This window comes from Sciurus carolinensis, chromosome 3 (genome assembly GCF_902686445.1).
Source record: "Sciurus carolinensis chromosome 3, mSciCar1.2, whole genome shotgun sequence".
NCBI lineage: Eukaryota > Metazoa > Chordata > Mammalia > Rodentia > Sciuridae > Sciurus > Sciurus carolinensis.
Genome location: NC_062215.1, coordinates 12,555,661 through 13,097,691, shown reverse-complemented (window position 1 = coordinate 13,097,691; position 542,031 = coordinate 12,555,661). Strand labels below are relative to the sequence as shown.

At 46.3% G+C, this 542,031-nt stretch overlaps 2 protein-coding genes, 1 long non-coding RNA gene, 2 other non-coding genes and 1 pseudogene across 7 annotated transcripts; 3 read left to right on the top strand and 3 right to left on the bottom strand.

The window, feature by feature from the left end:
* Positions 1-32,417: 32,417 nt before the first annotated feature.
* LOC124979087 (uncharacterized) lies at positions 32,418-36,163 on the top strand. The gene is made up of 3 exons (XR_007107632.1): positions 32,418-32,535; positions 35,443-35,497; positions 35,960-36,163. It is a non-coding gene; the product is annotated as an uncharacterized LOC124979087 (long non-coding RNA).
* A 20,460-nt stretch (positions 36,164-56,623) lies between these two features.
* Cacng5 (calcium voltage-gated channel auxiliary subunit gamma 5) lies at positions 56,624-95,113 on the bottom strand. Of its 2 annotated transcripts, XR_007107811.1 has the most exons (7): positions 94,997-95,113; positions 65,755-65,993; positions 64,441-64,527; positions 62,697-62,837; positions 59,824-59,969; positions 58,901-59,507; positions 56,624-58,369 (listed from the first exon to the last, which is right to left on the bottom strand). XR_007107811.1 is itself a non-coding variant. In XM_047546045.1 (6 exons), the coding sequence occupies exons 2-6, from the start codon at positions 65,948-65,950 to the stop codon at positions 59,250-59,252; spliced, it is 828 nt and encodes a 275-aa protein (XP_047402001.1). In that variant the 5' UTR covers positions 65,951-65,993; positions 94,997-95,113; the 3' UTR covers positions 56,624-59,249. The 2 variants fall into 2 exon arrangements, 1 of the variants encoding a protein (XP_047402001.1); XM_047546045.1 differs by having other exon boundaries at positions 56,624-59,507.
* Positions 95,114-114,467: 19,354 nt separating this feature from the next.
* Positions 114,468-517,976, bottom strand: Prkca (protein kinase C alpha). 2 transcript variants are annotated; one of them, XM_047543070.1, is made up of 18 exons: positions 517,233-517,976; positions 514,354-514,385; positions 366,067-366,149; positions 248,563-248,674; positions 244,604-244,732; positions 209,144-209,300; positions 207,914-208,048; positions 207,647-207,743; positions 177,772-177,909; positions 176,548-176,721; positions 174,093-174,184; positions 171,571-171,633; positions 170,583-170,721; positions 139,702-139,782; positions 131,577-131,684; positions 129,697-129,837; positions 123,845-123,892; positions 114,468-118,516 (listed from the first exon to the last, which is right to left on the bottom strand). In XM_047543070.1, the coding sequence occupies exons 1-18, from the start codon at positions 517,403-517,405 to the stop codon at positions 118,352-118,354; spliced, it is 2,067 nt and encodes a 688-aa protein (XP_047399026.1). In that variant the 5' UTR covers positions 517,406-517,976; the 3' UTR covers positions 114,468-118,351. The 2 variants fall into 2 exon arrangements, with proteins under 2 accessions (XP_047399026.1, XP_047399027.1); XM_047543071.1 differs by lacking the exon at positions 123,845-123,892 and having other exon boundaries at positions 517,233-517,973.
* On the bottom strand, positions 443,023-443,095 carry Trnad-auc (transfer RNA aspartic acid (anticodon AUC)). The gene has a single exon. It is a non-coding gene; the product is annotated as a tRNA-Asp (tRNA).
* LOC124979015 (eukaryotic translation initiation factor 1-like) lies at positions 503,133-503,472 on the top strand (annotated as a pseudogene).
* On the top strand, positions 509,466-509,565 carry LOC124981581 (small nucleolar RNA U13). Its single transcript, XR_007108086.1, has one exon. It is a non-coding gene; the product is annotated as a small nucleolar RNA U13 (small nucleolar RNA).
* Positions 517,977-542,031: the final 24,055 nt, after the last annotated feature.

Sequence of the window (542,031 nt, the reverse complement as noted above, 5' to 3'; positions counted from 1 at the left end):
TTAAATGTCAACTTCTCAGAGAGGTCTTTTTGGGCTTCCAGTTTGGATGGTGTGTCTCTTTCTGTCTTCCTACTTTTCTTTCATTTTTCTTAATCCCATAAGTAACATGGAGATGAGAGAGTTCAGGGTTGGTGTGTTTATTTATTAAATATTTGTTTATTTTCAGTGCTGGGATCAAACCCAGGGTCTCTTGCATACGAGGCAAACTCTGCCACTGAGCCACACGCCCAGCCCGCTACTGATGTTCAATGTCTGTTCCACGCATGGTAAACCCAGGAGGGTTGTGGCCATGTCTGTTTTGTTCCATTTGGACTCTCCCTCACCTAACACATAGGGCCTGGTAGGTAGACATGCTCCGGAAAGAGTTGATGAGTGAGAAAATAGATGGATGTAGTTCGTTCCTGAGTCATACTGGGGAAAGGAAGAGTAGAGTAGAAGAAAAACCAACCATTGCAGGATCTACAGATCCTACAAGTTTAGTAGCTCACGGCAGCAGGCTTAAAAATGTAATTACTTTGTTTTTTCCCTCCTCCCAAGGCCTCGTTTCTCAAGTGTGTTTTTCCCTATTGAGCAAATATGTGTAGTGACCCTCAGGGCTGAAGAGAGGGAAGGAGTCGCAGGCTTCATAAGAGTGTGCTTCCTTGGGAAAGTCAGCCCCCAGGAGGGAGAAGTTCCTGTCAGACAGAACATCGGAGATAGGTAAAACGCACTTGCAGAAATGAATCGGTTGCCATAGCAACCAGTCCTCATTTTTTTTTCCCCCCAGAAGCAAAACATAGAGGAAGGGGAGGAAAACTCAGTTAACGCTGGTCTAAGTGTGTAAGGAGCTGCCCAAACAGAAGAACGGGACAATGTTGGGAAGTGTCATGTCACCGGCACAAAAGGATGTTTTGCTTGCTGGCCTGGGTTTGGGCAGTAGATGGCCACTGACTCAATTCACCATTTCCATGGCCTTCCTGGCCAGCCCCCACAGCTGGCAGAGAGTTCAAGGCCGGCCAGATAGCACCTCCTGTCACTCTCCAAGTTCTTCCCCAGTTCCCAGGAATCTGTTCTTTAAAGAGACCCCATGGTGGATGCTTTGCAAAAAGGAATCGGCTTCTAATAGACTCATTGCCAATGCAGATTTCTATCTATCTATGGTTTTCGGGAGTGGAAGCCACCCACCTGTGCCAGGGAGTTCAGCAAAGGTATCAGAGCGGGGAGGGAACTGTCAGAGGAGGTCTCGATTGTGATCGGGCTCGTGAGGAGTGGCGGCCCTCTTGTGGGGGAGAAGGGAGGAGTGGGGCGCTGGGGGCTGGGCCGAAGCAGGGAGAATGGGCCTGGCCACCTGGCCACGTGAGGGGTGTGGGGTTCCTACCTTAGCTGGTTCTCTCTGGGCTGCTCACCTGTCGAGCACAGGATTCCAAGGAAGTGCTTTTAAGGCATCCGATGATTTTGAACGGTAGCCAAAAGGCACATAGACTTGGTGCTCCCTGAAGTTTTTACTTTCATTTCACTCCTTCATTGTTGTTCAAAGTGCACGTATTGAATCCTTTCTGTAGTAGCCAAGATGCCCACTCCTCGTCCCTAGGACCTGTGAGTGTGGTACACTACGTGACAAAGGAACGGGGGAAGGTTGCTGATGGTCTGGCTTTAACCCCGGGGAACCTCGGGAGGGTTGATTTTAGGCATCAACCTGACTGGATGAAGGAGCCTGGGGAACTGTAAAGTCCTGGTCCCTGGGGGTGTTGCCAGACCATGCTGGTGTGGCAGCACACTCAGTCGTATGGGGACCAGGACAGAGCACAAATGGCAGAGGAGAAAATGCACCTCTCTCTCTCTCTCTCTCTCTCTCTCTCTCTCTCTCTCTCTCTCCTGAGACTGGAGTACCCTTGGACTTCAGAAATCCAGCCTTTGGACTCCAGGACTTCCGCCTTGGGCTGAGAGTTACACCCTGCACTGGGTCGGAGGCTTGGGACTACCAGCCTCCTGACTGGGCTGCTCTGGGCCCCCATAATCGCACAGGCTAATTCCCCTAATAAAACCCTTGGTGTGTACCTGTCTCTATATCTTTTTGGTTCTGTCTCGTTAGAGAACCCTGACTGAATACCCGAGTATCCTGGATTATCTGGTTTGGCCTAAATATAATCACTAGGGGCCTTTAACTGTGGAAGAGGGAGGCAGAAGAGGGAGTCGTGCCTCGTGAGAAGGACTCCACCCAGCACGGTCGGCTTTGAAGATGGAGGAAGGGGTTTGGGCCATGGAGTACAGGTTGCCTCTGGAAGCTGGAAAGAGCAAGGAAATGGAGTCTCCTGAGAGCTTCCAGAAAGGAACTCAGCTCTGCCAACACTTTTTAGTTCAGTGAGATCTGGATTCCTGAACTATGTAACTACTAGATTAATTTGTGTTGCTTTAAGACACTGTGTTTATAGCCATGTGCTACAGCAGCCCCAGGACACTGATGAGCCTCTAAGTATCAGTTCCTGTACCAGAAAATGAAGTGTGGTCCCCATCCGCACCAGACTCCCAGGCCAGAGAGGGAGGCAGAGCATCTGAGGCTGGTGACGTGGTTGTGGGTCCTCTTTGGTGGCTGTCGGGTAGCGGAGGGCTGTGCTTAGGGAAGGCTTTCCAGAGCCAGCTTTGGAAGCAAGCTGGTATGACATTGTGAAGTATAGATCTGCTTTTCATCCCATATTCTGGCACAAATTGCTAAAATCCTTGAAATTGCCAAAGTGATAAAAGTCTTTTTTGTATGCTGGCTTGACTGGTGGCTGGGGCTCCTTAGACAGCTTCAGGGTGCTATCTGGTCACCAGAAAGAGGCCTCATTAGAGGGTTGGGAATTTTCAGCCCTACTCTGGCCCCTAGGGAGGGGAGAGGTTAAGTCCATTGTCAGAGGCCAGTGCTGTGGTCAGTCAGGCCTGTGGATGAAGCCTCCATAAGAACCCAAGAGCACTGGCCTTGGGGAGCAGCCAAATAGCTAAACATGGAGAGGTGGTGGGAGGGTGGGCCCCAGAGAGGGGACCCAGAAACCCCCCACCTTATGCCCTGCCCTGTGTATCTCTTCATCTGTATCTTTTGAAATATTCTTTACAATAAACTAGAAGGCGTAGGCGTTATCCTGAGTCCTGTGAGCTGCTCTAGCAAATTAATGGACTCCAAGGAGGAGAGTGTGAGGACCCTGATTTATAGCCGGTGGGTCAGAGAAACAGGTAACACAGTTCGGGGCTTGTGATTGACATCAGAAGTGGGGTGCAGTCTTGTGGGAATGAACCTCATCCTGTGGGGTCTGGCACCCCTTCCAGGTACACTGTGTCAGAACTGAATTGAACTCGAGACCACCCGGCTGGTGTCCACCACAGCACTGCTTGTCCCCACATGCTTCTTGGCGACTGGAGATAACAGAAGAATTTTGTGAGAATATAAGAGAAGACAGTTTATAAATCCTAAGTTTTCAGAGTTGTACGTGAACGACCAGCTAGTGAAAGAGGGTCTTGGAGGGAGAGGGGAGAGGTGTGAAACCAGTAAGGGCTGGTGGAGCTGGAGAGGCAGGACCCTGGGGTGGACGGCCAGAGCTGAGCTGGGCAGCCGCAATCCCACCCTGAGCCGCAGGGGAGCCTCGGAGGGTTTCCAGAGGGGGAATGACATGTTTTGATCAACCCGACCAAAGAAATCAGCCAGAAGTGGAGCATGTCAAAAATACAGCGCAGGGTCAGCTGTCCTGGAGGACCGTGAGGTGAGCCACGCCCTCGGCCCTTTCTCCTGCGGTTTCTCCCTTCCCCCCACTCTGCCCCTATCTGCGCCTGGATCCAGTGGGTGCTGCCAATGCTTCCCAGAAACGGCCAGAGCCCCGCAGGCTGGCCCTGCCCCTCTGGCCTCCCCAGGGCACCCAGGAGAAAAGGCAAATGGAAATGAAGTCGTGGTCACAGACGGAGGCCCAGGCCTGTCATTCTTTCATAAATTAAATGTAAACTGTAAAAATTGATTATTTAAGGGATAATTGCCATTATTTTCTAATGTAGAAAAGCAAGGACGAATGCTGTGATGGATTACCAAGGCAGAGTGAAGAGAGGCATTTAATTAATTTCACGAGCCTGCTGAAGAAGCAATCGCTGTGAAATTGCGGGCTGCCTTTGGCCACGCCAGGCTGCAGCCGGCTCCAGAGTCCGCCCTGGAAAGGGGGCCCTTTCCTGAAGGTGGAGGCCTGGGCCACCTGTGGGCTGGTGGGGGTGCGGGGACAAGGCCGGACTGAACTGGCTTCTTTGGATGCTCTAGCTTTGTGTCTGCTGACTGGGCAGGTGGAAGGTCAGAGGAGGACAGGATCTGGGCTCTAGAAGGTTGAGGTCAAATTCAGAGCCTCAGCTGAGCCTCTTGCCCTCAGCCCAAGCCAAGGGACATTCCCACTCCCAAACACACACAATTGGCTCTGTGCCAGGGCAGACGAGGGTAGGTGGGCTTTGGGGAGGAGCCCGAGTTCATTCCTCCTATGACTGAGCACAGTAGCCCTTATGATCCAGTCCTGTGAGCAAGCCCCCCGTGGCCCCTGTCGTCTGTAGCTCTGGATCTGCCCCCTCCCTGCCCTTTCCCAGTATGTCTGTGTTCCTGGGTGGTCAGGGTGATTTTAACATTCCCCTTAAAATCCACATGTCCCCAGATGCTACAGTACATGCTCTGAACCACACTCTCGTTGAATTCCCTCAGTGGTCCTGCTTTGTACCCATTTTACAGACGTGAAACCTGAGGCTCGAGTGGTTAAGCAGTTTCCCATTACCTGTGGTTAGAGGCAGAGTCAGGAGTCAAGCCCAGGCTGGTGGAGCCAATCTCTTCCCTGTGTCGCCTCTGGCCACTATCCCATCTTCTCCCCCAGCTTCCCCACCCCCCAGGAGTCCTCAGTAGAGTCCTGGTGTGTGGTCAGGATAACCAAGAGGGGCTTGGTCTCTTTCAGAAGCGGTGTTTCCTGGCTGCCTTCAGAGTGCACCGCCTCCTACCCGCACCTGGTCACACAGCAGCACGTGGTTACCCCGCTGAACAGCACAATGCAGATGAAGGACTGGCCTCTTACCTGCACCCTTAATACCAGGCCCAGAAACACAAATGTTCCTTGACCAGAACCCCGTGCCTTCAACCACTGAGTAAGCAGGCGCCGTTTAGAGGGCCCTAGGCTACGCGTACAGGGTCAAGGGCCCACATACGCCTCCCGAGCTCCAAGCAAACAGGTGGCAATTCTATGCAGCAAGTACACAGGGCCAAGGATTCCAGAGAAGGCCTGGCTGCGGGTGTTTCCACAGACTGGCGCTCGGGAAGCCGACTTGGCCTGTGCGGCTGCTGGCATCTAATTGATTTAATACCTCAGTTAAGGAGCTGTTGTTTCCTGAAGGAAACCTGAAATCGAACAGCCTTTGCAGCTGTCCCCGCGAAGGACCTCACTCCAAGGGTCCTAAGGCACAAGCGGAGGCAGCCCTGGGATCACAGAACGTGCTGGAGTTGACAGCTATGCCTCCGATCTGGCATCTTCCGAGTCTCCCCCAGGGGGAGGCAGGAACACAGGAGAAATCAGTGAGCTCTGTGACGGTGGCTACGGCCACTTGTAAGAGGGCAGGTTTGTTTCGCCTCCACCCAGCGGGGCCAAGATAATGGAGGCCCTGTGAGCAGTTCTCCTCTGAAGGGAACTAATTGATTTCAGTTTTCATTTCACTGGGTCCCATAATTCTTTCTCACGCCAGCCTCGATGACTCGGGAGGCTTTGACGCTGAGCTGCTGTGTCACAGGGGGGCTGTGTAATCCACACAGAAAGCATTCATTTTTTCACCGCTGGACAAACGGTGCCTTGTGTCATCCCGTCACCCCTCTCTTCTCACCTGAGACAGGTGTGTCAGTCTCAGAACTGCTGGGACACTCATCTCCCCTCCTTGAGAGGCAAGAAGTGGACGGATAGCCTCCCAGGAACTTCAGAGTCCACCCAGAGTCACAGCCACCTCTCCTCTGGTGTTCAGGACACATGGGATGTTTCTGGGAAAACTGCGCCTCAGGATGATCCCGCCTGGCAGTTGGCTCAAAACAACATTTATTTCAGGAGAAGGAGCCCAGCTATGGCTCTTCACCGGCAGGAGGTCCTCCTCCCAGAGCAGGCTGGGCAGGGTTCCAGAAAGCCAGGGTGTCAGGCATCTTTTCAAAGACTTGGGTCATTGCTGTTCGCTCCTCCCTGCAAAAATACAAAAAGTCAGCTCTCCCGGCAGCTGACTTCACAGGTTCCCGAACGCATGGCCTCATTCATTCACTCACTCATTCACTCCCTTACTCCACTCACATTTATCAAGTCCCCGCAGTGTGGCAGGCGCTGGGGACAGAGAGATGAATAACACTCGCGGCCCTGTTGTCAAGGAACTGACTTGCAGGTAAGGGAGGAAGAAAAACAGGCAAATAAAAGAGCAAGAGACCTTCCTGCAGCCAAGAGGGGGAGGAGCAGGTAGAGAGGAGGGCGGGATGGGCGGCACGGGGCAGGGGAGGTGGGCATGAAGCCTGCCGAGGCTTGTGGGAACTATTAGCCGCTCCCCGGAGTGGGGAGTTCAAGGGCAGGGGTGGCTGCGGCTTGGTGAGCAGGATCACGCGGGCAGTGCCTGCCTCGATGCTGGGCAGTTTAGGTTTTATTCTGAAGGCAATGGGGAGCCAGAACACATTTTTTTTTCTTTTAAAGCCCTAAAAGGACCCTGTCCAAGCCAGGTGCGGTGGCTGCTCCTGTAATCCCAGTGGCTCCAGAGTCTGAGGCAGGAGAATCACGAGTTCGAAGCCAGCCTCAGCAATTTAGCGAGGCCCTAAGCAACTCAGCGAGACCCTGTGTCTAAATAAAACACGAAAACGGACTGGGGATGTGGCTCAGTAGTTAAGGGCCCCTGGATTCGATCCCCAGCACAGGAAGGAAGGAGACCCCGTCCAGCGTACATGTGGAGAGGGGCCTTGGAGGGGGAGATTGAACAGGTATGTGTCTATGTATCTGATCTACGATGTGCGAGGGGAGGAGGAAGGGCAACACCCAAATCTCCAGCACCCAGTGACTTACAAGACGCAGTCAGCGAGAGAGAAAGGGGAGTGAGTGAACTTTACCCCTGAGGAGCCGGATTTAGGAAGGTTTTCAGTTGTCAGAGAGAAACCTAACCGTGACTTCAGCAGTAAAAGCATGTAGTTATTTTGCATATTGAAAAGTCTGCAGGTTTCTAGAGGTGACTTAATGACACCGTTGTGTCATTAAAGACCTAGGAACTTTCTTTCTGCTTGACTATCCCTAATGTATGTTTTTTTTCAATCTCAGTCATAAAATGGTTGCTGGAGATCCAGACAATTTCATGGTATTCCAGGCTAGTGAAAGGGGGAAGAAGTGGCCACAGTCATGTCTATTCCTTTTAATCGAAAAACAAACAAACAAAAAAATTTGACCATCTCTAGCTCCAGGGAAACTGGGAAAGTCAGTTTTAAAATTTTTTAGCTTTTCTAGAACCTATAGTGGAGGTGAGTAAGGAAGAAAGGGATTGGGCATGGGAAAAGAATCAGTAGGATCATCAGCAGAATGGAAAAGTTAAGAGGAAAAGTCAGCAATAGCCTGGTACACTGCAGTGAGTGGAATGTGGGAGCAAAGCAGCTCCCCTACTATGTAACCAATTCCCTAGATTAAATTCTCTCTGTCTAAAGACAGAAGGCAGAAGGGTTTGTTTTCCTGCCTGGACCCTTACGAACCCATCTGTCTTCGAAGAGGCTCAGGGGCTGTAAGGGAGTACTGTTCCTGAAATAATGGTCGCAGGAACCTCAATCAACAGAGATGGGGGAGAGAGGGCAGCAATTGGTGCTGGGTCGGAGGAGAACCAGAGTGGAAGGCAGAAGCGGGGAGGGGGAGGAGAGCTCATTGGTGTCCTGAGGTTGACAGAAACCGAGGCCTGGTCTAGGGGAAGCCATGGTTGGAGTCAGGGAGATACTGAACACAGGCTCAGCTGCTCAGGCTGTGCTGAGACCTGCTATGGCCACTGCTGACACAGAGTGACTCTGAGATGTCAATGTGCATCCACTGTGCTCCATGTCAGACTGAGTGGCAGGCGGGCTCCCTGTAGTCGCATTCTCTGCTGGTGCTCCCAGTAGATGTACTAGGACATCACACCCTAAGGGACTATGAAAGGCTCTGACATGGCTCACACTGGGGTGGTCAGTTTTATCTGTCAGGAGATGCTCTGTTGTGCTGCAATAACAAGCAACTCCCAAACCCCAGTGGTTAAGCACATGAAGGTCTCTTTCTCGCTCATGCTGCCTGTCAGCGTAGGGGCTCTGAATCTCTCAGCCACCCAGGAACCTATCTGGTCACAGGTGTCCCTGAGTCCTGCAGCTGTGGGGAGGAAACATGGTAAGCCGTGCATTAGCTCTGACAGTGTCCACCTGGATCACGGTGGTACTTCTGCTTCTGCTGCATCAGTCAAATCAAAGCACACATTCGCCCCCGACTTCATCACCCAGAAAGAGGAGAGATGAAATCTGTGAACAGACCTAATGAATACATCCCAAGGGCATTGGTCTGGGGCTGCTGGCCAACTGTGCTGCTGACTGCGGCTGCGGCTGCTTGTGAAGAAAGTTAGTCACACTTTAGTAATAATTCGAGCCGCCTATCTTGTGTGATAGGGTTGGGATGTGAGGTGTCCTCCAAAAGCTCTTGTTAATGCAGAAATATTCAGAGGTGAGGCGACTGGATTGTGAGAGCTGTAACCTAATTGGTTCATCCTAGAGTGAGTGGACTGACTGGTAGTGAATGGTAAACAAATGGGATGTAGCTGGAGGAGATGGGTCACTGGGGGCGTGTCCTGGAAGGGTGCATCTTCCCTGTGACCCCTTCTATCTTTCTCTGCTTCCTGACCCCTGTGAGCTGAGCCACTTTCCTCCTCTGTGCCCTTCCCCATGATGTTCCACTTCACCTTGGGCCCAAAACAACAGAATCAGCTGTCTACAGACCTCTGAAACTGAGCCCCAAATAAACTCTTCCTCCTCTAAGTTGTTCCTGTTGGGTAACAGGGATGAAACCCTGACTAAAATGTCACGGGAGCTGATTTGCATGTATTCCCTATGACATAAGCCCCTCCGGGGCAGGCTTCCCCATATTGTGATTGCCCATGTGATTGCCATGTATTCTAGAACGGTGACCAACATATATTAGTTGCTTGACAAACACTCGTGGAATAAATGACTAGTCATCAAATCTCATGACTACCTTGGTGAAGCAGGGATTGTAACTGTCTCTATCTTACAAACAAGGAAACAGAAAAGTTCAGAAAAGTTGGGTGAGTGGCCCAGAGCTGCGCGCTTCATTCAGCTGTGGGTGGGCCCCTAGAGGCCTGGCTGGAAACCCCTCTCCACCCTCTTGTCTGCCTTTCCCTTTGGGCTGCTGCCTTGTCACCTTGGGAGGCAGGAGCACAGCTTTCCCCACCCTTGCTCTGCATTTTCTCCCTGGCATTGTGATTGCACCCTCCTCAGCCTGACTGGTGGCAGGTGACCTGATCACTCAAATCCCTGCTCCTGCTTGAAGGCATGTGGCAGGTCCATCCCCTGCCTTGCAAGCCTCAGAGCACCGGTGACAAACTGGGACAGAGAGAACGGACTTGTGTGTGCACAGGGTTACTCACCATGGCTTCTATGGACGTTTCGTCTGCAGGGGAATCACTGACCTTCCCCGTTCGATTGGCATCTTTCAGACCTGTCCTGTGCTGGACCCTGTGCTTGGTGCTGGCTTTGACCCTCAAGGAACCCACAGCCCAGGGGAACCCTTCAGGACAGAGAATTTTTGGAGATGAGGGAAAATCAGCGAGCATGGACAGTGACAGTGGAAGAAGAGGACACATGGACGCTCTGGACACTCCGGCTGCAGTCCTAGTTGCTCTTCCTCACTGGCAGGCTCCCTGTCCGTGGTTCTGGACTCCAGCTGTCCTGCTGGGTGGTGGTTTCTGTGATCTCATCCCTGTGACATTGGTTCCACTTTCTGCAGCCACAGCACCGGTGTCCCCATGGAGCACCTGCTGTCCCCTGCTCACACAAGGTGGGCCTGTCAATCCAGGTGCCTTTCCTGCCACTGTCCAAGAAGTGGGGGCTCCAGAGGACAACGTGGTGCCAATTCCCTGGAGAAGGTGTCCACAGTGTCCGCTGCCCTGATCCCGTCCCTCTCTGGTCTGTCCTGTCTTCCCCAGGTGGGTGAGCACCTCTCCCGTCTCCTTCCTAAATCTCTATGTAGCTTGCTGACCTGCCTCAGGGGACCCAGATATCCTACCAGATGCATGAAAGGCTCTAAATCCAGAGCTGGAGGGCAACTTAGGGACCATTTGATCCGACCCTTTTATCCTATAGCTGAACAAATTGGGGCCAAGGAGTAAATTGAAGGCTGGGGAATAGCGGGCGAATGCTTCCTGCGTCACCTATTTTCTAAGCATTGAGGCCACCTGGCGACCCCGTGTGAGGGCTGGTCTTCCCACTGGAGAGGCGGGGCCCAGGCACTAAGGTTCAGAACAACTCATGCAGACTCCAGGGCCAGCGCTGCCCTCTGAGCCCAGGCTATCTGGTTCTAGAGCCGGAGGCTCTTCCTCCAGTGGCTTGCCAGGTGCGTGGTTTAGATATGAGGCGACCCCAGCAGCTCACGCGTGAGACAATGCAATAACGTTAGGTTGTGAGAGTTGTAGTTTTATTTGGTGGATTAATCCAGTATTGTGGATTAACTAGGTGGTAATTGTAGGCAGGGAGGGTGTGGCAGGAAGAAGTAGGCCGCTGGGGGCATGCCCATGGTGTTATGGTTTGCTCCTGGTGAGTGAAGACCTCTACCTCCTGTCTGCATATGTGCTGAGAGGTTTTCTTCAGCCATGTGCTTCCTCCATGATGTTCTGCCTCACCTTGGGCCCAGAGCTATGCAGTCAGCCAACCATGGACTGAACTAAAATTGTGAACTAAAATAAACTTTTCCTCCTCTATGTTGTTCTTGTCGGGTCTTCTACTGGTCTCAGAGGTGCAGAAGTTGACTAAAACACCCAGGGCAAATCTAGGCCAGAAGTTTGAAACCCAGTGCTCATGAGTCCTGCATAGGACCTGACCAGAGCTCATCACCAGCTCTGTAGCCAGCAGGTTGCCTCAGGCTCATGTGGTCTTGCCCTTCCTCCTTTCCTTTGCTCTCTGGGTCAGGCAGCGTCCCTACTTTCCTGTTTCTGTGGTGCTTGAGATGGAACGCGCCACCTTGTAAGCCCCAGGCAAGTGCTCCACCACAGAGCCACACATGCACCCTCCACTTTTCTCTTTTGAAGGCTGTCCCTGTGGGGCAATCAGGGACTGTCAGTGTCTAGTGCCTGTCACTTGTGTCTCCTCTGTACTATGGTCAAGGGGTCTTAGTCATTATCAGAGAGACCTGGCCTGGGGGCTTGGAGGTCCATGCTGCAGAGCCCTTGCAATGTGGTTAGGGAGGCTCGACCAAAGTAGTGGCCAGGATGCTCCCCTCTGGGGCACCCTGAACCCCCATTTGCTCTCCCACTGACATGGCCCAGACTAGGAGTGGGTAGGCTCACCCAAGACTTCCATGAAGGGGCACAGTAATGGAGTGTATTGGCCACTTGGTCCCAACCTGTTCTGCACAAGAGTAGAGTCTTACCCCACCGCGGTGGCCCTTGCTCAGCCCTGCACTCCCTCTCCCCGCTCACTGCCCTTCTCTTTCCAGGTTGTGCTCTCCAGCCGGCTCTCAGCCCGGACTCAGCCTCCTCACCCCACAGAAGGAGACCCCCTCACTCATTTTCTGCAAACTCAGCTGGGCAGGCCCCACCCAGTCCTCTCCTCCTCTTTATCCTCTCCAGAAGAGGGAAGGACTCTGCTCCGTGTGGCCTCACCTGGGGATTCGGTTCCATTCAGTGTCCCCAGTGTGAGAGCAGAGTCCCCTGGTCCCTGCCTGACTTATGAAGCAAGCGCCCCCCCATCAGAGCAAGTCCTCCTGTTTCTGAGGGCCAGGAGCACAGACTGTCATGGGGGAGAGGAAGAACCCTGGTAGCAAGGCTTTGATCTTGCCCTGTGAGGAAGAGAGCCCCGGATGCCCACCAAGGGGCACTGCACTGTCCTCTAAGTGCCACTGCCACTGTGTGTGTGTGGCTTGTTCAGGGCCTTCCAGGACAGGGAGCAAGAGTCAGTGACGTATGTGCTGTTTCCCCCTCTCCAGAGGGCGGTGGGGGGGCTTTCCGGTCATTGCCCCACACAGTCATCACTCTGCTGATATTAGGGAGGGATGAGAGGGAGCGTGATAGCGCACCAGGCAGAGATCACCTTTATTGGCGCTTAGCAGGGCAGACAGGCATTAAACAGGCAGTGACAGGTCGGGGCAGTGAGCATCCTCATTCAACAGAGCAGGCAGCTGGGTGGATCTCCGGCCAGGGAAGGCTGCCCCGGGAGGACACCTTCTAGCTGACGTCTGGGGGATCACTGTGGCTTAGCAGGTCAAGGCAGTGAAGCAGAGGGAACAATCCAGGGGGAGCGCTGGTCATCTGACCAACTGAACTGATCAGAATGCCTGAGACTGGAGTTCAAGAGGAAGAGGGCCAAGGACGTTTACAGTTGTCTCTTGGGGTCCCAAGGAGACTGGTTCCAGGACCTGCCTCAGATGCCAAAATCCACAGTTGCTCAAATTCCTTACATAAAATGAGGCAGTATTTGCATATAACCTTTGCACCTTCTCCCATATACACTTTAATTCATCTCTGGTTTACTTAGAATACCCAATATAATGCACATGCCGTGTAAATAGGTGTTACTCTATATTGTTTGGGGAATAAAGGCAAGAAAAAAGTCTGTATATGTTCACTACGGAACTAATTATCTTTTTCCCAATATTTCCCATCTGCAGTTGGTTGATTCTGTCTATTCAGAGCCTGCAGATGCAGAGGACTAACAGTAATATGACAATTAATTGGCACCTACTATATTCTGTGTGCTGAGAAAAGAGGAGATGAAGGCTGGAAGATTGAGGAGGATGTGTAAATCAGGCCGAGAGATTCCAATTTGATGCTGGATCTATTTACTCCTTTCCTTAAGCAAAGGAGTAAAAGAGTACATTTTCACCTGAGTCAGGCATACTGGAACTTGCCTGTAATTTCAGCAACTTGGGAGGCTAAGGCAGGAGGATCACAAGTTTGAAGCCAACCTGAGCAACTTGGAGAGACCATAAGCAACCTAGAGAGATCCTGTTTCAAAGTGAAAAAATTCAAGGGGCTGGGAATAAGGCTCAGGGGTTGTGTTGCTGACTTCAATCCCCAATCCCACCCCACCCCTCAAAAAAAAGTGAAAGAAAATGGAGAGAAATCAGTGGATCCATGAGGTATTTAGGAAGTAGAATCAATATATGGCAAGGGAAGACAGAGAGGTTTTTAATAAAACAATGTCCTTCTCTTAGGCCCATCTTCACCTTGGGACTCAGAAACCTCTTCTTGATCAGTTTGGGAAACGTGTGAATGACCCTCCCTAACAAAACATAGTAGTAGCTAAGGACCCCAGGTCCCCAGATTAATTCAGCAGCCCAAGAGCCTCAGTCCCCCACCCCTTACTGTTCTCAGGGCTCCCAGCCCTCATCTGTGCCCACACACAAACTCCCAGTGTCCCTTCCAGAATCAGAGTCTCACAGGGACCCGTGAACACAAGACCACAGCTGGCAGCTGAGCCCAATGTCCCTTAGGGATGTCCTTGGTCCCTGGAGGCAACTCAATAATGCAACAGGATGACTTATCCATAAAAAACCCACAAAGACTCCATCTCACACCCATTATTAAGGTGTCTATTATGAAAAAAAAATAACATGTTTGCGAGGGAGTGGAGAAATTGGAACCCTTGTGCACTGTGGGTGGGAAGGTAAAATGGCGGGCTCACTGTGGAAATGGTATGACAGTTCCTCAGAAAATTAAACACAGAATTGCCATATGGTCCAGCAATCCCACTTCTGAGTATGTATGGAAGAGAATGGAAGGTGGGGACTCAAACAGATGCTTTAAACCCATGTGTGTAGCAGCGTTACTCATGACAGCCAGAGACAGAGGCAACTGGAGTGTCCACTGATGGATAAATGGATAAACAAAGTGGTACCATGTGTACGATGGACTATAATTGTTCTTTTTTTTTTAATAGTTTTAGATGGACACAATACCTTATGTTTTTGTGGTGCTGAGGATCGAATCCAGTGCCTTACACATGCCAGGCAAGTGCTCTACCACGGAGCCATAACCCAAGATTGTTCTTAAAAGGCATAAATCCAGACCCACGCTGCAAAATTATAAACCTTAAGGACATGCTGCTAACTGAAATAAAGCAAACACTTCCTGACACAGCTAGAGTAGTCAAGTTCTCAGAGACAGAAGGCAGGATGGAGGTGCCAGAGGCTACAGAGGGGAAGGGGAATGGGGCTCAGTTGTTTAATGAGTATAGGGTTTCAGTTTTACGAAACACAGAGAGAACCACCATTTGACCCAGCTATTCCACTCCTCGGCCTATACCCAAAGGACTTAAAATCAGCATACTACAGAGATACAGCCACATCAATGTTCATAGCTGCTCAATTCACAATAGCCAGATTGTGGAACCAACCTGGATGTCCTTCAATTGATGGATGGATAAAGAAACTGTGGTGTATATATATATAATGGAATATTACTCAGCTATAAAGAATAATAAAATTATGGCATTTGCTGGCAAATGGGTGAAATTGGAGAATATCATGCTAAGTGAGATAAGCCAATCTCACAAAACCAAAGGACGAATGATTTCGCTGGTAAGCGGATGATGACACATAATGGGGGGTGGGAGGGGGGCAAGAATGGAGGAAGGAGGGACTGTATAGAGGGAAAAGAGGGGTGGGAGGGGTGGGGGGGAAGGAAAAATAACAGAATGAATCAAACACCATTACCCTATATAAATGTATAATTACACAAATGGTATGCCTTTACTTCATGTACAACCAGAGAAACAATATGTATCCCATTTGTTTACAAAAAAAAAAAAAAAAAACAACAAAAAAAAAAAACGCAGAGAGTTCTGGAGACAGATGGTGGTGATGGTTGCAGAACACCAAAAATACATCATGCCACAGAACTTACGATGGTAAATTTCATGATATGTGTCTTTTACCATAATTTTAAAAAATCAAGAGAAAAAAGAGAGTGAGGGATCATGGGAGGAAAAATGGACAACCTCCTGGCCTGTTTGTTTGTTCATCTGTTTGTTTTTTGCAGAGCTGGGGACGGAACCCAGAGCTAGGCAAGCGTTCTACTATTGAGTCACTTCCCCAACCCCAAGCTCCTGGGTGATAGTGCGGTGCCATGACGTGAGACATGACTATTTGGGGAGGGCGTGTGGACCTCCAGGTACTAGTTTTGCAACTTCTTGTAAGTCTCTATCTCAAAATAAAAAGGTCAGAAAAACTATGAGAGTGGAGATCCTCCCTGCTTCCCCATCCTATTAACTGGCCCCAGGGTTGCTCAGTTTCTTATTTGTCCTTCCAGAATTTATTTTTGCATATACAAGTAAAAAGTAAATGCAGCTAGAGATAATGGCTTTCCTCTAATTTTTATACAGAGGTAAGTTTTCCTTTCTTTCTTTCTTTCTTTCTTTCTTTGGGGATTGAACTCAGGGGCACTCAATCACTGAGCCACATCCCCAGCCCTATTTTATATTTTATTTAGAGACAGGGTCTCACTGGGTTGCTTAGGACCTCGCCATTGCTGAGGTTGGCTTTGAACTCCTGCCTCAGCCTCCCAAGCTGCTGGGATTACAGGTGTGTGTGATCTTGCCCAGCTAAAGGTAAGTATATCAATACTCTATTCTGCTCTTTTGTCTTTTTTACCTAGGAAATCCTAGTATTCCACTTCAATATACAGAGAGCTTCCCAATTATTTTAAAGCGTGCACCTACAGTCATGTATTGCTTAATGACAGGGATATGTCCTGGGAAGGGTGCTATTAGGCGATTCCTTGTTTTGTGAATATCATAGAGTACCCACCCAAACCAGATGGGACAGGTCAATGACTCCATGTGGCCTCTTGATGCAATTGAGAGACTTCGTAAACACAAGCTGCTGTGGACATAACACAACACCTGTTTAACAGCAAATTTTTTTTTAATAAGTAAAAGGGGTACACTCTATAATAGTGAGGAAAAGTATAGTAAAAATGTAACAAGGCCATTTATCACTGTCAAGTATTATGTATGTACACAAATCTACGTGCTATATTTGTATATAGTTGATGATGAAGTAGGTTTGTTTACTTACATCAGCATCCCCATCAAACACTTACGACTTAAGCTGTAGTAATGGTTATGATGTCACAAAGCAATGGGGATATTTCAGTTCAATTACAATCTTATGGGGCTACGGTTGTATCTGTGGCCTGTTATTGACTGAAATGTCCTAATGAGGTGCAAGAGTAACTTCAGAATCTGGATGTCCTGTAATTTATTTATCCAGTCCCCTCTGGATGGACATCTAGATTACTCTGCTGTTCTACACAGCTCTGCAACATGTGCCTTTGTGCAGATGCCATTTTTTTTTCCTTCCCAGAAGTGCAGTCACCGGGTCTTTTGCTCACTTGTCCCATCTCATGACTGACAGGTCCTTGGGAAGGCTGTTTCCTGCTGCAGATGGAGGACCTGAGTTGAATCCCCACTCTGCAACTTACTAGTTGTGTGACCCTGGGCAAGGTCCTTCAGCTCTCTGGGCCTCAGTTTCTCTCTCTGAGTGTAGGGACTGGTGCAAGACCTGTCTCCTAGGGTTGCTGAGTTTTGGAGCGTCTTGTGCGGATAGGCATTTATTGATGTCAGTCAGTGTAAACAGTAAATATGTCAGGCCCTCCCTGCCTCAGCTCCCATGGCAAGTACAAAATCTTTAAAATTTTTTAAAAGAAAGTTTTTCAGGGTCTGCTCCACTTACCTGCTAGAAGATTCTTGTGCATCCAGGTAATAAAACACCAATGAGGAGACAGTAGTGGGGCCAGTCTCTGCCCCATCCACCTTGCCAGAGTTGTCCCTTGCCAAGGGTTTCCCAGGAGTCTCCTGATTCCCAGGGTGGGTTCCACTGTTGCAGCTTTGGTTGGAAGATAAGGTCACTGTGTTCAAAGCTCTCTTAGCACAGCCAAACTGCCTTGGAGGGAGGGGCATTGTCTTTGGCTCTGTTACTCTAGTCATAGGACCTGGTACCCCAGCTGTTTCTGGAGGCATTCTGGTCTCTGCCATGGGTGAGGTTGGCACAGTGTGAGGTCATGAGAACAGGACTTGGCAGCCCTGGAGACAGATGTGTTGGGGCTCACCAATGGGGTGAATGTTGGCAGGTCACTTCACCTCTGTGAGTGTCAATGTTCTCATCTGTGAGGTGGAGAGCCCACTACCCAGTTCCCAGGCTTTCCATGCACCATCTCATAACACACTCAAGGGGTTGGCTTCCTCAGCAACTTCATTTTGCAGATGATAAAACTGAGTCTAAGAAGCCTCATGACTGGTGACTGGCAGATGTGAAATCCAACCCAGATCTTTCTGGTGCCAACCCTGGGTTCTCTCATCACAGGCCCTTCCACCAACACAAGATCTATTCATCACAAAAGGGGAGTCCATTTGGCCAGCAGTTGGATGACTGGCCGTGGGTGGAGAGAAGTCCCTGTGCCACTGGGTTCAGATTTACTGACTGTCCCTGAGGGTCCAACCAGCCAGAGTCCCTCCCCAACTCCAGGCCAGCTGAGAGTGAGCTGGGGAGAGATACAGTTGGCAAAACCCATTAGCATCTTCCTATCTGCTAATTAGTTTTGGGAAAAAATTATTTATTTATCTATTTATTTTCACCAGAGAGCTATTGGGGTTTCAGAAATGTAGTGACATGTTTTACATGAAAAGGAAAGAAAAGGAAATGGCTCTTGCCGTAAGCTTCAGATCATCTCCCAAGTGGAAAATGAGCAAGGAGCTGGGAGGCCCCAGTCTAGGAACGTGCCTGGGGGAAGCAACATCAATCTCTGGGTGTTACTAGGTCCTTGGCTTTGGTGCACTGGGCCCTGCATGAAAGCCTTCAAAATATGAACAAGAATACGATTGGACTCTCACCTTCCCCAGGTCTGGAAAAAGATGCCTATAGCCCAGGATGGTGTCTGCGTCAAGGTCATGTGACAGGGTGGCATTAAAGGTCATTCCCGCCTCTGAGCCCTTGCTTGGCTGTACCTCCTGCCCGGGGTGCTCTTCCTCCCCTGTCCAACTAGAAAATACCTATCCATCTCTCCAGGGCCACCTGCAACAGCATTTCCTTTGGGAAGAGTTTTGGGGCCATCCAGGTTAGAATGCAGCTCTCCCTCCAATACCCTTCTTAGTCCCTTTTTGGGAAAGTGTAAATGTGCTAAGCATTTCGATAGTTTCTAGGTTTGGCTCATGACTAAGCATCCTGGTGCTTGGTGACTGTTTGCTGAAGATGGGATGACTCATTTGGAGCAGGTGCTGCAGATGGAGCCGAGAAGGAAGGCTCCCTGGAGGTGGGGGCTTTCTGTCTGCCATGTCAGAGATCACAGAGAGGGCCATGTGGCACCGAGAGTGCCTTTTGGCACACAGCGCGGGTCAGCTCACCTAGTTTCCCAAAGGTAGACGTGAAGTCATGTTTGACAGTGTGTCCCAGTCCTAGACCTGTGTCTGGCCTCGCATGGGTGTGCATGAAATACTTGCTGAAAGCATGAACAGAGACATCGGGCTGTAACCCAAAGTCACTGACCTAGAAGTTGGCCAAGGTGAAGATGCTGGCTGTGACCGCAATTCCCCTCTCTGGGCTTCAATTCCTTCTCTGTTGATTGAAAGTGTCAGATCAAGTGTGGGCTCTAGCACTCCTGCTGCTTGTTGCGTTGAAGAATGCCCTCTTTTTATTTGGAGAGTTTCCCGCAGTATGAATCCCACTAGAACTCACTTTCCCAGCTGCCCTTGCGATTTTGGTACTGTCATGTGACCGGGACTCCACCAATCAGAGCACCGACGGCACCTTCCACAGCCTGGGCGGTGTGAAGCAATGGGGAGGCACTGCTTGCAGGTCTTGGGGTGGTGGAGAGGGGTTTGAGCCTCAGGGGCAGCAGTGGTGAAGTCCTGAGGTATCACCTGTGCAGGGTGCACGCTTGGTGGGAACTGAGGTGCTTGTGTGGTGCCAGGAGTGTTATTGGAATCCATGGGCAGAACGCATGGCCCGATCGGGGCCTGACTCCTTGACCTGCTGCAGAAGATGTGGTCTGCTCTGTAGTCCTTTAAAAACAATCCCATTTCCACTGAGATCAGCTAGAGTGAACCTGGTGCTTGCAGCTAAGGGCTGTGATGGATACGCCTTCCGACACAATGATTCTGTCCCTCCAAATGGGACCTGATAGTATAAGATTAGGTTTTTAAGTGGAGCTGCGGAGAGGCCATTGCACAGCATTGATTTGCGGCTGTTAGCCACCTCTCATTGCCTGTTGCACATGGTTCCTGGTAATTTGCCGAAGCCTGGAAAACCTTATTTTGAAAGACCTCACCCCTTCAAACCTCTAATTTGGAGAAAATGTCACAGGTACTCTTGCCAACCCACACATCTATTGAGGGCCAAGGCCAAGGCCATTTACTTTCTGCCAAGTGGTTTCAGTGTCACATAAGACCAGAGACAGACATGAATGGCCTCTCTTGGAAACCCTGCCTCTCAATTCACACATGCCTCTGTGGGCTCGGCTGGAAGCAGGACTGAAAGGAAAGGTTTTGGAGTTTGACAGCCCTAAGTTCAAATCTCAAGTTGGCCACATATGAGCTGGGTGGTCCTGGTCATGTGACTTGAGTTCCCTATGTCTTGGTTCCTTTGTCTACAAAATTGGGAAAATAATGCCTACTTTGGTAGTTGTGTGAGGAATAAATAAAATATTTGCATAGCAAGATAACACTTTAGCTGTATTCTCCTGAATTCATTTTCTTTCACTTTTTTTCCTCTTTTTTTTTGCACTGAGAATTGAACCCAGAGGTGCTTAAGCACTGAGTCAATCTCCAGCCCTTTTTATTTTTTATTTTGAGACAGGGTCTTAATAAGTTGCTGAGGCTAGTCTCAAACTTGCAATCCTCCCACCTCAGCCCCCAAGTCACTGGGATTACCGGTATGCACCACCATGCCCAGCCAAATCCATTTTCTTTTCCCATGTAAAAGTCACGCTACAGCTTAGTAACTTGAGATAGCAGTCACTTATTTGCTCCTGATTCAGTGGGGACAGTTCCACCCTGCTAGATCCAACAGTGGTCCCACTCACACTTCCACGGGACGGCTGGCTGGGCCTGCTTCCTCCTGCCTCTCTCTCCTCTTGATCTTTCATCCTGTGGCTTCTCTCTTCCTGTGGCATCTGCTTGAACTCTACAAGGCAGCTCAGAGCTGCAAAGGCGATTCCTGAAACTCGAGCAACTTCCATGGATCATTTCTACTGCCTTCCATTGGTCCTGGCAAGTTGAGGCCAGCCCAGACTCAGTCCAAGGGCTGTGACATCAGAGAGGCAGGATCCACTGGGGCCACTGGGTATTTTCCACAACAGAGCTCATGTTTCGTTCCTGTTTTCTCCCCTCTTGTGCCTCACTGGAACATCTGGGCTTTGTATATCATCATAGAGAAGAGACATAAAGGAATGGAAAGTAAAGAGGGAAAAAAGGCTCTTCCTGGCTTTGGTTTTCAAAAACCCTTCAAGATTAGCATTATGTTCCCCTCCCACCCCCCAGAAAAGAGAGGGAGTCTGAAGCTGACTTTGCTCTAAATTTAAAAGGTGCAAACAAACAGGTATAGATGAGAAGTCCCCTCTGCCTCCTGGTCCCAGCCACCCAGGTGTTTTCCCTGGACTGGCCTGCTGGCCTTCCTTGCTCAATTTTTCTTCCAGAATGAGTCTTTAAAAACAAACTAATAGATATTTCTCTTTTTTTCCCCCCACAAAAGTAACAGTACATTATAAATGATATTCTATATCTTGCTTTTAAAAAGCTTCTCCGTGAATCTTGAAGATGATTCCATTTCTGTATTCCTTTTTATGTGGCTTCATATTTTTCTATCATGTAGCTGTATCATAATTTATTTAACAAGTCTCTATTGACTGGTTGTTTCTAGTGTTTGGCTAACACAAATAATGCAGCAACAATAATCTCACTTTATGTCATTTCACACATGTACAATACTGGTATTGATGGTGATGGACAAATGTATGTGTATTTTTTTGGGGGGGGTACCAGGGATTGAACTCAGGGGCACTCAACCACTGAGCCACATCCCCAGCCCTTTTTGTATTTTATTTAGAGACAGGGTCTCGCTGAGTTTCTGAGTGCCTTGGTTTTGCTGAGGCTGGCTTTGAACTTACAATCTTCCTGCCTCGGCCTCCTGAGCTGCTGGAATTACAGGTGTGTGCCACTGTACCTGTCAATTAATTGATTAATTAATTAATTTTTATATGGTGCTGAGGATCCAATCTAGTACCTCCCACATGCTAGGCAAGGGCTCTACCTCTGTGTTACAACCCCAGCCCGAGTTTCTGCCATCTAACATCTCCATCATCAATGGGGATCCTTGTTCTTCTCCGCTCCCTGCCGCCTTCTCCACACTGGGTATTAGTAAACTTCATTTCCTTGCCCATTGAATAGGTAAAATGCAGCGTCTCAAGGTGGTTTTTCTCATATTCTGAGAGAAATGGATCATCTTTTTGTTTCTTTAAGGCTATTGGTGTTGCTTTTCACAGTGATCTCCCTGGTCACACCCTTGGTCTGGTTTTCTCCTGGCCTGTAGACTATATTCTTCTAGATGTGAAGGAGTTCTTTGAACAGTAGGAATTCACACTCCTGTCTTCTCATCTTGTCTGGCTCCCATGATGGAATCTGGAACCACTGGGTCTGGAGACTGTTTTTCTATCTCTCTCTGTGCTTCATTGTTGCCCTTTCAGCATTAGGACGTCGAATTATCTAAGAGACAAAATAGTGGAATCAAGGAATCATGGGAATTTCTAAAAATCACAGAGGAGAGGAGCATGTCAATGTACTACCCCCCAAATGTGGAGCCAAGACATCAATCTCTTTGCTGGGTATGGCCTTGGGGACATTTCCATGCAGGTTGGGATGGTTTGTAATGACTTTTCTCCCAGAGGTCAGTTCGCATCACAGGTTCTGTCCTTGTCTACACAGGAAAGCTGTAACATTCACATGCTTTGCCCACCTCTGCAAAGTCGATTTTCTCTTCTCCATCTGCTTGGAGGTTGGTTGACTATTGCAGAGGGGAACGATTAAGAAATCCAGAGTATGAGCACTGGAATTAAATAGTGATGTGCTGGGCACTTTGTTTTGAGTGTATTATCTCATTGAAGCTGCTTAGTAACACTATTCTTATTTTTCAGATATGGAAACTGAGGAACAGAGATTAAATACTTTGCACTGGTTCCTAGAGCTGGCATGGGGAGAAACCAGGATCCATCCTTAGGAAGCCTGGCTCCTGGATTGGTTCTCTCTCTCACTCTCCGGTTCATCTTACCTGGAGCCAGCTGAATATCTTTGTCCGTCATCCTCAGGAGAGAGATGACTATTCCAGCAATGACACACACAGTTCATCATGGATGCAAACTTGATTGCATTGTGGCCACTGCCTGGAACACTGGGTTGAAAAATACCCAGATTTCTCAAGGGCTGGTTGATTCAGTGTATCTGCCATTCAGAACAAAGTTGCAGAGGTGGACTTGCTCTTGGCTGTCTCTGGACGCTTCCATTGAAATGTCTAGATCTTGGGTTATCTAGTCAATCCCACCCTTCCTGGCAGTCTGAGCCCCCTCCCCTAACATGAATGTCTTGTTCTTCTCTCCTGCCTTTGCCTTCCCATGCTCCCCCAAATGCTCCCCCTCCTCTCCTGGCCCAACATATCACATCTACCTGCCATGTGAAAGCCTACAGTCACCCCCGACCTCACTCATCTTCATTTTCATGGACCCTCTGTGTTGTACTGTGCGATCCAATACTTATGAAATAGTCAGAGATAGATGTCAAGACCACCAGCAGACCCCAAGTTGGGTGCAGGCAGGGGGATCCATCCTGGGTCTCTGTCCCTCCATAGAGCCTAGCTCAGGGCCTGGTGCAGTTTGGATGCTTGACATGAAATTCATGCCAGACATAAATGAAAGAATGAATGGATGGATCCCTTAAATGTGCCACATTTGTAATCCTGCCAACTCTTTGAGAATAGGGTTGTATTATCTAATTCCTTCGGCTCTCCACAGCACCATGGTGGTATACAGTAATTTCTTCAAATCTGTGGGGACAGAAACTGAGCTAATAAAACCTCCTTCGCAGAGTGGTATTGAGCAATCTGAATGAGATGGAGAATAATATAAGCTTAGAGCAGGAACTTAATAAATATTTGATCTTTACATAATAATAATTAAAACCATGGCACTTCCTGGTTTAACTTTCTTAATAGTATGGAGTTACTATTTTTATGCATTATTTAATGCTTCTTTTTATTCTGAATATTAATATATAATTCACATGTTAGCTTTAGCTGTGTAACAAGCAACCCAGAAATTTATTAACTTAAAACAGTTTATATACTTCAAATGGGTGATCTTTATGATATAGAATTCATAGCTCCATAAAGTTTGCTTAAAAATAAACAACAAGCATCAAAGAGATCCTACCATTTGCCTAACAAATTAGTAAAACTTTTTTATTTTTTCTTAGAAAAAGTGTTCCGCTGGGCACGGTGGTGAGCTCCTATAAATCCAGCAACTCTGGAGGCTGAGGCAGGAGGATGGTGAGTTCAAAATCAGCCTCAGCAAATTGCCTTTGCATCCTGTTCTCACTCTCTTGTTGCTCTGAGCTGCCTTGTGGAGTCCAAGCAGATGCCACAGGAAGAGAGGAGCCCCACAGGATGAAAGATCAAGAGGAGAGAGAGGCAGGAGGAAACAGGCCCAGCCAGCCGTCCCGTGGAAGTGTGAGTGGGACCACTGTTGGATCTAGCAGAGTGGAACTGTCCCCGCTGAAGCCCTGTCCACTTGCTGAATCAGGAGCAAATAAGTGACTGCTATCTCAAGTTACTAAGCTGTAGCGTGACTTTTACATGGGAAAAGAAAATGGATTTGGCCGGGCATGGTGGTGCATACCTGTAATCCCAGTGACTTGGGGGCTGAGGTGGGAGGATTGCAAGTTTGAGACTAGCCTCAGCAACTTATTAAGACCCTGTCTCAAAATAAAAAATAAAAAGGGTTGGAGTTTGGCTCAGTAGTTAAGCACCTCTGGATTCAATCCCTGGTAGCAAAAAAAAAAAAAAAAAATTTCCTTGGACTTCTAGGGCTCCCTGAGGCCCTTTTGCAGTTATGAAAACTATTTTCACTCATTCTCTCACTAGTGTACAATGGAGTTTTCCACAGGCCTCCGTCATGTGTAATATTGAAACATATTGATGCAAAACCACTCCTGTAAAGTAGCATGACAAGGTAATCCAAAGCCTTGAAAATAGGGCTTTTCATTAATCCAGCATTTCCATTTTAAAGCAATTTGTCCTAAGGAGAGAAGCAGAGATGTATCTTGAGACATTTCTGTGAGTATATCCATTGCAACATTATTCAAGACAGCAAAATATGAACACAATGTAAACGTCCATCCTCAGGGAAGTGTTTACTACAAAGCAACAGAGCATGTGTGGCGAATAGAAAATAACACTGCCAAATAGCGTTGTGCAACAAAAATGTTCACGGCTGGTTCAGTCGAAAAATTAGCATACAACTCAGTGATCCTTTTTTGATTACGTGTCTACACTAATTTTTATTTTATTTTATATTTTTAACTTAAGGAATGTGGAAGGCTAGAATATGCCACCCCCAAAGTCTGAAGGATTGTTGAGCTAAAGGCAGTTAGAAAAACACAGGAGAGCTCTCTGCCTTTCTCCTTCTATTTGCCTAAAAGTAGGACATAGATCTGCCAAGACAGAGGTATCCTGCCCCTCTCTACCAACGAGAAGAAAGATAACCATTGCAGGCAGCTGGAGACCCTCACTGGCCCGAGACAATGCTGTAGGAATTTATTCTAGCAAACCTTGCTGACTAGCCCTTGTCATTTGTCTGCTTCCCCTCCCCCAAGTAACCCATGGAGACTCGAGAGTCATTTTCCTTTGTCTTGGTCACTTCTCCCATTTTTTTGGTGGGGGGCGGGCGGTTGAAGATGCTGTACAAGCTGGATTTTGAGAAATGTCCATTCTTAGGTATCTCCCACGTGTATGTGAAATATGCGCTTCTGCTTGTTCTCTTGTGAATCTTCTGCTTTATTGTGAAATAAACTTCTGCTTGTTCTCTTGTGAATCTGTTTTGGTAACGGGTCCATAGCGACTAGAACTTGTCGGGGGTTTTATTACTCCCTGATATCAATACCTAAGTGATACGGTAAAAAAAAATACGTTTGGTTTTCATCTCTATTTCTTGGCATACAGCTCCAAACTCCCTTGGAATATCTGGAGTGATAGTGTCTTCCGAATGCTAATGAGATGCCTGGTGGCTGGTCTCTAGGGGTTTTTAGGATGGGGGCTGGTTTCCAGAAAGACCAAGGCTTGATTAGAGGGTTGGAACCTTCAGCTCCACCTCCAACCTGGGAGTGGATAGGGAAGGTTAAAGATTAAGTGATCACCAGTGGCCATTGATATAATCAATCACGCCTGTGGAATGAAGCTTCCCTGAGACAAAGGGTCTAAGTTGGGGGAGCTTCCTAATAGCTGAACACACAGACGGTCCTGGAGGGTGGACCCCCAGAGAAGGTATGGAGGCCCTGTGCCCCTTATCGCAGCCTGGACGTCTCTTCCACCTGGCAGTTTGTCCTTACCCTTTGCATTTTCCTGAGTTCTCTGAGCTGCTCCAGCAAACTAATGAAAGCTGAGGTGGGGGTCATGGTGACGCCCAAGTACTCATGACTGGCACTGGAAGTGGGAGGGGCAGTCCACGGAAGTGGGAGGGGCAGTCCACGGGACTGAGCTCTGACGCTGAGGTAGGACAGGAGAAATGAAAGGCTAGGTAGAACAGAGACAAGAGGGGGAACAGGGAAATACATCTTTCACCTGAAATCGCCTTTGCTTTCCAGGCCTGTCACTCCTCAAGGGAACTCTTCTCCCAGACCTGTCACTCCCAAGTTTTTTGTTAATCTGTAAATCTTAAAAGAGTTACTAGAAATTCACCACTTGTGAAAATCACCATGTGCACTGTTAATTAGCTTATGTAATAGATTAAGCGAGGAAAGATACTGTATTCCAAGAAACCTATAATCTAAGAAACTTTCCACTGTTACCTACTGATCAGATAATGGAAACCATGTCAGTCTAAGGATCTGAGCATGAGTGATCTCCATACACCGTCTTGTGATGACCCATCTGTGGCCATCCGCATGTCGGCTCCTCACCAAATTTACTTTAAAAGAGGAGCCTGAGACCCCCAAGGCTTCCCTCACTCTGGAGACGGCCTGCATTCTTCCTTGAGTGTGCCTCTGCTTTTCTTAAGTCAGTCTCTCATCTGTGCTGGTAACAGAAGGATCCTTAAATCCTTTTCTGTGAAGTTTGTCAGGAACTCCACTTGTCCTGAGTTGAGGTCCCCAGCTCTGGGAACTCCCCAGTCCTCCTCTGTCAACAGACCTCTGGGACCTGACACTATGTCCAGGTAGTGTCGGAACCGAATGGACTAGAGGACACGCTGCTGGGGAATTGCTTTGGTGTGTGTGGGAACTGACCCTGCAAATCTGGAGTCAGAAGCGCGTTGAGCAGGAAATAAGAAGGGCACTTTGGTTTTTGCAATATCTCAGAGCAGAAATCTTGTTTTTTTTTTTTTTTTTTCACTATCAGACTCTATATAGAGTAGATATCTATGTATCTAAAAAACAAAGAATACAGAATGTTAAGAGTAGTATCCTATAAAAATGTGCATTATTTTTATTAATCACAAAATTGGGCAAAAATATTAATGATTACAAACAATAATGATTTCTTTAGCTCACAATTTCGTGAGCTGGCATTTTGGATGGGGATCATCTAAGCGGGGCCTGGGCCTGGCTGACCTTGACTGGGCTAAGGACCTTGTGTGCCCAGAGGTCAGTGGGTGAGGATGGGCCCACGGGCGTCTGCCATCCTCCCGCAGGCTGCTCTGGGCTCCTCTGCAGGATGGCCCCGGGCGCAAGAGCAGTGGATGTGGAAGACGCAAGGCCTCTGGAGGCTTACGCTTGGGAAACACAGGGCACTTCCGCCGCGTCCCAGCAAGACGAGCCGGGTCCAGATTCCAGGGGTGGAGAAATCAATGGCTTCACCTCTTCTTCATCGGCAGAGCTGCAAGAATCAGGGTGTTTTATGCATCCCCCCATAGTCATCCTGAAGACCCACTTGTTGGATGAATATTTATTCTGTGGTGCACTGCGCTGGATACATGGTCTTTGCTCTCAGTGGTGGGGTGAGGGGGACACGCCCCTGGGTTTCACACATTCAGAGCGCCACAGGCACAGTAGATGCTCAGGGAATATGGTGGTGGGAGGGGCAGGGCTGGCACGACCCCGCCCTCGGGTCCCGCCCCGCCCTCCTCCTGCCCCGCCCCGCCCTCCTCCTACCCCCACACTTACAGGCTTCCTTGTTTTTGCCCCCGGCGTGGGATGCAACACCGGGACACGAATCGTTCAGATGCAAACTCCCATGCCAGCAAAGGCAGCTTTCTTCTAATAGACCGCATTGTCGCGGGGTAACAGTCTGGTCCCGTACAAGCAAACGGCTCACTGCTCCACTTTAGATGAGCACGAGAGAAAAAAGTGAAGATCTATTCATTTAGGGAAAAGCATTCTTCTAGGTTTAGACACAAGCAGACAAGCCTCTGAAAAGAATACAAGTCTTTGATGTTGCCACTGATACGGAGTCTAGATGTTCCAGAAGAGAGAGCCGTGTCAGACTGAGCTTCACAAACAAGCTTCAGAGAGGGGGCCGGAGAAGACGTGTGTACACACACACGTGTGTGTGTGTGTGTGTGTGTGTGTGTGTGAGAGAGAGAGAGAGAGAGAGAGAGAGAGAGAGGACTCTTTTCATCTCTAACAACAGAACACAGAATGCGTGTGAAGATGGTGGGTTTTGCATTTATTAAATCAAGGACTTAGTCCCTGGAGCCTCCCTCCTCCAGGGAGGAGACCGGCCAAGCAGGATCTGCCGTCTGCATCTGTCGCCCTGCCCTGCACCTTCAGAGGCAGACACTCACTGAGGCAGAAATGTGGCCACAATCTGTCCCATCCGGAGAGCAGGCTTTCCCTCCCTCTGGCTGCTCTCAGCACCTCATGCGATGCAGAGAGAGATGCCCCTGGTTGACCCCATCTGGTCCTGGTCCTCTGTACCAGTGAACACGGGGCATACTGAGTTTCTTACAAAGTGAGGAGGAAGGAGCTGGTGAGGAGGAGAGGAGGGATGTGGGCCTATGGACTCTGGACCTGGAAGCACCCCTATGGGTGGGCCTGTGGGGGCTGGTTTGAGAGTGTGAGCTTTAGGAACTAACAACTCCACTGCTCTAGGGTAAACTTCAGGTAAGCTACTATATCTCGCCAGCCTCGTTTTCCTCGTCTGTAAAATGGGGTTAATATATGTGTCTATTTCATAGCCTGCCATGAGACAGTGTATGATAACACGGGTAAACTGTTCATTGTACCATAATTGCTCCATAAACAGTAGCCACTGTGTCCCAGGACATTGGCAGGTGTTAGGGAGTGGAGTGGAACCTCAACAGTCCGTATCCAAGAACCACCTCAGTTTAGGGTTCTCCATTCTTGACAAGCATGCCCTCTAACCCACCCCATCCTCAGAGAGGTTTCCGACTCCCAAGGACAGAGTGAGATTAGAAATGGTGGTGCGAAACTTTCCACAGCAGAAAATAACTCCCTTGGGTGGTAATAAGTGTCCTGTCCCTGGTGATATTCAAGCAAAGATTGAATGACCAGTTGGCAAGGATATATAGAGAGGATTCAGCATGGTGGATGGGTAGATGCCGTCTTTGAAATTCTCTGGATTCAGAACTAGGTCAGTAATGCTCAATGTTTAGGTGACCGTCTTGTAACTCATTCATATATTTGACTTACTCTTCCCTGTACTTATCTGAATTTCTCCCCTCTACAAGCTCCCTCACCCTCTCCATCCCATATGAGTTAGCTATGGTGGCTGAAGTGGTCCACCCTGATCAGAGTCTTGGAGGAGCAACAGTCCTTGTTTGTTTTTAAATCACAACCAGCACTATGCTCTCTTTATGGAAAAAGTATTTTGAATGGTGGCTAGGATCTAGAGAATGATTAGCTCCTGGTCCAGACCACTGAAGGCTAACTACAGTTTTGTGGGCTGGACAGGGAGTTTAGGAGTCTTACATAGGGCCACTTCTGTGGAATGATGTTTTCTAAGCTCTCTCTTGCTAAGGAATCATCAGATCATAGCATGTTGGAAAGTGGGATCTGTCTGTACTTAGAGTTAGGTACATATTTCAGGTCAAGGTCCTGGGTTCAGTTCTTGAATGACCCAGTTAAATTCCCTCTTGCCCAAAGCCATAGGAAGTACCTCTAATCCAGAGTGCCATCTTCCAAGATTTGGATGTTCAGGTGAATGGGTCGGAGTGGCTTAGCCCAGCTAAAGCACATCCGTCATGTCCCTTCCCAGCCTGGGTGTCTCCACTCAACTCCTTCTACTTCTGCAGAAATCACGTTGAGCAACTGCTCTCCTAAGAGACACTCAGTCCCATGGACTACCAGGTATCCACTGTGCTCACCAGCTCTTTAGAATCCAGATGAGATCTCACACCTCCATCCCACCTCCCCCTGCCTTTCACCAGGTTCCAGCTCCTGGTCTCCATTTGTGATCTCATTTGTTATCTCATGTTTTCTCCAACCTGATGTTGATGTCCACGTGGGTTAACGCCTGCAGGAGGAAGTGCCCTCCTCCACAAGGCACACCACACAGAGGCCACCCTGTGATGGAGGCCACTGCTGTGTTTTGAGGGTATGGCAAAGGGGAGGCACATTGCAGTTCTATAACAAAGTGATGACTTGAAGCCACTTTGCTCTTGCAAACAATCCTTGGTCCTTTTCTATTGTTTGGACTCCATTATCCTGTTGTCTTCTCGCACACGGTCCTCCATGCCCCTCTTCTCCGTGCACACCCACCGCCAGACTTCTGCTCTTCTTTGGTTTTGTTTTCTCCATCTTATCCACTCCCTCACCAGCCTTCTCCCTCAACCCCAAAGCAGTGGATCCGGGAATTTTCTTCACGGAATGTGGTTCTTCCTGGTACAGGCTGGGGAAATCCATGGCCATCTACGGCCATCATTGCTTGTAGAGGACAGCATCTGAAATCCAGGTGCTTATTGATTCCTTCCTGGATTCTGGGACACTAAATAAAAGTTGTTCTCCACCTCAGAAACACTCCATCACATTCCATCCAGCAACCAACAAGAACCTGAAGGACTTGGGAGTCCACAGAGCCCTTTCATCAGGTCAGCTGAGATCCAACACCCCAAATGAGGAACCAGTACAGAAAATCCATTCCCTTGGGGTTGTGGCTGCAACTTTCTAAGTATTCATTGCAGGGATACACAACACACTTAATTAAGATGCCACTATTATAGAATATGAGGACCAAGTGGATCATGTGATTTCCTTTCTTTAGTAATCTAATAAGCTTCTAGTTTTGTCCCAACAAGGAACCATTATTTCTAGAAATCCCAATATGAAGCTTACTCAGCTCCCTCAGTGATTGGCTACACTCTCTGGTCATCCTATTATCTTTAGGTTCAAGGTTCCAGAACCTTGGCTTCCTGTTTCTCTCTGATGGACCAGTGAGGGAGTTATCTGAATGTTCCTTACCACCAGGCTCTGTGTCTAGGCTCACCATCTTTGCCAATTTCTCTTTTTAAATGCCAGGGCTGGACAGCAGGCACGGAGGAGAAATTAAGCTAGTTTCCTCCAAGTCGAGACCACGGGTGGCCAATTATTTCTTGAGATAAACCATGCTGGTGCCCAAATGAGACAAATTCAGGTAATTGGTGCTAGGGAACAGAATTTTTAGCCACAAAGTCTAGACACTACAGTTATGCAGCCTGCTGCAAATAAATAGCTAACAACTCAGTCTCTGGAGCAAGAAAGACTGTTCGGCTTCTCTCGCTAACAGTCCTGTGACTTGGGCAGGCTACTTGTCCTGTTCCTCAGTTTTTCAGTCTGTTTCCTACCCAGAGCAAATGCCAGTGAATGTGATGCTGTTAGCTATTAGCAAAGAAGCAGAGATTATGATTATTTTATGAGTTAGAGAGGATTTAGGTTTATCCCTACACAGCACTCCACTCACTTATCTGCATTCCAATGTGCTTCTTTCGCAGAGATGGTGCAGATGCACATAACTGGGGACACCCCGGGGAGTGTGTCACTCAGGTGAGTGGATTTAGTCAGAATTCTTTGGTTTGTAAGTGACAGATGCACTCAATCAAGCTTAAGCTAAAGGGATTTATTAGGTTGGTTGGATGAATTGAGAAGAAAACTATGGGAAGTGCCAGGATGAAGATGGAACTTCAGGGGCAACTGGATCCCGAGAACTAAATGCTGTCAGGATGGTGTCTGGCCGCCATTGCTGCCCCGCCTGTGGTTTACTTCCTCATGTCAGCCAGTCAGGCACACACAGCCCAACAAGGTGCTTCTCTGGCTGGCTGCATGTGGAAGGGAAGCCCAGCACAGTCACTGGACACGCCCTGCTGCAACTCGTCCATTCAGGTGCTTCCTGGCTCCTGGGCAGACTGCTCAGTGCCAGCCCATAAGGCTCTTCTAACCTTGTCCACCCTGCCCCAGAGGCACCCTCCGAGGCCAGACTCTGCTTTTCTGAGCCTCTGTTTCCCTCCCCATCATACCCACCCACCCACCCATCCGTCCATCCATCCATCCAGGCCCAAGGCGAGACAGCACCATTCTTTTGGTGGCCTCCTGGGGCAGACATTTGGAAATGTAGGATCTACACCCCTCCTCCCTGACCAGCAGATCATCTGGTGGTGGGATTCAGTGCACTGGCCGCCCAAGGTGAGGCTTCAGCTCCAAAACTATCCAGGGCAAATTCTAAAACTCCAGGGAAGAGGGAACCAGAGTGACCAAGTCCAAATCCCCAGCCTCAGGTCTTGGGTTGCTTGGGATTTAGGGAACTGGAGCCATACCAAGGCTTTGGGGTTTGCAATAAAGGGGCAGCTTAGAGACAAAAGATCATCAAATCCAGTGCACCAGACTTTTGCAGGGGGACAGAGGAGCAAGAAGGTGAAAGGGCGTGGACAAGTTTCCCAGTCAGGGTAGGGCTGGAAGGGTCCACCAGGAGGGGGCGCAGGAGGCTTTGCGGGGAGCGGGGGATGCCTGGTAGGAGGTGCCTGCAGCCTAGCGATGGGGACAGAGCCTCTGGAGGATACAGCACGTGAGCATAGAGCCTGTGACTCGCTGTGGCTCAGGCCCCGGTGGGGTCCGGGTGACCTTTCCTAAAGTGCACACGGTTGGATTTTCCGAGGTCGGGGAAGGTGCGTGACGCTTTCTTTATTTTGGAGATAAGTCCGGGTGCTCACAGGGAGGTCTGTGCCCACGGCCCTGCTCGGGCTCCGCTTTGACCAGCGAGGTCTGTCGCCACGCCAGGAAGGTGCGGGGCCGCTGCGGGAGGAGGATGCGCTGTCCCCACTTGGGGCCACCGCGCCTCGGCTCCTGCCGCTGGCAGCGAAGCCGTGGGGCTCTGCGGGGACTGGGCGACTTTAACCCCAGCCCTCTTTCCGGGAACCCCGGCCTCCTCTGGTCTCACGCAGCCCTCGGAAGTTGTGAGAGATTGCACAGCAAGCAGCGCCACCAACACCAGGAGCTTGGAAGTGCTCCGAGGCAGCCGGGTGGGTGGGGCCCGGCAGTCTCTTCAGCCGATTTCGACGCCGACGCCTGCTTGGGATCGTGAAGCCCGGTTCTAGACCCCCAAGGAAGCAGAGTGGGGTGCGACAACTCGCCCATGGTTACATTCACTGACATTCGTTACAGATTTATTAAACACTGCTCTGGGCACTAGTGATACACGGGAGAGCAAAATTCAGCCAAGATCCCTGCCCTGGTGAACTTGCATTCTAGCGAGGGGACCCGGAATAGGGCATTGGTATGCAAAGTAGGTGACCTGTGATAAGAGGAAGGAGAGGTGGAGGGAGCTCATGGAGGTATCAACACAGACTTAGGACTTTGGCTCTGACCTTCTCCTTGCCTCTGTGTCCCAGCCAGACCTGGACTTACGTGTTTGGAGACAGGCTGGGGGTGCTGAGCCTGGGGGGCTGTCAGGGTTGGTAGCAGTGTGGTTGAACTTGAGGTTCACCGAGATCCCTCTGACTGCTGGTGGAGACTGGACAGAGGTGAGGCAGGAGGTGGCATCAGCCACCCCAGCAAGAGATGGTGGTGCCTTGGACTGGGTGGTAGCCATAAAGGAGCAATCAAGTTCAAGGTGATGGTAAAAATTTATTTTAACTCTGGTAGAAAACATATGACATAAAAATGATTATCTGTGTAAGCGTGCAGTTCAGTGGCGTTAAATACATTCCCGGAGTTACATAACCATCCCTACCATCCACCTCAAGATGTCTTCTCATCTTGCAAAACTGAAACTAGGTCCCCACTAAACACCAATCTTGTATTTCCCCCTCCCCCATCCTGCTTTCTGTCCCTGAGAATTTAACTGCTCCAAGTACCTCATTTAAGTAGAATCCTACAGTTTTCGTCCTTTTGTGACTGGCTTATTTCACTTAATATCATATCCTCATGGTCCATCCGTCTCTTAGCATGAAACACAATTTTCTTTTCTTTTCTTTTTTTTTTTTTTAATTACTGAACTATGTTTCCACGTAGAGAAAAACTACTCTTTTGTGTATCCATCCCCTGTCCAAGGGGCACAGATTCTGAATGTGTTTTGAAAAGAGAACCAAGAGACTGCTCCTGGACACCCAGAGGTGACTGAACAGATCACTGTGCTTCACAATTGTGTAGAAGCTGTTTGGTTGAATAAATTACAACATTTATTCTGTAGCACCATGACCTTCAGAATAACTTTATTTGGATCTGTGTGTTCTATCTTCTATGATAGGGGTCTTCACCTACCCACCCCCATACTGCAGAACTAGCCTTTTCTTAAGGGCCTGGATCTAAAAGTTAACACCTTAGGAGAAAAGACAGTTTAATAAGATTTACCCTTGAAAATAATTGAATGTGTCTAATAAGTGCAAAATCCCTCTTTTGCACATGCAAACCTCTGCCCTGAGATGCATGTTCAGCAAGCCCTGTCATCCGGAGCAGGTAATTAAATGCTATTAAGCAAGAGAGGAGTCACAGTATTTTGAATACAATAAAAGGACAAAGAGTTGGAGTCACTTCAACCCTCAAATCAGACAATTTCCTTGTATATTTACGAGGCAGACTTCTCCAATGTCCAGGGAAAGTCACTGTTTCTCTGTGCCCAACTTGACCTGAGATCCACTTACCTCAACCATCTGCTCAGCTGGGGAAGAAGTGTTGTGGGGAGGTGGACACCTAATCCCAGGTCCACTGCAGGGGAGCTCTTTAGATACCATGAATCCCAAGCAGCTGCTTAATCTAAAATCCTGCATTTAAAAAAGACTATCTGTATGTACTATCTATATAAGTGTTTTTGGTAGTGGGTTTGAACCCAGGGATGCTTAACCACTGAGTCACATTCCCAGCCCTTTTTATATTTTATTTAGAGATAGGGTCTTGCTAAGTTGCTTAGGGCTTTGCTAAGTTGCTGAGGCTGGCCTTGAACTTTCAATCCTCCTGCCTCAGCTTCCTGAGCTGCTGGGATTACATACGTGTGTCACCACACCTGGTTAAAAAAAAGACTGTTTATCAACTCCTAAAATAAACATCTGTTGCATTCAGGGTTGGAGCCTGTTCCCAGGCCCCTCTGGAATACAGGTATCATTTTTATGATTCATCTAAAGCAGAAGCTTTTGGAGAAGGAGGTCTCAACTGAGAAGATACAGAGACTGTCAGGGTCTCAAAGTCCATGTAGAAAGAAACTCTGTCCATAGACAGAGTAAGCGCCATGTTTCAAGTGCCCCCAAACCCCCATCCTTGGATTCCATGACTTCAGACAGAAAATACTCAGAAAGTGAGTCTGCATTGAACATGTACAGATTTTTCTGGTCATTATTCCCTAAGCAACATAGTAGAACAACTATTTTTTGTAGCATTTATGTCCTATTAGGTATCATAAGTCATCTGGAGATGGTTTAAAGTATACAGGAGGATATGTATGGGTTCTGTGGAAAGGCTATGCTGCTTTATGCAAGTGACTTGAGCATCCTTGGATTTTGGAATCGAAGAAGGATCTGGAATCCACCCCCCATGGATACTAAGAAAAACTGTACAAATGACTCTTCTTCAAAATCATGTAGGTGCTGTTGTGATGAAGAAACTGTAAATTGATTCTGCAGCACCGTGGAGTGCCAGGTAAGCCCTGTGGAGTTGGAGTGTTGGGTCAGCACACATAACCTTTAGGATACGTGTATCCTAAGGGTGAGATCTGCAACTTCCAAGGCTGGGAAACTCTGACCCAGAAGCTGTAGCAAACTCTTAATTGGCCTCTGGTCCTCCTCATAAAAAAGCCAAGGCCACTGTCCCTTCACATTCTGTGTTTTCAGGTGAGAGCTTTGGATAGACAGGAGAGCAGATGGGGCAGGGAGATGTGGAAATCTCATTATCCAGGCTGCCAGCACATTCAGTTCTGGTGTCTCCATGGGGGTGGTCCAGGGAAGGCAGGAGAGAGCCACTCCTGGCCTGGATGGTGTCCTTGTGTCCAGCAGAATAATTTATGGTGGGCACACACCTGGGCTTTCTTGTCTTGGGAACCCCAGATTGAGCTTCTCAATTTCTTATGTCATGTCTGTTTTTCTTCCTCTTCTCCTCAATTAGATTTTATAAGCAGCTCCTTTGGTTTCTGAGCCAAGAATGGCAACCAGCAAGTGATGGATTCGGGACATCTGGCATTGGCAGTGTGTCGGGAAGTCACAGCTGCCTGCTGTGAAATCCCACACAGGCTGCTGTCTAGGTAGTCTCCCCCAGCACTCCTGTCCCAAGTCCCCACATGGATCAGAAAAATACCAGTCTCTACAGACTGATCAGAAACTTGGATGTGAAATAAATTTTGGAGAACAACTGTCCATGGCAACTTTTCTGAAAATTCTACTTGAGGAAATCATGTTTGGATAATGATTCCCTTATTTTCCCCCCTGACAACTAATGCATAAAGCACAGGCTTTGAAAAAAGCTTTGAAGGATCACACATAGAATTCATATTTCATCGCCTTTCCATCAAAGGAGGATTTTGTGGTACTTAACGGATGACATTGGCCTCTCCAGGTGCAGAGAAAGAACCTGGAGTGGGAATTAGGAGACCTGGTTTCTGTTCAAGTTCTCCATCCTTTGTGTAATTTTGCAAGAAATCAGTTTACCTCTCTGGGCCTGGGGGTCGGGGCTTGTTTTATAGTCACCAGAGCTGTGTTCAGTGTTCTTGAAGAGTCCAAGCCTGGACAGGCAACATACTCATGTGTGTTTTAAGTCCCCTGGACATTCTACCCCAGAACTTTAGGGTACATGACCTTAAATAATACCCAATCTCCCAATGACAAAATTATTGTCTTCTCAGTGTCTTTCCTTGATCTTCTCCCTGTAATAAAGACAGAGCAAGGCTAGGGCCCAGAGGAAGTCAAACATTGTGATTTGGCGTCCATCTTGATGGCTAACTTCTAGCTTTTTCATGCATGGTAATGAATTTCCACTTACTATAGGAGATGACAAAGGATTTTGTCTTTTAAGTGAAATTTATTTAAGTAAACAAGTTGGTTAATAGGAACAAATATTAAATTCAGAAATGGTAACTAGGTGTTGTAAAAAATATGGCATTTGTGTGCAGATGCATACAGTCTTTCCCTTGTATCCATGTGCTTGGCATCCATGGATTCAACCACTCTGGGATCAAAAACAGAAAAAAAAAATTGCCTCTGTACTGAACATTTTATTGTCATTATTCCCTAAGCAATACTAGAAGAGTTGCTATAATATTTATAGAACATTTACATTATATGAAATATTATATAAGATGATACAAACCATGTGAAAAGATGTGTGCAGGTTGTATGCAAGTACTATGTCATTTCATATAAGGAACTAAAGCATCTACAGATGTTGGTGTCTGTAGGAATCCTAGTACCAATCGCTTGTGAACACCAACAGGCGACTGTAAGTAAAGTTTGGTTTTTATTCATTAATTTAGAGATCATTTACTTATTTATGGCTTAAGAGCATCCATGAGACTGCCTCTGAACTACAGGGTGGTTTTAAAAGGAGTTGCCTATCTCTGTGTTCTGTGGACATTGAACACACCCAAGTTCTGAGTTTCTGTGGGCTCAATCCATGCAGTTCCTAGATATGGCCACTAGATGGGGCTTCTCCCTTTGAGACTGAGCAGGCTTCCTTGATAATCGCTCTGCCCATGTTTCTTGCTCAAATCTGTGCCACTCTTTTCCGGATGTGAGGAAAACCTTTATTAATAGGTTCTACAAATGGTCCCTACCCAAATGTCACCTCCCCAGGTTCTCTTCCACCTTTTTTTTTTTTCTTTTTTTGGTGCCAGGGATTGAACCCAGGGATGTGTAACCACTGAGCAACACCCCCAGTCCTCTTAAATACTTTATTGAGAGGCAGGGGCTTGCTGAGTTGCTTAGGGCCTCACTAAGTTGCTGTGGCTGGCTTTGAACCCGCGATCCTCCTACCTCAGTCTCCTGAGCCTCTGGGATTACAGGCAGGTGCCACCACGCCTGACTGTCCCACTGAGTCTTATTTTATCTTCTCATTGCACCTAACCTATCTTAGGTGTGCTCTTGTGGGTATTGCACCCCTAGTCCCCAACACTGGAAGATCAGTTGGTCCAGGGAAGGGGCTCTCCATAGAACAGCCTCTGGCATGCAGTAGGAAATATCCTTTACTGACTGAGTGCATGACCCTGTTGAAAACTGAGACGAAGGCAGCAGGCAGCTCTGGAAGGAGGGCAGATGTGAGGTGGGACTAACCTGACTCCAGTGTCAGGCTCCTCAAATTATTCAAAGTCTCCAAGTCTCCTTTTTCTCATGTTTGTGATGGGGAAATAGTCACTACTGCATCTGGTCATCTGAAGATTTTTTGTGAGTCAACTTGTGTCCAGGGGCCAGTCTAGTGCTTGGCACGTGAGTGGCATTTAACCAGTGTGGGTGACTTCCCACTCTTTTCTAGGGGATAATTTGGAATTAACATAAAATGCACTCTGAACACTTGGCCTGACATTTTTCTCTGTTTTTCTCTGAGGACTCTGCTGTGTGTGTTCATAGGGGAAAATTAACACCACATATCTGACTGAAGACAGCACAGACCCTTGTGAACTGGTCTTTTCTGACTTGGGAAGAAGTTTTGACTTGACCACTTTTATGGAAAATGGTCCTCTAAAAACCTTTCCCCTGCCTCAAAACACCAAGTAATGTGCACAACTGGTTATTTGTTGGATACTCACCTCAACCCCAGAGCCTTTGCACGTGCCAGTTCCCTGATAGCCTCTGCCTGAGACTTCCCTGAGTGACTCACTCATTCATCAGGACTGGGTTTAAGTGCCACTTCCTCTGGGAATCCTTTTTGGATTATGGAGGCCCTGGGCTCTGCTGTCCCTTTAAGCTCCATATCTGAGAGCCAAAGCCATTTGGCTTTTTGTCACAACAGAGCATCCAGAGGACCAAGATGGTGGCATCAGAACAGCAGAGTAGATGTGCTCTGCCCAGAACATGCCAGAGTCTGCTAGAACCTGCTAGAACAGCATCTGTACAGTAGATGTTTCCCTGGCAGCCAGCTGGGTCCTGGCGAGGGGCACTTGCTTCCCTGCATGACCCCCCCCAGGTCAATTACAGATGTGCCTCTATTACATCAGGAAACTTAGTCATGGGTTCGAAATTCACAAGTTGAATCTTTGCTATTTTAGAAATTCGTTTTCAAAGACAGAAACTATTGGAAGTGAGCAGTGCACTCATAGAACAGGGGTCCAGAGCTGGAAAGGGGACCCCCCCCCCCGCAAGGCCCTTACCCACCCTCAGCCTCAGAGACCCCGCTCACCCCGAGGGACCTGGCTCCCCTTCCCTGGCCTTTCCTCCTTGTGAGAGTCCTTTGGCCCTGAAGTCTTTTGGAGGTAATTGCTAGATTCCCCACATTTTTCTTCTCCTTGGCCAGAGATGATGGGATTTCAGAACAATCTGCGATGTTCTCCGGCCAAAGAGGCAGCTCTGTGCTTGTCTGCTGCTTAATTAACCCTAGCGCCTCCTGATTGCATTGTCCTCCCAGTGGGACACAGCTGCTCTGCATTCCGAAGCTTGGCATTTGGAGGGTGTGTGTGTGTGTGTGTGTGTGTGTGTGTGTGTGTGTGTGTGACAGCACGCGCTCTCTCTCTCTCTCTCTCTCTCTCTCTCTCTCTCCGTCTTTTCTTTTTTTGGCTAATTTTTTTCTGTCCTAGTAAATGTGATTTAACTGCAGTGGGATTTTGGTGCTTCTTCTTTAAAAATCTTATTTTGGGGGGCTGGGGAGATAGTTCAGTCGGTAGAGTGCTCGCATTGCAAGCACAAGTCCCTGAGTTTGATCCCCAACACCGCAAAAAAAAAAAAAAATCTCATTTTGGGCTTGCCTTAGTCGGGTCAGTGAAAGTGCCACGGGCCAGGGGGTGTAGCTCAGTGCTAGAGCCCTTGTCAAGCATGCGCAAGACCCTGGGTTTGAATCCCAATATTGCAAAAAACAAAAACCCCCAAATGCATCATAACCTGGATGGTTTATAAGCACAGACCTTTATTTCCCAGAGTCTGGGATCGGGCGCCGGCCTGGTTGGGGTCTGGTGAGGGCTCTTGCAGACTGCAGGCTGTCCCCTTTTCTTTGTGTCCTCCTGTGGCAGAAGGAGGAGGAGGGATCTCTTGGGGATCCTTTTCATAAAGGCGCCAGTTCCATTGGTGGGATTGCACTTTCATGACCTCACCTCCTAATACCCTCGCAGGGGGGTCAGGAGCTCCAAGGGGGCCACAAGCTCTGAGTGTGGCAGGCCACTACCGGAAGGGAGTCCCTTCCCTCTTGTAGAGTGTGGTCCAAAGATTGCAGCTCAGAAATGGTGCTGGAGTGTTCCCCTTCCTTCCTTCCTTCCTTCCTTCCTTCCTTCCTTCCTTCTTTTCTTTCTTTTATTTCTTTCTTTCTTTCTTTCTTCAAATATATTTTTTAGGTGTTGATGGACCTTTCGTTTGTCCATTTATTTCTATGTGGTGCTGAGAATCGAACCCAGTGCCTCACACATGCTAGGCAAGCGCTCCACCACTGAGCCGCGACCCCACCCTGGTGCTCCCCTTTCTGCTGGGCTGCTTCTCCTTGTCTGTTGACACCTGCACGTCGCTGCTGCCCTCCCGGCTGCCCCTGAGAGTTGGCGACATTGTCCAGGAAGGTGCTTCCTTCTCTCCCCAGACGCCACACTCTATCCCCTTGGCCTGGACCTCAGGCTGAGCGTCCTCTGGTTCCCTCCCTGTGCCCCTCGAGGGCATCCTGGCTTCTCGCTTGGTGTGGAAGAAGACCGGGACTCTGTTTCCTCCTGCCCCTTGCCCTGCCAGCTCAGGAACAGCTTCCAGTGTCCCCACACCATCTGTCCCGTGTGGCACTCCTGGTCCACCTTTGGCCTCTCTGGTCTTGCTGCTTGCCTAACCCTTTGAGTTAATCCCTCTGCTGGATCCTCCACAGACACTGACTTCCCTTCTAGAATCTTCTTTCCTCCTCACTTCCCCATTCTGCAGTCTGAGAAAGGAAAAGACTGGATACAAGGAAAACCCTTTCAGGGTGTGCCCGCTCCCCCCGGCCGTGACCTACTTCCTCTAACTAGGTTCCACTTCTCAGTAGTCCTTTTAGGTGAGAGTGAATTAATCCCCTGGCGATGGGCACAGCAAAGTTCAGAGATGAGGCTTTTAGGCCTCACGATCCAGTCACGGCCTGAAGCCCCACCTCTCAACCTTGCTGCACTGGGAACCAAGCTCTGCATACAAGAGCCTTTGGGGAACATTACAGATCCCAATCATAACAACTTTATTCTGTCCCAGGTGCTGGTTGAGAACCTCATGCGGGTGTCTTCATTCACTCCCTGTGACAAACACAGAGTGCTTCTTGCTCTGTATTTTTTTTTTTTTTTTTTTTCCTGAGGAAGGGAGAGTTTGGTGAGTAGCCACACGGTGGAGCCTGGAAACAGATCTGAATTCAGAGCTTCCCGAATTAGCGGAGGTGACATGCTGCCTCCCAAGAGCTGATCGCCTCCACGTCGCTGCAACCAGCTCCTCCAGCTCATGTGTGGCTGTGTCTGTGTTGAGATGGAGGTAGGTGGGCCCTCAGGGACACTCGGTGGAGACCTGGATCTATGAGCATGACCAGCCATGCTTGTCTCTGTAGTTAGGGGAACAAAACTTCCCGGGTATATTTGCACCAGATCAACTTGGACAAAAGCATAAGCAATTTAAATGTCACCACCTTCAAAGACCTGACCAATGTGGCCACAGCTGATTTACGACTAGACTGCTTAACTAGGAAGAAACATTCTGAACCCCAAATATCAAATGATGGATGTGGTCCAAAAGCTGACCTGAGAACCTGCACTTTTCTTCCCAGAAAAATCCTAGACATGGTGAGCACTCCTCTTTTCTGAGAGACCAGGGACATACACGCTCTGTCTTGGGGTTCCGTTTACCTTCGCTTTGCTGTCCTTTAATAAATCTTTGTGTGTACCTTGCTTTCATTCTGTCCTGAAATTCTTTTCAGTGACACAAGTCAAGAACCAGCCTGGGGCCAAGTCGAGGTCTCACTACCCACTTGGATGGCAACTTTCTGGTGGCAAGATCATTTAAACATATGTGAAGTGCTTACTGTGGGGCCCTTTGTGGGGCTGGTACAGGTGAAGCTGAGGCTGATCTCTTTTGAGATCTGGTGTGGGAAGAGAAGTCAGCAGGTGTAGGGTGTGCCTGGCTAGCTCGGGCGCAGGTAAGAACCAACAGAGTCATAACCCAGACCCCAGGAGTTGGGTAAAAACAGGTTTGTGGTGAGCCACTTGCAAACTTGTTTATTGTAGGAGAAACCATACATTTTATAGACTTTTAACCCAATCACAATGTGCCACGGGGGATCAGACCACCAGGCCCCTACACAGTTTCCCTTGGTAACACTAGGTAAATTTAGGGACAGTTGTTTACTTTCCTAAGTGACCAGAGCCGAATGCTCCTCTCCGTAGGTATTCCTGATGGGTGTGAATGTGTGAAGGTTTTCCTTTTACACACTTGAGACATTCACAGCTGCTAGCCAAGACTTAGGATTTCTCCCAACAAGCAGGACCTGGCTCTTGTGGGGGGTCTCCACTCTTCCCCTGCCTGTCCACCCATGAACAGCCTCCAATTCCTCTCCCAGTCTGGCTTCTCTCTGGCTCCTCTCCACCATTTGTGCTGCTGCCCAGGAGACTTTTATTAGTGAACCAGCTTGTCTCACCCCTGCCTAAAACCTCTCTTGGCTCCGCGTTGCCTCCAAAATAGAGTCCAAATGTGGAATTCAAGGGTCTTTTGTCTCTGGCCCTGTTGTAGGTTGGATATGAGGTGTCCTCAAAGAACTCCTGTGAATGCAGGAATGTTTGCAGGTGAAATGATTGGATTATGGAGAGCTGTAACCTAATTGGTCCATCCTAGTTTGAATGGACTGACTGGGTGGTAACGTTTGGCAGGTGGGGTGTGGCTGGAGGAGGTGGGTCACTAGGGGTTTACCTTGGAAGGTTAAGTCTTCCCTGTGGCCCCTTCCCCTTCTATCTTTCTCTGTTTCCTGACCCTGTCATGAGCTGAGCAGTATTCCTCATCTTGGCCCTTCCCCCATGATGTGCTTCCTTACCTTGGGCCCAGAGCAATGGAGTTGGCCATCTACGAACTGAGACCTCTGAGTCTGTTAGCCCCAAATGAACTTTCCTCCTCTAAGTTGTTCTTGTTGAGTATTTTAGTCACAGCAATGCAAAAGTTGATGAGAACAGGCCCCAACCTATGTTTCCAGTGTCTAGGCTCCTATCTCAGGTAGGCCCTGGGCTCAGCAAACAAAGCATTGCCAAACATGTCCAAAGCCCTGTGGTGGGCCTAGAATGTCCCCTTCCACCTGGGACCCTCCCATTCATCCTTGAACTTCACAAAAGGTCACATTAGTTGCCCTGGTCACTCCCTCCTTTAGCCCACCATGGGCCTTCCTACTGCCCTTTAACCTGGCCTTTGAGTTGGAATTGCCTCACTATGGATCCTGTTGGAGGTGACTATGTGGGGCTGTGTAGGAGTCTGCCCTTCCTTGCAGGAGATACAGGTTACAGGAGTCCAAGATGATGGGACATTGAGTGGGTGACTTACTAGCCAAGGACTGTGGTTCCCAAACTGTGTCCCCAGGTGCCCTTGGGGGCTGCAGTCCCCTCCCAGGGGTTCCAGGGATATTATAAATGTTCCAGGGAAACATGGCAACATCCATCAGGCCACCATTACCAAGCCTGCCTAGGAATGGCTCTAATCTTGTTCCGGTCTCTCCAAAGCCTGGCAAAGAAGTGGTCATTCCTGAGCTATTTAATCAGGCAGATGTCTTAGAGAACTCACAGTGCAGGTGTTTGTTCTTGGAATAGAGGGAATGCACAAGGACCCAGCAAGAATAACATGAATATTCATGACTTGGAGATTTGTGTCAGAAATGAAGACAAGATCAAAGAGTGACTTCTGGGGAGGGCTGGTGAAATGTTTCCTGTGGTTGTCGTCACTGGAAACAAGCCCACTGTCCATCCACTGGGGACTGGGAACATCCACAAAAGGACTTATGCAGCTACAGAACACAATGGGGGCGGCCGCACAGAGACCTAACTACCTAATAAATAGAACGAGAAGGTGTTTCATTTGGCCTAGGTGAAAGCAAAAATAACTGAGTTTTATTATTAAAGGAAACTAGTCTTAAAGAAATCAGGGTTTTTACAACTCGGATTAAATAACAACTGTCATTTTAAGGCATCACACTAGAATACAGATTCTAAATTTTCCTAAATGTATTCATATCTTCCGAGTATACAAGTCTTTAAGGTTTAGAAGAGCATTTTACCAAGCTAATGCTCTTCAAACTAAAGTTTAAAGTAAAGGCTTAATATGATAAAAATTATGTTTTCTAGTTCATGGCTATTATACAAACTGAATATGTTTTTGCTCTTGCTAATTTCGTTTTGTATTTTCCTTGTAAACTTTAACTGTCATCTGTTAGTGCCTTAAAGAAGTATCAATTTCAATATAACAACCTACATTGTTATAAGCATCCCAACTTCCAGTATTAATAGAGACCCCAATTAAATAAAAGGAGTGAATGACTATAAAGTTATAGACATTAAAGTTAAAACCCAGTACTCTTACTTTAAAACTGATGAAATTGGTTTCCTGGATGATTAAGACCAAAACTTGGAGACTAATGTTAAGGAATAAAAAGTCCAAGAAAGAAAATAGCCAATATTTGGCTCTTGCCCTCTGAGGTCAGCTTGAACCCGGGGAGCAAGGGGATTTCTCTAAGAGCTTTTGTACTCTGGGCCACATGAGCTCCTGATCTGGGAGCTTAATGAGACTTTGTAGAATGGAAAGTCAACCAGTGCACAGGCTGCAAAGAGGAGGATCATTGGAGAAGGAGACATCCCTGATGCTTCCAAGCAAAGCCACATAGTCAAGGAAACCCTGACCCATCCTGGAATATGGCAGTAAAGGAGCTAAGAGGCTGCTCACCACTTCCTAAGAGTAACCCTGAGGGAACTCAGTTGACTCTTTTTTTTTTTTTTTTTTTTTTTTTTTTTTTTTTTTTTAACAGTGCTGGGGATTGAACCTAGGGCCTTGTGCTTGCAAGGCAAGCACTCTACCAACTGAGCTATATCCCCAGCCCAACTCTTAACAATATATAAAAAAACAAGTTCAGTTTGACCAGCTTGGTCTTAAACACCTAACAAAAACAGTTGTAACCAAAGTACAACTGTACCTGGGCACTTAAAAGAAGAGACAAAAGTTCTTTTAATGTAACTTAAGATGTGCACTGTGTCAGCCCCAAACCCTGGTGTCCCCCAAATTTTGAGGCATTATTTCTTTGCAAGGCTGACATTTACCCCTGCCTACCAAAAATTGGACTGATATCTATAACTTGGTCTTCCTTACTCCTCAAATTGACATTTTACCTAATAACCAAAACATACCCATTTCAATAACAGGACACACCAAACATAGGAGAGCCCCCAGATTATTCCCTTACTCATAGGCATAGAGACATCCTCTGGGATTGGCACAGGAGCAGCAGGATAGGGAACCTAAATTCATTGCTATAAAAAGTTATCAACAGGTTACTGAAAACATCCAACAGGTTGCTGGCTCGGTACTGACTTTACAAAATTGTCCTGCAAAACCAGTCAGGGAAGAATGCTGTTTTTACATAAACCAATTGGGAGTGGTAAGAGACAAGGTTAAGCAACTCCTGGACCACCTGAAACAATGGAGATGGGAACTTGCTGATCCTGATAGTCCTCAAGTAGCTTCTTTTGCAGTGATGGGCATCCCAGCTTCTATAACTATGGTTCCAGATGGATGTGTGGACCATAAAAATACTTGTGTTTGGATTCTAGGTCATAATATCAAACCTTGTCATGGAAGAAGGGATGATGGGAAAAGTGAAATGGCTGCTACTGGATTCAATGGGAATCCTGTCTCTGGAGATGAAAATGTCAATACCTTGAACCTGGAAGGCACAACCCATACCATGGTGACAAATCAAGAAAATAACAGAGAGTTAAGGATGTGTTAAAATTACACTCTCAGGTCCTGGCCAGGGCTAATGCAAAAACACCTACTTTTGATAATGAAGAGATTTGGGGAAGTTTGACTGAAGGACTTTCTTCTCTTAATTAACCCCTTTAAATACATTTATACACATGTAGCCAGGTTACTAGGTATAACTGTATTGGTAATTTTATTTCTTTTCTTGTTTTGCATGGTCTGTCAAGTAGGATGGAGATGATTAATCCATCAGAAAATATGGTTCCAAAATTAATTATGCTTTCTATGCTCCAAAGGACTTGAACCTCTGAGATCATGGAGAGTGCACCCTCAATCTGAATGGGGCACAATGACCCTTGACTAAGGAAAGAAATAAGGCCCCGACTATATTACCTGCTACATACTTTAGGTGTATTGGTATTGTAGAAGAACACTGGGAAAAATGGTTTCCTAGCACTAGCAACTTTCTCATAATCACCTTTCTTCTCCATATATATATATATATATATTTGTATCAGGAATTGAATCCAGGGGCACTTAACCACTGAGTCACATACCCAGTCCTTTTTTCTGTATTTTGTTAGAGACAGGGTATCACTGAGTTGCTTAAGGCCTCAATAATCTCCATATTCTTAATTTTGTACAAAAACAGCTTCTTAGTAAGGTGACCTGTCCAGCCCAACCTGCCTCCCAGGAGCATGTCAAAGCCATTCTCCTCCTGTGCTCACAATCTGATTCTCTGAAACCACATAAAGGGGACTTCACCTACGATGACCTTGAGGCTCCTTCCTGATACACCCCTCTTCAGCTTCAGTCCCTGGGGTCTCCATGTTCTCTTCCAGGACTCTGACAGGGGAGGGGATTCCCCCTACTTCACCCCTTCTCAGCAGGAAACAGTTAGATGTGCTATCAACGCCCCAATTCATTATCCCCTTTCAGGGTCTGGAATGAAGGATATGAAAAATGCAACCCCTAAGAAAAAGGGAATAACCACCCTCAGATAGAAAGGAGGACAGTGTGACCTGGGTGGGAGAAGGCAAACAATGAGCTCTGGGCTCTGGACATTCATTCACCCTTTCCCAATAACAATGGGTTTTAATTTTTGCCACTGTTTCCTGATTTGGGCTTTGAACTTGCACAACGGTTACCCCTGACTGTCCTCCCGATGCATTTTACAAATGATTCAAATCTTGTTATGAATCAAATCTCATTTGTTATGAATCAAAACTCATTCAAACCATATAAAAAATCAGACCCCTCTTGAAATCAGTTGCCATTTTCTCTCCTGGAATTGTGCTGTTCTGTTGTTTAATTAAGAAAGCTTGCTGATCTATTGAGCTCTGTGCCTTGTTTTGGTTATTTTTGCTTTCACTAGGAGCACTGTGAAGAAATTACTCAGGTACTGAGGGTGCCATTTATCCTAAAAGTTTGGAAGCCTCTAGTTCAGAAAAAAAGTTGTTTCCTTGAAACTTGCAACTTTTCTGAGTTTTGAATTAAAAAATGAAGCCCTGGGGTTGGTTTATAGTCCTTTCAGAGGCTCTTCATGGATAGAAGTTTCTATGTCACTGATATTGCCATTTACCGGTGATGAGTTCTGCTCCCTCTAATGTTGAAGTCTGAACACCAGAGAAGCACACCAAGGCAAGCATATTAAGCAGGTTTTCTTTAAAAGTAGTAATAATACAGACTTCTCCCTGGAGGGAGAAGGGGGCCATGGCTGATGTTCCAAAGTCCCAAGAAGTGAGCTCACCCTACATCTTTTTAGGTTAAGATCTCTTTTGTTCTCCACCCCTTATCTCTCCTTCCTGCCTATGTGACTAGGCCTGGTTTTGCATAAAGTGAGAAGCATGGGCAGGGGGAGAGCCAAGGTGATTCAGGCAGGTAAGGGCCCAGGGGGCATTAATTAGCATCTCCATGCTTGCAGTCCTTGATAAAGGCAGGTAAATTTGGTGATCAATGGGCTCCGGAGATCTTTGATAGGAGATCTTTGCTATTCCATTCTCCCAGGGGCAGTCTCCAACTTCCAGAGGCAGATGGCTTTCATGGCCTTTGTCTCCTCGATTTGACCTGATCCCCTATTTCTACACTAACTGCCTGTTCCCAATTCTGGCTTCATCACCGTGGCAGGTGAATGACTGGAGTTGAAGAGCTGGGTTCCTGAAAGTGCCATCTTCAGCCACCTCAGGACAGGTTTCTCTGCATCTCCACGAGCAGATGAGCATCATTCCAAAGAAAATGTGTGTGATGCAAGGTCAAAACTGTAATGTATAAAGCTGCTCCCCCGCCCGTCAGGTGCAGTCATTTCCCCGCCTCCCAACCACTTGTCAATCTGTGAACATCCTGGCTAGCTATTGGTTCATCAGTCAGCTTGCAAGTATCCTTCTCCGATATTGGTCCCCTGTTAGCCCAGCGGAATTCAACTGTTTACTGTAGCTTCCCGTCATCTTTTCCATTCTTCTGTCTGTCCTACTCACTTTTCTCTATCCTCCTGGCTTTCCACTCTCTCTAGCACGCACCCTTTCTTTTCCTTTCTCTTTTCCTCTCATTTTCTCTCTTACCCTGCAGGGAGACACTCCGTTTGCTTAATAAATTCCCTTATGTGATTTCCCGTGTCCAGTGTGGTTTCATGGGATTCCTTACAAAAACAGCGAAGGGAATCCACCTGTCCAACTCTATTCTGAGGAAACACGTGAAGGAAGAGGAAAACAGGTTAGCCATAAGAGGGCAGAGTTAGCTTTTTTCCTTATAAAATCAGAGATGCATTTGAGTTAAGACACACACACACACACACACACACACACACAGATTCTTTGAGGGTGCCAGTACTGTGCTCAACAGAAAAATGTGTAACTCGATAAAGAGGTAAGTGGACAGTACTGACTTTGAACTCTAGAAAGCCAATTTTCAAAGCACCTGTGCATGTTAGGTTTACAAGTTTATGTCATTTTCTTAACAATGACAACAAAAAATTGAACAAATGCACAATGCCCAAGTAAAGGAAAGTCACGGTCCCCAGGATTTGAACCAATTCTGGAAACTACATTTTAAAAACAGACCTTGCCGTCTAGAGGTACTACAGAGGGCAGTGGCGAGGGTGTTTTGGAACAGCAGCACCTAGAGAAGTGTGAAGAGGGAGGAGGATGCTGTCAACCTCGTCATCAGTGAGTCTGGGTACCCACTCTCGGGTGTGAAGCTGCAAAGCTGGTTTATTGGGTGTGATTCCTCAGGGCTGAGCAAAACCAGAAGATGGAAATGACTTGAGGCAGAGGGAAAAGTTCAGATACTTGACCTACCCAACTGTAGCCACCCTGTGCATAAAAGTCAACATGACTTTGGGGACATCAAGCACAGGCTGCCTGAGATGCTGGTTCTGGGGCATTGTCTAATGGGTCAAATGGGTACAGAGTGACCTGCCACTGTTGAAGTGGGGTGGGGGCAGGGGAATGCCACCCACTCAGCCTCTCTTTCACCCTCCCCTCCCCTGTGGACCCTTAGAGAGAACCCAGAGCCCCTCAAAGCCCAGGGTGAAAATCATTGAGCTGGGTACTCATCCCCATTCCACCATGTCTTAACTGCGTGACCTTAGACAAGTCACCCCTTCATGCCCTCTGTGAGGCAGTGAGTAATTTATATGGTCAGATACAATAGTGTACACCAAAGACCTGGCCCATGCCTGGCCCAGCACCTGCAGCCAGGGTGAGGATTGTGATTCCGTGCCCATTCCTTAGAGGGCAGGGAGCAGGGCCATCAGGCAGATAAAAGCTAAAATGTGCTCCATGGTCCACTTCTATGGCTGCCTGCAAATCCTGTCATCTGTGCGAGCAACCCTGGTGGATCTCACAGCAACTATGTAATTATAGCGATACCGTGTTGTAGACTGGATTCCTCAGGAAACAGGCAATGGAATGAGCTGGTGCACTGGCAGGAGCTGGGAGGGTGTCCTGACCCTTGGGTATGGGAGGGTGGGGAGGAGGAGCTGGCTAGGGAGGAGCCCGGCTGTTGTACAGGCTCAACCTGAGGTGGCTCTCTGCAGCTCAGGCAATTTCGGGAGAAAGGGACTGAAGGCGGAAGGTCATCCTTCTGGGTGGGGAGGGGGTGTGGGGACGGGACAGGACGGGGGATTTTATTGAAGAGGGGCCAGGTGGTGCTCCACCACCTGGTGATAATGGTCCTTAACATCATCATCACCGCTTCTCTGCTCGACTGTGAGCTTCTTGGGGACAACGGGGCCAGCTCTAGACTTGCCCACTGTTGTCTCCATGCCCAGCTCCAAGTGAGACTGTGGCTCTTGGGAAGGCCGTCAGTGTCTATATGCCCGATAGATCAATGGCCACCTTTTATGTGCGTCGTTTGTATAAGTGTTCTGCCCACTGCCTCTGCCACAGGTATTGTGAGGAGATGGAGGGTCAGGGAGGTGAGTGATCTGTGGGGCAGGCCAGAAGCAGTCTGCCGCTCTGAGCACAGGGCCCTTCAGGCTGCAGTGTGCAGGATCCTGTGACCATGTGTCCAGCGTGGCCAGGCTGGTTGGCACCGATGATCGGATCTGTGCCCCGGCCACCCCTCCGGGACCTCGCACATCCCCGCCATGACTTGGTGTCCTGGTACCAACTTACCAGGAAGCCAGCCTCTTCCTGAGCCTCTTCCTTCTCTAACCCTGCTCTGCTGTCCTGTGCTGCTCCCTGCCCAGCCTGGCTCTGGGGATAGGACATGATGAGCAGGGAGACATGGACTCACTGGAACAGAGTCAACCTGAACAATCACAGTGCTGTGGGCGGGTATAGGTTGAACAGCTCTAATCCGTAAACCTCAAATCCAAACTGTTCCCAAATCCAAAAGCTTTTGAGCACTGACATGGTGCTACAAGTTGAAAGTTCCACGTCGCACAGCTTTCAGCATACCCAGAGGGCAAAAGTTCCTCCAGTCCCCTTCAGCTGCAATAAAACTTCTTCACATGTCCTGATTCCTTTATAACCAAAAAGGGTACTAAAATGACACCTGTGCAGGCCCGATGCACAACCAGGTCCCTCCGGATGCCTCACGTGGGCCAAGACCTCCCTGCATTACCCGCTATTTGTTGTTGTTGTTGTTGTTGTTGTTTTCTTATTCTCTGTTCCACAATGTAAAAGCCTAGTCGATACTCCTGTGGGTAACGGCAATAAGAGAAAGAGGAAGGTTTGCCTCTGTCTGTAGCCCAGGAAGCCACGCTGTCGGAAATACTGGACAGGGAGGGTGAGGAACGTCTCACCGGGGGTGTGATGTGCGGTTGACCACCATCCAGGGTTCGAAGAAACAAAAGGATACACTTGCTATTCCAAACTGAAGAAGTTAATGGGAAACAGAAAAATGCTGCATGAAGCTAAAATTACCTTTAAGGCTATGTGTATGAGGTGTATATAAAACATAAGTGAATTTCATGTTTAGATTTGGATCCTATCCCCCCCATATCTTGTCGTATATATGTGAATATTCTAAAACCTGGAAAAAAAAAACCCCAAATTCATAACACTTCTGCTCCCAAGCATTTCAGATAGAGGATGCTCAATCTGTGCTTTGATTTGAGAACTTTCTAGAGGAGGAGGAGGTTGAGGGATGTGGATCAGAGAACATTTGCAACAGCAAGGCTGAGGGCCCAGGACAAAGGCACAGGTTGGTCAAACACAGGCCTTCAAACCAGCAACAATAAGACCAGCTCAATAATCTCTCCTGGACTCAGTTTGCTAATCCATTCAATGGGAACAACAGCATTTCCTTCATTAGATTGTCCCAAAGATGAAATCAAGTTCTATTTGCAAAGGGTCTGGTACTTAGTGTTGGAGAAATCTTAGTTCCCACTATTTTATTCTCCTGCAAGGAAACAAAGAGGTGCTGGGAGCTTTCTTGGGGCCTCCTTCCTCAGCAATGTCTTGGAAAGAAGAAAGGAGGAAGGGCCAATGGAGCAGGAGCAAAGACAGCCCTGTGTTTAGGGGGAACAAAATGCACTGAAAGCCTCCAGATTGAGCTACTGTATGGGAATAATTATGGCTGCTATTTTGGTGCATTTGTTTAATAATGTTAATTTGACGACAGCCTGATATTATAACATCCTCTCCCACACAGGGGTGGCTTAGTTCCCTAGTCACCAGAATCCATTTGCATTTTTCCTGTGGGGTTTGAAGCTGGGAAGCTGGTGATTCACAGCTGGAGGGTGGGGGGAGCTCCAGGAAAGGCCCCCCTGCACGCGGGGGCAGGAGAAGTGGGGGCGTTAGCTCCTGGCAGTGTCACCCCGCGATGGGGAGAACTGGAAAACCGGCCCCAGCCTCCCTGGGAGCAACCTCATCTGGGCCTCTTCCACCCCGGCAAAGAAGGGGCCATTCTTGAGCCATTTTAATCAGGCAGACTTCCGGGAGGAGAACTTGCAGTGTGGTTGTGGAACTTCCTTGGAGCAGGGAGAAAGTTCAGGGCTGGGAGGATTAACATGGCAGTCGCAACTGGGAAATTTGTGTCAGAAAAGGAAAACAAGATCAAAAAATGTATTCTGGGGGAGAGTTGGCAAAATGTTACTAGTGGATGTTGCCGGAAACAACCCAAGTGTCCGTCCACTGGTGATTGGATGCGTCCATGCCACAGGACACCTGCAGCTACAGAATAGAAGGAGGACCAAGGTGCAGAAGCAGATTGGGTGAGGGGTAGTTCCTCTGGACAGCAGAATTCTGCTAAAAAGTGAGCAATGAATGGTATCAGACCAACACCATTTTGCAACCACTAATAAAATAACAAACCTGGGCCAAGACATCAATGACCATTAACTTCACAAAAGGTGCTGCAGGCCTCCCAAAGTTTTATGGCCAGCAGATCAGACCTGCTTCCAATTAAGCCCTAGAGCCACCTACCAATTCATGGGAATTGGAAGGAACAGAAGAAAATATTCATCCACACCATGGGGATCCAGCCAGAAAAATCCAAGCTATGGGAGAGTCCGTGGAACAACCAATGGAGGGTAAGGAGGAGGCTCCCAGAGAGGAAAAGAAACATAGGAGGCAAGAACAGCCTGGGCAATGTGAGAATGTGACATGGCTCTTGAAAAATGAAAATAGACACGTGTACATATTTTAGACAATAACTGGGAAAATCTGAACATTGAACTAGATATTTGATGAAATTAAGAAGTTATTGTGGGGCTGGGGATGTAACTGAGTGGTAGAATGCTTGCCCTGGGTTCCATCCTCAGCAAGAAAGAAAGGAAGGAAGGAAGGAAGGAAGGAAGGAAGGAAGGAAGGAAGGAAGGAAGAAAGGAAGGAAGGAAGGAAGGAAGGAAGGAAGGAAGGAAGGAAGAAAGGAAGGAAGGAAGGAAGGAAGGAAGGAAGGAAGAAAGGAAGGAAGGAAGAAAAGAAAAGAAAAAGAAAAAGAAATTTTGTTATGTCTTGAAGTGTATCCTTGGTGGTATGATATTAAAAGAATTCTTATTTCTTGCAGATACACCGTGAAATATTTACAGAAGAAATGATACCATTTTGAGATTTACTCCCAAATAATCCAATGGTAGAACATGGGTTGGTGGTCCTCGTTGAAGCTGAGTGAAGGGTGCAGAGGGGTTCCCTGTATCTTCTTTTCTACTTTTGAATAAGGAGGACTATTTCATAATCATCTTTTTAAAGAGTGGATCTGCTGCAGACTTCAGGTCTTGGTGTCGGACCCATCCAGCCTCCAGTTCTTGGGCTCTGAAGACCAGCTCAAGGCCCCTTGGCTTTGCGCAGTTCCCGATCACCTCAGCCTGCTACCCTTGGCAGAGTTAACCCTCTTCCCTTTCTGCTCCCAAATCACGTGGTCCATATGTCCATCAGCTCAAATTTTCAGATTGAATTGCCTGTCTTCCTTGGTGAACTGTGAGCTCTTTATAGCCCTGAGGAGTCCCCATTGCTTCTTGGGAATTAAGGCAAATCACTTCCCTGAGTTTCCTCTCCCTGTAAAACAGGTTACAGAACTTTCTAGATAGGATTTCAATGGGTAGAGAATGGAATCTACTAGATTGACAAAAATTAAAGCTAGGTTGTCCTAAAATGCGGACAATTTCTCCCAGGACGTTTGGCAATACCTGGAAATTTAGGGTGCCAGAAGGGAAGAGGGTGTGCGTGCCATAGGCATATAGTGGGTATAGGCCAAGGATGCTGCTGGGCAACCTGCCCTGTGGAGGACGGTGCCCCCTGGAAGACAGTGCCCCCACCCTCGTAACAAAGAATTTTCTGGTTCAAGTGCCAACAGTGCTAAGGTCGAGGAAATGTGGGCTGTTTCTGTGGGGATGGGGGACACAGGGTGTTTAGCCCTGCCTGTGGGGATGGGACCTGCGGCCTCCATTCTGCAGAGCCAGGAGCAGCCATGGGTTGCGCTGAGTGCACACTGTGCAATAGTGATGAGATCTGCAAGGGAGGCCAAGGCCTGTATCTCAGCAGGGCCACCAGCCTTTGTGCAGGAGATCAGGGGGCACTGGGGTGTCAGTTATGCCCCCCACACTGGTCTTCCTGCTGGTGAGGAGAGAACAGGGGCTGGGGTGGAAAGAAAGCTCCTTCTAGGCCTTGAGGGGTTAGAAGAGTAGGGCTGAGACGTGACCAGCTAGCCAAGCTCGGCTCAGTCATGGCGACAGCAGCATGGCCGATATTTGGTGAGGCTACTTTGGCTACTACTTCTTCTCCTTCCCAGGGAAGAGAGCCTGAGGGTGCCGCCCATCTTGTGGATGGAGAAACGGAGGCTCAAGGCATTCTAGCAGTTTGTTCCGAGTGAGTGGCTGGAGTCTTGTTCTTCTCTGGGGCTCCCCAAGTATCTGATATCTTAGCTAAATTTCATACTTTTGGGAGTATCGTCTGGGTGCTTCTGGTTGGGGGCAGGGGTTGGGGACTCATTGCTTGAGTTTGCTTGAGTTTTGCCTGTAAAATCTAGTCTTTAGAGTTGGGACAGAGCCAGGAGTAGAGCCTAGAGATGCCTTTATCCATCTCTCCTCATTATAGCAATGAAAAAGCTGAGGTCCCCAGGAAATTAGGCCTCTGTGTAAGGTTCACTGCTTCCCTGGGGCTAGCAGGGAAAGGGTCCCTTGTGTGAACATCCCTAGGGTGGGGCCACCCAGGCAGAGAATCAGTCCTTGAGCAGATGCACAGGGCATCCTGGTTTCACTTAAGCATCAGAAAGCTGAGGCAGGCCAGGGAGGGTGTGATCTGTCCAAGGTCACAGAGCGCAGGTATAGGATCCCAGGCCAGGGATGCGAGAATCCAGAGACCTTAGCTCTGAGAGAACCAATGATTGTGGCCCCAGCCCCTGTCCTGGGAGACATGGATCCTGGGTACCCGTCTGATTCCCATCAACTGCTGCACACCTGGAACCCAACTGCAAAGGCACTCACCTCTAGGGGAGCACAGGTCCAGGGGGGCTGCTGGGATCTAGCCTGGCTCTGGTTCACCACCTCCACTTCCAAGGGGACTGTTGGGTCTGCATGGTGCTCCTGAGCCTCACTCCTCCCACACCCCAGGGAACAGGAGCCATGAAGCTGGGCCCACGCGCAGCACCAGTGGGGCCCTGGCCTTTGCTTGCTGGAGAACAGGCATGGTCTGCGGAGGCCACATGTTCATCCACCCCTGTGCCCACTCCCTACTCACAGTGCTGAGTCCTGAAGGCTAATCGATTTCCCAAGTGTCACATTAGTATGTAAGGGTGCATTTGCCAGGTGCGGGTGACAAACCTGCTGTGTGTGCCCTGCCCATCGGCTGCACACATTCAGAGGTGAATGCGCCAATTTGCTAGGACCTTAAGGTGAAATACCGCTTTCCCCTCTGTTGTCTGCGCTTTTCCCACTTATGATGGTTATTTTTATATACCTGAGCCACAGGGGCCCAGATATTTGGTCCAACCTTTTTCTGGATTTTCCTGTGAGGTGTTTTCTGGATGTGATTAACATTTAAATGAGTTAAATGTTGACACTGAGAAAAGCAAGTTATCCTCCGTAATGTGGGTCGGCCTCATCCAATCAGAGAAGGTCTTAACAGAAGAAAGATGGGAGACTCCAGGGCAAAGAAGGTTTCTGCACAGGCTGCCTCTGGACTTGAACTACAGCCACAGCTTGCCAGCCTCGTCCATCAGAATTGGCTTGGACTCACCAAACCTCCACAATTGTGCAAACCAATTCCTCAAAATAAATCTCTTTTTCTCTACATAGATATCCTGTCGATTCTGTTTTCCCAGAGAAGCCCACTAGATCACCTTTACCTGGGGACAAGGGACAATCACTCTCCTTACATGTGGTCCTTTGGGGACACCCTCTGAAAGTTTGTGACACCTGGGGATTTGCCTCTGATTCCTTCCCTTCAGGTCTGTGTTGCCCTGAAACTATCCCTTCACCTGGTGATTTTGAGTAGGGAAATGTCATGATTCACCCACAGGGTTTGAAGGAGGGCTGAGAGTTTCAGGTGTCAGGGACCCAAAGTCAGAATGGTTTCCTCTTGATGACTGGGAATGATATTTATTCCATAATCCACAGTACTTTGGCATATGACTCTATCCCTCCCATCTATTGAGGGTGAAAAGAACCAAACCACTAGATTTTTTTTTTTTCCCACAGCATTTGAGGAAACATAAGATCAGAAAGTACCAAGGAAGAGGGCCTTAGTATACGATTTCTGAGATGAGTTTATACTCTTGTATGTATGATAAAAATCTTTTGATTGTGGAGAAACAACATCATAGGCCCTGGTCCTGAGATTGATTTACAGATGGGAAATGAGACAGCCCTCAGGGGACAGTTATCAGTACATCCCTCCGCCCCCAGGAGAGAGGAAAATGACCTGTCCCTAAGAAGCCTGCAGACTGCCTGTTCTCAGGGCAAGGATGCCTTGAGGTGGCCACTCCTCCTCCAGGCTGGTAAAACTCCATCCTAATGATGTCACAGTCAAAAATCAGCCTGTGTTTAGGAGTGGGTTCTATTTTTTCCATGTGCACAAAAACAAGCCTGGTACGGTGACAGACAGAGAGTGTTTTAGAGAGAGAAAAGGACATCTTAGGAGCTAATCACAATGACAGAAATTGGAGTAGACAGCATCTAGACCATTGTCCAGCTTGGAATTGCTTCCCCATGGCCTCCAAGCACACTGACTGGTTCCTTTGCTTCAGGTGGCACCGTGGCTTGGGTGTCGTTCTGCCAACAGTAACCAAAGAACCGAGAATCACTGCAGGGTGCCGATGCCGTGGGAGCTGGCCTCCCAGTTGCTATCAGTTGATAGGCCAGGGTTGAAAAGTCACACACAAGAGCAAAATGAACCAACATTAGGGTCGTGGGCAGGTGTGTGGGAATGGGCTTGGAAGCCATTTCCACCAAGCTCCTCAGAGGGAAGAGCCTTCAAAGGGAAATGTGGCCCCTGTATGCAGGGACAGTACCAGGACCAGCAGGAGGGGTTGCCCAGGGGTCCCTGGTGAGTCGGTGGTTGGTGTCTCTTCTCTTCCCTCTACCACGCTGACACAAATGGCATAATCCAGCTATGAACCAACCTGCCTGCTAAGGGACGAGTCGTGTCCGCTCCCAAATTCTTATATTGAAGCCCTAATTCCCGATACTTCCGAATGTGACTATGTTTGGAGACAGGACCTTTAAGGAGGTGATTAAATTAAAATCAATCATCTAGTTAATTGGGGTAGGCCCTAATCCAATTGGCTGGTGTATTGGTGTATTTATAACAGGGAATCTGGACATACCAAGAGACCTCAGGGGCACATGGGCATGAAGACCGTGGGAGACACGGCAGAAAGGAGGCCATCTGCAAACCACGCGGAAGGCCTCAGAAAAAACCAGTCCAGCCACAACCTGACCTTGGACCTCCAGCCTCTGGAGCTGTGAGAAAGTAAATTTCTGTTGTTTGGGCCCCTCGGTCTTGGTGGTTTCTGGCAGCCAGAGCTGACTAAAACGCTGCCTTTCCCTAGGTGCCTGCTGGGTGGTTTCCTGTACCTCTTGCCAGAGCCTTCCACTGTGGCTTTGTACCTAATGGCTTCTCAAAGAGCAAAGCAGACACAGCAAAAATACACAGCAAAGAGAGCATGATATTGTTTTTCTACCTAAAACCTGAAAATCAAAAATGTACAAGATGAGCCAATACCTGGAGAATGGACGGGGTCAGGGCTGGCAGTGGCTCCTCCGCCATTTTTCTCCTGGGAGCTTCACAGAAGGTGTTTCTAGCCTCCTAGCGAGGGTTCCCCCAGGACTACAGGTGTCACAATGGCCTAGTATGCTGGAGGCATCTGACTTGCCTACTTATGTCATGTAACCAGGAGGCAGATGCTCACCTGCATTACGGTTCGAAGATTCTGTTCACAGGCAACCTTGGGAGGGCAGCTGAACAGTGTGAGCCTGGCTCGTTTAGGCTCAAAATGCACCAGGTACCGCCAAATCCAGCTCCAAATCCCAGGTAGCTCCTTTGAAAGCTGCCTTGTACATAGGTGGTACAGACACCTGTTTATGTGATTAGATTGTAGGGCCTTCAATGGGACATATGGCCCTTGTACACAGGGACAGTACCCCCGGGACCAGACATATTGCCTGGACCAATTGACTCAGACCAACCAATACTCAAATTCTCATTGCCAGAGTCACTCTTTGGGTTAAGGCATTAAAGGCCCCTGTTGAATGTTATTCAGGGGCATGCTATTAAGACAGCCGTTCACACCTCTTAGTGAGTTCATCAGCATGGCCTCAGACCCAGCCTTAGTGCCTGGTTCAGTGCTGCTGGGCTCTGGAGGATGAGAAGAGGAAAGGGGGTCTGCAGGCAGGTGTGTTTTGTGGAGCGAGGTGTGTGACAAAAATAGGAGAAAGCATGTCGTGGGGGTGGGGGGAGGGCCTGCTACACTTTTCAGAACCAGCCAGGCCTCCCTATCAGAGTCATTTTTTGGCCCAATGGCCCAGATGACGAACGTGAGGGCCAGGCCAGTTGGCAAGCACTCTTGTCTGGTTGTTATGTCAGGAACTTGGCATCTCAGAACTGACCTTGGCTGGGGCGTGAAGTTGAGAGTGAGTGAATAAATACACAACTAGAACGCCATTCTCTCCCGGGCAGGGGACACAGCCGAGCCACAGCTGTGATTGGCACCCCAGAGGCGGGGCTTCACCTGCGCTCTCAGCCAATCAGCATGCTCCCTGGCTCCAGGGTCCTGACATCCTCGTGGGGCGTGAGAGTTACTCTAGGAGAAGCAGGGAGAGGATGTGGTCAAATAACAACAGCTAAGCAGGGGATGGCCTGGGCTTGCCAGCCACAGGTTTGGGGCTCAAGGGCCCGCAGGGGAGGAGGGGAAGGGCTGTCTGGCTGTCCACAGTACAGCAGGGAGGTGGCGGGGGTTCAGCAGGGAGAAGATGACATCTGGTCATAGTCGGGGCACTTGAGCAAGGCTGGGTAGTTGCTGTTCATCTGCAGGGAGGCGTCGCTGGAGATGTCGGAGGGGCTGCGGCCCCGGATCCAGGCATCTGGGTGCAGGAACTGATCCGAGTAATCGGAACAGTTACTCAGACGTGGACGGTAGAAGCCAGGGTGCGGCCTGTACATGTCCTCGGCGGTGTACCTCTTCATGAACAGGTACACGGACATCACCCCCGCACTCTACAGCAAGGAGGAAGCAGAGGAGAGCTCACTGCTGAGGCCTGGCTGGGATCCCCCTGCTGGAGTCTGAACAGGAGACTGCCATGAGGGAGCTCCATGGGGTGGTCAGTAAGTGTGGGGACAGAAGTGGGCCTGGGGGACATCCCAGATAGAGGCGCCCTGGGAAGGCCAGAGAGTGGCACATGCTAGGCATGAAAAAGAGACATGAAGTGGGTGTTCCAGGATGCTCCTGGAATGCCTTCCTTCTCCTAGCCCTGCAGGGCGGTGCCCAGCCCCAACAGGCCCATTCTGACACAGGACACGGTGGGCAGGTTACCTCTGTTAAAAGGAAGGAGATGGCAGCAAAGGCAAATGACCATCCGTATTTGTAGTTGAAATAGGTCTCTGCATCCTTGGTCCTGTTGAGCATCTCGTCATTGATGCTGGAGATGTAGAGCACCAGACCCACCACAAGAGAAAGGCCTGGAGGAAGACAAGGGAGCGAAGGGGATACTCAACACAGAGACCCAGGAGCTTACTAATATGGCACGCATCAGGAACAGAGTTGCCGGCCTTCTGGTCACAATGCGTTCATCTTGGAGTTCAAGGGCAAGCAGGAACTTAGGTACTGAGGATCCTGTCTAGACCAGCACCTTCTAGGTAGCGGTGGATAGCTACAGCTAAGAAAGCTCCCTGTCCAGCCACGCTCCCGAGGGGTGGACAAACCCAGTGGTCCTCCTGCAGCTGCTCACATCTGTCAAACATACCTGCCTGAGCCCCAGCCCTGGACATGCTTGGTCACTGTCCTAAAAGCTCCCCAGGTGACACTAATGTGAACCAACATGGACGTGCACACCCTGAGCTAGCAGTGGCTTCTAGAAAACAGAAGAGGATGTTCCCTGAGCAGGATGCCAGGCCTCCAGCCCTCTCTCCAGGAGCTGGTGGTGCACATCACTGTGGCAACTACTGATATGGCCAGGGGTCTGTGCAGCCCACCTGAGCACAGGGTGTGGCCTGAGATCTTTAGGCAAAGGACTAAAGAGTATGTCAGATTCTGGCCAGCATTTAACTGGGAGGCCACTGGGGCCCAACTCCTACTGCCATTGTGTAAATGACTGCCTCAGGGATCAGTCCCATCAATTAGTAACTGTAATTGAATCAAGACATAATTAATTACTCTGCTGAGCTGTTCGGTTTTGATTCTATTCACATTATTATATGAAACTCGGGCATCTCAAAGGATGAACATGAAAGTGAAACAGATGCGATTCAAACCTTTCTAAATACCTAACTTGTGTCTGAATCATTAATGTCCACAAATGCCACTCTCTATTGTTGTCAAAACAACTTCATGTGGCCCAGCCCAATCCTAGATTTCTGGGCCTGTGGCCCACTGTTTAAATCTCAGGATTCCCAATAGCCTCGGTGGTGTGAAGTTCACAGAAGGAAAGGCAGAGAGCTGAACTGTGCATCTGTGTCTCTGAGTAAGTGGAAATATCACCATGTGAAGGTTAGGCGGGTGATATTGCAGATGCTCCCTAAATATTTGTTGGATTGATGGATGGAAGGGCAGAAAACTGGATTAACAGGTGAAAGAATGGCAGATGGGTTGGTGGGTAGATTGAAGAATGAATGGACGAATTGACAGAAGAAAGAAGGTTGGGTATGTGGATGGATGGACGGATGGATGGATGGAAAGAGAAAGAGAGAATGGCTCTTTGTCATTTGGCAATCTGACTGCCACCTGGCTACGAAGCTATGTTGACAAGAAAATATTGAAAAAGGATCCTAAAGTGACTTGGGAGTCATATGGCAGTCATAATGCACAAGAGCTCCTTCCTGTCCATCTGTCCATTCATACATCATTTAAACCACCCACCCATCTTCCACCTGATCACCTCCTCCCCAGCTTCCTCTCTCTAATCAACCAGTTCAAAACACCTAAAACGCATGCCCTGAGAGTCACTTTTTTGGCCCAAGTCATTATCTTCAAAAGAAATGGTCTCCATGAAAGTGCACAGGTCACCCTGAAGGAGAGAAGAGTGTGCCCACTTCCCCTTCTCTCTCCACACACTCCCTGGGAGTAACCTCATCCATTTCCATCTCTAACATCCTTCTAGATGTCACCTGGACATCTCAAACTCAGCATTTGCCACCTGAAATTCATGAACTTCGCCTGACTCTTCTCCTTCTCCTGTGATCCCTGGATCTCTGATGTGATGTTCCACCTACTCGGTGCCCAAGCAGGAAACTGGCCTGCACCCGTGACTCTGCCCTTGAATGTCTAGCCCTCGTCCTCTTGAGTTTACCTCCAAAATGTCACTTGACCCTCCCCATTTCTCTCTGTTGCCCTGGCCATTTCTCCTGTGCCCCCCATAAGGAGTGATGATCCTATTCCACTCCCCTCACACGTTGCCTTTTCGATTCCCTCCATGTCTTCCACCCCAGCCTCACTTCTTTCCCTAATTCCTACTCACTTCCAGCTCATCCTCCATCTACCTGTAGCTCTCCCGCCATCTTTCCTGATTAACCCTTCGCCTGAGCTGTGGCTTCTGCTCTTGGCCCCGCCGCAGTCCTTGCTGGCTCTGATCCTGGCCCTTTCTACACTGGGGTCTGGTTCCCATCTACTTGTCTGTATCTCCACTGTGCAGTCCTGTTTGTAGGCTGTGATGCCAGCACCTAGAATAAGGCCTGGTAGATACCGTGACTGACTGAAGTACAACCCGGTGCCAGGCCAGGAAGGCAGGTCCATGGTGAAGGGGCCCTAGTGGGCCCTGGGAAGGGATGTGGTGGGCAAGCAAAGAGGACAGCAAGAGTCTCCTGGGGATAGCTGAGGACTAGGGAGTGAAGGGACATAGATAACAAAGGCAGATAGTATTTATTTTTCAGGCCAAAACATGATGACATCAGTCCCTTCAGGAACAGGGGTCCTCTTCATCAGTGGGAGCTAGAGAGGAAATACCCCGGGTTCCTAGCCCGACTCTGCCCCCACTCCAAAGCCTCTTTGCTCTTCTGGAAGGTCACAGATGGGCCTGGGGCCATCAGAAGCCTCCTCCGGCCCTGACTCAATTCTGCCTGGTTCACTGACTTGTTCTGTTTCCAGCGCCAGGAGCTGACCCACGGTCATGACCAGGACTTCCTGAAGCAGAGCCATTCAGGAGTTAAATATCAAAAGCCCAGCGTGCCTGAAAAGGAAAAAACAGCACTTACCCGAGAGGATAAAGAAGATGCCAGAGACAAAGGCCAGTATTGTCCGGTGGGGACGGATGTGTCCAATGTTGCTCAGGATAAACCCGATGAACATGAAGAAGAGGCTGACCAGAGGGAATGGTGTGGCTGAGCGAATCATTTCTAATTAAAGGGACAAAGGAAGAGCCTGTCAGCCTCTAGCAGTCTTACCCACGACTCCTCATCCCAAGTACAGTGTTCTCGAAGTATCTAACCAGGGTCCTCAAAGCTGCATGACCCATGGGGTGGCCTGGGGACCTCCCAGCACTTGTAGGGCTTTTGTCCCTGAGGCAGGGCCAGAAGGTCTGACTTCAAGTGACAACATATTCAGGGCCTCTGTTTTCTCTGGGCATAAATTACTTCCCTCCTAAGCGTCTACCCTGCCGGCTATATGGTAGCTATGAAAGGACCTGGTCATGACATCTTGTTTTTTCTCTCAGGGACATCCGCCATTTTAATGGGCAAGGGGATGTCCTGAACGGTACAGGGGAAAGCCACTGGCCCGTCTTCTTCAACCTATGATTACTTGGGGCACAGTTCTATTGTATAGTAAAGACTTTGGTCTTTCCCCCAGTTTCCTGAGCGAGAGCATCTAAATCCTTGGAATTTCCCAAGTGACAGGAGTGTCTTTGCTAATCACGAAGGCCCCTGAGTACACCTAAATTTATGCTAACGGGTGACTCAGGATGGGGTCTGGAAAGAGCAGCCACATGATTGGAGGTTTGGGGGTTTGAGCCATGGGAAGGGAGGGGGCTAGATATTGAGTTCAATGATTCAATCAATGGTGCCTACTTAATTAAACCCAACAAAAACTCTGGACGCCAGAACTCAGTTGAGCTTCCTGGGTGGTGATCGCATCCATGTGTCAGGACGGTGATGTATTCTGATTTCATCAGGAGAGGACGCTGAAGTTCTGTGTTTGGGATCCTGCCAGACTTTGTCCTGTATGTCTCTCTGTTTGATTGGTCCTGATTTGTATTTTTTATAATAAAACCGTAATGGCCTGAGTTCTGTGCGTCATTTTAGCAAAATGTTGAATCTGGGAAGCCACGGGAATCCCCAAATTTGTAGCCAAATGACTACAAGTGCAGGTGGACTAGGGACTTCTGATGGTGTGTGTGTGTGGCATCTGACGTAAGGTCAGTCATGTTGGGGACTGAGGTCTTAAACCTGTGGAGTCCATGTTAACTCTAGGTGATTAATACCAGGGCCCCTCCATGGGCTTTCATGAAGCCCATGAAGATTCAAAGTGCTGATTCAAAGAGATGATTTACAGTCTGAGGAAGGATGTGTCTAAGTTATATGCAAGTACTATGCCATTTTATATATGAGACTGAGTGTTCCCAGATTTTTGTAGCTGTGAGGGACCCTGGAACCAAGCTCCTTTGACTGTTATCAAAATTATTTTGCACTACTGCAAGCTCCCTCTGGGATCAGAAGTAATACTGGTGAGCTCGAGTTCATGAAGTCGGTCCCTTTGCAGTCCAGGGAGATTGATTCAGTTTCTTGGGTATGAACACACTCTCAACTGCTGGGGTCATAAGACATGGAGATGCAAATGACCTGTCTCCACCCCTGGAAAATTAATCTGCAGAACAAGTGCTAGTACAATAGGCTGAGACTAAGCCCCTTGGCTCTTGACAATATGTGGGTCACCCTGACTTCCTTCTGCCTTGCTCCCCTCCGTCCAGCCAGTGGTCCAGGTTAGAAAGTTCAAGACACCTACTTAGAACATTGACCGTGGACTCGGACGTCAGCTGGGAGTTCATGGGCATCACATATTCTATGGTGAAGCAGCGTCCCCGTTCCTCCCCTGTGGAGACAAGAATTATTTATATTTCTAGGTTCTTCATGAACATGGATTTGAGCTTAGTACATTCCAATGGTATTTCCAAATGCTTCTAAAATCTTTGATTTGCTGTGTCTTTGCACGTGGACTGAATATAAGCCCTAGGGTCCCTAGCTGGTGACCCACCCACAGCAGGGGTGGGGGCATGTCCTGACATCACATCCTTCCTGGAGGATGGTCCTGAGCACCATGAGCTGCATGCTAAGAGGTTAGTACTGTGAGCAGCACCCTGAACAAACACCCCTCTGTCTCATTGCTTCTGGACAGGGGTTAGGGGGGCACGGTGGTGCATGGCTGGCTTAGATTCATGAGGGCAGGTGTCACAAAACAAGTCCTGGTGACTTCAAACTCTGCTTCAGTAGAGCCTGATGCCACACAGTCTGGGGCAGTGGAAGATGAAGTCAGAATGGGAGACCCAACAAGCAACCAGGAAGTCAGGCCTGCTAAATCCCATCCAACCACCATCTCGCCCTACACAGAGGCCCCACCTGGAAAAGCCCAGTGACCACGCTGTGGCGGTCCCAGCTTGCAGCCAGTCTTGCAGGACATGGGAATGCTTTTCTTGTGCAGACTGGAGCTGGGCCATGATAAGGGCATAAAGAACAGAGCTCTTGGAGTAGCAAGTCCAGGGTGCCAGGGAAGCCCTAGTGAATTAAGGGAGGCCCAGATAGGTAGGTAAGTAGGACCAAAATGGCCACCATCCCACAGAACCCAAGGACCTGTTTTGTGTTTTTTGTGTGTCACTTCAGCGACAGAGGAACAGACAACTGCTTAGTATTTCCCATCTTGCAAGCTAGGGGAGACTGACTTAACCCTCCCGGATCTCATTCATGGTATCTTCCTTTGTAAGGTGGAAGCTACACAAGCGTGCCTCGCAGTGTTGGAGGGTTACAGGATCCGCAGCTCAAGGAACCCAGAGGCACCCGCGCGGTTTAGACCTGCTGGCCATCCTTGGTCTGCCTGGGAGGCGGGGCGTGGGAGGGCGGAGCTTCGGGAGCCGCGAGGGCGGGCTCAACGGGATATCCCGGTGGAGAACCTGGTCACGTGCTGGGAACCGGGTCCTGGTCGCGGCAGCCAGCCCCTTGCAGAGTCTGTGGGGCTTCTCTGTGACAACTGTCTCCTTTCAGCATCTCTTCCCTGGGAGGAATGACTTGGGGCGGGTTTTCCCAGGGGCAGGGCTGGTGCCCCTACCTGCCAGGAAGCAGACCCGCCAGAGGCCCGAGTGCAGGGACATCTTGACCTCGGTGCTCTGGTTCTGGGGCAGGATCACGCCTTCCTCCAGGTACAGCCAGTAGTCGGTGCTGACTGCAATGCCCAGGAGGCCCAGGCCGCAGACGGCGAAGACGCTGCTCAGCAGGGTCAGGGCCTTCCTGCCGCAGGCGCTCATCTTCCCGGCTGCTGGCTGGACGCTGGACAGCAGGGTGCTGGCTCTGGGGCAGGAAGGGAGGGTGAGAAGGCCAAGATGAGGAGCAGTAACTATGACTAAAGACCCCCGGGTAGCTCCCTGATGCTGGGCCACTGGACCAGGGGGCCCCCTTCTCCTCTGCCCCTCAGGAATTCACAGCTTGCAAACCACCGTTTATTCATTCAGCATTCAGCCACCCATTGTGCCCAGGAGCCGCAAAGATGAACCAGACTCCACCCTTGCCCTTGGAGGGTCCCATCTAGAACAAAGCCCCCGTCTACCGCAATCAATTAAGAGCAGCCCAGCGAGGGCTATGGTAGAGCTAGCAGACAGCAAGAAGGGAGGAGAGAGCTCTGCTGGGTGGGCTCCTGTGTTGAGAAGGATTCTGAGGCTCAGAGGCCCTCTGGCAGCAGCAGGTTCCAGAGAGTGGCAGCAGTCTCAGAAAGAGGCAAAGGGGCAGAGAAGTATCTGGGGGAAAGGATCTTTCTCTAATCTGACCCTTATCTGTTGTAGGACTGGGTCAACACAGATAAGGAAGCCACACCAGAGGCCAACCTCAGTGGGCCTCTTAAGTCCACCGCAGTCAGAAGTGGTCTGACTCTTGCCTGCAGAGGGTATCATAGTGCTGGGAGCCAGCTCTGAACCATCCAGCAAGAAGCTGAAGAGTCTGTGCAAGGTGAGCCCTGAGCCCACCTACCACTGCCTGCGAGGCCAAGGGCTGCGCTCAGAGTGCGCTCAGGGCCGGGAAACAGCGGGGAGCCAGGCAGATGGATGCCGGCACCCCTGGAGCCCACAGCCCAGCTTGGGCTCCTGCACTCTGGCTGCAATCTGGAATCACCGAGGGATGTCTAAAACTCCCCGAGTCCACTGGTCTTCACTGGGGTCTGAGCAGTGGTGTTTTGAACATGTTCTTAGGTACTTCTAATATGAAACTGGAGTTGTTTTTTTGTTTGTTTGTTTTAAAAACTTGCAAAGCCCTGCATCATAGTTCTTAAAGAATCACATTGCATACTATGTAAAAGGTTGGAAAACCTGTTTGGCTCTGCCTATTCTAGAATTTTCCAAACTTCCTTGACCACAGAACAGCATCTCCATTGTGTTCTGTGAGACCCACTCTAGGAACCATGTTGCCTTCCATGAAGAATAAAAACACCTGCTCTGTCCACGCCACAGAATTGCTGGGGTGTTGACTGCAATGGCAGAAGTCCCTGTTTTGAAAAATCGGAAGCACGGTCCTGGTGTAGGGTATTATTATTAGGCAACAATGGACTAAGCCCCTGCTTCTTGCAGAGCAGACAGATCAGAGCTCTTGAAATATGACCGCTGCTGCTTGGCGGAAGCTGAGCAGCCAATTTTAACGTTAAGCTTGGCAGAGAGCTGAGAAAGATTTGGGTCTTGGAGATTTGGAGGGATGGAAGTCGTGAGGAGATTGGATCTGAATGTATAAAAGCAAGACATAAAAGAAGAGGTTGAAGGTGACCTTGCCTGCTAAACTCTGCAGCAACAGACCCCAAAACCTGGAATGTGCTTAGGAAAACCCCCAAAGTCTTATCCCTTCCCAGAGAGTGTAATCAATTGATAGACCTCCACATGGGGTGGAAGTAACTTTCTTATTCATTATAAAGTTCTATTCTATGTCTCTATTGTCTCATCGTATTTATTTGTAAATAAATAATATCATCTATCGAGTGCCAGTTAACTACCAGGAACTGTGCAAAGTACAGTGTCTCATCAGGACCTCACAGCAATCTGGGAAGCAGGGAGTATCAGTCCCATTTCATGGATGGGGAAACTGGGGCTTAGAGATGCTAGTTAAGTTGCCTGCGGGACACTGTAGGTGCATGACAGATCATGGATTTAAACCCAGGTCTACTTCCATATTCTATGCCCAGACTGCACCATCTTTTACTGAACAAATAAATGGCTTCAGGGAGTCTGGGGTGAAGGACAAACACCCAAAGTAGGTTGCTTAAGGAATCTGGAAATGGATAACACACAATACTTGGAAAAATTTCTTTGCTGCATGGCCCACAGTTACGTAAGGGCTATTGCGTGATACTTTGGGAGTCCCAGTTGGATGTCATCCGGCATATCCCCTGGGATCAGTGTCATGGCAGAGCACTATGACTCAGCATTTCTGATTCAGAAAACCACCATGCAGGGAAGCAGGACTCATACTTCCCTCAACCCACACATGAGACACTCAAGTTCCAGGGTAGGAGTCCCTGAGATCACCCAGCCTGCTACTTGGAGGGACGAGGGTGCAAAATGTAAATATTTTGAATGCTGATCCAATACTTCTTTCTCTGTAGTGCATGGAGAATTACAACACAGTAAATGAAAATTACCTGTATGTTCCCTCTCTGGAAACACCACCATTATTAATCTCTTAGTTCATGGTTATGCAGTATTTTTCTCCCTATGTAATTGTGCATGCGTATCTACACATTCTTCTACCCAAGGCTGTGTTGAGGCCCTTTGGAGACACTCTGGTTGGGGATGGATTCCTAGTTCCTACAGAATCAGGGGAACTCGTTGCTTCTCCATCCCGTGAATCTCATCCCTCTTCTACTACGATTGTTTTTTCTTTAGGGGGAGAGGGAGACATTTTTATAATTTGCCACCCCAAGAAAACATGTTGACCCTCTAATGTTCAATGAACAAAGTTGACTGTGAAACCATACATTTTATATCCGCTCAACTGTGTGAAAAATTTACAGACTGGGAAGAAATAAAACCAACGTATTGACGGTGGATGCTTCAGGTAATAAGGTTATGTATATTTTATGCTCTTTATATTTTTCTGTGCTCAACAAAGATTCTAAAAGAACATGCATTATTTCTCTAGCTAGAGAAGAAAACTAAATTAAAGATTAGAGACATCAATTCTCCAACTCCCTTGCAAAACAAAAAATGCAGGGCTCTGGCTAACTCCTGGGTTGGGGACAACAAAATGCAGCATCGCCCTTTGAAAACGGGGGTCTGGAAGCTTGGCAGCTTTGAGCTTTGTAAGATGATTACCGGTGCCATTACCTCTAAATATTAGCTTGTTAATTATCAGGAATTAACAGTTGCTAATTATCATTCCCGGCTGGCCATTAGGGAGAAATGTCTTGTGGAGATTAAATCACTAATGGCACATTTCTCCTCCCAAGCCAGTAGTAAAAGGGCTTCAAAGAGTGCTTAGGGACTCCAGGGCAGGTGAGGTTAGGGGTACCCATGGGAGCCCAGCTATGGGGCTGCTGGGGAGGAGGGATGGGGTTTAATTGCAGAAAAGGGGAAGGAAAAGAGAAGGACATACTCATGCACCCTGACCCCAGTCTCCTACTGGCCCCAGAAAGACCCTCCATACTGCTCTGATGAAGGGTTTGGGGATTCTTGACAAGGCAGCTGCTCCTGTGAGCTGGTCCAGTGACTCAGTGTTGGCTGGCCAGTGCCCAGTAGGATGAGCTGGTGAGCAGAAGACAGTCCCCGGTTGGCCTGTGATCCTGCTGCTTCCCACTAGGCTGTCCTCGTTATCTTCAAGGGTGGTTAGAAAGTGACCACCAATTTTTGACACTCCTCCATTAAGAAGTGGGGTCCAGGTGTCCTCGCCTTTAGTGAGGAAGGTTTGTAACTTCACTGATGTCTAAGGTACACAGTAGCAAGGCCATGGGCTTTCAGAGGCCATAAAAAGAGATGCGGCTTCCACCTGACTCCCGGGCGCTCGCGGAGGGGAAACCAGCCTGCAGGTAAGAAGCCCCACTCCCCCGGAGTCCCCACACTTTAGGACAGTGCTTCTCGGCTTCAGCCCTATTGACATTTGGGTCGGGATGATTCTTTATCGCAGGGGGCTGTCATGTGTGTTGCAGGAGGTTTAGCAGCATCCTCACCCTCGACCCACCCAATGCCAAGAGTGACAGACAAAAATGTCCCTTTGGGGGCAAAATGTTCCTAGTTGGGAAATTGCCCAGGAGGCTAAGTGCAGATGCCCTGGTGGACAGTCCAGCTGAGCTTCCAGCCCACAGCCCACATCAGCTGCCGGTCATGGGCTTGAGCATTCCTGGATGGACATCCGGCTCAGACAACATCTGACATGAAAAACCACAAGTAAGAGCTGCCCAGCTGAGCACTCCCCAAGTTCCTGACCCCCAGGTCATGGGCAAAACAAAACAGTTGTATTTTTATGCCATTATGTTTCAAGGTAATTTGACACACAGCAGAAGTTACCAAAATAGCTTCTTTACTCACTTAATTAACATCTTCTCATGACCTAGATAGACTCTAAATCCAAGGTGTGGCTTTGCTCTGGATGTAACTTAGTGATGGAGGGCCTGCAGCTCATGGTCTATTCCCTTGACTTTACAGCCATGTTAGGTGTGAAGGGCATAAGGGATCAGACAAATGCAAGTTGAGGTGCTGGTTCTCTTGTGTGCCATCCTGGGCAAGTCATGGCCCCACTCTGAACCTCAGTCTCTTCCCCTGTAAAACAGGGATAACCTCATAAGAATTCTTGTGAGGATTTGTGAAAATATAATTGAACAAGGCTGGGCTACCTCTTGACCCCTCAGTATAATGCTATAGTAAGAGAGTAACACAACTTGACACCAGAAGAGGAATAAATACCAGGACAGATTGGAGAAGGTGAATTTGCCCCTGCAAAAGAGCAAAATGGCCTGGACTTTTTACTTCCACCCAACAACCTCCCTCTTATCATGACAGTCTTTTCATTTCCACCCTTGGCAAATTTCAAACCTCCTATCTCCTCTCTCACCGCCATATCAACCAGCTGGAGAGATTTTAGGTTTTCTCATATTGTGTAAGGATGTGGAATGCCTTCCTGCTGGAGAGCGTGACATCTCTGTAGACACATCACAAATACAGTGGAGTGCTTACTATGTGTTGAGCACAGCAGGGGTGCAGCATCAGAAGGACCATGCCACATGAAGCTTGGGGACCTCAGGGTCATTACTGTCTCACTCTCTAAATGCGGCCCCTCTGAGACACTGCCTTCCACCACGTGGTCGTGAAGCTGCTGGCTGGGGAACTGGTGAGTGGCACCCGAGCTCCCTCTGCCACGTTGCTGATGCTCTTGGAGTCTGAGCCTTGCTGGGCAAGGATTCCCTATCCTTTGACAAAGCAGGACCAAGGAGTCAGCTTCCTGCACTCCAAGCACTCTGCCCCGAGACTGCGGGCAGGACAGCAGCCTGTCTGCCAGATCAGGCTAAGAGCTGAGGATACAGAGCTCTGGCACAGCCCTGTCACAATGTGTCCCCAGACCTCCTGGAGTGGAGGTCAGGGTCTACCAAAGCTCCTCCTTGGCTTGGCAGGAGATTGCTGATGAACTGGTTTCCTTGGGGACCAAGTAGCACCATGGGCAACCAGCAAGGGCCACTGCTCTTACCAATAAAAGTCCAGCTGAAGAGAGATGGCCAAGACTGTTGAACGTCCAACAAGATGCCTAGAAAAGCATCTACAGTGTTTCTCCAAAGGAATGGACATGAACAATCTGGTCAAGTGGGGTAGCACTGATCAAGTAGTGATAATAGTGATTCTGTTATTAGTATTTTTTTTGTAGAATTTTTCTATGCAAATTAAACTTTTTGCTATGCATTAAAAATGAAACCGCACTGCACATACCATGTGTAGACTGATTTTGTTTTACTTATTCAAAATCATTATTTTTTACTATTTTTAGTAACTTTAGAATACATGCTCTCTGATTTGCCTATAACAAAACCTATATACCCATTTGCCTACTGTGGAATAGCTAGGTTGTTTTCAAAATTTTTCCTAGTATAAACAACAATGAATAAACATACTCATTGCTAAATAACTATGAGCATCTGCAAGCTTTTTTTTTTTTGGGGGGGGGGCCGGGGGAGCAAAATCCTGCAGGACATGAGCCATTTCAGCACTCTTAGAAGTATCATTGGACCTGGTTTGAAAGGTTTCAAAGGCATTTCTGTCCCTGCTCCCCCCTGGCACAGTAAAGGTGTCATTTCAGGGACACAGAATTTCACAATCCTCCAAGTCAGAAGAGTTCCTCCCCTATCTCCACTGAGAGACTGGCACCTGAACTCTGTTCTGCTGTTTGCTGCATCAGAGGGATTTGCTAGATTAAGATTTCCATGCTAGAGACAATGCTCCTGGAAATGCCAGGGCCTCCAATGTAAAGGAAAATGTCTTATGCCAGTCCTATGGTTTCAATCTCAAATGTTCCCCATGTGTTACAGGCTTGGTCCTCAAGGTGGTGCTATTGGGAGGTGGTGGAACCTTTAAGAGGTGGGGCCTAGTGGGAGGTCTTTAGGCTATGGGTATGCCTGTGAAGGGAATTATGGGATGCCAGTTTCTTTTTCTTCCTCCTCTTTTGCTTACCAGTCACGAGGTGAGCAGTTTTGTCCTTCTGCAAGCTCCTGCTATGAAGTGCTGCCTTGCCACAGGCCCAAAGCAACAGGGCAAACCAACCATGGACTGAAACCTCCAGAACTGTGAGCCCAGAAAACCTTTCCTCTTTATAGTTTGATGACCTCAGGTGTTTGTTATAGTGATACAAAGCTGACTAACATAACCAGTGATTTGAAACTTTCCGAGGTGCATCACGTCACCTGCGCAAGATGTAAACATAAGGACACTCAGGTCAAGATCAGCTGGAAAAAAAAAATCACCACTAAAAATCATCCAAGTACTGAGATAAATGACTAAACACAAAAATAATGTATCAAAAAACCAACAGATACACACCAACAGTAGCCAGTTAGAAATGTAATGCGTGAAAAAAAATCCTGCCTATAAAGTGACAAAATGGTATACTATTAGATTATCTTATTAAATTATGTGCTGATACCACATGATTTAGTAAGATAATCTAATAAACCTTTAAACTATTGACAAACATAAAACAAGACTGACAAACATAAAACTAGATTGATAAATAATATGTCACATCTTTAGATAGACAATGTCATAAAAACATCATCTCTACCCTAAATTAATCTATAAATTCAATGCAATGGGTTGTCTTGTACGATTCTGGGGTTAGTCTAGGAGAAGAAACATTGACAAATAGCCAAAAAATTATTTTAAAGGTGAATATAAATAGTAGGAGAGACCAGATATTTATTTATGTTTATGATGCAGCTTAAACAATTAAAACAGTTTGATGTTGATGAAAAAAATCAATACATCAATAGACATTTTTAAAAAAAACCATTTCCAGCTGTGATTAACTAGCTTGTTAAAAACAGCAAAATTTGAGCTATGATTAACTAGCTTGTATTAGATTAATTATCCTGCTGAGAATAACTGGAACAGTTGGATAAAGTGTAAAAAATTTGTTTGAAGACATTGGATAGCAATCAGGAAAACCAGGAATTTAGAGGTCAAGAGCTGAAGATATAGGAAATGCATTGAGATAAACCCGACATTTTGTACTACTTTTCCACTTGAACTAAAATATGTGCTGGTTCATCAAGAGTGTGGGTCTGAAGGCTGAGCAAAAGTCTGTGCAGATCTTAGAGTAGAATGTGGTGCTGTGGAATCTCACTGAGAGTTCAGGGCTTGCCAAGGAGGAGAGTTCTGGTAAAGAGACAAAATTTTCAAATGGGGGACCTGGGAATGCTCATCCTCTCAGAAGAGGTACTACTTTCTAAAAAGAAGTAATCTGGCTTTCACAAAGATGGAAACCCATCTTCAGATCAGCTCAATTCACGATCGAGTGTAGGGAGTCTTCTTCTAGGTAACAGACTGTCAAAATCAAACCTAAATCCCATTTTGAGGAAGATAATAACACAAAGAACATTTCTAATTTTCGATATAAATATCCAGTGCTCAATCAAAAATTACCAGCCATATCAAGAAGCAGGACTAAGACAAAAAGAAAACATGAGACAGGAATGACGATAGTCAGAACATAATATGACAACACTGTTAACGTGCTTAAGAAATAATCAACTCAGATTTTCATACCCAGTTAAAATATCCCTCAACATTGAAGGCAAAATAGGAATATTTTCAGACAAACAGAAATGAGGAAATCTGGTGTCAGTAGACTTGCATCAAAGAAACACTAAATGTTTTTGTGACACAGAATGAATTAGTGCCAAAGAATGATAAGGCAGGACAAAAGAAGGGGCAATGAAAAGGGCAGTTACGTGGGTCAGTGTAAACAAGTAGTGAGTGTAAAAAGGAATAACAATACTGTCCTGTGGGTTGAAAACACACGTAGAATTACTTTGAAGCCAATGTGCCCTTTTCCTCTGACTTAAGATTTTATCTATAGAACTGAATGATAAGGAAAACATAATTGACCACAACTTGTTGGGTAAAACAAAGTTAACCCAGAAGACAATGGTATCCCGAGAGTATATTATATGTATATATGTAGTTAAGTAAAATATTTAACGACTCATCTTAAGAAAATGGAAAAGGAATTCAAATACTCTCCTCACTCACACATAGCAGGAAGGAAATAAAAAAAAAAAAAAACAGAAGAAATTAATGAAAAGAAAACAAACACATAATGAAGAAAATCCACAATAGAATGGTTAAATGCATTGTAATACGGACAGTGGATGAAGAAGGAGCGAGTGGGGGTAGAGTCTGAGTCCAGGGCGGCACGGCGGTGAAGGAAGGCCCGCTCACGTACACATGGTGGTGAAGAGCGCACAGCTCCGTTTGATGACATCCACCCAAGTTAAAAATGCAACCATTCCATAATTTAGTGATTCCATGGCTAGGAATGCACTCTGGATTGATTGACAAAGTACCCGTGTGGAAGGTGGCTTCTGCTGCACTAATGCAATGACAAGAAACAGCAAGCAGCTTAAATGACCAGTGGGGGAGGGGGCTGGTCAAAGAAATCAGCATTCCTGCATATAATAGAACACTCCGTAATGACTACATATGAAGAATTCTATATATTCAATATGGAAAGCTCTCCAGGATTTATTGAGTGATAAAGGCAACAATCAGGAAATTGTGTATAGTATGATACTCTTGGGTAAAAAAAAAAAAAAAACAATCATTTTAATATACATACATATATGTACATATTTAAAACACACATATGTAATATAGAAAGTATATGATATATATTAAATATGCCATATAATAGCATATATGATTGCATTTTTTTACCCAAGAGTATCATACTATATGCAATTTCCTGATTTTTCTCCCTCTTTCTCTCTCTCTCTGTATATATTATAAGTAAAATAGAGATGATTTTATACATATATACATGTATTATATTTAAATATATATGACACTCAAGCTCAGGCTGTGTCCTTCTCCCTTGATGCCTTCATAAGGAGATGAAAACCAGCCCCAGCTTTCATTTAACCCATCAATGTAAAAGATCCTGCCTCCTCTCTTCATAGAGGTGAGCTCTTGAACCAACATGTCTGTACCTAGGCGCTCTCTGCCCTTCCTGCCCAGCATCCCAGCCCCCACCTTCAGCCAGTGCCTCAGGTACAACCCTTCCCTCTGTCCTGCTAAGTCACATTCACCCTGGAGGCAGAAGAGACCCTCCAGTCCACCCAACACTGGTCCCACAATGAAGAGGGCCACCCTCCTGATCTCCACCACAACAGAAAAGGATTTTTATTTTATGGTATTTTCTCACTTCCTTCTTCCTTTAAACAGAGTGGCAACAGGATTGCAAACTGCATCACGCCGGCAGCAAGTCTTCCGAGCCGCCCTGAGAAGCCTGCTCTTACCACCACCTCCTGCTCACACCTCCCGCAGCGCTGGGGAGCTCTCAACACTCACGTCCCCCATGGCCACAGCTGTGACAAGAGCCAGAGAGGAATGGAAAACAACTTTGTAGCCCGTGTTCCCAATATCTGTAATCAGGAAAAATGTTGCGAGTTGATCTCATTCCGGTGACACTGGCCGTCCATCAGATCAGCCTGCATCCTGCAGAGACAGCGGGCCGGGCCCTGCCGGGTGGGTGGGCAGTTCTCTCACCCGCACACACCACCTTCTCCGCCTTGTGCAGGCTGACGTTAATTGGACCAGGACACGTGCCAAATGCTGTTCTAAGCAATTTACACGTGTTAATTCACCTCATCCTCACAACCCTTCACAGCACGTTAAAATAGCAACTCCTTCCTTCAGTTTTCAGAGTCAGACGAACACACCTAACAAACTTGTAACAGAGACTCTGGCCTGACACGTGGTAAGTGCGCGGAGTCTTTCTTTTGAATGTGTTATACCGACCTTTTAATTTATTCTTTGTGGCTCTTTTCAGTTCTTCCTGTGGATTTGAGTTAAGCCATTTCCTTCCTCCAGCGCAGCTTTATTCTCCCTCCTGCCTCTTCTGTGCTGTTTTTGGTCAAGTGCATGACAATTCTAGGGAAGCCCAGCAATACAATTATACACACATTGCCTTCTATGGTGCCTTTCTGTACCTGTCGGGAGAAGAGATATGCAATGGCTGGTTTTTGTAATCACCTGCATAGTCACCTCTACTGGTGCTGTTTGTTTATGAAAACTCGAGCAAGCTAACGTCTGGTGTCAGTTGCTTTCAACCTGAAGAACTTCTTTCAGCATTTCCTGTCAGGGGGATCTTTCAGCAACCATTCTCTCAGTTTGTGTTGACTTCACTTTTTAAAGGGTAGTTTTGCTGGCTATAAGATTCTTGGTGGATGGGATTTTTCTTTTTCTCTCATTCAGTCCTTTAAACAGGGGCCTCACTGCCTTCTGGGCTCCAGGGTGTTTGATGAGATGTCAGCTCTGAATCTTGTTGGGGGATCCCTTGTATGGGATGAGTCATTTTCCTCTTGTTGCTTTTGTCTTTGACATCTTCACAATGACGTGTCTGGGTGTGGCACAGATCATCTTTACCACCTTATCCCCACTTTATAGACGAGGGGGCAGGCACACAGTAGGAAAGCCAGGATCTCCCAACTATAAAGTAGGGGAGCTGGGATTTGAACTGAGAAATCTGGCCCTGCGATCTGTTTACGCTCAGATGCCTCTTGTTCCTCTCTTGGCCTGGCTCTCATGGGGCTGCCGGTTACTTCTGCCACAGTACTCGGCCACCTTGGGGATGCACCCGTCTGAAAAGCAGAGATTCTGGACTGACAAATGGAAACATTGACCTACTTTTTTTTTTTTTTTTTTTTTGCAACATTATCAGCCTTTTGCTAAAGGTAAGAGAGATGAAGATTTCAGGTCCCTTTTCCTTGGCTTTTGCATGATCTAGATGGATGGGAAAACCAGATATTTTCCTTTAAGATAATGATTTTGCAGGAGGTCCAGGAGAGGGAGAAAAGAACAGGGAGAGGAAGGAGAGAAGAGGAGGAGATAGAGGAGTATTATGGTTTGGAGATGAGATGTCCCCCAAAAGTTCCTGGGTTAATGCAGGGATGTTCAGAGGTGAGATGATTGTACCCTAATCAGTCCACCCTAGTTTGAATGGACGAACTGGGTGGTAACTATAGGCAGGCTGGGTGTGGCTGAAGAAGAGGGTCACTTGTGGCATGCCCTAAAAGGGCCCATTGTCACTGTGGCCCCTTCCTCTTGCTCTGCCTGCTTCATGGCAGACATGAGTGGGCAGTGCTCCTGTCTGACACCCTTCTGCCATGATGTTCTACTTCACCTTGGGCCCACAGCAGTGGAGCTGGCCCACCATGGATTAAATCTCCCAAACCGTGAACTCTAGATAAACTTTCCCCTTCTAAGTTGTTCTTGTCAGGTATTTTGGTCATAAGAATGAGAAGTTGACTAACGCAAGGAGGCAGCAGGTGGGAGGAGGAAGATCAGGAGGAACCAAGCACACTTCGCTGGACACTGAGTTATTCTTGATGGTGCCCAGCACCCCTCACGGATGAAAGTCCATGTCTGTGTTTTAGGAGAGACATTTCTTTTTCTGCTGATTATTTCTTCTGGGGAGAAGGGAAGAAAGAGGGATGGAGGGACCTGGGGAGGGAAACCCAGGTTCCCCCAGCTCCAGAGCCCAGCCAGGTGCCCTGCAGAAGACACGGCCTCCAAACAAAGGCTGTGTGCACTGCAGAGCGGGGACATTTTTTTGAGACAATCAATTGTGTCCCTGCCTGTCACAAAGCTCGGGGGTGTGCTTCTATAAATACCTCCTCCCAGCATCGTTTTCCTGTCTCCAGCACATTCTACTGTAAATCAGGATTCTAATGGTATGTAGGACACACAGGGAAGCCTCCCCTTCTCTCCGCCATCCTGGATCCCTGCCCTTCTTCCTTGTGCCCCAGCCCTGTCCCACTGGGTCCTCACAGTCAAACAGAGACACTAGACAGATTTCCCAGGGGTCCAAGAACAACGCCCTTGAACCCCGACTCCCAGCCCCCTGTATGCTGGCAGGCTTTTCAGGACCTGAACGCTAAACCTGATACAAAAGGCAGGGAAAAAACTTAAGAGGGGAGGCCGTGTTTTTCTAGGGGAGTTAGTGCTCAGCCCGAGGTCTTCCCCCTTCCCTCCCCCCTGTTGATTTAAGATGAAAAGATGTCTGAGCGCACCTGAGGTCTCCAAGCACCTGGTTCTGAGCATGTCCCTATGTGTGAGGAAGCCCAAGGCCATGTAGAAGGCAGAGCAAGTCCACTGGCTCTTCTGGCCCTGGAAGGTGGCCCCGTGGCCCTCAAGGGTCTTGCCCTTGGCCCAAGAGCCCGCGCTCTGGCAGATGCGATCCTCATGACTCTTGAGATGAAATCCAGGTGTCCACAGTTTTAAAGAGATCTTAATGTCTCTTGACTGGACGACAGAAGATGGAGGGTCTCACTCATCACTGGGCCCCTGGGGGGTGGCCAGCGACAAGGGAGGGGAAGGCGAGAGGTGGCTGCTGCCCCTCTTTCTCGGTCAGCAACACCACCTCGCAGGCCGCAGAGCCTCTGGGCATCCAAGAGCATTGGCCTAGAAGGAGAAGTACAAGGTAGGACAAGCGTGAACTTCACGCGACTGGTGCGGCCCTGCCACTCGCCTGCTGCTCCGTTGGTCATCCCCTCAGGACCCTCCGAGGCAGCAGGCAGGACGTGCAGCCGGGAGGTCTGGGCGGCTGGTCTGACTCCTTGGGCTTCCTCCGCCATTTGAGGAGCTGGGGCCTGGGGCAAACTCGCTCAGCCGCAGCCTCATCCATAATCCAGGAATGAGTTTCTTTTCAGAGTTGCTGTGAGAAGAACGTGACGCAATGTAGGCCACGGGCTCTCAGCAAATGGCAACCTTTACTCCTGGACCAAAGCGGCGGAGTCCAGCGTGGAAAGCACTGGGCCTGAGAAGACGGCCTCCATGGGCAGGAGCAGTGGGGGAGCAGCCCCGTGTGCTTCCTTTCAGCCGTGGTAACTGGCTCCATGGGACAAGGCAGAGGCTGGGATGAGACAGGAGGCTCAGGACTGGCAGGGCTGAGAATCCCAGAAACCCCCAGAAACTGCCAGACAGGAAAGTGCCTGCTTTCCAAGAAGTCAGTTTCAGAACTGAGGGGAGAATGAGAATGGGGGGCCCTGGGCCCCTCCCAGGAGCCCCTGGCCTGGCAGAATGGGACAGGATGTGACCCCAAGTCCTTATATCAGTAGTGCTTGGTCCTGCTGCTGGTGGGTGTCACCTGGGGAGCTTTAAAGAGCTTCCAGTGCTGGATTGCTCCCAAGACCCATTACACCTGACCCTCTGGGGATGGGCAGGAGCCCTCAGTATTTTGAAAATTCCCTGGTGATTCTAACGCACCAAGTTAAGAACCAGTCGCTAATGTGTGGACCCTCACAAGCCTGGAGATAGACAGACCCCACACTCATGATCTACTTTCCGTTTGGACCAGAACTTAGCTGTCCAATGCCAGCTGCTAGCCACAGGTGACCTGAGCATCTGAAACATGGTGTGCCCAAACCGAGATGTGTAGTAAATAGAAATACACGACAAACTTCTATGACTGTGTGACAAAAGACACAAAACATGATTACAGTGGCAATGGCATCTTGGGCTAGATACAATGTATTATTAAGATTCATTTTACCTGTGTCATTATAGCATGGTCATAGAAAATTTTAAATTGTATGACTCACATTCTATTTTTTTTATTGGATAATGCTGGTTTAGAAATGAACGGATTAAAAATGTGTTTTCTATGGTTCTGTTTGTAAGTTTGTTTTATTTGGTTGTGATGATAAATGATTCCATTTATATAACATTCTTGAAATGGAAAAAAGAAAAAAGAAACGGAGAAGAGGATAATGTACTAGGATCAGGGATGAGGAGGGGAGATGGAAAGTGGCCAAGTGTGGTCAGAAAAGGGCACCAGGAGGTCCTTATGGTGAGGGAAGGTCCTTATCTTTATCAATGGTGATACCCTGGGTGTCATACCATGATAATTTTGCAAGATGGCACCATTGGGGGTAACTGGGTAAAGGGTATCTGGAATTTCTGTATATTTGTTACAACCACAGGCGAAGCCACAATCATGTCAAAATAAAAGGTTTAATTAGAAAAAAAATCGCCTCTGAAACAGTAACATTCATTCTCTGCTGGCAGGAACATAAAATAGTGCAACTCTTTTGGAAAGCAATTTGGTTGAACTTTAAGCATTTTCATTTTTCTTGGTTCCAACAATTCTGCTTCTGGGAATTGCTGCCAAGGAAATAAATATAAATGTAAGTATGAAATACACAAAGATGTTTATTCACTGTTTATAACAACAAAAATGCTCAAAACCACCAAAAGGCCTTTCTGTAAGGGAAGAGTTAAATGAACCCTGGCTGTCCACTCACGGGGCCAACAGGCAGTCAGTGGTGGAAAATGCTGGCAAGGTAAACAACAAAGTGCAACACAGTGTATTAGTAGCCTGTTTGATAATTTAAAAAATCTTTTAAAATGTGTGATGAGTACGAAAGTATTTACAGTGGTTGTGTTGATAGGATTATAAATTCATTCTCTCTACTCTACTGTTTATTTTCCCAATTTTGGTTAATAAATATCCACTTTTTCTCCCAATGGCATGAACTTACTCCTTTTAAAAAACAGACATCATTATCTCATGTGCATGTATGACTGCCTGACTGATGTGATCCTGCAATATGTATAACCAGAAAAATGAGAGATCGCACTCCATTTATGTATGATCTATCAAAATGTGTGAATGCATTCTACTGTCATATACAACTAATTAGAACAAATAAAATTTTAAAAATTAAAAAACAAAGCAAAATAAAAAAAAACCCTAGCCTTCTCTGTTGCTGAGGGACAATGCCCAACCAGGGAACAGAGCAGGCAGTCTACTCGCCCCTGCTGGCTGGTTGTGGCAGTGCAGCCTGGAAGAATAGCTGGGTCAGAACACATGGGATGGGGGCGTCAATTGGGGGCAGATTTAGGGCCCCATTCCTGCTCCGGAACCACTCTGAGAATTATTGTCTGTTGTGAGAGTAGAAAGGGATCTGAACCATCGTAGCTTACGTGAACTCTGGAAAGATCCTGAAGCCTTTACAGTTCCATTTAGTAAGGACAAAGTAGTGACAATAATTAATTTGTAGTGGGGTCACAGTGGTCAAGGAGGTGTGCTTTATTTTGCTAGCTAATGTGAAGTCATTGTCCAAAGGAGGTGCCCCATCTGCAGCATGTAAGAGTTATCCGTTTGTTTCCATCATTACTAGTGATACAGATTATCTTTTGGGGTGCTCCCTTGTTGGTGAAAACATCTGTTCACATCTTCTCCGCATTCCCCCTCTATTGAGTTCTTCATCTTTTTCATTATTAATATAATATATAGGCATTCTTGAACTAGTCCAGATACTAATCTTTTGTCCATTTATGTGTTGAAACAACTTTTGCACAATCCACAGCGTTTCTTTTCACTTTATTTATGGAATCTTTTGAGAAGTTCTCAAATTATTTGTATTGTGCTACCACTAACTTTTGAATGTTGACCTATATCTAGCAACTTTGCTGAAAGATTTTCTATATAGATGATCATAAGTCTGTGTACATTAACAGTCTTGCAATTTTTCATTCATATTCCTATACCTCATTTTTGTTTTTGTTACCTTGGCACACCATTAAAAAAAATTGGGGACATACAAGGGATGATAATGCTATACTTGTCTGATCTGGAAAAGAATGATTCGAACATTTTACCACCGAGTGTGATATTTGTTGGAAACATGGCTTATCAGGTAAGAAAGTAAGGTTGATCTATAATTTTCCTATTGTTTTGTTTGGTATCATCACCAAACTTTGAGAGTAACCACAATGGGATACCATTATGCACACACTGGAATGGCTAAAAGAAAAAAGATTGGCAATACTAAGTGTTGGTGAAGATCTGGAGAAACTGAAACTCGTACACTGCCGGTAAGAATGGAAAGTGCTACAACTACTTTGGAAAGTGGTTTCAAAGCTTCTTATAAAATTAAACAAGCACTTGCCACATACCCCAGCAATTTCACAGCTATATAGGACTCAGAGGAATGAAAACTTGTGATTACAAACAGTCCAAACTAGAAATAACCCCAAAGTCCCAACTGCTGAATGGATAGATAAACTGTGGTATATAGAATACTACTCAGCAATGAAGAGAATAAATGATTGACACTTAACACGGCATGGGTGAATCTCAGAAGTATTATACGCACTGAGACAGTCCAGACCACATACTGCATAATTATCTTTATTTGAAATCATAGAAAAGGCAAAACTTTTTGAGAAGAGAAAAGGTCAGTGATTTTTTGCTAGGGGTAGAAAGTAGATCAGTAATGGGCAGGGAATTGGCTTGGCTTGCAAAGGGACATGAGAACTTTTGAAGTGGTGAGAATAACATTCTATATAACTATCATAGTTATACATTCATTAAATTTCATGCTTAATATTGGTAAATTTTATTATATTGCATCATACTTACTTATCAGTATTGAGAATTGGATACAGTGGGGCTCTACCACTGGGCTGCATCCCGGAGTTTTAAATTATTATTTTTTATTTGAGATAGGGTCTAAGTTGCTGAGGCTGCCCTTGAACTTGCCATCCTTCTGCCTCAGTCTCCTGAGTAGCTGGAATTACAGGCATGTGCCATTGCACCCAACTGAATTACACTTAAAAAAAAAAAGTATATTAGCTTCCTAAAGAAGTTTGTATAAGGTAGCAATTATGGGCTCATTAAAGGTTGGTAAAACTTGCCAGTAAAACCATGTGGGGTTCTTTCCTTTTGTCGATTTATTTTAATTTTGTTTCAATTCTTTAATGGCTATATATTATTTTTCTATTTCTTCTTGAGTTACTTTCTAGAAAGTCTCCTATGTTAACATTAATTCATGATATTCTCTTATGTGTTAAGAATTCTTACTGCATATAGTTTTGTCTTTTTTTTCGTTTTAGTACTCTATTGTGTTTTATTCTCTTTTACATAATATGGCCACCATTTTTGGCTATTTTGTTCAGCTTTTAAAAGAAGCAGGTCTGGATATTGTTGTTTCTTTTTATTCCATTGTTGATGATGAGAAATTATCTCTGTCATTTCAATATCATCTCTAGCCTTTATTTTATCTAATTATTTTTAAACACAGTGGACTTATTTCCTAGACTTTTCATACTGTTCCACAATCAACTTCTTGAGGTACTAATTTCCCTCTTAGTTATTGTGCTAATGGGGTAAACCTGACCTTCAAGTAGTTCCTAACTTTTATTGTGAGCTCATCTTCAGCATCCCCTGCTCTGTGGAAATTCTCTGACCTCTGGGTTCTAGAAAAGTCACTGGTAAGGAAGTTTTGAATAAATTCAGTGTGGTGAGCTCTATATTCCATGAATTCAACATCTATTTTTACATTAAATTCTTACTTTAAGATTTCTGCCCCTGTCCCCTGCTATAAACTTAGACTCTGTGCCTGTGGGTAATTCAGTCATTGCTCTTTGATTTTTGGAAGGAGACATTGTCTCTTTCTTCTGGGGTATGGACAGAGTGAATGTCCTGGGAGCTTCCTGGGTTGTTAAGTTGGCAAGCTGCTAGCCTCCCACACATGGAGGGGTCTGGGGCCAACTTCTGGCCTTGCTAAGTCCCCGCAACACATAATCCTGTCCCTGGGTTGGCATTAAAATTCCATACTTGATCTACTGTGACCCGTGTCTGGATCTAATATCCGCTGGTCCTCCTTGGTGCCAGTTCACATGCTTGGGGCTCTGAGTTTAAGTTCCCTGGAGATCCCTTCTTTCTTATAAGTCAACTATGTATTTTAAGACCTTTTAGGAGCTGGTGGTTGGATGGGTGGGGGTGTGTTAGCGAAGTTGACTCTGTTCCCCAAACTGGAAATCTCACATTCAGTACACAGGTTTGATCTCCTTCTCTTCCCTTGGGCTGGTGCCAGGCAGCTCCCACACGTCCCCCCTGCACATAGGGATGAGGAGAGGAGGGAGGGCCTCTCTTCCTACTTCTGGGCATTTCTCAATGTGCTACCATGAGCACAAATTAATTCTCCAGTTGGGTATGTGAAAACATATTGGTGTACATATATTTAAATTTAAAAGTCAACACATTTCTAAGTTAATTATCATTAATTTTAAGTTAAAAATTAAAAAAGATGACCTACATATACAGAACTATAGTTGCCCCTCCATATTCATGGTTTCCACACCCATGGAATCAAATGACCACAGAGCAAAAATATTGGGAAAAAAATATTGCATTTGGACTGACCATGTACGGATTTTTTTCTTGTTATTATTCCCTAAAAAATGTACTCTTAACAACTCTTTCCATGGCGTTTACATTGTGTGTTTACATTTAAAATTAATGAAAAGTATTTTAGAAATCTTAGTGATCTGGAGATGATTTAAAGAATACAGGAGGCTGTGCCTAGATTGTCTGCAGACTACGTTTTATACAAGGGACTTGGGCATCCTGGGATTTTGGTATCCTTGAGGGTCCTGGAAACATTCCCTGTCCCAACCCTGCTCCAGATACAAAGGGCGGTGTGTGCATGTATGTATGTGTGTGTGTATGTGTTGTGTGCATGTATGTATATGTGTGTGTATATATACATATATATATACATATACATATACACATATACATATATATATATATATATATATTTTTTTTTTTTTTTAAATCAGAGCAGCTCCCTGGCAGAAGAGGCAGACAGCGAGCTTCCTCCCCTCTCCCTGGGATGCTCTTTCCCTAGTTCTTCCTGGGGCACAAGCCAGCCTGTCCCAGGCTTTGCAACGTTCTATTTTTGTTTTTCTTATTTAACTGTGTCCCACATACAGGGTGGCATAGAGCGCTCCATTCTGCAGTTTAATGGACAACTGACCTCTGCCTGCAAACATCCAAGTCGCATGGAGTTCTGTAGGCCACTAGTGGGGTCCTCAAGCGCCTTCCCCATTGATTTCAGTCCCAGGCAGAGAAGGCAGGGATGGGGGACCCAGCCGCCAAGGGAGTTACGGGAGGGGATGTGGCAGGCCCCAAGAAGGAGGAGCAGGGTGACGAATCCATGGCAGCTCTGACTGCAGCCAGCTCCAGGAGCAGAGCGGCACCCTGGCAGGAGGCGAGCTGTGGATTTGCTTCTCGCCTCTTCTGGCTCGTTAATGATCATGGAACTCAGCTCCAGGTCAGACTGGCTGGGAGCTGTACGGGGACCCACCTCCTGAAGGAACTTCTTCTTTCTTCATTGGTTAATTTCTAGACTTCCACCAAGACCTAAGCTGTATCTCTGACCATCTGGCCCCACAAAGGTTACAAGTCCCGGAGCCTGGAAAAGCGATGGGTGCGGCGTCAGGCAATCAGGGCGGAAAGCACACAGCACAGAAGCCTTTGCTGATCAGACTGTGTTGACCTTGACCTTTGTTTTGTTCCATGTGGCTGTGTTGACCAGCCTCGGGAGATGACATTATGGTGGCCTGATCCATTTTCCCAGAGAGCAACAGGCTGGCAGAGCTGTGTGGCCCTGGGAGGCAAGAGCAGGACTTGAACTTGGGTCTTTGGGTGTGGCCCTCTGCCTGTGTCCACGCCTTTCAACCCGTAGAGACAGGGGGCTTTCCCAGGCACAGCCCATGGCCACTCAGCCAGGAAGTGCAGGTCCCGGGAGCGGGTCAGGCCCTCGGGCCCTGCTGGTGCTGCCCTCCCTGGGTGGCTACAGCCTGTGCTGCCTGTCAGCGGCCGCCCTCCCTTCCTGGCTGGCTCCGTCAGGCCAGCCCTCGGCCACTCTGCCCCTCTGCGCCCTGTGTGGTTCCCAAGTGCCTCTGCTGATGAGCACTCTGGTCTTCCCCACAAGGGCGCATTCATCAGGAGGGAGACGGCCCTTCCCCTCCAGAGGGAAGAGCCAGGGAGCAGAGGAAATCAATATAGAGAATGACTCTATGGCTCTATGCAGTGATCCCCCCTTACTTCATTTCCCTCCGGAGAGTCAGGATAGAAAAAAAAAAAGTTGACTGTGGTTTGATATTAATTGAACTTGAAGCAGGGTGAACCCAGCAGTGCTCCCTTAATGGCCAGCCATGGCCTGCTGGCACGGGGTTGACAAGGAGTTCTGGATCAATGTGAGCCCAGCCAGCTGGTCTGACCCCACATCCTGGCTTCTTCCTGCTCCCAGTCCTGGGGTCTGAAGGCAGGTCACCAGGGCTGAGGGGATGGGGAGAAGGTCAGAGGGGAAGCAGGGCCACTACCACCCCCTGCCAGGTAAAAATTCCTACCGGCTTTGGGCTCAAATTCCTTCAAAGCTGAGCTGAAACCCAAGTACTGCCAATAGTATTATCAGCCAGCAACACATTAGTCTGAATTTGCAGAGCCTTGTCATCAATGAGGATTGTCACAGCACCTGTTTGGGGGGCTGGTGAGGAGCATGTCAGGTAGTTCATGCTCAGGGCCCAGGCCACATCTGGCACTGTCATTAGCTCCTATTTAAGTTGAGCTCTGGCCTTGGTCCTCCAGCCTCCAGATGGTTTGCCATCTGTTTGCCAAGAAGTCACAAAAGCCACTGTTCCTCAGTTGCATTCACTCTGGGTTCAAATCCCAGCTCTACCACTTACCCACCAAGAGACCCTGTGTGAGTCACTTTCCATCTCTGTACCTTGGTTTCTGCATCCATACATGGGTGACAAAGTCAGAGCCCCCTTTGCAGAGGTGTGTGCAGAAGGAATGAGGGAGGGGCCCAGGCCTGGGTCCGGCACAGTGGTGTCCCTTGCTGGGCTTGCTCTGTCTACACTTGCGTTCTACTCTCTCAACACATACCTGTGCTGGGACCAGGGTGGATCTCAGAAGGCCTCTGCGGACAGTGGGATTCCTGCTACAAACCACTCATCTGTTGGAGAGAAGGGGCTCCGACCACACTCCACCTACCTGTGGGGCTGGGAAGGGCCCTTCTTGGAACAGAGGTTCATACTTTGACCTGGGGCACTGGCAGCAACTACACCAGGCAGGTGAGGCAAGAAGGAGAGTGGGACTGTGTACTGGGTCCCCTCTGTCACACTGAAATTTCACAGGCAGCTTGGGCGGGGAGTTGAGGGAGGTGGAGGCAGCGGGGAGAAGCAGGTGACCATGAACTAGCCTGGGTAGGGGGTATCCAGGTGCATCTCCACCATGTGCCCTAGTCCTCCCCTGACCCAGAATGCCTGCTCCACATTCCCCATCTCAAGATGCAGGAACTGAGGCTCTGAGGTCACAGAGACAGCTCAGGGTGTGAGTGGCCTGAGGGTCACAGTGAGAGGTAGGTGGGTGGTGGCCTGGCTTCTGAGACCATGAAGCTCTCCATGGCTCCTCAGCACCGCCCGGATACGAGTGGTTCTCAGCGGGGAATGAAGGACTGACACCTGCTGTCACATGGACAGACCTGGAGCACATTATGCTGAATGAGGGTCATCAGATACAAAGGCCACATATTGTGCGATCGTGATTCCATTTATATGAAATACCCCTACGAGGCAGAGCCTTAGGGACAGAAAGCAGAACAATGGCGGCCTCAGGGAAAGGGACATGGCACAAATAAAGGCCCCCAAATGGGAACACCCGGAGGAGGCCATGCTTGAACTGAGCCCATGACATCACAGGGTTTCTGTGTGGAGAATAGTTTTTGTTTTTTAAAAAAAGGTAAGAAGCAGAGTTTGGGAGAGCCATACTCTGTGCTAGACATTCTGGCTACATTTTCCTTTCACACCCTGCAAGGATTCAGAAAGCACTCGGGCTCCTTGGGTTCAAATCCTGCCTCTACCAGGTATGAGCTTGGTGACTTGGGTTACCTAACTTCTCACCTGTGAAGTGTGGTTCATGGTAGTGACGTCATAGATCTGCTGGACAGTTAGAGAGCCTCCAGCAGAGTAGCACATGGGAACCCAGAGCAGGAAACAGGTCAAGAGCTGCTGTTACCATTGTGTCTGCTCCACTGCAGATGGTAGCTTTGGGGCCAGGGACACAGTGATTTTTAAGGACTCATTGGCTTTGTTCCTGCCCAGTCACAAACTTCAGCTGAACCTGTTCAGACATCAAGGGGAGGGCAGGAGGGACTCATGTCCACAGAAGCAGGAGGACAGTGGACGGCCGCCAGCAGGCGGGAGACCTCTGGCTGCGTGACGTCTGTGATCTTTTTCTCCATTGCACGGACCTGTGCAGTGGCTGCTCTCTGCCTCATATTAGAGTCAAGGAAACTGAGGCTCAAAGCGGGAAAACCATCCCTCAAAGTCACACAGAGCTCCATTTGTCCACTGCCCAGATGGCGGGAGAGGAGCTAGCGAGTAACTGGAGGGGTTCAGATTCCCAGGTGAGTGCTGGCCAGCATTCCTGAGCTGGCAGCGGGCATGATGAGAAGATAGACCTCCAGAGGCTGGGTGACTGTAAGATTACGAATGACTTTGCACAGGATAAAAACCCAACAAATATTAGCTCCCACCTGCTCCAGAACCACCAGGGACTTGTGCTCCCAAGGGGCATCTGTCCCTCATAGGGACAGTACAGATCTGCTGCCTAACTCATCACCCTAAATCACAGAGAGTCTGGGCAATGCCCTAGTCCACCCAAGTCAGGGTTGTCCTTCCTGCCCATCTGTGTCCCCCATTCAGCCTGCAGGGAGGCGAGTTCCTGGTGCAGCTGTCCCTCTGTGGCTTGACAGCTCCCCACGGGAGAGTGAGTCCAGCACTGCTTATGCCCGTGGCTCCCTGACCCCAGGCCAGGCTGACAGCTGGCTCCCTTCTAGGCAGGAGCGGTGGCCTCTGCTGGCCTCCAGCCCTGTACTGTCTTTCTCCATGAAGCTCACGGGAGTCCAGATGCCTGGACCAGCATGTCCCACTGTGTCCCTTCAGGGCTGTGACCCAGGCAGCCTGGGCTTGAGCACCAGGGAGCAGGAGGAAATCCTGCCACGACGCAAGCCAAAGTTAGCCCAGGAGTATAGCAGCTCTACCTTCTGGCAACTTCTTTTTTTCTGACTATTCAGATTTACTCTTTGGAATTCCAGAGGTGGGTCTCATTTCCTCCACATTCTGCTATAAACGGGAACTGCTCTGTTAACCAGGACCTGCCCAGGGCCTCTAATCAGCTCCCCCATTTTGCTTGAGCCAAAAGCTCTCAGGCTTGGACCCTGAAGAGATGTAGCCCACCACCCATCCAGTGTGGCGGTGGGGGAATTGGCGCCCTCTTCTGGCCTTTGCTTTTTGTCAAATGAAACAGTTTGATTCCTCTGCCCATCTGCTTATTGGTGCCTGGGGTCTGGATTGGTTTCCAAGGAATCATGGCCTATTGAGCTCTGGAGCTGGAAGACCTTCAGAGGTTGTGGGCCAGAAGCCCTCTAAGGGAGGGGCTGCTGCATTCCCTAAAGCACACCTGACCCTTGCTAGTCAGACCTCCCCTTCCTCTAGGGACTCCAAGCAGTGGCCCAGGTATGAGGGGGGACTTGCCTAGGATTGCACACAGTGAGAGAACCTGGCTTGAACCCGGGTCTCCTGATGCCCATCCCTAGGCCAGGTTCCTCCTGCAGGGGCTGCCTGAGAAGAAGAGCCCCACTCTTTTCCATGGCTGTTCTTGCCTAGGGCAGCTGGCGAGGGCTGGGCAGAGGTTCCCGGGCAGGTGCAGACAGGGCCTTCTACCCATTGGGCATCACCTTCAGGTGAGTCAAATCAGCGAAAGTCACATGGTGGGGTTTGGGGTCTTCTCTTGAATGAGGCCCACCCAGCACGGTCAAAGGGCAGGGGCTTCCCATCATCCCAGAAACCACAGGCCACGAGGACACAGCCACCTCCGGCAGCAGCCTGCCCAGATTGAAATGGGCAAATGCACAAAGACGCCCACACACTTTGGGACAGACGCCGGCACCTCCTCAGAGAGGTCATGCCCTCTGGAGCGCACTCCCTCACACCTGTGTGCCCAGCAGGCCTGCAACGTCCTTCCTGGGGGTGTCCCTGTCACTGCCATCCATCTGCAGGGAAGACGGGGATGGGGGTCCACGGTGAGAGCCACCAGGGAGGTGGTGTGGGTCGCCATCAACTGCTTGTCTTTCGCAACTGTCTGGGGTATTTTTAACCCCGTATTTGCAGTGAGGAACGTGTCTCTGACAGGCTCTGGAGCAAGAACCTGCTGGGTGGGCTAACTGAGGCTCTCCGACTTAGGGGTTCAGGGGTGTGAAGCTGGCGCTGGCCGCCCTGGGCCACCACATGCCTTTCCTTCTATTCAGGCTCTGCTCCCAGGAGAAACCAGAAACACCATTTGAAGGCCCCTGGGGACATTGACTCAGAAAGGGTGGCTTCTCAGGGTTCCTGGGTTTATGTTTGACTTGCTTTGACTTTACCAAAAGGCAGGGTTGCTGCTCAGCAGATAGGTGTGCAAGCCCAGGACAGGGGCCCCTGGCTGGAGGAGCGGAGGTGCTCCTGCCCCTGGCTTCTGGCTGGGCTGGCAGGGGAGCACCCAGGGCAGACGTGCCCCGCCCTGCGTTCCCCCTGCGGAGTGGAGTTTTCGATTAGCGCAAGGCCACGCACAGCCAAGGAGGGGACTGAGCGGGAATCTGGACTCAGGGCTTCACAGCTCCAAAGTGCACATCTTAGTATGAGATGGCAGCCTGTGGGTTGCCCAAGTTCATGTCCCAGCTGCAGCCCCCAAGCTCCTTCACCCTCCCGGCCTTGCTTTTCTCAGTTAAAAGATCAAGTAAAGAGCCACTTGGCTGATAGGGCTATTGGGAGTGTGTGTGCCCCTAGTAGGCGCTGAGTGCTCACTGACTCTCCTCAGCGAAGGCCATCAGAATCACCCACCTGTCCCCACAGCGCCACTACCTCCCCCTTGGTCCTTAACTCTCTCCCTGCCACTGCTTGGCAGGTCCTTCCCTGAATCTCCCTCCCTTCCCTCCTTCTGGCCTCTGCTGAAGTGTCACCGGCTCAGTGAGTCCTTTCCCAGTCCCCCTATTGAAAACGGCAGCCCCCACCCTGCTCGCAGGCTCTGAACTCCAACCCTCTCCATTCCCCAGCATTTCCACCATGCAGCTGAGTGTATATTTGGCTTCCTTAGTGCATTTATTGTTCCTCTCTCCTTAGAATGCTGCTCCTAAGGGAGCAGGATTGATTTGTATTAATAGCTGTAGTCCCGGTGGATCTCAATAGTGGGCTCTTTGGTTCCCCCAGGGGATAAGTGCAATCTCTGGGGACATTTTTGGTAGTCACAACCTGGGGTGTGGTACTGGTATCTAGGGGGTAGAGATGGGGGTGGGGTTGCTCAATATCCTACAGTGCCTGGGACATCTGCAGCTCCACCAAATGCGAAGATCACTCTCCCCAAAGGCCAATGGTACTGAAGTTACTTAAATCACAAGTTGGCATGTGTGTAGTAGGCGCTCAGTCATTGTCATCATGATTATTTAAGAACAGATATGGTCGAGAATAATCCTTAAGCAGGGTTGGCCCTCCTGAGTTTATGGCCAACAGGTCACACTGGTGGCAGGATGCATCTTCCCTCTGGTCAGAGGTCTGCCTTCTGGAGTACCCAGAGTGGGTTGCAAACTGCTCATTGCTGGATCACCATGAGCTAAGACCAGTCCATGCTGCCAGGCACCTGGGAGCCCAGGTGAGGCTGGCCCACGGGTCGCTTTGGTGGGAGCACCCACTTCCAGTCTCCCAACACTTACCCGCACCTGGAAACACTCACGATCTTTTGCTCAGCTGGGCAAGGAGCCACCTCTGTTTAGGGTGACCCCAGAAGGATCCCTCACCTGCAGCCCGGGAGCCTCGGGGGTCTGGGTGAACTGTGCCATTTTTGCTTCTCTCTAGAAAGGGGCACGGGCATTCAGAGAGGCACATGTGTTGAAACCTTCCCTGGCCCAGCACAGCACAGCCAGGGGATACTTCCTTGTTGGGGATACTACCCAACAAATTGCCACTGACCATTTTAAACTGCCAATGGGACAGACTGGGCTCACATACAAAGAACACCTCCTGTCGACTGCAAGGACCCCCCCCCGGGGTGTGGAGAGGAAGGGCGGTCTGCCTTTTGCTGGGGCTTTTCTTTGCCTCCCACAGGGCTGCCAACGCCTAGGCCAGCACCATCTAACCCCTGGTTCTCTGCAGGCACCTGCCCCATTCCCACCAAGAATTCCACTGACCCACCCTCTCCCTGCCTGCTGCCGCCCCTGCAGCAGCTCCCAAGCCTCTCTTCCCAGCCATCCTGGGCTCAGCAGCTGGGGCTTTCTCTACAGAATGGTGAGGTCGACCCAGGTCCATCTTCTCTGTCCTGCACTCCCCTCTGTTCTTCTGTCCTCTCCCTCTCTGTCCAAACGTCCTGAAAGTTCCTAAACAAGTCAACGATGCTAAGGATCAGTGACTGACATAAGTGGACGCAAGGCCGTGAAGAGCAAGAGGAATGAGCCTCTTGTGGTAGAACATTTGGCACCAAACAGCTAGTTTGGGGGGTGGGCAGGGACTTTCCTGATGCCTCTGAAGTCACATGGAGCTGGCCTGATTCTGGCAGGGAGTAAAACTTGTCCAAAACCCGTGACAGGCTGACAGGGCAGGCATGAGCCAGGAGCCTACATGGGGTAGACCAGGATATTGATGGCTAGAAACCTGGGGACTGGAGTACCAGCTCTCCCCAGAGACAGGGCTTGGCAGCGAGTCCTCTCTCATCTGTGAGTGTCCCTGCTACAAAAATTCACACCCCTCCTCACTCCCCCACCCCAAATATTGTGAGGCATCCTGGCTGCATGGTCACCTCCCCCAAGTCCAGCATCTGAAGGTCTGGCTTCATGCTGGGAGAAGCAGAGGCATGACAACCTGTCCTGGACACCTCCAGTGGACTGGATACTGTTATCTGTGACCTCACTTTGTTCTCCCAGCACCCTGGTGGCTGCTTGACAGATGAGGAAACTGATTCTCCAAGCAGTTCAGTGACTTGGCCAATGTCACAGGCATAGTAGGTGCACCAGCTGGGTTTGGAGCTTACATTTCCCACCACGACCTAAGGCCAGCCTTTTCCAATCAAGTGTGAACAATCTGACCAACCCTCCCCCTGCATCTTCTTCCTACCAAGTCACGAAACCCTGACTCAGAAGCCTGAGAGTGCTCAGCTCTCAGGAGACAGCCAGGGACTAGTGGGGCCGCGTGCAGCCCACCAGGATGCTGGAGTGCTCACATCACCCACCGTTGACCATCTTCAGCCAAAGCAGTAGCCCACAACACACACGGCCCCTCAAGTGTATCCACTGCTTCCACACCATGGGAGGGAGGTGGAAGTTTGGGTGGGGATATGAGATATCACCATTATTAGGCTCCGTGGGGTCCTGACCCTGAGATGCCCTCAGCTACATCCAGGTATCATGTTAGCAGAGAAAGGAGGCTGAGCTAGGGCTTCTCAGGCAGGCAAGAGGCACCAGCAGGAGGGGTTGGCTATGGGGTAAGCAAAGAGGGGCAGGCAACCTGTCACTAAGATGCTTGTGGTCCTGGGATGTCCTGAAACCAGGACATCAGATGAGGATAGTCTCCATCCCATCTCCAGGATGATCCAGGCTGTTAATTCATCAAGTCCAGGAATTTGTAGAGAGAGGGGAATAGGTATGAGGGGCCCCCACCCCGTGTTCCCCTGGATGGAAGTGAGCAAGAGCCAGCTCTGGTGACATCTGGAGTGTGATGTTCATCGAATTGTGACAGGCTCCCACTTGCAGGCCCTGTCCTGGATCCTACTCTCCCTGGGTCATTGACAATCTAGTACAGAGTGGTGCATCTCTTCCCTTCTGGAAACAAGAGCTTCCTCATCCATGAAATGGGGGATGGAGGTGCCGGGCAGGGTCGGATGAGTATGTGCTTATGACTGGGCGATCAGAATATAAGCTCCTTTGCTCCCTCCTGGGATTTCTTTCTCAAACCCCTTTCAAACCAGGAAGGGATAATTTGATTCACTTTAAAAATTTTAACAAGCAGCATCTTCATCAATTGCCAAATTAGGATGAGGCCAAAGAGGTCAAGTAATTAAAATGAAGGGCTCTGGATTGATTGGGAACATTTTTTGGCGAGTGGCTAGGGGTTGATATCTCACATCCAGTATCTGCCATGGGATCCTGATTGCCACCCCTCTTCTTCCCTGCGTGCCCATCTCTGCTCCGTGGCACCCAGCAGACACCTCCTCCTGCCAACCTGCCCTAGACATCCTCGCTGTCCCGGTAGCCGGGCAAGAGGAGTCCCGGGCAGGCAGACGTCCCCTGGCAGACTCACTGAGTCCCAGGCAGGTAGACGTCCCCTGGGAGACTCACTGGAGACTGGCGGGCTGGTCCCACCCTCTGGGTAAGTGAAGCCACCTGGCAGCTCAACAGGTGTTGGTGGGCTCTCCTTTTTTACATGATCCGAAAAATTTCTGCTAGCCCCATGCAAGTCCGTCGAGGGAAAGTCTGGCCTCAGTTTTGGAGTGGGAAAACTGCCCAGCAGCATCTGCAAAGAGGGGGCGTCATCGCCTCTCCCCGCAATCTACACACACACACACACACACACACACACACACACACACACGCACGCCCTGCTCTTTACAGGACGCGCGCACGGCGCCGGCCCCTGGCTCCGCGGTAACGGGCAGCCCGGCGCAGTGGCAGAGGCACCGGCGGGAGATTGTCCCCTCCCCCGACCCCCAGGAGGGAAGAGCTGGTCTCCGGCTCTTCTGGCTCCTACCTCCTATGAGCGGCCGCGACCCCCGACCCGGGTCGAATGTCCCTCGCCGTCTGGGCGTGCGGGGCGGGAGGTACCGCGCAGGGTGCCCTGGCGCCCGCGCCGTCCGGTCCGCGGGAGCCGCTCCTCGCCAGTGAGGGGCTGCAGGCGCCGCCGCCGCTTTCGCTCGGGACCCGGAGAGGGAGGAGCAGGCAGGGGCGGGGTCTGGGCGGGGCCTGGGCGGGGCCTCCCCGTCCGCAGGCCTAGAGCTCCAGCGGGCGGTGGGACCCGGCGGACGCTGCCTTCCGCCGCGAGAGGTGAGCCTCCGGGCGGGAGCAGCCTCGTGGGGACTGCAGGTGAAGAGTTGGGGGCTGGGGGAGGGGAAGCTTTCGAGGCTGCATGGGGTTTGGCTGAGAACTGCTGTCGCGGCCTCTGTAGTGTTTTTTCGCAACGACAACGACAACGATGAGGGTGATGGCAATGATAACAGGGCGACATCGCCAGCTAGTATTTATTGAGCGCTTACTGTGTACTAGGCATTGGGCGTGCCCTTTGCATGTCTCAAGTCGTTTAACCACCCAACACCCCACTTTACAGATGAGAGAGTGAGGCACAGAGAGGTGACGTGAGGTGCCTGAGGACTCACACCTGGAAAATGTCAGGGCCAGGATTGCAGCTCAGGACTGACTGGCTCCAGGATCGCAAATAGTTTGCCCCTCTAAACAATTAAATGGAAATATATACAATAAATGATGGCACCTAACATTTTCAAATTTCCTCTTTCCACACCTTCTCTACCTCCTTTGTTCTCTGCGCCCTGGACATGCAGTAGGTACTCAATAAATATTTGTCAATCGATGACTGAAAGCTGTAGGTGGAGTCAGGGCGGCCTGTCCGGGATTCGATTTTGTTGGCTTGAATATTTGCCTATCTTCTTTTCTCTGTAAGGGCTGCCTGACCAATACCTGGTCCAGCAGCTTGTGCACAAACCGGCAGCTCCTGCTCCTGCTGCAACTGACAAGGGGCAGCCTGCGGTGATGGGCTGCCAGGTGGCAAGCTCCAGGTCATGAAGCTTCCAGGGCAAGGTCTGTAAAGCTCCTATAGGTCACCAAGTGGCCAAAGATGTGGAGTATGGGTAGATTTGGGGGCAAATGTAGGTTGCTTAGTAATGAGGTGTCAGTAGTGAGCATATTGGTCAAGGACTCCTGACCTGAGTGTCATGGGAGGACATTGCTGCATGTGAATGGGGTCATTTGCAACTGGGACAACTAAAGATTTTTGGAAAGGATGTGCCAGGTTTCCATTCACAGCATTTTAGACCCAGAAAATTCTCAGTTTTTTCTTTCTCTTCCCACATGCCTCAGGAGTGTCAGTAGCAGGCCTGACCCATAGTAGGTGCGCAGTTAATATTTGCTCTAAGTTGGATAAGTTTTTCCTTGACTGTCAAGGAGAAAACCTCCAGCAATCCAAACCATGGCTGGAGCTGGATCAGTGATATGAAAAAAGTAAAATAGGTTGAGCAGTCATGAAGTGTGCCTTTGGAAAGATCTGCAGTTAATATTACCAGAGAAAACCAGAGGGGCTAACCTGGGACCATGTCCTTCAGGGTCATCTCTTCTAGGCAGCAGCTGTGTCCTTGGGCAACTGAAGAGTGGGTCTGTGGAGGGATGGAGGTGACCACACTGTCTAGGGATGGGGGTCCAGGAAGGGATGGCTGGGGAAGGGGCATCCTTTCTCCTGAGCTGATTGAGGGAGGCTAGAATCCCCACTTGCTCCCTAAATAGTTCCCTCTTTGACTAGTGTGACCCTGTTCTCTGGATCATTTTGCAATAGCCATGGTGAAATAGCCTTTGGAAGACTCTTTTTCCCATTAGGAGGGAAGAGAGTTTGCAGAGGTGCTCATGGCCTCCTCCCCAGTAGTTATGCCTGAGGCAGGTGGGGGACGCCTCAAGACATGGGTGATTGACAGAGAGGGGATGTGGGTTAGACTGAATGGGGCTTCCACCTGGCTCTGCCCCTAACTAGCTGTGTGACCTCGGATAAGTTATTTAGCTTTTCTGAGCTTTAGTTACTCTTCTATAATCAGGCTTGGCTTCCTAGGTTTATGACCTGGGCAATCACACAGGCCTGCTCTTAGGAAAGCTCTGCACTTGGTTTAAAAATGTACTTTCACCATCTTGAGATTTTTAATTTTTTTTTAAATCAAGGGGCTGCATTTTAATTTTTGTGAGGAGCCCATTTGACTATGAACCTGGCATTGGTGAGATCCCCAGCCTTGCTGGGTTATTGTGACACTCTACTGAGATCCTGTTTGAGGAAAGGCTGATGCATAGCAGGCTCTCCACAGGAGTGACTTTCCCCTCCTTGGATCTGGTCACGAAGGATAAATAGAAGTTCAGCAGGGAGACCAAGGGCTTGGAGGGGGTTTCAATCAGAGGGAGTGGTCAGCATGGGTCAAGGTATGAGAGTATGAAATCAAGTTCAAGGAAGGGCGGAAGGGCTGGGTCAGAGTTTTAATCAGTTTTTTGTCACTGTGACAAAAATACCCAACAAGAACAACTTAGAAAAAGGAAAAGTTTATTTGGGTCTCATGGTTTCAGAGGTCTCAGTCCTCAGATAGCTGACTGCATTGCTCCTGGCCCAAGGTGAGGCAGGCCATCATGGGGGAAGGGACACTCACCTCATGGCAGCAAGGAATGGGGTGGGGGAGAGAGGGAGAGGGAGAGAGGGAGAGAGAGAGAGAGAGAGAGAGAGAGAGAGAGAGAGAGAGAGAGAGGTGTGGGGGTTCTGCAGGGAAGATGCACCTTTCGAGGGCACACCCCAGTGACCCACCTCCTCCAGCCAGGCCCCACCTGCCTGCAGTTACTACCCAGTTAGTCCATTCTGACTAGGATGGACCAGTTAGGTCGCAGCTCTCATAACCTAACCATTTCACCTCTGAATATTCTTGTATTAACAGGAGCTTTTGGGGGGCACCTCACCTCCACACCTTAGCAGGCAGCAAGAGGAAGAGAGAAGCCTGAAGACACAGATCCTGAGGGTCCATGTGTGGAGGGCCTTCTGACTCTTAAGGAGTTCGTGAGCAGCAGCTGGGGAGGAAAGTGAGGGGAAGGCAAGTGGGCTCCATCGCCAACACCCTTGCCCCCCCACCCCGTTCAGCCGCCGCCTGCTTCAGATAATGAGACAGGCAGTGGCTGGCGTGGGCGGGAGCCCTGCTCACAGGCTGCCAATACGGCTGTAGGAGCCGCTTGTTGTAGACATAATGGGAAACTGCTGTAGGTGTAACAGCCAGCAGCTGTGCTTGGGGACTCGGGGACTCCGGGCCTGATGAATAATGGAGCAGCCCTTCCTCCCTGGGTCTCTTTCTCTCTCTTTTCAATAATTCATGCATTCCGCATTAGTTGAGGAGTTTCATAAAATCCCAGCTTCCTCTGAGCCCAGGGCCGATCTGAGCAAGTCTGACGGCTTCACGCATGAGGTCTTCATTAGAAACATGCTCACGTGCACATCTGCCTTGGTAGGCTGGACCCTGCGTTCATGTCAAGGAAAATGCCCAGTTGTGTCCTGGAGGAGGAAAGCTCTTCCAGCCCCGCCGGCGCCTTGCAGGTGGAGCGGGTGGCATGTGTCACCTCCAGGTGCTGGTTTTGCCACTCTCTTCTGCCTGCCTTTGGGGTGGCAGAGGCAGGTGAGAAGATGTCTTCTGAAGCTCTGTATTCCCATGTGGTGATGAGGAAGGAGTAAAACTTCCCCGCAGACCTCAGATAGACACATGTCACAGCAGGAAAAAGAACGTCTATTGTTGGAAGCCACTGTGATTCAGGGCTGTTTGTCACTCCCATAGTGCGATCTAAACCCATCCATCTCCCTTCCTCCTTCCCTTTCTTATGCCTCCTAGCACGCACTGAACCCTTTACCTACAAGCAAATAGGGTACACTCTCAGTGTTACCAAAAAATGGGCTGGAAATCCAGCCCAGAGCATGAGATCCCACTGGTCATCAGCACCAATGTGGGACCATCAGTGCAGACAGACAAAGGCATGTGGCACAGTGCTGGAGATGGAGGGGTCTGGGTTTCTCCGCAGGTCCAGGTCAAGTCGGCGATGTGAAGGCTCACGGCATAAATCTGTGTGTGTTGGGAGAAGGGAGAGGGCTCAGCAAAGACAGGCAGTGAGGGTGGGCAGACTGGGCAGCACGGGGCAAGAGGAGCTCCACGTAGAGTCGTCCCTCTGGAGGGTTGACTAGTAGTAATGCCATTAATACCTATTACAACCAATGTCAATCACATGCCAGGCGCTTTCCATGTGTGAGTGTGTTTGGTTCTCATGACATTGTGAACTAGGACATTACGACCTTTTTATTTCCAGATGAGGAAGTAGAGGTTTCAAGAGCAATTTGCCCTAGGAGTGACCAGATTATAGAGTTCAAAGGAGAGTGGCAAGGTCAGGCGCCATCTGCCTGGGTGTCACCCGTGCCAAGAGTGGGACAAAAGCCAGAATTTTCAGGCCACTGTCAGGTCCCAGGTCCCTGGGGCTGTGTCAGCAGTGGGTTGGGAGTTGTCCAGAGACACACAGTTCAGTGACTGGAAGAGTGGGGAAGGCTGAGGTGAAGGACGAGGGGCCTGGAGGTTCAAGGGGTATTTGGAGAAACAAGGGACTGATCTCCATTCTTCCTCCGGAGGGAGGCTGTGTCGCCACACAGCTCTTCCTGTCCAGGGGTGTCCCAGAGGGTGGGCTGAGCCTTGTATGTGCCTGGCCTCCAGGCGAGGTGCTTGCTCACAGGCTCTCCCTGCCCACGGACTTGACTTTGATGGGCGGGGCAGTGTGCTGGCTGTCCTCACCCTCCCGTGCACACAGACCTGGCCACACCCCTCCTTCCTCTGCCACTTCTCTGTTCAGCCGAGCTTTCCCAGCCAGCACCCCTGTCCTCTCCACAGCTCCCTGAGTAACTTGTCCAGGCTCTGAGCACGGCAGGCCAAGAACCAATTTCCTTTCTTCATTGGGAAGTGCCCCCCTTGTTCTCGGGGCAGCAGAGTGGGAACCCTGGGGGTGTCCGCACAGCCGCCTGCTCCCCTGCCAGGTGGCCCGGCAGCGGCTCATGTTCCCAGAGGCTGTTCTTGCTGCCTTTCCTGCTCGTCTGCGACCAGCTGTTCAGCCTCTGCTCATATATTTTGTCCCCTTGGTAACTAGATCATTGCTTCTAAAATGGTTCCAAGGTCAGGGGAAGCCGTTCACAAAACGAAGACATCTCCATTTGGACTGCTGAGAAAGTTTCAGGAGATGGCATTGGATAACGGCCCCGGATGCAGCAGCCCACAGCAGGGGCAGGGAAGAAAGAGGCCTCGCAGGGCAGGTCTGAAGGCGACTCAGTGAGATGCCCCTGAAGAGGTCAGCACTGGACAGCTCCCGGCAGTGCAGCAGCCAGGTGGCTGGGGAGGGCCTCTGCAAAAGGTGCTTAGAGGCTATAAACCCCTTACTCCTCCTTGCTCTCCGCTGAACCCTATAACCCTATAACTCGTACCCTTGGGCCTCAGGGGGACACCCGTCACAAATGATAAAATACTTTACGTCGGCATCAGCATGGATGCACTGAGCTTCAGGGTTAAACAGCCCAGGTGCCATGCGCACAAGTCCTTAGAGAACAGTGACTACAGTGGTCATAAACTCAGCAAGCTGCTGGCTGGCTGCCTGGGAGGGGCGGCAGCTCAGCCCCGCTGGGAGGGGTTCGAGGAGTGGCTGCCGCCCCCAGAGCAGTCTGCACAGGGCAGACTTCTGTGGCAAGAAGGGGTGCAGGCTCCCAAAATGCAGCCAGGGGCCCTACCGTGTAGGGTTGGGGATGGGGGGGGGGAGGGAGACCAGGAAATGGGAGCATTTCCAAGATTTCAGAACAAAGAAAGCAGGACCAGGCTCATGCCACCTCCCCTATTACCTGGCTCCCGGGATGATAGAAAATAGCATCTTAAATAGCCTTTTCCTAGCTTTGAAGCTCATGAAAAAGGTTTTTGAATATGAAAGCAAAAGATGGAGTCTTCTGGACAGGTGACATCCGGAAGGAAGCTGTGTGTGCTGTCGAGGAGCCAGCAGGGCTGGGGTACCAATGTGCACCCCAAGCCATGGCAGCGTCTTCCAGCCGTAGTCCACTAAGGGACTTACCAACTCCCATCCCAGGCTGGGTCAAGTCCCTGTCCCCCCCATTTTACACGAGAGACTTCAGCGTCAAGAGATTTAGGTATCCTTCAGGTAATGGTTTTAGAGTTTCAGTTCATGGTCGGCCATATCTGTAGCTCTGGGCTGGAGCTATGGAGGCAGAACATCATGGCGGAAGGGCATGGCAGAGGGAGGCAGCTCAGGACTTGGCAACCAGGAAGAAGAGAGAGCTCAGCTCACCAGGGACAAAGTTATAACTGCCCTGCCCCCGGGAAAAAAAGAAAAAAAGAAATAGATTCCCCAAACACACCCCTACGCCATGACCTACTTCCTCCACCACACCCTGCCTGCATAATCTAACCCTCTCACGTCTGATCATTCTTGGGTTGTCTCACACATGAACTTTTGGAGGACACCTCATACCCAACGGTAATAAATACCAATGACTGTGGCGTAGGGAGTCTAAGGGGATAGTTACTGATGGTGACAATGGGGCTGGGGAATGGGGAGGGCTGACCTCTGAAATGCCAGCCGTAGTGATGTGCCACCAGCTGACCCTTCTGAGCAAGCAGATGTCTGCAGATTCATCTGAGTTTGGTTCTAGGAAGTGGGAGTCCCTCTGGACATAGCAAACGAGCCTCTTAGAAAACGAGTCTGCCTTGAGTTATCTGGAAGCCTTAAGTTTCTCGATTAAGGAAGGCAAATCCCTCCGTCTCACCTGTAGAGACCACAGGTTCTGCTTCTGCACCAGGAGAGAAAAGAATCCCCGTTCTCTCCATTACTGCCATCTATTGGCAAATGCCTAAAATTTCCCGGCAGAGTTTCTGTCTTCTGGGAGGAGAGTTTAGTGCAGGCTCTCCTCCTGCCCCTTTCCAAACAATGATAATCATAGAAGGTTGGAGGTTAAAGGACCCCCGAGGTCCAGGAACTAAGACCTCTAACTGCCTCCTGTACTGAGACCCCCAAACTGCCCCATGGGAAGGAAGCGGCTGCCGCAGTTCCTTGGTGAGTCAGACGAACCCAAGTGTCTCGGTCTCATCTGGGTTTCTCGACCTCAGAGCTGACTTTTGTGGAGGGTGGGCTGCCCTGCACCGCAGGATGCTCAGCAGCATCTCAGGTCTGACCCCCTAGGCACCAGGAGAACCCCCTCAGCACCAGGAGAACCCCCTCCTCAGTTGTTACAGCCAAACGAAGTCCAGTTATCACCAAATGTCCCTTGGGGGGCAAAATCAGTCCTGGTTGAAACCACCGGGCTAAATTTTTTTTTTTTCCTCTTTTAATATTTTTTTTTTTTAGTTGTTGATGAACCCTTAATTAATTAATTAATTAATATGTGATGCTGAGAATCGAACCCAGTGCCTCACACATGCTAGGCGAGTGCTCTACCACTGAGCCACAACCCCAGCTCTGGACTAAATGTTAATCAGACTTCTTTCCTGCCCACGCTTCTGTTGACCTCAGAGCAGAAGGGGGCAGGCTGTGGCCTTGAGGATGTGGGAAGGCCCCGACCCTGAATCCTGAGGAAGTTCTCATAAGTGAAAGAAACAGACCTCTCTCTCTCTCTCTCTCTCTCTCTCTCTCTCTCTCTCTCTCTCTCTCTCTCTCTCTCTCTCTGTCGTTACACAAGAGCCAAGCATCCCAGTCCAGCAAATCTTGCTTTTCTTCCCGAACAACCTGGTCTGTTTCCTCTTGAGGATGGAGCCTTGCTCCTCTTATCATCGCTATGTGATTCCGGTCCTTGTGATTCAGCTTAGTCACTACTGTGTACTGTATGCGGTCTTCTCCCTCCATACCATGGTGTGCATCCTCATGTAGAAGCTTCAGGATCTCCAAAGTGACTTCCGGAAGAATGCACGAACGACCTCAGTTCATCCTGAACCCTGAGAGACAGGTTGGCCACCTTTGATTGTTCAGATGCACAAAATAAAGATCTGTGGGCCTTGAGGCACTTGTGCACAGTCATGCAGGAAGTTTGAGACTGCACTGGGTTCCTTCCTTCCTCCCTTCATCTGTGTATTCCACGTGCCTGGGGTGGGGTGACCAGACACATGGTTCCCACTGTAGGAGCAACACTTTTTTTTCTGGCCAATGGACTGTACCCCAGATTGGCTGTCCAGTGCCACCGAGGCCATGTTGGAGGGGAGACTCAAATGTCCTTCCATGGGGGCTCCAGCTCCTGGTGTGTCATAGCAGAGGTTTCTAAAACAATGTTGGGAAGGAAGAAGCGTAACTCCCCTCCTCCCTGGGGTCCTCTGTGGGCCCACTCTGCTCACCCCCATTAGCAGCTCCTGCCCTGCCCTATGACTTGCTGTCATTAGCCTAGGTTAACAAAACTGTTAACTGTCCAGATAACTGTAACCCATGATGCCCCTGGAGCCCAAAGTCCTTCGGGAAAGGGTAGAGGGATGTAATTGTACCAGATTCTTGACTGGGGTGATTTTATTCCTAAGGGGACATTTGGCAATGCCTGGAGACATTTTAGGAGTGGGTGGTTACCCGTCTTTAGTGGTCAGAGGTCGGGATGCTGTTAAACATCCTACAATACACAGAATCATTCCCACCCCGAGTAATGCCACGCCAAATGTCAAGGTTGACATTTTATGCTAAGACTGAGAAACCCTGAAATAGACAACATAGCAGAGTCAAGTGCTTGCAGTGAGGAAGGGCAGCTCCCAAAGGGTGACGTGGGGCTGGGCTGGGTTGTTGAGGAGGCCACAGCTGCTTTGGATGGGTGGGTTCTTGTCCATGGCCCTGGCGGAATGAAGGGCTCTCTCTTTTACTTTCTTGTCTGTCCTGTTTTGGACAATTAGTTATACAGCCAGCCTATCATTAGGCACAAACGGCAGCTACTCCTCAGGAGGACAAAAGCCCCTGGACAAGGGGACAGCATTCGGCTCCTTTCAAACCATGGCAAAACCTGGACAGGAAATTTCCAGACATAGAAATCACATGGGGCCTTTGGAACCAGATGATCCACCCAATGTACAAAATGATTATACTGCATTTTCCAGTCTAATAAAATTTCCCAGCATCTCCTCTCTGGCCTATAATCTCTTCTCCATGGTTAGTTTACTGTTTTTTGTTCTGTTTTGTTTTGCCATAAATTGTTCTTACTGCAGCCATGGGTTTTGGGCCATGATCCACGGGTAATAACTTCTGGAGGAACTGCACGGAATGACGCTCTCTCGTACTGAGGAAGCGCTCAGCTCTTCCTGTCATTCTGTTCTCCCCTGGACCTGGCCCCAGCCTAGGAAATTCCCACAGGCCTTTTCAAGGTCAGTACTGGGTCATGAGAGTTCTCACTTGGGGTCTCACTAGGCCACAGGCTCTTGCCTAAACCAACCATTGGCAAGAAGAATGGAATTTCCATGGCTGGCTTACACCATAGTGGGTAGCCACAGACATTTAGGCCATTCTCAATGAATGAAGTGGACACTCCGGTTAAAGCACCTGGCCATCCCAGCCCTTTGTCAGAGAGGACCTACCCTTTCTCATCTCCTTTGTACTGGGGGTGGGCTGAGGTAGCCATGTTTTGTGAATAACAACCTGCTCCCCTGAGCCTCAGATGAACGGATGAGGAGTGGAACCTGATCCTACTGTCAATCCATGGACCTGCCAGTGCTCAATGACATAGTTGGACCCCAAAGCACACCAGGATGTCAGAGTCCCTCTCTCAGGAAGAAGTGCAAAGGAAGACCCACTGACCAGTGGATGTGAATGCTAAAAGGATGAGCAGGGACTGAGGAGGGTCAGAGAAAGTGTGATTGGTCAAAGATTTGAGAAAAGGGACAAGCCGGGGCAGAAGAAACACACTGGCCAGGCTGAAGCCCAAGTGCCTCCCTTTATACAGCACTCACGAAATGACAAAGTTGTACAGAACAAATCAGGGGTTGCCTGAGGTTGTGGTGGGGTTCGGGAGACTAGAAAGGGCCAGCACAAGTGAGTTTCTCTCTGGATTGGAAAATTCCATACCTTGGTGTTTACATGACTCTGTACATCCAATGGAACTTCCTGATGCCAGATGAACACGATGCCTGTGTATAAAAGCTGGTGAAGTCCAGGAAGGTCCGCAGGTTGGTTAATAGCATCGTTCTGTGGCAATGCCCTGGTTCTGCTAATGTGCTCTGGTTATGTAAGATATTACTGGTTGACGAGAACACTGGAATAAACTGCACTGGTTTTTGCAAATTCTTTTGAGTCTTACGTTATTTCCAAATAAAAAGTTTTAGAAAGGGAGAGTGGCTGAGAAGCTGAAATCAGTGACTGCAAAAATCCAACTTCCAGGATTGCCTCCGATCCAGTGATCCCCAGTGCCAGCCCCTGGCCGGGTCCATCTGTGTTTATTTTGATCCAAAGAGCTGGAGCAGAGCAAGCTCCTGATACCTACGTCTTTGTGTGCAACTTTGGTTATTTTCTTTGAAAAATAAATTAAAAAGTCCCCCCAAAGCAGAATTGCTGTGTCTAAGCACATTTTTAAGACTCTTGTTACATAGTGCCAAATTGCCCTCCAAAATGATTGCACCAATTTATATTCCCTCCCACCTACAGGGTATGAGAGGGATGACTCCCCTAACTCTTGCCAAAATTGGGTTTTAATCTTTAAAGAAAGCTTTTAACCTTTGCCAAGTTGACAGATAAAACATGGTGTCTCATTGTTCTTCTCCTCCAGGAATTCTCAGTTCCTTTCTTGAACTGAGTTGGACTACATCATTGGCTACATCCCAGGATGCTGCGTCCAAATTCTTTCTCAGTCACCTGCATGGACTTGCATTTCAGTATTATGCCCCTTAGTTGAAGCTGATCATTGAAGGAAGGTAACACAAAATTTGCTACTGCATTTTTTAAAATTCCCAAATGCTGCTGAGGACATTGTTTCTTATATTGCCAGTATCTCTTTGGTGCAATAAAATCCGACCTGAGAAATTTCTTTTTTGAAATTTTGTGGTAGGAAAGCATTTCTTTCCGAGAGGAACACATCTGTCTCCTCGTTTCCAGGAATGAGAACCACAGAACAGATCATCATGGTTCCTATGTTTTTGTTATCATGGCTGCTAGGAAATCTAAAGCCAATTTTGAGGATTAATGACAGCAATTTTAGTGACTCTTATGAAAAATGTTTCTATTGTCTTTGGTCCTGATGTACTATTTCTATTTAATTATTTGTCTGAAGTGTTTTCATTGCAAACCATTTCAAATCCTATAGAAAGAAGCAAATGTTCTTTTTTTTTTTTTTTTTTAACTGGGAATTGAACTCAGGGACACTTGACCACTGAGCACATCCCTAGCAGCCTATTTTGTATTTAAAAACAGGGTCTCATGAGCTCATGAGGTGCTTAGCGCCTTGCCATTGCTGAGGCTGGCTTTGAACTTGTGATCCTCCTGCCTCAGCCTCTGGAGCCACTGGGATTACAGGTATGTGCCACTGTGCCCAGTGCAAACATGTTCTTGACAGAGGGTTCCACTAACCATTGCATCCCTAACCCTGTCCCAGCACATATTATAGTGCTCTCATAAATGTTTGTTGAATGAATGAATGAAGATGCTTGCCAACAAACCATCCAATAATAGCACAAAGACAATGAAAAGAAACCATAGTTAATAACTGGTCTGAGGGCAAGAAAATGTTACCACTAAAACAAGATTTCAGGAAGCAAATGAGGAAAGAACTCCCAACAATCTCTAAAAATGCTCAGCTGTCTTTCTGTGAATCCAACTGGCGAAATCAAGCAAAATGCATTTGAAATTTTAGGAGTAAAGGTGTTCATCACTGACTCCTTCCAAACAAAACACTGGAAAAACCTCAAAGCTATTAATAGGGGAAGTTGTAAGAAAATGCTGGCAATTTACATTATGAATAGTAGACATTTAGAATGATCAGTACAGTGCTGACAATATGGTTCAACTGGTAGGGGGTTGCCTAGAATGCGCAAGGGCTGGATTTCGAGTCCCCAGCACCGTGCGATGGATAGAAAGAGGAATAGAATAATCAGTACAAAGTTCTTCATGACTTGAAGAAAAATGTATGCAATTATCATGAATACATGAAAAGGGATGATACAGAATTGTGCTTTTTTTTTTTTTTTTTTTTTTTTTTAGTACTTGGGATTGCACCCAGGGATGCTCACTGCTGAGCCACATCCTCAACCCTTTTTAAAGAAAAATTTATTTTGAGACAGGTTCTCACTAAGTCACCGAGGCTGGTCTCGAACTCCTGTCTTGGCCTCCCAAGTCACTAGTTTACAGGCATGTACACTCTTTATGTTCCCCCACAGTGTAAGATAATGTGCATATTTCCAAAATGGAATATTATGCAGCCCTTCAACTGATTGTGTGTTTTGTAGTGGAATCTTTCCTAGTTGAGGTCTACTGAGTCATCTACAGGGTTAACCAAGATTCTTTCTTTTTGGTTAAACACTAAATAATTCCCATGACATTTTATTTCCTTGCAATTCCTGTTTTCTCACATTCCCATCTAATTTTTCTCCAACTGTGTCAGTTTCTTCCCCAAACTTTTTTTTTTTTTTTTTTTTTTTGTGATGCTGGGGATTGGATCTAGGGACTTGTGCATGCCAGGCAAGCGCTCTACCAACTGAGCTATCTTCCCAGCTCTTCCCCAAACTATCAATGCCTGCTGGACTACACAAATGCTCTTCAACTCCCAAGGGGGCTGCATCTCCAAAAAACCATCAAAAACTGGAAATAGAAGTTGAAAGAGCATCGGACACACTGACCCCCCATCATCCTAGCTCAGTGCTCCGTGGGCCCGAGTTTCACCCCGGGACTGGGGCTGGCTCTGAACTGCAGCTAGCTGCCACTACCCAGCATCCCAGGCGGGTGTTGTTACCTCCTATCTAGCCCTTGTGCCAGAGGAGGTCAAAATTGGAAGTAGGGTCTGTGTTGAGTGAGGGTCACTTTTGCAGTATCTGGGGACCATCTGATTGTGCTTTGGGGTTAAGTAATTGAAGCACATGCCACATATGCTGGTGAGGTATGAATGCCAAGGACAGAGCTGTTCCCCTGAACACAAAATAGGATGTTTAAGAAAAGAGAATAAAGACGAGCTTTTTAAAAACAGTTTTAGAGTCATTTCCAGGAAGGCCAGGATGGCAGCCTAGGAGATACTGGAAGTATCTAGAAGGGCTCTGCATTCAGGTCGCTCTGGATCTTGCCTCTCTTCAAAAACTCGAATTGGAAACCTGAAGTCCTACCTTATGAATATAGTTTCTGCAAGAAAGAGATCCCCGACGGAGAGGGAAGGCCTGGCCCTTTCTGAGTGGTCATGTATTCATAGGCTTCGAAGGTGCTTAACGTATGTGTGCGTCAATACCTGTGATTTCTGCTTTAGGTGATCAGCTTCGAGTCCCAGTGGAGTTAATAAGAGGACTCTGCTGGAGAGTCATGAAAACATAATGATTAAATGAAGTGAGGGTCATCAAATTATTTAAGTAAGACAGTAGCTATCTTAGGATAATGGGGATTTTTTTTCCCCCTTATTTGTAGCAGCTACAAGAACCAAAACACTTTTTTTTTTTTTTCTGGTGTATTTCCTAAAAAAGTAAAAGCATCCTGTAGTTTTCTGCCCCAGCCAAGCCCCGCTCTCCTCCCGGGCTGCCCATGGCCAAGGCCATTGGTATTCCGTCCACGAGTGATGCTTCCCTCCTTGGCTCCTGCTGCTTGGGGGAAGTCATCTCAACTCCAGGGCTGTCCTGCTGGGGAGGGTGAGCCCCCATCCCAGCCATGCACTGTCCCCTCCTCCCTGGTCTCTCTGGGTGGCGAGTCACTGGGTGGGGGTGGCTGCCAGGTACCTGCTGGGTTCTGAGAACCGCAGTGCTATTTTTCTCTCTCCTCCCACACCCAGAGAGTGAAAAAAAAAAAAGTCAGGAGGAGGGTGAAGGTGGGAGAGAGGCTTCCAGAAACAGTTCCAGAGGCCTCTGGTCTCATGCCATTGAATCAGCCAAGAGAAGCAAACTCCCCTTGATAGGAGTGTGGTCTTTGAAGGAAGCTACAAAGGGAGAGAAGACCTTGTGCATTTTACAGAAGAAGAAGTTAAATTACAAGCCCCAGGTGAGCCAACACCAGACAAGCTGACTGTAGGAGCAGAGATGTGAGCCATACGGATGCTTCCTGGAGAGGGAGGCAGGGAGGCTGCAGTCTGATGGGGGAGAGGCTGAGAAGAGGAGGTCAGCAGCAAACAAACTGGAGAGGAAGATCTAACATTCACCCTGCACCTAATATACAAAATATGATCATCTCATTTAACCCTTGTGGCACTTCCATGAGACAGAAATCACTATTCACATCTTATAAATGGAGAAACTGAGATCCAAGGAAATGAACCAGCTTCTGAATGCATAACTCCTAAGCGGTACAGCAAGGCTGGGCACCAGGTCTCTCTGACCTTTCCAACCTGGGCCTGTTCAGCAGATCAAACACATAGCAATGGGTGGAGTGTGCAGGACCAGGACCTCCTAGCGTAGGCCTGCCTGCAGTTTAGTCACTGAACTAGCTTTAAAAACAAAACAAAACAAAACAAAACAAACAAACAAACAAAAAAAAACAGAAAAGAATCTTGGGGAGACATCAGTTCGGCTTTCTTGGAGCCAAAAGAACTTCTTGCTCACTCCCTGTGGGCAAGGCCCTGCTCCCTGCGATGCGCACTCTGGGAAAGGGACAGAGTGTGAAGGGGTGGCCTTTGCCTACATGCCTTAACACTTTAGATAACCAGAGCACACAAGAGGCTGGAGAAAAAAGCTCAGGGTGTTGAATAGTCACTTGGGGACATTGCCTCCCGATTCTGGGCTGGAGGACAGAGTGAGAACTTGGGTTTCTTGGGCATAAGCTCATGATGAGGTTTTGAGAGGCCATCTCTGAGTAGGTCTGTGTGTACTCAGATCGAGAACACCTCCGGCCAAGGACCATGCCTGGGAATGGTTTCTGTTACGCCTCCTTCCTGGAATCCAGTCATTATTCGTGCACCCAACAGACATTCTTGTGAGTTCCTACCATGCATGAGCTCTGTTCCAGTTGCTGGGATCCAGCAGTCAATGGGAGGGGCCGGCCGGCTTCTCTGGTAGGGCTTATATTCTGGAGCAAAGGGGACACACACACACGCACAGCCTCCTACCCCTGGACTCGGTGTGCCAAGAGTAGGAAGGGTGGGCCGGCGGAGGCTGGCGGCAGGTGCGTGCCGGGAAATCAGGGCTTTGACCAGGGCCAGACCTGCTCCAACGACTTCCTGCTGGCTGTGTGGGGGCGGGCCTGGAGATCAAGCGTGGCCTCGGAGACCGAGCAGGCGAGAGGGAGTGGAGGGTCAGAACTTGATTTCCACGGCGCCACCACTGATGACGTGAGATGACGCTCTGTTGCAGGGACTGTCCTGCACCTTGCGGGCTGTTCACCTGACCTCCCACTGGACGCCAGTAGTACGTCCCCCTTGCTGTGTCAACCAAACTCTCTGCAGACATGGCCAATGTGCCACAGGGGGCAGAATAGGAACCCAACGGCCCCTGTAGGTGCACCTGGTGTCCATGGCAGGGCTGGGCGTGGGAAGGGGAGGGTACTCCTGAGCTTTTGCTCCCCTGATAGGACAGTGTTTGCCACCGGGTGCTCAGGTCGTCCCGTTGGCCTCTGTGGGGCTGGGCAGATCGGCCATATTTGACCTTGTCTGTGCCTCTGAACCCCGGCTCCCCACAGGTACACATGGTGGCCTGACTCAGGTCCTCCCAGACGGCAGGTGCTCTGCGTGAGAGGATCTGCTCTGCTCTGTTCTGCACCGCAGTAAAAATGAAATCGAAGAGCTCACTGGAGGCCGAGGGTGTGTGAAAGCCACCGCTGGCCACTCTTCCTGAGGTGGGCCACCCTTCTGGGTAAGGTGAGGAATGGCCACAACCTACAGATATATGTCACATCAACCAGTCCAGTGACCACACTGCTCCAAGAGCCTTAAAAGCTCCTTTTGCTTTTCCTCAAAATATCCCACCATCTCCGTCCCTGCCTTGGCAGCTGGAAGACCCCAGACTTCAGAAGGTAAGGTGTGATTTTATGGATGGACATGCATCTAGTGGGCGCTAGCACCGGGGTGGACTCAGTGAGCTGGGAACCGGGCCTGGAGCAATGGGAGCCCAGGACAGGCAAGTCTGGATGCGGGGTGAGCTGGGAGGGGCTGTCCTGCGCTGGGCTCTGCGGGACCCAGGGGCTGTGGGCGCTGGGGTAAAGCAGTGGGTGGGAGGGAGCGTGCTCGGAGGAGGGAGGGAGGGGTGAGCTAGGACATCTTGCTGGTCCTCGGCTTTGAGAAATTGGGTTTTGTTGTTTTATAAAATTCCTTTGAGGGGTAATCCCTCATCAGTGTTAAGTTTTACAATATGGGGCATTTTCAAATGTTCCATATTTGAAAATTTACCCCAATTTTCACCCATGAATCCATACATGGGGGCACAGTCCTGAGTGGTCAACAGCAGGTGTCCAACATGGGTATTTTTGGAGTAAAATTCCCAAGATTTTGGGCTGAATTCTTTTGGGAGTCCTCCATTCCCATGGAAGGGGACCATCTGTCCTTGGAGGATGCCCTTATCAGTGGCTGGGTGTCCCCTGCCGTTTGGAGGTGCAAGCATATAGGATCCATGTGGGCAGGGGCCGGTCAGGTATCCCCAGGGCCTGGCCCCACCCCTGGCCCAGAGCAGGAGCGTGAGGAACGGTTGATGAGCGGACAGAGGAAGGACCTGCCACTACTTTATCCCAATCACTGGGTTTTGGTTCAGAGCGTGCAGTTTTTTAAAGGGGGAAAAATGTGACTTGAAGTGGAGAGTCACACCTGAAACAGGTGGACAGATGACAGTGCTCTGCAGATGGTGTCCAGCTGGATGCCGTTAGATGAACGCTTGAAAAATCATCGCGGGCCTGTAGAGGGACACAAATGAGACCCGGCACTGGAAGGAATGGTCATTATCTTTATTCATACACACTTGCTTCCAAACTACAATTAATGTATCTAACAAAGCATGTCATGCAAACAAAGATTAGAGGTTACACGAGTTGAGGAAAGTAATGCAGTAATTTGTACATCCACTTCACCTGCGGTAGAACCACGTGCTAGTTGACAGCCAAAGGGCCTCCGTATTGTGTCAGTAGGTGCTCACGCAGGAGGAAAACCCTCAACCTCCATTTCTTCCTCCATACAAATTTGGGGTCTCAGATAATGTTTTTCAATTAATGATTTAAACATGGCATGACCTTCAAACACACGCGCACACACACAGATCATGTAGGAAAAGCAATTTCAAATGTTTCTGACCATCTATAAAAGATATTCTGAAAGACCCTAATAGTAAGAACAGGAGGTTATTTTTTTTAAGAAAATCTTTAGCCTCAAAATAGGAACTGCCTTCATGTACAGTTTTGATGAGTCCACTAAACCCCTCAAGGAGAGAATCCCATTCTTCCAGAAAGAATAGCAACAAGAAACTACAATCACAGGAATTAATATTCCTAAAGTTAAGCAGAGGCAAAGATACAGTTATTTAATCAGAAAATGCAAAGCTGCCTCTTGTCTCCATTTTAGAAAAAAAGATTCTTATAAAGTGAACTGGATACCTATTTTTTGAAAAGTGGGGTTCTGTCTATTCACAGATGCAGTAACTGAGAAAACAGGCCAGTACGCATGTTTGCTGCTGCCTCTTATTTCTTGGTATATTAAAGTATTTCTGAATTGCCCAATGGGTAAAATCCTTATAGGGCATCTCTGAGCTTTCACCAAACACGAGAGACCTGGGAACCAGAGGGGGCCAGGGATAGAGCTGAGGAAGTGTCCCCCTGTCCCTGCTAAAACGTAGTCATGGAGCCTCAAAGAGCAAGCAAAGGGGTTCCAGAGACCCCAACAATGCTATCCCAGGGCTACATCTGGATGGGGTCAATAAGACATTTTCTACAGTTCAAAAATTTTTAAACCTTAGGCAGTTATTCCCAGTGTCTATTAAAAACAGAGCATTAGCTTGCCAACAAGTTCCACCTGAACTTGCAGACATCATACCCACCGGCAAGGGAAAATCCCACAGTGGGAATGCAGGTCAGGGGTGCTCTAGCTGACCTGGGTTGAGTCTTCCTACAGAAATTTCTGATTGAAATTTTATGAAATTATTAGTAGCTTGATTTTAAAAACTAATTTTAAAAGAAGAATTGAGTAATTAAAGTTCATTATATAAAAAAGTACAAAGAGCCCAGTATCTTTAGTTATCCTACTGGAATTAACAAATTAATTTCTTCCGTTAGGTTAAAAAAAGTCTTTGGAAATTGTGGGCTTTAGTGTAGGGTCATTGTAAGGCGGTTGATGACTGTGTGCAACCTCCAGTTCTTAAATGACACCTGATCACACCAATGGCAGGCACAGGGGACAGAGTCCTGCACATTTTTGACCCTCCCCAAGAGCCCCGACATTATAGAATCAGCAGGATTGTGTTTGGCTCCATTTTCTAGACTATTACCTCATCCACGTACCACTCAGGTAACCTTTTCCAACTTCCTACATTTTTCCAACAGCAGAAACACACAGCATTCCCTAGATTTGCTGGATTGGTCCTGACGGGAGTGTGGACCATCCCGTGCATTTCACAAACTCCAGCCCAAGCGGCTCCAGCAAAATGATTTTTAAAAAACCCGACACTCCTTGTCAGATTGGTGTGTAGCCACTAATAACCAGAGTGCCTTGCTCCTCCATCATCACTGCCAGGTCTGTCACTGTCCCTGTAACTCTCCTGGTCACCGTCCTTCCCGGTCCTGGCTTGGCATCCGTTTTGGGAGCATGACAGGCGAGCCCCGGGGAGCAGCACCCTGCCCTTGCGGGTGACAGAGGAACTGGACACGGTGTGATAGGCACACACAAGGGAAAGGCGACTTCATGAGAACAGAGTGAGAAAATGACTGTCAGATGGTGTTGCCTTTCTGAGGCTTTAAAAACAAGACGCTCACTTCCCTCCACCAATAAAAAAAAAAAAAAAAAAAAAAAAAGAAGCTTCCTGTTTCCCCTGCTAGGTGGAAGCAGGTGGGGACTGTGATGTCAGCTGCTTCTGCGACCTCTCCATCCGGGCCCCAGTTGCCATGCTGCTCAGTGGGAAGCCACGGAGGGAAACGGGAGCCTCTGGCTTCCGTGGTCTGGCTCTGCCCAGACGACTGAGCTGTTTCAAGGTACAGTAGGGAAAGGGGCCTCTCACGCCTGGTGAGCTTGCCCTTGGTGTTTAGGGGCTGTTTGCTGAAAAGGAATGGACTGGGTCCCTGGCAAAGAGCACACTCTCCGAGACTGGCAGATGGAGACTCCGTCTGTACCCATGCCTCGGTCGCGGCCTCTGGAGCTGCTGCACCTCCTTCCTGAGGCGCTCAGACCCAGCTCTTCCCCAAACCCTTGCCGACTCCAACCTCCAGTGACCTCTCTGTTCTCTGCAGGCCAAGTCAGAGGGTGGCTTTCTTGGGGTCAGCACCCTCATTCCAGTAAGTCACCGTACTCAGCTAAGGACTCTAGCTCTGAGGTGACTGACTGGCCTTGGCTAGGTTGTATTTATCTTCGTCTGTGATGATCTTTCAACCAACCATCTCAGGCCAAGCTTCCAGAGAGCTCTCTCGCACCTGCTTGTCCACCAAAAATCCTAACAGAAAAGCCTAATGCATCCCATAAAATAAAGGAGGCAGTGAGTCTGCCTAGCTCAAACGAGGCCACAAGGCCACGGGGGTAAAGGAGGTGGGGATGTGGTGAGGAAGAAGCGTTTGGGCTCCTGGAATTAGTTCTGAATTAGTTCTGCTTGGAAGTGGGCCTCCCGTTAGCCCCTGAGGGCCGCACCTGACAGAGCAGTCTAGCTCCTTCCATTCAAGTCAAGTGCTGGGTGAGTTCAGACATGGTGCTCACAGGGCTGCAGCTGCAGGCAAGTTCTGCCACTGAGAAGCCACCTTCCAAGGGAAGAGGAAGCAAAGCAATCTGAATGGCCTTTTGGGGTCCCAGCATGATGGTCCTAAGGAGAAATGGTTTCTGCTAATATTCTCCTATACAGGCCCTGGAAAACCAGCCAATGCTCAGAGGCAGGTTCTTCCTAAAGAGTCCATAAGAGTTGTTAGTGGCTGTCCACGAGTTAGTCTTTCAGCAATAACTGTCCTGGGTTGCTCAGATCTTGAAGCATTAGCCTTTATCTAGATTCAGCACTCAGCGTGTATAAAATAGACCACACTGTGAGCTCTGCTTCGGTCCTCATTTTTATCATTTTCTGCCCCCAGGTCCTTCCCCAGTCTGCTGTCCCTTAGGCAGTGTGCCAGACCCATGCTCAGGGTCTTCTCTTTGAAAATGGTCACTTGTTCTTTAAGAACACAAGCCACTGAGAGTTTGAAAAATGTTTCCTAGGGAAGTAGGAATTATTGGAATCACATGATAGAAAGCTCTAGCTTGTTGCTTGCTCAGAATAAGTAGGCTGCTTTGTGCACTGGGTCGATGGTCCATGACCCTAGGTGTTCCTTTCCATGTCTCAGGTGGGGACCAATCCTGTTCCTGCTCTACCTGGGGCAGGGGGACTAGCTCTTTTGTCTCCTAGGCTCCCTCCACCAACTTTTTGGACGCAGGGGTGCTCTACCATGGAGCCACATCCCCAGCTCTTTTTGAGACAGGGTCTTGCTAAGTTGCTCAGGCTGACCTCAAACTTGTGATCCTTCTGCCTCAGTTTCCCAAGTCACTGGGATTACACTGCACCTAGCTTCTCCTAGGTTTTCTATAAACCAGTTCCTTTTCCAGCGGACCAAGTGTGGTGCCTTGAGGTCCCAGAATGTGCACTGACTAGCAAGACTTCAGGGATCAGTGAGCTAGGATGCTTTTGAGATTTGAAGTCTGCAATTCACAAAAGATGGCAAAAGAAACTGCTATTTTCTGGTCTGGCCCACTTCCCACTCCATCTCTCCCTTGGATCAGGGTTTCCAGCACAGCTCAGGCCTTTCACCTCAAAGACCCTCTGTGGTTACATGTGGTTATATGTTGTGTGAACTTCAGGCAAACAGCCAGAGAATGAAAACAAGGGAGCTCAGCTGAGAAATGCTTTGGGGAGGAAATACAGCAGCTTCCTATAAAGAGCAATAGCTACTTCCATATGACCTGCTTTTTATGCTGCAAAAGGCTGGCTTTCCTGAGGACCTTGCATGAGGAGAGTGTCAAGCCAGTGAGGTGCCCCTCACAAGATGAGAATAGCCAATTCTAGCAACAGCTGGAAGTAAATGTGCAGCCTATGAAAAGTGTCTTCTGGTAGCTTCAGGGGATAGCTGTGCTCAAGGGCTGTCACACGATTTGTCTCATGAAGTTTACATGTGCTAGAGCCAACAGTGGGTCAGCAAATGAGGCGGGCAGCTTTGCTGTGGCCAGATATGCAGCAAGAAGGAGGCCTCCCATCCCTCTAGCCCAGAGTCTCCAACAATCACAGGCTGAGAGGAGGAGACACACACATACACACACACACACACACACACAATCAGCCCAGGTGTTGTGACAATGCCACAATGCCACGTGTACAAAAACATAGCAAACATCCTGGATTCAAACATTTTGCACTGTCCCCAAGAGGAAGAGTGGTGGGAGTACCTGAACAGAAGATGACATTAGGAAGCTAAGACAGAGTCTCATCTCAAAAATAATCCCACAAACGAAAATTTGGTTTGCAGGTAGAATCAAATATATATATATATATATATATATAAATATATACACATACATAGTAAAAGCCTAATTAAATATGTAAAGTTCACCATTCATTTTTGAAATTAGATCTATATTAAAAAATTAATATATCTGATACAGTGCCAATGTGCAGGGGTGGGAGGGAAAGAGAAAGCACAGCATCGAAAAATTTAGCTAAACTTAATCATAAAATTAGCAGATTAGAAACATGACCCTTCACAAATATAGCACAATTGTGTCTTATAAAATTATTATAATACTCTCTTTATAGTTGATACGATTATATCAATAATATAGATTCACTTGTTATTAAGGTTTATTATAAACATGCAAAATCCATTGCATGATGCATTTGCAAAACATTAAAAACCTTCTAGCAAGAAAACATCTTTGAGCTGATAAGCATCCATGTATCCTGATTCTATAGCTCCAGGTGTGTCGTTCAACAGGAAATGGGAACCCAAACCATATTGGTTTTCATCCCTAAGTGAATGTCTAGGGCTAGAGAAGGCAGGAAAACCAACCAGGAGGGATTGACGCTAGAATTGAGACTTGATTAAGTTACTGTACATCGTACTTTCATAAATGATACAGCAGCCTATTAAATAAATAAGTACAAAAGGGGATGGGGCATACACTTCAGCTTCTTAGGAAGGGTGACAAATAGGTAGCAAAATATTGGTGGAGGGGGGTTGGCTAACAACACTCACGAGTAGTGGCATGGTTACTGATGGCACCCTGGATTGAAGAATAATCTCCCAGAGATTAAAATGAGCATACATACAAACTGGTTTATCCATGATCTGAAATGATTTCACATGCTTGTTTAGCAAAGTCCTTAGATGATTTGGCCTCGTAAAAAGAATGCAAGTATCAAGACAGTTATCAACCAACTGGGGTAATGGATGATGGATTCACCCAACACTCATCTGAGGTTGTCTTTTTTAAAACGGCTGTACTATGATTGGATTATGATGTTTGCAAACAGTGATTAGGTTCATCCTGGCCTCTCAGATTCTAGGGACTGTTTCTATCAAGGCAGAGAACAAAAGCGGTGCGTATCTTGAAGCCTTTCCTACCCCAGAGCCCTCTTTGTTCACTCTCTGGGTTCCCCATCCTTTTATTCCAAAGACATATTGGGAAGAGATATTCCAATACATTGGGCTGAGTAGTTCACTTTAACATCTCTGGTTGGGGGATCATGATGATGAAAATCCACAGATGGAGGGTATGGAGAATATATCAAGTCGTACCAAAAGAGGGGTAAGAGTCTCTTTGCTTTCTAGGAAGGGTTAACCTACAGCCAGATGTGACATCTACATAATTAAACTGGATACTGTACATTATGTCATCTTCCACTAAGATAATGTTCTTGGTTGTAAGAGAGACCCTGAAAAATTACCACATGTGGACTAATGACCCTACAATTTTCAGGCCTCTGTGTAGAATAAGACACAAGGCCGTGACCTTAAAATTTTAGGGTTAAGGATCATTTCCCACTGCTGGGAGGACTGGGGGCTGGGGAGGTATTTGCTCTCTTGGTGAGTTTCATACCGCACTCTGCAAGATTGGGTGCACAAACTGGGGGTTGACGTATGAGAACCCTTCAAAATCAGACTGGTCTATGTTAGCGATGACCAACTGATCTGGTGGTGTTAAGACAGGTTGCCCTCGTGTGAAGAACTTGTCAAAGTTTTCTGCTCCTTTGCCACACTGTGGAGAAAATAAAGAAAAAGGAAAGGTTAGAAACAAAAACAACCCACAGGGGGCAGCTCTCTGAAAGCACTCTGTGGGGAGAAGCGTGGCCCAGGGAAATTGGGACTGTTAGGCAGGGAGAATTTTGGAGGACCTGCAGGCCTACTGTAATCAGAAGCCAGGCACAGCAAACAAGTTACTCAACTGTAAATCCCTGCATACCCCCAGGAGGAAGAACCTAAGTAGAAATGCGCTTTTGGCAAAAGTAGCAATAAGGAGACAGCCTCTCTTATTTCAGTTTCACCTCTCTGAGCAAGCAGAGCTATGAGTATGAATCTTGTGCACACAAGGCCCCAGTTATACTTACATGCTTAAAAAGCCAGAATGTTGGCTGGGACTGCAGGTAGTCAACCCTGCATTGAGAGGGTTAGCTCGCTGCCCCACATCTGGTTATTTGTAATGATATTTGTAATAAAGCAAAAGTTGTATATCTTTGCTTTCTAACTAGGATGTTGTAGAAACTCTAACCCCTAATATTCAAGTAGTATGGGGTAGGCATGGAGGCAAGGGTGGGAGATACACTTCTGAGCCTGGTTGGAATTCTATGCATTTAGATAGAGTTGGTCAACTGATAGTCTGGTCCACAAGGAGGTCATTTGTAGGTGGCTCTGGGCTCAGGATTTGCACTGGTGATTGGTGGGGCAGGGGTTGGGGAGGCTAACTGTCTTGAATACTGCTCTCCTCCAGGGTCCACCAGGGCCTTCTGCAAATGAGGGCTGTAGGTAGAGGAGCCCCATATGGTCTCTTGGAAATGCAGTGCACGGTTGTGTCTAAGGACATTGTTTGGGGGTCTGACTCAATTTTGGAGGAAGGGGTGCCCTCTCATTTTTCCAGTCACCAAGAAGGGTTGTGTCATGTCAAAGTCTCTGGGAACCCATCATGACTCTGAAACAGATCTGGGAGTTTCCCTGGTGTTACTAAAAATGATTTTCAACCTGTTGCAAATTATTTCCCTTTAACCTGCTGGTTGTACCACAGGGGCACCATGAGTTGATTCTGAGTTAATATGAGTTTTAATCTCATTAGTCATTCTTGGATCTTTGACAGAGGATAGCCTATCTAAACTGTGAAGTGGGGTACACCCAATTTCTTCACTTGCAAAGCAGGGAGAAAAATTGCCCCTCCCTCTCCAGACTGCTCTGAGGCTCAATGTGCAGTTTCATACAGAATTGACCATGTAGTCAGAGTTCAATACATATTGCTGGTTTTTATTAAAAAAAATAAGACCAGATTAGTCTCATGGCTGTAATTTGCCACCTCTTTTTTCCCCTCCCTCCTCTATCTTCTAAAAGGTTTTCTTGAGAATCGAGTTTTATTATACCTTTCCCACCCTCTTTTCATCAAATAAAACTTGCTCCTAAGTACCTGTTGAGGTGGAAAGCATGGCCTAAATTCAAAGTAAATCCTAAATAACTGCTTTCCTTTCTAGGATTATTCATCTTAAGAAACTTCCCAAAAAGACTTCACACCAAGTGATGGGGGGTGGTGGCAGAGTTGTGTGTGGCAATGTTTGGGGCCTTCACCTGATGGAGGCCATACAGACTGTGAGGCCCACTCCTCATACAGTCCTGACTCCCACAGATGGGAAGCAAAGCCTCCTCTCTCACATTCCACGTTTCCATGATGCTTTTCCCTGGAAGAGCACAAAGCGCTTCAAAGCCAAGGTCAGCAGAGGCAGAGTCTGAGGTTCACATCACCCGACATGCACAGATCACTTTGAACTATTGAGAAAGGCTCTTCAAGAAGTCAACAGGGCACACTGTGTCTTCCCAAGACTTAATCAGGAATTCGCACTTGATTCACCAGTGAGGCAAACACACAGAAACCAGCTTCTACTGGGGTTCCACAGTCAGACACTGCTGTGATGATGGAAACAGGTCAAGGAAGAACCTTTCTTTTGGTAAATCAGTGGTTCTCAAGGATGATTTTGCTCCATAGGGAAGCCATTTTTGATTGTCATGACCTAGGTAAGGGCACTAGTGGCATCTAGTGGGTAGCATCCAGGGAGGCTGCTAAACACTCTCAAATGCACAGGACATTTTAGGCTAAAAATGTCTCAGCTGCTGCTGAGAAACTCTGGGATCCATCCAGGCTGTAATGTGAAGTTGAGTAGGTCCTAAGGTCAGTGTGAGGGCAAATGAAGGGACCAAACAAGGCAATTAAGCAGGAACAGCCATGTGTGAGAGCAGAAGATGGAGAAGCTGCAGGAGCCCCAGGGAAGAGCAGTGTAAGGAGTGTCATGACCCAGGGAGAGCAGGCTTTGAGGAACATGCCCTCTCGGAGCCCAGTGAGTCAATACCCATCGCCTGGAAGAACTCAAGTGAACCTATTGCTGGTGCTTCCAAAAGTTGGGATGTGTTCTTCCTCAGAGGAATCATCTGTATTTCTCTTGTTACTCCTTAACCATGCAAAGGTGAGCAAGAAACGAATTTCCAGAAAAAAAGTCAATAAAGCGAGTTCCTAAAAGGCAGAGCGAGGCTGGCCAGGGTGAAGCGTTCCCCCAGCCTGGCTGGGCAGCTCTTGGTCTAGCTTTAGATTTATTGATTTGGTCTATGAAAGGATTGTTGAAGTCTGACCCTTTCCTCTGAATTCTCTTTATGGTATTCAGCAACAGGACATTTCCAAAAGCCAGGGTTTTACTGCCAAAGAAAAATAAAAGTAAAGGAAAAGGAGAGCTCTTGCAATTTAAAAAGGGGTCCTTACAAACATCAACCCTGAGAAGGATAGGGATGGATGCCTGAGGATATCAAATTCTATCTCTGGGGTCTTCCACTGCTTGTAAAGTGAAGATTTATAATAAGTGGTACAGAACCCCTTCCTGACTACAGCCTCCATGACCCCACTGATACCTGCAGAGCTGAAGGGAAATAGTGAGCCCAGATTGGTCTAATTGCTGCTCTGCAATCACACTGAATGGCAGTGGGACTATTGGCCTCAACGCTGCTCATCCCAAGAAACACCTTCCTCTCCTTTCTCACTCTGAAATTTTTTTGGAATATCCCCTGACTCAAAGAGAGAGAGAGAGAAATCACATTTTAGCAAAATGAAAGCTTTCTTAAACTGGTTCACTTAGATGGAGAGACCAGAGGCAAGGACAGGCCAAGGGCAAAGAGTAAGAAATGAACCACTGACATTCACATATGTCACCACGGGACAAAAGGGAGCAGGGCAGCATCTTAGAAGGCTGTGGGGCAGTAAGCCCTGAAAAGCTGGAGGCTGAGTCTGAGGATCAGGTGAGGCCCAAGCCTCAGAAGGAGGCTTACCTTGAGCAAGATCATACCAGAAATCTTCCCCACCCCCAAGGGGCCAGGGGGAAGTACAACTATTTTTATCACAAGTTCAGCACTATGAAAAATATTACTTATTTTTCTACCATGGAGGGTCTCTCAATACTTTAAAAATAAACCCTTCACATCTCTTGGCAAAGTTAGACCCAGAAATAGACAACATCCTTTAGGAGGTGTTTTTCAAGATGTTACATAGGTAACTGCCACTGTCCTCATATCACCTTCAGAACCTGCTGAAAAGGATCATGAGAATCAGGGCTCTTCAGATCCTTGGGAAAAATAAACAATAAACTCAACAAGCTATTGCATTCTCAAGGCAGAAAAGACTGCCTACCACCTATGATCCAGTCCTACTCAACCACCAGCTTGATGGCCAGTGGGCCTATGGCGCCATCTTGGAGCTGAGCAGGGAGGAAGAACATGCAGAGAGATGGAAAGGTTAAGGGGGAACCTAGTGGATGGGGAAGTGAATGAGTGACAAATAAAGCTGGGCTGACCGCGGACGGCCTCCCAACATTCCTCAGGATGAAGCAGGAAGGTGGTTACCATAGCAGTGTGAAGGGCAACTTCCACGGCAGTCTGTGACAACACTCAGTTTTGGATTGTCTGTGGCCTCGGGGCTCTATGCCACCCGACATAAACAGCAGCTAAAGCGACTTCTGAGCAGAACTCCTGGGTTGGTTGTGCCGGATTCGCCTACTGTGCCCCCTACCTTTCACCAACTGACGTTTGGCTGGTTGAGATGTTTATACCACTCAACTGACCTGGGACAAAGATGGCGGGGAATAAGCAACAGGAGGCAGCCCATGCCTGAATGGGCCAGTGAGGGAGCCCTCACAAGCTCCTCGGCATTCCCTGAGCCGGGGGTGTCTGTGTTCACTGGGGGTGCTAGCACCTGAGGGAAAAACAGGGGCGCAGCAGAGTGGTCACAGGCCCCAGGGTATGGCTTTGGGAACTCTGTAAGGGGAATGTGGGGATGTGAGCTCACCTTCTAGGCTGTCGAGAGGATGAGGGAGGTAGTGTGTGTGCGATTTCCTTTTTAAACAATGTGTTATGACACAGACACGAGGTACAACACCGGAGGCCAGTGCCCAGCAGGTGAATGGTGTCTGACTTCAGAGGGATGGATGAGCACTATTAATAATCTACCTTCCCCTTCCTTAGGTCTGGATTAAGGAATTACCTCCTTTGTCATTTTTGACTTTATTGCCCATTTGGTAAGTTTATCAATTAATAAAATAAGCCAAGGAGAAGTCAGACATGGTGAAGACCTTATAAGCACAGACCCTTCATAGAAGCTGGGGCTGCAAAGCTTTCCCACCTGTACTGGCTGCCAAGCCCTTGAGTCCTGCAGAGGGGCATCGGGGAGAGCGGAGGCTGGCTTCTCAGCTGCGAGCCTTCCCCACCAGGCATGAGCAAGCAACGCACGTGCCGGGCTCAACCCTGCCCCGGACCTCAGTATCTCAGTCATATGGGACATAACCCCATGGCTGTAGCTCCAAAACACAGCTGTTAAAAAGCAAAACCAACCAAACCCAGAAGAGTGGGCAAAGCGCAGAACAAACAAAGCATAAGGGCAAGTTGCAGAACTGCAGAAAAAGGAAACATGGAAAGGAGGAGGTCTCTTACAGTCACTGGACGCCACCGGATGTCCTTGGGTGGGCGTAGGGAACCCTGCACGTGCTTCCAGCCCCAGTGCTGGGCAGGCCGCGGCAGGGCGCCGTGCAGTGGAGGCACCAGAGAGAACATCACCACAGTCTCTGAGCAGCTTCCTCACGGTACAGTCTTCATTTCCGTTAAATAACCAACAGCAGAAAAAAGCCGGCACAGTGGGCCCTGGGCTCCCCTGGAGGGAAGGCTAGGCTCCCAGCCCTCCAGTGTGCTCCGCCCTTCCGGTGATCAGCATGCATGGCCAACGCAAGCGGGCGCACACGGTTAGGGGTTAACACGTGAGTTAGTTTGCTCGCTTAGTCACCCGAGTTTCTGGAAATGTGCTCACCGAAGGCCTGGATGCCCACTGAAGCCAGTGCATTTTGGTACAGAAAGTCTGGAGAATAAGAACGGGTAGAGGACAGCATTTGGAGAATGGTCAACTCCCAGCCTTGGGTCACCAGAACCAGGAACAGCCACGTGGCACAGGTCACGAACCCTCCTGACCGAGGCAGGGGAGTCTGGGCCCCCTGGCATTGGGCCGAGGTGGAAAGCACAGCACCGCTCACTTGTGTAAATGTTTACACGCACACAGAGAACTTTCTGGAGGTTACAGAAAAGATCCTGGGTAGCGGAGCCCGTAGTTGGGGAGGGGGCACGATCGTCTCTCCGTCTATATCCTTCTCTGCTGCACCAGTGTCTATGTCACCATGTGGAGATGCCATTTTAATAACTATCACTGTTTTGGAGGGATGACCTCCCCCCATCCCACCTCCAAAGGCAAATGCCATTGAGGAGGGAGCCAACCTTGTGGAGAGCTGGTGGATGGACACAGGCCACGGACATCAGGAGTGGACTCTTGTCTGTGTGAGAGCCACGTGTGTGTGAGGGCAAAGGTTCTAGCTTATCGCAAGCTGTTTTCTGTGTAAATGCCATGGCTATTTGCTAGGGCATTCTATTTGGCCTTATGAAATGGCCAGTTTTGGAGGATTAAAGCTCCTTTTTCCAAGAACTGCGTAAAGGCTGTCATTGTCTCAGACTACGGAAGCCCCTCGAGTCACACAACGTGAGGTGCACAGGGTCTATATGCCATCCTTCACCACCGAAGCCTCAAGGCTTACGATACTGCTACTTATTTGTATTGATTATTATTTAAAATGTCTCATTTTTTTTCCCCAAGCGCAGAAGTATTTGGTAGAGTGATTATCAAAGACTAGCTAGAACTGCTTGCCTCTAATTAACCAAGTAGAAGATGCTGTCTTAGATTGGTTTTAAAGGCTTAACTCAAACCTACATATGTCATGATGGGATTTCTCCCAGTCTCCAAAGGCCAGTTAGGGTTCTATGCTGTCTGCAAAACTCCTCATGTCTCAAGAATCTCAATTTTGATCAGCATCATCATAGACGGCTTAATGGAAAGACCAAGAAAATGAATCTGCCTGTCACTCAAGAGAACTACTCAGATGCACCCGCAGTATTTTACGGGTTAGATGGTCACCGTGTGGCCCTACCTCTGTTTCTTGGACAGCTGCTGCTCTCTCTAAAGAACTTTGTAATTATTAAAAGAACATTGTACCATGTAGATGTCCTTATTTTTAGGAAATATGCATGGAATTATTTAGGTGCAACTTACTCTCAATTTTTTTCTCAGAAAAATGTGTGTACTCTCAATTTTTTTCTCAGAAAAATGTGTGTGTGTACACAAGCTCAGAGACAGAGAGTAGGAAGAGAATAATACAAACATGATAAAAAGCTAACACTTAGGGAATTAAGGTAAAGGGAAAGCAGACATTCTTTACAATATTTTCCCAACTCTTCTCTGAGTCTGAAATGAGAAATTATTTAAAAATTATTTTGAAACAATGAAAAGGACCACTGTGTGAATTGTGGTAATTAAACCATCTTTGAACTCTCTCTACAAGCACAGTCTAATGACGTTGTGAGATGCAGAGGTTTGTGGTGGCAGGGGGCACTCAGGACTGTGCCTTCTCACCATGGTGGCACCTACGCTTGGTCTCAATGCTCTTATTCTCTTTGGCTCTTGCTGCAAGGATGAGGATATCCTGATAAAAGTTCCTCTACCCCTTTCTATCTCTTTTTGATAAAATAATTACAGCAATTTCCCAAGAAAGACCACTTAGGAAAGACATTTCCAAAGTGCTCTGCCTACCCGCCGACTCTGGACTGTTTCTTGGTGTCAACTTTATGGATTAATTTCTCTCTCTTTCTCCAATAACCACTGAAGTGCAGTGACTGTTTCTGCCTGTGAACTGGCTATTCTACTCCTTGGTGCCAATGGACAGGATTCAAAAAAGAAGAATCAATTAACTTTACATTTCCGGTATTTGTATAAACTGCTATTTGTCACAGGCAGGAGAAAGAGAAATTGGAAGGCTGGTCTCAGCCATTTTCTTCACATGAATAATAAATCAGGATAAAAGGTCGCACAGGCCAGAGTGACACTGAGCAGAAGACTGGAACTTTCATTGTTCAGGCAATGTTGAAGGCAAGGCGGTCTTTCCCTGGGTGGGCCGAGCTGGCTGGCTGGTCACCTCCTTGCCTGCCTGATGCCAGGGGAAGGCAGGTGACCACTTATTTCTCCCTCTGTAATTGCAGATTAAACTTTTCAGAGGTGACATCTCTTTTACACTTAAAAAAAGCATCTTCTTGGATGGAGTTTTCTGAACCATGATGGGCCGCTACTCAGCGTGCTACCAGGAACCTCAGGCCAATGCTGAGCTGATGCTTCCTGTCTGCAGCAGGGTCCTCGATGTTGTGTCCACGAGATCACTGGCCCAGCCTGTCTGTGCATGTGTCTGCTTCATCTCCAGCGTGTCTTTGCTTTTGTTTTGCCAAATAAACCGGCACACGAAGGCTCTGCCCTGTCACCTGATCATCCTGTCCTTTAGGAAATCGTCCACCTTCACAAAGGCACGTGGTGGTGCTTTGGAGAAAGATAAGGCTCTGCCCAGGACTGGACTCTCCTCACCTTGGCTGGTGCAACAGGCTCTTCCCTCACCTCTGAGCCTCCAGACTCCTCAGGTGAGGTGGCCAAATCCCCTATACCTGACGCCTCTCACTCTCTCCTTTATGTGTGACCTTATGTAGAGTTCAAGTCATGGCTGAGCCACAGATCCTGACCTTAACATCACTGGGAGATGGAAAGTCCTGTGAGGAGCCTGCTGATGGATCACAGCACTGCAAAGTGTCCTTTGAGGTGGGATCTCAGAGTTCACACGACACTCTGGTCTAAAGGTCAACTTTACCAATGTCACTTTGGCAGTCAGAAAAATGATAAAAGGATCACACACCATGGGGACCCCGATTCCTCTCGATAAGCCCTGTGGCTGACCAGTGATAGGATCCTTCTATATTCCTTAGGGGATTCTGGAATAATCTATCTTTGGTGGTGCCTACCGGTAATCACGGCTGCTCAGGAGGCTGGGGCAGGATGATCACTAGAGATCAGCCTGAGTAACTTAGGGAGACTCTGTCTCAAACTAAAAAACAAAGATGGCTCAGTGGTAGAGCACTCCTGGGTTCAATCCCCAGTACTGCAGAAACAAATAAATACAGACAAAGACAGACTCGTGATTATACGAGGATAAATTTGATCTCCAGAAGCATCCAGAAAATAACCATGAGCATTTAAGTCCTATAGCTGGTATTCTGCAACAGGCGAAGGCTCAATTCCATGGGAGCCAGGAGCAGTACTGTATGGACAATGGTGAACCATTGCCGGTGCTTGCTAGAAACCTGCCAGTCAGGCTTGGCCGAGATGGACGAGGCATGTTGGGAGGGTCTGGAAGATACTTGGGCACCTTCTGGGACCAGCTCAGTGCACGGACAGGCAAGAGGCCTGTTTGCTTCCTCGGCAGCGGCTGCAGGCCCGGACTGCTGCCTCCCTCTTTGAGATAACAGAACCGAGAACGAGCTGCTCTACTGGACTCTTCCGTTAGGCCTGGGCCAGGAAACCCTTCGCCAGGAAGCTGGGAAACCACAAACCTGCTGGCCTCCCAGGGACCAGAACACTCTCACTTAGCTCTTTATCCTTGACACTCTCCTGCTTTGTGACAAAACATCTCACACTGCTAGCTTCGGTGTGGCCTCCTGGGATTCTGTGTGTCCAGGTGGCCAGCTCCTGCCACCTGTGTCCTTTCTGGCTCTGTCCCCAAGTCCCCCTCTGTGCACAGGGTCTCGGGCAGAGGATGCGCTGGAGCGGATGTGCTGCTCCCTCCCTCTGGCAGAGCCTTCCACGTGGGGACTTCAGCTCTAGGGTCTCTGTCCACAATTTCTGCTTCTGTTCGAGAACTTGGGGGACTGTTTCTTCACAGCCAAAGGCCATTTAGTCTTCCTTTTTATTTTAACCAGCACTCCATTGAACAAACAAATAAGAAAACCAACAGCAGCACTCCAGGAACAAAAAACGCGGCTCAGCCTCGGCTGCCTGCCGGAGAAGCCACTCTGCTTCCAGTGACCTCGGTGGCCCAAAGGGAGAGGCACATGGTTGGCCGCCTCAGCTAAAGCCCCTCAGACTTTCCCCACACATGACTTTAGGTCAAAATGCCCAGGAGAAGTGTGAGACTGAAAATACTCTTTCTTCTGAAATCAAGGTGGGAATAAATAGAAAAAAGAAAACGTGTTTAATGGTTGATTTTGTGGAGTCTTATCTCCTTCCAGAAAGTGATTGACAGGCAATCACATTCTGTGGGACTCTGGGAGCAGGGTCCCTGGGTGTCTCAATGTTGTTTCTGTAAAGAAATGAGCTGTGCTTAAGATGCTATTGCCTCCTTTTTGCATTTTAAGAAGAAAAATAGACATAAAGGCAGAGGGGAATGAAGAAATCTTGGGGAGAATTTTCGGCTGAGGCCCTCTGCCTGCCCCCCCTGCAAACCTCATACCAGGTTTCACACCCTGAAGAAGACGATCTGCCAGAGCAGGCTACAGAGAAGGTGGTGGCGGCAGACACAGGAGGGCCTATTTGAAACGATGATTCAGGAGGAAGTCAACTGACCTGATTAATTTTGGTTTTTCTTCAGCCTGTGCTAAAAATGTCTTAGAAAAATAAAGTCCGGTGGGCTCTATTCTTGGAGCGGAGCACACATAGACACTTTTGTTGTGCAAGTTGCTGCTCTGAGAACAAAGATGTGAGTTACTCTGCCACCCCCAGGGGTCCCCTCGACCTGCTCATGGGGCACCCACTGGAGGCAGAGTGGGGCTGAACCAGTGCTCCGGATGCTGACTGTGGAGCACAGCAACTCTTCTTGCTGTCCCAGGAGAAAAGCACCAGGAGCAATAGCCCAGGGTGGGCCAAGACAAGGAGAGCCGGAAGGGCAGTTCTACCAGCCCTCAGAAAGCGGGTGGAGGGGAAAGTGGGCACTGTGAGGTGGCATGGGGGTGAGCAAGGAGGCTGGTAACTTAAAGATGCTCATTTCTCCCTAGAGCTTAACAAGTAAGAAAGGCACCACTGGCTGCTGTCGACGATCAGAACAGGCAGTAGGGCTGCCGCTGAGGTGGAGGGCTGGTGCAGGGGAAAGGACACGGACTCTGTCCTGCCAGCTGTGTGTCCTCCGCAAGTTACACAGTCTCTCTGTGCCCCAGCTTTCTCCACGGTATACTGGGGACAATAATATCCCTCTCACGGGAGTGCTGGGAGGATTAAATGAATTAACATTTGTAAAGTACTAAGAACAGGGTCTGCTACACAGTGCTACTAAATACATGGAAAGCGAGAGTCACACAGGAAGAATCTGAACAGTGCCGGCCATGTCAGAATTGGCCACAGTCACCACACTGCCTCCTCGGGTGGCAGAATGGGAGATGCACCCAGGCCTTGCCTGTAAGTCAATGAAGATTTAGGAGCAAGACAGACCCAGGAAAGCCAGAGACAGACGCAAGGCCTGAGACCTGCTGAGGACCCAGGGCAGGAGGCCAGCTCTGCCAGCTGTGGGTGTCTCCAGAGAGGACTGTCCCGGCTCTCCAGTGGCCTGGGAGTCTGCCACCCCCTGTTGAGGGTGAGGAGCACAAAGGTTCCCCTCATCCGTCCTTATGGTGCAAAGCCAGCTGGAATCCCGGCTGCTCAGGCCACAGGACATTCCTCCTGCTGCTGAGGCCAGGGGATACCCACACTGCTCTCCTGGGTGGGTCACCTCCTGACTTTGGGAGACGGAGCCCAGATGTGGGCTGCTTTTTGGGACTCACCACTTTGGGCTTGAAGGGCGGCTGGATCTCCCTGTTCTCCAGCTTTTCCCAGTCGATCCTCCGGAAGAAGGCGTGTTCTCTCACGTCCCTCTCTCCCTCGGGCCCACAGCCCAGCCGCTTGGCTGGGTGCTTGGTCATCAGCTAAAGAGAACAAGAGAGGGTGGCATGACAGCGGCTTCCTAGAGACACGCCTCCCTGTGCCCGGCTCGGCCTCCAGCCCTGCGGGGCATATGCTGGACAGTCCCAGGAGGCTCGCCGAGGAACACAAGGCCAACGTTGATGAGCGTGGCCTTCCTGGAGTGACTGTCAGGGGAAGGACAAGGGGAAGTAATCTGGATCCATGGAAAGGGAATGAGAGGAATTCAAACAGGCACCTGTTCTAGGCCTGGCGTTCTACACGCTCATTTGGTACAAAGGGACGTCGTCGCCAAAGCTGGTGTGTCCGAAAACCAGCATCACATGGGTGAGGAGCTTCAGATGCCTCTTCAAGGCCTGGACCAAGGCTCCGGGGTTAGGAAAAGACAGGGCGTGGCAAGGAAGGTGGCTGGTGAATGCCAACGTGCCTGCTGCAGGACGTAGGGGACATGCTGACCCTGAGCTCCCCGAGGCAGGGGCCAGTTCTCCCTGACCTCCGCATCTCTGCCACCTGCCCTCCCTGGGAAGACGCGCGGGGTAAACGCTTTGTAAGTGAATGAACGAACCAGACGATGTTAAGAGTGTGTTGCTTTCCATCTCACTACGTGGGAAAATAATCCTGTGACCTAAAACTTGACCATTAGAAATGAGCCAAGTCCTGATCAGAACACAGGATCCAGAAGGTTCATAGCTGTTCCGTTCGTAATAGCCTTGAGCCAAGGTGAAACAGCCCAAATGCCCACCAGGTGTGGCAAGGGTCAGTACACGGCAGTGTGTCCACACAAAGACCAGGACACAGCAACAGGGAAGGAGGAACCCAACCACACAGTGGTGTGGCCACACCTACAACCACAACGCTGAGCCAAAGGAGTCAGCCCCAGGCACGCGCTGCAAGAGCCCATCTGTGCCAAGTTCAAAGCTCAATAGGCGAAGCCACGTGGTCGGGAGAGGGGATACTGGTCACCTTGGGGGTGGGGAGCACCTGGAAGGTGGGACAGGAGGGGCTTCCAGGGTTGTTTCTCAAACTGGTATGCTTACACGGGTAGGCCTTGTGGCCATTCATGGATCTATAGGCTGATGACTCATGCCTGTTTCTGTAAATTTGTTGTTACCTCAAAAAAAAAAAGAAAAAGAAAAAGAGAGAGAGAGAGAGAGAGAAAGGAAGCCAGGTACAGTGGTGCACACCTAAATCCCAGCTACTCAGGAGGCTGAGGCAGGAGGACAGCAAGGTCAAGGCCAGCCTCAGCAACTTAGCAAGAGCCTGTCTCAATAAAGTAAAATAAAATAGATAGATAAACAAATAAATAAATAAATAAATAGGGCTGGGATGCAGCTCATGGTGGTGTGCCTGGGGTTAGTCCCCAATACTGGTGGGTAGGGGTGGGGAGAGAGAAACAAAGAACTAAGGAGTCATCCTGAGCAATTCCAGAGAAGAGGGCTAACAGTTCCCAAGGGCCTGCGATGATTTCTGGTAACTCCCTCCACAACTGCATGAGCTGGATTGGAAACAGAAGGATAATAAGAGATGACTGGGTCAGAGACCCAGGAAGTATTGGTATTTGAGTTCATTCTGTCCTGGACGTGTCCCTCCATGTCCTTCCTATATGCCACCAAACCCCCGCCCTTGGTGGCCAAAGGCAATGATGCCTGGGGTCTTGCTGGCATCTCTCACAGAAGCATGGAGAAGGCACTTCCAGTTCTGTCCTCCTGGTCCATGGTCACAAAAGGGTCCCAAATCCACTTACCCCTTTGCAGATAGAGACGGCCTCTTTGGACAAGGACTTGGGATAGGAGACGTTGTGCTCCATTATAGACTGGAACAGCTCATCTTCATCCTCACCGTCAAATGGAGGCTATTCCGGAAGAGAAAGATGGGGAGATGCTCTTATGTGATCCATTAACACGGTGCCTGGAGATTCGACGCAACACAGAGAAACACACCAGGAGCCGGTGGGGCGCAGGCGGCAGAGTCAGCTCAGTTAACTTGGGGGTTTATTTGATTATCTTTAATTAGGCTGTCTGTCCTGTGTTTTTCATTTTTAACTCTGTCCCTTTAATTATCTTGCCCTGAGCAACCCAAAACAATCTGTAGTGAAAATGTTTCTGAGGAATGCTTTTAATGATTTGCAAACAAATTATAATTAATCCATTAATCTTGCAATTAGGTGCTAAAAAATCTAATTATGATCAAGTCAGATTACAGATGGCTTTGTGTTCAGAAGGTGAGAGGGTAGAGAATGCCAACCACCTTCAGCTGGGTGAAGAACGGGACAAAGAGGCTGTTCCCTGGCCAAGGGGCCTCCTGACCCAACAGGGAGCTGCCTTGTGGGGCGCAGGCACCTGTGTGGTGGCAGCGATGGAGCTTAGTCTCCGAGGACACATCTCTTGTCTGTTCTCCTGCACGGCTTCCTGGCTGGGTGGCCCAGGCAAGTGGCTTACCTTTTCCACACTAGGGTTTGCTACAGCACCTGGCACTACGTGTCATACCATGAGCAAAGGAAGAAACCTCTTGGGAGGGGCTGGGAGACTTCTCCAGGAGCAGAGGCTGAGCCACAAGCCTTTGGAGCACATCTGGGCTCCATCCAATGACCTGTCACCCTGGCAGGATGCACACGGGAGGGATGGGCTCATGGGAAAAGTTCCTTCATCCTCCTCCTTGGCTCAGTTAACCTCGAGCTTAGCATGAAAAGGGCAGGTCAGTGGGCAGCCCTGCAGAGAGTCCTGACAGGAGCTGGGTGAGGGTCAGGTCACCAAGCCACACACCCCACGGAAAGATGCCGAGTCACAGGGTCTCTACCTCTGGGGTCAGCTGTGGGCGAGTGAGGGTCGGATGACTGGTGACACTTGATTGTTTTTTGGTCTAGAAGTGTAAATAAATAGGTCTCTTTTCCGGTTGTAAGAGCATGGTATGAAGAATGTTTTATTTGACGGAAACGTGTAGGTGGGCGAGAAGAACTAATATTAAACCTGCCTGTGAATTGAGTGGGCAGGGGCGGCTGGCCACGGCCCGTTGCCACGGGAGGAAGAACAGCACCTGAGGCCAGAGGTAGTGCCAGCTGCAGACAGCCACCTGGGCCAGCAGGGGGATGTGTCACTTCCACCTCCAGAGGACTGCGTGGAGCAGGCCAGGCCAGGCCAGGGACTGGGGAAGGGCTACGCTTGGCCCAGAGCTGCAGTGATGGCCAGGTCTACCATCCATGCCTCCGCATCTTCTGGGCCTGATATCATGCATGACACCTCACCTTCCCCAAGAAATGGTCCAGAAATGTGGCCAGGTTTTGGGGGAGATTTTCATAACTAAAACAAGGCGTGGGTTCTGTTCCGGGCTGCGAGCTGAAGCCCTCCAGGCGCACGCTGGGTGGGCACATCCTCTACAGTGCCAGCGGTCTCCTGGAGGCGAGCGGTCTCCTGGAGGTCTCCTGCTTCTGGATCACCAATTGACATCTCAGAACACGGCCTACTAGGGTCTCTGGTCGGGATCAGCTACATAATTTGCAGGTCTTGGACCCTTTATTAAAAACTATGGAGAATTTCAAGATGATGACGGCAAGGCATCAAACCAAACCTGCAGCTCTTCTGAGCTCCGGCTTGGTGCGGCTGCCCAGGTTGCACACCCGTGAAGCTGGCAAGGGTGGTCCAGTGACAAAGGCACCAGGGAGATCCAACCAGCCCCTTCGGGGATGCTTAAGTCCCAGCAGCAGGAATGAGACACAGGCAATCCTGACCAAAGCCCTAAGAGGAACTGTGCTCAGAGTCACTTGGGCGATGCTTCCCCAGGATGATAAAGTTAACATGGCTATAGCCTTTCTTTATTTCTATAGTCCTCAAAACAACGTGGAAGACCAGGAACTATTGGCAGAATGTTCGGGGCAGGGCCTGTTGCTTCATGGCATTGGAACCAGCTTTGCCAGGTGAGCTGTCCCCACCTATGCTAATGTGTGGGGAATTAGGTTCTGTCTACTGTGGGTCAAAGGCGAACTCTTACCATCAAGTTTTCTCTGTCCCCTGTTAGGGTAGGTCACCTGAATCCTGACACACTCCAAAAAGTACGCTCTAGAACATCCATCTTACAGCACCCTCCTGGGTCGAGTCTGCCCAGGTTGGAGATCTGCATTAACACTCATGTTCTGCAGCAAAGAAAGCTGTTTAACTCAGTGTGAATCTTTAGTCTCCTCTGGAAGGATCCTCAGAGACTCCTCGGGCTGGCCTTTTGCAGCAGGATTCCTAAGCTACAACCAAACCCACAAGACCAAACGTGCTTGGGAAGGAGCCTCAAGACTCACCCTTGGTGGGTTCCCAAGGATTAGGGCTTCTCCTGTCACAATGCCCCAGAGAGGGGTCATGCCTCTACCTCTCAAGGTTTTGGCCCACCGTGACTCTAAGCTGGTGATAAAAGAGGGGAAGGGTGGGCTTGTGGGGAGGACAGCCATAACACTGGCCTCTCTGCTCCTTCTGCACGTCAGGCATTGGGGAGTGCTCTGTGGGCTCCACTCACCGAAGCCTCAGTCAATCCTACCATGTGGGGACCAGCAGCCCCAGGGACGGGGACAGGGGAGATCACTGCGGTTCAGCTCAGTGCTTTGGCCAGGGCCACAGAGCCACTGTGGAGGAACCAGGATTCTAGCACAGGTGTCCTGACTTCTGAGCCCGGGCCTCAGTCATCACCAGCGTCCAGGCTCCTGCCCACACTCGTCCCAGGATCTAGATGGTGAAGGTGAAGGAAAATAAAGAGAGGCAGTCCCTGGGGCCTGACATGTTTGAGGACATTGTGGGCAAAGGGATTGATCTTTAGGCTCAAGGCCTGGCATGCTTCCAGTCCTACTGGATTGGTGGCAATGAGTCAGCTTCCCTCCCAGCTGCAGGCCTGTTGCTTCTGGAACAACCTGGCCAGCTGAAGACCATGCCCCTCAGAAGGCAGAAGAGGGTTGTTCCTGAGCAAAAGGCTCAGGAGTAGGTAGGGAAGCCCCTCCTCTCGGCTCTGGAATGCCATCAAATCCAACATGATTTTTTCCTACTCTGTTTCCTCTGTTGCAAACATATAGACTTAAATTTTTTTTTATAGAAAATACATAACATTTGCTATCTTGATGGGGATATATAGCCCATGGTGAAGCACCTGCCTACCATGGGCCAGGCCCTGGGTTCAAACCTCAGCACCATAACCACACCCACACAAGGAGAGGGAGAAGAAGAAATAAAAAAGGAGAAACTATTTCCATGGTATCCTCCTGGCCCACTTTGAAGTGCGTGGTCCTATGGCCGAGGTTAATTTCATGTATGGTACAAACATGGCCGCCCTCCATTTCCAGATTCTTTCATCTTTCCAGCTGAAACTCTGGACTCATTAAACACAAACTCCCTATTCTCCCCTCCCCCAGTTCATTCTACTCTATCTCTGTGGATCGACTACTCTAGGTGCCATTCGGTGGGATCCTATGGTAAGTGCCCTTGTGTGACTAGCTTGTTTCAGGGTGTAGACTACTTGCATCTTCACCATGCCTCTCTGTCAGTGAGGACAGGCTAGGCCCTGCTGTGGCAACAGATGTTTGGAATTTCTCCAAAACCTAAGACAACACTGTTTATTTCTTGCCCATGCTGCATATCCATTGGGGTTCGCCCAGGACTCTGCTGACGCCATCATCTGAAGCCCCACCCTGATGGAGTGGCCGCCATCTTGGTCTGCAGGGCACAGGTAGGTAGCTGTGTCCACCAGCACTAAATGTCCTCCCTGGCATACTTCCACTCAGACCTCCCTGGCCAGAACCATGCCCACCTCAATTACTGGAGAGCCAGGAATACATCCTACTCTGTGCCAGAAGGGAAGAAGACCAGAAATATTTGGTGCCTAGTCATGGCCATCACATCCAGAAAAGCTTCCTGGAGCTCTGTTTTAAATTAAAATTATGTACTATGAGGGGGAAGGGAAGTCCACAAAAGTAACACCCACATTCCCTTCACCTAAATATTAAGAGTGCAAAACCTGCCTGGATTCCTAAGCTTTCTTATATTATTTTCAAATTATGAGGCATAATCTGAAGTTCTTGATTTTTCATTGATTGTGGCAAACACATCTTCTTCATAGCCACCAGTGTTCCCATTCAGAGCTGAGTGCCACACGGGCCATATACCACACAGAGCAGTTCATTTGTCCATGGGCACATTTACAATTGCTTCCAGCACTGTATTCTAATAATTAATGTCACTATAAACACCTCCACGCATATCATTTTCTTTTTCTCCTCTGAATTGCCTCCTCAGAACGATGTCCTGGATGTGGGATTACACACTGAAGGGTGTGAACATGGACATGCTTTTGTTGAGTCTCTCCAGGTCGCCCCAGGGACCTTCTGACAGGCGGCTGCCTGCTCTTGGTCCTTGCTGTTGAAGGCAGGTCAACAGTGACAAGCTGTCAATATTCCTTTTCCTTTCCTAATGCCAGTTACTTAGCCTGCGGACAATGTGGGATAATGTGTCACCCAGGTACTTAGAATGTGACCATTTTAGATGGCCTCTGTCCCCTCTTCAGTCCGTTCCCAATGTTCTTTGTTAACTTCTACGAATTTGAACTCAGGGCTCCAAACTAGGCTACCTACTAACAAGTCTTGGGTTTGAGGGAACTTCCTGAATGGGCTGTACCCCTATTTGAGAAATATGTATCCTGTGAGTTTCAAATGGACAAGTGAGGGGAGACGGTTCACACTGCGCATAATGATTCCCAAATCACGTCCCAGTAAGTGGTGGCTGGAATCCTGCCATATTTATTTGTGATCACTGAGGACCTGGGGAGGGGGCTAGGTGAGCACCCAGGGACCTTTCGGGCTGAAGTTCCAATTACTGAGATAAAATACCCATTACTGAAGCGTCAGGAATGCAGACAGCATAAATAACTCCGGCAGGAAAGGACCTGCAGAGGAGAGGGCTGGTCCCTTTACGACGAGTCCTGGGAACCCAGAGGCGGTGATGTGCTCATTAGAGTGCCGGGTGAGTCCTGTTCATGCCCCTAAAGCAATCGTATTTGTCAAGCAATCCAGGAACTGAATAAAGACTAAGGCGGTTTATACTTCAGGGCCCCCTTGGCTGCTGACAATAAATAAAGAAATGAGAAGAGGTTTGCAATAAACGATTTTTTCTGCTCATCTTCAGCCCTCTGTGGTTAAGAAGAACAAATTTAGACCACGGCCCTGCCAACAGCTTCATCATTAATCTTCCTTTCAGGTGGTAGCGCCTCTTCTCTTCGCCAGGGCTCTGAGGTGCCTGCAGCTCTTGGGTGCTGGGGGCAATACCCCAGGAACCTGCATCATCTTTTCTGGGCTGAGTCACAAAAGGGGGAATTCAATGAAATTTGCATCGAGGACTCAGAGAGGGAAGCGGATGGAGGAGCCCTGGATGGTAGCTGTTTGCAGCGGGAGAGGCGAGGACTTGGGAGGACAAAGGCTGGTATCTGCGCGCACCCCGGCACCCGCGGCAGGATGATGTGTTATTTGTGAAGAAAATCGCCACATTCAGTAGAGGTTATGAAGACTCCAAGGGATGAGCACAAGGCAGGCTAACTATTTCTGAGGAGTGGGAAGGGAAATAATGGAAACGCACCAGAGGGTTTACAGGGTGTGGGGCGCAGGAGCCCAGGGCTCTGCAGGAAGCGCGGTCGAGGCAAAGAAGCCTTCCGGGGAGGTGGGGCATCATCTCAGGGGGACTTGGAGGCAGGCAGGACTTCAACGTGCACCCCAAAGGGGACCTCCTTCCTGGTGGGGTACTCCCTGAGCTCTTCCCTAGGGAATGAGGCCCAGAAAGGCTTGGAGAAGGCAGGCAGGCGAGGAGCTGCAGGGAGGGCGGGCTTTGCTGCAGGACTGTGTCCTGGAACTCCATGCCTGCTGGCCAAGCGTCGGTTACCGCCTGTAAGGTGCCCTGGGAAGCCAACCTAGGGTTCTGTGCCACCGATTTCTCTCGTTGTCATATGCAAATGTGACTCTTGATGAAAGCAGGTTTTGTTTTCTGGGCTCAAGAGTTTCACACTCGAATGGGATCAAGTGCTGGAACTTGGCCTTTTGTGCCTTGGTGAACAGCCGGGCTCCCAGGAGACTAGTAATTCGGGGTCCAATTTTATTGTCAGAATTTTAGAGGGGAATGAACCTCAGGTGCAGGCAGCTTGTGCTTCCCCAGCTGCTGACTCACCGAGGGTGGTGTGTATAACAGCGTTTTCTCCTGTTCTTGTACACTGAGGAATTCGGCCTAAGAACAAGCTTGGATTGCGGGGGCAGGGGAAAACTAAACAAATAAACAAACCACTCTTTGGATGTCAATCAAGTCTTGACACCATTGAAAAAGAACGAGCAAATGTAGGCTAGTACCTTTTATCTCTCAATATCTAAAAAACTTTCCGTTTCTAAGAGCTATGGGACAAAATGACAGAAATAGGAAGGAGCATCAGTGACTTTCCTTCCCAGAGTGGCCTTGCAATGACCTCCTTGCTCACATACCAAGGATTTCTTCTCCAGCCTCAGTCCCCACTCCCACTAGCTCCTGGCTCTCGCCACACTGGTGGCTTCCCTGCGGTTCCACACAGCCACACCCTCCCAGCTCAGGGCCTTTGCACTTGCTATTTCCTCTGCTGGACAGCTCTTCCTCTAGCCACACACCCTCGCTGTCATTTCTTTCGGTCTATTCTAGCTGCAATTTCAACCCTTTCAAAATATCCTATCTTCTTTTCCTGCCCCATTACTTTTCCTGTTAGCTTATCACTAACATGTTATGTATTTTCTTTATTTAACTAGTCTCTTGTCTCTCCTTCTCTAAGCAGCATGCTGATGTAAGGGTTTCTGTCTGTCCCAGTCATTGTCATCATGAACACGCAGTAAGCATTTCGTCAATGAATAAATGAACGAGTTAATGGATGCCACATGTCACAAGAGTCCTTCCTTCCTCCCTCCCTCCTGTTTTTGTGCATGCCAAGTCGGTGCTCTACCACTGGGCTACAGCCCCAACCAGAAACAGAGACTTCTTTGGGCACAGCTCTGCCTATTTCTGTCCATTTTCCTACAACGAGAATAGTTCATAGTCATGCACAGGGGATAATTCAGTGGAGGAACCTGAGGTCCTAAGAGATGGTGGCACTAAGGGATAAAAGCAAGCTGGTCCTTGAATGACCGTGTGGGTCAGGGTCACCCCTACCACCTGCCCCCAGCACAACGCTGAGAATGAGCGTGTTAACACTGAGATCTGGAGGTGGGTTATTTCCCAAGCAGCTAGGGGGACTTACTCCAATGATATGACACAAAAACCATTATATTGGAAAGCGTCACCTCAGGCCAGAAAGCGTCCCCTTAGACGATACTGTGCTTGGTTCTCTGATACCAGCCTCACGCTGAGAGAAGCCTAAACTGGAAGTTCAGCCTCCCTGGATGGTTGTGGAGACGCTGTGAGCTGCGGGGTGCGAGTCGGGGCTGATGGGAGGAGCTACAAGTTCTTCCTCTTATTTAACCTTCTTCTTCCTTAAATCATGACACCGGTTTTGCACGTGGGCCCAGCGGGGCCACCTGTGCAGACAAGCTTTCGGGGAAGCCTGACCTTGGTTGTGAGATACTGAAAAGGTAGAGGGGCCAGTGCTGTCCTCAAGGTGCAGGGGGCTTTGGGCGTGACGGGAGAGCGACACTGCCTGGCCCCAGGCTGCAGCTGTGCACTTGGTTTTTATGACAGAAGATCATATCCAAGTGTACCGAACGAAACCTACTCTCAAGGGGGCATTTCACCCCCATAGGGAAGTGGGGCCCGCGCCAGCTGCGCTCCGCTGTCACTCCTCTATCGGTGCCCGGGGGGAGCTGAAGCAGTCACAGGGGACCCATAAACACACACGAGGGGGTAGCGAGATGTTACCTGGCCAGCTAGCATTTCGTACAGCAGCACACCATAGGCCCACCAGTCCACCGACTTTCCATACGGCTGGTAAGCGATAATCTGCGTGAAAACAAACACCTTGGTTATTTCTGGTGGTAAATTGAGAGCCTGTGAGAACAGGTAAGTCGAGCAGAGAGGCATGTGTGCTCTCCATCCACGCAAACGACACGGGGGTGAGAGCCGCCTCAGGTTTGCACACCAGGGGTCCTTCAAAGGGGCCACGCGTGGAACCGTGACCCCATGATTCGCTGCCCAAACCCTGTTTCGGGGGATCCTCTTCCAAGTCCACCAGCAGATGCTGCAGCACCATCTCGAGGGAAATCAACAGTCCTCGCTGGTCAAAAGCATACGGACACTGAGTTGGTATTAATTTTCAGAAAACAAGAGAGGTCATTCAGAGCTAGGGTCTGACCCGCAAGCGGATCAAACTCTGCCACTGAGATCTGCTAAAAGTAATCAAAGGATGAGGAAGATGAAGAGGAGGAGGAAGGGTGAAGTGAAATCATGACTTCCTGGTGTTCCACGCTGAGGTGTGAAGATGGGCAGCCAGCCAATCGAGCAACTCATGATCTAAAACATTTTTAAAGAGGCAGACAATGGCATAGCTGGACTTTGTGTGATTCAAACCAACCAAATACAAAAGAGAACTCTTGAGACAACAGAAAAATGAAGACGTGCCCCAGGCGACAGGCGAAGGGACTTGCTGATTTTGCTAGGTGGCGAAATCTCAGGGTGTCTAAATAAAGAGTGTCCTTTTTCGTCACAGATGAGTGCATGTATGGGTGAAATGCATGAGAAATGAGGTATTCGTGGGTGATGTGGCATTTAAAATTTTTAAAAAGTGCTTCAGGAAAAGATGCGTGGGGAGAAGAATGGACTAAATGGGTTGACCTGGTGTGGGCAGCGGTTGGGGCTGGGACCACAGGCAGCTCATTCTCCTCCTCTACCTTGGTGGTTCTCAGAATCGGCAGAGTCATCCTCTAACCTTGTAGAGGGGAGGGATGCTGTCTGGAATTTCTACGTGTGATGCGGCTTCATGACCTCTCAGGGAGACCCTGGGTCTAGAGCACATGATTCCCAGGCCCATGGATCATGCCCAGGATTCGAGGTGAAGTTCTACAGAGGTGCTTGGCATGACCATCTTGACATCTCAAATGACTTTGAAATGTCCTAGAATTTTTTTTAATGGCTCTGAGTATCTACGTAAATGTCCTGGGACATTAGAAAACTTTCTGCATGCCAGCCCTCTCCCATTTATTTAATGTATTTCTAACATCTATATTTTTTATGTAGAGTGAGAAAAATGAGCCCGTAGGCTTTGCCCCAGTGTGGGCATCAATGAGGAGGCACACGTTTGGACTTGGCAGTTTGTAGCTCATCTTCTTGACAAGGGAGTGATAACTGTAGGAACTTACAAGGAGTCCTTAATTTCTCTTACTACCTTTGTTACTTTCTGTATGCTCTTTCCTGGAAGCCTAGAATATCAACATACACATGAAACCCAACAAAATGAGAGTTTGTAATCTAGTACTTGGAGATGATGTAGGTCATTCCAGTTTCCAGGCAGGAAACTCTTGGATGGAAGAAGCTGCACATTTTTATAACCTTTGATACAATGGCAAACTGCCCTCCCAAACTAGTTGGACTGAATTTAAATCCCTACCTGATGCCAATTTCATATTCAATATACTAGATAAAAAAAATCACTGTTTTATAAAATCACCTTATTTATTTTTTAATTTGCCAAGCCATGCAGGCTCATTCGATAGAAATTAAAAGGGGGGGAACTCAAATAGGAAAGTAAAATTGCTTAGAGTCTTATGACCCATGACCCATAGATGTTAATAATGTTATTGTCACATAACACCTTTCCACCTCTTTCCTAGACATAGTATGTTTGCATATGCATTTTTACAAATGAGGATTCTGCTCATCTACTGTCTATCAGTTTGATCAAAAGATCAGAGCATCTCTGCAAAACCTTGGTGGGACTAATTCCTATTTGTAGACTTGTTGGGTCAAAGTAACAGTTCCGGACCCCAAAGCAATACTTCTAGGACACACTTCCAGATTACTTGAGAGTAAAAGCACATACACCCTCCACCAGTGATAACCCGTGCCGATGTCCTGGAATCCTCACCAGCACTGGGTCCTGTCTTTGTTTCCAAAATGGGCCAATTTGATGGTTGAAAGTGGAACTTCAATGGTCTTTTAATTCGCATTTTGTGCACTTCACATTTTCACATGGGAATTAGCCACCTGCATTTCTTTTCTTAGACTGCCTATGTACTTTGCCCAATTTTCTATCATGATTGATTGCTTCATTCATTCATTTTTTTGGAGAATATACTAGGAATAAAATGTAAAAAGGACAATGTCCTTATCTTCACCGAAGTTATACGGACACTTGTTTTTCTTACTGAGCACTTTATGTCTTAAGGATAGCAACCCTCAGTTGCATATTTTACAAATAATTTTCACAATTCATCATTTACTTGTGTTTTGTTTATATTGTCTTTTGATGTTCAGAAATATGACCTTTTAAATAGCAGAAATGCACAAGCTTCTCTAGTAGACATTCAACCTTTTAAGTAGTAGAAATCTCCAAATTGGTAAAAAAAAATTAATATAATTTCTTCCAGTTATTGTACAGGTTTGCTTTTTATATTTAATACTTCATTCTACCTAAAAAAATTTAGAGCATGGTACAAATAAGATTTCCTCCCGAATGCTAACTTTTGATCCCAGCTTAATTTAATGAATAATTCATCCTTTTTAAACTTGTTTGTAAAATCACTTTCATCCCACACTAAACGGTCAGCTCAGGCTTCTTCCCTTTTCCCTGGGGATACTCCCATGGAGCTGCCTGGTACCAAGGAAGCCCTTCCACAGTCCACAGAGAAAGCTGTTGTCCACTTCCCCTTTCACAGGACGGTGCCTGCACCTTTACAACACTTCTCAGGTATTTGTTGAAAAGCTCTACCCTGGTAGATGGAAAAATGTTCTGGAGGTAGGACCCATGTTAATCCCGTAGCCCAGAGTCTAGCAAATGCCTGCATATAAACATGGTTCCATGTTTATATGGCTTCCACGGCTAGCAAATAAAACCAGGTTTGGTCGAGCTATCAGACATGGAAAACTGGCTCTCAGGAACTGACAGTCATGAGAGATTGTTCCAGATTGCCTGCAGTACATGGTTTCCGTGCAGAGGCTCACTGCCGGAATTTGTATGCCCTCGATGTGCCAAATGACCCACTAGAACAAAATGGCTTGCTTACCTCCACCCCATCCTGTTTCTTATGGAAGAAGCTCCTCCCGGCCCCCCTTTTATCTGTACCGCTATAAATAAACCAAGCGCGGACTCCTCCGTTTTGTTAGAGCCAGACCCTTTAGCATGGCTCAGCCCATCACGTCCCCTGATTCAAAAGATAATTGTCTCCTGTGGTTTTTTCTATTGAATACATTTCCTAGCAATTAATTTAGAGCCAGCCAATCCCTCCGACAGGAATGCTTTCCCTTGTTCTTGCGGGATGTATGGTGAGAGTTCCAGATATCAAAGTATTTACCAGCATGGGAAAGGAGCTAAGTTGCCACTGTCTCTTTTGATTCTCCAATAACCCTATGGGGTAGATACTATATCCCTATCTTACAATTGAACAAAATAAAAAAACTTGAGGCTAAGAAAGATTCAGGAAGCTATTCAAGGGTATGCCCAGGTAGTAAGGGACAGAGCAGGGATTTGGGAATCTGCTGTTCAGAGGTCAGCTGGAACACCTGATTAGAACACACCTGCTGATGGGTGACTCCCAGGCATCCAGTCATGCCAAGGGAGAGCCTGCATCCTAGTACTGGCATTTTCCCCACCCAAGTCTTTCCTGCAGTTAGCAACACCTAAACACCACTTCTAACTTCATCCAGAAGAAGACATTAACGGGGTCTACCACTAAGTCACTGTGTAAGACACATGGATGGTCAGGAGGCTTGGCTGGTCTAGCCTGGCACCATCTGCAACCACAAGTCAATTTGGTTTCTTTCCCCCACAGAACAGAATACAGAGCACGGCTAAATACAGAATGGCTATGTAATTTCCCAACTGCCTAGATAAAATTTTTTGGGAAACTTAATAAGTATCCAGCCAAGTGTGTAAGCCTCCTGCTCCGGCATTCCACTTCTGAACATCATGTCGTATTGTTGTGTGGGAGACACTGAAATAGTATAAGCTTTATTTCATGAAAGAAGGAAGGGGTGAATTAGTGAATGGATGAGCGAATGAGGGGACAGTGACCTTGCACACACTTGGATCTGTTCTTTGTCTTTACATCTATTTCCAAAGGAGCACACTGTTTCCTGCACACACATGACAGAAGTGGTGCCCTCCAGAAATGAGTAAGGCTGAATGCATATGCAGTGCTCCCAAGAGCGGAAGCATTCCACCATCCCACCAGGAGGACCTGCTCACCTTTCCGTCTCAGAAGGACTCGGGAGGGATAATTAAATGAGTGAATGTGAACAGACTTTGCTTGAAAACCATAGGGTGCTATGCAAACATAAAGAACTACTATCTTTTTGATCAAATTATCCTCTTTTTTTTTTTTTTTTTTTTTTTTTGCGGTGCCAGGGATTGAATCCAGGGGTACTTAACCACTGAGCCACATCCCCATCCTATTTTGTATTTTATTTAGAGACAGAGGGTCTCATGAGTTGCTTAGCACCTTGCTTTTGTCAAGGTTGGTTTTGAACTTGTGATCCTCCTGCCTCAGCCTCCAGAGTCACTGGGATGACAGGCATGTGCCACCACACCCAGTCCCTTCTTTCTTTCTTTCTTTTTTTTTTTCTTCACCATTTAAAAAGTAAAATTTTAATCCATTACTGAGTAATAACCTGAAAAAATTCATAAAATTTTGTGAAATTTTCCAAAAGTGAAACTATTGTAATAATGTGTGAAAAATTAAAAATACAATTTTGGAAAACTGCATGGGTTTTAAAAAACTAAGTTCTATCAAAGTATTCTGAGAGTAAAAAAATTTCAAAGCTACCCTACAAAGTTCTTTCTTCTTCTAGTAGAAACAATTTACTCAAAACAAAAAGAACATCTAATTTTGTTTTACTTACAAGTCCCTTAAAATCAGATTACCTAAAATGATATAAGCAAAGAACTGCCAATTAAATTACTAAGCATATAATAAATGCAGTCGTAGTGGCAAGCATATAAAGGGACCCCCCTTCAGAGGTGGTTTTTAAATTCTTGGGTCTTCGGACTTAAAAAGTTCTTAAAATCCTTGAGAAACCATATGAACTCTCACTGCTTTTATAGGCCTCTAAGTGGATCCTATGTGCCCCCAATACATGCTCCTTCCCTGGGCTGGGAGAGGCTCGACTGTCCTCACCATGCACATAGCACAGAGCTTGTGCTCAATAAATTGCAGAAGGCACAGTTCTGTGTGTGGATAACTTGGCCCTGTGAACTTCACTATGCTTCTAAGTAGAATTGGTCTAAGTAAGGTCCCAAGGCAATCTTTTTCTGGAGGGTTGGAACAAGCCAGGACTGAGGATGAATATGGAGTCACATTCTGGTTTTCCTGGTGACAACCTTGGTTTACATTTGTGGAAATGAGGTCTGTGTATTAAAATCCAGCACAGTCCTTCAGGCACTAGAATAAATGGGAGAGGCTGGAGCAGGGGCTCAACCAGGGCTGAGCTCAGTCTGGAGCTGCCTGAGAGCTGCAAACTCTGGCCCTGGCTGTGAGGAAGCAGCTTATCTCCAGAGAAGTGGTGCTAAGTACCTGGGGAAGCACAAGCCCTACCCTCAGGCTGACTGGCAGGGGATCTAGTGAAGGAAGGTGCTCAAGAACCACTGTGGGTACTGAGCCAAGCAGAGAGCCCAAAGCCAGGGTGAGGAAAAGACCAGGAGTCAGAATGTGGCCTGGCTCTCTGGGTGGCTGTGCTCAGTGTTGACCTTACTGGTCATGAGGGCAGAGACACTAGGGGTGCCAAAGAGGAGGGTCAGCAAACCCTACCACAGCCTACTCTCACTCAGAGCTCAAATGTGCTTGGAAATTAAAGGAGTACTGTACACCATACATATACTACATAAATTATAATTTGTATAGCTATATCTGTATAAATATGCATCAGTAATAAAAGTATTTGTATATGTGTCCATCAAAAAAAAAAAAGTTCTTAAAATTTACTAAGGACCCCAAATATTTTTACTTATATAGATTACTGCTGTTTGCCATAAAATATGAGAAAATTAAAACATTTAGTTATGTATTAAAAAACCTCTCATGTTAGCACAAATAACATTTTTATGAAAATTTTTTTTTCAAAAAATATTAGTTAAGAATGATCTTTTTTAACATTTCAGTAAATGTCTTTGGAGTCTATTTTGATAGAAGACAGCTGTATTCTATATTTGCTTTTGCTTTCTATCTGTTCTGATATGTTGCTTTACTCCATATCACAATATATCATAATATATATAGCTATATGATTAAAACCAAATCTCACAGATATGAAGTTGGAAAAGAGGAGGAACTTTTTAATAGTATTTTCTAATTGTGGATAGTGTTCTTTGAAATATTAGAATTAGATTTAGTTCTTTCTTCAAGGTTATATGGTAACTGAAACTATATCAATAAACTATTCATACTTGTGTTAAAATTCACTGGTCTATCTTGTACTTTAAATGAATCTTTCACCAGCATAATTCTATAATATGAGTTGGTGATAACTGGAAAAATATTTGTTCTTGAGTTATAGATTAAAATTTTATATAATTTCTTCAAAAAAAAAAAAACTGTATTAATGTCACCGCTTATCTCATCAGAAAAGTTTCTAAGTAGTGGGAAGGTATTAAGCTTAAAGTAGCAGATCCAAATTTTCAAATCTAATTTGTATTTGAAAACCTGAATTTTACTATTGGCAAAAAATATCTGCAGTTGATTTCCTTGAAGTGACAGGCTTACTTCATTAATTTTCAAGAAAAATCTGCCAAATATCTAAGTCTAAATAACCACAGTTTGTCTGTTGGTCGTTTTTTCTAGTAAAAATGATGTTCCTTGAAAAGTAGGGAAAAAAAGGCTAGTTCAGCTTATAGCCAAATAATCATGAAAAATCTTTTCCTTGAGATAACTATAGTATTTCTGTGTGCAGTTCATGTGTTTTTTATATAATTCACATTACATCATACATACACAACACAAAAATACTAGTCATTTACTCAAGGAACAGATTTAATAAAATTATTGCATTTTACTGCTTGGCAAAATATTTTAAGTGTAACTGATGCTTTTTTTCTCAGTGGTGAAGAATACCATGATATACCTTGGTGGCACTGCCTGAATAGATACCAGTAAACAGCAGTTTTATTCTTATTGCTTCTGGATCAACAGTGCAAATATTAACAAAGGGACAGAAGCAAATGACATTTATTGCACTCCTGATAATATATTTTTACCTCTGGACACCCCCTGAAAGGGTGTCAGAATCCTGGGGTCCATGGGCCACACCTGGAAACCCACACCTTTTAGTATTTGTTGCTAACAACCAATGTAAACCACCCACAAAATTCTGTTAAATATCATTCAGTGGGCTCAGAGAATATTTCCAAACTCACATAAAGGTGATAACACATTGTGACAATGGTTGTTCTTTTATACCTAACCACCTGGAAGTATTTTTAAGTATTTAATCATTCCATATCAAAATCTGCTAGCTTTGATTTCCCTTTTTCATTAATGAGAAGGTTCTGTGGTTTCAAGACTCGATGCAACACAATTCTTCTGTGGCAATAAGTTAACCCACATAGAATTTGGTATAGAAACATCAGATACTCAAGGACCAGAGTCAAAGATTTATCTGTGTGAACAATGTGTTTAAGGTTACTATGTTTGCATGTTTTAAATCCTTTAAGAGTGAAACTTCTCTTATAGCTGTACTGGGTGTGCCTTCTTCATGTTCCAGAGCTCTTTTAATGCCACCAAATTCTCTGTCGGTTTACTTCTTCCTTTATAAACTGTTGCATATGTACCCATTATCCTTGATTCCATTTTCTTCAATAGTCATTTGTTCAGCTAATTCAGATAATGATTCATTAATATTCTGGCATGCTCAAAGAGTGAGGGATAGCTTTCTCTTAACTTTTTCATCATATCAATTGAATGTAGCTTGAAAAATCCTCCTCGGGAATGGCCAGATCCGCAGCCAAAGAGGCTGCAACGCCAGCTTCTGACTCCATGTCCCCGTTGAACAGAGCCCTGGCCCTAGTCCGCGCCGCCCCACTTCTTTCTTTAAAGTATCACAGGTCCCAATGTCTTGGTTTAGTGCTGTTCTCTAGAATGATACTCTAAGAAACTGTGACCAGGTTCCATAAATGCAATTCTTGTCTCACACACCCAACTCTTTCCTCTGCAGTCTTTGCAGAGTTGCATCTAATTTATAACATCAAAGACAGACACATTTGAGGTGCCAGGTGGGAAATATGGCTTTCCCCTAGCCAACTCTTGCACAGAGAAAAAACTGCAATAGGCAATATTATTCTCAAGACGTTCCTGGGAGAAAAGAATACTGAAGAAGAAAACCAAGGGGGGAGGGGCATTTCAGCCAGAGGTTAGCTATTGAAATACTTCTCTAACAAATTCATCCAAAGTAAAATATTAGCCACAGGAAAATTAAGAGCTGAGGTGTAATGGTTATTTACATGGAAAGGTCGATTTTAAATGAACTGAGTTCCTTCTTCCTTGATACCTCAGTATAAAGATTGAAACTGATTTATACACTGGATTCCTACCTCACGTCAAAACAAATAAAGCTATTTCCTTGAGATTATTGGCAGTACAAAGTTTGCTTGTCAAATCTCTAGAACATGCTTAGTACACTTAACCTGCACCTATAAGCAAAGAATCCATCTAAAAAGGCTTGGCTAAATCCTGAATGTCTTTGCTCATCTCCAGTGGGGTGGATAATTTCACTTCAGTTCCAGTGATACAGAACCCAGGCTCATGGCAAGGCTAAGCCTATGCTAAACTTAAAAATGAGTAGGTGGAAAGAGTTTGAAGAAAACTGCTGTTGTATTAATAAGTCAGAGGATAACTTAGAATCCAGGGATCAAACCCAGCATCAGCTACCACCCATCAGACAGTCTGGGCGCTTCCCCGCGCTTCCCAGTCTCCTTTGCTTTGGGGCCATGTGACTACTCTTGGCCAATGAATGGTGAGAGGAAGTGATGATTCACTTCCAGGTCAAGGGGTAAAATGCCCATCTGCCTCCTGCCTGAGGATTCTGGACACCATGTGTTCTAGAAGGTTTTGTTGTGAGATGGAGGAGGGCTACCTGGCCTGCACCTCACTAAGCATGAGCAATGAGTAAATATTCATGAGGTTGTTGGGATCCCGTGGCAGTTAGAGTTGGTCACTTGATGATAAGGCATCCGCCTTGTAAGCAAGTCTCAAGATCTCAGCTTTATACAAACCCCAACTCGATCAAGGAAGAGCAACAGAAGAGTAAAGTCTTTGGAAGAGTAACGTTCACTTGCTGAGCACCCGATATGTGAGATGCTTTACACATATTTTCTCACGCCATCTGATGGGGCAGAAATTATTGCTATTTCCATGTTACAGGTGAGAAAACTGAGGCTCATGCCCAAAGGGACTTGCCCAAAGCCAGTCATGGGGGAAGTGGTGCTCTGAATGTTAGCATATTTGTGTTAAAGATACAACTTTATGGTTTCCAAACACATTCATTTCAGGATTAATAAATTATTAATCAAAGGGGTTTGAAGATTAAAGTAAAGAGATTTGAAATCAACATTTCAGTTGTTATAAGTAACTGTATTTCAAAATCATGTGAATATCAACTTTATTCTTGTAACCATGTTAAAGCCAGTGCCTGCAACCTCTGTTTTTTGGTATCCCAGTGTGTTTGGCTTGACATAGGCAGAGCTGGAGCACCAGGGCTGTGGTGGGAACTGTCTATTCTGCAAACACCTGAGCAGTCTCCCCAAATGGACCCCTCAGCCTGGGGGTGGAAAACCACGCTTGAGTTTGGAAAGCTGTCAGAAGGTAAGGGTGTGGCGCTCTCTTTCTGGTTAGAAGGAGTCACAAATCCTAAAGTCCATGGCCACCTGAAATGTCTTCCTCACCACCAGGGCTGCAATGTGGCTACAATTGGCTCCTCGCTCTCTCTCTCTCTCTAGCATTGACTGCCTGTGATGCCCACGGATGCCACTCTCACCTTTCTCCAAGACTTATGAAAGCAGTATGCCCAGGGCCAAGGACTCTTTCCCCAGTGACTGCCCTGGTCAGCCCCACTGAGCCTCTTGCTCACACTGGAGCAAGACTACAACGTCACTCTGAGCACCACAGAGCTTCAGCAGTAAGAGCAGGATGGGATTTAGAATCTAGCTGGAGCCTCTCTTCCCAGAGGAGTTCACGACCTATCACCCTTGCCTTGCACACCAGATGAAATAGTGGGGGTGGGGGGTCCCAAAACCTGACGTGCAGGGCCCAGGTACAACCTCATTCAGATGCTCCTTTTTACAGTAAAGTTTATCTTTCCCTCAGTGATCAGCTGCGAGTAATAAATAAGCCTAATTAGTCAAAACCTCAGGGCAAAAGGGAAACAGTATTAGAAGGCCCTACTTGAAGATAAATGTTCAGCTACACATGATTTAGGATGTTGGTCATCCTGTCCATTTTGAGCTTTCCAGAGTCACCCTGTCCCCTACAGTCACCATGAGCCACATGTGATTAGCAAGCATGTGAAATCCATTTAGTCCAAACTGAGATGGGCCCTAGGGGTAAAATACTTATCAGTGCATATCAGATTTTGAAGACTGTATAAAAAATGTAAAATGACTCAATAATTTTTAAAATTTCAGACATATTAGGTTAAATGAAATTAATTTCACAGGTTTCATTTCCAATTTTCTAAAACCATGGCTGCTAAAGGCAGTTGTGGCTTGCGTTTTTATTGGGCAGTGCTGGTCTAGACCCTCTGAGTCCCACCAACCCACAACCTGCTCTGGTTCTCTGGCTCTTGGGCTATCATTGACCTGGGGAGACACCAGCTTTGGGCTGAGACACCAGGTTCAGAGAGCACAGAACAGTTCATAAGATTCTCTTGGGTCTGTCCCCAGGGGGACAGGCGCAGGTGTCTCTGGCACTTGTGGGCCAATGGGGGTTTGCAGCCAAGCCCAGGCCATGTGATATCCTGAAGCCCCAGGCCAGGGGCTGCCTTGGCAATGGGCTTCCCACAATGGAGCAACTGACAAAGAGAGGGGCAGGACCGGCAAGATGGGTTAGGGTTGGCGGCCTTCCCCATGGCACATGGGAGGTTGAACTTTGGCTTCGAAGACAGACCTCCGACAGGGCCACTGTCATCCAGTTCTAGTGCTATTTGTTTCATGATCATTATTATTAAACTTACATGAGCCAAGTGCTTGGGGCGAATGTCAGGATGTGACAAATGGCTGCCTGTCTTGTAAAAATGAGACATGAATGAGCTTTTTTCCAGCCTGGGCATAGGACCAGGGCATGAAAGGGACCAGGGGCAGCCTCTCATCTCCCACTAGGCCAAGGGCCCACAGCTGCTGGACGACCATGGCTCCAAGGCCACCCAGCCTTCTGTCCTCTGCCAGGGCTACACACTCAAAGGCCTCCCAGAGAGGCTGGGGCTCAGAAGCTTTCTGACTTCTGACAGCTCAGGCCTGGGGGAGTCCAGGGGCAGCATGGGAGGGTTTTAGATGCTACAATAACAACTGTGACCAACATCGCCATCACGGGCACTCACCAGGTGCTGGACTCTCTACCTCTACGACTCACTTAGCTCTTTCCAGCCCATTTCAAAGGTGAGGGGATGAGGTAGAGGAAGCAAGCGGCTTGGTGCAGAGTATATGGCTACTAAGTGAAAGGGCTGGGACCTGAGCCCTACTCGTCCACGTGGCTCTGATGCCCACGCTTTTGATCATTCTCCTGCATGGAAAGCCCCCACCCAGTGTGGTTCCCAGGACAGCCACGGTGGGAGCGGGCCTGGGGAAGGTGACCTTTGCTGAAGCAGCCAGGAGGCCCGCCCCACTCAGAACTCTGCTCTGCGGGCTCTGCCTGGAAGACCGAGCGAGACCAGAGAGTGAGAACGACAGGGCCCTGCTGGTCCTTTCTCCTCTGGACACTTCATCTTCTTTATGCCTAAAACATGTTCAAGTCATTTCACTCTCAGGAAAACAAAGAACATTCCCTCCTTTTCTAAAAAGAACACTTTATTTTGAAGGAAGAAATTATGGCTGCTTTGAAAAACATCATAAATTCTCAAGGATGGAACACAGGACCCAAGAGGTGTTCTTTGTGCACACAGTCAAAACCACTGTCTGACATGTCTAAATAATACCATTTGGGAAGAAAGAAAGATAGACCTGTTTCTGGGTGTTCTGTTTGGACAGCCGGAAACCTGAACTCAGGAACTTCTCCTCCTCTGGGGCCCACGCTGCAGCTGCTGGAGCCCTGGTCATGTCACGGTGAGGCTGCTGATGTGTCCCCACTCCACCCGCAGGGGCTGGGCCACCCCCCTCTGTGCTCATTACCAGGACCTCCCCACCCCAGCACAGGCAGACACTATGAAGGTTGTGTTGGAGAAACAAGTGGATCCAATCCAACCACACTCCACAGACACCACCTACCTCTCAAGTGCAAAATCGAAAGGGCTCTTGGGATTGCTGGGTTGCTAAGGATGGAGGGGACCTCGGGGACGCTTTAGAACAGTGTCCTCAGCATTCTGCAAGGGAGCCTGAGGCTCAGCGTGCAAAGTGGCCTGCTTGAGGTTCCTGGGTGAGTCAGTGGCAAGGTCAGGAAAAGACAGCCTCAGGCTTCCTGGACTGCACCCCCTTCTGCAGCATCAGGCCCGAGACCAGAGTGTGACCAACAGAAAGTCCTGGGGCAGGGTGGGGTGAGGCACTCCTAACTCTCAGCCGAAATACTTCTGAACCAACTCCATTGGGATGGCATATCCAAGCCCAGAACACCCACAGAAAGCCCACTGGTGAGAGAGCTCTGGACCCAACCGGAGGAGACCAATTCTGCCACTCGGGGGCTCTGTGTCCTTGGGGGAGTTGCTTAGCCTCTCTGAGCTTCCTTTTACTCAGTTGTGATACTGGACTTCCAGTTCTCAGGGTGGCGAGGGATGAAATGGCATTGTGTGTGTGAAAATGTGCTCACTGCAGGTGACGGGGAGATATGTGACTCACACTGTCTGACATCAGAAATAAGAGCCGGTCCTCAGGCGGGGCAGGCAGGAGAGAGTTCTCAAGACAATAACCCAAACCTGGCTCACAGGAGGATAGAGAAAACATTTTGGTGTGAGAGATAATGGCAAAAATACGTATTAAACATCTAAAATGGTTGTTGGTGCCTGGAAATTCCCAGGGAACACTAAAACCTTCCATTCATACCATCACAAACGTTAGCTTGCTGCATGTCAGACGCTGTTCTAAATATAGGGCACAGATTTAAAAAAAAAAAAAAAGGCCCCTCATGCAATTAAATTGATTTTTACCAGAGAAGCAAATCTTCAGGCTCCTCTTTTCTCGTGGTGTGAGAACATCCTCCTCTCCCTCCTTCACTAGCTGCTACTGTTCACGGCTGGCTGTTCACTTCTGTGACCTGACTAGCAGTCCAGGAGACGCCGGGGACTATATATCTAACCGGAGGGGCAGATGTGAAATGGAAAAATATATGAAAACATGCCATCTAAGATCAAGGATCCAAGTGTGAGAAATATCTGCCATGTTGAAATCTTTGGGGGAAAATGTGTTACAGAAGAATGAAGAATATTACCAAAAAAACAACAACAACAACAACAAAAACCTGGGAAGTCTGGAGTCCAAACCACATATTTTATATTTAGACAAAAATTATGGCTTTACTGAGGATTGGCAAGACTAGAAAATGACATCTCTAATGGTACTAAATAAAAGTGCCGGGCTTGGTGGTGCATGCCTATCATCCTAGTGACTCAGGAGGCTGAGACAGGAGGACCACAAGTTAGAAGCCAGCCTCAGTAACTTAGTGAGACACCATCTCAAAGTTTCAAAAATAAAAAATAAGAAGGACTGGGGATGTAGCTCAGTGGTACAGCACCCCTGGGTTCAACTCTTAGTACAAAAAAGAAAAAAAGAAAAAGAAAAAAAAGGTGCTTTGAGGTCTATTTACAGTAGCTACCTCTACTTCCTCCTTTTTGGTTATGCACCATAAGAATGGACAGCAATCATCAGGCCACCCAAGGCTGCTCCCCCAAAAGATCAGAAGAGGATCCAATGGCACATAGAATTATTAATGCTGGCTTCAACTAGCAATCAATTTTATTTTTCTTTTGTACATCATTGGGATCTATTTGCTAATATTCTGTTGCAGGGATTTTTGCATGGTCTATCATTTTCTTTTCTTACATTGTCTTTGATTTTGCTATGAGGGTTACACTGGTTTCTTAGGATGAGCTAGAAAGTATTTCACCTGCTTTGATCTTCTGGAAGAGGCTAGAGAAGATGGGTGTAATTTTTTCCTTAACTATTTGGTAGGATTCACCCGTGAACCCATCTGGGCCTGGTGCTTTCTGTTTTGGAAAGTTACTAATTACTGATGTGATTTTAAAAACATGCCAGGCATGGTGGTTCATGCTTGTAATCCCAGCAACTCGGGGAACTGAGGCAGGATTGCAAGTTCAAAGCCAGCCTTAGCAACTTAGCGAGGTCCTAAGCAACTCAGTGAGACCCTGTCTCAAAATAAAAAATAAAAAGGGTTTAGTGTTTAAGGGCCTCTAAGTTCAATAGCTAGTATCCCAAAAAAAGAAAAAAGAAAAAAACAAAAAGACAAAAATCAAAAAAACTAAACCAAAACCAGACACAGGTGAATTTAGATGCTCCATTTCTTCTTGTATAGATTTTTGGTGGATTGATTATATCTTTCAAGGAGTTGGTCCATTTCGTTTTATCAAATTTGGACACAGAGTTGTTCACAGTACTTATTCTTTTTCCTTTAACATCCATGGGATTGGGAGTGATGATCTTTCATTTCTGATGTTTATAATTTATGTCCTTTCTTTTTTCTTGGTTTAGTTGATCAGAGGCTGATCACTTTTATGGATCTTTCCCAAAGTTCTAGTTTTTGCTGATTTTCTCTACTGATTTTGTTTTTCATTTCATTGATTTCTGTACTATTTTAATAAATTATTTCTCTTTTGCTTACTTTAAATTTAACTTATATTTTTTAGTTCTCCAGGGTGGGAGCTCAGATGATTAATTTCAGATCTTGTTTGCTAGAAATTTCTAAGAGCTGCTTTCACTGCATCCTGCAACATTTATAAGTTGTGCTTTCAATTTCATTTATTTCAAAATATTTTTAACTTTTTCTTGAGATTTCTTCTTTGATTCAAGTATTATTTAGAAGTACATTGTTTACTCTCCAAGTATTTGGGGATTTTCCAGCTATTACTCTATTATTGACTTTTAGCTTCATTCCTTTGTGGTCTGAGAGCAGACACTGTATGATTTCCAACCTTTTAAATTTGTTAAAGTGTGTTTTATGGTCTAGAGTGTGTCCATCTAGGCGAATGTCCCACGGGAGTTTGAGAAGGTTGCTTATGCTATTGTTGGATACAGCAGTCTATAGACATTATTATACCCGGTCAGTTGATGATGGTGTTGAGTTCAGCTAGGTCCTTACTGACCTCTGCCTGCTGGATCTGATAGAGGGGTGCTGAAGTCTCCATCTATAACAGTGAATTCGTCTATTTCTCCTCGTAGCCTGATCAGTTTTTGCCTACTTATTTTGATACTCTGTTGCTAGGTGCATACAGGATTGTTATGTCTTAAAGAATTGATCCCTTTATCATCAGGTAAAAGTTGTCCCTGACTTTTTTGCCCTGAAGTCTGCTTTGTCTGAAAATTAACATAGCTATTTCTGCCTTTTTTTTGGGGGGGGGGCGGTGCTGGGGATTGAACCCAGGGTTTTGTGCTTGGTCTGCTTCTTTTGCTTAGTGCTAGTATCTCTTTCTCTATCCATTTACTTTCAATCTACACATGTCATTATAGTTAAAATGGGTCTCCTATAGATAAAATAAGGTTTAGGTTTTGGTTTTTGATCCTTTCTGACAACCTCTTTTAATTGTTACATTTAGACCATTGACATTCAAAGTGATTATTGATACATTTGGACTAATATCTATCATGCTTCTTACTGATTTTTTTGTTGCCCTTGTTCTTTCTTCCTGTTTTTTTCATCTACTCTTTTTATGCCTCTTGTGATCTTAATTGAGTATTTCACATGATTCCATTTTCTCTTCTCTCTCAGCATATTTGTTATGCTACTTTTTGTTTTTTTGTAAGTGGTCGTCCTAGATTTTGCAGTATACATTCACAGTGAATCCAAGTCCATTTAAAAAATAACACTATACCATTTCATGGTGTGTGTGTGTGTATGTATGTGTATAAAGAATCCATTCATACTATAATTTTGAACAAACTTTTATCAGATATATCGATTAAGAAAAGAAAAATGTAAGGTTTTATTTTATGTTCACTTCTCTCCCTCTTATGCTCTTCTCTCTGTGTAGATTCAAGTTTCTGACCTATATCATTTTTATTCTCCAAAGAACTTTTAACATTTCTTTCAAGGCAGGTCTAAATTCCCTCAATATTTGTTTCACTGAGAAAGTCTTTATCTGTGCTACACTTTTGAAGGACATTTTTTAGGGTATAGAACTCTACATTGTTGGGTCCCCCCCCCCCAAACACTTTAAATATTGCATTCCATTCTCTTTGCTATTCTGTGCTTTTCTTGGTAAGGTGTTTTCTTTCTGTGTCTTCTTTTAGGACTCTGATTTCCTGCAGTTTGAATATGCTAACCCTAGGTGTTTGTTTTTTGCATGTATCCTGCTTGGTCTTCTCTGAGCTTCCCAGTTCTGTAGTCTGGTATTTGACATTAATTTGGGGGAAATTTTCAGTTATTATTGCTTCTTCTGTTCTGCCCATTTAATGCATATTTTTATAGTTGTTCTTGGTATCTTGTTCCATCTAGTCTTTTTATCACTTGGATTTCATTTTGAAAGCTTTTACTTTTTTGTTTATGGGAACCAAGATGATTTTTAATAAGGAGTCTAAAAGGTCAAGATGGGAAGACAAATTTGGGACAGCTAAGAAGGATTTAATTATTCCTATGAGGTAGCAAAAACAAAGACCTTCTCTGTGCTCATCAGTACAAGTCCATTGCAAGTTAGAGGAGTAGAAATAATGAATTTGGGGATTTTGAGGTCATTACTTGAAGAAATTTAAGAAAAAAGGATTAAACTTTTTTTTTTTTAAAAATCATTGAGTAAGGTGCCCAGGCTGGCCTCAAAGTTTCAATCCTCCTGCCTCAGTCTCTTGAGTAGCTAGGATTATAGGTATGTACCACCATGCATGGTAGGAGAAATAGAATTCAAAGTCCATGCCGAAAGTAACCACAGCTAAGCCCTGATCTGTAACTAAAAAATATACTGAGATTGTCCCCTGACACTTCCCCACTGAGCTAAATCCCTATCCCTTTTTAATTTTCAATTTTGAGACAAGGTCTTGCTAAATCAAGGGCCTCACAAAGTTGCTGAGGATGGCCTCAAATTTGCGATTCTTCTGCCTCTGCCTCCCAAATTGCTGGGATTATAGATGTGAACCATGTGCCTGGCTGTAACTAAAATTCTTACATACAGATCTTTATTATTCACATTGAATTACTGGTCTCCCAAATTAATTACTAGCAACTCCCACTATGTATTATTACATAGTAATAGGTGCTTACTACTGTTTTGAAAGCACTTACTACTATGTAATAAGCACTGTAAAGATCAAAACCCTTATTTTCAGCACTGAGAAAGCCAAGAATTCAAAAGGCTATGAACCTTTTCTAAGAATACCTAGACAGTGATAAGTAGTGGAGCTGAGACTGAAATCTAGAAAACTACCTCCAAAGTCTTGTGCCATGATGCCTCCAATTATTATTTGATAAATTCATGTTTGAAAACAACAGATTTTCAATAAATTCTCAATTTAGAAAATTTCCAAAAAAAAAAAAATCATTGAGTTACTTAAAATGAAACAAGTCCCTTAAAGCAGCATAGTATAGTTTTTTTCCTGAGAAAGAGTTGTATGATTTCACTGTTCTCTGAAGGTAACAACAACAATAAATGTTATATATCTGAATTTTGAACACATCAAATACCAGGTACTTTCCAATAATGATTTTTCAATAATATATATTTTTCAATAACATTCTACTCAATTAAATAACACATTCCCCTCAGTGCACTCCATTTTCACCATCCCTTTGTTATTAAATGAGTCAATTCCTTGATTTTCAAAATATATGAGACTCATAGAGCATGAGCTTCAAGATAAATTATAGTAGCAAGTGTACCACATAAGCTAAAACAAAGTACCATTCCATGGCCATATGAGAATGAAGTCCAGTTATCTCTCTGTTGTCACAAAGAGTTTTAAATGTCTACATGGTGACGGTGCTTTCTGGTTCAACATGGGAACCCTCACACTGACATACGCTCCCATCAGATTGCACCACCCTCCCCAAAGTCCCAAACCATGGGACCAACAGAACTTGAACTTGAACCTTCCGAACTAGGAGTTGAAAATCAACCTCTATTCACTTCAAAAGTAGCCTGTCAGCCTGTATTTCATTACAGTGATGGAAAGCTTACTAACACACCAGGCAAGGAATAGTTCTTTCAAGATGACTTATCAAACATCTTATTATCCTTGGTCTACATGCATTTAGGTAACCAGTAGACGCTTTGTTGCTCTTAAAACACTCTGGAGGTCAGGCATGGTGGCGCACACCTGTAATACCACCTGCTCGGGAGGCTGAGGCAGAAGGATCGCAAGTTCAAAGCCAGCCTCAGCAAAAGCGAGGCTCTAAGAAACTCAGTGAGACCCTGTCTCTAAATAAAGTACAAAATAGGGCTGGGGATGTGGCTTAGTGGTTGAGTGACCCTGAGTTCAATCCCCAGTACGAAACCAAACCAAAACCAAAACCAAACCAAAACAAAACAAAACAAAAAACCACTCTGGAAGATGAAAGCCTTAAGATCAAGGTGGCAGTAATCCCAAGCACTGGTGATAGGCTCTTCCTGGTTGCAGACTGGTGGCTTCCTACAGTGTCTGTTATCACCACATACTCTTTGAAGCAAGTCATCTCATGTGTCTCCAAGCAGATTTTAGCCAACAAACCCTTTGTAGCCGAAGTGACATCATTATTTCCTCTATTGCTTCCTAAACTCTTCCATCCTCTCTTTCGGAAATTATAGTAAATACATGAAGGGCCATATGTTTTTCACCCTTGGAAAATGAGTGGGACTGCAACTGGAGGGAGAAACACTTCAGCCTGAAATCAACTTCGTTGACTTTCCTCGGGGAGTTGCTTTGCTGCTCGCTCTCTGAGTAATGAACTCTTCCATATTCATTGGTGCCTGTGTGTCTGATGTCTAACTATTTTCACGGAGGGGGCTGGGGACTCAGTGTTCAGCAGGGGATGCCAAGAGTAGGTTTCAGACGTTCAGTCCATGGTCGGCAAGCTCACAGCTCTATGTGAGGCAGAACTTCATGGCGGAACAGAGAGGTGGAGAAGAGACTTTCAGCTCATGACAGCCAGGAAGCAGTGAGAGCCAGGAAGTTGGAGAGTTGCTATCATTATATCCTCAAGCTCAGAGGTTCTCTCCCTAGCTGGGTCCACTCTATTGACAAGTCCATCACAGGCATCCTTTGTTTCTGGGATGTCTGATCTTTAGCATTTCTTTTTAAATCTGCCTTAGAATTTCCATCTCAGTTTATGTTGTCCATCTGTTCTTGCATGTTGTCTGGTTTCCCCTTAAAGTCCTCAGCCTCTTAACCACAGTCGTTTATATTTTTTTAATGCCTGCTCTGATATTTCCAACCCCCCTGTCATATCTGAGTCTTGTTCCAATTGCGCAGTATTTTTTAGCTGGGATTTTGCCTTTTAAGATGCCTTATAATCTTGTTTTTCATAGCTGGATATGATAAACCAGGTTAAATGAACTGGGCAAAGGGCCTGCACTCCTGCGGTGGTAAGGCGTGGGCCAGAGGAAGCATTCTACAGCCCTAGGATTAGATCTCAGGCTTTTGGTGAGCCTGTGCTCTGGACTGTCAATTTCACTAGTTCCCCCTGCTCCCCTGAGTGGAGACGGGAGAGCTGGAGGGGGCTGAAGCTGGGAATTTTCCTTCCCCCAGATAAATTAGGCTCTGATAAACCCCAGCAGGTTAGGTTTCCAGAATTTCTCTTGAGGGTAGACCTTGTGAAGAGCAGAGCTCTCTGAGCTGGGCGTGGTGGCCCTCATCTGCAATCCCAGCTCCCTGGGAGGCTGAGGCAGGAGGATCACAAATTCAAGGCCAGCCTGGGCAACTTAAGGAGACCCTGTCTCAAAAACAAAAACAAAAATAGAAACCGCTGGGGTGGAGCTCAATGGTAAAGCACCCCTGGTTCAATCCCCAGGACAGCAAAAAACAGGAGAATAAAAAAAACAGCAGAACGCTCTGGCATGTTTCAGAATGGATACGACTTTGCCCTCCCTGAGCAGATTCATGAGGGGATTTTTCTATTCTTTGTGAGGACCCTGTAGAACTCCTGGAAGTAAAACTCACAAAAATGTGGACGCCCCCACATGTGGACTGGTCCCCACCTCTCAGACTTGTCCACACAGAGCCTCCAGCCATCTTCCAACCACAGCCCTGTTTCCTGAGTTTCTGTCACAGGAAGCTGTGACTCTCTGTGCCTGCCCATCTCTCCACTTCAGGGTGGTGCTCTGCCCCGTGGCCTCGCTTTTCTAATGGCTCCAAGAAGAGCTGGCGCCATCCCTGGCACATGAAGGTGCCTCATTGTAAGCTATGTCAGGCGGGGGGCTCGGGGTCTCCTTGGTTCTGGACCAGGGAGCCAGGTGTGTGCTGTTTGCCTTTTGCAAACCCCAGGACTCCTGGCTCAGGAGTGAGGGGCAGTTACTAAGGAGGTGCCACTGGCCTGATTCTGAAGGAGTCACCAGTGGAATCAGGAATAAGGTGCCAGGCTTTTCACTTGGCAGAAAGATGCCCATGCCCATGTGGTGGTGCTCTGAGTCAGGGTGCGTCCTAGGAGGGCCTGGGCATGATTTTCCACGATTCTCAGATGAGGCATGCACAGTACTGAGTCTGCGGTGAGAAGGTATTGCTGTTTCCAGTCTCTGCAATTCTTCCAGGTCAGCGCTCCTGGGGGCTAACCTCCCCCAGCTCCTCTCCTGCTGACTGAGGCACAGAGGTCAGGCAAGCAACCATGGATGACTGGTTGGGGAAAACACCATTGTATTTGACCTGGGTCACCCAACTTCTCAGCACAAAGTCCAACTAACCTCTACTTTCTCTTCTTAAGTGAGAGAAATCAAACATCTCTTTGGATTCTGTTTCTTCTCCCAAACTGACATTTTCAGGAAGCTTCTCGATAGTGGGATACATTAAGAAAGTGATATTAACAGTGAATTGAATTTTCATCAAAGCTACCCCTGAGCACAGTCTTCAAGCCACATGGTGCTGGGTACCAGCTCTGCTTACTATGGGGAAATCGAGGCACAGTGAGCAGAGTCACACAGCAGGACTGTGGTGGATGGAACCAGCTTCCACCTGGCTCTTGCTCTTCCATCTCTCCTGATGCCCACTCTGTAAACAGGTGCTGTGAATGGGACAGGGTCCTCTGAGATACTGCCCTTGACCTTTGGGACCTTTGCTCACTCCTCCTTCCTGTTCTGCTTGGTTAGAGTGGACATAATATTGATTATAAATATATAAAGTACATCTCGCTTCATAACATAATCTACCTGGCCCAAACTCAGAACTCCATACTGGCTGAGATGGGGCCACTCTTAACACCTGGGATTGGGGGAGCTGGAGTAACTGAGACCCACATACCTTATGTCTAAATATAAATGATGTAAGTCAAGTCGACAAAACATTAAATACAATATGTTCTCTCCTACCACCTTGACAAATGTACCTTCCTTTACTAGTTGGCTGGGACTGCCCTAACCAAATGCCATCGACTAGGTGACTCAAACAACAAAAATGCATTTACTCTCAGCTCTGGCCGCTGGAAGTTCAGATCAAGGTGCCAGCAGGGATGATTTCTGGCGAGGCCTCTCTTCCTGGCTTGAGGACAGCCACCTTCTCCCTGTGTCCTCACAGGCCTTTCCTCTGTCCCCTTCCTCTTTGTATAAGGACATCTTTATGATCTAATTTTACCTTAATGGTTTCTTTTTTAAAGAGCCCATCTCTTCCGGTTGGATTTGCGGCTTTCTTCCCTGTTGGATAATAACTCTGGCTGTAGCACTCCTCTCCTAAGAACTTGGAATGATGTTTGTAAGATGGGGATAATCAGAGAGCCTTTCTCAAAGTCTGGCTTTGAGGGTTGAGTTTTGCCTGTGATGAGCTTGGCCTGCCTTGGAGGGAGCACGCTGGAGTTGGAGCTTCAACATCTGATTGAGGGGAGGACACCATTTGGTCCTTACCACTTCCTGATGACTTGGATGGCCACGTTTGACTTCAGGGTTCATGAACGCCTGGGACTCCACCCTAGCATGTAAAAAAGACCACCCTAGCCTTTTGGCAAGAATGGTGGTTCTTTCTTGCCTCTTGGCAAAATCTAAAATTTAAGAAAAGCCTAAAATGTTTCTAGCTAGCCCTTAGCAGAGAAGTTTGCTGACCCCTGCCCTGAAACACAGGGAAGGGGCCCCTTGCCTAAGTCCTCCTTACTTTTACCTATGTACAGAATGTGGTGGAAGTAACACAGCCAAGTTCTAGTTGGAGCCTTAAGGAGCCTTGTGACTTCTGTTTTTGTCTTCTTAGAAGCCAACTGACATGTCAAGAGCTCAGGATAAACTGAGTGACAGACGACTACATGGAAAGAAAGACCATGTAGAGAACCAGGGGCCTTGCCCCACAGCCGACAGCCAGAGGCCATCTTGGATCCAGCAGCAGCAGAGCTCCTATGGCCGACACCCTGTAGCAGCCAGAGGCTGGGGCTGCCGACCTGCCTCGCGGAAGCACAGTGCTAACCTAGCTGGCGTTTTACACCATTCAGTGTTGGGTGGTTACTCAGCACCAGACGGCAGAAACAGCTGTCAGGTAACAGACAGAGTTAGGGAGTGCTCCCTGTGAGGCAGGCCAAGCCTCAGGCCCTCCAGGCCCAACGTCGCACTTTGAGGAAGATACTGTGATTATACCCCTATTATGGATGTCACTCCAAGTTCCTCAAAGGGGCAGAGCTACAGCTAGCACGTATTAGACAACGATCAAGGAATGGAAGTCTTTCCTTGAGGAGTGATTGCCAAGACTGCACCAGGCTACGATCGTGGATCCCCCAGAAGCAGAAGAGCTCCTGTGGCCAACAGCCCGCAGCTGCCAGGTGAACTGACACTCCACAGCAGCCAGAGCAGAGATGGAACTGGTCTGGGGCATGTGCACTGTCCTCTCGCCTCTCAAGGGGTCCTCAAGCCCAGCGCAGCAGTCCCTGCCTCTGGTCTCCTCTCGGGATGGCCGGTGCTGGGGAAAAGCCGGCAGGACTTGCAGTGCAAAGCCCACCCTTAGGACCCTGACCCCAGGGAGTTGTCAAAATGCTCCCTGTGCATCAGGACCAAAAAAACACTTGTCAGTAGAGGAATGAACTCAGAGTTAAGAAAACACTTCATGCCTTTAAGAGCTTTATTAGCTGGAATAAAAGCTCTCCCAGAGCTGGGAGGTGGGTCTTTTTAGATGTCTTGGGTAACAGGGCAATAAGTGACGGGCCACCCATGGCATTGGAGCAATGGGCCCACGCTTGGAGGCTGGCAGACCAGGTCCTGGCCCTTCCATGTGCTGTCTGTGGGCCTGGGCAGAGCGCCTCTCCTGTCCAATCTTCCTCTCCTTGGAGGTAGAACAGGGATAATACAACTTGCCTCAGAGGCCATTGTAAGAATTAAAGGTGAGAACAGGTGTCAGTGCATGGTGTGCTTCATCCTCGGCATGACAAACATTGGCAACGTCTCTCCATACCCACCCCCTCCTGGCCACTGCTCTGGCAATTTTACAGAGAACGAAGTGCAGCAAAGCTCAGAAACCCCCAGCCCATTTTTACAGGATTTAAACAAATCCCTAAATGAAGGGCCCATTAGTGGGAGAAAAAAAAAAAAAAAAAAACAACTCACTAGAGATTACTGGGGCCCTGAAGCCAAGCAGCAGGCCTGTGCACGCGGCTGGCTGGCTGGACGGGGGAGGCGTGCCCTGGGCGGCGTCTGAACTGAAACCTCTACTGGAATCCCGCCTCCCAGCGCGACAGCCACTGCAGGGAGAGACGCTCTGCTCTGCTCGGGGGGCAAAGCCCAGGCCTCCTTGAATTGGGACCTTGGGAAACATTAACAAATCTCTCTGCACCTCAGTTTCATCATCTGGAAGATGGAATTGACTTAAGTGTTAAAATAAGGTGAACGAGGTGCTGAGCCCTGGTCTAGGACACAGTAGGCATTCAGCAAGGAGCAGCGAATCCACCAGGACCTGGAGGGGACAGGAGAGGAGAAGGGAGCACAGTTGTCCTGCAGGCCAGCAGGTGCCCAGGGCCATGGAGTCCAGGCTGAGCAGATTGGGCTCCAAGGCCAGGAGAATTGAGGCCGTTTGAGAGCTGCAGGCAGGCAAGAAAATACACGAGGCATGGAACCTACAAAATGCCTAGACAAGAACTGAGGGAAATTACACAATTTAAGGAAGACCCCACAGGGAGGCCCGGCTTTGGCTCTTTAAATATTTCTCGGGGAAAGTGGGGCCTCACGATGCTGGAGTCATTGGGCCGTGACCCTAGACGGAGGGAAATTGGCCTTTGATAGAAAGCAGGCGCGCTGGGTTTATCATTCTCTCTCTTCAATCAGAGCTCCTCGCCGCGCGCCCGCGCTGCTGGTGTGGGCCGCGGCCACGGAGCCGGCTGGCCGCGGGGTCTGCTGCTCCCTCGCATCTCGCCTCCCCTCCTCTTTGTGCGAGGGCTAATTTACTGCCTGACTGCCTGGCTGTGCACAGGGCAGGAGTTATTTTCTCATCAAGTTTTCAGATCCTCTTGTACCATCTCCCCCTCTCCCCAGCCCTTTCCCCTGAGCCACGGAGAGTCTCCGAGATCCCAATGCTGGGGCAGCATAGGCTGATGTCCCGTCAACTGCAGACCCTCAGGTCCCCTAGCCCATCGGCTTCTCCTACTGATGATGAGGCATGAGGCTCCCTCTGCCCTGTATCCTGTCCACCAGCCCCTCACCTGTGACAGCTTGGGGATGGCCCTGCTGGTCACCTGGCTCCAGAGTTCCTGACCCTGAGCCCGCACCTGTGTCCATGGCTGCTAGGAAGGCGGCGGGCACCACTCACCCTGAGCACAGACCGGGAGCTCGGTACTGTTCCAGAGCCTGGGGTGGGCACTCAGCAGTAAGCAAAGCAGAGGCTGCCCTCGCAGAGCTTAGCAGGATGGTAGAGCAGGAAATCCAGCAGTACATCCTAGTCCATCAGAGGGGGTCAAGTGCCATGAAAACAGCACGGGTGGGGACCAGCAGTGTGGGCTGGGGCCGGAGGCTTGCAGGTTTCAATGGGGTCACCAGGACGGGGGAGCTTCCCAAGTGGGAAGGGAAGGCTTGAGGGAGGGAAGGAAGGAGCCACACTGATGCCTTCTGGGGGAGGACGTCCTAGGCAGAGGGAAGAGGAAGAGGAAAATCCTAGAGGATGAGGCAAGTCTGGCAATGTGAGGGGCAGAAAGGAATCCAGTGCAACTAGTCAAGAGATGGGCTCAAGGGTGGAGGGGAGACAGGTCAGGGATGTAGAGTGTCTTAGTTCATTTCCTGTTGCTATAACAAAATACCTGAGACTGGGTAATGTATACAGAAAAGAGGTTCATTTAGCTCATGGTTTTGGAGATTCAAGAACATGGCATCAACATCTACTCAGCCCTGGTGAGGGCTCCCTTGGTAGTGTCACAGGGCAGATGGCATCATGGCAGGAGTGCAGTTGTGTGAGGAAGAGATCACATGGTAAAACAGGAAGCCAAGGTGCAGGGAGGGGCCATAACATTGGAGTCTCATAACAACTCACTCTCTTGGAAACCAAATAAAGTTCGCAAGAACTACAGTCCCTTCCAAGGGCAGCACCCCCAATGATCCTTGCAACTGTTCCACCTCTTTGAAGGTCCCTCTGCCCTCCAACATCACCACACCGAGGACCAAGCCTCCGGCACATGAACCCTTGAAGGACTAACCACATCTGAACCCTAACAGGGAGGCACCAGACAAGGGCCGCTGTAAAGAGGCGGCTTCTCACCTGGCCAGGCTCCACCTTTCCTGCCCCTCGCCTTCTTCCTACTTCCTGTGTCTCCCACTCCTGGCCCCCTCTCTCATTTCTCTTTCCTCTCTCTTCTCCCACTGCACTCCCTCTCTGGGCTCGCTCTCTTTGGTCTGGAAGTACACATGAGCTGCAGCTGGGAAGCTGCACCCCTCAGTCAACCTTCTCCCCTCCTCCCACTTCCCATGAATTCCCCCACAAAGGTTCATGCTCGCCCTCAACTCCACCCTGCCCCTCTCCTGGGGTTCTCGGGTTCCCCCCTCTTGACCTCTGAGGTCCCGGCCAAGGCTGAGCTGGCTCCTGCCTGCCTTCCTGGGAGCAAGGCCACAGCTCCCTGCTCTTGTACACACAGCGTGGTCTTCCCTCCCATCCCAAGCTGCAGCTCCCTCTGCACAGGGGACGGTGGCCCTTCCAGAGGAGAAGTCACACTTGATGGCCCGCTGGCTGCGTCTCATGGTGAGCACTGCTTCTGCTACATGGTGGAGCCACTTAGAACAGCTGGTGAGTCATATAAAAATGCAGCTGTCTGCTGCTGCCATGGGCTTCGCTGGCCTGGCGTTCCCATAGGGCTGGAATGCAGAGGCTGGGCCCTGCGGACAGAAGGCCTGTCCCTCTTGCCCAATCTCCAACTTCCACAGGACTTGCCCATCGGCTCCCAGGCAGAGGGGCTGCAGGAAAGTCAACCATGCTAAACGACCACCCCCAAGTGATTTCAGCCACATCAAAGGTGCCATCTGATATTGCCAAGAGGAATACTGGCCTGTCCCTGTCTTGAAATCCACCTCTCTCCTGGGCTGTATCACCCCCGTCTAATTCCCCAGGGCCCCCTCCTCCAGGCTCTGTTCTGGCCAAGCTTTCCCAGGCCTGGGATGGTGCCAGGCACTAGTAGGCACCTGGTGGATACACAGACCAACGGATGCCAGGGGCTGGGTAGGGCTCACGTGTTTCTGCTTTACTCTTGGGTTCGAGGGATTTGCCCAGTATGAAGAATGGCTGGGACGCATTCTGAGTCACCGACTGTGTCTCTGGTCATGACTTAGTGCCTAGATCCCAATTCAGATGGAAGCAGGTCCCTCTTCTCCTCAGAGATACCCAAGAAGATACGGTCTATGGCTGAGTGCCTATTTTTAACTGCCTTTCCTCCCATAACTAGGGAGACAGTGCTATTTGTGAAAAGAATGTATGGGCTCTGGGTCAGAATGCCCTGGGTCCAAATCCACCTTTGCCTGTCACCAGCTGTGAGACCTTGGGCAAGTCTTGGAACCACTGCTCAAGTATGACATGTGACAAACAAGATGTGCCCAGAGGGCTTGGTACAGAGCAGACAGCAACACAGCATAGGTGAGGTCCCCCGCATGCGGTCTGTCACAGCCCCCTACCAAGGCTGCAAGGACAAGCTCGTGTGGTGCACTTTAAGCAAACTTCTCCTTCTTCCAGGAAGGAGGGGACAATGCTAGGGCTTGGAGACTGATTCTCGGCTGTTGAGAGACATCTGACTTGTGACAGGATCTCACACCTAAAATGCTAACTTCCGGAGGGCCAGCCCCATGTGAAGCTTTTGTTCCACCTTCTCAGGGACTCTGACTGGCCCTGGAATTATTTGCTCCTTGTCAAAGCAAAGAGGACCCTTCACGTCAGTTTCAGGGATCATTTTCTGAGCTAGTGCCCCCCTTCTAAGAGTGTTCATCTCAAGTCCCAAGTCGTCTCTGTGAGTGACATTTCTGGCCTCAGCCGGTCTTTACTGGTTAGGGAGATGCTACAGTATTAATCGATTTCAAGGTTTCTGGACACACAGCCGTACGTATTTAAGTCCTCACTTTGCCTATTAGGGAAAATGCCATCTATGGTAATTACATGGCCTCTGCCTGACAGGAAGATTCACACAGGAGATAGAATTTCTTTAACCTTTGAGAAAATTCTGGAACCTTGAACCTATTGGGTCTTTTTCTATCTGCAAGTATTCTCAGGGCCAAATGCATTCACCTCCTGAATGCAGCCAGGAAAGAGGCCAGCAAAGGCGACAAGACCTGAAGTGACCACTGGCTGCCGTCCCAAAGCAGAGCCGCAGGTGTTTTCAGTGAAAGTCACTGAACCGAATCACAGCTGTGCCTGCTGACCGTCTGCAGGAGCACCACCTCTGCTAAGCCGGGCACTCGGAGCCCGGGAGACACCCCAGCAGAACGGGAAGCTCCCAGCAGGCAGTCTGCAACCTTCCGCCAGCAGTTGCTGAGTCGTTTGCCCTAGTGAGTGGTGCACAGGTGGTGGCCTGAGCTCAGAGGGAGCCCAAGGAGGGCAGTTCTCACTCATAGGGTTTACGTGAGTCACTACGGCCTCAGTCCCCACGGGATCTTCCTCATGGGTTTTGTTACCAGGAATAAGTTGAGGGAAAGTACACAGGGCACCTCGTATACAGCAAGCACTTAATAAGTGATGATCACACCGTTTATTATTGCTTGTAAAGAGAAGGCTTTGGAAAGGAGGGCATCTGTCCTTGGGTGTGAAGAGGCCCCAAGGTCCCCAGATCTGTCCAAGGTGTGATGAAGTGTGAGACATTGAATGATGTCCCCTCCCTGTCCCCAGGACCTGTGAGTGTCACCTTTTCATGTTAGGACTCTGCAGGTACAAGCTGAGGACCTCAAGGTGGGCAGATGATCCCAGATCACTTGGGGCCCAGAAGAACCAAAGGTCCTGTTAGAGAAGAGGAAAGCTGGGGGTTTGGAGCTGGAGAAGACGGAGAGGGGCCAGAGGGTGACAGGTTACAGGGAACATGGGAGAAGGCACCCTGAGCCAAGGGAAGAAGGTGGCCCGGCCACCGGAGGAGGCGAGGAAACGGGTTCTCCCTGAAAGTTTCCAGAGGAACAGCTGTCAACAACTTGCCTTTCGCTCAGAGAGCCTGGTTTTGGACTTCTGGCCTCCAGAGCTGTGTGTTCCATGTGCGTTTGGAGCTGCTGACCTGTGACTGTTTGATACAGTAGCAGTAGGAAGTTCACATACAGGAAGGATACTGAGCAACGAAATGGGCAAAGCTTAATCCTGTGGACAGTGTCCGCCTGGAGCTACCACACAGCTGAGGTGTACCCAACACAGGAAGCCGACTGTGCGATCGGCAGCCCTGGCCTTACTGGAGACAAGGTTCAAAGCCACTTTTACTCCTGGAAACGCTGCCATCCTCTGTCTCCAACCTTTTTGGCAACTGGTGGGTGGTTACCTGGAGCCTGCTCAGCACCTGTCAGCCAGTAGGAGGCTTTAGACTCCCCATTACCTGAAGAGGAGCACTTTTTATTGTACCATCAATTTGTCACATTTGAAAAATATATTTAAGTTCAGGGTATGTGTGGAGGTACCCATGAGTACCCAAGATACCATGTCGCCTCTGGCTGTGTCATTATAATTTGATTTCCTAAGTGCAGTCTGTTTCAACATTGTCTAAGAATATAACAAACAAAAAGAGCCCTTAAGAAAAGAATGCAACTCAGTTTCCTTCCTGGAACAACGACCACCTGCAAGTCGTACTAGGTTCACATGATGAGGGTCTACTAGGCACCAAAGGTCGCACGCGGCCCTAGAGTCCTTGTAGCAGATCTTGGCAGGAGGGTATTATCATCCCTAACTCGCCGCCGAAGAAAGGCTGGTGCGGGGAGGTTAGGAGAGCTGCCCCAGTTGCCGTGGTCTGCAGGCGAGCGTCGGGATGGAAGCTCGCACAGGCCTGGCCGTACCCCTCTGTGTCTGGGACAAATGCACGGGCCGCCGGGGTGGACAGGGGTGGCATCCACCACCAGCAGCCTTGGTCTGGTCCGACTATGAATGGGATGCTCTCCACCAGGCCGGGGCACAGGTGGGAAAAGGCTGCCGCACCTGCGGAGCTGTGTGAGGACAGGGAGTGGGCTCCAGTGACCCAGGTTCAGGCCGTTCTATCACCGGCACACCTGAAGCTTCACAGAGAACAGGATTCCTCAGCATGCCTTCTACCAAAGACCCAGCAGTCCGGCCCACTGCCGTGAGGGTTCACACCTTGAACCACTTAGCTTTTTACCAAACCGAGAGGTTCTTCCTAAACTAGACACCGAACATCAAGTTGCACGGAGCACTAATCCCTCTGAAGTTGCTAAAAAGCCCAGACCGCAACCATCCTGTAACCTGGCTTTTCCAGGAGTGTTTTGCAAGCCACCAGAGCCTCGTAAATGATCTTGACCACAGTCACATGAGGAATACACTTTACCACGCAGCTGGCCCACACGCACACCTAACAAAACCAAGTCTCCACGAGGCAAGACAAGCCCCACCACCCGCAATGAGCTCTCCTACCTCCTCTTTCTGGGTTCGTCTATGGTTCAGTCTACTTGGTGGCCACGACCCACAGGTGGACCTCAATGATTCCCATATGACCCTCCCGTTCCAGTGGGCATTGTTTGCCGTTCGATTTCCTGGTCTGTGAAACAGGGACTGGGGATCCCACCTCAGGGGCGATGTAATCTGGAGTCCCACAGAAGGTCCTGGTCGTGACTCCGTCCATCATGTGTTCTTTGCACATCCCAAAGTCAGCGATTTTGATGTGTCCTTCTGAGTCCAGCATGACATTATCTAACTTCAGGTCCCTGCAAGGAAGCAGGATAACATCAGAGTCCTTCCCACGACACAACAGGGTTTGCTCTGGAGCTGGTGAAACACAAGGGTATTGAACTAGTTGCCATCTCAGTGGCATTTACACTGTGAGTCCCTGGAGAGCCAGGGGCCAGGAGTTATTGTGTCTTTATATTTCCAGAGCCTTGCACAGAGCCTGGGATACGGTAGGAGTTTGAGGAATCAGGAATTGAGTGATTCCTGATCTTGGTTGCTCCTATGAGTCCAGACAATCCAATTTATCAGGTCTGGGAGATCCCACTCATCTGCACAGGTGTGGGTGGGGTGGGGCTGAAACACAGCCAGGTTTGAGAAATTATGAGTTTGGAAACCTCACACCCTTCCTCCTGCCGGTGCCAAGGTCCTTTTAGATACTCTTCAGTCGATACTGGAAGACATTCTTCTTTCTCGGCTACCAGACTTCGACTGCAGCTAATGACCAAAGGAATCTGACTCAATACTCTCCCCCTGCTTCTCCCTGACTCCCCAGGTTCTCTTCCTGCTGAGCATCTATAGTGGCAACTCTCCTTCCTTTGCTCTGACCTCCATTTCAAACAAAAGGCAGAGGAAGGAGCTGTCAGGAGAGAAAACCATGCTTTCTTGTGGAAAGTAACAATGAGATATAAAATCTTTCAGGTCTAGAGATTAGAAGGTGACTCTGGTTTGCCTCAAGGTTGCAGGGACAGGTGGGTCCCGGCAGATCCATGTTCCTGGGGGTCACCAACGCCATGCTATGCCTGAAGCCCCCATCACAGAATGACATGCCCAGGGAGGCGCACAAACCTCTCCACTGTGCTGCCGATGGAAAGGCTTCAGATACACACCTATAAATGATTCCTCTTTTATGAAGAAAGAACAATCCAATGGAAATCTCTGCTGCATAGAATCTGCAAAAGAAAATGTTTCAGGTTTCTGCCTTGCTTCTTCGTATTTTTTTTTTTTTTAATTTTAGAGACAGGGTCTCACTGAATTGCTTAGCGCCTCCCCGTTGCTGAGGCTGGCTTTGAACTCATGATCCTCCTGCCTCAGCCTCCTGAGCCGCTGGGAATACAGGTGCCCAGCAGCCTTGCTTCTTGAGACTTCTGTATCCCCTGGAATTTCACATTCAGGCATCAGAGATAAAAGAGTGGAAGACCCTAAGGCTTTCCAAGATCAGCGTCGCCCCACGTGGGGACTTCCAACCATCAGCCCCTTTCCCTACCATTTCCTCCCTGCAGCTCACCCGGGAATAACACAGCACAGTCAGTGAGACAGGCTTATTTTTTTTGACTGGGGGAGGTGGTTAGATAATCTGCTGCCTACGAAATAATTTCTAATATAATCGTTTAAAGAGTGGATACCTGTTAGACTATTCCATGTCAGGAACATGGCAGAGTGGAGGAAATTTCCATTTTCCTATTCATGGGCAGGACACATTGTGTTTGAAAATACAATTACTCGCTGGATGACAAACGCAGCGGTGATGAACTCTAGCTAGTTTATTCATTCCCTGAAGTGCTGGGATAAATGGGACATACACTGTGATTCATACCTGAGTCTGGCCTCTTACATAATTCATAATAAAAAAGCAGCTACTCCCATCATTTCCAAATCATTCGTAGGTTAATATCTGAAACTCCGAGTAAATGCAGAAGGATGTCTTGAAATTTGCATAGCATTTAAGAATCTTTGAAGTCTGAAAAAACCACGAGTCTGCGCCTGGGTAAATATCACACCCGGGAGACCCAGAGTAAACACACACTGTTTACAAAAGCAGAGAAGAGAAATCCCTGAGGGTGATGAGCACAGGCTTTGAACAGGGGACCGTCTCTGAGGCTGGCAGAAGAGATAGGATTTTGGCTGATTTTTATAATTCTCAAGTTTTTTTCTGCAATTTCTCAAACTTTTCTGCAATACATATGCAATAAAAGAGGATCGGATGAAGCGATTCGATGTTGCTTTATAACACCAGGCACCTGCCTGTGATGCCAGCACCTAGGGAGGCTGAGGCAGGAGGATGGCACGTTCCAGACCGGCCTCTGCAATTTAGCGAGACTCTGTCTCAAACAAAGAATAAAAAGGGCTTCGATGTTGCTCAATGGTACAGAGCCCCTGGGTTCAATCCCCAGTACAAAAAAACAGAGAGAAGAAAATAGGGCGGCTACTTCGCTCTTTATAGCTCTGTGCTAGAAAGCTTTATTCTACAAACTGAGCATTTTAATGCTCTATAACTTACAATGTTAACAGGAGATAAGGCAGGCATTTCCAAAAACACTTATTTTTTAGAACAAATATAAGCAGAAAAATGCCCCTTCTATTTTTTAAGCTTGCTGCCAAAGAATTCCCTATTGTGCCCTCAGCTAATCTTCCCCAGGGCCGACAATCCCCCCCGGGTCAACTATGCTTCTGATTTATCTTTTTAGATAAACATTGGCCAGACTCCTACTAATGTTGCTAACTTGATTAGCGGGGTGTACGCCCACAAAGCATCTTAATTTGGGAAAATAAAATAGCCATTTGCTCAGGCTGGCCTCTGTTGAGTTTCCTGGGACTTCCAAGCCTCAGAGAAACAGGACAGAGTTTCAGGTATCGAAAGTCCCTCCTCCAACCCATCATGACTCCTCCACCCGCACATGGAGCTCACAGCTCCCTTGCTGCCCGCATTCGGCACCCAGGGTGCTGCATTCCAGCAAAACCCTCCGGGTTAGGCTCAAGTGTCATCCTCCTGGTAGCTGCCCTCACCCACGCCTAAGATGAAACATCATTTAAAATGGCTCTCCCACAGCCCGGCCTGCATCCCCTCCCCGGCTCAGGCCACCTGCCACACACGCTGAGCCGCAGGCCTGGACTTGGTCTCACCTCTGTCCACAGGCTCTTCCTGGAAGGTTCTCCCTGCCTCTGGGTTCAGCATCACCTGAGGACTTGCTGCTCCCACCCCCCCGATTTTGGGGAGCTTGGGTGGTGTCCTGTGCGCACCTCTAGGCTTGAGCCAGGCATTATAATCATTCTGTGACTCCTACAAGCCTGGATAGAGCATGCGCTCGTGGGGTGGGGGTGCGGGAGCCTCACTCCTTCCTGCTCCCGGGGCCTGGGGCACAGTGGGTGTGCAATACCCGTTTGCTCAATGAGCCGTGAGGACTCCACCCACCGGGGTGGCACTGGGTGTGTGGGTGTGCACCCGCATCTCAACTGACTGGCAACGGAAGAAACAGCTCCTGCGGAAACACCTAGAAGGGACCCGTAAACACACATGTTCCCTTGGGAAGCTTCCCAAATGAGCAGGGCCATCTTGGACATCGGATCCAGCAGAAGCTCCCGGCTGAGAGGACCGGGCCACCTGAATTACAGGACAAAAAATAATACTCACACTGCTTGTGGCTCCTTAAACTTTCCTACTTGCTGAATGTGGTACATGAGGTCCCCGCCGTTGACATACTCCATGACAAAGTACAGCCGATCCTGCAGACAAGGCGCACACGTGAGCCGGGCTCGTCCCCTTGGGCGGCCCTGTTTGTGTTCTCATTGGTCAAACCCTGGCGGCGCTGGCAGGTCTGCTTAGTTTGGAGCGCCTCCCATTTTCTTCCCAACTAAAGAATGAGCGATACCGCCTCCTGCAGGAGGGCCTTGGGAGGGACGGTCATCACATGACTGAAGCAGTGGCCGTCTCTCGACGTGCCTGCCTCCTGGTCACATACGCTCCTTATTATAGTAACAGCCTCAAGCTGCTTCCCGTTTTTCCTACACACGCTCTGTTCCTCAGCCAGGCGCACCGTGAGGAGCCCGCAGGCCAATCAGCTCATTCCCACCACGTTTCTCTTGGTGCCAGTGTACGAGAGTTGGCTGGCCGTGTCTAGGAGGCGTGCCCTGCTAGCAGAGCGATGCGCTCAACTGGATCTCCTGAAAACTCGCCCCTTGGGTGAGGCTGGGCTTCTAAGTGGTTCCTGCTAAATGACATCTGCCAGGTAGGGGAGGGGCGGGGACCAAAACAGGAGAGGCTAGTCAGAGGTTCTTTCGCGACCACTCTGTGTCTGAATTCTGTTTCTTCTTTTTCTCAGTTACGGGGTGTCTGAGGGGCTGGCCACACGCAGGCCATTCATCACACAACCAAACAGGTGTGCGTGTTTAGGGGGACGTACGCTGGGCCAGATGGGAGAGGCTCAGAGCCGCGAGGCGCAGGGCACACGAGGTAAAGCCGACCTCTGCTCTCTTCTAGAAAACATCCCCTTCCAGAGGTCGTTAAGCAGTACAGCGCTGCTCAGGGAGGAGGAGGAAGCGGTGCTAATAGCCCGAAACAGCTCAGGGAGCGTCACTCTCCAGCTTTTCTGTTAGGAACTTCAATTTTGGCTTCATGTCTTTGCTTCGGAGCTTTCCAGAGCTTCCTCAGCGTAAGTGGGGTGAAGGCAGCCAGGCTGGGATCGGTTCTCTTCCCACCTTGCTGCTCAGCCCTCCCTGCCACCCCTGGGGCTGGGCGTCTGGGAGCTGCTGAGAGCCGGCAGGAGCCCTCGGTGTGGCCAGAGCGTGGCCGACCCCTAGGGGCCGGTGCCCAGCTCTGCAGCCTCCACGGTGTCCTGACCCTGTGTGGCTACATGGCCACTGTGAGATTCTACAGGCCAAAGCATTGGGGGCTCCTCCCAGGGGTTTTTAAAGACAGACACAAAACACCAAGTTGATTTCTGGCCGTGGTGTTGTTGAAAATAATAACTGTCCCAGTGATCACTGATCAGTGAGCCATATTTAAAGGGAAAGCCCACCCAGTAAGGCTCATCACGCTGCTGTCCAAACATCTCAATTTTTTGTAGGACACTTGCAAACCCCACAGCTGACAGACCAGTGCTTCGGGATTCCACCCACCCCTTCTAAAAAGTTTTACTCTGTGACAGGGGTCAGTAGACTTTTTTCCCATAAAAGGTCAGGCCTTGTGTGTCTCTTGTAACTACTCAGCGCCGCTGTCTTAGCGTGAAAGCAGCCACAGGTGCAGGTGAGGGGCTGAGCATGGCTGTGTCCCTAGGAAGCTACGCGTGCTGAAACGTGAACTTCATCTAATTATCGCATGTCACAAAATACTGTTGTTTGGATTTCTTCTTCGTGACCTTTCTCAGAGCTCACGGGATGTACAAAGCAGGTCCTAGTTTGCCAGTCCTGCTGTGTGTCTGCAACACAAACACTTTTTTTTATCAAATGGCATCTCCTGATGTCCCAATGCCATGCATGCAGCTGGACCAGCAGCCTTATAGAGGCAGGACTGTGAATGAGTTTGAACTTTTTTGAACCCTGTAAGTCTTGGCATGAAGAAAACCTTTCATACACAGCCATCCCTCAGTACCTGTGGGGGACCGGTGCCAAGATCCCCTCAAGGACACGGAAATCCTTGGATGCTCAAGTTCCTTATATAAAATGGTATGTCTGCATACAACCTAGGAAATCCTCCCACACGCTTTAAACCCTCTCTGCATCACTTACAGTACCCCCCAACACAAACGCTGCGCCGAGAGCTGTCCGACGGCATTGCTTAGGGAATACCGACAGGGAAAACGTCTGTACATCAGATGCAAGAAAATATTTTCCATTCACAGTTGGTAGAAACCCGTGAAGAATGCAGAGGCCCAGGATGCAGAGCCCACTGTGAATGTTTGCTGAATTAAATGGAATGAGCGCCAAGTCTCTAAGCAGAGGACGTCACGGAGGGGGATGACCCAAATCTGCCAGGGTCAGAGGAGTGGGCTCGGACCCCGTCCCCTCCGCTTGGCATCCCGTCCCGCCTGTCCCAGGGACGCGCAGGCCGGTGTGCACTCCGCCTCAGAGACACAGCCCCAGGGCCTTACCACGGTCTGGAAGCAGGAGTGCAGCTGCGTCAGGAACGGGGGCTTGTCAAGCAGGGCCAGGACCCGCTTCTCCACCATGGTGCACTCCACATCGTCGTCCTGAATCACCACGTCCTTCTTCAGGATTTTGATGGCGTACAGTTCTTCTGTTCCCTTCCTGTCAGCAAGCATCACCTGGGAACAGACCAAGAGCGATCTGAACAGGGGAGGGAGTCCGGCCAGTTCAGGCAAATCTGGAATGTGTGATAGAATATGCTTAGTAGATTCCGCTATGGTGTTGCAGCGTCCCCTAAAGGGCCCGTGTGCAAATGCTTAGTCCCAGGTACTTTTGAGAAATGGTGAAACCTTGAGGAAGGGTGGGGCCTGTGGAGGTCCTTAGGTTTCGGGGAGCATGACATGCCCTTGAAGGGGTCTGTGAGACTCCGGTTTCATCATTTTTTTCCTCTTAGTTTCCTGGCTGACAAGGCAAGGAGCTTGAATTCCTACCATGTTCTGCTGCCTCATCAGAGACCAAAGCAATGGGGCCACTCAATCATGGACTGGAACTTGAGCTAAAAACAAACCTTTTCTCTTTATAAATTGACTGCCTCAAGTATTTCATTATAGTGGTAGAAAATGAATACAAACTTTACATACAAATTTTGAAATATTGTGAATCACCACAAATTAGATTCCTCCAAAACTTGTATAACTTCTAAACTATCGAGATCGTACCGTATAGCTATTGTTACCCGGGAGGTGCTATATTTGGTTACTAAAAGGAATATTCATTCACATTCTCTATGAGGATTAGTCTGAATTCATGCAAGTTTTCAGAATCATCCTTAGGGTAAATGTGATTGACCTTTATCACCTGACAATTCAGGAACTCAGACAAAATGGCAGGATAGAAATCAGTTCCTGGAGCAGTCATGAGACTTGGGACCATTAAGGACAAATTAAGGAACACAGGCTGATGGCTGCACCACCCCATATAATCCCACGTTTAATTTTTAGTTGTGCAAATTATTCAACCAACGTTTTGGAACATCCTCTCTGTTCTGAACAGGTGACACGTACGAACCTGCTGTTAGCATTCTGGACACAGTTGTTTTTAATCACGAGAAGTAGGAAGCATTTGAGGAATATGCCCAGGAACCAGGGAGATCTAAAGGGCTATTCTGGAAACCTCAGGGAGAACAAGACTGACCCACCATTCTCTGCCCAAGCCCCTCCACTTCCTACCTTCCCAAAACTCCCCTTCCCCAGCACCATGAGGAAATTGAAGTCGGTGAGTTTCACTCTGTCAAGGTTGTTGGAAGGTTGTTTCCGGTCTTCAGAAGGACTGATCACCTTGTTACCCGCAGGGCCGAGCTTGGCTTTCTAAACGACAGGCACAGACACAAAAGACCATTGGTCATTTTTTCCAAGGAAAGAGTGACAGAGAACAGCACAGGGGACCAAGTTTGATGCCTGCGGGGAGATGGGAGGTGGAAAGGGGAGAGAAAAGGCATCTGAGCACAGGACGTGGCTTCCGCCAGTGCAGGCGGCATGGGGGCAGAACGTCGCCCTTCCCTATCTCAACTCTGCATGCCGCTAACCCAGAGTCGAGTCGTGGGAATCAGCCAAGGACCCGTCGGTTCTAATCCTGGGATGTAAAAGTCAGCTTTGGGGAAGACGGTGTGTTAAGACTATGGATACGTAAAGGAAATAAACCGTGGCTGACGTTTTCCTCACCTGCACATTTTTTGATTTAAAATTTATCTGCATAAAGGAAATTTGTACCCAGGCAAAGAGGGAGAAGAAAGTCCCCTGGAGAGGCATGATGGAAGTGGCAAGGAGCAAGGATGGCTTACTGCTACTTTCAGAGGCACAGCAAGAACAGGCTTTTTATTCACCTTTTTTTTTTTTTTTTTTTTACAGACTGCAGTTTGAGTCACTGTATACAAATGGGGTTTCTATGGTTGTGCACGATGCAGATTCATACCATTCGTGTAATCATACACATACACAGGGTAATGATGTCTGTCTCATTCCACCATCTTTCATTCCCCACTCCTCCCCCTTCTCATTTCCCTCTATGCAATCCAAAGTTCCTCCATTCTTCTCTTACCCCTTACCCCTCACCCCCAATATGTATCATCATCCACTTATCAGGGAAAACATTCGGCCTTTGGTTTTTTGGGATTGGCTTATTTCACTTAACATGATATTCTCCATTTCTATCCATTTATCTGCAAATGCCATTATATTATTCTTCTTTATGGCTGAATAATATTCCATTGTGTATATACACCACAGTTTCTTTATCCATTCATCTGTTGAAGGGCATCTAGGTTGGTTCCACTATCTAGCTATTGTGAATTGAGCTGCTATAAACATTGATGTGGCTGCATCACTGTAGTATGCTGATTTTAACTCCTTTGGGTATAAACCATGAGGAGTGGGATAACTGGGTCAAATGGTGGTTCTGTTCCAAGCTTTCTGAGGAATCTCCACACTGCTTTCCAGAGTGGTTACACCAATTTGCAACTCCACCAGCAATGTACGAGTGTGCCTTTTTCCCCTGCATCCATGCCATTTGTTCACTTTTTAAAAGTTAAGAGTTACGCTCATAAACATAAATGTGGGTGTGCACGGGAATCTGGTTTCACATGAAACACATGGTGGTAAATAATGCTCCAGCAATAGGAGGAGGTTTGTGCACAAGATTCCCCACACAAGGGTCCTGAGGGAGCCACACCCGTGACTCTCATGGAAAGTCCCCATGTCCATGGGGAACATCAAGAGGGCTCAGAAGAAAAGGGGAGATGAGTGGGACCCTGTGGGTGTGAACGTGCTAACAGTTGGCAAGGAGCCCCCAGAGAAACAAAGCCAGCCCAGATGGGTGCAGAATCCACCCCCAACCAGGCTCTGCTGATGAGGGAGCTGGTTATGGGACACACCAGCTGCTGACGGCGCCAGGATCCTGCAGGCTGGCTGACCCTGCACAGACACAGCCCTGATTCTGGGACGAGGACTCTTGCTTTAGATCCATCCTTCCTGAGAGAGCACGTCCTCCTGTCCTGGTGGCACCCTAAGTGTGGCTTTGCTCTCCGGGGACAGCTGTCAGGTGTCACTGGCGTCTATGCCTTTATGGTGAGGTTGACCAAGAAGACGGCAAAAACCAGGGGCAGTGCTGCATGCCTGTAATCCCAGTGGTTCGGGAGGATAAGAGCAGGCTTGCAAGTTCAAAGCCAGCCTCCGCAGCTTAACAAGGTCCTGAGCGACTTAGCAAGACCCTGTCTCTAAATAAAAAATTGTAAGGGCTGGGGGTGTGGCTCAGTGGTTAAGCGCCCCTGGGTTCATTCCTTGGTACCAAAAAGAAGGAAAATAAAAAGGACGGCAAAGGCGGTCAAGCAGGCATTTCAGAAGGGCTTTACTATGGACCGATGCATCAGAGAGACTGGTCCTCAGCTCTAGGGGAAAATGTGGAATTTGCAGTTTTCTTCTTTGGCAGCAGAGAAGGCTTAGGAATCACCACGCTCCCTCTTGGAGCCCAGCCTCCCTTGCTGCACAGTTAGAGGAGCCACCGTGCACGGGAGCCGTTGCTTAGCAGAGTGAGCCCTCCTCGGCTGTCTCTGGATTATCGTCCCTAACACGGGGCTTGGCACAGAATATACAGCCAACACTTGGGTTGAATGAATAGAAGAAAACTCAATGTCTCTCCCAGATGCTGTGCTACTGGGCGACACTCTTCCCTGATGGAAGCAACTCATCTGTGCAGGACGGAGTCCCACGGCCGGAGGCTCTGCTCTCGAGAACTGAGCACACACACTAAAGCTGGCAGAGGTGGCCCTGGTGTTTCTGCTTCAAGCCTAAAGGTATTGACTATGCTGTGCTTGTTGGGCCACAGAGTCTGCGGAAGCAGGCTGGTAACAGATGGACAGAAGCAGCGGACCCGTTCGTTTAAAGCGCACATGTGCGTGGGACTCTACAAAATGTGAAAGTCAAAGAGGGTCAGAGGCTGGAGGCTGAACTCTCTCTTTTCTGAGACCCCATGTGCCCTGCCTCTATTGGGAGTGCATGGGGGAAACAGGTGTGAACTGGGGGCCACCCGAAACACTGAAGGGCTGTGATAACAAAACATGAACCACAATGGCGCATGATGGCCTCACCCTCCGGCAGAGGGTGGAAGGAATCTTAAGGAAGACTTGTGAGAAGGAGCCAGAATTCACCATCGGGTTTCACTGGGGACCCCTCAACTGTGGGACCAGCCCAAGCCTCCGGACATCAGCCCATCATGATTCCAAGCTGAGAAACTTTCTGGTCTGGGTCTAAATTTGAAAGAATCATCAGGAAGTCCACCTTGGAGATGGGCATACCGCCCATGCCACTCTTCAGCTCTTCTGATTTAGAAAAAAAAATGTTATGAACGATTTCATTTTCTCAGGGACTTCATAAGAACATCTAAAAAACACCAACCACAATTATGATTTGTGGATCTGAGGTGCTTACACACTAAGAACATTTTCACCTGGGGAAAGCTGCTGTTCAAACTACTTAGGATGGATTCCGGCTCCCACCTGGTTATGGTGTAGCTGGGAGGTGCCCACGTGTGAGACAAGACAAGAAGGTTTAGAGGTGAAATGACTGGGTTAGAAAAGGTTTAACCTAATCCGTGCATTAATCCCCTGATAGGGATTAACTTGGTGGTAACTGCAGGCAGGGAGGACGTGGCAGGAGGATGTGGGTCCCTGGGGTATATATTCCTTCCCCCTTTCAACACACAAAATCTTCCACCATGATGTTCTGTGTCACCTTGAGCCCTGAGGAATGGAGCCTGTCTTCTATGGACGGAGACTTCTGAAACTGTGAGCCCCAAATAAACTTTTCCTCTTCAAATTGTACTTGTCAGGTTTGTGATCACAGCAGTGAAAAATCTGACTAAAACACACCTGTGGTGGCAGTGAGGATGGGGCTGGAGCCAGCTGCTCCTGACTCACTGGTGTTCCTAAAGAGCCATGTGGCCATGGAATATGGGCTGATGCAGGTGACCGGTCTCCAAATTAGACATGGGGCTTTTGTTGGGCCATGACATAATGGCTTTGTGAGTTTTGTGCTGTGACTTTAGTATATTTACAGGGACAAGATAGGCTGAAGGGAGGTAGAGACAAACCATGTTTTTTTGCATTCCAGAAGTTCTGAGCCTAACTTCAGTAAGATCTTGGACTCAATCTGAAAAGCCATGGATTTTGGAGGAACACCCACGAAGGAGACTCTTGGTCCCAGGAGGTGAAGATAGACAGGAGGAGGCCCTGAAGGGCACATTCCACTGTCCTTTCTCTTCAGCCAGAAGCAGTGTTGAGCTTTCTGCGTTTGACAGAGCAGACAGGAAACAGCGAGGCCAGCATGTGGGTCCGGAGCAGGCCAGGCTGGCCACGCGAGCGGCATTCATGCCCAGGGGGCTGGATTCTCAGTGGCTCGGCCCAGAGGGTGAGAGTGGGTATCTCCCCACCCTGAGCCAGCCCTGAGGTAACAGCGGCATCTTCACACAGTGGTCCCCATCCAGAGTGGACATCCCCCTTGGCTTCCCTCTAGAGCACCCTGAGTGGCTCCACACTGCCACCTGCAGGCCATGCTGTTGAAGGACATGGAGCCACTTCAACAGCAACTCTTCTGCTATGGTGTCTGGCTGACTTCCCGCAAGCTCTACTCCCAATCCTGGGTCCAGCAAACAGTGGGGCAGAAGGAGACCGTCAGTGGATACCTATAGGTGTCACTGATGAGGGGGAAGGCTGGGGGCCACCATGCAGGACTCCCAGGCAGCTCGCAGACCAGGGCTGGGGACCAGATGCCACGAGCTGCTTTGTCCTCCAGTCCACGGGCGGCACCTCCTTTGCCTGGCCAATGATTCTGCCGTTTCCCCCGCCCCTGCCTGGCTGCCTTCTCTCCACCCCTCAGGGCTCAACTGCCACTTCCCCAGGAAACCGGTTCCCTGAAGACAAACTGCTGCTCTCCCTTATGAGTCCCTGGGCTTTTCCTCAATAGCACGTGGCCCCTGGCAAACCTTTGTGGGGACATGTGCTCATTATCTCTTGCAGTCACCCGGGGTCTCACCCAGTCTACCTTCAGATTACACCCCCAGTGTCCCTCCTCTCACAGCCCCATCCCCATGCACTGCGGTGTTGGCCACCTGGCTGGCCTCCCTGGTCCACCCCGCCCTGCAGGCTATTCACTAGAGGCAACCTGCTAAGGGGTCTGGGGGCCTGTCCTGTGCTTGTTTCTCTGACTTCCTGTTTGACAGAGGACAGAGCCCAAGTCCTCTAGGATGGTCGGAGGGGTGGCTTCCCACTCTCGGCCTCAGGCCGGCCTCTCCTCAGCCTCTGTCCCAGCCACACCACCTCCCTGACATTCTGCCTTGGTCTTGGCCTCGCCCTCGTCTCTTCTGAAAGCTCAAAGACACCAGTTCAGAGTGGCCTTCCACCGACCTGCCCCATGCCATCCCTTGCTGCTCCCTCCTGCTGCCTGTTCCTTCCTAGAGCTCGTCACCCGACTGCCTCAGACGTCACCCGGGAGGTTTAGTTCATCCCCCCAATCCAGCTCAAGGGCCTCCCTCAGGCTTCCTAGGAGCTTCCCACCCGTGGCAGACACTGTGCCCCACCCCACAAACCCTGAGCTGTCAGTGCTGCACCGTGTGGACACGTGAGGCTCCTGCAAGTAGCCCGAAGGCCCTCCGGTCACTGCCCCTTCCACCTACCACAGGCTGAAGCGTGTCCCCGCTGCTCACGGACTGAGCGGCCGTTGCCCAGTGGTAAGCAGCTTAGTGGCACACCCTTAGCGGGCTTGCCCTGCTTTCCTGGGTCCGTGTCCCTAGTCCCCACCAGTGTCTCTGGGGATCTCTTCCCAAATAAACCTGCTCTTAACTTTCATGACTGAGTCAGCTTTTGGGGAACCTCGACAAACACATCCGCCTTCTTCGCAGACTTAGGGATCTGCCTTCCTCACTAGACTGCTCCTGAAGGCAAGGAGCGCATCCTCCTGGACTTGGAGCCTTTAGAACAAGCACTACCCCGGGCACAGGGGACGATCCCCAGCATCCCTCATTCATTCATTCGCATGCTCACATGTGTTCGTTAAGTGCAGGGCTGATGGAATCTGCAGAGGCCGGAGGATGGTCAGCAGCAGGAGACCCAGGGTGGGGCTCCCTCTAGGTCTGAGGATGTCTGTGATGCTCTTTAGAGAACTGGAGCTCAGAGGGCAGCAGGTGAGAGTTCAAGGTCTGCACCCCGACTTCACCAGGCACAAGGTGGGGTGATTCTCAGTGTCCCCACCAGGCTCCTAGGAGGAGCACGGATGACTGGTCCAGGGCCTGGTCCCCCGCAAGTGCTTCACGCAGAGTGCCTTTCACGACTTCCCCTCCCGCCTCGTTCTTTTCAGGAAGGGCCAGCGGAGCCCAGGCACAGAGCTCTCCGCCCTCGTTCAACGTGTGGGTCCTCGCGTGAGACTTTAGAATCTTCTCTTACTGATTCCACAAATACCTGTGTGTCCAACGTGCCCCAGACAAGTTGCCCCCGAAGCCCATCGGTCACCTCACACATCACCACGGGTCACAGGTGCCCTCCTCTGTTATCCATTGCTGTAACGCAACACCTGAGACTAGGTAATTATGGTGCCAGATGCTGGGGAAGCCCAGATGGATAAAATGTGGGCTCTCTGAAGAACCTGCAGCCCAAAGGCACCGTGGTCTATACCAAGGCTGCCAAAGGGGGTCTGAGGACCACAGCAGCACCTGTCTGTATCAGAGATACAGACTTTCAGACCCTACTCTAGACTTACTGGTTTGAAATAGGCATTCTTAACAAGACCCTTGGGTGATTCTTGGGCACCTTTAAGTGCTGGTCTGACACAGCTAGGGTGTTTCTCCAGGTGCAAACATCCCTCTCAGATTCAGGGGTCCCCGATGTCCTTTCCACCTTAACGATTTTCAGTCTGCAAAAGAAACCAACAGGCAACTCCAGAAAGAGCCCTGGACTTGGATTCGCAAGAACTGAGACCAAATCTTGGCTCCACCCACAGGTGCCGTGTGACTCTGGGCAAGGGGTGCTGCTTTGCTGAGCCTCAGGCTCCTCCTCTTAGCACGGGAAGACCTGGGCGGCAGGTGAAGCCGGGCAGCCTCCGCAGCACCCCTGCCTGTGGCACCTGGTCACACCCTTCCACCACCTGGTCTTCTCTGCTCTGCTCCTGAGAGAGCTGCTGGTGCCCCTCAAGCTCTTGGAACACGCTTGCCCCATGAATGGGCCTTGAAGGTCTTTGGTATTCAGGGGCAACTGCAGGCTGCCCAGGTCAGCATTCAGTTGAGCCAACTCAACGGCCAGAAACCCTGTGCTATGGTTTGAACGTGGTTCGTCTCCTCCAAAACTCATGTTGCAACGTAATGACGAGTGTAATAGCATCGAGAGGTGGTGGGGTGCTGGGTTGCCGGGACAGAGCGCTTAGGAACGGATCAAGGCTTTCCTCCCAGGAACGGCTAAGCTGTTGTGGGGCTCAGCCCCTTCTCTTTCTTTCTCTACTAGGTGCTGGGGATCAAATCCAGGACCCCATGCATGCTAAGCACGTGCTCTCCCTCTGAGCTACACTCTCATCCCCCTTTTCCCTTTTAACATGTGCCCCTTGCTCTTCCATTTTCCACCATGAGTTGAAGCAGTATGAAGCCCTCACCAGAAGCCAAGCAGGTACAGGCATCATGCTCTTGGATCTAAATAAACCTCTTTTCTTCATAAATTATCTACTCTGAGGTGTTCTGTTACAGCCACTGAAAAAGAAGAAACCTGTGGTCGAGAGTGATGTGTGAGGTTACAGATGGGTTTTGTGGGTGCTCATACCCTGTCGGGAGTCTCATGGGCTCCCACACTCTTGGCATGGGGGGATGGGTCTTGGCTCCAGTCATTTGCCCTGATTTCCCACGTACTTAATGTAGCCCTAAGAAGCTAGGCTAGGACTGGTAAAGGAAAAGACCTTAGCTATGGTATGGAGACTATTTTCAAAGGAAGTAAAAATGGAAACAACAGATGTATAATGTTGTAAAACAGAATAAAGTGACTCTAAATGCTGACGCCTTAGCATGCTTTTAAAAAATTACACTAAAGCACAGCACGTTTTACTGCCTGTGACTAAACAACTCAGAATGCAGGACTTTTAGGTTCCACCAAAGACGGTACCTCAGCATTTGGTCACATCTGGATTCGGGATGCTACCTGGATCACCAGGCTGTGAGATGCAGGAGGGGTGCCTCCAGGTTAGGGAATTAACTAGTAACCAACTCCTGATGCATCTCGTTTCGTACTATTGAAATACTCCTGAAAAGTCGTAACGGTTTGCCACCACTGACAGTTTTCATAGCCCAAACCCTGTGGCGGCTTCTGTGAAGCAAATCACACCAAGTGAGTCTGCACAACTCTTGCAGGTTGGCTTGAAACACGGTCTACATGTATATAAAACGGGTGCCCCAGGAGCCCTGTGGGTGTCACGAGAGGGGCTCCCCATGCTTGGCTCACTGTTCCGGAGTTTTTGAGTTAAAATCAAGAGGAGGCCGTGCCAAGCCACTTGCGTTCCTTATCTATGGTGGCCTGGATGGTGGGAGACGCTTGTTTTCCATGAGGTTAAACGGCCGGCAGCCACGGAGCTGGGGCCTAGGGTGACGGCAGGGTCTAACAGCCTCATGCCGTGGTTGTGCTGCGGTGTTGGACTCTGTATGATGAACATGTACAGCTTTGGTATGCGGGCAGACAAACAGACCAAAGAGACCCAGGGGAAGCTGCTGTCAGTGACTGCTGGCCTCTTGCAGGGCAGCCTTCTGTCTTGGAATTCTGACAAGAGAGCCTGACTTCCCTCCAATGTAAATTCAAGTGCAAAGACCCACCAGCAGTAAGAACGCAGATTGGAAACGGAGGGCAGGTCTCCCACTGGCTCTGATTTCTTCTCGCAGGAACTTTGGGCAATGCTCTGCAGAGTGGGGTGATGTCTCGCCACGCCACACTTCCAATGTGTTCACTCGCTGATCTTGTGAGTGTGTCTTTGGGAATACAGTATCTCCTAGCACTACTGAAAACATGGCTCTGATGAATATATCTATCAGAGGTGTTTGCCGTGCACGGAGAGATGAACTTCACAACAATGGAAGATTCTTCCTACTGCTAAGATTCCAAGGGTGGATGGGCCAACAGTGAGCAACCATAGGAACAAATAAATTACTGTGATTTTCTCCTATAATTATTTTTGGGGGAGGTATGGTAAAAATGTTCTGGGTTCAAGGTTTATCTGAACAACCCTGGCAAAACTAAACTCTGGTGTTTCCATCCGACTCCACCAACCAGGGTATGGTCAACAGCTATATCCGTGTTACACAGAGCTAAGGCCCTCGGCAGAGCATCAAGCTGGAGGGTTAAGAGTGATTAAGTGTTGCAGAAGAAGAAAGCCATGAGGGATTTCCAGAGAGACCATTAACCAAGGAGGTGTGTTAACACCACGAGCCATGACATCTGACAGCTATTCCCTGCTACTCAGTAACCAGGCAACCGGTTAAAATGATGCTACTTAATGGGCATTACAGCCTCCCAGGTAGACAGCTGGAGTCAAGTGAGCTGCTCACCATTCTCTGGCTAAATGCTTTTTCATCTTCTGGGACAGGGCACACCAAGCACGCTGCCACTGGAGGGCCTCTGCACTTCCTGCCTTCTCTGATCCAGATGGGCACAGTCCTGTCCCTGCTCCAGTGACGCACTAACCCGAGGACCCCCCACTCCCCCTGCTGTGGTCTGTGTCCCCTCCCAGGCTTCTGGCTGCCTATTTCACTTTTCTCCACTTGTTTGCCATCCCTCTCCCTGCACTGGAAGAGCACAGGGGCCCTGGCCGGTCCATCCACTGCTCTATCCATCCCCAGGGTCCAGGAGGCACCTGGGGTGTGGCAGGTTTCCAGCACTCTCAGAATCAGTGACTGGGCGGATGGGGAAGGCACCTGCTTTCCATGTAACATTTTTCAAAAGGCAGAGTTACTGCTTTGAAACAATTTCTATGAGGCAGCTTCTTATTATAAAGTAATCCATGTTCATTTTTGAAAATTTAACAGTCATAGGTGGAAAAAAAAGGAAAATACCAACAGAAAAATTTAAGTATGCATAAGTTTAGCACCTAGAGACAGCCATTGTTAACATTTTGGTATCCTTCTAAACCTTTCTTTTCAGGCTTTCTTATTTGACACACAGAGAATTACATTGTTTGAAACCTGCATGATTTTAGTGGCTGACTAAGACCTCACTATGTGGTTCTAGTGACCACTTCCCTGTTATTGGATACCTGGGTTATTCCAATTTTCATTAACACGCAGGTGAAGAGTTTTTAGTTGGAACCTCTAGGCTGAATTCACTGCTTTCTTCCTCTATCAAGGCTTAGCAAACTTGTTCTATTAATACTGTTGGGCTTGCAGACCAAATGCTGTCTTTGTGGTAACGATCAACTCTATTGTTTTTGTGCAAAAGCTACATACATGAATGTGTGGCCGAGTGCCAACAAAACGTTCCCAGGAACAGGGAGCAGCCAGGCCTGGGCCGTGGGCCGTAGAGTCACTTGCACTTACCCTACGTCATGCAGTTTCTCGAATCATCTTCATTTTCAGTGAGACGAAAATAAATAAAATGACTATTCCTTGCTAACCCATCAAAACAGCAACAACTAAGGACCTTGAATACACCTGAATCCAATTACTACTCAGTCTCTTCCAAGGTAGTATTTGTTCAGCAAGCCAAAATTTAAGGGAGACATATTAAGCCATTTTCTTAATGAGAAATATTTCTATGGACACAGCCACTTAGGCTATTGCTACTGTTAAAATGAATGTACAGGAAGCCAGCAGGCCTGTTGTCATGACAACTGAGCCATACTCCAACAGTAAGTGTGGGACCCCAGACCTATAAGCACTTATGCCTGATGTGAAAAATGCAAAGCGCTTGGCTTTCTTCCTACCAAGGATCATACGCTCCTAGAATCCTGATGGGCCATTTTCCTTACAGCCAACCTATTGTTTCTCCATGTCCCAGATTAGTCCATTGACGGCTGCCACGTCTGCAAGGCTGGCTCCTCTTGAAGGGAGACTCCTTGTCTCACCTAAGCCGCCCTGAACAGCTGTTGCCCTTAGTTCTTCCCAGTTGCTAAGAGTCCAGGAGTCTCTTTTGAAGATCCCGCCCCCCATCCCCAAATTACCCTGAGTTGTTCCACCTGCAAAAATACGATCTTCCTCCCACTAGGGGACTGATGACATACCCACACCTTACAGGAAGGCCTCGTGTGAGCAGGTATGGCTGTGACATACATTTTGATTGATTTTTTTTGAGACCTGTTATTTCCCTGCCAGTAATACTCCCTTTAGGGATTAACACCACACTGGATGTCTGAGTCAGCTGGGGCAGAGCCGGGAGTCACACGAACTCCGAAGGTGCTATGCAAGCAAAAGATTCTTCAGACTTCCCACAGTGTTGCCTAGAAGCAGGGAATTCTTCTCTGCTACTGGGAAAGCAAAGCAGATGAAATGGGCTGGGGCCCTGGGCAAGAGGAGCCTTCCAGACCCAGAGGAGCCCTTGACTGCTTGCCTTTCCAGCAGCTCGACGATTCCCCCAAATCAAGGAGCCACTGGGAGCACAGAGTGATGACTTTATCACCATGTCCATTATAAAGTGGAGGTCCAGGTGGCAGCTCATTGCTATCTTCAATGTAGATTGTAGGGAATTTTTCATTTGCAATTCTTTACTGCCCTCTAGTGGTGGTTATTTTGGGGAGAGAGGCTCCATCTTGACTGGGATGTTTTTTAAAGCAGAAATACATCTAAGGTTAAGTCCTAGCAAGTGCTACAGGGCTACACAAGTGAGACACAAATTGTATTTTCTCAGCTGAACCTTTACAGAGATGAGTGAAACTGCTAATGTGAGAAAAGCCTTTGCAAAAGGTCAGTAGAGCTTCAGAGTGGGAACTGATGCCGGAAGTGGGCGGGGGAATCCCCTGGCACTTTATTTCTAGAAAATAACAGCACCCCAAGCAGTTCTAGACCTCCCTGAGTCTCCTGACTCCTCCCAAGCCATTGACTGGGTCCAGACTCTGTAAGTCGTAGATACAAGAAGTAGGCAGGAGGGAAAAGGAGCGGTGAGGGCTGCCAGGGTGGGCCAAGAGGGCCACTGTGTCTTAGAAGGAGAAGCAAAGAACAATCTGGAAAATAATGAGAAATGATGCCAGTCACCAGCCAGGATTCAATGAAGAAGCTACTGTAGGGAAATCCAATTGGAGCTAAAGAAGCGCAGGACGCTGGCTCCCTGAAGTCAATAAAAACCAGCCAGGCCGTCACCACTGCACAGCAGCAGAAAAAAGATGAGCCAGGCAACCCGGTCCTGAGCAAAAGGCTCTGGAGCCTGCATCCTCAGAGAGGTGGTATATTGGTGTATATATATATATATATATATATATATATATATATATATATACACACACATATATATATATATAAATTTTAAAGATCCTGTCCCCAATATGTAGGATATATTTGCTCAACCTTTCAATTTAAATTTTTTTGCAAAATGTCTAATTCATAGGAGCAAGCATTTTGAAAGTACAGCCAAGTGCCATTAAATTTGACACAGAATTTCCAAAAACTCCTGATTTTATTCAGTCTTCATGGAGCATTTTTAAACCACACTAGGGTTTTTTTTTTTTTTTTTTTTTTTTTTTTTTTTTTTTTTTTTAAATCAGGGACCTACTTAAAGCTCTGAGGAGCACCTGCTTCCATGCTGGGCAGCTGTGCTGCTCTGGGTTCTCTGCTGGGCTCTCCATGGCAGAGCTCCGGCAGAAGCTTGGGGCACTCATTGGTGGCAAGTGTGGGAGCTGGAGTCCACCAGGTGGGGACTGGAATGCCAGGTCACAGTATTTTAACTTCTCCAAGGTCTCAGTTTTCTCATCTGTGAAATGGACCAAAACTCCTTCATCCTACACACATGGGTGACCCACTTCCTGTAGTGACAGGGTCTGATCAGGGTTCAGTGGCTGGTAGCAGCTGCCACTGAGAAGTCTGGTCACAGCCATCAGATGCTGCAAGGAGGGAGCATTGGAAAAGAGAGTCCTTCTCCAGGAAGGGGCAGAGGAGGAGATGATACCAGGGGCCATGGCTGTGCAGTCCACAGGGGTTTGCTGTCAGTCAGTCTCTAGGACAGGAGGGGACTATGGGAGGAGCTTTGGGGGAGGGAGTCTAAGAGTAAGATAGGGGCCCTTCCCATCTCTGTCCATGGCACAGGCCTGGTGGGGCCTCACGAGCTGCTGGGGTCAGGGGTACTTTTGCTTTCCACGTGGACCTTATGCCCTTGTGCCCTGGCCCTCCAGGTCTGGAGGCCTGGGGGCGTGGAAGGCTCAGCTATAGTTCATGAGGGTGCATTCTCCCACAGGAAGCAGTGGAGGGGAAGTGGCTGAGATGCAGTAGCCTCAAGGGCAGAAGGCCTAGATTTGGGGAGGAAAGTTGTGTAGACAGATGGGTTCACTCATATACAAGATGCTCCAACATCTCCCAGATGCAACTGGTGGACCTTGGAAGTAGAGGGGGGTTTTATGTTAACAGGTTAGGAAGGAGTCAGTGAAATCTAAGTTAATACAATTACTATGACCTCCATGGGTACCCATGGGGTGCTGGCACCTGAGGCAAGTGGATTTAAAGGAACACTCTAATAAGAAATGAGACTGTGGCAGTGAGACCCGCAGAGAGCCGCCAGTTCTGGGTAAGTTCCCACCCATGGCAGCCAAAGGTGAGTCACAGAGAGGAGGACCCATAATGAAAGACATGGGAAACACCAGTGTTTGCCCACCTGGGGTCTCCCAGGCTGGGGCCCATGAGCAGCTGAGGAAGAGCCCAACACAGAGTTTGCATTAATTTAGCAAGTGTCACTTGGCCAACATACCTTGGCACCTCTGCTGGGGAAGAAAGAGCTACAGGTCTTAACTCCTGGGCTCGGAAGCAGTGAGGATCCTGACCACAGTGAGCACATAACCTAGCCAGGCCCTAAAAGTTCCAGGCAGTTTTTATAGTTATTCATTTAATCTTCCCAACCACCCTGAGGTTGGTGCTTTTTATCATTTCCATCCTGAAATAGGAGAACCTGGGGTGAGAGGGTGACCTGTGTGGCGAGCTGGGTTGAAACCAAGGCCACTGGCACCTACCCACTACCCTGGGCTGACAAGGTGACAGGGGAGCTGCCCAGCAGGTGCAGGGAGAGGGAAGTCCTTTCAGAGATGGGGAAGCCCCTCCCAGAACTGGGAGGAGCCACAGCCTGCCTTCATGGGGGGCGGGGTACCCAGGAAGGTCACAGACTTGCCCTAATCCTTCCTTCCGTTTTCTCTTTATTTTCCTCTTCAGTCACATCTGTTTTATACCAGCATTTAACTTTTCTACATGTTATGAAATACAGTTCTATAATTTGTCTGTTCTTTCTCCCTGGAATAACAAGAAACTTTAATGTAATAACAGGGATGAACAAGCATTGCTCAGTCATGTCACATCACATGGACAAAAGAGGTTGAGGTCACATTTTGGGTATTTGGGTCAGTGAGTTCATTTCACCTGCACAGAGGGGTCTGGGCAGGTCAGGGTGTAAGATGACAGGCAATGGATTTGTCTGTAAACAGGAATGCTCTCTGCCTCTTTGAATGCCCTAGAGCTGCCCATCTCCTCTGAGAACTCGGACTGGTTTTACTCTGGGTGAAGGAGTCGCCTAGTGGCTCAGTGTGAGCTTCTCCAAAGCAAATGCGCAGCATGGCGAGACAGGTTTAAAACCCAGACAGGAGGAAGCATCAAGAGAATTCTCCAAAGGCAGATGTGCTCCCCCATGATGCTCGCCACATTCTGCAGGACTTGTGTGATTTCAAGATATACTCCTTCCTTTCCCACTTCCAAATTCTCTGGGTCACTGATCTCCTGGAGGGTCCCTCAAGGGACACATTTGTAGTTCTAGAGATGACAAACTCTAAAAACATTAACTATTACTTTCCTTATCTATTTTATTTCCTTCCTGTCTTCCTTTGTTTGATGTGATACTGGGAATTGAACCCAGGATCTTGTGCATGTTAGGCAAGTGCTCTATCACCAAGTTACACCTCCAGGTTTTTGAGACAGAGTCTCATTAAACTGCCCACGCTGGCCTCAAACTTGTGATCCTTCTGCCTCAGCCTCCTGAGTAGCTGGGATTACAGATGTGTGCTACCCTTCCTGGCTATTAGAAGCTCTCTTTAAGACACTATCTTTAAAAGAGAGTATTATATGTTGAGTGAGTCTAGCTTGGAGAGGAAGGTAGGATTTTTCCTTTTACTAATTCTTCACCCAAGTGTTTGACTATTTACATTTTCCAGTTTGTTCCAGTACAAATGTACTGGCACAATGTGGGGCTGGTGTTAGTGGTGAATGAAGGCAATGCATTGAGAGTTCCAGGTCCCCTGAAGAGAGAGGTACAATTAGAAATGACCATAATAGATCTGGTTTTAAAAATAATTTACATGCAATTTGCAAAATTCCATCAGCTAATCTGAGGATAGAATGGTTGATGAGGTGATAACAATTAACTGAGTTGGGAAAAAATTTAAAAAATGAGAAAACATGAAATACAATGAGAAGCATTAAGCCAGGAATTAAAAACATCAGGACAACTGGATGATTTCAGTCTGTGATATGTTACATACACCCTCCCTACAAACCTGCTCATGTAATGAAGTGTATCATATTGATTGCATGCTAATGTAAATGCATGCTATTTAAAATTGAAAATGAGTCTTAACTGATATGTGACTAAAATACCTCTATTAGCAGAAAGGAAAATGAATTGTCAATTTAAAGATGCACTCTTTTCTGTTCATTTGATGCTTTTAAGAGTTGAACGTATCATTGATTTCTGGTCCTTGGCCTTAATTCTGTAAATTTTAAACTAACCTAATGTGAAGAACAGGGGAGACTGGTCTATGTTTTGGGTAATGAAGACACTGGAGGGCTGTGACACACAGACTAAGACACTAGTGGGGTGAGACTCCAGCTACCAGAACAGAGTGTATCTTTAAGAGAGGAGAACATGGCTGGAGGTCCAAGTTCAGCAGTCACAAAAACCAAGGAAAGAGTTTTTGTGGAAGGCAAGGTGGAAAAGGAGAGTGGAAGAAGAACTTCCTTTAAGAAGTGAACATGACATCCCTATAAAAGACAGGAGAAGGAGAAAAACAGCTGGGTCAGTAGGGGAAAGGCTACATCCTTGAAAACAGCACCAAGAAAAAGAGATTGAGCACCACACACCATAGAATTCATTTACTATGCAGAACATACAGGGACAGGACAGTGGACGCCTTGAGACACAGCACGAGGGCTCGGGGAGGAGGGGAGGCCACCTTTGGATGTTCTCTATTCAGGGGGCTCTCCAGCTGCTGAGGTTTGGATCTCAAATGTCCCCCCAAAACATGATGAAAGCTTGGTGGCCAGTTCTGGGAGAGTGTGGAAATGTTAGGAGGTGGGTCTAGTTGGAGGAAGTAGGTTGCTGGGAGCATGTCCTTGAAGGGTGTATCTTGTCCCCAGCTGCTGCTGCTGCTGCTCCTCTTCCTCCTCCTCCTCTCTCTCCCTGCCCCAAGCTTCCTGGCTGCCAGGAGGGAGCAGCTTTGCTCCCACACACCTTTCCACCTTGATGTTCTGCCTCCCCCACAGGCCCGACCATGGAGCCAACTGACCATGAACTGAAAATCTGGAACAGCCAAAAGTAAGTCTTTCTTCCTTTTAGTTAAGTTTCTCAGGTATTGTGTCATGGTGACAGGACACTGTCTAATGTACCAGCCAAGCATCTGTTTTGGCCACTGGAGGGATAGGAACTAACTTGTTCCTATTTGGACAATGAAAGGCAGAACACTTCTCTCTCCTTCCTAGTGGCATTTATGTGACTAGATGTGGTCTTGTACCCAACAGGTCCTCTGTATTCACGGGCATGTTCAGCTTGGGGCCAATCCATTATGACAGGATAATGGGGCATTTGGTTAATTTACGTCTTCTGAAGAGCACACAATTTCATACATGGTTTGCCATTCTTTAAGAAATTAGAATAAAATCAAACCCACTTATTTTGAATCAATTTTGTTTTTTCTTGATGATTCAGAAGGATCTTTGTATGTCAAAGTGCCCAGGGTTACTGATAATAACACACTGGTGTGGCACGGGTTAATCAGCTCTGGGAACCTGGAGCCAGGTCACTGGGGCCCACGTGGCAGGCTTACTTCTTTTCACCTCTACTGCTGTCAAAGAAAACCCAAATGACTGGATCACTTCACTGTCTCAAGTACTAATGTGAGAAAAATAAGTTGACATCGTCTTAACAGAGAATTTCCATACAAGGAGTCATGAGAGGGATCCTAGAAGTTCGCACAGAGTGTGAGGTGGCTTCATGTGCCAGAGAGGCTGATTTTCTGAACCCAAATTCCACAGCCTGAACGGGTCATAGCATTCCTGAACCTGAACGTGAAGGGGAAATTAGGGGCAGATTATACTTTAGAGTTATAAGACTCTGTCTTCTAAAATGGGAAAGCGGTCAAATCATGACTTGATATCTCTTTTCATAGGTATTGATAGATTATCTTCTATTACATCTTATAATTATGGTTCTTTAAATCAGTAGTCAGCAATCTATTTATAATTGTTCTCAAAATAGGCCATTTTATTCCAACCCCAAAAGCTCTATTTTCAGCTTAAGATCTTGATTCCACATCAAGATTAAAGGGAACCAATAATAGCAGCAAAAACATCCATCCTGGAATGTTGGTGTTGGAAAGACTCTGAGAGGAAGTTCAATCTGGCCTTTCCCCTGCACCTTTCTGGTCGGGCCGCCTGACCTTTCTTGGATACCTCTTGGCACAGGGTACTCTGGATTAGCGAGACGTGCTGAGAAGTGCATGTGGCGGCTTTGGGAAGCGCCTGCCTCCGACTTCCCTCTGCAATAGGTTGCTTATTGCTACAAGGAGACAAAAAACTTCTAGCAGAGCTTCCTCCACATGACTGCTGTGCAGCTTCAAGGCTGCAGCAGCTGCTGCTGGGCAGTTGGTATTCTTAGACTCCAATGGACCTAGAAAGAACGGTAAGGCTCTTTCACATTCGAATGTGACATGAAAACAAAAACCAAAAAAGACCACCCAGAGCATTCTGGCCACAGGTTCCTGGCCCTCACTTTGGGGGCTGCCATTATGAATTCTCTCTGGCCCTAAGACTTGTGAATGCCATGCCACATCAGGTGGGCTTGATCAGGGTCTCCAGAGCTGGAGTCGCTGGTACCCAGACAATGACCTGACTTTGGCAGACTTGGAGGATCCCTGAAGTAGGGCAGCTACTGTCTAGGAGAGGAGAAGGGCGAGGTTGAGGAGAAAGTCCTGGTCCCACTCCACTGGGAGGCTCAGGACTACCATCCAGGGAGTGGAGACAAGGTCAAAATACCAGTACCAGTACCGCTCCAAGGTTCTGCCGTATTACTCTATCCCCAGGGACAAGCCTGGTAGGGGAGCTATATCATCCGCCCAGCAGAGATTTCCAGAGCTAGCATTTCCGCAATCATACAAAGTACAAGACAGGACCTGGCCCCTCTCCAGCAGCAACCAGGTGCATCACATGCATGGGCTGAGCGACTTGCCACAGGGATCTGGGTCTGCTCCAGAACAGCCTCTCCATTCTCCAACCACCCCAGGGATGCGCTGCTCTGCTGAGGAAGCCCAGGGGACAGGGGAAGCCCTGGGGCCCAGTGCGTAGGTCTCTGCGTCGCATTTTTAATAAGCGCCCAGATGTTCCTGGTCCCTGCTCCAACCACATTTGGAGCTGCAAGGATCCAGAGCACAGGCTGGTCACCACTTCTTCCTTCAGGATACTCAGGGATTTAGTGTCCTTGGGCCTGAACTCTCCAGGGACTTTCCACCCTAATTCTCTTAGAACAAGTTTCTTGGGACGGACAGCAAACAGCATAACAATGGTGTTGCTCTAGTCTAGGAGTGACATCTTGGGAACTTCAGCTTTCTCTAGGTGCCTGAGATATAGCCATAAAGACCCACATCAGTGTCCAGTCTCCAAGTTTACATTTGTGCCGGTGGAAAATGTCTCTGTCTTTCCCTGTTCTAATTCCTATACACGGAGGGAAGCACCCTGGTGCTCACTGGTCTGCTGTGGGTACCCGGGGTCTGGGATATATGGATGCTTCTAACATTTAATAATGACGATTAACAACATTTAATGCTTCTAACATTTAATATTAGTCTTGCCTTGCTTCTTCAACCAGCTACACCTAGTACTAGCCATCCTCCTAACTATAAACACAATCCTTTTCACATCATTCCTGAATTCATTAGGACAGTATAGACGATCGGGATGTGTAGTCTTTTTGTTGGTTTTCCTACAGAACTATTTCTCCAAGATAATAGAGAACACGTCACCACTACTGTAATACAAATGCATTCATCTTCCCTTATGGACTAGTCAGAAGCTCTGTGCTGTTGCCTTCAGAGACAGTCTCTGTGTTTGCTCAGATGAATGGCAGCTTTAACCTCTGCTGACGACGATCTAATGAATGTATGGAAATGATTTTCACTATAAAACCTACTTCAGTCTAAGACTTTGCTTCTAAGACAAAGCTGAAGTACACACATTAAAATATCTCTCAACCGAAGTGTATTTTATAGATTTTTTTCCCTCTGAACATCACACGGTTCAGAAAGTAATTAAGTAAGCTATTTAGGGACCAAAAAGAAGTACACTCCATAGTGGGGGCACATAGATTTTCTGTTTTGTGTCGAAAAGGTCACCTGAAAGCATTCAGGTTTCTATAGTAACAGAGGCACGGCTGATCAAATCAACAAATAGCTACGACTTATCTAAGGGTCTCCAGTGAACTATTTTTTTCCCCCATCTGGAAGAGAACATTGCAAATTAGATAAAGTCTTCAAAGACAATGGAAGGTTTCAGAAAAAAATCCAATTTCAACAGTAGTAATGAAAAGAGAAAAATGCCTGCTTGCTCTTTCCACATCTAACGTAGGGACTGAGCCTGATCTACATGGATTTAAGTACTTAACTACAGTAGGATTGGGTGGTATTAATTTGCTAATCAGTAAGAGGGCGAATCTCCAAACGTTTCCCTTGACTAAATGAACGGAGATTCACGTGCAACCTGAAGGCAATTTGCAGCATCTCCAGGGTGATGCTGCTTGGAGTTCCCGGATCTATGTCACAAACCCGCAAAGCAGCTCCTTCACGATCAATTTCATTTTGGCTGCTTTTGGTTTAGACCCCGGTACGGAGCTACATGGTCTCACTCACTCACACACACACACACATACACACACACGCACACACACAAAACCAACAAAACAAAAACCTGTGAAGACACACACATCATATATTTATTTTTCTGCATGTGTTTGGGGTGCTCGTGGCCTAGTTGTGGGGATCCGGGGATGGGGAACCCCCAGTGGCTCATAAGTGTGCCTCTTGATGGAGGCCCAATTCCTCACCTCTCAGCTTGGCTGACCTAAGTCATCTGGATGGGTGAGAAGGAAGTGGGCCTCCGGGCAGTGCATGGTTGGGGGAGCTGGGTGCTCCCTCACTAGGTTCTCCTTTCCCTTGCGGAAGCAACTGCAGGCTGAGGGGGCCTCTCTTGGTTCTGAGCTGCACCACTTGGAGAGAAGGGGCACAGGACATTTCTTCTTATCCTCCTCCATGTACCTAGTCTCAGATATTTCTTTTCAACAGTGTGCTGGAACTTCTCCCCTGAGTTCCTAGAGTCCCACAGAGGTAAGCTCATTCATAAGCGATTGTCAAAGCGATGCTTCTACAGGGGGACAGTGGTAGAAAGCTTTTATTCCACCACCTTACTGACATCTAGCTTTCGATTCTGACCAGTGGTTATTTTTAGAGTCTGTTTGAACACGGTTTTCAAAATTTTAAAAATTAGCTATGAAAGCTTAGTGTCACTTGCAAAATATCTGTTCATGTAGCCCATACATCCACAAGCCCCTAGGGGAGACGCTTTAGTCTGAGAGGGAAAACAACTTGGTGTCAGTGTGGAAGGTCTTGATGAGTTCTCAGAATCTTTACTTCCGTTCACCTCTGATCTCTTTTACAACTTTCCAACTAAGCAAAAAAATTCAATCAATCTCAACTGTGACTTCTGGCACTATTAGAGACGTGCAGTATTAAACTACCAGGTAACTGAAATATTATCCCAACTTTGTTGCATCCTCATCTCTAATATTATTACTTGAAAAATCATACTGACCTGGACCTAGTTATAGGCCCAGAATCTTGAAAAAGGGACCCAGAAATCCAGATTGTTTAGAAACAAATGATTTATGAATCCTGGGAAAGTATAAGGTCATGGGTCTCCATGTCAGTCCTTATCTCAAACATCCTATTTTTCTTCATTGGGAAGAATGTTCTAGACAACCCCGGTCCAATGTAAGCCACATATAGAGTTTTACATTTTCTAGTAAACTCATTAAAAATGTAAAAATAGCTGGGCGGGGTGGCACATGCCTATACACCCACCAGCTCCAGAGGCTAAAAGGATAACAAGTTCAAAGCCAGCCTCAGCAAGTTAGTGAGGCCTAACCACTAATAAAAAATAAAAAAGGTCTGGGGATGTGGTTCAGTGGTTAAGAGTCCCTGGGATCAGTCCCTGGTACAAAAAAAAAAAAAAAAAAAAAAGGTGTAAAAAGAAACAGGTGAAATTAATTTCAATATTGTTATGACATTAAATAATAATATATAATGTAAAATACACAACATGAAATTTAGTTTTTGTTGACTATGTATTTAACTCAATATATTCTGATTATTATTTCAATATGTAATTAATCCAAAATAATTTGTGAGATAATTTACCTTCTTTTCATGTGACTAAGTCTTTGAAACCAGGGCCTGTTTTACACTTCTGGTCTGTCTCAGGTCAGACTTAACACAATGCAGATTTTCAAAAGTCACATGTGACCAGTGGCTATCAATTGAATGCAGTCCCGGCAGGACTTTCGAGGTGAATGCACCTCGAAAAAGTGCACCATTCACTTTTGGGCATTTGGGGTGAAGTGGGCATTTGGCTGATGGTACACTGGAGTCAACGGGAGGTAGGCAGGTTGGTTCCTCTGGGCCAATCTATCCAGCGGGTAGAAGGATTACTGGCCTTCTTGCCTTCCGAGAAGAGAGGCTGGGCATGAAGTCAGTTGAGGATGATGCTGGTCTACGGCTGGAGAAAACCAGACTCCTCACGAGGGAGCTGGCTTGCAGCTCCGGGTCCTGGGGGCAGAGCCCAGATGCTCAGGGCTGGGAGTGAGGCCAAGGTGGCCTCTGTGTTCAGAAGGCCAGTGGAGAAGCCTCGAGCTCCAGCAGCCTCCTGTGTGCCACGTGCCAGGAGGGAGGGCGGAGGCAGAGATGGAAAGGGAAGTCTGTCTGCTCAAGACATCACCACCGTGGGGGACAGTCGGGCCTCGGGCTCTGGGAAGCTGAGCACCAGGACAGCCTGTGTGCCAGTCTGTTCTCGACTGATTCCTGGCCAGAACATTCTAATGCTCAAAGCAGTGTTCTGAGATGGTTCTTGCCGGTCTGGTGACTTCATTTGCACATATAAATGTAGCCTTGGAGTTTACAGCTTTTCATGAATACAAGTCAAAACCGAATTTGAGTAATAGCTATTTCATATAATCAACTACTATAAAAGCAAAAAAAGGGAACCACGAGTGAAAAACTGAGCACTTACTCTATGTCAGGTACTTGTCTACACAACTTGTGTATTGAACCTATTTAATCCGCCCACTGGTCCTGAGCCCGGGCTGCTGTTATTATCTCCGTTTTGCAAACAAGGAAGCAAGAGGTCAGAGGTTAAGGAACTTATCCAAGGTCATCGGCCAGGAAGTGGTAGAGCAGAGATGTGAAGCTATGGCTAGCTACTCTAACTGCATATTCTTTCCAGAATACCATGCTGAACATTGAGCAACTTGCCCAAGGTCAGGGTATCTGAATCCCAGCAGCCTGGCTGCAGGACTGGGGCTTCCAGTCACTGTGCAACAGCACTTCTCCAGTCAAAGTGGCATGTGGGGCCCTGCACAGAAGTGCCAGGTGCCTCACAGTCACCACTGAGGCCTGTCCTCACCGCTCTGTCAACACTGCCCTATTAGCCTCCCACCTCCTGCTCCCCAGGAAGCGACAGGATGAGAGGGGGCACTCAGAACTTGACGTCCTGAGTGGAGCCTGTGTTTCGTGCTTAACCACAACTTTCCTTCTTTGTAGAACTTCAAAAATATTTCCCTTTAGAGAGCTGACACCAGTTTCAAGTGACGCTGTGATTAAATAAATTCATCTTGCTCTCTTGGGTGCAGATACTCAGCAGAGTTATTGACAACCTATCATCCGCCAACTTTCTAATGGCAGGCCGTTTTCATCATATTCTCACAACAGATCTATTCCACTGCAGCAACGCCCAAAGTGTGCTGCCTCTTAGCTGAAGAGGAGTCTCTTCAGCGTTTTAATTTGTGTATTTGTGTGTGTGTGACGGTGGGTGGGGACTGGGGACTGAACCCAGGGGCGCTTTACCACTGAGCCACAGCCCCAATCCTTCTTATTTTTTTGAGACAGGGTCTCACTAAGTTGCTGAGGCTGGCCTTGAACTTGAGATCCTCCTGTCTCAGCATCCTGACTTGCTGGGAATACAGGCATGCACCACTATACCTGGTGTTATGGTTTGGATGTGAGGTGTCCCCCAAAAGCTCAAGTGTGTGAGACAATGCAAGAAGGTTCAGAGGAGAAATGATTGGGTTGTAAGAGTCTCAACCTAATCAGTGAATCAATTCCCGACGGGATTAACTGAGTAGTAACTGGAGGCAGGTGGGGTGTGGCTGGAGGAAGTGGTTCATTGGGGGCGTGGCTATGGGGCATATATTTTGTATCTGGAGACTGCTTCCTCTCTCTGCTTCCTGATCTCACGTAAGCTGCTTCCGTCTGCCACACTCTTCTGCCATGATGTCAGCCTCACCTCCATCCCCATGGAATACAGCCTGCCCTCTATGGACTAAGACTGCTAAAACTGTGAGCTCCAAATAAACTTTTCCTCCTCTATGTTTGTGCTGGTCAGGTCATTTAGTCATAGTAGCAAAAAAGTAGACTAAAACACCTGGTTACTATGTTTTTTTTTTTTCCATACTGGATTTTGGAGGGGGTGGAAGTTAACAGTTACAATAAAAAGAGAAAAATGCTAAGGTGTTTTCACGTTTTATTTTTTTTAATGATGTATAATAAATGATGAAAACAAGGAAACGCCTGGATGATCAAGCTGAATAACATGGTGTCCCCTTGTGGCTTCTCATTTAAAGAAAGCGGGCTTTTTTTTAGGTTAGAATCTCTGTGAACTAATAACAAGGAGGACAAGCAACCCCACGGGTAGAAATGAGTTCACTTAACGTCTCTTTGCAGCTGAGAGCCATCAAAACACAAACTAGAAGTGGTAATGGTGATCCTGGATCCTGTCTCCACTGGAAGGAGTTACCTCCACTAGAGTTACTTGCTCTGTGGCTTCATTTCTCTCCAGGTGGCAGGATGGGGGAAGACAGTCAAGGCTAGAATAAGTTGCCCTAGAGAAGCGGGGGCCATTTGTAGGAGAGGGGCTCTGCCCTGGAGGGAAGAGGGTGAGGAGGGGAAGCCCTGGAAATGGCCCCAGAACGCACCTCCATTTGTCTTTCCTTCCCTGGGCTCCCGCTGTTTTCTTAATTCTAGGACAACTTGAACTCTGGAGGTAGGCATGGCCCCCAGTGGGCCCAGGAGAGGAATCAACTGACTGATAAATGCAACACAAAAATGCTCAAACCCACTGATAAGCATAGCAGGGAAACTGCCAATGGCACAAAGAACCCTTAGAACTGCTTTGAAAGAGGGTGCGATACGGTCGGGCACCTCCTTTCCCGACTGGAAGGCTGGCTCAGCACGTACCTCCCTGGGCAGAGCCCAGGATGCCAGCAATTCTGCACCTAGAGTTTTGTAAAGGACTGAAATGGCGATGCTGCACCAAGGAGAGTAAGGGGCTTTCGTGGGAATGGAATCAGTACTGGCGGCCCATCGTGTTTGTTCTCAGTGTGGTTCAGATCAATCAATCATCTGCCAGATGTGCCCAGTTGTGAGTCTATGATCAGGATCCTACACCAAACCAGTGAATGCCGAAGTGTCAGGACCAGTGACATCTCATTGTGGGCTTACGTTCAGTTCTCTGACAACCACTGATAGCCTGCTTTGCTCAGAGGTTTCCTGATGCATTTCCAGATGCACAAAGTCCCCAATTTACAACAGAGTGTATCCCGGAAAGCCATCTGCATGTAAATCAGGACATATTTTCCCATATAAGCAACATTATAAATGGTGATAAGGTTCTCATCGCCATACCTCAACATCATCAGATGGCTAGACTACAAGGCAAAAAAACATGCCCACTTTTGGGGGCATGATTTTGACATGAAAATTCAACCTTTTTCAGGAGTTTAAAAAAAAGGATCTGCTAGCAGCCAGTTTCTGCAATGAAATATATTGACAACGATTTTGATGACTGGAAGGGGACTTTTCCACTGACCACTTAATTTAATCTTTAAAACAATTCTTATTAAGTCAGTACTGCTATTATCATCATCCTGTGAAGACTCAGGCTGAGAGAGGCTACACAGTTAATAATGGGTAAAACCAGGATTGGATTCCAGAGTCCACGGGCTAAACCAGACTGGCAGACTGGTCCATGGCAAAGCTGGTCTGCCTCTTGTTTTTGTAAATGAAGTTTTACTGAAACGCTGTGCGCTCACTGGTCATGTGTGTCCGTGGGTGCTTGCATGCTGCCACAGCGGAGTCGCACGTTAGAGCAGACATTGCACAGCCTAAAACATTCGCTTTCTGACACTTTACAGAAAACGTTTGCCGAGCCCCGCTGACCTATCCTCTGAACTGCCTCCTAAGAAAGGCAGACCCAGTTCTGAACTCTGGCTACGAACCTCATGGTGGGGAGCAGAGACCCAGAGCCAGGGAAAAGCCCGGAATCCTGGTTGTCCTCAACAGCTGCAGGAGCCCCTGGGGAAGTGCTCACCAGCATGGGGCATGGTACATACTCAATCAACTTCCTGCTTCATCCCAGAAAAGACTAGAAGCAGGGTCCACGGGTCCAGAGCAAGCTCCACAGGAAGTGGGGACTATTTGGCTCATGCTGGAACCTCAGTGACCAAATGGAAAGACACATAATTTATGTTTGTGACTAAGGACTACGTGCACCTCATCTGGACAAACCTGGAACAGATCAAAGGCGAACGGACACACAGTCCAAGAAGATCACGGGGACGGTTCTGGTTTGCATCGCCTTTTAGGCAGATGGACTGCTCTGGCAGGGCCTGCATTAGACTAAGGGCTTTTCCAGCCATCCTGGGATTCTTCTTGGCTCCTAAGAGCTTCGCTCACGGATGGTTCTGTTTGCCAAGATTCTAGAATCAACCATTTAAATTTGAAAAATTTGCCATCTAATTATCAGATGAATGCTAATGCAGGGGGCAGAGTTGTAACTGCTTATTTGTTTTGATTTTTCTTTCATTGGACTGAATGACTTTTGATTTCTGGGGAAGGACATGAAAACCCCCAGCTAGTTAATGCTTGCTAGAAAACGGAGCTTGAAGAGGAAAGAAGAGCCCGATAAACTAGCTGCTGGGCGAAAGCACTGAGAGATGCCTGGGTCTGAAAGGAGGCGTCACACCCAGCTTCAACCAGCAACCATCCACCATGGAACCCCCGCAGCGCAGCGGGCCTGCTACTGGAGAGTGGGAAAGTAGGAAGGAAGGGGCGGGGACCAGAAGACTAACCTGAGGAAAAGCAGCCAGGATGGCAACTCTCTGCAGAGGGCCACAGAGAGGGGAGCCTGTTACACTGGGCAGCCACGGGGCTGGCTCTGAGCATGGAGAAGGAGGAAATGGGGTAGAGGTTCAATTGCCCCTGGATGCCAACTCTCCCCTGTTTGGAAAGGCTGTCTGCCCCCCAGAACTGCTCAAACGCAGACTCGGGTACCATGGAAGGTTTGCAACTTCCGTGTTTTTAGACCTCAGCAAAATACCATTAAGGGGTTGAATGCCTGCAAAAAGTCAGATCACAATAGTCCATTTAAACGCAGCATGATGGTAGAAAATGGAATTCTCAGCACCCCTGACTCCATCACCTAATGGCTCCCCGCCTACTCTCCTGTGGTTGTGTTTTTTAAATGCTCTTTGTAAACAAGCTAGTACGATTGGAGTAAAAAGTTGGGGGGCTGGGTTGTGGCTCAGTGGTAGAGCGCTTGCCTAGCATGCCTGAGGCCCTGGGTTCGATCCTCAGCACCACATACAAATAAATAAAATAAAGGTATTGTGTCCACCTACAACTAAAAAAGTATTAAAAAAAAGTTGGGGTGCAGGTGCTCTTCGGGGGGCCAGACAGAGCTCTGCCCCACAACTCTGCTGACCTCGCTTCTGCCCTCGGAGGCCACAAGGCCCGGGGCCAACTCTCTGCGGCCGAGTTCACCTCTCCCAGGAGGGACATAGCAACCTGCAACGCACATGGCCTCTAAACGCCCTCCAAGAGAAATGCTTCTGCTTCCAGCTTCAAGCCCTCTGGCCTGTGGTTTTTATTTTTATTTTTCAGCTTGGAACTCTGACCTTTTTAAAAAGCTGGACTCACTGCCCAGAAAAACAGGAAGGTTGCTCCCTAGGAAACCATGGATATGAAGCAGCAAAAATGGGTCGGTATCTCTCTATCAGTGAAGCGAGGTCTCAGACAGACCAGCTGGAGGACAGGAAGTTCCGAAAGCTCTTGTTAGCTCCCCCAGCTCTCCTCTGCCTGAGCCGGCTGGGTAACACTGGCATCCAGTGTCCCAAAAAGAAACTCTCTAGAAGGATCCATCTGTCACATGGCTTTGGGAGGGGCATCAAGGCAGCCCTTTTGCCTGGGCTGCAGGCCTGTGACCCCAGCAGGGCGTGGAGTGGAAGCAAGCAGAGCAGAGAGAGAGGCGACGGGAGGTGAGGGTGGCCCGGCCACACCTCAGCTTGTGTCTGTGTACTCGAATTCCTCCAAATATCATAAGGCCTCTTTGGAAAGAAGGCTATTCTTCTCATTTCATATATATTACTTTCATTTATATATTTTTTTCTCCTGTATTTTTTAAGAATAGAGACTGCAGCCTGGTTCTCACTGGTTGACCCCCTACCTGTGTCTAAAGCAAGAGATGTATGTTTGACCTGCACAGACTTCTAAGTTTTAATTAGCTGTCAACATTAAGAGAAATCAGAATATGTCATATAAAAGTCTGGAGTTTTGGATTCTCTTGAACCACAGAGCTGGCAGCAGGGCCCTGTGCCTGTACGTGGAATAATGCTTTGGCACTGAGCAGTGTGGCTGCCACCTTTATTTAGGGCTCAAGTTCACCTCTCGCCCCAGTCCCCACTGCTCCCTACTGTCTCATCCACTGCAAACCCTGCTCTGAGTTGCCATTGAGCTCCATTCCCTGTGACTCACATCACTCATTTAGGCTCCCAGCAGGCATCCAACTTTACATTCCCTGCCCTTAAGTATTTCCCGAATCCACTTTAACCAAGCATCAACATAATGAAACAATCTGAAAACTTTTATGTTCCACCTCCCTTGGAATTGAACCTCTCTGTATCTGCACTATCTGTACCTTTGGGAAGAACAGAGTGAGGAGAACAAGACCAGAAGCAACTCACTGGTGTCAACGCTCTAGTAACAATTTGGCATCTGTACACACTCGTGTGCTTTTCTTTAGGGATCAGAAATTCCAGGGACTCCTGACCCGTCTGAAGAATGGAAAGATTCAAAAAGGAATTCAACCAGGTACACAGACTGCGGGGGCTCCTGTAAGAAGCCCTCAAATGGCAACATGTATAAAGTGATTAGAGAAACAGAAAGAAGTCAAAAGTGGTGACCTGGGACGTAAGGCAGATGCTTAGGGGGAAGAGTGTCCACCGCAGGCTGGGTGTCTGGTGAGTTAGGAGATAAAAGAAGGGAGAGGTGAAGGGGAGTGGAGGAGGAGGGGAAAGCACCAGTGTCAGAAACAAACAAGACAGGAAGAAGGCAGGAGCAAGATCTAAAGATCAGGAGCAAGAGTGAAAAGGAATCCCAGACACAAGGGGCTATTTGTTGAAGCTGGTCTCTTAGAACAGCACTAGGAACCTTTTGCATTCTGTAGGAAAAAAAGAAATAAAATGACCAAACACTAACACGCTGGCTTGCTGTCCTGGTGACACGCAAATTCCTCCCAGGGAGAGGACTGAGCACAAGCCCATCTTTGTAAGAAGGACCCTGCACTCAGAACCTTGCTTGGCTCCCCAGGAACTGGCAAACCGATTTCTTATGCAAAATTCAACGTTATGGTTTGGACATGAGAACATGCCCCACAAGGCTCCTGGGTTAATGCAGGATCATTCAGAGGTGAAATGATGAGATTAAGAGAACGGCAACCTCGTCGGCTCACCCGAGCGTGAACAGACTGGGTGCTAACTGCAGGCAGGGGTGTGGCTGGTGGAGGTGGGTCACTGGGCTGTGTCCTGGAAGGGTGCCTCTGCCCAGCTGCCACTTTCCCACCTCCCCTTGACCCTCTCTCTTTTCTTCCTAGCCACCAAGAGCTGAGCTGCTTTCCTCCATCCTGCCATTTGGTCATGGTGTGCAGCCTTACCCTGGGTCCAAGGCAGTGGACTGAGCCTCTGTAAGTCAAAGTAAACCTTCCCTCCTCTCAGTTGTTCTTGCAGGTATTTTGGGGACAGCGACATGAAGCTGACTAGCACACTCAACCATACCCTCCTTTCTGCACTATTTCCTCCCTCCATTCTCTAAAGGACTAAGGACACAGAAGGCCAACAGCTGGCAAAGAAAGTGATCAGATGCAGCATTTATGCTTTCAAATGAAGAAGACGAGTGTGACCTTGAAATCGCTTTTGCCTTTCAGCGACATGACCCTGGCACTCCCTGAAGTTACGCTTCACCAGCTACAGGAAAGGTGTTGTCCTAAGTTCCCCGGGATCCTCACCTCGAATTTCTGCCTGAGCTCCACGTTCCCTTCCTCGTCCCCTTCTGGAATGGGCACGTTGTAGTACTCGCCTTCTTCCTGGTTCAGCAACTTGTACCTTTCAAAGACACGGAGAGAAGCGGAGTGAGGGAGAGCCGAGCAGCCCCGGGCCTCCACCTCTACTCGAGCTGCGGGTGAAACGCGCATTTCAGAGGCAGGAAACGGCCCCTCCCGCATCACCAAGTGGTCTGAAGCTTGGGGACTGCTCAGCCTCAAGGGCTTCCTTACCATCCACTGGCCGGCATCTTCATTAGCTCCGAGACTCCGAAGGAAAGGGATCCCATGAAGTCATTCCTTGTTGTCCGATCCCAGTCCCAGATTTCTACAGACAGCCGTCGGTCTTTGTCTGAAGGTTTTAGTTTGCTACAAAGACACACGCAATCGTACACACACACACACACACACACAGGGTTATCTCGATTGTGGTTTCTTGGGAGACACCATAAACTCACGATCTGAGCCTGAAATAGTTTATTCACTTCTGTTTCTGCGCTCACAAACTACCAGCCCTATACTACCGAAGCTCTAGACTAGGGATTAGCCAGCTGGGACCCAGGGGCCCAAGGTGGTCACCGCCTGTTCCATTAGAACTCAGCTGCAGCACTGTATTTACATACTGCCTGCGGCTGCTCTGGCCCTGGCATGTCAGAGCTGTGAAGGGGAAACTGACTTGAGCCACACAGTCTAATATACGTGTCCACCCTACAGAGCAGAGCGCGCTGGTTTTGCTACAATGGTGAGCCACCTCTCTGGCTGTCCAGAGATATACCTGCTGGTGCTCCACTGTAGCCACTTCTCATTCCTGACTTCTTCACTCCCGTCCACCAGTCCCTCCCTCCTCCTTCCTCTTCTATCCTTCCTACTTCTAAAATCTTCAAGGCCCACTTCAAGGTCTCCTCCTCCAGGAAGCCCTCCCTGCTTAAAGTTGAGTCTATCTTCCCATTCCAGGGGGGAATGACACTTTCTATGCTACTCACTTATTCTGTGTTGTAACAATTATTCAATTCTTGTCTCGTACCCTCTCCTAACCCTCAAAATAACCCCAATCCAGGGTATCGGGATGTAGTTCAGTGGTAGGGCGCTTGGCAAGTAAACGCCAGGTCCTGTGTTCAATCTCCAGTACCACAAAAAGAAAAAAAAAACACCTAAGTCCATCAAAAGGTGGGACACACCCTCTATGCTTTTACATCACTGGTAACACCTTAAACAGATTTTTTTTTCTGGTGCAGAATAAGGAAAGGTAATTATTTGGGGCTGGCATATACAGTTCATGGTCAGCTGAGTTACTCTGCCCCAAGTGGGTGATGACAGCTGTCCACCCCTCAGCAGCCTGGGAGGTCTCAGGAATGAGGACGTGTGTAGAGACATCTGCCCCCCCCCCCATTATCTCTAATAAAGAGACTGTCAACTGTCGGGTGCTGGGAATGGGGCTGGATCTAGAGGAGGAGAAACACTCACAAGGTGAAGGACTCATTCCACTGGGGGTTCAGTGTGGAACGGATGGTTTTGGTTTTCTGTTTGCTTTCATTCTTGGGGTCAGGAATAAGTTTCAGCTTCACATAAGGATCGGAAAGCCCATTGGGATCCATAGGGATGAGATTTTTTGCATCTCGTACTGTGGAGAGAGAAGAAAGAAAAAGTTACAAAAAATGGCTTACCGGTGTTCACCAGCGTCCAGTGTCAACACCAGGCTGAGCTGGAGGGACATCAAGATGGAGTTTAAGGAGAGGGAGGTGAAAATCAGAAGCCTCTGACACTCAACATGAGAAAGCTGCCCGCCACCTTCTGGGCTTTGATGCTGGACAGCGTGTGGGTGCTGAGGTCCAGCCTTGAGTCACAGCATCAGCTGAACTGGCGGCACTGGGGACACTCACGTCACTACAAGAAATGCAAAGCCTGGGTCCCACCCCAAGTCACAGAGTAGAAGCAGCACGTTAACAAGATGCCCAGGTGACCTTCACCGCTCTCAAGGTGAAAAGGAGTAGCCTCCCCACGTGCAGGAAATCAGCCCAGCCTGGCCCACGGTGCTGCACACGCACTTGAACTCTTAGAAGGTGTTGTCCCTTTCTTAAAAAAGGCTGGTGGTTTCTGACCCTGGCTGTACCTTGGAATCACTTGGGAGAGGGGTTAAATGATCAATTCTCAAAATTCAGAAATGTCTTCCTGTGTACAGGTCCAGGGCTGGGTACAGCACCTGGGAGCTCATCAGACATGCAGAATCTCAGGCCTCACTTCAAGTTTACTAACTCAGACTCCTCCCTTTACCAAGACCCCCACGTGACCCCAACACACATTCCAGCTTGAAAAGCACTACCACAGGAAGCAAAGAGCAGTTAAAGCTGGGTGCAGTAGCACATGCCTATAATCCCAGTGACTCGAGAGGCTGAGGCAAGAGAAGCCCAGGTTCAAGGCCAGCCTCAGCAACTTAGCAAGACCCTGTCTCAAAACAAAAATAAAATAAAACTTCAAATGGCTGGAGATGTGGGTCAGTGATAAAGTATTCTTGGGTTCAACTCCCAGTGCCAAAAAAATTTCTTTTTAATTAGGAGGAAAGACCACTGCACCTACAGAGGCTGGCATGCTCAGAGATGTGGCTGGCAGAGGTTACGTCAGTGGAAGCAGCTGTCTAAAGTCACAGTTACAGGTCATTATCTACCACAATGATGAGAAGGGACAGAGTCCGAGTCTGCCTACTCCAGCCTCCCTTACTGTCTTCCCCAACAAGGGTGAAATTTCCCTTGCTGGTCAGGCACCATTGATACCCATCCATCAGGACCAGGTTCTCTGGCCCAGCAGTGCTCACAGTGTGGCTCCTGAATCAGAACTCTGGAGGTGGGGTCCGGAGACCTGCTGGCAAGCCTCCAGGTGATTCCAATGTATGTAAAAGTAGGAGAATCATGAATCTTGCCAGCTGGCACAGGTTACCGGTGTAGTTTGACTTTAAGAATTATAGAAGAAGGTGCTGCAGTTGGCAGAGCACAGGGGATAGAGGAGGAATGGAAGAAAACTAATGATGTTTGGTCTTTGGACACCAATGAGGCGGGTGTAACCCTAAGAGCAGAAGCTGAAGACGAGCAAAGCCCACAGCAGTCGGTGGCCCCCCTGTGCACTGCCCCCTGCTGGTCCAAGGCTGTATGCACTCTTTACCTGGTGTCTCAGCACAGGAAAGTGACCAAAGGGACCACTGCAGCTCAGCAGACCTACTTTCAAGTCCTGCCTCCTCCTCTGCCTAATCCTGAACACTAGAGCTGAGACCTCTAAGTCTGTTTTTTTCCAATTACAAAATGAACAGGGTCAAAATTCTGGTGCTATAAACTTGCTGGGAGAACTCAAGGAAACAATGTATATAAAGTGCCTTAAGTGGTTGGTGGCTTGGAAAATTAGAAGCAGGACTCCATGGCGTGAGTGCTCACTAGAACTGGGTACAGTGTCTCTGACTTGTCTCCCACTGCTCATCATTTTGAAACCTGCAGTGAGGTCAGAGGTCCCCAGGGGACCTGAGCCACCTGAGTGTTTGTCCAAGAATTCAAGGTTTAATTTCATGCAGAAGTCTCATCTCCTAAAACATCGACCCTGAGAATTATAAAAGATGAAAAATTTGAGCATAAAAAATAGAGCTCTCCCTCAAAGATCAGAAAGGGGCCAAAGGACTCTGATTAAACACCAGAGTGAGAATCTGATACTTTTTAAAAGGCAGAAAATGCCTGGAATGTCTAACGTTGAAGGCTGAAGAAGGTCACATCCCAGATAAGCTAATGAAGAGTCATATTGAGGCCACCAAGAGGTCCAAAGTTGCCTTCTGCCATTTGCAGCGTTATTGCAGGTGCTGACTTTTACATCTTGAATTTATAGCCCTGATAGCAGGACACACGAAATCACTCCAGGCTGATCTCTTCTGAATGGTGATGAGCGAAAATCTTGATGGGATTTAAAGCCTTGGGTTTCCTGCTGAGATACTGTCATTTAAGTTGAAAATAGAACGAGTTATCAATTCCAAATACCACTGAAGCAAATAGTGGGTCCAAATTTCAATTTCTTATTGCTGCAGATAACAGTCTCCTGATGTGTGTGTGACTCAGTGTGGTCCAGGACACCTGAATCAGGATTTATAAGCCACCAGTCTGGGGTTCTGTTTATTCTGAATGTGGGCTTTGGCTCTGTCACTTTGTGGTCATGGGAAAGATTCCAATTCTTTGTGCCTCTGTTTCCTCATCTGAAAAACTATACCCCCTTGACAGGCTAGCATTATGTAGGTTCATACACATAAAGCACTTAGGACAGCAACCAGCACGCTAAAATCCCAGAAATGATTATTATCATTGCTGTTAACACAAGTTACTGGTGGACAACAAAACCCAAAGAAACTGGACTAACGGCATAGGGTGGGCAAACAGATGCCCCAGGGGAGAGTATGATGTGGAGATTTCCTAACATGGTTGCCACCGGGTGATTTCAATAGTCTTCGCATAAGAGGGAACGAGGCAGGTTGTTGCTAATAGGAATGGTTCTCCACTCTGGAACGGGAGGAGAGGAAAGACAAGAGCAGAACTAAAGTGGGGGGTGGATGAGAAGCAACTGTGAAGGCAGGAGAGAGAAAGAAGGGGAGAAGCTATCAGGACGTGTGTGGGGGATGCTTTCCTAGCACAGGTGGGCAGCAACCCGAGCCTCAGTGACATGCCGGAAACACCTGGGGTGCCTGGCCCCAGCCCCAGGAGTCAGATCCACAGGATCGTTCAAGATGTCCGTCCAGGCGCGTCTACGTGAAGACGGGCTGTGTGCCGCTCAGTGCACTCAGCCCTTGTTCTCAGATTGTCGATGCAGGATTAGCATCTCTGGCATCCCTGGAAGACCTGACTATTACTCATTTCCCTTTTGATTAGCTCCCTTTTTAACATCTAACATTTAAAAAGGAAATGTGTCACAAGTAAATGGAAAACCCAGATTTTTTTATTTTTTATTTTTTATTTTTTGCCATAAATAGGAAGTACCCATAAAAGTAAAAACAATGACTGCTGTGCGTTTCCCCTTGGACACAGCTGCCTGAGGTTTGCTCTCTCCTGGCTGCAAAGGGGAAATTAATAATTGTTAGAGCGTTAAGGATCCTCTAGCCCCAGACAGAGCCCTCCTCTGCATTACAACCAAAATGGAAAAGAAAGCTGAAGAGGGACATTCTCATCATGCAATATCATGTTCTTCATGTCAGTCCAGTACCTTCAGAAACCACCTCAAGTGCTAACAGGAGTCACGTCCCCCAGGAGTCCCACCCCACACGTGGAAAGCACAGGTGCAGGAATGCCAGTTCCCAGGTCATTAAGGAATTGGAATATTCCACTGCCCAAGAGCGTGGGTGCAAGAAGAATGTCCCTGGCAAAGACCCTTGGCTCATTTCTGGTCTCTCACCTTCTACAAGAACCAAACTGTTTGGATCCAGAGAATTAAGAGGGGGAAAAAAAAAGTCATGCTGCTTTGATAAACTATTGAGAATGAAATTTCTTTTAAGATCTATCAAGCCAACTCAAGCTGCCAAAGGAAGATGGTCTCTGAACACAGCGGTACAGTCATGGGGGGCACACCTCCCTTGCTGGGAAACCCACGTGGCGGCCCCAGCTGTGCCCGTGAGCTCTGCCGAGCGGGCATGCAGCCCCACAGATCGAGGAACACGGTGCCCGCCTTCCGCTGCTGTCTCACTGGCACTTCTGCAGCCTTGACGAGAAGGGGGCATCTGCAGGAGTAATCCGTCTGCACTGTGGCACAGGCCACCGCAGAGTGAAGGTCTGTTCTGTAACTCCAGGACCTCAGTAGAAATACAGAATCCTATTCCCGTCTTTTGGCTTCAGAGGCCTGCTCCGAAACTATCAGCTGCTGAGCCCCACGTTCAGAACACAATCACCTGGGTTCAAAGGTTATAAAATGTCTGGATAAAGTTAAAACATCATTTCTGAATAAAATCCATTCAAAGAAGATTATGAGAGATACCTACACAAAGTTACCTGACTCAGGTGGCTAGGTGAGGCCCGGATGCGTGTGCTTTGAATCAATGCTTGGGGGTGAGGTGGGCATAGAGGCAGAGGAGCCATCTCAGAGGACTGGGCTGCCTTGGCCGGGTGGGCAAGCGGAGCCAAGCGCACGTGGGAACGAAGAGCATGGTCTCCACCTGCTGGCCGGCCATGCTGCCCAGGGCTGCTGGACGGGGAGAATGGAGGGTGGGTTGCGGTGGCTGACCACAGCGACTGCCAGCTTTCTCTGGGATGAGCAAGTTGTGGTCCCAGAAATGAGTCAAGTAAGGGCTTAACACACACTGGAGGATGTTCAGGGCGCAGTTGGGCTCATATTGCTTGGATGGGTGCTGCAGGGGTTGGCCGGCTTCTCAGGGGTGGCCCAGCGTGGGCGGCTGGGGTCAAATCCTGCTCTACCACCTATCAGCTGTATGCTGTGGACAAGTCACCCAATTTCTCAGCTAGTTCTGTAACACAGGGATGGAAAGTAAATGAATTAATGCATGTAAAGCCCCAGGAAGAGAACCCGGAACAAAGGGAGAGACATATGATTATTTGCTAATATTAGCTACAGCGGGATTTGATCAGTGCTTGCGATCTTCATCATCACCGTTATCGCCACCACCATTTCCAGATCTCGTGGTCAGGCAAGAGTTAAATAGTCAGCTCAGAGGTTCCAAAAGAGTCCAGAATTTAAAAAAAAAAAAAAAAAATCAGTGCCATTCTTGATCCATTCAAGTGGTTTCTTATCCAGAGGATTCATGTAGCAGTAATGATAAAATAAACACCCTTGAGCTCACCACCTAACATGAAAGTGAGGTTGAGGCCAAGACCACTGAACACACCTAGCATGCTCCCCACCCTTCCTTGCCTCCTCCGTGGATTGTAACCCTCACTCCGAGGTTGCCATGGGCACTCTGGTCCAGCACAGGTCGAAGTAAGAGCACACAGAGAGAAGCTCTGGAGGATCCATCCCTGGGCACGTAAGCCAGAAGCTTCGCCGAGGACACAGCTGTATCCCCACAGACGTGATTTGTCAGCACTGACCCGCAGTAACCCTGCCCATTCAGGGCTCACAGAGACATTGCTTGGATGCACAAAACTCAAGGGCCTCCAAGTTCAACAACAACCTAGCCTTTCACATGATCTGCTTTGCTTTAGAAAATAATTCTCTATTTTGCTGCCTTTGTTTCCCCTCTAAGAGCACTCTTGTTCGTGGCTTCTGTTTTAAAGCCAACAAAAAAAGGACAAAGGTTCAAAACAGGGACTTACTGCAAAAGTGGGGATTGTTCAGTGTGTGCTGCCCCTGTGGGCCCCTGCCACCTCCACCCCTGCCCGACAGCAAAATGAGAGTCAACAGATTCTATAATCCTACTCCACACCATGCGTAAGCAGAAATGATGTTCTCTGACACTACAGAAAAACAACAATTCTCCTGTTTTGAAGTTACCAACAGCAAAGGAAATGTGAACCACAGGCTGCTGGAGGGAGGGGGCGGCTGACAAGGGCAGAAACCCATGAGGTTGAGTGTCTGTGGTGCAAAGAGCCTGGGGTCACTCACATCAGGTGACAGAGTGACACCGGCTCCCCAAATCCATGAGCCACATCTGTGGTGAACAAAATGTGACTTCGAGCCCAAAGAATTAGCTGTTCGAATGATTAGCCATCCACGATGTTCTCCCAAAGAGCTTTCAGACAGAAATTAATTTCTTATAAGAACATGATCACATTGGAATATATTCAATGCCAGAGAAACGGTAGAATTACGTATTTCTAAGAGGTTGGCCTTCTGAGTTTAGGCAGAGATGGGGTGTGTGTATGTGTGATAGAGCAAGCTTGTGTGTGTGTGTGTGTGTGTGTGTGTGTGTGTGAGAGAGAGAGAGAGAGAGAGAGAGAGAGAGAGAGAGAGAGAGAGAGAGAGAGAGAGCACAAGAGAGTGAGAGAGCGTAATGAGCACGCTTCTACTTCTTCACCAAAATGACTGGACCAGGGGCACTGAGGGTATGGCCAGGACCCTTGCCCTCTGGTACCCAGGAAGATGATGAAGATGGCGGTGATGGAGTAGCGTCTCTGGAGCCATGACTAAGTGGCAGGCACCATTTTCAACTCTTTGCAATAATGCAAGAGATGCCATTATCAAGCCCATTTGTAGATGGGGCCCTTCGGCAGAAAGAAGTGCAATATCCTGCTCTCTACGGGAAGCTGAGGAGTGGCCAGCCGGAGTAGGCTTGTAATATAAAATCTGACCTTCACTTGCTTCTGCATGAAAATGACTGCAATAAGACCAAGTCCCAGGGAAGAGGAAGAAAGTTGCCTTCAGCCAGGAAAGGATGGGAGGAACTTTGCCCAGGACAACAGGGAGGAAGGGAAGGACCAACCGCCTTTCCACTGGAAGCACAGGTGATGGCAGAACAGGGAGGGAGACGTGAACACACTACCGGCAGGCCCAGGGTGACCGAGGTGGCCCTTGCAGGGGAGGTGGGGAGGCAGGCAAAGGGCACTGCTGCATTTTTGCTTTGGTGCCTTGACCTTGAACTTAGCAGAGGGGGTTCTAGTACCCCACTTAAAGGTGAAAGTGGTGGCTTCTGGGGTACAATTCCAAAACCAGAAACCATGCAGCACCAAGAGCGTGTGGGTCACCAGGAGGCCTCTGCAGCTGGAATGTGCTGACATCTCCTCAGAACCTTCAGGCTAGTGACCGAGCCAAGTAAGACAATGACCTCACTGATACACAGGGCCCAGGAGCACCCGGTAGCACTGACACCAAAGAGGCCAAAAGGGCAGGTTCTGCCCGCTTGCACTTGGGACTAGTACCTCATGCACACTCCCACCTGCTGGGTCCCTCTCTGCTGTAGATGCCGACTCTGGAACAAATGGCACATGGAAAGCGCAGAGGGGACAGCAGACTGCAGTGGCTACGGAATTGAGCTGGGTAAATCTGCACTGATGAAGTGATTCTTTTAAGACTACAAAAGAAATATTGAAACCAGAGAAAGGGACACTTAACAAAGTAGCATGAATGCATCTAAGACAGTGTTCTGCTGCTGTAGAGTGAAAGCAAACATGGCTGTGTTCCAATAATACTTTATTGAAAAGAACAAGTGGTGGGCCAGATTTGGTCCTCAGGCCATAGGTTGCTGCTTCCTAGCACAGAACAAACACCACTCCCCTGCTCCAACTCATGAATCGCTTGGAGGGAAACGGACACAGAGTTTCCACTTAATTCTGGTTCTTCACACTTTCATCTGAGCCTCTTGAACTCGGCCCTTTCCTAGAGCCAAGGAAAGGTCCTGAGCTAGGATGGGGGAGACAGGACATGTCTCCTGACAGGTACCACAATCCGCCTTTGTCCTTAGTTGTCACCTGTCTTAGCAGAACCTTCAGAGGCCATCTCTCATGTGTAGGTGGGCTCACATCTTTCCTCCTGGCTGTGTTAGGTTTCAGCGGTGCAGTGATCTGTGCTTCTAGACAAACCCAATTGCAGCCTCCTCCCTGGGGCATCTGATCCAGCCAGGACCCACTGCCCGCTGGCCAACCCCACCCTATTCATGCTCATCAGCCTGTGCCACGCTTCAGCCCCACCCTGGGACCAAGTGCAAACAGTGAGCTGATAAGGCATCAATGGGGCCATTCTTCAATGATGCAGCAGCTGCTCTGGGAACAGGAACTTTAAAGGAATTTGTAACCAGGAGCCCTGGGAGGCAAAAGCTGACCTGTTGTAGGAGAGCAGGACATGGTACGGGCCTCTGCCTTCTGCTGAATCGAGCTGTGCTTTCACAGAGCCGGGGGCTGGCCCTGTCGAGGAAGGTACCCCCTTAAATTACCAGTTGCTGGTTAGAGGGCATCTCAGGTGGCCGATGGGCTGGATCAGACTCAAAGCAGGAAACTCTTGCTGCCCTGCTCAGGCCTGCATGGTAGCACCAGCAGCCCACAGAGCTCTCCGCCTTCCTCCAGTCCCGGCTTTTGGGCCACGTTACTGGAGGAACAGTCTGTTCTGGAGGCTGTTTGCGTCTTTACTGTGGGTCTGTCTGAGGATGCCACCAGGGAGAAGCTGTGTCTGAGAAGCTGCCAGTTCTCTTACATTGCTACCACTCAGTTCCGTGCCAGGAGCCAGAACTCCTTGGCAAATGCTGACGGGGAAACTGGTGGGGTGACAGATTGCTTCCGGAACAGGACTTGCCGAATGCCCTTCCCACGTGACGTTACGGGGGCGGTTAAGCTGTCTAGCAATAAGGCCAGGTTCCTGGTTTAGGGGTTCTGGCTCGGAGCCTCTCAAACTGTGCAGGCAGACAAACCCTGGCACAGGTGGGGCACGTCACAGAGGGTGGCAGGCTTGTTGGCACAGGTCCCTGTGGATGAACCAGAACAGAACCAGTAAGACCATCAGGTGGGCACGGAAGGTCCTGGAAAAGGAAGGGACCTAGGCAGGCTCCAGCTGGCAGAGGGAGAGGGTCCACGGCAGTGGGGGTCCAAGTTGCATTTCTGATGCCCCCGGGTTTTTACTCTGGGTAACAGGCAACCCTAAAACTCCCTGGGACAGACATTCCCCATCCTCTTGAAGTCACAAGTCTTTCAACACAGTATTACAGTTTCTATGAGGACAGTCCCCAGGTGGAGGCCCATGTCTGAGAGTCCAGCTCTGCAGAGGCCGGGGTGTCTCCCTTCTAACTGCATGACTCTGAGCTTGCGTGTGAAGGGAGCCAGTGTTCCCCTAGGCCACTTTCTGCTCTGCCTGGGAGGGGGTCTGTGCCATGGTCTGGACGTGTGTGTCCACCTAGCCACCCCATTTGAATGTCCCACTTCCAACCCCCAGGACGATGACACTAAGGTGGAGGGGGTGCGCTTTGGGAGGTGACTAGGTCTTAAGGGTGGGGCCTCACAAATGGCATTAGTGCCCTTAGCAAAGAGGCCGTAGGGAGTTTCTTGGCCTCTTCTACCACTCGAAGACCCAGGGGGGACACCACTAGGAATCAGGAAACGGGTCCCCACCAAGAATCTGCCAGTACCTTGGTCTTGGGCTTCCCACCCTCCAGAAATGTGAGAAACACATTTCTGTTGTTTGCAAGCTGCCCAGTCCCTGTGATAGCAGCCTGAACGGAGCAAAACATTCTGGGAGCTGGGAGGCTCCCCCCTTGGCTGTGGCCTGCTCTTAGATGGTAGCTGTAATAAAGGGGTTGTCTAGGTGGCTGTGGGCAGTCCCATGGCTTGCCACCCATCAGACAGGTACACCAGAACTGTCTGGCCAGAAGCAACAGCAACTCCCATTCTTCTCTCCCTAAGAAATTGGAACTGATTTTCCATCACAGCTTGATTGGCACTTATAATATTTTGGGGGCTCCAAAATATGAAAAACAGGTCAATAATCTCTTTCTTACCATTTCCTTCAACATCGTTATCTAAATTTTAGGAATGCTCCACACTCTGACCCACTTCCACTGAGCACATGGTGGTATGACTCAGGAGCTGGCGTTGGTTCCCGCTGGCTGGTTAACTGTCCCCACCTACCACCTTAGGGCTATATCACATGAAAGACCCACTCCCTACCTGTGAAGCCAGTCTCCTTGCTACTTGTTCTGAACCCCGACTGCCTGGCACAGCACCTTGCTACACACTCAGTAGCTATCTGTGCGTCTCCATGCCGCTCTTGCCTTGTGCTCCAGGTTTGTGCTGCCCCAGCCCTGCACGCAACCCATCTGGAACACATCCCTCCGTGCATCTCTACCACCAGCCCCCACCTTGAAACAAGACCCACCTTCTCCAACCTTCCACTCTCCTGCCAGCCTAGCTCACAGTACATCTGCACAGACCTACGGCAGCTTGGGGCAGGGTCTTTGACACACCCTGTGCCCGCCCCCGGGGTCAACCCCGGGAAGGACTGAGTGATCCAGGGATTCCCGCTGATTGAGAAGTTGGAAAGCCCTGCTTCTTTTGACTGCAGTACATGAAGCGTCCATTTGGAGGGACTCCAGGACAAGAAAGAACCTAACATGCTTTTTTTTTTTTTTTCCAGGGAGAATAAAGCCAGGCCAAAAGGAGTCAAGCACTTCTTTTTCTGAAAATGTGAAATGTTTTGAAGAGCCTCTGAGCCCATAAAGACTGAAGGACATCAGATCTCTCTCCAGCGTTCAGGAAAAAGGCATCGGACCGAGCCATTTGCTCTTGGGAAATCATTACGGTGAGGAACTTCTCTGGGTTTCGGGAAATAAAACCCAAAGTAATCAACAAGAACAATGAGTAACTGTCCAGCAGGCACCAGAGGATTGGGAGTCCATGTACCAGTGGGCCCTGGGCTGTCTGGTCTCTGCATTTGCTCCCGGTGCTGTACCAAAATCTGCTAACATCGTCTGCGTTCATGAACTCCACAGAATTCCTGATGCCACCTCTTCCGTGCTGGTGAATAATGACCCATACATTCTGTGATATTTTTTCTTTCTTGCCAGATACAGAGGCAAGAAGAGCGAAATACATCGAAATGTCCTTGCTTGGCCGCACCCTTCCCACCATGCCAGATCCAGACACGAATCTGGAGTCTGGGACTTGAGCAATCTCACATTTTAGGGTCTGTTTTCTACATGTTCTGTTCTGTTACTGAGGCTCTCTGTTTGGTGATAAGAATGAATTTGTCTCAGGAGGTCATGGGACCAGAAAACATGTCAGCCACTCCTCAATAAAAGCCATGCCAGAATAAGACTCACGAAGAGAACGCAGAGGAGTCTGCTCAGAGAGGAGGACACGCTGGGTGCTTCCAAAAAAGACTGAACATTTCTCTATGCTTTCTCTTCTAATCAGCTGAAAATAAAAATTTCTATTATCTCTCTAGAATCCTGATGTTCCAAAAGGAAGTGGAGTCTGAGAGTGGGAGAATTATTTCCTGGTTATGAGAGAACCATGTGATTCTGCATAATAACAAAGGAAAATATTAGTTTTTGGAAATATTTTTCCTTATTTTAAGAGTAATATATATTTCTCATTTAAGAATTTAAATACAAGGAAGTATAAAAGCACCTATCCTTCCACAAGAGAGGACCAGCATTGGTTTATTGGTGAGCTGATTGCCAGATTCTTTCCTGTGTAGCTACCTAAGGTGAAATATTTATTTTTATGGAATTCACATCATTTTATGATACAACTTTAGGTCCTTCCTTTATAATATAGAAAAGTGTGTTTAAAAACATTTTGATCCCTAACATTCCACTTTGGAATGGAAATTTGTGGCTATATCATAGATTTTTAATCAATGTCCAGTTTGGGGACATCTACACAGTTTAAAATTCCTTTCCTTTATATCAAACACAGCAACTGATTATCTTCATGAATAAACATTTACCTAAATTTCTGACTTTTTTATTAGGATACAGTCTTGGGGATAGATTAAAGGGTACAAGACTCTTTCTCCAAGACTCTTGGTATATGGCCATTACTCCCCAAAAGCTATACCAAAGTACAGAGTCATACTAAGGGCGTGGTATGAAAAGTAAAGGCTAAAATTGGAATTTTGGATCCCTTGATAATTTTTGAGGTTTTACTTGCCCCCTACCCCTTTGGCTATTTGGCCATTTGTATTTCTTTTTCTATTCTTTCTTTTCTTTTTTTTTTTTTAACCTAATTCAAGTTTCCTACAGGGTGGTTAAGAATTCCTTGCTGGGTCAGAAGAATTGTTTAGATATGTATATAATAGCCCTTTTCCAAATTTGCTGCAAACTGTGTTCGGAATTAATTTGTTGTGCTTCTCGAAACACAGAAGCTTAACTTTCTATGCAGTTAAGGTTGTCAGACTTTCTTTTACCTCTGCCATTTCTTTTACGCTTAGAAACTTCTTGCCCTTTCTGAGATTAGCTAAATGTTCACTGATGACTTTCTTTCATCATTTTGTTTCTCTTTTTGTATTTAACTTTTAAATCCACTTGGATTTGATTTTGCTATGCAGTGTTGAGGCAAGATCTCATTTATTTTATCTCCCAAATGTTTAGACAATTTTCCCAACAACATCTGTGGAATGAGCTCTACCTTTACCATTGGTTCCTGTGGTTTCTGCTTGTTTATAGCAGGCTCTGTCTCAGGGCCACCTCCTTTATCATCTTCAACGTTCTGCTAGTTCCTGCAACAAGCCTAGCTTTCAAATGGTTCTAGATTTCCAATGCATTTTAAAATGTAGCAATGCAAGTCCCTGCTCAGTCTTTACATTCCTGGGCACAGAGTTTCATGACACAGGGCAATTTCACTTTGGTGGCTTGTTTTCTCTTGACCTGATAAATCTGTGCACATTCCTTATTCTTAGTGTTTATGGATTATGCTTTTGGTGTAAGCACTATTAATAGAATATAGCTGTAGTGTTATTTTAAAAAATCTCCATCTGGAAACTCTGGGTAATTTAACTTGCTCCCTTATACTCAGTATTTGTTACCATAGACATGTGCCTGGTAAGGTGTGCAGCCTTCTGGACAAAATTATTATTTCCTCTACAATAACCCTCCTTAGTATCCACATGCTATAGATGGGGAAGCTGAGGCTCAAAGAGATTTAGAAGTCATGAAAACAAGGTTCCCCAGCTAGTAAGGGAAAGGGCTGGGAACACAGCAGCCCTATTCCAGTACATTCTTTTTGTTGTTTTGAGTTTCATTTTTGATGGACACATTGTAACTATACATATTTGTGGGATACAGTGTGATGTTTTGATACATAGATGCATTGTATAATCATCAGATCAGATTATTTTAGCACATCCATCACCTAGAGCATGTATCATTCCTTTGTGGTGAAACACACAACTCTTTTAGTTACTTTGAAATACACAACATTATTAACCACAGTCACCCTAGTGTACAACAGACAAGTACAGAGTTTCCTGAAAAAATTAAAAGTAGACACAACCCAGCTATGCCACTACTGGGTATATATCTAAAGGAAATGAAGTCAGTATGTTAAACACATATCTGTACTTCTGTGTTTATTGCAGCATTATTCATAATAGACAAGGTACGGACTCAATCTAAGTGTCTATCAACTGATGAATGGAAAAGAACGTGTGTTGCGTACACACCATGGAATCCTGTTCAGCCACGAAAGAGCTGAATTTCTGTCATTTGCAGCAACATGAATGGACCTCATGAACATTATGTTAAGTGAAATGAGCCAAGCACTGGAAGGCAAATATTGCATGATCTCATACACTTGTGGAGTTCAAAAAAGATGTCTTCATAGAAGTATAGAGTAGAATAGTGATTACCAGAGGCTGGGAAAGATCAGGGAGAGAGGGGGTGGAGGGGTCTAGTCTACAGGTACAAGATGAACTATACCATGACTCTTGCTACACTCTATTTTGTTTGCATTATCTTTTCCAGAACTTTAGAAAGTGTAAATATTTTAATGCTACTGCCAATTATCTTAAACATTTATCCCATTTAAAATGCTGCATTTCTCTGATTATCAAACCAAAGAGTGAAATGGTATCTTTTGACCCTTCCCTCAGCACATAGAAGAATCTGTTATGCTGTGTACAAAATTCCCATTACCTTCTATTTCATTTCCTGCTCCTCTTACTACAAAATTAAATGGAGTTTGGGATCTCTAATTATTGCTATAATTTTTATGGGATTTATATTTTTCAATCCTTTTCACATGATTTTAATGCTTACTGTTTATTCTTCTATAATATGACTTCCCGATTCCTGAGCCTTTCATTTTAATTCATTTTGCATCTCTCTTCTGTTTGCCTTTAAATAATTTTTCCAAGAGAGGCATATGGGTGACATATATTCTAAGTCCTTGCATATCTGAAAATATGCCATATGAATGGCAACCTGGCAGGGGGAAGTTTGGGGGACCATAAACTTTGCCTGTGTAAAAACTTTGCCTGTGTAAATTCTCTAAGTGATTTTATCCCTTTTTCTCTAAATTAAGTGCTTCGCACTGCAAGATGTCTCATGCCAGTCTGGTTTTTATTCTCCTGTTGGTCACTTATCCATTCTAAACAAAAGGAGTTTCTTTTCTTTATAATTAAAATTTTTCTAGGATGTTTCAAGTTACGCTCTTCTTTCTGCTGATTTTGCCAGAACAGAATGCATTCCTTTTAGTTTGAATGTGGCATGAACGTGTTCCTTTCATGGAATTACTGCTGCTGTTTCGTTTTTTCTTCTCTCATCCTTGAGATGAGATACCTCTCAACTCATGTCCTGTCCTCTGCCTTCCGTTTTTATCATCCTCTCTTTTACCCTTACTGTCCTGCCTGCCTTGGGCACTGGTGCCTCAGGACTCTACCACAGCACTGATCTGATTTTCTACAATGCTACTTCTGCTCTTTGTTGCTCCATGCATAGTCATTTCGTTGCTGCAATTTGACTTTCCTGGTACACATTTCTTCCTTGCCCACTTCTCTTATCTTGTCTGTCTTTTCCTATAGCCCCCCATCCTTTTAAGAGAGCCATCCTGCTGGCTGTTCTTCTTGACCTGTTTGTTCTAATGGCTTAACATCCTGTTTTACAAAAGATTGTGCATCCTGTGTTCTACTGAAATTTATGTGGAGTTTTTTCAAATGTCCTTCTGTAACCCCTCTTCTTCCACTAAGTCAGTTTCATGCATTTCTCCTGGAGGACACTCCCTTCCCTTTGTCCTTCCATGGTTTTTAAATGAGCCACACATTATGCGTGAGTTTTCTTTCGTCACTCACCCTCAAATGAGGAAGGATAGACCCAGAGTTGGAATTTGCCAAAAGACACTATGTTTGGATTTCCCATTGGCTCTGTCCACTCCCTGGTGGACTTGCTTCCCTGACATTCAAATTGGTGTTCATGGCTCCTGATCTACAGATCAGTATGTTTTTGTGAGACCCTGGTGGGATCATATCTAATTTACCATGCTGGGTAATCACACGCTCTGGATCCATGGGGTCCATTTACAGTGAGGACCCATGGTCACTGGCCTCTTCACCTATGCACCTGTCCACTGCCTTCATGGGACACAATCCTGTGATGTTCTCTGTTCTTCCACCTCCCAGGTCCCTAACCTCCAGTTGAACTGAGCACTCGGATGCTCCCTTTATTTTTCCTTTGGAAGTTACAGTCTACCTGTAGACTGGTGGGAAAATGCTATTTTGGTTCCTGAAATAAGGTGACCTCAGGGTAAAGGAAAGCCTCTCTGTTTCTTGGAGCAAAGAGGAAGGTGTGAAGAATCTTCCTGCTCTCTTTCAGATGCTCAGGATTTTCCTATTTTATGTACCCATTATGACCTAACCACTGATGATAATCAGTAGGAAATTTTCCAAGTTGGCACCCAGAGGTCTAACTGTTTTGACCATGGTTTTGTCTTCTCCTGGGTCTTGTCAGCATTTCGGGGGAAATGAGAGTAAGAATGAATTTCTGGACGTTACCAGCTGGTTTCCTCATTCCATCCTGAAATCTAGGATATGTGGATTTCATGTGCAGCTCTTGGAGTCCCACTGTTTCTAGAAAGCCTGGTTAACTGGAATGGAACACAATTCTGGCCATTCTCAGCTTGCATCTAAGCCACTCATCATCACTGCTCATGGTGAAGATTCTCACTCTGCTCTCATGCCACCACCTTGTCACCGTATGAGTGGCTCTTCAATATGCTCCCAGACCAATGTGGTCTATTGTTTCATCTCCCGGATCCTTAACTTCCTGCTGACTGAATACTCAGCCCTCCAGAAGAGACTCAGTGATAGGGAGGGGGAGGGCACTGGGCAGACCGCCAGGCTTCCCTCCCTAACTGCCCTCTTTCTTGGACAATGTTCACTGAGTCATCAGTCTAGGAAGCCAGGGGGTTGGTTGGATAAGGAAACACCTGGGATTCTTCTACCTGAAACATTTGTGTTGCCTGTCAATCAACTTTCATCGTGTGGTTTTACCTTTGTTTTCATGGTATCATCAAAGGTCTGTTTCTAGTTTGGGTAGTAGGCAGATAAAGGACCTTTGTTCAGTCCTTTGTCCTGGAAATACTTCCTACATTTGTATAAGTGGGTACATGGGAGCCATAGGACACCTTGAGAAAATGACAGCCGTGGCCACTCTCTCCCCCGGAATGTAGACCCAAAATTCTGATATATGTTGGAGGATTTGCTGATCTCCTGGAGCTGGAGCTGAATGTGGGGGTGCAACCATGGATCTGAAGATAAGAATCTGCTCTAAGACAAACGTCACTCCTCTGCTAATTTGAGTGAGTTCATATTGATCATCTAAGGGACAAAGAATCAGTTTGGAGGGGAAAGGCATTTCTGCAAAGAATTAAGATGAAGGATCTTGTTGGCTATTTGGGAGCCCTAAGGAGGCAATCCCTCCTCCCTCGGGGTCTTAGTCCATTTTCTGTTGTATGATGGAATGCTGGAGACCAGTTAATTTATAAAGAATGGAGGTTTGCTTGGCTCTCGATTCTGGAGGCTGGGAAGCCCAAGAGCACGGTAACGGTATCTGCTCAAATTCTTCTTGCTGTATCATAATGTGGTGGAGGGCATTCATGGCAAAACAGAACAAGCCAGTCGGACAGAGTTGCTTTTATAATAAAATCACTCCTGCAATAACCGATGAATCCATTAATCCAAGAAAAAGCTAATCCATTCATGAGGGCAGAGCCCACATAATAAACAATCCAATCACTTCCCAAACGTTTCACCTCTCAAATACTATTAACATATGGGGATTAAGTTTCCAATACATAAAATTTGAGGGACACATTCAAACTATAGCACTTGGGTACTAGGAAATAAGAAAAGCAAGATTCATTTTGGAAAATCAACACACTCTTGGTTCTATCAGTACTGGAATAGAGCAGTTTCCCAAAGCCCCCCTGAAGGAGACAGAGGTTCCAAGGCACCCCAGACCTGTAAGACCTGCGTGAACATATTTAAATGAGCAGAGGCTCTGGGGTGAACATCAGCAGTGCCTGTGAGACTGGACCCAGTGCTCCGAGCCCCAGGGACACACAGCTGCCTCTATCTTGAGACTAGAGTTCATTCTTAACCTGATGCCATTCAATGTTTACTTCATTCCTAAAATCTACCTTTGTGGAGAGAAGGCAGTACCCAAGCAGATTCCTACTATAGGAGGCCTCTGGGACCACATTTTTACATGGCAAATCAATTAAATAGGATCATTATAATTTGTCTTCTCTGGGATCTTGAAGATACTGAGAGACTGCTCTGATGGTCAGCAGACATGGAGGTAATCCCATTTCTCTCTGTGAATTAGTAAACTGGCATCCTGCTGTACTGCACAGTCAGGGCTACACTGGAATTGGTCTCCAGGGGCCTGGCCATCCCCGAGAGGCCAGAATGAGCAATGCCCGCTGCCCCTGCCTTTGGCCACTACTGCTTTAGTTACAGTAGCTTCTCTCCAATACCATCCCAAACAGAGACTTTCATTTTTTCAGATATACATGACAGTAGGGTATATTTCGACATATTATATATACATGGGGTACAACCCATTACAATTTTGACCCCATTCTTGTGGTTGGACATGTGTGGAATGACACTGGTTGTGCATTCACATATGAGCATAGGAAAGTATGTCTGATTCATTCCACTGTCTTTCCTATTCCTATCCGCCCTCTCTTCCCTTCATTCACCTTTGTATAATCCAATGAACTTCTATTCTTCCCCTCGCTCTCCTCCCTTCTTCTTTTTTTTTTTTTTTGGTTCCTCACTGTTTTTTTTTTTTTTATTATTGTAAACAAATGGGATACATCTGGTTTCTCTGTTTGTACATGTAGTAAAGGCATACCATTTGTGTAATCATACATTTACATAGGGTAATGTTGTTTGATTCATTCTGTTATTTTTTCCCTTCCCCCCACCCCTCCCACCCCTCTTTTCCCTCTATACAGTCCTTCCTTCCTCCATTCTTGCCCCCCTCCCTAACCCTAACTCTAACCCTAATACTAACCCCTCCCACCCCCCATTATGTGTCATCATCCACTTAATAGCGATATCATTCGTCCTTTGGTTTTTTGAGATTGGCTTATCTCACTTAGCATGATATTCTCCAATTTCATCCATTTGCCTGCAAATGCCATAATTTTATCATTCTTCATGGCTGAGTAATATTCCATTGTATATATATACCACAGTTTCTTTATCCATTCATCAATTGAAGGACATCTAGGTTGGTTCCACAATCTGGCTATTGTGAACTTAGCAGCTATGAACATTGATGTGGCTGTATCTCTGTAATATGCTGATTTTAAGTTCTTTGGGTATAGGCCAAGGAGTGGGATAGCTGGGTCAAATGGTGGTTCCATTCCAAGTTTTCTAAGGAGTCTCCACACTGCTTTCCAGAGTGGCTGCACTAATTTGCAGCCCCACCAGCAATGTATGAGTGTACCTTTCTCCCCACATCCTCACCAACACCTGTTGTTGCTTGTATTCTTGATAATCACCATTCTAATTGGGGTGAGATGGAATCTTAGGGTGGTTTTGATTTGCATTTCTCTTATTACTAGAGATATTGAACATTTTTCCATATGTTTGTTGATTGCTTGTAGATCTTCTTCTGTGAAGTGTCCATTCATTTCCTTAGCTCATTTGTCGATTGGATTATTTGCATTCTTGGTATAGAGTTTTTTGAGTTCTTTATAGATTCTGGAGATTAGCGCTCCATCTGAAGTATGATTGGCAAAGATTTTCTCCCACTCTGTAGGCTCTTTCTTCGCATTGCTGATAGTTTCCTTTACTGAGAGAAAGCTTTTTAGTTTGAATCTATCCCAGTTATTGATTCTTGCTTTTATTTCTTGTGCTATGGGAGTCCTGTTGAGGAAGTCTGGTCCTAAGCCGACATGTTGAAGCTCTGGACCTACTTTTTCTTCTATAAGATGCAACGTCTCTGGTCTGATTTCAAGGTCCTTAATCCATTTTGAGTTTTGTGCATGGTGAGAGATATGGGTTTAGTTTCATTCTGTTGCATATGGATTTCCAATTCTCCCAGCACCATTTGTTGAAGAGGCTATCTTTTCTCCATTGCATATTTTTGGCCCCTTTGTCTAGTATGAGAAAATTGTATTTATTTGGGTTTGCCTCTCCTCCCTTCTTATAGGTTAGAATCCACATATCAGAGAAAACATTTGACCTGTGGTTTTTTGGGACTGGCTTATTTCACTTAGCATGATATTCTCCAGTTCTATCCGTTTACTAGGAAATGTCATAATTTCATTTTTCTTTAAGGCTGAGTAACAGGCTATTGTGTATATATACCACATTTTCTTTATCCATTGATCTGCTGAAGGGCACCTAGGTTGGTTCCATAGCTTGGCTATTGTGAACTAAGCTGCTATAAACACTGACGTGGCTGTGTCCCTGTGGAATGCTGATTTTAAGTCCTTTGGGTATAAGCTGAGGAGCGGGAGAACTGGGTCAAATGGTGGGTCCATTCCAAGTTTTCTAAGGAATCTCCACACTGCTTTCCAGAGTGGCTGCACCAATTTGCAACTCCACCAGCGACGTATGCGTGAACCTTTCCCCACATCCTCACCAATGTTTATTGTTACTTGCATTCTTGATAACTGCCATTCTGACTGGAGTGAGATGGAACCTCAGTGTAGTTTTAATTTGCATTTCTCTAATACTAAAGAAGTTGAACATTTTTTCGTATATTTTTTGACCATTTGTATTTCTTTTTCTGTGAAGTGCCTGTTCAGCTCCTTTGCCCATTTATTGATTTTTTTTTTTTTTTTGGTGTTAAATTTTTTGAGTTCTTTGTATATCCTAGGGATTAGTGCTCTATCTGAAGTATAGGTGGTAAAGATTTTCTCCCATTCTGAAAGCTCTCTGTTCATGTACTTGATTGTTTGCTCTGAAGAAGCTTCTTAGTTTGATGCCATCCCATTGATTGATTCTAGATTTTACTTTTTGTGCTTCTGGAGTCTTACTGAGGAAGTCTGTTCCTAATCCAACTTGATGGAAAGTTGGGCCTATTTTTTTCTTTCTAATATGCACAGGGTCTCTGGTATAATGTCAAGGTCCTTGATCCAGTTTTGTGCAGGGTGAGATAGAGGGATTCCATTTCAATCTGCTACATATGGATTTCCAATTTTTCCAGCATCATTTGTTGAAGAGACTATCTTTTCTCTGATTTGTTTATGAAGGCTTTGTCTAGTATGAGATAACTATATTTATGTTGTATGTCTCTGTGTCTTCTACTCTGTTCCATTGGTCTTTGATTCTATTTTTGTGCCAATATCATATTGTTTTTGATACTATAGCTCTGTAGTATAATTTAAGGTCTGGTACTGTGATGTCTCCTGTATTTCTTTTCTCATTAAGAAAATTGCTTTCTCATTAAGTCATTGCTTTGACTATTCTGGATCTCTTCTTTTTCCAAATGAATTTCATGACTGCTTTTTCTATTTCTATGAAGAGCATCATTGGAATTTCAATGGGAATTGCATTAAATCTGTGTAGTGCTTTTGGTAGTATGGCCATTTTGACAATATTAATTCTGCCTAGACAAGAACATGGGAGGTCTTTCCATTTTCTAAGGTCTTCTTCAATTTCTTTCTTTAGTGCTCTGTAGTTTTCATTGTAGAGGTCTTTCACCTCTTTTGTTAGATTGGATTCCCAAGTATTTTATTTATTTATTTTTTTTGAGGCAATTGTAAATGGGGTAGTTTTCCTGATTTCTCTTTTGGCTGATTTGTCATTGGTGTATAGGAATGCCATTTGTTTGTGAGTTTAAGAAGCTTTTTGGTGGAGTTTTTTGGGTCTTCTAAATATAGAATCATGTCCTTGGCAAAGACAGATAGTTTGAGCTCTTCTTTTCCTATTTGTATTCCTTTAATTTCTTTCTTCCGTCTAATTGCTCTGGCTAGGGACTGTGTTGAATAGACGTGGTGAAAGAGGGCATCCCTGTCCTGTTCCAATTTTGCTCATTTGTTTTTGTTAAGTAATAACCTACTGCAGGTGGGAACAGGAAATGCCCAGAGCTGTGTTGCTCCAATGTTACAGTAGGTAAGGATCACCTATGAGGACTCGCTGACCACACAGACTGGCAGGTTCTGCTCTTAGTCTTGGAGCACGAGGCTCAGAACCCCTCCTGTGGGAGCAGCAATCCGCAGCAGCTTTGAGAACTTGACTGTGATGAGCCATGGAGGGTGCCTGGTCTGCTTGTGATGCCCTCTTGTCATCCCTGTGCTTAGCCCCACACCAAACAGTGCTCCCTCTCAGGCCGCCTCCCCTCCACAGCATGCTGGAAGAATGGCCCTGAACTCAGGACCACACGGGCGACTCACTGCTGGTGCCAAAAAACCTTTTGGTCATGTTTTCATGATGGAAACTCCCAGGATCCAGATTATACATGTTCTCATTCAAATTCCAACTTCATGCTGTCACTTAACAGGTTCCTGAAATTCTCTGAATCTCTATTTCCTCATCTATAAATAAAGATAGTAACAGCCTCTTCCAATAGGAACTCTAAATATTAAATGAGATTATGGAAGGAAAACCTTTAGCTTAGCACCTGGTGAAAAGTAAGCACTACTTTACTGTTATTCTTGTTTACATCACCCAGCGGGTAAACAGCATCACAAGGATGTTCTGAGCACTCACTAGGGGCCAGGCAGCCCAATAAAATGTGGGATCTTGCAGTTGACAAGCCTCTTGGGGCTTTGGGTGCATGGCACCTGCACTCCGGTGCATACAGCTTCCACCTCCAGAGCTGGCCCGGAACCTGGGATGAACCCCGCTTCCTGATGAGTGATCTGATGATGTCAGGGTGACAAGATCTTTACTGGCAAATCCTCTTATTATCTCAACCACAGCTTTTTTGTTTTTGTTTTTGTATTTTCATCTAGATGCTCTCGTTACCTTTGGGATCTCTTTCTGATGAGGCCCGTGAATGTCTCTGGTTCTTGGCTGCTCTTGGTACCAAACCAAATGCCCAGCCTCAGCGTCTCCCTGGGAGCAGTGAATGATGGGGTGGCTTTGGGATGCTGCTTCTGGGTTCAGGGCTGGCGGGACAGCTCCAGGCTACAAGAATCAAGTGACTTCTGGGCCCTGGGTCTCACCGAGGGAGCCCCTGAACAATGTCTTCACTCGGCAACACCTGCCGAACGGGGAGACTCCGGCATCCTGCCCCAGAGCAGCATAGTAGTCTAAAAAGAAAGAGGTACTGCAGGACGCCACCATGACGGGCACCCACAGTGACAACCTGCACACTGATGAATGGACTCTGCTAGGGGAGAAAGAAGGTGGGTGGAGGGGCTGTTATGTAGTCCTCCCTGGCACCAGGGAGAACCCTCCATTCGTGCATGATCAGCACTCCCTATACCTACCTGCTGCCCCCAAAGCTCACTCACACAAATGGCTCTACCCTGAGGGAGAGAGGATGACATCAGAGACACAGTGAGAAAGCCAACTTCCCATCAAGTCCTCCCCTGCGTATCAAGATGGGCCAGGCTAGTAAATGGGGAGTGAGTGCAAGGCCCCCAGCCCCTCCCTTGGCTGCCCCCTCTGTCTGATTACTTCCCCTTCCTCTCTGCTTAAAATAGACTACACCAAACTGAAATAACCCAGGAGATTAAATTAAATTAAATCGGGCCTGGCTCCCAGGCAGCTGCTAATAAAATCATAAGCATTCACATGAGCGTGGTGGACAAGGGCAAAGATGTTTTCTGGTCCTGCCCCCCACCACGATCCCCAGCCAGAAGAAGCTGGATGGCTTACAAGACAAAGCCCACTAAAGCCAACTCTCTATCACCTTCACACAAGGGACTGACTGAGTGCTGAAACCTCCAGGCTGGGAACAAGCAGGAATCTGGTCTCACTAGTCAGCCCGAGGCAGACTCATCTTTCGGGGGTCTCTGCTGGGCTTTCTTTCCAGGAGTGCCCTGACTGAGCATCAAGCATGAGTCCTGGCTAGTGTGTGGCCTCTTCCCTCGATCAGTCTGCAGGAAAGGATCAACTGTTCACCCCAGGGCTGTTCCCATCACCTGCAGGATCAATGACTTTAATAGGCTCAAAGCTGATTCTCTGAGAAACACGTGTATCAGGGCCGCTGGGAGTTCCTGTGAACAGGAGGCCATTAGTACCCATCTCTGGAACACTTGTCCTTGGAGAGAGACAAAATAAAAATAAAGTTGTTTTTTTCTTTCTTTCAGCCTCTGTTTCTATTCTACCATTGCCATCTCTAGTCTGAAAATACAAAGCTGAAGATAAACATTAATTAAAAGTATGAGGTCAGGGTTAAAGAGGTTTTCACTGGCAAAACCTTTCCCAGCTCAACCACAGTTAGAAAAAGAAAAAACTCTGGACATTCTCATGACCTCTGGGATCTCTCCGGGAGAGGGCCCATCTGTCAACGCCTTAGACCACCACAAGACAGCCACATACATCAAGCCTAATGACAGACTCGAGTGACACTGAAAACAAGTGATTAGGAGCAAGAATCTTATATGTAAAACTGCTAATCCAGTGAAGTCACCACTACGGTGACTCCAAATCCTTAATGTACCAAACTGTTCATGGTTCACTGAGTTGTGAGGCTGGAATAATCTCCAAATTGACAAAACTGTCAAGTAGAAAGAGGAATTAAATGGGAAGACAGCCAGCAATGAAGAAGCCACACATCAGGGTCCATGCACAGGATGAAGACCCCCACGCTCCTCACGGGGTGGGCATCTGCCATCCACATGTGTCTCGGGGATGGCAGGGAGAGAAGCCCTGACATTTTGAACATTGTGCTCACAGTTTACAAATCAAGCAGGAAACACATCATTTCCCTAACCGTGGGAGGGCCTGGTGGCAATGATTCATGAATAAACTGTACCTTGCTTTTCTTTTCCTTGGCTGAATGGCAGCCAGGCAGCCTGGCTTTCCTGGGGCAGAGGCTAAGAGTGAAGAGGCATTGTTAGCGAGTTGCCAACTAGTTCATTGTCACGGTTGGAATTCCTCATGAAAGCAACGCCCCGGGGGCCAGAGGTGCAGGTCTGCCAAGCAGGCGGCATGGCCAGCAGACAAAGCTGGTGGAGAGCAGTTGAAAGCCAGTAGCTCAAAATGCAGCCCAGAAGTCTTTGTCCAGAGCCTGGGCCCTGATCAATTGTCTCCTCCTTGTTCCACGGTCTAACTGTGACCTCATTCAAAGGACTCTGCTTCCTGCCATCACTGACCCTCTTGTACACCATTTAAGCTCACAACCTGGTACGCTGCTTTACAGCTTCTCAATGCCAGGCGTAATTAACATGCCAGGTGGTTGAGTTGGACAAATGTCACTGAATCAAAATTTTCTCTTTATCCTTGGCTGTTTCTGGAAACTGGCCAGGCCAGGAGCATGTTCATTTGTTCAAAAGGAACTTAGGAGTCATTTCAAACTTCTGTATGTAAGTTCAGACACTGTCACTGCTTTTTAGTGATTTCAAGGATGTGCACAATGTGGTCAGAAGAGAAGGGCACCCAAAGGGACAGCCCCAGGTCCCAAACCAACTTCCTGCACAAGCTGGGCTTGTGCCTTGTGCTACTATTGCCTTACCTAATGTTCTGTCTGCTTAGCACCACCCCCTGTGCCCGGGAAATATCCCTCCCCTGCCCCAGTCCTCAGTTTGCCTTCTCGTCACAGTAGACTGGTCCAGAGATGGCATACGACCCAGAATTCCAGTCCCTTCCCTTCCCAGAGGGTTCAGAAGAACCTGACACTGCAGGAGAAAGCCATGGAAACTTCCAGGGTCCCTGTGGGGCAGGGGAGGGGGCAAGTGATGGCAGAGGCACAGGAAGCCAGACTCTGGTTCTAGGTGATCCTAGAGTCTCAGAGCATTCCCAGCCTTGAGTTTTACAAGATACACCTGAGGGGGTTGAGTTCGGTTTTATCCCTTGTCACCCACAATGCCCCACTTAGTAACCATGTTGCCTAAGGCTTGGTTTTTACACCTGAGAAGTGAGGGGGTTGGACCCCAACTTGGCTCCACGGGTCATCTTCATGGGTCATGGAGGTGGAGGAGGGGCTTCCTTGAGGGGCAGGGACTGGCACCAATGATGAGCTGCTTCTCTCCAAAAGGATGCTCTCACAGCAAGGTACTGGAGTGGCAGGCACCCTGGAGTTGACAGTTTCAACACCTTGAGTTTGCAGATGAGGAAAGGGAAACAGAGCAGCTGAAGCCAGGAGGTCAGGGCCACGGCCGGGTGGGATCCTTCAGTTGATGCTGCCAGCTTACTATGCCACTGCTCCCCTCCTACAGGACACCTTCTGCTTTCAAAGTCCCTTCCTAGAGTATTCTAGCATCTTCCTTATGGGCATGTAAAGGAAAGACAAATGAAGTCAGATAAGATGTTCCTGGTTATGGCTAAAACCCACTGTGATTATAGCTGTTGAATGAGTCTTTAACAAAAGAGCTAATAGCCAGGCGCGGTGGCGCATGCCTGTAATCACACAGCTCGGGAGGCTGAGGCAGGAGGATCGAGAATTCAAAGCCAGTCTCAGCAACTTAGCGAAGCCCTGAGCAACTCAGTGAGACCCTGTCTCTAAATAAAATACAAAAAAGGGCTGGAACTGTGGCTCAGTGGTTAAGCAACCCTGGGTTTGATTCCCAATACCAAAAAAAAAAAAAAGTTAATAATGTGTCAATAAAGTGATACTTTGTGGAATTATATGATTTAATGTGACTGAAACAAAACTCTATTAAGACTTCCAATACTTCTCCAGCACCAGTTGGTGGTATAGTGGAGTCAAATTCAATCTATTTTCCCTGCAAAGTCCATGCCACACCACAGTGTCCTCTAAAGCCGGTTACTCCTATTATCATATAAACATAAGCCCGTTATGCTAACCTCATGGAGTGTTAGCCATTTAGTTAGTGTGCTGAGGACTGCCCCCCACCACCCCCAAAGTATCCTGGCATCCTTCAGAAGCCAGAAGTTCTGAGAATTACAGAGTCTCTGTGCTACTGGGGTCAGGGGACTAAAACAGGCTCCAGGGTCATCCCGTGTGGTTGGGTATTGGTAAGAAGCGAGGAGGCTGGGCCAGGAAGTTTCTGTCAATGGCTGCATGCACAATGCCCCTTCTGGTCTCTGGGCACACATTTACCCACAAGAGTACTTCTGTGGTTAGTGTCCAGGCAGCCTGCAAAGTGCCAGCAGCAGCATACACCAGAGAAATAAGCCCCCACATACCCTGCTCCCCAGTCCCAGGGGAGTATCTGAACAAAGGCAGAGGCCAGTACAGTGATTTCCCAAGGCTAGAGCCTGCCTCTGGCCACCTCCCCACTGTGTGTGCAGTGAAGCAGGTGTTTCTGGTACATTCTCAGCCTCAGTGGGTCTAAGCTGGGGAAGCAACAGTCCCCTTGTGTAACCTTCCCCAAACCTGGCACCCCACCTCGAAAACTTTTTTCGGAAGTTTTCCTTGCTTTTGTTATTTCACCATTATTCTAGGAAAAAATGCCTGCCTTGGTTTGAAAAGGGACCCTGACTGTCTTTAATTAACCACAAACCTTGCATTAATTACAAGGGAGGACGGGAGGTGAAGCACAGCTACCGTTCTTCTCAAACGGAAAGGCCCCCATGGGGACGCGCTGGTGCAGAGCTTCCTGCAGGTGGCCACAGCCCACTCTATTCTAACAGGGATATTTTAGAACCACTCCAGGAGCTAACTCAGCTTGTATTTTCTCATGAAATCTGCATCTTTCCAAGTGGAAATGCCCAGAAGCTGAGATGAACACAGCCTGATGTTTCTCTGTCATTTTGATGCCAATAATCAGAGCATGTGTATATATGTTAATTGGAGAATTCTTTATAAAACATCTGAAAAAAAATGTTTTTGTAGAACCTCACAGCTGGTAGTGTTGCAAATGATTGTAAGATAGTGTCTGCCTATTCTAGCTTTCTGCTGGACCGCTCGCCCACCCCTGAAGATGGCATGGATCAAGAGAGGAAAAGAAAGCTATGTGTATTCTGGGACATTTCTGATGGTGAACCCAAAGATTCCCAAACACAGTACAAGGTTCCTTTTGGTGGGGAACAGGCATTGATCTGTTATTTGTTTCTTCTTTATCCAGATATCCTAAGAGCCTCTCCTTCTCCCAATCTCCCATTAAAGGGTTAAAAAAATTTTAATGGAAGTGATTGAAAAGACATCATTGGCAGACTTCTATGAGCTTCCTCACTTGGTTAATGCATGGCATTGACTTTCTACAAGAAGATCAAGTTCCTTGCAATAATTTCATGGCAATTAATCTTGTGCTTAAATGATAATCCTATAATTAGAAGCAATTAAAATCCTGCACAAGGATGACCTGCTCAGTCAATGTCAATGTCTCTGTATGCTAATGGGATAATCTTGAAAAAAGGCCCCAGAAATATTTGCCTCTCCCCTTCCAGGGATGCAGGCCTTGGAAGCCTGGCTTTAAGCCTCCTCCTTCATGGCAGGAGTCCCGGAAGTCAAAGGAGATGGATGACTGAGGTCCCCATAAAGAGTCTGGGGGGCTTGGGATCATTCTAAGTAGGAAAAGAGAAGCCACGTCCCTTGTGCATGGATGCCAGGGCATTTTAAGATGAAGGCAAATACTGCATTAAGGAAATGACATTGGCACCCTTTGCTCCTCACCCCAGTCTTGCTGCCACCCACGGACATCCAGTGACTAAGCTCCCAGCACGGAAAGCTGTGTTCGGATTGCAGTAGAGAGAACCAGCATGAATAACAGTCTGTAGGAGGGCAGGCCGTGAGCTGGTATACATCTGACATTTAGCTGTGCCACCAAGAAGTCAGGACGAGGTGCCCGAGTCAAGATGTAAATGATGACATGTCTCTTTGAGAGTACACAACCTTTTACTTGGCTGATGTATGTGTCTCCAGAAGATCCCAGAAGTCATGTGGCTTCATGAATTAGGCTAAAACAGGGTCATTTTAATTTGATCCAATGGGAAGAGCTGCTTGGATTTGGGATGGAGAAGCACAGTATAAACCTGAGTAAATTCTTTGTGCTGTGCCTTTTGTATACTTCTGACATCACCACCATCTGAACAAGCATATGTCAGACACATGTTTGAGGTCCTGGGCTGGGTGCAGGAGCTAAGGCACTCCCTGACCTCAAAGGACTTAGGGTCTGGTGGGTGGCGATCAATACACAAAGAAATACCTAAGTGAAATGACGTAAAGAGGTCATGAAAGGCACAGAGGGAAAGTAGTCCATTTTAGGCAGGGCATAAGATGTGAGGACAGGTTTCAGAAAGGAAGATGGCGCTGGGTGTTGGAAAGCACCCAGGAAGCAGGGCACAGACAGCACAGGAAAGATGAGGAGTGGGCAACCCGGGGGTACCACTGCCACCCAGCTTTTTACAATTGAAACATGGGGTGGAAAGGGGTGGGGTCAGAGGGAGGGGTCTGCAGAGGGGGTCAGGCCAGGCCCTGGCTGCAGAAGGGGTCACGCTGACATGCTGATATTTAGGAATGCCCAGTCAAGGAAGACAGAGTGGATTCGTTCTTGGGAACGCGCAGGTTGTGACCTACAGGCTTGTGTGTTTGAAGGGAACCACTTGCAAGTGCTCTTGTGGAGGGGGCTCAGTACATAGCTCTGAGGTCTCAGCTCAAAGGTTGGCTCCTGTTTTGCAAAAGATGTCCCTACGTGTTAATTCTCTGAGTTCAAGGCGGGTGACTGCTAGAGATGACTTCGATAAAGACTGAGACTCCCAGAGGAGGAGGAGTCTCCAGTGGGGAGGATGGAGGGTGGTAAGAAGAGCTGACCACGGCGGGGTGAGAAGGGCTCGCCCCGCCACCCCTGCACAGTTGGCAGTGCCCGGGGGCTGTTTGCTGCCCTCCCTCCTGGGCCCGTTTAATGCCTCACTGACAGGCAGGGAGGACTTCAGCCACTTCCCTGATGCCATTATCATTTCCTGCTATTATCTAAATCCTGGGAAATGGAGGCTCTGGGGGAAAGGATGACAGACCTTCACCAAAGTGGTGCCGACAGTGCTGCTGCAATTACAGGTGCCAAAGAGCCATCCCAGAGTAACCTCGGCCACCAACTGCAGGGTAGCAACACGGAACTGGAATCGCTTTGACAGACAACTGTGTCTGCACTCCAGGAACGGCTGTGAGCTTGCACACGCTCTTCCCTGGGCCAGAGCCTAGGGCCAGGGGGTGAGAGGCGGGCAGGGCATGCTAGGGTGCTAGAGGTGAGCGTCCCACATGTCCTGGGCAGGCCCCTGGAACTCCCAAGCCTCAGTGTCCTCAGTTACAAGATGATGGTGATGATGGCTGTCATGGTTTGGATGTGAGGTGTCCCGCAAAACTCAAGTATGAGACAGGGCAAGAAGGTTCAGAGGAGAAGATTGGGTTATAGTAGTTTAATCCAATCAGTGAATTAATCCCCCGATAGGGATTAACTGAGTAGTAACTGAGGGCAGGTGGGGTGTGGCTGGAGGAGGTGGGGCACTGGGGCGTGGCTATGGGGCTTATATTGGTATCTGGCAAGCCGAGACATCTCTCTGCTTCCTGATCACCATGTGAGCTGCTTTCTTCCGCCACTCTCTTCCTCCATGATGTCCTGCCTTCCCTTGAGCCCCGAGGAATGGAGCTGACCGTCTATGGATTGAGACCTCTGAAACCGTGAGCCCTTACATAAACTCTTCCTCCTCTAATTGTTTTGGTCGGGTCTTTCAGTCACAGCAGCGAAAACACTGACTAAAACGAGGGCAAGGCCAGCACTCTTCTCTAAGGGCTGCTGTGGTGACATGACATACAGGAAGCAGCAGGTAGCCTGACCTATGCAAGGTGCTCACTCAGGGCTGGTTCCTCTTCTCACAGGACCTGGGCGCTCAACAAATCCCAGCAGCGCCTCTGGTTAACCCATAATGTCCACCTTTTCTGCACCTGCTACTTGTGTCTTGAGAGCCCATCTCCACTTGTCAGAGGCCAGGCACGGAGAGACCACCAGATGAGGAGGTGGCCGAGCCAGATGCCCCAGCATTTAAGAAGAGCCTCATTCTCATTTCCCCATCCATGAGGTCCAGCCTCAGTGCAGAGTCACTAAGAAGCACTCAGGTCAGGGTCAGAATACTCACAGCCCCTTTGGTCTACTGTCCACTATAGGGAAGGGCACTGGTAGCTGTGGATGCAGGCATGTGAAGCTCACTGGAGCAAAAGAACCCAGACAGGAAAGCCGAACCCTCCTGCTTCCCCAGGGGCTTCCTTCCAGCACAGCATGAGCTACAGAGCCAGAACAAAGCTCCAAACACAAAACATGGCCCAACTTTTGGGCAATGAGTAAAGAGTACTATGAACAGGCTGTACACACCATCACCTAGAGTCACCAGTAACATTCCTGCCACATGTAACATTCCATACCTCAGCCCGCACGTATCTTGCTCTCCCTTCCCTTCCCTCCCCTCCCTCCCTTCCTCCTCCTTTTCTTCTTCCTCCTAGGATTTTCAGCTTCTTGTTCTGTTCTGTTGCTTTTGCTGTACCATTTGGAAACTGCACATATTGGGGAAAATGACCCCTGAAATATCTCAGCATTCCCTCCCATAATCACATCACCATTATCACCAGAAATTTTACACTGACACAAAAACGCTATCTCAAATATAGTCCAGCTTCAAGTTCTCCCTTCCTCTTTTATCTGCCAAATGTCCTTTACAGCTGTTTTTGAATTTTTTTTTCTTTTGTTTTATGGTTACAAGATGGCATCAAGTACTACAGCTTGCATTTCGTGGTCTCGTCTCTTGATTTCATCAAGAATCGGTGCCTTGGATGCTTTTATTTTTCATGACATTCGCAGTTTTGAAAAGTCCAGGCCAGTATCATGTAGAATGACTCAGTATCTGGATCTGAAGGACCCATCCCCCAATACCACCTGATCTTAGAGGATACTGTAGATTTTCCATGACAGCACATCAAGAGGGATATCCCTTCAGTTTGTGATGTTTGGAGGGAGACTGAGTGCTAGGAGCTGAAAGTGTGTACCTTTGGCCCCCCCAATTCATGTATTGAAACCCTAACCCCATTGTGATGGTATTTGGAGGTGAGACCTCTGGGAGATAATCAGGCCATGAGTGTGGAGCCCTTATGAGGGGATTAGAGCTGTTATGAGAAAGGACAAGAGAGTACGCTTGCTCTCTGCATGTAAAGACACAATGAGAAGATGACCCTCTGCAAATCAGGAAGAGGGACCTCACCAGACACTAAACTACCAGTGCCTGGATCTTGGATTTCCAGTCTCCCACATGGTGTTTTAGCCAGCTATTTGGTTGCTGTGACTAAATGATCTGACCATCACAATTATGGAGGAGGAAAGGTTTATTTGAGGGCTCATGGTTTCAGAGGTCTTAGTCCATAGAAGGCTGGCTCCATTCCTCGGTGCTTGAGGTGATGCAGAACATCATGGCGGAAGAGCGTGGCAGAGGGAAGCAGCTCACAACATCAGGAAGCAGAGAGGGAGAGAGACTCCACTCTCCAGATACAAAATACATACCCCAAAGCCACGTCCCAATTCCAACCTCCTCCAGCCACACCCCAACATTTCAGTTAATTCCATCAGGGATTAATTCACTGACTGGGTTAAGACTCTTACAACCCAATCATTTCTCCTCTGACCCTTCCCGCATTGTCTCCCATGTGAGCTTTTGGGGGATACCTCACATCCAAATCCTAACAGGAAGAAATAAATGTCTGTTGTTTAGGGCACCCAGTCTATGGTATTCTGTTTAGCAGCCTGAACCAAGACCCAAAGTTTGATCACTTTGTTAAAGTAGCATATATCAAATTGATATCAACAACCACACAGCAAAACATTGAGTTCAAGTAACCATACCCTTAGTGGGATACAACCTTAAGATTTTTAAAAATTATGGTAAAGTCTTAAACTTTTTTAGTATGTTTGTTCTTGGTGGAGGTACTGAGATAAAAATTCTGAAATTGTGTTGCACAAAATGTGGAATAGAGCAAATAAACATAAGCGTTTTGATGTTTTAAGAGCTGGGGGTCTAACTGAGGGGGCAGGGACCGTGAATACAGGCTGTGGAAAGGCAGGGGAAGAATCAGAATTGAAAGTGCCAATGTGAAATCCTACCCCTGTCTACTGAAAGTTTAGACACTGTGCACACCAAGAACACTGAGCGCCCTACCACGGATCTTGGGTTCTAAGTATTATTTTCTACTTAAAGAAAAAATAAAATGATAAAAAGTTCCTTGAAGAAATGATCAAGGCACTAGGTAAGCCTTCATGTTCCAGAAAGGAAGTGCTTAAAAAAAAAAAAAAAAAAAAAGATGGATTATGTCTAAAGAACACAAGAGGTTTTGCTGGGCCAGAGGTGGGATAGTTTGAGCATCAAAAACGTAAGACAATAAAAAATAACTTGTAAGCCCAAAGTGATACTTTAAAAAAATATAGAGGGAGGTAAAGAGAAGGCTCTTCTTTCAGAAGAATGCCAGCTAATGAACCCTGAAGGAACCATTGATAAAACCATCGATTGGGATTCATCAATGAATGTTGACTCCACTGGGTGGAAGGTTGCTGGACCACAGATACAATCCTGAGACTCTTTACTAATTCAAATAAAAAAGTAGAGGGATCCAAGAGAACGCCATAGCTAGGTGGTCAAATGTAGCATCACCAATAATGGCCAACCCATAGTACCTGAGGATAAGCAGCTTCCCGCTGGCACCGGCCCTCTATCCAACCGGAAAGACCAGATTCTTCAGCTGCAGTGAGTTCCTGATCTGGCTACAAAGCCCGTAGCCAAGATGTTATTTAATGGAAACTACCTCCAAGCGATACCTTTTCTCTTAAATAAGAGCTCTGTCCAACTCCTCCCTGCGGGCAGCCCGACACTGCCCACCAGTGGGGAAGGTACCTGTGCACAGCTTGCAGGCCAACAACAGGCTACCATTGTTAACACTTGCTGTCACCAGAGAAAGCGTGTTGTCACTGTGACTCTGGGGTGAAGTTTGGAGTTCAGGCTGAGGCTGGTGCTCTGCCAAGTGGGACTTAAAATCCTCCTGTTTGAAAGAGTATAGAACTCAAAGGCCATATGACATGGCTCCTGAGGACAGTGCAATCTGTCAGTTGAGACTGTCCTCCCTGTCACTTGAAAACGGAAAGAGGAGCCCAAGACCAGGAGGAAGTTCTCCCCTCCCCATGGGAACCTGGGTCAGAACTTCAGTCTCCATGCTAAATGAACAACCTCAAGTATTTCTGTGAAAACTAGACTCTTCTTCAAAATCATCTATCTGTGGGAGAGATGTGTTTCTGAAACAGCCGTAAAGCACATGATATTTTTTCCATTTACTTACAACATTAAATTGAAAGTTGGTTCCCATGAGGATTTTTTTTTTTTTTTTTTAAGCGCTTCTCCAAACCAAATAAAATAGCATCCTGGAATGTAGAAAACCTATTAAAATGGCTGATTAGAGGAAAAAAAGAATGAGACCATTCTGATAACATCAGCGCCGTTGCCCAAAGGCAAAAAATAAAAATACACCATGAAGGAAGGTAGAGGCCTTTCCCACAAATACAGCACTAATCCAGAAAGAAGACTCACCTCCGATTTCAAAAGGCTGATTTCCACCCCGGTGCAGAACTCCCGCTGGGAGTTTCTATCTTACTTTGGAAATTATTTTCAACCTGAGCGATTCTAAACAGGTAAAATGGGGACTGAGCTAATCTAGCAATTAACACAGTTGCTCAGGGTTTGGGTTTAAATGCATTTTTCCAAGAAATCACTTGCATTTGGACCATAAGCTCTGCTCATTATGGTTTATTGTTTATATTTGTGTTCTCATTAAAGCCAGGCTAATTCTGCATCCCATTCAAACTCTCAATGGGCGCTCTCTTTCCCCTCCCTCTCAACACCTCCAGCCCTTCGGTTCCCTTCTTTTCCATGGGGTCTTTCCCTGTCTGACCTCTGCCGATCCTGAGCACATTTCAGTGGTGTTCTCTTTGGAGGTCACATAATGTGGCACTTAATTACACTTGGCCTTGGGCTGTTCTGTAATCCCTTCCTACGGTACTTTTTCTCCCCTAGCTTTAAGTCCTGTGTTTGGACTTTCTGTAATCTTAGAGAGCCTCATGGAGTGCCGAATGAGACTTTAGCAATATTTATGGGTTTACTATTTGCTCAAAAAGAGGCTCCACTTCATAAAAGAGACTTGTTTGGCTCAGTGCCCAGGCACGGAAGGGCAGACCCAGACTCGAACCCCGCCCGGCACTTTCCACCTGTGACCTGGAGCAATTTCCTTCCCTCCTCCCAGTCTACATTTGGGCAGATTGCCTAGTGCCTCGGTTCCTTTACCTATAAAGTGAGGATCATAAAGCAAACTTCCTCAAATGTTTAAATAAATAACATTAAAGTCAATCTTTCTTAGGGTAGCTTAAGATTGCTAAGTACTAATGGAAATGGCAGTTACTATTGTTGAGGTGGATTTACCAGGTCATCATGGCCTGATGCCACTAAGCATCTGGATCCTCCATCCATACACATACCCGCCCTAGTTCCATGCCTACCAACACTATTTCGATGAACTGCCTTCCCTGTTCCCTGTTGCTGGAGGGAGAATACACTGGGTGTTATGGTTTAGATATAAGGTGTCCCCCGAAAGCTGAAGAGTGAGACAATGCAAGAATTTTCAGAGGTGAAATGATTAGATTATCAGAGGCATCGACCATGGACTGAACCTCTAAAACCATGGGCTACAACAAACTTTTCCTCCTCTAATTGTTCTTGTCAGGTCTTTTGGTCACAGCAATGCAAAAGCTGACTTAAAACACTGGCCATGCTGTTAGAGTACCCCGATCCACAGGGTGGCTATACCTTACATGACATTGAACATTTAGGGATTTGGGTATGCGGACCAGTCTTCTGAGACATGAGTTAACATGAGTCTGCAGGACGGTCGATGGTGAGGATTCCAAGGTAATGCTGTGAGCCCAGCCCCCGCCTCGCCTTGGCATCACCTCCACCTTATCCCACCACAAGGGCTGCTCCTGAACCACCATGCCTTACCTGTGACATGGAGCTTTTCATCGGTGACCTCTGCCTTCAGGTAAATCCGCCCTCTCTTCTCTGTGTGATCCATTCCGCAGAGGCTGGGGACGTTGATCACACACTGCTTGTGAACATTCATGTCGCAGGCTGGGAATGGAGAAAGCAAAGGGTCAGGCTGACCATATGGCTCAACATGGCTTCCTGTGTTTTGGTGTCTGAGCAGAAGTGGGAAGGAGTTACCCCCGACTCGATACTTCGCTATAATGTTGTTGGTGACATGAAGAACTGTTAGCAGATGTCCTTTCCAGTATGGGCTTCTGTGTGAGTGACAATATCCTTAAAATACCCATTCCATATTTACTCAGTCTTCACAGAAGCAGAATACCCCAGCCTGGTGTTCCCTGACTGCTCCAAACATTTGACAAAATCCACGAAGGTGAGTGTGTACAAAGCTCAGGCTAATTAATACTTTATGTACACACAGGCACAGAACATGCAAATTTTAAATACAGGATACCTTTTGCCAAAGAATTCCTTCTGCCTTTCCGAGCTGAATACTGAGAAAGTGACAATCTGTGGGTTGAGGATGGGAGATTCGGAAAATTTTCTTTTCCTCAAGTAACCCTATATTTTAAAGAAGGTGTAAGTACATTGCCTTTGTGGTTTCTTTTTTTTTTTTTCCCCCAAGAATTTGTGTTTGATATTTTAAACCTGTCTTTAAATATTTAAATATTATTTCAAGTAAAACAAATACACTCCTGGCACAAGCCTCTGCGTACAGCTGACATTATGTGGGAGGATAAAGAGAGATCGGTCTTATTGCAGTGAACCAAAAAGGCCTCGAAGAGAGCCCTGGGCACCAGCTACAGACACCAGGCTGTGTTGGCGTCCCAGCTCTTCTCCTGCCCTTCTGCCCAGGAGAGGGGCGGTGCCGGATCCCTTGCAACTCCCCCAGGGAGGCCAGCGAGGCTGCGCCGCAGCCTCCGAGGTAGGGCCTCCCGCGCCCTTTCATTTCCAGTGTTTAATTTTAACATGGCAAACCAAACTGAAAAAAAAAAAGTGTCATGAATAATGCATATCCACTATGATTAAACACGGAAATCAGGAGAAGGGACACAACCAGGAAAGAACAATCAGCCGATTCACAAGTGCGGATTCTCTTAGGCTTCTATTTCCGAAGCTAACTGTTCCAATCCCGAGCCTGCGCCCAGGCCACGTACAGGCTCTTGAAAAGTCACGTTATCAATATAACTTGTTAACTAAGTCATGTGTTCAAGTGCCCAGCCAGCATCAGCAATTTAAAGAAAAAAAAAATGAGAGGCTTTGGAAAGGGTATAGGCAACAGGGAGGGCAGGGAGGAGGAAGTGCATGGGTCTTGGCTGGGTCTTGGCTCTACCTGGAGCTGGCCTTCTTTTCTTTTCCTTTTTTTTTTTTTTTTTTTTTTTTTTTTGGTACTGGGGATTAAACCCAGGGGTACTTTATCACTGAGTCACATCCTCAACCCATTTTATGTTTTTATTTTGAGACAGGGTCTCAGTCTCACTCAGTTGCTTAGGGTCTCACTAAATTGCTGAGGCTGGCCTTGAATTTGCAATCCTCCTGCCTCAGCCTCCCCAGTTGCTGGGATTACAGGTGTGCACCACCACACCTGGCTCGAACTGGCTTTTCTACCTTGGGAAGTTCACGGGCTGTCTCTGAGTCTACTCCCTACTCAGCAAACATAGAAGATGGTTTAGATGAGCGGTTGCTAACTTTCCCCACCAAATGGACCCGGATATAGGACTAACTGTATAAGGAGCAAGAACAAGGGGAGGAGTGTGGGGAGAGACTGAATCTGCCAAGGTCAAGGTAGAGGTGGGGTCTTGATGCCCACCTGCTCATTCTACTCCCCCCAGAAGCTCTGCAAGTCCAGGGGAAAGAGTTTAAAGCAAAACAAAGAAGCACTGATCCAGGTCAGTGGTTTTCAGTTATTTTCAGGTAATGGAATGTGTTTTTCAAACAAAATCTAAAGCAGAATCCTAACAAATACACCAGCTGAGTGCCATTAGCATACATGTAGTAAATAAATTCAAATTTGTACCATTTATTTGTTATAAAGACATTCAAGGATGACCAACATAAAGCCCTCTAATCCAAACGAAACCCTAAAACAGCTGTTGGGGATACCAGGTGATGCCACTATGGTTTAAACATGTCCCCCAAGAGCTGATGTGTTGGAAACCTCACCCCCAGAGTCATCTTAATAATGACCTAATGTTTGAGAGAGAATCAGTAGCTGAGGTTATGAGGGCGAGGCCCCCAGGGTGCATTAGTGGCTGTATAGGAAGAGGAGGAGAGAGCTGAGCTAGCAGCTTGCTGTCTCTCCACGGGACCCTTCTGCCACTCTGGGATGCAGCAAGAGGCCCCTCATCAGATGCTGAGCAGATGTGCCACTGTGCTCTTGGACTTCCTGGCCTCCAGGATCAGGAGCCAAATAAACCTCTATGCTTTATAAATTATCCAGTCTTGGGTATTTTGTATTAGCAAGAGAAAATGGACTAGGCAGTATCTCAGAGCAAACTTGACCTATCATTCCTGTATTTAATTAAAGTTGTACAGCACCTGTAAACCCTCATTCTTACAGAAGGTAACATGTAAATGGGAAAGTGCTGCTCATAGACTCTTCAGCTGATTGCCAAGTTCAGTCCCATGAATGAAGTTGTCTATACAAGCTCTCTAGTGTCTGTCAAGATTGGTATATATGTAACACATATGAGTGTCCATTTTTGTTCCAGGTTTTAAAACAGTTAAACATATATTTATAAATTCACTTAGAATTGTGCTTACAGAACCCCTGAAACGCATCTTTGGAATCCTAGAGTTTCTTCTTCTTTTATTTATTTTTTTTAAAAGAATGTTTAGGTGTAGATGAACACAATACCTTTATTTTATTTATTTATTTTTATATGGTGCTGAGAATCGAACCCAGTGCTTCATACATGCTAGGCAAGCACTCTACCCCTGAGCTACAACTGCAGCCCAATCCTAGCGATTCTTGAAGCATGGAAGGCCTCTGGCCTGGATGATCACAGAACCTTCATTAGGCTGTTAAATTGGACCACTTCAGAAAGCCAACACCCCCTGCATTCTAAGTATTCTCCCTGTACTCTATAATGTTCTGCATACTGATTTTTATATATTGTGTTTGCTCCATGTAGGATACAAACACAAAGCTTTGGGCCATTACAGTGGTCATTAGTGAATGAGAATTTCATAAGATTTGCCTATTAGAAAAATGGAATTCATAATTGTCTTTTTATGTCCTAAAAGCATAAACTTTTATTTAAACAGGTAGCCTGGGGAATCTCAATTTAAGAATCATCAAAGCAAAGAGTTTCCATAGTTTTTCTTCTTTCCTCCTGGTATTTGACAGAGAACTATCCAAGACAAAAGAGGAAAATGGCCTGGGATCCGTCTCCTCCCTCAGTGGTGCTCAAAGATTTTATCTTGAACTGGACTGATATAAATTTGATCTGTTCATAAACAGGCGGGGTGAGTGAACTGAAATAAGATGCTATCTGAGTTTTTATGTTCATTCCGGCTTCAGTTTTCAGGAGAGCCTACTGGATTTTTCCATTGTCCACCCACTAATTAGAGACAGAGGAAGATAATGACTGTGGTTGCTTAGCTTATTTTGAAGCCTACCCAAAAGTGGAGGTGGGGAGCCTTCGTTGGGGTTTGACTAGCCTGCATTTTACAAGGATTAAAGATTTCTACCACTTTAAAAAAGTGGTAACTTCATTTATAAGCCAAGCACATTTTTTTAGTTAGTTTAATAAGTTAGAACTTGGGCAGTGGCGAGATTCTACATGTTTCCAGCCAGATCTATATCCGAACTAATTCTCCCTATTGATGGTTCATTACCGAACCTTTGGGGCTCAGTAAACCTTGGGCACAAGCAGTAGAGTCTCACCATCTACTAGAAAAGAAAAACTTACTGTCACATTTCATCCCTTGGTGGATAAGTCCGTACAGCAGGGACCCACAGTGATCACAGAAGGTCGGGCTCCCATAAGTGTGGATTTTGAACTTGTGCTTGCTCCTGGGGTCCTGCGGAGAGAAGAAGCACAACAGTCAATCTTTTCTAACACAACAGATGAGGTTCCGTTCTCTGGAATCATACAATGGATAGCAGTGGTATTCTGCTGCATCACGTTTTAACGTAACTATTACCATGTTTTCAGGGTGTGTGTGATTTGCACCCACCAAGGTTTCCCCCAAAATCATGGCTTCCCCTTGGCATCATCAAAGCCCCAGGGCAAGGTTTAAAGGATTCTGTATGTCTGACTCCATAGCACCTAGCACAGACCCATTAACAGGGTCACAGGGTATGTTTGTGACACTGAACTCAAGGGACCGGGAACTGGATCCATCAGGAAATCTCTTGTTCGAGGTTTCCAGAAACATAACACCCTGTGAACCAGGTACATGCTGGAACAAAGGGGACCTCTTCCTCCTTAGGTACCATCTCTCCACAACTTATTCACGTCTGCACAGAGAAACTCCAACGAGGTGGGAGGGAGTGAGCCCTGGAAATCACGGAGATGACTTGTCCCCCAGCGGGGCTGCATTTCCCTCCTCCTGCAACAGACCACAGAAAGTGGGATAGTCCAACTAGAAATCTGTTTCCCTAAGTAAAGTTTTTGTTTGTCAACTCACAGGTATATTACAGATAGGGAAGCAAAAATTTTCCACCGCACAGCGGTTCTAAAGCCAGACTCTGGAGCCTCTGCCTGGGTTCTGCTCTTTCCAGAGATATGGCTATGGTCAAATCACTTGTCCTTTCTGCCTTCTCTGCATACTGGGAGATTAACAGCACCTATCTTATCCAGGGTTGTTATGAAATCAAAAGAAGTCAATCTTTGTAAAATGCTTACAAGACTGCCTCAAGCTGCCTCAAGCTGCCTCAAGCCAGGCAGAGAACAGGTGAGCTTCTGATTTCTTAGGAAGAAGCCCCCATTTACTAATGTGTGAAAGAAGCGGGCTGAGCTGAAAGAACTTCAAGTTCCCTGTGAATTACCAACCAATTCCATATTCAGCATGTACCCCCAGGACCTACTCATTGGATGCTTCCTCCCAAGTCTCTCCTTGGAAGAGGCTGAGCAACTCTAAAGACAGTTTTGGCATCAACTGAATTAAGACCACAGAGGGGCAGGGTTGGGGACAGGGCAGATCAAGAGCTTCTTTTTACACATATCAAGCTTGATCTCTCCTTTAATGCACAGAGACACAAAAGAGGACAGTCTTGGCTTTTGACTTTCTAAGGGTCTTGGAGCTACTGAAATCCCAAAGGTAATTTCAGCATAAGTCAGTAAGTAATCAGGATCCCTTTTTAAAGACATAGATTGGAAATTTCTGGAAGACTTCAACCACACAGAAAAGCCTAAAGAATAGCAAACCAAACTGGGATGCACCACCTAGATCTGATTAAAGTGAGTGCTTCTTCCCTATTTTTCTCTGTATAATTATTACCCTCATTTTACAAAGATATTAATTACTGTCCCAAAGTCATGAGGCTCATGCATGTCAGAGCTGGGATTTGACCAACATCTGACTGTCATCATAAAAACATTCACTGATTTACCCAGAATGAGAATCTGGCATTTAACATCTTTTTCTTTTAAAATATATTTGTACCACAATATTTTTGAAATAAGTCCACCACTTATTTTTGTAAATAATATTTTATTGGAACCCAGCCATGCTCATTTAGTTACATATTTTCTATGGTTAAGAAGGCAGAGTTGAATAGTTATGACAGAGACTGTATCAACCACAAAGTCTAAAATATTTCCTCTCTGGCTTTTACAGGAAGTCTGCCAATCCCAGCTTTACGACAATGGTTTTCGACATGTGTTCTGAGCCCAGCCCTGGCACAAATTCTAACACAGGATCACATCACCTGGAACTTGTTAGAAATGCAAATTATTTAGCTTCTCCTCAGACCAACCGAATCAGAAACTCCAGGGGAGGGTTGGTCTGTGCTTTGGCAGGCACGGCAGGTGATGCTGAGGTTGGCAGGCAAGCTAGCAACTGAGAATCAGCACTTAGGAGGTCACGGGACAGTTATGGAGCAAGTGCCTAACAGGTACTAGCTGAATACATGTGTAAATGATTAATAATGTTCATGGAGAAGGTCACCAGTTTACCTTTTAAATGTCTCTCTGGGTGTATGTATATACAAAAAATCAACAACCTCCTTTAGAAGTTATTTTTCCTAAGCAAGTGGCAGCTGTGAATACAGTCCTAACTCCACCGTTAAAGAAGCCCCCTGATTTTCCAGGACTTGAAGCAGGATGGTGAAGGAACAGGCTAGTGTCAGTGCCAATTAGCGGTACCCAAGCTGACAGTCAAGGTCAGCTGCGGAGGGCAAAGAGGATGCTGGGGGAAGGGGAGAGCCAGTTTCCCTGCAGAAACCAGCATTGACAACTGGCAAGTGAATGAAGAGTCCTCCGGACTCCGCTCACACAGAGTCCTCCAGAGTGTGCGTGTGTCTGTAGCTCCAGGGTGACTGTCCTACCAGTTGACTGTCACACAGACTGTCTGTTGACGTGGCACACAGGCAACGTGCTTCGCTTCTCCGGAAAACCTAAATCTTACCCATCTGACACCCATAGGGCGTCTTCGGGCTCTCGTGGTTGAGGGAGGTGTAGGAAGAGAAGAAACCTGAGCCGCCAAGTCCTGGAGTCCTTTGCACCCTGAAAGTCCGAGTGTGGCCAAGGTTCCTGATCACGAACTACAACAGTGACAATGCCACCCTCCGCTGGGGGGTCCTCCAGTGTGTGCAATGCTTTCCAACAGCCAAGGGCTCTGTTTAGAATGAGTCTCTTCTAAAAAGGATATTTACCCAGATGCTGGAGACCTGTGTTCTGACTCCAGCCCTGACACAAGTTCTGTGACCTTGGAAAAGTCTCATTACTTATTTATGAGGTGGAAGTGAAACTGACCTGCCTATCTCATGGGCTGGCCATAAGGCTCAACTCAGGGAGGACGGGAGGAAAGTCTTGCAAAATTTCTGGACAAATAAAGAGATCATTTTTATCTCATCCTTGGACGTCAACTTCAAGGTGCCCAATGTTTGCCCAGAGTACTTCAGTGACTTGGGCCTGAAGGGAAGGAAGAAGCAAGCAAGCCCGTGTCAGCTCTCACTGGTGGTCAGAGAGGAGCGGGCAGGAGCCAGGGGACTTCTTGGGTCCCGTGTTCCCCTTCTCTCCACCCTGTGCCTGGTCTTCTGAGGAAGTCTGCTTGGTCATCGACCCGAGTGGTAAATTATGAACTGCCTGCCAGCCCAGGCCACCCCATGCCCTGTCTCAGCCGTAAGGATGACTCCATCTCTCACGCCGCAGGCGCGGAGGGCAGGACCATGGAAACCGTTTTCCAGTCTAATGAATCTCACCTCATCCGACAAAAGAAACCACAGTGCTAGCTAGAGCACCATGACTCACGGTGCTCGGCAGAGAGCGACTGGAACCGCAAATCTCCCAGGGTCTCTGTGTTCCATCCAGTAGCCACTAAAGAAGTCACTTCTTTGGCTTCTTTGGGTCCAGGAGGGGTGGGGTGGGAATGGCGTTTTTAAAATGGGATTTCACAGAGCCCTTCGGAGGTCAGGAGGAGCTTAGCGTGGCTCAGGGTGGGGATGGAAGAGTTGGGCAAGCCAGGGAGGCCATTGCTAAAATTAAAGTTGAAAACAACCACACTAGATAGCTTCTTAGATTCTGTCTTGCTATTAAAAAAAAAAATCTTTTTATTTTGAAATCATTTAAGACTCAAAAGAATTTGCAAACCGAGGACAGCCTGTTCTCGTGTACTCTTGACTTGGCTTTCCCAGTGACAGCGTCTTACATAACCTCAGCACATCAGCAGAAATGGGACACTGCCCGGCTACAGCACCATACACCCAACTACAGGCTTGGGGTTCCACTAGGTTTTACATGCTTCATTCCAAGGCAAGAATTTTTTTTTTTTTTTTTTGCACTGCATATGAATTAAATATACCGTGTACTGGGCAGAGTAAATACTGCTAACTCAAGTAGAATAGCACCAGAGGAGCATCTGTGGCTGGTTCATGAAATACGTAACCTGCTGGATCTCACGTGGAGGGGCAGGCGAGGATGCGCCTGAAGGTCTGTCTGCAAAGTGGAATCAGAAGGCTCTTCTCTAAGGAAACACAGGCCGTGTCCCGACCGTTATGGTCAGTTTCCCCAAACAATCATTTTGGGAAATGACAGGCTGACTGAGGTTTCAGTCAAGTACGCAGCCAACCTGGTCATGGGAGGCTGAAAGGTGGGCTTCCAGATAAGGCTGGGACCTGGGTGGAAAGACAAGGCCATTGGCAGAACCCCAAGGCAGATCTGTCCTCCACTGACCTGATTCACCAAATGAGTCCCACCAAGACCCCTGTGGTGTTCCAGGGAGGCTGTGTGGAGAGGAGCAGGGAGCTGGAGAAATGGAATCTCATGTCACTTGGGTTCTGAGCAGCCTTGGGGGTCTTTCCTACATCTATAAACCCTGGCAGTCAGTCCTTCAGTAGGGTGAGGGCACCCAGCTTCTCCCCTGTGCCTTCACTGTGACGGTGGCTTTCACCTGCCACAGCCGCCACATGCAGAGACTCCACCTTCCGGAGCACCTAAGGAGGCGGCAACAAAGACTCCCCATCTGGTCCAGGAAGTCCCTCTACACGTAGGGGCCAAACACTTTTCGTCCCCTGTCTGACGTGCATAGCATATCATCTGTCTTTTATATGCCACTTATCACATCCTGCCACCTATGATGATTATTAGGCCCTTTCATTTCTCCATCTCTCACCTCCACATGGACACAGCAGTCTAAAGGACATGGCCTAGTCGGTACTGCCAAATTAGCAACTGTGTGAGAACCGGGAACGAACATCAAGTTTGAGTATGAACTTTATCTCAGAGCTCCCTGGAAACCAAACCAAGCAGGGAAAAGAAATGCAGGAGACTTCCCTGGGACCGCAAAGCTACCCGAGTGCAGACATCTCTTCTGGTGTCCTGGAAGACAATTTTATCTCTTACAGGTTGGACCTTCACCAATTGCGCGTGAAGGCAACTACTAAGTCCTTAACAAAAGGCACTTTCTATCATGCTTACCTGCGGCTTCTATACACGGTTATCCCGCCTGGGAGTTATGGCAAGATTGGCCACACTTAGTGCCCCAAAGAAACGACTGGCGTTCAGTGAGTCTGCTCTGCTGCCAAGATAACAGCATTTTCATTTTAGTGAAATGCATATAAATATTACTTTTCACTTCTCTAGACACTGGCAGCCTCTTGTTCAGTGGAGTATAAAACCTGTTGGCCCGCGCCACAAGCCTGATATCACATTAAATAAAAAGGGAAAAACTTCAGACACTTCTGCTTAATAGTTGGAGTTTGATGGTGGGGGCTTCTGAGTGAATCATTTTTCCTAGGTGCAAAGGAAGTCTAACCCACAGATCCAAATCTAGGTTTCTTAGGGAAAAACAAACAAATAATGAAAAACCCAAGTTCTGTTGAAAGCATTTGCTGGCCTGTTTCTCACTTCTGAGTTTTCTAACACAGCAACTTAAGTGGCCTCCCTGGGAACACCTCTCAATCTTTCCACCTCGACTTTTCAAAGGCTTTCTTCTTCATCCTCATCAGTAGCAGCCTTGTTACCACCACCCTTTGTCACTGGTTAAAAATAAACCTGTGGATCCACACTGCTCAGAATTTCGATGCTTCCCCAGGCTGTGGATTTCCTGCATGCCTCCTCTGTGCTGTCTGTAACCATCTGGAAGGCGTAGTCTAGGTAAGTTTGCCATCAGAGTCTTTGAGGATGGAGACTAACCTAGCACCATGCAGGGTGAGACCTCTAGAGGAACTGATGTGACCCAAACTCCAGCCAGGGACACTTTGTGATGAGGAGGTGTCTATGTGAATAAACATCGCTTCTCATGCCCTTTTAATTTGATGCACATAATCATGGCAAGGTTTTGGCTAGAGATCGTCCTGCCTGGCATTTTCCACCCCTATGTGAATGCCTCCAAAATACCCTGAAGGTTTCTTTTGGAGGACCAAAATGTCTGTCCTCGAGGGCTGGGGTTCAGGCTTTCGGAGTTTCTGGGAAAGATTGTTTTTAACGCATTGAAGCTCTAGGGTGTGACTTCCTTAAGCGCCCAAAGCAGTGTGGCTCCCTCAAGCTGCTCCCTCTAAATACCAAGGAAAATTCCCTGCTCTCACCATCTGACGTGTTCTCGTGAATCATACTTGCCAGCCAAGCTTGGGTCTAAATGTCACCCACATGCTGACTACATAAGCAACACCGAACATTCTGCTCCAAGGGTGAGGCTCGCATTAGTACTGTGATCTGAAATTTCTTCGGAAGCAGGGGTTTTTAACTACATGAGAACAAAACTTCCTATTTTAAAACTGTTTGTTAACAAGAAAATGAAGAGCATTACCAAAACCAAGGTGATTTTATGCACCCTGGGCATCCCTGCAATAATGACACTGGCTCTAATGCACTAACAGAACCCCTGTGCCCCTTCTCAGGCTCCTGGATCAGCCTGGCCTGCCCTCCGTTTGTACTTTGCCTTTGAACCAACTGATCTTGCCGAATGTTGCCTTTCTAAGGAAGAGTGAAGGAACTTCCGTTTTCTGATGGCAGGAGTTAATTTTTGATCTGTAATGTCACCCTGTTATATTCTGAGTGAGGCTAACTTGTAAAATCAGTCTTTGCTGGCAGAAGGTTTTTTTTTTTTTTTTTCTTTGTAGTGCTGGGGATTGAACCCAGGACCTTGTGCCTGCGAGGCAGGCACCCTACCAACTGAGCTATATCCCCAGCCTTGGTAGAAGGATTTTTATGATCATTTGTCCAGCTAAGCAAGATGCTGTCATCTTTAAATGAAAAGAAACAAAGTCTTAAAAAACAAACAAAAACATCTCTATCTGTTAGGCAATGACTAGACAAACTAATACATTTATACTTTGGAATACTATGTAGCAGTTAAATCGAATGAGCTAGGTCTCTCTGGAACAACGTGAACTGATCTCCCAGATCTATTGTCTAATGAACAATTCACAGAATGAAACATAAACGAGAATGATATTTATGTTGAAAACAGAACCAACCGCCCCCGCCACCCCAACAAAACAGTAAGAGGGCTTTTCTCTAGATGGATTTGTAAGTAAAATACCTCTGGGGAAGCGTGGGGACAGATAAGTCTCAGAGATGAAAGTGAAAGGAGATGTTTAACCTTATCTGAAAAGATTTAAGTTAAAAAAAATGGATTCATACATTTTCTATATAATCCAAATGACCATGAAGCCCGACTGAAAACATCTGGTTACATTTCAGCTGCTTCATGAGCTGCCTTTGGAGGGAGGGCCTGTGCATTTGGAGCAACTGAGGCACAGCTGCCATACCTGATGATAAATGGGCTCTGTCTGCAGTTTCTTTAGTCACCTGCCAAGTAGAAGGTGTCACTGTAACTAAAAAGACACCGACTGCCATCTCAAGGCATTGATGTATACCAAGTTTTCGTCCCACCCATTACGGCTTTTAAATTCTAAACAATCTTTGATGGTTGGGTATGGAATTCTGATATTAAAATAATATGTTTAAGGTGTACAAATATTCATGTCCTAAAACCTAAATAGTATTCATTTAAAAACAAGGTTATCTCCTTACTTGTCTATCAATTTCTTCATTCTGACTCAAAAATTCCTTATTGTGCAGCAACTATCTGTACATATACCGGTGATGTGTGCCAGGTGGAGAAGACCCCAGTGAGGCTCTGGTCCTATCTTGTTGGTTATGCTGCATAAACGAATAACTCCTAAGTTTCAGGAACTAAACACGATAAACACATCTTTCCTACTCTTCCCTTTGGGGCCCTCTGGATGGAGCCATCCTTATCTGGAACAGAGCCAGTCTTATGGCGGAAGAAAAAGAGAAGTGGGACGACTGGTGGCTCTCAAATCTCTGACTTGGGAAATGCCACCACATTTCATTGACCCAAGCAGGACACGTGGCCATGCTGAAATCAGCGAGGCAGGGCAGCAACTATTTTGAATGATATTATCATTTGCAGCGACCCTCTGGAAGCTCAGTGTCTACTGACATTTTCTATCTCTCCGTGGAGAACAGAATGGGTTAAAAAGCCTCCAACTTGGAAAACTTGGAGATGTAAGCTCAACTGGAAAGAGTTTCAAGTGGGTGGTGCCAAATAAAACCATCCGTGTTTTAGATATCACGCTGACTTGGCAGCAGTGAAGTGGTAACAAACAACCTCAAAATCCCCTTGGCTTTCCACCATGTTTATTTCTGCTATGTGTTACATGCCAGTGGCTACCCAGTAGAGCGCCTGTCTGCTCCTTCCAGGACCAAAGGATGAAAGGACAACTGCTGGGTGGGACACCCATTCTCATGGCAGAGGAACAGAAAATCAAGAGGTAGCACTGAGCAAGCAAGCTGTTCATCCTTGCAAATGGCAGGCAGTCTGCTCCATGGGGGCTGCTCTGCTTCTGGGGAGGAGGGGACGTTCACAGGGCAACATAGGGGACCTATAATCTTCTTACAGCTGAGGGTGCGAGTCCAGGGAGACTGTAATGCAATCTTCCACAGATATTGTTTTATTTTTTTATTTAGGAGTTCACAGAAATTTTTGTTTCAAGAATATTTGTTTCCTATTTATCACACTGGGAAAAAAATCATTCAACTCTTCTGCTTCTCTGTCCATTCAATTAAGTGTGCTGGTCAATTTAACTTGAGGATAACCCTGAGAAGAAGAATCTTGTTAGGAAAGTCTCACATTTTTAAAAAATGCTATTTAAAAAAAAAAATTTTTTTTTTTTTTAATTGTAGTAGTTTTGGACTCAAGTTGTAAAATTAGTGCAGAGAGTTCCCATGGACCCTCACCCAGTTTCCTCCACCGAGAATATCTCACACGATTGTAGTACTTGGTCAAAACCCAGAAAAAGACATTGTTGCCAGGCTGTGAATGGACCTCATGCAGATTCCACCAGTTTTTGCACATGCTTGTTGTGTGTGTGTGTGGTTGTGTGTGTGTGCGCATGTGTACACATTTCTATGGGGTTCTGCCACGTTTATACTCATGATCCAGGCTGACCCAGCAGCACCAAGAGGTTCCCATAAACTTCCCCCTCACGGTCTTTCCTCCCCATCCCTAACCCCTGGCACCCACTGATCTGTTCACTGTCAAAGTTTTATAGCATTTTTAGCACCAAATAGTGTTCAAGCTAATTACAGATTTGGTTGGTGCCAATGCCACAGTTTGAAAGGAAAATAAAATAGGAATACGATACACATCTTAATTACATGGGTCCCCGCCAGCTCTCCACAAGGTTACGTGTCTCCTAAAAAATTCATGGCCAAGTTTACGAGCCTCTCTGAACACAAGTCAGAGATAAAAGGAAACACATTTATTTGAGAGTCTCCAAGACCCTGTCATCTTTACTTAATCTCAGACAGAACTGGGTTATTTGGGGAGGTGCCCTGCCTGGGATAGTCTGGGACAAATTTTGAAGACTAATAACTGGGAGTAGTTAGATAATATGCCTGAGATTCTGCGCTTGTTTTTTGTCATGGACTTGAAAAAGTGTAACATTATTTGCAAGGAGGCTGATTTTCATGCCTCACCTAATGCTGGTAGTTTCCCCAGCAGCTGGTAGTTGTTCATCTGCTTAAACACACAGAGGAGGCAGAAGGTGTGACCCTGTCCTTTTGTATCTGGGAAGGCCACATGGGCAGGGTGATTTTTTTTTTTTTTTTTTTAGGTATCTGTGATTCCTTTATGCAGATCACTCATTGCTCCCAGGAAATATTTCCCAAAAGTAACCCCTCTTGACCACACAAAGAGAAATTCACTTCCCTATTTCAATGATCTTCTTGGTTATAATCTCACTTCAAAAACTGTACACCTTCTGGTACAATTATTAATAATTTTAGTTATTTGTTATTAATTTCCAATTGTTCTTTCACCTGTTTACATAGGCAAATCATATTCATTGTAAAAACTAGAATTGGTTTTGTTGAATTTGCATAAATTTTAGTTCAGCTGAAAGAAACACATCTGCCTTAATGTTTTGGTATATTTCATTCAACAGAGATCTGAGGAGGAGAGAGGGAGGCTGGGGATGTCCTCTTAAGGATTATACTGAATAGACTGGTCTGTAGCTTTCTTTCTTTCTTTCTTTCTTTTTTTTTTTTTTTAACCTAACCATTCATCTTAAACATCTCTCCATGTCATTAGCACAAAGCGATATCACACCTTACTGTGTGATGCTTCATCATATGGACATGCTGTGATCTTTAGCCAATCCCTGGTTCCTAGAACTTTAGGTCATTTCCAGTTTTTCACTGTTTCAAATGACACTACCACAAGCATCTATGCACACGCTGCGAGAGTCTTGTCAGTTAGGAGAAAAGCCAGAAGTGGAAATCTTGGGACAAACAGATGAACGATAAATATTAGATTTAAGAGCTCTCCATTCACTGTAAGGCAGGGTCTGTGTTGATGGAGCCGCGCTGGTTGTGCATTCGGATGGGTGCTGAGCCTTCTGGGCAGACTTGACAGCAACCAGCTTTCTACCCTAGCTAGAAAGTGAAGGGTCAGCTCCTGGGTTTCCTGATTTCTCAGGTCAGGGCATCCGTGCACCACGCAGGCCGCTCCATCCACTCAGTGATGATTCAAAACCTCCACAAACTGATGGGTGGACACTTCTTCCTTCCAAGGGCAGCGAGCACCTCACTCCTCAAGGGTTTATTGTTCTTATTGATAACTTTTCATTCCTTTCTAAAGCTGGGAATCAAGAAACAGTGATGCTTTCATCTTTTATTGGCGGTGGGAGGGGACAGGGACTCTTCAAGCATTTATCAGTTGAGGATGGTTGGTCTAAAGCCACACAAGCAGCAGAACGTCTTACAAATTACACACACACACACACACACACACACACACACATGTGTTTCCAGTCTGCCTGTTTCCTGGGCACCTGGTTTTATGCTAAGGCACTGGATTAGGTTCTACAGATGTGACTGGGTTTAAAGACCCTCCACCTTGGCCTTCACTTGTGAGAAGCACTGTCCCAAGGACAGCAGCAGTGTCCTTCAGCCTTGGCCTCTTCTGCATCAAACTTGGCACCTTCCTTCCTCCTTTCTGTCCAGGCATCTCTGCCCCCGTGTGGCTGTGTGTTGGCAGGGGGGGGTGGGGGGGGACGACACACTGCCCCTCCTTCCCCTCTCCCTCCTTTCTCTTAAACAACAGGAGGTCACACTACGGCACTTTCCATCAACTGTGACTTAAACTGCATCCTAAGATGCCTCCAGAACTCAATCTAAAGAAGACTGACAAAAAGAGTAGTGCTTGTTGAGATGCCCCCGCCCCCCCAGACCTCCAGCCCCCATCTTAACCCAATGGCATTATTTGTTCAGCTTCTATAAGAATTTGAAGTCTGCCCTGAGGGTGGCAGAAAACTACTGTGCAATTCTGAAATTCATTTTTCCTGTTTTTTTTTTTCCCCCACCACGTAAAACAAATATCTAACATAAATAGTCTTTGTGCATATGCTAATATTTCTACCTGTATCAAACAGTTATGTTAACAATAAAGGCAGAAAAATCCACGCTGTTCACCACGATACATGTTTTCTCATTGGCACGCACTTCTCTCTGCAGAGGGGCGCTATGGAGTGGAGACTGGAATGAGGAGAGAATTGTGGTGTTTAGCTGCATTTGCAAATAGACCTCTAGGGATAATGCTCTTTTGATTGGAGGAGATAGAAATACTACAGCTGCTAGTATTCTAAAAATTATATTTGTTCCCTGTTAACCAGTTTAGCCTTAGAAAAATTCAATACTTAAAGAGAAAGGAGAATTACAACAAAATCAAATGGTTGCCTGGGGGCCTGTGTAACACACTTGAAGGTCGCAGGCTCCACCTGTATGCCGAGGGCTTGGAAAGAGATGCCCATCGATTCTGAAAGGATGCTGTCAAAAGGGAGGAGGAGGAGGAAGGGAGGCCAGGTAAATTTAGGTTCACCTACTGTCCAAAGGGCTTGCATTATTTTTCTTTATCTTGCAGTAGGGTCATGGGAGGTCAAAAGATAGTCACTGGTTTAAAAACAAAACAAAAATAAACAGAGGCAGAGGAAAGTAATTTAACTAGAATTCACAGTTAATGTTATGGTTTGCCCTGCTCCCCAAAGCCTCATGCGTACTGGGGTTCAATCTGCAGTATAGCAGTGTTCAGAGTTGGGGCTTTGGGGGTGTGATTGAATCTTGAGGGCCTCATGTGGATTAATCCACTGATGGATTCATTGGTAAATGGACTACTGGGAGATGATGGAAAATGAAGGAGACAGATGGAATCCAGTTGAAGGGCTGGAGTCCTTGTGGGGGTGTCCTTAGGGACTCTATCTTGGACCCCGCCCCTTCCTCTTTATCTTTTCCTCTCTGCTTCCTGGCTGCCCCGAGGCGAGCAAGCTTTCCTCTGCCACACCTTCCACTGTGACGTTTCCGCCTTACCTCAGGCCTAAAAGCAAGTCCTGCTGACCATGGACTGAAACCTCTGAAACCAGGAGGCAAAATAAACCTTTCCTTCTGTAAGTTAACTTCACCAGGTATTTGTCCCAGTGATGGAAAACCGACGAACGAAGCTAGTAAACTGTGAGATCAGGACCTCAAAACACACCTGTGACTTAATTAATGGGGTCTGACCAGGCTAGATGCTTAGCCAATGGAGGAAGCTGGAAACATGGGGCCACACAGCTCCTTCTGCTATTAGGATAAATAGCGATGTACAGTATTGATGCCCACCCCCCACTAACTCAAATGCACATAGCGCAGAAGGTATTTCCCCCCCAAGAACAACAAAAGAGATAAAATGTAAAGAAGCAGCCTATTTTGATATGGAAATAAATGATAATGGCATCTTTACTATTTCTGAATTTCTATCCCTACTCTTGCAAACCTGTCCAAGCGGCAGTAGAAAGACAGATACCCTCTAATTCCACTAGAGGGGAATAGAATGACATCAGGATGCAAGTCAGAAGCATTGAAGTTTGTCACCACTAGAGCAGAGAGGAACCCTGCTGTCACTGCACTTCTCAGGAATGGGGATTTCAGAGTGTTCATCCCTCGACCCCTTTTACATCCGGCTTCTCTACAGAGGTTAAATCAGGCTGAAGTGTTGTTCACCCTCCATGATAAGGGCGAATGGAACGTTCTCCTCTTCTGGAAAGGGTTTTTTTTTTTTTTTTTTTTTGTATCATTCTTTGTCAAGTCCACAGTATTTGACAGCAAAACCAATGTGACATCACAAAGAACCGAATTGGCATCCGCACATGGATATGCTCTGCACCCACGGAAATTTCAGAAGGAAGGTGGCTTGTGATACAAAACCTCATGGGAGCCTTTCTCACACTCTGCAGGAAGATGAAGGGCTTGCTCCTCATGAACGTCCATGCTCCAGCTCGGAGCCGACAGAGCCTTCTGGAATGGGGGAGAAGCTCTGCATCTGCACCGTCAAATGCTGCAGCCATCAGCGACCTGTGGCTACTGAGCCCCTGAGAGGAGAAGCTGGGTTTTCTAATTTTCCTTTACCTTTAATTCACTTAAATTCTAAGAGACACAGGAGGCTAGTGGCTACTCTGCTGGATGATGCAGACTGAAGAGTCCTGTCTCGGCAACTCCTGTCTGTTCGAGTCTGGGATCCCTTTTCCCTACGCCTTCGCCAAAGTGCCAAGATGGTAGAGGTGGGCTGGGAGGGGATGTCCCACTCTGGAGGTGACTGCAGAAGCCCTGGCTGGGGTAGCCTCTCCCAAACTCGCCCTTTCACACCAACCCCGCTTCACTGGACCGAGCCAGGCCTCAGAGTGGCGTCTGCATCACTTGGTGGCGACCTTCCCCATGTGCCCGACTGTCCCCAGCAGATGACTCTTCTCAATTCACTCCCTGGCCTGGTTTACTCCCTCTCTCAAAACCCTCAAGTGGCTCCCTATTGCCTACCTGGTCCAGACACAATCAAATCGTCCAACTGCCTTACCCACTGCAGGATCCCACAAACCTGCCTTGGTGTCTTACTGCACATCCCCCAACCCTGAATTGGGAAAGGCATCCTCCCCTCCCTACATGGTGCCTGCAGGCCCTGGCTCAAGGCCCTCTCCACATTGCCTCTGTCCTGGGGCTTCTGACGGCCTCTGCCCAGTCCTCCTCTTGTTACTCCACAGCCCGTCTGTATGGGCCATATTTACCATTTTCTACAGGTTTATGAAGGCTCTTTGTTGTTTGTTTTCTGAACACATCCTTTATTTGTCCCCACCTCAGGGCCTTTGTGCTTGCTGTCCCTCTGCCTAGAACCAGGCCCTCCAGCTCTTCATAAGGATGCCTGGCTTGTCATTCAGGACTCAGCTCAGTGTCCCCCGGATGCTTCCCCTCATCCTTCCATTGAAGGAACCCTCCAGATCATCATCACTGCAGGACCTTAATATTTCTTTGTATCGCTTAATCTGAAATTATCTTTCTTATTTCATTTCTGTGTTAATTCTGCATTTTTTTCTTTGCAATGCAAATTCCATAGGTAGAGAGGACCTTGTCTGCCTAGCCCCAGCAGACCGTCTCCAGAACAGGGCTTTCATAGAAAGCAGGCCCTTCCTGAGCACCCGTGGGGTGAAGGAACCCCCTCTTCTCTTCCAATGGACTACACAACAGTGGTCGACCAGAGACCCTACCCATTTCAGATCTTTGGGGACGTCATTACAAGTTTGCTGAAGATCATGACAATAGTGATATTTAACCCAACTGTAGCCTTCAATGGATGGATATTCCTGGGTGACTTCCCAAGAAATGAAGTAACATTGAAAATTAGCCTTCAGAGGTCTCCAGAGAGACCTCTTACCTGTTGATCTGTCTCTTTAAAAAGTCTGCCTCCCACCTAGGAGGCACCTATCAGGCTGAGGTCAATACTCAAGGATGGAGTAAAGGAATGCCTGTATCATTACCCCTTTAGGAAAATTCTAGAGCTTTCATTCCACAAGTGATCACCTGGGCTTTCAGATGTAAAGAGGGAGCACCCTGACATCTACCAAAGGAAGGGGACGTGGCAAGGTTTTTATGCCAGGAGAGGACGGGGTGGGCTGTGTTGGTGTCTGGCCTCTGGGATGGGAAGAGAAGGCCGAGCAGGCTGCTGAGCCGGCAGCTCGCTTCCTCACAAATCGCCAGTTCCCTGGGGAAGGTCAGCGTCCTCAAGCGTATGGAGCTCATCACCTGACAGGTGTCACTCTCTTATTTTCTGGGGGACGTCAGTTTCCCACATTAGAATGAAACACATGGTTCTAAGGAAGGTAAGCATCATGGGTCAAGTCTTATTACAATTCACTTTAAAAAAATCTTTTCATACTGCGATTATATTCTTGAGCACGGATTAAATGCAGGGAGTCATTTTCCGGGTATTCCATCTGGTCTGCTGGGCTACGATTTCAGCTGTAAACATATCTGTTTGTAATCAGCTTTCCTCTGTTATTGTTAATCTCATTTCTCAGATTACAGAGGGAGAGGGCCATTGTCTGCATGCAATTAACTATGAACAACTGAGTATTCAGGAGGGGTCTGCAGGAAGGCGCCTGGTGACTGAGTTATCATCCTCCTTATTTTTAAGACCCCTTTCCAAGGCTGACTCTCTGAACTTAGTTGCAAAGCTCTGCTAAGGTTTAACACAGAGAGTACATCCAAAGATCAGAAGTTATTTTGATACATACAAACACGGCTTCCAATGAGAGTTTCCAGATGGTATCTGGAACCAACATGCACCTACAGGAGGAGCTACAGGTATCGCACCCCAAACTGCATTCCACTCCATCAATGGAGCATAGCTTTTAAAGAATGTATTCTCTTAACTCCCACTCAAGAACAACAGACTTTGTAAACAAATCTGGTTTTAGAGGAAACACAAAAAGATTTCTACTTTCTTTTTGGTACTGGGGATTGAACCCAAAGGTGCTTAACTGAGCCACATCCCCAGCCCTTTTAATTATTTTATTTTGAGACAGGGTCTCACTAGGTTGTTTACAGCCTTGCTAAGTAGTTGAGGCTGGCTTCGAACCTACAATCCTCCTGTGATCCGCCAGTGGACATGCACTACTGCGCCCTGCAAGATTTCTACTCTGTAAGTGGAACAAACGAACTTCCTGTTGAATACTCGGTGATCACACAGGTGTAAGGAATTAATCGACTGCATCGGGTTTTACAATAGTAAACTGAAAGTATGTCTTTAAGCAGAAAGAATAGGAGGAAATGGGGTTTGTAGTTCTCTGGAAAAGAAACAATTACATTTTTAAATGCCTCAATAGATAAAATCATGTTGATCTGCTTTCAACAGAAATACTTAAAGGCACGCCTGAATTCCAAATATTACAGTGTTTATAAGAAAATGTCATTTAATGAGACTCAAATACCCAGTCATTCTCTTGGGTTGGTTCTGTCAGATCCCTGAAGTTCCAAGATTTTATTGACTGGAACAGTTCAATTAATCCCAAATCCCAGGAACAGAAGGAAGCCTCTCTTCTCAGAGAACATCCAGGTCAACCTGAGTCTCCTTGATGTTCAGTTCCCCTGAATATCAGCTCTGAAGAGTTGACAGTGGTCAGGAGCAGATGCATATGCTAGAACTAAGTCATCAGAAGAGCCTGATGATGGATAAAGACTTATTTTTACCCTGTTGCCAGAGGACAACTTCATCATGGAACTTCAGAGCTGAGTTATTTTCAGATGCTCCATGATAAAATGTATTCCAAGCCTCAAGGCTATTTTGTTAGCTGCAAGACAGATCTATTTACCCATACAAAACACACACGGGAGAGTTAAGAAAGGCCGGGCAGCAATTTTGGCTCTCCAGGGACAGGGGACGGTCATGTCTGCGTACTTCCTGTGGACGGCTGATCGTGAGCTATCTGGACAGCACATAAACCATGCTTGGTGTCCATGGGGTCATTCAAAATGCACCCACTTTGGCTTCTCAGAGTCCCCCAGCCACTGCTGCAGGGTTCTGACCAAAACCCACGGCTCTGCTCCTTTTTTTCCCCTTCTGAATAGATACTTGGTTTCTGTTGGAACGGCAATGGGTCTAGGTGACAAAACACACTTCCCAGACTCTCCTACAGCTACGGGAGGCCAGGGGACAGAGCTCTGGCCACACAGATCTCAGCGTGAGTCTGCCAGGCTGCTGCCCCACACTCCGCCATCCTTGTCCTCTGCCACCCCCAGGGTGAAGCCACTGTCTCCTGACCAATGACAACCCTACCCCCCTCTTCAGAACTGGAGGCTTTTGACAATGAAAACAGGGAGCAGGAGTCTTCATAAAATATCAAAAGAGTAGCGCCCTACACCCCAGCGGAGGCTGTCACCGGAGTGGCTGGGTGGACCTGTGGGTTTCATGGTTTTTGCCGATAGCAGCAGGATGGACAGTTTTGCTCACTGCTGTTCACAGGACAGGGTGACACAGCTGGCTGAGGAGAGGCTGTTTCCTGAGAGCTGAACAATGCACTTAGCATGGGTCATGTATTTAAGGGTCTGTGCTACGTGTGACCCCACAGTGGGCATTTAAGGGAACACAGGACAGTCTTGTGAGTGACTTGAAAGCTTTTATAAAACTCACCCCCAAGTTCCTGTTTTCTTAGATGTTTTGGGCTATTCCTAAGCAACAACCTCTAGCATCTAAATCTAGTCCTCCGCATCACTGTGATCAGGAAGGCAAAGAACCAGGAGGAACAAGCTTCCCACTGGAGGCAGGTGGCTCTACTTGCCCGTTTCCTGCCTCCTTCCCTCCCTTTCAGAGGCTTACAAGAGATGGAACAACCCTCTTCAAACATGTGCCTAATGAGGTTTTGCCTTGGGCGGTGAGTCGGGGAGAGAGAAGGGCTCGGTTTCAACCCAGCTGGGTTTTGCCAAGACCCAAGGCTGAGGGGCCTGCGCCCGGTTTCCATCCCTCAAAGGCTCTCATTGCACAGGCAGAGATAATGATATTCATTGGAGGGGCATATCATGCCTTGCTGTTGCGTATACAAACCAGCCTTAATGGATATTTTTTGAAACTTCCCACAGGGAAAATAGGCCATGTGAGATTGCCAGGCGGCCAACTGTCACTTCCTCCCAGGGAAAAAGTGGAAAAAACCCAAGAGCCCTACTTAGGTGGAGCCAGCTACTGTTAAAAGCTCCTAATGCTTCTGTCTGCACATTTGGCTTTAGAGTTTCCCCAAACCTACAGACACTTGGAGGGGTTGGTGCCTGCCAGAATCACAGGCCCACCACGGAAAGGCTCGTGCAGAGGATGGCGGAGACAGAGTGAGGAGGCAGACGCTGGTGTGTCTTTCTGTAACCAGCTCTAACTTCATATCCAACGGTCTTGAGAGAGACTCAGTCAAGAACCGCGGCACTCTGCACTCTGCAAGGCTATCTTCCTGCCCCTACATTCCCCATCTGACTTAGTCCACCAGAGGAAACTGCCCAGAGGATGAGATTTAAAACAAACAAAACAACAACAACAACAACAACCCATAGCCTCAGTTTCTCAGCTTGTGAGGGAACACTATGTGGTTTTTGGAGCTAATTATGCTCAGTGGGATCAACTTCACATATATGGTCCTCACTCCTTACCTATTTCCCAGGGAAACTCTAAAGATCCTAGAAATAAAGAGAACCATGAAGATGGATGATGGATGGATGGATAGATGGATGGATGAATAGATGGATGGAGGGGGAGAAGAGGAGGCAGAGACAAAGATACCTGAGGAAGTGTTGGGACAGTCACCTAGTTGTAATTCTCCTCTTTAGACATGCAGCAAAGAACTACATCTAACCATGGTCAAGCCCAGCAGAATGCAGGTGTGTACTACAGAAGGGAACATGTCCTAGAATCAAAATGACTGAGTCACAGATTTTTTTTCATTCAAATTCATGAGTAAGTCTCAAATATTGCACCTCATCATTACCGGATGTCTGCTGCTTACCTTTGAGAGACCCGGTACTTTCTCAAAACTGTACCTGGCATTAAAGTTTTTTAAACCAGGATTTTTCAACTTGTGAGTATGTATGTGGTTTTTTTTAAAGTTCCAATGATAGGCCTCAAAAATAATCTTTTTAATATATAAATTAAATACTTGTGATTTATAGAGAGAGTATAGGCGGAGACTAAAGATTGTACCTACATGAACGCAGGAATGGATGTGTTGAACCCAGGTAATCTTAATGTCTCCAGGCCAAGACTTTCAATAGTGGACTCGAAGAGTGAAGTTATCCCTGACTTAGAAATGAACGTGGTTCCTGCTTCCTCTGATTCTACTCAAATAGGGGACCACATTGAGCCAACTAAACTTTGATGACAAAAAGCATTTCTGACAACAGAATGATCTTGAAAAGGGAGCCTCCTGCCTCTGGGTATGACAAAAATCTCAGCAAGTTTCAAACACCCAGTGAGGAGTTTCTTGCTCATTGCAAGGTAGGAAGTTCCTATTGTTCCAGACATTCATAAAAGTGCTTTATTTCCCAATCTCCTTTCTCCACGTTCATTCCACTTTGTAACAGCAGACACAGTGGTCAGCCAACAGTTCCATGGAGTGCTGACCCAATTTCAATACGGCTTTTAAAGAGTGAGGGTGAATCAATGCCCCTTGTTGCCACAGCCAGGATGCTGCCTTTGGTTTCTTCCATTCTTGGATCTGGCTTTCTGTAGCTGGAGGCCAGCCCACGCAGAATTCACCAGAATGGAAGGAACAGGCCCCATTAGGGACACATTTGGGCCTGTTTCCTCTGGTTCATCATCAAATTTGCTTTCTGTTTGATCTCAGTGGCCCTGTAATCCTCCGCCTTTGGTATCAATGAAGCTGGTATAAGATAACAACATGAGCCATCTGGTGGCAGAGAGGCCAGAGCCCTTCTGGAGAATAAAGTGAGGCTTCAGCCTCAGCCAATGAGCCAGGAAGAGCAAAAGCCTGAAACTAGATTATGAACACACAGAAAACAGCTCGACTCCAGGTAGGTCAAAAAGCATGAAACCCAGGCCATCATCTTGTCTCCACCAGACCCTGAGACGAAACAGCTCCCTGGACATCTGCCTCCTTTGATCTTGGTCTCTTAGCATTTTTCATTAGGACAAGACTGAAAATGACATGTCATAATGCATTACATGTCCCTTTTCCAGAGACTGTGTGTTTTGAGTGTTCTGGGTTCCTCCGAATTATAAATGAGCAACTTATTTATTTTTAATCCTGCGAGCTGTTCAACTCTGCGCCCCTTGTCTTTCTAAACCTCCAGCTGAGCCAGGAGAAAGCTAGGGCTCCTGCTTCCCCCCAGAACCTGAGGGTGGCCCCACCCCTGAAGCCCTCTGCAGGTCCCTGTGCCCGGAGAGCTTTCTCCAGCCTCCCAGTCCCTCACCACCTACCCTCCAGCCCCTCAGTTCTTTCTCTCCCAGTTGGATTCCTCTGGAATAAAGGAGAAGGGCACTTAACACAACTGTAGCTGATTATTTGTGTGGTGATAGCCCAGAGCAAATCTGCCTCCTTAACATGTAGACTGCACCAACGGGTTTCTACCATCTTGGGAATGCGCTCTGGTAGCAGGGACAGATTGGCCTGGGCACAGGCTGCAACTCAGTCTTTGCTTAATTCCCAGGGGTGAGGAAGCAGCCCGCACCCCCGCCCTGGGCTTCACTCACTCTGTGCCTGCAGTGCCGAACCCGGTGCCCGGGCAATGGCGGATGCTCGCCCGCAACGTGAACTGAATGGGTACGGGAATCAGGAATGCGAACTCGGTGCTCCAGAGCACCTTTGTGACTATCCCACTCATTTTCCCCTTTGGACAGGACGTGCTCAAAGACATCCAGCTACCTGGTATTGAGGGAGAAGAATCGAAGTCTTCTGGTTGAATGGATGACGTGCTTCCTGGCTTTGTTATTGGCAAGGGAGTAGGGGGCAAGGACCCAGGGGGCCACTTGAGTGTGATAAACTATTTCTACCTGGTGTGTGGATTTCTACAGATTTTTCTGTTTCATTTCATTCTTCCTAGAAGAATGTCATTCTTCATGATGTTCAGCAAGCACTGTGGTAACGTGCTAGGGCCCAGCAGAATATAAGGTTGGTCCCTCAGCAGCAGGGTGGCTATGAATTGCAAAATGATAAATCTGTTTTTCTCACCTTTGGAAACTGGGGTTCAGAGTAGTGATGCTTGTCTCATTGCTCAAACCTCCCCAAAAGGCTGAGCAAGGCAAATAGCAAGTTTCTACAGTTCTGGGTCTGTAAGTAAAGCATCAAGTGTTGAATCCAAGCAGCTTCAAGGGACCCCGCAGCTCCACCTCCTGTGTCCCCAAGCATGCTGTGGGATGGGGAGCCAGCACTACAGGAAGGGAACTCTTGCCTCCCGATGGAACGCTCTTTCCACGGGCTGTGGCGGCATCTCTGGTCCAGATCCCCTCCCCCTCCTAGAGCACATATACGCAGGCCTGGAGGGACTGCGGGTCATGGTGGGAGGTGATCAAACGGAGGTGTAAATTATTCCTTCTCTTTCAGGTTAGGAGGGTAGACAGCTTTTGAATGGGTTGCTTCAAAAATCCTTAGCAAGGCTGCCGTCCCACCGCTGTGTGCTTTCACCCAAGGGACAGGGCTACATATATGGTTCACTTCCCAGTTCTGATCCTTCATCCTAAAGTGCTCTCTTCAGAGCCCTGGAGAACACAGTCCCATCCCAGCAAACAATCCTGGTCGCCCACATCACATCCAACCTACCCCTCCCTCACATGCTAGGTGTGTGTGATTGTGCACGGCGGTCGTGGGCTCAGATGGCACAACAGTGAGACAGACAGCTCCTTCCTGATGATTACGGCATTGCTCCACAATGGGCCTCCCTAGGATCATACTCCTTTCACAAGGGAGGGTAACCCACACTCACTGAGGCTGCTGCTAGTTGGAATGCTTGTGTTATACAGCTGCATGCAATTGAAACACAATGTCTTCATGGAAAAATCTGTAATACTTCGATCCTTAATCCCTCTCAGTGATGACAAAAAACATGTGCACACCTCCAAAGGAACTAAGAGGGGTAGGGGCATAAAAAGAGAAATGGATATTTAGGGAACACATGGCATCTGACATATATGTTGGTCACCGTGACACCGTAAGGTGACTATGATTCACTGACCTACTTTTCAGATGAGGAAACTAAGGTTCAGGGAGCTTAAGAATCTACTGCTCAGGCTGGGGTTGTGGTTCAGTGGTAGAGCACTTGCCTGGCATGTGTGAGGCACTGGGTTCAATTCTCCGCATCAAGTAAATAGCTAGCTAGCTAGATAGATAGATAGATAAAGGTATATTAAAAAAGAATCTGCTGTACTTCAGTTGTTCAGTGGTTGAGGAAGTGGGGAAGGCAACAGGGAGGAAATAGTAACATTTTCAGAAACTCATCAGCAAGTTTGATAAATTACAATAATGTGAGAAACTAGAATAAAAGCAAAGTAACTTCCCAGAATTAAATTAGGTAATATACACTCAAAAGTGCTTAGATTCTTGCAGGTACTTCAAAAATATCAATTTCTATCTGGATTTTTTAAGAAGTCCTTTCCGAAACTTAAAAACATACTCTCCCCAATTTTTAAGATGTGTTTGTTAGATTATTTTGTTTGGGAGACAACAGGGAAACCTGTAATCATTTAAAAGTTATGCCTCCAAAAATGAACTGCCTAGGATTATGTATTAGGTTTAATAGTAGCCACTCCCCGCCCCCCCCCCCCACCATGCACCAAATTCACGTCCATCCGGAATCTCAGAAGGTGACCTTTTTGGGAGATAGGGTCTGTGCAGATGCAATTAGTTAAATTAATATGAGGTCGTGTGGGATTAGGGTGGATTAGGGTTGGCATCCTTATAGGTCGAGGAAAGGACATGCAGACAGACAGAGAAAAAGCCATATGATGACGGAGGCTGAGAAGGAAGTGATGTGGCATAAGCCAGGGACGCCGAGGACTGTTGGGGGCACCAGCAGCTGGAAGGGTGAGGAGGGGCCCCTCTCTGGAGGGTCAGGAGATCACAGCCCTGCCAACTGCTACACAGACTTCTAGGCTCAGAACTTGAGCGCGCATCGCTGTCGTCTGGAGCTACCTGCTTGTGGTCCATTGCTGCGGCAGCTCCAGGAAACGGTGTGGAAGCAGATTCAGGATGGCAAAGCACCCCAACTAATGAAAGTATTTATAATACTGAGATCCACTTCTGTGCATCAGAAAGCTAAGCCTCTTCCCGGCTGTAGCGCGCTAAGCACGTGACTGCTAGTGGGCGCTCTCAACTCTGCACTCAAGAGCCCGCATCAGGCTGGAGGACTCCCGCCGAGAACTCTAATTAACGGTCAAAGCTCCACTTGGTCTGCTGATGATGCACTAGTTACAGAGGTGAGGCGAGTCAGCGGCTGCATGTCAGATACACCAATAAACAGCTGCTAATTAGATCTGGGTGTACGACTGGATGTTATCCTGGAAAGCCAAGCCATCCGTGCACACAACTGCAACTGGCGTGTATTTGCCTAATTCCAAGCTTAATGTTCTATTCTTCCAAAATTAACATAATCAAGTTTAGTATACTTATGTTCAGAATATCAAATGAATAAACATGACTTTATACATACTCCATAGTTTCACAAATCTGTGAAGGAGAAACCCAATTATGACAATTTAAAAACAGAAAAGATAATTTCCTTCAACTGTCGGCAAGAAAAAACAGTTTTCTTCCCCTGGAAAAATTCACAATACCACAAATGAGATACTTATCTCTTCAGTTTCCATACAACTTAGCTAACGACAAAAAACCTCCAACAGAATCAGTGAAATATTTTCAATTGCACATATGAATTCTGAATTTATATAACATGGGAAATTCACAAGTATCAAAATGTTCTCAATGCAAACCAGTTATCTCCATTAATTCAGTTCCTCCCCAGTAGGACTAGCGCTTAGGCTAACAGGCTATAAACAGATTCAGGAACCTGTATGTGTGCTATATTTACACATTATCAATGGCAGACTTCTCTCACTACCAGGATGATCTCTTAAGATCAGGTTACATAGAAACTCAGTCAATCCAACTGTTCATAATGCCACTTGGATGTTTAAAATATTTGCTATTTTTCCATTTGCACCTGCTTAAAATAAAACAATTACTCTTATAAATCAAGTCAGATATATATCTGTATCTATATTTATATCTATATCTGTATAAGATCCAAATGCAAAACAGGCCAAAGATTTGAATGGATATTCTCCAATGATCAATAAAACATGTGAAAATACTCAACAGGAAAATACAAATTAAAACCGTGATGAGATACCCCTCCCCACCCACCAACACACCTAGAATCAAGTGGATCTGTGATAATAAGTGTTAGAAGAGATGTGGAGAAACTGGAACCCTCATACATTGTTAGTGGGACTGCAAAATAGTACAGCCACTTCAAAAAACTGATAGTTCCTCAAAATGCCCAACAGTTACCATATGACCTAGCAAGTCAATTCCTAGGTGTACATTCAAGAATATGCAATGTGGCCATATGAATCCATATGGTAACATTTGCTACAGAATGGATACGACTGAAATGCCCATCATATGAACATATTTAAATATGTGGTATATACTATATCATGAAATATTACTTGGCCATTAAAACAGCAAAGCACTGGCATGCGCTGTAGCCAGGATGGACCTTGAGAGCACATTAAATGAAAGTGCTGAAGACACAAAGTCTGCTTATGGCACTAGTTCGTCCATAATCAGTCCAGAGCAAATTCAGAGACAGAAAGTGGGTTAGTGGTTGCCAGGGGTTGGCAGGGTGGAGAGATGGGGAGTGACTACTAATGAGTATGGAGTTTCTCTTAGGGAGGATGAGAATATCCTGAAATTATGTTATGGAGACATGTGTGCAACTCTGATTATACTTTTAAAAAAAATGAACTGTAATCTTTAAATAGATGAAACTTACTTTATGTGAAATCTCAACAAGTTTATTAAGAAAACCAAGTCTGAAGAGCCATCTTCCATCCAGTAGCTAGAATTTTATTAAAAAATAAAGCTGACATCGATACTAGTTTTTTTAAATCAACATGGGAAGGTATGGTCTTGAACTTTAATCAGTGTAATCAAAGAATAAAGAGAGAGTAAAACATAAAGATCATTTAAAAAAATCAGAATGAATGAATGAATGAATGAATGAATGAATGAATGAATAAATAAATCTCTGTGTGGTCTCTGTCCCCAGTTCCTGACACAGAGCTACTAAATCCTTGGTGATTTCCTCAGCAAATGGGATGCAAGGAGGTCTTTGATCCTGCTTCCTAACGAAGAGCTAAGCTTTTGGGATTCACTGAGTGGGGAGGGTATCTTTTGTTTCATGGAGGCGACTCTTGGTGGGCTGCGGGGTGAGGGCTGGGTCCCCAGAAACACCAAAGCATGACTGGAAGCTTGGAACCTTCAGTCCCACCCCCATCCTCCAGGAAGGGCCAAGGACCTGGAGGTTGAGCTAACCAACCCAGCCCGCATGACGAGGCCTCTGTATGATTCCCCAGACCACAGACCACAAGGTTTGGGGAGATTCTGGGCTGCGTCGTAACAGGTGGAGGAGCAGGAACAGAAGGCCCGGAGAGGTTGAGGAAGCGCCACACGCTGCCCACAGGCTTCCTGGCTCTCTTCTTCCACCTGGCTGCTCATCTTTGTCCTTTGTAATACCTTTATAATAAATGGGTAAGTGGAAGTTAAGTGACTTTTCTGAGTCCTGCAAGTTGTCCTAGCAAATAACAGAACCCAGTGAGGGAGCAGCGAGGACTGGTGCTTTGCAGCCAAGCTGCACAGAAACTGCAGGAAGCCTCTTACTTGCATTGGCATTTGCAGTGGGGGACAGACCGGAGCCCAACCTGTGGGGTGGGACTCTCTCTCTGGACACTCTCTCTGCAGGACACCTAGGGGTGTCTGCTAGACAGTTGTCCCCCTCTGCATTCTGGTGATCTGTGTTGAGAATATGATTGGAGAAACTAGTCTGTTTCCTACTGTATAAATTGTTATTTTCAGTGAGAATTAAAAAAAGAAAGAAAGAAAGAAAGCAACCTTACAAAACACAATGGGAACAATGTAGCCCCCATGATAACTCCTGTTTCATCACAGGGTATTTCCTCTTCACCTCTCCAGTCATGTTCCCTTCCTCTTGTTCTTCTCCTCCTCCCTGGGACTCTGGAGGTTTCTGGTCAAATCATTAAGGCAGTTTGATACATTTTTAACTGAACTGTCTTCCTGTCTGACTAAATCAATAAAATATATTTATATGACATGCAAATTAACCACACATTTTCTTAAACAGCTTCAGGAAGTTAAGCCAGATTGACAGCCCTGATCAATAATTGGCAGGGGACAAAGTGACAGTTCTGTTTTTTTGTTTGTTTGTTTTGTTTTGTTTTGGTACCAGGGATTGAATTCAGGTATACTTAACCACTGAGCCACTGTGTATATTTTATTTAGAGACAGGGTCTTGCTAAATTACCTAGGACCTTACTAAGTTGCTGAGGCTGGCTTTGAACTTTGGAGCCTCCTGCCTCAGCCTCCTGAGCTGCTGGGATTACAGGCATGCGCTACCACATCCAGCCTGGGGCTGGTCCCTCCCTTGCTGCTCTGAACTGGCTGTTCATTGGACACTGACTGATGTGGACATGCACCCGCCCTTTCAGCACCTTCACTCCTCCCTCATTCCTTCGTCTTTTACCACTAGACTCACATGCTAGCTAGTGACAAAGTGGAGGCGCACCATCTATGCCTGAAAAGCCAATGACTATTGTACAGTCCAATGGAATAGTTTTTAAGGCATCTTACAGAGGAAAGCTTGTGAAGTAAGAAATACATCTCACAAAATTCCTGTGCTTTTAAAAAAAAGAAGGATGAGCAGCTGGGTGCAGTGACCCAAGCCCATAATCCCAGAGACTCGGAGGTTGAGGCAGGAGGGTAGAAAGTTTGAGGCCAGCCTCAGCAACTTAACAAGAGAGCCTATGCAACTAATGAGACCCTGTCTCAAAACAAAAAATAAAAAGGACTGGATTGTGGCTCAGTGGTAAAGTACCCCTGGGTTCAATCCTCAGATCCAAAGATAAGAAAAGATGAGTCACTCAAATCAATGCCCTTTTAATTTCTAAGAAGGTCGGCAAAGGACTAGTTGAAGAGGTGAGGTTGGTGAGGAGCTCAGGCCTATGAGGCAGAGACAGGCAAGATCCTACACCTGCACCTTCGTGTTTTCAGCCGCTAGGTGAGAGGAGTGTGTTGTGCTTCCCAAACCTGGGTGACTATCAGGATCACCTGGGAAGGTTGTTTTTGTTTCTTTCTTTTTTTTTTTTTTAATCTTTTTTTCATGGAAAATTTCAAGCACATGCAGAGTAGAGATAACAATGAATCCTCAAGCAACCACTGCAGCTAAAACAACCATCAAATCCTGGCCTGTTTATCCCAGTGAGAATGGTCCTGTGATTCTCTCCTCCTCTCCAGCCCTACCAAAGAGCTTCCTAAGAACACAGATTGCTGGGCTACACCCTGTGGGCCTCTGATCCAGCAGGTTTATAATAGAATCAGAGGATGGGCTTTTGGTTTCCTTAAGAGTCAGGCTAGGAAACCACTGACCTAGAGGATGCCTGTATTTCTTTTCAGCAAAGGACATACACAGCAACAAATGTCCTAAGTCACGTTCATGAAAAAATAATAGATCTTAGGTGAAGTTTATACCATTTATAGTGTGTCAGGCCACTGATGGAGGAGATGCTATTACTTGTTAAAATTCAAAGTTAAAATTTATGGACCCCCAAGAAAGAAAAATCCTGCTCAATGCAGGCTTTGTTTTGAGAAACCCCGAGTTTTACAGAATATGGAATGTCAAAAGGCTAATTGCTCTACATGCTTGCTGGGAGCCAGAGCAAAGACTCCCTACCAACATCAACAAAGTGATGGATGGGTGTGTGGGGAAGGCCACACAACATCCAAACCTCAAAAGTAAGCAAACTGACCTGCTTCAGTGCATTCTAAACTCAGCTGATGGAAATCTTGCACCCTCATGTGGGTGCAATTATAGGCACCATGAAAACCCTAAAATGCACCGCCTGCTCAGAAGGTTCTGGGTCGGTAAACATTCTTGTCTTTGACAATTTTATCTTTAAAATGATTCCCAGTATGTGTCTGAGTTTTCAGATTAATTTGGCCCTCCGACAGTGTCCTAGAAGAAATCATCCAATTCTGATACACAGTTGCATTAAAAAACCAATTGTTTAGCCTTCCAACTGCAACACATTTTAACAAAAAAGCCTTCACGGTACATTCTTGCCCTGAAATCCCCCAAAGAGAAGCAACTTCGCGGATCAAGTAGCTGCCCAAACAGACAATGAATCTTCTCATTTTAGAACATTGCTTTTAACTTCTTTTAACTGGAGTACTATAAAAATGACAATGTCTACTGAATTAAACCTAAATCCAGGGAGAAGACCTGATTGATCCTACGGGCATCCCCAACAACCCCTGCATTTTGGAATCAGGCTTCATGTGCCCAAGAAAAACTGGGTTGCATATGAGCAGCTAACAGAAGGTGGAACCTAGAAACAGCAGTGAAAGCGTTGAGCGGATCCGCTTAAAAGTCCACTGAGTTGGCTAATGAACCAGATGTTGCTACAAGAAAAATTAACTTTGATAGTTTGATGTATGTTCCTTGGGATCAATATCAAGACATAAGAGCAGGAGCAAGTGATGTGGTGTGTTTTCTGAACTGGACCTCAAATAAGTCTTTTTTAAAAATTAAATCAAGTGTGTTTAAATATGCAAGACACAGATTTTCATGTTTTTTGACAGAGGGGTTGATATAAATAGTTCAGGTCTCCTTCCTCCCCAAAGGATAAGCTTTTAAGAGGTAATCCATGGCTTGCAAGGCGCCTACATGCAGCTCATTATATGTATGTCTGGTTTTTTTTCCCATAAGGCTATGCAAATCAGAAAAAGTAACATTTAACCCTGTAGTGGTTTGGCAAAGGTGGAATTACTCCATGGTGTCTCAAGCACATGAGGAAAACCTCATTAAGATAATTACTGCTTAATTAATATTTTAATTTGAAAGCTAGTCAAGGAAGCCTGCATCTTCTGATTCTGACTGATTGAAATAATCTACATAAAATTAATAAACATTCTAGGGAACATAACTTGTAGATATAGAAAGCCTTTTTATGAAAATGTTTTAACATTTGCAAGTGGTTGCATTACAAAAAAACAAAAAGAAGAAAAATTTCTCTAGAACCCCACCACTGCACAATCACCCAATCTTTAAATATATTTCCTCTTGGTCATTTTAAACATGACTGGTGTAGTTATGGAGTAAATGTAAATTTAAAATCTTGACTTCCTTCATTTAGTATACAATGAATTTTGTTATATTGCCATGGAATTTGGAACTTTTGAATAAATGCCATAAGGAGTCAAAATTTACATCATTATTCTTTCATTACTGGAAGTTAACATTGCAATGGGTATACGTAAACATAGGACTTTAAGTAACATTTTTGTATTCTTTTATTGAAAGATTTTTAGAAATAGAACAGTCACAAACATTTTAGACTTTGACACACATTGCCACGTTGATTTCTAAGAACTGTACCAACAAATAAAATATTCTAAAATGCAGAAAATTATTCCTTTGATATACTATCTTTATGAGCCATTGCTATTATTCATTAAAAAGAGACTTTGGATAATTAAATACATGAGAAATGACACTTTGTTTTTCTAATTTTTAGCATTCTTATTAAAGTACCAGATTATTTTCTTCATTTTGCTAATTACATTCCTTTTATTTTGAGTTCTCTCTTTTAATCCTATTGCCAATTATCTACTGGGGTTCTTATACATTTTTACAGGTTCTTTACTAGATTTCTTTAATTCTATGATTTCCTGGTATCTGTTGGTGTAATTTTTATTATATTTAGCCCTTTCGTCTCCCTGAAACATTTTCATGAATGGTATGAAATGAGTGTCCAAAATAATTGTTCTCCCAAATTCCTGGTGAGTTGATTCCAAATATTATTTATTAAGATTTCACTTTCCATTGATATGTAGCAGTTTAAGTTCAAAGAACAATTAAATGCAGTAGTATTTTTCTTTTTTTTTTTTTAACTAAGGTGATTATATGCCTAGAAAACTTGGGGCAGCATAGAAAGAAGAAATCAGAACTTCATCACAATTTGTTTCACAAACTGGTGACTTTGCTTGAGTGTGTGTCTGCAGCTGTGTGTGTGTGTGTACTGAAGAGAAAGGAATACTTTGAAAGCAAATAAGAGCTGGACAAGAGCTCTGACCACTGGGACCTCAGGCTGTGGTCTGAGTTTCCACAATGAGGTTAAACACTGGTAGTGAGATGAAGAAACTCACGGCCATCTGGGTTAGTATCTTTGTCACGTCCATTCACGCTTGTTGTTTATCTGTCTTAAACATTGAGCTCAACAGCTTAAACATTTTGCTGATGCCCTTCTGCCCTGATTTCTCTCCTTTACTACGGAGGACTACACCATTTTAATATCTGCTGGTAAAACAGGTATTTGCTGAGTGTCTACTGCACGCCAGGTGCAGGCATAAGTGCCGGCGAGTGGATGGAACAAGCCCACGAGAACCCTGCTCCCACTGAACCCTCTTCCCGACACCCACAATGTGGCAGTTCCACAGAAATTCAAGGAGCTCCCAGTGGCCAGCAGCAGCAGATGGTGTGACTGGACAGCAGAGGGGGAGCTTTCTGGCCGACTCTACTTCACAATGACGTCTCCCTCACCCTGACTCTCACCACATCTCTGTGCACCTCCTTGGTTCTCTGTTGGCTGCGTGTCCCCACGTGGGCCCCATGGTGCTAGCCTCTACCCAGGACCTGGAACTCTGCTGGGTATCTCTCGGATGGATAAATGAGCTCCCCAAAGATGCCGAGGGATTCCAGGCATTGGTCCTTTTGGGGTGGGAGGAGTCTCCTCCTAAAATGCAATTTAACTATGTTGAGAACCTCATCTCTGAAAAACCCACATTACTCCAACAGCCAGAAGACATGTTGGTCTACCAGTGACGGTCCGGATGGTGAGAAATGGACAGCACACTCAATGCACTTAGGAGTGACCCAGGGCTGGTGGCCAAGGTGTCCTGACACCTCACCAATAAAGGGGACAGGAAGAAGACGCAAAGGCTGCGGGTGACGTAGTGAGGTTCTGAACCAGGGCATGGATCTTTAAGGGTCCATGGTGGTGGTGTGGAGGCATCAGAAGCAAGAGCTTCACTCCTGCTGTGTCTGTGGTGTGCACGGCCGGCTATTGCACAGAACAAGTGTGTACGGCGGCAGCCAGTCTGCGTGACTCATTGCTTAGAGCCCGCGTGTCCCCTAAGCTTTAGAACAATGGAACCACATCCAGTCGGTGGCTCTCTGCCTGCCAGGAAGGGTGCTGGATGTCTCTAAACAGCCCACATAACAGGCCATCTGAGGTGTTCGTCAAAGCCTTTGAGAACACGAAGACGAACGAAAACAGAACGCAGCATTCAGCGTGACTTCCATCAGTAGCATTGCTTCTGTGATGCGCCCACCCCACAAGGAAACCCACATTGATGAACTCCTGCAGGTCCCCAGGCTGAAGCAGGGACACAGTGACGTTCTGGAGGAACACACTGGTTTACAAGGTAATGTCAACTGGTTATTATTAGTGAGGATGGCTGAGGCAGGCAAAGACAGTCATCTCACACACCCATGCACATGTGTGCACGCGTGCACACACACACACTCCAACTAAGATGCGATTCACACAATGTGTGACTCTTCCATTTAAAGTGTACTCTTCCATGGTCTGGTGTGGAGTTGGGCTACCATCCCCACAACCCAATTTTCTTTGCCTCACAAAGAAACCCCAAAGCCACTGGCAGTTTCTCCTTGCTCCCCTTTGCCTACTCCCATGCCTGCCTGCCAGCCCTAAGCAAACACTAACCTACTTCCTTTCTTACAGGTTTGCCAATCCTGGACACATTGTATAAAGGGAATAATAAAATATGTGACCCTTGTGTGTCTGGCTTCTTTTGCTTGGCATGATGTCTTCCAGGTTTGCCCAGGGGGCAGTGTGCCTCAGTACTCCACCCCCTTTCGTGGCCTGATCATCTTTCACAGTGTGAATACATCACATTTATTTTCCACTCATCAGTGGAAGGGCATCCGGGCTGACTCCACTTTTCTGCTATTATGAATGATGCTGTTATGGCTATTCTTGTACTTCTTTGTTGTTGTTGTTAGAAGGTACGTTTTTGATTCTCTTGGGAAAAAACCCAGACATGGAACTGTTGGTCACATGGTAGCCTTATGGTTAACTACTTGAGCAACAGCCAAATCACATTCCAAAGTGGCTTTAACAGTTTACGATCCCACCAGAAGTTACAAGGGTTTTGCGTTCCCCACACCCTCCCAAGCCTGTCGTCTTTTTGATCCCAGTCATCCCGACGGGTGTGAAGAGCTGTCTTCCTGTGGTTTTGATCGCTCGTTCTTCCATGAGCTCTCTGGAGTCTTCCCCGCAATACGGAAGCCATGTTCTGATGGGAAAGGCCCATTCACAAGCCAAGTGCTCAGAGGGAATTCTAACCTCCGAGGCCACGAGTCCTCAGCTGGAAGCTGGCAAGGCTGCTGCCTTCTCCCTGCAAGAGCTCCCTAGGGCAGTGCCTGGGACCCAGGAGGCGTCTGGCCAAAGGCTGTCTGCTTCCTGCGGCACCTGGGCACAGTGCATGGACTCAACACAGAGTCCACGGCCCTTAATAAATACAAGTGCAAGTTTGTGAACCTCGTGTGTATGTGAACAACCCCGAGGTGAAGAGACACATGCTCCAGAGGTATTCCCAAGGAGCCCTGGGGGCTTGGGCAGCCACCAGAGCCAAGGACAGCTGCACAGAGTAGCTGACCAGGGGTCACTCTTTACCAATCTGTTTCAACAACCTCCCCGTTTCTGCCCACACAGCTTAGCATCCTGTTACAGGCGACACACCACAAACCAGTCACATCTGTTGGTTCAAGGTTTACTAAATCTTAAAAGTGAAGTCGGGATTGTAATACTTTTATTTTCCAAATTTTACCTCTTAAGCTGATTTCAGGTAGTCACTCAGAGGACACAGGTTAAACACCAGTGTTCTTGTTCTTTTCTCTTAGAGAAGCTGCAGCCTGTGCATCCGGCTAAGTCAAGTCGTTCTTAAAATCAAGAGTGACTTTTACAGTATTACTTATGAAAAGAAAGTGCTATTGGCACAGGACAAGAGACACCTGATTCAGGAGTGTGGTGGTGGACTTGCACCTTGTCCTGAGCTCTGCCACCAAGGTGACTTCAGCAAACCACACCTTCCTTCAGCAGCCAGCAGACATGATGTCATGCAGCACCTGTCCCCCCTCTCAAGGGGACAGGAGACAAGCTCGGCTACTGCAAACTCTGCCTTTGTTTCCCTCTTACAAATCAAAGCAAAGCATGTTAAACAAACAACTGAATGTGTCTTTCTAAAATCAAGTTTTGTTTTAGAAATCAACTCTCACTATATCTGCAAAGGTGGGATCTGCGTAAGGGTTTGTTGTCCAGGAAGGCTCCCTGTCTGCAAAGCCACTTTCTTTTTGTCAAAGGATGTCACCAAAGCTCACCTGAAGCAGGTTTTTCTTGGGAACTAATGAAACTATTTTTTCTTCTGGCAAATTCTAGAAAATCTTTCTTACAGAGGTGGTTCATAACTGCAAAATTCTGTTTCAATGGTTGTTACCCAGGAGAGGCAGGGAGTGAGGCTGGGCAGAGGCAGAGGAGAGGAGGCTTTGGCAAGAGGAGGAGGAGGGAAACAGCTCAAGTGCCCATGGGGGATGAGCGGACAGATAGAATGTGGAGGAGGAGGTTCTGACACATGCTACAGCATGGGTGAACCCTGGGGACATCATGCTAATGGAAAAGCTAGCCATGAAAGGACAAACACGCATGATTCTACTCATGGAGGTGCCTAGAATAGGTAAACTCAGAAAACAGAATGTTGTCTGCCAGGTATGGGGTGGGAAGAGGGAGCATGGGGTTGGTGTTTTAGAGTAGGGAGCTTTGCACGGGAGACAGAAACCTTCTGTTTGAAGGTATGAGTACCAGCCAACCTAGTGAATCCACTTGATGCCACAGAACCGTACACTGGATCCCTAAAGTGGTCAATTTTATGGTACGCATATCATTCATTCATTTTTTATATATATTTTGGTACTGGTGACTGAACCCAGAGTCACTTTACCCTGAATCACCTCCCCAACCCTTTTACTTTTTATTTTGAGACAGGGTCTAGGTTGCTTAGGGTCTCAGTAAGTTGCCCAGGCTGGCCTCAAACTTGCAATCCTCCTTTCTCAACCTCCTGAGTCGATGGGATCATAGGTATGCACCACCACGTCCACCCAACATATATTTAAAAAATTGAGATTAGAAGGGATTGCACCAACCTGCAACTCCCTCCCCGCGTGCTGGAGCCCACAGCGGAAGCTCTCCAAGCACTCAGCTTGCTGTTTATTTTAAGATCTCTGGAGTGCTCCATTTAAACAAATAGGAGTGTTTGTATACAAAAAGATCCATTCCATAAACTCTTCTCAAGCACCAAAAGAAATACAAATGGGATTAGAAAGGCTACCTATCCTTCCTTGTCTTGAATTTAAAACAATTCACATGGGGCCTTTGAGACAACCGTGTTTTCTTTTCTCTTGTATCCTCAAGGGGAAGACTCATTCAGGAAAGGGCTGCAGGCCAGAATTCCCAGGAAGCAGAGAAGGGCAGAGAGCACTGGCCCTGGGCCTCCATGGCCCCCATTACAGAAAGCAGTTCTGGAGAGTCTCCAGTTAGTTCAAAAACTAACTCCTCCAGAGCAGGAGGAAGGAGGACTCCAGATCATCAGAGCCAGAACCTCTGAGGCCATTCCAGCTGCTGCACATTCACATCTGTATGATACCTGCTTTCCTTTTACAGCAGTTAAAACCTCATCATCATTACAATGTCTTACTGTTTCTTCAGTTTCCTATAAAGACCATGAAACATCTGGTGGAAGTGAAAATCTTTCCCTTCATCATGCACCTTGGAAGATACTGATCACCCCGGATGGGATGGGGGTGTGCAGAGAAGAGGGCATCTCTGAACAGCAGAGTTGAGCAACGCAGGCAGGAGGGTGAAGGAAAAGCACATCCTGATGAACTTCACAGGACTAAATTACAGTTCTGGCTTCTCCTGCCCGGTTCTCATTTGCTTTTTTTAATCTTGCTTTTACTGGGCTCCAAGGAACCACAATAAACAGCAAAGGTACAAAGTGGAAAATATGCCTGAAGGTGCCCATCGAGAACTAATAACACCTACCAGGCCCTGGGAGATGAGTGACAGGCACCACACCCACCAACTAATTACCAAGGCTAAGAAAGCAGGTGCCAGCCAAGAGTATCGGTGACAGCGAGTGAGCTGGCAGGTTCATGTGCAGATGTGAAAATTGGGTCCTGGGTGAAGACGGCCCTGGCCCGAGGCCATCCATGATCCATCTGCACAGGATGAGCAAGTTTTCTTTCTGGCACTTTTTATTTTCCAATTGTTAAATATGGGCCTATTGCATTTCCATAGCTTAAGGCTAAAAGTCTTTGCAGTCAATCCAACATGGGGCTTGGTGGGAATGGATTTAACCTCGTCTTTAATATTTGTTTGCTAACACTATTGGAGTGGGTTGAATTATGTCCCCTCGCCCGAAAGATATGTGCAGGTCCTAATCCCTGGTATCTGTGCAGGTTGAACTCATTTGGTCTTTGCAGATGTAATTTTTAAGTTCAGGATCTTGGGATAAGAATTTAGGGTGGGCCCTAAATCCCAAGAAAGGTGATCTTATAAGAAAAGGAGAGGGAGATTTGAGACAGAGAAGGCACCTTGTAAAGACAGAGGCAAACACTGGAATAAAGCTTTTCGAAAGCAAGCATGACCAAAGACGGCTGGCCACCCACGGTAGCCAGGAGACAGTGGTGGGATGGAAGGAATCCACCCTACCAGCACCTTGGTTTTGGACTTCCGGTTTCCAGAACTGAGAGAACACCTTCCTGCTGCTTTCAGCCACTGAACTGTGATATTTGTTATGGCAGCTCCAGAAACTAGAGAGATATTAATTCCCTCAATGAGAGTATTAATGCAGGTTTCTATTTTGGTCCTTAATTGAGGAATGTGCATCAGTGAGTCACCTGCAGTTGGTGGCTCCACCTGATCTCTGCAGTTGTGTGGCACAGCGTATCCTGTCCCAGGTTCTCCTCCCTGGAGAGAAGCAAGGTTCCACCTCCATTCATAATTTTATTATTTTCCCCAGGAACTGGGAAAACACTTTCCTGGACTTAGAGAACTAAACTGCAAATGTGCCAAAGGCAACATACACGTGTGGTCCGTGAACATCATTTTCCCGTGATTCCTCAGAGTGTGCCAGGTGGTAACAGGCCAAGCAACGTACCTTTCCTGGAGTACCTGCGTTCGCTTCCAGTCACTCAGACCTTCATCATGAAGAGAGAAAGAGATCCTAGAAATTTTTCAAACTAAAAATTAAGGATGCCATCTGGAAGAGTAATCTACGGCCTTGTTCATTCTGATGAGCATCATCAAGCAGGGCCCGGGAGTGGTAAATATAGGTTCCCAAACCTCCTGCAGTCACCAGATCACTGTACCCAACTAACATGCACCAGGGAGAGCTGTCATCACGAACACCGGGCAATGTGACTAGGTTTGGGGACGCCACGTCATTTCAGACTGGGTCCCCAGATCACCCCATGACGCGCCCTACTGGGAGAGTCACAGTTGGAGAAAAGCAGATATGGGTGCAATTCCCCTGTTGCACCTGACCTTGTGGCGATCACCGGCACGGGGCAGACTTCCCCTCGCATCGGCTGTGCTTCCCTGAACGTCTGCCCTCCGAAACCTTCGGAGTGTCTGGTCAGATGGGCTGAAAGTTGAAATAGTTAAGAAACAGGGCTTTCCTCTTTCCGTTCTACTGGACAGAAAAACCATATGGGTCAAAGACATCTTCCTGTCTGCGAGGAAGAACCTGCTAGAACCACCATCGCCATGCTCTCCTTTGACTCTTAGGGACCCCCCCTCACTCGGTCCACCCCAAGCTCCAGCTGGACATCTGGCTACGAGTGAGGGGCGTGTGCCAGCTGCCCTGCAGGTAGACATGGGCCCACTTCTGTGAACAGAAGTGCTACGTGGCTCTTCTGATCTTGACCTCTGAGCTTTGGTGCCCCATCCTCCCTCCCCACTTCCAGGCAGACACAGGAGCAGCTCTGCTTTCACGGTGCAAGCCAGGAGCACACCCCGGAAAGTGGCAGAGCCACAGGACAGAAGCAGCTGAGGTCCCCGAGTGACAGCATGGAGAAAGCTGCCAGGCAACGTTGGACTGCTGTGGAAGGGGAACACACCTGTCACCCCAGCCACCGCCATCTGACCGTCACTCGGTGCAGCAGCTTGGCCTTGACCCTTACCAACCCTCGGGATCAGACGTGCAATCTCTAACTCGGTGCTCCTTTCCTGAGTGGAGGGAACTGGTATTCTCCGGTCAAGAACAGTTTAGAAAACAGATCACACAAGACGACAGCATCCAAACCACATGAGGACAGGAGCCGGTCTGGATGGCCAGTGGGTGGCCTACAAGGCTGGACGGTGCCTTCAGAACTGCTCGGCTCCAGTCTTGCCTGGGCAGGACTTCCCGAGCCGCTCTGAGAAAGCCACTTCATCTCCTTTCCCTCATGTAAATGAGATCTGTAGTCCCTTGGACACACGAGAGAAAAATACGAAAGAGGAGGAAGCCTTTTGTGAAATCCACTGATATAGTCTTTGGAAGTATACTGAGCTTATATCTGCTTACCCTCCCGCCCCTTTCTCCCCTTTGGAGGTGAGAGGGTGTTAAAATGGGCATTCTTTGGTAAAGTGGTGATTTAACTGATGGTATGTTTAATAACGTTCTTGATGGGACCACTTTAGGGGTCAGGGCTGTAGTTCAGAGGTAGAGTGTGTGCTTAAGCGTGGGCGAGGGTTCTATCCCTTGTACTGCCAAAAAATAACAATTAAAAGAAAACCACCTTACTGTTCCTCCCAGCCATGAAATACGATGAAGCCTCGAAATCTAGGACCTGACACCCTCTGGTCCCAGTGTTCTACAATCCCATGGCAGGCCTCTTGTCGACATGTCTACAAAAGGGCTGTGACCCCAGGACAACCTGGAAGCAAGCTCTGGACCCAGTCCTCAGGGGACCTCCATGAGGCCATGGAACCACCAGAGCGCGTGCTCAGTTCCTGGGGTGGCAAGCCAGCCCCTTCCTCAAACCTGCTGAGAAACTCCAAACCTGCCCGGCCGGGCGCTGAACCTTCAGAGCAGGCGCTTTTACCAGGAAGCAGGGTCTTCAGGAAGCACCAGAGGGATGAGAAAAAAGTCCATCTTAAAACAAAAACTTGATTTTACAGTGGCTGAAATGACGGAGGGAAGAATTTTCTTCTTCTCCACCGGTTTCCTTACAAGGATCAAAAACTGCAAATAAGGGGGCTGGGGATGTAGCCTCGCTGGTAGAGTGTTTGCCTCACAGGAACAAGACCCTGGGTTCAATCCCCAGCAAAACACACACACACACACACACACACACACACACACACACACACACACAATTAAAAAAAAAAATTAAAAAACTGAAAAAAGGTAGCAAAGACGACAGTGAAGACAACAGTCAAGGCTACGATCACAGTGCATTTACTGTCCCAGGCCTGTGTTGAGCACTTTATGAGTTTTAGTCCTTGAAATTCTCACAAGGATTCTATGATCACCAGATGCCTGCAGTACGGGAGGTGACATCACCGAGGTCACAGAGCTGGTAAGTGGCAGAGCTGGGATTTGAACCCAGGCTGTGTGGGAGCAGAGACGGTACTCCCCCGCTCGCTGTGTCTTGCTGAGGATGATCCTGAGCCCTGGTGGCAGGTTCTAGCGTCAGCCCGCACTCCTGCTCAGCAGGTGGAGGTCTCAGGACCAGCATCCTCTTTAACATCCTTGGAGAGCTGCTACTCATCTGATGCCCTTGTGGGCACCCTGAGGACAGCATTAGTGAGTCTGTTTATACAACACTGATACGGAGCTTGACAGTCAGCAAACCACTTTTCTATCCATTATGCCTCTTGAATCTCACGTCTGTGAGGCAGATAAGGCTGGTGCCATTTATTATCCTTGACTGACAGTGGGAACTGAAGTACAAGAGGTTATGTGACTCACCTCAAACGCAGGTGGGGCTGTCCCTCCAGTCAAGGTAAGCATTTGCTATCGTCTAGACAGAAAGCTGATGTGTGCAGAGGGAAGCTGGGTTTCCTTCCAAGAGATTTCTGGTCGTTGCTTTCCACAGCCCTAAACTGGAGACCAACCTCCTTTCTCCTGGTGACAGCTCCTGCAGGTCCCAAGTCTGCTGCGTTCCTGCTCACCTGCCCCTGTGTGACCCCCAAATGATAAGTCCTGAGGCCAGAGGCTGAGGTCACCTTAATCACCTCCATATCCCAGTTCACAGAAAATGCTGGCACACTACAGGTGTTCACCAAGGCTTCTCTGCATAAAGGAATCACACGCAACTACCCCACCCTCGTCGTGTTAGACAACCAGAAGGCAGAATCCCAAAATCTCGGGAATGAGCATGGCTTTGATCCAGCAATTTCAGGTCTTGGACTTTTCATAAGGAATTAGTTGAAGGTATTCACAAATGTCCATGTATGAAGATGTTCACCTTGAGGCTGCTTCTACAGCAAAAAACAGAATGGGTACCAACGTGTCCAACAATAAAGGATCTTTTAAAATCTTTAAGATACAAAAGGTCACTATGGCCAGGAATGGTGGCACGTGCCTGTAATCCCAGGGGTTTGGGAGGCTGAGACAGGAGGATTGCAAGTTCAAAGCCAGTCTCAGCAACTCAATGAGACCCTGTGTCTAAATAAAATACAAAATAGGGCTGGGGATGTGGCTCAGAGGTTAAGTTCCCCTGGGTTCAATCCCTGGTGCCCCCCCAAAAAAAGTTACCATGCAACCACTAAAGCCAGCACTGAAGGAACATAGTCCCTAACCTCAAGGGGGTCTGAAAAAACATGCACAAACTAAAATGAGAGGTATTTTATGATCACTTCTGTTAGTGTACGGTAGCCACAGAGTTTAGCAGGATCTCTGTCAGGGTATGAATGGCAATTGCCTCTTGCGGGGCAGGACTGGAAATGGACTATTCCATCAAGAAAAATAGTTTTCCTCTTGAGGAGAGTGGGACCTGATCCACCATGTGCTGCTGGTGTTGAGGAACTGGTCCCTTGTGGGTCATAAGGTCTTACGATACTATGCATTGGACAAGGCCAGGGTCTGTGTTCACTGCCAGTGGTTTAGGTAAGGGTATCAGCAACTCAGGACCCAAGACCCAAAGAAACCAGGAAGCATGGAGAACCCCAAGCACAAAGGCATGTGCCTACAGGTGATGCTTAAAAATGCAAAACCAAACAGAAACTCAGAAAGGAAAAACAAAGAAATTCTTGTCCTGATGACATCTGAATAACAGGACCCCTGTAATGACCCACGAACATTCCACAAATTATTCTCAGAAGAAAAAATAATGTACCCTATTCTCAGAAGAAGAAATAACAGACCCTTCTTAAATGCTGATGCTTCTCTTAAAGCTCTTCCCTATTTCTCACTTTTCTTTCATAAAAAAAAAAATTGGTGAAAATGTCAGAGATCATCAGAAGGTATCTGTAACTAAGAGCAACAAAAATTAGTACCCAGAACATGTAAAGAGTTTCTAGCAGTCAATAAGAAAAGATCCATCTCTATCACTCATATCCAAAATGAGGAAGGGGAAAAAAATGCCAAAGATGTAAACAAGCAATCATAGAAGCAGCAGCCGTGAGGCCCAAGAAACACACAGGAGGGCACCAGCCTTCCCAGCAACTCAGAGAGGCCAGTGTTGATTCCTCAGCTGTCAGGCTGGAACACTTCGGTCATTCCACTGAAGGTGTCGCCAACAGGGACTAGAGGAAATGCAACCCTTCGGCACCGTTGGTGGAATGTAAATTGGGTCAGGCATTGTGAAGAGCAAATTGCCAGGCACAGTCAAGTTCAAGATTCTCCCACCTTATGACCAGCAGGCCTCTAAGTCCACCCCAGACAAGGAGAAATTCTCACATGTGTGCAAGGAGAGCGTAGGAAGGGTATATACCTTGCAGCTCTGTTTGAAAAGGCATAGGTGTAGAAGCAACCTACATGTCCACCAAAAGGGGAATGGACAAATTATTGCCATTCTATAACCAAGAAAGTGAACGAAGTAGCTCTACACAAATCAACATGGATATATCATAAATCCATAATGTTGGAGAGAAAAAAAGTTGCAAAAGACTTCACACAGTGCAATACAACTTATATGAAATGCAAAACGACACAAAATGATGATAGATAATATCTACTTATGCTAAATACACGTGTGGAAAAAGCATATGGTAACAAGTCGTGTCAACTTCAGCACAGAGATTACACGGGTAGGAAGGGGGAAAAGTTGGGATGAGGGACAAGAAAGCAACTTCAAGACACAGAGCACTTCAGGAAAGCAGGATGTAGTCAGACCTCCGTGACACTGGGAAACGTACTGCTGTGTTCATCATCCATGACTCCAGGGCAGGGTTTTGCTCATTTTCTGTCCAAGGAAGACAGAAATCCCTAGGTTTCTGAGTAGACACTAAGCACTGACTAGATTTGTGGAGTCCATCTCCAATGGCAATCTGTGACCAACATGGCAGCAATGGGGGGAGGGGTCCTCCCTGTTAACCCTGCCCTTGCCCATACCTTCACCTGTGTCTACACACTGGGTCCTCCTGGCCCTCAGGCCCACAACCTCAGTGTGGGGGCAGTATCTCCTCGGCTCCCATGGAGCCTGGTGCACTGTGGACATCTGTCAACATCAACCGTGATTATGGGTAACCACGCAAAGGACAAGTAAACTCTAGTTTCCCTAGAGCACTTACAACTTTAGATAGCAGGGACACACTGGATCCCCTGGGGGGCGAGCTGCTAAAGGAACTTAGCGAAAGTCTTCTTGAGCTGAAAGCACCATCCTGTCAATCAGCATCTGCTCAGCACCAACCTCGGACCACGGGGCCAACCTTAGTCCAGCCTGCTTTAGAGGCTGGTCAAGGCACAGCGGGCCTCTTTTAAACCAGCTCCTAAAGGGAGATATGGCTGATCCAGGACAGCGTGGAGACACCCATTCTTCTGCAAAAAGGACAATTGCATGTGCTCCGTGCCATCTGCAGTAGGGGAGGGACAACCTTGGGTTCTGTTAATTTCTGACTCAAGCCAACACGGACCTAAGAGGCTGACATCACGGACGCCCGCACTCTTCTGATGCACGGTCCTGGCAAATTAGAACCTTCCCCTCTTCCCCGGGAGTGGCTCTGCCTGGGGATCTTAATTTTGTGACACAGTCCTCTGTGATGCTAGAGTTGCAATGAAGATAATTTATTTTGAAGAGACACTACAATAGCTTCAGGCTTTTCCCTCTTCTCTTCCCTTTATAAAAGGCAAATCTATCTGAAAAAAAAAAATACTTAACACCTATAATCCCATCACCCTAACAGAATTTTTCTCATTTTCAAACATCACCACTCAATTAAAACAACTTTCCTCTGCTCCTAACCAAGCAAAGCAATGCTTATCTTTGTTGCTGTTGTTCATTTAACTCAACATTAACCCAGGAGGTGTTGGGTTTCCATCAACGACATGTGGGATCAGTGTTGTAACTCCCTGTGTTTCCCTAAAGGAAACTAACCACTAACAGTGACCTCCAAGACGGAACCCTCGCTCCCAGAAGAATACATTCCTTTTGCTCAGTCAGTACTTAAGATTTTATCATCCATTCTTCACCCCTGCATTTTAGAATCTTTATGAGTCCCTAAATAGTAAAAGGCCAGGATTAGACATCTGGAACTATTCAAAACTTGAAAATGAAATGTCATAAAAATCATCACATCATAAAGCAAGGTCTAGGAGACCCTCCCCCACCTGTCATTTACAGGGAGCTTCTCTTATCTAGAATAACTCTTCACTAGTTCACACACTGGGAAACCTCAGCTACCTTTTCCTAGCATCAAAACCCAGCAGCCGTATATTTATTGATCAAAAACACATAATAATGATAATAAAGATCCAGGTAGTGCTTATTCTGTGCCTGGACTCTGTGAAAGGCTCTAACAGATGAATTCACTTACTCCCACACAATGCCGTGTAGACAGCACCTGGCCCAGGCTCCTTCCACCTACATCACATAAACTCCTGTTCTTCAGGGTCCAGCTGAGGGTCTGATGCAGGGCTTCTCGCCTCCTTTAGGTAGTTTTTAAATACTAGACAGCAAAACAGAGTTGATGGTGGAGCTGATTTTAAGGCAGATTAGGTGAAGTTATAGCTCACATCCTGGCAGCCACCAGGGGAACAGAGAACTATTCAATTTAGACAAACTAACACAAAAGTCCTTGGCGTTTAATGTGGAAGCAAAGAAATCCTATTAGACAAGGAAGCCTGAGCCATTTCTGTGAGTGGAACAGAAAGAATCACCATAAAGCCGTGCACAGTGCACGCCTGTAATCTCAGCTTCAGAGGCCGAGGCAGGAGGATCGCAAGTTCAAAGACAGCCTCAGCAATTTAGTGAGTCCCTGTCTCAAAATAAAAAATAAAAAAGGTTGGAATGTGGTTCAGTGGTTATGCATCCCTGGGTTCAATTCCTGATAGTTAAAACAAAAAACAAAAAACATTACCATGCGACCGGCAGATGCTGGGAATAGTACCTAGCAGACCTACAGAGAGGACTTTGTCACCAACGGCAATCTCCACAACTCTCAACAACTGGCACAGCCTGGTCCCCCACCAATTAGGAATCTCTGGCTAATCAGGCTGGATTCTATGAAAAACTAGCATGACCATCTTGACACAGCCAGCCAACGTCCTTCCTGTTAATCCCATCCCGCAGAAGGTGAAGCAGACCCCAAGAAGTTAAGTAACTTGTCCAAAGAGACAGAGCAAGAGGACATGCCAGGATGCCTGTGTTTTCTTAGACCATGTTGCCCACAAAAAGAAAATGTTATCAGTTCTGAGAATGTAGACAGTGTTTGAAAAGTTGAGGAAGATTTCCTCTCAAATATGGTTAAAGTTCTTTTAAAAAGTTGGCAGAATAATAGTTTGTGACAAGTGATCATCAGGCGGACTTCACATTTCAGGGTCTTGGAGGATCTGCACTCTTTCCTGCACGTATGGTCGGTGACGTGACAGCCTCAACATCACCGCGGTGGGGTTGAGTGCTTGCGACACAGACCATATGGCCTGCAGAGTTTAAATATTCACTATCAGGCATTTAATGAAGAAAAGTTTGCAGACCACTGATTTAGAAAATTTACTTAGGAGAATTACTCTTTCTCTGATGATAAAAAAACAAAAACAAAAAACATGTCACTAATGTACTCATAAAACAAATTACAAAGAACACGGCCATGATAATTACTAAATTTTCCAGGGTGGCCTGGTGCCAAGCATGTCCGAGCCTTGATGGAGGACCTTCCTCCAATGAGCCGTCTTGCCAGTCATCTTACATCTAGTCTGTCTAGGAACATGGGATGAACGGGGGCGGGGGGCTGAGAAAGCAAACTTTAATGTTAATCTTCTCTACACATCGTGCGATTTCATTGGTAAAAAGTTTAAAACCAGGCAATACGAACCCAGGTTGTTAGAAGTGATGACAGATGTCACCTCCATGGGGCTCGGGGTGCAGCTCAGTGGTCGGCACAGGACTAACACGTGCATGGCCCTGGTGCAATCCCCAGCACCAAGAAAGAAAGAAAACTTTACTTTTGTGGAGGTGGGGAGCCAAAAAAAGGGACGCAATGGTGGGGGGTGTGCTCTGTGTTTTGAACTAGGTGCAGGTTGCTTGAGGGTGCCCAGTTGGTGAAAATCCACCTAATTGAACACTAATAATACTGTACTTCCTGTGATGCATGCAGATTTCAGTGTCAGTAAAAGGCTAGGTTAAGAAACGGGCACCTCTCTCCTACTTGGCTACATGGAAGCCGTGGTGCTTGTTCTGAGATGTCCCAATGTGGAGAATGTATGGAGTCCTGGAGGCCAGGCTCAGACCGCTCAGCAGACTCATCCTGGACCACATGGGCTCTGAGACCCAAGGATATTCAGAGGGGCAGCCGGTTCCCATCCGTGCCAGCTCCCAGGGTGCTCAAACTCCCAGGGTGCTGGAGACCCAAGCAGGAATGCTGTACCACCACTGGGCAGTGCATGGATTGGCCTGCAGAAAGTGACCTCTTGACTCAGTAAGAATGTGGAGCTGGGGGAGTAATGCTGGCTTCTCCAGCTATTAAGAAAATGGAAATTTCAGCTTTAATAACAGATCACGCTATCGTTTGAGTAATTTATTTCATTTAAGGTATCAGCCACAGGAAGCTCACAGCATGAAAACCACATCAGAGTCTTCAAGATTAACTTGAAAAGTCAAAATACCCACTAAGACATCTTGCTTCTTAGCTCTATAAATTTATTTCCCCTCCACTCCTTTAACTGTTTATTGATAGCTCACTGTGCAGAGGGAAGCCTCGAGACGCTGAGCTCTTGGAGATGACATCTCCCTCAAACTTAAGGAACTCTAGTGTGGAGAAAGAAAGAGCCACAGAGTGAGAGGGACACCTGTACCTGATCTTAAAAGACAAGGAGGGCTGGGTCCGGTGGTGCATGCCTGTAATCCCAGCAGCTCGGGAGGCTGAGAGGGGAGGATGGAGAGTTCAAAGCCAGCCTCAGCAACTGTGAGGCGCTAAGCAGCCCAGTGAGACCCTGTCTCTAAATAAAATACAAAATAGGACTGGGGATGTGGCTCAGTGGTCAGTTACCCCTGAGTTCAATCCTTGGTACAAAAAAAAAAAAAAAAAAAAACAAGGAGGAAGGGTCAGGGGAAGGATGGGGGGACATCCAACCATGACTGTTTGCCTAACGTATGTGATCCCTCTCCTCACCCTCCTCTCAATCCATCCACTGTCCTCCCCAGCAGGTGGGCTGATCACTTAAAGATGCAAATAAGATCAAGGCACGCCCTGAACTATCTAAGTGGCCTTGCTGACCTTGAGTCCACCTTTCAGCCTCACCTCATGGTCTTAGTTCCAGACACAAAGACTTTGACTGGGTCAGGCAAGACAGCACAACGGTCAGTGTGGGCTTGGAATCCAGATGACTACTACCTGTCAGTCTCCCCACCCGCCAGTCACACGACCTAGGGCATGTCAACTAGCCGCTCTGTGCCGCCATTTCCATGTCTGCAGGTAGGATGGAAAAGCACCCACCTTGCAGGGTTTGTGAGGGTCTGAGGAATTCACACAGGCTGGTGTGGCACGGCCATGACCCTCAGGTGTGTGAGCTTAGACCTCCACCTCTGCTACTGCTATCACTACCATTTTCCTGTTTGTGACCTTCACATCGCTTGGTCCCTGGTCCTGGAAAGATGTGTCTTCAGGCTCTTTCTCCAATTTCTACTTAAACTTCAGCCTAAACACTGCACTGCAGGAAGGCCATCCCGACCCTGATCTGCCTGTGTCCTGGTACCTTCCCCTTGTCACAAAGCTTAATTATGTGGCTTATGGCTGTGATGACTTTTGTGATGTCTGTCCCCTTCCTAGTGTGTCCCCGTGTCCATACTCAATGCTGTCTCCCAGCACCATGGAAGGGCTGACTTACACGCTCACTCGAGAGAGAACGCAGGGCAAAAAGCAGCAGTCCAGGCAAAATGAGGCACCTGAGAGGTCGCAGGCGTGCACGAGGGGCAAGTACCATCTTGCAAGGGCGCAGGGGTGAGGAGCAAGGGGCGGCTGCAGAGGGTGCTGAGGCAGCTGACAGAGCCTGCCCGGTGGGCTGTCCTCAGAATGTAGAGGGGGCCAGGGGAGGACTGGGTTCAGGGACAGGGCTGGAGGCTGGCACCCTTCTGCAATGGTCATAGACAGGGACAGGGAAGATGCGAGCCACCACCCCAGGATGCAGCGGGGAGTCCTGCGTGGAGAGAAAGGACGTGGAAGGGCTGGAACGAGCGGCTCACCAATGGGCCGAGGGCTTGAGGAGGAGGAGTGGAGGCACTGGGTCCATTTTCCCTCCTTAGACAAATACTCTTGGAGGGGGAAATGGTCTATGCAAACCAAACCAAATCAACCCCACATTTGGGGCCCAGTTTCCATTTTGTTCTTGTGGGCCAGTCCACCTGTCCAGAAGGTGCGCATCCCCAGCTGCGGTTCTCAGGGGATGGACGCGAACACAGACTCCCCACAGGGGCTCCTCCTCACAAAGACCTGGAGCTCATTGAGCCGGAGGGTTTCTGAGGACCAACCAGCCTGGGTGGACGTGCCCCTGCAAAGGCCCTAGTGGGCCTGCTGGGTTCCACCTGCTGCAGGTGGGATCTTTCAAGAGTGCCGAGGTGGGTGGGAGGCCCAAACCCTGGGAGAAGATGAAAGATCAATACCAAAGGGAGATAGTGAGTTGGATGTTTTCTAAAACTCAGTCTCTTTCTCCCCTGACAGGTGAAATGAAAAACACTGAATCTGGCACTTTGAGGGCAGCAGCTGGAGGAAGGTTAAGGAAGAACCAGTCGGGGTGGAGGGGCTCACGACGCGAGCCCCGCACCTGGGGCTGGTCTGTGCCGCAGAGCAGGTGTGCAGGACGCACCCGCAGCTTGTGGGGGTGGCAGGCGAGGAAGATCGGAAGCTGAGTGCACAGGGCTGACAGCGATGACTCAGGCGGCACTGGGGACAGGCTGGGAGCAGCCTATCCACCGTCCCACACCGAGAAGAGCCTTTGGGTTAAGATGCAACTACAAGTCCACGCTTTCAGCTCCTCCTTCAGCTCTGAAGACAGGACACAATAAAAAAGAAATGCAAAGCAAAACACAAAAGCCCAGAGAATGCGAAAAGATGTTTTAAACTGTCATACAAAATAAACAACTCCAGGGGTTCGGACCTGTGCAGAAACCCCCAGCAGGGACCGGAGCTGACGCTATCTATGGGCCTGCCGAGCTTTAGGTCTGAAGCAGAAAGGGGCCGGGCAGCCTTAGCTCCTGCACAGAAAGGGACTAAAAATGTCCCGAGCAGAGCGGAGCCTGAAGCCAGGCTGGCAACCAGGCTGCCACATGGGACTTGCTTCAAGAGTCACAGTCCCCATCCTAGGAGATTTCTTGACCTCAGAATTCTCATCCACTTTGACTCTGCTCTGCAAAGGGCTCCTGGATGTCTCAGGCCACAGGAACTCAAGTGGAAACAAGTTTGACAACTGCGAGTGAGGAAAACAAACACCCTGTCCCCAGAACTCTGAGGGGAGACCACTGTCCCCTGCCAAATGCTCTTGAACCCAAGAGCCTGCTTACTCCATTATCTTTAATCCCTCGGACTAAAGACAGTTGAGCTCAAAGGCACATTACCACCTTCCATGGAGAAAGCAACTCCAGGGCCGAGAACTGAGAAACGAAGGAGAGAGAACGTATCCTTCAGCCCTTTGTAGGTGACGAGGAGGGCGTCCTGAGGGCCCTTCCCTCAGGAGACCTGAGCGGGGTGCGGAGGTCACCCAAGTGCTCTCTACTGAGGTCTGGATCTGCTACTTTATCTATGACTCGCTGAGCAATCAAATCAAATGACATTTCAAGCCTGGTCAAGCTGTACATGGGTATCAAATTCCTCTTGTCCTGGGATTGGCAGAAATGAAATTTCAGCATAGGAAAGTCCTCAAGCACCTTGCACAAATCAATAGGCAGCAGACTGCATGCTGAAGTGAAGAGCCCCGGGCTTTGGCACTTCAAAAGACACTTATTTCAAATTATAGACCGGACCAGCATTATTCAAGCTCTTCCTTCATCTTAATGGTATCTACAGCGTGGGCTTAAGTGTTTCGCATGCCTTAAATTAATTTCACAAGGCTAAAACCCAAGCTCCTTCATGCTTTGTCAATCACCATGGAAGCCACCAGAGCTGTGAAATCAATCTCCTTTTAGTTCATCTTCCTATGCACATGCCCCTCCACATAGGTACGAGAGTGCACTTGGAATTCAGTATTCTTATATCCAACATCCTTCTGCAACTGATGACCTTCCTGCCGTGACATGGTCTGCACAGGCACCACCTGAAACCACCATGATTTCTTAGACTTTCCTCCCATTGTTGGATGACTAGGTGTTTCTAAATGTTCTGTGCTGATATCGAGCCTAAGGACAACACCTGCCATGGAGTGCTCGCTATCCTGTGGTGACCTTCCGTGTTCCTTCATTTTACGCTCCAACATGCACAAGGTGATAACGCATCATGCACGTGGACACGGTGTCTTCCGTGCACAGACAGCAGGTTGAGGGCAATGCATATTAGAATTCCATTTTAACCTTTCAATTTCAGTCCCCATTTAAAAGCCCTATGGCAACTGAGGTTTGGAGCAAAGTAGCTCACCCTGAGCACAGAGTTGTTAGATGGTCATTGGGCTTCAAGAGTGAGTTACAGGCTATTCTCAGTACACCAGGACCCCAGTGGAATGACCATTTCAACACAAGTAGCTTTTTAAATACAGAGTCTTTCTTTAGGCAAATATAGAAGTGAAGTCACTGGGTCAAGGTTATAAATAGTGACTGATGGATACATTATGCTAAATTCATTTCCCAAAATACCACATCAACTTATAGGCAGCAGACAGAAAATAAGATTGCCATTTTTAGCTAAATTACTAACCCCGAGTGCTGCAATTCCCTTAATTTAATAAGTAGGATCTTGTTTTACACTGCTTTCTTTATTACCCTTGAGGACATTTTTTTTTTGCTAGAAGTTTATTTACAAGTTGTATTTCATCTTTTGAAAAGGTGGAAAATTTTCATGAGCTAAGTGTATATTCTGGTGGGTGGATGTGGCCCTTCAAAATGAAAAATACTACTCAGGAAGCTAGACACAGCTTGCCAAAAATAATACCAAAGCATAAAAGCAAGAATTAATGTCATGTTTTGTTACAAATGCTCGTCAACATTTATATAACAATCCAACCCCAGAATTTTGGGTGATCTTTTATTTATTCTTCATCCTTCTTGATACTGTTAGAACTTTCTGTAATCAGCACACAGTATCCTTGTCATGAAAAGGAGACTTGTTAAACTCAAAAGAAAAAAAGATGGTTGTACTTAGTTTCTGCTTTTCTGTTTGCATCCTAATAGAAATTAAAGATCTCAGATCCTCTGATTTTAGAGGGTAAAAGCAGATCAAGTGTTCTAGGGGGTGTCACCTGGTCCTGGAGATTTACCTGTTGCATCTGTGGGTAAGGTACAGTTACTCAGAGAAACCTCCCTTGTCTACATCATTTCTCAGGATGAGAGGGGATGTTGGGGGCATGTGCTCAGCTACTGATGACAGGCCCCTCCTATCAGCTGGTGATTGACAGACTCACCCTGAGAGCAGAAGGCCTGCCTTTTTTGGTTGCTTTCTTTATCTACAATTTTATTTGCCAGAGTTATCTCACTGGTGCAACCCCTGAACCAAGTGTTTCTATATAAAGTCTTCTAAGAAGACATTCACAGAAAAGTTTCCCTGTAGATGGAACACAGCTCTTTCAAACTCATAAAAACAAAGATTTCTGTTTGCAAGCTCCTGGGTCAGCAGGTGTGGGTGTCCTTTTGGAAGAGTGAAGAGAGGATATTACTTTTCAGGCTAGAGGGAAAGGTCTTCCCCAAGCTGAATTCTGTGCTTTTTACTGACATTTCCTCAAAGGGGGATAGTCATCTCTCATATGCTAGCAAAACAATAGGGTAAAACCACAGAGAAATTGTGTAAACATTTTTTTTTAATGTCCAAAAAAAAATCTCAGAAAGGGTTTCAGTGGCTAAGAGGTTACAGGTGGGTTAGTTGGACAATTTGATTAACTGGGATATCTCTGGAAAGCTGGGACCTCGGATAGATTCTCGAAGTTATTGAGATGATTTGTCAAAACCTCTCTAAGTACAATGTTCACTCTGGAACAAAGTTAACCTCCCTCAAAGGTTAATCTATAGCATCCATAGGTGGGGTCTTTGCTAGGATCCCAGCATCATGAATGTCACAGCAGGGAATTCCACCTTTACCACTTTACTGGACAGATAGCCCCCCAGTTATGTGGAGTGACACATAAGGCCAAAACAGGGCACATTTCAGGTACAAAACGTCCCTGGTGCCACAACATAGACCAGTATTTGCCACTGTCCACCTGATCCAACTGTCTTGAATCTCAACAACACAAGACCCCATTATAAAATCCACTGCCCCTTTCTCCACCCTCTCTCCCGAGCAGCCAGCTGCCTTCCACCTGCCCCATGTACTCAGGTTCAGTGGAAGGTGTCACTTGCACAAATATATGTCTGCTGCTAAGCGGAAGCCATAAACCACAGGCCTAGATCAATAGTCTATTTTCCGAGAATAACCATTCCTCAAAAATTCATTTAGGAAGGTTGTTCTACTAAATTGAAGTTGATTAAAACATGGATTTGTTTTTTTTTCTCCCTCTCGGTTAGATATATTTCTCCAGACCAATTAATTTGACTAAAAGCTTCCAAATTAGCTTTTTTCCTCCGTCAAGGAGAACATTCCAAACGTGAGCGATGGTGGGAGTGGAGTGATTAAGGAGTGTCAAACTCAGTCCTAATTTGGCATGTTATGATTTGTGAACAGGCTAATAATTAAATCTAAACGTGCGTCTCCAACCGACAAAAACTACTTTTGAAATCTGGGGGAAAGGACGATGTTTCCTCCCCTGTGGATTCCGCCAGCCCACGTGGTCAGCTAACAAGGCGGGGATGGAGGAACAGAGCAGGCGCGGCCGCAAGATGGCAGGGTCCAGGAGCCCCAGGGTCCCTCCCGCTTCCTCCGCCATGGGGACCTTTCCACGGTGCTCTTGTTTTCTCCTCTTCATGCCGACAGACATTTCATAACACACTTAAGAAGCTGGGGCTGGGGGTGTGGCTCAGTGGCGGAGCGCTTGCCCGGCATGCCTGAGGCCCTGGGCCCCACCCATCCCCAGCGCTGGAAGGAAGGAAAGAAGGAAATAAATAGATACGTAAATAAAAAAATAAGGGAGGAAGGAGGGAGGGAGGGACTTGTGAGCAGGATTAGAACTTCACCAGCACGTGCAGTTTAAATGAGCAGGTCATTTCTCTACCGCTTACACAGTGCTCACCCCGAGCACAGGGGTCACCCGGACCTCAGAACAGCATTCCTAGAGATGGGTGGTCCCATTTCCATAGGAGCTTTAATATTATCTGAGGGGAATGGCTAAATGACGTGCTCCAGGCCAGGATTGGAAGCTGAAACTGGAACCCGGGGCTCTTGGCTTCTGACCCAGAGCACATCCCACTGGATTATGCTGCTAATCTGCTAATGGAAATTAAATTTCCATAATTCAGGTTGAGACGTTTTACAGCTATTTAAACACTCAGTTACAAAATGAGGATAGTAGTAGCGAGATGATACATATAATTTTAATAGGAAAACTGCCAAAACTAGTAAGGAATGGCAGGGAAGCCCACAAAAAAGAGCTAACGCAGAGTGTTTCACACCACGAGCAAGTGATTTAGCAATATCACGATCGCTCTCTCTTCTCATTGGCATCTCTTCTCCTTCTCATAGTGCTTTTCAGGCACCATGCACATACCACCAACCAACTACACTAGTCCCAGGGCTTGACGGCATTTCTAAAATCAACTCCACTTCTTAGGTATAATAGACATCTTTCATGCATTATTGCAACGTGAACCTGACTGCATCTGAGACGTGGTCAAGAGTCGGCATGGAACCAGCCCCCAGGAAGCCCCCTCCTGCCTCCTCCAGTCATTCTCTTTGCTGGCAAGATGTCTTTATCTTGAGGCTTGGCACCATACGTGAGTTTTGCCTCTTTGTGTATATATATGGACTAATACATGTTACTTTGTGTTCAACATTCTGTCTGAGAGAATCACATTTCTGTTGCATGTAATAAATTTTCCGATCAGCACTGTGTAGACTTCACGACAGGACCATACCAACAATCCACTCTACCTGTGAGGCGTAGTTGGGTTGTTTCCAGGTTAAGGCAGTAATGAACAATACCGCCATGAACATTTACACATGACTTCTGGTATGCAAATGCATGTGCACACACACATTTCTTTGGGGCATATATCTAGGATCAGGAGAGCCAGAGGGATATATGTTTCACTTCAGTTCACAGTGACAGGTTTCCAAAGTGTCACTGTGAAAACCTTGCATCTCATGTAAGTTTATAATTTACATCTCTTGTCTTTGCCAACAGCTTTTCATTTCATTCTTTCTTATGACCAGAGGTGATACTTCATTGCAGCTTTAATTTGCATTCCCCCAGTGACAGGCTGAACAATTTCTCAATTGTATACTGTCCATTTGTAGACTCTTCCTTATGAAGGATGCAAATCCACCATCCATTTTTTTCTGCTGGACTGCCCTATTGATTTGTGCATTTTGTTTTGTTTTATTCTGGACACCAGTCTTTTAACTGTTACAGGAGTAGTGATTTCCAGCCTGCCTTTTATTCTCTTAACATTTTAATTAACAGAAACTTTTAATTATAGGGCAGTTCAATATATTTGTCTTTTCTTTTATGGTCAGGGCTACTTACACTCTGTTTAAGAAATGATTTTATACTCCAAGTTTATAAATACCTTCTCCCTCTGTCATTGTCTGGCACATTTATTGCTTTACAATTAGAGAAGTTAGGTCTACTATCTGTACTTGGAGTGTCACTTGGAATTGAGACTTTTTATGTGGCCATCCTACCAGCCCAGCTTCACTGACTGGCCCATCTTGTCTTCCTTGACTCAGCAACTGAACGCACAGCTTTACCATGAAAATGCTGACCCAGAAAAACATCCAAAGACTCTAGTGTTTCAGTCTTCCATTCCCCCAAATATCCTTGCATAACCCCAACAGGAATATGGAAGCGTATGTCCAAAGATGAAAGGCTTTGTTCTCGATTTCATCACTTCATTGAGACAACTCCTTTCCTTGACTGGTAAGCCGGAGACAACAGAATATGAGGAAATGATTGTTAAATCACTTCAAGATGAAATGAGGGTAATGTCATTTTATATCACCAGGCACTGCTTACGTACTTCTCAAAGCCCATGTTCAAAATTGCATTTTAAAAACATCCCAACTTCATTAACTCCACATCAGTCATTCCAAAGAGCTGTCCAGAGGAGCATGTGTTGGTCAGTGAGTTAAAGGCAGGGCAGCTCCCGGGCCCATGACCCTGACAAACAGCAAGTACTTGTGAGGGGAACGCTGGGCTCCCAGCTCCTCAGCTTCTCAAGCCTCCGACTCCTCACTCAGTACCTGGCAGTGCCTCCTGGCCAAGCTGCTGAGGAGCCTCACAGGGAGCGTCTAACCGAAATGATGCCTATGCTGGGGTATTTTTTAACCTAGGCCAATATATTCATTTCTTCCTTTAGTGCTTCCTAAGTTTTTTTTTTTTTTTTTTTTTTTTTTTTTTTTTAAGAAACACGTACATTATCTTTTCTTTATCCCCCTTCCACTATCTCCCCAAGACTTTGGTCCTATCACATCATGGGCATGAACAGAGACTGTTGTGCTTCTTCCTACAGGATTTTCATGTGTAAGACAAATTTTCCAAATATTTCTTCCGTGACCACCACACTGATGCCTTCCCAAACACAGAGGGCCACCCGGAATTCCAACCTCTTTGTGATGTCATGGAGGGTGCACCTTCAATTTCCATGAAACCTCAAGGTAACAGAAGGCAGGAAGGAGAGAGCAAACAGTGAAGTGGGGGCAGGGTAGAAACGGTGGAAACAGAGACCATAAAACAGAACAAAACAAAAAAACCCAGATCCGTTTCCCATCCCACTTGGAAGTCTGGCCAAGGCATCAAGGCTTGGCTCAGGCACGGCCTCAGAGGGACATGCATGTGGCTTGGCAGGATCTTCTGTGGGCTGAGATGCAAATCCAGAATCATTAACATCTATGGCTTGGTAACAACCTACCAGCAGGGGTCAGTCTCAGTCACCATCCCGGAGCCCAAAGGCTTCTCCAGCTACATAGCCACACAGGAAAGATCCGGAAGTTGTTGAGTGACATTGTGCAACAAACTGCCCACCGGCTGTGTCTTATCTAGCCATCTTAGCACACATTTCCTATCTGCTCACTATTGCACTTGAACAGAGAAATCAGTTCCTTTATATTCCCATGGCTAGACACTTAGCTAAATAAATGATCATACTAAGTCTACTGTACCACAAACTTTCCCTTGATATTTACTTATCAAAGCGGAGAAGGCTGCCTTCCCCACAGTTTACAAATTCATACAGGACGCAAGCTTACCTGTGATGGAAAGTGTCTAAACATTACATAATGTGACAGTTGTATTTTCTAATATTCCCAGTGAGGCTTCAATCATCTATGTGGTACACTTCTTTTTCCTTTCTAAATTACATAACATCCTTTCATTAAGCATCTTCCCCCAAAGATCCCTTTCTAAGTCCCTGGCATGCTGGTGAGATGCTCAGGGTGACACTCTACAGACCTGGGTGCTCCTTGGACCTACTGTAAGGCAGTGTCCCAGATATGACCAGCAAGGGCATCTTCAGTAAGACTAGACAGCAAATCTGATGTCAAAAGTGAGTAGGCTCAAGAACCTATTTGTACTTAAAATTTGAGGGTCATCCATGACATATTGCTGAATTAACAAACTGCTTTAGTCTAACAGATGACACTTCCCATCAGTAGGATACAACTTCATTTGCATAAGTTATATTTTCCTTTGAGCAAAGTTTTCCCTGCTGATCAAAGGCCCATCAACTACAACATTCAGGAGGAAAATCTTCTCATCCCTCAAAAGCAGGAGCCATTTCTAAAACACAGATCTCCTTGTCTTCACAGGCCTTCCTGTCAAAACTGATCTGTTTTATTGAAATTTGAAGGTATGTTCCTCTAGAATACATACTCTGCTTTCTTCTCCCTAAAAGGACACCCAGCCCACCCATCCTCCCTCCACCCTCTGCAGCAATGATTTATCTAAAATTTAAATCCCAGCATCTTTAGGGTTTGTCACAAAGAGCTGGGCAGGTATGACCCTGGGGTCTTGTTCCAGTCCCTGCATTTTATCACTGAGTCTAATAGGGCCAGATAATCTTTGTCCTCCAACCACTTGGGGTCAGGGCCGGGACTGTGGTAGTCAACTGTGAATTCCCACTGCAGTCTCAAAAGCAGAATTAAAATGAATACACGCTGTGGGCAGACCAGTGGGCCCTTGGCAAGGCCATAACAGAAAATGGTCAATGGGTTCCAAAAGTTTCTATCTTCCCACAGCACTGTCTACCGGGATAGGAGAGCAGATAAGGTCTGAGACCAGAATCCCAAGAATTCACAGCTGTGCATTTCATTAGTATGGCTCACTTAGCATGTTAGCGTCTCCAGTCTTCAACATGCATGAGTGGGGAGAGACTCCGGGAAGAAGTGCCACCTCTGAGCAGCAAAAGCCCCCTCCCACTGCCAAAGTGAGGCTATCGATCCTGAAGCCACATGATCATTATGTTTCGAGAGACACAATTCATATTTTATTTTAGGCCTTTTAGCTGGCGACAGGATCGTAACTCAGGAAAAGGCGAGGTGGGTGCCTCAGAAAGCAGACCTCCCTGGGGATTGCTGGGGCTGAGAGAGGAAGGTCAAGAAATGTAATTGGAGAAGACATCATGCACACTGAACTTTAGCCCAACTCTCAGAGAGCTCTGGAGACTGCAGGAGGGTAAACACACAGAGGCCCCAGCCTCGAACAGGTGGGCTGGAGGCAGGAATCCTCACAAGGCAGAGGCCTCCGTGGCACTCAAGCTGAGTAAGAATGGCTCCCTGAGTACCCACTCTGCTCCAGATGGTGTCCAGGCAACACTAGGAGACAGGAATTACTTAGCCCCATTTTACAGACAGGAAACTGAGGATGAAGGGGTAAGAAACAGCCAGAAGTTGCATCTGTAAAAAGTCCTGGGGCACAACTAGAACCAGGTGTTTGCAATTTCAAAGCCTCTTGGCTCTTCACTGGGCTCTGGTCTTTTTAAAGGAGTAACACCCATGAAGACCACCACCAACGTAATTCAGTGCTATTCAACTAATGCCGGCCAAAACCCATGAGGTAATGGGTCTGCCCCTTTCAATCACTGACTTATCTCGAGGACTTCAATAGTGCCTGCACATAGGATGCACCCCATAAGTATCAGCTGCACAACATACTGAAAGGACCCTGGTGGGCAAAGGACAAGCATTTTTCTTTTCTCTTCTTCTCAACAGAAACTCAATGGATGCCACATAGGAAATTCACATTTTCTAGTGGGCTCATCTAAAAAAGTAAAAAAAAAAAAAAAAAAACCCAACATGACTAACGTTCATGTTTTATTTAAAACATTTAAAATATTATTATGTCCATACATAATCAATGTAAGAAATCATGAATATTTCACACTGTTTCATTTATGTGAAGTCTTTGAAATCTAATGTGTCTTTTTCACATAGGACCAGACGTGTCAATTGCTTCTCAGCCTCATGGGGCCTGTGGCTCCTTGAATGGGCAGCACAGTCCTAGAGTCTAGATTATTCTTACCCTAAATCAATACAGTTATCAAGGGCTGAACTTGTAGAAAACTGAAATCTGAAAGTTAACAGGACTTGAAAGCAACTAGATACCCTTTGGTAGGTGAATGGATCAACTGTGGAATGTACTAGAAGGGACCATCATTCAGAGAGCAAAAGAATTGAGCTCGTAAGTCATGAAGAGACAAGGAGGAGCCCTAAACGCTTATTGCTCAGTGAAAGAGCCGATCTGAAAGGCTATAGAGCACAGAGCGTGTGATTCCAACTCTATGACACTCCAGAAGACAGAAAACCAGAGACAGCAAAAATGCCCGTGACTGCCGGGGGCTGGGGAGAGGAAGAGGTTAAAAAGGTGGAAGGGACTTTAGAGCAGTGTGATCATGCCACAGGACACCGTGAGCAGGGTGTCCACATCATCACACCTTATCAACCCGAGCCGGGCGACGCCAAGCATGAACTCTAATGTGAACTGTGGACTTTGGTTGAAAATACTGCATCAGCTGTAATAAAACGTACCATGCTAATTTATGAAAGATACTAATAACAGGAGGAGCTGCATGGGTTTGCAGGGGTGGGGCAGGTGCGCAGGAGCAATGCTTTTTCCTACAAAACCAAAGCTCTAAAAAGTGAACAACAACAATAAAAAGCCTCACAGCATGAAATCGCTGCTCCAGTTATGGGTACTTAAACTAGAACTCACAGGGAAGGGCCAGCACCCCATTCTGAATTCAAAAAACACAAAACATTCTGTATAAAAACTGACCCACGAATTCCTGGGCACTCATTCCACGGCACTCATTCCACCACAGAGAATGTACATCAGGATGGACACGTGCCAGTTCCGGGGACTCCCAGATGGGGGTTGGCCTGCCTGGTCAAATCCCAGCCGTGGTGCTGGTGGCCAGCTACGTGCCTTGGAAAACTGTCCTTTCCATCCTGAATTTGACCATCTCTGCAAGGGGGATACCAGAATCTTTAAGGTCATTCCCTTTAAAGCATTTCTCACAGGACGTGGTGCACGGTGTTTTTTTTTTTAAATGTTATTTAGCTGTGATGACTATTAACTTCACATGCACTAGAATGCTGGGGAACACTGGCTGGTCGGATGAGCTACAGAGAAGACTCGAGGAACCTGGAAAGATGGTCTGACTAACCACGCAAGTGACTTCCTTATGCTTGTCCCCACCACACCGGGTTTGCTCTGAGGTCTCTCGCTCCAGGCTAGCCAAGATGCATATCAGCACTGCTGGTCCACCTGCAGTTCCAAGCGAGGTGGAGGACCGGGAAAGACGCTGGAAAGCTCAACAACACCGGGGGTGGACGCCTTCCCCAGCCCAGCGGAGGTGGCCTGCGGACACCTATTTTGTTGTTGTATCTGCAATTTTTTTAAGTTTCAGGAAAACACATCAATCATTTTTAAGTGTAGAGGTCTGTGGTGACCAATACATTCATACTGCTCTGCACCCAGCACCACCAACCATCTCTGGAACTTTCCATCTTCCCAAACTGAAAATGCATCCAACTCCTTGCTTTCCACTCGCAGGACACCACCATCCTACCTCCTGTGATTTGATGCCCCCAAATATTCTCAATACAACAGAATTAGTGTTTGTCCTCTCGTGACTGCCCTTTTCTCTTAGCATAACAGTCTTCGAGGGTCGTCCACATTGTAGCACATGTAGATATGCCACCGTGCATGTAGGCCACGTTTTGTTTGTCCATTCACCTGTCCACAGACACATGGGACGCATCCACCTTTTGTCTGTGCCGAATGATGCTGCTATGACTGTCGGTGTACCAACATCTTGAGACCCTGCCTGCCTTCCTTTGAGTCTATGCCCAGAAGTAGAATTACTGGATGACGTGCCTAGTTTTTAAGAGAGGTCTTGTTCCTGGGTATGGACATGAAAACGCCCAATGACCACACAAAGCAGAAAGGATTCCATCTTCAGACTGGAAAATGCGCCTTCTCGGTGCTGTGGTTTGGATGTGAGGCTAACCCAGCTCCGAGGGTAAACTGTGGCTCCCCTCTGCAATCCTTCCAACGCAAAGTAGCACTGAGCTGAACTCGTTTCTCACACTGACAAGGAATTTGGAATTCTGCATTAGAAAAGGCTAATGGATTCTGTACTCAAACTTTTAAACGCCAGTTCCATCAGTAAATACATGATCTTTCATTCATCTTAGCTGAATTAAAATGCCTATGAAAATGATCATTTCTGCATACCTACCCTGCCACCACTTTATCAGATTAATCTCATCAGTCTAATTTACCAGGTTTCAGAATCATCTAAAATGATATGTTTGGAGAAAAATAGTCGCTCTCGCTCTCCCCAGGCCTATCTCCCCAGGCAGTCGACTCATTAGTACTCCAAACCCCAGCAGGCTGCAGCTGAGTCAGTATCTAAGTGGGAAAACTTCCAGGGGAAAGTTGGGACAGACAGGAAGTGGGCAGGGAGGAAGCTGACCACCTCCCCTGCCCTCTGGCTGATGTCCTGAGCGTACGCGCCAGGCTCTCTGACTCCACAAGAGCGCCTGCTACCGTCAGGCCTAGTGTTGGGGCCAGGCTTGCCTAGCGAAGTGACCTCAAGGGCTTGGAAAACCTCTACTGCCTGGTACCAACTCAGAGTGAGGGAATAAAAAATGCCAAAGGTGGACAGGCAAGATCTTGAAGCTGCACAGCCTGGTTTTCACACACAGAACTGGAAGGAAATAGAGACTCCGAGTGGTGTTACGCAGCTTACAAATCACTTTTTGTACATTCTCTCTTTTGGTCCACTCAACAATTCAGCACAGGCGTTGGACTGCTGCTTTTATTTCCATTTTATAGATGAAGCAATGGAGGTTCTGAAGCCCGGGGCACTTGCCCAAATCCCACAGCTGACTCAGGGACAGCAGGGTCCTGGCCGAATGTTCTTCCCATCATCTCAACTTAGAAAACCCCTCTGCGATGGTCAGAATTCCCCTTGAACAATACACTGGTGATGGGCTCTCTCCCTGAGTCTGATCAGCAATGCTTACATAAGGTCTCTAATTGGTCACAGAACTCTCTTTGATTTCAGTCTGTATTTTACATTTTAAATCACATTCTCATGACTCGCTTTCCTGATTTTCTTTGGGCCCAGGTGAGGCCATCCCTGATGGCGTCTACAGACCTGACAGCACCATTGAAATCTCTCAGGCATGTGCGATGCAAGGACTCTTTGCAAGTCTTTGGTGGAGGAACCCAACCCCGCCAAGGGCGCCCACCCCCTCAGCTCTCCAATTTGTAGAAATCGGCCTGCTGTGATTCAGGGAGAGCTCATTCTCATTCCCATCCCAAATTAAAACTTCAACTCCAGTGTGTACCAGGAATTGTTCGGCAGCCGTGCCCCAGCACACTCATCTGTATGCGCCATGCTCCTGTGGGCCACATTACAGCTCAGCACTCGTTAAAAGAAAAGGCAAAAGTGACACTTGAAGACACTATAAATAGCAAATTCCAAAAATCTATCTGCCCCAGCGGTGGGGACTGATTAGATGTGAAACTGTTGAGTTTTTCACATGAGAGGCTGGAGCCCAATTACCACCGCGCACATACAAGGGAAATTGTCTTGGTAACATTAAGATTCCACTTGTAAGCTGTTTACTTGAAACAGTCCTGGGGTTTTGACGGACTTAATCCTTAAACAAATTCTGAAAAGATTTTCAAAAAGTAGACCCTAGAAGGATTTAATGAAGACTTAAGGAAGTATCACTCAAAATTCTCAAAAGAAAGTGCAACCTTAGCAGAGAGTTCCTCTCCAGACCTGCTGCTCGGTGGCTGTGTGTGTCTGCATGAATAACCCAGGCCTCTCTGAGTCTCAGCTTCCGAGATCTAAGACAAGGGTGCTGGAGGGCTTCTAAGGCTTGTCCCTGCTCTGACTGTCTCTAAGTCAAGGACTCCTTTGCCCAGATCTCACCCCGCCCACTGCAAGAGCTGAAGTATAATCAAAGGAGTGCATCGCTGTTCTGCTTGTGCCCAGGGCACAGACACCACACCGTTTGAATGTGACAGAGCCCCAGCACACAGTGCTCTTGCTTCCTGCCAGCGACTTCCGCTTTGCCTGCACTGGACCCACCTGTCTGGCCTCTCCTACGTTGCCTTCAGACAGCAATGGAGAAGCGTGCCTGGTTGGAGGTTGCACTTCACCGCTCTGCTCCGAGCGAGGGAGATGACCCACACTGGACCTGTAGCCGGTCCCTGCAGACCTTCACTTCCCACCACTTTCGCAGCTGCCACCCCAGGTGTGGCCCTGTCATCCTTGACTCAAGCAACTGCAGGGAACCCATCCTTTCCTGGTGGGCCCACCGTGCTGCTGTCCCCCACCTCACCCTGCTCCGCCTCCCCGCAGTGCTTCCCTCTGCGGCTCAATCAGATTCACATCCCTCAATCTCTCATCAGATTCCCTGCGCTGCTCACATCTAGCCAGCTCACCTGCCTGGCCGGCACCTTGCCCCTCTTTGCCCCTGGTGCTCCGGGCCCCCTGCCAAGCTCGCATCTCCCTGGAATGCTCGCCTCTGCTTTTGCCTAGGCTGAGGCTACATAAAGGTCCCACCCTGGCAAGGCTGTCCCCCATGATCCCAACCCCTTCCTCTCTCCCCTACCAGTACACTTTGGGGTTTTGTTTTTTGTTTTGTTTGCCTAATAGCACTCAGAATTCCTTTAGATAAAAAATAACGTATTTGTTTACATATATGTTCAATGTCAACTATATCAGAAAACCCAGAAGGGAAAATGTCAATTTATGCTTTGTTGTCCACATGGTGCCTGGTACAGAGTAGCCACTGAACAAATAGCTGGTGCATTAATGAACCACCAAGGAAACCAATCTCCTTACCCTGGGCCTCCAACATACCAGTGTGGAGCCCTGGTAGGTTTTACGAGAAATCCTGAATACTGTTGCCATGTTGGTCAAGGCTACAAAGTTCTGAAATACTTCACAATTTGGGAGGGGTGGGCTTTATTTAGAGGCAGTAGTTCTGTCACAGGCTTCCCCAGATGCTGGCTAGGTACATGCCCGATAGGCATGTGGACTGCCGGGGCAGGCCTGGTACCCTCTGCCTGCACAGCACGTGGGCCTGGGGATTGGGGTATCAGGATCCGACCGTCCCTTGGCAGCACCTATTCTGCTTATGAGCTCACAGCACTGCTCCCTGGCTAACATCCTCTCAAAAGCCTACAGAAAATCTGCCAAAGTGGAGCTCGCCACTTGGGGAGAATAGGAAGAAAAAGACTGAAAAAGAGATTTCCAGATTTTTGAAAGGAAGGGCAGAAGAGCCACCGTGTCTGCTCAACAAATTTTCCGTGGGCTCCACTCCAGAGCACCTAAAAGAGGGGTTTGTTTTTGCTATAACTGTTCAGGAAAGTCCCCTCCTCTTATAAAATATGAACTATATTTTGTTACCTATTACTTAAGAGAGCAGTAGTTAAAACCAATGGTTACAATGAATAGATCATTTGAAAATGCTAATGAGTAATCTTTTTCCAGAAAAATTTTAAGACTTGCATAATCCATTAGGCTGTGTGCATCTTTTTCTTTTTTGCGTCGGCTTTTGCACCCATTCAGAGAGCGCCTTAGGATCATGAGTGACATGTCTAAGAAATGTCAGCAGGAAGTCTTCCATTGTACATAGAGCACATGAATAAAACAATTTCGCTAACAATTTTAGAATCGTAATTTGTATCAAGTTGTCTGTCTTTTTGCAAGTTGTTGCACAGAGAAAAGTCTCTGAATAATTCATTACGTCCTTCTCCAAGTCCCTTTAAACATCAGATATACTGCACATAATATTCTCTTAAGTGAAAAAAACAATCACATAAATTAATCAAGTTAGATGGAGCTTAGGGTCCTATCTACTAAAGAAATCCCTATCCCAGAGTGGGGAGAGGGGAGGTGGTAACTTGGTCTCTGAATCTTTGGAGTGCAGAGGTTGACAACTTTATGAAACCACCTAGTGCAACTGTCAATGGCTCCCAAGTGCTGGCAAGTTTGTTCCTACATCCACCGAACTAGTTTCCTTATTCCCGGCTCTGTGTGGTTCTTCCCTGGGGAGCATTAGGTGGCTTCCCCTCTTCCACACCCAGCTGCCTTTCAGGTTGTAAAGACAGCCTTGAGGTCTCCAAATGTTCTCCTCTTTGGCTAAATATTTCCATCTCTTTACCTCCAGGAGACAACTCTTTCAATCATCTCTTTAATATATTATGAACTAAAATGGAATTGGATTGCTTTTGTCACCCAATGCCCATGAAGACCATTGTCTTGACCAAAAAAGAAAGACAAAAGAAGAGAAAGATTATTCTCAGAGCACAGAGGTCAACTCATTTGTACCTGGCTCCAGGTGCCAATGCATATTTTAATAGATGTTTTCTGGTGATAACACTAAAACCTTGAATTGTTAAAGTGCCTTTCAGTGAAAGACCCAAATGTGTTCAAAATGGAAAGTTTCCAGGGGGTAAACAGGAATCGGATGCCTGGAGGTGTTCTCAGGAGCTGGCAGCTCTGAGAAAAGAACCTCCATGGGGAGCGGGGAGGGACCCCTGCATCCCCACCCCCATCTGGAGCAGAGTTGGATGGATGCCTTCCTGTGCACTGAGCAGCTTTCCAAAGAAAACGCGGTCCACAACATTCATGTGACAAAATAAGGCAGCAGGCCCTTATAATAAGAACAGAAAATAATAGCAGCATTCATCACCAAGGGGTCACGCCCCTTGATGGCGATTGAAGTCTTCTGTCTCTTTGGATTCTGCACAGTTCTGATCATACATAGCATCCGGACTGGAAGCTGTTCACCTAAGGACAGTCTAAAATTACTATGGAAACTAACCGTTTGTCAACTGTGATGGTGTAGAGCAGAAGTGCCAGTAATCATTTTTTTTTTTTTTTTAAATCCAACAGACTTCTTCTCCCCGTCACTCAAATAAGAATCTGGGGAGAGTAGTTTCCCAGTTGTGTAAGTGGTTTACAAAGGACAACTGGGCAACAAGTCACTAAGCCATACTGCCTAGAAATTTCTTGGATGGAGTCAGAAATCAGGATTTCTATGAGATCAATTTCAGGGAGGGTCACTGGATGAGACATTTGCAAGCATATCTGTGGCACTGGTGAAGCAGCAGCAGAATCACTTGTCATCTGCTTAAGGTGGCCAAGTGGAGCGGGGCGTGCACAGAACTCGGGGCGTTCTTCCACAGCGATTCTGCAGCATTTTCTTGGTGTTAAGGGATCTGCGGGTGTACTGCCGAAAAGAAGCCAGGTTATGCAAAAAGGCGACACTCATTCTACACAGCACCTCCTCCATGCCACATCTACCAATCCAGGAAGAAAACCAGCCCTAAGCACCAGCTACCTGCAAACCCTGTGTTGGCTGCTTGCAAGATGCAAGTCTGCCTTCCAAGAATTCACAATCTGCTTAAGGAGACAACTGTGGGGTCATAATTCCTGTGGCAGTGGAGGGCGAGGTGGGTGTAGTAGAGTCTTCTAAGTGTTCAGGGGCAACAGACTGAGCCATATCTGGGGCAGGGGAGTCCCCCTCTTCAACAGAACACACAGCTTGGGAATCCAAGGGGAAGGGCTTCTATCCACAATGGAAAAGCAGGGCTAACAGGGCAGTGAATGTCACAGCCAAATGACCTTCACATTCATATGTTCACTTTATTAAGGAGAAGAAAAAAATTTTTTCTTTAAAATCAAGGGTCAGCTTACCTTTGGAGAATGGATAGGATGTCTCTGCAGCCCTTCTGACCCAAAGGTGGAAACAGAGACCCCAAAAAGAACTAAAATGTCACGGTGTGATTGTGGATGGAAGCCCTAAGAATCTCCTGGGTCAAGGGTGTCTTCTGCAGGCTTTCGGGCATATACCCTGAGGTCCCGCAGCTCCATGCTCACCTGGCTCCAAATCTGAACAAGTTTCAGGCTGCTTCTGAGAAGCCTTACCTCTGCCCTGACAGGTATTCATGGGTGTCTTCTTTCTCCTCTCCATCCCAGGGTCAGCTGCATGACTCCCTACTGACAGTGCTTCTCATCTCCGTAGCTACAGTCCAGTTGTGACCACTCAGCTTTCCATTACCTGTCTGGACTCCAACCCAAAGTCCAAGCCTGTGCCACATGCCTGCAAGAAGACTCGTGGATCACCCTGGTCACAAACTCCCCCTCCTGAACAGTGAAGATGACACGGGCTTTCTGCACACCTCGGCTAGTTCTCTAGCTCCCTGAGAAGAGGCACCACATCTTGGCATCTTCTCGCATCTCTCGCAGATCCTATAGGGCACAGCACCTGGTAAACGAGGCATCTTGGACGTTTCACTCATGTGAATGTCAGCAGGGACCTTGGTTCCTTACCAGTGGCCCTCTCAAGGGCTGCTTGAGTGCCTCACAGTCAGGCAGCTGGACCCAGAGTGAGTGATTCAAAAAAAAGAACGAGAGAGAAGCTAAGTGCCCTTTGCATCTAGTCTCAGAAGCCACACACAGTCACTGCCACCATTAGAAGCAAATTCCTAAGTCCAATCCACAGGTCAGGGACTGAGGGGTGAGCTCTATCTCTTGAAGGGATGGGTATGAAAGAATTTGCAAAAGCATTTCAAAAACACAGTTAGGGGAGCCTAAGAAGCGTGGGAGGAAGGGTGACAGCAGGTGACAGATGCCTGCTTTCATATCTTTAAAATTATTTCACTTATTTGGTAGGGAAAATTTTTTTTGATTCAATATCATTTGAAGGTAGATGAGCCATGATTTAAAAATCACTCATGGCTTTATTTGAAATTCAGCTGTAGAAATTTAGATGTTCCCCTGAAAAGACATACCTGGCACCACAGAATGGAAGGCTCTTGGAACAGTCAGGCACAGGTTGGGTTAGAGCCTGCAGGAGGCAGCTTCTGACACGACCCCACTCCTGTACTCGGGGCTTTGCTTGGTCTCTTCTCCCTGAGCGTGGGCTGGACCTAGTGACTTGCTTCTAATCCATGGAATATGGCAGAAGTGTTAGGTTGTCCTCTCTGAGGTTAGGGTGTGAGGGGCTGCGTCTGCTATCCTGCTAGCATCTCCCTCCAGGCTGTCCTCTCAGCCTGCCTGCATACAGGAAGCAAGTGAGAAGCTCATGAGACCAGGAGCTGAGGGCCATCCCTGGCCAATAGCCAGAAAGGAAGCAGGGGTCCAGTTACCACCAGGAGCTGAGTCCTGCTCACGGCAGCAAGCTTGGAAGCAGATCCTCCTCCAGTGGAGCCTTGAAGTGAGGAGACTCCCAGGTGCAGCCTGCCAGGGGCCCTGTGCCACAGGCACCCAGCTAAGCTATGCTGGACCCTCGGGAACTTGGGGGGTGGTCTTAAGTGCTGTTGTGTTAAGCCACTGACTTGTGGGATAATTTTTACACACAATACATAACCAGCACATCAATCATTTACATTGTACATAAACTTAACACTGAAGATATAGTACACTATTTGGCATTGAAAGAAATGGGTCTCAGCTTTTTAAAATAGTAAGTCCTACATATTTTTCTAACACTAAAACAATACACTTAAGTTCTATGCATTCTATGTGAATTATACTTTAATAGAATGAAAGTATCTCCCTTTTACTTTAGCTCACATAGAAATAAGGATTTTCATAAAAGAGACACATGCCTAAAATGGAAACTTACTGTTCTGCTACGGCAAGCAGCCTCTGAGATGCACCCACCCCTGGTATTCATGTTTTTATGCAGTATCCTCACCCTGGGCTAGAGCTAGGACTCACATCAATATACAATGGAATATTACTCAGTCATGAAGAATGATAAAATTATGGCATTTGCAGGCAAATGGATGAAATTGGAGAATATCATGCTAAGTGAGATAAGTCAATCTCAAAAAACCAAAGGACGAAAGATCTCGCTGATAAGTGGATGATGACATATAATGGGGGGTGGGAGGGGTTAGAGTTAGGGTTAGGGAGGGGGGCAAGAATGGAGGAAGGAAGGACTGTATAGAGGGAAAAGATGGGTGGGAGGGGTGGAGGGAAGGGAAAAAATAACAGGATGAATCAACCAACATTACCCTATGTAAATTTATGATTACACAAATGGTACGCCTTTACTCCATGTACAAACAGAGAAACAACATGTATTCCATTTGTTTACAATAAAAAAAGGAAAAAAAACCACAATATTGTATATAATACTTAATAATAAATATCTAATATTTGTACTATATATTAGCATATTAAAGAAGTATCCTATTGTGAATCTTTTTCATTAAATTGCAATATCAATATCATAAAAAAAAGCAGGAAACTCAGATTGAGCATCCCAAATATGAGAATCCAAAACCTGAAACTTTTTGAATACCAAAATAATACTCCAGAAGTTTTACATTTTGGATTTCAGATTTTGGGATTAGGGATGCCCAACTGGTCTTTGCAAATATTACAAAATCCCAAACACTCTAACATCTCCAACATTTCTCATTTCAAGCGTTTTGGATGAGGGACACTCCACCTGGATGACAAAAGTGAAGAGATGTTTCTTCCATCATGTCGTAGGAAGGTTCTGGATTCGGCCTTGCTTTGCCCTCTGTTGCCTGCTCTGATGGAGGTCGCACTGGGGGCTGCCTTGGGGCAAGGGAGGCCTCTGCCAACAGACTGCAGGGAACAGAGTCCTGGGAACAGAAGGCTTGGAAGCGAGGTCCCCCTCATCAAGCCCTGAGATGACAGTGGCCCCCAGGATGCTTGGATGGAGCCCGGTACAAGTCCCAGGTAGCCACCTGGTTCACTGGGATCTGGATTTCTGACCCAAAGCAACTGACATAATAAGCATCTCTTGTTTTCAGCCACTGCATTTCATGGTGTTGCACATTAATACAAAATTGATGAAACTGTCCCCGTAACTCACAAGTTACATGTGTTTTAAAACAGAAGGGGTTGTTTCACGAGCCCCATATGCTTGGCAACCAAAGACATTTTCATTAAAAGAAAATAATACACACAACGATGCTGACATCCACAGGGAACAGAACCTTGTAAGCCCCTGGCAGCGGGGTGAATGAGGGATCTGCACCTGCACACAGACCAGACACTGAACACAAGGGCCCCGAAGCTGGTGAGGACTCGAGAGAGGGTCGTGCTTCTCCTCTGTCCACGCTGGAGAAATCTTTCTCACTTCTGTTCCTGGAATTTCTTTTCTTTTTTTAATTTTTTTTTTTTTAGTTGTATATGGACACAATGCCTTTATTTATTTTTATGTGGTGCTGAGGATCGAAACCAGTGCCTCACACATGCTAGGCAGGCGCACTGCCACTGAGCTACAGCCCCAGCCCCTGTTCCTGGAACTTCTTGAGGTTGCAATAGAGCTTTCAGTCATCAAGAGATGGACAGTCTGAAGAGAAACGTGGTGTGTTTCGGGATGCATGACCAAGGACACCTCAAAGGAAGTCCCTGTGGGAGAACAATGGCTCAGAAGCAGGGGGAGGTTTGACGTCTGAAGATCCCCGTTGGTCCTGGGATCTCTGGTCCCAGCATGGCTTGGACCCTTCACCAAGGAAAACCAGTGGCATCCAAAACATGTCAGAAATGCAGATCCGTTTCTTCACAAGACACCAGAAATGCATGAACAAAACAGCCAGGGATTGCTCCAAATGGAAAAGCAAGTACACAGGGGTTTTAAGAGTCACTCTAAAGGGAAACACGTAGGGAATTTCAGAGGAATTTCCTGACTGGGAGAGGGGACACAGGTACACAGAGAAAGGTGGCTTGTGCTTCCAAAAACATCACTCCTTCTGGACTTCATAATCCCCTACACGCTTGGAGTTCATGAGTAAGAAGCCACTGCACCCCAACCCCGTCCCAATCAAAAAGGAGGTGAAGAAGAGCAGTAGCTCGGGAGGCAATTCAGAATTTCTTTCTCATAATTATGAAACAAATTTCCAGAATAGAAAATCAGCGTTTCTTTATCTTTTCTCTCTCCCTCTCCCATCAGCAAGGGGTTCCTGGTCCTACCAAATACTTTAAATCACTTGAGTTAGAAACACCCCGGAGGAGGTCCCACGGAATCCACACAACAGCTGAAAATCAATCTGTATTCAATGAGTGGTTTTTGCTCCCTTCATTTTGCAGATGAATAGTGAGGGGCCAGAACCCACTCAAACCTGAGGTTGCTTCTGCTGTGTGGCCCGGTCCTCCGTCGAGGACGCCCATCTCTTGAGACGGGGCCTGGGTCTCCAGTGATTCTCATTACCCCAAGGCAGAAGGAAGGAACCTACCAACTGCAAGACCCTGGCTGCTTCCCTCCCAGCCTGCTGTCACTAGTCACAAAAGCAAATTAGCAGCTCTTCACTGCTCAGGATTTGAGAGTCCCAGTTCTAAGGACTGAGGGCGAGTCCCACCTCCACCCACACCCAACTTTATGACCTTGGACATGTTACCCACCTCTCTAGGCCTCAGTTTCCCCCTCTGCAATGACCACACATGGAGGAATTTCCCGTGGCCATTGTTATGAATGATCACAAGCCGATGGCTTACATTTCTACGGTCGAATAGAAATTTATTCTCTTATGTTTCTGAAGTCCCCAATCAGTCTCACCAGGACAAACGCAAGAACTGGCAGCAGGACAGTGCTCCCTTGGAGCCTCTGGGGAGGGTCTGCTCCCTGTCTCTGCCAGTTGTGTGGTTGGGCCCGTGACCGCGCTGCTCCAGCCTCTGCCTCCATGAAGGTTCTGCCTCCAGCTTCTCTCCATGTGCCTCTGCCTATGAGGACACTGGGGGTGGCAGTAAAGGGCCACCTGGATAATTCAGGATAAGTTGTTCAAAAGCCTTAACTTAATGACATCTGCAAGATCCTTTTCCCTCAGTGAGGCTACAGTCCCAGGTTCTAGGACACAGGATGAGAGGCCACTTTTCAGCCTTCCGCAGCACCCAGCCCAGTGGGTTGTTGTGAGGACTAAATGAGAAAATGTCTGTGTGGCACACCGAGCGTGGTGCTAGGCGCACAGCAAGCACCTTGACGAGTGTCCCCGTGCGAGAGCACTTGCCGGTCAGTGCGGGCGCTGACCTGTGCTGCGGGAGGTCCGCCATCACCGTGCCTCCTTTTCAGGAGGGAAGCGTAGACACTCTAAGCGGTTTTGGCCGAGGGAAGATTGTGCAGGGGGAGCACCCTCATCCCACAGGCCAGGACAGCCCTGCCAAGTCAGAGGACTCTCCCCTCCATCTCAGGACAGTTTGGGTACCTGTTCCACAGATAATGAGAAACGTAAGTAGCTGTGATTCTTGCCACCTACTTTTCCACTCTTCACTTCTAGGGAGTCTCGCTGCACAAGAGCTAATAGAACGTTCCCTTGGGATACAGACCCACTAACATAGCTGGTTTAAGTTCGGCTTCTCTAACAGAAAAAAACAAGACCTTTGAGTATGCCATTTGGGGTGGGGAGGGACCAGAGATTGACCACTGAGCCACATCCACAACCCTATTCTGTATTTTATTTAGAGACAGGGTCTGCTGAGTTGCTTAGAGCCTCACTAAGTTGCTGAGGCTGGCTTCGAACTCACGACCCTCCTGCCTCAGCCTCCTGAGCAGCTGGGATTACAGGTGTGCACCACCTCTCCTGGCTGAGTATTCCATATTTAAAGAACGACTTGGGATTGGCAGACAGGCCTAAGGAGAAAAGACAACAGCGACGTGTTTTGCAAATGTCTAAGCAGGCATGATACATCATTAGCATTTTCCAATGCTCTCAATGAAAATCGTCTAAAAGATGTGTGCCTGTTTCATGTTAAGTGATTTAGTATGTCTGAATAGAGCAGAACAAAGTGGTTTCTTTGCTCATAATCATTTGCCAAAGTAAATATTCTAGTCAAACTTGAGGCATTAAAGGTTTGTTATTTCTGACATCAGTGTGGAAATCACCATATTTTTTAGGCATCTGGAAAACACTTCCACATCCTCCATCGATATTTTGAAACTATGAAAATGACTTGATTTTCAACTGCCAGTCTATGAAGCTAATACCGAATGGACAAGGAATGGCCAGGAGTGGAAAGAATTAATCACACCTACTATGGGAATGTTTAGTCACTGGTAAATAATAAGAGCTGGTGAAACCCTCCCTCCACTCCTTGGTGACCTCAGCCAATACACATTTAGTGAGCAGGGCTATGAGTCTCGGGCCATCCCAGGGGCTCCAGAGGGCAGTGACTCTTACAAGACCCTGCCCTGTGGGGAGGAAGACAACATGCAAATCACCCAGTCAAGAGTATTAGAAGCTGGGTTTGGGGAGTGGTCATCACCCACAGGAGGACACATAGAAGCCATATCAGCACCCACTGGGGAATTCAAAGAAGGCAGGACTTGCCCAGGTTTTGAAAGGGAAATACTGTTTAATGGGTAGATAGGTGGGCAAAAATGCCTTCAAGCTTCAGTATGAGCAAAAAGACAAAGGTGTGTCACATGGGGTGTATTTGAGAGATGTGCACGTGGAACCTAAGTGAGAGATGAAAGCAGAGAGGCGGGTAAGGGTGAAACCACAGGAGCTCCAAAAGTCTCAGTAAACTGATGAAGCAGCTGACTGTAGACCCAGACAAGAGAAAACAGGGCTCACCTTAGTCGGTAGAAGGAGGAATAGAGGGGAAGGGACAGACACGGAGACCCTGCAGGGGCTTCAAGTCACAGCACTTGATGCTTGGCCAGAAATGAGGGGAAATAAAAAAAGCAAGCAAGCAAACAAAAAACTATAGTGAGGTTCTTATAATACAGATGGTGTGGAATAATATTATTGGAAGACAGGCTGTAACCAGTTAAAGATGTATGCTGGGAAGCCTAGGGCAGCCGCCATAAAAGAAAAAAGAGATGTAGCCATTTATTGTGGGTTGAACTGGGTCTCCCCAGAACACGTTCCAAAGTCCAAACTGCAGGTCTTTATGAACATGACCTTATTTGGAAATAGGGTCTCTTCAGATGCGATCAAGGAAGATGAAGTCATGCAAGATTAGGGTGGCCCCTCGATCCAAACACTATTTTTATGAGGAAAGTGAGACCCAGAGGCATCAGGTGTACACAGAAGGAAGACAGCCAAGTGAAGACAGGCAGGAATGAGAGTAGGGAGCTGCAAGCCAAGGACCACCAAGGACTGCTGGTGGTAAAGAAAAGCTGGGAAGAGGAGAGGAAGGAGTCTCACTTGGAGCCTTCAAGGGGAGGCTTACAGCTTAACCTCAGGCTTTGTGCCTACAGAAATATTTGTGATTGCCAGGTGCAGTGGCACATACCTGTAATCTCAGCGACTCAGGGAGGCTGAGGCAGGAGGATCACAAGTTCAAGGCCAACCTCAGCAACTTAGCGAAACCCTGTCTCAAACAAACAAACAAAAACCAAAAAGAAAAAAGGGCTGGTGATGTGGCTCAGTGGTTAAGCACCCCTGAGTTCAATCCTGGGAACCAAAAAAGGTGTGTGATTAAATTTCTGTTCTTTTTCAGACACATTGGTGACTTTGGCAGCTCTAGAAACTAATATAGATAATAAGCCAATCACAAAGATAGAATAATTAAGCATTCTCAATTATCCCAAAAGAATGCAGGAACCAAAGAATTGAATGCAAACAGAAAGAAGATAGTTGACGTTAAGTGTGAATTCAATTGCATGTACATTAATAACCATCTCATTGTAAAATGGGGTAATGTCTCCAATTAAAAGGCAAACGTGGGGGCGGTAGGTGTAGCTCAGTGGTAGAACATTTGCCTAGCGTGTGTGAGCCAAAGGCTGTCATACCGGATACAAGGCAAGGTTCAAACCACATGCTGTCTACCTGAAATCATGTTAAATTTAAAAGTTAAAGGGTAAGAAATGATATACCACATTTACATTAATCTAAAAAAGCTAGAATGGCTATATTAGTAACAGTAACTTTCAGAGCAAAACAACTAAGTAAGGAATTGTTACCATGCAAAACCTACTTTTTTTCCCCTTAAGAATGAAGATAAATTATTTTCCAATCACAGTATATATTAATTATCTCATATTTTCCACCAGCATTTGTTGAATATTTGTATTCTGCAGGACATATTCAGCTGTGTGATTTTAATAATGATAATTTAAATGTGTTTTTTTCATCTGTGGTTAGAAAGATGCTTAACTATTCCTTGAAAAAAAGCAAATATAGCCAGTAACAAGAAGCAAATCAACATTGACAAAGCTGCAGGTGGTTAAGCCTTTTTTTTCTCATTAATTCTTCCTACATTTTGTCTCCAGCCAAAGACAAGAGCAGCAGTAACCTGCTCTAAGAAAAGCGCAATACGACGTTAGGATAAAACCCAGCAGTCTCAGTACAAAGATGCAAACATTCTTTTTCCTTGAATTTATGTCTACAAGGTTGTAGACAGATTTGACTCTTGGAGCAACAACAAGGAGAAATAAAATTTTTGAAAGCTCAAAGAGAAGTATTTTCCAACATTGGCTTAAGCACAGGAACATGTCTGGCAATCAATAAATATTTGATTGACTTAAATCATGTAACCTTGGGCAAGTTACTTAACCATTTCCTCATCTGTAAAATAGAGAAAATAACAGTAAACCACTTAGGGCAGTTCAGATCATTTATTTTAAAAAATCTATTGGAAATCATTTCTTTGAATAAAGAAGAGAGAAAGTAACAGAAGTAGTTTCACGTACTCTTGTATGGGAACATCCACATTTTCTGGACAACTGAATATTTTCCTTTTATGTAGAAAGGCTTCTTTTTAGTTTCTCTTCTTTTTAAAAAAATCAACATGTACAAATATTTCTAAGGTATGTTAAATACCTTGTTTTCTTAGAGAACACTTCAACATTTTCACAATGAAGACAATAGTGACCCTGAATCAATACGTATATTATTTTGGTTCACAGCAATGGGTGTGTGAGCTATATAGGGCCCTTGCTCCTGCACCAAATGGTCTTGAGCAATTTCGTTTCTGCACAATCATTGAGCCCCTCTCAATGGGTCTGCCATTACATGGCTCTCCCATTTTCTGTTTCTGACACTTAACACAGGAAAGCTGGCTGATGAGTCTGTTTCAGGAAACGGACTTTGGGTGCTGGCCTTTTCTAGGGTGCATGGCTGCAGCTCCTAATTGTGAGGTGTCTGGTATTGTCCAGTCTGACTTCACCATGGCGCCATGTTGCCCCATACCAACGACTGTGGACAAGGTGGGTCCCACTGGTTTCCTTTAGTCAGTCTCAAACAACAAAGAGTACTTGATACCATCAGGAAAAGTCTTATATCACAGTAACTTATGTGCTTTAGTGTCTTATAGTTTCCCATTACATAAATAAGAAAATGAGTGGGGTTTTACTGAAAGGGGAGAGAGAAAAAAGCCACATGGTATTAAAAGATGCCAGGAAGCCAAGAAACACTGGCATCTTTTTGAACATTCAATTAGTAAATTTCAGCTATGCTACAAGGAAACTTCCCCCAAATTATATTTTATATAAATATGTTAAGCTCCATTTGCTTCGCAGACATCTGTCTTCCCACAAAAGAAACAAGCAGATGACCATGCATTGGGCAAAATTTACAATGTGTCAGGTGCTAAATCAGGCACATTGTATTAAACATTTTACTGACTATAAACAAGAGCAGAAATTATAGACATATGTAGCTCTGAAAGTGAATGAAAATAGCAACATAATTCAATGTTAATTAGATGTCCATGCATAAAACAATCATTAACTCTTTAGCTGTAACTCCAAGGTATTTAATGATTAACATTCTGCAAGTACCAAAAGTTATCTGAAAATACCTCACTGACTCATCACAATCTATAAAATGCTAGCCCCATTATGGGAAAATTACATGCACACACTAGCAATGACCTGCCACACATAATGTAACTGCAATCCAGTAAAACAGAATATATGCACTAATCTGCACTTTATCATTTAAAGATTTTTTTGTTGTTGTTGTTTTTTGTTTTAGGAAAAACAAACATGATTGTCAAATCTCCCCAATCTGCTTCCACTGACCTTTCCGGCCCTCATCTCCTACCACAGACTCCCTACCACAGACTCCCATTCTTTTTTTTTTTTTTTCTTTTCTCTAAAACATAGTCCATTTTATTGACAGCTAGTGCATTCACACAGGCCAGGGGAGGGGATGGCCCAGGCTTGCAGACTTCTGGGGGCTCCTGGTTGAGGATGAGCTCCTAAGCCTTGAGGCAGAGAGGGAGCCTGGCTTTGGCCCTCCCTCACTCCCAGGTACCCAAGAGAGGCCCAGAAGTGGAGCAGCACCATCTGTTAACCCCCGCGCCACAGAGCCTAGGTGTACTGGCTACTAGGGCTTACTCCCAGCGGGGCGAGGACAGCCCCAGCTACTGTGAAGATGGAGAATGAAGAGAATGTACCTAGGGCCCGAGAGGTGCAGAAGCGAGGGGGCAGAGCCGGTTCGAGGACAGCCCTACCGTGCCAGCTGCTGCTGGGGTAACAGCCTATACCTGGCATGCATCTGGCCTGTAGAGAAGATGCTATCAGACAGAGCTAGCTAGCATCTGGTTTTTATTGGTTGCTTGTTTTCTCAGACTCAGAATTTTTAAAGTTACCTGAGGTGGTAGTTTAGTAGGGAGGAGAGAGGTGGGACAGAGGCCACTGGGAAGAAAACTTCAGCATGGTATGAGAGGTCCTTCACACACAGTACCAGGTCAAGAGTCCCAAGCCAGGGCCATGCCAGCAGCCACAGGAAGTGGAGGCTGGACTTGTTCAGCAGAGCCATGGCTGTCTGGAAGGGGCAGCTGCTGCCTGCAGGGTGCCTCTGTCGTGTTGAGGAGCACAGAAGGGGATTCTGCTCATCTCCCTTCCCTTCGTGCACAGGGGTCTCTGGCCCATGTGGAGCCAGGCTGGTGCCTCCTCCACTGGAGTCTTCTTTCGGGTCCAGGACTTTCATCCTGGCCTGGCAGAACTGCTTGAACTGCTGGGCACTGTCCACATGCTCAAACAGGCAGAACTGGGTCCCTTCCCCTGTGCTGGAGACCTTCAGTGCCCACTGGGCCACCTTCTTCAGCACCAGGCTCCCTGACAGGACTCCATGAGGGGTCTGCGTGGGCCACCGGCAGCTCTGGCCATTCTGCCCCAGGTCCTCCTGGACAGCCTCGGAGCACTCCACCAGCTCCCCATGTCCCGCCTTCTCCCACGTGTGCTTCCCACAGAGCTGCACCAGAAAGAGGTGCTCACTGAGGACACGGGGAGCTGCTGGTGCACCTCTTTCTGGTGCAGCTCTGTGGGAAGCACACGTGGGGAAAGGCTGGACCGGGGTCCTTGTGGTCCATTCCTGCTCAAGGGCCGAGCATGTGACATCAGATGCAGTCGCTGACAGCTGAAGTAGCTCCTCTCAATGCTGCCTTTCCAGAAGTCCCTGGGTGTTTTCTGCCCAGCTGTGTGCCACCTTGGTCCTTGCTTGAGGAGCTTAGAGAAGTCCACCATTCTGGTATGGTTTCCCCTTTGTGGGGCCACAGAGTTCTTTTCCTCAGACTTGTCCACTCCCTTGGAGGACTCCACCGCTGCTGACCCTGTTGCTGAGTGGCACTGGTCCAGGCGTGGGCCGCGTGTCCGGCTGTCCGCTCATCAGCACACCGGTCAGCTGCTCCCTCGGCTGGGAGGGCGGCCTCCCACGGGCTCTCCAGGGAAATCCTGCAGAGTTCTCACACTTCCCAACACCCGCTTCTCCCTGAATGCTCTGCACCGCCCCACCCGCCCCCTTGGCCAACAGTGTCTCCTCCTCCAAGTCTTACAGTGGCATCTTTCTGGGTCCTTCAGAATGGCCATCTTTGTATAGAAAGCATCATGCCCTGACCTCACCTGCAGGGTGTCCAGCACAGTCCTGCATCCCTTAACAGGGATATGTTCTAAGCAACGTGTTGTTAGGTGATTTTCTCCTTGTGCGAACATCGCAGAGTGTACACAGGCAAACCTGGATGGAATGGCCTGCCACACCCCTGGACTATTATGGCTCCTGGGACCATAACGAACAAAATAACACAGATTAAATCTAGCACAAGAGAAATCGATTCCACCAAGAGACATGGTAAACATGAGATTCGGGGGGCCAGTGAACTTTTAAAATATATACATGGAGCAGTAGTACATTCTCAAGAAACCAATAAAAATTATACTAAGTACGGCAGTGACATGGCTGCTTGTCATTATCAAGTATTATGGATGTGCTATACTTTCGTAGGACCCTTTGGGCCCCCCCACTGTATGTCCACAGAAACTAGCACAAAGTTTCTGCACATAATGATGCTATCACATACAACCTGAGTAAATTAATTGCAAACCATACCATGCAAATCTCAGGCATAAAGATAAGACCAAAAAAAGATCCTATTTTTAACATTAATACAGAACAGTTGCTATGGCCTCTCTGCAATAATTTAAAGTTAGGAAAAAATGCTTGGCTTAGTCTGCTCCGTGTAGACTTCTGAAATGTTAACTAGGAAGTCTTAACGGCATGAAACGGCTTTTCCCCTGTGGCTTTATATACAGTCCTAACTGCAGGGTGCACTCAGGGGCACTGTAGGAGTGCATCGGCTCCCTTCTTATCAGCCTCACGTAGATAAATGTGGTCAAACTATCTACAAAATTCTGCTGTGGGTCCCCAACACATTTTAAGGGCTCACATAAACTTAGGGCCATGACATTTCACTGATCACCCAGAGATGCGCACCGATGGAAAAATCTTGAGACTCAGGAAGTTTTCAACAATGCCATTGCACATCTTTACAGGGCTCGTACTGCTCGGCAATCTCCAGGATCCAGATGGTGGTGTCAAGTGGCAACAGTGTTACTGATTTTCAGTGTACCTGGCCACCTCCACAGACCGCTGCGGGCACTTCTCCATGGCAGGCGCATGGGTTCTCGTGCCCTCCGAAGCGCGGTGAGATGCAAGGAGGAAGCCGCTCTGCGCGGCACATGTGCTTCCTACTTTCAGAGCCGCAGCTGTCCTCTGCTGCCTCTGGATCTGCCTTTGTTTGGAGGGTGGGAAATATTTTTCTTCACATTCAAAACCCAGAAGGGCAAAACCACCTTGGAATCACAGTCAGCTGCTCTTAGCTACAGATATCAACATAAGCCACAGAGAAATAAGAATCAAGATAATGATAATAATCCTTCCTTCTCTCTGCAAGGTCCCTCAGTCCTTTTTAAGAACATCAGAACTTTTCACAAAACCCTCTTTTGGACTGAAATCTGCAGCCAACTTGGCTTATTATCTCTGTTGCGGAAAAACAGCACAGAACAGATTAAAATCTAGTTTCTAAAAACCCTCACTTTCACATCTTTGTTCATCAAACTTCCTCACTAGAGCTGCCACAAAGCAGATGGGAACATCTGAGAGTCTGCACTAAACCCCTGCCCAGACCTGTCCAGTAACCTGCATGACAAAAACCAGTGGGCACAAGTGGGAACGAGGGAGGGCCAGCCACTTCCTACCTCTGAAGGGTTTCCCCAGACACTGCACACCATGACAGTGGGCACAGGGTATGTGCCATCTTCCCAGCTGAGAGAACAGAGGCTCCAGGGTAAGAGAAATGTACCAGGAACCACACCATGAAGTAGCAGGTCTAGAGGCCAAACCATGATCCCCCCAACTCCCACTGACCAGGCACTTCCCATGTGCTGTAAGGGTCACTCTTCACAGAGGAAGTCTGTCATCTCTCTTACAGACAGAGATGCAGAGACACGGAGGACCCACAGAAGGGACAGAGGCGGATGGCAGTCTGGCACAGGATCTACCAGACTGTTCAGCCCAGGTTCCAACCCAGGTTCCAGGGTGCAGACAATGAAGTGTCTGCAAAATCAGTGGCTCTGCCTCCAGCCCCGCTGGCTGTCCACTAAGCCATGGTGGACCAGCAACACCCTGTGGCACTCGGGGCTGAGGGGTCCCTGGAGAGACCCCACTCTGGGGCTGCTGCTATTCGCAGCCCCCACACTGCTAACACCCACTGTGCCCACTGCTCTGGGCTCTTTATGCGAAGCCCTGCTCTCAGGAGAGCTCTGTCTGTGGCTTATTCATTTGCCTCTGAGAAGCAACCCCACCACAGGCTGTCCCCTTGGCGCCCAGTCCTGCTCGGGCTGTGCAGTCAGCTGCCCCCCTCTCCGCCCCCTCCCCGACAGTCAGGGCTCCTGGCTCGGGCTGAGCGGTTCTGTGCTGAATGTTACCCTTTGTCTCAGAAGCCCTGGGCTGGCTCAGAAGGCTGGAAAGCCTGAACAACAAGGATGAATCAGAGTATTTATTTTTGAGATTTTCTCCAAGCTGCCTCTTCATCAGCTCTTAAATAGCAGCATTCAAGCTGCCACAGATACTTCCAGAAGTTTGCTGGCCTAGGGTTCCCAGGGGGTAGAACTTTGTCTTTCTGGCAACAAATGCAACAGCTCCATTGCACCCCCTCCCAAACGACAGGCCAAACTGGATTTCTCCGAGAGACGGGTGGCCTACATGTTTAAATTGATTGATTTTTAAATTGTTTTCAAATCCCTCAGGTTGCATGAGCGATGCTGATTTCTATTTCTAAGCGTGGTGACCTTTTCTAAAACTGTTTTATGCTTTTCACTCTTCCTTAATTGGTGCCACCTAAGACTGCCTCTGAGCGGACTGCTTATCCAGGACACAGAAGCTCAAACTGGAATCAGAAGACCCACAGTGTGGTTTTCAGATGTAAAATTTTTCATCTGAAAGTTAACCATTCTTATTAAAATGGTGTATCGAAAGCTTAAACTGAAGAATAAAATAATCAGCCTCAAAGAAGGGAAATGCAAGAATCATTCACAAATCAGTAATGTGTTCTTTCCTGACACATCATTGGACTGCCTTTAATAGAACAGAAAGGTACTTTTCGCCTAAAACATTGGTTTATACCCGCACATATGCTACCTGACTGGGTGCTGTAGAAAAGTGCAGAAGAGTGCAAAGCAGCTCCAAAAAAAAAAAAAAAAGGAAATGGGGGCAAAAAACAATACAAAACAAAACAAAAACCCAACAACAGTGAAAATTTAAGGTTGCTATACAGAAATACAATGATGGATTAAACTCAGTCTCCAATTACAATTATTTCAGTGTTTGCATGTGAGCAGATGGGCATTGAGGGGGTCAGGAGAGTGGCCTGTTCTCTCCATGATATCTTGGAAGACAGGGGCCTGGATGAGGGTCTCAGGCAGGACTATGGCTGCAGGGCTGTGCTGCTCCCCAGGGTGGCTCTCCTGGGTCCTTTGGGCACATTACACTGTCCTTTTGCACCCTGGAACACTTTCTGGCTAAACGCTGAACTTTTCTTGTTATGGTGCCCATTGCAACTGAGTAAGGTCATCCCGACAACCCCAATGCCATTGGCGCACACAACTGGACCAGGATGGGATGGCCAATAATGGACAGGATTGAAAAAATAAAAACAGCCACCACTTCCTATCTGCTGGATGTTCTAATCTGAGGCTTTACTACTCATTAATTAGCCCTCACGAGGCCAACCAAAAGGATTAGTAATTCTCTCACTTGGCAGAAGTGAATACTTTGAATAATTCTGAAAGATGCACAGCTTTAAGTGACAGAGCTTGGGTTCCAAAGTCATGTTCTTTGCCCTGATCATACATCTCCAGATCTGCTCAGGGTTCTCAATGCCCCCAGAATAAAATCCTGTCATAGCAACAAAATAAAGAGGCAACATGCAGAGGCACCTCTTAACTGAAATATAAATGGCTGAGATTCTCAGGAATGGGGAAATAGAGAAAACTTCTGCACTTTTCTACAGCAAAGAGGGGACGAGAAGATAGCAAGTTTTACACACTAAGGAAAGTCTCATCAGAACTGGGTCTCATGATTTTTCTCATGACATGTGTCATGTGATGTCCAAATGGCACTTGGAACACAGAGAACACCTGTCCACACGAAATCTTCCCAACAACGTTATTTCTTAAGTGGGGTATGCAATCTAAAGAATTCCAACTACAGACCTGACCAACTGGCAGAGAGCCTCAGGGTTTAACAAGGTAGTTGATTCTTAACCCCATCTCCTGAAGTCCATCCTCGGAGCAGCTGGCCCACAGGTGTAGAGTGCAAACTTTTTTACTTTCTCCATGATTCTTACCTGCAAAGTTGTACTACTTGTGGCCCCAAATAATTTTCACCATAAATTAAAACAATAGCTTACTTTGGTTGAGGGGGCACTGGAAAACTATAATTCTCAAAAGGAAAAAAAATCATAATTTGAGAATCCTGTGGATTTTGGGCATTTCTGATAGTGGGAAGCATCAGGCCCTCTGTACCTGGCTGCTTATCAAATTGCTGGGAGTAAAAACAGCTTCAGGAGCACGGGGGCTTCCCTGGAAGTACAGTTCCCCAAGAACGAAGGACCGAAACATATGCCAGAGATTCTGATCATTATCAGAGGTGAGCTGCAGAAAGACAGCCAAAGTTCAGGTGTGGGAGGTGGTGGAGGGGTTCTAGAGCTTGGCTTTCTGAGGGCAGCTCCCAGCGTGTCCAGCGCTCAGCCCTGGGCACACTCAATGTAATGAACACAGGAGGATGGAGGAACTGACAGGTGCTGGGCAAACACGCTCCCTCCTGGAGTCTGTCCTAGGCATCCACAGGAATCTCCCACATAATCCACTGCAGGAAACTAATTCCCACGGGGGAAGAGCAGATGGAGCCTGTCTTGTTAGCCCCGGCTACTAATAACAATGATAATAATAGCAATAACCACCACCGTTTATAGCTGCTGTTGCTGTCACTGGTGATGGTGGTGGTATCAATAGCAGCATCCCTGTTGTACGGTCCAGAGGGAACAAGCAAGAAGTCCAAGGTCACGAAATCCAGAAGGGGAGAAGCCAGGGTTCAACCCAGGCCTTCCGACTCTGTGGCTAACAATGTTTACACTGCACTAATCCCATTTTAGATATTTTAATTTGCATTATCCTTCTTTTCCCAGAGTACATAATCTAATGCACGTGTGATCTCATAAAACCTTTCCTTGTGAGTTTTGTTTTCTGATCTGGTGTGTTTCTCTGAATGAGCCTCTTTGATCAGGGAAGCTCCATCCAGACACCAAGGCTGAACTCAGATGGTCGGCATGGGACAACACAGCAGGAAGGTTGTAGCACCCAGACGAGTGGCTCTCGTTGCTCATGCATCCCAAGCACTGCAGTGCTGCCATCCAAGGCTGTGGTCAGCAACAGGCTGAGGGGACTTCAACGCCGGGCTGGGAAAGCGGAGCACACCCAAGAACAAAAGCAAGGAGTCAAATCCCAGGTAAGGGACAGAAATTATGAGTGCATAAATATCAGAAGACAGAAGCTGACAGCCACCCCAGGTCCAGGCAAGTAATTAATATCCAGAGGGGTGAAAAGGGAACAAAATAAATGTCAGCCACCCAACATGTTCTAGGCAGGGCCCTGTTTGACACAGGTTTTCACTTTTATTTCAAATGTAAGCATTGACTGTAACAGAAAGTGAGTCAGGAAACTGGAGGAACAACCCCATGGCTACATGGGCTTCTCTTTAGACAGGAGGGAATGTTCTAGAAGACCTGGTTGGTCTCAAGGCTCAGTGATTCTGTAACTGTTTTTCTTCTTGAGAGATCAGAGGTGGTGACCAAGTAGTAGGGAGACACCATCGGAATTGAGGAGGGAGGGACAAAACCAACAGCAGGCAGGCACCAGCCAGGAAGAAAAGGTGTCCGAGGCTCCGGTAGTTTGCAGACCCCACTCAAGAGCCCTGGTGCGTTCCTTCTGCTCTGGTAAAAAGGCCAACTCCAAGGAAGGTGGACCAGGGTGGATCTAAAGGGGACTCCTGCCAGCAGGTAGAGACCTACTAGGGAGGGGGTGAGGAGACGGGCTCAACATGGGGCACATTAAAGAAGCAGCCCTGCCAGTTCATGCTTCATTAATTATCCCTCAGGACACCAACATATTTCCTTTTCTGCCACGTGCTGGCTTGCAGTAAGAGCCCTTGGCCTAATGGACATGGAAATCAACAGCTGTCCTATTTACACTCAAGAATATCTTAAGTAGGACTCATCCTTCCTGACTTTTCTCCATCTGGCTAAATATGATACACGAAAGAGCCAGTAGAGACGGGCCGTGGAGAGCTGAGAGTTCACAAATCTGACTTCGGTGCTCAACTCTACTGACTCTTAGCAAATCCCGAATGACTGGGGAGACCTGCTTAAACTCTAGTCTCTTTAGCTTTAAAGGAGACAGAGGTGCAACCTCAGAGTTTGGGATGATTCGAGAGACTAATTCATATAAACTACTGGGAACAGCGCTGGGTATTTAACGGGTATGGAGTAAATGCTGCTACCACCATCCCTTGGAGTGCTGCTGGTGTGAGCAGAGGTTGCAGGAATGCTCTCTGAGTCCAACGAAGGAAAAACACATTCTCTGGATGGGATCAATCGACACTGGACACTAGACCTGCCCCAAGCAAGTCCGCTTTATGTCATTGTTACTAGGGAATGAAACTGGTGTGATCTTAAAGTTACTGGTCCATTTTTATCAAGCCAGAAATTTATTATTCAAATACATTTGGTCCCAAAGTTCAGAAAGATCAGCCTGTGACTTTTAACAGTCAGAATGGAAAACCCAAGAGGAAGTGAGACATTCAGGGATAAAGAGCAAGCTTCCCTGGATGGGGGGGGGGGGACGGGAAACAAACAGCGGCGGCACCTCCCTTATGTGCCGGGGGCCCCGCTTCTGCCCATTAAGAACTGGGTCGCTGCACGGTTCCCATCCAGGGGGAATATGCAAATGTGAAATTCTGCCTCTGTTACAAAACCCTGGTCAGCCTCACTAGGGAAGAAAGTGGTGAAGGTCAAGGTAATCAAAGCTCATCATTTTCAAATGGGGGAAGCGCCCAGGAAAGGTCACCATCTTCATAAGGCCTCTAAATGATGGGAAAACGGGCTGAATAGCAAAAGCTCCACCTTCCACTCCCCCAAAATGCAGTGCTCCGTAAACACTCGCTGCCTGTGAGGAGGAAAGGATGGGCTCCTGCTCCCAGGAGCCCAACAGCCGTCAACAACTCGTTTAAATGTCAGAGAAGCGGCTGGCCTGCACTGCCCTTTCCAAGGCCCTGGACGATGGCACCAACTCCCCCGCAGCAGCCTGAGCTCCCTGGAGGCAAGGCGAGGAAAAGGGTCCCCTGGGCCAGGGTGGGCGGCAACACGCAGATTCACCTCTGGGTCTTCCCTGGTCGCTTATGACTAACCCACCAGGAAACGAACCGCAGCCTTGGATGGAAACACTGTTGGGCAAGACTGGTCTCTAAATCAAGAGGTGGCGGCGGCAGAAGGCTGACTCTTAAAACAGGCCTCTGTGGCCGGGGCCAAATGAAGAATTAATTATAAACCGAGTGCTTCCCACGCCGGTTCCCAGGCTTGGATGTGATTTGTTTCAAGACACATGGCCCTAATAATTAGCACGAAGCAACCAGCGGGACAGAGCAGACCAACGCGGAGCGCCAGCAAGGGAAGCGGCAACCGGGATCTGGGCCACTGTCTGCGGCCTTGTGGAGGACAGAAAAAGGCCTACGTTAGCTGGGATGAGGGTGGATCTGGGCACAGAGGGAGTGCTCCTTCTCTTAGACAAGCCACGTGCATGCAGTCACTGGGTAAGAGAAGCTAATTCCAAGGTGGGGGGGGGGGGGGCTAAGACCTTTCCTGCAAGTTGATGGGCATTCCTTTAGGTTTCACTAGGTCAGAAGAGAGGGAGCAGAGGACTCGAAAGGGTGTTATCTGCAAGATGCGTCACAGAACCCTTGAATATGACATGCTTACTCCCTGAAATTCACTTTGGAAGGACTGCAGTGCTGCCGACTGCCTGAGGTCACAATGGCCCACTAGTGCTTTCCAGCTGGAGAAAGGCGGGAGGCAGACCTGCCTGTTTTGTGCTAAGAAAACACCATTCCAGCCCAGGTATGCTGTGTGTAACCAGTTCCACGGAGGGGGTGGTCCTGCTGCAGCGAGGAAAGCCAGTCTTGCGCCCTCTTAAGGAACATGGTGCACCCCCTCCACCAACCCCATTTTCAGCAGAGGGAGCTCAGCGACAGATCTGTGGCCATAGCAATGAATGGCAAGGCCAGATCACCAGCAGAGAAGAGCGCAAGAACCTGAGTCCAAGCCAGTCCTCAGAGCAGGGTTTTACCCCACGCAGAGGAAGATGGTGAGGTTGCAATGAAAAAGACAAAGAGAAACTTATGAAAAAAATATGAATTGATGGGACTAGAAAAAAAAAAAAAGTCTACTGAGAGTGAAAAATAACCACCAAAAAAAGATAATGAACAATCATGTGACTTTTTAAAAGCCCTCAAGTGGCTCCTTAATTTCCTCCAGGCAAAGGTGGCTGAGGGAGACCCCTGGGGCACCCGGCTTTTACCAGCAGTGCCACACTCTAGTGAAGAAAACGCATCCCCTAAGGCAAAGCCATCTGCAGTTTTCTCTCTTGGAAATTCACCCTGATGTGTTTAGAAGTGGAACACGGAGAAGGAGCTAAATAATGCAGGAGCAAATCCACAGAAGGCTTGGGAGACGTTTGGCCGCGCACGAATGGAAACGCAGGGTTGCTTAGCTCCTAGCCAGCGGCCTGCACGCAGCCCCTCTCTGGGGAAATCAAACTCCACCACTGGAAGCGTGGGCTCCAGACCGCGAGGTCTGGGAAGGAAAGGAAATTGGTACAAAGACATTTTTAAGAAGAAAGCCCTCTTCTTTGAGCTCTGCTGCTACACAGGGGTTTGCAGACATCCACGCTGCCTGGTGGGCATCAGCTCCACGGGCCACACCAAAGACCAGCTGATGGTGGGGAGCTTCGGCTGAGGTTTGGTGCTGCTCCCCAACAGAGAGAAGCCAGCAATGACGGGAGGCCACTACCAGGTGACTTACGAAAAGGTGGGTCAGGTCACTGAACAGAAACAGGCACACCCTGGACATGGGATCTATCCAGGGAGCCAACAACCCAGCAGTTCTTTCTGCTCCTGATGCCAGTCACTAAAGGAGTCTCACACCACGTGGACAAGAGAAGACAGCTGAGTCTCTCACAGTGGGCCTCTCAGCCCTGACTTGGCGTTAGGGTCACCTGGGGGGCTTTGACACAGAGCTGATACCACCCCTCAACCCCACCCTAGAGGGGTGGATTTAACTGAGCTGTAATGCCCAGGTATCCATCCTTCTTTAAGAAGATCCTTGGGTGATTCTAAGGTTCAGCCAGGGCTGAGAACCACTGGTGTAAGGAGTAGGTAGAAGAAATAGCTTCATGGCTGTTGAACCTGAAGCAAATGTCGCCAGCAGGCCTCCCCACGGCCTCCAATGGCCCAGTGAGTACACAGGCCCACGGCCTGGCTTCTGGGGGGAAAGTGTCCCCGGCATCACAGGCTTGCCTGTGCCAATGTAACACAACATGTTTGCTGAGTGAACAGAAGCCAGCAGAGCCCCACTGGAGCAAAGAGTGCTACTGAGAAGATCCTAATTGACAGCAAAAATCCAGTTCATCAATTAAGCAACTGGAAGTGCAGAGGACAGGAGAGAGCCCAGGCTGGGCGTGGGAGGGGTTACTGTCTGTTCTATCCCTGGGCAAGGTGGGAATGCAGACTGACTTTTCTAGATCTCCATCATGTGCCCCACTTTTACCACCTCTGAAAGGCAGCAGGGAATTTCAACTTTTCAAGCTGTGTGTGCACAGGAATTGCAGCAGAAACCTGAACTAGAAATTCCTGGGTTCTCTTGCCCAGTTTGCACTGAAGAGGGGGAAAAAATGCCTTTAAGTAGGTCAGGGAGCCCTCTTTCCTTGTGCTTCAGAAGTATGCAGTTGATTTCCCTCTAACCAAAGGGGTGGGGGGGAAGCAGACAGTTTGGAAGCCCATGCCTCCTGCCCTTCTCAGGAACAGGGCGCAGAGGATTCTGGGAAACCATCCATTTTTCTCCCTCGTGGAAATGAGAGTCAAACCGAGGGCTGTAAAAGAGACAACAAACTGCGAAGCTCCTCTTCTGCCTTTTATATCCAGGCATCTCTTCTGCTGAGAAAAATAAACGTCAGTTGATTCTTTTCTTCCTGCCCACGTATTTTTCAGTATTTCTCTTCTGGGAAGAACCTCAAAAATGGATAGGGCTTTGACTGAAGTGTATTCTGCCATCCGCATCTGTATGTGGAAGACTTGGCATCTGGGGATCTTTTGTTTTAATTAAAATTTAGATTGCACATCCCTGATCTGGAAACTCTGAAATCTTTCAAACATTTCAAATTTTTGGATTAGGGGTGTTCAACCAGTGAAGCCTATGAAAATATTCTAAAATTCAAAAATCTCCCAAACCTGAAGCACGTCTGGTTCCAAGCACTCCAGGTAAGCAACACACTCAACCTATATATTTGTGTGTTTATCCCTCTTTTCATTGCCAAATCAAAGGACAGTCTCCATTGGAATAAATGTACTTGGCTTATACCTCCACTCTGACAGCTCAAAGTCCTTGATGAACTTCAAGACAATAAGGATTCTAGCCAGAATACATTATACAGCAGCCAGTCCAAGGGAACTGAACTTGGGAAAGGAGCCAAATTAACATCATCTACTTTCCAAGAACCGTTAACAGTGCATTATATTGGCAATCCAGAGCCAAGAGGACATGATTCATAATTTGGTGTGCAGAGGCTGGAATTCTGTTTCTTCCCTGACTCGGTCTTCCTTATTGCATACGGCAGATCTAGGATGACAAGAAGATCAGAGGAGGAGCAAGGGAAAGTATCTGGAGCAACTCAGTGAACTAGCGAGTGTATTTGATTAGCCTGCACATCAGGTAGTGTGATCAGTTGCTTATTTGGAGGCTTAAGAAGAGAATTTTGACTCTGGTTAGCTGGCTAAATCATGAACCACAGTACTCAGGGACTTCACATGAGGACTTGTGAAAATAAGCAGCAGACTAGAGTACCTCCAGAGGAGCATTTCCACAATGATCTTCATTTTGATGCTCAAAATATATATGACTAGGCTGGGGACAAATGAACATAAATTAAAATTTTCAACATCCCATTTTACTTGTGGAAAGAAATGCAAAGACTGACTATAAGATTCTGGAATCCTATCTGGGGGTCACTGGCCCCCTAACCCCACCCAGGTGACCACAGAAAGAGCTCATTATCATGGAATGAGGAAGAGAGATGCTGGCCCAGGATCACCAGGGTCCTGGTCACAGCTCCATGAGGCCTGACATGGGCATAAGCTCAATTACCAGTGAGGAACTAGGATCTTCAAGGTCACAGGGCTCCAGAGAAAAGAAGGTAAGACTAGGAAATGACTCATGAAATCAAAAACCCATTGGGTCAGCAGTTGGCTGAAGTGGGCAGTTCACCTTGCTCATAGCCACTTCTTTTAACTTGGAAAGAGTTGGACAGAAGAGGGACAGAGAGAAAACTGCTATATAACAGCTATGACATGAAATGCTACAGTCAAGTCTGTAAACAGTCCTTTAGCTTAAAACTTGCATTCAGAATTTTGGGAAGGCCTTAAATACAAAGCCTTATAGCAATAATAATCAAAGATGGCATGTAAGCTCTAAGAAACCCTATTGAAAACCAGATAGTCTTTAAAAAAAAAAAAAAAAAAAAAAAGGAAAAGAAAAAGACACATCAAAACCCGAAGAATCATTTTGCTGGGCTCATGCATCATTTGCTGGATTTTGAACTTCAAATTCTACCTTTTCCCCTCTTCTAACACTTAAAATTCACCTGCTGCTTCTTAGTTTTAAACAACCAACCAGAATAAACTCACAACCACCCAACAAAAGGAGACTGACCAACTAAAAGATGTTGTTTTTCTAGTGTCCACTTATCATTTGAAAACACCTTCCCTTCTAGTCTGATATGCTGTATCAATTGCTCACTGCTGCTATAACAAAATACCATGAATTTATTAACTCACAGTTTTGGAGGTCAGAGGTCTAAAATGAGTGCCACAAGGCTACAAAGTGTTGGTGGGGCTTCTGAGAATCTGTTTCTTTGCCTTTCCAAATATCCAGGCCACCTGTATTCCTTGGCTTGCAGCCCCTTCTCCCTCGTCAACGCCCAACCCTCCTGCTTCACTCTTAGAACAAACAACCTTGTGATTACATTGGGCCCACCCAAAAAAACAAGATAATCTCTTCCTCACAGGAGCCTTAACTTAATCACATCTATGAAATATTTTTTGCCACATAGGTAACATTTTTACTCAGGAGTTGTGGATATTAGGATGTGGATATCCTTTTGGGACCATCCTTCTATTCACCCACATAGTTACTGCAGAGTTGCACAGGATCCTACAGCAGGTTTGCATTCGATTTTATTCATGGAATGTTCTACTATAAGCATTTTCCATATAGCAGCCAAGATAATTGGTTTTTTAAACCATATAGAGTCCTACCCAGTTGATGAAAACATTATCAGTATGTGTGAAGGGGGAAGTACAATACAATGGATAGTTTTTGTCTTTTAAATTTTCTTTGCAATATAAGAAAGTTACTCATTAAAAAGAAGAAAGGAAAAATAAAAAGAGGTATGAAACTGTGGTATATATACACAAAGGAATATTATTCAGCCATAAAGAGGAATAATATTATGACATTTGCAGATACATGGATGGAATTGGAGAATATCGTGCTAAGTGAAATAAGCCAATCCCCCCCCCAAAAAAAAACCAAAGGCTGAATGTTTTCTCTGATAAGTGCATGATGATATATAATGGGGGTGGGGGGGTTGAGGGTGAGAGAATAATGGAGGAACTTTAGATTATATAGAAGGAAATGAGAGGGAGGGGTGTATGAAAAATGGTGGAATGAGATAGACATCATTACCCTATGTCCATGTATGATTACACAAATGTTATGAATCTACATCGTGCACAACCACAGACACAAAAAGATGTACCCCATTTGTGTACAATGAATCAAAATGCAGTCTGTAAAAATATATTTTTTTAATTAAAAAAAATTTTTAAAGCAGTATGAATAAATGCTGGTCCATGAGGCCCAGAGTGTCACCTCCCATCATATCACAAAGGGAGGTTTGAGCAGACAAAGGTCTGCAACATCCATCACAGGATGCAGGGAGCTGGTCTGCACTTCTTTCCACACAAAACACAATCAGACTGTCTTTCAGCAGGATGGCAACAATCGCCCTTTTGTCCAACCCCATGAATGACCTGCACAGCCACAAAAGGTTAACAGTCTAGGCAAAAGTAGCCACAGGCCCCCTCATTTGTATGCGATTTGTGGATCTGTGACTTTGGTTCAAGGATTGTGGCTTGTGGGTATAAACTATATTGGCTGCCAGCAACCAAATCCAGGCACCAGGATGACTTTACCTCCTTATTTTACCCATTTTATAAAAACACACTAGGAAGACCCTAAAAGGAACTGGGTGGGGGTGGGGAAAGAGGTGGAGAATACCCCTGAATGTGCTCCTCATGCACTTTTCAGTCCGGTTCTATAAAGCAGGGGTCAGCAAACTTTCTCCGTGAAGGGCCAGGGAGTGTTTTCAGCTGCACAGGCCACTGGGGCTGTCTCAAGTACCCAGCTGCGCGCTGCAGCATCAAAGCAGCCACACACCACACACGCCGGCTGGGTGCCGAGGAAGCACTGTATTCACAACCCGGCCTTGGACCACGTGGCCCAGGAGTTACATGTAGTCCACCACCCCAGCAGAAAAGAGAGCAGGTGTCTTCACGTTATAGGCTGACCAAGGTGCCTCCTCCCGCCTCTAACCTAATTCACCTCTCGACTCCTGATCTGTAACTCTCTCTTCGATGGAGTCATGGAGAGGCAGCGGTGGACGGATGTTCTTACTGCCTCCAATTCTTCGGCCCCAGGTCTGTTGGCACCCGCTTCGCACAGGATGTGGGAATCTCTGCCCTGAAGGAACCGTACGTGTCCTTGCCCCTGGACTTTGTTCTCAGCCACCTAACGTGCTTTGGCCACTACAGTGAGGAGAAGTGACAAGCGCCTGTAGCAAGGCTGGAAGAAAGCAGATGTGATGTTTCTTCCTTTCCTCTTGGGCTTGTGGGAAGACCATGCCCAGGCCACAGCTCCTCCTCCAAGGAGGATGAGTCCAGTGGAGCAGAGCTGACCCGTGGCTACACAGTGAGACGCCGAGGGGCCCAGCTGAGCCCAGGTAGAGCCAGCCGGCCCTCCTGTGATGAGCAGATTATAGAAGCGAGAACATGAGGGTTGTTTAAAAACCACGGACTTCTGGGTGGCTCATTAGATGACCACAGCAAATCGATGGGTGTCAATCATAAAACAAACCACCTGTTTCTTTCAAAGCCACAAAATCAACTCCTCTGAAAACCATTCCTACGGAACAACTCATTTATACACACATACGTTTCGGCTAGTTACGGTTTGTATCTGGGATAGTCCCAAAAGCTCGTGTGTTGAAAGCATGATCCTCGATCCAGCAAGGTTCGGAGGTGGGGCTCTTAGGCAATAACTGGATCATGAAGGTTCTGGTAAGTGATTAAGCCATCAAGTGGATTAATCTATTGATTGTCCAAGGGGCTACTGGGAGGTGGGCCCTAGTGGGAGGGAGCAGGTCACTGGAGGCACATCCTGGAAGAGTTTACCTTCTCCCCAGCCTGCCCACCCCGTCCTTTCCCTGCGTCCCGGCTGCCACCAGCAGAGCAGATTTCCTCCCTTTCACCTCCCTTTCACCGTGACAGTCTCACCTCCCCATCAAATGGAGCCAGTTGACCAGAGACTGAACTCTTGGAAACTATGAGGCCAAATAAATCTTTCCTTCTCTAAGTTGCTCTCGTCAGGTATTTTGGTCACAGTAAATGAAAAGTTGACTAACATGGCTAAGTATTTACTTTAACCTGTTTTACTATTTCTACTAATATTTCTCAATATTTCTTCATCGTCACATGGAGCTACTTTTACCTAGCATTCAATGCAGATCTCTGTGTGGCCATATAGCTAGCATACGCAATTTCCCAAGTTTTTCCATTGCAACGGTGTGTCAGTTTTAGACCCTTTCCTAAAACATATGGTTCATCTTCGTTATAAATGCAACCTGGAACCCTGCTGACTTTCACTGTTTATTTACAAGAAGTGTTATCGGCAAGGGCATTAAATAAAATATTGTTTATAAAGCACTTGTGTGCATGGAATATTCCCAGCCCTTCTTTGGAGTGAAAGAAAGGGGGAGGGCAGACTTTGGGGACAGAAGGAAATGTGTGGACTGGCCCTGACGTTTCTGTTTAATGGAGACAAATGTCAATTTTCCACTTGGGTCCCACGTTCTGATATAAGAGAGTGGTGACTTTCATCAACTCTTCCAATAAAGGAACAAGTCTTGGTCCCCAGAATGAAACCAGACTCTGGCCAGATCATTCATCTTAAACTACTTTCCAAGTGCACTCCAACTATCTGCATCCACGTGGCACAGCAGGCCCACGTGCCCTAGAATCTTCTGCCATTTGATGACTGTGGTGTCATATTCGCTAGTGGTAACTGCTCTCTCCACCCAACATGCAGACAGCTTGTCACCGAATTTCAGGAGATTCTATTTCAAAATCTTATCTCTAAGGGGATAAGTAAAGATGTGAAAGGCATTTTTCCAATGCCATCCTTTCAAAAGTTTCATTCAAAACAGACAAGAAATATATTAACAACTGTATTGATATGTACATAAATATTTACAGCCCTTGATTGTTTGTAACAAAATCCATCAGCAGTAATGTTGATGGTGAGCATTCTGAAATTTTATGCTGGAGAAACCCAGGCAGCTACAGGCATCTGGCAGCTTGGGGACTAGAGGGTCCCTGACGGCTTCCTCCATGGTCTGATAGAATAGTGCTGACTTGGCTCAGCGGCCTTGGTCCTCCTGGATAGTCATGGCTGCTTCCTGTGGTGCAGAAGATCCAAGAGAAGGAGGAGTGGGAACCAGGGGGTTTCTTAAAACTGGCTTGAGACTCTCACACCGTCGTTGTGCTGCATTCTATTGGTCAAAGGAAGTAACAACATCACTCATAAGACTCACGAGAGAGGAGAAATAGATTCCACCTCCTGATTGAAGTAACGGCAAGACATGTTACAAGAGAACATGAAATCTGGAGGAGATTTTCTATTGTCTCTATGTAAAAAGGCAGTGTAATTTTCATGATTGGAGTGCTTGGCAGGAAGGTTCTGGAAGGCAAGGAGCGAAGTAACCTTGGATAAAAGAAAACATACGACACCTGTCACAGGTCTCCTCAGCTGGCACAAAAGGGTGGGTATCCTCCAGGGCCAATGGCACTGGAACCCAAACTCCAAGAGCACAGGGATTCATTTACTGAGTTCACGGATGAATCCCAGTGCACAGAGGAAGCCTGGCCCATGGCAGACAGGGAAGATCAGTGGAATTAGAACAGATGTGTATGAGACGTTCTGAACTGGAAATTACAGAACAGCTGTGCAGTAGGAGATGAGGACCAGAGTCCGACATTCTAGGTAAAGCTGACGGTAGGCACAGGTCATCCCGAGTCACCAGTGTGTAAGCAGAGACTGCCCGTACTTAAAATCAGAGCAGAGATGAAGTGATAGGCCGTCCCCACATGAGTCTTCCAAAATGACATTAACAACTGCTGTGACTTAAAGTCAAGCAAAAGCACACTGAAGTATATACTTTCCATATAATTCCAATAGCGCAAAAAATGCTCTTTGTGAACTTGATAGGGATCTGAACTGCAAGCAACAGATTAGCAAACACAGCCTTCCACTGAATTATGAACTTCCCATGGTACCAGGCATTGAAAAATGTGGATGCACAATTGATGTTTTGGAAAAGGAGCGCAGAATGCTTTTGTTGAATGTCAGATACCAAATGCTGAGACAGGAGACCGCAGCAGTTGCCTGGTCTCACAACGGGCACCCTGTTTATAGTTGAAAAAGCTGAGGCCCCAGAGCCAAGTGGCTTGGCTAAGGTCACACAGCTAAGTTAGGAGCAGAGATGGAACAAGAACTCAGGGGTTCAGACCCTGAGCTCCAAGTGCTCTCCACTCCAACCAGCTGACAGTTTTCAGCCTTACTTGCAGCATAAACAAGCTTTTGAATACAACCAACTATAAATAGCAATTAGTCAGAGTCTTGTATTAGACGCGTTGACATCATCACAAGACAATTCTGTTCATTACAAGCCCCTCTGATGCTTGCTCTGAAATGTCTCTCAAGTTCCTGCCTTCTGCATTACCTCCAGCACGGCCCTGGACCCCCCTCAGATCCAGGCTGCACTCTGCTAGCACCTTCTAGCAAACTGAGCTTCATCACAATGTACCCCCTTCTCCCAGAGCTCACTGACAGTCATGTGCATTGGCTTTTCTCAGTCATCTGAATCACGTAATTGACAGGAGAGGGAGCACGATCGTTCTGATTCTTTCTCACGTTCCTGCAGCGCAGACCGGGCACCTGGCACATGCAGTTAAGTGTTAATAGCTGAGACTTACTGAATGATTACCATGTGATAAGCAAGGAGCTGAGCATTTCACATGCATTATTTCACTTAATTCATCCACAAATTCTCAGAATAGGTAGGGTTATTTGTCCTATGCTGGTAAATAAAGAAACTGGTTAGGAAAGGTTACGTGACCTGCTCAAGGTCATACAGTTAGTAAAGGAGTTAGGACTTATTCTCTCTATAAAGTTTGTGTTTTAATCCTGGACTTTCCCAACTAAGACCTGTCTGTGGAGTTTAGCCTAAGAACCAGAGAAATGTCTTTTGGAAAGCATCCCAGGAGATTTAGGTGCTGCCAGGTTCAAGGGTCACTGCACCACATCCTGGAGCCCGAGAGTGACTGACTGATCTTGCTTCTCTTTTTCCGAAATCAGAATGGTAGTATGACAGAACCTGAACAAAACTCACCTTTCCCAGGTGACTCAGCCCACCGGCACTGCAGAGTCTTCTCCATGCACAAACTTTAACCACCCTCCCCCCATATCCTCCATAGCAATTTCTGGACACTGTTGGAAACAGAAGCAGTAACGGACTGCATGAAAAAGCAGCAGAGGACTGCTAGCCATGGCCCAGGAAGGGAAAAGAATTCAAGGTTCATGAGAGAGGCTCATACTGGACATACCACAAGCAATGCCCTGGGCTCCCTCCATGGGGAACTTACTTTTAAAAAAATGTTTTCTCCTTTCTTAATATATATTTTCTTAGTTGTAGATGGACACAATACCTTTATTTTATTTTTAAGTGGTACTGGGGATCAAACCCATGTCTCACGCATGCGAGGCAAGAGTTCCACCACTGAGCTACCACCACAGCCCCTCTTTTCTTTAGTGAGAAATACACACAAATCACAAATGAGCAAATGACAGACCTAGCTAGACAGTCTCTCACCGTTTTCCCAAAGTTCAGAATAGACACTACAGTTTTCACTGTGCACATGAGCTGTGCATATTACCCGAACCCTTCAGCAAACTTCCAGCCTGCCTTGAACAGCTTGTCCCTCCTCTTGGGACAAAGGACTCCTTGGGGTCTAACAGGAACTACCTTGAGGGAAGAATCTGGCCCCTTTACACCACAACAACAGTAGGCTACAAAGCACTAGACAGACTCTCTGGGAGATCACAAACAGGAGCTTCCGATTCTGTGCCCGCACTTCACCTTGCTCAAAGCTTCCCTATTTGAATTTCAGTGGGTCTGCCGTGTTTTTCCGTCTTGGCTTTGCCAATGGACAAAAACTGCTTTCTGCAGAGCATTGTTGAGATAAAGTCATAAAGATATTACCAAATACTAAAAGGAAATAAAAGTCACAGCAAGTTTAAGTAAATAAATAAGAGTGGGCTTCATAAAACTTAGGAGTCCCACCCTGACCTAGCTGGCTTCACTGGCTTTGCCCCCAGGCAACCTCCCATCTTGGGAAGCCCATCAGCATTCCTCATAGACAGTTCTCCTCCCTCCTGGCTCCCAGTCTACCTCTGCTAGCGACTCAGGAGATTGATGCTCAAAATCTAGAGGAATTTGTGGTCCAGGCCAAGAAAAAGACCCCTACCTCCACCATGTAGCATGGAACCTGAACTAGGTTAAGAAGGGAATGAGAAAATTAGCTAAGGGTCCACAGACGGAAGGAGAAGTTCTTCGTGGAGCTAAATTTAAGTTAGCGCCTCAATTCTTTCTTCACTCCAGTATTTCATTTCAAAGAACATCCAGTATTTTGAAGACATCTAAAACTAGAAACCAGGTCTTCCTATTTCCTGAGCCAGCATTCTTGCTTGCTAAAGAGTAAAGGGAAAAAATAATTCTTAACCCCATTTTCTCTTCTTACACTCATTAAATCCATAAGCTCAGGAGTTTATTCTCTGCAAGAAATCTGCATTTGTCTCAGATTGGTCTCCTTTTAAATATACATTCTTCTAACTTAGGACTCCTTAAAAAATGCAGACCTGGCTAGACTAGATTTATCACTGCATAATTGGATATTTACTTTTAGTGGTCCTAATTCATCAAGGAAGTAAAAAAAAAAAAAAAATCACATTTCAAATTTCCTTAGAAAAAAAAAATTGAACCTCATCTTGTCATTTTCATCATCTTGTGGGATCCTAAAGACAGCACTTATTAGAAAAGCTAGTGTAAAAAGCAACCGAGAATTAGCGAGAAAGACCTCTGTGGTCATGCACTGCCATTTTCTTTAGAGATGAGTTTACATTTGGATGCTGCAAACATCATTAAAAAGAGAACTCTTGCCAGGCGCAGTAGTGCATGCACGTAATCCCAACAGCTTGGGAGACTGAGGCAGGAGGATGGCAAGTTCAAAGCCAGCCTCAGCAACTTAGCCAGGCCCTAAGCAACTCAATGAGACTCTGTCTCTAAATAAACTACAAAAAAGGGCTGGGGACGTGGCTCAGTGGTTCAGCACCCCTGGGTTCTGAACCCCTGGGTTTGGTACCCACCACTAAAAAAAGAGAACTCCTGACTTCGATCGTCCTTATACTAGTCGCTATAATATACCATGAGGACTATCTCTGTACTCCTACACTATATAAAAACATGAGTCAGCAGTTACCAAGTGGTTTCCTCCAAAGTCCATGAATATACCTGTGAGAGAAACTGCAGACCGCCGTGGAAATCCTGTAAATGTCAGGCATTTTTCATACTTTTCTTTTTAAGGGGGCAATTTCCAAGTCAAAATCAGTTGAAGCTACATTTGGTTTGTATCAAGTGGATAGATCCCCAGAGAGTCCTGCGGATGCCATATGTCATACAGTCTCTGAAAACATCTCATATATAAAGGTCCCTTACCTCCTAACATACCAGTGATCTTCTGGTTTAAGACTTTAAAATCATTGCAAGATTTAAAAAAATATGTATCTGATAGCAGGCTTTCACAAAGCAATAAAATCAGGAATGACAGATGCAGAAGAATTTTATTGCCTTAAAGAAAGGTTGCAAGTGGTACTAGAATTATTCTACTTTTCCTGGTCCCACTGGGACAAAAGTTTTAGTTTTCAAAGCTCAGAAATCAAGTCACATAGGAAGAAGAATGAAGGATATTAGAATCAGAAAAGTGTATGGTCAATTATTTTTTCAACCTGAGCAAAAAGTTTAAGACATTATAAATAGCACATCTGGACACTTGAAATCAAGCAAGAAGATAGTGGGTAGCTGCATTAACTTTGAACAGTTGAATTTGACCTGCTTTATGATAACAAGATAAATACAAATAGAGTTTCCATTTAGAGCTACCCTGTTCTTCCAGCAGTTCAAGAATCCATAGGCACTTTATTCAATACTGTCCTCTAACAGTGGAGTGGGTGAGCCCTGTGAATGACCAGGGGTCTTCCACGGCAATAAGAACTGCATTCAATCGTGTCCTGGATAAATCCAGGGCCCAGAGGCTAAGGGGGCAGTTCAGTGGTAGAGTGTGTGTTTAGTAAGCATGAGGCTCTGGGTTTGCTCCCCAGCACCACAAAGCGAAAACAAAATCCATGCCCAGAAGCACGTCCTTGGGTAGCCGTTCCCAAGAACGGCAGGTCACCTGGAGAGCTTGGTGAAAACGAATTGCTGCCCACCCTACAGGCTCACTAGATCTGTGGCATGTGAGTCTGCATCGCCAACAAGTTCTCAGGGCATGCTGAAGCTGCAGATGTGGAATACCCCTTCCAGAACCACTGCCTAACGGGAGTGTGTTGCGGGGTGGGCGGTGGTGAGAATCGGCACACACCAAGCATCAGGCACAAAGTCCTTGTTTCTCATTTCCCCATTTAATCCTCAGTACGATTGATTCCTGGGAGCACCACCAACTGAAAAGAGAAGAAACTGAGACGGAAGGAAATCCCAGGTCAGTAAGAGTCCTCTACACCTTCCCACCGCAGACCTCAATCAACAAAATCATGTATCTTGCAAAGTACCCTGCTTTAATATCTTACAACTTGCAAATTTGCTACTAAAACATTCTAGAGGCCTCCACGCGCTCAAACACAATTATGTACAACCATTTTTCATCTCAGGAGTCAATTTTTACCTCTACATTGTTGGAAATGTTTAACAGAAGTCCCCTTTACTTTTTGGCTCGTTCTTTCCTGTACCACTCAACAAACATCCAAACCTCCCTTTCTCTCTTAAGCAGTGAACGTAATTGACATGGAGTGAAATCATTTGCCCCGACAAAGGCTGTAAGTCACCTGCTTGCTATAGAACTAGCATGTGCTCATTGCTTGTACTTCTCAAGCTGCGACGACTGACGATCCTGATGTTTGTGTTGCGTTTATTTATGGGTGTAAAATTATACGTGTTCTGTGTTTTGTACAAGATGCATCATGCACCGTACTTTGTAAAGGTTGTGCGTGGATGGTAATGACCTGCAGTGAATCTCCATATCAGGGAGTCCCTTACACTGTGTAAAAAAGCAACTCCTAGATCTGTTTCCATGACAACAGCAGCATCACACAGGAAAGAGAACGAGGAGAGTACAAAAAGCCTCTTTAGAAATTATTACCAAAACGCACACCCAGTTTAGGAGACTAAAAACAAATTTCTGAGCATTAGATTTGGGGTTAAGAATCTTTTCTTTCTTGAATGTATTCTCTAATGATGTGACTATTTTTAAATGTCTAATAGGAACTGATTCAGAACTCCAAAAATACCACCCATCTGCCAAATTTCAGGAGATCTAAAATTAGGTTACCAGGTTCATCAATTTCCCTTAGAAGATTTAAGCAAAAATAGATCGAACCTTTCTGGGAGCAATAATAGTGAAATGCTCATAGTTTAAATGCTAAAGTAAATAAATGAAATTCATTTAAAAGCTAACCACCAAGAAACTCTAAAAATTGTATTTTTTCCTGAATAAAATTAAAATGGAAAATCTCTCATGAAATGAGAGTTTCTTAGAAACTCTCATTTACAAAGTCACATCAGTAGAATATACCATAATCAAATCATATATTGTCAACAGGACGGGTACCACCAGGAATTCTTCTTTCCTACCGTGCTTGAGATCAGTCTTCTGCTTATATTTGCTTTTCTTTTGTGGATGAGATGGAAATAAAATGCAATCACTGAACTACCTGGGTAGCCTTCTCCTCACTTATTTATTTTTTTTTTTCTGCTGTGATTTTCCCTTCATCAACCATAAAGAAGAAAGGGCCCTCTTACTAAAAATATCCTGGAACATCAGTTAGCATTGGGACCTATTTTTTTCTCAGCTACTGGGAGGTAAGGTTATTTTACCTACATGTGTACCAAGTTATTTTTAAAACTTGCCTGTTCTTCCCTGGTTATTCTATTTCAATAAACAAAAGGAAACCCAGAGGTCTACTGTCCTCACATCTGCTCTCACATCCCGAGGTCTACGGTCCTCACATCCAGCTGTTCTATGGTCTACACCATGATCTGCAACACAGACAGAAGGGACCCTTTCCCCATAAACTGGAACACATAAAGTGCTTCAGGAAGACAGTTGGATGAGTAATTTTTGACCTTCTCACAACCATGTAGGTTGGACACCAAAACTTGAAGGTGTTGGCACAAAGAACTAGGTGTTCTTCTTTTTCGCAGGGGTGGAAGGGCGGGAAGGTTACTGGAGATTGAACTCAGGGGCACTCGAACACTGAGTCACATCCCCAGCCCTTTTTGGTATCTTGTTTAGAGACAGGGTCTCACCGAGTCGCTTAGCGCTTCACTTTTGCTGAGGCGGGCTTTGAACTCTGGATCCTCCTTCCTCAGCCTCCAGAGCTGCTGGCCCAGCAAGGTGTTCTTCTTTACCCTCAAGAACCATCCATTATGCTAACAGGTCACGAGTGATTGGTTCAAGCCTGGCACTAGTGTCAACATGAAGCAAACATTCTGCCTGATGTCAAGGTGATGCAAGCAGAATATCACTGATCTTTATTCATTTAATTGCTAATTCAATAAACAGTGAGCACCAGCTGCATGCTGGATTCTGTGTAAGTACCAGAGGACAGGGAGGTAACAGATCAGTTTTGGCCTTCGGGGTCCCTGTGTGCGGGTCGAGAAGGAGACACAATTCCAGCACAGTGGTATAAAAGTCTCCAAAGAGGTATGCACAGGGAGGAAGCAGAGCAGCCACCGCACTGGGGGTGGAAAGAGCAGGAAAAGTCCATGGGGGTCGGGAAGTGGTCAGCGAAATCAGACAGAGACGCCAAATCTGCTTCTCAAAGGAAGAGTAAGAACTAGAAGAGAAAACCCGGCCCTTTCCTGGCCTCCTCTCCCAGTGCGGCAGTACCTCGCGGGGCTCCCTGCTCGGTAGTCCTCCGTTGCTGGAAACCTCGACTCGCTGGAGGTTCTTCTTGGGGTCTGCACTGTGCACTGGCATCTCACAGCGCCTCGTCACCAGGTCTGGGCCAGTCCCTGGAGCTCCAAAGGTGGGCCCTGCTCCATCTAAGGAAGCACTTCCATGAGGAGAAAGAAGGCTGCTCTTACCACGCCTGCAACTTACTCTCTTGCTCATGCTGAACGTGCCTGGCTCACCTCTGAGCCTTCATGCTACGGCTTCCTTATCCCTTATCCTCCCAGGTGCCAGTTTCTGGATACCTCCTTAAGATCCGCTGCCTGGGAGGGCACCGCCTTCCCGGCCTCGGAGGCCAGTGCTGCTGCACGTTGCCAAAGCTGCTTTAAGGAACCCCGGGTTTCCTCATGTATCAGCTTTGCTCCAGTCAACCCCGACATCTCTCAGGACTTACGCTATAATAAAAACACGGTGACCGAATAAACACAATTATTGAGGCTCGGAATATGTCATTATTCAAACAAAATGCTCCTCACAAACCAAACAACTTAGAAAAGTAATCACTGAGCAGAAAGAACCAATGAAAATGTTTAAGGGGGAATATACTAAGGATTGTTTAAAAAAAAAAAAAAAAAAACCCAAAACTTTCTCATGCTTGTCTCCTTTTTCTATTATCAACGGATCAAGAAACCCAATTAATTCAACTGTATCCCCAAAACTATCATGACCTCATGAGAGTAGCAGAATCCTTCCTGTATCACCAAGATGAAGTCATAACAACAGAACTACACAAAGGAAAGGTCGCCGGCATGCACACGTGTGCACACACATGCACACGTGTGCGCACACATGCACGTGCATGCAGACACAGAGGCGGTTCACGTGCGAGCAATCTATCCTCAGCAACTTTAACATGGAATTCACTGTTATATGCTACTCATTCTCCTCGTCTTCATTAATGAACCACCTTAACTTTTTTCTAGGTAGTTTTAACAAGCAGAAAATAAACAAAAATCTTAACATTTACCAACTAGAAGTGTGCATGGGACACAGTTCTGGTTCACAGAATGTCATGGAAATTGCTGAGTCAAGTTTGTGGAGGTCTTTGAAAGGGAGACTCAAGTAGCATCTCTGGTTGGACCTGCATCATCGGCCCTTCTTGTGCCTGGAACATGGACAGGTTGCTAATGGAGCAGTCATTCTACCAACACCAGGCCACAAAGATAAGGGTGAAAGCTACAGATAAGATGGCTAAATGGAAAGGCAGAGGGAGGCTGGCTCCTTCAGGGAACATGGAGTCTGCACCTTGGCCCTGGTCCAACTAGTTCCAAGCATTTCGTTAAGTGGAGAGAGCAAACCTATTCAGTTCAAGCAACTGCTTGGTTAGGTTTTCTATTACTCGTGTTTGAATGCAATCCCAGGTTGATACTGCAGGTTGTGCCAGTCTAGACTTCAACGAACAGCCTTATTACCCCATGATCGAGCAAAACAGAAGCCCCGGCTCAGTGGGCACACTCCAGGTAGATCATGTTCTGAGAGCTGACAGCACTCTGTCATGCTGCGAAAGAATTATACAGATGACACTAAAGAAAGGTACAAATATTTTAATGAGAATTTTAGAACTTTCAAAGTTGTATTGCTCTAATGAGATTAAATACAAGAAAGAAATCTCCCTAAATCAAATCAGCTTAAAAATCAAATTATCAACTGAATTCAATTTCTTTCATTCCCTTCTCTTTCCCAACCTCCCCACATGAATTCTCCATAGTACCTTTAATGAAGCTTTTACAGAGAGCATCGTGTAAACACTTCTCTAAATCTCTATAGTCCTCTTTATTTGGGGATAGGGGATACTGGGGATTTAACCAAGGGGCAATTTACTATCAAGCTATATCCCCAGTCCATTTTGTTGTTGTTGTTTTTAATTTTGAGACAGGGCCCCAATAAGTTGCTGAGGCTGGCCTTGAACTTAGGATCACCCTATCTCAGCCTCCTGAGCTTCCTGGTTACAGGCAAGAGCCACCACACCCAACTATAGTCAGCATTCTTAATGGCTGCACACATTCTATCACACTGATGAATCATAATTTACTGAACAACTTTTTCCTGTTCAATAGGGTTACTGGTAGGTGAAACTAATGGCTACAGAGAGAAATCTCAAAAAAGAGGACATTACTCCCAAGTCAGTATGCAGTCAGAATTTTCAATGTTAAGATTCTGTTAGATATAAATTATTCCCAAACATTTTCAATGCTTTTCTCATGTATCCAGGATGACTGGCACCTGGATTCTGCTGGTTAATTAGATAATCTAGTTAAGTAAAATTGATCAGAAACATTTTATTTTAAAATTAATTTCACAGACTACATATTCTATAAAATTCTATGTATGAATATGAAGAATATTTTTCATTTAGAAGATCCATCCAATCACATAGTACGTTTCAAGCTTAACTGACACAGCCAGTTTATTAACTATATGGTACAACAACATAGTCAGAGAAAGAGAAAAATATCAATCCTGGGACTTCTTTTTAGTTTTATTCTTAGAAGGAATCAAACAACACCCTGTTAAGATTTCTCATCTCCCTTTTATAAGCAATATGCACTCATCCATTCCGCCAACAAATATGTATTAAGCACCTACTATGTGCCAGTTACTTTTTGAGGTTGAATGGATGATTAAGATAACATCCCTGTTCCTGCGTTGCTTGCATCCTAATGGAAAGATGGTAATCAAGAACGAGTAATGTTTGATTCATTCTATCCAAGAACATGGGAGATCTTTCCATCTTCTAAGGTTTTCTTTAATTTCTTTCTTTAGTGTTCTGTAGTTCTCATTGTAGAGGTCTTTCACCTTTTTTGTGAGATTGATTCCCAAGTATTTTATTTTTTTCGATGCTATTGTGAATGGGGTAGTTTTCCTAATTTCTCTTTCTGAAGATTCATCGCTTATATATAAAAATGCCTTAGATTTATGTGCATTGATCTTATATCCCGCTACTTTACTGAATTCACTTATGAGATCTAAAAGTTTTCTGGTGGAATTTTCTGGTTCCTCTAAGTATACAATCATATCATCAGCAAATAGGGATAGTTTGAGTTCTTCTTTCCTATTTGTATCCCTTTAATCTCTTTGGTCTGTCTAATTGCTCTGGCTAGAGTCTCAAGGATGATGTTGAATAGAAGTGGTGAAAGAGGGCATCCCTGCCTTGTTCCAGTTTTTAGAGGGAATGCTTTCAATTTTTCACCATTTAGAATGATATTAGCCATGCGCTTAGCGTAGATGGCCTTTACAATGTTAAGGAATGTTCCCACTATCCCTATTTTTTCTAGTGTTTTGAGCAGAATGAATCAAACAAAAAAAACGTATAAATGTATTCTACTGTCATGTGTAACTAATGAGAAGAATAAAATTAAATTAAAATTAAAAAAAGAACGAGTAATGTGAATTCAGATGATGACAGAGGCTATGAAGAACGTAAAGGAAGACAGACCAACAGACAACAGGAAGAGTATGGTCCAAAGAGGATCTCTGAGGAGGTGTCTCTCCACAGAGACCTGTAAGATATAAATGAGCATCAAGAAGATCTGGGCACTGGTTCCATAAAGAGGAACTCATCAGGGCAGCAGCCCTAAGGTGCAAATGAGCACATCCTGTTCTGGTCAGTTCATGGGAAGGAGCCCACCATGGCAGGCCTTGCTGACCAACATAATAAGTACCTGCTCTCTTGGTTGTGGGGGGCACTGAGGGGTTGACGTACAACAAGGCAACAATCTGATGGGCCAGACGCATGCAAAGTTCCACTCTAGCTAGAGTGTAGATGAAGTGCAGGAACAAGAGTAGGAACCAGGGGCAGGTTAGCAGACTGTCTGGCCAACGGTGTACTTCTCCAGTCCAGTCGAGTACCACTGCTTGGTCCTGGATACACAGAAGTTCACTGTGTGAGAATGTGGCCAGGCCTAGTGGACGACTCTAACTCAGTGGTGGATGCCCGCACTTGAGAATAAGGTCTGTGTCACTAATGTATATGATTCCTTTCCAAATTTTCAAACTTCCTACTCTTTTTTTCTTCCCCACTTCTGGTTCTATACATAAGTTATTCTAAATTACTAATTCTTTTTTTAAAATACTTTTAGTTGTAGATGGACACAATATCTCTATTATTTATTTTTATGCGGTGCCGAGGATCAAACCCAGTGCCTCACACGTGCAAGGCAAGGGCTCCAACACTGAGCTAGCTACAGCCCCAGCCCCTCTAAATCAGTAATTCTTAATGGGGAAAAACTGGTTAAAATTAATTCCCTTAATCCTGGCGCATCATTCAAACTTAGCAGATGCAAAAGAGAGCAGCCCTCCCTTTCTAATTTTAAGAACTGCTGTACGAACTCCTTTTTCAAGCTTCCCTGGTCTTTTGTGATTAATTTTAGTAACTGGAGAATGACTTGTTTAAGAACAAATGAGTCATGATACAGCTTAATATCCAGCAACCCAAAATCACCCTCCTCCACTGAGAATATCATTTTCAAGTATGAAATTCTCATGTTTAAAACATTTATACTCCACGTTAACGCTACAAAGCTTCCTGCTTGCAAAAGAGATGGGGAGGGACAGGCCAGGGACTAGAGACTGCAGAGAATGAGCAGCAAGTCAACCGCCTTCTGAAGCCATGTGCCTTAGGTTTGCCTCATGTGGAAAAAAAAAAAAAAAAAAACTCAGATAAAAGTTTATAACACGTGTACTTCAAAATATGTTCTTTCCCACAGCAATCCTACAGCAATGTAACTTTCTCAGGAACTAGAATGGCAGCCCTATGACTTTTGCATAGATTCAACACCCTCAAGTCATTAGGCATAGGAGAGGCAAGTGCCCAGGAGAGCAGAGGTCACAAAGGAAAGAAACCAAAGCCACTGGCTCCTGAGCTCTATCACCTCTCTTCCTTTTGAATTATGACTTGCTATAAACCTCTCCAGATTAACTGGAGAACTAGCAATCACCTCAGAGAATATCAATCAACAATATGCAGTTGGGAGGAGGATGTAGCTCAGTGGTAATGACTGTCTGTGTCACCCTGGGTTTGACGGCCAGGACCCCTACCCCTCCCTCCCCCACACAAATTGCCTTTCTATAGGTTCGTTGTGCTTAACAGCAACAACAAACAATGTGCACCAAGTTAAAAAATTCTGGTCACTTGGTTCAATGGACATCTTGCACAATTTTGTGAGGCTTAACTTCAAGAACTGAGCAGTCCCTAATTGTGGGGTTAAAAAAAAAAAAAAAAAGGAAATTCCTTCCAAAAGACAGTAACTTATAATCAAGAAATGGCTGGTATTGCTTCTGGGAGAACCCCAGAAAACATTTTTAAGATATTCCCCTCAAGCAAAGGAAATTATTTTCATCTTATTTTGGGATCTGAAACACTATTTTTCACTCATAGGCTATTTCTACAAACATTCATGATCACCTGCTATGAGTCAGAGATCGTAATATGCATCAGGGATGGAGAGAGGGATAAGATTCAGGGGAAAGCAAGAATTACACTATAACCAAAGCAATCTTCCTGTGGTAAGTCGGTATATTAATGGCCCCCGTGACTCACCTGTCCCGGGATCCATAGCATTGTGTGCTCCCCTCCCATGATGGTTAACTTTATGCGTCTCCTGGACTGGGCCACAGGGGTTCCCAGATACTTGGTCAAACATTATTTTGGGTATTTCTATGAGGGTGTTTGTGGATGAGATTAGCATTTACACTGGTAGGCTCTGTAATGTGGGTGAGAGCGATCCAATCGGTGGAAGGGCTGAACAGAACAGCCGACCCTGCCCAGGGAGGAGAGACTCTTTCTGCCTGAAGGCCTTCAGATGGGGACATCAGCTTCTTCCTGCCTTTGGACCTATTTTAAAAACAACCTCTCTTCCTGGGTCTTGAGCTTGCCAGCCTTCGGACTTGGACCAAGTTTCCATCATCAGCCCTCCTGGTTCTCAGGCCTTGGAACGAGGCTGGAGTCACACCACAGGCTCTCCTGACCCTCCAGCTTGCCACCTCCCCACAACTCTTGGGATTTGGCCTCCATGTCTGCATGAGTTTATTCCTCACGTGAAAGCTCTTCAGAACCAGGCCCACATACAAGCCCTCCTGGTTCTGTTTCTCTGAAGGAACCTAATTACATGGCTTGGTCAGTGGGACATGAGGAAATGTGATGGAAGCTTGTCATGTGTGTATCCTGAGTCTTGCCCTCTTGGAAAACTGACTTTACCACACAAGAAACCTGTGCTGCCCTGCTGGAGAGGTCAATGTGGAGGAGGGGCCTGGCCCCCACACAACGGCCACAGAGAACAGTCATGGCGTGTGACCCCACAGAAACCCTTGGGAATCCTTAAACAGGAGTGGCAGGATCAGAATTCTTTTCTTTTTGTGACAAATAACGGGCAATAGGCAGGATGGTCTAGAAGAGAAACAGTCCAGAGTCTGTGAGGCCATCCCAGGGGACAACACGAGCCCTTCCCCGAGGTGGTGTCTATGAGCTGGAGGTGGAGCCACAGAGCTGCAGCCCTGTTAGAATGGGACCCAATAGAGATGGACACAACCAAGGCAATCCCGAGGCCTCAGGCCGGGGAGACCGTGCAGAGATGGCCGGCTGGTTAATCCCTCACAGCAGGGGTAAGAGGAGCAAGCACTAGTTTGCAGGGCAGCAGGGATGCAAAAGGAAGGACATCAGGACGGCGATGTGCAGGTCCATCAGGACTCCTCAGCACCAGGCCCTGAAGCACCCTTTCTACATGGAGAGTGCGATCTGGGAAGCTCCACTGGGATCAGGGCTGCCCCGATGCCTGATGCGATGTGTCATAACGACCATGGCATTCTTCCTAGAAGCTAGCTTTCCCCTGGGTGCATCATTCTCAAACATATTGGGGACTTGAAAAGATAACTATGTTGAATGAGCTTCAAAATAATTAGAATAACTGACCTTCCCGCTGTCCACCTCACCTCTTCCACGACTCGACTCTGAGTTTGCTCACAGCTTGTGGTACAACCTAATAACAACGGGGGCACAGCACGGGCCTCCCACTGGCTACCTCTCCCTAAGCCCCTACCAAAGACGAGCAATCCCCAGTAAGTGGGTTCATTTGACTTCATTTGATGGGTTCATTTGATGGGACCCTGATTCCATTGTAAATAAAATGCCACAGGGATAAAGCTAGCTAGGAAATTCTCAGTAAACCTTCCTCCTTCCTGCACTCTAGCAGATGTACTTCTCTGTCTAGACTCCTCCTGATTCTTTAGTAACTTTTTTTTTTTTAGTTGTAGATGGACACATATCTTTATTTATTTTTATGTGGTGTTGAGGGTGGAACCCACAGCCTCACGCATGCGAGGCAAGCACTCTACCACCGAGCTACAGCGCCAGCCCCCCTGACTCTCTTGCTGGAAAATTCACTAAGCAGTGCAAACAGAGCGAAGGCCAGGAGGGTACCACCTAATTGAATGGGATGCTGAGTTCAGCTTTAAAAATAAATAAATAAAAGTGACTCAGTAAAATCCAGGAACAAGCCTCTGTTATGAGCCAAGAAGTTCCCTGGGCCAGCTTTCTGCTTAGGGTGAAGCCACTTGAAACAAATCTTTCCAGAAAGGCAGTGTCCTGAAAAGTCCTCCTCTGCACCCTCTGCAGAAGAACCCTGAGTCAAGTGTGCAAACTGCAGCTGGCTGCCACCTGGTCCCATTGCCCTGCATGCTCCAGTCTCCATGGGGACATACTGCTGGTCCCCCTTGGGAGAGTATTGACTGCTAACATCTCAGGATTGCATTGTTTCAAATTTCTTGTTTCATTTTAAGATTTCTCATAGTCATAGTGACCCCAGACTCTGCTTCGCTGAAAACCTGATCCTCAAGTAGAGTTTTCTGAACAATCATGTGGGATTGAGAAGAGGTTGGGGATGGGAGTAGATGCCCCCGGTTCACAGCTCAGAGGTCTGTTTACTACCGGACTCCAGGAAGCCACTTCATCACCTGAACCTCAATTTTCTCATTTGTACAGTGGGAATAATAATGTATACCTAGTGTATTTGTATCTGTTATTCCCTGAAGTAATTATCTGAAGGAATAACAACATTCAGGCACACGAGCTATTTGAAGACGAAGGCCCTGTTTTTAACCACTGCATTCCATAGCTGTTGGCAATAATAAATGCTCAAGAAACTTTAATGATTACACATAATGAAACAATAGATGCAAGAAGGCACCAGACATGCGAGAGATGTTCAAACACATGTCATGTAATATCATAAACCTGCAACAAATTGTGCAGACTTGAACTGTAGTGGCCAGTTCCTCAGACACCATTTCCAACAAAAGCACTCAGGTCCAGGGAATTCGGTGTGTATATCAGGAGCTGTCTGGTATTTTTGAGATGACTCCAAAAAACCAAAACAAAACAATAAAAACAAGGAATCCTTCATGCTAATTATTGATCTCCACCAGGTAGAAGCTATAACTTAATTCCCAACAGTTAAGACCACGGTTAGAAATGGATACTGTAAAAAGCAAGAAAGCCCTCAGGTGTGCCCACCCGCAAGATGCCATGATAATGACACTGATGAAACAGCCATTCCTAGGTACTGGGGAAGTTCACTGAAAGTCTCATGTGACACAAAAATATCCAAGTAATTCAAGACCTGACAAATACAGCTGGTGACCAGATTTTAGGTTAGCAGACCTTTTCTGACTGATTCTCTTTGGTGCAACAAATGTTTTTTAAGCATCACCCTGAGTCAGGCCGCATACCAGGCACTCTGTTCTCAAAGAGAAAAGGTAAAGGACTTTCCCACAAGGAATTTGCTGTGTAGCATGACCACTAAGTAATGTGACTATTTTTTTTTTTTTTTAAAGAAACAGGCATATTAACTACAGGTGCCTGATAAGCTACACAATTATTTTGCCATGATTTCCTGGCTTAACACACAAAAATTCTCTGCCAGACCTGAAGTCAGAGATAGTTTTTTTATATTTCATAAGAAAATCACTATTTCTACCTTATCGTCTTACCTCCTTTTTGGAACCAAAAACAGTACTGTCCACTGTCAAGGGTTTCCTGGGCTGACCTGGTTACCTTGGATCTTGGGTTGCTTCCCCAAACCATCTCGACACACTTTCAAAGGCTGACAAGGTGCCAAGGGTAGAGATTTTGAAAAGAATGTGTTACTGGCCTTGTAAGGTCTTTCAAAAGTGGAGTTCCAAAGATGTCTAAACTGTAGCAACCTAAACCACTGGACTGAGTGGATAAGTCCCAGGGTGCCTCCCTCCCTAGAAAACGCACCTTCTGGTAACTAGTTAAAATATAAGCGTTTCATTTGAAGTTACATCACACATTTCTTTCAGTTGATCAAGTACAGACCAGGAAGCAAATGCACAACCCTCTCTCTTCTCACTGGCCAGAACTTGGGAGATCAGGACAATGCACCCTCCACAACCCAGCTGTCTCCCACAGCTCATCAGAACTATGGATGAGGATCTAAGTCTTCAAGGCTATTTTAATTCCCAGCAAAATTAATTTGGCACAAAGGCAGCAGGAGTCCCTTCCTTTGCAGGAAATACTTCTGTTACTGTGAATCTGGTACATAAAATAATCCACCCACTGAAGAGCAGAATTAGCAGTGGAGTTTTTGTATTGGGTTTGTAGCCCTGAAATAATTTCTTTTTTAAGGTTTCCTGTGGGATCACGGCAAGTGGGTAAGGGCACCCGTGGGCGGATGCCAAGGGGGCTTCCTCAGATACTTATCTGGGGCATCCCATTGGGACCTGCACAACACTGTGAGTCTCTCTTGTATTCTTATGTCAAGTCCTCTTGTTCCAGTGCTGTCCAACAGCAGCATTAAGATGTGCCCTCCGGCCATCATGAAAAGAGAGCCTACTTATTTCTAAAAGAAAAATTTGAAGTGAGCTAGATGTGTATTAAAATGTCAGCATCTTCATAAAGCCTTCCTTCACTCTCTTGAGATGCACCTGCGTGTCCCCTGTCCTTCTGCTAAACTCACCAGGGCTTTCCAGGCACGGTGGCCGTGCTGAACAATCTTACAGTGTACCCGTGGGCGTGCTGAGCTCGTCTCTGCAATTAAAAGGTGATCCTGCGCTTCGGGGGCAGGAACTCTCTTGGCCTCTGTACCCTTCACATCAGGAGGCCCCCAGCAAACATTCAATAATCTCTTAAATTCACTCTCCGTACATATAAATAGGAACACCAAGGTCTAGAAAGAACTTTGGTGACGTGGCCAGACAGGGCTGTGGATCCCCACCCCAGGACTCTTTACTGCATACTAAGGGAGGTCGTACAAGTCTGTGGCACCTGGACCTTACACAAACCTCACTTCACTCTCTGTCTTCTCAAGAATAGACAAATGTCTTAGAGTATAAGGGCTTTTGCACACAAAATCAGCTCGTTTCCATATTAAACAGAAAAGTACATTTTGAAAAAAAAATAGAAGATCCACTAATTAAATTTATGTCTAGATTTATTTTAAATGCTTTAATTTTTTTGTCATAAATGAATCTTTGAAATGTTGAATTTTAAACAATGCAGCAGCCTTTTTTGTTTGATTGGTTTCTGGGACACGGGGAAGAGCTGAAGAACAATGGAATTCTCAAGATGCTTGTAAAGAAAGCAGTTTTGCTTCCAGGACATACAGCCACCGCCCACACACCCAGAGTCCAGCTGTCCACGGTACATCACTTCTGCTTGGCAGCAACGTGTGCCCTGGGTTCCGCTTTTGGTTCTAGGTGTGGAGAGTTGGTGCATTTGGCTTCTTCCAGGAAGTCAGCTGCCCAATCTTCACAGACCTGACCTGCACCCAGATCCCAGGCAAAGCTCCGGACTATGAACTGATCTGCCCTTCACGGCCTTTCACTGACTGCCCTTCCCAATGTCTTGCCATCAGCCCTCCCGTGACACAGCCTCCAAGGGTGCAGGTTGCCTGCTAGGTGAGGTGCGACAAGGACCCAGAAGTCCCCTGAGCACTGTTCAACTGCACAGCCCAGAACTGAGAAGTGTAAAATACCATGTCAACCATTCTCCCCGGACAGGCCAAAACCACTGGTGAAAACACACAAGGAGGTAAAAAAACAGCATGACTCCCCAAAAAAGCAACAAAAACACAAGGAACAGCTCTTTCCTCCAGATGCCTGAAGCCTTTGATAGACCCCATCATCACCACTTGACCAATATCACCATATCTGGGGGGAGCTTGTGAAAATGGAAGGGAGACAGAACAGAAGAAGAAAAGGACCAAGGGGACGGAGGAGGGGAGGGAACAGGGAGATACTGGGGAATACAATTGAGCAAATTACATTGTTCTATTGTGGACATGTATGAATATGTAACAATGAATTCCACTATTATGTATAATTATAATGCACCAATAAAATTTTTTTTAAATGCCCATAATCAATGCATGGAATAAGCATACCGAAGAATATGTATCTAGCAAAGAGTCGTTTGGCATTTGTATTATTTTATACATAGCACACACAAACGATGTCCCTCCCTATTACTTCAAACACTGATTGGGGAGGGGTGTGTATCATGGTGTTAAGTGCAGGACTGAGATTGATATGATCCTCTGAAAGGGCTGCTTCACAGCTTTTTTCTCACTTAAGAGAAAACAAAGTATAAAAGGATTGAACGTGCTAATGGATACACACATGCATGCACGCCAGCGTAGACACATGCACACGGGGGGGGGGGGGGGGGGGGGGCTGAATACCCTGGCTTCCCTCTAACAGGGCAGGCCTGGTGAACAGATGTAACTTAAGATGAATGGAGACTGTTCTAAGGATAGGAAGGAGCACTGAGGGACTGACAGCTGGAGAAAGAAAATTGTAAGGAGTGAAAGGAAGAAGGCTGGGGAAGAACAGGCCCAAACAGACCATAGCCCACAGCCCTCCCAGGGCAGGGAAGAGAATCCCGGTGCTCGTGGCTCTTCCACAGTGCAAAGTCACTGTCATCCCCCATGTGCTCAAAGCAGAATAAGGCCCCATTCCCTCTTCAACCTGTCCATGTCTCCATTCTCATCTGAATCTGGTGGGGAAGAGAGAAAAGCTATTCCTAAGCCTGGAGCGTTCCCAGGCTATTTTGCAATGCTCTTTTATAAAACCGTGGATGCAGGGCAGGATACCGGGCAGGGTCCCAGGCTGTATTCTGAGGCTGCCCACCTGGAAGTGCAAACTTGCTCAGACTCAAAAGGCCTTCCCAACACGGAGTGGGAAGAGTGCAGCTTGACCCGGGAGCCACCCGGAGCCTCATCCACACTCCCCTGCTTTTGAATCCTGTCTCCAAAGATCTGCAGCATCGGTGGCTGAGTTCACCTCTAACAACATCCCCTTAAAAGCCCCTTGCTTTCCTTTCTGCTCTACTCGGTGTGTGGGGATGCACTTCAGAGTCTGGAAGAGGCTTGCCTCCTTTCCCCAGGCCCTGGGAGGGAGCACCGGCCAGGGAGGTGCTGCTCATCCAGAAGGGGCAGAGGAAGGGCTGAAAACTTGGCCTGACGATCATCCAGGGGCCCTTGTGTGGCACCCTGAAGCCCTAAGAGGTTCTGCACTAATGCAGGCTTTCAACTACAGCTGCTCCTTGTGCCCCAAAGAGCATCTCAGTTCAAAAGAACTCGGAACAGTCTCCCATCTGGCTGCTGTCATCTGGGTACCGCTGGCTTATCTCTCAGTACTCTTCCTTCCCTTTCATCTTGAAGATGGCAGAGCAGGTACAATATTTGTGGATTTCACACGCTCTGCAAACCCCCCTCCTCCATCTGTGACTGCTGGGGCACCTCTGAGCTCAGGGAATGCCATTGTTAAGCAGGACATGAACAGTACATCTTAACCATCCCTTGTGGTATGAAAAAGAACATTAATTCAAGTTTTTAAATTTTTCAAGGGGGGAAAAAAACTCAGGGCAGCTTTTCCTCCTAAATTCTCCTTCATTTCCCCTAAACCTTTTGTTCTTTCAATGGATCTGTTTCATGCCCTCTAACACTTTTCTAGGTATTTGAACAGAGCTTTCCATGAGTGCATCAGGTAGGAGCTAACCAGTCACCAAACTCACTCTTCCCCTTCAGACCAGATCCTTGGAGGAGCCAACCACAAACCGGTCAGGTACCCGAGAAGCAGCACATGGCAGTACCCAGGCCAGTTATACCTTCCCTCCATGCTCCTCAGTCTGCTTACTACAAAATAAAGAGGTTTGGTCTGGAAACTTCTAACTCTAGAATTCTGTGATCTTAAAGTTTATTCAGGAAAAGATAAAACATGAAACTCCTATACTCTCCTCTCAGTTCCATATTCTGATGTCTTCATGCTTTTCCAGGACCTGCCTGGTACAGTTGAGTTTCGCCACCTTGTGACTCCTCAAGACATGCTTGAATAATTACACAGTGCGTAAACTCACCCTGCACACAGATGATACCTCTGCCCTGGCTGCAGAAAGCCCTCATCTCAGGTCTCCTAGCTCCAAAGAACAAAAGGCACATTTTTCTCTTTGGAAGACCATACACCATCTCTTAGGACTCAGGATTGGCTGATTTTTATATCTTTTTGTATCACATGTACCTTCTTTCTCTCTCATCTTAAAAAAAAAAGCAAAAAAAAAAAAAAAAAAAGCATCTCTTATCTTTACTTAAGGATATTAAAATGAGGCTCAGTGTCAGAGTCCCCAAGGCCCCAAAGTACCTCCATCCATTGAGGTATTTGGGCCAGAAATCTTAGAGTTACTTTCAACATTTCCCTCTCCCTGACCCCACGGTGACCAAGAACTGCTGATCTGCCTCTGAATGCATCTTGAATGTGTTTCCTCTGTCCATCCCCATTGCCTCCAGCTCCCCTGCCTCCCCTGGGGAGGAGCAGCCTCTGCATGTTCTCTACCAACCCACCTCCTGCCCGATCCATTTCCTAAACAGTGTGTTATATCATTCCTAGTGTAAAACATGCCCAGCACCCCACTGCTTCCCGGATGGTGTTCCAAATCCTTCGGGATTGTTAACAAACATCTGACACCTGACTGTCTCGTGTGCTCATAGGCCGAGCTCCTTCCCACGTTTGGGCTGTGAACGTGCTCTTCCCTGTGTCCGGGACGTACCTGTAGCTGATGTCCCTTCTTTCCCTTTTGCCTGCCTATGCTCTACCCACTCTTGAAGCTCAGCTCAAATGCCATTGCCTCGGTGTAGCTCCCAGATCAGGTCCCTCAGGTCAACCTGCTCAGTGCACCTGTGTCCTGTTTTCATCAGTGACTTTTTTAAAGTCCCCCTTCCCCTGAGCAATTCCCTTCAGGGCAAGGAGCACATTTCTGTCCTGGTTCTTGCATCCAAGTCACCAGACAAGAGCTGGGAGTGTTTCAGATTCTCAGCATAAATACTTAACTGAAAGAATGAGAAAGTGCAAAGAAGAAAGAGAGGAAGGGGTGATACAAACTATCTATACTCCTGCAGCCTGTCCACATGTCCACTCCATTTCTTAATTTGGTTTTTGAGAAGGGGTCTCACTTTACTGCCCAGGCTGGCCTCAAACTCGCCAGCCTCCCTCCTCAGTCTCCGGAGTCGTGCATGTCCAATTCCCTACTCCTGCCTAACCCTGATGGTACCAAAATGGGAGGAGATAAAAGAAAAATAAGGAACGTTAAGAGGATTAAGATAGGAATCATGAGCAAAGAAGTAGAAGGGTCACCACATGATTCTTTGGGACACCATCAAAAAAGAGCAAAAGGACTTTGGGGTTTTGGAAAAGTTGGGACACAACCTTCCTTCCATCTATTTTTTTTAATCTCTAAAATGCTCCAAGTGGAGATGGTATTCCAGAAAGGGGGACCATATGGGCAATTGAGGTGGGGGAGGAAAGACATGAGCTTTGTTGGCAGACAAGGCAGTAAGTATCCATGAACTTGGGCAAAATTTCTTATCCACAAAGAGATGAAGCAAAGTGGCCTCTAGAGGTTACCTCTGGGACCTTTGTGGAACACGGAAGCCCTGTGCCCATGGCGCCCACTTACTGCTGCCTCCACCGCCATCTTAACTGTGGCGTGGTGTTTCAGTGCACTGAAGGTCAAATGAAGGTCACCAAAGGTTCCCTCACATCATGGGTTTCAACCACACACATCTGAGTGCCGTAAAACCCACAGTGAAATCCTCTGAGAAGGGAAGAGCTGAGCCCTGCCTGCACTGAGGAAGCCACTCGAAATCCGAGTTCATCACTGGGAACAAGTGCTAACAGGGGCACCCCTGTGAAGCCCACACCATAAAGTGAGTAACCACTGATCTGGCAAAAGCAAATCAGAGTGGAAAAGTCCACTTATCCAGGCCTCCCTTGCAACTTCTTTTCAGTTAAAATAATATCTTTCACGTAACACCCAAGTTCCCTTCCACCCAATATATTTCAGAAATTGACATTTCGTGTCCACCTCCCTCTCGGATCTTTTTGTTTTGTTTTGTTTTGTTTTGGGATAAGATGAGATTCAACAGTCATTCAGTAGAGAAGAACAATCAGGACACAAATAAATGCAACGATTTGGCAGCTTCAGAGATCATTGCTCAGTGAAACAAATACAAAGTCATTTCCAACAATGGTAGCACTTAGAACCCTACCTAATGAAAGGGTAAGACTACTCTCGCGAAGAGAGCAGCCAATGCCAAGGATGGCCCCATCCGTTCAAAAACCTTTAGAAATAAACTGAAGGGTGATTTATGTTCGTTGTAAAATGTGTCAACGCAGTCATTGCAATAAATTTGGTGGGCTGAGTCAACGTGGCTGCCCAGAGTGGAGGAGCACAGCTAATAATTCTCCTCTGAGGACTTCTCTGAGAAGTAGTCCAGGGCTCAAAAGGACTATAAATCTGCTCATTAGCGCAAGCCGAAGTTACATGAGACTAATTGAGAACTGTCTTCTCATTAATAGTCTATGCCAAAACAACAGCTGTACGGTTGTTAAAAAAGAAAAGAAAGCTCAGAAATTCACATTAACATCAAATAATGGTTTGTAGGCTACTTACATCAGTGTCGGGTCCCTTGTCTGCACCCGGGCATGAGAAAGTAACAAATTCATGGCACCTCTTGTGAACCACAAAACAGCAAACTGATGGAGAGAAAAGAAGACAAAAATCAGAATGGCCTCGATCTAATACATGGACTTCGTTCTCCAAACAGGGCTACTTATGGTTAGAAGTCATTTTAATTTCAATGTACATAGAATCTTATAAACAGCAATCAGAAGGCAAGTCACCTAGGCATTGTCAACAATTTGTATTGATTGACTCACTGATGATAACGTCACAAAATTCCAGTGCTGTTAGGAGCCCAGGAGTCCTAAGCTGTGGCTCCTGCCCTCTAAAGTCAAAGGAGAGGGGAGATATAGAGTGCAAGACAGTTTCTTAAAATCCAAGTCAGAATCCAAACCTAAAGAACTTGCGATGTCCCATACCACACCTACATGCACACTTACACATGTCTGCACATACATGAGCTGACATTATACCCTGTTAAAAAAACGCAAATACAAAAAGAAGAACTGATTATAAATAACCCGTGAGCATTCCTTTACGTGGTTTGTAAGACATCCTCAGCAGAATTCTAAGCTTAAGGGAATCATGAAGGCCCTAACCCAATCTCCAGAAAACAGCCCTCTGAAATGGTGGAAGTTGGGGTGTGCCCAAACAACTTCTTTCTGCCTGTTACTACAGATGCTGTCAGGAGCTTGGGGAGTCCTGCAAATCTAGCAAAATCTATATACAACGTGGCTGCCCAGAGTGGAAGAGCACAGTTAATAATTCTCCTCTGAGGACTTCTCTATTTTCCAGGCTCCACGTGGTTTTCATACCTACTCCTGGAGATGTATCAATAAGATTATCTGTTAGAGAAATGAGTAAGCAAGCCCCTAAGAGGTTTGCATGGATCATACAATGTGGAGAATATGAGCAATAATCGACCTAATTAGCCAGACCTTCAAAGACTGAAGTCTAGCTTCAAAGGGCAGCCTCCATTACTGTTGGTCCTCATTAAATAATAAAAAGGTTCTAAGGAAACAATATACACTCAGAAGTGTTGGGGAAGTTGCAAGCTGTGGTTTGAATGTTTGTTCCTTCCAAAACTCACACTGAAATTTGATTGGACTGCATGGGTTTTGGGAGGTGGGACCTTGGGGAGGTGGTTGGGCCCTCAGGGTTTGGTCCTCATGGGCAGGATTTATGCCATAGAAAGAGCAAGTTCAGCCCCCTTTTGTCACTTTGCCTTCCATTGTGTGAAGATGAGGTGTTCCCTCCATCTGGAGAAGGCAGTAAGAACAGCCTCACCAGATTTTAGCACCTGACCTTGGACTTCCTAGCCTCCTGAACAGTGAGAAAATAAATTTCTGTGCTTTATAAATGACCGGTCTCGAGTATTCTATTATAGTAGCAGAAAGCAACTAAGACACTACACAAAGAAAGATAGAACTCCTCAAATTCTCAGTTCATGTGCTATTTTCTCCTCTCATCAATAATAATGCAACTCCCTGCACACATGTTAGTACACGAAGGAGATCAAAGAGGGTGAGCCATTTCAGTGGGTGGGAAAGGATGGCAAGTTTGCTGAGAGCTGAACTCCCAACAGGAGATCAAGTACTGAGAGGATACTTAGAGGACCTTGAGTGGTCAGAAAGAAATTCAGAATATTTTTGATGAGCTTTGAAGTCACTGAAAGGTTTTAAACCAAAAGTAGCACAGACAAAAGCGATACCTGAGACATGCAAATGGTAGCAATATGAAGAATTTAATAGAATAGATTTGGGGCCATAAGATCCAGTTAGAAGTCTTTTGCATAGTTGAGGTACGAAAATAACTGTCCATCACTATTCAGGTTGCTAAGATATGGAAGTAATAGATGCCAGAGAAATTGCAGAAGAATTTCAGGACTTGCTGATGAACCATGGATACCCTGCATCGAACATCCTATTTCATATGACATACACATACCTATGTACACACAGACATGCATACCTATCCAAGCCCAGAGGATGAAGAGATGGGGATTCCATATAAGGGAAGAAGAATCAGGAGTGATTGTTGGGTGGGAGCCATCACAGAATAGTTAATGAATAAAGATCTCATAGAGAAGCACCCTTTTAGAGGTGGAGCTGCCCAGGAGAGGGGCTCTCTCGGGCTGCCACAGACCATCCGCCACACAAGATACACCTGCCCACTGCTGTGCACCGTCAGGGGCTGGAAGAGGTTGGAGTGAAGCAGAAGAAAGGGCCCCCGGGCTGCCCGGGCAGTGCTGAGCCAATGGAAGGGCAGCACTGAGCTCCTGGGAGTCCTCAGAGGAGCGTCCTTTCCACTGTGTTCTGCTAAAAGCATCTTGATTGCAAAATCCTCCAAGGATAGATAATAAAGCAGGGCTGCGAAGGTGCAAATTAATCTGATCTGCTCACAGCCTCAGGCACACAGTCATCTCTCATTCACTGGAATCAGAAAGATCAATTATGAATGGAAGGGGTCAGAGCGGCAATATTCCTGATGGTGGTTTATTCTAGAGACGGTGTTAGGAGGAGAAAAATCAGTATTCTGATTTCCCACTTAATAGTTTAAACACCCAGGTCTTTCATCCTTTTTATTTTTTAAAGTCATCTCCACATTCAGATGAACACTGTTAAGAAAACCCATATTTATCAAATCCCTCTGGAAAGACATTTTATCTTTTTTATCTGTCGTTTCTATCCGCATCTCCACGTCAATGCAATTGCATAGCTCCAGCTGGAAGTATTTCTATTGCACACCTCAAAAAATGTCTCATTTCATATTTTTTCCTGAGAAGAACCAGGCCATCACTGCCCAGTATAATTTACAGGGAAGCAAAAACCCAACTACCCCCAAATTACATTATCCCACCCTGCCTGAGGAGCTCCCTCCCCTTCTTCCACACACAGAAGCTTCTCATTTTAATGATTGGATTCACCCAACAGGAGACAGACAGAAGGGAGAGGGGCCTTGTGTTTCTAAAGAGTCACTCACAGATGTGGGTTAGCTGAGGATGAAGACTCCATAGGCCTGTTCGAGAACTCAAGATTCATGAAGGATAACCTCCAAAGGACAAGGAAATAGGATATGCCCAGCTTGGGTGACTAAGGAGAGAAAGCTTGGTCCCTTATCTTTAACCCCACCCTCACCCTCCATGAAGAGATGGAGATGAGGACCTTGAAGTTGGGCTGACTCTGGCTGGATACAGCATTTTCCTGGGAAAGTCTGCCCCAGTAAACCCAGTTATGACCAGAGATTCCAAAATGGCTGGTCTTGACCTTTGGTTTCAAGTTGCAAAGTAAAGTGGATAATGCACATTTTGTTAGACAATATAATCAAAATATTTGAAAAGTCTTGCTAGTGAAGTTAAACAAATAGACTGAGAAAATAAAATAAGAATATTCCGGACTTACCTGGAGATAACCAGCATAGATTTTTCTCTGGCTAAAAATTGGAGGCTATTGTCTTTCACATTTTAAAATCTAAAGGAATTTATCTTATGTTATGTGGAGTAAGGGGAATTGGGAGAAGGGGAAATAAGGTGGTTCGTGGCACATGATATACCCTCAACTAAATACCTGCCTGACCTTGGCAGCCAGGAATTCAGCTGGGAGGAAGTGGAGACACAAATCAAGGCAGATTCTTTCTGTTTCATGGTTTTATAGGGGTCCAGACTCTTAGTCCTTGAACAAATCTGTGCTTAAAAAGTCACAAGGCTGCTCAGCGAGACTGAGTTGGAGCTCATTTCAAAGACTGTGGGTCACCTGTGTCTGCGAAACCAAATAACAGTGTGGAAAACAGGAAGCTAACCCATGTCTTAGAGACACAAGATAAATCTTCACGCCATTTACTGCTAAGCACAAAATCACTTTCCTCTAACCCTCTGCATGATACACTTATCCTACCCCACAGAGATGGATAACTAGATGACAGAGTGCACACTCACATGGAACAAATGATGAGGTGGGACAAAGAGTGACACAGACCACAGGCTTGGCCAAGTATGTTTCTTAACACGCCCTGATTTTGGTGTTGGGAATGCTCAGTCCAGAGACCCCTGTCACTCACCAATCATGCTTATAGAAGTAAATGAACTAAACAGAAACTAGGAGCATTTTCTCCATCTGTCATAAGTGTATTTCAGAACCACAACAAATAACAGGCACCTAATTTTGGCTCAGGAATTCACAAAAATTTCAAATAAAGAATAGAGGTGTTGAGACTCTGCAATGCCGATATTAACAGTGCTCTCAAATCACGCATCTTTGTTTAAAGAGACTAACAACCAACAGAGGTCAGGTAAAACACCAAAAAAAATGAGAGAGAAGCAACACTCCCTTCTGCTACTGCTCCCCCCTTAAATGTGATAGGAATGAGATTGGCTATCATGTGTCAGGACCCATTAAACACCCTCAGGGGGACCCAAGAGTTGTCTCTGTCAAAAGCCATCATCATATAGATGACTGCCTGAGGGTTCTTGATCCTGAAGAGAGCCTGAGAAAATGTAGGTACAGTGGCTTTTCCCACAAAGGTTTGACAAAAAAAGAAAACAGTGAATTGATGCTATGGATGATAAAGGAGCTGTATGTAGCAGAGTACTTGCTGGCCAGTCAATGCTGACTCTCCCTCAGGAGTGCCCACTGGCACTGGTCACCCTCAAATCATTAAGGACAGCAAGAGTTCTGACCTAAGAGGAAAGTTCACCTAAGAGTACTTAGTCACCATGTTATATCCACTAGGAGGCTATTGTTTTCTTTAAAAAAAAAAAAAAGAGGAAGAAAAGGTGAAATGAAAAGTGTTGGCAAGGATACAGAGAAATGGGAACCCACATCCACTGCTGGTGGGAATGTAAAATGGTACAGCTTTTGTAGAACAGTCTGGAGGTTGGCTACAATCTGAACATATAATTATCGTATGATTTAGCAATTCCAATAAGAGGTGGGAACAACCCAAATGCCCATCAACACATGAATGGACAAATGGAAGGTGTTACACAAGGAGTCAAATCCTGACATGTGCAGCAACGAGGATAAACCTTCATATATGCTAAGAGAAAGAATCCAGAGGAGAAGGGACAAATGTGTGTGATCCCACTCTAGAACACAAGTTACCAGGGACTGGGACAGGAAAGGAATCAGGATTTGGTGATCAATGGGTTCAGTTTCTATCTTACATGATTAAAAAATAAAAATTCTGGAAATGGATAAAGATGATTGCACAACACTAAATGAATGTCTCACTACCAAATTGCTCATTTAAAATTGTTTCAATGATAAATCTCATGTAACATGTTTTACCACAATAAAAAATATTTAAATACTTATTCAAACTAGAATAATAGTCTTGAAATTCTAAAAAAAGAGGCACAGGAAGGTGCAGACAGCTTTATAGTGATTTATGTCCACAGTTGAGTTTTAGTTGAAACTCAAGAAGGAGTACCAAGATAAGAGTATTTGCTTCCGTTCCACAAAATTCTAAATGAAATCAGTGCCAGAATAGACAGGGTCATGGGGAAAGCTTAGAGCTCAGAGCCAAGGGCTCCCGTGACCGTTGGGGATAAGAGATGTGCCACCCCCCACCCCAGTCTCCCAGGGCACCTTGAGCTGTAAATGTAGATGGTGAAGATGCAATCAGGACCTTCAGACCACATGCGTGGCTCTCTTGTCAAATTGTTGAGATACTTTGTCACCTAATGCTATATGCACAGTGGCATCAACCCACCCACACTGACAAAGATTGCCATGTTCATGGAGGGGGAAAAATACATAATGCTGTGAATCATTTCCCATTTCACCTTAAAAAATTAAATCTCCTTTCATTTCACCCTAATTCCAAATCCTTTCAAATCCATGAAATAGACATGTAAAATGAAATATAGGCATAAAAATTTACTTGATCCAAAATTAATGGGAAAACCACCATGCTGTAACCAATTCTGAATTCCAGGAAGAACCTACTAAATTTAATGGTGTGATTTTGTTTAGAACAGAAGGCTGGTAGCTGAGCTTCCCTGAGTCCTTTTTTTTTTTTTTTTTTTTTTTCTTCCCTTCCTTCTTTAAATACATAAATGGTTGCCATCATGTGAGATGATTTTAATTAAATTTTGCTTAGCTGGAAAGGATTAATGAAAGGTAACGTCACATCAAAATCCAATGAAGTGAAAATCTCTAAGGCAAGTCAACCGCTTTCAGCTTTGCAGGGAGAGTAATGAAAAATTGAGCTTATATTATATTTGCATGTTAAAAGAAAATTATTGGTTTCAGATTTGTAACAATGAAAACAGTCTTCTCCTGGGATACATGTTAAAGTTGTATGAAAACAAATCAAATAAATGTGCCTTGTCACATAGCATAAGGCACGCCATTCTTCAGACGGCACCGGCTCTGCCTCCTAGCACGCACACGCAGATTCCCAATAAATGCTTTCAAAACACTCAGGATTCCCCTGTCGGAGCAGGCATCTCTTTCCCCTTCTCCAGGAGAAGCATCTTTAACTTCCTTCAATTTCCTTTTGTCTAATTTCACCAAGTATGTCAGAGCCTCCTTTTCGTGCTGGTGGGGTCTGAGATCTATTTTGAAGAACTTAGAGATGGAATGTGATCCTTGGGGGAAACGGGACTGCAGGGTGCCCCTAAGTCACTGTTCAGATCTTGCAACCCAAAGGGAAACCTCAGGATGAAACAGAGTGCAGAAAAAGAAGGAAAGAAAGAGAGAAAAAAACTGCATCTTGGCGTTGGCGTGGAATTCACGCGACTTTAGGCTCTCAGTCGCGTGAACCATGAAGTACCCTTTAAAAATGTCATTTTCTTCATACATACCTATCCCTTCATATACGCCATGGAATTTAATAAACGTGAATACACAAAACCGTATCGCATTTGCTTTTATTGTTTGTGCATGTTGGAAATGGCTTTTCTCTAAGTGTAGGAGACAGAGTTCTAACTGCTAACAGGGGACTGGCCAACTGTGGGATGTGAAAGGAGGAGACATAGGGAAGGAATCCCCCAGACTTGGGGAACCTGGTACCACACAGGCAGCAGGAACTATTCTTGGTGCCATCATTCACACAGAAGTTTGCATTACAGACAGGTTGAGTGCAATGTGCTGCAGGGTCTCCCAGCTAGACATGTGTTATGGTTTGGAGGTGAGGTGTCCCCCAAAAGCTCATGCCTGAGACAATGCAAGAAGGTTCAGAGGAGAAATCATTGGGTTGTAAGAGTCTCAACCTAATCAGTGAACTAATCCCTGATGGGATTAACTGAGTGGTGACTGGAGCAGCCAGGGTGTGGCTGGAGGAGCTGGGAACTGGGTTGTGGCTTGGGGGTGTGAATATTTCTATCTGGCAAGTGGAGCCTCTCTCTGCTTCCTGATCACCTTGAGCCCTGAGGAATGGAGCCGCCTTCTATGGACCAAGACCTCTGAAACCACGAGCCCTTAAATAAACCTCTCCTCCTTTACAGTCATGCTGGTGGGGTCATTTAATCACAGCGGCGAAACAGCTGACTAACACGACATGTCAGGCAGGCACTGGCACTTCCAGGTCAGAGGCCAGAGGACAGTGGGGGCCTAGGGACCATGCTTCAAGAGGTATGAGCCTGCTGGAGCAGAAATCAGAGGAGCAGGAGTCCTTTTGGGAATGCCCACATTCTGCAGCTGACGTGGGAAGAGGAGGCAGTCCAGGAGGTGTGGGGAGAGTCAGGAGAGAGCCTGGAGAAGTCAAGACCAGCCAGAGGCCCGCCAGCCAAGAAGTTCCTCAGAGCCATGGAGAAAAGAAGGTGGGCGGCGGCTGGTCACTACTGACCCACTCCGGCCCAGAAGCCACTCTTGGGAGAATCAAGATGAGGAGAGCCACACAGATGCCAACAGTCAGCCGATCCCTCTTCCATCACTGATTTCAACTTATTCCCATATTCTTCCACTCCCAACTGAAACATCTAATATCAATGATGAATTAATAAAATCCCAGTTACTCCAGGAACTGCAGTACCCAGGGTCATCTATTTTATGGGGCGGGGGAGTCCTTAAAGATAATGATATGACAAACCAGGCGGATGTATTTGAAGGGAAATCCAAGGTTTGCTTTATGAAGCTCAGATCAAGCCGTGTTTCTGTGCCGATTTCAGGATCAGCTGAATACCCAACTTTGCTTTTGGTGTCAGTTGTTAATTTTGTAATATGGGTTCCACATCTGAGCACCCGTGAGCCAGTGTGCCCGTCGGGTTTCCCCATTCTGGACCTAAGGGCCACCACATGTTCTACCCAAGGGCGCATCAAACCATCGTACCAGGCTTTCTGCAATAGTCTTAAGACTTCTTTTTTTGAGTCTGGAATTAAAAGGGGGCTTGTAAGAAAGCCGTAAAGAGTTGAGGAAGCTGAACTGAGTTCTAGGCCTCTCTGTCTTGCCTTCTCTCTTCCACTTTCAGTTGACGATTTCCATAGTCCAGCAGAACAGGGCACCGACACAGGGCACGCACTCTCTCAGCACAATGCACATCACTGTAAGTCTAACAGCAACCCAAGTGTCCCCCAAACAGGAGGCTAAAGAAACGGTGGCCCGGGAACTCCGAGAGGCCTCCTGCTTCAATTCTCACCTCCAGCAAGTGGAGAACAGACCCTGACGGGGTGGATGGAGCCCTCGACCTGGTGCCATCTTGCTGTGGGCACGCGCACGCAGAGGCAGGCTTGTTCTCACCAGGATGCAGAAGTGCGGCCCAGGGACGGAAACGTCAGATGACACGTTCTGGAGACTGCGAGAAGCGATGCAACTCTAAGGGTCTCTCTTTTCTCTCTTTCTATCTCTACAGGTGTATGTGTGTGTGTGTGTGTGTGTGTGTGTGTGTGTGCGCGCGCGCGCGCGCACGTGTGTTTCTGATGGTGACTCGGTCACGTTCTGGGCAAAGGATTTGGGGAAGAGCATTCATTCTGTTATTTGTGCAGTGATTCACTGCTCATCACAGGTGTCCATTAGGAGCACGTTCATCCTAAGTATTTATGGTAAGCACTTTTTGAGCTCCTACTGTATACCAAGGCATATAACATGGAGGTACAGGGGGTAGTCAGGATTCTCTTTCTGCCCTTGGGGAGCTCAGGGTCCAGGGAGGGAGAAACATGTAAAGGAGGAGGTTCTGTCACCTTCCCTCCCTCCCTATCCCTTCTGGCTCCCATTTTTCTTTCTCTGTTAATTAGCTGCAACGTAAAAACCAAGGTACATGCCCTAACACCTGGCCCTGCTTTCACCTACCTCCTCCTTCATTGCAATAGTGAGGACAACGCCTACTTCCCCATCTTTAAGAAACTGTACAGGTAAAATAATTCGAAATCTCCAAGTCCCTTCAATGAACTCTAGTGACAGGGGGAGAAAGGTAGAGACAGGGTAGAGGGTGCACAATTAGCAAAAATTGACAATTACCGAAGCTGCAAAACAGGTCCGTGGTCTTTATTATGTTGTTCTCTGCTGCAGATACGTGAAAATGAACATCAGAGGCCAGAACATAAATACAATGCATGTGATTTTACAAATGTAGGCTAACTTTTTTTCTTCTCCATTAGTTGAAGGTCATCGGGACCTTATTTGGAAATAAGGTTGCTGCAGATGTTATAATGGACTCCTACTGGCCCTGATCTAATATGACTGGTGTCTTTATAAAAACTGGAAATTTGGACAGAGACACATGCAGGAAGAACCCCAGGTGAAAACAGAGGCAGAGACCGGAGTGAAGTTTCCACAGGCCAAGGACCAAAGGACCACCAAAGACCACCAGCAAAGTAGGAGAAGTGAGACAGAACTCTCTCCTCAGTCTCTCACGACCCTCAGAAAGAAGCAATTCTGCCTCCAGCTGGCCTTCAGAAGTGAAGGACAACCAATTCCTGCTCTTTAGGCCACCAGGTGAGTGGCATGTCATTGTGGCAGACCTCACCAACTAATACACACACCGAGGCTGTTTCTAAAAGTAAATCATTCTACAGATGGAAATTGAGTGACTGATCAAGAGCACAGGGTTAGGGATTCAGGATATCCTGCCCTGACAGCTCCCTGGGACAGCACATGTGTGCCCCGTAACTTCGTGTGTACCTCCAAAGAACACCCAAGGCACCTTCAATCCAAAGCGGCAATGAGCTACCGCCAGATCAATGAATTAGGCCTCTGTTAATACTGCCTCAGGGGACACAGTCAGGACCCACAGATATCACAGGTGAGTGCAAGCAAGAAAGCTGTTAAAGCCTAAACTAGAAATGGGAATCATGAAATTTAAAAATGACCAGTGCAATTGCAGGGATTCGCTTGCTGGGGATTCTGAACAAGTTTTAAAAAGTCAGAACTCCTGAGGGGTTCCGCCTAAGTGTGATCAGAAGTCCAAATTAAAGTCACTGGCTTTTTTTGTGTGTTTCTGCTAAATCTGCCAGCTGGTCTCTACAATCACAACCATCCAAGACCACGTCCACGTGGTACGTGCTGCTTCTTCTGATGCTCACATGATCTTCACTAGCAAGATAAGAATGTGGCTCCCACATGAGTTTACGACCACCCAGAAAACTGACACTTAGAATCTTTCAGGGGACAGAAGACCCAGCGAAGTGACTTGCCGCATTCACTCTCACAACGGATTTTACTAATTTAAAAGGTAGTAAACATCCCTGAGTAACAGAAGCAGAGGACAGTTCAGAAAGAATCCATAACAATGGTTTTGGAACTGTGTTTCCTGGAGGCCTTAGAGGGGACTGGGAGGGTGAGCAGCAAGATCAGTCCTGCCTCTACTCTTCTCATTTGGTCCCAGGCTACAGTTTTACACTTCAATGACATTTTGATGCCACAGCAGTCTCACCAGGAGTTGACATCCTGACAGGGCCTGGTGGAACATGCCTGTAATCCAGCTGACTGAGGAGGCTCAGGCAGGAGGATCCCAAGTTCAAGGTTATTCTCAGCCTGCTAAGAAAGAAAGAAACAGAGACAAAGAAAGGACTGGGATATGGATCAGTGGCAGAGCGCCCCTGGTTCACTCCCCAGCACTAGGGAACAAACACAAAAGAGAAATTCTTAGCTCATATTTGTTTAGTCAACAGATCACTTGGACTCAAGGTCAAGAGCAGGACCATGTCTACCTTTCTGATATTTGTAGTTTCATAAGTTTTGTCTGATCCATTTCAAAATAAAGTTGTATGTATCCTTTTGGCCACTTCTTCCACAAATATCCAGGGAACCCTAGCCCAAAGCCAGGAAGCTTGGCAGGCACCGGGGACTCCGGGACTCACAAGCCGTCCTTTCCAGCACCCACTTAGACGAGATGGTGGGAACTGTGAACCATCCTTCAAGAAGGATGGTGTGGGGAGAATGGAATTCCTCCCAGGACTCAGAGGAATCGGCCACAGAACAGAGGCAGGGCTGGCAAAGGACAGAGCACAGATCAGGCCTTAGTATCTGTTGGGGAAGAACCGTGAGGATAAGAAGCCACTGCCAGCATCACAATCCTGAGAAGCCGAGCACAAGTTGACCAACGGATGTCTGCAGAGCAGGACTGGAGAGTCGCTGTCTTACACAGGGGTGGGCAGGAAGCTGCGCAGGGAGGAAACAGAGCTTGTGGACAGGAAGCATCCAGCGTACTGAAATTCTGATCAACACATATGTATTGAGCAACAGCTCCATTCCAGACACAGTACCAGACCCTGGTGAGTACAGAGATCAGTAAGGCTCAGGGTCCTCGGGAGCCTCCAGTGGAGCTGCGGAAAGAGTCCCAGGGGGTTAGGGACTGGGGTCGTGCAGTGAGCGTTGGTGGGTCTTCCCAGGGCCAGGGTCCGAGCACCTCATCCCAGCCTGACTTCAGGGAAGACTTGGGGCACAAAAGACACTGGTGTTGAAGCTGAAAGAAGACAACCAGTCAAGGGACTTTCCCCGCAAGACAGAGCAGTCATCTTTCAGAGTCAGGCAGGAACATCCATGCAAAGTTATGGAAAGAGGCCCGAGTCACCTCATGCAAACCGTGGAGACAAGTAGGAGGCCAGAGGAAAATGGGGCGCCAGTGAACAGGAATTCAAGCACAGCCACCGAGCAAACGTCACTTTTGATGGCAGTTCACAGAAGGAAGTAAGAAGCTGCTCCGGGCGCCTCGGGGAGCACTCTCCTTTCAGAGTCCAGCACGCTATGGCTTTGTTTTAGCTACGCAATGACCAAGAGGCTCCTGCGGGTGGGTTAGGAAGTTCTATCGATCGCTCTCCTTGGGCTTTGATTGCAGCCCGTGTGGGGATGGTGGGGGCTGTCTCAGCGCTGAAGGAAGGATGACGGGATTCAGTCGGGAAGGCGAGGCACACTCAGAGGGGACACAGTCCCACGTGCCTCCCAGAATCAGAGGCTACCATAACCCAGCGGTAAATTTTAATTCTTAGAGATAAATACATGCAGGAACTTTCCATAAATAGAGTGCTTTCATTTTGTCATGATTACATTCAGCTTTTGTGAGAAAAATCTGTTCCCATTATTATGCAAATTTTTTACCCCGTGTCGCACTCCCCTCTGCTTATCTTGAGGAACAATTCAAAAAGAAGTCATAATACACTAATTACCTCTCTTTTATCAAGAATGTTGGGAACTAATAAAACTTCAGGGTTGTGGAACATCACATAATTACAAAGCAAGGAGGCCAAGAGCCTCCAGAAAGGAAATGTGAAGGTGTCCAAGGGATTCCAAGGCCCAGGGGTGGCCACAGGAAGCATCTAGGGAAAGGAAGTTTCCATACAGATGAGGACACCAAGGCGTGGAGAGCAGCAGAGAAGCAACCGAAAAGAAACGAAGGAATAAAGAACGAACCCAGAGACAAACGCATTGCATCTCCAAACAACTTGCCAGAAAGTATATGGCAAAGAGGACTTTAAAAAAAAAAAAAAAAAAAAAAAAAAAAAAAAGAGGACTTTAAAATAAATATTATGAATTGTTATCCAGAATTTGAAAACCAAAATGATTTTTCAATCTGCGCTGCTACACAATGCTTCAAAACACTTCCACACTATTTTCTGATTCTAATATATGTACGGTTGTTTCTTCATAATAATGAACCTTTAAATCACCCAGATCAAAGTCTGTAAGACGGTGCTCGGAAAGATTCAATTTTACTTTTATTTCTTTTTGTTCATCTACATTTATTTTTTTCAACCATTCATGTATCATTTAACTAAAATGCTAACTTCACAGATGACATTTGCAGTGACACAACAACAACACAAGATCCGAAACTGTTTCAGGAAATATTACCAAAAAAATACCATGAGGATAGCACATATTTAGAATTAGATTCTTTTTGGTATAATGTAAGTTTATTGGGTATTGATTTCATATAATTCCAGGACTCATAGTGGGTGCTTAGCCAAAGGGTCTACTCAAAAATTAGAAAATCACAACCCAGAAATGCTGAAGGTCAGCTGCCGGAGACACGCACAGCACCCAAGACAAAACAAAGACGGGATAACGTCTAACTGTCGTCTGCCTGAACCCTTTGGGGTTTTTATGCCAATAATTCCATGCTTAGTAATTAGTTTGTAACTGTCACAGCATAATGTTCAAAATGTTAAGCTTGACTCCTGAAGAAATAAATTTAAAAAAAGACATTGAAAGTTACTCCACTCATGACTTCGGGACGCACAGAGTTGGTTACGCTGGTTCAGTGTTACCAGCAGAACTCAAGTCCACCAAGAAAGGCCTTCCGAAGAGCTGTGGCCAAGTCAGAGTGTTGGGGGAAAGTGGTGCAGGCTTCCTCCGGGGTGGTGGGAACATTCTAAGATGGACCGTACTGACGATTGCGCAACACGGAAAATACTAGAAACCACCAACTTCCCCCACTTCAACAGGATGAAGTGCACATTATGTGAATACAGCTCCAAGTTGTTCTTTTTAAAAAGTTAAAAACAGGGCTGGGGATGTAGCTGGGTCCTCAATCCCTGTTACTGCACCAAGATAACAGAAAAGGAGAGGCATCCCAGCTGACCAAGATACCAACAACCGGGAGCGGGCAGGCAACCGAGGCCTACATGGGCCGATGAGGGGTGGCTCTTTCTCGTTGCTTCCTACAGAGGAAAACTCACAGGGAATCCCAAGGGCTCCTCTCTAGGCTAGGGACAGCAGGAGGTGATGCAGAGGCTGAGCCAATAAGGAACCTCCCACCTCCACCCGAAGGCCAGGCGGGATGGTCTCAGCCAGCTCTCCAGACAGGGTGGGGACTCAGCTGGCCTTCTCCCTTGCTGTCCACCCTGAGCTCCCTCTGAGCCAGGTCCTCTCCAAACATACATGGCAGGAAGCCCAGATGGGTTGGGACCTTGGTGAGAGGTGCCCTGGTGCAGAGAAGCACCCAGCCCTCTGCTGAGGGACACGCCTGCAGAGCTTGGGCCTGCCACCCACTTCCCAACGCCAACAGCAAAAGGCACCCCAAGTGTGGTCATGAAATCTCAGCAGAGTCGGCTGCCAGGGAAGGGCACCAGAACCATGGTTCCTTCTAGTCCAGGGCTGGTAGAAACTAGGAAAGATTAAACAAGACCCACCTCAACTACCTTTGCTCCTTCACATATTCATTGATAATATTCCAATTCTTTCTGATTTTCTTAAAGCGCTGGGAACTAAATCCAGGGCAATGCCAGGCAAGTGCTGTATACCTTTGAGCTACACCCAAGCCCCAAGATCCAAATTTTTCATTCCTCAATTATATGTAGTGGCACTCGATCCCCTGGACACCAGTCAATACCCACAACTTGTAATCATTGAGTCTGTGAAAGATACATGATCCAACAAGTACCCCAGGCAAAACATACACCTTTCGATGTGAGACGAAGCTGACAGGTTTAGTCTTCCAGACCTGTGTGAACCACCCAAGGCAAGTTTCTCAAATGGGAAAGGGGAAACTGAGAAAGATAAAGCATGTTCCCCTGGAATTAGGAACCGAAATGAAAATCCAGAGCTGGATCAAGTTAATCACCTTCAAAACAACATTCAGTGGCGCAGATAATTCTAACACCTGGATTTGAAATTACAGAAACGCAAAGTGAGAAGGTGACTGATCAACAATAGCACAAATGAAGAGACGAAGGCATTTTAATTACACAATTAACAATATGGTCTGGCTGCCAAAAGAGCGAAGAGAAGAGGCTGCATTAACAGATGCACGGTCTCTAGAAAGGAGGTGGTGACAGTTCCACTCGGCAAGTCCCAGCTCTTGCTGCCACATCATGCAGGGCTCCAGAGCGAGCCGCTTACTCTTGCAGCTACAGCCTCTCTTTGCTTTAGGAGGGTGAGACTCGGGAGTGGAGGACCCATGTGAAAGGGAAGAAAGTCTGTAATTTAGCTGTCTGCCAAATACTTGGAGGTCTAGTACTTGCGGACAGGATGATACTCTTTCTGTTTGTCCCCAAGGATGGAAACCCTAAAGGAAGGAAAGGGTAGAGGCTGCAGGGTATCAGATTTCAGCTCCCTGCAAGAGGGGGTGATATCAGGTCTGTCTGAAAACAAGGAGGGAGACCAAGTGGACGCCAGGGAGGTTGTTCCGCAGAAGCTGGAAACTGCCCTGGAGAACGGAAACTAGAACACTCCACACCGCAAGCGACCTCCAGCACACATGACACAGGCTTCCAGGTCTGCACCTTCACTCTGAAATCCCGAAACAACCAAACTCAACCACAGCAGTGACGGCAGTGATCCTACTCAGAAAAGGGGCTCCTTGCGATTCACCAAGTCTTTAAGTTGAGGAAATGGGCTTCTGGTAAAATGAAACATACCAGAAGACTCTTTAGGGAAGAGAGAGAGAGAGAGAGAGAGAGAGGAGACAGAGAGAGACAGAGAGAGACAGAGAGAGAGAGAGCGCGCGCGCACACTTCTTACTTTCAGGGCTGTTATGATACCTTCAGCACATTTTAAAGCTAATGGTAAAATGTGGACCTTGAAGCTACAAAGCTGGTCTTTTTCCATCTAACTCATTATGCATATTACACCGGAGCCCAGCATGCTGCGGCTCTCAGCCATTTCTCAGGAGTGAAGCTCAAGAGCGTACTTTTCCAGTCTGCAGTAACAGCAGCCTTCCCTCTAGACTGACACACCCTTTCCTAGCAAAGCTCTGTAGACATTATTCCCTGGGCATTCGGCAAGGGGGCCCCTTGCCAGCAGTCCAGGTCCCCATCCATTTTTAAAGCACGCACATACACACAAAGAAACGGAGACAATGTCGCTGGAGATTTCTGGCTATGTCGATGGCACCACCGCTGTTATTCCCTCCAACCCCGAGTGGGCATATTGCTACAGAAAGCTCTAGAAATTACCTTGAGTCACTTGAACTTGATCAGTCACATGAGAAAAATAAGGATCGATACTAAGAATAATGAGCTCCATAATACTGACAGTATTAACACTCCTCATAAATTACTTCATTCAGGACAAAGAAAAGGTGACACACAGTAAATAGCTAAGTTATGCACTTAGTACTTCATAAGGCTGAGTGTGGATCCTGCTGGCCTGGCCTGAGGCTAGCTGATGGGCACAGGGTACCTTCCAGGCACAGGGTACCTCCCATGGAATAGGAGATACTGTGGCATTGGGTAGTGCTGTGTCTGTGACTATACTCTAACTCTGTCATCACAGGTGGATTTAAACAACTGTGGAATGGAAGGCTATGCAAAGGGACTGGGGCTGCTGAGCATCCAGGCTGCCGGCACTCCCCTCCTGAACGTTGGCTGGTCCAGGGACAGTGCTGGGGTCCAGGTGTGAGGAAGCCTAATGTGGCAGAGCAGCCCCAGCTGTTAGAACAAGACAGGCAGTGGCGTGTTCACCTGAGCCAGCCAGGACCAGCCCCTAACAAAGTAACAAGGACACATGAGGGGTGGGGCCAACCACAGAAGGGGAGTCCTCGCCCAGGGCAGATGGGGCAGGCACAGGCAGCAGCGTAGCCCAGTGTCTAGGTTAAAGGACAGAGCACAGTGGGGCGTGGCCACAGTAAGGTCAGGTAGAAATGTCTGATGTCAGAGTAGTAGAGGGACAGGGAGGAGAGATGGTCAGCTCCCCAGTTCCAGTTAATGGCTCCACAAAAAGAAGAGGGAGACAGGCGAGGTGGCCACACCCATAATTCCACCTACTTGGGAGGCTGAGGCAGGAGGATCCCAAGTTCCAGGCCAGCCTCAGCAACTTAGAGAGACCCTGTCTCAAAATAAAACAAAAAGGACTGGGGATATAGCTCGGGTATAGAGCACTTGCCTAGCTGTGGGAGGCCCTGGGTTCTATCCCCAGTATCGCAAAAAGGAAAGAAAGAAAGAAAAAAAAGAAGGAACGGCCATGCTTCAGGGGTCTGACTTCTGCCTGGCAGGGAACAAGGTTGACTCATTCACCCCTGCAAAGTAGGCAAGTCCAGATTCAAGCAGTTCAGATGGTGGCTGGAAAAGCTGTGGCTGCTTAAAATAAAGGCACCCTTTTCTATGAAAACTAACAGACCTCAAGTCCTTTACCTTGTACCCCGTGATTCCCCTGCTGCTTTACATTTGGGATCTGCAGAGGACCTACCGCGGTCTCTCTTTCAAAAACCTCCTTTGCAAGAGAAGGCTCAGTGGGGGAAGGCTTCTGTGGGCCAAAGGCTCTGGCAACATCCTGAGTCCTGTTAATTTGGAGATATTCACTCCCCGCACTGAACATAAACTCTGCTGACTCTTCACTTCTTCCTGGCAACTGAAGACGAAAACTGGGAAGGAAATACGAGGTCCAGTTTGTGGAAATACCTGATAATGAATTTCTGTTCTCTGGACAAAAACAGAGACAACAGGAGAAATGCTAATGGGATTCATGGGCCAGCAGTAATGACTTGGTCCATTCCTATCCTGCCACCATCAATGAGCAAACTCAGGACAACCACATGGGGCTGGGTGGGTCATGAGCAGATGTGACTTCCTTCCCCTACTGATGACAGCCCCTGGGACCAGAGGGACAAGGAGGGGTGCTTCTCTAAGGGACCACCCATCTTGGTTTCCATGGAGGCTGCCCCACTGGCTGTGAATAAGTCTAAACTTGATTACTTGATTGTTCACATTGGGGTCCTCCTGCTTCACCACCCCCTCTCTAATGGAATGTGAGCTTGCCCCACCCATGCCCCCAGCCGCTCACCAGCAGCCAAGTCCCTCTTCACCAGCACATCTTGTTGTGCAACCAGGTAGGAAAGGGATGGGGAAGAGCGACACAGTGATAAATGTATTCCTCTGTGGATATAAGAAGTCAGGTTCCACTTCTAGCTCTTCACCCCGACTTTAAAAAGTAACTTTTAATAATGTTTTATGTCCCAGATGCAGAAAACTCAGAAAGCAGTCCATTCAATTTTCCAAACTCAGACTTGCCGGTTTTAATATGGATCTTATCTTTGCTCTCTCCTACAAAAAAAAAAAAAAAAAAAAAAATCACCGAGGGCTGAAAATCCCAGTTCCGTGATGACAATGCTTTCCTGTCTCTGTCCGGTCTAGAACACAGAGCCGCAACTCAGTGTCACTCCATATACCTTCGCTGGGTACACATCATGTGCCAGACACTAGCCCTGTGCAAGGTGAAGAACCCGAGGGACCTCCCAAGCTGATCGGTAGACAGACACGACTCTATAAAGGCTCTCACAGAAGTTCAGTTGTCAGCTGCGGTTAAAATCTATGGCGCAGCCTGAGAACAGAGTTCAAAGAACATTTGATACACCAGAATGTGCGATCTTTCTTGGTGATGTATTGCTTGCTGAGTGTCTCCAACACAAACGTCGCCCTGATGAATGCTACTGACGGGAACAAAACTTTGAGGAAATGAAGTCTCAGGTCAGCGAACACAAAATTCATCTTATTTCAGAAACGAGAGCCCAGGCCCTAAATAACAGCAACAATCTTACGCAAGAGGCTGTCATGATCTAAAACTCACAGAGTACTTTGTATAAAAGCAATACAGTAAACACACACAGGTCCAAACACGGGCCAGACCTAAGGAAAGGTCTGGAAGAGGGCGCTTTTCCTCTCTCACCTGAAAGGCAGCCGACCAGGCTGCCTAACTACACCTGGGTGGAGGTGCCCGTTCCTCATAATCAGCTGACTGATTATCTCTGAAGTTTTTATTCACTCCGCTTCCTCTTCTATTCAAGAGGCTCAACGTTTGCTTCAGAGTTGCACCTCACTGCCCTGCTTGGCCTTCTAATAATGAAGTTCTAGAAATTCAAGTCCTTCAAGACCACTTCAGAAGGGCAATCTTGGTAGTATAAGGGAGGGCTAATGGTGCCCTTTAAATCTGAATTGTGTTGACATGTGGGGAATGACCAGGTTTGCACAGATCAGGTGTCCAAAGCCAGGTGGGACCAGGGAGCTCCAACGGCTATTCTGACTCCGCCTTGTAAAAATGAAAATTGGTTCAGGTCCGTTAAGCATGGGCTTTGAAATAGTCAGGGGGGGTTTCTTTTGTGGTATATGACCCTGAACTTGCATTTCTGTGGCCTGTCCCTGGGACAAGCACCAAACCAAGTTGCTATTTCTCCCATTCCAAAAATGAAAGAAAGCGAAGAAAAATGTAAATGCACACAACATGATTCACGGACGCACGTGTGGGTTTCACCTAGAAATGATTTCGTTTCTCAAGTTATCATGACCTTCACAATAAAAAGCCACACCAGTACTTCCTTGGCAGGCCTCCAAGTCTGCGAACGCGTCCCAAGTCCTGAGGCCTGCATTTCCTCAACGCTGGCCAACAGTCCTTGGTACTTCTGACCCACTTCCAAAGTTTCTTCTTTTCTAAAAAAAAACAAATACCTATTCTTAAGGGCTGGGAGGTATAACCCAATTGACTGTATATATTTGCATTTCAGAAATAAAGTCACATGACTCAACATCAAATAATCCTGAAAGCTTAAGTAGCTGCCGACAGCTTATCCTACTTCCAAATGTTGCCTCAACACGAATAACAGAATTAGCTTGAGCAACTGAATGTAAAACATCCTTTAAAAGACTTCACAACCTTTATAAAATCATGTAATTAGTATGAACCTATAATAACGACATGGACTGCTAGGTCAATTGCTCCACGGATAGCTAGAGATGAATTTAAAAAAAATAAATAAATAAAACTTCTGTGGGCAAAACTGGGGCTAAAACCTAACAAGAGGATTATTTTTTGCTTTCATTATAATTTATTCCTATATTATTTTCTTCAATGAACGTGTATCATTTAAGGTCTCTTTTAAGAGCACAGTGTCCATCACGTCTACTGCATTAAGCAAATCGCCCTGGCTACAGAGCAGTCAAGAGGGGAAGGAATGTGGTCCAGGAAAGTCCTGGAAAAGAAACACAGGCTGCCTTTGTCTTCAGCAGACTTGTGGGAGACAACTAGGTACCCAGAAGTCTGTGTCTAAACGGGAGTGTGCCCCCTCCACGGTCAGACATGGGGGCTCCCTAGTAGTCTTGAGATCACAAGTGACTGGAATGTGGCTCTCGGAAGAAAGAGGAGAGAAACCGTGGCCACAGAGACTTCCTGGCAATTTAAGGGGATGAAGGCATGGGTGCCCTCCTCATGCTGTGTGACCTTCTTTAGGTTCCAGCGAGAAGGGCTTAGTTGAGAGTGGCAGCCCAGAGGGAAAGGAACTGAGTTCTTCTCAGCATTTTTGCCAAGGAAAGAGGATCCAAAGCAGGAGCTGGGCAGAGTACTACACAGTGGACGGGGTGGCCCGGCGGGGAGGAAGAGGAAGGTGAATGTGGAGCACTTCCTCCCTCTCTTGGGTCTCCCTTCTGCATTAGCTCTGCCTAGGCCTGCTCGCCGGTCTTCCCTCATGGGCCCCCTTAGACTTTGGGGCTCTGGATCCAGTGCTGCTGGAGCTGTTGGGTTTCAGAGGGCAGCTTCCCTCTGGAGACCTCAGGACAGGGTGGGGTGCTGCTCACTCCAGGTCAGCTCCCTACTGGAAAGCACGGTGATGTCTTGGAAAATCAGTAACAAGGACAGCAGGATGCCTGTGTCTCGCCAGGTAGGATCTGCCACTGGCAAAAGTGTTGGGCCTCAGGAAAAACATGAATTATGGTTTGCCAGGAAAAAAAAAAAAATAACTCATCTGCAGGAACCAATCAGTCAGCTGACTGCAAACTGCAGCACCAAGATAACAAGGGTGTCCGTGTGACAGCTGGAGATGCAACCAGCCTGCACGCAGGCAGACATGGGATTCCTCAGCTGAAACCACCCCGCGACGTGATGCAAGACTAGTTCCTCAATTCACAGGCAACAAAAAGTTAATCTTCCTCCCCTCACTTTCACCTTTTTTTTTTTTTTTTGGCCTGGATATTATCTTTTCTCATAGATTAACTGTACAGTATGGACTCAGGAAAAGGAAAAGTCAGTCTATAGTTTTCAGGTCTTTAAGCCAAACTATCAAACAGCCAATATATGCTTCTTTGAGGAACATAATCATCAAGAGACATCATATCTTCACCTTGTATCTTAACTAAGCAGAAGAAATAAGAAGCTTGGTCAAAATGGCACTGCACAATTCCTGGAAGCAGCTCTGAAGGAGTTGCTACATGGGAACCCACTTCTGCCACATTTTCAGGGAAATGGAGCTAACAACAAGAAGAAAAACCTCTAAGAAACGGGATTAGTCACATAAATACTCCTCAGGGCAAAGAAAATTTGTCTTTTTTTTTTTTTTTTTTTTTTTTTTTAAGTACAAAACAAAATCTCATCCTCATTTTATTTTTTGCATTGCTAGGGACAGAACCCGGCCTTGTGTGTGCCAGACAAGTGCTCTACCCCCAAGTTACACTCCCAGGCCTCATTCTAATTTTAAAAAAGCAGTAGAGCAGGTGCTAGGCATTATAGGTTCTTTTCCTGCAAAATCCCAAGGTTGCCCAGCTAAAGCAAAATGTTTTCCCAGCATTGTGCTCACAGTGGAAACTAAAATATCATTGAGTCAAAAGTTCTCATTTACAGATGAGGAAATGGGGGTGGTTTACCTTAAGTCAACTAGAGTGGCACATTGTTGAATAACTGCTTGGAGTAGCCACACAGAATCCAGCTGTGCGACAGACAGCGGGCACACAGTCCTACTGACTGTGCTGCTATCCCTGGGTTTAAGTGCCCATGGTCATGGGAAGGCAGCGGTAGGGCCCAAATGCAGGTTTGTCCATCACTACACAAACTGAAACATCTTTGCAAGTGGCCTCCTACCAACAGGGCAACACATGCAGACACCCCTCATTCAGATGCTGGAAGAAGGAGAAAAGTAAGGAGTAGCTCCGAGAGAGAGCCGTTCCCTCCAGGCATGTTTTTTGGGGAAGGAGAGCTGCCAGCAGGCAACCCTTCCCTGCAGATTCTGTGTGAATGTCAGCACAGTTTTGCTTTCATTTTTAAAAGTTGTCACTACAGTGAAACGTGGATCACTCTGTGGTATCAAATGCCAGTCTCAGATTTTAAAGTGAGAACCGGAGTCATTTCAGTCGTATTCACGAAGGAAGAGGTCAAGAGTTTGGATGTCCTCCCTTGAGCCCCAGGTGAAGGAATTCCAGGGCCAGAGCTTCCAATGCTAACGTCAGGGGGTCCCACCTGCATCCTATTCCCCAAGGAGATGCAGAAACAAGGTCAACTTTATTTAAAAGTTGAAGCTCCTAAATTTTTGGCTCTGCACCAAAAATGTCATGAGGAATTATGTTCAGCTTTTACACTGAACAATACTTCTCAATTCTCAACAGCACAGATTTTTATTTTTATTTTTTTAAATGTTCAACGGAACCAACTTATGTATGGCACATAATATGTCTGCCCTATGTGGTGATAAGGAGAAAAGAACCCAGGAGGGAGAGAAAGCTACTGGTTGCTCAGCAGGAAACACTTTCCAGGATAACTCAGACCCCACCTGACCATAAGTGAGGACTCAGAAGCCCAGAGCATGTGACCAGGACACAGGGCTTCCCTGGTCTGGCTTCAAGCTCTTTCTTCCAGCTGTGACGCAGGGACCTCCCACTTCTGCCAGCTCAGCTCCCCAGGACGCTTCCTCCGCCCACACACAAATTCTTTCCACATGCTTCCTTCACCTTCCAAAATTCCATCCACCAACCCGAGGAAAAGGCGCAGGCTTCCTAGAGTGCGATCAGACCAGCCTTCTGCTTTGAGGTATTTCAGCATCTTCTGGGGACTCCTGGTTCCCAGCCCTGCCCGAAGCAGCTCCACAGGCAAGGCTGGTGTCCTTACATGCAAAACGCTCCTGAGTTTTGTCTTTCCCCACATGCAGAGTTCTGAAAGACCTCCTAGTTCAGAGAATTAGGTGGTCTGTGGAAGAAACCCTTGTGGCTTCTGGCTGAGATTTTACTAGGTTATAAACCGAGTTATCTGTGTGACGTGAGAGAGTATGTGTCACATCTTACACAATCATAAAAAGTGCACGGAAACAAGCACCTCCCAAAAACATTTTAAAAGTCACTGGGTTCACCAGGTTCCCTTGCTTGGGTGGAAAGTGAGGTCATGGGATGGAGACAGCTGTCCATCGGATCAAAGCTACCTTGGTTCATAATCAGCCCCAGGTCGTTTCTCCTCACAGATCAATGAGTCCGTTGCCAAATTTCCTCCAGATACATTCGGATAAATGGAATTTAAGGACTATCCAAATTTAAAGGATACCTATGTAAATGTACAGTGACACCACATGGCATCTCGTAAATACGTATATGTTTCATGTTATATTTATCCATTAAAACATAAATCTAGTGGCTGGGGTTGTGGATCAGTGACAGAGCACTTGCCTGTCATGTGTCAGGAACCGGCTTCAATTCTCAGCACCATATAAGAATAAATAAATGAAGTTATTTTTAAAAAGAATGCTTTTAAAAAAAACTAATTTAAATTTTTTAAAAGCTGGAAAAAATATTATCCATTAATAATGAGTTCTCAAGGTGACTCTGAGATAAAGTTCCCTTTCCAACAAAACAAATCTTGTTTGTAAACCAGCTCACAGGCCTAACGTTCTAGATAACAATAGAGATAAATTAAGGTCTGATCTGTGTTCTACAAATAATAATTTGTGATTGTTAGGTTTGTAGGCTGTTCTATTAAACAGTTTCATAGTCGTTCATTTTTTTTTAACTTAAGATATTGGTTATGCTTTTGGCGAAGTAATAAATTATGCTCCTGCCAAGAAATAAATGAAAACCAACCACCTTCTTTTTATTGGGTTAAAAAAGCAAAATTCTACTAAAACTCCTAGAGGATAACATTGGAGATGACCCTGGTTCTGGCAAGAACTTTTTAGATATTATACCAAAGATACAATCTGTGAAGCTGGATTTAAATGCTCTGATAAAGACACTGTCAAGAGAATGAGTAGACAGGCCACAGACTAGGAAAAAATATTTGCAAAAAGATATATCTGAGCACATTTTTAATCTCAATGGCTCAGGAGGCTAAGGCAGGAGGACTGAGTTCAAAGCCAGCCTCAGCAACTTAGTGAGGCCCTAAGCAATTCAGCAAGACCCCGTCTCTAAATAAAACATAAATACCCATTAAATCTGTGGATGTGGCTCAGTGGTTGAACGTCCCTGGGTTCAATCCCTGGTACCAAAAAAAGACGTAGCCGATAAAGGACTGTTGTCCAAAATACACGAAAACTCTTAGAACTCAACAATAAGAAACCAAATAATACAATTCTAAAAACGGGCAAAAACCTGAACAGATCACCAAAGAAGATATGCAGTTGGCAGATAGCACTTGAAAAGATGTCCAACTTTAGAAGGCGTGAGAGATTTACAAATTAAAACGACGACAGTTTTGGTTCAAATGGCTGACCTGGCCTCTTGAACTTCTCTGATGGTTTCAGAGAAAAGTCAGCAAAAACTGGCTCCTGGGGTGTTAGTCTGGCAGCAGTCACTGGGGCTCCCACACTTCTCTCCCAGGGACAGAGAGATTACAGAGCCCTGAGAGCCTCTGGGGCTGAGGAGCCCAGGCCTGTGGGAGCCAAGCTGAGGCCGAACCCCTGCCTAGGCAGCTCCAGGCCTGAAGCAAGCTCTCGGCAGTCTACAGGCTTTCAGCTGATTTTGTGCATTTTATTTTGTTAACTGTTGTCAGTGACTCCTAAAAATACCCGTGCATGGTGTGTGTGATTCTTCCCTCACATCTACAGTCAGTATTTTCTAGGCTGCGCCAATGGCAAACCTTATAGTAAGAGGTCTTTTTTTTTTTTTTAAACCTGGAAAAGACATGTTATTCCTCTAATCTTTGAAGCACCTTATATTTTTATAGAGAGTAAAAGCTGTAGGTGGTACAGGGGTGTGTGTTTTTGTAAATTGCCTTTGAAGAAGGTGCCGTGATTTCTGGGAAGACCCATACGGTGGCTTACAAAGGAAGGAGCCCCAAATGGACACAAGAGGTATGTATGCATGTGCATCAATCAATTAGAAAAGAGAGTCAATGTCTTTTTCTCTATTTTAAAAAATAAACAAATCAATATAAATAAAATGTTTTTGAAAACCTTCAGGTGAAGTTGCGAAAAAGATAACTTGCTTTCCAATGTAACTAAACGTTCAAGTTTTAGAAAAACCGAATGGCTATGCAGAATGGCAACGTGAAGGCCAACGGCGGCTCTGGCCTTATAAGCAGCACCCGCAGGGCTGCCTCTGGGAACAAGAGCACTCTGGTGCTCTCCCGCCTCCCACTTCCCCTTTGGGACTCCTAGATAGAAGCTGTTTTGAAAACAATGCAGAAGAAACTCTTAATGACAAACTGGGTTTGGCCTTTGGTGCTGATTCCAGAAACTGCACAGCACCAGCTGACCTCCAACCAGGGAGGGAACGTGCCACCATCCTGAGTTCAGACCGAGCAAAGCCACCCTGATGGTCAGCAAAAGCCTGACACCCCTCTGCCCACGAGCAGGGTCTCATCTTAGAAGCAATGAAATATAGACTTAAGAAGAAAAACACAACAGAAGACTATTCAAGGAAAACGGACGCTTCGGTGACATCCCAGAGAGCCACCCTCGGTAGGTAGATGCTCCAGGCTCCTCATCACACGTCCCTTCCCTCAGGGGACACTGCTTGACACTCCAGATGCCAGTGAGCTCCTTAGCTCCCTCGGAGCCCACACAGGGCTGCTAGGCCAGGGGCGCAGGTGAGAGTTCTTCAGTGTCTTCCATCAGCACAGCCCTGAGCACCTAGGCAATGCTGTTTCCTACTACGAACTCATCCGCGAGTGCATTTCCTCTCAAAATTTCACATCAGTTTTGTCACTGACTGCCCATCTACCTCGCGAGCTCTCTGAACCTCCACTGCTGCAGCATAAAATGGACATAAGAAAACAACTGGGGCCATTATTTTAGCATGGAAAATGAAGTATTTCTGAAATTGTTCCCCACGACTCCTGTGACACTGGTGTTCTATCACAGAACGTCTTGCTGCTACCAAGGACTACATACCTTAAATGTGCAGATAATACATGCCAGTTAAGTCGTGACTGATAGGAACTGGTCTGGCGGAAGTCTGATTGCCAAAGTGTTTTTTACGAACTGATAATACATTAACAAGTCGGGTGCTTCCTTTAGCATGTGACCTTCAAAAGTATTTGAATGTGCTTTTTTTAAGGAACAAAGGGACATATCAAGATGAAGGCTCCATATTTTTATATTCGATAAACCCTCTTCTGTGATACACATCTGAGGCCACTCTGCTTCCAAGGCAAAGACACAAGAGCCTGCTGGTTGGTGTCCATCAGAGGGGAGGATGTCACAAAACCCAGCCACAGCAAGTAAAGGTGCAAACCAGCAGGTTCACCAGGGCCTTGGCAGAATGGAGGGTACGGAGACAGGATGGGGCTTCCTCCTGCTAAAACCTAACGAGCACCAGGCACCAGCTACAGACTGACTGCAGTACTTCTCCCCAAAGCATTGCTGGAAATCTAGAAAGGATAAAAACACACCTAACACACACACACACACACACACACACACACAAAGTTTAAGAGGTGGCAGAAAGGGACTAAAGGCTTAGACTCAGACAGGTGGCATGTACCAGCTTACCATGCCTGGCTACCAAGTATGTTCCCTCCCCTCTCTCAAACACAAGCCCCTTCACATACTTGGAATGTTTCAACTGGGTAAAACCTCAAGGAGCTACTTTTCAAAAACAATTATCCAATCGGTGGAAGAACCGTGACTTCAATTATTCGGGTCATAAATATATACGGGCATTTACCACGTTCAAATTTGCTAGGTACTTCCAAAGCCCAGATCAAAGGTTTTCACGGATTTCATACACATCATCTTACCTGGCAATTGATGATAAGGAGGGGCGGGGATGAGAAAAAAAGAAAGAAGAAAGAAACAACTCGGTGGGTCTCAAAGTTCAGAAATGGTGGGAAACAAGCATATAAAGGTTAATCTTTAAACAAATCAACTTTGCAAGAAAGGCCTGAATCCCGTGAGAAGGACGGAAAACCTGCTTTCATGAATGATTCATCCCCGGAGGCCCCGGGTGGATTACTCAAGGTCCCCAGGGTCTCCTTCCTGCACCTGTACCCTGAAACACTGACAGCATCACCAGGCCAGCCAAATGCTTCTCACCTGCAGTCTAAGAGGAAGTCAGGCAACAGCGAAACACACCGAAAGAACACCAGCAACAGCGCCCCAATCATTTGCTCACGAGTACTCCCGAGGGGGGCAGTGGATGAGCGCAGTGAAGATAAAGAGAAGAGCCCAGCACACAACCACAAGTCCCTCCTGCCTCTCCCCACACCAACGAGGGAGAACTGGACCTTGTCCAGGTGGCGTTATAATCAAGCAAAAAGCTCACTTATCCAGCCACATCAGGGAACAAGGTGGTCCAGAGGAATTTTCCAAAAAATAGAGACCTGTCCTGCACCTTTTAAAATGTGGACAAGCCATTAACATTTCCAAAGAGGATGGCAGGACACGCTTCCCTGTGCTCCTTGACAGGAGGAAAGAACATAATGTGAACTTTCAGTGAGTCGTGCCCTGCTGTTCTTTGCCTATACCGTCTCCAAGCGTGAGCACTTCTGGTAAAGGTTGCTTCTCATCACCAAGAGTCTCTGTGGAAGAGGGGGACAGCTCTGCGGATGAGCTAACCTGGGTTCGAATCCCAGCTCCATGACTCTGCAGCAGGGAAGACCTCGGCAAGTTACCTTAGTTCTCTGAGCCTCTACTTCCTCCTCTGGAAAACGCTGATAGCGTACACCCTTGTCATGTGTGGGGCATATAACTGATTTTTAACAAAAGTTGCTTCCCTCCTTCACCCTTTTTCCTTTGCTTTCTCTAATCTGATGTAAGCTGGAAAAGTCAGCAACCAAACATGCAAGGAATATTATAATAATGACAGTATTGTAATATTTATAATAACGTAATCCTCAGAAAATTCTGGAAAGGTCTTCGAGGGCTTACCTAATGGTGTAAAATATTCTCTGAGGTGTTTTATAACAGCTGTTTCATTTTTGTTTAACTCCACAGTCTAGGCTCTGTTCCAGAAAGTTGTTGATCTCTTTGTGCCTTACATTGATGTTTCAGATAGAGCTTTATTCTAAGCGCCCAAATAGAAAGCTGATTAAATTTACACCTAGCTGATTAATTCACACAAGATCCTGACAAGAAGAGGACATCTAACTGTGTGATTCTGCCGAATGGACTTTCTCCTATGATTCAATAATCCCTCTAGTTTTAAAAAGCAAAAAACGGTACACCCCACACACCAAGGGCTTTAGAGTTCTCACTTGCAATGCCTGGTTCTGGACATCAGAGCCCTCACGGCATGGCTCTGTGAAGGTTAGGATATTTTTGTTCAGTTGCCTGCTCCAAACCAACCTGACAGACTAAAGATGATAGAGACGCTCGTGTCCAGAAAGAGCACACGAGGAAGAGCGCCAGGCCTGGCTCCGTCACTCTGCAAAGATCACTGCAGTCCAGCAGAGTGCAGCTCAGCCCCTCTGCTCAGTTACCACGGCCAACCCCTACCGGAGGGAGCTTCCGGCCGGTCAGTGCTGAGCTGGTGCTTGACATGCCTCTTCCATCATCAGCAGCCCCCGAGTGACACCCACAGTATCGCCATTCGGGAGAGGGATACGCCAAGGCTCAGTGACTTGGAGGCAGAACTGAGCCATACAGGACAGTTTTTCAGAACAGGGATACTCAACTGGTAAAGTCTAAGTATGCAATATTTGCATTTTGCAATTTCAGTACAAAATGGAAAAAAAAAAATCTGAAGCACTTCTGCTCCCAACCCTGATCCCTCCAGGCACAAGCGTTTTGCATCCCAGTCATAACACACACCCTCCTGGAGCCGTTGGAAGCCACCAGCATTCCAGGCACAACCAGAATGCTCCTCATCAGCTATGACCCACTCTGCACTTCCCCTCTTCACACGGAAGCTGTTCCTCCCAGGCCAGTATCTGACCCTCAGCAGAGCAGCCTCAGGCAGGACAGAAACCTTTACCCTCCAGGCTCCAGCTGGTTCCTGCCCTTGACACTGTCCAGGAAGCTGGAGGTACCAGGGATTTTCTGGCTTTTGCCTTTCCTGCCACTGATTCTACCCACTTCTAAGTCAGCCCCCAAACCATCTTGAACAGCAGAAAAAGGAGTTTGAAGCTGTGACTGGGAACTGGCCCAGCAACTGCTCCACATCCAGCCCCAACCCACTGCCAGGGCCACCGGCCACCACACCTGGGCAGTATCTTTGGCCACTGCTAACTCTGTGTGTGAGGACAGTAGCCTCCTGCAGAGCCTTGCACAGGAAAAGAAAATCAGCATGGGCTACACGTAGCCCTTAAACTTGGACTGGATTCACTAAGAAGTGGGCAAAGACCACCAAGAAGTAAAATGGGAGAAGCGGGTGCTAAAAGTTTCCCAGGGCTGCCACAGCAAGCTGCGGTTTACTACAGCAGGGACTTCTCTCACAGACCTGCAGGATGGAAGCCTGAAATCAAGGCACCCACGGGGCCGATTCATCCAAAAGCTCCAAGGCAATCCCCATGTCTCTCTCCCGGGTTCCCAAGGTGTCCTGGCGTCCCTAGGCTTGTACACGCTGGGCTCCAGTCTCGGCCTCTGTGGTCTCCTGGGCCTTCTTCCCGTGTGTCTGTCTTCGCATGGCCTTCTGCACGTAAGGCCTGCACCCACCTAGCGCGACCTCATAGCAACCAATTACATCTGCAAAGGCCCTATTTACGAATGAGGTCACACGAAGGTTCCAAGCAGTTGTGAATTCTTGGGGGGTACACTGTCCCACCATGTACATGAAGGGATCAGGAAAAGAGGGCAAATAAATGACAGCAGCCAGGTCTGCTTGTAGGTGGTTTCTAAGGGCTTTTTATTGCCTCCTCAAACATTCATTACGACGAAGCAACAAGCATAAGGTAGGCACGCTAGTCTCTTCCCATCCCCAGTGCCTGGACACCACAGGGGAGGAAACCGCCCGCCCTTAAGAACCCAGGTAATCAAGAGCCACCACAGGGCTTTTCCTGTAATCTATGAAGATGAAAACTGAGTAAGTCTGACTCCCATCACCTTTATTTATATACTTTGGTACCAGGGATGGAACCCAGGGGCATTTAACCCCTGAGCCACACCCCCAGCCTTTTTTACTTTTTATTTAGAGATAGGGTCCCACTTAGTTACTTAAGGCCTCGCCAATTTGCTGAGGCTAGCCTCCAACTTGTGATCCTCCTGTCTCAGCCTCCCAAGTCATCAGGATTACAGGTGTGCATCATTGTGCCTGGTTCCCATCACCTTTAAAACTGGATCAGTGCTCATAGAATCAGAGACTGAGACAAGTTTTCAGAATTTGCAAATAATAAAGTCTATGGCCTCACTGCACTTCACCATTTAGCATCATCTTCTCCGGAAGCAGTCCTTCAAAACACTTTGGGGGAACTCTTTTTACTCTAAGCATCATCATACAAGGGTCGTCCTCTGTATCTGAGAACTTGAGCACTGCTGGCATCGTGACAGTGTCTGTGGGGCCAGGAGCAGAGCTCTCTTCTCCCAAGCACATTTGCGAAGCGTGTGGGGAGCCAACTAAAATTAATGAACTTCTCATGCCAAAAAGAACTAGGCTCCAGATTCGGTCCTCTACTGCCAAACAGACGGTGCGAATGAAGTCAGCTTGTGAAGATAAGAACATTCCACAGGAGCAGAGGCCATATGCAGGCAGTCCTGACTTAGGTGCATGGATCTAAAGATGTCCCTCGCCTGAGGAAGAGGATCTGCAGCTGAGTGACCTACCCACCTCCTACCCCAGGCCACTCCACGCTTCCTTGTCTTCTGCCTCCCGGAACTAAAGTCCCACTGTCACCAGTTCCTGGCCCTTCCATCCATGGTCAAGTTCCTCACCTTGCCTAGCCCAGCCCAGGGTCAGCAAGGGCACAAGAGACAGTGATGAAGAAGAAGAGGAAAGAAACCCCAGAAACTCCCCTGCCTTGGGGTTGAGGCTATGACTTTGGGGCCAAAGTCCATGACATTCACCTCCTTGGTCTTCATCTGTACCTGGAGTTTTAGTCCCATGTCTGGCCTGCACTGGGCACTGCCCATCTGAGACTGAGCCCCAAACTCATTTTGCTAGGAAGCTGACACACTGACTAGGGAGCCGCAGGGCCTTTGCACCTGCCAGAGCTGCTGTGTGCCAGCAACTGCCCCAGGGGACGACAGTAGGCCTGGCTCGGCTAGCACAAACTGTAATTGAAACTGAATGCAATTAATTGTGTAATTTTGAGCCATTTCAGATTAATTCTGCTAAAAATCACATTATGAAACCAGGGCATGAGGAAGAATTGTTTTCAGGAAGAAACCAGACACGAATAAAGTCTACAATGTAAGCCCTGGGTTCACAGCCAATACTGACAGCTAAGGGGGCCGGGTGGAGCTCCGCCACAGAGTGCTTGCCTACTCGCCCAACACACACAGGGCCCTGGGTTCACTCCCAGAACCACCACCACCCCCCAAAAAATTCAATAATGACAGCTAAGCATGACAACAACTGGGATTATCAATTCAAATTTTAACTTAGCCCAAACGCACAGAGATCACGTCCTGCAACTTGTAAGACCGGGAGGCCCTTGTGATTAAGAAGCCTGAAGTGTCCTGACTCCCACGTGGGCTAGATGGTCATACATAAAACCTCAAAAACAGACATGCTTCCGCTGGGGAGAGCAGACTAGGGGGAAAGCCAAGGGACTGATTCCAGAGAAGGAAGCCCAGCAGAGACCCAGGGGCCTCACTGTAACCTCCTGCCCGGGGATGCCCTGTTGCCACTCCATTCGATCTAAAGCAGACGACGGTGGCGGAAGGAAAGCACCCTGAAGTTCTGGAGCTCACTGGAACAGAGAAGGGGTGGCCGTGCAGGGTCACAGACCTGCCTCGCCCGGGCCTGTGTCCAGGCGGTGGGTCCATTTCCCTAGTGTCAGGCTCCGGGTTCTTCCAGGTCCAGGACCACCCAAGTGGGCAGCAGGAGGGTTTCCACTTCCGTCTCCTCTTCCCCTGTGGGGGAAGGTTCCTGGCCTTCCAGACAGGACTCCCAGGTGCTTCTGACCACCACACCCAGAAGCAGCAGGGACTCACACGGGCCCTGGCCCCTTGAGAATGCAGCCATCACAGACCCCAGGACTGCTAAGGGCCAGCGGTGCCTGCCGTCGAGTCATGCAGAAATGAAGGTCAGGAATCCATCCGCGGCTGCTGGACGGGTCCTACCTGAACGTGTGTGGTGGGCCCCGCTCCCGAAAGCCTCAGGGCCACAGGAAGAAGTCGCACCTGCTCGCGGCGAGTGACAGCTACACCTCTGGAGGTTCTTGAGGAGAAGTGCTTAAGAGGTTCCTTATTCCTGCACCACCAGCCGTGTCCTTTGTCCTCACCGTCTCTCTCCCCAGCTGCCTCCCTGTCCGACCTCACAAGAACAGACCGCCCTTTCCAGAAGCGTCCAGGTAGAAGGCTCCGGAAAGACCCGTGCCACACCTGGAGCCCCGCTTCCCGTCCTCCCTGAGGCCTGGATGGAGCACTGAAGAACTCCCTGGGGTCGTGACAGTCTCACGGGCACGGAGGAGGCGAAAAGGGTGCAGACACTTCTCCGGACAAAATGAAGCCATCAGCAGTACTTTCGATAAATCAAATCTTCCAGGCTCGTGGACCACGGGGTCACCCGAAGCCTCCACTGGCTGTCAGTTGGGTAGTGTCCCTGGTGCACATGGAGGCCATAAATGACTTCATATAAATGAGGGACGGCACTGTAAAATGAGACGTCTGCTGGAGGCTGTGACGAGGAAGCCCTAATCTGATTTACTTCCCAGCAATGTCCTGCTTTCAATCCAATTTTCTGGACAGTGAGATTGAGACAGAATCAAAATGGTATTTGCCAAGAGCAAAAGAAAGATATTTCTGTCCCCTGGCCTTTGTCTTTATTAGAGATCAGTCTAGAGAGAATCAAACTGCACAGGAAGCCCAAGGTTCATAATATGACTCTGTGTCGGAGGCTCTGATTCATGGTCAGGGACCGGCAGGCAGTACTTAGACAGGAGACAGAAACTACGGTCCTCCCGGTCCTACCCCATGGACACAGCGGGGCTTCATCATCCAGGCTCCTGAGCTGAAGAGCAAATCTAAAGATGGTCACAGTACAGTCACTCATCCACAGTCCCTGCCAACCCTCTGTCGTTGGGAGAACGTGGAAATTCAAACTCCTCCACTCCCGTGGACATTCTAATTAGGAGAAATCGAAGCTCGTGACATTCTGCAAAGTAACAGAATTTCAATTGTATATGGACTGCGTGTTATAAAAAATATTGTGTAAGTATCTTCTGCTGAACTTGCCTCAAGTAAAGAATATTTCTAATTCTGTATTTACATTTTTTTTAAACCAGAGTAGTCCTTGGTACTAAATGCTATTATATCCCATCAGTAGAATCTCTACTTACAGAGATCAAATCTGAAAATAGACAAAGTTTAAGAGGATTGAATGTGTGACTTCACCCGAGTAGCATGTGTACTTTGGTTCCTTCTAAAGAGGACTAGCAGTGTCTAATTTTCTAAATTTCATCATTTTTATTCAACATACCACTTAGTTAAGGAACTGAAGACTCAATAGAGATTCAAGAAAAGATTTGCTTGGGGGCTTATTCTGAGTCCACTGAAACACATCAACTCTTCCATTTTTTTTCAAGTCACTAAATAAGGCAAGAGAGAGGCAGAGTGAGAGTCGTGAAATGGGTTGTTCCACTTGGGGTACAGTTCCAACACTTCACAGGAGATGCCCAGACAGCAGTTCTAAAACAGCCATTTGCATCAGCAGTTCCAGTGGAGGCGGGGCATGATGGCCCATACCTGTAATCTCAGTGACTCAGGAGGCTGAGGCCAGAGGATCACAATCTTGAAGTCAGCCTCAGCAACGTAGCGAGGTCCTATCTCAAATTAAAAAATAGAAAGGGCTGGGGATGTGGTTTCGTGTTAGAGCATCCCTGGGTTCAATCTCCAGTTTTTTTTAAAAAAAAAAAAAAAAAGAAAGAAAGAAAAGAAAAAGTTATAGTGGAAGAGACAATATGTTGTACTAGTTAGCACCATTTGGAGTTTTTGATTAAAAAAAAAAAAAAAAAAAAGCAGTACAACTTAAGGAAAATAACACCGTAGTACAGGAGCTACTACCAGGTAACCAGTATCGGGAGCACCAGTCGGAGCCTGCCGTGCACTGTGTGTGTGAAAGCAGGTCTACACCTTCCCCAGCACTTTCAGTGCAGAGCGTGTCAGCGTGTGGCTGAAAGATATGGTACCAACGAGCCCATGGGAGGAAAACACACCCGCTCTGGTGCCCCATCCAACCGCCAGCTCTCCCCTTTCCTTCCAGGCCCCCTTACTCCCGGGATCTGTTCCACTCTGCCTGCCTCCCCAGAGAGACCATGCTAGCCTGGGTGCTCTGCCTCCTCAGAGCTGCCAGTCAGGCCTCCCCGGGCACAGGGGATGGCAGCCAGCATATGCTCAGCCACTGCCGGGCAGGTGTTTCCACCTGCCTCTTACTGACCCCCTGAGGTGCTATCACCCCTACTTCATAGGTCAGGAGGGTAACAGGAAGGGTTCCGCCCCTCCTCCAACAAGTCAGTCTAATCCTTGCAGACAGGTGGGACGGCCCAGCCCTGTGTCCTGTGAGCTGACCCGGAAGCTCCTAGACTACCCTCCTTTCAGGAGCATGAAGCCTTGGAGCCAGCATGATTCCCAGCATAAAGCAGGCACTCCACTCAATAAACAATTATCATATGAATATACCATCCTGCCAAAGGTCACCCAGCTAATGAGAGATGAAGATGTCATTCCCAATGAAATTTTGTCACAGCTATTAAAAAAAAAAGAATAAAAGGGTTGGGGATGGAGCTTAGAGGCACAGCATTTGACGAGTATGAACGATGCCCAGGTTGGATTCCTAGTACCATCACCACCATCGACAACAAAAAACTATGTCACAAAACAAACAAAAAAAATCCCCCCGACCCCACAAAAGACACCTCCTTGGACATGAAAACCAAATCAAATGAGAAATCACTTCTTAAAAGTGATGGATAAGTGAAACCACACGCTGCCCACAGCTCAGCATTTGACAGAGGAGGGAGGAGACCTCACTCATCCCCTCTCCACCGCGGCTCTCCCGTCCCCCGCACCGCACACAGCAGGCTGGAAAAACACCCCAAAGAGCTCAAAGCAATAAGCCTTGGGCCTGGTCTCTGTCACCCGACTTGGGCACTTGGTGTTCTGTTTACTAAGGAATTACAAGGAAAACACCCATTCATTTTCTGTAAAGCTCATTTTTTTTTTTTTAAGTTCAGAGTTTTTCAGATCTGGGCTAAGATCTTCTGGGCTTCAGATCTTTAAAATGCTGTGACTTATGTAAAAAATTGGCCAAAATTAATAAATTCGGGAAGTTTAAAGTCCTAGATATTTTTTTTCTCTCTCCAGAATCTCTCCTCTACCTAGCCACATAAGTATCATATGATAAAAAATAGATTAACCTCACCTTCCAAAAGCACATTTTGGAGGGAAAATTGCATGAATATTTCCTTTCATGGCTTAAAGGGATTTGTGATATTGTTGGATTTTTGTTGTTTTTTGTTTGTTTGTTTGTTTATCTTGATTTTGTGTAAACTGAATTTTATGTTAAGAGCCAGGGAACTCATAGCAAATTCTAAGGCACAGACTTATGTTAGAACCCAAATAATCTGTTCCTAATGTATCCAATCATGAAATTTAGATTTTTAATGCAACCGATTTTCAAAATAAAGGGTGGGCACAGACAGAGAGTTTCTTTAAGATTAAAAACATTTGCCAATTTGCCACCCTTGTTACATGGAGCCATTTAATGGCATTGAGCCTAATGGGGATTAGAGACCAGAGAGCAGTTGAAACAACATATTCATTTCCATCAGGCTAAAAACTTTTCACTTTTACCAATCTCCAAAGCTGCAAAATTCACCACTGCCTTTAACCAGATCTTGTTTTTGCAATACCACATTTATTAGGACAGATGATCCTTGTTATCCTAAAGTTCACAAGCACTAAGTGGGTGCTATGAGATCAACAAAATAAAGTAACGGGCTGACTTCAACTTGTCAGGGAAAAAAGGCACAAAACAAAACAGGATGCGAAGGCCATCGTTCATCCCAACTTCACTCTGAAGAACCGAAGCTTCTTAGTGAAATTCAAGGGCTTGGTTCAACACCATCCATTCACTTTTACCTGCTGCTCTTCCATAGCCACAGAGGCATATGCCTCACCTGTGGATGCCCACTGCCCAGCAGAGACAGAAAAACAACCAAATACCTACACAAGGTAAGTGTCAAACACACGGTGCTTTGGAAAGTAGGCGCAGAAGTGAGCAGTTCTGCTAGGATCCTATTTGGTTTCAATCAAGACTCCCAGGAATCAAGAGCAAAAAAGGTATCCTACAACTGAGAAAGAGGCCACCTGCCCTCCGGGGAAGTTGTAACAAGAAGAGGTGAACGCAGATCGCAAAGTGGGAGGGGTACCCGGAAGGCCGCTGAAAAGCCAATTGTTATTACAGGATCCTAGAAGCCGAAGCTTAGGGATGGTCATGTCCCGTCTGGTCATCTGAGTCAAGATTTCCATGTTTAACCCGAGACTCTGAACTGGGTCCCCGTCTCCCGACATGTTCTACGCCACTACTCCACCCAATACCCCACTGCCCCAGTGAAGCTGTCCCCCTGTGGGAAGATGCCTTCCAAGTTTCACTATTCAAATGGCCGAACCGATGGACCAAGGAGTTACTCAGTTTTGTTTGTTTGTTTGTTATGCGGTGCTGGGGATTGAACCCAGGGCCTTGTGCTTGCAAGGCAAGCACTCTACCAACTGAGCTATCTCCCCAGCCCCAAGGAGTTACTCAGAAAGCAAGGAAAGCCCAGCTTCTTTCAGGTGGAGGTGAGGGAGGATGTCTCCAGAAGACAACAACTGCACAAAAGAAATTCCTGAGCAAAGGAAGAAACTCTTGGCCTCCCACTCAAACCTTCACTGGCCAGGCTCAGCCAGCCAGCCAGCCAAACCCGCCTGCAGGAGGCTCAGGGAGAGCTGCTGCTTGGAACCGGGACTTCAAAAGGGTATGCAACGGTCACTCTCACTCTCAATACCCTGATGCCTCTCGTATCTGCACAGTCACCGTCCGCATTCAGCTCAAGAGCATGACACCTCCTCACTCTACACACTTTGAGGTTCCTGCCAAAACATTCTCGGGGAGCTTGCCCTCTCAAGGGCTTCCTCTCTGAATGGCTTCCTAGCCATCTTTGGGTGAATGGAGAATAAGGCATTTCTGGAACCTGAGATTATGTTAAACTACTTCTTAACCTGCAGGAGTCAAAAGTGAACTTGCTCAACTGTTAAAAAGGAACCCATGACTGCACTGTCTTCAGAAACAGGAGGGTGAGCCGGGCATGGTGGCACACACTTTGTAATCCCAGCAGCTCAGGAGGCTAAGCAGAGGATTACAAGTTCAAAGCCAGCCTCAGCGACTTAGAAATAGGAGAGTGACAAAAAGCAAAAGAGGCTACAAGTTTTTACCCTCAGAATTCAGTGCAGGAAGATGCACACACATCCTGACCAACTCCCCTAACCATCTAAGCTATCTGTTATGCAGATTTGGGAATCATGGGGATGCAGAGATACTCAGGAACTCGCCACCTGGGTCCTAGGGATGAGTCCCAGGAGAGGCTGAAAAGGTACTGCTACCTCTGAGGAATTGTGTGTGTCCCTCCAGATCAACACTATCCCAAGCAGCAAAGTGTTGCCAAATTCCACAAAAACCCATCTCAGGCCCATGCATGACTTCTACAGCCTTCACCAGAATCCAGATGGGAATCTGTCTGAGCTCAGCCACATCAAAAATACAGCTGCTTATGAAAAACAAGCTCCAATCTATTTTTGAAACCAAATTATACTAGGTACTTATCAGGGTTCAGGCAGGAGAAAGAAAATGCCTGGCATCCTTCTTGAGCAAGGCTGACCAGGAACAATGGAAATTAATTCCATGCTGGAGAGGGAGGGGCAGACCTGCCCAAGCATGGCTCCCAGCCCTGTGGAAGGTCACAGAAATAGCACTTCACACGTAACTGCTCCAGTACTCTAAGGAGTCAGACTTAATTAGATCTTCTCCTCCCAGGATGGTTTCAATTAGGCCTGTACCCGAATAATCTAATAATCGGGGATTCCTCCTTATCATTCCATCAGGAAGCCTTCCCTTCGAGGCAACTGTTCCAAATGGCCTCTAGCCTCAAATACCTGGCATCCATGTGTCAATGACTGCATGGAATACAAAGAACCCAATCATAAATGGGCCAAGGAACTGGACACTTTACAGAAGACACACAGGCAATTAATAAATATATGAAAAAGTGTTCAACATCTCTAGTAATTAGAGAAATACAAATTAAAACAACTCTAAGACTTCATCTAACTCCAATTAGAATGGCTATTATCAAGAACACAAATGATAATAGATGTTGACCTGGATGTGGGGGAAAAGGCACATTCATACATTGCTGGTGGAGTTGCAAATTGGTGTAGACACTCTGGAAAGCAGTATGGAGAATCTTCAGAAAACGTGGAATGGACCCACATCTTGACCCAGTTATCCCACTCCTTGGTTTATACCCAAAGGACTTAAAATCAGCAAACTACAGTAACACAGCCACATCAATGTTTATAGAAGCTCAGTTCACAATAGCTAGATTGTGGAACCAACCTAGGTGCCCTTTGACAGATGAATGGATAAAGAAACTCTGGTATGTATACACAATGGATTACTATTCAGTCATAAAGAAGAATAATATTATGGCATTTGCAAATAAATGGATGGAATTGGAGAATATCATGCTAAGTGAAATAAGCCAAGCCCAAAGGTTGAATGTTTTCCCTGATAAGTGGAGAAGGATATATAAAGGGGGTGGGGGGGTGGGAAGTGAGAGAAGAATGGGGGAACTTTATGCAGAAAGAAATGAGAGGGAGAGGGTATGAAAAATGGTGGAATGAGACAGACATCATGACCCTATATACATGTATGATTACACGAATGGTATGAATCTACATCGTATACAAACCAGAGAAATGAAATGATGTACCCCATTTGTGTACAATGAATCAAAATTCAGTCTGTAAAAAATTAAAAGATAAAAAAAAAAAAATGACGGCGTGGATCCCCAGCACCCAGTTGGCCTTGCCATGTAGGCACCAGCTGCTCCTTTGCCCGGGACGGAGCTCGGTCTCTTGTTTTCCTGCAGCACTCCTGGGAATCCACAAGAGAGGGGACTCAACCACAGGGAGCTCCCATTGATAGGAACCAGAGACAGAGAAGTAGACCCTGTTCAGAAACCCCACCCTGGACCAATGTCCCAGACACAACCTGAAGAAGTGACATCCAGGTGGCCAATTCGGGGGTGGGTGCATGTTTCTATGAACTCCAGTGCCCGTGTGTGACGAAAAGCAAAGGTTCCCTTAGGTCAGTGTGTGTGTGTGTGTATGTGCACGCGCGTGTGTTCTGGGTAGTGTGGAAAGATGCAGTACAAAGACTACAGAAACTGAGTGGGATTTTCTAAACTGCTAAAAAAAGAAGCAAGTAGGGAAAGAAATTGCTCTTACAGGCTTTATTGTCTCCCCCAGGTGCAAACAGGGGCTGCAGAGGTGGGAGTACCTCTCCACAAATAATTCACAACCCCAGCTGCTAAAATTAAGCTCCTCTACAGAGAGGCGGCAAGGGAAGTCCTCCCCTGCTTCACGGCTGCTCGTGTCTCCAGGTGCAGCCACAGAGACGCAGCCTTACACCCCAGGAAAGGAGTGAGGGTGCCGCGGGCCAGAGGAGGTGGCTCTCAGCTCTCAGGCCTCACCACCGGGCAGCCAAGCTCCAAATACCCCCAGGGGATCACCTGACAGTGGGCCTCAGAGAATCCACTGTTAGACCACCCTTGAGAAATACAAGGTGGCATCCAGGAAACTGCCACCTGAGCCACCAGGCCTCTGAACTCCAGAACACTGAAGGGCGAAAGCACTTGAGGCTGGGGCTGGCTAAGAGTGGGGCAAGCCCGCTTCTCTCTGTGTGAAGCCCCCGGCCAAGCTGGCTTCCCGCACTGGTACCAGGAGGGTCATGTACTCCTCACAGCATCCTGAAAGGTTTTATCCTTACCACCCGCCTTTGGCAGACTGGGAGAGAGAGAGAAGGCTGAACAGCTTGCTAAGGGAAGGCCAGGGAGAAGCACAGCACAGCTTCCTAAGCCAGCTCCTCCGGTCGGTCGGAGGCCTGTGCTTTCCCGTTTTGCTGCCTCTGGGGGCCACTCTGTCCCGGGGTGAAGCAGCCTCCCCAGCCGCTCCTCCCGGCTTCCTCTCCGGCCTCATTCCTGTTTCTGGCAAGGACAAAGCATGCTTTCTGCTTTGGCTGTGGGTGGTCAGGAATTTCATATTAGCTGAACCTCTCCCCCTGCCCCGCCGGCTCCCCACTCCATTCTTTATTCCTCTCGTTCAACGGACCACACATGTCCCGACACCAGCACCACCGAGCAGGGAGTCAGTTACCGGGGCCGCTGCCTCGCTGTGGGGGGCTGGAAGGCAGGCTTTGTGCACACTCTCCCCCACACGTGGCCTTCTGTCACTCACCATAACTGAGACATTGGACTCGGGGCCGAAGGAAAGCGTATAACCCGTTTAGTGAGTTATTTATTGAGCCAAGTTCCTTCTTCCACAAACTCTCATGGGAATCCTCCACAGCCAGAGCAAACAAGCTTTCTGTTTAATACGCAATGACATCCAAGAAGTCTAACTTTATTTTTTTCGCTTCCTGTTCCAGAGCTAGAGTTCTTTCTAGGCGTAGCAAATGCCAACACCCCCGTTACAGTTTTCCCCCTCGTCACTTCTCATTCATCCTTTTCCAGCCTCCTGGGAATGCAGCTGGCGAGGGGCTGGCCTCTTTACCGCCATAAAGTTGAACAGACCAGTCCGGAATCAGAAAATCTTGACTCTACACCCTCATTGATTGCTTGCAGCAATGAGCTGAGCATCAGCTATTTGTCCATAAAATGAAGTTTCTATCAGATGGAATTCTATGAGATCTAACCAGGTACTGGTGTGAGCTGGTCCCCAGAGACCACAGTGCTACTGACACAGTTGCTCGTGTGTTCACGTCAACAATGGCCAAGTTTATGTTCCCCAAAACATGAGAATCCTTGTTGACTCCTAAGCAAACAAGGATCCAGGAACTGCCTGTGGTCACCCAATTCTGGCAGTTGTCCCAAAAGAGAAATGTAAGTGTAGGCACGTGCGTGAGAGAGCGAGCAAAAGTAGATACTGAAAACAAATATCTGATCAACATTTACTGAGTGCTTCTATGTGCTGAGCGCAGAGGTTCAAGGATAAATAAAGAACGAGATGGGTTCTGAGCCTACAGAGTTTGTAGTCTCATGAGAGAGGCAGTAAGGACTAATTAGAAAGCAAAATATGAAACTGTGGCAGGTAACATGACGGCAGAGAGGGGCCTGAAATGGCCTGGGGTTCAAAGCAAAGTCTTCAAGGAAAATCAGGGTTCCTGCTGGAAGCTAAAGGGAAGAGCAGGAGTGAGCCAGGGGAGCAGCAGAAGAGCTTCCCAGGTGACCTGTGCCAGCTCTGGTAGTGGTGGTGGGGAGGGGGCTAGCACAGGAAGGAAGGGATGGTGCAAGGCACGTTCGTGGCACCAGGGGAATAACAAGTGACGAGAAGTGGCAAGGACTGAAAACCATCACCTGGAGATTAAGCCGCTGGCATCTACAATGGTCTAAACCTACACAGGCCCTAGTTTGCAGAAGGACTAAGGAGCAGAGGAACATCCTCTCCTGGGTAAGAATGTGTTGAGAACAGACTATGGGAAAACCAGCTCAGTGCTGAGAACAGCCCAGGCACCATTGCTGGGTCTCCCTGGGAAGGCGGCTCACAGAGGCAAACTCCGACTTCCAAAGGAAACATGTCCGAGTCCCAGTGTGACCACGAAACCACCTGTACGGGAGAAGAACCTGCAGAGAGCCCCAGGGAACCACATGAAAATAACAGACGTCTTCATAAACGTCAGCCAACAGATGGGGCTGCGGTTCACCAGTGAAGGGGAAGCAGGTGTCTGCCCTCAGGGACCAGCATGCCCTCCTGGAGGGACAGGCGAGCCTGCTTGAACCGTGAAGATGGGACCCCCAGTCCTTCAGGTGCTGCTGTCTTGGGTTGGACAAGATGGCACCACAGTGTCACCTCACCTTCCATGGTTGCTCTCCAGTTCTTGCGGCCCACCCTTGCTTCCTGGCTTCACCATCCAGACCTTGAATAAAGACCCCTTGACCACAGCCCCACCCAAGTGAGGTGCATTATCAGTGCCTGAGGCTCTGCCTGTCACTCAAGGCCATTAGGACTCCAAATATCAGGGTATCTGTTGAACACCCATCGCTCTGCCAACCTCTAAATTTTGCAAAGGCAGGAGCCCCTTCTTATTTTCAGAGTCTGTCACAGGAGCTTAGTAAATACTTGTCGATTTACCGAATTACTTAAAAGTAACCAAGTTGATAAAATATAAAGAAAAAAAATTAAAACTGGCTGTAAGTTACAGACACCAACCCTTTGCAGTACAGAGTGGATCAGGAGTCCCTTCCTTCCTGTAGCTCTGGGGGAAAAACCTCTGAGAACCACAGAGCCTGGATAAATTTGTAGCTCTTTTTATTCAATGACTTGAGCTGATCAGTGTAGTCAAAAACCCTTAGAAGTCAATGACGTTTATCTGGAATTTTAAGACTTGCTGTTTCTAGTATTTTGTAGGGAGAAAAAACTTAAAAACTTTCAGTAAGCACTCCTCTCAATATATCTTGGGAGGAAAGAAAAAACCAAGAGCCTTACTTAGAACAAGTACAGAGTACGTACAGCTAGGTTCCTTTCAGGCATGATTTAACAGATCCATCCACAGAAGGCTGACCCAGGGCGTGAGGCCGAAGGACACACACGCAAAGCCTGTTATTTTACTTTTCCAAACCTGGCAATGCTGCCTCTGCTGTTTCAGCTCAGATGAATGAAAGGTTCTCTTGTCAAGCCAGGAAAGTGCTGCTTCTAGCCAAAGAGAACATCAGCAGCTTGCTGTGCATGCCCTGGTCCGCCTCGCCCCTTGGCGAGAAGCAGGTAAGCAGAGACCCCGGCCTCCGTTTTCCAACTGTGGCTTCCAAAAACCTCAAACATGAAGGATCTTCAAAGCACAGGGACCATGAGGGGCCCTATAGGAAATTCTCAGTCACCCAGGAGAGATGACGCTGGAGCCACATGGCACTTGGCTGACCCACGTGTTGCAGGTCAGGAGCGACATTTGCACCTATGAAGCGTGGGAGCTGCAGGTTGGTGGGAGGATTGGAGGAAATCAAGTCAGACACAGGCCTGAAGCTCTCCGCACGGTGCCTCAGGTGCTGAGGTCCTTAAGAACGCCAGGCCCTGGGCCGGTATTCCAGCCACACGCATTGTGACAACCGAGGGGGGTGCCTCGGTCTCTGCTCTCGCCTTACTCTCTTCTTTGTGTTCTGCTTTAAATGAAGTAGCTGGTTTTAAAAGAACGGCTTCCCAGGGAAGCTCAAAGTTGACCCTGAGAAGTTCTCCAGATGACTCGCTCCCTCTCTAACCTGCTCCCTTTCTGGTGCTTTTATGGCCTGGAAAGAAGCCAGCTGCAAGTTCACGGGCAGGTTCCTGGTCTCTCACACCACTGGCTCACTTCCCAAGAACTCAGGTCCAGGCATTGTTCACTGGAAATACTGGAGCTACCAGTGGCCGGAGACACGACGCACATGAATCTGCCCTTTCACCTACTGAGCTGTTGTGCCGATGGAGAAACCGAAGGAACAAAATGCCTCAGGACGATCGCTGCTGAGCAGTGACAGGATCCCGAGGTCACCAGTCTCCAATCCCGCGGACCCTTCTCAGCCTTGGTCGCACAGACCAAGAACAGGGAGCAGCGGAGTCCCTCCAGAACAGGTACCCCTCCGTTCTTCTGCTGCCCCGATCCTGGTTAGGACACCGTCCCCTGTCCTCTTGAAGGGTTTCCACTTTCCCTAACTGCACGATCCCAGGGTGCAGCTGTAAAATCACATGTCCAAATAGGAAGAGAAGCTGTTTAGAGATATTTTTAGACATGAATCAGTTCTTAGAAAGAACCATCAGATGAAGGACATTCAGAAAACCAGGCAGAAACGAGGAGGGAGTTCACCTGCTTGAGCCTGGAAATATCCGGCCGGCTCATGTGACTGATCTCCTACCTGAGGCCAGGGCTTGGGAGAAACCCAACAACCTCAGACAACTAACTTCCCGCTTGCTTCTGGGATTCACAGTATTGGGGCCCCAGTTACTCTGGAGTTCCCCATTCCTGAGTTGAGTTTGCTGGGTGTGGGGGGGAAGTGCTGAGCAAGCAAGTCCCCTAACCCAGGGCTCTGTTCCAACAGACACTGTATCTGTCAGTGGGAAAAAGAAAACCCTCTGTAAACTGCTTGCCATGTTACACTTCTACAGTCATGGCCTCTTTGAAATAGAAAACTTTGCAAAACTCCTAAGTTAACTCCCCTGCTGCCCTATACTTAGAAGCATTATCAATAGGAAACATCATTTGCCCAAAGGAAAAAACTGGAAGTTCCTTGAGGTTCAAAGCATCGACACTCATACAAGTCACAGATTCTTTATTTCAAAGAGAAAAATCCGTTTCCCAGCTACCCTGGATCCCTCCATGACTGCACTCCACCCCTCCACCTCCCCACCTTTGGCTCAATGGGCCCTTTTTACCTGCCCAGGTGGGGCATCCTCTTCTGTGTTCTTTTTTCTGCCAGTTCCCTCCCTGGATTTCACATTTATCTCATATTAGCATTTCTAGGTTTTTGGTCCTCTTCTGGTTGCTTCTCACACGTGTTCGAAACTCCCAACTCTCTCAGGGGAAGTGGGTGGCTTCGTTGGTTCTGCTGCCTCCTCAAAGCACCACCTCATGCTTCTCCTGTGCTCAGAGGTGGCAGCAGAGTCAAAGTGTCCCTTAAACTCTGGCTTCTAAACCGTCCCCGGACCAAACTGTTCCGGCATTTTCCAACAGCATCTTGGCCTAATCAGCGCTACATTTTTCACCCTCGGTGTTCACTCAAGCTCTCAATGTATCTGATTTGGATGACATCTTTTAAAAATTCTTCTTCCTTGGTTTCCATGACAACAGAGTCTCCCGGTCTGCCTTCTAGTTCTCCAGTTATTCCTTGTCTATGGCTTTCTTGGATTCCTCATTATATCCTCCCACCGATCCACAGAGGTATTCCCCAAGGCACGGTGCTCAGCTCCATCTGCGTTGACCCGCCATCCGTCAACCTCCACAATCATCCCACTGGGAAGATTCTTTATGCCCAGGCCTTCCTCCTCTGAATCTCCGTGACTGATTCCCAGACCCACCCTTCCCATCCTCAGCCCCGTATCTGATCCCACACCCACGCGTCTGATTTGCAAGATGATGAACACTCATGGTGACAGAAAGCACTGGCATGTCTTGAGGACGTACACGTGCCAGGCGCTCTTCCTGAATTTTTACTTGGGTCATTTCGTTTCTTCCTGTAACCACCTCGTGAGGTAGGCACTATTATCTTCTTTACTGTGCAAGCGAGGAATCTAAGATGCGGAGAGGCGAAGGTGGCCCAGGCTATACGGCCAATAGTGGGTATGAACCCAGGAGTCTGGGGTCCACACTCCTGCCCAGGGATGTGTAGTGCCCCCTCTTAGAGGACTTGCCCCCCTAAGTCATCCACCCCAGCTTCCACACGCTCTTCATTCAGTATCCATGTCTCCCAACCCACTGGTCTCAAGCACTGGACACTCGAAATTATTTTTCTTCCCTTTCTCTTTTTACTGTTCGATTATAGAAGAAATCCTGACAATGTTTCTGCAAAATGTCTGAGGATGTGACTGAGTCCTCACTCCTGCTTCCCACTGCCAGCAGCAGTGTCCACCTGCCCTGATACAGCAGCATCTTGTCCCTTCTTGCTGGAAAATCACAGCACGTGATTGTCACAGATCCACTCGAGGAGCATGATGGTCCCCTCTCACTGTGATGACAAACCTGTGGTCCTTGCCACCTGAGTTGGCCCCTCCTACCCCAGCATCCCCACGGGGTTCCACAGCGCGTGGGTCCTTCATGGTGGTCACGTCAGACATGCACCTTCAGCACTGGTAACGGTGGGCTGGTAGGGCCTTACCTCATGCTGTGCTATCTGGAAAGCTCTCTTGATGTTTTTTCTTAAGACCCGGCTTAAAATCACCACCCCTACAAAGCCTTGCATGCTTGCTCCTGAGAACTACTCCTTGGGCTTCGTGTTTAATGCGTATTGTTTTAAATCCATTCGCATTTCTTTTTTCTCGTGCTTTACATATCCCCAATATTTTTTTCCTCTTTCCACATCTTTATTGGTGTATCGTAGTTGTACATAATGACGGGATTTGCTGTTATGTATCTGTACATGTGCACAATATAACAACACAATTGGGCCAAATCCCTCTGCAGCACTTCCCCCCCTCCCTACCCCCGCCTCACCCTCTGGTCCCTTTGCTCTACCAACCTCCCTTTGATTTTCATGAGATTCCCTCCCATCTCCACCACTTTCCTTTTCCTATTTCCTCTCTAGCTTCCACATATAAGAGAAAACATGCATCCCTTGATCTTCCGAGTTTGGCTTATTTCGCCTAACATAATGGTCTCTAGTCCCAACCATTTTCCTGCAAATGCCAAGATTTCATTCTTTTTTATGGCTGGATGAAATTCCATTGTGTATATATACCCCACATTGTCTTGATCCATTCATCCACTGATGGACACCTGGGCTGGTTCTCCGGCCTGGCTATTGTGAATTGTGCTGCTGTCAACAAGACACAGCCCCAATATCCCATAACATCTCTCCCCACTGAGGTTGCAGACGGCTCTTCTTATGTACTCCTCCACCTCTCCAGCCCTTCCTCCCTCCCAGAGCCCAGTCCGGTGACAGGTTAACAGTCTATTTATCAACAGGACAGAGCTGCCTGTCCTGGGTGTCCTCTGTGGTCCTCTGCTTATGGGTACAACCAGTAGTGACTGGGAACACAGCACACACGCACCATCACACCAGTGACAAGATGCCACTGCAAAGAACTTTACGGTTACAACATTTTGAACTTTCTGTTTACCAACATAAACTGTACTTTCAAAGGAACTTGGAGTAAGAAAGGAGAAATCCCAATCTATTCTAGAAGTTCATCCACAAGGGATGGTCCTGGGGCCTCAGGTGGGTCTAAATGAGAGAGGGACAGGACTAGAGGAGAATGAACCTGAAAGCCACCTCCCCAGGTGCACGTCGACCTGGAATCCTGGACATAGGGCTAGCTCCTATTCACTCTTGTGCACAAACTTCCATTTCGTTCTGAATTCAAGTGAACCACACCCCTCAGTAAAGCATGGCATTCAAATTTACTTATTTAATTCACATATGTTTGAAGCTTATCCATGAGCACACAAATTGCAAAATGCAAATAAATTTGAAAATCAGCATTTGAGAGATGAGAATAACATAGCTGTCCAAGTAAGATCTCCATGGTGGTGGTATTTTGCTAACATTAGCTGAAGGTTACTGTGTTCCAGGAAGGCCCTAAGCACTTGACTTTACTTTCGCTGTGTCAATCTTCACAATAACCCTGTGAGGGAGGTCAAGTGTGGAGGAATTAAGGTCACGAGGTGCTACAATTTTAACCAAGGCACAGAGAAGTTGCACAACCTGCCAGGGCCACACAGCTAGCAAGTTGTAGAGCCAAGATTTGAACATGAATGATTTGGTTCCTAAACCATATTCAGGGAGCAAAGCAGCTATGAATCTGGCCCTCTGCTTTCAGAACACGCAAGCAAAATGGAAGGCCACCAAAATGCTGGAGCCGATTACACTAATGGGGAGCTTTGCTGAAACAACTCCAGCAGCGGCAGCTGGAGAGAGTGGAGAGCCCTCCTGCTTCAGCAGGGGACAGAACGTACAAGGTCAGGTCAGTGCCCTGCCCACCTCGAGCAGGTCAGCATCTGAAGTCATTGACTTCATCTCTCTCAGCACTGTGAGGCCCAGGATGACTCTAGCAACGAGGGGCTGGCTTCCATCCACACTCCCATCCCACCCCTTGGTGGAGGGGACTGACAGCTATGCCTGGGGCAGGAAGTCAGGGTAACACAGCATGGAAATGGCACAGCATGAAAATGGCACAGCATAGAAATGGCACGGCATGGAAATGGTATAGCATGGAAATGGCACAGCATGGAAATGGCACAGCATGGAAATGGCACAGCATGGAAATGGCACAGCATGGAAATGGCACAGCATGGAAATGGTACAGCATGGAAATGGCACAGCATGGAAATGGTAGGAAATGGTACAGCATGGAAATGATAGGAAATGGTACAGCATGGAAATGATAGAAAATGGTACAGCATGGAAATGATAGAAAATGGTACAGCATGGAAATGGTACAGCATGGAAATGGCACAGCATGGAAATGATAGGAAATGGTACAGCATGGAAATGGTAGGAAATGGTACAGCATGGAAATGGTAGGAAATGGCACAGCATGGAAATGGTAGGAAATGGCACAGCATGGAAATGGCACAGCATGGAAATGGCACAGCATGGAAATGGTACAGCATGGAAATGGCAGGAAATGGTACAGCATGGAAATGATAGGAAATGGTACAGCATGGAAATGATAGGAAATGGTACAGCATGGAAATGATAGGAAATGGTACAGCATGGAAATGATAGGAAATGGTACAGCATGGAAATGATAGGAAATGGTACAGCATGGAAATGGTACAGCATGGAAATGGCACAGCATGGAAATGATAGGAAATGGTACAGCATGGAAATGGTAGGAAATGGTACAGCATGGAAATGGTAGGAAATGGTACAGCATGGAAATGATAGGAAATGGTACAGCATGGAAATGATAGGAAATGGTACAGCATGGAAATGGTAGGAAATGGTACAGCATGGAAATGGCACAGCATGGAAATGGCGGAGCTGAGGAGTAGCTCCAGGATCAGCTCTCACTCCATCTCCACTGCGCCCAAGCCCCAGACTCACCTGTGTACCCCCAGGCTCCAGCCACAAACGCAGAGGCCTGGGCCAGAACACTGCCTAGCAGAGAGGGGGACTGGGTGTCCGCAGGGAAGTGCTATGAGAGTCAGGTGCCTGGCCTCACTGAAGGATGCTCCGAGTCAGAAGATGATCTGGAAGCATAGCCTCTGGGCTAGCCAGACTGGAACTCAAGATCCACCCCTGCTCCTTTCAAAATGAGCCAAGAAGCACCCTCCCTTGGCATTTCAGAGAAAGGAGACCAGATGAGAAGTGGGAGAAGCTCGAAGTCACTCGGCAGGGAGAGAGGATGTGTGGACTCAGCTATAAGAAACTTCAGGGGAAGTAATTTTGTCACACGGTGCCTTCAGGGCCAGGGCGGAGGGGAGGTTCTGGGGTTTCCTCCAGGGCACATGTCCCTGGGATGCATACAGTGATGCTTATACACTGCCTCCTGAGAGCACCCTGCTGTTGGAACATTAATCTGTAGAGTGCTACTTGTTAGGAAGGGGGGGGGAGGGAGAGAGGGAGGGGGGGAGGGAGGGAAGGAGAAAGGAAAAAGGAAGGATGTTATATCCAAATTAGCAGGCAGAAATTCTTAATTCTGGCCTGCAACCTCCTTGTTCTCTCGAGTACCTCCTTCTCCCAGTTAACTCCCATGAATGGAGTCTTGCACTGGACACTTTACTTTCAGGATCTTCCACCTTGCAAGCTGCCTGGCTTGTCATGCTGCCCTCTCACCTCCAGAAAAGCCTGCACGAGGCAGAACGGAAAGGCAGGAGGTGGAGGGCTGCCTCGGCATGCAGGCTCCTGTGGACTTGGAAGGACACGGAATCTGACCTCCTTGGTGGTCCCGGCAGCCTTGCTTTATTCAATCCACAGGCACTGACTGCACACCTTCTACACACAAAGCGCTGAAAAGACACAGGTGAGGGAGGCCCAGGCGTCAGCATCCAGATGCTGGAGGTCTAGAGAAGCTACAAGGACTAGTTTCTCTTGTTGCCCAAATAAATGCAGGAGCCAAAAAAAAAAAAAAAAAAAAAAAAAAAAAAAAAGTGACGGGATCTCAGTAAGACTTCATTTTCTTCAAACATTTAATGCAAATGAAGATCTTGGACCCCCCTCCAGGATCCCCTCCTGAAGCTCTGCCTGAGAAAACACCAAAAAGTGTGTATATGTGTGTGTAGCATGCTTAGGAGAAGAAAAGGGGGAAAACCAAAATTGTTCTGTAGTCATGGTAACAAGAAACCCCCAGTCTAACTGACAGATGACAACTCAGAACCAGAACACAGTACACAGCTTCTGCGCCCCGTGTTTCTGTCGGCAGACCAGTCAACAACTTGTTCACTCGGTGACCTTGTCAACACCCCTCACTCCCATGTCCCAAAGCCAGACCAGCCCTGACCTTGTGCTTTCCAAAATGCCACCCAGGATCAGCTCCCAGCTTTGCTCAGAGAAACTGTCTACCAAGCTGAGCACTATCCCTCACCTACTTGAGTAATAAATTCACCTTGTTGAACAGGAAACCGTGACAACATCCTCACCTGCCTTTGAGGGTGCATTTCAACCTGAAGATGTGAAGAGGGAATGTGCTTTGGAAATGCTGAGTCCAAAAGAGAATCCAATGAGGATGTGGGGGAAATGTTACTGGTTTTCCATAGGACAGATCCTGTGGATCCCCATTGCAGATCTGGCCTCGTTTTAGACTGAATTTGAATACACTTAACTAGTGGTTTTCAACACTCACTCAGGATTAAAGCTGCAAACGATAAGGGGAGAGGGAGGAAGCTGGCAACCAGCGGGGACAGGAGGACTCTAAAAGCCCAGCTTCAAAGTCAACCAGCTCAGGAATCACCTCCATCAACTCTCAGCTTCAGAAGGAACTAGAGTATAATCCAGTGGAGGGGAGGCAGGTCTGATCTGTGCCATGATTGACACGGTAGAGTGACAGCTGCCCAGAGAAGAGCTTCCTCTACAGGCCTCAGGAGGGCTGGCACGAGACTGGTGCAACAGTTCTGATGGGGTCACTTTTATTCTGACTTGCGTGGATCAGGATGCACAGGAGGCAAGGCCTTGCGCACGGTTTCCCACAGGCGGTGGAAAAGAGGAGGGCACCTTTCCTAAAAAACTTGTCCGTTTCATCAAGGAAAATATGAAAATATCTGAACTAGCAAAGAAAAGAGGGGGGGAAGAAAGCAACAAAATGAATTCACTTCCATGGCTATTGTCCAACACAGCTGCACTGGGCTCATTTACATTGCTATTAAGTGGCCCTAATAAATATGAATATTGCACCACATAAAACACAGTAAAGGCCCATGTTTGAAATATCTAAAAGTATCTAAAACAATAGGCCCAGTGACCCAAGGAGCAATGGTGACTTCAAATACATTGTTATTCTTCCCTCCCATCAGAAGGACAGTAAATTAGTGGACAATTATGATTAGAAGCAAAGCATTCTGGAAGCTGGTCATTAGTGGTACACAAACAGGAATAAATTTTCCAGTGTGAACAATAAGGGCCGGCTGTGATTTTATTACAAACCCAAGGCCCAAATCATGCTTCTAGAAGCAGTTTCACTCTAAGAAGCAAATTAGCCTTCCCCTTCTCCTCAGGCCCTGTGATTTCCTTGGAAAGCCCTCTGCCAGGCAGCAGGCAGGACTTTTCCTCTCTGCATGGAAGGTAAAGCATTAGTGAACAGCACTGAAGCAATCAGCAGTCATCAAGCTACGGCGCTGAGAGCCTCGGCCTGAAATAGCAACCTGCAACTCCACGCTCCATCCCTCAGCCAATCCTGTGCCCCCAGAGTCTCCCAAAGCCCACACCCTCGCTGCTCACCTACGTGGTCAAAGGCCACAGCATAATGGCAGAGAGGTGGATTTTAAAGTCATTTCTGCAAATTCTCTATGCCATGAATGAACAGCAAGCTCTACTTGCAAGCAGACCCAGAAGCCTTCAGGGGCTCAGCGTGCCACAGGGCCAACCCCCCAAAGGACCTGCAGACCCCTCCTGCCCAACGTTCATGCTCCGACACCCAGAGAGGTGCAATTCCTTAAAGGCGGCAGAAATGGGGCAGGTGCTTCAGTTGGCCTCCTCTGAGCCCAAGCAGAGCTTCCGACCACACCTGAAGATGCTGGCTTTCCCAAAGCCATGGCCCTGGCACCTGAGGCATGGCGGGGTCTCCAGGGGGGCTCAAGTGCTAGGACCAGCACCTCGTTCAGCCCAATAGGTGGTGTCACTCCCAAGCCAAGGGGCTCAAGGGAACTGAAATGGGAAAGGCACAGAATGCTTCTCTCCACATGCATCCACCCAAAGCCTAGAAAGAACCCTTGATAGTCAAAGGGGGTGATAGCTGGCCAGCTCCCAGCAGAGCAGGGTTGAGCTCTTTAGGGGGCATTCAGACAAAAAGAGGGATCACCCAGTCAGGCATGGTGGCACACATCTATAACCCCAGCAACTCAGGAGGCTGAGGTAGGAGGAGCACAAGTTCAAGGCCAGCCTCAGCAACTTAGGAACTTAGCAAGATCATGTCTTAAAACAAAAATAGAAAGGACTGGGGATATAGCTCAGTGATAGAGCTACAGTGTACTACTGGGTATGTTTGTACCCTGTACAAAAAAAAGAAAAAGAAAGAAAGAAAAGAAAAGAAGGGATCCTCCAACCACCCAACATATAGATGTGCGTATCTATGGTTTGATCTTTTTACTAAATAAAGAGTGTGTAACTCAGAGGTCCTTGAAGAATGCAGAGAAAAGCAACATCCTATCACAAAAACCAGAGATGCAGGCCATGAGCATCAGTATATACTTTTATCCACAGATGCTGTAAGAACAAAGGTTTTACTTTAGAAAAGGATCTGGTGGGTGGGTTGTCTTTTGGTGGTACTGGGTATCCACCCAAACACCCGAGCAACCCAAGTCCTTGCACATACCAGGCAAGCACTCTCTGGCCCAAGAAAAAGATCTTAAAGCAATCAGAATTACATACCCAGTCCAAGCAATCAGATGCACCCCTTGACACCCCTAGAAGAGCTCTTTCCCGTCCATCATCATTACTTTTGCTAGCCAGTGCACACTCTGTGGAAGACGGACTCCTCTAAACACTTGCCTAAATTTTCCAGAGAGACACAGGCAGGGGTGGGGACAGAGGAGATCACATGCCACTGGGGAAGACAACAGGTGGTAATAGCTTCTCTCCATAAAAACAGTCAGCAGTTATATCTCAAGTAAGGAAGTTAATCTCAGTTTCCTCATCTGTAGAACAGACTGGATTCAAGCATCATTTAAATCTCTTTCCAACTCTGATACCGTGCAAAGCACACATGACCTTGGCTTACGACCAATTGATTTTTTTCAAGTGATAAACACAAATTGAATCACAGAAAAGTGGAAAATCCTTATTTCCTTGAGTTGTAATAACCTATACTGAAATTCTGTTTCTGGAAACGCATTTCATATGTTAAACACACTTATTAAACCAAAGAATAGTAAAGTTGTTGTAATTTTTCATTGTGGAGTCTGTTTCTGTTACAGGGCACTAGACAGGCAACTTAAGAACACACAAGTTCTATAAAATTTAAGTAAAACACATTTATGCAACGTATTTATGAAGCACCTACTGTATACCTCAAACTATGCAGATGTTAGCAGAATAAAATCAGACCTAGTCCCTACTCTCAAGGAATTCGGATCTGGTAGAAAAGCCAGAAAAAGGATCACAAAAAGAAATCTCCCAACGATTTATCTCAGACTGAACTACTAACTCAATGTGCAGTTCTTAAAGTCTTCAGGAGGTCTATAGTTAAAAAGTCTACCTTTGCAGTGATATCTTCAAAGATCCTTTACTCCCTATTTTGCCAAAATTAGATACCTGTTGTTAGTAGAAGTCTTCACCTCCAAAATTTTCAACTTAACTTTTCTGTAATACCTTTCATCTATTTTGAAATGTCTTGTGTAACTTTCCCTGAATCCTGGTCTGATACTAACCATTTTTGCCCCCAAACAAAGTGATCAAATAAATCATCTTTGGCTCAAGCCGTCTTCCTTTGACATTTCATCTCAACGGTTCCTTAGTATGTCAAAGACAGCTCAATGCTTTTGCTCATATCGCTTCATGCAGAGGCCTACGGATTCGCCTTCTCTGACCCCACAGCCCTGCCAGCCTGTCCATCTATCAAGTTTCCGTCTCCCTGTTCACACAGCATGACTGTGCCCACAACTCACAGCAGCATCAGTCTCAGAGGGGAATCTGCTGAAGCCAATGTCATGAGCCAGCCATTCCTCCTAAACCAGGTGAGGGAACTTATTTATGATAAGAAAGAACATCAAAGTAAGGGGTCAACAGCACACAGTAATACACTGAGGGTCTCACGTGTACCTTAACTCTTTGCCCAGTACCTACATCAACAGAACTCAGGAGCAGGACTCACCAATTACAGTGGCATATAATTTTGCTTAACTTTGTCATGGCTTAAGATGATTAAACATTAACTTCCATATCTGTGGTCATCAAAATGCATCCTACATTCACAGCTGAAGTGTCTGGATCATTTCTTTTAAATTATGACTATGTACTGATCCACCCTCTGGCTTTTCCTTTCTATCATTCCCTCTTTTTAAGTACCTGCCATTTGGCTCCTGTTGATCACCACGTGAAAGGACAACCAATCTGTACTTTCTAAGATCAGTTGTTCTTAGAAACTCCTTCTTACTTCTTTCTGAGATAATGCAGGTAAGTCCCAAATGCACATCTCCAGTCCTGACTTACCCACTAAGCCCTCGTCTACACAACAATGTTCACTTGTTACGTAGAAAATGAGGTCAGCATCTTTTTATCAGAGGTTTTGATTGCAAATAAATAGAAAACCTAGCTCAAAATGGTCTAAACCAGAGGTCAGCAAAAACTTCCTGTGAAGCACTAGATAGTAACTACGTTAGGTTTCCTGAACCATATAGTCTCACAAGATTTTCAATTCTACCACCGCAATGCAAAACCAGCCACAGACAATACGGAAACCAATGGGCACTGCCAAGTTCCAGAAAAACAGGTCAACTCATGTTATATGCACATGAGAGTATGCTACAGTGAAACTTGCCACTCTGCATGATGAATATGTACCAATAAAAAAGACTTTATAAAAAACAGGTGGTTGGCCCATGGGGCAGAGTTTGCCAGCCCCTGGCTTAAACAATGATTATTTACCTTAACAGAGGCCTGAGGCTGGAAACTCCCAGGTTGGCTGATTCAGTCACTGAACCATGTCCTAAGGTCCTGTTTTCCTCTGCCTTCTGCTTTGCCATTTGATAAAACAAGATTTCCTCTTGGTCACAAGATAGCTGCCTCAACTCCAAGAGATGTATGCACACCCACAGCATCCAGTAGACACAGAAATGACTTCTAACTTGTGTTCCCTTTCAGGGTAAAGAAACCCTTACCTAGTCGGGCGGGATGGTGCACACCTGTAATCCCAGCAGCTCAGGAGGCTGAAGCAGGAGGATCCCAAGTTCAAAGCCCACCTCAGCAACTGAGTGAGGCCCTAAACAACTTAGTGAGACTCTGTCTCAAAATAAAAAATAAAAAGGGCTGGGGGGTGGCTCCATGGTTAAACACCCCAGGGTTCAACTACAGTACCAAAAACAAATAAGAAACCTTCAGCAGAAGGTAACTCGCTGTCAGGAGCCACATGCCCACCCTGGCGTGGTATTCCCATAGCTGTCTCAAATCTTGTGATTTGCCCAAGTCACATTTACCCTTAGCCACTGGCTACTGCATAATGATTTGGTCACATGGGTGACCACCGTCTTCAGTCACAGAGCCAAGGTCCCAACAGGCACTTCACAGGATCACCACGAGGACAAAATACACATAGCACCATGCCTAGCATAACAGTTTTCTTCCCCTCCCTCAACTACTCCACGGATCCTTTCAGACCATTCCTGAGCTTGAGGGAGCTTCTCTGTGGTGGACCCTGGGTTCCATCCCCAGTACCTCAGAAACGCAAAGCCCATTCCTGTCCCCACAAGTCAATACTGTTTACATTCAGGTTACCCTATCACAGGTACCTGCAAAACCAACTCTCAGGTTCCTGAGAGTTTTCAAAAACTACATGCAAAGATATGCTCTTTGGAATCACTGGGTTTAAAGAATGGTACAAAACTTTCTTTAGAAAAGAAAGCTTCTTCTAATCACTTTCCACCCAGCACTGTTTCAGTTCAGAATTAGATAAAAAAGCCTCAGACACATCATTGTTTATCTCTTCCTGGAAGGTGTTGCAATTATACCCTCAACTGTGATTTTTCATGACAACTAACAGGGTACAATCACTGACAGCCAATGACCATGGATAAAAGGCCTCAAATGATAGGGTGATGTGGGGTTGACAAATCTCCTCCCAGTGTTTGACAGCAAATGGCAATACTCAAATCCCAGCACCTGGAGGGCCTGGCCTGGGTGGGCGGGTCCGGGAAACAAAAGGCTCTCAGGGAAGGAGAGGAAGGGCCCCTTCCCCCCAGGGGGCCTTGTGTGGGACCCCAGACAGGGCGGAGCAGTGTCCTACAGGGAGGTGACCGGCCACAGCATGCACTGGTTCTGAGGACTCTGAGCACACTAACTCTGATTTTGGATTTGGAGCCTGTGACATTATCTCTGGGCAGCAGGACCAAGGCCCATTTCCCCAATGCTCACACATATGCACTGCATTTTACTGGACTCTTCCCCACAGAAGTAGCATAGAAACTAATCTCTGCGTTCCGAGTGCTGTCGACAAAAACGCTAAGACAGACTCTGATTCTTGTGTCAATTGATTTTCTAGATTTGGAAGACTTCTCCCATCCCTAATTTATAACACGTTTTTTGTTGTTATTTTTGTTTTTGTTCTTAAATATGTGAATCTTTACAAGGATGGGCGTTTGTGTTACCCAAACACTGAGGAAAATCATGCTTGGACACAGAACATTTGCTGTCCCTTGTCTCAGGAAAGATGCTCGAGTGTGCGGTGCATGCTGAGAACCAGTCCTTGACTGAGGAGGACGTGAAGTCTCCCTGAGACCTGCGAGCAGGAAGGATGCTCCTGCTCCACCAGGGCCTCCCCGCAGGGAGCACAGCTCCCCACCTTGGCTAAGGCAGCATTATCATAATGCTACAGAGTGCCAAAGAGAACCATCTACATAAACAGGGTTTTTATGCTCTTCAAAAACCTGAACGCAAGCACTTGATTCTATTAGCTTAAGTACACTGCAGCACGTAAAGGATTTGCAGCAGAATGGAGCAGCATGCTGCCGTTTCAAAAACTGGCATCGCCAGCCTTTCAAAGATTGAATTCTTAAACACATCCAGATCCAGGGAAGTGTTCCCAGAGTAATTAGAGCAGCCCGGCTAAGATTCTAGAACCCTAAGTGTGCTTTAAATATTTTCTACTGCAGAATATGACTGTTTCTCAACTGGGGACAGACCATAATTATCACTGCAGATTACCTGGGAAGAAACCCGGTATGCATTAGAAACCTTGATAACAATCGACCTTAAGTACATTCAGTGACCAGGGCTGGTGGGTGACTTCCCTGAGGAGACTTTTCTTCTCAGTCAGGTGAACAATTACCATATGCAAATGATGCTTCCCAAGAAATCTGTCTGGGCCATGCCATTCCGTGTTATTAATCGTGTTGGTAAACCCCCTTGTTCCTAAAGATTGAATCCAACATCCCAGAATTATCAAAATTTCAAATTTGGAAATTCCAAATAATCAAATAGGATTTCCAAATTTGGAATCATAAGAATAAACAGGGCTACTTACTAAGTGTTTGCAACAGACAGGAATCCGGGCAAAAAAAGAAAACACTAGCTTCATAACTCCAGAGACAAAATCCTCTCTGCTCTCTGGTTAGACATTATTGGAGTATCATGAGTAAAGTAAGATTCCACTATAAACTTGAGACTTCCGCCAACAGTTCAGAGTTCCAATAGCCCCATGCCTCTGCGCTAACACTAACTAGGTGAGGTGAGCACACTGGCTACCTATGTTTGCTGACTAAATGAACTTAACATTGCCATAAATAATCCAACCATACGGTGTTATGGTACACAGAAGTCACTTGATACAGAATCTCTTACATGCTACATTGTGTGGTGATATTATGAAGAGAGGACTGGATTTGAAGTTAGTCCTGTTGGCTATCTTTAGTGTGAGATTCTCTACTTTAGGATTACGGTTTAGAGCCCCAAAGCTACAAAAACCATCACCACCTTTCTGGCCATTTAAAATATTTTGAAACTAATATGCCTTTATAGCATCCCCTTAACTTCCACTCATACACACACACACACACTCATATACATGCATTAATGTCCATCCATCCAACATTCAACCAATACTTCCCGAGAGCTTTCTCTGCTCTATTATGCCACCTATATAGTTTTATGAATAAAACAGACGAAATCCCTGCCTTGTGGGCTTTAGAATTCATGACACATCAAATATGTATACACTGAGCTGTTCTCTGCACTCTTGAAACACAGAGACCTACTTCAGCAGTCCCAGAACTGCAGGTTCACAATGAAAAGGTGAAATGGGTATTGTAGGTTGACCTCTGTCCTCCGCGAAATTCCTCTGTTGCAGTCCTAACCCCCAGTACCTGAGAATGTGACCTCATTCAAAGACGGGGTCTTTAAAGAGGTAATTCAATTAAATGAGGTCACTAAGAAGGGCCCTAATCCGATGTGACTGGTGTCCTTATAAGAGGAGATTAGGACACAGATATGCTGTGGAGACACAGCGGGAGGACAGCCACCTTGATCTCAGACTTCCAGCCTCCAGAATTGTGGGAAAATAAACTTCCGCAGTCTCTCAGTCTGTTATGTCACCCAGACACAGTAGGTAAAGGAGAACAGTAGAGAAAAAGGAATTGTAGGAACATCTTGCCTTATAGTGCTGAGAAACACTTGGTCACAGCCAAGTTTCAACATATTTATACAAACTGACAAGGGAGGTAAGTGGCCCCAAGGGGCAAGGGGCTGCCCTTGTCTGCAGACAGGAAAACCTGACCTTGGCTCCAAGGCCATGCGCCTTCCTGCTGTCAGAAGAGCCTGTGAACACCTGTGACAAACTCCCCCAGGGGCCCAAGTCTCTTTTTATTTACGTTTCCACTCTCTAAATTACTCAACCAAAAACCTTTCTGTTTCACTTCTCCCACCTCCTGAGTAAAAGCAGAAAGTTTGCAATGCGGACCGAGAGTGAGGTAGTGGTCAAATCAGCCCTTTCGTGTCCAGTATGAAAATTCGTCATGTAACGTTTGAACCATGTCCCCAGATGGTAAGGCGCCAATTTAGAATCGAAGATTTCCATTTCCCATGACAGCTGTGAAAATAATGCATTATCAATAACCCTGTAAAAATTCCTATTCTTCCATTTTTCAGAGTGAATTTTTTCCCTGGTTAGGGTATTTTTAAACTCCAGAAAGAAGAATGCAGGATACGATGACATCTCTGAGTTCTAGAGATCATTTCAAGCCAAAAGAGATCATTTGAGTACTTTCCTGGTCTGGATGATGACCTCAAAATGACAAAATCTTTGTAAAAAATAAATAAATAAATAAGTCAAGAGGGCTGGGGTTGTGGCTCAGTGGTAGAGTACTCGCCTAGTATGCGTGATACTGGGTTCGATCCTCAGCATCTCGTAAAAATAAATAAGTGAAATAAGCCAATCTCCCAAGACTAAGAGCCAAATGTTTTCTCTGATAGGTGGATGCTAATTCACAATGCAGGAGAGAGGAACTAGGGAAGAACAGAGTTACTTTAGTTTAGGTAGAGGTGAGTGGAGGGAAGGGAGAGGGTACGGGGATGGGAAGGATAGTAGAAGAAATCAGACATTATTACCCTATGTTCATGTTTAACTGTATGGTGGGATTCCACATCACGTATAGCCAGGAAAATGAGAAATTATACTCCATTATAAGTGATGTATCAAAGTGCATTCTACTGTCATGTATAACTAATTAAAACAAATTTTTAAAAAATTTTAAGTTACATGTATATCAAAACCTAAAATAGACAACCACAAATATACACTGTTTCTACTCATCCATTAAAAATTAAGTTAAAAAAAAGGTATTGTGTCCATCTACTACTAAAACATGTATTTAAAAATAAGTAACTCAAAAGGAAGCCTTCTCTTCCTTCATTCTAACTAGTCCTCACTCACTCCCCTCAAAGCTTAAAGTTTCACACTCCTTAAGAACACATCCCCAGGTGGAGGGACTCTCTCTCTACCCCTTCAACAAATGTTTACTGTGTGTCTCTGTATTTCAGTGGTGCTGAGCACAGGTGTCATTAAACTAATGAAAGAATAAACAGGTGGATCTGGCCTTGAAGGCTTCCTGGTCACCTCCCAGGATTTCGACTTTCCAAGACTTTAATAATCCAGGTTCATTTGTAAGTAGGCAATTTTCTCTCTGAGCTTTTAGAACTCCTTAGCTCAGGCGTCTGCCGGCCAGCCTCATCTTCTCCAACAAGTCACCTGCTTCCCTGTCTCCTGCTCTTCCTTCTGAAGGAGAGGAGACGGCTTTATCACCAGTGAAATGCAAGTAACTCAAAGGTGTGCCCTGAGTGCTCTGTACTCTCCACAAGGACCACATTCAAATGTGGCTAATTTAGGGAACAGAAAATGTGCGGTGCATAAGGCTGCTGTGCAGGTTAACATGCCTCGTATTTGTAGTGTGGGAGTTATAGTAGATGTAAGCATTTAGCGGTGAAGGTAAAAAAAAAATCCCAAGGACTGAGACATAAAGAACAGCCCCAGTTTCATCTAGGTCTCCCCCCTGCCCAAAGAGACAGTACTATTTAAATTTTAATTTAACAGAGGAGTATGTATTTCTAGTAGGATAAATCATATTTTTCACCTCCTCTACCTGAGAGGCAGTCAAGCAATAGACCAAAAATTGTGCCTGAGTAATGGGTAATTGGTAGCTGACACTTTGGAGTGACATTGGAGGCAGAAAGTCAGTCCCTATTTACCTTGAGTGGTGTGCAATTAAGGAACGAGGCAACAGGAGCTCTCTGCAAGTTCATTTCACCAGCGCTTGCTGGACTTGAAACCCGAGCCCAGAGAAATTACAGAGAAAGATCGAAAGTATCCGCAAGTGGGAAGCAATCCTTGCCATCCAGAAAATGGTGGGCCACAGAGGGGATGCAAGGCTGCAAGGGTCACCGGGTGCAGTGACCCACGCCTGCAATTCCCACTACTTGGGAGGCTGAGGAGGAGGACTGCAAGTTCAAGGCCAGCCAGGGCAACTTAATAAGACCCTATCTGAAAAATAAAAAGGGCTGGGATGCAGCTCGGTGGTACAGCAACCTGTGGATTCAATCCCTAGTACTAAGTTAAAAAAGCAAGACTGGAACAGTCAAAGAGGACAATCCAGGCAGGGACAGGGTCCTCTGCTGTACAGCTGGGCTGAATTTCTCCCTCTGGTCAGACTTCTTCATGGAACTGGGGCAGCAATGTACCTATATTGTACTTAAGTTTAATGATACAGTCAACTCAAAACTACTGGGCACACCGCAGGAACTGTGTGCACGCGGGCTAAATGGATCATGCATGAGCCTTCCTGTGGCTGTGGATCTCCACAGTCATCTTTAATTTTTTTCTTCTTGTGGGGATGGGGATTGAATGATTTTTGTTTCTCTTTTTATTGCCCTTTTTTCTTTCTTTTTTTTTTTTTTTTTTTTTTTTTTTTTTTGGTGGGGGTGGGGAGTCTGGGTTCCAGAACTCTTCTGAATACTGTGACCTGTGGACAGGAAGGATCCCAGACAAACCACGGTGAAGTTTCTGGCACCCAGATCACTAAGTCCACACAAGGGGCACTGTGCTTCCAGAATCCGAGGAAGCAGGAGGGTCCACAGACTCAAATCAGCCTGCCAGGGACCACCTCCCAGTGCCACCTTCTCCAGGAACCAGAAGAGTTCCAGTTTGTGGCTTGTGTCCTCATCTGTAAATTGGAGCCCACTCGAGACTGCTGGGTGAAGTGAATGAAATGCCTAGCACCTGATAAGCATTCATTAGCCGTTTTTTATGATCCTGGTGGGTCCTTGAAAAGGTTCAAAGACAGCTGGACAGGCCATCCTGGTCAGTTGTGGAAGACCAGCCACCAAGCTCTTCACATCAGTCCACAGTGAGCAGCCAAGAATCACTGTTCCCCACTGCCCCAGCCACCTCTGCCTCCCCCACCAGTCCTTCCTTGCCCATCCCAGTCTTCCACAAGATATGGGGGTGGGGTGGTGCTCCAATACCATTCTGCTCCAGCTTTCTACAGCTTTCCCCCACCTCTCCCGGGGGCCCGCTTTCAGCTAATCAGGAATAGGGTTGCCCATCCTGCAGGAGTCTGGGATCCTCTGGCCAGTGTGGTGGTCACCTGCAGAATCTCATCTGTTGTCTACCTCAAAAAGAGCAGGTGACAATGCCGTAGGCCTTCCCAGGATGGAAGATGCTGGAACCATTTAAAGATGGCTGTGGTGTTGGGGATATAGCTCAGTTGGTAGAGTGCTTCCTGTCAAGCACAAGGCCTGGGTTCAATCCCCATCCCCACAAGAAGAAAAAAATTAAAGATGACTGTGGAGATCCACAGCCACAGGAAGGCTCATGCATGATCCATTTAGCCCGCGTGCACACAGTTCCTGCGGTGTGCCCAGTATGTATCCAGATCTCCCAAACAGTCACTGATGCAGGAACATATGTGCCCCGGGATGTAACTGGTCTATCACTTACAGAAACCAGGCAAAGTTCCTGGCACCAACTGACCCCAGGGCATTTAGAGTTGGGGAGTGGGGTGGGACAGAAAATTTAAAATAGGTTTTCCTTAAAGATGGAACTTTCTCTGTCCCTTTGCCACCACTTTAAGGACATCTTTGATCTTGGTGGAAAGAAAGCAGAAAGTTCCAAGAATGCCCTCAGGAACCTGCAGTCTTGTTTTAAAGCCCCTGCCCTCTGCCTCAGCCTCACAGGGCTACCTTTGGGCCTAAAGTCAATCATTGACAGCTGAGCAACCGTAGATCAACTGCCACTGCAGCAAGCTCCTAATCTCTCCTGGACCCCTGCGAGAATTACAAAGGGCGTTCAGGGCAGGTGCGAGCCGACTCCAGTCAACCCCATGCTCCTCTGATCCAGACCCATCATCCTTGGGAGGCTCCTTGCTACCACCTTGCTATTTTCTAAATGAGCACCACACTAAAATTTAAATTAAATGACAGTGTCTTTTAACCACAGTCAAATACATACAGTATTGATGAATTTGAAATCGGCAGAGATTACACAGACTTTACTATGAAACAGAGTTGTTTAAAGCTTTTTATTTAAATAATTATCTAAGTAACACAAACTCATTTTAGGAAATTAAGAAAATATGGAAGAGTATAACAAAAACAAAATACAACTGCCCATGACGTCAGCACGCAGCTAAGAGACACGTTTTGTTGGAATGCTTCCTTCCATTTCTTTTTTTTGAGGGGGGGTGGGGGGGAGGGCATCTTTAAATATATTTCAACTGTATTCTATTTATAGATATTTGTGTCCCACCATTTTCCTAAATAACATGTCATTAGTCCTTAAAAATGTGTTTTTTTAGTGACTTAATAGTAAATCTTAGACCAGGAGACCATGACATATTGAACCACCTCTGGATTTTCTCCAATTCCTTTAGAACAGTGCCCAGGGTCCCTGGGCTATGGTATCTGCTTGAATCACATGGTCACATCTAGACAGAAGGCAAACAAAGTTGGTGGCAAAAGATGTAAGAGCAGAACCAATGGTAAGTTAGAATGCAAAAACATCCCTGGTTATGAGAAACAGGTTGTGACACTAGCATCTGCCCCCAGGTCCTGACAACGAGCTCCTAAAACCCTTGTGGATGGGGATGTTATGAATCTTCTGTTTTAATGTTTGGCCTTTGACCCCAACTCCTAAATTCCCCAGAATCTCCTGGGCTCTAGAAGCATCTTTTGTTCTAATGAGGCAGCTCCAGGTGGGCTCCTGGCTAAGCCTCAGGAAGGAAGTCGGTGGCCAGGGAAATAACCGCTGGATGAGAGTGGGAAGCTTCAGCCGCACCCTCTGACCTCCAAGCAGCAGAGTAGGGCAGAAGGTCAAATTCATTACCGACAGACAGTGATGAAATCATTCATGTCTACAAAAGGAAGCCTCTGTAGAACACCAGGAGGACAGGGCTCAGAGGGCCTCCTGGTTCTAGAAATGTGGGGTGCTGGAAGGATAGCACCTCTCATCACCAAAACGAGGGGATTTCGCCACACGAGGGGCATGGAGGCTCCACACCCCTCCCGACAAACCTGCCCTGTCCACCTCTTGATATGGCTGCATCTGTATCATCTGTCATAACTGTAATGTACAAAGCTGCTCTCCCCGCCCTTTCCGTTGCAGCCATTTCCCCGCCTCCCAACTACTGTCAATCTGTGAACATCCTGGCTAGCTATTGGTTCATCAGTCAGCCTGTAAGTATCCTTCTCCGTTATTGGTCCCCTGTTAGCCTGGTGGGATTCAACTGCCTCAGGGTAGCTACTCCGCCATCTTTTCTCATGCTTTTCTCTCCCCTGACTCACTTACTTTCTCCTCCTTGCTTTCCACTCTCTCTAGCGTACACCCTTTCTCTTTCCCTTTCTTTTCCTCTCATTTTCTCTCTTACCCTGCAGGGAGACACTCTGTTTGCTTAATAAACTCCTTTATGTGATTTCCCGTGTCCGGAGTGGTTTTCGTCAGATTCCTTACAATAACCTTGATAATAAACCAGTAATCAAAAATATATATCCTTGAGTTCTGTAAAACTTCTAGCAAAGTAATCAAACCCCAGGAGGGGGTGGTGGCAACTCCAGGCATAAGATGGGCCCCTGAAATGGGGGAGAGTTCCACAGGACTACACCCAAATCTGTGGGGTCTAAGGCTACCTCCCAGTGGACAGTGTCAGAATGGAAATGAATTAGAGGAAACCATCTGGAGGCCTGTGGGAGTTCGGGGGGCTACACACTTGGGGTAGCCTTGAGTGGCTCTAGAAGCATCTTTTGAGAGGAGGAAAAGCATTTCCGTTTCTTCCACCCCGCACAGCTGTTGCCAGCTGGAGAATTGAGTGGCTGCTGGTGAGAGGAAATCCCCACATGCTCTGGTGACCAGAAGTGAAGCTTTCTGAGAGTAATCGTAGGAAACACCTCCCTAACAGACGGCAGAAAGGGAAACAGGGCGTACTTTCGTGAAGCTATTAACCCAACCCCAGAGCGCAAACTCCACCTTGCTACAAAATAAGTGAGGAATGTTTGGAAAAGTCACCAAGTAAGGACACTAGGATGCAGACCTAACGTTGCTCAGAGAGACCACAGTCCCTGTGGATGCACACACAGCAGACAGGTTGCTTCTGTTTCCTTGTGTACGGCCCTTCAATTTCCTAGAGCAGCGGTTCTCAAACTCTGGGCTCAGCCCAAATACTATCACTCATTTCCCTTGAAGTGATGAGCTAACTTCATTTAAAGAAAATGTCTAAGACCCAAACTTGAATAACCGCGACATCCATCGACTGCCCTAAGTAGAGGACAGCAGCAGCACAGGCACTGCCCAGCACTTCCACTTTGTTAATATCAAAAAATGTGCAACTCAAAAGTCAAGGTTTCATAAAGTCACCAATTTTAGTGCTTCAACAGGGCCACCCTTAGGTGAAACTGACCTTTTTCTCTATTCTTGTGAGTGGCTGCTGGTGAAGATCGTGACAACCACTAGTGACTGTCCACGTCATTGCCTTGGTCACACCAAGGCACTAGCAGTTTTACCCACCAGTGCTTCTCTGTCATCAGGGCAAAGGCAACATAGGGAAAACAAAGAGAAAAAAAAAAATTCCTGGCGTTACTGTGAAAATCAGTCAGAACTTCAAAACCTCAAAAAAGGTCCTGTAGATTCCCCAGGAGTCTGCAGACCACACTTTGAGAACTGCTATTTCAGAGGGCAGGAAACCAAAGTAACTTGAGGATGGGTTTTTACCATTTTGCAATACAATAAGTATATAGATAAACTTAAAATATTTAAGTGTATCAAAAAAGACCAAAAATGGCACATTTTTAAAGGATTATTGCTCTCAAATAATAATCAAAAAACAGAAAATACTAACTGTGCAAAGTTTGGCTCAGCAAGAGGTGGTACCTCTAAGCCAAAGCAAGAGAAAAACCCAGGTTTTCACACATCTGAGGAAGTCATCTGTTGATGAAGGTCAGGAGTTCTGCTACTCCCAGTGTTAATGAATTGGAAGGAAATTTACACAAGGAATCTCAAAAACCAGTAATAACAATGTATCATTTTTAACTGTTCTCAGAAACCAGGAATAACAATGTATCCTTTTTAACTGAGCTCAGATAACAGGAATAACAATGTATTTTTAACTTACCTCAGAAAACAGGAATAACAATGTATCGTTTTTAAAGGCTGAAGAGCAGTTTTTTTCATCTGGATATTTATTTAGCAATTTTAGCAATGGTTTGGTTTACACACCCATCCAACCAGGAAAACTAATAATTTTGTACTGTTTTCAGTGGCAAGGAGTGAACTAGCTGTGTCTGAGTTTCTATTTGGCAGTTCACTAATGAGTTGTCAAATTATACTCTGAAATCCTCTTGCAATGTTAGGGTCTCCATGATACACAAATATTCCTCATATAAAGAGAAGTATCTCTGAATAGTGATGGAGACATAAATGGTTTTCAATAATAAAATACCTCTTGATATCACCCATTAAATTAAAGAGAAGGGCTAAGAATTCAGTGGTAGAGCCTTGCCTAGCATGTGTGAGGCCCTGGATTCAACCCCCAGCACCACAATAAGTAAATAATGAATCTCAAGGCAGAAATCCATTAATATCTACAAACTTATGAAAGAGACCAGGGAGATGCTGTCCAGCCCTCACCTCCATTCCATCTTGGCATCTCCCTGGCACACAGGAAGGCACCAATGGGCACTTGTTGGTTAATTGAATGAATAAAAGAAGGAAGAAACAAAGCAGATGAGGATAGACCAGTCAGACCTGTCAACAAAGTCTGATTTCTTGAGGACTTGTGAATTTATCTATTTGAAGGGAACCAGAGAGCATACCTCTACCTAAATACAAACCTATTCACAAATGCTGAATTTTTTGAGATGCCAATTATTTCTAATATTCCCATGAGCTGTGAGAGAGAGTATGCATGACTTCGTGCCACTAGATATTCAGGCAAGAGGCATCACCTGCTTTCCTAAGTGCCTCTTCCCTAGAAAAATCATCTTTATCACTGATTACAATTCACCAATGAAATGAGCACGGTACACAGGATCCCAAGTCCAGTAGGGCGTTCACTGCATGGAATGCAATAGAGACGGCACAAGATTTACATGGTGCCCATGGAGCTTCCAAGATTTCAACAAGCTTGAAGAGAAAAGGAAGATGGGCCCTTGAGTCTGTTTTAACCCCATCCCCACCCCACCCATGCCATGTGTGGTGTCTTTCAAGGGTGGACCTCATGAGGCTTCTAAAACTCCCTCCAGCCATCACTTGTAAGTGGGAAATAAAAAACTTAACCAAAAATTAAGGTTTGGGGATATCTGACAAAATTAAAAGTGATACACATCCCACATATTTTGCAAATCAACTGATGAGTCCCCGTTTTAATGGGTTTGTACTTGACCTTCACTTTCTCTGCCCTAATCACTGAAGGTAAAATGAAATGAATATTTTCACTAAAAACGGACGACATAAGACTATACTCAGACTCTTGACAGATCCTATTGCCTATCTTTTTTTTTTTTTTTTTAAAGATAGGGGTTAAAAAAAAAAAAAAAAAAAAAAAAAAAAAAGCAAACTTAGACAATAGATGGTGAGTCTGGGCATTCCTTCCTGGATGATCCCACATACACATATGCACAAACTACGAAGCCTAAGTTGGACTGCAAGTCACTGATGTGGGTGACGCATATTACATGTATTCTCTCATTTTTACAAACTAGTTTTTAAAGTTCAATTTATGATAGTAAAATGTTTGACAACCTCAAAACTGAAATAATGCCCTAAAATGCAGTGGTTTGAATAAATCATACCACTACAAAGGTACTAATTAACCAACAATCAATGACATAGAGTCAACATAATCTCACAGCTAGAAGGTCTTTTTAAACACTGAATAATCAGACTGAAATTCTTTTCCTTCCAAATATTTTTCTTTTTTGCATAATGTTAGTTTATCTGCAAACAACATGTCACCGACCTATAGTTGCCTCTGACAGTCTATTTTGATTAGAGAATGTTTTCTAGTAAGCCTTTATTATGCTGTATATCATCTATCTACCCAAAAGAGATACAGAAAGTGAATTAGTGTCAATACCAATTTTTATAGTATGTAATTGAGTGTAACCTTCTTGGAGGCGTGGGTAGTTCTAACAACAAATTACATAAAAACTCACATCCTCATCCAGTCCCTTTCAAAAAGATGAATTTCAGCTTTTAAAGTAACAACAATTTTGAGCTGTTTCTCTATTATCTAAAAAACACAAGTAAAAAATGTATATTCGCATTAAAGAGAGACTTTAAATGGTGCTCGGGTGTTGTAATGTTCAAGAATGAACACCATAATCTTTGCCAAGTTAAGAAATTGTAATTCTGTTACTGATCCATAAAATGCAGCATTTTAAAAACTAATATGCTAATTTAACTGTAAGGAAGATATCGACTTTTTTCCCCCAGGAAATGCAAAACATTCTTCAGAGTAGCAGAACCACACAAACTTCAGATGTGAATATGCAAACTCAGTCAAGTCTCAGTCTAGCACAACTCCTAGCAGAGGTTTGGCTCCAAATAAATACAGGATAGATAGACAGATAAAACAGTGAATAAAAAGATAAATACCATGATTCATAAATTTAACTCATACCTCAACAGGATGCCCAATAGGGAATTAAAAATTAGTTGCACTGAATCTATGCAATGGTGTGAAAATATCAAAACCCAGGCATTTGCTTTCAAAGCAATGATGCCTGTCTGGAGGTCACACAGGAAGACTTCCACAAATGCAGTTTCTTGAAGTGGGATTTCCTGGAAATGAAGTATCCTCTGCAGATAAAGAAGCTGCCAAGAATTCACAGTCCGTTAGCAGCAGGTGTGAGCTCCTTCTCCAGGTGTGCCCCCCCCCTCATCAGGCAGATGCCCCAGGGGACGGCAAAGGGGCAAAAAGAGTGAAAGGAAACGACCCTCTGTTTTGACCTCTCAATTACCAGGTTCCACCCCCCTGAAGCAATGAGTCCAAACTGATTGATCCAACTATCATTTTACTTCGGCACAACAGTCACATCCACCAACATCTTTTTTAGGCAATGCTTTATGAAGCTGCCTGGACAGCAATTTTCTGCCTCACCATGGACTCCTGGCAAGAGAAGCTGCATGTTTTCCAGGCATGATAGAGAAAGTGATCATTAGCCACCTGGGAACTGGTTTTATTTTGGATTCCGACCATACCCTTCGGTGACCTAGAAGAGCCTTTTGTTCACGGACTGTGGTCAGCATCCACACAACGGGGATATTTTTACAAAAACCTTGAAGAGTATCCAGTGAAACTTTCTTTTCAGAGTAACTCAGTAAAGAACCTAAACCCATAAAGAAATCACAATTTAAATTCAAAGTTGTCTTTTTTGTTGTTGTTGTTCCCTTTCTTAATGAGAGATCTACAGTCAAAATGAGCAAGAAATCCATGTACTGAAAGCCAGAGGGAAATCTCTGTTATTCTGTTTTCTTAGACATTTTCTTAGACATCTACAGTCAGAGTTTCTGGGTGTGTTTGGCAACTGGCAATCACACTGATGGGCTCCTGCCAGCGCCCATCACTCACCCCCCAACATAGGACAGAATGGACTGGGGCTGGCATTCGAAACTGACAGCTAGCTGGAGAGGAGAGAAGGACACATTCTATATTTCTTTTTTTCCATGAAGAGGTAAGAATAATGTATTCCACTTTTTCTCCACACCAACCATAATAATTGCCTTATAGGAAGCCCCTGAAGCCCACTAATAGGAACACAGCCATAGGAAACCTGGCAGAATCCAAACCACCATATTCTCCTACCAGCACTTGACTTTTCCAAGTTAAAAATATATATATATATATATATATATATATATATTAGTAATATATATATATATATTAGTATATATATATATTAGTAATTTTACTATATAATTTATAATTATAATTTAAAATTATAATTTTACTAATATATATATATATATATTAGTAATTTTACTATATATATTACTAATGAAGAGCACAGAGAGCCATATGCCAAGAACTTTCAACCTTCTCCCCTGGGGGCACCAGTACCTATTGGGAAGGACTAATTTTACATGTAAAGAAACAGGGATCGAATTATTGGATTCCAAGCCCTTGGAGAAATATGCTAGTCTACCAAGAACTTCTAATTCTAAAGCCAACTAAATCTTTAAATATCTACACTGTGAAATTCGAATAGCAATTACACACAGGGTTGGGTTTCTTTTTTCCCCATCCTATTATTCATGAATATGAAGTAACAGAAAACTGATGTGGAAGATGGAACAATGACACTAAGTAAAGGAAGATGTTTTCCATGTGAAACAACAGCAGGACCCAATCCAGAAAGCATCACAGGAGAGGGGCCGAGTCACGTGGTAAACCCTAAGGAAGCAGGGCAATCCTGCTGGCCTCCAGTCGCGGCTCAACAGCACCAAGCCTACACACACCTACCACTTTAAGAAAACTAGAAGTGAGCAGCAGTGGAGCACGGGAATCACAGCATAGGGAGAGGCTCTCCCGCGGCTCTTCTCCCCACGTGGCTCTTCGCCCCATTCCTCTCGGTCTGCAATCCCTGGAGAGTGCCTGCTATGCGCTGCCTGGCGAAGTGAGCAGGGGCCATCATGGGGATCGTGGCCATTCTCTGCTGATCAGAGAAAAGTGGGGACAGGCTGAAATCCCAGGAAGAGGGGTTTCAACCACACCACGATGGCCCTGCAGCTTATGCAGTATTTGGGTGGTGATAAGATGATGAAGGGGCTCCAGCAACTTTTGACCATTGTGGTCGCGAAGGACTTAGGACAAACTTGAGGCTAATTTCCTGTTGCCTGCAAAGTGTGACCCGCCAAAAATAAAAGAACAGATGAACAAGAACCAAACAGAGACACACACTATGAGTATGACACAGTCACCCTTGGCACACTGGGCAGCATAATGTATTATCAAAGAAAGCTGCCCCCACCCCGCACCTCCCCAGCCTGCAGCTACCTTGCCAGGATTACACGAAAGCTGACCACAGAAGATCTCCTGCAGAGTCTTTTCCAGTAAGACAAAGTGAAGACGACCATCAAGTATTTCCTGGGCATCTTCCAGCACGTCCTGTGCAGGATACAGTCACGCAGTACAGTGACAGTCATTCCCGTCCTTCCAGGAACCCTTCATGTGAGTGCTCAGAGACTGGGGAGCTCCGACTGAGGATCAGGGTAAATAACAAATCTGGTGCTTGACTTCAGCCTTGCTTCTTAAGATACAAAATGAACAGCCAGTTCGTTTTTGAATTTCTCTTCTCCTCCAGTATTATGAAGGCTAGGTAACTTGGGAAAATCTGCAGCGGGGCCTTAACCCATAGAGCATAAGCAAAGGACTCATCCCTGGAATATGTCTCCTTTCCCATTTGAATAACTGAAATGCAACATGAACAAAAAGTAAATAATAAGACAATCTGCTGGATTCACTAAAAAGTAATGCTTACTTACTCAAATTTATAATGCCCCATTTCTCCATGCATTCCATTTAAACCTCTGATTTCTTTTAAATAACATCACTATTGAAAACTAACATTATGCTGCAAAGCTCTATTACTTGAATTGTTCATAAATGGATTTATGGCTGCCGCTGAGTCCTCTGAAAGACTGTATTGTATGCATCCTCCCTCCATCTCCCCAAGAGCATTCATAAAGATAGTCCTACACCTACATTTGCCCTCCTGCAGAAAGCTGGGTATTTATACCTGGGGAAAAAAAAAAAAAACTTTCACTTAAATTGCTTTAATGGGTTCTAAGTAAAACACTACTCCCAATAATTTACTTTTCCATTTGATTGGCCAAGGATTTGAATTATAGCTCACAGGGTAAGTTCGTAAATAAACAGTGCTAGCATTTGAGCATTATAATGCCACATGAGTTTGGAATTTCTATTTGCCAGTTACTGAAGGACCCTGAACACTGCAGAGCTGTGCTGGCGTGTCAGCTGTCTCACCTACTCATCTCCTTATCTCCCCAAAAATTCAGTATCAGGACTAAGATCTCCTTTGCAGGCTCCACTGACATGTAGACTTGTTTCAGAGGGTAGGACAAGCTTCTTCAGCTTTGCAAACTTCTGACATTAAACCATGTTGCAATGATTTCAGAATGTCTCCCAGGTATGACTTCTCAGCACACATCATCAATAAATATGTAATGCATGCTATTGTGTAAGTTGCAAGACTGTTAATGTTTTAATCATCCTCCCTTTGAGCAGGATAGCAGTGAAAGTAAATAAATCTCAAAACAATACTTTAATATCTGTCTACAACTATGAGAAAACTTGATGTGGTAGGTAAACCAGAGATGGTCCTCACATTCATTAAGATAGCTACTGCCAAAACGAAAAAAATCCAGAAAATGACAAGTATTGGCAAAGATGCATAGAAACTGAAACTCTGGTGCATTGTTGCTGACACTGTAAAATGTCGTAAGCACAAGAGGAAAAAAAATCCCAGAGGCTCCTGAAAATTAAGAATGGAACCACCAAATGATACAGCAGTCCCACTTCTGGGTACCTATCCAAAAGACCTGACCTCTCAGAGAGGTAAGTTTCACGCCCATGTTCACAGCAGTAAGACTCACAACAGCCAAGACAGCATCAACAGGAGTAAAATGCAGTCTGCACATATAAAGGAATGTGGTTCAGCCTTAGAGGGAAAGGATATCTGGCCACTGCTACAACACGGGGAAACCTGGAAGAGACCAGGCTCAGCGACACATGCCAGTCATAAAGACACCTACTGTATGAGCCCACTTGCAAGAGAGGGTTTTTAAAGTAGTCAAACTGATAGAAACAGAAAGTAGAGTGGGGGGTGACCAGGGCCGGGAGGGGGAAATGGGAAGCTGTTATTTAATGGGCGTGGAGTTTCAGTTTTGCAAGATGAAAGAAAGTTCCCAAGTTCGGGTTCACAAAACCCTGACTATATTTACCACCACTGAACTGTATGCTTAAAGATGGTTACGATGGTGAATTTTTATGTTAGATGCCACTTCTGAAAAAAAAAAAAATAAAAATTTAACTGAAACATTTTAAAAGGAGCACCCAACATTTCATTTATTGCTTTAAAGGAATTATGATGGGGGTGTGACAAAACTCTTATTCTTATAAAACTCATGACAATTCCCCATGAAAATGCTGCTGACAAGCAGTTCCTCAGTACCAGTACCATCATTCCTGGGCTTTTCCACAAACAGCCCGCAGATTCATCTCTAAATTGGGTCTTAATCTACACAAGAAAATACAGAACCAGTAAGCACAAAAATTGAGCATTAAATAAAATTAAGTCTCTGGAAAAAGAACAAGTTTGATTTTTAAAGTAAACATCATCATTCTGTCTGCCCAGTGCACTAAAGTCTCTGGAAGCTTTTAACAGCAGTAGGACCCTAATTGCATAACCTTGTTTTCAATGAGTGGATGAAATTATGCTATAATTTTTCTTATTAAAAGAACATAACCAGTAGCGTGATGCCACCCACCTCCCCATCATCCATCTGCCTTCCCCGTTAGGCTAGGTAAGATGCGATGGCTCTCTCTGCCCACCCCAGTACCGACGCTTACCCTCCACAGGGGGCGCACTCCCGATGCGATTTGCTTCCTGGTGGCCTGATTACACCACGTGACTTCCAGCCTCCAGTCCTACAGCTGCTCAGGGAACTTTCCTCCCCATTCCATTTCTCTCCACACCCACACTTCTTCCTCATTCCAATCAATTCTGATCTTATATGACTTATCTTTTTCAGCCAATCTTTCAAGTCAGTCCAACACCACTTTTTTCTTCTACAACAAAGCCCAGTTTCCCTCTTCACTTGGAAGAGGTGGTTGGGGTTGGAAATCACAGTACTACTACTACCTGGTTTCCTCAGTTTCCCTCTGTGGGTTTAAGTCACTCTGCATATGGCAGATAGAGAGAAGTTCTGGGCTGGAATCACAATGTCACCTGTCACTCTAGTCTCATTCTGCTTCATTTCCCTCCAGTTCTCAAGGACTTTTGAACGTGGGCTCTAGAGTCAATTCAATTCCTGGTTTTGCCCATTCCCAGCTGTGTGACTCCATGGTAACTATCTAAACAGTCTAAGGCTTAATTGTATCATCAATAAAGTGCAGAAAATAATAGTACTTGCCATATATATTGGTGTAAGAATTAATCATGGAAAGAAAAGTGCTGAGGTCCACATGCTGGTTCAGACTGAGACAGGCTGTGAGCAATGGTAAGTAGCGGGCAGTTTTGTTGGGGAGGAAGATACAATGGCTCTAATCCTTTGGAGTTTAGGCAATGTCACTGGGCCTTATTCTGAGAAGCCCTGGCATTCTGCACAGGCCACAGGGAAAAGTTGCAAACGCAGAGTCAGACTACAGTGGTGTCCTCGGAAGCACGCATCCGTGTGCATCATGAATAAAGATGCTAACAATAAGCCTTCTGGGGTGGGTCAGACTCTCCACGACAGACTGCAGTGTGCATGTCTTGAAGTGACCACACATCTCTGGAGTATGTGGATGGTTTCGTGTCTTCAGCAGGAAGAGTTTTTATCACAAACCCAGTGCTGAACTTAGCTCAGTTGGGGGGGGAAAAAAAAGGAACAAAGCAACGAAATCCGCCTGTGGCCCCACACACCCGGCATCCCTCAGTTATCCTCAGAAAAACACTACTAGCTCCCTAACAGCCCAGGACAGGCCAAAAGGAAAGTGTTAATGTATTACTTTGTCTTCCTTATTTTTAAAGTCCAGTAACCAAAATGACATGGTTATCACCTATCAAATTAATAAACTCCCTTAAAATTCCAAGTCCCAGCACGGGCTGGGTTCAGCCAAGAAAAGCACCTGCAGACTGAGGGCAAGAATGTCAACTCGTGCTGTTTTCTAAAGAGTAACTGGGCAAGCACACACCACAAGCCCTACAAAAAGGCCTATACTGTTTGACCCCAAAATTTCACTTTCTAGCAATTTCTACCACAGTAACTAAATATGCATAAAAATACCTAAGTAGAAGGATGTTCAAGCCAGAGCTACTTATCATGAAAAATGGGGAGCGGGGGGACAATAGAGGGTCAATTAAATAAACGACAAAGCCTGGTATGGTGGCACATGCCTGCAGTCCTAGTGACTTGGGAGGTTGAAGTGGGAGAATCACTTGAGTCCATAAATTTGAGACCGGCCTGAGCAATAAAATGACCCCATCTTAGAAAAGTTTCATAAGAATATTCTCCATCCATTTTTAGTATGCCTTCTTATTTAAGAACATACCCATACGTGTAAAAGAGCAGGGTAAAACTACATAAAAAATTGCATTATAAGTAGATACCTAGAACTACTGGGAAAGAGAATGAGAGGAAATGAGATTCTGGATGATTTCCTCTCTGTTACAAGTGGGCACCAAGGAGCATGTATTACTTTTATATAGGAAAGAAGGGGAGGGTGAATTTTTTAAGAGGTTCACCGTGTATCTGTGAGCAGTTTCTGCCAAACCCCTTCCCAGGGTCCTAATTTTCACATACACAAAACACTCCAGTATTTTCCAAGACCTCCTTCATAAATTGACTCTAAAGCAACTCCTTGGATTTGCAATTGAACCCAAAAAACTCAGATGGAAATTATTTTTCATTCCATGCAACAAGCAGCCTTTCACCCAGCCAGGAGACTCCTAGTAGGTGGGAGAAGAACTATATTTAGTAACTATATCCTTACGTTAAAAATTAATAGCTAACATATTCAACAAAACAGCAGTTTAAACCTGTATTGAAATCATACTAAAAACAGTTCTGCTCCTGTGCCAATTATCTTTCCCAGTGGGAGACTTTCAGGTTCAACATGAAGTTGGTGAAGTTTCTTCTCATCATTAAGGAACAGAGTGGGAAAGAAGGAATCTACAACACCAACTTTCCTGTATAGAAAAATTAGATACCTAATAGAATGTGACCCCCAGGAAATCCCAAGGATTACAACAGACTCTCCACTGTTAGTTCTTCTTATGGACTGTCCTTGGGGTGCCCCTCCCATTCAGCAATTTCCACAGCAATTTCCACAGCAAGACTGCTATATGTGTTGTGTTTAATTTATTTATTGAGGGTGCTGGGGATCAAACCCAGGGCCTCGTGCATGATAGACAAGCACTCTTCCAACTGAGCTACACCCTCAGCACCAGAATGAGCAATTTTGATCAGTTGAAATATGGATAAAAACAACAATGTTGTAGGAGCATATCAGCAATCAATACAAAACAAAATGCATTAGCAGTAGCAACTGCTTCTTGTTATCAGTTGATAGAGCTTTAAGAGAAGACCACGCCAACCAGTGGTCATCTCTGATCACTTTGCTACCATCCCCCCCCCCCCACTAAACCTGCACTGTCCAAAAACCACTAGTCAAGTGTGCTTACTCAGTGCTTGAAATTCACCTACTCTAAACCAAGATTGCTCCAGGCATAAGGCACCCACCAGATTTAGAAGACTGGATGCCAAGAACATTAATGCAAACTATTTCCTTTCTATATTGATTACATATTATGATAACATTATGATACATTTGATGACATTAAAATGTATTATTTAAATTAGCTTTCCTTGTTTCTTCTTGCTTTTTATAGTGCTGCTTCTAGAAAATTTACGATTCAATGCACTGTCTTGCTGAATCCCACTGTTATGCCATCGCAATGTTAATCTTCTTTGGAGCAGGTGTCACCAACTGAAATGACCCTGTCTGCTTCTGGGTTCACTTACCCACCCTGGCTCTCCCCCTCCCACCAAACAGAAGCCCCATTAGAACAGGGCCTGGCCACCCTGTGCACAAATACTCAGCACCTACAACTCAGTAGGTGTGCCTGGTGCCAGGTGGAGATTATGAATGATGAATGAAAGTTCACAAATAAATGACCAGACCGACATTAGTAATGCTCACACCACACACACTGCTCCCTCCCAATACTTGGGTTGTAAATCTTCCCTTTCAAATGTGTTCCGACTTTCTCCCTAAATGTCTCCACTTTCCCCTGCAGGTCCCAGGATGAGTTTGTGTTGAATGTGGGGAGCAGAGGTCTCCTTTCTGGGGTTTCTCCCTCACAGCCTCTGGTCCCCAACTTGGCATCACTCAAACTGGCCCACTAAAATCCCCCAATGGCCTCTCTCCCCCATGGTACCAAAGATGCATGCTCTGCAGCTCCACGTGCCCTTATCAGAGTATGCACCTCTGCAGATGTCTGGCTGGCACTGGAGGGTCTTCACCATCATTTGAAAAGCCAACCCCCACCCTAGCATGGCCCACTGCTCAGGCCTGAGTTGGAAAGCTGCAGGGCAGCTTCTACCAGCTCCAACGCAGAGCTGGCCACAGACCACATCACAATCCTGGGCAACACCTGTGCTCTACACAAACTCAGACTTGGGGACCTCAAGCTCAAACCAGTCAATGCCTGGAACTAGTGGGCCCCTTCTTGTCCATTAGAGCCAGTCTGTAGTAAACAGTGGGTGTGTTTCTGTTTTGGTTTTAGATATGTCTACTTAATTGAGACAGTTGCAAATTTGATGTGTGTGTGTGTGTCTAGGAGAAGCATATCACTGAGGTAGCAAAGGCCAGTGTCTGACACACAGACAGGCCCACAACCCAGAGGAAGGCAGTAACTGGAAGCTGGGACGGCACCTAGATGGGTTCTCAGTCACTACCTTGCACATCCCCTTCTCCAGTCCTGCCATACACTTCCCCAGGAAGTCACCTGTCAGAATGCCAAACAGAACCCAAAAGTGGTTCATCCTCCTGGACTCAGGAGATCATAAAAGCCAAAACCAATGCCAGGATTTGCTCAGGGTGACCCCACTGTGCCCCACGCTCTAAAAACTCACGGGTTTAAATTTGGAGTCATCTCCATCTCACACAAGCTGTTATTTCTGCCCAAACCAATATTTAATATTTATTTTATATAATACCACTATTTAGCCAACAAAATGCCTAAGAGGCCTGCAAAATGCCTAAGTGCCTTTCTCTTGCTCACCGGTCTAGGGAGTATGATATTTGCTTAAACCCAGATGCTTCTAGATACTGGAAAGTGTACCCTGTCCCCGAAATGCTTCAGAGGTGGCCTTTCAGCTGTTTTTAAATTTAGCAAAACCCTTCATTATATGGTAGAAATAGCTAAAGTTCTGACTACTTGGAACGGCCTACATTTCCTTTTATTTATGGATGCATAGAATTCTTGAGCGTAATTACAAAATTAAGCCACTGCTATTATTAAGATGCAAAAGTTGGATTTGCTTGTCGCCCCAAGTCACTGAGCTTCCATAAGCATTTTGCAGAGCAAGGAGACCCCGCTGACTAAACACTTCCCTGGTCCACACAGCCCCCTGCACATTAATAAACCTCCTCGTGAATGCAAGCAAAACTAAAGGCACTTTTTCAATGACAGCCCCTGAGAGGCTACGGAAATAATAAGTGTGGTTAGTACAAAACCACAGAGGAATCATAAAAGCAAAAACTCCAAATATGGTAACGTTGAACGAGGCCTCCAGAAGGTAGTAAGCTCTTTTTGAAAGACTGTACCTTTTCCCTGTTGTTGAAACTTTAGACATGGATACTGTAAACTGGTGTCTGTGCACAGGGTTCAGCTCAGATGTTACCTTCTCTAAGAAACCAGGTCTAATTCTCCAGCCTTTTGAAAAGTATCTCTCCTGAGCTCTGTGCTCCCAAAGCACCACATGTCCCTCCACAGCAACACTTTCCGAAGGCAGGTCCTATTCCATTCACAAGACGGAAAGAGTTATGGGTGAAATGCCTGCTTTCAGATGACTTAGCCGAAGAGGAGGATATGCGTATGCATGTGAGTGTGCGCATGTGTGTGCACACGCATGTGGGGTGAGAGGTGAATGGAGCAGGTGCTCCGGCTAACACCTGGTGGCTCCTGACCCAGGGATGTGACTAGTCCCTGCACTGTACTCTCAACTTTTCCACTGGTTTGAAAGTTTTCAAAAGTAACAATTTTTTTTTAATGAAATAACACAAGTCAGTGCTCAATTACTGATCATTCAATAAAGTAAGAACTGCAGTGGTTGTTTGTCCTAGTGATTGACATGCTCCTCCTACCACAGGTCACAAAGCTCATTCCAGGACTCTGACACCCAGGTGACTGACACAGGGCCAATGGGCGGGAAGTGGAAAACACCTGGAGGTCCTGTCAGTATTCTTAATTTGAAAATAAGTCCACTGGATGTTTCAAGCAGGAAATCCCTTTTTGCCCCAGGCAGAGATTCTACCATTAGTCCTCAGCAGAGTCTGATTTCATCTCTGAGGCACCTGGGGTGGCCAACTTCCCCATGCCAGCCAGACGTGATTCCTCGTTTTTTGCAAGCTCATGGCTCCCTGGGACTGGCTTCTGCCTTGTCTGACTGGTCCTTGGGGCAAGGGTGAGGCCAGCCTCCTTGGGCCCTCCCTTTCCAAGGCTGGGTGGTGGAGTTGCCTACCTGCCTCCTCATAGAGGATAAGTGCCCATAGGTTAGGCATATTACACTTGAGGTCTCAACCACGGGAGAAGCCCACAGAAGTCTCCGCGAAACTCCTTTTGGGGACCCCCTACAGCAGTCATCTGAACAAGAAATGACTGAGGTTCTGCTCAGGACTGAAGGTGAGTTGCAACCCTAAGAACATCAACTTGATGATCACAGGAAATTCTGAAATCAAAGTTCACAGCATTTCCCCTCCCCCTCCTCAGAATCACTGCAGATGATGTTGTGTGTGTGTGGGGGGGGTGTCTGTGGAAATGATTTGGCCTTTCTTTTTAGATAAAATGCAGTGTTCCTTAAAAAAACAAAAAGCTGAGTGGGAGCTGGCTGTATGTTCTTCCTTTCTCTCCTCCTATTTGGCTCTGTTGGCTCAAGGATGTATTTTTCTTTAGAAAAGTATTCCATACAACCCAATTTTGGCTATTGTAGTCCAAGGAGACTAAGAATACAAAACTATTAACATGAACATTTATATTATCATATGCATCCCAGAATACAGGAAATATATATACACACACACGTATATATCTTATAAAATAACCCATCCTCCATGATTTTATGTTGTTCTAAGCAACTTGCTTACACTGGGAGTATTTACAAGTGGGTAAGCCAGCATCTGTGTGCATCTTACATGGGTAAATTCCTTCCATCTCCTGTGAAAGAACATTAGGACTGTGTGGAAGCATGATACCGTTGAGAAGATAACCTAACATTTCGAACAACAGACAATCACTTTCTTTTTTAATGTTTTTATTACTGCATTGTGGTTTAGACATAATAATGGGGTTTGTTTTGACATATTCACAAGTGCGTATGGCATGGTTGGCTCCATTTCAATCCCCAGTACTTCCCCCTCCCCTCGCCACCTCCCTCCCTCTGATCCCCACCTTCTACTCTACTGGTCTTCCTTCTATTTAATTGTACATTTTAGTTTTGTATGAAACTGGAACGCACCGTGACATATTCATACGGACACACTCAGGGCAACTACACTCCTCCATTCTTCCCCTTCCCGCCTCCCCTCTCTCCCCCTTGGTCCACTGCCTTGCCTCTACAGCTCTCCCTTCTATTTTCACGAGGTTCCCTTTTTTTGTTCCTTTTCTCTCTCTAGCTTCTGCAAATGGGAGAAAACATTCAACTCCTGACTTTCTGAGTCTGGCTTACTTCACCTAGCATGATGTTCTCCAGCTTCATCCACTTAAGGGCAAATGATAAATTTCATTCTTTACAGCTGAGGAGAACTCCACTGTGTACATACACCATGTTTTCTTCGTCCATTTGTCTTTTATTTTTAATTTTTTAAATTTGTTCTAATTCGTTATACATGACAGTAGAATGCAATTATGTATTTTCATACATCATACATAAATGGAGTGTAATCTCTCATTTTTCTGATTGTACATATTGTAGGATCACAACGGTCATGCAGTCATATGTACATGGGATAATCATGTCTATTTCTCTCTACTATCCTTCCTACTCCTATACCCCTTCCCCTCCCTTCACTCCCCTCTACCCCATTTGTCTATGATGGATACCTGAACAGGTTCCATAACTTGGCTACTGTGGATTGTGCTGCTATAAACAATGATACATATATCACTACAGCGTGCCGATTTTAGTTCTTTTGGATAAATTACCAATGAGTAGGAGGCTGGATCCTATGACGGCTTCATTCCTAGTCTTTTGAGGAATCTCCAAAACGCTTTTCAAAGTGGTTGCACTAGCTTGCAGTCCTACCCACAATTGATGAGCATACCTTTTCCCCACATTTTCTCCAGGAATTACTGTTATTTGAATTCTTGAACCACTTTCAAACTCATCAGCCCAGTTCACAAAAGGTGGTGCCCCTTGGTCAAGATGGGTGAAGCGGCAGTCTCCTGGTTCACACAGCTCCACGGCACTGAGGGTATGCAGACTCACTCGCAGTCAACCAGCGGGGCTCAGGGTGACATCAAGGACATCAACCATGATGCAAAAAAATGATGCCGGCCATCAGGTACTACCTGATTTTTTTTTTTTTTTTTTTTTTTTAATACACAGCAGGTTCCCTTTACCTAAGAGGGATATGTTCCAAGACTCACAGTGGCTGTCCAGGACAACAGGTAGAGCCACACCCTTTACTGTTTTTTTCTACCCACACATACCTATGATAAAGTTGAACATAAGGTCTCAGCAACCTCAGCATGTTTTTTCTTTCTTTCCTTATAAAGATGAGAATGTTCACCTTTTCACTTAAAGCGAACATTTTATGGCTTCTCTCTGCCATATTCAAATCGCCAGCAGCACTCCTCCCACAGTTCAGGATCATTATTAAGTAAAATAAGGGTTATTTGAATACTAGCACCACAACACCATCCCAGTGGATCTGATAACTGATGGGTAGGTGACACACAGCCCGGGCCTGCTGGACTCAGGGATGATTGACACCTGGTCAGGATGACACGAGATCTCATCACACCACTTAGAACCGTTTATTTCTGGAATTCTCCATTTGATATTTCTGAACCACAGTTGACTGTGGATAACAAAGCCTGGAGAGGGGGAAATTACTGTGCATGGTCTCATTCCTTACCACAATCCCACAACCGTGTTCATCGGCACGGGAGGGTACTGGGACAGAGGCCACTCAGGCCACAGAGCTGGAGACCCCCAAGTCTAACCAAACATGTGCCCCTGGGCAAGTCCCCCCAGCCCAGGGTCTCAGGCCTGTGTGTGCGGGACATGCAGCTGCCCCACAGTGCGGACCTACACACAGCCTCCAGGGCTTGCGGATCCCCTTAACTTCCTGTGCATTTTTGCATGTACATTTTTCTAGGGAAAGGGCTGCTGCTTTCTCCAAATTCTCCAAGAGCACTGTGACCAATAAGAGGTAAATGTCAAATGACGCAAGTAGTATCTCAAAGATCCAATCTGGCTCCAAAATTCCTTATCTACAAAACAATGGGAGCGTGTCTGATTCTATGAAAAGCTCAGAACTTCACTTCTTCCCTGCTCTCCCCACCTCCAGATCCTCATCATGTCATGACGCCCTCAGGGAAGTTACTGTCAGGGCCCCTCAGCCAGGACCAGCTCAGGGTCTCGGTAAGTGTGCCCGATCTCCACTCCGTGGCTCCTCCCCCGCCTTAAACCCTGACCCAGGTTTTCTGCTCCACTTTCTTAAAGTTGAGATACCTCTTTTAAAAAGCAATGACCATGCACACCAAGAAAGGGGGCTGCCAACAGGGAGACAGCCCCTTCTCAGAAGGGAAACAGCTGGGAAAGGGGCCTGGGTGCCTTTACACCGAGCAGCAACGCTACCCGAGGTGAGCAGGTAGCAATCTGGAAAATCCCCAGCACAGGCGGCCACACTGAGGACCGCGAACTGACTTTCTCTGGCTTCCTGTCCACCTCCTGGGGTTCCTTCTCAGTGAGCTACTAAGTTGATGTACCAGCTGTGGGGCTCCCATGGGGAGCAGGCAGGAGTTCAGTTGGGAGCTCCACAGGTAAGAGCAAACCTGGGGATCTTTGGAGAGAGGCTAAGGACACTGCAAGCAAGTGAGGGCCCAGCCAGTGAAGCCACTCTCCCAATGACCCTTAACCCTGCAGGAAGGCAGAATCGAAGTCCCCTCTTACTGATCTATCAGGAGCTTGGACAAAAAGGAGAGAGGGGACGGGACGGGGGTTGTGACTCAGTGGTAGAGCACTTGCCTCAGCACCACATAACAAGTAAAATAAAGGCATTCTGTCCATCTACAACTACAAAAAATAATCTTTAAAAAGAGGTGAGAGGTGACCAAGTCCAGGAGACAGAAGCTCTCCCAGGATGCTGGTGCCTTGGCTTTGCTAAGAGCCCCTGGGCTGCCTGCCCCTCGCCATTCGCTCCTTCTAGTTCTCCTTCGCAGTAGGGATGGCCAGCTTTTAGACTTGCCCTGACCCCGTGGCAGATCTTGCCTCAGCTCTACTGCATGAAGAAACCAAGTTTTCTGCTCACACGGCTGCTACACTGTTATTCATCAATCCAAGATGACACAATTAACTTCAACCCGGTGTTCCTCCTCCATGTGCCCTCTAACCCTCCCCACTGGAAAGGAGTTAACCTAGGAATGTCAATCATCCAGACATCTTTCAACACTGTTCATCAAGCAGGATAGACCTGCCCGCATGCAAACGGCAAGCAACATGAAACATGCAGGAAGGAACCTTTACCCTCTTGGACACATTTTATTAAAACGAGGGAGAAAATTTCAACCAGAGTGAAGACCATTGGAAATCTACATTTTCGTCAATTCCTCCAAGGGAGGTGCACTTCTTTTTCATGCAAGTATTTCATATGACATGTCATTATGTACTAAGGTCAAGAGTAGATGTAAGCAGAAGGAAGTAATGGAAGAACATACTTGTTTTCAAGTCTATGTTTAACAAAACTTTTTTGAGATCAAAAATTTAATTATGAGTAGAAGGGTCAACTTGGTACATTGGCATAGGGCAACTGGGGAACACCCATCGAAGTTTCAAGTGAACATTTTTAAATTTTTTTTTTTTTTAGTTGTAGATGGACACAATACCTTTATTTCTTTTCATGTGGTGCTGAGGATCAAACCCAGTGCCTTACACATGCTAGACAAACACTCTACCACTGAGCTACAACCCCAGTCCCTAAGTGCACATTTTTTGAACTGACGATCCAGCAGTTCTGCTTCTGGGGGGAAAAATACATATATATTTTTAACTAACATACTCCAGTGTGCAAAGAAAAAAGCAGAGAGCTAATCTAATGATTACTGAACATTCGCCATGTCCCAGGCAGTATTCCAAGGGCCTCCTATGTACATTAGCTATTCTATTCCACATACCCATCCTAAGAAGTAATTGGGTCACCCTTAATTCACAGTAGGGAAACTGTGACAGGAGAAATAAAGCAACTTTATCACCATCCAAGAGCTAGCAATGAGTAGAGCCAGAATTCGAACCCAGGAAGATTGAAGGTGTTCACTGCAACTCTGTTTAAAAAGGCGGCAGAACAAGCATGTCAGGTCAATGCCTGTCAATAGGAAACTGGTAAAATTAAAATTACGGTACATCCACACAAGGAAACACTTCAAAATGATTGCAAAGTCAGTCGTGTCTCTATGTGCAGATGTATTGATATTGTTAGTGAAACAGAGCGAGTTGCAGAACTGTGGAACATTGTGTTTTGAGATAGGTTAAAACAAAAACAAACAAAAAAAGAGTAAGATGGAGGCAGAGAAAAGTCTGAAGCAACACTCAGGAAGAAATCCACAGGAGACCTCAAAGGTGGCTACCTCTGCAAAATGTGTCCATGGGAAAGGGAACTTCTTTTTATTTTTTTTTTTAAGTTTTTGTCTGTTTGAAATTTCTATCATGAGAATGCATTAATTTTATGTTTTAAGGTGTTATTTACAGAAAAGATGACAAGTTGATCACTGATACCAGAGGGAGGAACAGAACTTTGGGCTTCATATTACCCATGGCTGGAGGAGAAGGCCAACTCTTCAGAAACTCACACGGCCAAAGTCAGCCCACAAGTAGGCACGGTCGATTTAAAAGTCATTCCAGGTAAAGGGCTGGGACGGACACCTGATTCTCATGAAGATGACCAAAAAGTACTGCCCTTAAATATCTTCTGCAGCAAATATGAAACCATCAGAGCCCTGGACTGCTTGATTCCAGCTTCTCTTTCCTATTTTAAACTCCAGGTTGATGGGCTGAGCCAGACAGCAGTAAAACCTCTAGGGAAGGACGTAAAGCAAGGAAAGGAAGGAACTGACCACGTTCAGTGTTTGCCAGGGACAGTACAGGCCCTGCCTGCTGCCCCAATGGGACCCTATATTACAAGGTCACCAACCAGGTGAGCAAACCCTACGCCTCCAGACGCAGCAGAACTGCTCCATAATTCGGCAGGATACTGCTGTGGAAGAAGCAAGTTTGAAAGAAAGAAGAAAGCAAGAGAGTCTGGAAAACCCCAGTTCTGGCACTTACTGAGACAGACTCAGTATTCAGACAAAGCAATTTAAGATGCCGAAAGAACCGAAAGAGTAAGAGGGTTGATTTCAAACGCACGTGATTTATTTACACCATGTGGAAGGGTTTCCGCTAAGGAAGAACAAACACCAGAAAACATGATACGGAATCATGGTTAATGTTCTATTCAGAAAAGGACCAAATCTTCAAAAACCAGAAATTTTTATCTATACCCCCTTGTATTTGCGATTCTATTAAAATATATGAGAAAAATCACTGCTTTTAACAATAACAAACTTCTAAAGCCCTATCCTCAGACAAATCACTATTCCATGAAACAGGCTCACTACTGAAAAAAGTGATCTAATGGGGGGGGGGCTAATTCCTGATCAAGGCTTCAATGTCCAATAAATCATATCCGAGACCAACAAGACATCCAAAGGCAGCCTTCAACTCTAACCGTCTGTCATCGTTGCAGTAGGAAATTATGCTCTACGCCCTACAGTGTGGATGCAAACCCACTCATTCCTATTTAACACATTTATTGGCCATTCTATGTGCCAAACACATGTACGTATATATGAAATGCTTACGAGTGCTAGGTGCCCATAAAATACACAAATAGCTCAGCAAAAACTGGAAAGAGAGAAGAAGCCCCGACACCTAAATACATTTTTACTGTAACTTCAACTTCCATTTTACTTTGGTTCTTAGAATCTGACAGAATTCTCCATGATGCTTTGGATGATTCCAGTTCTTTCAAAAGTCCTCCAAGAAGCTGAAATGACAATTTATTTTTGTGATAAATGTCTTTGCAGTAAGCACAGGTAATGTCCTACCACTCTAGGATTCTTCTCTTATTAAGCCTCATTGAACAGAAAGAGATGGTTTTATAATGGCTTCTGGTGATTCCGGTGAAAATTTTAAGGACAATGTTTCTCCCACAGAAAAGATTACTAATCATTTTGCCTATTGAATTACTCAAAATATAAGATCCCTCTCCCCAGTAACCTTAATGCTTTACTCTGGCACAAACACAGGCCGGCAGAAACACAGGTCAGCACAAAGTCTATGTATTTCTGCTGACATGAAATTAGTACCATGCCTTTGGGAAGTAACTTGGAAATATTTGCTAAGAACCATAAAAAATTCACCCCTTCCTTAAGAGAAAACAATATCAATACTTATGAACCCTACCCTTAATACTTGGAAATTCAGAAAAGTCAAATGTGCAAATCTGTCCATGATCAGTCATTCACAATAGCAGTAAATTAGAATATTACAGTTCAGTCAAGAAACATGGGTTGCATAATTTTGAAGATAATACAATGACCTTTTTAATTAGGACATGATACCTGATTAAGAGATCTGGATAGAAAAGCTATGCAATTATGTGTAATGCAAATAAAAAATGAAAGGATTACAGCAACAGAACACAATTAGGGGGTGGGATTATTACTGTTCGGGGGAGATGAATGCAGGACAGCTCTGCCTCAGCACTACTGGCGTGTGGGGGTCTGTCCTGCACAATCAAGGTGCAGAGCAGCACCTGACCTCTACCAGTAGCTGAAAGGAACACCTTCAGCCCCAGCTGTGCAATCAGAAATGACTCCTCCAGACAGCATCAATCCACTCCCATTGGGAACCACTAGGTTTAACTCACCTAGCTTCTCAACTTTCTAATTTGTTTCATTGTTATGTGTATTAATTTTTAAAATCAAAATGAATGTAATCAAAGATGCCAGCATTTAGTGACTCTTTATGCAAAGCTGAAAGTCCTGCTATAGTGCTTCACCCCAGTCAAGAACACAAGACAAGGGGACCGCGCTCTTCCACGGGGGTGGCCCATTCCTCTGGTCACCTCGGGGGCCATCGTTTGGGCAGACACAGGTTTTCTCCACTGAGGCAGCTCCCCAAGCACAGCATTTCCTTCCCTTACACCGCTGCCCTGCTCTGCGAATTAACCCACCCTCAAAGCCCTCCACAATGAGATGAACACAGGATGACACCTGACGCCATCTCTTTTACAACACTTGGTATTTTGCTGCCCTGTTTTTGGCGCACCTGACCCTGGAAACCGGGAGGTGCCTTGTCATACCACACCAGCATCCTTTCCTGATGACTACAGAGCCACAAGCTGTTGCTTTGGAAACATCAGGTCAGAGAGAAATCACAGAATAACTAAAAAGGGACAGAGAAAGTACTTCTTACACTCCAACAAACAGAGCAGCAAAGTTTTAAAACAATAAAACAGGATGGCCAAGCTTAAATTTTATTGTAACGTTAGGTGCTAGCAAAGCCACATCTATTTTGCTACTCTATGCTAAACAAGCACATCTAAGGATCAATTCCCCCGGCTGCTTGGAGGATCGAGCGAGATGCAGAAGGAAGTCCAAGCTGGCCTTCAGCTGCTTTTGCAGCCGGAATGTTGCGGAACCTCACGTTTCACTCACACCACCCCCCTCATGCTGCTGCCCTGTGGGCACTTCTACCTGGATGACCTTGGGCTTGTCATCAGCAGCCTTCCGCCAGGTGAATTCATGACATCGGTGGGTCCCCCGCTCAACAAAGTCACCCTGCTCCCCTCAACCTGGAATTCCTTGAGGACAGAGATGGAACCCCATAGTACAAAAGCTGACTTATGAATGGCCTGAATCCATCTCCAAAGAAAACCTTCTCCGGTGTGGGCTGGAGAGGACACAGACCGCTGCATGGAAAATCCTCTCCTGGAGACTGTGACCAGCAGATGCACGGTTCACGCCGGCCTGCACTCTCACTGCTGTGGCCTTGCTCTTGACCGGCGGGGGTGCCCCCTGAAAACCCAGCACCCGGTGCCTCGAGGATGACAGACTTGGACACACCAACCTGCTCTGCCACCTGGTTCTACAATGGGCTCTCTAAATCCAGGTTATTATAACTAAGTGAAGAACATGTGATGAAATGACAAAAAAAAATTACAATGATTCAGTTATTCACCATTGTTTATTATTCTTCTAAAATCATAATTAACACGTACATAATAATTCAAAGGTGAAGCAGTATGTAAAGTCAGGTGAGAAGTGCCAATTATGCTCGTGTCTGAAATGCATACTAGAAATGTTAAGATAAACAGAATATTTAATAATAATAAGCATTTAGGGGCTGGAGTTGTAGCTTAGTGGGAAAGCACTTCCTAGCCTATGTGAAGCACTGGGTTTGATTCTCAGCACTGCATAAAAATAAACAAAAGAAAGGTCCATTGACAACTAAAAAAATATTTTAAAAAATAAGCATTTAATGAGCATTTACTGTCAGCCCTAGCCAAAGCTTCCTATATACAGATATATCAACTCATCTAATCTCCACAAGAATCCCATGAGTATATACGTACTATTGTTTTCCTTGCTTTAAGAAAGGAAGTTATGGCTGTATCTCTGTAATATGCTGATTTTAAGTCCTCTGGGTATAGGCCAAGGAGTGGGATAGCTGGGTCAAATGGTGGTTCCATTCCAAGTTTTCTAGGGAATCTCCACACTGCTTTCCAGAGTGGCTGCACTAATTTGCAGCCCCACCAGCAATGTATGAGTGTACCTTTCTCCCCACATCCTCGCCAACACCTGTTGTTGCTTGTATTCTTGATAATCGCCATTCTAATTGGGGTGAGATGGAATCTTAGGGTAGTTTTGATTTGCATTTCTCATTACTAGAGATGTTGAACATTTTTCCATATGTTTGTTGATTGCTTGTACACGTTCATAGTTGCTCAGTTCACAATAGCCAGATTGTGGAACCAACCTAGATGTCCTTCAATTGATGAATGGATAAAGAAACTGTGGTATATATATACTATGGAATATTACTCTGCCATAAAGAATGATAAAATTATGGCATTTGCAGGCAAATGGATGAAATTGGAGAATATCATGCTAAGTGAGATAAGCCAATCTCAAAAAACCAAAGGACGAATGATATCGCTAATAAGTGGATGATGACACATAATGGGGGGTGGGAGGGGTTAGTGTTAGGGTTAGAGTTAGGGTTAGAGAGGGGGGCAAGAATGGAGGAAGGAAGGACTGTATAGAGGGAAAAGAGGGGTGGGAGGGGTGGGGGGGAAGGGAAAAAATAACAGAATGAATCAAACAACATTACCCTATGTAAATTTATGATTACACAAATGGTATGCCTTTACACCATGTACAGAGAAACAACATGTATCCCATTTGTTTACAATAAAAAAAAAAACCTTACAAAAAAAAAAAAAGAAAGGAAGTTATAAAAAAAGAAAGTGAAAAAATTAAAAGGAAGTTATGAGGCATTTGAGAAGCTGTATTGCTTACTCCCTGATTAAAGTTATATAACTTCTATCTGCATATCTGAATCCAGATATGCAGAAGTACGGCAGACATCCAAGTATGTACTTTCAAGAGTTTCCCATAATGTCAAATATGACACTTTTTAAAAATCCCTACAAAGCAGCCCATGAATGCTTATGTTCTTATTTTTGTTATATATGTTTTTTGAATTGCTTACTGGGGGACAATGTCAAAACAAACTTTCTATATTGGATCTTGTCTTAGTAATCAGCCAATTTCAGAATAAAATTAATTTGAGATTGAAGCATTTATTTATTCCCTCAAAAAACCAAACCTATAATTTTGGTATCCTGTGACTAGTAATTTCAACAACAGGAAAGAGCTGAGTATTATAATCCTTTTTAGAAAACTCAAAGCTATATTTTATAGACTTTTATACTCCAATGACCCTGACTCAAGATTACTTTTAGTAATAGAGATTAGAAAGATCTCCAAAATTAACTCAGAAGGCATCATAGACCTAAGTATAATTGGGGGCACTGTAAAATTCCCAGAAAAAAAAGTCAGAATAAATATCTTAATGACCCTAAACTTTGACCACGGTTTCTTATGAAACCAAAAGGATAAGGGACAAAAGAAATTGAACTTCATTGAAATTAAAAATTTTTGTGCTTCAAAGAACATCCCTAACAAAGTGAAGAGACAGTGTACAGGGCGGGCATGAATATTTGCAAATCCTATAAATGAGAAACTTCTACTTAGGATACATAAAGTACACTTCTAGCTCATTAATAACCCAATTTAAAACGGGGCTAAGAGCCAGGCATGGTGGTGCACACCTGTGATCCCAGCGGGTCAGGAGGCTGAGGCAGGAGGATCAAGAGCTCAAAGCCAGCCTCAACAACTGTGAGGCCCGTTCTCTAGATAAAATACAAAATAGGGCCGGTAATGTGGCTCAGTAGTCAAGAGTCCCTGAGTTCAATCCCCAGTACCAAAAAAGGAAAAAAAAAAAAAAAAAAAAGGAAAAAAACAGGGCAAAGAATTTAAAGATATATTTCTCCCCAAAATATGGCACTAAGCACATGAAAAAATGCTCAACATCCGAGTCATTGGAGAAATGCAAACTAAAACCATAATGAGATGTCACTTGACACCGATCAGGAAGACTAAACAAGAAACAAACAGTAAGTGTTGACGAGAAGGTGGAACACTCTGGACTCATCCACACTGCAGGCAGGACTGTCAAATGAGGAGGCTGAGGGTGTAGCTCAGTGGCAGAGCACCCACCTGGCACGTGGGAGGCCCTGGGTTTGATTGCCAGCACCACAAAAAAGGGGCAGGGGAGCTTCTTTAAAAAATGTGGGGGCAATTCCTCAAAATGTGAAACATAGAATTAACATATGACCCAGCGATTTCAGACCTAGGCAAAACCCAAAGAGGAATGAAAACACATCCACAGGAAAACTCACAGACAAATGAAAGTTCACAGCAGCAGTATTCATGATAGTCAAAAAATGGAAACAACTCAAACGTCCAACTGATGAATAAAGTGTGGCATATCCATTTAATGGAATATTATTGACCGGTAAAAATGAAGGATTCAAGCTACAATATGGAGAATCTTATGCTAATACAAGAAGTCAGACAGAGCGCCACGTGTTATATAATTGCGTTTATATGAAATGTCCAGATTAGGCAAACTCAAAGAGACAAAGTAGCCTCATAGTTGCCAGGAGACAGAGGAAGGGGAGAATGGGAAGGGAGTACCAACAGGTACAGGGTTTCTTCCTGGAGTGTAAATAGTTCCATGGTTCTGTGAATAGACGAAAGACCACTAGACCTTTAAGAAGGTTACACGAATGAATTCCCAAATTTCTTTTGGCAGAGCATAAGGAAAACCAGAAGGACATTTACACAGGTTGGGCATCATTCGGCGTTGACTGCCAATGATTGCTAACTCTCCCTTTCATCTGTCCACACCAAAACGCCAGGACCACTCCTAACAGCAATAAGAAGCCACGTCCGGGGTTCTACCTTAGCTCAGCCCCACAGACCTGGACAAGCAAACTCCTGTTCACTGGCCCCAGCTTTCTAAGCAGTCAAAAGCATAGGAGGATCAACAATGCTCCACGATCCTGAGGCTCCCAGACGTGCAGGGGACTGAGCCAGCTGGAGCTTCCGGCATCTTCTGTCCTAGACACGCTGGGTTGCTCCTCCTGCAGGAGTCACCTGAAACCAGCAGCGTGGAGGCCTGGCCCTCCCTCTCAGGGTGTGCTCAGGGGCAGGTGCCCTCGGCTCAGTGGGCGCCACCACCCACAGTAGAGACTTGGACCCCAGCCAGCCTTTCCTGGGTGCCGGGACAGCACATCAGGCCCGTGTGACCTGGGCTACAGTCCTCGGGGATGGCGCGGGGCAGGGCTCATTCCTCGCCCGGCAGACCACCTGTTTCCTGCTACCCCCGCCTTCTGCTGCCCATGCCAGCCTCGCCCGTGACCTTTGGCTTATTTTGTCTGTGGACTCTGCCTACAGGGCTGGGGCCGCTTCCAAACTTGAGTGTGTATCAGGGCCACAGGGAAGGTCGGGTCAGTGCAGACTCCTGGGCCCCAGGCCTGGCGCTCCCGAGCCAGGTTCCGGCGGGGCCCGTGAGGCTGGCAGGCTGGGCCTGCCTCTCCAGCACACTGAAGGAAGTTAATAAATATGCATCGAAGAAACCGTAGAATCTTGGCAGAGATCATAAATCATGTTTTACAAGGGCCTGGCACTTTGTTCCCCGTGACCTCAGCTGAGAGTCACAGCTCAACACGCTAGCAAGGCAGGGAGCAGCACCCCCCGTACAGCTGTCTGGGGGCCCCAGGTCCACGCGGCTCCTCCAGGCAGAGCCGGCCTGAGGTGCCGGGAGTGTGACATTTCCAGAGTTTCTCTGCGCCTCCTGTGTTTACCTCTTCACTGCATCTGATTTCTCCCAATTTAGCATCTCCCTGGCAGAGAAGTTGAAGGGTGAACGAGCCCAAAGGAAACAGAACCAGTTTAACTACGGCCCTCCTCCCTCCCACCTCGGAACTGCCCCCAGAGTTTTAATAACAAAGGAACCCTTAAAGAAGCCCAGCGAACACAGAACATCTGGGATACAGTATGCATGGGATGCTTTCTCCAAAGGCTTAAACTGGCTTCACCAAGAGGCCACCAGCTCACAGGACAAAACCCAGAAGCAGACCAGTTCAAAGGGCCACCACCTCCAACTCAGGAAGTATAAACCATTCTTCGCTGGATCCTTCTCTGGCTTCGGCAGCTGGTGCAGCATCAAAGCTGCCCGTTGGATAAAGTCGGAGTCTTCCAGCCAATCTTGGGAGGGGGTTTTGGGGGGCCGGCAATAAACCTTCCTTAACTAGTGCTAACTACCGACCAGCGCACTGACTTGTGACTCAGTTCTGCTGACTCTCCCTCTCTGTCTAATCTTCCCAGAACGTCTGCTGACCAGAATCCCTCCCCCGAGTACACAGGTAAGACGGTAAATCCAGCCACTAGATGGTAAGCGCCTCCACTAAACTATCACCACCCCCTCGAGACCACACGCCACAGAGGGAGGAAGATCCGGCAGGGTGAAGGAGCCCTGAGCAGACACTCAGCGAAGTGGCAGTGTCGATGATGTCATTACACCCTCCCCCGTGGCTGCCCACGGAACAGGAATCCTGGTGCCCTTTAACAAGGTCGACCAAGACTCGTTTGTTGGCTTAATTAATTTTGGGGGACTGAGACACAGAGGATGAAGGAAGAAGCTAGGTGGTGGAGTCTCCCCAGGCTGGACCAGTGCCATGGTAACCAGTGAGCAGGGGACTTGTGACCGGCAGGGCTGAGGCAATAGCTGCAGTCCAAGAAGGGGGACAGGCCTCAAGAGTCTCAGGGGACGCCCAGCATCCTCCAGAGCAAGGCTGGGGCTACACCTCACCTGAGCCACTGGTGTACCCAGAAGTCATGGAGGACGGGACCTGCAGGTGAGGCAAGGCTGGGGGGCGGGGGCGGAGAGCCAGAGTCACTGATTGAGGTGGTGGAAGGCCAGGGGGAGGGGACAGGTCAAGCACCTGCAGGCCTGCGGGCAGCAGAGCCCTCCCCCACCTGCCCATTCCCTCCCCAAAGACAGAACTGGTGGCACCAGCCAGGCGGGGTCACCCTCCCCACGAGGACCCAGCCCACACCCCTCACCACTGGTGATAAAGCAGCTAACCAATGACTGGGCTGGTCTCCTTATTAACTCTAAGGACTGCTTAGGACCCCAGTTCACTGATTAGATGCTAAAAATCTGAGGACCACTTCCTCCGGCTTCTCACCTACTTAAAGGCTTGAGCTCTTGATGTGTTACAAACCCAGAGATAAACGGGCCCATCCGGGGCTGGAAGCAGAGAAGGAAAACAGGAGGAAGGATTTTAAATCATACCTTTCCTACAATGGCTAACTGGTTTAGCTTCTTCATCTCCACATAAACCCCAGAAAAGCGAAAGTAATATCACTTAACCAGCTTTCTACATTTAGAGAGCCATTGAGGATTATTTGTTGATTGACTTAATAACTGGTGGCTGGAGAAAGAATGAGAAAATTCAGAGAAGAAAGGGAAAGAACCCAACACTAGCCACTTGAATAAATATCATTAACATTTTGATATATTTCCCTACAGGTCTTTGAAAAAAATTAAAGTGTACAGCCATTGATGCAGGTGCAGTACTGCATGATAGTTAAAGCACAAAGGCCTGGGGACACTCAGAAGCTGTGTGACCTTGGTTAATTCACTTGCCATCTCTGGGCTACTTATCCCTCATCGGATAATAGGGACTCGAATACTTCTAACTCATAGGTTGGGTGTCAGGATTCAATGAACTAAAGCATTGCAAGTGCCTAACACTCGTGTGTGCTCAGCAAATACAGTCTCTTCTATATTTAGTCTGCTTCTTTCTTTACCTGTACAGCAAACACCTTTCCATCATGACAAATACACTTCCCCGTTTTCGTGGTTAATGGCTATGGGTGTCTATGGCACACGTGGCCCTAAGCGAACCCCAGCCCTTGCGGCCCTGTTCCATCGCTATTTTTCCTATGCTAAAGACATGCTACCAGCCTCCTGAGTGCGCCTCCCAGCTCCTCCACTCCATTCCCTTCTCAGGGAAACCCCAGAGCAAAGTGCTGAGAAGGAATGACTCGCAGTTACATGGGGTTTGTATCTTCCTCTAAAAAGGAACCTGGAGTGACAGCACCTCCCCCCACCCCCCTGATCCTGCTCCACACAGGCCCTGCGCCTGAACGCTCAGGAGGCGCTAACCACTGATCGCCCACGCCCCGTCCCTAGCTGAGGCTCATCCGAACAATCCTGCCTTCTTCATCACCTCATTTAACCAACTGCCTGTGCCACCGTGGAGGTCTTGGAGACACAAGAGGGCTGTCCCCGCCATCGAGAAAGCCTGGGTCGGGGCTGGGGAGACAGTTCAGTCGGTAGAGAGCTTGCCTCTCAAGCACAAAGCCTGGGTTCAATCCCCAGCACAAAAAAAAGAAAAGAAAAGAAAGCTTGGGTCACTCAGGAGCAACCAGCTGGGCCACCATGTTTGTGTGTGTCCATTGTTGCAGTTCAATTATTAATGGCTCTCCTCCCTTCTCTCCTGGAGGGTCCTGGTCGGGATGGTGAGGTCACCTTAGTGAGAAATGCACCACAGCAGGATCTGCTGGCCCAGAGCAGTGATGCCAACAGACTGGGGCCTGGGGTGGGAGGGAGGAGCACAGAAGCACGGGCCCCCGGGGAGGCAGCAGCTCGGCTGGGCAGGAGGGCCAGGAGGAGGATGCCCAGGGTGGGGACAACAGACTTGTCCAACACTCAGAGGTCCGCCACCCCATTCAGTCCCTGTGTTCTCCCAGAAAAGAGTGGACAGAGCCATATCCAATGGTTTTAAAAGGCAGGTGGACTGTGTACAGCTAAATGATTCTACACATTTTACTGGATTATCTGGGGTAGAGACAAAAAATGCATGGAGAATAACCTAGAACCTCAAGGCCCCAGTGTTAAAAATTTTTTCAAACATATCATCCTTTGTCCAGGGTCCCCAGCTCTGATCGGACCAACGTCCAGCTGGGGTCGGTCTCAGGGATGTTAATAAGCGGATGGAAGAGATCACCTGCATGGCTGTGGGGTCCGCTCAGCCCCTCCCCGCCCCGCCCCCCAGGAACCCCTCCTGCTGTTTCACGGGGGAACCTTAGATCAGTCATCACGTGGTCCTCCTCAAGAAGCAGCTGGGAATCCTGTACCTCATGAGGTGGTACAGACACTGACGCTCCATCAAAAGAGGCCAAACCCTGGACGCTCTGCAGTCTCATCAGGCTGCGAGAAAACCTGCCACCTGAATGTTTTACCTAAGCCTTAGGCCAAATTTCTGATTAACGATCACAAGCCTCATTACAGAAGGCATAGCACTCTGACCTAATGTCTACCAGCCACCCGCTCACAATCACTTGCGAAGAAGGTGCCAGTCAAGGACCCATGGAATAGAGTAGAAGAAAGTGTTTGGGAAGACAGGGATCTGGGACTCAAGGAGTCAAATACCCTCAATTCACAGATTAGGAAATGAAGACCTAGAGACACTGAGACTTAGTCTGAGCCAGAGGATTCGGGCTAGACCAGGGAGCAAGACTCAGACCCAGACCCTTTTCCTCTAAAAGCAACTAAAACGAAAGACTCACAATGAATTGTGAAATTCTGTATTGATAAGCTTAATTTTCAAATTGCATTTATCTTCGTATCTGAAGAAGCACTTTTTCTATCCTTATGAAAAACAAAATGTACACACACACACACAATCCTAAGAGATAGGTTCCAAGTCAAAAGTCACAGGAATAGCCAACAATTGAGCCTAGATTTTCAAAATGCTCAATCAGCTACAGTAATTTAAATCAAAATGCATAGAATTCAGGAGGAGGTAAAAACCACCAAAATTATGAGTTTCATTATCTTAAACAGATGTTCTGGAAGAAATGTCACTGGTTGGAATACCACGGTTGGATTTCTGAGTTCTTGATACTGACCGAGAGGGACAATTTGCCAAGTACCTCTCAGTACAGGATCAAGTGACCGAGTTGCCCCCTATAGAGGGAAGGAAGGTGCAGGGTGTTTTATCAGTGTAGGGAATTCACTTTGAGTGGAGCGTCTGGGTTACTCCATTAGGGTTAGCATGCACCACATTTACTTATTTTGCATGAGGGCCGTTATCATTACAGGTCACTGCATGTGTGTGGGCATTGTTTGTACATGGGTGTTGTCCTCACCTTTAGCAAATGAGCCAACACAATGAACTGGAACACTGAGAACCTGCCCAGTACCTTAAGGCCAACAAGCACCCCACTGAGATTCAAACACGGTCTTAGGAAGCCAGGTACTAGTGTTGAGCACACGGGACTGCTTTTATTTAATCCAGTGAGTTATTTAATCAGGAGAGAAAAATAAACCTTGTGAGGCCATTTTACCCCATTTGTTATCAAGACTGTCTTTTAGAATCCAACAGTAAATCCAGAGTAAAGAATTCAGAAACATAAAGAACAAAGCCTCAGATTTCTAAAACTTCACAGTTTAGACTCATTTTAAGAACCGTTTTAAGTTCAGCAGCAGCTCTGACTGGCTACCTCCCTTACCCTGTATTTCTATTCAACAGCCTCTGTCTTCCAGACCCTAATTTTTCACCTGTCCTCTGAGCTTTCATTAGGTCTTTTATCTGCCAGTGTGACCAGGGACTTTTTCTTAGCTCAGGTTCCCATCTGGGAATTCTTGGCCAAGAGCCCAGTCACCACTGCAGAGGGACCGAGAACTGCAGGTTTCTTTCTATGTCCTAACAAGACTTCCACAAAGAATACAGGGACCCTTTTTGTTTCCTTCAGAGAAATCCAGACTCTGTGAACTCAATATGGTCCTGTTAAAAACTTATCAAACTCCTGATTTGTTTGCAAATTGAGACCAGTTATAAGTGCTTTGCTTCTGGCACCCTGGACACAATGTTTTCAAAAAGATTTTACTTTTGCCCTGACAACATAATTATCTGAAAACAGGGAGGGGAGGGGCAGAAGGCGATCTGAAAAGATCACTTCGATGTGAAAATTATGGTCACCTAAAGGCCAGTGTGGAATAAAACCCCCCAAAGCACCTCTCAAATCATTTAATAATTTAGATAACAACTTATCTTACTTTGGCTTACTATGAGGTGTTTTTTTAAAAGACAGATTCTGGTCATTTGGGGTGTCTTTTATTTTGATCTTAAATCGCATGGAGTCAATGGCAATTTCTGCAATCCTCAAGAGACCCACGGGAGGTCTACAAGGAAGAGCCCATCCTTTCTTGTGAAGGCAACTGGCCCACAGAACAAGCCGGCTCCAGACAGTTCACCCCACCTGAAGCACAGCTGGCAGGAGAGACCTGTCCTCCTCCCCTGGCTCCAGCAGTCTGCTATTTCACCACTTCAAACTCCTGGCTATTACTTAACTCTCACAAGCTTCCCACAGCTCATTCATACACTCCGTTCAGTTCACAGGTCAACTCAGCTCTTCTGAGTTCACGGTTCCACTTTATCTATAGTGAAGGAAACTGGCTCTGGAAATAAGAACACAAAGGAATACGTCTATTTGCTTTGGTGGTGCCGGATCCCACCTAGAGCCTAGTGCCTGCTAAGCAAGTGCTCTCCCACTGAGTTATACCCCTAGCGCTGGTGATTTATTTTTAATAAGCTCGCCAGGTGCATATCTCTATGAAAAACCTCACTGGAAAAGTTACTCAGAAAACAGATTAGGGCTGGAGGTATAGCTCAGTGGTGTACAGCACTTGCCAAGCTTGGGCAAGGCCCTGAGTCTGGTCCCCAGCAACACAGGCACACACAAAAGGAAAGGAGGAGGAAGGAAAGAAAGGAAAAAATAGTGGTGAACCTTTGCCTTAAGGAACATTTCTATCTGTGGTAATCTATGCTTGGATTTACTAAAGACTTTATAAAATTTCGGCCTTGGAGGGATTTTTTTTTTCCTTACAGTATTATAAGTTGCATCATGAATACAATGTAGAACATCATCTGTGTTGACTTCTAAAGAGTCATCTGTATCATAATTATCTTAAGTGTTACAAATTAAAAAAATAAAAAGAACAGAGTTCCCCATAGCTGGCAAGATCATGACAACCTGTGGGGATGGTTTCAGTGGCAGATTTATAGCTACCATAGTGTTAAGGATACAGCAGGGACTGGTGGTGCGTTTCTGCGGCGAGCGCCTGCCTAGCACCCATGAGGCCCTGGTTCCAACCCCAGCACCACAAAACAAACAAGAAAGGGAGAAAGCGAACTTCAAAAGTACAGTGTATCCTGGTCAGGATATAGACACATAATTAATAACACAAAAATCTCCATTCCTGTTTCCCTGGCTACTCAAGAAAGACGTCGGTTACCTATTTCAAATGCTTTCTTCATAAATAGACAATGAACGCTGTATTGCTGTCAATGCTCAATTCATAATGACAAAGAAAAACCATGGCTCAGATAACATTAAATGGTGCATAATAAATCATTTATGTTAGGCTTTCGCATGCATTTTATACTTCTGATTAAATAAGGGAGTATATGATAATCAGAGTATTAAACATTCACATGTCTGTTTTCTCAGTGGATATACATTGAATAAAACCAACTACCTGTCAAGGAAAGTCATCTTTCTTTTAAGATTTATTGAGCATTTAGGAGGATGTGGGACTTATTCTGGATACTAGAGAGTATACAGAGTTAATACTGGGAAAGTAAATATAGCAATTTATAAGTAATCAGAAAATAAGGCCAGAATAAAATCAGTGATGGGAAATAAGTGTAAGGGTCAGAGACAAATCTTTTATTTTGGGATACCAGGGATTGAACCCAGGGGCACTTAACCACTGAGCCACATCTCCTGTCTGCCTACCTGCCTGCCTGCCTGTCTCTCTGCCATCTGTCCGTCTTCGAGACAGAGCCTTGCTAATTTGCTGAGGTTGGCCTTGAACTTGTGATCCTCCTGCCTCAGACTCCTGAGTTGCTGGGATTACAAGTGTGAGTAAAATATATCTAAGACTCAGCCTCCTCTGAAGAAGTAGATCTAACTGAGCTCAAGTCTTTAGTCCAGGGCTCAGGTCATTCCTTGCGGCCCCTCCTTTTTCTCCTCCTCCAACATTAGGCTCCAGGAAGTCACCAAGACTCAAACCTTTTCCCCTCTTCCTTTTCTCCTCTCCTGCAGGACATACTTAATGCCAGACCTTTCCAGCCCAACCATCTCAATAGACACCAGAAATCCAACGTAATGTGGAATTTGGGGGTCTTTGAGAAAATCTGATGCCCTAATTCTCATTGATTCTCCTCCCAAAAGCCTTGTGAAAACTCCATATATAAAAGGAAGAGTCTAGCAACTTTCAAGACACAAAGATAAATACTCCTTTTAAATTGCTAAATCCCATTCTCTTATCTCCTAATGCTTGGGAATGTTATTTGTCTCTCTTATAAAAGAGTCTTACAGATAGAACTCCGGGGAGTCATTAACACAGATCATCGGAATTACTACTTTTCAAAAACCTGGTACAATTCGATTTTGCCTTCTTCGGGACTGAAATGGTCAGCAAGAGGACAAATGTTCATAAGTGTCCACCGAGTCACTCCTGCAGAAAAGTCACGTCGATTGGCCTAAATCAGAAGGCATCTGCAGAACGTTGTGAAAGGATGGAAATGGGGAAATGAAAGAGGAAACAGCAGCAGCATTGGCAGAGGGAATCTGCTTATGTGCACGAGGAGGGGCGATCTGCTCCCATGGAGACTGGAAACCCCCAAGTCAGGAGAAGACCACGCCAATCACATCCAGGCCAGCTGCAGCCATCAAGCCCTCCCTGTCCCACGTTCCCTGGTCACTGCTCTGTTCCCACTTGCCTCCTGCAGTTTTTTTCTCTTTAAAGGGCCACCTGTTCAAACTCATCCTTTCTTTAAAAGCAAATCCAAATGTTGCTTCCCGATTCCTCCTCTTTGGCTCTCAACCACTTTGGTTTTACATCTCTGATGACTTTTTCCTTTGATTGTAGACTATACCCTCGTCTGCTGTACCCTTAAAATTATAACCCTCATTTAAAAAGCTCATTCCGAGCTGGTCCACGTCTGCATTTATCTCTGGGGGCTAGCACAGCGCCGAGCACAGGGAAGATGCCCTGCAACTGTCTGCAAAATGGAATTGCGGTATTGGAACAGTGCTCCCTCTTAATGAATCTACTTGTAACAAATACTGTGAATTCACTAAATAATAGACCATTTGCCTCATTAAGAAATCATGACTTATTACTTATGGAAAGTAAGAAGCTGCCTTTACATTCAGCTGGCCGGCTTGGTTTACCAAGTACAAAGGACAGCAATTCCAAAGGGGGCATGCAAGCCCCCTGTTTCATCCTTCTGGTTTCACACTGCCACTGTCACTCAGTCATTGCTCCTTAAGGTTCATGTCAAGCAACCGTAATGAGAAAGGATGACCCTGTGTGAGGAACTTTAACAGGAGGCTCGGCTGAGTCTGACTGAACAAAACAGAACACACAAAAGTAGTCATGCAATATTGACAGCAGGCAGGCCTTGGGCTAGCTGGTGCGAAATTTTGCAGCAGCCTACTTAATGCAAACGTATGTATTTGCAAAACAGGGGCTGAGGTCAGTGGTAGAGCTCACACAAGCGAGGCCCAGGGTTCGATCCCCAGCACCACAGAAAAAGGGAGGAAGAACAACAGAGGGAAGAACCCTGGGACTATTGGGCACTTCTTCTTTTGGTAGCAGTGCTGGGAATTGAACCCGTCAGTAAGCAAGTACTCTAGCACTGAGCTACACCCTCAGCCAATTTTTGGGCACTTTCAGACTTTCTTCAAGCTGGGCACAGTGGTACCCACCTGTAATCCCAGAGGCGTGGGAGGCTAAGGCAGCAGTATCTTGAATTCAAAGCCAACCTCAGCAACTTAGCAAGGCTCTTAGCAACTCAGCAAGACCCCATCTCTAAATAAAATATTTTAAAAGGGCTGGGGATGTTGCCCAGTGGTTAAGGATCTGTGGAGTCAATCCCTGGTACCAAAAAAAAAAAAAAAAAAAAAAAACTTTCTTCAATGTGTAAGATTCCTAGGATTTCTAAGATCTTTAGGAAGCTATCATGATAAAACAAAAATGTGATATTTTGAGGTACCTAAAAACCTACAAAGTTCTGGGCTCGCTGACGCAAAGAGGAAAGGTCCATTTTCCCATCAAGTCAGAGCCAAGGAAGTTGCCTGCTGTCTCCTGTGTGCTGGGCTCAGGAGACACAGAAGTAAGACCTGACTCCTGCCTCACGGAGCTCAGGATCCAGGGAAGGCAGGAAACAAACACCACGGGTGACACAAACACTGGGAATAAGGCACAGGCAGAGGACAGAAGACAACAGCCAACCTGAGGAGCCGAGAGGCAGTTCGCCAGGCTGAAAGGGAAGCACTGCACGGGGGGGGGGGGGGGGGGGGGGGCAAGAGAGGCAGAATACCAAGCACTGTCCCCTCCGAGGGCACCAAGTGGCCAGCAGAGTTGGAGTGGAGACTGACAGCTGAAGCCAGGTCCTCCGTATCTAGAAGGCTGGGGAAAACACCCTCTTCCACTGTTCTCCATAAACCAGATGCCACGGGGCTATGGTGGGGACTGAGCCAGCTCACGCTCGGCCCAGCACGGTGCCCCCGAGCACACCTGGGGAATACTAGCTAATACCACCTGTGTCCTCCATTAAGGCAGGAAACGAACTGACTTGATTTCTTGGAAAAGTTAATCTAGCAACACAAAAGCAGCAGCGAACACCCTCCATAAAGGGTAACTGTTTGAAAAGCAGAACAAAGGAAGATTGAGTAAACTCCATGTTATTGGGAAGAGGGGGGAAAAATGCAAACACATCCGGAAAAAAATAATTACAAAAGAAGAACAGCAACAATCCATTTTAGTGCTGAAGATTCAAGGTCTAGAATGGACGGTTCATGCTGCCTGGCTCGCAGACATTGAGTTTTACTGAGGTCTCTTAGCAGAGTAGACCAGGGTAGGTTCATGGAGCACCCCTGGGGAGCATCCTTCCTACCCACTGCCCAGAGCCAGCAGGGCCGCCCTGAAGGCCCCAGTGCCTGGCAGATCACTGGGAGCTTGGAGCCTGACTTCTTCTCCTTTCCTCCTTTCTATTTTTAACCACCTACCCCAAACAGAAAGGAAAGCAAAACAAACAGATAAACACCGTACCTTAAATTCCTGCCTTGGAGGGAAGGAGGGAGGGAAGGAGGGATGCTAGGGCAGAGAGGAGGGACGGAGTGACTCCTCCACTCATTCCTGAAGTCTCCCTTCCCCAGTGAGATACCCTCCACCCCTCAAGCACTTCTTTGGAACTGACCAGATGTGCACCAGCCCAAGCTTCCAAGACCTGGGTTCAACCTGGTACTGAGGCGGCAAGACACTGCATTCTCCAGAACAGATGCCAAGGTGAGCTTTGACATCTTCCATCAATATGTACACAGGGAAGACACCGCAAGTGAGCATCCTGGGTCCTCAATCGGACCACCTGCCCATGGCTCCGGAATATAAGTCCAAGAGTTTGTCATTCCTCATTATCTCATTACCAGCTGCCGTGTGCAAACACGTAAGAGCCCCTTATCCAGGGAGTAAATCCAACATCCCCAACAACTTCTGAGCAGGGCTGAGGTACACAGGACCTCCCCAGACAAGGGCCATGCCTGCTAAACACACATCGTCAGCACACGCTGTGGCAAGACCACAGAGGGCATTTTTCATGTAGCAGCTATGACTCAGTGATGCTCCGACAACCTTCCCAATCCTCCCCCCAGTATGGAAAGGCATCAGTACCACTCCTAACACCCACTCCCATGCCCAGAGGGGCGACAGGTTCCCTGGCTGAACATGGTCAGCTGAACTCTTTAGGTGTGGAAGTTTGTCCTTCCAAGTTCAAATATTGCAGAGAAGCCAAATATGCTTAGGGTCTTGATAATCAAATCCAGCAACATTTGAACAGGAAGGTTTCTTTTTCTTTTTGTCCCCCATTCATTTAATCTTCATTTTTATTATAAAATTTTTCAACCACATGTAAAAAAATGAACGCTGATCATCTATCACCCAGCTTTAATGACTATCAGTATTTTGCCAATTTTTGAAAGAATTATTTTGATACTACTTCAGAGTGACAGGTAATATTCCTAATCTGCACATTAATATGAACTGTTCTCTCACAATCTGTCTTCAAAGATGTCCTGACCATCGCTGCTTATTTTGGTATAGAGAATATTAAATTGAAGGGATGAAAGAAAAATAAAACAGTTAAAAAAGAGACATTTAAATAATGGGTATATCTTAGTAGGAGTAAAATAATCAGATGCTATAAGAAATAATTACTTATTCCAGGTCTCTAAAAGAAAAATTACAACAAGCTTGCCTAAAGCACTTTGAGTTTATGTGCAAGTTTATGCCTACTATAAATATTTCTGTAATTCTTTTCTGTTCCTAACTACTTGAGAGAAATCTAAAAAATCTCCAAAATATTTTTGGCATTGGCCTAGAATGAATTGTTATTAGCATTTGGGATGCAATTTACTAAGGAGTGACCGTCAACGTCCTTCCATCTACACCCTGGGTAATCTTTACACATGATGTAACACAGGTGTTCTACTCAACAAGACCTCTGGGTCATCTCTGTAGATGACAATGAGCTCAAGGAGCTGTTTGCACTCCTCCTGAATATCAGACACACACCGCCAGGCTGGAATCTTCTATGCACAAGATGAGCCTCAATCCAGCCCATTCCCCATCTACTGAGAGGCTGACATCATTATATGTGATCCATTTCTAAGAAAGCAGAGAAATCAGTTTTCCATGCATCAGATCCAGTTCTCAGAATACTAAGAAACAGTGATTACATTTTTAAAAGAAATGGCAGCAGATTCCAAAACCATTTCTAAACGCATCTTTTTCTCGTGAGTTTAGGTTTTCAAAGAATGAAAGTGAGGCATGTCGTGGGCTGTTAGTGATAAAGGTTGCTGCCACTCAAGAATTTTCTGAGAAATTCTTTGTTGAGAACTACACCTTAGATTTCCTTCCACCTAAATTCACGTTTTTAATTTACTTGGCTCTGCCCGGATGTTTTCAGAGTGACAAACCTTCAAAAAAAAAACAATTTTCTTTTTACAATAAATTTTTAAAAATAAGACTTTATTTTGGTTTTAAGATGAACTCAGCTAAGATGAAAAAGCAACCAATGAAATGTGAGGATCACAAGTACTGTATTAAGAGTCATTATTCACCAAGGGTGGTAGCACATGTCTATAATCCCAGCAGCTTGAGAGGCTGAGGCAGGAAGATCTCAAGTTCAAAGACAGCCTCAGCAATTTAGTAAAGCCCTAAGCAATTCAGTGAGATCCTGTCTCAAGAAATAAAAAGGGCTGGGGATGTTGCTCAGTGGCTAAGCTACCCTGGCTTCAGTCCCTGGTACCAAAAAAAAAAAAAAAAAAAAAAGAAAAAAGAAAAAGAAAAGAAAGGAAAAGTCGTCATTCACTAATGGAAGATTTTAGGCTTGCTTCCCTATTTGCCAAGGTGAAACTTCCTCAACAGAACTTTATTTTTCTAAAAGGTATTCTCATCCTAATAGCCTGTTAAATTTCTTTCCAACTCCTCAGATTGACACAATGTAGGTAACTATGGAAATCAAGCAGGAGAACATGCTTGTTAGTGTGAAAATATGAGACACTTCTCTTTGTGGGAGTGGGGCCGTTGGGACTGTAATCATTAAATGAATCAGCTACGAAGAGAGCTTGAATTTTAGCAGAGCGAGTGTGTCAACAGCACTCTGGGAGGTACAGAAAAAGTAAATTTCAAAAAGTAAAAAGATACTGTCCATGTTTTGCAAGCTGACTGCTAGATACATGAATGGCGAATGGAACAAATGAAGAACAGCAGCAGGATCGCACCATGAATTATTAAAGCCACCGCTGCACTGGAAAAAGCAAGGAGTTATTTTTGTATGTCTCCCCTTCTTCTCAATATTATGGTGGCTTCAGTCTTTTCCACCCCAGGGTGGGGAACTGAACCCAGGTGTGCTCTACCACTGAGCAACACCGCCAGCCCCTTTTGTTTCAGGGTCTTGCTCAGTTGCCAAGGCTGTGATCCTCCTGCCTCATTCTCAGGAGTTGCTGAGGTCATGAGCGTATGCCACGCGCCTGGCTCGTCTTGAATCTTTAAGAAAGGAATTGGGCAGACTGCGATAGATTTCCGTCTATTCATTACTGTGTGCAAAGAATATCCTAGGTACTTGGAGGGACAAAATGTGAGTAGGTCTGGACTCAGACCTCATAGAACTTACACATTTTGCAGATGTGAACATGTACCAACAGTTTAGTAATTACCTAAATTCAGTAATACCCCAAAATGACATGGATTATTCAATTATGGTAGAGTTTCTTTGTCCTCCTAGGAAGAACTATCTCAATTCAGTCCTCAAAAAATATATATTCCTTGTCTATAAGTTCAATGTAACAAATCCCAACTCAACACTCATGTTTTACCTTGAGAGAGTATGTGTATGTGCGTGTGCGCGCTCGCACGCACACGCGTGTGTATATACCCAATGAAAATTGATCAACGCTTGACACCAACAAGTACACTTCCCTGAATTTCATCTTTGCAAAATGCTCAAGAGCTCTGATTATAAATTATAAAATATTAAGTGAAGGAGGCTGGGCGTGGTGGTATACAACTATAAACCTAACTATTCAGGAAGCTGCAGCATGAGGATATCAAGTTCAAGGCCAACCTGGGCAAGTTGGCAAAACCATGTTTCAAAATAAAATTTAAAAAAAGGGGTGGGGAAGTGGCTCACTGGTAAAGAGCTCACCTGCCGTGTGCTGGAAGGCCCTGGGTTCAATATCCAAGACCTAATTATGCAAGTCAATAAAGATTACAGTTGTCTTTTGATTTTAATCACAGACATTGTGCTCCAACTCTTGTTCCTGTCTTCTCTGCTTTTGAGTTCCCCCAAAAGAACACATACCAAGGAACTCGCGTCCAATCATCCTGTTGTCCGCTTGCGCTCAAGGTACTGTGTATGGCCTGGCCAGTACCGTTTTCCTTCCAAGTCAGTACAATGTGGACTGTGTTCCTCGTGACAGCGTGCAGTGGGCCTTTACGCAACACCACCCACTTCAGTTGCCATTGGTGACCATCACTCCCTACCACACACACACCATGAACCATACCATACGTAAGAACGTGTTCATTCATTACGGTCGTCCTTCCTGAAATAAGCACACACACCAATGAGAAAGGTGGTATTATTATTTCCAATTTACATACAACCAAGTTAGAAGACTTGTCTGAAATTCACAGCTACTGAGTAGCAGGGTCAGTAATTAACCTTGCTCTAATTCCAAAGCCCTGTGGCGATTCCATCTTCTTTAATGACATGGAATTAGGAATATACAAATCCATGAGGATACTCATAAGGCACCATAAATCTAAACACAAAATGGTGTTACTTATTTACTAGGATTTGTTTTAGTCTTCTGCTGCCCTTACTGTTTTTTTTTCCCACCCCCTTTTTTCTCCCCAGTACTGGGAATTGAACGGAGGGGCACTTTACCATAGAGTTACATCCCCAGCCTCCCATGTGACTGGAATTACAAGACTGCACCACCACACCCAACCAGACCTGATCCACCCCACCCCCCCCACCCCCCCCGTGCTGGGGATTGAACCCAGGGCCTTGTTTTTGTAAGGCAAGCACTCTACCAACTGAGCCATCTCCACAGCCCCAGACCTGATTATTTTTAATAATTTGAGGCTAGGGTTGCACCTACAGTCCACAGCATTAGAAGAAGGTAAGAGTAATAAAAACAAAGCTAGATGCAGGAGGACTGGCCCAAGACCCAGGGGAGTTACGCAGATCAGGCTGCCTCTGGTTGCCTGTTCCAGCACTTTCTTTCTCTCCCTGTCCTGAGGGTTGGCACTCAGGGGTTCAGATGCACTGGGGAGAACTGCTGGCCGGAAACCCTTTTACCTCCTGGAAGCCCTGCCCCGTGAACACTCTTTACAAAGGATGACTTCTAGACCAAGAAGAATTCATTCTAAGCATTATTTTTATTGCCATGGCAACCATTTCCAGCTGCTTCGCAAGGTTTTTTTTTTTTTTTTTTACTTTAAAATATCCACCTATATGATGTTTTGTCATGCAAATAATGTTGGCTCCTTTAAAGAATTAGACAATAGAGAGGATTAGAAGAAAGGATGAAACAAATGTCTCCCGTGACCTCATGATTTACCCGCACTCTTTCAGGTATTTCCTATACACAGATTTTTTTTTAAAAAAATCACTGTAATCATACTATGAACAAAATTTACTATCTTCCTTAGAAGTGGCAGGGTATATTTTCATGAGCATTTTTCCATATATATCCTCAGCAGTGATTCAAAAGAGTGCTTAACAGTTACTATTGAATATACCGTACCGATCATCACTGAATCGTTTCCCCTAAACCTGGTCAGAAAGGAGGTTTCTAGCATATTTGCTATTACAAGTAAGCCAGTAACGGGTAGATTTACTGTACAAAAACTCTCATATTTAACATGACTTCCTTAGGGCCAATTCTCAGCTGATTAGCTGGATCGGAGGGCAAAACAATGGCGATGATCATGTTCATGGGGATGACAAAATGTGTCAGACATACCAAAGGTTCAGAGAAGGCTAGGATGTACACCCCGAGCTGAAATTTAACAGTTGGAATTCAGAACCGAGCAGCAAAAGTAGACGTGTATGGGGAGTGCCGTTCCTGGATGGGCAAATTGCAATACCTAGCTCTGAATAGCAGGGAAAAGAGATGTCTCTCCACCTCCCTTTCACATCACCTCCCTAGGTTTTCATTAGCGCACACAGCAGGTTCTTAAAGGATCTTGGTTGGCTGCCTGTTTATGATTACAGCAGAACCATCTTGGTTTCCATGAAGTTCCTTCTACACATATAAACTAGCCGGGGATAAAAGTATTCAATGAGAAAATTTGACCTGTAGAAGTTTGGAGAAGATTATAGTTGGTGAATAATCATGAAATGTACTTATTTCATATTCATCAGTTTTTCAGAAAACACCACCTACAAAAGAAGATCATTCTATTTTCACTCTATGTTCTCCCCCTCTAGCCATGAGGGTTCACTGGGCTGGTGAAATGTAAGCTCGTGTAAGCAAGCAAACGTTCCGTTGTTATTATGCCCCAACCAGGTAGAAGATAATCAGCAAAAACAATAAAATTTGTTTCTCCCCTGACTACCCTAGAAGAAAAAAAGAAATATCATAAAAAAGGCATAAATGAAAATTACATTTCTGCTTAATCATCCTTTTGCAGAGAAAAAGATTAGTACTTTATTTATGTGCAAGGCAATATCATCTTTTAATAGCTATGGGACACATTACTATTATCCTGCTGCTTCTCAGCTGGAGAAATAGGATTAGTGGCCTAAGAGGGAAGAGCTTAAACTGATTAGTCAAGTAGGCAGTCCTAGGACAAACAGGCTGGGAAGGGAAGGTCCCCATCTCCTGTGCACCAGTGTCCTGCAGAGAAGCCTGGCCTTGCTGTCCAGGGTCACAGACTGCAATTTATAGGAAGGCTTTTAACCTCCTCTCTTTGAAACCAAATGAGAGGGGTCAGACTTTGGTTGACTCAAAACACAGGTTATATCCTAAAAAGCCATTTCAGAGTGGCCACCGTCTGTCCATTCATTCATTTATGAAACCAGCAATGCTTATTAAGTTACTCCCATGCTCAGCAGTGTGTGTCCAGCAATGGAGGACCTAGAGCCTGCCTGCTGGAAGCCCAGCTGACAGAATTCATTATTCCACTTCACAAGTGCCCTAAATGTAGATGACTCATAATGAAAACAACTTCCAAATTTTGAGTCCTGTTATGTTGGGTTGGAATTATCTTACAGATTACTGTAGTTGACCATTGCCTTCGTTTTGCAAAAGAAAACTCTAAATTCCGGGGATGCGTGTGGACTAACTCGAGAACACAATTCAGTAAGAGGCGCTCAAGTCTACAATCCCAGCCAAGAGCTCTTTCTACACAACAGATGACACAAATTTATTTAGAGAAATTTGCAGCCTGAAATATAAGAAATTTTCAAGATGGACTATATGACATGCTCAGTGGTGAGTCTTACTAGCAAAGTCGTACTGGGCCCATCTCTTTTTGATGTTCTAGCTTTCTAAGGACAAAAGCCAATTCTAGAAGGTGTGTAGGCTGCATTGGTTTAAAAAAAAAAAAAAAATGAGTTTCCAGTGACTGAGGATGCTTTCGTGGACTGACATGAGATCCTAGCATCAGTTTTGAGGTTCTGTCCACCAAGGCTACTGTGCCTTATAGTGAGTCACAGGAATATGACACGGCCTTGATTCCTTCATTTCCAAATACCATCCATGCATGTTCTGTGGGGGTCCTCAGTGCTGTCATAACAGAAGTCAGGAGGGAAATGGTTCCTGACTCCACTCTGGAAAGGAAGGCATGCCCATCACCAAATTCGGCAGAGAGCCCAAAGGGAAGGTTACTGAAAGCAATCAGAAAAATTAAAATAAAGATTATCATCAAAGCGAGTCATCAAAAGCGGCTAAGCCTCACCAAAATGTGCGGAAAGCTCTGCTTGTCCTATACGTCATGAAAAGGATTTCGGATGTGAAATCTAGGACATTCCCCTTTAACCAGGGAACTTTATCAGTCTAATGCATTCGCAGCCACCCAGCTGTGGGATGGAGCTGGCGAGTGCACCGCCAACACAACTGCCTTCGCTGAAACCAGGAGGTTGGGGGACGAGGAACGATAATCTAGGACCCACTGAAATGTCCAACAGATTAAGAACAGATCACTGAAGGGTCACGTCTAAGAAATTTCTTAAAATATGAGTGGCTGAATAAAACTATTTCAACTCAGAAAAATCGAGAGCAGCTCTCATGGCACCTTCTTCCCCACTTCCCTCCTCCCCGGCTCCCTAAAACAACACCTCAAAAGCCAACGCAAACCAAGATGTTCTTTTCTTTCATCTGCTCCAGAGTTTTCCATGGAAATTCTACCTCTTTGGCAAAAGGACCATCTGCACACGCATCCCTGCAGTGGAGACCTCCTGCTGTCTGCAGAGCCCACGCCCTGCTCTGAAGAGTCCGTCTGGGGCCCATGGGCAGGCATCCAGGCCCCAGGAAGGCTCTGAGGAGGACGCCAAAAGAAACAGTAAACATTCGTTGGTAACAAAGAAATAAGGCACTGTCGGGACCCTGTGACTCTTGTAGCTATTTCCAGATTCTTGATACCCTTCCAGACTATAGGATACCAGTTCAGCCCTCCAAGCCACATCCAGTTCCTCCGATTCCTTCTCTATGGGTTGAGTTCATCATCAGATCGGGGTGGCCCACTGACCAGGTCAGGTCACTAGAAATCTCTCTCAGAAACTTGAACTGAGAGTAGGGTCTGTTAGCCTTTGAACTTGGGAGCAGGTATAGTCAGGACCTGTCACTATCTTAGACTCTAAAGCAGAGAAAGCCCAACACAGAAGCAGCAGAGAGCCCAGGATCTCAGCCTGGCAGAACAACTCAGCCCTGGTGCTGCAGACCCTGGCAGCCTGGCCCCAATTCCTGTCCCTGCCCCACAAACCACCTGTGTATCCCCATGTGAATTCCACGTTGCTGGTTTAAGACGACATTATCTGTAAGCAATAAGACATAAGTTCAAGCATTTAAAAACTAACATCTAATGATTTTTAACCCCAGTAGAAAAACTTATGATACACATTTCTCCAGCAGCATGCCACTAAAATATATTTGTTTCCAACTTCAAAATCTATTTTCTGGTTCCCCACAGCCCTTTCTAAGCCTACCCGGATTCATGGGAGGAAGTTCAGTAAGTGTTAACACAGTCTCCCTGTCCTAAGTGATAGACTGAAAAAATCTAAAGAACTTGGGCAAAAGGTTTTATTTTCAAGTTTTCATGTTTGAAAAAAGTCTCACAGGTCTGGAACAGGAGCCACAGGAACGGATACTGTGGTGAACTCCTGAACTGGGCTGGAGTTTGGGTGGTGTCCAGACCCAAGCCAGGGCTGCCTCTGCCCTGTGAGTTGGCATGCACCCACAGCCTGAGGAGGAAATAAAACCACAACAGTGGGGATGCCCCTCAGTTTCTCCAGCCAAGAAATGTGGCTGTCTCCCTGCAAGTACCCGTCTACCCAACAGTCACTGCCCACCGGCACCTCCCATGCACCCAGCTCAGGATGAGGTGATTATGAAGTACTGTCCACCCAAGAGTGCCTTCCATCAAACACTTACACTTTAGTAAGAGATGAAACTGATACAATCACACTGTTCTGCGGTCTGAGAGAGGGTGGGAAGAGGAGCAGGGCAGACTGCAGGACCGCAGGGAGAGCACGCTGTCAGTCCCACCCTGCAAGGGAGGCCGGAGCACACAGGCCTCAGGTCTCTCCATGAACTTACTTAAGGACACTCATTGAACCCAGTGACCCTCAAAGAACTGGTCATAAATACAATTGCTCAGCCTTCCATAATGGAAAATAACCGTTTTAAACACCTTCATTCCAAGTTTATTACAAAAAAGGGAGAGAGTCATCTGTGTAATCAACCCTCCATTAGCCATCCTACAGGTCAGTGGACACCTGCCTAAAGGAGTCCAGCTCCCTGCCTGGGTGAGCCTGGTCTGGACGGTCAACCCGCTTGCTACCCAGACAGCTGGTGGGGTCGTGCCACCCAGAGCCCTTATGTCACCTCCTGAGCATCCAATCTCCTTTCCCAGGACCACTTCAGTATGTGAAGAGTCAGTTCCCAAAGAATAAAGGAAAATGTACTGTTTTCACGACTGCGAACCCTTGGTAACCGGGCTGAGCTGTAAGCAGACTCCTGCCAGCAACCGAAAGGCCATCGCTCCGAGGACACCGGCCAGAGCTTTAGTTACCAGATCTTGTTCCACTGCCCATTAGGTGCTCGGCCGCTCACGCTCCTTCCCTACACCCATCCACCGGTCCCTGTGGTGCATTTTTTTTTAAACCTCTGTAATTAAAGAAGCTGATGGGCCATGTGATAAGGGAAGGGTGGCCTAAAAACCTGACGTTTCCAATTCCAGCAGTCACGGTTCAGCTTTCCTGCTCCTTGCACAGAAGACGTTAACGAAGGCCCTAAAAATAAGAGACGCCGGAGGCAGCCAGGGAGACACCTAACACTCAATCAGAGCTGCGAGAGTGAGCAGAGCATTAGCAGTTTTTGGGAGCCAGGCCAAATGTTTTTCCTATGAGAGGAACAAGTTTAGCGTCCCTGCGCGGTCAGCAGCCTGGAGAAGGTGAGAGAAGGTGGGGCGGCCCCAACTGGGAGGCCTCAGAAAACCTCTCTCCTCTGCCAGCGTCCACCAAGTGGCAAACTCATCACAGCCAAACTGTTGGAAAAAGATGGTATCTCTCTCCCATCCTTTGGGCCAGAAGAAAAATGAAAAGCTGAAGGAAACAAGGGAGCTACAACTTCTTTGCAAAAGTCTGCACAACAGCTCTGCCTTGCCCAGGGTGGGTCTAGTAGTCGTCTGGGGCAAGGCAGGCCACTGGGTTGTCACCCCTTTCTAAGAAGCCTGCAACCCTGCCTAAGGCAGGGGTGTATTCAGCCTGATGGCAGAAAGGCAGAAAAAACCCAGCAGGAATTGTAATGTGTCTCTTTTTTGAAATCAAGGTCTCAAGGCAAAAAAAATTCATTGCTAACCTTTTTATGGAAAGCAAAAATAAAATAGTGCCTTACACCTGTGCCATAGATACGAAAAAAATTTTCATTGGATGACTATCCACTTCAAGTCAAAAGGACACCCAAATTATGTACAGGAAGAGGGCAAACTGTTCTCCACTTGATGAATGTTCCTCGAAGCAGCAACCTCGGCTTGGCAGGTTTTGTTCAGGGTCTGATGAATTCTGAACGCTCTGTAAGGAAAATTTCTGCATCTCTTAATGACAAAGTTGCATTCCGGAACAGAAAGCTTTCTCAAACTCCTCCACCAAACCCTCAATATATTCTCATTTAAAGTCTACATTACAAGTTCTCACAAAGTTTCTATTTCAGAGACCTGAAACTTCTAACTGTCTAGTCTTGCTGCTTTTCTCCTCACCTGCTGACGATAGCCCAGAGTGATTTGACAACTCCAGCATCCACATGCAGATGATAGTTTGTTGGCTTACCCCACCTTCACGCTGCCCTCCTCTCTGTGGTTCAGCCTTTCCTGGATAAGGGTCCAGCTGCCTGCTCCTGCAGGCCAAAGGTGTGCAAACTGTTTTTGTTATTTTGTTTTGTTTTTTGTTTAAACACACCCAGAAACAAAAGGAGGCCATGATGCTGACTACCTTGAATGCACTTCTCTAAAACAAAGGTGACTTTTGGATTATTGGCTTTCTGGGCAACTGGTACCACAATCTCATTTTTTTTTTTATGTGAATTTTAAGGTGGTTATTTTCAACTCTTAAATCAACGTGTGCTCAATGGTGGAGTTCCATGGCAGAGTGCCAGCCTAGCACGCACAGCTCCCGGGTTCCACCCCCAGCACCATTCAAAAAAAAAAAAAGGAGAGGAAGAAGTGTGCTTCAGACTCTGATCCACAGATCCTTGAGATTCCTCGGGAAATCTATTTTCAGGATACCACTGTCATTATTTGCTGTTTTCCCTGCATTATTTGCACTGATGGTACAAAAAGCAACAGTATTGAAACAGTAGGAACCTGCGCCCCACTCTTGGGAATTAATTGTTCCCTCCATGAACGCCCAGGTGTTTCTGGTTTGAGTTTTAATACCAGTTTCACTTATGGTCTTAATGAAGCGCTGCAACCTATTAATTCTATATTAATACTCTGTCGGCCACATAGGCTATCTGGTTACATTCCAAGACTGTCCTGAACTGAACAGTCACTTGTTCATGGAACACCAGTTTTACTTGAAAGAACACCTATGAGACAAAGTGCAGTTATTCAGACTGCTATCTGGGTACGTGGCGGATGCTTTCTTGAGAATGAGTGAAGTGAGCCTGTCACTTCACTGAAACTGACTGACAGTATTTATCACCTATGATAAATTCAAGCTTTCAAGTGAAGAAAAGAATTTTAGAAAACTTGCCTCTGCTGCCAGCTAGACAGCTTCATAATGCCTGAAGGTTTTTTGATGAGGTTGATGGTGATATTAACAATTGTGGTTTTTTGATCTTGTATAATGAAACGTGTCAACATTTAGAAAAACTGCAGAACCTGGTGAAATAGTGTTTTCCAAACAACTGAAGAATTGAGTTTTTGCAAACACACAGAAGGGCCGCTAACATGGGATGGACCAAGGCAAACAACTGAAGAATTGAGTTTTCGCAAACACACAGAAGGGCCACTAACATGGGATGGACCAAGGGACGCAGACAGGGTTCCTTATTCTACATGGCAACTGACCGCCACCTGTCAACTTATACTATCAAAAATACCTATTATCTCAAAAGACTATGAAAGCACTCTTCCTTTTTCCAATTACTTACCTATCCTAGACACAGCCTTTCACCAAAATCTATCACAAAAGATTGAAGGTTGAAGCCGCTAAGAGCGCAGCTGTGTTTTATTTAAATCAAGCATAAAGAGATGTCAGACCCAACCACTCTTCTCATTCAAATTTTTTTTGGGGGGGGGGGCAGTTTGGAAAATGACCTTCATAAAATTAAGTAATTTATGTTAACGAATAGAGGAATTACTGTTTCAAATATATTTTAGATTTCTCATTTTTAATTTCTAATATGATAAATATTGGTAGATAACACTCATAGAAACAAAAGCTTTTAAGAGTCTCCAAGAATTTTTTAGTACACAAAGTATTCTTAGACCTAACAGTTTTGAGAACCACAACCTTTTAATTTACATGTAAAAAATTTAAAATGTCCTCTTCATTTATTTAATATGGCCAAATGAAAGTGTATTCCTGGTATTGTTGGCCACAAACAGTACACCTGAGAAGTGTGGCTTTTTAAACAACATGCTTTGCTCTCATGCTCAGGGATCGTCTCTTAGAGTCTGTAGCTTTTATACTAAAGCCAATCCAACAGCTTCCTTTAGTGAGGTTCATTCACAGAGGAGTGACTGAGGGCTTTCTAGATGCTGCTGGAGAGTCTGCGACTCTGCCCTCACAGATGGACATTAGGGTCCTGGGGCGTTCATCCACCCACTTACTTATTCATTCAGTGAAATGAAGAATCTACTTCATACGGGGCACAGGCTTGGCTGCTGCCTCAACCGAAATTGATGCACCTAACAGTTCTTGTTCATCAGGATTATGAAATCTGTTTTCAAATGTTCTTAAATTTTTGCATAATTGCAAATTTTCTAGGACTGGAGAGATTTCTACATCCTAAATCTAAAGGTTATTGTCTAACTCATTTTTGCTGCCCACAATTTTTTGATAAAAATAACAAAAATTTCATGGTAAGAAATCACCCGACAGGATTCTGGCACATACCAGTTACCATCCTAACTCACTTTCTTTCTCCTCCTTCACATGATAAAAGAATGTCCCCTACAAAAGCCAGCTTCCAGCATCAGAAGGGGGACCCTGGACCACCCCTCAAAGGCTCCAGAGAAGTGAAAGTTACCCCTATGGGCAGGATGACCTGAGACTGCACAATTTCCTTATAAAGCTAATTAGGCAAGTGATAGCATACATAAACACCACTGTGAAAGTCATTAAAGCAAGATTCCAGAGGAAACTGAAAGATAATTGTCCATTAGTCACACAGGCTGAACACAAATGACTCCTTCAGAAATTCAACTTCCTAACAAGGTTTTTAAATTCAATCAGAACTTTAAAACAAACACACACACACACAGAACCACTATATACAATAAGAATGGCCTAGAAAACCAGTCTGGGAAGCAAAAATGGTCACACAGAAATCCATCCCAAATCTGAGTTGGGTGTAACAATTCTATGATTCTGTGTATTTTGCAACTTCCAAAGTAAGATAGTGTATAAAAATATTCCTAAAAAAATCCAGCTATGAAGGAAGGGGAAAGGAATTTAATATACAAAAGGAATCTTATTCCAAGGCATATGCAGGGCCATTTCATAAAAGGGTTTGATCATACGCAGGACTTACATTCTTTTGGTAAAGGTCTGAGCACTAAGTACAAAGGTGAGCTACAAAGCACAGGTGTGACTTCTGCTTATAAACAGAATTCGCCAAGATAGTGGAAAGCAGTATAAACCCTGGAGCCAAATAGACTGGGTTCGAATCCCAGTTCTGCCACTTACTACTATTTGGTTATATTTTCTAAGCCTCAGTTTCCTCATCCATAAAATGGGAATGCCAAGTCTAATCTCACATGGATAATTATATAAGTCATCCAGCCTAAGGGTATGCTAATATTGCTAGTTATTTCTATTGGAAAGGCTAAGTTAAAAAAAAAAAAAGGTAAGAAATAATGCATACAGCATGGTAGATAGAGGTACTGAGAGGGAGAGGATCACTTTGGTCTCACATGATCAGGAAAGATGTCCAAGAAAAATGGCTCTTAGGAGAGGTGTAAGCCCCCTCTTATGAGGCTGGATAGGAAATTTCCATTCATTAATATTGTTCTTGGGCTTCATGATGAAACATCCTTGTCAGTGATTCTTAACATTTGAGTCATGGTCCTCCCTGAGAGTCGAATAAAAGATATCCAAGGAAACTCTCCCTAGAAAACACGGCTGACAGTTTTAAAAAGGGTTGGGGGGGCAGGGGGTTATGGAGCCCCAACAACCCATTCATAACCCTAGCTAAGGACACACAATGCTTAGACATTAGGATGCCATTGATTTTGAAATGAAGCCCAAGGTGGCCGGCCCAACCTCATGATCCAGATGTACAAACATCAAGTTCCTCTTCCACCAGTCTCATCTCAGATTTGGCAACAGCATCCACCCCGCTGTGCGAACTCCAGTCACCCTGGAAACTCCCTCTTCTTCAGGCCCCCTCCAGACCAAGCCTGCCATCAAGCCTTGTCCACTTTAGCTACAGCTCTTTACATCCACCTCGACCTTCTCGTCCAAGCTGCCATCTTCCTCTGTCAGGACCACACCCCCTTGTCCCCTGTCACGCTTTCACTCTCAGGTGCTCCAGCCCCCTCCCATCTGGTCTTGCCACAGCAAGCCAAGTGAACTCTCAGAACTGATCACATGGAACCACCCCACACCCACCTCTCTCTCTTCCACAGCTTTCCAGGAAGCCAAAACACACAGGGACAATTTGCTAGTTGAAAGGAAGTTACACCATGGTGTCACCCACAACAGAGTGACACACCCCTGGAGCAGGAGAGGGGAGAGAGAGTACTGTGGGGAAAAGCATGGCGGAGGTGACACAGATTAGGAACCAAAAATGTCAACAGCTCCTATTAATATTCCCAGTTACTTAGGAAACGAGGCCCATATGTACAATACATACAACCAATGTTCAGCAAGGTAAATGAGACAGTATTTCCCCACTCCACCCTCTAGTTTGGGAAATTAAAAGTTCAAAAACAAATCATTCACATCCCCAATATTCAAATCATCTACTTTTAATATCTTCGTATATTTGCCCCTTTTTAAAAAATATTTTAAAGAATGAATGCAGAGCAGAAAGCCAATATAAAAATACATCGATTCAAATGCCAGCACAGATAAAATATTAACATTAAGCAAAAAAAAAAAAAAAAAAAAAAAAAGAACCACCATTCTAGATGTCTCTATACAAACATGAATGCGTGGATACATAGGTATAAAAAATACTTTCACAAGAGCAGGGTCATATCCCACACGTTATTCCCATTGTTTATATACTGAACTTAAACTCTCTTGACTTTAGCAAAATAAAATTAATGAAATTTAGGATAAAGGGGTGTTGGGGCTGGAGCTCAGTGGTAGAGCACTTGCGTAGCATGTACAAGGCCCTGACTTCCAGCCCCAGCACTGCATTTAAAAAAAAAAAAAAAGAGATTAAAAGGTAAGTGATGATTTAATGAGGTTCCATTTCAGGAAGAATCGCCCAACTCCACTTTGAAAGATGTGGGCACTAGCATCCTAATTCCTCCTTTAATTTTGCCTCTGCCTCCAGACTTCTATTCAGCTACTCTAGTTCCGCAGAACCTTCCCTTCTGCTCCATCCCGTGAGTGTAGACAGGTGAAGCTGCTCACCTGCAGCGCCTCCATTTCTCAACTCCTGACTTGGATTCTACTTTCGATTGAATAATTTCAACACTTCCTCAAAATAGGGATGAGTGATGTCATCACTGCCGTGTCCTCAGTATACAGCAGGTGCTCAAAAAACTCTGCTGAATGGTTGAAGGTGTAACTGCAAAATGGTGTCAAATTTGCGTGTAACCTTTTAAACCACGTATAAAGTATCTGTGGCCCATACAAGATAACCCAAAACCTTGAATTCTTCTCTAAGACCTGTAAGAAAATACACTAGAAACTTTTATCAGAATTCTACAAGACTGAAAAAAACAAACCAACCAAAACCACTCTAAGTTGGCAGTACTGGAAGCTGAACCCAGGACCTCGCAGTGCTCGGCAAGACTTCTAGCACTGAGTCACATCCCCAAGCCCTTTTTTAAATTTTATTTTGAGGCAGGGTTTCACTAAGTTGCCTGAACTTACCTCAGCCTCCTGAGTAGCTAGGATCACAGGCAAGTGTCACCTCACCTGGCTTGCACAGTGGTCTTTTAAGAATAAATGTTTAGGGCAAAAAAAAAAAAAAAAAGTTTAGGGCAACATGAAATTTTTGAAAAAAATGTTTACACAAATGAAAAGGAAACTAGGGCTAAGGGTGTAACTCAGTGGTCGAGCACTTGCCTAGCACAGGTGAGCCCGAGTTCAATCCCCAGAACAGGAAAAAAGAAAAGAAAAAAAACTAAAATTGAGAAAATAATTCAAGTTTTATTTCAAAAATTTCAAACTCCAAACTGCTATTACACCATGCTAGGCTCCTCCTGGCATGATAAAGTTAATTATTTGTGACTGATTAACATTTACAGATCATCTTAACCATTCCTTACCTATGGCTACTCTTCAAAAATCCAGCCAGGTGCAGTAGAGCACACCTGTAATCCCAGCAGTTTGGGAGGCTGAGGCAGGAGGATCACAAGTTCAGATACAGACTCAGCAAAAGCAAGGAGCTAAATAACTCTGTGAGACCCTGCCTCTAAATAAAATATGAACTAGGGCTGGAGATGTGGCTCAGTAGTTAAGTGCTTTGAGTTCAATCCCTGGTACCCTCCCAACCCACCCAAAAAAAATTCAGGACTATAGGATTGTCTGTAAAAAAAATTTTTTTCCCCTCTCTCCCCCTTCAACAAACTTCTCCAAAGGCCAGATACTCAGGATGGTAAGCATAACAATGTGAGGCGCAGCTCCCTAGAATCACATGTAACAACCACAGGAACACATTTCAGAACTTAATTCTGCACCTCCAAAAGGATAGTCCATAACAAACAAGAAGACATTAGATAGATTTTTTAAAACTTAGTATCCATCAGAATTTGCACCTTCAAAATGAAGCACAGGAGAACAATGTTACCATGATTTGATGGAATGCAGCTGGATTTGAAGAGCTTACTTAATATTTACTGCCCATGAAGCTGGCCATCTCCCCAGACTTCTATATTAAAAAGTTGGAAGCTAGCAGCTTTCTCGACAGAGATCCGTGACCAGCCAAAAATTAAGATTCAGTATGGCGTGGAACCTTCTTTCCTTCCTCGTTTTAAGTCTTCCCAACACACACACACACACACACACACACACACAGAGGCAGAGTAGAAAGGATTACAGGATTCATGCGAGTGGTTTTTCCAGATCTAACTGTCTCTAATGACGATTCTGCCCTGTTTGCAGTCATAGAGGATACAAGGACTCCACCACCCTGTGCATCTGATTCCCACAGAGCTCCCTGGGCCTCCCTGGCTCCTAGCACTGCCCCTATAACAAGAATTCACCGTCGGGCTCCTCCTTGGCCCTACAAGACTTCAACTGCCTCCCCAACTTCTTAATTGACAAATAATTTTAGCAAAACAATTGCTTCTGGCTGACGGTTGCTATATCAATGATGAATGTGACTGATTTCTAAATAAAGGATTTCGGAGGTATCCAAATTCAGACAGGCTCTGCTTGCTTACACACACGCAGCACCCAATTATGACATTTCTCTTCTTCCCTAGTGAGCACTTTAAAACACCCCAATATTTTTGCTCAAAATTTCCCCCCAAATATTGTTTATGTTCTCTCATCTAAAAGAAACAAAGCAGCCACGGTCACACTTAAGCCAAATAAATCTTTTGAGAAAACATCACAGTTTGCACAGCAGAACCACCAAGTCCCTGCTGACCCTGTGTGCCGCGAGAGCTTCCTGCATATTTGAAACCTACATCAAATAGGGGCCATGTTGATTTAAAGAAAAAGAAAAAAGTCAGTTCTAATGCCAGTATTGACCCAGCCTCCGGTCCAGGACAATTCACCCACCGAAAACCTATTTCCCTGGGGCCTTGGTAATCATTTCCCATCGCTGAGATTATCTTCAAGCAAAAGTCCTTACATTTGCCTGAGTTATTGTCTAAAACAAATATTTTATGGTATACAGCCCATTTGGAAGGTTTAAGTGTCCTTTTGATCTGTTCCCCCTAAGAGCTTAATGCCATACATAAACAGCATGAAGGCATGTTTAACACCCACGTCATTTTGACTCACAAACTGTCCTTACTGGGCTAAGCCCGGAATCAAATGCACGCAAATAATAAGGCTTACGCTTTCTACCTCGTGTAATAAAAGTTATAAGTTAGACCTTTCACTTTCACCTCTATTATATAATTTTATTTTAAAAAGCATTTGAAAAATCTGATTAAGCTTGCACTCATCTACCTGGCAGATTTCAAGGTGGGCTCTTAATACTGGGTTATTCTCATGCCATTTCCATAAAACATTCTGGTGCTTATTGGTGGCCTTCAGGGCCTAGCTGCCTCTCTGCGCAGCAACTGGGAGAAATCAGATAGGGTTTGGGGTTAATGTGGCAAAAGGAAACAGCATCTATTTTAAGGTCTTGGGGAGAAAGAGGGAGGCAGAGAAACACAACAGATTCTGGAGTTTACAGTTCTCCAAGCGTACTCCGGAACAGCTGTTATGGCTCTGCGTTCCCCTCAAGTAGGGACGACAAAACAATATTAAGTAGCTAAAATGAACAACGGAATAGGAACTCGACTTTCTTTACAGGAATGATTTTTCAATAACTCTAGGAAAACTGCAGGAGTCAAGTAAGAAAAAATTTTGGCATATGCTAAAATCAAGCTTAGGTTAGTTTTGAAGGGGTTTCTTTAAAAAAAAAAAATCCTTTGGTTAACAAGAGGTCTCTTATTCCAAGTGAAAACAAAGGAGATTTGGGATTTTACAAAAGAATTGTTTTCCTTCTGAGCCACTCTGTTTTCAGAAGACCTTAATTTGAAATGAAAAATGGACCAAATTCTAGAGCAAATAAACAGCAGAACCACAGTCCTGGTTCTGGGAGGCAGTGATGTAAGAAGCACACACAGGAAGCTTGGGGACACTCGGGAAGGCTGGGACCTCCAGATAAGCCGGTGCTGGGAGTCAGCGCAAAGACCTGTCTCCTCCATCTCTCATGCCAGCACAGGCCCTTTCTGGAGGGATGTCAGTATCCTTGACCTACCTCCTGCCACAACCCATGCCCACACATGCTTCAGGAGACGTCTCAGGAAGGCCAGCGAGCTGGACCTAGCATGGTTCTGCACCGCAACGATGGAAGTTATGTGAAGAAAAGGATAGAACAAAAATGGTGAGACAGGTGAGCCCAGGATGGTGATCAGGAGGATGCTGCTGTCCCTTCTCCTGTGACCTTGATATCAGGAAACACATCTCCAAAGGGAGAGAGACAGCAAGCAGCCTGTTGAATTTTGTTGCTAGCTACAAAAATTACTTACTATAAATAGTTGTCAGTGTCTGCAAAGCAGCTATAAGAAACTTCTGCCAGGAAGAGCCAATTAAAATATAATCCTATACCACAAAGTGTGCTCTTTCCCCCTCTTTCCTCTGAAGCCTCCTCAAATGCTGTCAAAACCCAGATACAGCTGCAGAATCTTGGTTCGCAGAGATTTTAGTAGTCTGTAAGACAGCTTTGAACAATAACAACAACAAAAAAAAAACCATAGGCTTAAAATTATCAGGGAAATGTTATAACCTGTGCATACCAAATTTGCTTTGTTGAACAACTGTGTAATGACAATAATCCTGGAAGTCAGAAAAACTGATACAATGAAAATATCCAGCCCTAGCGATGCTTCCAAAGCCAGCTCTGTCCATGGCTTCCTCTAGACAATAACCATTTAGTAAAACAGCATTAGGTGCTTATGCTAACATTCAGAGCCTTGTTCACAGCCAAAGTGGGTTTTTGGCACAGTCAGTCAAAACAGGCAAATCTGAAAATTGGACTCAAGTTTTCCTTCTAGAGCCAGGCAGAAGTGAACAGTGACATGCTTGGTACGTGACCAAAGAAAGGCAATATTTTCTGGTGATTGCAACGGACCCAGGGCAGCCTCAGGATGATATAAAATCCAAACACTCCCTGAACAAAAAAAAAAGATGAAGTGCAAGGTCAGGTTAATAAGAGTGCCCAAGAGAGACTTTCTGAAATGTTCCAGGTTGTCCTTCAGGAAGCATGGAGAGCTGCTGCAGGCGTTCAGAGGGTTAAAAGCACCTTTCCAAAAACAATGAGCCACTTCTCAATTGGGAATCTGTTTTTAAAAAAAGTTTCCCAAACGGATCTCTATGCTGCCTGAAATTTTTAGCAACAAGAATTAAGGAAAAAATTTTAAAAACTGGTTTTAGGAAAGGTACAAAATGATTAATCATCGTGGGCTAGAGAATTTCGCATTTCAGATTTCTTCAAGAATTCCACTGAATCGGGCTCCTCTGACACTCAGTCAATAGGCCAATGCCAAGCTTTCCTGCTACTTCCCCCCCCCCCAAATCCAAACCTAGGTGTATTAGAAAAAGATTAGTTTTTATGTATTAGCAGCTCAACCAGGTCTACAATTTAGTTCCAATACAAATAATATTTACCATTTGAAGACCTGTTTCCTTGTTTGTAAAGCAGAAGGAAATCTTATCATTTTGAGGATTGAGGTAAGGCAAAAAAAAAAAAAAAAAAGTGTCTGCCCTTAGAGGACATTCCTTCCTCCATTCCCTCACCCTTCATCCTCCCCAGCCCTCCAGACATGTTGGATTCTCTTCGACCTTCTCTTCCTCTCTTCCAGGATTTTGGGTTTGACTCTGTAAAGGAAGATGAAAATGGTCATCTGTTCTAATTAAACAGATTCTTACAAATGATAAGGAGCCTGTCCAGCAAAGTCAGTCCAGGATGAAGAGCAATAAATACCAGAAATCGCTGGTCAAATTCGAGAGCCCAGTCTTGGATTTCCCCAGAACAGAAACCTAGGCACACATCCAAGTTTGAAGAACCAGGGAAACAGAGACAAGGTGTCTGGAGAGGGGCAGAACACAGCCCCCGGCAGGATGGGGATCACGCTGGCCTCAACATGACTGCCCCAACACCAGCTCCATCCTGGCGGCAGGTTCTGCTTGCAGGGGATGAGGGAAGGACAGAGAGGCTGTCTGCTCATCTCTACTCTCTTTTAGATGCAGGGTCCTTCCTATTATGATGTTGAAAAAAATTGCAATAAAAGTTGCTTTGGGTGGGTTGGGGGGGTTAATCAAAGAAGGATACCTACATCATGCATGACTGGTAAAAGTTAATAACTCACTGCATAAGATTGACCTTAAAATGAATAGGCCCAATGGAAGAGGAAGCAGGGAAGGAAAGGATAATGCATAGCCAAATCCTCAACATGAATGGTCCATTTTGGTTGTACCTTAGAGTTTTCATTCTGGAAACATCCACTCTCCCCTGTGCTCCATCTCACCACCTGGAAGGATGCTTGAAGATATCTCCTACCCAACCTGGCTTAAACATGACGTGCTTGCGGAAGCCTTCTCCACATCTTATGGGCTGGGTTAGGTGCTGCCAACCAGTCTCCGTGGCAGACTTACTACTCATCTGAGAGCACCTATCAGTTTTCCGATGACTCTCCCACTAGACTATAAGCACAGTAAGGAAGTATGACATGCATTGATCTTGTTGGATGTTATGTCCCATGCGCTTGGAAAAGAATATGGCACTGTAAAGATACTTGATAAATTCATTCAACAAATATCAAGCACTTGCTATATTTCAGGCATTATTACTAAAAGTGGGAAAACTCTGTTAACATTACCAGTAATGAGGGATCTCTGGTGGGGCAAGGATTCAGTATGCACAAGGCCCTGGGTTCAACGTTCAGCAACACACACATAAATATATTTTTTTAATACCAGTAATAAAATGGATACAAATAGAAACACTGGTAAGATACCATTGCTTGACTTAATAGGCAATTCGTTTCTACTCACACAAGGAAAGTTCTGGAAAGTTCATGTGAAATGAGCTCTCCCATATACCGCTGGTGGGAAAGTGCTGATTGGAGTGAAATTTAACAATCCTCTTTCACGTAATATGATGACAGGATCAAGAACCTGGAAAAGGTTCATACCATGAACCTTGTCTAGTAACCTCACTCTTAGGAAGGCTCTATTCTAGAGAAAGAGCTGATACACAAGGCGATTCACCACGGTATTGCTTATGTTAGAGAAAAATGGAACAATATCAATATAAACAATGAAAAATGGTCAACTATTTTACATGACGGAATAGTATACATCAGTTTTCAAAGAATACAAAGGATAGGGACAATGACTGCAATATCTATTTTTTAACTGCAGTGACATACATAATTCACCATTTTAACCACGGTCTAGTATGCAGCTCTCCTGCATGAGGTTCGTTCTCACTGTTCCATAATTATCACCGTCCATCTCCAGCACGTTTTCACCTTCCCAAACTAAAACTACCCCTGATCCCCACTTCCATCCTCTATGCCCAGTCCCAGCTGTCGCCATTCTCCCTTCTGCCTCTAGGAATCTGACAAATCTAGATTCCTCACATAAGCGGAATCATACCTATAATCCTCTTGTAACTCGCATAATGTCTTTAGCAATAATGTAATTAAAGTTCATCTACACTGTAGCAGTATCAGAATTTCCTTCCTGCTTAAGGCTGAATAATATTCCACTTCAGGTACCCCACATTTGATCCATTCATCCATTGATGGATACCTGAGTTGCTTCCACCTTTGACTATTGTGAATAATGCCACTATGAACCTAGGTGTACAAATATTTGTGCAAGTCTCTGCTTTCAATTCTTTGGAGACACACATCCAGAAGAGAAACTGCTGGATCATAAGGCATTTCTATGTTTAACTTTTTGAAGAAACCCCATACCATTTTTTTAAAATTTTTTTTAGTTGAAGATGGACCCCAATACTTAATTTTTATGTGGTGCTGAGGCTCAAACCCAGTACCTCACACATACTAGGCACATGCTCTATCACTGAGCCACAACAACAGCCCCCCAATACCATTTTTTACAGTAACTTCGCCATCTTACATTCCTCACCAAAAACCTTAAGAATTTCAACTTCTTCACATTCTCATCATTTCTGGGTTTTTTTTGTTTTGTTTTGTTTTTTTGGGGGGGTGGGGTAGTTTTGTTTCTCCCCCTTTTTAACAGTCATCCTAATGTGTGTGCAATGGCATCTCACTATGATCGTGATTTGTGCTTCCCTAATGATTAGTCATGTGGGAATATTTTCATGTGCTTACTGGCCATTTGTATTTTGTCCATTCAAGTCTTTCACCCATTTTTTAATCAAGTTGCTCATCATAATATATCAGGTGACAAAAGTAGGATCTAAAAATTAAATTTTTAACATGTAGAAAATATATACACACCCTCTTACAAAGACCAGAAGGAAATCAAACAATTAAAGATTGCTTCTGTTTAGGAAGATCATGTGACTTAATTTTTTCACACTTCATTTGCAACCTTTGTAACAAGAACACATGGGACTGGTATAACTGGGGAAAGGAGATGTAAACCAATGTTAAAACCTCAGCCCAACTACAGAGTCAAGGTTGCAACTGACTTTGAAACCTTTTTCCAATGAGACCAGCATGGTAAGGAGCCTCCGGTTATCTCCTGCAGACAGACCAATCTACTTCTGCTTGTCCTGTCAGTCAAGGCCCAGGACAGGTGGTACTCTAGCACCCCGTGACCGTTCCTGGGGGATGCTCACAACAGAATGGCTGGCAGTGCCCCTTCACTCCCGGGCATTCCCACCCAGGCAGAGCCCAGCTTCCTTCCCCCGGATCACTAGCCAATTCAGAATAAGAGGTCTTCTCTCTCCTTACAGAACTGGAAAACCAGCTTAAAGGAAGCAAACCTACCTAATGACCAACCAAGAACATAAAGGACAACTAAATGACAGAAGTTGAGCCTCAGGGTTGGGGGACAGCTCAGTGCTTGCCTAGAATGTGAAGGTCCTGGGTATCATCCCAGCACCACAAAAAAGATATGCCTGAAATCACATTTATGGAGGCCCCACCCCCAAGAAAATCCCAGTCCTCAGATAAGACTGCTAACGTTTTCTTTCAACTATTCTCAGAAAGCACCTTGATGACTTGCCTATGACAAGAGAGAACTGAGGGCTTTCGGGAATATAGAACTTTTTAGCACCTAAGAGAATACATTTCCAGTTTAAAAAAAATAACACTAGGCTACAGTCTGTTAGATGCCCTACTAGGCGAATCTAGTCTATTATAAAATCATTTACAAGGGAGACTCCATTGACAGACTGCCTACCTCCGTGCTGGTTTCTCCTGGACGGTCATTTCCTTACACAGCGCCTGGGACAGAGGGTCACCTATCAAATAGCTCTAAAGAAAAATTTTAAGTCTGTGTTTTACCTAAACAAAGAATATTTAAGGATCAGACTCTTAAATCACAAACAGATCCCTTAAAGATACCAGGAACCTATTTTAGACCTCATAGAAAATGAAAGCACCAACGATTTCCCTGATAAGAGGATGATGCTACATAATGGGGGAGTGGGGGTAAAAGAATGGAGGAAGTGTGGATTAAGTAGAGGGAAATGAGAGGGCGGAGGGGGCAGGGGTATGAAAGATGGTGGAATGAGACAGACATCGTTACCCCATGTACATGTATGATTACACGAATGGTGTGAATCTACATTGTGTACAAGCACAGAAACAAAAAGTTGTACCCCAACTGTGTACAGTGAATCAAAATGTAGTCTGTAGAAATTAAAATAATTAAATTAAAAAAATAAAATCACCTTCTGATCACTGAGGGGGAAAAATATGGAAGCACAGACAGAGCTAGTAAGATGGTCAACAATCTTGAGATGCTTATGTCCCTCTCTCTCCAACTTTCTCACACCCCTCACCTGATGCTACATCAGAGGCTATGAAACAACTTTAACAAAATAGATGCCTGGGCAGTGGGCATAGCTCAGTGGTAGAGTGCTTGGCTAACACACAAGGCCCTGGGTTGACCCCCAACACTGCAAAAATAAATTTTACACACATACAGAGACACCCTGGGTGTTACCAGCATTACCATGGTCCATTCCCAGAGGCATTATATTTACACAGCCTGTTACTGATAGAGCAAACATTGCTTTCTTTTGCCCTGACATATTGTGAACAAAAATAATTGGTTTGCTACCACTGGATTCAAAAGGAAAATACTGATCAAACCTTCAACAATAAAAGGGGAAAAATAAACCATAAAAATAAGTGCTTTAACAAGACAGAGATTATATGCAATTTATATTGTCTCTAAGACAGTTTCATTAGAGAAAGGCAGCAACCAAGGGACTGTGTAAAAATAGCTGCCAGAAATAACAAATAACTCAAAGGTAACACAGAGGTGGAAGAGACGACATGCTCATCAGAGACTCCTTGGTCTCCCTGCACTTTCAGACCCTTCCCTACCACGCCTGCCCCTTAACAGTCATGTGGCTGGCCCTGGCCAATGAACTGCAGGAGAGGTGTTGTCCAGAGCTGAGGCAGGAGGAGCCCCAGGGCACACCCCAGTCTCTCCCCCAGCTCCTGAAGGATCTGGCCTCAGGCTCCAGATACAACCCAAGTGGAGATGAGACCACACACCAAATTACAATGCTTAGCACCAGCAAGGGAGAAGCAATCGCTGTTAGAGTAAGCCTCTGAAATTGGGGAATTCATGTGTGCTGTGGCAATCCCAAGTACTGGGACAACATAAAGATATTAAATTCATAAAGCAGCATGACCACATGGGAGAGCGTCAACAGATGCATACCGGTCTCCGCTTAAAGAGCTTAAAGAGAGGAGGGATGCAAAAGGGACCTGCTTATACTTAAGAATGAGGAGGCAGTCAATGGAGAAACTGTCGGGACAGGAAGTTTGGGATTCAGTGTCTCAACTCAAACTACCATGACAAGATCCAACAGACACACACCCAAGCCCCCTTCCCTGATGATCTGAGTCCAAGAGGTAGGAAGCTAAGATTCCCAATTACTCTTTCCAACATCCCATATCTACACATCATGTGAATGCACTAAATGAAATTTAACTTCAGGGCCGTGGGCATCATCTTAGACCTCCCTCTTGTTAATTGATGGAGTTGCTCCTGGGATTAAAAATATGGAGCAGTTACTAAGACAGACAATTCTTAATGAAGAGAACAGAAGTAGTCTATCCAAGAGTAGGAAGGACAAAGCCCAGCAAGGGGGTGCTTTCTTCATCCCTGCCAGGAAGTCTGGAGCTGGAACCCATCAGTCCCATTACCTCCAGCCTCACCCACACTCAACGGACAGCTGAGTCCGGAACTGTCTTTCCAGCTATTTTTAAGTCCACCTTAATTTTTTTTAAAAATTTTGTCATCTAGTTAATATCAAAAGGACATGACTTTCCAAATACCCCTTATCCCTGCAATCATCCTGAGCCCCTCTTATGCAAATAATTGAAAATGCAGTTGAGTCTCTCGTATTCTGGCTTAGTGAAATCTCTCCAACGCCCACAAATGCACGAAGGCCCAGCATTTTATCCACTTTATCTCTTCTGATGGGGTGAATGGATGTTACGGTGAACAACTCTAAATAATTAAGAAATCCTATTACTGATAGACACAAATGTCCTGGCTGAGCAAATAAAGGAGGGGGGCAACAGCTGGGCGGGTACTCCCTGTGTCACTCGTGAATCGACTCTCTCTGAGAAAAGAACTATCTTCCCAGCTGGCTCCTTCTGCATCAATGTCCAAGAGGAAGGCAGAAAGAAAGGGTCAAGTAAGTCCGGCCCAGTGAGACCTGGGTGACGAGGGCATGGGAAAAAAAAAAAAAAAAACTTCAATTTTACTCTGTTCTTTGCAAAGGGACAAAGAGTGATACCCCTTTTAACTTGGCTGGCTGAAAAAGATACCCATTTCTGGGAGCCATAACCTCAACGATAATGCACACAAAGACAGAACTGTCCCGATGGACATGGTGACATGTGTAAGTGAACGATCTTCAGTGAGTGTCCAGGAACAGTGCTCAGATGGTTGTGGTGTCCACGTCCCTTACTCTATGGCCTGTTACAACAGGCAATCGGAGCGGCTCCCGTCTCTAAACATCGCCCGCCCCCAGCAAGAAGGGTCTCCTCCCTTGTTCCTCATGTGACAGCACGTGGTTTGGGTTCCTGCCTCCCTGGCCACCCATACCCATGCTTTCGCAGGCTCCTTCTCATCTGCCCAGCTCTACTGTGCTGACTGCACCAGCCCTCTGGTCACTTCCTCTGTGCCCTCTCCCGGGCACTCCAATCACTGCCACTCTTCCAATGTGACCCATCAGGAGAGGATGCCGCGTCTGCGCTCCAGCCCTGGCTGCCCTCTCGGCTCCAGCTCCTAACCCAGTGGACTTGCTGGCTCTCCTCACTTTCCTCGGGAGGCCCGAGGCAGCGCTCCTTCACCGGGTTCCGACCCACCTGTCTGCCCCCAGCACGCGGCACCACAGCCCTGACCTCTGACACCCCCTGCCCTTCCCCACAGCCAGTTCACCCCCTTGTCCAGCTGATTTCACCTCTGAAACAGTTCCCGGGCCTGTAAACATTTCCCTATGGCCACCTCTCTGGTTTCAGGATCCAAATCTCTCAATGAAGCAAGCAACGGCCCGAAGGTGGCTACCCAGCCACTCCTGCCCACTTCTGATGAGCCTCCCCTGTAAGACTAGCTGGCAGGGTCTTTTCCAAGGGCATTCCGACTACCCCACCATCCTGCTTAAAGCCCTTGGGAGAATCCCATGGCTCTTAGACTAAAAGACTAAAATTTCCAACATGGCCTGACATGTGCATAGCCCCTGCCTCTCTTGTGTCACCCTGTTACTGCTCGCTCAAACCTCCAGCCCTGGAGAACAGCTTTCAGTCTCCAGGACACACAGTGTTCCCTCTTTCAGGGCCTTTGTTTCCGTGGTCACTTTGCCCAGAAGGCTCTTTCTTTTCCAACTAGTTACTCCTGTTATCCTGCAGGGCTCACTCGAATGCTATTTCCTTAGGTGAGATTTTCCTGACCCTCAGATTCAGGTACGTACCCTTTTACACACCACCAGAGTCCCAGGGCCCTTTCCCTTATAACTCCATACACAAATGTTGTCAGTTTGTCCACATAATTATTAGATGAGGGACAAGGGCCCACGACTAGAGGAATTATAGCAGAGATAGTCTCAGTTCTGCTTACTTACACTTCCAGCATCAGACACAGTGCCTGGCAAATATGGCAATGTTTAAAAAAATCTGTCCAATGGTCGCCTAAAAGCTTTAGACTTCACTCTGAAATACTGCTCCTCTAAACTTGTCATGTTAATACTCAAAAGCTAACTATCTGATGACTTCAAATTTTAAAAAGATCAGAGATGAGAAAGGGAGATAAGGATACAGTGGAAAGGATACACAGAAATAAAGAATATAAGTCATATGGATAAAGGAGACGTATGAATTTACAGGGCTGACTTTAGGTGTCTGGAGATTACGGAAGATGATCACAGAAACGTTGAGTGATGTTTTTAAATGGATTATCAAAGACAAAGTAACAATACTGTTTGATACCACTATTAGCAAATCTCTCCAATATCAAACTCTACAATGTCAAGAATTTACAAATACTGGTAAGTAAGAGGTTTAAGTAAGCATCAAAATATGAAACTGGTGGTCACATGAGACCCAAGCACGCACTGCCAATTCTAAGACAAGCTGAGTAGGTGGCGGACAGACTGTACCCTACTCTGGGTAAGTTCAACGTAATTGATCTCAGCAGTTCCTCGCATGGCAACCTTACAACACAGCTGTTTCTGCAGGGCTCCGAGCAGCGCCAAACCTAAGGCAGCGACAGAGAACAGAGGGATGCTCCAAGAAAGAAAAGTGTTGGGACTGAATTAACTTTGATTAAACGTAAACCCATTCCACATCTCTTCAAAACCTCCTCGATCGAGCATTTGCCAGACTTGACAGCACTTGTTTCATATCATCCTCACATACCATTGGAAGACAAGACAGGAAATTAAAAAGCATGTTCTTACAGATACATTTTCCACATTTTATTATGAGTGACGGGGTAGGGGTAGGGAAGACAACATCTAGATCCAAGTTGTTAGAATGAGGAATTTGCTTTTAAATATATATATATATATATAAATCCATGCAGAAATTATCCTAAAAAAAAATAAACTGAAATGTCAAGGAAAAACACCCATAAGAATGAGAATCCACAATGAACTGATGATCAAGATCTACAGACCCAGTAGTTTAGTTGTATCATGCGGGCAACACTAATCCTCTCTGAGTCACATCAATAACCCAGACCCATGTGGTTGTGAAGACTGAAGAAGAAAAGGAAATCTATATGAACTGCTTTTAACACTGAGCTATATACAAAGGGGGTTCTCAAAAACGTTAGGTACTATGACCACTCCCAGTAACTAGCATGGTGTCCTGTGGGTAGTACAAGCTGAATAAATATTTTTTATGTGTGTGAATGGAGGATAACCAGCCACAACTGGAGGTGTCAGGGGCCTTAACATCAACCATGAAACCCCAAACGTTACACAAAAGGCCAGTTTTAAAAGCGGGGGAAGGAGGAAAGAGGTGGGAGATGGGAATGGAAATCATTTTAAAGGTCAAATTTGCACAAATAGGATTTGTGCATGCCAGAGCATGCAGCCCTATAAACTCAAAGTAATCCTAGGGCTCTCCAGCTAGCTCAAAGGATTGCAAGTGAGCTTTCAATAAATCACAACTACCACCCCGCAGGGCTTTTACCCCCTCCCTGCACTCAATGGTTTGGGGAACATCTGCATCCTGACTTGCAGCTTCCAGCATCCCCCCTCGTTGCCCCCACAAGCATTTACGAGTTCAACAACCTGTACTCTTATGTCATGGAGCATCCCTGGGATGAGGGTATGATCATTTCACCCTTCTTTATGGTTACTACAAGATCAAAAGCACAAGTCCACTCCTAGTATTTGTTATTTTCTGTCCAAATGATTAAAGGGGGTGGGGAGCTCTAGAAGGATCTTGGGTCACAGAACTCTGAAAAAGACCCCAAAGCCAGAAAGAGACTCCAAATTCCAGATTCTAGCTACAAGGAGTTCACATAGATTGGATGACAATAAATATTGGCTTAGACCCAACAGATGCTAGAAAAAATATAACATTCTACATGGCGCTCATAAGGAAAAATAACTAAAAAATAGAAAAAAAATAGAACAATATCTAGAAATGAATAGGATATTGTAGCATTAAAAAATATTTTTTTTTATCCTAAATCAACTCAATTTTGACTTACGGCCAATAGACAACACCCAGGGGTTTATTTTGCCTAGGACTTTCAATATTTCGATAACATTTTTAGGGAAGAAAAAAAAAAAAAAGACCCTTCACTACCATGGATGATTGTGTCTGAGATGCTGTGCCCTGTGCAAGAATAGAAAGAAATGGGGTAGGAGGATAATTTAGAGCTTCCAAGGACCTTCTTCATCCTCACAGAACATGGATAGCCAGGAGGGCACGTGGAAAGGAAACACCTAGTAGTGACAAATAGATCGACTCCTATGTCAATTCCAATCAACAGGCGCGTAACAGCTACATGGAACACTGAGCAGAGGAGGGCTGTAAGCTGAGTGAGGACGGGAACTAGTTGGTGTTACCTGCTACCGGAGCTGTCAAGAACATCACCCCTTGGTCCAATCCCCCATTATAAAGATGAGGACAGAGGCCTAATCTGGACTCAAACCAAGATTAGTTAATTGCCAGTGATGATCACATTCAAAAAAGTCCCTATATTTTTATGCAGTAACTTATCCATATTGACCTGTCACCTTATCAAATTACTCTTTAGTGTTCCGTGTATCTAAGTCATATGTACCCAGTTACATTTTAAACTCCCTGATAAGCATGAACAGGTCTCTAATTCCTAAGAAAATGTTCCTCCTGCAGGTCAACAACAGCGGGTGGGTCTGCACACAGCAGGTCCAAGAGTTGTTGACCAACAGCTTCTTCAAATAGGAAGACACCCACTCCACCTCCCCACACCTACTCTCTTTGCCCCCAGGGGTCCCTAAATAACTCTAGAGCCCAATTGTGATCTTGTACTGGAAACTAAAAGGCCAGAAAAAAAAAAAAAAAAGACCGTGCGTACTTAGAAGCAACGTGGGTAAGACTAGACAAGTAAATGGCTCTATAACAATTGGATTAGCAAATTTTCCACCACCCCAAAAGATGGGCACCCCCACACACATACCTCTTATCCACAGAACTTGATGAGAACTAAAATTTGCAGAGAAGTTGAATGAACATATTTAAATATATTTAGAAAGACCTCTGGTTTTCCATGAGTAGCATGGAATAGATGTTTCCATGTTGCACATTATATACTGTGAAATTTAACAAAACCGATTTAATTATATTAACTGGTCTCAATTTGGGACACTTTGATGGAAACACTCCATGGGTGTTCTTTCCACATTAATAATACACATATAACTCAGAAACAGGTGGGGTTATGAAGGCATCTTTAAAACCACATGACCCAGACTGACCTGAGCCTGATCAGCTGAACCTCTGGATCAAGTTGCCAATTTGCAGAAAATACAGAGGGAGGATGGCAAGGGCACCAGCAGCGCGCTATCAGCAAAATCCCAACTGTGGGAAAGGCTACAAGTCCGAAAACCCAGGTACTTCCCCAGATAAATTATAAAGAAAAGGAGGAAGTGAAGGAGGAAGTTGTCCAACAGGAGAGAGAGAAGGGCATTTCCAATTATTTTTAAATTGCAAGATTAAACCACAGTATCTAGGGGTAAGCACCTGGCTGTTCAAACTAAGAAGCAATGTAGAGAAGTGGCTCTGCAGGTCACAGCAGTGGTGACTTTGGCAGGAGGGGTCAGGCACACGGAGGATGGCCCAAGTTCCACTGCTTGGCCTGGGAGGTAGTTATAGGAAGTCGGCCTCAGGATCGCTCATTAAACTATGCTTTGTTTTGCGTGGTTTCCGATATCTGTGTTAGTTTGTAATGGAAGGTTTAAAAAATATGATTAAAAAATAATTTTCACAGTATATAGTTTTAATCCCGAAGGTTACCCTAAAGATGAACTCTCCAATACACATGTAGCCATTTAACTTTATAAACTTTAATGAATTAAAATTAAATAAGAAAAAAAATTCAGATCCACATTTCAAGTGCTTCATAGTTAGAGGGTGCCAGCGGATACCATACTCTTCATACAGATTAAAGATTTCCATGGTGGCACGAAATTCTCTTGGGCAGTGCTGGCTTTCCAGATCTGATGCTCCATGCAATCCTGGCGACTCTCTCCTAAGAGCAAAAATTCAGGAGATCCTTGCCCTTCAGTGGCTCCTGCTTATAAAAAGGATTCCCATCCAAGAGAAACAATACAAACCCACCGTAACAACCACCCAGCAACCACACTGACAAGACTGACCTCACCCAGAGTAACACTACTCCGGTACAAGGTGGGGGGGGGGGATTGAAAGGAGTGGTCTGATTTGTCATCAAGAATGACATCTGATTACTCTGATGCATGGTCCACATCCATACAACTGATTTAAAACTATTACCTCCAAGACTAAAGAAAAAAATAATGAAATGCAACATGGACTTCTGGATTGGATACTAGAACAGAAGACAACAGAAGAGAGACAATAGAAAATCTGGGCCCCAGGCAGTGAGCCTTTGCTGAGGACTCAGCAGCCTCCCCCTTGCTTCCATCCCTCCTGCCCACCTCCTGCCCACCTCCGGCAGGCCGATTCTACCCAGGAAAAGGAAACGTATTATATGTCCGCTATCCAGAACCTCCACTTTTTGGACCCCTTTGCTGATGCAAGTAAGGGTGATGACCTGCTTTCTGCTGGCACTGAGGATTATATCCACATAAGAATTCAACAGAGAAACAGCAGAAAGGCCCTTACTACTGTCCAAGGGATCGCTGATGATTACGATAAAAACAAACTAGTGAAGGCGTTTAAGAAGAAATTTGCCTGCACTGGTACTGTAATTGAGCACCCAGAATATGGAGAAGTAATTCAGCTACAGGATGACCAGTGAGAACACATGCCAGCTCCTGGTAGAGACTGGACTCACTAAGGACGTCCAGCCCAAGGTTCATGAGTTTTAAGTGTTTGTGGCTCGCTGGGGCTTAAGTGGATTTTCTTGCAATGAGTAAAATTCCCTTCTGTCCTTCGTCACAAGTTTTAAAACCTCACAGCTTGTATAATGTAACCATTTGGGGTCCACTTTTAACTTGGACTAGTGTTAACTCCATGCAATAAACTAAAAAGAGTCATTAAAAAAAAAAAAAAGAGAGAGAGATTGGGCTGGGGTTGTGGTTCAGTGGTAAAGCGCTTGCCTGGCATGTGTGAGGCCCTGGGTTCAATCCTCAGCACCACATATAAATAAATAAATAAATTATAGGTCAACTGACAACTAAAAAAAAATTAAAAAAAAAAAAAAACATAAGGCAAAAAAAATTTTTTTTTTTGTTTTATTTTGTTTTTTTGCGGTGCTGGGGATTGAACCCAAGGCAAAAATTTAAAGTAGGGTCTGTAATCCAGCTAATGATACTGTAGTGATGTTAATTTCCTGTTCTTGATTATTACACTGTGGTTATGAAGATGTTAACAAGATTTGGGGTGAGAAGTATATAGAAACTTTCTGTACCTTCCCCCTCCCTTTTTGTCCTAAATTAGTTTAAAATAAACAGTATTGGAGAAAGCAGCTTATTTTTCTCTATGAAGAAGGTGGTTGATCTGAAAGAGCTCCAGTTAGCTCCGGGGATGGCTAGGCTGAATCACTTTGGGGACGAGATGAGCTTGGCATAAATTGGATTTCAAGGAACAACTGCAAATCTCCTCCACCTGGAACCACCCAAGACTTTTTCTTTTTCTTCCAAAAAAAGTGAGCTGAATTATTTGAAAAGTAAAGCAATTATTCAAGGCATGTATATCTGTGTCTTCAAGGGCGTATTCCAGGGCAAATACACGTCCTATATGTCTTCCATACAGGAGAGACAAAGGAGGGAAAAGAAAAAAAAATCACATGGAAACTGCCTCCCCTCCACATTTACATCCTTTAGAAATTTTTCAAAATTATTCATACACATCCAATCAACGGTATTTATTTCTGTCTTCAAAATATTCTCAGAACCGTCCTCAGTCTCTAATTTTGACCACGGTTCAAAGACTGTCGGAAACTTACAAGAAGCTTACCAAGGAAAAAGAAGGAACCATCATTTTGGGCTACTTTTTAGAGCAACTTGGAAATCTAGCATATGGAGAAAAATTTTCCAAAGAACGTGTACAAGAGTTTTATGTTGTGCTTGGATTCAGATAGATAATAAATATTGAAAAAGGCATGTTGGTGTTCAATTTGTTATCACTGGCTCTGTCATTTTGTGTATTTTGTGTATTTACTATCTGCATCCATATTTCCAAGATCAGAACTTCAAGTTAGCAACGCTGAAAGCTTGACTTTTATATTTTGCCTGTACCACTGACTGGAAAAAATGCCAATTCTAAGGGTGTGGCACTTACTCAGCTGAAGGAAAACCACCAAATATAAACTCTACAGTTATGTTTAATCATCCTTTGAGTCTTGTTTGGGGAGCTACTAAAAACGTGCACATTTGCAGATTAAATAAACAATCATTTGTATATATTTTGGTAATAAAAATGCAAAATCAGGTCTAAGGTACAAATCAATGGTAGATGATGAAACAAAGGTAGTAATTTCCAGAAGAGTCATCTCCCTTGCCTATGAATTCCCATCTATTGCAAATTCAAAGCTTCATGCATTTTAATACAATATTTTAAACAAGGTCTTTACATGGTATTACCAAACTGTTATCTATGAATTATGAAAACTAAACACACAATCCTGACTTACTCAGTTAGACTTCTAGACCTTGGAGTAAGCAGCACAGTTGTCCCCAGAAGGAACTACCATTTTTCAAAGAAAACCAAAGGAATCCGGAACCTGCTCCATTTGCAGATTCCCCCTTGTGTTTGTTATCATAGAGTTTGGGGATGGATACTTGTACTCACTGGCAACAGCACTTATGACTTAAGCCTGCAGAGTGCAGGTAAGAAAGGTTCGAGGGGCCCCAGGAGGTGGGAGGATGGACAGTGGGCACTGTCCCATACAGGCAGTGGGGGCTGGAGAGGGAGCCAACTCCCCTCGCCAATTTCACAGCTATGAATTCAAGGACCTGGGACAGACAGTCTCCAGGATCCTTTCTTGCTCTAAAATTTTAAGCACATGCTCATCCTGATTCAGTGGCCATAGGATTCACCAAGGAGGTCAAGAAAGATCAGATGTGTAGATGTATGTGAATTCAGATTACTAGCTGCATTTAAGCACAAGTATGACTTCATCACCTACGGATATATAATTTAAGCAATATTAAAATTCAGTGTTTTAAAAAGAGAACTACCCAGTTCTTTCTTAGTGACTAAAGGATGTGACCATCTGATGTGAACACATTCTACCAATTTGGGGGCAAAGTCTCCAGTCTCAGAGGAGTGGGACAAAACAGAAGAAAATCAAATATAACAACATAAGAGGGACAAATGGGATATGTGACAAAAAACAGTTTAATGATGCACTTCATAATTTTGAAATGAAACTTGGACCTTCAGTTATTCTCCACCAATGGGCAAGTCAGCCAAAAGCATTCTGCACACAAATGACACTATCAAAATCAGCATCGCGAACGTTTTTCCCCAGAGTTTACTTTAAATGAAAAATAAAATACAGAAAATCATTAGTATTATGCTTCAAATTATCATATTAATTGGAAAATTAAACTAAAAAGCCCAAAGTCTCTTCATTATTTACTGCTCCACAGCATTTCATTAGATTCCTCTTAGACCACCAAGGCAAGTCTTAAGCATACCAACTATTCCTGCTCTGGCCCAGTAATTAATCTTTATTTGACTTTGCAAGTTAATTTGCATCACAGAGACATCAACACAGCTCAACACCAGCAGGTGCTTGGTGGTACAATTAGGCAAACCAGAAAATATGGGTAATGCTTCTATCTGCCCTTATCCCTAAACTTGAATTTGGACCTAAAAATGAAGATCAGTTATGCATACTACTAAACTGTTTATAATTAACAAAGTCACAGAAGAGAAAATGAAATTGGAGGCTCGTTTTTTAATTGACAGTAAATTTCCGTATTAAGGAGTCATGGTTGGGGTTGGGAGTGTAGTTCAGTGGTACAGGCTTGCATAGCATGTATGATGCCCTGAGCTCCATCCTTAGCATAGAAAAGAACAAAAACAAAAACATTAATGGTTTACTTCAGCAGGATGATTGGCAGGAGAGCTCCATAGCAGAATTCTGCTCTAAGAATTCAGTTGTTAGCTGGGCTAGACTCCCCTCCTACCCCATTTCTCACCCAAGTTTGTGCAAGGCAGATCTTAACCGATTTATAACACACTATCACGTCCCATAATTCTACCCTCGTTAGTTATTTCCTAACTTCTCGTTAGTTTCCCCAGACAAGATATTTCTCAAAATACTAAAGATAGAAATGTATAGATATGGGGGTGGGGGAGTGAGGGACACAGTAAGAGAAGGCACAAAGAATTAACTACCCTCTGCTAATCTTACTTTATGGACTTGCTCTTAAATAATTCCGATAGGTGCTGACAATTAATCAAATCACTCCCCTCCATTCTTGATAGAAATCTATTTCCAGAAACCATTTTTCCCTTTGTATAATTTAATAGAGGTCTTTTTTAAAATTTGATTTTAGTAACTTTGACTGGATTTGACTGTTACTACTGTGCCAATACTGAAACGATCATGCCTTAGGTTCAAGTCTAATGTGAGGTTTCACAGTTTGGTGGAAAACAAGGCCTGAAAGAAAGGGTATGTCATGGAAATTCCAAGAGACAGATGAGGCTGGTGAAGCCTTCATAATTCTATGTCACCAAGAAATGCTTCAGTGTTTCCCCTAATGACATCATTCTTTCCTCTTCTAGCATAAATCCAGACATGCAAGTACCAAAAGGAAAAAAGAAAATTTCCATTTGGCTCTGAAGAATGTTTTCTGTAGAACTTACAATCCGTGCCGCATAGTCCCCACCAGCCTGGGGAGGTCCTCAACTCTGCTCTCTCGGGTGGAGCTCATACCCCATGTTTTCTGGGATACTTTTGGAATCAAAGTACATAAAATGGGAATGCTCCTAAATTTTGTCTAGCATAACACAGCACTTAACATTAGCTTTCCTTCCAATTGAATAGAACCTTTAAAGCAATTGTGATTCAATTACAACCATTCTACTCCAGTGTGCTGCCTTGATCCCCCCACCCCATTCTTTCTTATATCAAGGAACAAAAACCTTTCGGGTACAAGAAGCTTAAAAATAACAATGAAGTTGAGCTACTACTCCCTCTGGAGCATGACAATCTGGTTTCAGCTATTAGCACTCCCAAAGTAAAGCAGAACATTTCAAGGACTGTTCCGAACACATGGACTAAAAACTGGTTTTAATTTTCCACCCTGTACCCAAGACATTCTCCCCCTCCTGCAATGGCCCATAATGTGCTTATGTTTTATTTGTGGCAAAAATATTCATTCCTTATGATTTTCTAAAGATAGAAATAAGGCACATACGTTTACTTCTATTGCATTAAATTTATTAGGTTTAGCATTATACATAACTTATGATACAAATTAGAATTTTCTGCTCTCTATCCTGCATCTCTTCAGAAAGTACTTTTTCTTAAATCATCTAAAGATCTATTCTAGCTGACATAACTTTGGATTATCAACTAGCTCTAAAAAAAATAAGAATAGGACTCAGGCAGAAGTCACTATAATCTTTCTGGTTACGGACATTCATATCTGTCCTAATATGTATATACTCACATAGCCAACAAATATTTACACAGTGTCTACTGAGTGCCAGGCACTGCTCCAAACACTGGAGACACCAAGAGTAATAAGAACAGCCCTGCTCTCCGGGGAGGCAGGGGAAACAGAAGTCGTGAGATGAGACAGTAAGAAGGCCTATGACAAGAGCAGCAGTCGGATTGGCAGGAAGCTCAGGAAAGGCCCGAGTCACACTGCAGACCAAGGCACAGGTGACATAGGTATCACCTGGCCAAAAGGGCTGCAGGTAGACCTGAAGAAGGAAAACACAGTTTGGGGAATTGAGAATTATTCACGATGACCAGAGGATGAAGGAAGGAACACATCCTCAGGTACATCTGAAGAAGCCAGGGCAGAAGCTTCAGGAGCCTGCAAGTGTCCAGCTAAGGGGCTGAACTTCATCCCAACACGTCTGACATTCAGGGCTATTTTTGACAACAGAACAGTCCGACTGTGTGTGAAGGGGGAAAAGAAAACATGCAAAATAAGGAGTGATGTGTCTAAAAACCTAAACTTGAATAACATTATCTAGGAGACTGACATGCTTGTAGAAAGTAGGAAATCCCCTCACCACAGAATTAAAGAAAAGGAAAGACAACGTCAGAGTCATCTGCAGAAGTAAACATGAGGCTCCCACTGCCTACTCCATACCCCACAGCACCAGCTTCTGGTGGGGGAGTATGTATATGAACAAGATCATTAACACCAAGTTTCACTTACCAAGTCAGAATAGCAACTCTGACAGACACTAACCAGAAGCCATTCAGAACAAGTGCACAGCACCAAATTGGAAATATCAGACACTAGTTCCAGCCAAGTACCCCTACTTCTAACAGTATTAATGCATTTTTATGAAAGGAGGGGGGAAAAAAAAAAAAACCTGTCAAGAAGAAAAGCAGTTATAGCTGCCTTCCTCCACCACCCTTTTCTCTGAATTTTAGACATTTTGGCAATTTCATTTTTGGAACTAACACTGCTTTGACCTGACATTGATGCAAAACCCCCAGAGTTTCAAGTTGCACCCCTCTTCCGTGGATTCTGTCCTTTGGGAGAGGTAATTAACCTCAAGAGTTCATCTACAGTTATCTTTTCATAGCTTTTAATTTGGGAGCAGGTAAACTATCAAACATAATCTGCCGAGATGCAAACCCCTGCTTTGAAGGTAAAAGATGAAGGTAAATCCTGGCACCAACTTTAAAAAACAGCGGGAAGGGTCACTGAGATGCCAGGTCCTTTTGTGGTTCACAAGCATGAGGCTGGGTTTCCACACCAGGTGAGATGTGCCTGCCCCAATCCTTGTTCCAACATGGGCACGTTACCCACCCAATGCATGGGAATGACACTGTTCAGGTTGGTCAGCCTCATGATTCTGCCAACTTGGACCTCTACCTCCTTCTACATCCTGCACCTGGCGTCCACTACTTGACAGATGAGGACAACTGGACATCCCTTTTCCAAGAGAATGCCAACTCGATCCCAGTTGTACTCTTTCTGTTTAAAGGTAACCCATCTCCACCCTTAAGTCAGTCTCCTCTTCCGGAATCCCTCAGCTCACAGGCCAAGAGGAGATCCCTTGCTGTTCTCCTTCCCTCAACTACCAATTTTTCTTTTCCTAGAAGGAATACAAAACCCCACCCTGCTCAGGTGAGCGGAGGTGAAAAGCTACCCTGAAACAGATCTTCAAAATAAAATGCCTTTCACAAAGAAGAAAAGCTGAGTTTTTAGCCTTTAATTACTGAAAAACACAGCTTCAGAGTTACAGGTGAAGCGCAATGTACGGTGTGTTCCTAGCAAGAAAATGACTCAAGGTTCAAAATTGCCTTCAAGTGGCATTAGTAAAAGCACAGAAATGTGAGCCCCTTCCCTGCAAACCTCTTGGGATATGGTGTTAACCATTCAGAGGCACAAGCTATTGGCAGGACTTACTTCTGATTCTGTCCCTGGGGTATCTTAACCAAGGAGCCTGAGCTAGCAGTTCATTTTAATTTATGATTATAAACAAAAGAGCAAGAATAGAAAAAAGTAGGGGAAACATGCGGAGGTTAGCCAGATGTAACAAACTATGTAAGTGACTGCTTGGCACTTCAAATAAGCAGGTCACATTTTCAGAGGCTGTTTCTAACCACTGTAATTAGAGAAGTGCATGGGTGTTGCTAACTCTAAGGGGAAAAAAAAAATCGAGTTGGCTCATTCCCTTTTCCAATGGTGAAAGTAGCAGATAACTGTTTCAGCTCTACTGCCCCAGAGGGCGAGACCATGTGAGCAGAAGGGTGGACCATTCTGCTCTTAGATGACTGCTTTTGGAAGCAGCCTGTGCAGGACAGAAACTACTGCCTAGAAACAGACCTCCAGACAAAATAACTTCATCAAAGCCAGCACCACACAAGCCTACTTGCCTCCCTTCTCTTCTTTCTCTGGGAGGAAAAAAAAAAAAAAAAAAAAAAAATGGGTATGCACCAGCTCTCTGTTAGTCTCAGGAAGATGAAATGTGTGGGGAGATCCAGGAAAGCAAAAATCAAAAGGTAAATCCAAGTCACATAGCAAAGGTCATCTCTGAGCTACAGAGGCATAAGCTTGTTTTTACCACTAAGCATCTTTGGAAAAATATTTTTGTGGCTTCTAGATCTACCACAAACCCCTCTTTCTTCTAGCACAGAAGACCCTGGGTTTCATAATTTCAGACAGCAAATTCTCACCAGGGATCCTCCTGGGTTACTTGCCCTGGTGGGATCAGTTTTCAGGGTTGTTCACCTAGGCTGCAATATAAATAGGAGTGGCACAGCATCCATTAAGGGAAAGTGGGAATAACACAATAAACGCATCTCTGTAGAAAAGTTTCCTGCTTCCAATTAGGTTGCATCTTGGGGCAGGCAAGAAGTGGGAAATAATCTCAGGGCTTCAGCTGCCTGCAATCATAATGCTTTCTTAGTGGCAGAGTTTGAACCCAGTTTTAAGGACTGACACTCATCTATGATTTTAGTCTTCCAATTCTTATCATTCACTAAGTAAAATGATGAAAAATATTTTAGAGCTAAAGCTGTAATATTACATGAATGAGTGATTTGCATCTGGAACACATGCACCTCCCTCGTTTACAAAAGAAAAAGTATATTCGCTACAGGTATTTTATCTCATTAACTAAAGCACTGCAGCACATTCTAGTAGCTAGAATAAACACTATCTCTTCATATAAAGTCTCAAACTTCAGTGGCCATTTCCAGGGGGTGTGTCCCTAAGTCAGGCATGTATGCCGATCAGTTTTTCTCCTAACCCAGAACATTCTATCAGACAGAAAAAAAGAAAGAAAACAGAAAATTTGAATATGACTAAATACTGAGAGAAAGATTAATTTCAAGGTAAAAGCCAAAACAGGAAACAATGGGTAATAATATTTGTAGGAAGAAAGGCATTGTCCTGAACTAATGTATCCTTAATTTACAGACAACAGTAAGATATAATAGATTAGTATATGCCCACTAAAGGTCAAAGACAGATGATACAAACCAAACAAAATGTAACAAGTAGACACAAAATGTAACAAGATGATACAAACTAAACAAAATGTAAAATGTTACAAATAAGTTGACTCTTGAAAAAGGTGCTGTTAATTAAAATTTGTACTTTTACTAGAGGAATTCTTTAATCTGGGGTTACATTCCTCAGCAAAAAAAAACTGTTTTTGAAGCACATGTCACTTCTCTATCTGGTTTATAAATCCTGAATTTCAAATATTAGGTAAATAAAGGCAATTCACCAAATAAATACAAATGGCTAAGGCACATTTGAAAAATGTTCAACATCACCAATCACAAATAACCAAGATAGAAATTAAAGACTTCTTTTCATCTATTAAAGTGGCTAAATTGAGGAGATATCATTCAGTATCTCCTCTAGGAGGAGGGAAAGGAAGGGGTAGGCACTTTACATTAGATTGGCACCCTTCTGGAGAGTCACTCTGCTCATTAAAACTAAAATATACACATACACATTTCTAGGTATCTATTATAGAAATATCTATGCTAGTGCCCAAGGATATTCTGCATAAAAGTATTTATACTAATTAAGAACTTAGCAACAATTAAAATACCCATCAATGGAGAAATGGATGAACAAATTGGACACATGCAGATACAACAGGTGGATCTGTTAGTTTAAAAGGGAAGGATATTCAGCATACACTACTGGGTGAAAAAAGCAAGTTACATAATGACATAAAATGCTGATCTTTTTTTAAAAAGCCTTGTGAATGGGTAGATGAATGGATGTCTTACACAGAAGTTATGGGGGAAGAAAGGTAAATAATTTCATTTTTTATTTTCTACAACTTAACATTTTTACAAGTGTCACTGGAAGTTAGGTAAAAGGGAGTTGCATTGATGTGAGACTATCCACTGAGCCACTAAAAGGACAGTGGATGCTTTCTGGAGGAAACCACAAGAACCCTCTACAGCCAAGTATGTGGCCACTCTGTTTTCACAATAGAGCGTACTCAGATGAAGGTCTGAGAGGAACCAAGCCTCCTCTGAATTATTTTTTAATAAAGATGATGATAGGGCAGGGGTTGTAGCTCAGTGGTAGAGCACTTGCCTGGCATGTGCACTGGGTTCGATTCTCGGCACCACACATAAATAAGTAAAATAAAAGTCCATTGACAACTAAAAAATATCTTTTTTTAAAAAAAGATGGTAATTTTTAAAGAACATAACCAGATAGTTTTAAAATAACCACCACTTTCTCATGGACAAGTAACATCTGGGATAATTTGGTAAATATTCTTCTTCTAAGTTTCCATAGACTTCCACCCAAACCAAAAATGTTACCAAAATAATAGATGTGAATCCCATTAGTCCAGAATCTTTTATCTTAACACTTTCCTAAAATCATGTTCCAGCCCAGACCCAAACTTTACTATAGGGTTCAGACCCACAACTCTGAGAACTAGAGAGTGACATCTTCCTTTCATCTTTTATGGAGACTGGTACCACATACACCTTTCTCTTTAATCTCTTTTTGAAAGGAATACCCCTTGATTTCCAAATGCAATTCTCAAAATGATTTGTCCTACAGGGGTTGTAAGCACATCTTAGAACTAAGAAAGGAAGAGTATTAATGACCATCATGTTGTAAAATACCCATTTTAATGTGTGTACTAGAAAACTGAAGACACAAATTTGAAGACCTTTTAGAAGATAGCCAACTTACGAGCACAATTTCAAAGCTGTAAAAAGTACTACACAGTGCCTCTCTTTCTCTTTAATGCACTCAGTATTAAACAGTGGTGGGATAATACTTTCCAGGCTAGAATGTATTTTCCACTCGCCCAAATACTAAACCTATGCCCAGATGGGAAATATGAGCAGAACTAAATAAACATAATATAGCTGATGCAGAGAGACAGGAAGTGAGCTAATGAACCTGTGATGCCTTCACAAGCAACAAAGTGGCCATTTTAAAAGTTCAGCAAATAGAATGAAAAGCATGAAAAGTTAGATACTTGATGTATGTAAAATGCAACTGTAGATCAGGAGGAAAGCAAATGGATTTCCTTCTGGGTACAAAGGATAGTACGGATGTTGTCAGACATTGTAACTAAAGAAGTCCACCAGTCACCCTGTAGCCATCAGTCATTCTCAAATCATTGATGCAACTTTAAAACATGGGCCACAGCTGGCAATCTAAACAAAACCTTACAAGCATGATGGCTGGTGCAAAATTGTAAAAGAGTCCAATCCAAAGCATAGGTAAAAGGGAGGAAGAACAAAAAGAGGAAGAACAAGAAAGAAATGCCACATGAATACAAAGCGATTCCATTTTTTTCTTAACACCCACACAAAGACAGCAGTTTCTGACAAGAATGTTCTTAGCAAAAAATAAAATTACAGGAAAAGGTTTTTTTTTTTTTTTTCCAATGAGAAAAAGCAGCTCTATGGGCAGATTACTAGGCAATACTGCATGATTTTTTTTTTAAAGGCCCAAATTTATGGCCCTCATATTTCAAAAATCTTATCTAAATAACATCTTTTGGATCAAAAAGAAACGATGACTGGAAATACTGTTCCTTTTTGGAATGCTCATTTCATGATGTACTTGACAAGGAAATCCAACGTGGCAGCTTACCTTGGCACTGGAATCCTTGTTTCCCAAACCCCCTGAAAAACAAACAAGAACAAATATCTCAGCATATGTTGCACTGGACACTACATTGTAAGCAAGTTATGTGACCAAGTATCCTATAGAGTTAAAAGGTTGGTACTTGAAATCCAGTGATTTTTTATAGGAAAAACACGCCTAACGACCTGGTCAGATTACTGTGTTAAATTCAACTCTGAAAAATAATCTAGCTTGCCCATGAAAGATCACTGAACTACTTTAACATAATACATCTAATTTTTTTAAATCAATGACAGTGATACTTATATTTCAAAACAAAAATATGACTGTATATTCAAAGTTTGGGGCTATATAGTCAAGTAACAAAAAGCAGCTTATGGTTGGAGGGTAAGGAAGTGGCTTAATTTTGTACCTAAAGATCAATTGAAAATAGTTTTACCCCTCCCTCAAGACAACTAAAAAATAGCTTATTGTAAGTTTAAAATGTTGTCTAGAATTTGCCAAATAGCACCACTCTTAATGTTTAATTTTGGCTTAAGGAACCAGCATTTTATGAAATATCATTCTCATTGTTTGCATTTGAGATTATCATGATCTAATTTTTATTGCAAACCAACAGCATTCAAAGCTCACAGAGGCTGTTTTGTTCTTGTAAATGACTTTAGAGAATTTAGTGTGTAAGCAGAGAACCCCGACATGAACATTCAATTACAAATATTCCACTAGAATAATGAACTGCACTCAAAATTTCCTGAGGTTGTCATTATCTCTTGTAGTACAGAGCATTTTAAATTTACAAAGCACTTCCTATTCCTTTAGAATTAACTTGGAGTCATCGCCCCCCCCCCACAAAACCACACCTAAATCCAAACATTTAGCTTTAAAATATTAAGGTTTTAATGTGGAAATAAAACTTGTAAATAAGGGACCCAAAGAAGGAATAATGAGAGGAAAAAAAAAAAAAAAAAGGTGAAAATTTTAAAACCAATGCAGACAGCCCTGGTGGAGATTTTCCTGGAACTTCCAAGTGGTTGCTTTCAGATTAAGTGGAAAAGTGCCCCAAGGACAACTGGAGAGGGGGCAGAGTGAGACCCTAATTTCCCCCTCCACAGTGCACCTTGAGTGCTTCCTTGGTTCACCAGCAGCTGATCCTTCAGGGTACTGATAGAGAGACATGGGTTAGTTTGGCTAATGCAGACTGCTGCTTTTCTAACTTAACTCCCTGCAAAAGCAATCAGAAGTCTGCCTTCTTTTAACAGAATCTCCTGGCTGACACGGGAGGCTGAAGACCTCCCTTAATCAAATGCAATATCCTCTTTCTGCCCTGTGCTCCAAAACCTCATTTTAAGTGGCCTTATCTACAATTACCCACTCCTTTGAGCACAATTGCTGCAAAAGCTGACTACCCAATGGAAATCATTCATAGAAGTGGCTGTGCTTTTTCATAAAAGTGTACTTTGGAGCGAGTTCTAAAAAGGAAAGGAAAAAGTAAGCACTTTATTCACCCATGTTCATGAGACACTCCCTTTGAGATTCTTTTCCCCAGGTGGGGTGGACTCAGACAGTCATCCTTCCCAAGGTCACCCTGATCCCCCAAGATACCTATGTCACACAGCTGGCTGGTGGCAGGAGCACTGTACTGCACTGTCACTCCATGCAGTCCCTGGCCAGGAGAAGGAGCTAAGGAACCCCAACCGCAGCCCTGCCTGGTGAGGAACTTCCTACCCCACAAAGAAGAGGCAAGGGTCAGGGTGTCCTATGAAGAAAACAAAACCACTGCTACTCAAACTGGGGCACCTAGAGTTCCCTTAGTTTCAAATTGGGGGGGGGGGGGTGTTACTGACCTTTTGAGAATCAGATGAAAGCTATTATTTTCTCACAAAGGGAAGGGGCACTGCACAGTGTTCAGAAATCCCTTAAGTCCTTCAATTTCAATTGCCCACAAGCCCTCAGGCCCCTCAAGTCCACCATGCTTGAGTTTATTGGAAATCACCTGAACTCTGACACCTTTAGCCATTACAGTATTTTTCTTAAATAAGCCCTCTGTCCTCATCAACAGGTTCCACGTCTAATCTCGTGTTGACAGGGTCTATTTTAAATGACTCCCTCTGCCCTTCTGCCATTTGCCTGCTGGGTTAGCCCCCCCTCCCCCACAGCAAGCTTTCAACAGTTTGCTGCCTCTCTCTCTCTCTCCCCCCACCTCCCTCTCCCTTTCTCAAAAGTCAAAGTCTCCGTGCCCAGTAGATACAGCCTACAGTAGGCAGGGACCCAAGGTTCCAGTGGAATCACAGTCCCTTGGGAAGCACAAACACACTCCCCTGAACGCGCCCAGCTTGTCTTGAGAGCAACTTGGACCGCGCGCAGAGCAAACGCGGCCGCTCCCCCGTTACTCCAGGGCGTGTTTCTCCGGGAAACTTGGCCCCTCTGGATTCTGTTTGCCTCTCTCCCTTGCTCAGACCCAAGCGAACGGCTGCTCCCGCTGCTCCGCTGTCTACATGAAGGCGGGTGCGCCTCGGGAGGCTGCGGGCCGTGGCAGGGTAGAGGGGTGCAGAGTCACCACGATGCGGGGCCAGCCTCCCTCCTCTGACACGGGATGTGTGGCGGGGCAGCGACTTCCCCGGGAGTGCTGCCCGCGCGTGTGCCAGTGGCCGGGGCGGCCGGGCGCGCGCGTGTCATTCCAGGCAAGAGTTCGGACTCCCGCCGGCTCTCCAAGTTCTCCGAGTGAGTCAGCCCTGGAGTGGACGCGCCTGGACTTGGGGGTAGACCGAGCACCAGTCCCGGGGGCGACGGGACCTCGGACTAGGCAAGGACTAGTCTCCAACCCCGAGCGCCGCGAGAGTGGTCCGCGGGTGCCTGTCTGTGCGCCCGGCCCCGCGTGCACCTACCAGATGAAGTCGGTGCAGTGGCTGCAGAAGGTGGGCTGCTTGAAGAAGCGGGCGATGAATTTGTGGTCCTTCACCTCGTGCACGTTCTTCTGTCTCAGCGCCCCTTTGCGGGCGAAGCGGTTGGCCACGTCCTGAGACGCCGTGGAGTCGTTGGCCGGGAAAACGTCAGCCATGGTCCCCCCCAACCACCTCTTGCCTCCGCGGGGGAGCAGCAGCCGGGGAGGGCCGGGGTGGGCGGGGGCGGGCGGGGGAGGGGCGGCCGGGCCGAGAGCGACCCTGGGCGGGGGGCGCGGGCCGGTGGCCGAGGTCGCTGCAAGGAGGCGCAGCGGCGGCGATCGGGGAGAGTCGGGCCGGCGGGGCGCGGAGCGGAGCGGAGTGAGCCGCAGCCGCTGGCTTGCTCGCTGGCCCCACGCTCACTGACAGCCCGGCGCCCGGCGCTCGCGCTTCCTACTCGCGGCGGCAGAGGCGGCCCGGAGCGGCGCCGCCCACCGCGCATGCCCGGAGTGCGAGGGCGCGCGTGCTAGAGCGGCGGCGCTGGCGGGAGCGCGCGCGGGGCCAGTCGCCCGGGCGCTGCACTGCGCTGCGCTGCGCTGCGGGGCCGGCGGGACCCGGGCACTGGGGAGTCCGCGCCAGGCGTTTTCAGTGCAGCGGAGAGAGCGGAGGAGGCGGCGGCAGCCGGGGAAGGGCAGGCCGGAGTTTGGGAGCGGAGGAGGAAGCGGGGAGGGGCGGGTCCGTTCTCCTCCGCTGCCTTTTTCTTTTCCTCCCTTTCCTCCTCCCAGCTCTCCTCCCTCTTTATTCTCCTCCTCTTCTTCCGCTCCTCTCGCCCGGCCTCCTCCTCTCCACTTCTTCCTCCTCCCACTCCCGCTGGCTCTGTCTTCTCTCACCTCCCTGCTCCTCTTTCTCCTTTCCGGGACCGAAGTTCTGCGCCACCCATGCATGTCCCAGAGGAGCCCCAAGTCCCAGCAGGGAGCTCCGGTGCGACCCTCTGGGACGCTCGCTCTTCCTCCTCCCACTCGGGGCAGGTGGCTCCTTCCGCATCCTCCTGAACCCACCGGTATTTCTAAGGCATGATGCCCACGTTTTATCAGCTTGTACCAGTTCGAGGTTTTACCTGGCTAAAATGTCACTCTAATCGTAGGTGTCCTAAAAATGTCCAGCCCCTAGACCTTCACGCTGTGGATGGATAAACTGCAAGAGAAAGCGATTTAATTTTAAATTTGTGAGCGTCGACCCTCTTGCCTATCTTCAAATGTTGACCTACAATTCACCTACGTATTGCATAGACATCTAATTTGTACATCAGGTACTGTCACCACGTAGCATAAAGTACTTGTCCTAGTTATTTTATTATTTATTCATTGGCTATAAGAGCTACAATGTTGATCATCAAGCTTTCTTGATTTTTATGAGTCCAGAGCCTTGATTTAGAAATCATTTTGCATCCCAAGCTAATTACTGCAATACTGGCAGGTGCAGAGTGCAGCCAGAACATTTGTAAATTATCAAGTAAAACTGCTTGCGAGAGAGTAGCTGGAATAGATATGCAAAGGATGCACGTGGGGATGGACCCACTCATCACTTGCAGAATATTTATTAGGTCTGCCTTGACGATGCTAAACCACTGAGGGGAACAACCAGCCTTTCATTGTTTTATTTTATTTCCAGATTTACTAAGTCCATAGAATTATTTCTTGAGCTAAAGATGCCAAGAAAGAGAACATGTTTACACTCTCAAGAAGTTGTTTTAAAAGAAGAAGACTTTTCTAAGCTACAAAGAGTGTATTACATCTCTTAAGTAGGGCTGTCGTTTTTTAAGATGGACTAATTGTGGTGCTTTTATATTTTAACAAGTGTAAGCTATTGACTTGCCATTAGTGGCACATGCATTTGGCTGACCCATTTACAATCTCTTAAGCCAATGTTGTTGGTGCTTCAAGAGACTGCACCTGCTTGATATTCTATCTGGTCAGAAATTTTGCCACTCATGGCGAAAGGAGGCACAAGAGGAACAGGCAGAAGAGGAATGAAGAGCAGGGCATGTCAGGAAAACAGATCAAATTTTGCACAAAACACTATAAGCATCTCTAGCTATGATTATTACTTAATAATTGGAAATCAAAGGAAGCACAGTGGAATGAAACCACAATTTTCCTCCAGAACCAACTCTATCTAAGACAGAAGTCCTCACACATTATATGAAAACAAGCTTCTTTCTGTCTCCCTGAGGCACCAATGTGGGAAGCAGAGAGATGGAGAGTGGGGTTGCTGATGAATCCCTGAGCAGAGTAATAGGGAAGGCAAGTAAGAACCAGATTGGCCAGGCAGTAACCTGGCCTCCTGTGTGCGAAGTGAAGTGACTGCCCTCAGCTCTTAGTAAATCAGATGGAGATGATGTGTCTCTTTCAGGTTTTGGCCTTGCTTCCTTGCCTCAGTTATTATTCCCTATGGGTGTGGGAAGAAGTGACTAAGTCAGTTGATTGATGGTTGGGCTGGGCATGAGTACATCAATTGCCTACATCTTAGCCCTGTTGGCAGGGAGCAGGTGGTGTTCTTGGTTTGGGGAATTACCAGTTACCAAGCAGTATAACTGTGCTTCTACCAAGGGCCGATGGAAATGGTAGGCCACCATTTACTCAGGCAACCCACCTGAAAAGTCCCCATAGTATAACTAAAAAGAAGATTCAGGAAAGGAGAACCCCAGGGGTAGGGGTGGGTGGTCCATAAGTCATGGGTGTTATAATTATTTTCAAGTCTTTTGTTTCATGGAGAAGGTGCGGCAAAAGAGCAAGGAATGATAGACTGAACACAGACTATTAGAATATTCCTGTCTCCACTGACTTTTAAGGAGTAAGCTCAAGACTCTATGGAAAGGCTTCACACAGACCAGATGGACCCAGAGGCCTGGGGTTGGGATCAAATCAGGGCATTAAACTGATGACTTAGGGCCACGATGATTTATTTAAAACCAATAGTCTTAAAGATGCAACTTAAAACTTGTTCTATGCAGTTAAGTAGTCTGTTTTCAAACTGATCAGGCCATTTTCAATTTGGGTGATAGGATAGAGGAAGTTTCATTCTTAGATTTATAGTAACCAAGATGATTTAAAGACTTACATTTTATTCTATGTACTGTATTCAAAATTTAGGAGAAGTAAGTCATCTGATGGAATGCATAATCAATCAGGCAGCAGTTAGATTCACAGCAAATAGGGCTGGGGAGATAGCTCAGTTGGTAGAGTGCTTGCCTTATAAACACAAGGCCCTGGGTTCAAATCTCCAGGACCACAAAAAAAAAAAAAAAAAAAAAAAAAATTCACAGCAAATAATAGGTCTTGAAATAGAGATAAAGATATAGTTGAGTAGAAAAACACAAGAGAGAGGAGCCATTGCTGGATACTTTAGTGAGTGAGGTAATTCATAATAGGGGTGGGTCAATCAGAAGCTTCCGCCAAAGAGGAGTAAGTACAAAGGCTTCCAGGTATGGTCATGCAGGGGGTTCAGGTACAAGAGCACCAGTCAAGAGACTGAGCAAAAGCTGAAGTTCAGCTCACATGCTTCTCAAGAAGACATACACCTTTCTCTTCCAAGAAGGGGCGCCATCTTCTAATTCACACAAAGATACCAGGTGGGCTAGTAGAGGCTCTGGTAAGCATCACAGTTGGACCCAAGGGGCATTGGAGTAACCTCCCCTTTCAACACTTAGGAGAATTTAGATCAATCACTGCTGGGAGCAATAAGGTAGCACTCATTAGCATGTCCCCTGAAAGAACTTCTGAGGGTTTGAGGTCTGGGGTCTTGCCTTCCAAGCAAGTCTTCCTCTAGGTCCTTGTTGTACAGCATCACTAGCTACCCAGTGGCTCAGGTTGAAGATCTATGTGACCTTGCTTACTTCTTCCTCCAATCTATGAGGACATCCTATTGGGCTCTGGCTATAGGGCAGATGGCAAGTCTGTCCACGGCTCCCGTTCCAGTGCGCACTCCGTCACCTCTTTCCTGGACCACAGCAGAACCACTTACTTCATCTTCCTACTTCAGTTCTAGTCCCTTTTCAGTGTCATCTTGTTTTTTTTTTTTTTAATGTACCTATTTAAACTTACTTTGGAATAAAGGGAAAGATATACCTTATATAGAAAGAGACACAGAAATGTCCATTTTCCCCTAAATTATGCCTTAAGTATAACTTGGCCTGATAAAAATAAGTTGGTATGATTTGAATATGGTGTGTTCCCCAAGGGTTCATGTGCTGAAAACTGAGTCCTCAGTAGCAATGTTGAGAGGTAGATCAAGTTATAGGGAGACCACTCTCAGCAAGAATTAATGTAGTTCTTCAAGGATCGAGTTACTACTTGTGAGAGAAGGTTGTTCTAAACCAAGGCCACACCATATGCATGGCCCCTTCTGCTTTTCCAGCATATCGTGACACAGCCAGAAGGCCCTCAGCAGAGGCTAAACAGATAGGGTCACACAGTCTTGGACTTTACCTCCAAAAGTGTGAGTCAAATAAACCTCTTTTCTCCGTGAAGTACGTGGCCTCCAATATTTTGTTACAGTCACCTAAAACAGGCTAAGAAGTAGACAAGCTAATTCAAATGTGCAGGTGAAAAAAAAAATGTAGAAATAAATATCCTACCAGATATTAATCAAGAAGAGAAAGAATAAAAAGCCCAAGAGGGAACAGAGTTGAATGTCATGAACAAACAATTCTCAGAATAGGAAATACAAATAGTTCTTAAAACATAAGAACCTCAACCTGTCTCAGAGTAAGGTAAATCTAAATTAAGACCATATCAAAATCCCATTATGACCTAAGATTGGGCATAAATTAAAAGTGTGGGGAACACACTGTTTCAGTAAGGGTACATGGAAGCAAATGTTTTTATATATCATTGTTGAGACCGTAGTGTCACAGACATGATAAAGAGCAATTTGGCAATAACAATTGGAATTTAAAATGCCTCAAATACTTTGACTTAGCAATTTCACTTCTAGAAATATATTCTAAATGTATATCTGAACATGTACAAAAGGGCCCATGTATAGTGGCAGAATTGATTCTAAGAGCAAACAAACGTTAAATGTCTAGCCATAAGAGACCAGTTAGATCAATTAGGATGCATTCATATGCTGAATGACTTGCCTCTATGTAAACAATGAGATCAATTATATGTATTGAGATAGAAATAGCTTCCATATATGTGAGTGAAAAAGCAAAATGCAGAAGTGTGTATAGAATGCTAGTGCTTTTAAAAAGGAAGAATATGTCTAGGGCTAGGGGTGTAGCTCAGAGGTAGAGCACATGCTTAGCATGTACAAGGACCTGGACTTAGTGCCCAATCCCGGGGGGGGGGGGGGGGGGGCGGGGAGAAAGAGCGAAAGAGAGAGGGAGGGAGAGAGAGGGAGGGAGAGAGAGAGCCAAAGAGAGAGGGAGAGAGAGAGAGAGAAAGAGATAGAGCGGGAGAAAGAGAGGGAGAGAGAAAGAGCAAAAGAGAGAGGGGGAGAGAATGAAAGAGAGAGAAAGAGGGAGAGAGAAAAAGCAAAAGAGAGAGAGAGAGGGAGAGAGCCAAAGAGAGAGGGAGAGAGAGAGAGAAAGAGAGAAAGCAAAAGAGAGAGGGAGAGAAAGAGAGGTAGAGAGAGAAAGGGAGAGAAAGAGAGGGGGAGAGAAAGAGCAAAAGAGAGAGGGGGAGAGAATGAAAGAAAGAGGGAGAGAGAAAAAGCAAAAGAGAGAGAGGAGAGAGGGAGAGAGAAAGAGAGGGGAGAGAGAAAGCGAAAGGGGTAGAGAGAGGGAGAGAGAGAATGAAAGAGAGAGAGAAAGCAAAAGAGAGAGGGAGAGAAAGAGAGGTAGAGAGAGAGGGAGAGAAAGAGGGGGAGAGAGAACGAAAGAGAGCGGGGAGAGAGAGAAGAGAGAAAGAATGAAAGAGGGGGAGAGAGAGGGAGAGAAAGAGAAAGAGCAAAAGAGAGGGAGAGAGGAGGAGAGAGAAAAAGAGGGAGAGAGAGAGCAAAAGAGAAAGAGGGAGAGAGAAAAAGAAGAAAAAGAAAGGAGGAGGAGGAGGAAAGGAAAGGAAAGATCTATACAAATATAATACACAGTTTTAAAATCCAAATAAATACATGAGAAATCCAAGATAGTGTTTGTCTAGGGAGTAGATAGACCTGGGCGGTTGTGGAAGAGTGACAGAGGAAGATTTTTCTTCCATTGCATCCATCTTTGTGTGCTTTTGAATATTTGTTCCTAGTTGAAGAAAAAAAAAATATTTTTTAGAAGGTTTCAAAACAAAATACCATAGACCTCTATTGGATATTTTGTCTCAAAAAAAAATTCACAACATGCTAGTAAGTGACAAAAGGAAGATGTAAAACAGTTTGCAAAGGGAAACGCCATTCTTTAACGTGTACGTGTACTGATATGCAAGAGCACACGTGAACATGCCAAGGTCCCCGTGCGCGCTCGCTCACGCAGCGAAACGCTCACACTGGCCACTCTCTCTGGGTGGTACAAATATCGATAGTGCTTGGTACGAAACCAAAGAAACAAAAACAACCACCCAGCCTTGACCTAGGACTCACATTTTAAGAAAGTGTTAGAAGTCATATATACATTTTTAATGCTTTCGTTTCCTCAAAAAGGGACACATTTTTTAAAGTTCCCTTTCTCGGTGCCAGGGATGGAACCCCGGGCCTCGCTCTTGCTAGGCAAGTGCTCTACCGCTGAGCCACTCCCTGGACCCTACAACTGGGAGCTGAATTCCCCAGTGCTTTGCAGAAGGGAATTTCCTGGTGTCTGGGACTTTCGTTTCTTCCCTGAAAGCGTTTATCCTCACCTCTCTTCCACTTACCCTGTGTAGCCATGACACAAAGCAGGTGTGGAACTCAGGAGATCTAAGTTGGAGCACTGATTCAAGCAGTCACTGATTTTAACTTGTACAGATTAATTTCTCTGGGGCTCTATTTCTTCATTTAAAAAATGGGAATATTCATAACTGCCATAGGCTTTTCTTAATAATTTAACCAGGTGACGCATGTAAGTGTTAAATAAACTCATGACGTCTCCTATAAATACCAGTTGGGCTGGTCTTCAGCCTTACTGACTCTGCATTTTGGAGAAAGTGAGTCTAGAGCTCCCCTCTGCAAAGCCCATTCTTCCTCCCAAACTGGTGGGTATATTTTCCCTATACTCCCAGTGACAAGGAATTTGGAACAAAGAGATGGATGAGCAGAGGAAGTATAAGAAAAACTTGTGGTTCACACTGTGAGCTTACACGGTTCATCGCCACCCCAAAGGAACCAGGTGATTTCCGTAGATTTCCCATTCCCTGCTAATTTAACTGAAATCAAAGCGGGTACTTAAGTTATCTCATGCTGTTTTCCAAACCTTGCCTGGGTTTGCCCCTGCTCAGATACTGAGAAGTATCTGTCCAGACACATTTCTTGAATCTTCTACTGGGAGCCAGAGGGCTCTATCCTCAATAGGAATTAACATAATGGAAAACTTTTTAAAACTTTTTAATATGTAAAACATATCCAACATATGTAAAAACAGCTTCAAACAATGAATTCCACATACCTATCACCCAGCTTCAATAATAATCGACCTGTAATGAATTCTATTTCGTCTATTTCCCTAACTTTTCTCTCCGTCCCTGTAGAATAAGACCTCGAAACAAAACAAAACATACCGAAACAGGGCCACAAGGAAACTTTTAGGGGCGATAGCTGCGTTCACTCTCTGTGCTTTCACAGTTATTCATATACCACCTCTTTAAATCGTACACTTTAAATATGTGCAATTTGCCATGCCTCAATGAAACTGTGAACTTCTTAAAGGTCGTGCAGAGCTAAGCACAGCAAAGCACATAAACAAACTAGGAGACTAGCGGAAGGACCAGTCAGGCCTCCCACCTGCTGTTCAACTGACTGCCCAGCGGCTAAGGCGAGGCCACTGTGGCCCCTACTGTGAGATTCACCTTTCTGTCTATTCTGGAAACACACACGAAGCTCCGGGTCTGTGTCAGGTACTCCCCCAGACCTGGGAGGACAAGATGAAGAAGGCAAACCCCCTACCATGTCCAGGAACTGTCTTTCTGCCCTGACCCAAAGGAGAGAGGTTCAGCCCTGGAGTGGAGTCTCTTGTGAAGGCACACAACCCAGTGGGTAAAAGGATGTTCCTTAGAACCAAGAGGGAGTGTAGGTGTGGACAGTGGTACCTGCTTGTCATTCCCACTGTTCTGGAGGCTGAAGCAGGAGGATCACAAGTTTGAGGCCAACCTGGGCAATTTAGCAAATCCCTAAGCAGCTTAGTGAGACTCTGTCTCAAAAAAATAAATAAATAAATAAAAAGGGCTGGGATGTAGCTCAGTGTAGAGCATCCCTGGGTTCAATCCCCAGTACTGGGGAAAACAAAAACCAAAAAACAGAGAGACTGTCACTCATTTCTCATGTTCCTTCAAGGGCATCAAACAAATTGTAGCTCTGACCCCCTGATCAGACCTATCACACCCCCCATCTTTCTTCTTTCTCCTTCCTAACGTTCACGCTCGCTTCCCACATTCTCAGAAAACTTTCAGAAGTCCTCCTTCCTGCCCCCAGAAGATCAGCGTTCACGCCCCTCTCCTCTCCTTCGTAGTTTTTCATTTTTCGTACTCGGTATTCTATATCACTTTCCACAAAACCTCCCACCACCTCCCCCTTCAAGGTGAGCCTTCTGTCCTCATTCTCCGATTTAACATCACAAACAGAAATCGTTTTTAAACCAAAGATGGCTGAGCAGGGAGAGAGGGCTGGCATTAGTCAGCTTCTCATTCATTCATTCACACAACAAGGAACGCCACATCCTGGGATACTGCAGCATCGCACCGTGCGTGTGTCACATAGGGACAGAGCAGCGAGCATAGTTCCTGCCCCTGGGTGACTTAACGCCCTGCTTGGTGATTGACATGGGAGGGGGACGTTGTGGGTGTTCCCATCCAGTTAACTGCAGCTCATCACATATGCTCACCGATATTTAATTAATGGCCACTGTGTAATACCCACGTGTAACTATCTTCAAAATTCTGCTCTTATTTCTCATGCCAAAGATTGTGCAGTCATCCTGACCAGTGGGTAGTGGGATGAAGAGCCAAGCAAACTGCCTTCAGGTGGTGCTGACTGTGGGTGGGGGCGGGGACCTCTGTTCTTGTTTCAATCTGGATGCTCTGTGATGTCCCTGGAAATGGAAAAGATACACATAAGCATAGGGAAAAACTTCAAGTGAAACTTGGAGAAGTAGCTCAGAGGCACGTCCAACATGATTGATATAGATAACTCGGTAAGCGACAGTGACAACCTTCCCTTGGAGCCATTTCACAAGATCCAATGCAGCGATGACAGTCTAGTTTCTTTGAATGCATGCATTATATTATTTGGCAAACTATACAATCTGCGTTTGTATTTGGGGTTGGCATGGCCTCAGAACTAGAATGATAACACCTTCCACAGCCTTGGAATGCATTCAGATATCATTCAGATGTCTACGTAAGGCACGATTCTGACAAATGAGAATAGGACAGGTATCCAGAAATAAGACGTAATTGATAAATAATAATTGGGCAATTATCACATGCCCAGGCATTGTTATAGACACTAACGATGAACAGCAAATGAAAAAGTTTCAACTGGAGAGTTTCAAAGATTATTTTGAGAGCATTGAAGATAGAAAGGAAAGAGAAACTGAAGCCAGAGGTTATAGAATGCTGTTGCCAACAGTAGTGAATAAAAAGTCGAGGAAGGTGGCCAATGGAATAAAAATAAATCTCAATGGAGAAATAGCAGTATGATTGTATGACAGTTGAATGGTCCTAGAGAAGAAAAGAAGCAGTCAGTGGATATATTAAATAGTTAAGTTGATAGATGTCAGAGAGGAAAATCTTTTTCTCTACATACTTAGGTTATGTGGTTGGGGGTCTGTAAATTAAACTGACAAAAGGCAAAGAATCAGAGAAAAGAAAACTCTTTCCCTATGGAGGCATATAGAAACACAGGAAATAGGACTCAAAGAGGTGGCTAGAACTGGGGGCATATATATATACCAGCTTTATAGCGGGAAGGAGAGAAGGATCACTTATAGGGAAGCAAATGATTTTGGGGGAAAAGAAATTGGACCTGAGCAGATGAGATAGAAGAAAAGATAGTTTTGTGTCAGTGTCTGTCTAGGTGATCTCTTATTCAAATGCCAACTTATTTCCAGTGATAAGAGCCCATCTTTCCTGGTTCTGGAACTCCTACAGTGGAGATTCATGCCAGTTGAGTTCTCTCGAGAGATTCTGCTTCCAGGCAGATAAGGAGAGTTCAGGAAAAAAGCTTCTTCCTGCATCTGTTGATTCTCACATGCCTTCGGCTCAAAATAATTTTTATGCTGCAATGGTGAATCTATATTTTGCAGTCTGTGGCAGAGCTTTGTGTAAAAAGGGACCCAACCTCATAGGCAGATGTGAGAGAAACGTTGCCCTATGAGCCACATCTCAGATTGTCTCCTCTTCTGGAACATCTGGCACCAACCTCAGTAGGGGGAAAGGATCACCCAAATTGAGGTCTGGTATAAATGTCTCCTATTCAGTGGCTGAGTGTCCTCGGCTTCAGGGACATCTAGAATTAACCATCCAGATGACAAACTAAATTCAGCTACAGGATGTGTATTTCTGAGTTAAGTTTACAACCTGTGTATGCTTGCATTCAAGAGAATTTGGCATATTAGGGGCTTCAACAGCTTAACTTTGTGATTCTAATTTAAAATCTGTAACTGAATATTGAATTTAAGCTGAGCTTTTAAGTTGAGATCTTAGGTTCTTTGTAAGCTTATTAAAGACAATTCAGAAGATCTTAAAATAGTCACCAGTTTTTAAAGTTTAATTCTTTAGACTTAGAAAATATACTTAAACTTTAAGTCTGTGTGTGTGTGTGTGTGTGTGTGTGTTCCTCTGGTCCTTTTCAGCTGGATCTCTTGATGCAACTTGGAAGACTACAAAAGATGTTTCTGTGTTTCTGTCCAATAGCAGTCTACCTCTTAACTAGTTTCCCTTTTATTTACCGTCAAGCATGGAATTATTTTATTTTCAAAGGAATATTTTTTTGTTTTTTGTTTTTGTTTTTGTTTTTTAGGAATGGTTTTTTTATTACCAGTTTTTTTTTTCAAAATTTTTTATTTGTTCTTTGTAGTTATATGGTGATAGTAGAAAGTATTTTGACACATCATACATACATGGAGTATAACTTCCCATTCTTGTGGTTGAACATGATGTGCAGTTACACTGGTTGTGTATCCATATATGAACACAGGAAAGTGATGTTGGATTTATTCTACTGTCTTTCCTATTCACATCCCTCCACCTTCCTTTCATTCCCCTTTGTCTAATCCAATGAATTTCTATTCTTCTGTGTTAGCATCTACATATCAGAGAACATTTGGTCTTTGTTTTTTGTTTTTTGTTTTTGTTTTTGTTTTTTTGGGGGGGGTATTAGCTTATTTCACTTAGCATGATAGTCCCCAATTCCATCCATTTACTGGCAAATGCCATCATTTCATTCTTCTTTATAGCTGAGTAATATTCCATTGTGTCTACATACCACATTTTCTTCATCCATTCATCTGTTGAAGGGCACCTAGGTTGGTTCCAGAGCTTAGGTACTGTGAATTGAACTGCTATAAACATTGATGTGGCCATGTCCCTGTGGAATGCTGATTTTAAGTCCTTTGGGTATAAGCCGAGGAGTGGGATAGCTGGTTCCATTCCCAGTTTCTTGAGGAAACTCCATACTGCTGTCCAGTGTGGTTGCACCAATTTGCAGTCCCACCAGCAATGTACCACCAGCTTTTAATTAACATATCAATTGTGCGTGTTAATGGGATTCAGTGTGGTATTTCAATACATGCATACAAGTGTGTACAGATTGAGTCCCACCTCCTTTAACCAATCCCCCAACAACCCTTCCCAACCTCTACAAACTATTCTACATTCAAGTTGTCATTTTTAAGCTTCCACATTTGAGAAAGAGCCTGCGGTACTGCTCTTTCTGTTTCTGGCTTATTTCCCTTATTCTAATGCTCTCTAGGTTCATCAGTTTTGTAGTGAATGACAGGATTTTTAGTTTTGACTCCTCTTCATGGCTAAGTTTTAAGTCTTAACGACAAAACCTTTGACAATTGAGTTTATTATCATTTTGCTCAAACATCTCTAAAGTGATTTTTAAATAGAATAAGATTGGCAAGCTAAACTTTCAAGGTGAAGAAGAAATGTGTTTTTGGTCTGTAATTTTAGTAAATCGAACTTATGAAGGGATTTCCTTCCAAATGTTTTCCTAGGCAAAACAGAAAGATGACAAAAGTGACCCTCAGAGAGGGAACAGAAAAACTGTCATTAACAGTTTTCTGTGTGATTTTGTGGAGACTCACATTCACGAAGCCAGGGTGGAGGGAGCGGTGGGGAGCCCAGGTTTGCCAGCTGTGGTACTGTGTGCAGAGTTCTTAAGGGTGCTTGGACTGTCTGCCTCCAAGTGCCAGACAACATTCAGAGTAACTTTTAAAGTTGTCAAATCCAGATTCATTACTTTGGGAACAGGGCACTTCTTTTACAATTTGGGTGTCAGTGATCAAAAAGCAATTGGAGTCTTTAAAAAATGTAGCAAAATAAAGAACTAACATTGAAAAAAATATGGTCTACCAAATTGTTCCATAGCCTTGGGGAGGTGGGGGGATTCGCCAGGCATGGTGATACACACCATAATCCCAGCAGCCTGGGAGGCTGAAGCAGGAGGATCACAAGTTCAAAGTCAGCCTCAGCAATTTGGTAAGGCACTAAGTAACTTAGTAAGACCCTGTCTCTAAATAAAAAGTAAAATGGGCTGAGGAGGTAGTCTAATTAAGTGCCCCTGAGTTCAATCCCTGGTACAAATAATAATAATAATAATAATAATAATAATAATAATAATAATAATAGAATTGCAGAGGAAGGAGTGAACTAAGTGGATATAAAAACATTATTTGATGAGAATTCTCCCCCCACCAACCTCCAGAAGCAGTGATATCGGGACATGGGGACAGAGGCAGACTCAGGCAAGGGAATTTCCTTGTTCGTTCGGACCAGTGAAACACAGTTTCCAAATTTAGAAACATTATCTCTGATAAATACCTTTAGTTGACACTAGATGATTCAGTTTGCTGTAGTTTACCCGGCTACATTATTTATAAAGTTTAACAAGAGGGAAACCATAATACAAACAGGTAACTTTTATTGAGACTGGCTAATGCTACGTCCCAGGAATTATTTGAAGTACTTTCTAGAGAGATTGTCATTCATTTCCCACATCTTCTGTGGTGGATGTTAATATGATCCCCACTTATCCTATGAAGAGACGGGGGTGCAAGACGTCACGTCACATATGCAAAATCACACCACCGCTGACTAGCTGAGCTGAGACTTGGACCCGGCAGCCTGACCCATGGGTGCCCTAGACCCACCTGCTACCTGGCATGCCCTAGGCTACCGTCCTGAGGGCTGTCCATGCAGGAGCGTGGCATGACAAGCATTCCCCCCAGATCCGTCCTCCCAGGGTAGGATGGGTTTGTTTTGTTGTCGTTGTTGTTGGTTTGGTTTAGTGTTGCTGGGTTGGGGGGGGGGGCTCTTTTCTTTTTTCACTTTAGGAGATCTTTTGGTGAAGAACTAAAGCTGCCGCTGACAGATTGTAAATATTGAAAGAGCCGGAGAGAAGCCAAGCCTTCCCTCTAGTGGCGTGAGAGTCATTTGTGGGGACTGAATGTGGAGCTTCCTTCTGTCGCTCAGCGAGGTAAGGCACGAACCAGCAAAACCAGTATTTCAATGTCTTTTCTGAGTCACCGCCTATGTGCTAGGTGTTTCTCTCTTTGATAGGGGATACAATTTACCCCAGAACACATGGCGTAGGCGAAGATGACATAAATGAGCAAAAGAACCCTGCAATACTTGATACATTTCTTATTCTACAATATTTTAACCTAGGAGCCCGTAAACAGCAAGGAATCGTGAGTGAAGAACATTTTCCTCTGTGCAAGTTTAGACCTGGTAAGGATGGTGTGCTTTTGCAACTGTGAACTGCCTGTGTTCTGTGAAGATCTGTGGTGTCCCTTAGGAATCCAGGAGGAATTTTCTCTAATTTGTAATAATTTCGTTGATGGGTAGAATGTGCCAAATAGATGGATGATATTAAGCACACTATCAGAGGTTGGGTAACAACACATGGCAGGTTGCTCTACGGTTGTTATTGCTCTTCCTACATAGTTTCTTAAACACAGACAAGGAAATTCACTAAAATAAAGTTGTCCTAAACTCGACAGTTTGTCTCCAGCCCGTAGATGAGACTGAATGAGACCTTGGGTCAGATCTACCTAGTTTCATACCATAGGTGTGAGTCAAGTGTTGTAGTGAGATCTGCTATTGTTCCTTCTATGGAATTAGGTGTCTGACCACCGGGACAAAAATATCCCTGCTAACAGTTTCTGTGGTTTGCATAGAGATAAAGACAGCCCGGCAGACCTTGGCCATAACCACTTGCTTGGCCGAGTTTGCTCCTCAGACCTCCTTCCTAGGTCAGTAGGAGTACAGCCTCCTTTTGGGGATTGTAGGGGCAAAGGGAAAGCTTTCCAAGGATTGCTGGTGTGAACGAACAATCAACAAATTAAATATGAGGAAAGATACCCAAACTTATTAATGCGCAGGGGGGGAATCACATACACTCAGACTCCCTGAAGGGCCAGATGGTTGGCGCTTAAACAGCTTCCTGAGCTGCAGAGAGGATGGGAGACGGGGAAGGGGGGCGTTGGGGTATCCTGAGGAACTATGGGAGGACTGGGGAGAGGAAGGTGGCTTCTGGCTTATGTATTATGAAGCTGCGCTCAGGAGGATGGATAAGTCTGCCCAGGCGGGATGCTGGGGAGTCCGGGGCTTGGAGATTTTAGTCTCTTTTTTCCTCCAGTGGTTAATCTTTCTGGTTAATGAGATTTCATAACAATTGCAGCTCCTGAAGGGAGCTTCTCAGGAGGCCCCTCCTGGCTATGGGAGAGAAAGAGGATTAAGAGCCAAATGGGGAGGAGGGGGGATGAGAGAGAAAACTGGCTGTTGTTGCTTTAGTTCACTTTCACCATAATTGGGTTTTGTCTTTTGAGTCCCAACATGACCAGATAGTTGCTCTCTTTCTGTGCTCTTTCTCTTCGTTCCAAGAGCACTTTAAGTTTATCTCCACCAAACTCTAGAAACTGTCCTTTCACATCTAGTCTCTCCAACGGCATGCTTCATAAAACCTTGGGTTGCACCTCGCCTGCTTGGTAGTACAGCATCCAGCACATCCCAGATCTATTCATCCCAGATCCGATAGCATTCATGAGTGCCTGCTATGTGCTAGGCTCTGGGATTACAATGGTTCCTAAAATAAAGTCCCTGCTCCTATGGAGCTTCCATCTTAGTGGGCTGGGCTGAACCCATCCATCAGAACTGAACAGAATCTGGTTCCAGACTGATCAAGCCCCTTTGTATTGAGAAGAAATGTAATCAGTCAACAAATACATGAAAAAATATTTGACATCTGTAACAGTTAGAGAAATGCAGGCTAAAACCATACTGAGATTCCATCTCACTCCTATCAGAATGACAGTTATCAAGAACACAAGTAACAATAAGTGTTGGCTAGGATGTGGGGGAAAATGTTCACTTTTACATTGCTGGTGGGACTGCTAATTGGTGCAACCATACTGGAAAGCAGTATGGAGATTCCTCAAGAAACTAGGAATGGAACCATCATTTGACCCAGTTATTCCACTCCTCGGCTTATACCCAAAGGACTTAAAATCAGCATTCCACAGGGACATGGCCACATCAATGTTTATAGCAGTTCAATTCACAGTACCTAAGCTCTGGAACCAACCTAGGTGCCCTTCAACAGATGAATGGATGAAGAAAATGTGGTATATAGACACAATGGAATATTACTCAGCCATAAAGAAGAATGAAATGATGGCATTTGCTGGTAAATGGATGGAACTGGGGACTATCATGCTAAGTGAAATAAACCAATACTCCCCAAAACAAAGGCTGAATGTTCTCTCTGATATGTGAATGCTAACACACAAAAAGGGTGGGGGGAGGGAAGAATAAAGTTCATTGGATTAGACCAAGGGGAATGAAGGGAAGGGAGGGAGATGGGAATGGGGAAGGCAGTGGACTGAATCAGACATCGCTTTCCTGTGTTCACATATGAATATATGACCAGTGAAACTCCACACCATGTGCGACCACAAGAATGGGAAGTTGTACTCTATGTATATATGATGTGTCAAAATACATTCCACTGTCGTGTGTAACTAAAAAGAACAAATAAAAAATTTAAAGATCCTTTATGCTGTATTAATTCCCTCAGTTGATCTTAGATCTTATTTGCACTTTACATCTCTTTTTTCAGGGAGACCCTTCTATTAATTATCCTTCTGGCTTTTTAGAGAACGCTCTGGCATCAGCAGGAAAGTCGGGGATGTGGGAGGCAGGAGGCTGTCCGGCACTTCACATCATCCCAGGTTTAATGAGGGCCTTGGAAGAAAACCCACTTTTGGGAGATTGTCAGGTGGGCATTCAGTCTGGGCTCGGCCGGCCCCCTCCCCAATCTTAGTCCCCTGGAGGTTACCATAGCAAAGTCACACTGACGAGGAGTCTTCCAACCATCCAGTCATTTCTCACGGCTCCGGAGGTGGGCGGTCTAAAATCGAGATGCAGGCAGGCTGGGTGTTGGAGAGAGCTCCCTTCCTGCTGCACAGATGGTGGGGACGTCTTGCCGGGTCCTGGCAGGGCAGAGGGGTGAGGCGCTCTCCTGAGTCCCCGTGATGAAGGCATCATTTCCATTCCTAGGACGGCGCTCTCGTGACCTGATCACCCGATCGCCTCCCGAAGGCCCCCTGCCACCCCCTCGCTCTGGGACCAGGATCGTCACCTCACTCTCAGAGTGCCCTGCTCCTGAGGGATGGCCTCCCTTCTCTCTGTTTCCTGCCCAGGAATCCAGACTCCAGGACCGGCCCTGCCTGTCGGGAAAAGCACGGGGCGCTTGCTGCTGCCCCTCCTGCCTTGTCGCTGTCCTTTCTGTGAGTCCTCACGGCCACGCTCCATCCTGGTGCCTCCAAACCCAGAGCACTGGAGTCCCGGATGCTCCCCGGCTGACCCAGGGCGGGCGCCCTTGTCCCTTGTCACCTGAGGCCGTGGCATGCAACTTGTGATTGTGCACATCTTGCTGGGTCCTGGGAATCAGAGGTGAAGGTCACTGCTCAGACGACCTGAGCTCCTTGGTTCAGAGACCTTTGGGAGATCCTCTAGCTTCACTTCCAACCGATCTTTCCTAATGATGAACCTTCACTCTTGAGATTTAAGCTAGGATCTTCCGACTCCACCAATCAATGGGTCATCTTTAAACCAATATGAAGAGCTCTTATTGGAAGAAATTCTCTGTGGAATTTTAAAAAGGTTTAGTAAAAACAGTTCTTCCAATTTATCATTTTATGCAGTTGGATTTTCAAATATAGGAGTCCCTTAAAGTAAGTATACCTACATCCATTTCTAACTATTCCAGAATCTAGAAAATGGTAAATGATTAGACTGAACTATTAAAACATCAAGTTGTTTTTTTTTTTTTTTTTTTTTTTTTTTTTTTTCCCTAATATTGGGGATTGAATCCAGGGCACCCTATCACTGAGCTAGCGACTTAGTCCTATTTATTTATTTATTTATTTTGTTTTGAGACAAGTTCTCACTAAGTTGCTGAAACTTGCCTAGAACTTGCAAGTCTCCTGCCTCAGTCTCCCAAGGAGCTAAGATCACAGTCTACCCTATGATCACCCCTGGCATAACAACCATTGTTTTAAAGAGCCTTTGATGACATAACATTGTGTAACAATCTGCTTAGCAGTCTGTCTCATGTTGCTTCCTTTGAGAATTTTTTTATTTTTTATTTTAAGTAAGGACGTGCAGTATGGAGAGACTGTCCCTTGCTGTTTCCTCTTTCTTCACAGTGTAGCCCGATTGCCTGCGGGAACATGCCAAATGAACTCCTACTCATTGGAAAACAGTCTGGGTGGATTCCAGATGTGGCCAATTAAGCGATGAAGCCCTATTCATCTCTGCAGAACCAAGCATGGGCTCTGCATGATGAATCCCGCAACTGGAAACATCTCCACTTTACAAATGGGGATGCTGGGACCAAAGGCTCTCAAATAAAACCAAGTGGAGAATTAAAGGCATTGTGAGTTTGCCTGAAACACCCAGCTAATTACAACCAAAAAAAAAAAAAAAAACAAACTTGTCTCTAAAATTTTTAGAAGCATCACCTTATCATTCTCCTTCAGTCTTCATGGATGCATGTGATACAGACAACCAATCAGGGCAGCACAGATATTTGGGGCAAAACCTAAAGGCTTCCTAGCCTCATTTTAGTTTCCGTGATCTTAATGATTGAGGTGACTTGAAAGAAAAAATAGCCACACATTTCCAGCAGATCTGAACAGAGGGGATGTTTTCTCAAAAACAGTCAATACTTGCATTCCTTCTTTTGGGGGACTATTCTTTTTTCATTTGAACTCATTTTTATATTCTAAAAGAAGACCATATTTAATCTCTTTTCCATTGCTATAACAAAATACCTCAGGTCAGATAATATATAAAGAAAAGAGGTTCCAGCTGGGGTTATAGATCAGTGGTAGGGCACTTGCTAGCATGCATGAGGCCCTGTGTTAAATGGGGAGGAAAGCCTCAGTGAATGGTCAAAAATTTTACCTAAAGAGTGAGAGTTTTGGAAAGACTCCAAATGGATCATTCCAGATGGTCTATCACTGCTGATAATTTAAGTGAGAGTCAAAACCCTGTTTTACTTTTTATGAGAAAGTTTGGAGCAATAACAGTAGAAAACATCCAGGTATATTAAGAACTCTATCAATGTCAAGTTGTTATGGAAGTTGCTACTCTTTTTCTCTGTTGCTTAAGAGATTCCATAAACGGAAGCATGTGGCCGCTGGCTTCTGCTCACTGTCAGTCTGTGGACAGGTTGTGGCCCCCTGGGGGGCTGGGAGCAGCTGGAGTCTCACCTGCCTGCCTGCCTGCATGGGCTCCCACCAGACGTAGACAGACGGCAGAACAACGCTGGATTCCCCAAGCCCCGTGAGGATTTCTACTAGCACATCAGTGACACCTGCTAGAAAGATCTGGACTTTGTAAAACATGAACAAACAGGAATTCCATATTTCTCATGTGAATTTGTACTCAAAAAAGTAATTGATATTTCTGTAGCTCCTGAAGAACACTTCACTGAATCCTCTGGGAAATTAAGGATAGAATAAGGGTTTGAAGTCCAATAGCTCTAGATTCTAGTGGATTGCAATTCCCAGCAGCAATCCACTTAATTGTGTGACCTTGATAGATAGATTATTTAACCTCTCTTAGCTTCAATTTCCTCTTCCGTAAAATGAGAATAATAATGTGCATTCCCACTAAGGCTGATGGGAAAATTACAGGAGATGATGGACATGAGGCCCCAAGCCTAGTTACTCAGCACATTGTAGGTGCTCAATAAATAGGTTTCCAAGCTAAGGCATATATATTGGGGATAGAAGAAAGAAAGGACCAGAAAGGAAGAAAAAAAAAGAAAATAAGGAAGAGGAAATCCAGGACCAGTGGGAGGAAGAATAAAAACTTGCTAAAATACTTCTTTGTTGTGGAGAAAATCCTCAGCCACCTTTACTCAGCTGGTACAGGTTGCAAGACTTTACTTCTTCCTCCTGCCACTCGCTTTTGGACATTTCATTCCTCATGAGCATCTTTCCTGGGAAGAAGGAGAGAGAGAGAAAAAAACTGAAGCTCAGGTTAGTCCATTTTGCTGTTAGCAACTCTTGTTAAGATTGAGTTGGGAGAAGGGGAAAAAAAGCAGTCAGAATAAAAGTTAAGACTTAGGTGTGTGTTTCTATGATGTCTCCCTCCCTCTCTCTCTTTTTGACTGAAACATCTTTATCAAGAAATCTGGCTCCTGTCTCCACTCCCTCACCTCCCACTAACCTTTGGTAGTTTATCTCTGGCCACACCCAATCCCAACCCAGCGCTTTACCGATCTCATCTTTTCAAAGACCATCTTTGACCTCCTGGTTGCCCAGTCATATGACCTTCTCTTAGTCTAGGTAATAGATATTGGCACGGCTAACCTTAAAACTTGCTCTTCCTGTAGCTAGCTGTCCACACAACCCCATTCTTCTTTGCCAGCCCTGGATTATATATTTCTAGCTTCTCCTTTGCAGCTAGAAGTGAGCTTTAAGCTGGAGAGAGAAGTTTATTGGTCGGGTCTTCTGGTTTCTTAAATGGAGGCTTTGGAGACCTGAGATCTTACTAGAAAAATTTCTCTAGGACTTCAGAATCCGGTCCTAATGAAATTCTCCCTTTCCCCCAACACAAATGCAGTATGTAGTGCCCCTGTGGAAGAAATGTCCTGGGTTGCAGCTATATCTTTGGGGGTCTGTGGGAAGGTAAATGGAGAATCCATCTGGGAGAAGACGGATTCTGTGTATGAAGCACTGGAATGACCCTGTTGTGCTTCCTGGTAGGTGGGGTGACATACCCAGCACAGGGGCTGGAGGAGGAAGAGACTCTAGGCGGCAGCAGAAACCTGGTGGCAGGGGGTCCTCCTAGCTCAAGCAAGTTCAAAATGCCCAGGTTCCTGTTGTGCCCAGAGAGTTGGAAGAGGGCCAGGAGAGCAGCGTCAGCTAGAAACCTCAGCCAAGGGCAGGCGGGACTGGAGCAGGGTGGGGCAGCATAGGACTGATGGTAGCTGAGAGGAGCCCAGCAGGGAGAGATCTGCAAGGTGTACAAAGGTCGTGGGGGGGCACCCTAGTCAGAGTAGGGGCCTCTGGGCTTCTGTGAGTCACTGCAGCCTAATACACAGCCCTGGCCAGTTTTGTTTACTTGGTGACACATCTTCCTGGTGCCTGGTGGTCATTCTACTTGCTGATCTGGAAGTTCGTGCCAGCTTACTGAGTCACCTGCTAGGAAGATCAAGACACGTAACGCCTCTAAAAGAGAGTCCAGAGTGTGGTAGGGAGGCACGGGGGCGGGTGTCGAATTCCTGAGACTTTGGGCAAATTCCGCTTCTCCTCTGCGTCTCGGCTTTCTGGACCATAAAATGGGAATGATAAGGCACACCTCCTACTTGGGCTGTGAGGACCAACTGGAATTGTGTATTTGAAGCAGCGGTTCTCACACTTCAATCACCTGAAGAAGTTGTTAAAATACTAATTACGGAGCCCTACCTCCAGAGATCCTGACTCGGTAGGTCCAGATGGAACCTGAGAATTTACCGGGGTTTTTTGTTTGTTTTTTGGTACTGGGGATTGAACCCAAGGGAGCTCTTACCACTGAGCATCCAAGGCCTTTCTAATTTTTATTTTGAGATAAGGTCTCTTGCTAAGTCACTGAGCCTCTAACTTGTGATCCTCCTTCTTCAGCATCCCAAATAGATGGGATTACAGGTGTGCACCACAGTTCCTGACTGAGAAATTTTTGTTGTAGTTGTTGTTTGGTACCAGGGATTGAACCCAGAGGCACTTTACCGCTGAGGTACATCCTCAGCCCTTTTTAATGTTTTATTTAGAGACAGGGTCTCGCTGAGTTACTTAGGCCTCACTAAGTTTCTGAGGCTGGCTTTGAACTCATGATCCTCCTGCCTCGACCTCCTGAGCCACTGGGATTACAGGTGTGTGCCACTGCACCCAGCGAGAAATTGTATTTTGAACACATTCTAAACAAGTGTTGTTATTGCTTGTCCTGGGACCCAACTTTGAGAACCACTGCTTTAAAGTTTTCGGGCTCCTTCTAACACATATGTATGTTTTAACCAATTGACTTTCTTCTTCCTATGCATGCAATGGGCATCTATAAACCAAGCCTTATTTTTTATTTTTATTTTTTTTGAGACAGGTTCCAGGGATTAAACTCAGGGGCATTTGGCCGCTGAGCCATATCCCCAGCCCTGTTTTGTGTTTTATTAAAACACAAGCAACTCACTGAGTTGCTTAGCACCTTGCTTTTGCTGAGGCTGGCTTTGAACTCGCAATCCTCCTGCCTCAGCCTCCCAAGCCACTGGAATTACAGGCCTGTGCCACTGCACCTGGCTTAAACTTTTGAAAAACTGTTTTGCAAAGATACTATTACCAATTGTTCCATACTTCAGATATCAGTCTGCTCTGCAAGAAAGTAGCAATATGTATTAGGGTCTTTGTACATATAATGGTTACAAATCTAACATTCGTGTAAAACTTTCACCAATATAATTACATTTGATCTTCGCCAAGCCCTCATTTTGTAGATGAGGACATTGAGATTCACAGAGAAACTCATGCAGCTGGAAGGTGACAGAGCCTAGGTGCAGACTCAGGTTTTCCACCCCAAATCTGCTGTTGTTTCTATCAAATTCCAATGCCTTCTTTTTTTCCTTGCTATTATAATCTAGATTTTTTTCTCTCATCATACATCCCAAGGGCCTTTAATGAGATGAGTGATCCACTGCAAAGTCCACAAGGTCAGTGGCTTTATCACCTACAGCTCCTGGAGCAGCCCACACACTGTAGGAGGGGTTGGCTTCTTAACATTTGTCACTGAGGCTCACTCAGGTTTAACCAAAGAATGTTCACACAGCTCTTTGCACAAGAAACGCTGTCTGGTTTTGGACCTTCCTCTTCGACTGGGATGCCCCTGCCCCATAGGACTGCACGGAGGCAGTGGGTCCGGGATGCACAAATGCAGGGCCATGTCATAGCAAGGATTGCTGAAAAGCAACTGGAAACGGCCCTCTCTCCAGGGAAGACGGGAGCCAACCACTTGCCAGGAATGGGAAGTTCACGGGGGTGAAGGAGACACACTGGCTTGTTTGCACTTGGATGCAGAGCCAAAAAGATGTTCTCAGATCAGTGCCATTAGGGAATTACAGTTTCTCCGGGAGGAGCACGGCTCGCAGTGTGAGCAAGAAGAGGTGGAAGAGGACAGCTGCTGGAACAAGCCAACCTGGCTGCTGATCCCGGCTCCTCCGCCTCCTGGAAAACCCCAGACAGATTACCACCCTCTCTGACCGTGCACACCCCTCAGAGCTATCGTGGGAGTCTCCTGGACTGGGGCTGTAGCTCAGTGGAACAGCGCTTGCCTAGCACGCATGAGTCACTGGGTTCGATCCTCAGCCCCACATACAAATAAAGAAAATGAAGATTGTGTCCATCTACAAATGGAAAAGAAAAAAAAAAAGAACAGGTTCCTGTTAGCACATTACGCCTTGAGCGTGCTAGATTCCCTGCACATATGGAGATCCAGTTGTGTAGTGGACTTCCATCTTTTTTAGGGTTTTGTTGTTAATTGATTTTTCCTACCTTATAATGGAACACTGAGGCAGTAGCCCTGTTTCCCTTTATGGTGGTGAAGAGTCCGTAAGCTCCTTCTCCCTGACACCTGGAGAGCAGGTAGGTAAGCAGGTGTGGACAATCACGGGCTTTCGGATCTTTAATTGGGGTGGCCTGAAAGCAGAATCAGAGACAAGGACTCAGGTGACAGGTTCTTTTCAGAGCTGTTCCCAGGGAGCAAGATGTAGTAGAATGAAGGGCAGTGTGAACACTAGGGCTCCGTCCCATGGAGACCCTCTGAGGAAACACAGAATGAATCTCACAGATGTCCCTCGAAAACCCAAGGCTAGAACAATTCCACGCCTCAGCCTATGCCCAAGAGAAATGAAAACAAGTCCACGTGAAGCAAATAGTTACAGCCATAACCAAAGGATGGAAACAGCCCCAGCATCCATCAACTGATGATTGGATAAATAAAATGTAATGTTCCTAAATGGGGGAGTATCATCCGGCCGTCAAAGGGAACGAAGGGCCCACATGGGCTGCAGGACGGATGAACTGTCAAGACTCAGTGCTAATAAAATAAGCCAGTCACCAGAGGACCAGTGCTATATGCCTCCACTTACAGGAAGTCCTCAGAGTCCTCAGATTTATAGGGACAGGAAGTAGAGTGGTAGGCGCCAAGGGTCGGAGGCGGGAACCAACCAGGGATTGTTATTTAATGGTGCAGAGTTTCAGCTGGGAAGATAAGATCTGGAGTCGGAGGGCGGTACTGGTTGCTCAATGCGAACACAATTAACGCAGCTAAGTGTGTTGTGCTCTTAAAAATGGCTGGACAATTTCTAAGGAAGTTGTTGGCTTTCTGCACAAAGGATTCTATGTATCAGAGCTGGTGAGGGTGGGATCATTCAAGTGGTCATGTGGGAATCGAGCTGAATGTGAGGTGCCCTGGCTTGGATTCGTGCTGCCTGGCGTCCCTTGGTTTGTCAAGCCTGGCTCTTTGTCCTTCCTGCAGAATCCATGAGCCCCCTGGTGTCCTCCCAATGCATTGCTTTTATGCTCACATTGACCAGCTCCTTGCAACTCAAGGGAAGGTGGTGATCAGGAGCAAGGCCCTGGGCAGCTCCTTATCAGGTTTTTCTGCAGTCAACAAAGCCTGAGGACCTTAGCACCCAGAGGAGGAGGTCTGAGACCCTCCAAGAATCTCTTGAGACTGAGTTTTCAATCAGCTATTGGGAGAGCCTGATGTAATTTAAATTTGATTTTGAGGTATAAAAATCAAGCAATGGGACCGTTGGTGTCCCAGATTTTATACTCAGCACTAACTTTTTCGCTTTTCAACTTCCGTCCTCCATGGGAGCGAGGGAGTGTGCAGTCAAGTCAGATGCAGCAGTACTGCCATTG

Excerpts from the sequence above, each read along its gene's own strand:
- Cacng5 (XM_047546045.1), bottom strand. The coding sequence starts at position 65,950 with ATGAGCGCCTGCGGCAGGAAGGCCCTGACCCTGCTGAGCAGCGTCTTC. Across the intron at positions 64,528-65,754 it reads GCGGGTCTGCTTCCTGGCAG|GGGAGGAACGGGGACGCTGC; the intron begins GTAGGGGCACCA and ends TTGTCTCCACAG. Across the intron at positions 59,508-59,823 it reads TCTCCTTCCTTTTAACAGAG|AGTGCGGGGGTGATGTCCGT; the intron begins GTAACCTGCCCA and ends TCCTTGCTGTAG.
- Prkca (XM_047543070.1), bottom strand. The coding sequence starts at position 517,405 with ATGGCTGACGTTTTCCCGGCCAACGACTCCACGGCGTCTCAGGACGTG. Across the intron at positions 244,733-248,562 it reads CCAAGGGATGAAATGTGACA|CCTGCGACATGAATGTTCAC; the intron begins GTAAGTTTTTCT and ends CTCCATTCCCAG. Across the intron at positions 129,838-131,576 it reads CCGTCTCTATCTGCAAAGGG|CTGATGACCAAGCACCCAGC; the intron begins GTAAGTGGATTT and ends TGTTCTCTTTAG.